Below are 425409 nucleotides of genomic sequence, written 5' to 3'. Positions count from 1 at the left end.
CTCTGAAATGAGCACTTCCTCTTCCCCATCATGTCTGAGGAAATGACACCTGATATGGGCCTTAGACTGTCCCTTCAAAGGGAACAGTGGGAGGCCCTGTAGTTTTTTAAGTGGAATTCTGTAAGTTGGAATAAAAAAAAAAAAAAAATTTTTTTTTTTTTTTTGAATAGGTGAGGAAAAATCCTTTGTTGATATCTACTGTTTGCTAGGTACCTTGCTAAGTGCTAGATAAACAAAAATGACAGAGTCCTTGCTTTTAAGTAGCTAAGATTCTGTAAAGTAAGACACAAAGACTCATAAACCACTAAAAGGTGATAAATGTTATATAATAATAATCAATGAAGGAGGTACGGTGGCAGTACAGATTATAGATAAGTTAACCCTTTCTGGGAGACTTTGGAAAAACTTCACAGTAGAATGTGTTTTAGACACATTGGAGAGAGGGGTTAGGAGATGATAGGGAGGAGTTAATAAAAAAGAAATACCCACTCTAACCATCCTCTCTGATAAACTGAAATGTTTTGGGTAAACAAGGCTAACAACACAAGAAAGAGATAAGAGTGTAAGCTAGTACTTTACAAAGAATCAAAATGAACAGAACCAAGTGGCCAAAATGTTTGGTACAGATTTAGTAACTATCATGAGAAAAAATCTACCTCTAAGTTTCTGGGCAAAAAATAATAGAGTGATTAATGGTTTAGGATGACTAATTTAAGACGGGAAACCCTGGTGGTGTAGTGGTTAAGAGTATGGCTGCTAACCAACAATCAGCAGTTTGAATCCACCAGGTGCTCCTTGGAAACCCTATGGGGCAGTTCTAACCTGTCCTATAAGGTTGCTATAAATTGGCATTGATGCAACAGGTTTGGTTTGGTTTGGTTTTGGTTATGTGGTCCTCTTAAGTTAAAACCCAAAACTCACTGCCATCAAGTCAATTCCAACTCATAGCAAACCTATAGGACAGAGTAGAACTGCCCCATAGGGTTTCCAAGTAGCAGCTGTTGGATTCGAACTGCCAACCTTTTGGTTAGTAGCTGAGCTCTTAACCATTATGCCACGATGGTTCTGAGAGGACCACGTAGCAGGAGAAAAATAGCCCTCCAAAAACCATGCTGTAGGAAATAAATGATTGTGATAAAAAAAGATCCCACAAACATTTTGTTTAAGAAACATTTATGGGCCAGAAAAACATAAAAAATCATATTTGTATAATTTCTGAAAGACATGAGAGTATGCTGGTGAGCTGTATGAAGAGGAATTGGACATAATGCATACCACAGAGGTACCTGGAATCTAGTGGAGGAAACAGATAGATATGCTAATTATACCCCTAGGAGTAAATGAAGGTGGGCAGTGCCCAGGTGTGCCCAGGGAAGCTCAATATGAAAGCCAACAGCAAGTTTTCTAGTAGGAACATTAGCTACATTGAGTACATGTTGCTTTTAGATCCCCGAACAATGCATCTTGGAGCAAGAGAGCAAATGAGATAAAGGAACTTCTTTTAAGACCTGATCCAAAGGTGCAGTCTTCACCTTTTTCTGTTTGCATACTTGAAGTAACAACTGATATTTAGCCTTTTTATAACTAGTATTTTCATCATGATTCTCTTGAAGCTCACTTTTTACATCTTTCCTTTATTTACTGTTTAAGAAGTTGTTCTTAAACAAGTCAAGTTATTATCAATGTAAATTTCCCTTTCATTTATCAATTTGAATTTAGAAAGTGCTATTTGTGGAGCATAAAACATTTTTCATAATAATATTACCCCACACAAAAAATAAAAACCTACTGCCGTCTAGTTGATTCTGACTCATAGCAACCCTATGCAGAATGGAACTGCCCCATAGGGTTTCCAAGGCTGTAATCTTTACAGAAGCAGACTGCCACAATTTCCTCTCACAGAGCGGCTAGTGAGTTTGAACTGCCGAGCTTTTGGTTAACAACCGAGTGCTTTACCCACTACCCCACCAGGTCTCCTTAATAATAATAATAATAGCCGCTATTTATCAAACATCTAATGCTCTAAAGCTCGCCAAGTAGTTATGAATGGTAAGACTCATTATATACTAGTACTCATGAACAGTAATACTCATTTAGTCTTGGGGAAAACTAAGACATATTGGGCTTAACCATAGATTTGTCAAAACAAGATCTGGGATTTAAAATGTCTAATCCCTTTCCTGTGCTCAGAAATACGGTCATGTTCTCTTCTTGTGGTTGTACTAATATTTCTATTGTTTTTAGCCTAATATTAAAATGCACACTGATACTCGACAAATATTCATCTTTCCTTCCCAATTTCATGTTGTGCTGAATTCCATAGTTAAACCTTATCTGGAGAGGGCTGGTCTTTATTTTTTCTCCCAAGTTATGATGAATACATTCCTAGAAAAGATGAAGAGCAGCGGCGTTACTGGTTTAGAAAAGTGCTAGCAATCTTTAGCAGCAACTTAAAAGATGGAAAACATTTCAGCAGTAAAAAAAAATTGGTATCTCAGGGAGAACGTTGGTTTAATTTCTGTTAAAAAAAAAAAAAAGCAGGATGGCAAAGGACGGATAAATAGATCTCTGTTTTAATTAAACTAAACCAATAGGCCATTTCAGCAAATATTGGAGAGTATGCCAGGGAGCTGGCTGAATAGAATGTGCTATTTAAATAAACCTTTAATAACCCAAACTTTTTACCTATCTACCCCAGAAAGATATGATTGCACTGTTAACCAGCTTGTTGTCAAATGAATAAAGTGCATAAAATACTTCAAAACCAACCCTCTTTTATTCATTAAAGTCTTCTAGTGCCTCATTAATTTTAATGGTATAATCTAGTGCTGATTGAAGTGCACCTGAATGCAGTTAGTGCCTCATCAGTGCTGATGAGTTCCAAGTTTTTCAGGCCATGTCTGCAGTGTGATCACAAATTACATGTCTCTATTTACATCTACTCTTTGCATGTTTGCCCATGTCTCCAGCAGCACAGCTTTTACATTTCAGGAACCCAATGTCTTCTTTTTTGGCTATTCCTTTAGTATTTTCTTAGTTGCTTTTATAGAAACAATCGAGTTTTTTGGGGGGAAAAAAAAGATTTTGTGGAGGTGCCAAAATATTAGTTTCTTCCCAAAATATTTGGATTGAACATAGATATAGCCTAAAGAAAACAAAACAAAAAAATTCATAGAGTCAATTCTGATTCATAGCAACCCTATAAGACAGAGTAGAACTGCCTCATAGGGTTTCCAGGGGGCGGCTGCTGACCTTTTGATTAATAGCTGACTGCTTAACCACTACACCACCAGGGCTCCAGATATAGCCTATATGAACCAAATACATTTTTTTGAAAGGAAATGTGATTTATATGTTCAAAGTAAATGACAATTATTAGTTCACTGCAATTTCCACTGTAACTAATTAAAAAAAAAAAAACACTTCTTAAATTTTTCTTTTAAAAAAACCCATTGCCATTGAGTTGATTCCAATTCATAGCAACCTTATAGGGCAGAGTAGAACTGCCCCATAGGGTTTTCAAGGAGCACCTGGTAGATTTGAACTGCTGTCCTTTTGGTTAGCAGTGGAACTCTTAACTACTATGCCACCAAGGTTTCCATTTTGCTTTTACAGTTTCATAATTACATCTCTCAAATTAGATTTATGCATTGTCAGATACGGGTTATACTTACAGAATGAACAAATACATGATTAATTATGGTGCACCTCTTTAGTTCTTTACCTCTGGTTCATATCACTCAGGTAAGTGACCCATTGAACATCTGGGCCTAAAAAGGCCAAAAATCGAACCCCACCCCCACCATAGGAACAAACCAGAGGAATTTGGATGTTGGTAGCAGCTGGGACTCTTGCATTTTCTCCAGTGATGCTGAAGGCTCATCCATCAGGTGTGATCTCTTAATCTCCCTTTTCTAGGTTTCACGATAACTATTTGCCTTCTGTTCACAGAGAGCAGGGATGGGAGAGCAGGTCTTACATGATAAATTTTCTCTAATGTTTCACTCTCTTTAAACTTTTGGATACTTTTGTCTAGTGTATAAGGAGCCTTGGTGGCAGAATGGTTAAGCACTCAGCTGCTAACTGAAAAGTTGGTGGTTCAAACCCACCCAGCAGCTCCATAGGGAAAAGGCTTGGCAATCTGCTCCTGTAAAGATTACAGTCAAGAAAACCCTATGGGGCAATTCTTCTCTGTCACATGGGGTCACTGTGAGTCAAAACTGACTGGATGGCACCTAAGGGCGGATTATCCAAAAGGCAGGATAAGGACGGTACTTACCTTGCTTACCAGATCATCTGTAGTGAACAATTTCACATTTTTTCACCACATCAAAGGTTCTGCTTGTAGGTATGGCTGGCATCTGTCTCTCTTCCAATTCTATAGCACCTTCCTATAGAATCAAAGCCTCTTTTCAAATTTATAACCCCGACAGGAATGGATGACCCAGTAAGCAAGATAAGCGTGAGAAAGTAAGCATGGTGCTTACTTACTAATCTGTAGTGGACAATTTCGTATGTTGTTCACCACTTCCGATGTATGGCTCCTGTGGCACCTAACACTACTGTATACCAAGGAAGTTCTGTCATTTCAACTTCATTTAGTATAGGCCACCTTTGGGTTCATATTTCAATCAACAAACTAAGCAAACAGCTAAAGCCCTTCCCAGCCCCTTGTACTCACATATTTACTCTGGAATTTCTGCCTAGTAAGTTACTAATGAGTTCATATCAATAACTTTGGCCTGATCGTATACATGGGTGACTGTACATGGAAAAGCATTAATATTTGATCATAAATTTTTGCAGGAATGTTCTTGAATCTCCCCTTTCCATGTAGTTAATTGTTATTGAGTAGATTCTGACTCATGGTGACCCCATGTGGTGCATACAGAGTGAAGTATGCTTCATAGGCGGGACTTCTAACCTATTCTGCCTGGTTCAGTCACAGCCGAGGAAGCAAAACCAGAACAGAACTTAACTCATAAAACTTTGGTAAACTGAAACAATAAATGGAATGGAAAAAATTACAGGTCAAAGTTCTGATAGAAACTTAACTTCCCTCTTAGAAAATAAGGGCAGTGTGCACGTTACATAGCAACCAAATCTCTTTCCTGTCAGATTTTGAGCAGATTCAGAAACGGCACTGCCCTGCTCAAAGATGGTTGCCAACGGCATCCCTTTGAACATATATCGCCCTTCACAGCCCTCCCAATAATCCAATCTTCTGCATCAGGTTCCTGAAAGGTCTCACAATGCCTCTTCTGAGTCTCCCATTCCAGGGTTTTGACCTGCAAAAACTTTCCCCGTTCTGGTTATTATTCTGGTTCACCCAAATTTTAAAACTTCTGGTCTGTTTCGGTTTTGCTTCATTGGCCGTGACTGACTGGCTCAAACCAATTCGAAGCCCTGTTCATAGCAGCTCTAGGCTGAGGCCTTTTGGAAGCAGATTGTCAGGCATGTCTTCCAAGGTGCCTCTGGGTGCATTCAAACGAACAATCTTTTGGCTAGTAGTTGAGTGTTTAGTGATTTGCACCATCCAGGGACTCCTTGACCATGAATTTTTCATGGTTTTCATGTTCTAGACCAAGTAGGATTGGCAAACTATAGTCCATGGATCAAATCAAGCCCAATGATTTTTTGTAAATAAAGTTTTATTGGAACACGGCAATGTTTATTTATTTTCACCTAGTCTAGATCTACTTTTGTGCTACAATGGCAGAATTGAGCAGTTGCAACAGAATACAAATGGCTCTGGAAAGCCTAAAATAGTTACAGTCTGCCCCTTAACAGAAAAAGTTGAGTGAACCCTGTTCTATACACAGAGTTTTAAATTTTTTAATTGAATTCCAGTATGTATTTGTTGCAAAATATCTGATAATAATTGGGCATAGTTAATAAAGTAACTAATGTCATCTTCCATCAGAATGTTCAGAAAAAAAGGAGATAAGGATTCTGTTCTGTCTGCTTGCTATATGAAAGAAAGATTAGAGTTATTTTGTGTGAAGCCAGTGAGCTAAATTTGGAACAGTAAGCATAAAATTACAGAGACATTTTTCAGAATACAGCTTAGTAGTTAGACATAAATGTAAACGAAATGTACTAACTGTCTGGTAAGGTGGTGCGTTCACTATCAACAGAAGTGTCCAAGCAAAGAATGAATAGTATTCCCTGAGGTGTCATAAGGGCTTATCAATGAAGTAGAAGATAAATTTTATTATTTTTATGATGCAATGCTTAAATACAGCAGCATATACAGATCTTGTGTACAAATCAATGAATTTTTATATACACCTGTGTCTATGAGATTTACTCATACTGTTGTGTCTATTGTTTGTTCTTTTTCATTGCTGTATTCTAGTATATGAATATAAAACAATTTATTAATTCTACTGTTGGTGACCATGTGGGGTTATTATGAATAAAGTTCCTATTTTTTTTTATTATGAATAAAGCTACTATGAACATTGTTGTACATGACATTTTGTGGACACTGGACTCAACTTTCTTGGGTAGATACCCAGGAGTTGAACTGCTGAATCATAGAGTACAAGTGGATTTAGTTTTAGTAGTTACTGTCAAGCAGTTTTCCAAAGTGGTTGTATCAGTTTACACTACCACAGTGATATAAGAGTTCCAGTTGCTCCACATCTTTGCTGACACTTAGTATTGTCAGCCTTATTAGCATTTGTCAGTTAACCATTTTGATAGTCATTTGACGATATCTCATTATCTCAGTATGATTTTAGTTTGCCTTTCTCTTATGACTAATAATGTTAAGCGCCTTAAATATTTATTTCATCAGTTGGATGTTCTGTTGGGAAATGTCTGCTCAAGTCTTTGAGGCATTTTTAAATCAATATCTGTTACTTTCTTATTGATATGCAGCAATTCTTTACATATTTTACATGTGAATCCTCTTTTGAAAGATACACACATGCACACACATGCACACACACAATTTTTCCGTATACCTTCTCCCAGTATGCTTCTTGTCTTTTTATTCTGTTAAAGTATCTGTTAATGAATACCAAACCCATTCCCATCAAGTCGATTCTGACTCATAGCAACCCCATAGGCTCTCCAAGGCTGTAAATCTTTATGGATGCAGACTGCCACATCTTTCTCCTGTGGAGCCAATGGTGGTTTTGAACCACCGACTTTTCAGTTACCGGTCAATCACTTTAACCACTGCGCCACCAGGGTTCCTTAGTGATGAATAAAAGTTCTTAATTTTAATGAAGTCTGATCTATCAATTGTATTATCTTTTCTTTTAGATTAGTGCTTTCTGGATATGATTTAAGAAATCTGTGCCTATCCCTTGATTGTGAAGATACTTTTTTTTTTTTTTCCTTCTGAAAGCTTAAATGATTTATCTATCACATTAGGTTTAACAATCCATTTCAAATTAATTCTTATGTATGGTATGAGGTAGGGATCAAGGTGCATTTTTTTCCATATGGATATCAAAATGACACGGTACCATTTATTGAAAACATCATCTTTTCCCTCACTGGATTGCAAGGGAGCTTTTGTCATAACCAGCTTATATGTGTCTGATTATGTATTCTATTCTAGTCCATTAGTTTTTGTCAATATCACACTGTCTTACCTGCTGTAACTTTATAAAAAGTATTAATATCTGGTAATATAAATCCACCAACTTTGTTCTTCACATTTTCCTTCTCCTTCCTGTCCCTATCCTCCTCCTTCCTCCTCCTCTTCCTCTTCTCTTTCAATATTTTCTTACTTATTCTATTTTCTTTCCATTTCCATGAAGCGAAGCACAATTAATCTCCATGCCCTAGAGCTTTTATGTAATTTAAGATCTAAGCCAATTAATGACTTCTAAGGCAATACAAAGAGGAGTTTCTTTACTTGTATTAATCTGTTATTCCTTAGAATCTATTATGAATCATAAGTTGGAAAATTAATTTTTTTTCTTTTTTTAGGAGGCTAAGATTTTAAGATTCTTATTACAGATACATTGGTTAGTTTCTGTTTTCTCTACATATTTCAAAGTCTTCTCCAGTGTGTTAGTAACTAGACAGTTTCTAAAGTTAGTAAATTTATTAGATTTCTGTTATGGATTGAATTGTGTCCCTCAAAAATGTGTGTCAGCTTGGCTAGGCCATGATTCCCAGTGTTGTGTGATTGTCTACCATTTTGTGGTCTAATGTGATTATCCTATGTGTTGTAAATCCTAATCTCTATGATGTTAATGGCAAAGGATTAGAGGCAGTTATGTTAATTAGGCAGGACTCAATCTACAGGATTAGGTTATATCTTGAGTAAATCTCTTCTGAGATACAAAAGAGAGAATCAAGCAGAGAGGAAAGGGACCTCATGCTACCAAGAAAGAAGTGCCGGGAACAGAGTGCATCCTTTTCAACCTGGGGTCACTGCACTGAAAAGCTTCTAGATCAGTGAAAGATCAATGACAAAGACCTCCCCCAGAACCAACACAGAGAGAAGGCTGCCTCTGAAGCTGGTACTGTGAGTTCACACTTCTAGCTTCCTAGGCTGTGAGGGAATAAGTTTCTGTTTGTTAAAACCATCTACTTGTAGTATTTCTGTTATAGCAGCATTAGATAACTAAGACAGTTTCCCTTATGATTTATATCTAAAGTTGAATATAAATTACTTAATTTCTAACTTAAAACACTCCAAAGAAAAATTTTTTAATAAAAAAATGGGGTTTTTCTTAATGTATTTGTACATTTTTCACAAAGTACTGTGATTTACTGTGCTTCATCCAATGGAAAAAAATTGCTATTCTTCTTCCTTCACTTAATGTATTAATGAATTTAAAGATTTTTATCAGAAGATTATTTTTTTCCTTTCCTGATCCATTAAAATAGGATCAGTCTTCTTTAAAGGTCAATGAAGTCAGTATTTCCATGGGTGGATACTCCTAACAGACTCACTCTTCTGCAAATAAAAAATACAAACTCTGGGCAAAATTAAAAAGGAAAAAAATACACAAGAGCTCTGAATATTGAACAAAAACAGACAATTTTGAAGAGGAGTCAAATTTTAGAGAATGTGGCCAAAAATCCAATAAAGAGGCCATCATCCTTCTGGCCTGATGAGCCAGGAGACAGAGTCTGGAAAAACCATGGAGACCAGACAGAGTATTCTAGAGGGGAGAGAGCCAGAGAATGGGAGGTCCAAATTTTGTGGATGAACTCTGCTTAAGTCTTTGCTTGATTGCTGAGCCACTCATAAATGAAGCAGTCTCAAAGCAATTACCAGCTGAGGCTTAAAGAACTGAACTAAGTGTTGAATTGGCAAAAATCACAGGTGAGACTGCAATTTGAGTCTCATCAAGTTAATTGCAAATTAAAACAAAAACATCAGCACTCTTTGGAGGAATACAACAGAACCCAGATTCTACAAAACATTATATTCATAATATTCAATATACAATCCAAAATTACTTGACATGCAAAGAACTAGGAAATATAACAAGAGAAAAGACAATCAACAGACTCTTAGCCTGAGATGACCCAGGGATTATAAGACAAATACTTTAATGCAACTATTCTAAATATGCTCAAATAGTAAAGGAAAATACGTTTACAATGAATTAAAAGCAGAGAAAAAACATAAGAGAACCATTGAAAATCCAAGAAATGAAAAATACAATTTTTGATATGAACAACTCATTGGGTGAGCTCAATAGCAGAAGAAAAAGGACTAAGAAAAGAATTAGTGAACTTAAAGACAGATCAGTAGAAATTACTCAAGGTGAAGAAGAGAGAAAAATGATTGGAATAAACTGACAATGGGGGGAAAAAAAGGCTTTAAAAAAAATTAACAGACACTCAAGGACCTCTGGACCAAAAGCAAAGATATCCAGGTAATGGGAGTGCCAGAAAGAAACATAGAGAAAATGTGGCAGAAAAGCATTTGAATAAATTATGGCCAAAACCTTCCTAAACTTGATAAAAGATAAACATACACATTCAATAAGCTCAAATCTGTTACCATCTAGTTGATTCTGACTCATAGCAACCCTATAGGATACAGTAGAATGACCCCATAGGGCTACCAAGGAGTGGCTGGTGGATTTGAACTGCCGACCTTTTGGTTACACCCAAGCTCTTAACCACTGAGCCACCAGGGCTCCAAGAAGCTCAGTGAACCTCAAATAGTATAAATACAAAGAACCCCACACCGAACCACATAATAGGCAAACTGCTGAAACATCTTGACAGCAGCTAGAAAAAAATAAATTATCTATAGAAGAACAACTATTTGCAATACCATGGATATCTCATCAAAAATTATGAAGGTCAGAAGGCAGTGGAACAAAATATTTAAAAGGCTGAAAGAAGGAAAAATGGAAGGAAAGAAGGACTTTATTGAGCCAGGTAATTAAGTCTGTGTTTTCCAAACTGTAAATTGCATCCCATTTACGTGTTGTGAGATCAGTGTAGTGGGTGACAAAGTTTTTAAAGCTGAAAGAGAATCAGATAGTATAGAATAATAAAAAAATAAATAATAAAATTGCATCTCAAATTGTAAGGGCAAGTATTATTACATGAAACTTCTATTTGGGTTCTACATACATTTGCACACTTGTACATGTGCAAATAACTCACTGCCTTAGATTATTTGATCTTCATAAAACTTTGTAAAGCAGAAATTACCTGCATTTTACCAATAAAACCAAACTCTATTGAGTTAAATAATTTGCCTTTGGTTGTGTATCTGGTTACTGTCTTATCTTGAATTTAATGCAAATCTTTTGACCCCAAAACAACTTCTTTTGGCTGCTTTCAAATCATCCAGACATGCTCTTTTATGACTTTTGGCTCAAGAGGAGAATAGTCAGTTCCCCATAAACAGACTACTGTTGCAACCCAGAAGTTAAGGAGGACTCAGATTTCTCATTCCCCATGGAAGAGAGCCAGAATGACTTCTCAGCCATTCACATCCTACCCTGTCTACATTCTGCCTCAGATACAAGAAACGTAGCAAATTAAACAGGCCCTGTGACACAGAACCAAGCTTGGTTCACATCATTGCTTAATAGTGATTGAACTAGACTTCAGTAAACAGAAACTATTTCCATGCTGTGACTACTTTGGCTGGGAGATAAGATATTCAATTAGAATTTTAATTAATAATTAAAAATCTCTTTATCTCTTCCAATTAACTCATCTTTCACATAAAAGGCCTTTCAGTTTTTCATTGTAACATTGCCAATGTGCTTATTTCTTGTGGCAAAATCGTAATTTATCACAATTTCTGCAAAACAGGATCATATCACTCAAATGTTTGACAGTGCTTGAGGGCAGAGGATATTCTTGTATCTGATTTAAATGCTGTACATAATCTGAAATTGCCTGAAGAGCCTTCAGGAAAGGATAATTGATGAATATGGAGGATTTCAAAGAAAAGTGAGTTGTGCATTGTTTAGGAATCCATTGTAGACTTGGCTTAAATGACTAAGTTTTTAGTTATGAGTGTTTTGTTCTTAGGGAGTAAAGTAACACTTGAGTACATTCCTAGTAATACAATAAAGGTCGGGAACCCCACAAATCAAGAGCTGCAAATGTAGATAATTTAAAGATTAAGTGCTAACAGTCTGTGGGCAAGCTATATTGACTACAAATGTCAGTGTGGTTATTGATGAGTGAGAACTAATGACTAAGAGTGAGAAATGAATCAGGAAATGAATTAGATAAAAACGCAGCAATGACAAATAGAGATGTTATCTGGAACTCTATACCTTAAATAATTCAGTTAATTCTTGTTGTTAATGATATTGGTGATGTTACTTGTGATGTTGTGGTATAAGTTACAAGACTTGCTTTCCTTTTCTATCAGTAGCCATATATTTTTAACTTAGTCCTTGTTTCTCAGCTTTTCTTCTAAAAAAAAAATGAAACATTTGTGTATATCTCTATCTAGTCTCTTTATTTATGATTTATGCTTATGTTTCTTTAGCTGTATGAATTTGCCTTCATATACCACATAGTTCATAAGATCTTTTAGAATAGGGACCATCAGTCCTGTTAGTTTGCCCTACAGGATGATGTTGAGGGATATTCAGAGATAGATTATTACAATATAATAATGATTATTTTTTATTATTTATTAAGCAAACACATAGTACTCAGTACGTATTGAGCACTTCTAAGAGAACTTTTCAAATAGTAATTAATTTTATCCTCCCAACAACTCTGTGAGATAGGTATTATCATCGTACTCATAGAGAGGAAACTGAAGAACCTAGAGACTAAGTTACCTAATGTCATATAGTGGGAAAGTTGAGGGTTGTACCGAGTCAAAGTGGAGTCGATGTGCTTAATCACAACACCACAGTCTTCTCTATTGGTATTCCTCTTTATCCAGAAAGTGTTGGTCACTGCCTGAGGTTGGGATCTCTAATTTGTCTTCAGGCATTGGTTGTTGGAACAACCCCCCACCTCTGCGGCATTCAGGGTGTTTAGCTTGGTAGCCTGAATTATATTGGGTGTGGTTTACTTTTTTGAATATCAACCACATACCAGTTTGTCACGTGAAATTTAGTGTGGTGTATGCTTCATGTTTTCTCAACATAGCAGGAGTGAAGCCAAATGCTTACATTATGGCAGTGCTTTAATTTAATTGCAGCACCAACAGTGCTCACTTACTTAAAGAATGCAGAACTTGATTTCATCCCTTCTTCAAGCTCACAAGATTTGTCTTTTGTGTAGGCAGTTTCATGACTTGTTGCAGAATTAACAGCTCTCAGCCCTTCTGTCATGTCCCTTCAGGTTACAGGTATCACAGGACAGTGGAAAAGAATAACAAGATTTGAGACAAAGATCTGAATGCTGAGGGAAGAATTCAGTTTTTGAAATTACCCTAAAAACATTTTCAGTATTTCAATGATCAAATTTGGGATTGTTTTTGAGAGACCGAATATACAAACAGAATAGTCAGGCCATCTGTGACAACAGAATCTGGTCCATAACCTCTTCAGCCACCAGTGCAGGAAGCCAAACCACAACTCTGCAGAAATCAGCCCAGAATAGGCAGGTCTTGGTCGATGACTGCCAGCTTCCCTGATTTTTGCCCTTGCTTCAAACTCAGGACCAACCAGAGAAAGCCAAGTACGCTCTGCAAACCAATCACATAGGATAGCCTGCTTCTAGTTAGCCCACCTCCAGCTTCCCAATGTTTTCCAATCAGAGCACGCCTGAAGCCTTCCTTTCTCTATAAAGCTTTCCCATGACCTGCCTTTGAGTCTCTGCCAAATGCAAGTGATGGTGACAGACCCCCTTGTTACAGTAAGCTCTGAAAAAACAAATAGCTTCTGTTTGTTCTCTTTTGGGTAGTCTTTGTTTATTTTGACACTTTCTCGCTCTGTTTGCCAGAAAATTGATTCATTATATCAGTTGCTCATTTTCCAGTAGGGTCCATAGGGAGTTGTTAAAGGCTTGAGTATATTTAGGATCTAGATATAGCTGGACAGTTGTCTAGATTTGAGTGCAAGTAGTCTTACAAGTGAAGTTTTATCATTGCCTTAAAATATTTTTGCCTCCTGCTACTTGTAATTGACTGTGTTTGCCTTTCTTAGTAGCATAAAAAAATCAGGGAAACAAACCAGAGATATTAAGGAGAGTTTTATTGTAACACTGGACAGGACTTATAATTTTACATTTTTCCAAATGTGTAAAAACTCTCAGTATAGAGATTTCTTTATGCCTGTCATACCAGCCGACAGATTATTTATAAATTGGGCAAGGGAAAGTTCACTTCTTGACAAACTGAGGCAGAGGCGGAGGCACCTTAATATCTTGGCCTTTCTCCAACTTCTTTTCACAATCCACCAGGTAATTGACTCCATCGATGACTATCTGAACAAGCTCAACCTTTGATGGTAAAAAAGATGAATGATTAAATTGCATAGAGGCACGTGCAGGGCATTGATCAACAGGTACAATATTGGAACAAATGGGAACTTGCCACATTAGATGAACTTTATAACAATTTCTTCCTTCTCACTATTTCCCTAAAGGCTTATGGGAGGAGAGACATCTGGGAGTCACTGTCAGAGATGGAAAGCAGAGGCATTACAAGGGTTCCTCTCAATCTTTCTTTTGTTGAGACCATGTTACCACCTTCTGTGTGAGAACTATTCTTACGTATGAAAATCATTAGTTTGCATCTCAGACACTTTTTTCCCACCAGTCTTTGCTATGAAATATTAGAGTTTGTCTAAAGTAAAACTACACAGCGACAACTTCGTGTTTTTTGGCCTGGCTCTGAGTTCTGATCTATCTGAGCTCTGACTATGCTACAGTTTAGATATTTTCATTTACACAGCGAATGTTTTTCTGAAGAATTGTTCAAAATCAAATGTTTGGCAATGAAATAACATTTTCACTGTATCAGACAAGCTTGGTATTTTAAGGAAACTTTGTGAATTATAAAATTTTAATTGCTGTGTTTTAAATATATGTATATGTTAGAACTTCATTTTCTAAATAATTGATTTCTCTTGAACTTGAACACATCTATCTACAAATTTCTTCCTGGGATAATTAACCTTCCAAATAAATTACTTGCACTGCTCATGAAGAGACCGAAACTAAGATAGTAAGCAATTAGTTAATTCCACACAGCACTATACACATGGTATAACCCATGAAGGAAAGGCAAGGATGGAAGGAATCATTGAGTGCTAGAGTAGGAACAGGTCTTATGAATGATGGAGTCCAGCCCCCTCTCTACCTCTTTATGCATATGGAAACAGGCCCAGGGAGAAGGTTAATACTTAATATTAATACTAGTAAAAGCTTAATACTAATCAAAGAAATGCATATTTTCTACTTATCAAATTGACCCGTTCCCGTGTTGGTGAGGGCATGGTAAGGTGGGTTTTCTCATTCATTGCCAGTGGGATTCTATCTTGGTATAACTCTCTGGTAGGAACCTTGGTCATAATTAAGAGCCCCTGATCTTTAACCCAGGAATCCCCTTCCTAAAAATACATCCTACGTAAATAATCAGAGTTATGATTTCAAGTATGGTTGAATAAAATACTAAATAATCAGGGAAAGATCAAATAGCTAATGAACTCTCTTTACTATACTATCATTTAAAAATTATGTTTCTGAAGATTATTTAATATTGTGGAGAAATGCTCATAATACTTTAGGAAAGAGCAAATTATAAAACCCAAAATATGTGATAAATACTGAATTCTGTAAAATAAAATAAAATTAAAAACTTTAAAAATAATTGTAAAAAAAGAGTGGAAGGCAATGTGGAATAATGTTCACAATGATTATCTTGGGGTTGTAGGGTTATTTTATTTTTTCATACTTTTTGGCATTTTTCTAGTTTTTATAATGATCGTTGTTATAATCATACTTAAAAAAATTAAAAACAATGACTACCTTGCTTTCCATTAATAAAAATCTAGTTAATATTAGAAGGAGACAAGGCCAGGCCCTAGATTTTCTTTATTCACTACACCACACATTACTTTGTAGATTTCAGAAGATGTAGTATTTATAGCTGCTTCTTCCCAAGTACTTCCCCACAACTAGCAGCAAATGAGCTGATTTAATTTTTTTTTTGTTTTTAGTTATTGTTAACAATATATATAACACAGTACTTACCAGTTCAACATTTTTTACATGTCCAATTTAGTGACACCAATTGCATTAATCATGCCGTGCAACCATCGCCAATATGCATTGCCAAGTTTTCCATCACCGTAAATAGATGCTGTGATCAGTATTTGCTTAGGATTCAGCTACGTGTTGCCTAAGTGTGCTCTTTATGCCTCCTCTCATTCATTGCTCCAGGTCTACACATAGTCTATGCATCCTATTCACAAACACAAACCTAGTGCACATCCTATTTTCCATCTTTAGCCCTAAAAATAATATTTTAGCAACTATTAAGTATCTAAGAATGCCAAAGTGAAGATGATGATATGAGACTTTCACTAAAGGAATTTCCAAATGAAGATAAAGTTCCACTCTTTTACTACCCTCAGAGAGAGAGCGCACATGTTCTCTGGCTTCCTGGTGACAAAATATTGCTGTCCTTTAGCATAATAGAGCTCCTGCTGCTGCAGATTGCTGGACTAGCCCTCAGGGCAGGTTGGTGACAACACTCCCACTGTGAATGCCTTTACTCACCTATAAGTTCTCAGATTGTGCTCACTTTTATGAAGTTATTTCATGTATATGGATACTACTGCAGAATGAAAAGCTAATATGACTCACTGCTCAACGGGGAAAGAGGAGGTCTCGAATTCTGTGAATAAGGTAAGGCTGTTTAGGCTACGTCTCTGCTCCCTCTTTCTCTTAGACTGATTTTGCTAGTTCATGTTAGGAAAGTGAGAGAGAACCGTTACCTCCGATCGTCCAATTCGATCTACGTTGGAAATATCATACACATCTGCCACTGCTGCTGTGTCCACGCCACCGGTACCACGCTTCTGGAGTCGTAGGTTCTCCAGGATCTTAGGAAAGCGGGGGTCCTTGCACAAGGGTTAATAGTTACTGTCATTAGAAGCAAATAAATTTTGGCACGTTCACTTAGAAAAAGTATACAATGAGATATTAACATTTATTAAGTATTTATTTACTATTTACCAGGCACTGTGCTGGTACTCTTAACCCTTACGACAACCCCATGAAGTAAGTATTGCTTTTATCACCATTTCACAGACCAGAAAGCTGAGGATTAAGAGGAATTAACCAAAGTCCTACAGCTAGCAGGTGGCAGAGGTGGAACTGAGCTGGGTAGTCTGATTCCAGATTTATGTTCCTCTAAACCACTTTTTGGGCATCTGAGTGTGTTTATGATTCATCTACATAACAGTTGTCATTGATATAATTAAAATCACTAAGCTAAATCAGTTCAAATCATTTTATCATAGAAATTTTGAATAACAAAATTTTCGTACTTTTTTTTTTTTCCAGGAAACACACTTTCTGAAAATGTTTTAAAGAACTTGATTTGCTTGGTGTGCTGAGGGAGTGGCCACTGGCTAAGTTTTTGCCAATGGTACAAGCAGAAACAGGCACATCTGTACACTTTCTCCTTCCCACCAGCTGGAACACTGGGCCTGATAGTGACTATGCAAATGGAAACAACCCCCAAGACAGTGGTCCTCTGGGTGTGGTTCCTGACTGGCAGTATCAGATCACCTAGAAACTTGTCACAAATGCAAATTCTTTAGGTGAGGCCCAGCAATCTTTGTTTTCACAAGCCCTCTAGGTGATTCTGATGCATGCTTAAATTCAGGAACCACTGCACAAATCAGGCCAGGGACTTACAGGGTTGCTATGAGTCCCGCAGAGCCCTGGTGGTGCAGTGGTTAAGAGCTCAGGCTGCTAACAAAAAGGTTGGCAGTTCACATCCACCAGCTGTTCCTTGCAAACAGTACGGGGCAGTACTACCCTGTTCTATAGGGTCACTATGATACGGAGGAGTCGACTCTATGGTAATGGACTTGGTTTTGGTTTTATGAGGAGGAATGGACTCAACGGCAACAAGTTTCATTTTTGTACTTGGAGAGAATGGAGAAACAAGATGGAAAGAACCACAGGGAGCATAGCAGCCTGCCAATCACCTGGCCTGATTTGTTAAAGGAGAGAGAATGTAAGCTTCTTGTTCTGAAGCCACCATCTTTTTCTTACAGCCCTTTAACCTTTCATCCTGACTAATACAAATATCTTTTGAGGAAACATTAACCCTCTCTTTTTATTTTTCTATTATAGGTGTAGAAAGTAATGGCTAAAGAGTGGGAAGCAACGTTTTCTCCCTCCACAAAGCAGCCACATCCGAGCTAATGTTGGCAGGCCTCAGCACGGCTGCTGGTCACACAGCATACCTTACTGAGCTTTGGGATCCTAACATGGACACCAGCTCGTAATCCTGTTCCGAGATTGGAAGGGCAGGTCAGGATGTACCCTAGGCGCTCATTCCACATGAACTCCCAGCCTCGTTCTTGGATTAGCCGTTCTACCTACAAGCAGAACAACAATTAACAAGTGACAGAGTTCTAAAGTAAGACATTCAGCACATACCAAACACTGAGGCCAGACACGTGTACTACATGTTTGCCATGAATGAAATTTAGGTAAATTTAGAGTGCTTCTTAAATGGAAAATGATACCTCTTCTATCAGAATATTAAAATGCTCCAACTAAGTTAGATGAACCATGTAAAACATGGAACACAGTCCTTGTACATTCTAAGTACTCAACAAGTGTCAGTTTCTGTTATTGCTTTTCATGCTAGGACAGTAGAATATAGGACTCCTCAGCAGGTAAGTTGGTGGTCAAGTTAGTTACGAATATAGTTATATCCTATAGTGTCTCTAAGCTTAGAATAGCCAAGAGCAATGTTAGTGAAATTAAAAAAATAACTAATGACTCACAGACTTCCCCAAACCATTTGGAATCAGGGAGGGAAGCATACGTGCTCACTAATAACAAGGAAAAGTCAGCTATTCTCTGAAGCACTGCTGGGGAAGCCCTGCCCCAAAAGAATACCTTGATCCCTGGAAAAAACTTAGCCCCATCTTGGAAGTTACCATAGTGACTTCTTTCAAGAATGAAAAATAAAAAGTTTTTATCTTAATGAATATTCAGAAATCTTTGATATAATCTTACTTCTTTTAGTCCACGGCAGAATCGCTCAAATACTCTTTTCATATTGCCTCCTTTTTCCATAGAGATTACCCTGGTGTGGTCTTCCTCATTTATCCAGATGAGAAAGGTCTTGTCATAATTATGCCTAATGAACAGAGAAATATGATGTTGAGTGTTAACTGCATTCGTTACAACACATGAAAATTCCCATTATCTCTGTGGCTTGATTGCTTCATTCCACCTTCCTTGTATCCTAGCAGGCCCTAAACTCTTTATGGTACCTAAACAAGAATCACAAAATAATGTTACCCTGACAGAGTAGAAGATAAGAGCAACTCCAACCATTAAAGATGTCATATTTTTGCCCAACAAGAATATAACCCTCCTAATTTTCTAAATTCCTCAGTCTAGGATGACAATAATTCAACTATGATAACATTTTTAGCTTTGACACTAACAAGAGTATTTGTCTCCTAACAGATCCAGCCAAAGCCTTGTAGTACATTTGAAAAAAAAAAGTTTTACCTGCAGCTTAAGATATAAGGGGTGCAGAACACCTCACATATGTTTGCTATCAGATCCTGCCTATCCACCCCCACTGAGTAGCTGCTCATGGACACTTTTATCTCAGTTCCTTCAGGTACAGTTATAATAATCTACCAAGGAAGGTGAATCAAATAGGGTGAGGATTATTGGCCAAGATCAAATATGTGTACACTAGATAACCATTCTTCCTTTTAGGATTTTGCTTAAACCCTTAATATTTATCTTTTATGTTTCCACTATTTAGTTTTAATGTCATGAAACAGTCTCTGCAAGGTCAGATACTATGAAGCTAATTTTATTTTCCATTAAAAGGCAGTCTTTTTTCTCATGCATAGTCGATACATATAGACCTTAGACACATTACACACACTCACACACATACACACAGAGCCTCTAAGTAGTCTGTCTTCTCCATTTAGCTCAACCCGGGCATGCTGTCAACTGCAGTTCACAGCAACTTCAGGTTAGGACAAGCCAGGCGATCTGAAGGAGATCCTCTGCACACACTGCAAATGTGAAAATGCTACATCCATACCAGATTCCCCTGGCATCTGGCCAGTCACGGGCCATCCCGGCACATGTTAGTAAAGGGGATACTGGCTTATCAAACAGAAAGTGGTCCTGCAGGCCAAAAGGGACAAAGCAGAGAGAAGAAGAGACTGAGATTAGACAGGACTGTAAATATCAGGTGGCTAATTTTCAACTCACTAATAATGGCTGAGGTCTCTTAGGCAGGGGTTCTCAAACACGGCTGCCCACTAGAATAACCTGGGTCCCAACAACAGCTTTATAAAAAAACAGAAAACCCTAATGCCCAGTTTCTGCCCCCAGCCCTGAGATTCTGGCTTAATTATATGGGGTGTAGCCTGGGCACCAGGATTTTTTAGAGCTCTTCAGGTTATTCTAGAGTGCAGCCAAGGTTGACAGCCACTGACTTGGTCCAGGTGGAAACACCTGCACACCACTAAACCACTCTGGAGTCTACCACCAGCACCAACTATATGCAATGTCAGAGTGGGCAGTGAATGAGGGGCCCTATCCTGAAAGGTTTGTTCTACACAGCTGCCATTCTCTCAAATGCTAGTGTGATCAGTAATTTATTATTATCATCCTTTTCATTAAAAAGTACTAGAAATATAAAATGTGATCTGTAAATAAAAATTGCTGGCATTCATTTTATGTGCCAGGCTCTCTGCTAAGTGCTTTTACATTATTTCCTTTAATTCTCACAACAACCCTATGAAGTAAGTATGAAAACTGAGACTCAGAGAGAGAAAGCAACCCATATCACACAGCTAGCAGGTGGTAGAGCCGGGATTCAAACCTAGACCTGTGTGATTCTCAAGGTTTTGTCTTAACTAGTTTTTTTTTTTTTTTTTTAGTACCACATGCTACTTTATGTATCAAAATCAATGTCAAGGCATTGATATTTTTCTTGCTATGTGTACACTACCCTTTCTTGCACAGATATATGCTTACCCTGTAGTAAGATACATGGATACCATATATTTGAATATGATTCTACTGAGGTATAAAATCAAGAAGGCATGGGGAGGCGAATCCTTACACAATCTCTCAGAGGTGGGAGAGGTTGGCAACTTGAGCCAGGACAGGCTTGTGGACTGCCACTGCCCAGGAAGCAATGTCCCTTAAGCTGGAGTCCAGAAGTGACTAACTGATAGGGAGTTAGGCTTGTTTTGTAACAGGGCAGGAGACAGGTTGACCTGATGGCTGCAGGGACCAGGAAACTGAGGCCCCTAGGCCATATAGCTGACCTAACTGATTTGAAAATGGGCATATCTTATGGCATCTACATATGCAGAAATGACAGGAGTTTGTTTCTGCTTTTCCTTAGAGTTTAGTTAAAAGTCTCTTTTAAACTTTCTGTTATAGCCATGCTAAGGTGAAAATCAGAAAGGGACTTGGGTGTTGTCTACCCTAGTGCCAGAGACATTTGCTCTGGAGGCAGGACATTGTGGGGGCAGCAGGGATCAGCAACAGGAAACACAGAGGCTGTCTCCTACAAGTCAGGACAGCCCTTCCACCTGGCACTCTCTTTCCAGATTTTCCTAGATTTCAGGGCTGCTTTGGGCAGAGTAATGGAGACCTCCGTGGTACAGACAGGATATCCACATCCACTTGTTCAAATGTACCAACAAACAAGAGGATCCTTCATTCGCCCCCACCCTTCTATCTCTAGCTGATCAACTTCATAATGCGGTTTCCTCTGCGGATTTTATCTACACAACTCTTCCGTGGCTTGACAAGCACAGTTTAAGACTTCATCTTTCTTTCTTATATTGAGAAGCATTGAACTGGGGCTTCCCGAAGCCTGGTTGAACTGCAAGCCTGCTCAGCCCTCGAGTGGACGCAGGGAGAAAGGCCAAAATGCATGGGTCATGGCCCTCGGTCCGGCCCTGCTCCTGACAGCCCTTGGGCTGCCATGCACTACTCACGTCGATGAGCCGTTGCTGGTCCTGCTCCGTCATCTCGGACAGCTTGTAGTAGCGGCCAGCCAGGTCCCCTTTGAGGCCCTCTAGGGCCGTGATGGCCACGTTCTCCACCTCCCTCCGCTCAGCCCGGGTGCAGGCAGGCGGCAGGCTCAGCCCGCGGATGCTGCGGCCAGTGCGCACCCGAGACGACAGCACATAGTGCTCATCAAACTGCCCTTGGGTGACCTGTGGAGCACAGCGTGGGGGTCACTGCAGGTCAGCCTCGGATCCATGGCCCTGCCACAGCCCCCAGTATCCCTGGGGACCCTCGGGCACTGTGCACTTTTATAGGACCGATTTGCTCTATAAATTCTGGAATTCTGTGGAGAGGAGGACTTTTTTTTTTTTAACTGTACCTTAGATGAAGGTTTACAGAGAAAATTAGCTTCTCATTAGACAATTAATACACATATTGTTTTGTGACATTGGTTGCTAACCCCACCGCATGTCAACATTCTCCCCTTCTCAACCTAGGGTTACCCATTACCAGCTTTCCTGTGCACTCCTGCCTTCTAGTCCTTGCCCCTGGGCTAGTTTGCCCATTTAGTCTCATTTTGTTTCGTGGGCTTGTCTAATCTTTGGCTGAAGGGTGAACCTCAAGAGCGACTGAGCTAAAATGTTGTCCAGGGGCCATACTCTCTGGGTTTCTCCAGTCTCTGTCAGACCAGTAAGTCTGGTGTGGGGGGGGGGGGGCGGTGTGTGGGGGTGTGTGGGGTGTGTGGGGGTGTGTGTGGGGGGTGTGTGGGGGTGTGTGGGGGTGCGTGTGTGTGTGGGTGTGTGTGTGTGTGAGTGAGTTAAAATTTTGTCCTACATTTTTTCTTCAGCTCTGTCTGGGACCTCTATTGTGATCCCTGTCAGAGCACTTGGTGATGGTAGCTGGGTACCATCTAGTTGCGCTGAACTCAGTCTGTTACAGGCTGTAGTAGTTGTGGTCCATTAGTCCTTTAGGCTAATATTTCCCTTGTGTCTTTGATTTTCTTCATTCTCCCTTGCTCCTCATGGGGTGAGACCAGTGGAGTATCTTAAATAGCTGCTCACAAGCTTTTACGACCCCAGATGCTACTCACCAAAGTAGATTGTGGAACATTTTCTTTATAAACTATGTTATGCCAATTGAGCTAGATGTTCCCTGAGACCATGGTCCCCATAGGAGAGGGGGCCTTCGAGACAAGTAAAGACCAGGGCTTCTTTACACAGTGCAGTCTGGAACCCATTACCCCCACTAGGCGTTTTGGAACAAAAAAAAGAAAGGAATTTCTTTAGGAAAGGTTTCATGTTCTCAATGACTAGCCCTACCCTAGTGGTACTTGTTAAGGAAAACAAACACTTTGAAGCCTTCCTAACCTTCACTGTGGCCCTCTAGGGAGTATGGTGTGCTGGGGTAGCCAGAGAGCTTTCAGGAGCATCTGAGCCAAGGTGTGTAGCCCTTTTCTCTGGTTCTCTTCACTCTGGGCTCTGGTGCACCAGCTTCATGGGAAGGTATCAAGGGAGGCTGGGGTCACTGAGAAGCCTACCTTGGAGGCATCCAGATCAGTGGGGTGCTTCATCACCCTGGGGTCATAGCCGTTGTGCCTCAGTTTGATGACAGGGTCAAAAAGGTCCGCAAACACCTGCAGGAGGGAAGATGCTTCTGTTTCCTCTTTAGTTGGTTCACCTATTATTAAAAGTCCTCTCCTTTCACTTGCCTCTTTTTTATCTTAATGGCCAAAGTTGTTGCCCTCCTTCTCTGAAATTCTCAGTGCTACCATGCAGGAAATGGGTGTGAGAGTGGTTTCATAGTTAAGAAGCAGCAGCAGCAGAAGCAGCAGCTTATACAGAGAAAACCTTTTGGAAGCATTTTGCCCTTTGGTAGCAGGCAGAGCATCTGAATCCTGTTGTCTTAACTTCTGCCCTAGTGATTCTGCCAAGCTGGCTGCCTTTAGAGCAAGCAAGGAGATCTTGTGTTTAAGAATTCAAAGGTTTCCCCCAGATTTTCTTGCCTTTGTGGAATAAAAGAAGCTGCCAGATCAGAGGCTAAGAGGCTTTATGGTTGAAAGGGAAGATCTGGTTCTAGAGTTTAAGCAACATAATAAATTTGTGGAAAACCCAGCTGTGCCTGAAGAAAAGTACGCAGCAACAGTAGGGGCAAAGCAGAGACCTCTCAACCTGTGAGGACTTTCCCCAGCCCAAATTCTCCGGCAAAATCTAATTAAAAGGAACATCAAAGATAGCTTTCAGATAAAAGAAAGTTAAGAGAAATCATAACAGAGAGAGCCATGGGAATGTGGGGAGGGTCTGGGGGCCAGGAAGCCAGCTCCAGTTGAGGCTTTGCTGTCTGTGAATGAGCCTCCAGCCCTGTTTGTTCCAGGTGGCTACCTCCCTCCTCTCAGTGGCTGCCTTCCTGGGAGCTGCCTCCAGCCCCCTGCAGCAGAAGGGCACAGAGAGGGTGGGGCTTCAGTGAGGGCCAGAGGTATTTGCCATGACCTAGACGCTGCTCTTTGTGAAGATGGGTCAGTGGTGTCCGAGCTCAGCTAGCAGCAGACCATCCTATCCTTCTGGGCCAAGCATATGAATACTATCATCATGGGATGTGTCCAAAGGACTTAGAGAAGTCCCAAATCTGGGCTACAATGGCTGTCTTATCAGTAATAAAAGAATTCCTAAACTAAAGATACACTGAACCATTCCCAAACTAAAGTCTCCCCAACAAAGCCTAGCCTCAACACATCAGTAGTTTTACTTGTTTTTTGCTTTTTCCTGTACCAGCTCTTCCCCTTGAAAAGCTCACAGAGCCCCATCATGCTCCTCCAAGGGGAGGGATACCAGAGCAGCAGCAAAGGAAGCCTTGTCCCTGGGAAGCTGCTGACCTTATTGTTCCAGAAAGCGTTCCAGATGGTATGCTGAAGCTGGCTCGCCTTTATGGGATCCCTTTCTGAGAAGGCAGAAAGCTGGCCCCATAGAAAAGGGAAGGACTCTGGGACCTTGCACTTTAATCATACCCAGAGTATCCCCCCGACTGTGGAACCAACAGCCAGCAGGACCTGGCAGGAAATTTTACCTCATAGGATTCCTCATCACCAGCCACCATGCCCACCGTCTTAATGAAGGGGTGACCGGGGTTGTCCACTCCGGTCTGGATACACTGGTCCAGGGTGTAGCCATTGGGTGTCACCTTGTTGCGGAGCTTGGCATAGATGGCCGGGGTGAGGCACTCCGCCATGCAGTTGTTGTGTTTGCGCAGATCAGGGTAGTCTGCACTGCAGGGGGAGGAGAGAGGCTTTCTGTGAGCAGCACCTGAGGGAAGTATGTTCCTTTTGCCCACTCTTATCCAGGCTCTTTTCAGTCAGTGGGCACAGGGACTCTTGGCTAGAGCTCTTCAGGATTCCCCATGAACTATCAGAGAAAGGGACCTGGCTTTACCTAAGAATCTCCATGATGCTGGCTACAAAAGCTCACCATTGTGGATCATGTTAAGAGAAGACAGAGTGAAAATAAGAAGGAAATAAATTGAAATCATATGCAGACTTCTCCTCCTCCCTCTTCTTCTTTCCAGAAGTTTTGGTAAAATACAATAGCTGTGTTGTTCCCCTTAGGCCTGTGGTTGAGAGGGCAGAAACCTGCAGGTGGAACTACATAGAAATTCATTTATTTATCTATTTTCACTCTAGAATGTATGTTTCACAAGAGCAGGACTTTGTTTTACTGAGAACAGTGCCTGGCTCTCTACATATCTGGTAAATGAATGTATATCTCACCCTGGGACATGTGTTGGCTGGATAATAAGAAATTCAGGAATTATCCTCAGGAATTTCTGAGGTAGATGGTGATTGCCAGTGATTCCTCAGAGATCTCAGTTCCCACAAGAACCAATACATGTCTCTGAGAAATACCTCAGTGGTTTTCCTCATCTCTCTCATACATACCTGCTTATGTGGAATCCCTTAAAATCAGCACTTCACTCAAACTCTATTCTGTGTGCCACACATATCACAGCAAGGTTCTGAGGGCTGAGAAAATATGTCCATCTTTGCCTCAGTCACATCAGTACTTGTCATGGATTGAATTATGTCTCCCCAAAAATGTGTGTTTCAACTTGGTTAGGCCATGATTCCCAGTATTATATGGTTGTCCTCCATTTTATGATTGTAATTTTATGTTGAGAGGATTAGGGTGGGATTGTAACACCACCCTTACTCAGGTCACCTCCCTGATCCAAGGTAAAGAGAGTTTTCCTGGGGTATGGCCTGCACCACCTTTTATCTCTCAAGAGATAAAAGGAAAGGGAAGCAGAGAGTTGGGGACCTCATACTACCAAGAAACAGCACTAGGAGCACAGTTTGCCCTTTGGGTCCAGGGTCAAGGCACCTGAGAAGCTCCTTGACCGTAGGAAGATTGAGGACCAAGACCTTCTTCCAGAGCCGACAGAGAGAGAAAGCCTTCCCCTGGAGCTGACACCTTAAATTTGGACTTTCAGCCTACTGTACTGTGAGGAAATAAATTTCTCTTTGTTAAAGCCATCGACTTGTGGTATTTCTGTTACGGCAGCACTAAATGACTAAGACGCTCCTCTGTTTCTTATCGTAATGTACTTTAATGCTGACCCTTAAAATTGGTACTATGACATCACATTTCCCAGCATGCGGTAGAGCCATGAGGGAGACATGGGTCTGGAATCAAGGTTCCTGGGTTTGCATTTGGCCACACTAGCTGTGTAAACTTGAGTACATCGCTTAATTTCTCTAAGCCTCCATTTCATCACAAAAGGATGTTAAAATAAATCAAACAGATATTCCACGTAAAGTGCTTAACACACATAAGTGCTCAACTCATGCTACTTATCAGCTACAATTTTAATTTATCTAAAACTGCAAACTCCCAAGCAGGAATGACAACAATAGACATCATTGTCCTCTCCACAGGTCACTGTGCATAATGAGCCTTCAAAAATGATTGTCAATTTGACTCAGTCTTCTTCAAAGACAAAATGAGGCACCCTTACTGACAGTTTCCAGAAGAGGAAACCATATTTCTAGCAGGCATCTGGAGCTTTCAAAGCCAAAAGGACTCACCTTGGAGGGAACAGCCTGTGCTGCTCCCGGGCCTCAGCGCACACATTCTGCCGGTTCAGCAGGTACCCTGTGGTCAGGGCACTGGTGCCCAAGGTAGCGAATAGCAGAGAAGCATTGCGGCCAGTTAGCAACTTAGAGAAGGTGCTGGCCATCCTTCTTCTTGGAAGAGTGCCTGGAAAGCAAAGAAGGTGGATTATACATGTGGGATGACCCTGAGCCACAAGGTAGAGATCAACAGGCAAGAGAAAGAACTGCAGGAGCCCACAGCCCTCTTTTGTTTTGTTTCTATCTTTCTTTTTTTTCCCCCTCACAATGAATGGGAAAATCCGGGTTGTATTAGACATTATGAATGTAAACTGCCTGATGTCCATGCTATTTTCTCCATTGATGCGGTATGGGGAAAATAAACAAAAAGAGAGGATTTCTACTTCTGGCTGTTTGAGAGATGAGGTGCTCTTTTGGACACTGCCACTTCATGACAACTGTATCTTGAATAGGATAGTTTTATGGGCTCTAAGAGGTAGAGTTTCTGAAGACCATCCTCCTACGCTACTCTCCCCAAAATGAGCTGACATTGGAGCTCAGAGTAATAAGCCAGAAGGTTGGGGTTGTCTAAGGGTGGATGACCACATGAGCTCTGAGGTCAGGATGCTGACAGCAAAATGAGGGAATGAGCTTGGGACTGGAGCATTGATGGAGGCTGGTTCAAGGTCATTGGGTCCCTATCCCCTAGTCCCAGTGAAGCTGACTCAAATCCCCTCTGAGGAAGGTATACAGGTTAGGTCATGATTTCCTATAAACTAAAATCAAGCAACAAGCTCCCAACAAAGATTACTACACACACAGGAGGTACTATGAGTGAGAGTAAACAGAAGAAATGACCACAGATTTAGACTTTCAAAGACGGAAGATATGGAATTGGCAGACAAGAATATATAGCTTTATGTGGAATATTCAAAGAAGTAAAGAATGGAATCATAATGATCAGCAAGGAACAAGAGACTATTAAGAATGACCAATACCAGATATTGGGCTATTTCAATCCCCTTCCAAGAGTGAGAAAGGGCTCCTCAAAGATCTTCATTGACTCTCCGTGGCCATCATATGTAGCAAGTGACACTAACTCACATCCTTTGGGCCTGTCTTATCTGCATCCATACCTTCTGATTCCTGACCAGAGAGGCAATGCTGTCACCTCTTAGGTTTACCATAGAACTCACCAAAGTTAAATCAGCTTTGCCCAAATTCTTTCTAGGCAGTATTGGCAAAAAAAAAAAAATTCATGGGCATATACCCGAAAGAATTGAAAATGGGAACTCAAACAGATACCTGTATAGCAATGTTCATTGCAGCACTATTCACAATAGCCAAAAGCTGGAAACAACCCAAATGTCCATCAACAGATGAACGGATAAAGTGTGATATATCCATACAATGAATGACTATTTAGTCATTAAAAAGAATGAAGCTCTGATACATGCTATAACCCCGTGCCCCAGTGTCGTAAACATGCTATAGCACAGATGAATCTTGAAAACATTATATCACATGAAATAAGCCAGATACAAAAGGATGAATATTTTATTATTCCATTTATGTGAAATGTCTAGAATAGGTAAATTCATAGAGACAGAAAGTAGTTTAGAGTTTATCAGGGGCTCATGGGAGAGAGGAATGGGGAGTTTTTGCTTAATAGATACAGATTTTCTCTTTGTGACGATGATAATGTTCTGGAAATAGATATTGACAATGGTTACACGACATTATGAATGTGCTTAGCGGCACTGAATTATACGCTTAAATGTGGTTAAGATGATAAATTTTATGTTATGCATATTTTACCACATACACACGGGCACGCGTGTGCACGCACACCTGCATCATAACATGGTCTTCCTAAGCTAACGGGTAGTGAATTCATTTCTGAGGTTGACCCAGATGTCTTGCTGTTTATTTTTCTTTTCTTACATTGCCCGACCACTGCTATCTGCTCACACCAGAGTCTTAGAACATAAATTTTAAGAAGTAGAGTCAAGAGGAAAGGGAGGGGATGGTCTCCATCTACAGCCAGGTGGCATATCGCTGGTGGTCTTCAAGGCCTTCCTCCCTGCAAGGGTGAGCTGTGGGTGGGTGTCAGGCTCAAAATATTAATGCTTGAAATGCTACCACGTCCATATTTTAGTTTCTGGAATAATAATAGTAATTTACTTCCAAGAGTTTCGACACTGCAGTCCTGTATGATTCATGTCAATAAACCTGGGTAGGCTTTCATTCTAGCAGGCAACACAATCCTGGAACTGAAATTCTTCAAGTGCCTCTGTTTCTGTTCCTTGTAGAGAATTGACATAGATTCAGAGTTGTTTGCTTGTTTGTTTTTGCAATTAAAGTTTTGGTGAAGAATTCTTGCTTCCTTGACTCTGAATCTCTCTCACCAATACACCCAGAGACATTGAATGTTGCTATTAGTGTCCCAGTCAGTAAACTTGGGAGTGAGGTTGAAACAAGGGTCTTATTGAACAGGCTAGTGATCCTGGGAATGCGTGCTCCATGTTCCGCAAAGGCCCAGAGCCAAGCTTACAATGAAACCACTTTTCCTCATGACTAAATGAAATCTCGATTGCATGTTAAAATCAGTCTTGGAAAAGCTGCACAGGCAGAACATTGCTTCGTCTACAGATTTCCCTATTACCTGGCAGGCTCCAAATATTATATAACTACTATCTGCAGCTGCAGCCTTTGCACAGAAGAGGCTTGATTTATTTTTTTGCACAGATGGTAACATGTGGCATAAATTAGTAAAGCTGGGAAGACATTTGTTTGTAAGAGGTAATCTGTGGTCCACCGAAGCAGTCAGTGTTTGGCTTTGCCTAGTTTTCAAACACAGTGGTTTTATAAGGCAGAATATCTTGTGAAGCCACTGGGACAAAAGTTTGGAGCAAAAAGAAATCTGAGGCTCACTTGCAACGCTATTTTATTTTTTTCAGTGCCCTCCACTCCCCTGGGCATTAGTGTAACTTACTGAACAGTTCTGTTAAGAGATCACTGAGGAGGGGAAATGAAGGGGCAGAGCAGCCATGGCATTTCTCCCTGGTATAAAAACCTTAGCAACCAGACAGCCTCATGGTGGGCTCTACTTCTGTAGCCAGGAGGGTTTGCAAACAGTGAGAGCAGTGTACAAACATCTTGCAGAAAGCAGACATCTCTGTTTTTAAAATGTTTCTGTTTAGAGTTGTTCTTTACTGGGTGACCCAGCTTCCCCATTTGCACATGGTGAGCAATTCGGGAAAAGGACAGAACTTCTGACCCCCCCAGGGTTCTTCTCCCAGGTAACAGTGGTTGCTGGGTATCACAAGGCTAAGAGAAGCTGGCTTCTAACCTTCTCTGTTGCCCATGTCCTTACCATTACTCTGCTCAGTTCTATGCTCAGCACCACCATAAAGATTGCTACAAATGCTCATGAGCCTGTGCCCTAAGAACTTCCCTAGATGCTTTTCAAGCTCCAGAGAACCTCAGATGTATCTGCTCTCTGGGATCTTCAGTTTATGTCTCTATCCAAACAAGTAATAGTTGACCTGCTTCCTGGGCTCACACACAAACCCCCCCCACCCCATATCCTCTGAGTTGACACCTACTTGCTCACATGACTCCCTGCAAGCCTTAGGTCAGTTACAATCCAAGATTGTCTTCCAATCCCAATAGGAAGCATAGAATTCATTCATAAACTGTTTACAGAAAACCTACCATGTGTCAGGCACTGTGCTAGGCAATGGTGATAAAACAGTGAGCAAAAGAAACACAGTTCCTTCTTTTTGGGCTCGTAATCTATTTTGGGTCGATGGTCAATAAACAAGAAAACAAAATAATTATAGGTGGGGTGAGTGCAAAGAAGGAAGCGAACAGGGTATTTATTATTCAGAGAAACTTGGAGTTATGCCTACCTTTAAATAGATTCGACAAGCGAAAAGATCAGCAAAAGCCTTAAAGCTGAACAGACTTTGACTTGTTCTAGAACAGAAAGGAGGTCAATGGGGCTGAAGCACAGTGAGCAAAGGGAAAGTGGACTGAGGGAAGGTTGGAGAGGTGGGCAGGAGCCAGGACCTACAGGACCTTGAGGTCACGGTAAGCAGTCTGGATTTTATCCTCCCTCCATGCAGAAGGGAATCATGGGTCTGCCTGCAAGTAGTAGAGTCAGCTGATCTGATGTATTATTTACCAATACCACTGTGGTTGCTGTGTGGAGAATGGCTTACAGCAGTGTGGTAAGGGTGGAAGCAGAGAGATCAACTAGAAAGCCACAGAGGTGGTCCAGGTGAGTAATGAGGTGGTCCAGGCCCAGGTGGTATCCATGAGGATGAAGAAGGGGAATGAATTTGCGATCTATTCTGGAGTAGAACTGATGGGTCTTGCTAATGGTTTGGAAATGAAAGATAAGAAAAAAACCAAGGATGAATGCAGTGTCTGGATAAATGGTGAGACCGTTAATATGGCCGGGAGGTCTGGGAGAAGAGCAGATTTGTGAGGAAATCCAGAGGATCATTCTGGACAAGCTTACAGTACAGGTAGATGTTATGTCAGTTCTCCAGGCCTGGCTCCTCGTATCTGCTGTTGGTTTGTCTCCTCCCTGGGCTCCAACCTTGTGGGGGCTCCCTGCCTGCGCACTTCCTGCCCAGTCTTAGGACTCCTCCTCCCTCTTAGCTGGCTGTCCTGCCTCTACTTTATTATGCCTGAGGGACCCTAGGACTCTTTCAGAGTCTTCATAAGACCTAGAGCTAAGGCCTGGCTACTGGGCAGCTTGTTTCTGCCCAGCACCACCATACAGATTGCTATAAATGCTTGTGATCTTGTACCCAGGTGCTTTTCAAGCTCTAGAGAACTTCAGCTTATCTGCTGTCTTGGACTTTCAGTTTATGTCTCCACCCAAACAAGTAATACTTTCTTTAGGAAAGGGAAAGGAAAAAGGAATGGGAAATCACTGTGTACCTGCTATGTGCCAGGCACATTACATGTTGTTGTCCCTGTTTAATAGATGAGAACACACTCCTCTATAAAGTTAAATGACTTGTCCAGGGTCATACCGCTAAGACATGGCAAAGACAGAATATGAATGCATGTCTGTTTGATTCCACATCACATGTTCCTTTCCCATCATCAGCAACCTCTGTGGTCTCAGCTTTTGCCAGGTCCCCTCTCTATCCCCTCCTCTGTTCTCCATGAGTGGTCCTGATCAAACCAGCCTGGTCTAGATGGCAAAGCTGGGGTGGGGTGGCAGTGATAGGAGAGCCTTGGCACAGGTCTTTGGACCTCCATCATTCACTGATGTGAGTGATGCCGGACCTGACATTGACTCCTTGATCCCAAGCTCAGGAAGAAGGATGAGTTTTCCTGATAGCCATAAGGTGGATGAAGACACAATGTGCGGCAAGGATGTAAGTAATAGATTTTCTAAAAGTGTTGTTTGAGGGGTAGGAGGCAGGGTGAGGAAGGCAGTAGGTGGGTTTTCGTGAAAAAGGATGCATCTCCTCACGAAAGATTACAAGAAGAATCACATGATCTCGATCATCTCGTCTCTAGCGCTGTGATAACAGAACACCTTTCAGGTGTGCACATGGAGGCTGAGTTTATTCGAGTGTTAGGAGAACCCAGTGGGTGGGAGGGGAGGTGACAGCGTTTGAGGACAGGCTGCTGATACACTGGTACCGCACTAGAGTGGCATCCTTTGGAGCGTGCTACTGTTCATGCTGGATAAGAGAGACTATTGTATTGAAAATTCTGCTTTTTAAAATTTAACTTCCCTTGAGCACAGCCTAAGGTGAAGCTGATTCATGAGACTGCAGTGTATAAGGTTTATATAGTACTGTGAAACCTGTGAGAACTGAAACTTGACAGACCGCCCTGTTTTTCTAGGTCTTGTGAGTTTTTCGCCTTTCACAGCATGCTGTCCTACCACTTTTCTATCCCTTGTTTTAATGGGAAATATTTGAGTTTTCCTTCTCTGACAGGTTTTCACCTTTTACAGGTTCCGGCTCACAGGTTTTACTGTACACGTAGTATAAAGTTTCCAGTGTGTTTTCAAGACATTCTGAGAGATCTTTCTGGAAATTCTGGGCAGATGACATCTGTGCCGATTCTACATTGTCTTGCTGAAGACTTCAGCATCACATTATCTGCACCTGAGCAGGTCAGGGCAGGCAGGTAGATAGGAAAGATCAAGCTCTGGGGAAGAAGAGCAGGGACTCGATGATGTGTCCATTCTCCCCGAGCATCTCTGAGGCCTGCACCAGGGAACCCCAAAAGTCGCCAGAGCAGCAGGTAACATAAATGATGTGAAGCAGACAATTAATTAGGTCTGGCAGTCTCTTGTGATTTCCATAAGCTATGATACATTGGAAACCCTGATGGCGTAGTGGTTAAGCACTACACCTGCTAACCAAGAGGTCGGCAGTTTGAATCCACCAGGTGCTCCTTGGAAACTCTACTAGGCAGTTCTACTCTGTCTCATAGGGTCTCTATGAGTCAGAATTGACTTGACGGCAGTGGGTTTTTTTTATGATACATTACACTAAGTAACTTTATCTCATTTTACTTGTGACTTTTGCTAATGAAAAGTGGCAGGCCTGGTCTATCCTGTGGAGGACTTGCAGAAAACTTCATCAGATCTGGCTGAAGGTCCACACCTCCTCCCTAGTCCCTCCCCAGTTCATTTAGAGTGTAAGCTAAGGCAAAGGGAAGCATTTTTCTTTAATCTTTTTTGGTGGGGAAAGAGCAAATATCAACTAGATAAGCTCATGTGAGAAATTTCGTGAAAGCATATGCAAACACATACCCACATATTTTCAGGGACTATCATGAGGGCCTAGAACATTCGAAACACAGTGGTCAGACTGACACTCAGATGATCTCAAAAACATAAAATAAAAAATATATATATATTTGAATATATTCTGAAAATATGCTTAAAAATATGCTTGTATGTATTTATAGTCTATATTCCAATATCATGTATATATTTTATATATAGTTTGCTGTCTATACTTTTTGTGCTAATGAATAAATAAATCATACTAATTAGTTCTAGTAAAAGTGCTGTTTCTTTATTTTTACTCTCTCAAATTTGGACTTTACTGTCCATTTTTCTCTGTCTGACTGGTCCTACAGCCTAGTGCCTCAATCTTCACAAAATCTCTCTGCTCTTTTCTAGCCCAAGGTGATCGCTTTCTCACTGAGTTTCCAAAGCACTCACTAGCTGCTCATCATTTGCGTTTGTGCTGTGCAGTTTTTTGACATCTGTTGGTGAACTGAGCTGCCATGTATCTCCTGTAATGCTAATGAACTTCCTGCTCTTTGTATTGTCTTCCAGGTGATCGGTAATTCTTCAAGGACAGGAATTTCTATCTGCCAGTTCCTTGTACACGGTAGCTACTCAATAAGTATTTTCACCTGACTTCATATAAATATTTGTGGGCAGTGCCTTGACTGATTTCCAGAAAGAGGACATCTTCCCAGCCTCCTGTGTATTCCCTTTTCAGACAATGCACTGTCCTTCTCCTTGGGTCATTCCCCAAGGCACCTTCTGCCTACAGCCTCCCCTGAGCATTTCTCACCTTTTCACATGCTCCTGGAGCCCTGGTGGCATAGTGGTTAAGAGCTATGGCTACTAAACAAAAAAGGTTGGCAGTTCAAATCCACCAGCGCTCCTTGGACACCCTATGGGGCAGTTCTACTCTGTCCTATAGGGTCTCTATGAGTCAGAATCGACTCAACGGCAACAGGTTTGATTTTCAGTTTAATGTGCTTCCAAGTCCCTGTCCTGGTATCCAAGTCAGTTTAGACTCAATTTTGTGAGCTAGCTTGTTGGATCAAAGTTAAGGGAAAAAAAAATCTACTTACATTACATGAAACACATCCCTTTTAACCACTGATTTTGAAATCCTAATAAAGCAAACAGGCATGGCTGGCATGTTTGGTTTTCAGACTCTCCCTGCTCAGGTTCCTGGTCTCTGAGATCTGCTGATGAGCCAGTAATGGCCCAGACAAGCTCCGGACTTCTGATCCATGACAGGCTGTGCAACCCCAGGAGCCCACTGAGACCATTCTCAGGGGGTTCAGGGATAAATCCTCCAGACTAGTCCATAGGAACAGATGAAAGTGTCCCAGCAGAACACCCAACACAGTGCATCTGTGTGTACACACTTCCTTCCTTCCGGGATCCTTCTCAGACTGAGCAGACAGATGGGGAAGGAGAAATCAGATCAGGAACAAGGGCTCAGGATACCCCAGTGAGACCCCTTCCCCCACCTTGGGAGGGCTCTACTCAAGGGCAAACGATCACTCTTAACCAATTTCATGCTCAAAGAGCAAGAGGCAAGATTCAGTCACAGTTTTTTTTGGCTCTCCAGCCCATTGGCCAGCATGTGACATGTTCTCAGTAAATGCCTGTTACGTGAATGAACAGTCATAAAAACTCGAGAGTTGGAAAGGACTTTAGAGGTCATTTAACTCTCAGCTTAAGTGCAGGAATTTCTTCTCTCTAAACCAAAAACAAAATCCATGGTGATGGCGTCGTTTCTGACTACTAGTGACTCTATTGGACAGAGCAGAACCACCCAGAGGGTTTCCACGGTTGTGACCTTTATGGAAGCAGACTGCCACATCTTTCTCCCACAGAGCAGCTTTCAGTTAACAGCCAAGCACTTAACCACTGTACCACCAGAGCTCCTTTTTCCCCTAAAAACAAAACTCATTGCCATCAAATCTATTCTGACCCACAGCAACCCTATAGGACAGAGTAGAACTGCCCCATAGGGTTTCCAAGGAGTGGCTGGTGGATTCGAACTGCCAACCTTTTGTTTAGCAGCCGAGTTCTTAACGACTGTACCACGAGAGCTCCTTTTTCTAGAAAGAAAGAGAGAGAGAGAGAGAGAAAGAAAGAAAAACCAGACTCATGGCCATCGAGTGGACTCTGACTCACAGCAACTGTACTGGGCAGAGTAAAACTGCCCCATAGGGTTTCTAAGGAATGGCTGGTGGATTAAAGCTGCCGACATTTTGGCTAGCAAGTGTGAGGTGGAATTGACTCAATGACACACAACAACAACAACAGCAACCATGTCATGGATGAGGGGACTCAAAAACAGAAAGTTTAAGTAACAACCCAAGGTCACACAGCTAAAAGGAAATCACATGTATTGAGCATCTGGTCTGCACCAGTTGTTGTTGTTATGTTGTTAGGTGCCGTCGAGTTTGTTCCAATTCATGGTGACCCTACGTACAACAGAATGAAACGCTGCCCGGTCCTGCGCCGTCCTCACAGTTGTTATTATGCTTGAGCCCACTGTTGCAGCCACTGTGTCAATCTATCTCGTTGAAAGCCTTCCTCTTTTTCACTGACCCTCTGCTTTACCAAGCATGATATCCTTCTCTGGGGATTGGTCCCTCCTGATAACATGCTGAAGTACCTGAGACAAAGTCTCACCATTCTTGCTTCTAAAGGACATTTTGACTTGTGTAGTACTTAACTATATGCCAAGCACATAGTCCTAAGAGTTTACAGACCCATGAGGTAGATGTTCTTGTAATTCCCATTTTGCTGTTGTGGTTGGGTGCCGTTGAGTCAATTCTGACTCATAGCAACCCCATGTGAGAGTAGAGCTGCCCCATAATGTTTAACTAGCTGTAATCTTTATGGGAGCCAATTGCCAGATCTTTTGCTTGAGTTGCTGGGTGGGTTTGAACCGCCAACCTTTTGGTTAGCAGCTGAACACTTAATTGTTTGTGCCACCAGGACTACTTTTATCCCTGTTTTACCGATGAGCAAATGGAAGAAGAGAAAGATTAATTTGTCCAAAATCACACAGTGGGTGGCAAGGCTGGGATTCAAGACCAGCAGCCTGTGCTCAGACCAATGCACTAACCTGGGCAGCTGGAAGTCATGTGGTAAAGTGCTGTACTAAAGAAAGTAGAGCCCCCTGGAAGCTTCCGGGTAGGGCTTCAAACCAGTTTGTTCCAGTTCAAACCACTGCTGAGAATTTGCTATTCCACCCCAGGTATACTGAATCAGACCTACAGTTTAACATGATCCCCAGGTGATTCTTATGTATACATAAACACCTGGGGATTTTGGTAAACTGTAGGTTCTGTGTCAGTATATCTAGGGTGGAAGTACAAATTCTCAGCAGGGTTTGAACTGGAAAAAACCGGTTCAAAGACCTGTTCCCAGGAGGGCATAGCCTGATGACGAACCAGGCCATTCAACTGTACCATATGATGGACCTTGTCTGGCCTTAATTAAACCAAGTTATTGCTTCTTTCCACCGGCCCTGGGACTAGTACCAGATCACAAACTGCAAAGGATTCAAAGTGAAACAACGAATGGATACACTCACACCCACATGCACAAACGGATGACCATAGATGCCTGCCTACATGCATTGCCTCTCTCTAGACATCTTTTTGTGCATGTTCCAGTTAGGGGAATGGCCATCACCTCAGCCTATACCAGACTCAACCTACATTTGAATGCTGCAGAAAAGAAGAATGAAGGACTAAATATGTCCCTCCCTTGTTAGGTCCAGAGCCTCAAGGATGAGGACACAGCATCCTGGGCCACTTTCACTACTCCAGATTTGGTTCTTCACGCACTCTACAGAAGATAAATCTCCTAACATTTGGAGAATTGCATTAAATTAGACTGAATCTGCCTAGGATTTATGGTGGCTGCCTATGACAAAAGGCCCCAGGGAAAACTCATGATTTGGGACAATCTGGACCTATTTTAGGGTCCAGAACATCTGCAGCTACCACGGATGGATAGATCAGCCACGCTGTGTGCAGTGCGACTGTAGCCTCCATGGCAGAGATCACCTGACAACCCAAGAGTGAAGCCTCAAATCTCACTCATCCATTCACCCATCCATCCATGCATGCCTGCATTCATCTATGCATCCATCCACCCACTGACCCACCCATCCACTCATCTACCCATCAATCCATCCACCTGTCCATCCGCCCGCCCGCCCATCCGTCTGTCCGTCTGTCTGTTCACCCACCCATCCACCCATCCAATGATTCATCCAACAAACATTAGAGAATCAATCCCTGTGCCAGATAATGGGGCTGCCCTTAAGGGGCTCAGAGTTTGGTGGGGGAGACAGATCATTCTAAAAACAGGTTATAATCCAAAGTGACAAGAGCAAAGAGAACTAAGATGAGAGAAGACCCAAATCTGCCTGGTGGAGGTCATTCTGGAAAAAATCTTTGAGGATCTCAGTTTGCCAGATGGACAAGGGGAAGACAATCCAGGCAGAGGGGACAGAATGAGCAGAGGTAAGGAGCCATGAGAGGCAGCTGAGCATCTAGGGAAGTGAAAGGCAAGAGAAGAGACAGTTGATGTAAGCAAGACTTGGGTCATAACAGGATTTGTAGCCATAAAAAAAAAAAAAAAATTTTTTTCAAGAAGAAAATCACTGTAAGTCCTAAGACTTGATTCCAGAGGCAGTGAAAAGGGACGATAAAATTTTTACCACAGTATTAATTTTACTAGATTATGGAATATTGACCACACCAGACCAATGCTACCAAAGTGTGGTCTGTTGACTGTTAGCACACTATGGTGAGATAAGTTTAGAAATTGAGAGTAAGTCTTTACAACTTTTAAAGCAATTTGATAGAGTAATTTTATGTCTGTTAATCTATTTTTAAAAATTTGACCTTGTATTTTATATGTCTTTTTGGGGGGCACAAATAGCTTCATTATTTTGTGCAGTTTACTTTTAATTTTTTATTTAAAAAATTTCAAACTTAAAGTTGAAAAAAATAGTATAGTGACGTTCTTATATCCTCCACCTAGATTCAGCAATTGTTAACATTTGAGTCCCTTCCTCGTAATGACCCTTAAAGCTATGGGATGGTTCTCACTAGGTCCTTTCCTTCCCAACGCCACCCCTGATCATCTTGGCACTGGTCTGCCCCTTCTTGGATTGTTTGTTGATTTTAGGTTACATTTTTTGCATTTAAAGTATTTTATTTAATTGTTTTATTTTGTCATCTTTCTAAGGATGAGATATTAGTCCAGGAGGACCCCAGCACGTATTTGCAGATCCACTGATGATCCTTTGGAAACCGATGCCTTTGTTCACAAAATAGATTTAACCAGATGGCTTCTGGGCTCTCATTTCAGACTCCTCATAACAGTGAATCCAGTGACAGCCCCTCATCTATGGGCTTCACCAGACAAGCCCTGCACTTCCCCACCTCTGCCTCTTTGCTCTGGCTTCTCTTTTGACTTGGAATGTCTGCCCTTTCTACTGCCCACCCCTCCCCTAGTCAAACCTTATTATCTTTTTTTTTTTTCCTTTAACTAATATTGTGCTCCTACCATGAGCCACGCACGCATAAAGGGTCTTAAAACATTAACAACAGTTTTTGCACCAATCCTGCGAAGTAGGCATTATTTTGTCAATGGGGAAAGAATACTTAAGAGAGATTAAGTAGCCTGCACATTGGTAGAGCTGGGATTTGAGCCCAGGTTTGCCTTTGGCCCCAGATTCAGGGTCCTTGTGAACCACAGCACTTCACAAGCAGCCCTGCAGTGACCAGCAGTTGGAGAGGAACAACCATATAGGCCTAGGAGTGCCTCAGACCACTCCACTAGGTTAAACCCCAAGCCCATGAAAGCCATGAAAAAGCCACAGCAGTTTCTAGCCAGGCACATGGTTGTCACCTTAGAGCATGTGACTCCACTGGAGTCCCAGAATATTATGTCTGTTCCCTTTCCCTGTCCTTGGGCTTTTGCTGAAGTGGTCAAGATGCCAGGGATGCCTTTGCCCAGTCCACTCTGATGCTAGGTGCCCAAGGTGGCTGTTAAGCCATGCTGGGAGTGCTGAGGCAGCCTGGCTTTCTCAAAGGTAATAGGCAGGGGCTTGCTTTCTCTTTCCTTCTTCCCTCTCTACCCTCCTTTATGTAGAAGTAAGGACTGCAGGGGGTAAGGAGGGAAATAGTCTCCAACCCTCACCCTATTGTTGTCTGCCTTGGTTTCCCTGACCTGGAACACCTTTACGGTTCTTGATTTGAAAAGCATTGTTTACAGCATCAGGGCTAAAATCAGGCAGAGTTCCTGGGACCCCAAGCCAAGGGTCTTTCTTGATGGGATTCAGGAGCACAGCCTGACAGAGCCAAAGGTGACGAGATTATGTTTATTCCTATACTTGCCCTCTCCATTAAAAACCAATAACAACATTAAGCATTTTTGTCAAAGTGCCCAAGGGCCAAATATCTCTGTCCCAGGCAGATGTGCTAGGAATCTGGGTCCTGGCTGAAAGCTTTCGTGTGGTTCAGGGACACCTTGGAAGCGGGGAGCCTTAGATTATGTTGCTGCCTCAATTCTGAGCCTCCTGGTCGTTCTAAATATTCTCGATGGTGACACAAAGTGTGCCTTTCTGCTGGCCCAGAATTATTTCTGGTCCAGCTGTGCATGGCGTCTGTGTGTCTGAGCTCCTCTGGGCTAGAGAGCAGGCAGAGGGCCAAGGGGAGGAACATGTGTCAGCTTTCCATCCAGAGAGAGCCACCCAAAACAGAGGACAACCCCAGGGCTGGCCCAGCTCTACAGAATGCTCTGAACCAATCTCATGAAGCCAATCTCCTAGGCCAGCAGAAAACGTCTATTCCCTCTGAATTCAGAGAACAAAGTATTCATGCTACCTCATGACCATCAGACACACAGTCAACCTTAACAGGAACCTTTGGGAATCTCTATTGTATTCAGCAAGTAAAGTCACAAGCAGATGTTTTAAGCCCCTCCCTGTGTAAGAGAGGGCTTTCCTAATCTCCTTGTGATAAAGACATGGGACCATTACCAGACGAGTCTCCCAAAGATAAACTGTTTTCAAGAAAATAGGAAGCTAGGAGTCCTCCAGTCCTTTGAAACGGCATAAAGGAGTGGGCTGCCTTCTTCCTTGCCCAAGGAAAAGCTCTGCAGATTCTCGGTGCCTCTCCAGGCAGGGGTGGGTGTCACCTTCAAGGGTCACCTTTGGCATTTGGCTCCCTGCACGATCCTGGCTCAGTGGGCAGGAACTCCCAGCATGCTCTATGTAAGGTCCCATGTGATTTCCTCTGGGAAGACAAATGGATCGCTCTCTAGGCTGTGGCAGAGATGGAGACCCAGGGGCTTTGAGCAGTGGGCAAAATCTATCTATTAGTCCCCCTCCTGTCCCTGAAAGCCCAGGACTCCCCCTTCCTCATTTACCCCCCACCCCCAATCCATTGTTTCCTGGATCATTTTCAGCCACTCCTTTAGGAAAATTGACCTGACCTACGACCCATGCTCCAAGGACATGATTTGACCATGTAGCTGGCAGAGTCCATGGAGTGAGTGTGCTTTTTATGGATAGCTTTGTTAAACTGTGCCTTAACACGCAGAAGTGATTAACTCCAAAGGCAGGGTATTTGGGAAAGGCACTTATAAATGCTAAGGAGCAAGTCCAGTGCTTAACCAGCCAAATAATGTCCAAATCCTCCTATAAGAGTCTGCTCAGCCCAGAAGCCCTCTTGCCAAGTTCTGGAGGTCGCTGCTTGCTTCTCCATGACAGACTAGACCAAGGACGCTGGTTTGGAAGGAGAGAAAATGTGAGAGCTGTAGACTGGAGAACCAGCACCTGTGGAAACCGCACGCCAGTTTAGCTAGAGTAAGCCTGGCATGAGGGCACCAACTGCCATCTCACGTGATGCCAGCTGACGCTGGAGGGTTGCAGAGCCACGGCAAAGCGTGCATGAAGGTTTAAAGGAGAGTACTGAGAAGAGCAGAAGGTTGGTCAAAGGCAGAGATGCTACCGAGCCAAGTATGTAAAACTCAAGGGGCAGAAACAAGGCTGACAGTAATCCCTTAGGAGACAATCAACCAATCAAGCAGAGATGAAACACATTTAGGCAGATTCTGCAGCTTTTCACCTCTGATGAGAGGGAAAAAATGATTATTCTGTTTATCAGTGAATAATGAATCTCTAGCATCTCAAGCAATAATATTTTTTAAAAAAAACCCTGTTGCTATTGATTTCATTCCAACTCATGACAATCCCATGTATTACAGAGTAGAACTGCTCCATAGGGTTTTCTTGGCTGTAATCTTTATACAGAAGCAGATTTCCAGGCCTTTCTTCTGCAGTGCCAATGGGTGGGTTCTAACCACCAACCTTTGGTTAGTAGCAGAGAGCAAACCATTTGCACCACCGAGGAACCTATGGTGATAATATTAATCAGTTGAAATTGGGCCAAGCTTAGTCATTAGCTCCTTTTACCAAAAAAAAAAAAATTGCCATTGAGTAGATTCCTACTCGTTGTGACCCTATAGGACAGAGTAGAACTGCCTCCTAGGGTTTCCAAGGAGCAGCTGGTGGATTCAAACAACTGACCTTTTGGTTAGCAGCCGAGCTCTTAACCATTGCTCCACCAGGGCTCCAGCTCCTTTTAAGGGCCTCAGAACATATTATTTTTCATTATTTCATCCCAAGTCACTGATTTGCACCCCCTTGATACTGCTGAGTGGTAACATTCCCAGAAACGAATGGATTAGTCTTGTAAATTACAAGGGAGAGGAATTTGAGCAATAAAGTTGCCCCAAATTCAGTGGCATTTAGATTTTTTCCCATCAACAAAAATTCCTTATTCACTATCAAAAACAGGGGCTGCAAGCAGGGTGCTGATAGGGTTCCGGCACCTCGTGCTGGGCTGGGCTCCACATATGTGGTGAAAAGAGGGAAGCTTTAGCCGAGGGCAGATAACTGCAGGCTTTTTTAGAGAACTCCCACTGCCTCCTCAAGCCCTGTGGTTCCCCATACCGAAGGTCCTCTATCCAGTCCCAGCCCATCCCTGGGGTTCACTACTCACAAAGCCCCTCACGTTCCCTCTCAAAAATGCCCCAGCTTTGGAGAGATAAAGCCGAGTTTCACAGTTTCACTGACCTTGAAGCAGGAGTCTCCCACGTCCTGCTACACGCAGAGAGCCAAGGAGTGTCATGGGAGCTGGCAGGGGCCTGGCTGGGAAAAGGCTCCGGAGCTGGGCGGGGCTGGAGGGTCCCTCTCGGCCAATCCTGTCTGGGACTTCCTGGAACATTTGCTCCCTCAGCTGTGCCCTTGTAGGACAGCCAGTGACTCTTCTGCCACTGGGCCCTGGGCTTTTCCCAGCACCTGCCTTTCCCCCAAATGCCTCCCATCCACTCAGGACAGATTATGCAATAAGCAAGATAAGCAAGGGCTTACTGGTGCTTACTTCCTCATCTGTAGTGAACAATTTCACATGTTTTTCACCACATCAAAGATGTCCCTGTCAGGGGTTGTAAACTTAAAAAGAGACTTTGATTCTGTGGGAAAGTGCTGAGGCGATTCAGAGAAAGAATGATGCCAGTCGTACCTAGGAGAAGAATCTTTGATGCAGTGAAAAAATGTGAAATTGTTCACTGGTGATTACCTTGCTGTTGTATAATTCACTCCTCCATCCCACTTGAAGGGAAAAGGTATAGCCCACCTTGCTCCCCAAGCCTGCTCCTGAGCACAGCCCATTTCAGGGCTCTGAGAAGGGTTCTGGGGCCCACAGCCTGGCCGAAGGGCTGCCCAGCTCTGCAGGAGCAGACCTCTGGGTGGAAGGGCCAGCAGGGAAACTGCCAAGTATGTTAGGGAATTTGTTCCTCACTCCCTCAGGAGCATCATCCCTGGTACTCCCGGACTCTGCAGGATTAACCCCCCAGCCCCCAGCCAAGGTCTTAGGGGAGGAAGGTGTCTAAAGCGCCCTCTCTCCTGCTGTTAATCTGGCCCTGAGCCAAGGTTTGGAGGACTCCACCCAACTTGTTGTCTGGGGCCTGGAGTCCAGAACAATAACAATCATGTCTCTCTTCAGGATGGGGCTATCTGAAGTCGATCGCTAGAGAATCTCACCTTTCTATTCCACACCGTTTTACTATATTGCCCAAAACCCCAGCAGGCCATATCCCTGCTTAAAAATAGCCCTTCTTGAGACATCCACTCCAAACCAGAAAGGTTAGCTGTAAATAGTAATGACCCACCAGGATTTTGGACAGCAGCTTTGCCATTTCAGAGGGAGCCTGCCTCAGCTTCGGATGACGCTCACGTATCAGCTTCCACAGCCACGCAAACACCACCAGCAAGAGGATGCCTTTGCCTTCCTCCTCAAAGGCCCAGCCTGGGCTGGAGGAGATGATGGAGCAGGGGCAGTGCCCCAGGAACAACCTTCCACCTACCGTGGTCCTCTAGCAGTGTTTCCCTAGTTTAAAAAACATGGCCCATAAAAATCATATTTTGTCTGTGGGTGGGGTTCTGACTGGGAAAGCAAACAAGGGGTCTTCTGGGTGCTGGAAATGTTCTCGATTTTTTTATTGTGATACATATATATGTAACAAAGCATTTGCCATTTCAACAATCTTCATGTATATAGTTCAGTGAGATTTTATATGGGGGCATACATGTGTAAAAATTCCCCAAGTTATATATTTAATATTCACTCACTTTACTGGATGTTGGTTATGTTGTTGTCATTAGGTGCCGTCGAGTGTATTTTGAATCATATTAGCCCCATATGACAGAGTAGAACTGCCCCATAGGATTTTCTTGGCTGTAATCTTTATGGAAGTAGATTGCCAGGTCTTTCTTCCATGGGGCCGCTGAGTGGGTTCAAACCACTGACCTTTCTGACAGAAAGCCGAGTGCTTAACTGTTTAATATATACGCTACCACAATGATCCAGCTTACACTGAATCATAATTTAAAAAAAAATAATACCCTTTCTACATATGATTTATTCAGATATTTTCTGTGCTTTTCTGTTTTATTTCATTAATTGCAGATTGGGACCAACCAACCATATTTCATAATCCTCTAAAGCATCAGAGCCTCCCCTCCACCCCCCACGTTTGCAACTTCTGGCCCCTGAGGGCCTAGCAGGTAGAACACGCAGCAGGCCCGGGATCTAGGGCACTGAAGAACCGCTCAGGAGGCAAACTGGTATCTGCAGGGTTTGGGGTTTTTTGGGGGCAGTGGGGAGGGGAAGGCATTTAGGTGTACTTCTTCCCAAAATAGCTATTTCACACACAGAGTTTCAAGTCCAGTTCAGGTGCTTAAATAACCTGAAATACATCCAACCAAAAAAACTTAAACCTGTTGCCATCAAGTCGATTCTGACTCATAGAAACCCTATAGGACAGAACAGAGCTGTCCCATAGGATTTCCAAGGAGCAGCTGGAACCTGGCTGTAGAAGTGACTCAGACTTGACCTTGCAGATGAGGCCTTATGGAATAGACAGCCCAGATTGCTCATTTCAGGGGAGAAAGAAATGTCTACTTCATTGAAGCCACCATATCAAGTGTGTTTGGGTGTGCTGGAGCCAGCTGGTTAATTGGCTCATTGAGCCAATTGTTGAATTTTCAGAGATTTTTCAGGCCAGCAGTTAAACACAGCCACTATTAAAAGTTAAATTATGTAAAGTTACAATAAATTATGTTCAAAATGAAGATAATAAATCCCAAAGCCCTTCAATTTCTAATTATTTTACTATAGTATATTCTCTTAGAGTTATTTACATCTACTTTGTCTATGGTGGAAATACCATATAATGGTGTGCTACTGAGCATCTCCTCCCAACGTAGTGACGTCATGTGGTAGCTTGAAATCAGCCACAGTGGGAATATTTAAACACAAAAATCTGAAAATGCTACAAATCAGATCATTGTTTTCACGGAGAGTCAGTTTTTGAACATTCACCAACAAAGCACAGGGTGTGACTGTAAGGATACAGTGCAAATAACAAAGACGGGAAACTCAACCTCATGGCCAGGCTTCATGGGAAGTGAGGAGCAGCTTCAGAAGCTTCACAGAGAGTGGAATATATTTCAGTGGAAGGAATGTTGTTCAGAATCCAAAGCTGCTTTAGCATCTGGCAATCATCTCAAACCTCAGAAAGTGTTGATCAACTCTACAGGACTGCAATAATTCTCAAAGCTGGCTACAAATTCTAATAATCCAGGAGCTTTAAAAAAGTACCTAAGTTAAGCCTGAGTCCTGCTCTCCAGAAATTCTGATTTAATTGGCCTGGGGTGTCGCCTGGGATCTGGCTTCCCAGGTGACTTAATGTGCAGCCAGGGTTGAGAACCAGGCTTTACTGTTACCAGCCGCTCTTTAGTCTCAACGACTCTGTGTCTTATGGCTTCTTCCTCAACCACCAGGCGCTCGATTCTCTTTCCATGGCTCATGGTTCATTCAGCCACTACCAGCCTGTTGGGCAGAGCACTTTGTACTACTCACCGGCTGCTGGTCAGCCTGTAAACTACTGCCTTTGAGTCAGGTGACTACCCCGACCAATCAGCTGTGACCGCACAAGCAGATTCCCATGCTGTGTATGTAGTGGACACTCTGTAGCTTTGCCACCATGAAGACTAGGCCAATAGTGAGGGCAACCAGCACTAAGTAACGTTGACAAGAAAACCCTACAACCAAATATTCCCCATATGTCAGCTCTTCCATTATCCATGCAAGCTAAATGTTTCCACCACACACCAGTGTGTATGTAGAGCTTGACTCCTCTGCTAATTTCCACAGGAAACTCAGTTATCCTGAGCATTTTGTGCGTATGTGCTTGCTGTTGTATTTATGTACAGTTTAGGAAGTGTGGTAGGTCACACATGACACCCCAGAAAATTCCACCATGGGGCTCACCCTCTTCTTTCCTCACCCCTCTCTCTCTGCTCCTTGCAACTCTCTCATGAACTCCTAGTTCTTCCTCTAGTATGACTTTCTTCATCTCAGGTCCGAAGAGATCATATTCTACTCTCTAAGAAGACAAATCAAAGCATTGCCTCAACAGGTAGATCTCTCCCTATAGCCTCTGAAAGGATAAAATCTTCATTTCAATTCACCAGGTGACTCCTCATTAGACAGGAACCTTCAGATACTGTTCACAGGTTAGTGGGCTGCTTTCCTACCTATAGCATTTTCCTCCAGAGTCTCCCCTTTCCAGGAAGAAAGCAGTTGTCATCGAGTTCACTCCGACTCGGGGTGACCCCATGTGTGTCAGAGGAGAGCTGTTCTCCATTGGGTTTTCAATGGCTGATTTTTTGGAAGTAGATCACTAGGTCTACTTTCTGTGGTCCCCCAAATTATCTAATATTTTAGTGCCTGCAACATGGACTACTTCTAAACTGTTCTTTTGTTGTTTTTTTTCTCCAAAGTTTTAGAGGTTAAAGAATACCTGAACACCAAGGTAGCTCACTGCAATGAAGACAACAAGGTAGAAAAATGCAAGAGTTAAATGAAAAACTAATGAGATTTTTGAGAATTCAAGAAAGACTAAGTTTAATTTGCATAAAGGCATAACCCATACCTCACCCAAAGTGTTAGGCCACAGCACAAATCCCTCTCTGTCAGAATCACAAATGTTGGTGGGTTGGCAAAGTAACTGGACACAAACAATATGTTTCTCAAAGTAATGCATGGGTTTGTCCATCACAAAAACAAAAAAAAAGAAACCAAACTTGCTGTGGAATTGATTTCAACTCAAAGTGACCCTATAGGAGAGAATAGAGACCATCACATACACACACACAAGTAAGAAAAAAATACATTTAAATCCTTTGCAAAAGAGAGCCGAGGATGGTAATCATGTTACCTCACATTTGAACAGTACTTTACAGTTTACAGTCTAACCCATTTAGTGCTAACGACAGCCCTGTGAGGTAGACAGCACAGGAATTACTATTATATTTTGCAGATGAGGAAACTGAGGCTCAGAGAGGCTTAAGCACTGGCCTAAGGTTTCCCAGCTAGTAGATGTAGATCCAGGCCTTGGATTCAGGGCTGGGGATCCCAGTTCAGTGCCCTTTCACAACTGCCTTTCTAATAAAAAATGAAATGGGTTGTTAAAGGATAGTGGCTCAACATCACGAAGCAGAAGTGTTATTTTCCATGAACAAATCAGAACAAATACAATCAAACCTGATGTTAATGACATGCTGGTGGTAGCTGGGATGAATAATTTGCTGAATCATTCAAGTATTTATACCTGGGACAAAACGATTGTTTTCTACTTTACCTCTGCTCTGCCTCAGTCACCAGCAGCCACTGAGAATGACACTCTGATTATATTTCACCGACTTGAGTCTTATTACCAGGAACCACATGGTGGCACCTCAATCAACTCATTCTTCAAACTTTCACCTCGTCTCTAACCGAAACGAAAATGAAAATCAATCTCATCTGTTTATGCCTTCTTGCTCTGGACATTAGTCTGGCTCTGCTCTTCGGCCATAAATAACGTTATCTTTTATCCCATTTCATTTCTAGTAAAAATGCTTAATTTTGCAGGTTGGATCAACATTTTCCAACTTGGAAAAGAAAAGCTAAATAAAATTTTTGTTTTCAAATAAACAAAAGTTAATTTTATGGGGAGTAACTCCTCTACTGCATTATTATTTTTAGTTAAGAATTTAAAAGCCACTCAGTCTTTGCTGGTCCAACGTTTTGTCTCACGTAATACTGTGAGACAGAGGTGCTGGTCTATCACACATGTCAAGCAGCATTGTAAGGTATATTAAAATTTAACAACCACTATCAGCGACTTTGTGTAATAAACCCAAACCATAAAGCCGCTTGGAAATATTACAGCAGCAGTTTAAAAATCCCTCTTTCAATTCCTTTGGGGAAACACTAAGGAAAAGTGACAAAGTTCTACTTCATGTCTGATTCTGTCCAATAACTTTCTGGCTCAGGTAAGAGATGTGTCCCTGCAGCGAAACTGGACTTCTTAGTTAATATCCAAAGGCAACCCCTAAAAGCCCCAAGATAAGTTCATTGACGATGAAAAAATGTGCGTATTCATCTGAAAGCATAAAATTGGATTTTACTTCTGATTTTCTAGGTTAATTTTGCAGCATAAGTGTTCGCTACTTGGTTGTTGAGGGCTGACCTTCCATCTACTTTTAGAAATGGAATCTCACATAATGGAATCCAGGCAGAGACAGCCAGGAGTGCACACTCCAACAATAGAGACAAACTCAAAAGCTGGACTGTGGAAAGGACACACTCAACCATCTCCTTCCCTCTGAGGGATTTTGGGGACTCCAAGTTGAAGTAGAAGGCATTGACTTTCCCGTGTGTTGTTTTGCATGACGCTAGAATGTGTGTGGTCCTTTCATTGATTTATCCTGGTTTTAGTTCACTTGCAAGACTATGTTTTTGAACTAATCTTTACTTTCCTTTTCTTCTTTAAAACCTTGATGTGTTTGGAGCAACCTATGTATATTATTTGAAACCCTGCATTCTGAACACATAAATTGCAAGTTACGCATTGTTAGGATCCAAACAACCCATGCTTCCTATCATGCATAAATATGTGTCAACCTCTTATTTGATATTAAAAGGAACAAACAAGCAACTTTTTTAAAAAAAAGAAAAAGCATCCATAAATAACCCTTCTCGAGTTTAGCGCTACACAGTTGGCTAATATGAGCTACTGAAAATATTTTTGGAATGGTCTCCAAATACTATAAGTATTTTCTTAGTTGATATTTCACTATATAGTTAGGTACAGAGATGGCTGTTATGGTGCAGAAAATGAACATTCTCCATCTCTATGGTACATTATCAATGCCAGCACTTCCATGGGTCTTAAGAGCCCACAAGTGGAATTTATTGGTCAGCTGTTAGCTCTAACAACATAATTAAAGTGCAAAGAAAGAAGGAAAACAGCCAGACAGGTCAATTTTTCATTGTCAGCATCGATAAGCTTCATGCCTCTAAGAAAATGTCAGTGCCATAGGCTCAGGTAATGGTATCTCTATATTTTGTTCTTGTCCTTCCTTTAAAGCAGCATTCTCCCTGAGAAAAGAAGAGGGAGGTAAACAACAAGATAGCACTGTTTCTTCAACAGGTTACAATCTTGGGAAAAGCGAGGTCACTTCCCCAGCCTAGAGTAGCAGGACTAACCCTGCATTTGGTTTTCTGATACAAGAGCTATTGGGTGGTTGGGTCCATTTCCTATGCACTTACAATATTTTCACTTGGAAATATCTCAAAAAATTTGTTTTTGTTTTTGTTTTAAAGATGGCTGGGGGAGAACTGTCTACCAACAGCTCATGACAGTATGGTTTTAAAAAGGAAAATCCTATTAAATAACTTTCCTTAAAAAAAAACAACCAATTTTCATAGTGAGTCTAAAAAAGTTTTGTGTAAATCAGAAACGATTCCCACATAACAATGAGAGGGGTTTAAAAAAAAAAAAGAAAAAGCAAAGCCAGGTGCAGAGATAATTTTTAAGTATATATTTTCACATAACATTGAGGCCCACTATAGCACTTGTGGCCTTTTATCTTGTTCTCGGGTTTTGGTGGTAAGGGAGCGTGCACCTTAATGAGCCATCTTCTGTACACTCAGCACCTGTCTCTCCAGGGAGCTGGCTTCTTGGGCACCAGGAGAAAGCCTCCCTCCTCTCCAGACACCCACTGGCTGGAATTCTCTGCAGCACAGCCTACTGATTCTTAATTAAGGAAATGTTATGTACAAATCCATATGCCTTTCATCATTTTTTTCCTGTCCACTTGCCTAGATATTGAAAAGGCCATTTCAGAACATAGCATTCCTCAAATGTAAATATTTATAATGCATTGAAAACCATGCACATGCTGGAAATTGAAATTGCTTATGTGTTGGCCCATCCCTACAGGGGAAGCCTAGGCTTTTCTGTGAAGCTTATAACAAAAGGCAATGTAATAGATGCCATTAAATCCTAGGAGGGTTGGTAGGTGTGTCCAGGCCTGTAAAGTGCCAGAGAACCATCACAGGTCTCTTCTACAAATCCTTGTCCCAGGTTCTAACAGAACGTGGGACAGAGTTTACAATTTGTTTTCTTACTTGCTTCATTAAAATGGCTACTAGCACCTCCCACCCTACATTCCCTTAACGCACAATGTGCCATCAGCTTTACCAAATATCAATCTGTTCACCTGCCCACCCAAGTCTGAAGCATTTGTCTTTCATCCCAAACAGTTGTGCCTCCCTTGTGGGAGACAATTCACAACTGGTTTTGCCTTCTTTGGTGGAGAAAGGAGACTGGATCGTCTCCTCCGTCCTCTCCCTGCACCATGGGAGGCATGGCACGCAATTTCTGTCCGTCCTGCTTCCCGTGAAAATCCTGTGGACGCAGGGCAAGGCCAGTCTTCAAGCCGGGAGTCGAGGTTCAATTTTTAGTGACAGCTCATATAAAGTGTCTTCATCTATGATGAGAGTTTTGTCAAGCAAGTACTGAGTAACCTGAAAAGAAAAGGAAAATTCAGCTCATTTCTTTGAGAACACTTCTATCTGAATGAAATCTGACCATCTCTTTTAATTCAACATTGTCTCATAAATATTTTAAAATTTTATATAACTAAAAAAATTATGAATAATTTATGTCCACATTGTAAAAGAACCCAACCTGGGCTCTGAACTCCTGCTGCGAATTTGCATTTCTGACAACTTCTCTGCTGAGATTTTGCATTTCCACCCCAGATATACTAAATCAGAATCTACATTTTAACAAGATCCCCAAGGGATTATTATATATATTTTCCTGGGAATTTGTTAGAAATGCAAATTTTCAGCAGGGGTTCAAACTGGAACGAACCAGTTCAAAGCCCTGAATCAAACATCCCTACTCTGTCCTATAGGGTCGCTATGAGTTTGGAATGACTCAACGGCAATGGGTTTGTTTTAGTCTCCTCTGAACCCCCAAAACCCAGGCACCTCCATCAAGAGGAACCATTGTTATCATTTGGTTTGTATCCTCCCAGATGTTTTACTATGTCGTTATAGACATGAGATGTACTTATAGAAATCATCCTTTTCTTTTAAACATAAATGGTATCATTCTGTTCATTGTATTCTGCTTTCACGTCTTAACTCTAAGTCGTTAGAGAGCTCCCCATGTCAGTTCATAGAAATCTACCTGCTGTGCAGTATTCAATAGTATAATGCACTACAGCGTCCTTAACAATTCCCTGTATTGATGGATATTTAGTTGCTGATAATATTTCACTATTATAGAAAGTTACAGTGAGATCCTTGTTATCATACTCCCTAGTGTGCACATGTGTATGCTCCTCTAGGGTAGAAAGGAAATGACGCTGGAAATGAAAATTTGGGGGCATGGCACATTTCTATGAAAATATTTTTAATGAGACATAACTTACATAAGTGAAATGAACAGCTCAATCAGTTTTGACAAATGTATACATCCACGTAACTCATACCATATCATGACACAGAACAATTTATCACCCAGAATGCTCCCCCATGCATCTTTCCAGTCATCAGCTGCCCAGAAGCAACCACTGCTCTGATTCCTTTCACCAAATATTAGTTTTGTCTATTCTAGAACATCACATAAATGGAGTCATGCAGAATGTACTCCTGTCTGGCTTCTTTCACTCAGCATAATGTTCTGAGATTTATCCATGTTGTGGCATGTATCAGTAGTTTGCTCCTTTTTATTGCTGAGTAGTATTCCATTGTATGGAGTCCCTGGGTGGTACAAATGATTAACACGCTTGCCTGATAACTGAAAGGCTGGATGTGTGAGTTCACCCAGAGGTGCCTTGGAAGAAAGGCCTGTTATCTAGTTACGAACGTCTGGCTTACGTACAACCTGTAGTTATGAACCAGCTCCGTAAAGCCTATTATATTAAAAATTCCAGGTACATACAATGGTTCATAATAAAAATGGGTGCTACTTTTCAACTTGCATCAAACATTATTATTACCGCTGTATTATGTTTTTTTTATTATGTTCAAGATATTTTGGTGTATCTGAAAGTGTTTCTTTAATGTTTTTGTGCGTAGAAAAGTACACTATGTACTATAAAAAAAATGCTCAGATAAACATTTGACTTACTGATGTTAGGTATGAACTGTACCTAACCATTTTAACTTACATACAAATTCGATTTAAAGACAGATTTAGGGACGGAACTCATTTGTAATCCAGGGACTGCCTGTACTTTAAAAAAATCAGTCATTGAAAACCCTGTGGAGCACAGTTCTACTCTGACACACATGGGGTTGCCATGAGTCTAATTGACTCACAACTGGTTTTTTGGTGTTCAGTTGTATCCATTTTTGTTTCTCTATTCATCTATTGATGGACATGTGGGCTGTTCCCAATTTTTGGCTATTATTTTAAAAATGCTATAAACATGTTTGTACAAGGCTTTAGTGAGCTTAATTTCACTTTTCTTGGGTAAATACCTAGGATAGAAATTGCTAGGTTATCAGGTAGATGTGTGTTTAATATTTTAAGAAATCACCAGTTTTCCAAAATGGCTGTACTATCTTACACTCTCACCAGCAATGAATAAGCATTTCAGTTGCTTAGTATAGCCATTTCTAATTTTAAAAGATGATGTCAGTTTATCTCCTAAACTGCTATACCTGTAGCACACAAGAGTACCTGTTTCCCTATACCCTAGCCAATGTTTGAAATTATCAATCTATTTCTTTGTTGCCAATCTGACTGGTGAAAATGAACTCTCATTATAATTTGAATTTTTCTTTTTACTAGTGAAGTTGGGCATTTTTCAAATATTTATTGACCATTTTCATTTTTTTCTGTCAATTACCTGTTGGGAGCTTTATTTATTTTTCTATTGGATTATATTTATACTTTTTAAAAATAGCTTTATAGGAGTGCGTTACAAATTCTGTATCTTTGCTTTATATGTTGAAAATATTGTCTCCTAGTCTACCGCTTGTATTTTAACTTCTTAAAATAATTGCTCTTTGTCACGTAATGGAAGATTTGGGTGTGGGTGAGACCACCTATGGAGAGGGGTGCAGAGTCAGGAGAGGCGATGCTCTAGGGCAGAGCTTAGAAACCACCGGGAGAAGAGGCCAAGTCCCCACAAGCCCCAAAGGAGAAAGAGCCAGAGAAGCAGTAGGAAAACCAGGAGAAAGTTATATGATGGAGTCAAAGCAAGAGAAGTTTCAAGGAGAAGATAAACAGTAATGCTCCCAATATTTCGCCCAAACACATTCTGTTTGTTTCTGGTCGATACCCTTACCATGTTAAAGAGGTTTCCATCTATTCCTAGTCTACTAGAAGATTTTAATCAGGAAAAAAATTATAGTTTTATCCAATTTTTTTTCAGCATCTATCATGATCACGGGACCCTAGAGGTGCAGTGGTTAAGAACTTGGCTGCTAATCAAAAGGTCAGCAGTTGGACTCCAGCCGCTCCTTGGAAACCCTATGGAGCAGTTCTACTCTGTCTTATAGGGTCGCTATGAGTCAGAATTGACTCAACAACAGCAGGTTTGATTCTGTATCATGATCATAGTTATTTTTCCCATTCATTATTCAATGTAATGAATTACAGTGAGAGATTTTATAGTGTTAAGCCAAACTTGCATTCCTAAAAGGAATCTGATTTAGTCTTCAATGAATGAATTCTTTTACTGCGAGGCTGCATTTGATCTGCTAACATGAAATTTTAGGATATTTACATTTATCTTCATAACTGATGTTGTGTTGTTAGGTGCCATCAAGTTGGTTCCGCCTCATGGTGACCCTGTGTACAACTGAACAAAACACTGCCAGTCCTGCACCATCGTCACAATCATTATTATGCTTGAGCCCATTGTTGCAGCCACTGTGTCAAGGCATCTCATTGAGGGTCTTCCTCTTTTTTGCTGGCCCTCTACTTTACCTAGCACGATGTCCTACTCCAGGGACTGATCCCTCCTGATAACACGTCCAAAGTATGTGAGACACAGTCTTACCATTCTTGCTTCTAACGACCATTCTGGTTGTACTTGTTCCAAGGCAGATTTGTTCCTTCTTTTGCCAGTCCACGGTATATTCAGTGTTCTTCTCCAATACCACAATTGAAAGGTGTCAGTTCTTCAGTCTTCCTTATTCATTGTTCAGCTTTCACATGCATATGAGGCAACTGAAAACATCATGGCTTGGGTCAGGCGTACCTTAGTCTTCAAGGTGATATCTTTGCTTTTCAACACTTCGGAGAGGTCTTTTGCAGTGGACTTGCCCAATGCGGTGAGTCTTTTGATTTCTTGACTGCTACTCCCATGGGTGTTGATTGTGGATCCAAGTAAAATGAAATCCTTGACAACTTCAATCTTTTTTTTTTTTCCAACTGACATCAGCCTATAATTTTCTTTTAGTCTGTTCTTCCTTGTCTAGTGGTATGAAGGGATTATACTAGTTTAAAACAATGAGCAGCGTAGCTTCCTATATTTTTCATGCTCTGGTACAGTTTATAAAACATAAAAATAATCTGTTTATTGAGGATTTGGTATAATTTGTCCTTAAAATTATCATGGCCTGGTGCCTTTTTTAAAGGTATGGATCTTTATCCAGCTTTCTTATGGTTATCTAATAGTGATTTCTGTGGTTATTTGCCTATATTCTTTTGTTAATTTTTATAATTTCTACTTTCTAGAAAGCACCTGATTTGTCTATGAACCCAGATTTGTTGTTATAAAGTTACATTGCATTTCTTACATTATTAAGGTATCATCTTTATCTATAACTCTATAACTTTGTCTCCTTTGTCATTCTTGAAATTCTTTGGGCCTTTTTTTCCCCCTTGATCAGACTTTCCAAAGATTTTACTATTTAATTGATCTTTTCCATGAGCCAGCTTTTGGTATCATTGAGCAACTCTTGCTTTCTAGTTCATTAATTTCTGATTTTTTACTTATTAATTCCTTTAGTTGTTGTTAGTTATTAGGTGCTGTCTAGTCAGTTCAGACTCACAGCAACCCTATGTACAACAGAGTGAAACACTACCTAGTCCGGCGCCATCCTCAAAATTGTTGCTATGTTTGAGCCCAGTGTTGCAGCCACTGTATCGGTCCATCTTGTTGAGAGTCTTCCCCTTTTTCACTGACACTCTAACTTCACCAAGCATGATATCCTTCTCCAGGGACTGGTCCCTCCTAATAACATGTCCAAAGTACGTGAGACAAAGTCTCACCATCCTCGCTTCTAAGGAGTATTCTGGCTGACTTTTCCAAGACAGATTTAATTAATCTAATTAATTCCTTTAGATCCTCATAATATTACCTTTGGCTGATGGTCTATTCGGTAGGAAGTCTGCTGGAACTGGCGAATCTCTCTGATGATGTGTGATATCTACAAAGAATAACAACAAAAGCAAAGCAAAGTTATTTCCTTGTATTACAGGCCCCATATCTACAGCACAATCATCCTCAATGCCCAGTGCTTTCTTGCCCTTTAACACACCACGTGGCACGCCAACAGCAAGAAGATACTGGATTCACAGTCAGGGGAACATCTGGCATTGGGTAGACACAGGCTTGGTAGTGGCAAGCTCTGGGTGTCATTGTCCATAGGCTTCTTGTTTCTAACTTGGTGCTCAGACCCTGGTTGTCTATTAGGAAGCCTTTAGTATCGGTCTATCACTGGTTAGTCTTAAAAAGTCAACCCTGGAGCTTTATTCCCCAACCCCTTTGTCCATATTACAAGCTGTAATTGTCCTGCCAATTTTTCCTCCATCAGCAGAATCAGGTGCTAGACCTAGTACCTGTTCACCATTGTCTCCACCATGGGACTAAAAAGCAAACAGTGACTTCACAACTCATTCACCCCTTCTCTACAAACCACTGAAGTCAACTGTAAAAGGCTGAGTATGAAATTATCACCTACCATTCTCATTTTGGAAAAGTTGACAAGGCCTTCCTCGGTAAAGTTTGGTGTTCCTTCTTCAATAAATGCCAGGTCTGTCAAGTACATTCCAAGGTAAGGAACTGCTGGGGGGTTACAACTGCAAGACAAAGAGGCATTGTTCTCATACTTGGTAGGACAGATGTCTATTTTTCCCTCCCCAATGTAAACAGGAAGTAACTATGCTGCTTCAGTCCTGAAGAATATTTTGTTTTTATTGTATTCCAGAAGCACACTTATGATATGCAATCCTAACCACACTTCACAACAGAATACAATACAAAATTACAGCGCGTGTTTTTCTCCGTGTTTGAAACAATGGTATCTGTAAACAACAGGATGCTTTATGGACAAGTGCACAATATTTGCTAGTCCACTGTTTGCAATACTTGTAATTGGGCCACGCTTCTTGGAGGGGTAAAAGCTTGTTGAAAACCCCTTTTTCCCTGACTTCATTAAAATACAAACACGCAATCTTAAAGAACTGAATAGAATAATCAATGTGATTAGAGCTTTGCACCATAGTAAAACCTAAAACTTAATTTCTGTTTCATTGATACTTAAATATTTTAGATGGTTAAGACTTAACATCACAACTGCATGCTAAAGAGTTTTTTTGCGGGGGGAGGTTATGGTTGGTCTCCACAAATAGGCTAGAGGTTGAGATCATGGGCTTCTGATCCAGAGAGAACTGAGTTTGAATCCCAGCTTGACCACTTACTAAGTTACACTGTGTAAACTTTCTGAACCACCATTTCTTCATCTGTAAAATGGAGATAATAAAGCTTATCTCTTAGTTGGTTGTGAGGCTTAAATAAGACATATCAAGCACTTAGCATGGAGCTTGGCATTTAGTAATTATTCAGCAAGTGGTTCTATTAATAATATTATTATTATTACAAGTCTCTCTTTCACTCAAGTTATCACAGGAGTAATGCTTTTTCAGAGTAAGTCAAGTGCCTATGGTAGATCATGAGAAACCAGTTACAAGAGAATAAATTCCACGGGATAGAAAGAGTGAATGATCCAGAAATAATAATAGGCTATAAATAAAACATAATAAACAGATGCTGGAATATTTAAACAAAATAATCATGGGAAGTCATTGTTCTTAGATTAGGAAATACCTAATCAAGAAACCTTTTATGCTACAGGTGGTTTGATTTATTATGGTGATATTTTCTTATTTGGAATACTCTGCGTATAGTGAGTATATCCATAGGACACTTAGTGTACGCACAGTATTCCAAATGAAAAGGAAAATTAGAAAAACACCTAGATGGTGAAAGTAGTTTCCCGTTTCTTCTTCTTTTCAAAGAAAAGTAAAGAGAGGTCACTATTTGTATACAATATGAATTATTTAAATATATTTCTGAATTAGGAATATTCTTAATAATTAAGATAGACATACTTTTTAAGGGTTTCTCTGAGACTTTTAAATCTTCCTTCAGATGAAATAGTCTTCTGAAGTTTGTCCATTAGAGCTTTTGTCTAGGAAAACAAAACAAATCAAAACGACTTAGTAGGTCATGAAAATACTTCTGTGGTTTGATAAGAGTGAGTTACCAAAAAATGCTCAGTTCGTATCTATGGTGGCAGGTGCTGTTACCTTTCCATAATAAAGGTCATTATGTAATATGATTCTCACAGCATAGAGATAAGGCATTATGTTTAAATTTAGCTTAAAAAAAAAAAAAGGAAGAATGCATGGAGAAGAGAAAGTGCCCACATCTACACATTTAGCCAGAAAAGGAGGGAAAATCTGTAGAAAAGTTGTAATGCACAAGAAATTTAGGGACCCAAAGAACTGAAAACCACATGTTGAATACAGGATCTTAAAGAAGTCTCGTGCCGGGGAGTTTTCATGATAAATCTTTTTGAGATAATCTCCAAACTATCTAATCACATGTTTGGTTGCTTTGCTACTGACCTAGCAACATTCTCTACACCAGGTCCTTTCCATTTGTGATCTTCAACAATTTGTTAGAAAAATATAACTGAAATATTTATCAAGAAATAAAATTATTGTTGACAGTGATCTGGAGTTTTTCCCATGGAAATGGGAGAATGGTAGGATGGTCCCTTGGGGATGATGACTCACTCCCGGTAATACCCATACCAGGCAGCCTGGCTGGGCCCTGATTCTCCAAGTCTCACAGGAAAAACACCTGGGATCCCCAGCAGTAAGGCTCCTTAGGTTACGCCCAGCAGTGAGGCACCTTAGGTTACTGTGTCTTGGCCTCGAAAGGAGCTGCACAGCTTCTTGAAAGCTTTCAGAAGGTCTCAGAAGGGCTGCTCTGCCTCACCCTGGTTTCTGAGGTCTCTGGGAAGAAGGCAGCCAGCAAGAACTGGATAGGGGGTGACGAGGGGTTCGGGTAGGTCTCCTGCCTCCCCAGGGATGGCCTTCACTCAAAGAAGCTACAGAATACAATCTATCCCACAGCCACTGACTGAATCTGGTGGGTTCCATAGTGTAAATTCTACCAGGCCTTCTGATCCTCTCCCAGATTGGAACCAGATCCTGGGAAGGGACAGCTGCAGAGCAGATGATGTTACACAAAGGTACCTGAAGCAGGGCATATTTACAACCAGGCTTTACCTACCATGCCTGGAGTGAGGCACTGGACGCTGGAGACAGTCTCCCAGGAGGACAGTCTATCAGTCCATGCTAAAGCCACTCTGAGTGACCCGTACATGTGGCCAAAATGGTATGTATATTCTATTTAATGCCTCTACAGGTGATATATTCAAAATTTAAAATAATAATTTCAACACTAGCCTTAGCATCTCTATTTCAAAGTCAGTTATTCCTACACCTGCATCCCATTAAAGCCATGAATATCCCTTAAGTCAAGTACAGGAGAGATGTAGATGCTTTCTTAAAGAAGATTTCTGTTTCAGAGAAAAAAACAAAAAAACAGGGAAGGCAAAGAAAAGTGAAGGCAGAGGAGCAACTACTGGCCCTGATGAACTGCAGTATGTGATAGGATAGTATGTTCTTTGTACCCGGTGCCCAATGGCTGAAGCCACCACCTTAATACCTATTGCTGTCAAGTTAATTTCAACTCATGGCTACTCCATAGGCTACCCTATACCCCAAGAAGCAGCTGGCACAGTCAAACTGCTGACCCTTTGGTTACCAGTTGATCCTTTATCAACTGTGCCACCAGGGCTCGACTGCCTTAGGGGAAGGCAAAACTTAGCCAAAACAAAGGGTCAGTGCCCAGCTTTTGGATTCTGATATAGCTGTTGAAGCCCATTTTGAAAACATATGCTAAGACTCATTCATGATAGAAAACCCCCAGAAAACTAGTAGTAGAGGGGAATCAACTCACCTTTATAAAAAGCATTTATTTAAAAAAACCTACAGCTAACACCATACTTAATGGTAAAAGACTGAACACATCGCTACCTCTGCCCCCAGAATTGAGAATGCAGATATATACCCATTCACCTATGGTCAGCTTAGCTTTGAGAAAGGACCAAAGTCCATTAAATGGTGAAAAGACAGTCTTTTAACAAATCGTGCCAGCAAAACAGGATGTCCATTAGTAAAAAAAGAAAATAGGACCCATACCTCACATCATACACAAAAACTAACTCAAAATGGATCAAAGACCTAAATATAAAACCTAAAACAATAAAGATCATGGAAGAAAAATAGAGACAATCCTAGGGGCCCTAATACATGACATACATTCAATACAAACCATAACAAACAATGCACAAACATCAGAAGAGAAACTAGATAACTTGGAGTTCCTAAAAATTAAACACATACACATAAAAAGACTTTACCAAAACAGTAAAAAGAGAACCTACAGACTGGAAAAAAAATTTGACTATGACATATATGACAAGGGTCTAATCTCTAAAATCTATAAAATACTTTAACACCTCAATAACAAAAAGACAAATAATCCAATTAAAAAATGGGCAAAGGACACGAACAGACACTTCACCAAAGAAGACATTCAGGGGGCCAACAGACACATGAGGAAATGCTCACAATCATTAGCCATTAGAGAAATGCAAATCAAAACTACAATGAGATACCATCTCACCCTGACATTACTGGCACGAATCAAAAAAAACAGAAAATAACAAATGCTGGAGAGGCTGTGGGGAGATTGGAACTCCTATGCACTGTTGGTGGGACTGCAACATGGTGCAAGCACTATTGAAAATGATATGGCACCTCCTTAAAAAGTTAGAAATAGAAATACCATATGATCCAGCAATCCCACTTCTAGGAACATACCCTAGAGAAATGACAGCTGTCACATGAACAGACACATGCACATCTATGTTCATTGCAGCATTATTCACAACAGCAAAAAGATGAAAACAGCCTTAGAACCCATCGACAGATGAATGGGTAAACAAATCATGGCACATACACACAATGGAATACTATACAATGAGAGCGAGCAACGATGAATCTGCAAAAACATTTGCAGCATGGATGAATCTGGAAGGCATTATGCTGAATGAAATAAGTCAGTCACAAAGGGCAAATATCGTATGAGACCATTACTATAAAAACTCAAGAAAAGGTTTACACACAGAAAAATATAATCTTTGATGATTACGAGGGAGGGGCAGATGGGAAGAGGAAATCGCTAACTAGATAGTAGACAAAGGTTAACTTTGGTGAAAGGAAAGACAACACATAATATAGGGAAAGTCAGCACAACTTGATCAGGACAAAGTCATGGAAGCTTCCTGGACACATCCAAACACCTTAAGGGACCAAGTTGAGGGCTAGGGACCATGGTCTCGGAGGACATCTAGGTCAACTGGCATAACATAGTTCATAAAGAAAATGTTCTACGTCTTGAAAAGCTTGTGAGTGGCAATCTAAAATGCATCTATTGGTCCCATCACGTTCAGAGCAAAGGAGAATGAAGAAAACCAAAGGTGCAAGGAAAAATATCAGCCCAAAGGACTAATGGACCACATGAGCCACAGCCTCCACCAGCCTGAGCCCAGAAGAACTAGATGGTGCCTGGGTACCACCACCAACCACTCTGATAGGGATTGCAATAGGGGGTTCTGGACAGAGTGGGAAAAAAGTGTAGAACAAAATTTAAATTCACAAAAAAAGACCAAACTTACTGGTTTGACAAAAACTAGAGGAAGCCCTGAGACTATGGCCACTGGACACCCTGCTAACTCAGAACTGAAGCCACTCCTGAAGTCCACCTGTCAACCAAAGATTAGACAGGCCTATAAAACAAACAACAACACACATGAAAAATGTGCTTCTTAGTTCAGTCAAGTATAGGAGGCCAAATGGACAACACCTGCCCAAAAACAAAGACGAAAAGGCAGGAAGGGACAGGAAACCTGATGAATGGATACAGGAACCCATAGTGTAAAGGGAAAGGGGGAGAGTGCTGACACATTGGGGAACTGCAACCAAAGTCACAAAACAATTTGTGTATAAATTTTTGAATGAGAAACTAATTTGCACTGTAAACTTTCACCTAAAACATTAAAAAAAAATTTTTTTTTAAACGCACCAAAGATATGAACAGACATTTCATTGAAGCAGATACACAGACGGTAAATAAGCACAGGGAAAGATGTTTAGCATCATTAACCATTAAGAAAATGCAAATTAAAGCCACAATGTGATACCAGAATAGCTAAACTAAAAAATAATGATAACACAAAATGCTGGTGAAGATGTAGAGAAAGCAGGTCACTCATAAGTTGCTGGTGGGAATATAAAATGGTACAGCAGTTCTGGAAAAGATTATTGCAGTTTTTTATAAAACTGAACACGTGATTACCTTATGACCCAGCAATTCACTTAGTCATTTATCCTGAGAAATGAAATTTTATGTTCACACAAAATCTGTACATGAATGTTCAGAGAAGATTTATTTGCAATGGCTCAAAACTGGAAACAACCCAAATGTCTTCCAAGTGGTAATGTTTAAACGAAAGGTGGTGCATCCATACTCATGGAAGACTACTCAACATCGAAAAGGAACTAGCTTTTGAGACGTTTAACAACCTGAGTGGTTCTCAAGGTAGTCACGCTGAATGAAAAAAAAAAAGGCAATTTCGAAGTCACATACTGTATGTTGTTGCTAGCTGCCATGGAATTGGCCCCTGACTCATGGTGACCCCCTGTGTTACAGAGTAGAACTGCTCCATAGGATTTTCTTGGTGTAATCTTTTAAGGAAACAGATTGCCAGGCCTTTCTTCCATGGAGCTGCTAGGTGGATTCCAAGTGCCAACCTTTAGGTTAGCAGCCTATTGCTCCACCTAGACACCTCACATACCATATAGTTCCATTTACATAACATTCTGGAAATGACAAAATTAAAGTGATAGAGAACAGATTAGTGGTTGTCAGGAGCTAGGGAGCGGGGACGAGGGGTGGCTGTGGCTATTAAAGGGTAGCACGAGGGATCCCTATGATGGAATTGCTCTGTATCTTGACTGTGGTGTTGATCACACCAATATATCCACGTAATAAAAGTGCACAGAATGGAATACAGATAGACACAAGGAGTGCATGTAACACTGGTGAAATCTAAGTAAGGTTGGTGGATTGTACCAATGTCAAGTTCCTGGTTGTGATATTGTCTGTCATTTATGTAAGATATTATTATTGGGGAAAACTGGGCATGGGGTGTAGTAAATCTCTGTATCATTTGTGACATCTGAATGTGAATCTATGACCATCTCGAAATAAAAAGTTTTGAAAGTTGTGGCTTTTATTTGCAAAAGCCATGCTTTGTTGACACAAAAAAAGATTTGCATGTTCTCAGGGGCCAAATTTGAGGTTCTTTTTACTAAGGAATAGAGACGGTGGGATGAAGGACATGATTTAAGCTTGGTTTGGGGCCATATAGGGAGGAGTTAAAGCCTTAAAGAGAGACTTGGAGAGAGAAAAGTAGAAAAGAACAGGAAATGGTGAGAGTCCGTGAGGGGAGCTTAAATTCTCAGAACAGGCAATAGAAACCAGATAGTTTTGAGAACATGAGAGCAGAATGTATTTATGCTCTTTTTCCCACCTGAAACCATGAAGGTGGGGACCCATGCAGATGACCTTCACCAACTTTGGGTGGTCACAGCAAGGTAGGCATAGTGGTGTATGTGGGAGGGTTAGACAAAGAGGGCCTGAAGAAGACCCTTCACTCTCTGGCACCAATGAGACATGGAGGAGTCTGGAAAGTTCCCCAAGGCCCTTTGAGAGAGCCAAGGTACTTATCTAATAATGAAGAGTCAGTATGCCCACCAGGGATCACCACGGGGCAGGATAGCCCATAGTAGTGGCTGTTAGGTTGGTGTGGGCTGGAGGTAAGACATACTCCAGTCTCAAAGGATCAGCAGAGCTGTTGATTGCTGAGGAGGTGAGGCCGGCCAAGCTCCCTAGTTCAATCACCATGCACCACTCCTGGGTAGGGTAGACAGACCATGTGTATACCAAACCAAAAACATCCCACGATTCTACTGCCATCAAGTCAATTCCAAACCCATGTGTTAGAGAGTAGAATTGCTCCATAAAGTGTTCTTGGCTATAATCTTTACAGAAGAAGATCACCAGGCCTTTCTTCTGTAGTGCCACTGGGTAGGTTTGAATCACCAACCTCTAGGCTAGTAGTTGAGGTCAAACCATTTGCAGCACCCGGGGACCTATGTGTACCTCAGGCACAGATAATTCACAGTGGCCTGCACCCAATGACCACTCACCAATAGACTACAACAGGGGACCAGTGGGATGCAGACATCCCACCAAGAAGCCCAGTGAAGCCCTCCCCAACACCCACTGACAACCAGGTCCCCCTGGGTAATTTAGTTTGAATCTTGAAATTATCTGAACCAAAAAGATAAGCATGGGCAAGCTGAATCAACTGAAAAAAATTAAAACAGTTATGTCCTCGCACACCCATTTTATTATGCCAGAACTTGAAATCTTCATGCATGACCAAAAAGTGAATGTTGGGGTCCTTTGTCCCTGGTTTTTGGCCCTAAGATATTTGTACCCTTACTTTGGGGGAGAAAGAATGCCAAATATGGCATTAATCTGCCCTGCCCAAGTAAGTCAGAAAACATTTCCTGACTGACAACCACACTGTTTAAGGTTACCCCCCAAAATATTTTAATGATTGTTTTGGTTTGTATCTTATTTTCTAAATTAAACATTTAAAAATGCACATGAGTGGGATCAATTAAGTGGTAAGAACATAGTAATTACCCCACGTTGGCACCTTTCTTTAGCAACTGAGTGGCTCATTTCAGTTAATGATTTCCTAATTAGTAATATTTATCTTGGCTCTCGCCTCCCAACCTCTCCTCTCGGCAGCGGGATGTGTCGCATGCTGACGCTCACCTGCTTGGACACCTTGGCCCAGGTTTTCTTCAGCCTGTAGATGGCACTTCTGTTTAAGGCCGAGGTGATCTCCAGCACGCCATTGTAGTTGTGCAGGCACCGGCAAATGTCGGCCACTGCCACCCACTTCTCAATCGCGTTGGCACGGGAGCTGACATCAGCATAATTCATTATCTGGGAAGCCACCAGGTTACTCATCTGAGGCAATCAGAAAGCCAAAGAGGCAGGCTAAGAGCCAAACAATGCGTTAAGATAAAACACCTGAATTACCTTCAGAACCATCAGGAAAACAGGGTGTTGGCTGACATGGAGGTCAGATTCCATATTTTATGTATCAATTTTCTGAAGAGACTAAGGTCCGTGATAATAATAATAACAACAAATGGGTGGATGAGCACCTGTTCATCCTTAGCGTGAAGACAGGAACTGCTTGGAAAACATGATTTTGTTAACCAATAATTTTGATGAATTATTGTCAATAATTATTGAGAAAATGGAATAGAATTAACCAAACCCTGAGGAGAAGCAATCTTTGCAGACCATGGGCTTCACTTCCTGGCAGCTCCCCACATGGTCCTTGGCCCCCAGCAGCATGGACAGAATCACTGTGGGAAGCCTGGTTCTTACACAGAGAGAAAACACATGTGCCCCAGTCCCACCATATTCTAACCTGACCAGCATTCAAACCACAAACACTTAACTGCAGGGCAAGGGAGAACATTTTCTCCTTGCTGATTTTATTTTTTTCTACCAGCAGTTAAAACGACCTGCTGTTTCAAGGCTAAATACTGTTATTCTATTAGTTAAGCCTCCTCACATATGTCAGTTTGTCATACTGTGGGAGTTTGTGTGTTGCTTTGATGCTAGAAGCTATACCACTGGTATTCAAATTCCAGCAAAGTCACCCATGGTGACAGGTTTCAGCTGAGCTTCCAGACTAAGACAGACTAGGAAGAAAGACCCAGTGGTCTGCTTCTGAAAAGCATTAGCCAGTGAAAACCTTATGAATAGCTGCAGAACACTGTCTGATATAATGGCAGAAGATAAGACCCTCAGGTTGGAAGGCACTCAAAAGAAGACTGGGGAAGAGCTGCCTCCTCGAAGTAGAGTCAACCTAAATGAGCTGGATAGGACCTTCATTTTCTGATGTGGCACAACTCAAAACAAGAAGAAATAGCTGCAAACATCCATTAATAATCGAACATGGAATGTATGAAGTATGAATCTAGGAAATTGGAAATCATCAAAAATGAAATAGAACACATAAACACCAATATGCTAGGCATTAGTGAGCTGAAATGCACTGGCACTGGCCATTTTGAATCGGACAATCATATGGTTTACTATTGCGGGAACAACTTGAAGAGGAATGGCATGGTGTTCATCATCAAAAAGAACATTTCAAGATCTATCTTGAAGTATAATGCTGTCAGTGATAGGATAATATCCATACGCCTACATGGAAGACCAATTAATACAACTATTACTCAAATTTACACATCAACCACTAAGCCCAAAGGTGAAGAAATTGAAGATGTTTACCAACTTCCGCAGCCTGAAATTGATTGAACATGCAGTCAGGATGCATTGATAATTTCTGGTGACTGGAAGAAAACAGTTGGAAACAAAGAAGAAGAACTGGTAGCTGGAAAATATGGCCTTGGTGATAGAAACGACACCTGAGGTCGCATGATATAATTTTGCAAGACCAACGACTTCGTCCTTGCAAATACCTTTTTTCAACAACATAAACGACAACTATACATGTGAACCTCGCCAGATGGAATACACAGAAATCAAGTTGACTACATCTGTGGAAAGAGACAATGGAGAAGCTCAATTTCATCGGTCAGAACAGGGCCAGGGGCCAACTTCAGAACAGACCATCGATTGCTCATATGCAAGTTCAAGTTGAAACTGAAGAAAATTAGAACAAGTCCACGAGAGCCAAAGTGCGAACTTGAGTATATCTCACCTGAATTTAGAGACCATCTCAAGAATAGATTTGATGCATTGAACACTAATGACTGAAGACATCAAGGACATCATACATAAAGAAAGCAAGAGGTCATCAAAAAGACAGGAAAGAAAGAAAAGACCAAAATGGATGTCAGAAGAGACTCTGAAACTTGCTCTTGAAGGTCAAGTGGCTAAAGCGAAAGGAAGAACTGAAGAAGTAAAAGAGCTGAATAGAAGATTTCGAAGGGCAGCTCGAGAAGACAAAGTATTATAGTGGTATGTGTAAAGACCTGAAGATAGGAAATCAAAAGGGAAGAACACGCTCGGCATTTCTCAAGCTAAAGAAAAAAATTCAAGCCTTGAGTTGATTCTACAGGGAAAATATTAAGCAACACAGGAAGCAGCAAAAAAAGATGGAAAGAATATACGGAGTCACTATACCAAAAGGAATTGGTCGACATTCAACCCTTTCAATAGGTAGTATGCGATCAGGAACTGATGGTACTAAAGGAAGAAGTCCAAGCTGCACTGAAGGGACTGGTGAAAAAGGAGGTTCCAGGAATTAATGGAATACCAATTGAGATGTTTCAACAAATGGACACAGCGCTTGAAGTGCTCACTTGTCTATGTCAAGAAATTCGTAAGATAGCTACCTGTCCTTGTCTATGTCAAGAAATTCGTAAGATAGCTACCTGGCCAATAGACAGGAAGAGATCCATATTTTTGCCCATTCCCAAGAATGGTGATCCAACTGAATGTGCAAATTATTGAACAATATCATTAATACCACACACAAGCAAAATTTTGCTGAAGATCATTCAAAAGCGGCTGCGGCAGTATATCAACAGGGAACTGCCAGAAATTCAAGCCAGATTCAGAAGAGAATGTGGAACCAGGGATATCATTGCTGATGTCAGATGGATCATGGCTGAAAGCAGAGAATACTGAAAAGATATTTACTTGTGTTTTATTGACTGTGCAAAGGCATTCAACTGTGTGGATCATAACAAATTGTGTATAACATTGTAAAAAAGGAGAATGGGAATTCCAGAACACTCATTTGTGCTTATGAGGAACCTGAACATAGATCAAGAGGCAGTCATTCAAACAGAACAAGGGGATACTTCGTGGTTTAAAGTCAGGAAGGCTGTGCATCGGAATTGTATCCTTTCACCATACCTATTCAGTCTGTATGCTGAGCAAATAATCCAAGAAACTGGACTATATGAAGAAGAATGGGGCATCAGGATTGGAGGAAGACTCATTAACAACGTGTGATACATAGATAACACAACCTTGCTTACTGAAAGTGAAAAGGACTTGAAGCACTTACTGATGAAGATCAAAGACTACACCCTTCAGTACGGATTACACCTCCATATAAAGAAAATGAAAATCCTCACAACTGGACCAATAAGCAACATCATGATAAATGGAGAAAAGACTGAAGTTGTCAAGGATTTCATTTTACTTGGATCCGCAATCAACACCCATGATGAAGCATCAGTTGAGAAATCAAAAGATGCGTTGCATTGGGCAAATCTGCTGCAAAAGACATCTTTAAATTGTTGAAAAGCAAAGATGTCACCTTGAAGACTAAGGTGCACCTGACCCAAGCTATGGTGTTTTCAATCGCCTCATATGCACGCAAAAGCTGGATGATGAATAAGCAAGACCGAAGAAGAACTGATGCCTTTGAATTGTGGTGTTGGCGAAGAATATTGAATACACCATGGACTGCCAAAAGAATGAACAAATCTGACTTGGAAGAAGTACAACCAGAATGCTGCTTAGAAGCAAGGATGGCAAGACTACGTCTCACATACTTTGGACATATCGGCAGGAGGGATCAGTCCCTGAAGAAAGACATCATGTTTGGTACAGAGTGAGAGAAGAAGAGGAAGACCGTCAACGAGATGGATTGACACAGTGGCTATAACAATGGGTTCAAGTATAACAACAATTGTGAGGATGGCACAGGACCTGGCAGTGTTTCATTCTGTTGTGCACAGGGTCACTATGAGTAGTAACAGACTGGACGGCACCTAACAACATTAGTTGAAGCCAAGAGCAAAAGAGTTGTCTTAAGAAACTCAACACTTGCAATAATGGAAACGAAAACGAAAGGTAGAATTATTAACAAAGAAAGGGAATATGGGCTTGTCATCTTTGTATCCACACACTAAATCTGATGGGTGCACCTGTTCTTTGACGATTCTGAAGGTACTTAAGATTTCACAGTGCCTCAGAATTATCACTGTGGATATTCATTATGGACATATTTTCATTAAATGAATAAAAACCTTATTCATTAAATGCATATTTTGTGTTGATTACCTACTATAGGCCAGGCATTCTTTTAGGTTTGGGAGCAGAAACACAAATAAATAAATGTCCCTGACCTTCAGGCACTGTGAGTCTAGTTAGAGAAATAAACGTCACACAGTGAAATGCAAAGCTAAGTCTATGCACAGATGGCTTGGAGGACATGGAGGCAGGGTGTGGCATCTGGCCAAGAACAGAAGAGGCTTCTGGAAAAAAGTAATGCCTATGTTAAGTCTTAAAGGATGAGTAGGTGCAAAGGTTAACACGCTCAGCTGCTAACCAAAAGGTTGGCAGTTAAAGTCCACCCAGAGGTGCCTCAGAAGAAAGCCCTGGCAATCTGCCAAAAAATCAGCCATGGGAAACTCTTCGGAGCTCTGTTTCATGCTGACACACGTGGGGTCGCTATGAATCAGAATCAACTCAACTGCAACTGGCTTTTTGGTTTTTCCATCAATGTGGAAGAGCATTTGCAAGGGAGAGAGGTGGAAAGCAAGGCAGAATGAAGGACTTGACAGTTGTCCGAGGAGCATGGGAGTGAGAGGGAGGCTGACAGGTGGGAAGGACTCTTGTATGTCAGGTTGAGCAGTTTGGACAGTATCCTAAAGGTGAGGGGAAGTCACTGACAGATTTTTGTAAAAAGGAGTGACACAATTAGATTGGCCTTTCAGAAAAGCTATCCTTATGGTACTGAGCAAAGAATAGACTGGAGGGCTGTGAGATGATGGGGAAAGACCAGTTAGGTGCTCCAGGAGACAAAGGGCAAAAGGTCAAATCAAGGTGTGGCAGTGGGGAAGAAGGGGAGAGGAACCATATGCAGATTTAAGGTTCACTGGTGCGTTGGGGGTGAGGGTGGGATGGGTAAGGAAGATGAAGGAATCAAAAATGACCTCAAGATTTTGTGCTTTGGAGAGTGAGTGTGTGGTGAGGCCATTAATCAGGACTGAGAACAGAGAATAAGGCCAAGAAACAGGCTTGGCAGGTCAGGGATGCAGATGGTAAGTTCCATTTGCAACACATTGAGGGCAAAGTGCCAAGCAGTCATCCCAGTGGAGGTCTGAGGGTCTGGAGGTTGGAATCAAGCCTCTGATTTGAGTGTCCATTTTATGTCCCAAGTGTATATATGGCACAGGCAATAGAGGTTTATTTTTCACAGCAGAGGCTCTGCTGCTCAGGGACTAGCCTAGACAGCTCGTGGGCATGGACACCCATTAAGTGACAGGGTTCACTCAGCGTTTACGTGCTGCGCATGGGCCCTGTGCAAAGCACTGTCTTAGGAATCTGCACTGTTGTTTTTGTATTTTGATTCTGGATGACTTCTTACTTTACCTACTGGGTTCCTGGTAATCTTTTTTTTTTTTTAATAAATATACCTTTGTTCCTTTTACTGTCATTTAGTGGACCTGGAAAGGGAGCCTTCCCTTTGAATGGCTAAGCCTGAAGACAATCCCATATCTGTTACTAGTTCCACCAAAGGACTAAGATCATCAGGACAGAACCAATTAAGAGTTTGTGGATATAAAAGCAACTCCTAGTCTTACTGCTGGACAAAAGCAAAGTTGGGAGACAGACCAACAGCCAGTCACCATTGCAGAGACCGACAACAACAATGCAATTATGCACAAAGAAGCCCCTTCCAACTTGGAGATATCATTTGGGCTGAATGTTCAGTAATGATGAGACGTTGCACCAACCCAACCTTACTGTCACCAGCTATCACCAGGGGCCACATGTGCTTCTGTTAGAACTGGTCAATTTATGACCATGAAGTAATTATGGATATGATAAGGACAATAACAGCAACCTATACATTATCGAGCACCTAACAGACTTGGGTACCATCAAAGGTGAACCTCTTACATCTAGAAGTTAACTAAAAATTATGAAATCACTGTGGGCACTTAGAACAGATTTAACCTTGTCTTTAATATTCCATCAGTTCGTTAAAAAAGCATGTGGCAGGGTTGCTTTATTTTAGAGAAGGAGTCTTAAGACCCTGATGTTCACCTTCCTGTAATGAGCCCAAGGTTTTATGTTTCTGAAGGCTACTCACATCATTAAAGTGTTGGCTGGTTTTCATGATGTAAGGTGTTCTTTCATTTTTATCCAGCTTCATCCACCCCTGCCCAAGAAACTCTCTGAAAGTTCGAAACAAAACACAAAACCAATTAACTTTTCCTTAAATGTGGTTATGATCCTGCATAATTAGCATGAATATCAGATGTGATGTGACCCTGTCCAAAATGTCACCTGGCACCTGCTGCTACTGATCATCTCCAAGAAGCTTTAGCTCAACACTAGCATTCCACTACTCATGCCAAAAAGTTTTTTTTTTTTTCCTTTCTGTTTCCAGCTTTCTCTTATAATTGTTTGGAACTTTCTCCCTATTAGGATAATTATAAAAGTTTCTTTTCAAGTAGACACATGAGACTATGCGGGCAGATCCTGATGGAGGTGAGACATGAAGGCAGAGGGAGACAGGAGCTGGTTGAATGGACACAGGGAATATAGGGCAGAGAGAAGGAGTGTGCTGTCACATTGTAGGGAGAGCAACTAGGGTCACATAACAATGTGTATGTAAGTTTTTGTATGAGAAACTGACTTGAACTGTAAACTTTCACTTAAAGCACAATGAAAATAAATAACAGTTTCTTTGAACTTGGAAAATAATGACCAGCACAAGAGAAAGACGTTAAGTACTAACTCAGAAATCGACTACTTTCCATGAATTAACTTTAAAAAACACTAAGGCTTCGCAGAGGATCCAAAAAACCTATCACTGCTAAACACGTTAATCAAAAACAGCAGTTTTTCCTCCACTTTGTGCTGGCATTCCCTGGGAACATGCAGGTTCTAAATGTAGGGTCTTTCTCCCCAGAGCCCAGAACAGTGTCGGTATATGGGAAAGGCAGAATACATGCTTGTTCCACAAGCAACGGACAATTAAGATGAAGCATGTAGGAATTATTTTGTAAGAACATAAAAAAAGCAATTCGAAATGAAATCATTCTGACAGGTTGTTAATACAGAAATGTGGACTGAATCCCTGGGCATACTCTGTTCCTTGCTGTTGTTGATAGTGCTCCCATCCTGCAGAGCTGTGGGCATAAAAGTATTCAGTTCCACAGATGAAAATACCTGATAGGTGTTCGCACAAGTACAGAGGAAGGGACAGGGAGGAGAGGTAGGAAGGGTCCCAGGAAGAGACCGTGCCAAGCCACACAGGACAGTTCTGGCTTTGCTTCTTCCCCTCCTCTTCCCCTTCCCCTCCTGACTGGTAGGTTGTAGGGAGTTTGGGTGAGGTGGAGGTAGTAGCAGAAGAGGATTGGATGAAGCACCCTGGTTCCTAACTGGGTATTCAAATAATCACACACACACACACACCAAAAAAAACGTTGCTATCGAGTCAATTCCGGTTCATAGCAACCCTATGGGATGAGTTTCCAAGGAGCCACTGGTGGATTAGAACTGCTGACCTTTTGGTTAGCAGGCAAGCTCTTACAGGGTTCATTTTTGTGCCCAATGGGACCACATTCCTGTTTTGATTTTTTTCCCCCATGTTTACATATAGGTCTATGAGTGCCGCAAGAAGGGAAGGGAAGGGAAAGATGACAAAATGCGTAAAAGAAGAGTGTTCTGGGCCTCACTCCAATCTACTCCAATCAGAATCTCTGAGGGGGCAAGTGCATGTGTGCATCTAGAAATCTGCATTTTTAACGAACTTCCCAAATAGTTCCTTGGGAGGTCCAAACAGTTAATATGCTCAGCTGCTAACCAAAAAGTTGGAGGTTCAAGTCCACCCAGAGGAGCCTTGGAAGAAAGGCCTGGCAATCTACTTCTAAAAAATCAGCTGTTGAAAACCCAGTGGAGCACAGTTCTACTCTAACACACATGGGGTCGCTGTGAGCCGGAATAGACTCAATGGCAACTGCTTTCTGTATTAAGGCTCCTATAATTCAAAGGCATGAGACTACAGAGAGATCGGTTTGACGGTAACTGCAGTACATATAGAAGCACAGAGTGACAGACTTGAGAGTCCCCAAATAAAGATTTCCAACACCAACCAGATCCAAAAGACATTCAAGTGGGACCAGAACGGATTAAGACTCACTCCCCTGCATGTATGATCTGCCTGAGGAATAATGTCAACTTCCCAGCCAGCTAGTCCTGCTGGAGCTCTGCCTCAGGGAAGGGCAGCACTCACTCATAGGGGATGCTTCTGAACACGATGTGGTCCAGGAGGGTGATCTGCTCAGCCAGCTCCATGGCTGACAAGGTCTCAAAGCATTCAGCCTTCAGATAGTCGGTCTGCAAGAGAGGAGGGAGGGAGGTGAAACATAGGCCGGGAGCAATGCATCTGCCATCTCACTGGCCGAGAGGCGAGGCAGACAGCTGCATCTGCTGAAGGACAGAATCTGTCAGTGGATTCTAGCTATGAAAGGACATGGCTAACAGCTAAAAAACATGAAAGCCAACATTCAGATCATGGACTAACTGCTAAACACCAAAACAAATGTGGATTATCTCAGTGATCGAGCATATTGTCAATAGTCTGTTACCAATTATAAGTGTATCACTTGCCTTCGAGAGATAACTTGCACATCATTGTGCTGGATAAAACTGTAGCTGAACTCACCATTTGAATGATATCCTCTAATTTTAGGTGGATGTCATCTTGATCATCTTGTGAAAGGGCCCTAAAAAAAAAAAAAAAACAGTCCTCATGAAGAAAAAGGCAAGCTGCTTAAGCTGGGAATGAACTACAAAATGCAGTTTGAAATGCAAGAAATCTTAATAACAGGAGAAACAGTGTGCAGGGGAGGGGAAGGGTATATGGAAACTCTGTACTTCCTGTACAATTTTTCCGTAAACCTGAAATTACTCTAAAAAATAAAGCCTATTTAAAAAGAAAAGTGAGAAAGGATACAGCTCCCCCAACTCCCCCCAAAAAAAAAAAATGCAGTTTAGCCGCTCTGAGGGTCTGAGTCAGTGAGGCTGTGAGCTTTGCACACAAAGGGATGCTAAGCTGGAGGCTGTGGAGACAGGTATGATTCTCCCAGGTCATTGACGAAACCGAAGACACATGTAAAAGACACAAGAGAATAATCAAGAGAGCTGATTTGTAACGAGGAGACAACTTGTGACATAAAAACCAGTATCCGTGGAGTTGATTCTGACTGATGGCAACCTCAAGTGTGTCACAGTAGAACTGTGCTGCATAGGTTTTTCAATGGTGATTTTTGGGGGAATACATTGCCAGGCCTCTCTTCACACTCCTTTGGGGAGACTTGTAAAGCCACCCTTTCAGTTAGCAGCTGATCATGTTAACTGTTTGTACCATTCAGGGACTTCGCTTGTTAAATAAAACAATCACTGTCAAAGTGAACCTGAAGGTAAGTGGGTGTGCTCTGCATTACTGAGAGGATCTGTGATGTCAGTGTGGGCTTCTTGTAATAATACCAGTGACTAATAATACAACAGGCTTTCCTCAGAAGCAAAGTCAGTCTGAGCTTCTGCTGACTTCCTTCATAGGCCTGTGTGCCTCCTTCCACTCTCTTCTAGCTCCTACCCTGGGCCTTTGCCACTGATATAGAGGCAGAGGAACCTGCTAGGAGCCACCTTCCCATCCATGCAGACCAGGAGCTCAGAGGAGTTCTGATGTGGCAAAGTTTGAACAATACGAGAGAGAAGCCAGCAGATAAAATTTTTCTGTTTTTCTTCCCAGATGGACTTTCCCCCAGACACATTTGGTCCCATAACCCCACGCACAGTATTTTTCAGCACTCAACAAATATTTTTTTGATAAATGACAAATGAATAAACACATACGTAAGTGAATACGTAAGTGGATACTGTTTTTAGGGTGGGAGTGACATTTTCTATCCAACAGGAAGTTCAACTCCAGAAGAATTAGACTGAGTAGGCATCCAACTCTACAACTTGCCATCTGGGCCAAGCATTTACAATTTTCCAAAATGAAGGCACAGTCACATATTAAAAGTATTAAAATATTTAAATGGTCCAAAACCATGTCCGCTGTCTGCCAGATGAAGTTAGTTTTAAAGGAATTGTGTTCTGAAGTGATTAAAATCACTACAGCCACCCTCAAAAACACCAAATCAACAGAGATTTGTTATTGTTATGCCCGCTATGTGCTGGGCATGTGTTGAGCACTTCATGTTTCTTATTTCCCATACCATAGAAAAACCCTTGTGAGTGGGCATTATTATCCCCATTTTACAGATGAGGAAACTAAAGCTCAGGGTTTCAGTTCTACTGTGTTCTCCCTGTTACTCGATGCTCCTCATAAGAAGGCATCTGGACCGTCCATCTAAGGATCCCACATAGAGTAGACAGTCGATAAATATCAATTCCCTTTCCCTTCCCATTCAAAGCAGTCCCTGGGTGGTGCAAATGGCTAACACACTCAGCTACTAACCGAAAAGCTGGTGGTTTGAGTCCACCCAGAGATAACTTGGAAGAAAGGCCTGGTGATCTACTTCAAAAAAATCAGCCACTGAAAACCCAGTGGAGCGCAGTTCTATTCTGACACACATGAGGTTGCCATAACTCACAGTTGACTTGACATCAACTGTTTTGTTTTTCAAAAGCTCAACGCTGGTTACCAGGGAGCAGGCTCTTTCTAGATTCTTGTCAGCAATTTGCCATTGCATTTGTGAGCACAACAAAAGTACTGCTCATATGGTAAAGGGCAGATTGAGAGGGAAAATAAGTAAACACAAATCTTTCTCCAAAGACTATTAAATCATGTTTAAGAACTATACATTGAAGATAACAATGACTCTTTCCCGAAGTGTACGTCATTCTATCCACTCTAGGCTGCTGGGAAGAGTCCTATGACCCTAAACTATGTGCACCAATGGATAAGGTCTTCCTTTTTTTTTTTTAATTTTATTAGGCTAGAAAATAGCCTTCTCTTGGAAAGAAATGGTCAAGAAGTTAGCATCTATCAAATGTTCTTCCTCCCCTCAGTGATCTCAGCCTAATGTTCCAAGATAAACTCCGGTTCTGCTAAGTTAGCTGACATTTTCCATCTTCCAAAGGGCCTTGTTGGTGCGACTTTGGGTTCTGTGAGGTTCAGCATTGACCTTTTCATTACCTCAGTTCAATAAAGGGACCATCCAAGAGGCCAATCACTGTTTCTTTTAATCTCTTGTCATGTCTGGTATCTACAAAAAATCTTTACAATGTATCGATTCTGAATCTCTACAGATTCAGAAGATAGCTGGTGAGACAACTTTGGAGGATGGTATTTTGGAAATATGAAAGTGTTGAGCAGAGGTTTTTATTCACAAGGAGGGCAACAAACTACAGCAATTAAGCATGTTCACCATAAGGTAAGCCCCTGTGAGACGGAGTCAGGGATGGTTCATCACAGAAGGATTTAGCCCAGGACCCACACAGGTGCACAGGGATGTATTACTGTCATATATGTTTAAATATGGAGTCCCAGGGTGATGCTAACAGTTAACACGCTCAGCTGCTAACTGAAAGGTTAGCAGTTTGAGGCCACCCAGGGGCACCTCAGAAGAAAAGCCTAGCGATCTACTTCTGAAAAATCTGCCACTGCAAACCCTACAGAGCACAGTTCTACTCTGACACAGGTGGGGTCATCATAAGTCGGAATCAACTTGACAGCACCTGATGAGTGTTTAAACACACGTTTATATGCTTACATCTCCCAGTTCTCTGACAGACTGTATCTAAGTCTCTAATGTCAAAGCTACATTTAACTGAGACAGGACTGGGTTTTCTCTCACAATTCTAACCTGCATTTGCTGGTAGTATGTTCAGAAATGTCTTGCCCTTCAGATGGGGAAGCCTCTGCACCCCGGTCCAGTTGCCACAGAGGAAAGATTTGCCTCTAATCTTCTGCCTACGTTCAGGCTCTGATGAACACTCCAGGGCCCTGGGTTCTCCCCACAACTATCAGACAGTATAATCAGTTTAATAATTGTGCCTTTATAGGGGAACATCAGGGAATCCTAAAAGAAAACACGATTATACAAGTTCTCTAAATGGAAAGATTCCTTTCAAAAAATTCAATTGTAGAGATCAAGCAGTTAAAAACAGAGCTAAGAGTAAATGGCCCTTGCTTGGGGATGGGCCACACGTTCTGGGTGGCTCACTGGTCACTGGTACTTGCTGACCTGCTGCCGATGGCACAACTGGCCATTGACCCTGTGCCACCATCTTCCACTGACTTTGTGAATGTTTGAACCCCCTACTCGCCTCATCCTCTGGGACCAGCCAGACCCTCTCCCCCTTCCTATGCTGTCTCAAGCAAGTCTTTCCTTCTCTCCAGGCTTACCCGGACCCGTGGCTACTTATGCCCTGGCATGTTACAAAGGAACATGACCCCAACAGTTTAGCCAAGTTAATACAGAATGTTTGCCTTGAGCATTGTGCTCTTATAATTATCTATATGAGTATAAACTGACAACAGTTAATCTAAAGCACAGATGAGAACTTCAAGGGGCAGAAACCTATATTAATGGTGATAAAACAATATGGGTAGAGATAGTGAGAATGGTGATACCATGTGAAATATGTAACCAATGTTCTTGAACTGTTCATGTAGAAATTGTGAATAGATGTATGTTTGGTTGTATATATTGCCACCAAAAATAAACAAAACATCAAAAAAAAAAAAAAAAAAGGAACATGTTCTTAAGTACATGAAAATCTTTAATAATAAAGGCTCCTGGCTTTGGCTAGAAGTGATTTACTGTTTGTTTCCCAATTAAGAAATGTACTGTTTGTTTCCAATTTAAGAAATGAACTAACAAGAAAATCTTTATGTTTCAGGGTTGTTTAGTAACCCTTTTTTTTTTTTCCCTCATATACTACATGATGTTTTCTCACAAAGAAGTGTCATGAATGATGACAGTTCTTCAGTTGATGGTTACACCCAGGTCTTACTCAGTAATTCTACTTTCTAATCATTCTGACATGATTTTTAAAAATATAAATATATAAATTTCATATGTATAAACATACATGTCTGATATGAAAGGTTATCAGAGGCCCTAAGAGAAATCAAGGCATGTGACAAAAATGTTTCACTTGTTGCTGTCAGGTGCCATTGAGTCAGTTCCAACTCATAATGAGCCCATGTACAACAGAATGAAACATTGCCCGATCTTGCACCATCCTCACAACTGTCGCTATGCTGAGCCCATCGTTGCAGCCACTATGTCAATCCATCTTGTTGAGGGTCTTCTGTTTTTTCACTGACCCTCTACTTTACCAAGCATGATGTCCTTCTTGGGGGACTGGTCCATCCTGATAACATGTCCAAAGTATGTGAGACAGAGTCTCACTATCCTTGCTTCTAAGGAGCATTCTGTCTGTACTTCTTCTAAGACAGATTTGTTCATTCTTCTGGCAGCCCATGACATACTCAATATTTATTCTTTGCCAACACCAAAGGTGTCCATTCTTCTTCCGTCTCTTCATTCATTGCCCAGCTTTAACATGTATATGAGGCAATTGAAAATACCATGACTTGGGTCAGGAGCGCCTTAATCCTCAAAGTGACATCTTTGGTTTTGAACACTTTAAAGACATCTTCTGCGGAAGATTGGCCTGATGCAATATGTCGTTTGATTTCTTGACTGCTGCTTCCATGGGCATTGGTTGCAGATCCAAGTAAAATGAAATTCATGACAACTTCAATCTTTTCTCCATTTAGCACAATGTTGCTTATTGGTCCAGTTGTGAGAATTTTTGTTTTCTCTATGTTGAGGTATAATCCATACTGAAGGCTGTGGTCTTTGATCTTCATTAGTAAGTGCTTCAAGTCCTCTTAACTTTCAGCAAGCATTTGCATAACACAGGTTGTTAATGAGTCTTCCTCCAATCCTGATGCTCTGTTCTTCTTTATATAGTCCAGCTTCTCAGATTATTCCCTCAGCATACAGACTGAATAAGTATGGTGAAAGGATACAAGCCTGATGCACACCTTTCCTGACTTTAAAACATGTAGTATCCCATGAAGTTTCACTTATTCCTCCTATAATCACAATCTCATGTGTCCAGGTAGGAATCCCTTAAACATGGCTCAGTGGGAGTGAGTTACTTGGCAAGGAAAATTCAATCATGGATCAATTTCTTGCACCGTAACTTTTGCCCAAATTTATTCACTGGCAGACTGGAAAGACAAATCAGTGACCCTGGGACCCAGATGACCCAAACTGGGACTCAGGGTCTGGCTCAGCTAACAGTCTGGTGGCCCCCATGGGAGTCTGATTGCTTTAGGTGCTATCCCATGGAAGTTTATTTTGGACTAAATGAGGGCTTGTTTTGGGCTCATGGGAAGAGAGATGATCAGGAATGGGAAATGGACAGGGTAGTATAACATGTTTTCCCTGCTTGGCCCCTTGTGTGGATTTTGAATCCTTACGGTGAAAGATAAAGGATCCCTGATGGCCCCTAAGAACAACAACATAGTGCAAGACATGGAACCAGGAGCTGAAGTAGCTGTGTTCATGAAAGACTGAGACTCTGGGCTGAACAGGACTGCTCTGGGCCCAGGTGGTACAGGGATGGGGCAGCTGTATCTTTCTCAGCTTTTTGACAGAACAATGGTGACTTCAGAAGATTGGCAGACAGTATCCTTGCAAAAACAATGGTGTTCACAATGAGGTCACAGGCCTCAGTGGTCCTGACAGGGTCTCTCCCTGAAGTGGCTGGGAGCAGTGGGCTTGAATAAAGACACTGAGGCAGAAATACGACTGTATTCCTGAGTATATGCATCTTGGTACTTTGAGAATACATTGGGAAGACTTCGCAAGAGACTAGAATCCTCTGTGGGCAGCTGGGAGCAACAAGTCAATATATCATTTTCTTTTTCTTTTAAAAAATAGCATTAAGTGGGTTATGCCTGTGCGTTCTTTTTTGTAACAGTTTTATTAAGACACAATTCATATACCATATAATTCACCCATTTAAAGTGTACAATTCAATGATTGTTAGTATATTCACAGAGTTGTGCAACCTTGAATTAGGTTTTACTTTTATTATCATCTCTTTTGTATATAGAAGGTAATGAGGCCTAAGAAAAACTGAGTTTGACTAAAACCTAGGCCTGTTTTCTCTTGGGCCATTTTGCTTTGGTGGCAGAAACCATTTCTCTCAAGAGCTACTGTCAGTGCTTTCTAAGCTACTACTGCTGCTACTACTATTACTACTAATAATAGCAATGACAATATGAGTGCTAATTATGTTTCAGGCTATATGATAACTTCTTTACACATATTAGATCATATAATCATCACAACAACCCAATAAGGCAGGTATTGTCAGCCTCATTTTATAGATGAAGAAACTGGGGTTCAGATTGGTTAAGAAACTTGACAGCTATAAGTGGCTCAGCCACAGATTTAAACCTGCGGCATCCTGTAAAAGTTAGAATCAGATTCTGCTCATGTTATACCCCCAGACTGTACCATTTACTAAAAGTTCGATTCCTTAACAGTCTTAACACCTCTAGTTCTTGGGTCATTTATTCAGCAAAGAGAATTGGCACAACTTAAGCCAGATGAATAATAAAGATCTGGGATGGTAAATAGGATTCATCTTGTGTCAGTTCCAGTTAGCTGGTAGTGCCAGATAACTCAGTTCTGAGGCCAGCTTTCGGCTCAGGCTGAAAGCCTCTCGGGATTGATTAGTAACGTCTAACATGTTGCGAGTGGACTGGCAACAAGAGGGCTTCATATGGGCCAATCCTGACAGGCTTTCCCAGTGTGATCACCCTCATTCCCCTAACAGCTAATCAGTACAATGACCCTCTTGGCAAAAACTTCCAGAATGTAGTTTTTAAATATCAGTGTTTTAAATACAAAGAACATAAAAAATACACTGTTTACATGAAGAGAAAAGGAACAGCCATCATTCACAGACATAATCATTCAACCACTGAAACCAGGTTTTCCCGGAATATGTATTTAAATTTTTAAAATCTGAAAACAGACACAGTAATTTAGGTGTCACAACAGTTAAGCGCTCAACTACAAGCTCAAAGGTTGGCAGTTTGAATCCACTCAGAGACTCCTGGGAAGACAGGCCTGGTGACCTGCCTCTGAAAGGTCACAGCCTTGAAAACACTATGGAACAGTTTTCCTCTGCACACATGGGGTCACCACGAGCTGGACTCAACTCGACAGCAACTAACAAAAACAACTAACCTAAAGGTTGACAGTTTGAACCCACCCACTAGTGCCACAGAAGACAGGCCTGGTGATCTGCTTCCATAAAGATTACAGCCAAGAAAATCCCATGGGAAGTTCTACTCTGTAACACATGGGGTCACCATGAGTCAGAATCAACTCTACAGCACCAGAGTTTTTTGTTTATTTTGTTTTTCATGTTTATCTAGATTTTTTCATGGAACGGAAAAAGCAAAGAAGGCTCCTATACCAAAGAAGGGTCTGGCTATGGAATCTTGAGCTAACAGGAGCTGAGAAGGGCTTATGGGCTGGTTGCTAAAAAGTTACAGTCCAAAATATGGCACTGTTGCATCAGGGAGGGGCTTTAAGATCCATAGTGGACTGAGCTAAAATTGACTCCCCTCCATACACAGGCATTCTAGATAACACGGAACAAAAAACAATATAGCAAACTTGGAAGAAAGAAGGGATAACCCAGGGGTTGTAAATGAAGAGGGAACTAGAAGTCAAGCTGGTAAAGGAGCACCAGGTCCTAGCAGAGAGATGCTAGGCTTTCTACCCCCAAGTAGGGACAGAGATTTTAGCCACGAATGAGATGGGAAACTGTAACATTTCAGACATTTCAGTCTTCACACAGCACATTGATGGCTGCCCTCCTCGTATATAATGGACTAGAAGAAAATCCACCCACCAGTTCAGGAAACTATAAGAAATCTTGTTACCTGCCTGGATTCCGGGAATAACAACTATGGACACAAACAAACGTGAGAAGGCAAAAGTTCAAGCCTTTATCACATAGAAGCGTGGGACCCACATTTATACAACCTTTGTGATGTGGAAATCCTAAACCAAAAAACTGACATAAAAATTGGTCTAGGACCAGAGAAACAGGTAAGGCAAACGACCAGGTAACTAACTACTTTATGGCAGCACAGAAAAACTACCACCTTGCTTATAAATACCAGCTTACAATAAACAATTAGAACCCAAATAAGGGAGGGAAAAAAAGAAGTTGTCTTCAATGCCTGCTGGACTCCCAGGAGAAGGCTCCCTAAGCTTCCTGCCTTAACTCTGGGTGCTATAGTAAGCTACTGTTTCCCACACAAGTAGGCGCAATTGCACTCCATGCAATTTAGGTAACTCAGTCCTAAAGTCCAGGGAACCTTCTGAAGCAGAAGCCTTCTCCAAGGCAGCAGACCCAACCTGCCCTCAGGAACAAGAAGATGATCTTACCTTACCAGTGATCCTAGAATCCCTGATACCCCCAGGAGTCTAGGATTTATCATTCTGGTTTGATAGGATCTTATTTAATACAAAAAAAGAACAAATAAATGTTATTCAACAGGCATCTGCAATTGCTTTTACCTCAGGATATTTGCAGTGGCTTTCCTTTCCTGGGGAAGAAGGTCTGGGTCCCGCAAAACTTCTTCTAGTAAATTTAGGACGTTCATCTTTAATTCATTGTCAAGTTCAAAATCCTATAAAATAAAACAAAACTTTTTTATTTGGGTTTTGAAGGGTTTAGCTCTATGACACTTAAGATCATTGTTATGATAAATTCTCTAGAGGCTACATGTGGGAATTAAAATGTATGGACCCTAGGGGTCACCCCACAGAGCCTTATTTAATTGGTTTGGGATACAGCCCTCTTGATATTTCTCATAAACTGCTCAGATGACACTAATGTGTAGCCTGGGTTAGAACTGCTCCTTCTTCTAGGGGCAGGAATTTGGCAGGGTCCTTAATGAAGCTTACAAGACTCTTCTCTCCCACTGCTGCACCCCTGTAATCCCCAACACACCCCACACATCACACACTCATCCTATTCTAGAATTAACACATTTGGTGTCTCAAAGAAATACGTGGTTCCTTTAGCCTGGAACATTGTGCCTCCTCCTCACATGTTTATTCATCTTTCAGGTCTAGGAAGTGACAGACATTCTCTCAGGAGCCCTCAATTTACCCAATGTGGCTAGGAGATTTCTTTCATGTTTCGTGGTGCCCACTATCATAACTCACTGTATTGTAAGGGCCAATTGAATTGACTGGTTTCCATTGGTCTATGAGTAACATCAGTGGCTGGGTCAAAGCAACGGCCCGAAAAATATTTGTTGCAAGAATAAAATCTGTCATTGGGGCAGTGACTTGAATGAAAACCCACAAAATAGATATGCTAAGGGCTAAAGAACAAATGATATTCACAAACTGATGGGGATATGTCAAAAACTTAGGAGGAAGATTGAAGGAGTAGCCACTAGGCAAATTTGGGACCATATGAGCATTAAAATGAATAATGACGGTAATGAGTAATAACCCATTGAATAAAAAGAGTCCACACGTCTCTACTGATGCTCACAAACAAATGCATAGATAAGTACACAGAGGTAGTAGAAGATAAGACCATTGTTTACAGTGGAATTCCAACTAATAAATGCAAACGAATAAAAGAATTAGAAGCCATCTTCAACCACAGCAGTAATAACTGATTCAGGCAAGAATGACCAGTGGGTGCTGAAATGGCTGAGTGAAATTTATTGGGAAACAGAACATTAATAGTCTCAGAGTACCTCCCGCCCCCACCACCCCGAGATTACTTTTACTAACAAAGAGAGAATCCAGCATATATCACCTCAACCAAGTGACCAAAGATACATCATCAATAGTGGGACAAACCAACATCATATACCCACTGCCGTAATGCTCTGAGAAAAAAATATCACTTACTTAGTATTTCTGCCAAAAATGCATAATCTTAATCTAAATGTGGGGAAGCAGGCAAACCCAGTGGAGGGATATTCTACAAAACAACTGCTCTGTACTCTTCAAAAAATTTCAATGTCATGAAAGACAAAGTGCATCAAAGGGACAAGAACTAAATGCAACACATGATCCTGGATGGGGTCTGGAATCAAGGGAAAACTGCTATAAGGGACACGACTAGGACAAGCAGCAAAAACTGAATCAGGTCTATGTATCAGTTGACAGTATTCTACTAGTGCTACGTTTTCCTGAATTTGATAATTTCGGTGTGACTATGTAAAAGCACTTCCTTGTTCTTAAGAGGGAGGGAGGGAAAGATAGAAGGGGGGGCAGAGATAGAATAAATGTGGCAAAAAAGTTAACAATTAGTGATTCTAGGTGTGTCCCCATATACAATGTTTTGATTCTCTAGATTTGAAATTTCAAGATAAAAAGTTAAAAAGAATAAAAAGGCAGAATTATGGCTATTACACGCTTTGATTAGATGCATTCTTATAAAACACAGGCAACATACCAGGATTGTTAGGTATTAGAAGTGAACTGAACAGCTTGCAAGGGTCCTACTCTGATAGACTTTATCTGTGTGTGTGCAGGCGGGAGTGTTTATTTTCCCTCCTACATAAACTTTTTATAACTGCCTTTTCACTTTAAGGACAGCACATTTTTTTTTTTTTTTTGTGCTTTAGGTGAAGGTTTACAGAGCTAATCAGTTCCTCATTAAATAATTAATATACATATTGTTTTGTGACATTGGTTGCCAACCCCGTGGTGTGTCAACATTCTCCCTTCTCGACCTTTTTCCATTCGTCCAGCTTTTCTGTTTCCTCTCCTGCCTTCTTGTCCTTGCCCCTTGGCTGGTGTGCTCATTTAGTCTTATATATATGGTTGAGCTACATGTATTATTGTTTATGGGCCTGTCTAATCTTTGGCTGGAGCCCTGGTGGCGCAGTGGTTAAGAGCTCGGCTGCTAATCAAAAGGTCAGCAGTTTGAATCTGCCAGCTGCTCCTTAGAAACCCTAGGGGGCAATTCTACTCAGTCCTGTGGGGTAATTATGACTTGGAATTGACTTGACAGTAATGGGTTTGTAATCTCTGGCTAAAGTGTGTATCTCAGGAGTAGCTTCAGTACTAAGTAAGGACAATAATTTTGAAGCACTGACACTCTGAGATTTTTAAACGATTGGAAAGAACATTGCTAATTTCAATGAATCAGATAAAAAGAAAACAGGTAGCATACTTCCACTGTATTTAATAAATTAGGGACAAAAAGTCCCTAATTTCACAAACTGTGGACAATGCAAAGGTTGAATGCAATGTTTTAGTGCCTCAGATTGGTGGGGAAATACATCATTCTTCTCAATGTTTCAGTTCACTATTTGACAATCAGTATCCATTACTACAATGGGAGCAGGGGCAGTTCAGTGGTAGACTTCTTGCCTTCCATGTGGGACACCAGGGTTCGATTCCCGGCCAATGCACCGCAAGCACAGCCACCACCCATCTGTCAGTGGAAGCGTGCATGTTGCTATGATGCTGAACAGGTTTCAGTGGAGCTTCCGGACTAAGACAGACTAGGAAGAAAGGCCTAGTGATCTACTTCTGAAAATCAGCCAATGAAAACACTATGGATCAACCAATCATGGGGATGGTGCAGGACCAGGCAGCATTTTGTTCTGTTGTGCACGGGGCTGCCATGAGTCAGGGCCAACTGGATGGTAGCTAACAGCAACAACAATACCTACTTCTTTAGGGACAGGAGCCACTGGGGCAGGAGGGCAACACGTGTTAATATCTCTTCTCAATTTTAGGAGTTCAGAGAATATATTTTTCTTAAAAATTCAGCTACTTATTAATAACTTTATTGCTGTTGATTTTTTCTTTTAAAATGCATGCAAGGAGAAGAGAGTAATATTTTGCCGTCAGTTTTTTTTTTTTTTTTTTTGATTGTTGTTGTTCCCTCATCCTCCTTTCACGGTAAAGGAAAGATGCTTGAAAACAGTTAATGAACTCACATACTTCAATCTGTGTGTACTACCAAGGAATCTGTCGGCCAGTGGGAGCTTATTTCTTAGTGAATATTTGATATATAATAGTGAGACACAGTCCTCGGGTAGTTCTGCCAAGTTTCTAACGCTGTAAATAATCTGACGATCATAAATGGCAGGATTAGCGTGAAGGACATCAGAATAGTGTTTGGACCTTGCTGACTGCTAATTAGCGGTTTAATCAACAAGCATCATTGAGCACCTACTGTGCCCCATAAGGCACCTACTAGGCTCAACAGGTGAAACACTTTTGAGGTTCCAGGAAGGCACGTTGTTTTGAAAGGTCTTTTTAAAGAAAACAGGATATAATTTTATTATTCTGAGATTTGGACTAGCCTGAGAGAGACCTCTGAAATACTTCGTGAAATCTCCCGAGACACTATCTGAAGCACGATAAATGGTTACAGTTGAATATCTGCTCAGCTGATGATTTAGTTAATATAAAGCAGATTGTCTAATAACAGCTAGTACAAAATGCAAGCGTTATTGATCTTAATGTCCCCCTATATTTGTTGTAGAGAAAAACTTGAATGCTGGGAGGCTTATTAAGGGTTTAAAACAATTGCACTTGGGGAACTACACAGCGCACTGAAAAGGGAACCATGTAGTCCAGAGCAGTTTCATCATATAAGTATTTTTATGAGGTAAATAAGGTACTAAACTACAGAGAGGGCAGTTATAGGAAAATCAATGAATGTTGTAACAATCTGATTGATTTCTGATGATTAATAGTATAGTTAGTGATTACAGATAGTTTCACAGGACGCTTAGGTCATGGTCACAAGATGCTTACATGTATTTTCTTCATCTATCTTGCAAAAACACTTTACTGGCAACAGTACTCAGGCAACACTCTTACTGAGTACGTCAAGTACGTACTCTGACGAGCACCTTCTTGGAGGTAGTAGTCAAGGCGTCCACAAGATGGCACTCCTAGGTCAGATGGATTCTTGGGAGTCAGCACCCACCTTTATGCCCAACCTGGGAAACTGAGTGCAGAGTGGGAAGGGCCCTGAGTAGGGAACTGACTGCTGAAGGTTATTACACAAAGCTTCGTGCTCGCAAATGAGTAAACCCTGTGGCACACAAGGCAATCTGAGGCATATCATTGCAACTTAATTTTTGTTTTCAGTTCATGAAGCAGAGATGAGGAGAGAGAAAACTGGGAAAAACAAACAAAAAACCAGCCACCTGCTGTCAAAGAGGGAGAGCCCAGCGAATGTGAAATTTTTACATTCCGATCTCTAAAAAAAGAGACCACATCTCTCTTTCTACAACAATTACTGAGCACCTTATTATATAAGGCTCTGGAGGAGAGGCAGAGCAGCAAACAGAAGTCTGGGCAGGTAGGCAGATGGACACATTAGCCAAAGGCAGGTGAGAGCTTGACAACATGTGAATGAATCTTAGGAGAGGGGCTGGACCTGGCATGTAGGTCTGGGAACCACTTGCAAAGAGGTGACAGTTCAAGCAGAGAGCAACTGTCATGGGATGGATGGAGTGTGACATCTAGCAAATGCTTAAACAAACAAATAAACCAAAAAGGAGCCCTGGTGGCACAGTAGTTAAGTGCTTAGCCGCTAACTGAAAGGTTGGCCTTTTGAACCCACCAGCCACTCCATAGGAGAAAGGCGTGGCAGTCTGCTTCTGTAAAGATTACAGCCTTGGAAACTCTATGGGGCAGTTATACTTACTCTGTTCTATAGGGCACCATCTAGTCAATTTTGACTCGTAGTAACTCATGTGACAGAGCAGACCTTCCCTATATGGTTTGCCTCACAGGGTTTTCCTGGCTGCAGGCAAAGCAGTCGTTAGCTAAGTGCCAGGTCTTCCTCCCATGGAGCCGCTGGATGGGCTTGAACCACCAATCTTCCAATTAGCAGCCAAGCCCTTAACTGCTCTTGCCACCAGTGCTCCTTGGGAAATGCTTCCAAACCAACCCACCACCACTGAGTTGATTCCAACTCATAGAGACTCTCTAGGACAGAGTAGAGCTGCCCCACTGGGTTTCCAAGGCTGTAAATCTTTATGGAAGCAGACTGCTACGTCTTTCTCCCACAGAGCGACTGGTAGGTTCAATTGCCAACCTTCTGGTTAGCAGCTGAGCGCTTTAACCACTGTGCCAACAGGGTTCCTTAGCAAATGCTTAGGAACTCGAAATTACTGTATTGGTTTCCTAGGCTTCTGTAACAAAATACCACAAAGTAGGTGCCTTAAAACAACAGAAATTTATTGTCTCGCAGTTCTGGAGGCCAGAAGTTCGAAATTAATTTGTCAGCAGGGCCATGCTCTCTATGAATGCTCTAGGGGAGGATACTCCCTAGCCTCTTCCTAGCTTCTACTGGTTGCCAGCTATCCTTGGCTTATAGGTGCCTTACTTCAGTCTCTGCCTCCACCATCAAATGGCCTTCTTACTGTGTCTCTGGGCCCCAATTTTCTCTTGTTAGAAGGACACCAGCCATCAGGCTAGGACCTACCCTAATCCAGCATGGCCTCATTTTAACTTAATGACATCTGCAAAGACCGTATTTCCAAATAAGGCCACATTCATAAGTACTGGAGTTAGGATTTCAAGGTATCTTTTTGTAGGACACAATTCAACCCATAACAATGACCAACCGAAGATGTTAGAACCCTCTTAGATAAGCTATTGTGAGATGAGAATATTTCAATCATTATTTTATTAAGATGCTTTTCTCAGACACATTCATACATGATGAGGAATGTCAATATTTTCTCACAGGTTGGTGAACAATTTGAGGTAATGAGAGTCATAACTAAATTAACACTTAGGGAGAGCTTGCCACATGCCAGGTAATTAATACTATAACCACTTCATTATCTAATTTACCTCAGTAGCAATCCTGTAACTTATTTACCATCATTATTATTTCCATTTTTATTGTTATTATTCCCTTTTTACATACGAGGCAGTTAAGGTACAGAAATTTTAAGTATCTTGTCTGAAGTCACACAGCTAGAAAGTGGCAGGTCCAGGATTTGAACCCAGGCAGTCTTGGCTAAAGTCAAAGCTTTTAAGTGCTACGCCACACGGCCTCTTGAGAAAAAGAAACTATCAGTGAATTAGTACCAGCTGGCTTGGGGAGGGCTGGACTGAAAAACACCTTAAAGAGTAGCTGGTTACCGTACTGAGTCAGAAATTGTTTCCCACCTATACAAACAACCAGTTGAGGCAGGGATCTTGGGACTTAGGTTTCCAGTGAGAACAAACTAATCATATTAATAAGACTAGACCATAGGACGCAGAAATTATCTGTGAAGCAGTAAATCGGATTCTCCAGCACTATAAAACTAATCCCTGTTGACAGTTTAGGCATTTGGAAATTGCTTTCATTCTTTCAGGAGAGCAGGATAATAATTAGTAATATACTACATATGGCCCAGGGAACTCTAGGACATTGGGAAAATCTGATTCAATAAACACAGTTTGAGGGTAAAGAGAATTATGAGAGTAATTTTCTCACTTTAATCAGTACAGTGTATTCCTAACTATGGCCAGAGTTTTTAAAAGGAAAGTGGAAATACTGCAGAGCAAAGTAAAACCAAGTAAATAATTTTAAAACCCAGAACAAAGGGCTCATAAGGAAGCAGCTTAGAATGTTTCAAGCTCAAAAACAAGAGACTGGGTTTAACCTAGTGGTTTTCAAAAAATAAAAGCATTTGACTCTGTCTTCTATGGTAATAAAAGACGAAGAATTTAATTTCTATCGTGGTGTGGACTTAGATTTGATTTGGGCCATTTTGCAAACTGGCAAACCAAGTATCTTAGTTACCTAGTGCTGCTGCAACAGAAATACCCCAAGTGGATGGCTTTAACAAACAGAAATTTATTCTCTCACAGTCTAGGAGGCTAGAAGTATAAATTCAGGGCACTAGCTCCTGGGGGAGGTCTTCTCTCTCTGTCAGTTCTGGGGCAATGTTCTCGTTATCAATCCCCCCTGGCCTAAGAGCTCCTCAGCACAGGGACCCCAGTCCAAAGGACACACTTTGCTCCAAGTGCTTCTCTCTTGGTGGTATGAGATCCCTATCCTCTCTGCTCAATTTTCTCTTCTATATCTCAAAAGAGACTGACTCAAGATACAACCTGATCCTGTAGATTGAGGCCTGCCTCATTTACATAACTCTCTTAATCCTGCCTCATAGATGTTAGGATTTACAAAACAGGATAATCACATCAAATCACAATATGGTGGACAATCACTCAATACTGGGAATCGTGGCCTAGCCAAGTTGACACACATTTTGGGGGGACAAAATTCAATCCATAACACCAAGGCAAAGGTGCGGAGTGATTATCTCCCCTACCACACACACATAAATCATTGCTGTCGAGTTGATTTTCACTTATAGTGACCCTATAGGACAGAGTAGAACTGCCCCATAGGGTTTCCAGGGAGTGGCTGGTGGATTTGAACTGCCGATCTTTTGGTTAGCAGCCTAGCTCTTAATCACTGTGTCACCAGGGCTCCCAAGATGTATGCAAATCAACCTTGACAGGAATAGGACACATACCTCTCTGGTTACTCATTTTCCTGAACTAGAGATAACAAGCCTCTAAATCTGTGGTTTTCAATCCTTTTGGAGGGGAAGCTTTACTCAGAACTTTCATATTTAAACCTGATCCCAAGGGAGTCTGTGCTTGCTAAAAGCTGGGACAAGGGACCCACACACCACCTGCTTGGCCTTGTCAATCTGCCACCACTCTGCTCTGCCTGTCTCCACGCCATCTCTGGGCAACAATGACTCTGAATCAGGATTTCTCACTAAGAAGTGAAATGATAGGATTCTCCAGTACTCCCACTGCCTTCCTACACACATATTTTTAAATATATGTTTATATTTTTCACTTTCATACTACAGAAAGAACAGCTTAATTGGAAAAACATAAGGAAGGGCAATAAGTTTAGAATTACACCCTACAAAGCAATACTATAGTAATTTCAAACTTTATGCTGCCTGTTCAACACTCACACCACCTGTCACCGCCAAGGCGATTCCAACTCATGGCAGCCTCATGTGTGTCAGACTAGAGCTGTGTTCTGTAGGGTTTCCAAGGGCTGATTTTTGGGAAGTAGGCCACCAGGCTTTTCTCCTAAGGCACCTCTGGATGGACCTGAACCTCCAACCTTTGGTTTAGCAGCCAAGCACATTAACCGTTTCCACCACCCAGGAACTCCATTCAATACTTAAAAAAATAAAAATTCATTTCTGTCGAGTCAGTTCTGACATGGTGATTCCATATGAGCAGAGCAGAAATTTACTCCATGGGGTTTTCAAGGCTGGGACCTTTCAGAAACACATCACCAGGCCTTTCTTCTGAGGCACCTATGAGGGGTTTGAACTGCCTACCTTTACGTTAGTAGTTGAGCACTTGACCGTTTGCAACTCCCTGCGGCTGACTGTTGCTGCATGCCTTCAAGTTGCTTCCGACTCATAGCGACCCTATAGAACAGAGCAGAACTGCCCCATAGGGTTTCCTAGGCTGTAGTCTTCATGAGAGCAGATCGCCAGGTCTGGCAGGTTCACACCACTGACATTTCAGTTAACGGTCAAGCATTTAACCATTGTACCACCAGTGTTCCTTTTCCCCAGGGGCTCACTAATTATTAATTACTCATAAGTTTCTAGAATCTTCAAAGAAGAACAGAATATATAGGAAATGTATATCTGACTATAATCTAGGAGCTAAGTTTCCCCAGAAAAGGTAGTAAAGCCCAGATATATTAAACCCCAAATTTGGTAAGCACAGTACTTTACTACTCCTGGTAGGGCCTCAAATATTTGTTGAATGAATGGACAAAAGTCCATGGGGGAGATTACTTGACTTCGAGACAAGCGGTAATAAGCCACCTAATTTTCTTCTTCAACTGGGTAGATTAGGAAATTGGCAGATGTGAAGTGGGAGGCTACTAGGAAAAGGCACAGTACAAACGTGGAAGATATGTTAGAACAAAAATAACTGGGAAGAGCAAATGGCAATGAATGACACCAACTCAGTGAGAAAAAAAATCTAGAAAACCATTTATTCGATCATTTTCTGACAAATGACTCTACATTTGAATGACTTGCTAAAACAGCCTCTAGTTCTGAGCAGCTTATACTCACAAGAATATTTGAACACTGCCCCACAGCCCTGAAATCGAATTGCTCCCAAGCTTACATCTTTAAGCCTCAAAACGGAATGAGTCAGTTCAAAAACAATTTTATCAGAAAAGAGAGACTTTTTCCAGATGCCATATTTTCTACTGGTTTCTAGATCGGTGGTTAATTGATATGATTGTAGCTTCCAAGACAGTGACAAAGACTGCAGAGAAAACGAAAAGTTTGGAAGTGCCTGCTTTTCATCATGATTTTTTAATTTCCTTGGTTACCCCAAACCCATGAAGTTGATTCCGACTCATAGCGATCCTATGGGACAGAGTGGAACTGCCTTATAGGGTTACCAAGGCTGTAAATCTTTACAGAAACAGACTGCCACATCCTTCTCCTAAAGAATGGCTGGTAGGTTTGAACCACCAACCTTTTGGTTTGCAGCAGAGCACTTAACTGCTGCACCACCAGGGCTCCTTATTTCCTTGGCTGTGTAATGCTAATTGCCAACAAATTATCTGGGAGTTTAACTCTAATGTAAGCCTTAGGAAAATACTAGAAAGTGGCCTATAAAAGTTACACTTTATTTTCCCTGCCCTGATCCATAAGAGGGGAAAAGATTGATAAAGAAAGCTGATAGGTAAACTGTATACCATTCCTTCCCCCACAGAAAAGATATGCTCAAGTTATAGACGCAGGATATTAGTAGAATCTTTGACGCCATCTGAGGAGAAACTATATGCAAAGAAATTGGGAGACACAGACTGGTGATATCTGAGAGTGAACTGGGAGGAGAGAAACACAAAGAAAAGGGCAACAGTGGGGCAAAACCTTAGGGCCGGAAATAAGCGGTCAATGAACACATATCAAGTTGGCTCCTTAAAGCCCTGTTGTTAGTTGCCTTTGAGTCTATTATGGCTCACGGCAACTCCACGTGTGCAGAGGAGAACTGCTCCATAGGGTATTCAAGGCTACGACCTTTAGAAAGCAGATCACCAGGTCTGTCTTGCGAGGTGCCTCTGGGTGAGTATGAAGCCCCAGCCTTTCAGCTAGTAGTTGAGCGTTTAACCATTTGTACCACCTCGGGACTCCTCTTGGAGCCCCTAAGGCAGCATTAAAGTGATGGAGGGGCACTGGTTCCAGGTCTTCCTGAACAAGAACTGGGTGATAATTATTCCAGAAAAGGGCCTGTCCTTCCATTCCCCTCTCTGAGGACTCGGCAGTGTGCCATGGTCTCCTGAAATGCCTCTGAGGTCCAGAGACAGAATATGAGAGTGGGGAATGCAAATCATAAAACGTAAGGGCTCCCCACGGCGCTTATATCAGGAAACTCAGATAGACAAGAAGCTGTGGATGTATATAAAATCCCATGTGGTGCTTCTCTATGTTCTCTCTGACAATGAAATCCATCCATAAAAGGTTAAAGAATCCACTAGTTCTACAGGGAAACCTAAATTCTGTCTTGGCAACTAATGGAAATTGAAAATTAGTTCCATTTAAGACACTAGCTTCCTAAATGCTTCCTTCTAGTTTACACTGCCTTAAATGAGTCCTGTTGTAAATGTCTCACCAAGTGTTTTTCTTTTTTTTTAAGAAAAGCACAGAAAGCTTAACGAGAGTTTAAAGAATAACAATAAAAAAAAAAATAGGGATCTATAAAATATAAGAAAAAACTTTAGTAAGTATTTAAAGAAGTAGGTTTTTGTTTTGTTTTGTTTTGTTTTTTAATTTGGCTGTTTGTTTGCCTGGACGAGATTTAAAAAAAATAAGTTAGAGAATGAAAATCTATCTTCAAGATTAAAAAAAATCCGTATTCATCAGATAATACTTTCTTCCATTTTATATTTTCCAGAGCATTTTGACAAATAATTCATGTGCGTCTAAAAATCCCATACAGATAATTTTGCCTATTTTACAAATGAGGCAGACAGCAAGTTAACACTGGAATGCAGGCAAGAATTTAGGTTTCCCAATTTCTTTCCTCACTTTAGTTCTTTTTTGACCCAGGAATCTCTGAAGAGCTAAAGTGAAACGTGATGCCTACGGCAATCTGTTCTGGGGGAAGGAGACGGGGAAAATGTCAGTAAAATACTACAGCAGGATAAAGTGCTATAGTGATGAAAATACGTATCAGTCCATGTGTCCATGAAGTCAGGAGGAGCCAAAAGGACCTCAGGTTGCGGGACTAATTACATTAAATGGATCATTCTCTGTTTCATTTTGGCCATCTTCAAGGGAAGGGTGAGTTTGTGAACCAATACTGGTTTACCCTAGCGGATGTTTGTGATCTCTTATCTTAGATATACAGAGGTTAACAGGAAGTAGTATGGACGATAAGAAATAAACAGGCAGTGATTAATAAGGATGAAATGAACATAAAAAATATATAACCCATTGGTTATTTTTGGATTTGGTGATTTTATAAAACCACTCACAAGTTTGAAAAAGTAGGTGACTGATTTGCCATTAAGAAATGCTTCATAGCTGTTGGCATCTCACATTGAGGTTAAATTTTATCTTCTTGTTCATGGTATTCCCCATCAGCTCTGACTGGGAGGGGACAGGACCAGTAAAAATCAAATCAATTGCTGTTGAGTCGATTCCGACTCATGGTAATCCCATGTGTGTCAGGGTAGAACTGTGCTCCACAGGGTTTTCAATGGCTGATTTTTTTGGAAGTAGATTGCTTGGCCTTTCTTCCAAGGTGCCTCTGGGTGGACTTGAACCACCAACTTTTTGGCTAGCAGCCGAGTGCATTCACCATTTGCACCACTACAGGCCTAGTAGCCATTAGCTATTTGAGGTCCCCAAGCAAGGGGCAGCATCATAATCCATCCATCAGGGTAGGATGTCTGGGGTCTTGAGGCCTCAAGAACAGCCAGGGTTTCCTAACCTGTCACCATCTCCAACTGCCAGCAGCCCGGTGGAGGCTGCCTGGGAGTCTTCTGATCACCGTCAGAATGTGAGAGGCAGCAGGGTGGTTATCAAAAGGAACGGCACGCTGTGCCCCACATCAGCCTTCAGCAAATACAAATCTTTTGTTTAAGCATCACAAATTAGACTCTGGGACAAAAGTAGCTTTTCTAAGTAAAGATTTAGAAACAGCACCTAAGGGAGGAAAAACACAGGCAGTGTTAAAATATGACTTTCTCACTATTTTTAACCAGAAGTGGATTTTTACATTTTATATTTTGAGCAGTCTGTGTCCCAAGAGTTGGCCGGTGAGACAGAAAGGCTGAGATTGGGGGGTAAGACTATATAAAAGCCGTGCAACCGAAGTGCATGGGTGGGAGTCCTGATTCTGCCACTTGCTATCTGTGCAACCTTGGACAAACAATTTAATCTCTCTGGGCTTCTATTTCCCTATCTGTAAAGCAAGGATAAAACAGTATCTACCTTCTCTCCTTCAAAAGGCTTGGGTGAGGGATAAGTGAATTAATATCTGAAAACTGCTTAAAATAGTGCCTGATCCATGGTACATATTTTTAAAGTGCATTAAAAAAAAAACTGGGAATGTATCATTCAGAGTACAGAAACCAGCTTCTAAGTGGGGTGTTAGGTTCTCAAGTTGCCCGTAAAAACCAGGTGACCCCTATCATAAGTAAAACAAGATAATACCTCAGGCTGGCTGGCAGATGATTTCTATGGAATACAGTGGTTCCTCCTCCTAGCTCAGGGTGCTGGTGACACATCTTCCCTGGAAGTGGACATCTGGAATCCCCTCATGCAGCTCTGGTTAAGACTTGGGGCAGGGGTAATGTAAAGTCCTGAGCATCTTCGGAAAAGTGGGGATAAGAAATGCTCACACACCTCACACACAGCAGAGGGTGCTGCAGCCCAGAGAGGCATTCTTGCTCCTGCAAAGAGCTCAAAGATCAGACATCCATGAGGTGGAGGCTGCCTACCAAGTAGAAAGTTCAGGATGGTACAGGACCTTGTGGCCACTGGTAGGAGCCGGTATGGAAAAGGAGATGGCTGAGCCTGAGAATAAGAGGGAGCTGGGAAGCAGTCCAAGAGCTGTCAGGAGAGGTGACAGGAGCTGTTAGTTCACTAACTGGTTGTTTCTTACACATTTCATTCTCCCGCCCACAGCACAAGTCTGTACTGTGCTCATCCTGGCCCAACCTCCGTTTCAGATGTGGAACAAAGAATAAATCTAAACATGGTGCTTGAATTCAACACTGAATTTTGTATTTTACTAAGCAGAGCCAAAAAAAAAAAAAAGAGTGCCCCATGTCTTTTGTCAAAACATGGAATAGATGAATTGCATAATCTCTCATTTTAGGACAACCAGATCCCTGAGAGCCATTGCACCAGCACCAATCATCCACCTCAATTAGGACATGTTCCCTCATCACTGCTGACCTGGGACTGCAGACCCAAAGCCCAAACTCTGTGGGGAAAAGGGATACTCATGGGCGGCTGCTAGGAAGACAGCTATCATCTGCTCTGAGATTTGTAACCCTAGTACCAAGTTATATAAAGGCGTTACTTTTCTCTACACAAACCTGAAATAGGTGCGTCCCTCTTCAGCACACTTATTGCTGGAGCTGGAGCTGGGACCACCCCATCAGGCTCCAGTTCCAAAGGAATGAGGGACTGCAGTAGAAAGGAAGGAATACTGAGCTAGGTGTCAATGCACTGGGTTGGGTTCTCTGTGTACTTTGGAGTTACCTAGAACTGTGCTGTTCAACACTGTAGCCATTAGTTACATGTGCCTATTTAATTAAAATTAAATAATATTAAGAATCTACTTTCTCAGCCACTTTTCAGTGCTTAATTAGCCACATGTGACTAGAGGCTGCTGTATTGGACCCTGCAGATATACAACATTTCTACCATCACAAAAAGTTCAATGGCCAGCGCTGACAGAGCTTCTCGGGGACTTTACTGCCTCACTGGCCAAATGGAGTAATAATCTTTTGTCTGCCTGAAGGCCAGCAATTAGACCAGATACCATCTCCACAAGGCTAGCTCTACAAGGGCAGCCATCTGCGATGTTTTGAGCATCTAACTACGACAGTTATTCTATGTGTGTTACCTCATGTAATCCTCACAATCACTAGATGGAATAGTGGTATTGTCCCCATTTTTACAGATGGAGAAATGGAGGTATGGAGGGGCTAAATAGCTTGCTTAGCCACACAACTAAAAAATAGCAGAGGAGGGATTTCAGTCCACAACACTCTGACTCTGAAACCTGTTAGAATAGCCTCATCACTTTTCCAACTGACATCCAAAGTCCCCTCCAGCTCTGAGATACACTGGGCTTGAATTCAGCTCCTACAATAATTCTTGGAGTCATTGCAAAAACTTTGACCTTCATCTGCTATGAGTTACAACAGATCTATGTGGTTGTTAGAGCTGCTAGTTCTTGTCTTATACCCAAAAGACAGTTAACTGTTGGTTGTGTTTAAGAAGTGTCATGGAATATATGTTTTAACAAAAGGACTAATGGGGACTCGTGTGTGTGTGTTTATAGGAGAAAGGATATATTAAACCCTCTTATAATAGGAATAAAAAGTATATGTATGTAAAAAGTATTATAAACGATGTTAAAGTAAAAGAAACAGAAGGTTAAAATATTACTTTTAATATTGTATTCTTTAGATGAAGTATGCAATATTAAAAATATACAAAAAAGCATGTAAACTGAAATATAAACTCAAGAGTTCTTCAGTATCAGCTAAATATGTATCTCTTTGCTCACCATAGAAACCCTGGTAGTGTAGAGGTTAAGTGCTACGGCTGCTAACCAAAGGGTTGGCAGTTCGAATCTGCCAGGCGCTCCTTGGAAACTCTATGGGGCAGTTCTACTCTGTCCTATAGGGTCACTATGAGTTGGAATCGACTCAATGGCACTGGGTTTGGTTTTTTTTTTTTTTGGTTTGCTCACCATAAAATGAATGTAAGAGGACTGAAATGAGTTAAAATACAGTAGCTGAGTTATTTTGATATATTCTGTGAAACTGCTCTCTCAAAGCAACCTAGACTTCCTGTATCATGAACAGTGATGAAACCATCAAGCAGCTTCACTATTCCTCACCAGTCCCATTAAGTCACTCTATAGGCGCCCCTTCCTCATTCTGCACGTAGTTTTGGGCAAGCACCAACATCTTCCAGTATCTTTTAGTTACCAAGTCCAATTTCATTGAGCAAATGTCCAGTCCAATATACTAGTCAAAACAATAGGTCTATCCAAAATCACAGGTCTCCCTTGTGCCCTGGCTCAGCCTGCTTCAAGCCTGGATGCCTGCACAGGAAGCCCCTTCTCCCTCCACCATCCCCACTCGCTATTGCTTCTGATCCTACAGGAGCAGATCCGGGAAATGAGCTCGGTCTGATGTGGTGCTGCAAGTGAACCTGTCCCTGGTTCCCTCTGGATGTGGCAGGTGGACAGTGGTTAGCTCATCATCCTGTGGGGGACGTTGAGAGAATTTCTGGAGACCTCTTTGCTGGAGGCTTAAGCCAGCTCCTTGACTCAGTCAATGTCTTGTCCCCTCAGCCCCCTGCCCCCAGGCCCTGGGTTACCAATGGCCCACTTCACCCAGACTCTATCTGGGTTGCATTGCCCCCCAGGCAGTCCTCTTGGGCAGCATCCAAGGCAACCACGACTGGATTCCACATGGTGCATCTGGTTCACGGGAACATTTATGAACACAGCTCATTCCCAATGCATCCACCTCTCTCTTTTGGCCCCAGGCAAGCACCTTTCACCTTTACACAGCACAGGCTAACTGGGTAGTTTCATTGCAGCTTCTCTCATCTGGCTGGAGGTAAGAGGAAAGCATCTCCTTCCGTTCCCAATGGTGGTAGGGAACTTACACTGACAACTCTTCCCAGAAATCACCCTCTAGCTGAGCTCTTCTGCCTCAGCCTCTCATAGGTGCGTGGTGATGACTGCTGCCAGGGCTGGTTTCACAAGCTCTTAGCTCATTTACTTTGGTGGCCTAGCAACTCCCTAAGACCTACTGTCCCTTCCCCCCTGCCTTTGCTTCTCTGCCTGAAGGTTTCAAACAATCAGAATAATTGGATTTAACAGTCTGACACACAAGTAATTACATTTGTTTTTTTTTTTTTACAATGACTACTGTTGTTGGTTGCCAATAAGTTGCCTCCAACTCATGGCAGCCCTATGTATAACAAAACAAAACATTGTCTGACCCTGTACCACCTTCATGATCATTGGCATGTTTGAGTCCATTGTTATGGCTATTGTGTCAATGCATCTCATTGAGGGTGTCCTTTGTTTTCACTGACCCTCTACTTTACCAACCATGATGTCCTTTTCCTGCTACTGATCTTTTTTGATGATGGGTCAAGTGAGTCAAAGTCTTCCCATCCTTGCTTCTAATGAGTATTCTGGTTGTGTTTCTTCTAAGATTGATTTGTTAGTTCTTTTGGCAGCCCATGGTATATTCAATTCTTTGCCAACACTACAGTGTGAAAGCATCAATTCTTCCATCTCCCATTTTCATTATCCAACTTCTGCATGCATACGAGGCAATTGAAAAGACCAGGCTTGGGTCATATGCACTTTAGTCACTAAAGTGACATCTTTACTTTTTAAAACTTTAAAGAAGTTTTTTTTTCAGTAGATTTGCTAGAATGACTGTGGGTGGGTATCTTTTCCCAATGACTGGAAGCTCTGTGAGGTCAGAGACCACCTGCAACTGCACACTCACACACACTGTCGGCACACTCCTATGCTCAGTTCTTGTAGTGAATGAATGAAGGAGGTGAGAGGATGGAAAAAAAAGTAGCAACAATCCCTCCATAAGTCCTTGAGGAAGCAGACTTTTATGTAACTAGGCCATTTTTGTCTGATTTCATGCTTTTTAAAACATGCCTCTAGACTGCAATTAAGGAAAATGTATAATCATTTCATACTCAGCCACCTGTCATTCAAAGAGTGTCCTGAGTGTGATGAAGCTGTGGACTCAGCTGCAGGCTTCTGAATCCCTGCCATTCTACAGTCTATAAAATTCCTCAAATAAGTGGACAGAGCGTCTGTTCAGAACTGTTTGGTCAAAAAGGCAATTCAAGAAAACCAAAATTGCCATAGATTATATACATAAGGCCTACGATAAAGACTCAAGCACAGATCTGGATTGTCCAAAGCCAGCCTCGGGGCCCCTGGCCTGCTTGTCTGCCCACAGAAGACAAGTGATCACAGAAGCATCTGGTTAAAAACTCTGCAACCCTGGCCCCTGCAGAGAGCCCTGGAATTGCGCAAATGGCAGTAAGAACTGACAGCAGGAGACAGTGGAGAAGTGCGTGGACACCTAATGCAAAACACTTCCTGTACTCAGATTCTCCACAGACATAGCTCTGATTTCTGGCCCCCCCCCCTTTTTTTTTTAGTGGTTAGTGCCTGTCATGGCTGACTCTGGAAACTTTACAGGCTAGGAGATGACTCCGGAGAGAAGGGACAGCAGCATCATGAATATGTAAACGCAATTCACAGCTACTTACTGAGCATCCATCCCGTGCCAGCTCTACAGGACTATGTGAAAAGAAAGTCAAAGAGGAAAGAGACAAGCTCTGTCTGCAAGGAGCTTACAGGCTAGTTGTGGGGAGATAAACGTTCATCTCTCCTGTATTTTAGCTGGAACTGATTTAGTCACGCAATTCTTTGCTGTAGTATATGCCTTTCACGGCTTCATACACTTTATACCACTTTTCGTTTTCACCACATCCTTGAGGGGGGTAGAGCAGAGATGGTTGTTCTCATTTTAGGTGAGGAAACTAACACCCAGAGAGGCTAAGTGACTGGCTCAGGGACCCACAGGAGATACAGTGGCAGAGCTGAATAAGAACACAGATCCCTTGACTCTGGGCTGCTGCTCCTTCTACTAATCCATAGTCAAGGCATATGAGAGAAATCTAACTTGACCTTGTGGCTTCACTTTCAATATAAAAGGCAACAAATGAGTGAGAAAGCTTAACAAATGCAGACAAACTAGATCAGAATGCATATAGATGCAGATTTTTAGAATAATAATAATCTGGCTTCACTTAATACTAAAGAAAAGGCTAGAAAGTTCCAAGAGAAGAAATAATATTCTAGCACCACATGGGGGATGCAACAAATGAGAAATAAATACATATCTAATACTTTGTGGTAGACTTGGTTCCCTAGATTGTCTGGGAACAAATCTATATCTTAGTACTTCAGTGTAGCTTTTCTGTTCTCTATAAATTGAAGTAGTGTCCCTGGGGAGTTTAGCATATGAAGAAAAATGCAACTGATACCATGACTGGCCATATTTCTGAAATGAGTACAACTACAACTTCCTACTCATTTTTTTTAAAAGCTAGTGATTCAAAACAATCCGGTTGCCACGATAACGTTACACTCCTTCTTAAATGGACTCAACTGGTATAGACTCAATCAGATCACTAAAAATCATCTTGTCCAAACCCTTTATTTTATGATGGGAAAGCCAAGGGCAAGAAAGGTGAGAGTTAGTTGACAGCCTGATTTATAGCTCAGTTTTTTGGACGAATGGTCCTATTATATAGCTAAAGGTTGCCTTTAGAAGAGTATAGACCTTTAGACAAACTTGGATAAAGGTACCAAGATGGGTTGTTATCCTTTCTTTAAGAGCCATAGCCTTCAGCTTGCTTAGAGTCCACGAAGCCAGGGGCCACACTCACATCTCAGCTGAATTGAAACAGCTTGTGAGAGGTGTGGCTGGCCTCATAGGTCTCTCCGTATTGTCCAAAATGACCTCCAGATCCATGAGCCAAAACCAGCTCTGACGATTTGAGCTGTTTGCCAACTCATTACCAAAACCTGCTTGAACTGCCTACTATGGAGGCAAATGACTACCAAGAACAATACAGTAAAGAGAAAGAAGTGAAATCTCGACACTCAAGCCAGCAAACAATGTCCTAAAACAGTTGTCAATCAGCAGAACTGTAACAGAAATGTCCTGCACGTCATGTACAGAAAGGATAACTGAGAACTCGCTGGGATCACAGAGGTGACCAGATGTGCACAAGATGAGGTTACACCAGGGCGATCAGAAACCAACTGCAGATCCCCAAATCCACTCACACATGTAGGGAGGGTAAGAAAAGACAAATGAGTTAGTGATAAGAAACCCCCTTTGGCACATCAGTAAACTAAACAGCCAGGCCTGTATTTTAGGTGGAGTTCTGGTGGCGCAGTGGTTAAGAGCCTGGCTGATAACCAAAAGGTCAGGGATCTACCAGCGGCTCCTTGGAAACCCTACGGGGTAGTTCAACTCTGTCCTACAGGGTCGCTATGAGTTGGAACTGACTTGATGGCAATTTTTTAAAAAATATTTTATATAATAATCTTGCCAAAAGACTGAATGCCTGAGTAATTTATACCACTCACACATATGCCTGACATAGAGAGTCTGAGAAGCTGGGATTCCCAGTGTGGCCCCTCCAGCTAGAATTAAAGACAGAAATTCCCTCTGAAGTAACTTAGGCTGCGAAGTATCTGAAATTTTCAAACAAAAGCTAACACTTGTACGCTTTCTGGACTAGAACTAATGACCACCAAGACACAGTCTGATTAAAGAGTCTTTTGGTTTTGCATGTAACCCTTTTCTATCCCAATGGCTTGTTATTCAATGTAATGTTGTCCATATAAAACCAAAAAAACTGCATGGTATAATTCAGCTATTAAATCAGATGATAAATCTTACTGGAAATCTCTTTATTATAAGAGATTCAGTACACCAATCCCTCCGCATCTATGAATTTTTATTACCAGAAATAAAATAATCCCAGCATGTTGTAATTTGCTGCGTGGTACTTTTGTAGCTACTATGAGAGTTATTTGTGAATTGTGAGGGATTCCTGCTTGAGATAATTAGAAAAAGAGGGTACTGGGGATTTAGAAAGTATAAATAAGGCTTGTAGGAAAAGAAAGGTTAGAGGGTTTTTTGAGAGAAGACTTGGAAGGGGCAGGGGAGAGCTGAGGCCAAGTCAATCTAAACCTTGACTCTGAACTGGTGACTATATGAGTCTTGGCATGAACTTGTGGTGGGCCAAGCAGAGAGCGGGAAAGAGAACTGAGCTGCACCTGCTCAGCCTTGTCGGTTCAAGCTACTCTACATCTCTGAGGCCACCTTGGGCCCCAGGAATTAGGAGCCAAGACTCTGAGTCATAAAAACAGAAAGCAATGTGATTGATGATCAGACAGGAGAGAAAAGCTCATTATCATGTTGTATCTGCAATGAGGCAAAATGAATTTACAAGCATCTCACTCAAGTTATGGAGATGAGAGACTAGACATTTCCAATGAGATAAGAATGATCTGAGTCATACAGGATCCATTTCTATCTCTTTAAAATGTGTAAAATAGAATTTTTATGTCCTTTATTTAGTGCGCTATTTTTTAATTGTTTTTATTTGAATGAATATTTAAGAACTTTGATGGGCTTACTTGTGGTAATGCCCAAATCCTACTTTTCCTAATCAGTAAATTCTTCTCTCACAGGGATTTGGGGAGCCTAACCCCAATGGTGATCCTATTGGATGGACTGTTGTGACCACAGAACCATGAGACAGGCCAATGACAGTCTCATGAATGAAGTGAGACCTGTGGACTCTTTGCCTTTTTCTCCTATAATGTTTGATGTTTGTTAGCTAACTCACATCTTACTCATTTCACATGCTCTGATCTGAACCATGCAGGGCCCCCTTCTCTCTCCAATTCTCTCCTTGCAGAGGTGCTAGGCAGCCACGGGTCCAGGAGGGCCTGCCCATTGTTTGGCAGTGGGTAAGAAAAGCACTAAGGTCTTGCTTTATTTTGCAAAATGGGAATCTATTTTATAAACTTACACTGAAAATACGCAAATAGATAACAAATGGCTGTTTTATCAGCATGACACAACTTAAGAGTAGTAGGAACCAAAAACTCAAAAGGCACGAGGCAAAATTCCTCCTGAGAAAACACTCTCTGACCAAATACCTAATTCCTGGCCCCATAATGCTTACTGCCACGCACACTGCAGTTGTTGGCCCCTGGAGCACAGCTCCACTCACAGAGAAGACCATGTGAACAACCCCAGTGTAGGGGCCCCGCTGTGGAGCTAGTGCCCTCAGGCGGGTACTATCACCACAGTGGGCCTTGGAAGATGTTGTTTAGTTGCTATCCAGTCAACCCCGATTCACGATGATCCCATGTACAAGAGACCCTACGTACAATGTGGCCTGGTCCTGCACCACCTTCATGATAACTGGTATGCTCGAGTCCTTTGTTGCAGCCACTGTGTATTTTGAGTGCCTTTTTTCATCCTAGGGGGCTCAACTTCCGGCACTATACTGCATAATCTGTTGCGATTCATAGGGTTTTCAGTGGCTAATTTTTGGAAGTAGATTGCTAGGCCTTTCTTCCTACTCTGTCTTAGTTTGGAAGCTCCACTGAGACCTGTGCACAATAGGTGAGCCTGCTGGTGTTTGAAATACAGTGGCATAGCTTCCAGCATCATAGAAACATGGAACCCACCACAGTATGATAAACTGACCGGAAGGTGGTGGCTTGGAAGATAAGGAAAGACCTATTTTACCATAATTTGCAGATCTAAAACATACCTCTTTGCTCCCCAAAGCAGTTGATGCTGGTAATACTTGTTTGCTGTGATCAGTATGTCTACTCTCCTATTTCTTCCAGTTCCAGTTTCAAGGTTTCAAACTCTAACTCCAAAGAATCTAGAGGTGTTTTCTATGTGCAACAACTTTAAAAGTTGAATTAAAAAAAAAAAAAATTCTTGTAAGTAATTAACGAGACCACTGAATTACCTGTGCATGCTTTGAGACCCAGTGACGGAGAACATTCAGGACTCGATTGGTGGCTGTCCTACGTATAATGAACTCTTTGTCACACGTTCTTTCAGTGTTGTTAAATCCTTAGGAGGAAAAGAAACATATGCACATTGTAGTTAAAGCCAATCCTAGGAACCTGGAAAAGGTCACTTATTTTAGGACATTAGTTAATAAAACTCACAGATGACACATCTTGGCATAGAAATGCAGGTGGTTTCAGGTTGTGAATTCAGCTTACCTATTATACTCTCTTAGCAGCAAGTTACGGGTGCAATTAAGTGAATAATGTTCACATATTTTTTAAAGGCCACTGCTTAAAGCTAAGCTGGTCTAATGAGACTTCCATTCATGCTCATCTTGTTCTATAATACTAACCCAAGAAGGAGTTTTAACAATGTATTTGAATCTGCATTAGTTTATTCTCTTGCCCCAAAGTGATTATAAAACCAACGGCATTTTCAATATTTGTGGATAGACCGTGAGTCCATACCTTGGCCCACAGATGATATACTTTACTGTACATTCATATAGTGAGACATAGCATTGCATACGATCGAGAGTGGGTTTCACAGCCAGACTGCCTGGGGTCAAATCCCCATTCTCCCACCTGGCATGTCATTTCACCTCACTGGTGACCAGCTTCCTCACATGTATAGTGGGATAATAAGTATACCTACCTAACAGAGTTGTGGGGATTAAAGGAGTTAAGCATTTAAAATGACACCTGGAACAACAGTGAGATCTCAGTATGATTATTATTACTGCAACTCCACATTGGTTCAATGTTTGACTTCTTTGTGTGCCAACCTATGTGTCTATCTTGGCGACCTTTTTACTATCAAGAAACTGTCCTAATACTTTTCCACTTCCCTATTTCAAAATATTTTGTCTTGAGGGGGGGCCAAGATGGCTGACTAGGTAGAAGCTACCTTGGATCCCTGTTGCAACAAAGACTCGGAAAAACAAGTGAATCGATCACATACATGACAATCCATGAACACTGACCATCAAACACAGATCTAAAGAGTTGGCCTGAGTGACAGGTGAGCGAAAAGCTACATCCTGAAGCAGCAACAGCCTCTGGAACCACCATCCAGCACCTCAGCCTTGAGCCCTCGCAGTTCCCTGGTGCTGAGTGGCAGGGCTGATTGCAGCTTGCTGAGGCGGGGCAGGCATGAGACACAGCCCTAATCCCTAGCCCCCTGGGGTACCCTCGGTAGAGACTCAGCTAGCACAAGCAGACTGCACACTGACATGACTAACGAGAGAATGAGCAACCACGGGGAAGCAGGGACTGTTTTTGAAGCCTAGAGCCAGCGTCCCAGTCAGAAAACCTTGGTGCCGGGCTTTGGACTGGGCGCAGGGGACCTGGGCATGGCTTCCTGAGATGGTGCAAACACGGGACGCAGCCCTAGCCCCCTGAAGTGACCTTGGGGGAAGCCCAGCCAGTGCATGCAGGCAGCGCAGTGACGCGGCTGACAGGAGGAGAAGTCACCGGGAGGCAGCAACTGGTTTTGGAGCCGGGAGTGTAGCATCCCAGCCAGGTAACCTTGGCACTGGGCTTTGGACTGGGAGCAGAGGAACTGACCACGGCTTCTGAGACAGCACAAGCACAAGATGGAGGCCTGACCCTCGGGGGCCAGCCAGGTTACATGCCCCTCGGGAGTCTCAAATAAAACAGTCCTCACCAAGCAAAATAAGTAATTTTGTCTATATTCCTGGGTGCTACTCTCTCCTATCTATCTGATCCCTCCCCTCCCTTCCCAGGTGGCTTCATTAACATTTGGAATTGCCTGGGGCAGGGAGTGAAGTGCTCTGTGGCGGGGGGGGGGGGGGGGGAGTTGGTTTTCTTTTTTTTTTTTTGGTCTTTTCCTAACCCATTCTCCTGGACTGAGAGAAGCAGCTACTAAAAACCCAGAACAAAAATCCTTCCCTGACTTCCAGAAATTGGAATAAAAATACAGAACCAGCTCCAGCCAAGCATATGAGATCCACAGTCTTGCACTTTCATCCCTACAGGGAACAAGGTGGCTATTATAATGCAAAGGCAATTCTGATAGTGATCTGACTGTAATTGTTTTAGTGGATTACTGGAAAGACAAGTTTTCCAGGTCTGATATCTCTACCTATTAAACAGAGCCCTCACTGACCCACAACGGGGTACCGAGGGCTGAAGCTCCATCCAAACCACCTAGCCTCCTGCCATAGGGGTCTGAGGATAGTGACACCTACCAGTCTGTAGAGGTACATGCACTGGGTGCCTAAGGTACACCTGCAGAGCCCACCCACCAAAGGGCTTTAGGAATAGAGACACACCTACCTCACTGGCACTTGGGGGAAGCCTGTCAGCATCCTGCTCCCCCGGAGCGTGACCCCCTACTGCTACTACAATCTGGTGCACACAACTATCACCACTACCCCTCTAAGTTAATAGGTGACAGTCTATGCCACACACTTGGTGACCCAAAATCAGATTCTATCAAGAATAGTGAATGGACTCCTAGGCTTATATATCTGGTAACAGCCCAAACCAGCTGGTAATAGGACATAAGTGATTCAAACGCTACAACAATCAAGACAGAGCAATCTAGTAGCCCATCTACGTATATTGAAAGAGAACAAAACAAGATAAGACTCAGTGAGCAAATATAAAATAAATCATTACAATATCTTATAGATGGCTCGGAGACAGCAGTTGATATCAAACCACATAAAGAAGCAGAGCATGATTGCTTCTACAACTCCCCAAACTAAAGAACCAAAATCTTTCCCAAATGAAGATACAATCCTGGAATTGCCAGATGCAGAATATAAAAAAAACTAATTTACAGAATGCATCAAGACATCAGGGATGACCTCAGAAATGAAATAAGGCAATCTACAGAAAAAAGCCAAGGAACACACTGATAAAGCAGTTGAAGAAATCAAAAAGATTATTCAAGAACATAGTGGAAAAATTAATAAGCTGCAAGAATCTATAGAGAGACAGCATTCAGAAATCCAAAAGATTAACAGGAAAATTACAGAATTAGACAACTCAGTAGGAAGTCAGAGGAGCAGAATCGAGCAATTGGAATGCAGAGTGGGGGAGCTGAAGGATAAGGGAATTGACAACAATATAGCTGGAAAAAAAATCAGATAAAAGAATTTTAAAAAATGAAGAAACCCTAAGAATCATGTGGGACTCTATCAAGAAGAATAACTTACATGTGTTTGGAGTTCCAGAACAGGGAGGGATAACAGAAAATACAGAGAGAATAGTTGAAGATCTGTTGGCAGAAAACTTCCCTGACATCATGAAAGATGAAAGGATATCTATCCAAGATACTCATCAAGCCCCATATAAGATTGATCCAAAAAGAAAATCACCAAGACATATTCTCATCAAACTTGCCAAAACCAAAGATAAAGAGAAAATTTTAAAAGCAGCCAGGGAGAAAAGAAAGGTCTCCTACAAAGGGGAATCAATAAGAATAAGTTGAAACTACTCAGCAGAAACCATGCAGGCAAGAAGGCAATGGGATGACATATACAGAGCACTGAAGGAGAAAAACTGCCAGCCAAGGATCATATATCCAGCAAAACTCTCTCTCAAATATGAAGGTGAAATTAAAACATTTACAGATAAACACAAGCTTAGAGAATTTGCAAAAATGAAACCAAAGCTACAAGAATTAAACACTAAAGGAAATTGTTTGGTCAGAAAATCAATAATATCAGATACCAACCCAACACAAGCTCACAGAACAGAACATCCTGATATCAACTCAAATAGGGAAATCACAAAAACAAATTAAGATTAATTTTAAAAAGAAAAAATGCTCAAAACAGGGAATCATTGAAGTCATTACGTAAAAGATCACAATAATCAAAAAGAGGGACTAAAACACAGAAGGCATAGAACTTCCATATGGAGAGGAAAACAAGGCAATATAGGACGATACAAGTTATGTTTTTACTTAGAAAAATAGGGGTAAATATTAAGGTAACCACAAAGAGGTATAACAATTCCATAACTCAAAATAAAAACCAAGAAAAACATAACAACTCAGCAAACATAAATTCAACTACTATGAAAATGAGGAACACACAATTTACAAAGAAAAAGTCTCAGCACAAAAAACTAAGTGGAAAAATGAAATTGTCAACAACACACACAAAAAGGCATCAAAATGACAGCACTAAACACATACTTATCTATAATTATGCTCAATGTAAATGGACTAAATGCACAATAAGGAGACAGAGAGTCTCAGCCTGGATAAAGAAACACGATCCGTCTATATGCTGCCTACAAGAGACACACCTTAGACTTAGAGACACAAACAAACTAAAACTCAAAGGATGGAAAAAAAATATATCAAGCAAACAACAATCAAAAAAGAGCAGGAGTAGCAATATTAATTTCTGACAAAATAGACTTTAAAGTTAAATCCACCACAAAAGATAAAGAAGGACACTGCATAATGATTACAGGGACAATTGGCCAGGAAGATATAACCATACTAAATACTTATGCACCCAATGACAGGGCCACAAGATACATAAAACAAACTTTACCAGAACTAGAAAGTGAGAGAGACAGCTCCACAATAATAGTAGGAGACTTCAACACACCACTTTCAGAGAAGGATAGGACTTCCACTAAGAAGCTCAATAGAGACACGGAAGACCTAACTGCTACAATCAACCGACTTGACCTCATAGACTTATACAGAACACTCCACCCAACTGCTGTAAAGTATACTTTTTTTTTTCTAGTGCACATGCAACATTCTCTAGATCAAATATTAGGTCATAAAACAAACCTTTCCAGAATCCAAAACATCAAAATATTACAAAGCATCTTCTCAGACCACAAGGCCATAAAAGTGGAAATCAATAACAGAAAAATCAGGGAAAAGAAATCAAATACTTGGAAAATGAACAATACCCTGCTCAAAAAAGACTGGGTTATAGAAGACATCAAGGAGGGAATAAAGAAATTCATAGAATGCAACGAGAATGAAAATACTTCCTATCAAAACCTCTGGGACACAGCAAAAGCAGTGCTCAGAGGTCAATTTATATCAATAAATGCACACATACAAAAAGAAGAAAGAGCCAAAATCAGAGAACTGTTCCTACAACTTGAACAAATAGAAAGCGAGCAACAAAAGAATCCATCAGGCACCAGAAGAAAACAAATAATAAAAATTAGAGCTGAACTAAATGAATTAGAGAACAGAAAAACAATTGAAAGAATTAACAAAGCCAAAAGTAGGTTCTCTGAAAAAATTAACAAAGTTGATAAACCATTGGCCAGACTGATTAAAGAAATACAGGAAAGGAAACAAATAACCCGAATAAGAAACAAGATGGGCCATATCACAACAGATCCAACTGAAATTAAAAGAATCATATCAGATTATTACAAAAAATTGTACTCTAACAAATTTGCAAACCTAGAAGAAATGGATGAATTCCTAGAAAAACACTACCTACCTAAACTAACACAATCAGAAGTAGAACAACTAAATAGACCCATAACAAAAAAAGAGATTGAGTAATCAAAAAAACTCCCAACAAAAAAAAGCCCTGGCCCGGATGGCTTCACTGCAGAGTTCTACCAAACTTTCAGAGAAGAGTTAACACCACTACGACTAAAGGTATTTCAAAGCACAGAAAATGATGGAATACTACCTAACTCATTCTATGAAGCCACCATATCCCTGGTACCAAAACCAGGTAAAGACACCACAAAAAAAGAAAATTACAGACCTATATCCCTCATGAACATAGATGCAAAAATCCTCAACAAAATTCTAGCCAATAGAATTCAACAACATATCAAAAAAATAATCCACCACGACCAAGTGGGATTTATACCAGGTATGCAAGGTTGGTTTAATATTAGAAGAACCATTAATGTAATCCACCATACTAATAAAACAAAAGGCAAAAACCACATGATCTTATCAATTGATGCAAAAAAGGCATTTGACAAAGTCCAACACCCATTCATGATAAAAATTCTCAGCAAAATACGAATTGAAGGAAAATTCCTCAACATAATAAAGGGCATCTATACAAAGCCAACAGCCAACATCACTCTAAATGGAGAGAACATGAAAGCATTTCCATTGAGAACGGGAACCAGACAAGGATGCCCTTTATCACCACTCTTATTCAACATTGTGCTAGAAGTCCTAGCCAGAGCAATTAGGCTAGATAAAGAAATAAAGGGCATCCGGATTGGCAAGGAAGAAGTAAAATTATCTCCATTTGCAGATGGCATGATCTTATACACAGAAAACCCTAAGGAATCCTCAAGAAAACTACTGAAACTAATAGAAGAGTTTGGCAGAGTCTCAAGTTACAAGATAAACATACAAAAATCACTTGGATTCCTCTACATCAACAAAAAGAACATCGAAGAGGAAATCACCAAATCAATACCATTCACAGTAGCCCCCAAGAAGATAAAATACTTAGGAATAAATCTTACCAAAGATGTAAAAGACCTATACAAAGAAAACTGTAAAGTACTAGTGCAAGAAACTAAAAAGGACCTACATAAGTGGAAAAACATACCTTGCTCATGGATAGGAAGACTTAACATAATAAAAACGTCTGTTCTACCAGAAGCCATCTATTCATACAATGCACTTCCGATCCAAATTCCAATGACATTTTTTAATGTGATGGAGAAACAAATCACCAACTTCATATGGAAAGGAAAGAAGCCCTGGATAAGTAAAGCATTACTGAAAAAGAAGAAGAAAGTGGGAGGCCTCAATCTACCTGATTTTAGAACCTATTATACAGCCACAGTAGTCAAAACAGCCTGGTACTGGTACAACAACAGGCACATAGACCAATGGAACAGAATTGAGACCCAGATATAAATCCATCCATATATGAGCAGCTGATATTTGACAAAGGCCCAGTGTCAGTTAATTGGGGAAAAGATAGTCTTTTTAACAAATGGTGCTGGCATACCTGGATATCCATTTGCAAAAAAATGGAAGAGGACCCATACCTCACACCATGCACAAAAATTAACTCCAAGTGGATCAAAGACCTAAACATAAAGACTAAAACGATAAAGATCATGGAAGAAAAATAGGGACAACCTTAGGAGCCCTAATACAAGGCATAAACAGAATACAAAACATTACCAAAAATGATGAAGAGAAACCAGATAACTGGGAGCTCCTAAAAATCAAAACACCTATGCTCATCTAAAGACTTCACCAAAAGAGTAAAAAGACCACCTACAGATTGGGAAAAAATTTTCAGCTGTGACATCTCCGACCAGCGCCTGGTCTCTAAAATCTATATGATTCTGTCAAAACTCAACCACAAAAAGACAAACAACCCAATCAAAAATTGGGCAAAGGATATGAACACGCACTTCACTAAAGAAGATATTCAGGCAGCTAACAGATACATGAGAAAATGCTCTCAATCATTAGCCATTAGAGAAATGCAAATTAAAACTACGATGAGATTCCATCTCACTCCAACAAGGCTGGCATTAATCCAAAAAACATAAAATAATAAATGTTGGAGAGGCTGCGGAGAGATTGGAACTCTCATACACTGCTGGTGGGGATGTAAAATGGTACAACCACTTTGGAAATCTATCTGGCGTTTTCTGAAAAAGTTAGAAATAGAACTACCATACAACCCAGAAATCCCACTCCTTGGAATATACCCTAGAGAAATAAGAGCCTTCACACAAACAGATATATGCACACCCATGTTTATTGCAGCTCTGTTTACAATAGCAAAAAGCTGGAAGCAACCAAGGTGTCCATCAATGGATGAATGGTTAAATAAATTGTGGTATATTCACACAATGGAATACTATGCATCGATAAAAAACAGTGACCAATCTGTGAAACATTTCATAACATGGAGGAACCTGGAAGGCATTATGCTGAGTGAAATTAGTCAGTTGCAAAAGGACAAATATTGTATGAGACCACTATTATAAGAACTTCAGAAATAGTTTAAACTGAGAAGAAAACATTCTTTCGTGGTTAGGAGAGGGAGTCGGGGGAAGGGGAGAGGGTTATTTACATATTTGTTAGTACATAAGAACTACTTTAGGTGAAGGGAAGGACAATACTCAATACAGGGAAGGTCAGCTCAACTGGACTGGACCAAAAACAAAGAAGTTTCCTGGATAAACTGAATGCTTCAAAGGTCAGCGGAGCAAGGGTGGGGGTTTGGGGACTATGGCTTAAGGGGACTTCTAAGTCAATTGGCAAAATAAATTCTATTAAGAAAATATTCCGCATCCCACTTTGAAGTGTGGTGTCTGGGGTCTTAAATGCTAACACGCGGCCAACTAAGATGCATCAATTGGTCTCAACCCACCTGGATCAAAGGAGAATGAAGAACACCAAGGTCACACGATAACTATGTGCCCAAGAGACAGAAAGGACCACATGAACTAGAGACTTACATCATCCTGAGACCAGAAGAACTAGATGGTGCCCAGCCACAACCGATGACTGCCCTGACAGGGAGCACAACAGAGAACCCCTGAGGGAGCAGAACAGTGGGATGCAGACCCCAAATTCTCATAAAAAGACCAGACTTAATGGTCTGACTGAGACTAGAGGAATCCCGGCAGTCATGGTCCCCAGACCTTCTGTTGGCCCAGGACAGGAACCATTCCCGAAGACAACTCATCAGACATGGAAGGGACTGGATAATGGGTTGGAGAGATATGCTGATGAAGAGTGAGCTACTTGTATCAGGTGGACACTTGAGACTGTGTTGGCATCTCCTGTCTGCACGGGAGATGGGAGGATAGAGAGGGTTAGAAACTGGAAGAACGGTCACGAAAGGAGAGACTGGAGGGAAGGAGAGGGCTGGCTCATTGGGGGGAGATTAAATGGGAGTATGTAGTAAGGTGTATATAAGTTTATATGTGACAGACTGACTTGATTTGTAAACTTTCACTTAAAGAACAATAAAAATTATAAAAAAAAATTTTGTCTTCCAATCATAATTGATACATCTCCTTTGAAAATTAGTTAAAGCTTCATATAACTTCACCAGCAAATTCTCGTAAGAGTTGTACATACTCACTGAGTCAATTTCCTCATTTCCTACTCTCTCTACATTCTACTCGAAGCTTCTGGCCCATCTCTCTACCAGCACAGCTTCCATTAAGGTCACGAACACAGTCAAGGGACAGACTATAATCTATCCATAAAAAAAAAATAAAAAACAAACCCATTACCATAGAGTCAATTCCAACTCATAGCAAACCTATAGGACAGAGTAAAACTGCCCCCAACGGTTTCCAAGGAGCAGCTGGTATATTCAAACTTATGAACTTTTGGTTAGCAGCCATAGCTCTTAACCACTGTACTAACAGGAAATCTCATTTAAGCCTACCACTTAAATGATCAACCATAAGCAAGTGACTTACACATGTATATTCCCAGATCTCTTCTCTGAGCTCCAGACACATATATCCAGCTGACACTTTCCTCTTTGCTGTTTTTAAAATATCTCAAACTCAATATGGTCAAAGAAAAACTCATGACTTTTCCACCGAAACTTTTCTTCTCCTAGTGTGCCCTATCTCAGTAAAGAACCACCCGCATCCATCTTATTAATATAAGCTGAAGCTTTGTAATTATTCTTGACTCATCTCTCTTCTCCTTCCTGATAATTTTACCTGCAAAATAAATCTCTCTCAAGCGTGTCTACGTCTTTCTATCTACAAAGCCCACACCAGAGATGAGTTACCAGCAACTCTCATCTGGACTACCATAATAACCTCCCAACTGAGTCCACTTTCACTCTTGCCCTCCTCAAATCTGCTCTCCTCATTGCATTCAGAAAGATCTTTTCACAAGGAAAATTAGAATTAGAATGTGTCATTCCTGTGTTTAAAGCCCATCAATGGCTCTTATGATAAATATAAAACTCTTTAACACGGCCTATAAGTTCCTCCATGGTTTGGCCACAAGTGCCCTCCCCAGCGTCTTTTCATTATTTCCTCTACCATCTCACCATCCTTCTTTTAGTCTTTTACCCTCAACCCAGGGCCTTTGCACATGCTGTTCCATGGAACAATTATCACTTCTGTTTTCAACTAGTGAACATCCATTCCTGTTTCATGTTTCAGTTCTCCGAGTGACACCTTCCTGGTCTGAGTTGGACAAATCAGCGTTATATATCTCACAGTACTATGTACATTTCCTTTACAGCACTTACTACACTTGTAATCTTACATTTATTTATGTATCTGATCAATGCTGTGATCTCCATAAAAACACTGATCAGGTATGTTTTTACTGACCCTGGGTACATGCTGGACACAAAATATATTTGCTAAATAAGCAAAAAGAAGCTTGAATGGTAAGAGCTACTTGTTGTTGTGTGCCGTCGAGTGATTCCACCTCACAGGGACCATATATAACAGTAGAATGGTGGGTGTCCTAGGCTTTATGGGAGCAGATAGCCAGGTCTTTGCTCCTGTAGAACTGCTGGTTGGTTTGAACTGTCAACCCTTTGGTTAGCAGCCTAGCACTTAACCACTGTACCACCAGGGCTTCTTCTAGTAAGAGCTTACTAAATATTTATTGAATAAGATAAAAACGTAAGGATGATTGAGTGAATGATTAAATACACAGTCCTCAGAGCTTATGAGTGAGTTAGACCCTTCTCCATACTCTTCCTTAAACGTAGACAGACGTCTTCCACTCACCAGTAGACACTTAAATTTTGTCAGAGGATGGTGATGATGTGCTCTTGGCAGACTAGATATCTTGAAAAGCTTTCTGCTGTTAAAAGCTTTTAAGCTCTGGGTAAAATATAACAAATACCCTTTTAAATGTTTAGCTGAATTCTTAAGAAAGGCCTTTTCCAGGGCCAAACACAGAGGGATCTTAAAACCAGAACCAAGCCTTTGAACTAATACTGTGGCTGCCCTGGGGGAGGCAGGTTGCCATTCTTGGTAACGTAGGATTTGGATTGTAACAGTCATGTGGGTTCAGGAGAAGAGACCTCAGGATCTTCATGGAGTGGGAGCAGGGTTGCTGGAACTGAGACACCCACATAAAGCTGGAACTCTCAAAGAACTACCCCCTCTGTGAAAGAGTACCCTACCCACCCGAGGAGACAATTAAGGAATGTGTCTGCCTCAGCCTGGATCTCAATTGGGGGTAGGGGCAGCAGAGGAAAGCTTCCCTGAGAGTTGATAACCACTGGCCCACCTCATGTAGGTCTGAAGTTCAGATTGAACCACTACCAAGTAGTTGGCCCCTCTAGATGAGACATTAAAATAAAAAGTGCCCAGGGCACTGGGTTTCTGTTAATGGTGGAATAACTAGAATAAGGATCATGGTGATGGTTGTACAACATGACAAATGTAATCAATGTCACCAAATTGTACATGTAAAACTTGTCGAATTGCCAAAAGCTTTGTTATATATGGAAACCCTGGTGGCGTAGTGGTTAAGTGCTACAGCTGCTAACCAAAGGGTCGGCAGTTCAAATCCACCAGGTGCTCCTTGGAAACTCTATAGGGCAGTTCTACTCTATCCTATCAGGTCACTAGGAGTCAGAACCGACTCGATGGCATTGGGTTTGGTTTTGTTATATATATTTTTACCACAATAAAAAAATTTTTTAAATAAGAAGTGGCCCAGGCCAATGATAACCCTAAAACCCCTGACAAAAGCACACTCAATACCTCCCTGGAGGGACACCCACCCAACCTCAAACTGCACAGGATTACCACCCATAAAGCTCCTGAAGAAAAACTCACAATCTAAAATTACAAAACACGCAAGCCATCCACCATGAGCAAGAATCTTGCTCTAACTACAAGTCACTATAAACACAGGGATCAGGAACTCACTGCCATCCTCCACCACTGCCACCACAACCACCAAGAATTCAAGATATTAGAATTACTAGATAGTCCTAGTTTAAACACCTTAAAATTAAGATGTTTAAAAAGACCAATGATATAAAAGTGGGAGTTGACACCATGAGAAAAAAAAACTTATTTTAAAAGTCAGATTTTAAAAAAAACACATAAAACTTCTTGAGATTAATAGAACTATTCTTCCAGTTATTCTTGAAAAAACTGAAATTTAAAACCCAACAAAAGGGTAAACGCAGATTAGACCTATCAGAATAAAGGAAGAGCAGACCGGAAACATAAGAAAAACTGATCTGAGACAACTACTCAAAATGCAGTACAAAGAGCTAATGGGATGAAAAACAGAAAAGTTGGGTTAAAAGAAATAGAGGAAAGGATAAGAATTTTTAACGTAAGTGTCAAAAGAAGAGAAAAAAATCAGAGAGTGGCAATGTATGAAAAGGACTTTCCGGACTTGAAAGACATAAATCTTCAGATTCAGGAAATCACATGAACCCCAAGCAGGATAAATAAGACAAAAGCTACACCTAAACTGTGAAAAGGTAGAACTCCAAGGCAAAGATATCTACAAGAGAGAAAAAATATATTATCTATAACGGAAAAGAGATGAAGAGGATGGGAAAAGCATGGTAAATGGAAGAAGCCGATTAAAAAGCTCAGAAGTCACATTAATCAAATTGGACTTGAGGCCTCAACTGAAGTGGGAGCTAGTGAATAAGAAGTTAGCACTTCACTAAAGTTAGCATTCACTAGCTGGAGGGCCAAAATCAAAAGCTCTTGAGACACTCTCAAAGTGGTATGAGGCAAAAGTTCCCTGCCCCACTGATACAAATAAGCATGCTGTTGCTATGGTTAGGTGCCTTTAAGTTGGTTCCAATTCATAGTGACCCTATGTACAAAAGAATGAAACAATGCCTGGTCCCGTGCCATCCTCACAATCACTGCCATGTTTGAGCCCATTGTTACAGCCACCATGTCAATTCATCTCCGTGAGGGTCTCCCTCTTTTTCGCTAACCTGCTACTTTACCAAGCATGACATCTTTATCCAGGGACTGGTCCCTCCTGATAACATGTTCAAAGTAACATGAGATGAAGTCTCAGCATCTTTGCCTCCAAGGAGCTGCACTTCCTCCGAGACAGATTTGTTCGATCTTCTGGCAGTCCTTATGTCAATATTCTTCACCAACACCACAATTCAAAGGCGTCAATTCTTCTTTGGTCTTCCTTACTCACTGTCCAGATTGTATACACATATGAGGTGACTAAAAATACTATGGTCTGGGTCAGGTGCCCCATAGTTCTAAAAGTGACATTTTTGCTTTCAACATCTTTAAGAGGTCCTCTGCAGCAGGTTTGCCCAGTGCAATGCGTCCTTTGATTTCTTGACTGCTGCTTCCATGGGCATTGATTGTGGATCCAAGTAAGACGAAACCCTTAGCAACTTCAATATTTTCTCTGTTTATCATGATATTACTTATTGGTCCAGCTGTGAGAATTTTTGTTTTCTTTTATGTTGAGGTATAATCCATACTGAGGGCTGTGGTCTTTTATCTTCATCAGTAAGTGCTTCAAGTCCTCTTCACTTTCAGCAAGGAAGGTTGAGTCATCTGTATATCGAAGGTGGTTAATGAGTCTTCCTCCCATCCCAATGCCCTGTTCTTCTTCATACAGTTCAGCTTCTCAGATTATTTGCTCTGCATACAGACTAAGTACGGTAAAAGGGTACAACCCTGATGCACACCTTTCTTCACTTTAAACCACACAGTAGCCCCTTGTTCTGTACAAACAACTGTCTCTTGGTCTAAGTACAGGTTCCTCATGAGTAAAATTAAGTGTCCTGGAATTCCCATTCTTTGCGATGTTATCCGTAATTTGTTATAATCCACACAGTCCAACGCCTTTGCATAGTAAATCAAAAACAGGTAAACATTTTTCTGATGTTCTCTGCTTTCAGCCAAGATCCACCTGACGTCAGCAATGATATCCCTTGTTCCACATCCTCTTCTGAATCTGGCTAGAACTTCTGCAGTTCCGTCAATGTATTGCTGCAACCACTTTTGAATGATCTTCAGCAAGATTTTACTTGTGTGTGATATTAATGATATTGTTTGATAATTTCCACATTCAGGTGGTTCACCTTTCTTTGGAATGGTTACAAATATGGATCTCTTCCAGTCAGTTGGCCAGGTAGCCGTCTTCCAAATTTCTTGGCATAGACCAGTGAGCACTTCCAGCGCATCCGTTTGTTGAAACATCTCAACTGATATTCTGCCAATTCCTGGAGACTTGTTTTTCACCAATGCCTTCAGTGCAGCTTCAACTTCTTCCTTCAGTATCATTGGTTCTTGATCATATGCTACCTCCTGAAATGGCTGAACACTGTCAATTCTTTTTGGTACAGTGACTCTATTCCTTCCATCCTCTTTTGATGCTTCTTGCTCAATATTTCCCCCACAGAATCCTTCAATATTGCAACTCAAGGCTTGAATTTTTCTTCAGTTCTTTCAGCTTGAGAAATGCTGAGCGTGTTCTTCCCTTTTGGTTTTCTACCTCCAGGTTTTTGCACATTTCATTATAATATTTTACTTTTTGTTCTTGAGACACCCTTTGCAATCTTCTGTTCAGCTCTTTTACTTCATCATTTCTTCCTTTTGCTTTAACTACTCCACGTTCAAGAGCAACTTTCATGGTCTTTTCTTTCTTTCCTGTCCTTTTAATGACCTCTTGCTTTCTTCATGTCTGATGCCCTTGATGTCATTCCACAACTCATCTGGTCTTTGGTCATCAGTGTTCAATGCATCAAATCTCTTCTTGAGATGGTCTCTAAATTCAGATAGGATATACCCAAGGTCTTACTTACTTTGGCTGTCATAGACTTGCTCTAATTTTTTTCATCTTCAACTTGAACTTGCATCTGAGCAACTATTGGTCTATTCCACAGTTGGCCCCCAGCCTTGTTCTGAATGATGATATTGAGCTTTTCCACTGTCTCTTTCTAGAGATGTAGTCAATTTAATTCCTGTGTATTCCATCTGGCAAGGTCCATGTGCATAGTCGCCATTTATATTGTTGAAAAAAAGATTATTTGCAGCGAAGAAGTCATTGGTCTTATAAAATTCTATCATGTGATCTCTGACATGGTTTCTATTACCAAGGCCATATTTTCCAACTACCAATCCTTCTTTGTTTCCAATTGCCAGTAATTATCAATGCATCTTGATTGCATCTTTGATCAATTTCAGACTACAGAAGTTGGTAAAAACCTTCAATCTCTTTATCTTCGGCCTTAGTGTTTGATGAGTAAATTTGAATAATTGTCATATTAACTGGTCTTCTTTGTAGGTGTATGGATATTATTCTGTCACCGACAGTGTTGTACTTCAGGATAGATCATGAAATGTTCTTTTTGATGATGAATGTGATACCGTTTCTCTTTAATTTGTCATTCCCAGCATAGTAGGCCATATGATTGTCCCACTCAGTATGGCCAATACCAGCCCATTTCAGCTCACTGGAGCCTAGGATAAACCAAAAACAAAACCAAACCCAGTGCCGTTGAGTCAATTCTGACTCATAGCGACCCTACAGGACAAAGTAGAACTGCCCCACAGAGTTTCCAAGGAGCGCCTGGCGGATTCAAACTGCTGACCTTTGGTCAGCACTTAACCTCTACGCCACTAGGATATTGATGTTTGTTTCATTTTTGACAACTTCCAATTTTTCTAGATTCATACTTTGTACATTCCATGTTCTGATTATTAACGGATGTTTGTAGCTGTTTCTTCCCATTTTGAGTCATGCCACATTAGCAACGAAGGTCCCGAAAGCTTGATTCCACTTCTGTCACTAACGCCGACTCTCCTTTGAGGAGGCAGCTCTTCCCCAGCCGTATTTTGAGTGCCTTCCAACCTGAGGGGCTCATCTTCTACCACTATATCAGACACTGTTCTGCTGCTACTCATAAGGTTTTCACTGGCTAATCCTTTTCAGAAGTAGGCTGCTGGGTCCTTCTTCCTAGTCTGTCTTAGTTTGGAAGCTCAGCTGAAACCTGTCCACCCAGGGTGACCCTGCCAGTATTTGAAATATGGTGGCAAAACTTCCATTATCACAGCAACATGCAAGCCACCACGGTACAACAAACTGATAAACACGTGTTAGTCTGTATAATAGGGCAGGATATTTGGTCTATTTTGACATACTGGTGTTCCATTGCTTTCATTTTAATGGAATATGAGTGAGCAGTCTTTTGTTTGCAAGGGACAGAAACAGCTTAGTCTAAAAAGGGATTACTGTTTCATGTATCTAGAGGTAGTTCTGGGTTCAGATCCAGTTTGATTCAGAGGTACATGATGTCAGCCTGGCCCCTCTCTGTCACTCTTTAGTGCTCTCATTCTGCCCTTCTCTGGGTGCTAGCTTCATTTCCAGATAGCAGAACTAGTGAGATCACATTACTCTCATATCTTCAAAACACCATCCAGAGGATGGGGGGCATCCTTTCTGGTAGATTCCACTGAAGGGAGAGGAAGTTTCTACCCTAGAAGTCTCCAAACAAACCCTGGCATTTCACTGACCCAAGTTCTATCATGTGCCCTTCTGTGAACCCATCATTGTGCCTGGGGGGTGGGGTGGGGGGTGGGGTAAACTGCCACTCAAAGCACATGGCCCAGAATGTGAAGAGGCAGTTTCTCAAAGGTGCTATTGGCGAGATACTATGAGACAATGAACAGATGTGCATAGCTTTTTTTTTTTAACTTTTTTTATAAGTGCATCCTATCCTTCAGTTTTAAATTCTTCTCCTTAGTCAAGTCAACCTGAATTTTTCCTAAGTTCAATTAACTGTAATAATGAAAAAATACATCCTTGAAGATAGAGGAAAAGAAACTCAGCAGGCCAATCATTATTTGTGATGGAAAATATACCAAGAATGGTAAAATCAATACCTTGCCTCTGCTTTCATCTTTCCAGGAAATTGGTAACTAAGAATGGTAGCTGAATTGTTCTCATGGATGTTTTAAAAATTTGTGCTGTTTAGACTCTTAAAGGAATAATTTTATACTGAGTGAAAAATAAAACTTCTTGAGAACTTTCACATATTATTTCTTTTAGTTCTCGCAAACCCATAACACATTTCCTCATTTTCGTAGATGAGGAAACAGAGGCTCAGAGAAGTCCAACGGCCACCTAACTTCACACACGGTCAAAGCAGACTCAGAATTTATGGACAGATTATTAACTGATTCTAAAATCCAGCCTCTTCCCATTAAAACAGACCGTAAGTGCCTATTCACCAGGAGCAGCAAATTGCTCCTGTTTATTGTTGTGTAATTTTTCAGCTTTCCTCTGACTGCTCTCACCAGCTTTTGTGCTAGTATAGAACTGCAACAAGAACGTACTGCTAATATGGAGTGGTGGTTACTCTTGCCAAAGCCATTTCAATGGCATGAGGCATTTCAGAAGTGGGTGGCAAGTGAAGTTGCAGAGTGAGCAAGATAAAATAACTGTTCAAGAGAACTGTCTTAGGCAAGAAGGAAATGGATAGGCCAGAACTAAAGGTGACAGAGGCTTGTGGGGAGCAATCACTTAAACCAGTGTGAGGTGACAAAGTGGAGACATAAGTATAGACGCAACACTTTCAAGAAATTCTGCTCTGAAAACACACAGAGAAATGAGCTGCAGCTGGATTGATATTAGACATGTCTGCACACTGACTGGAATGACTGAATAGAAGGAACACTTGATGCTGCAAGACAAAGGAATTAACTACAGGACAAAAGTCCTTGAAGGGGTAGAAGAGGATGGGGGGGCGGTGCAGAGTGGAGGAGAGGACCCAAGAGCAGTGCAGGGATGGTTTTCCAGAGCCACAGCAGGAAGACAGAGGATGAATTCCAGGGACAGGGGGCCAGAGAAATCAGTGGAGGAAAGAAGAGGTCATTTTTGATTGTTTGTATCTATTTTTGCTGGAAGTCTGAGACGGTTATCATCAGTCTAGAGTGGAGAGGGGTGTGGGGATCTGGGCAGAGGAGATGGGAAATGGCCAGCTTGGAGAGTAGGTAAATGACTTTACGAGGATGGTCTGGTGGTGTAGATCAGAGGCCAGGTATCTGAAGTGAGTCCAGGCAGCACGATGGTGGGCGTGTCTCCAGAGAAGGGCTCCCCTCGGTCTGAACACCAAGTCCCTCTGATTCCATCAGGATTCAGTTATGGTCTTGGTTGCTCACACTCTGTGCCGTTGATCACACCATCTGAACTTGCCAAGCGGGGCTTCTGCTTTTCTTCATCTGCCCTGGAGGCAGCCGCAGAGTGGCTGAGGGTCAGAATGAAGGCATTCATGCCTGCAGCTACTCTTGTGGCCTTTCATTTTAAATTCTGTGCCTTGCTTTGAAACGTACAGAACACACTATGAGGAGAATATCACTTCCATCGGTTGTGTACTGAAACGTGCAGTTTACAGGCCCTTTCAGGATTCTCAGAGACTCTGAACAGTTTGCTGCATAATTCTACTCAAGTGAATTAGCTTAACAAAAGTTGGCTGGTTGATGGTTCTAAATGTAAAGAATCTCTTGGTTTTGCATTTCCTGTTGTTTGTGTCCTTACTGGCAATGCCATCCCACCCCTCACCTGAAGTTGCTTTGAGGCAGGAACCACACCTACATCTTGGTTAGTTTCTAGTCCCCAGGACCCATGCCACAGAATGGACCCTGGATAAAACAGCTGCTGCATGGGAGCATTACGACCAGTTCTCTAACAACTTAATTAAGAATTTCTGCTAGGAAGGGAAGGCTTGGACAAGCCAGGTCGCTCATGCCAACAGCTTTGGCTCCACCATTCTATCCATTGAGGGCAACGTAAAACAACTCGCCATGCTGATAACAGCTCCATATGGTTATACTCCGAACTCCCTACTGCTGGGAGCATCCTGTTCCTTCACTCTCGGAGGATCTGGTCACTGATGACTTGAAGCCTAAAGTTTTCTCATGAAAGACATCAAGAGACCCCTCAACCCTCTATTCCTTAAAAATCTCTCTGCAACTCCATTCGCACTCTCGTCCTTCCCACCTGGGGAGAGGAGCAAGATGCAATGGAAAGAACAATGTACTGGAATTTTTAAATGGGGTTATCTCACTGAGTAGCCTTGGAGAAGGCTTTTCCCCTCTCAGGGTCTCAATTTCCTTTTTAGTAATATGAGGAGCTTGTCTCAGATGCCTCTGAGGGCCCTTCCTTAGCATCTCCTTCAACAAAACTCAGGTATCCCACCATGCTTCTGACACCCTCCTTCTTAGGCATCATCAGTTACCTGCCTCACACCCACCACCCATCCTTCCTCTAGCCTCTCAGTCTTAGTGGATCCCTTCTTTCTTCTTATAAATGCCCTCAACAGGTGACAAAACAGATTACATCTTTCTTACTTATCTGTAGGCATCTTTAGGGTATTTGTAACTAGAAAAGGCTTTGGGCAGGAGGAATAAATTGTCACCCTTGCCCCAGTAATCCACTGGTACTTTAGGCCTGGGTGCTGCTTGGTAAAGTTGGGCAATACATAGCCCATATGACTGATTGCATCCAGGAGTTTACATAAGACCCCCTGAGTGGAAATAGACCACAACCACATCTCTTCTCTTTGAGGTTCAAAGACAGTGAGATGCAACAGATGGACCCATGTGATGCTGGATGATGGGGGCTCCTGAGAGTCAAGCCACCACAAGGGAAGGGGAATCTGGAGTGGTGCCGTGAAGTACACCGGGACTCAGGAGGGTGCCACCTGGGCAAGTTAGCAGAGAGCCAGCCCCAGGGATGGGCTTCAAAGGAGCATCTCTGCAGATTGGCTGAGGCTTCAGCATCAGCAGCAGAGGCATCTAGGATGAGTGGGTGGGGCTGTCGATGTAGTTAGGACATGTGGCCTAGGGGAGCACCAACAGGCAAGCAAGGGTAGGTGAAAACATCATTGGGGATTCTTGGAAATATTCTCCAAGAATTCTTTGAAAGATGGAATTTACTATGATGAGTCATATTAGATGTGGGAATTTTTTTTTTTTTAATCCTAAATTATTGTAATTCAAGTATCAGAAAAAATCAGGCCTCAGTGTGAAGTCCTAGGCTGCAGGCCTGGGGCATGTGGGTTACATTTGTTTGTTGTTAGCTGTTGTCCAGTCACCTCCATCTCTTGGTGACTTCATGTACAATGGAATGAAATGTTGCCTGATCCTGTGCCATCTTTACGATCACTGGTATGCCCAAGTCCATTGTTGTGGCTGCTGTGTATTTTGAGTGCCTTCTAATCTAGAAGGCTCATCTTCTAGCACTATGTTAGACAATATCTTGTTGTGATCCTTGGGGTTTTTATTGGCTAATTTTCAAAAGTAGATTGTCTGACCTTTCTTCTTAGTCCTAGTCTAGAAGCTCCACTGAAAGCTGTCTACCATGGGTGACCCTGCTGGTGTTTGAAATACCAGTGGCATAGCTTCTAGCATCATAGCAACATGCAAGCCCCCACAGTATAACAAAAGGATAGACAAGTGGTGCAGGTTACATTTACATCCCTTTCAATGCCTGACAAAGGGCCTTACACACAGGAGGTACTCAGTCATCTATTCCATTGACTTTATTTTTTAAAATTCATAACTTTTTATTCACTCTGTCTTTTGTGGATAACTTTACCAACATAAACTGGTTCCATTTATTGGAATACCCTGGAATTTCCTGAGCTTCCCCACTTTGGAATTTACCACACTTCTCCTCCCGTTCCCTCCTCCCCAGGGTCTATAGCCACAAGACTTGAGGTTTTGTTAAGGACTTTGAATTTAGCTATTGAGGACTCAGAAGAGAAGTTTGTACATAGTTGTAAAGCCTTCAGTCACAGGAAAACACCTTCCATGCAAGAGCAGGGTTATACTGGCCCCATCCTTGGGCCATCCTCCATCCTGGTTTCAGACTGGCCCCACACATGTCTACGCAGTATGTTTCAAGGCAAAGTATACTTGTGTCATTTAAATGGAAGATGGCTCAATGTTGAAAATTTCAATGTAGATTACAAACAATTCTTAAAATGTGTTTGAGAGTCTCAAAGCTCCTCCTTGCTGTACCCAGGTATTTTCACTTCATTTACATAGGACTTGAATTCCTATACAGGAATTTCATCAGTCTTCCCCTCCAGAATCCATACTTTGCTGATCAGGCTAGCCCTTCCTAATTGTTATACAACCGCACCAGAAACTCCTCAAGGGCTCCCTTCCCTAAGTCTGTGTAATTATCATCATTTGTTAGACTAGAGAAATTCGTCTTAAAAAAAAAAAAACAAATTCTGGAAGTATTTTCTATTTAACTTCCCAAGACATGATTCAACAGTCTAGAAATGATTGAATAGTCTACCAGATACTTGTATAAAAACATTTTTTACCAAATCAAGTCAAAGTATTTGGTTAATATCAGTATGAATTAATGAACTGTATTGATTCCTAAACTTCATGAGAATTTGCCCCAATTTTAAGTGCAGGGGCCTTAACAGCCATAGTGAATAAGTGTGGTGTGAATTCACCTAGTTAGAAAAATAGCTTTCCAAAAGTAAGCCAATCTTAGGGATTCTAGGTCCTATTGAAAGAGTGAAAAGTACACTGAAGCCGTGGAGTGAAGGCGTACTTCGCTGAGAAAGTGCTCTGCCCTCAAGAAATGAAGACGGCACTTGTGCTCCTCTCTTAAATTTAAACCAGCAACTCCACCTTACTCGCCAGAGGTAGGAGACTTCCAGGTTAAAAAGGTTAGAGAAAAACACTGCACTGAACATCATTTTATTTTAAAACATTATGATGATTATTTACAGCTAATACTTATGCAGTGGTTACTTGTGCCAGGGACTAAGCTCATTTAAGCTTCACAACAACCCTATAAGTTAATCACCATCGTATAGAAAACAGTAATAACATAATAATAATAGTGATTATTTACTGTAGCATTTATTCTATGCCAGGCACTGTTCTAAGCACTTTACACATATTAAGTTGCTTATCCTTCACAATAACCTCGTGGAGTAGCAGAGTTTTTGCACTGCACAATGTCGTCAAGTACCATTCACATCAACTACAGAAATGAATAAAACAGTCATGTGAGCTGGGTTCTAATATCCCCATCTTATAAGGGTTCTTGGACGGGCAAATACCACCTGGTGCACTCAGTAGTCAGCTGACTCCGATGGCATAGCACCTCATGCTGAGTCACACATCACATCTGTACTTCCCTTGCCCATCAAAATAAAGGGCTGCTTATTCTAAGCACAGGACTTGATTTATACTCATACGCACATAAACTTAGGTCTCAAAAGAACCTGCTAATTGTATGTTTTTGTTTTGTAGCTAGACCACATTGCACAAAAATTGCTTTCCCTGAGTATATTCTAAATTCGTGCATTTGGGGAGTCAACAGAGGTGTTTATCTAAATATGGGAGAGTACTTTATGTGCCTATTTGACTATATCATTTTTGTATATTCTTCCAATACATTTCTATCTATATTTGACTCAAAAAGGTTGAAAGTGCACATTTTCTTGCATAAGCATAACTGTCCTTAGTTTGGAAGCTCTGCTAAAACCTGTTCAGCATCATAGCAACACACAAGCCTCCACCGATAGATGAAGAAGGAGGTGCATTGCCCAGGAATCAAACCAGGGTCTCCCACATGGAATTCTACCAGTGAACCACTACTGCTCCCAAACCACTAATTAGAGCAAGTGCTCAAGATTTGGAAGGTAGAAGTGCGATGGAGGTCATTTTCCTGCTGCAGCAGCCACCTTTGCTGGAAAGCATGGTCATGGAGGCCTAGGACTCTTCTGTAGAGGCATTCCAGTGTTCCAGTGTGTGGGTCACAGAGGTAGCCGCAGTGGAGACAGCTGCTGTTTCCTGATCCCTGACTGCAGCTTAGAGGTCAACAGTCCAGCAGTCATCTGCTTCCCCACTGCCCCAAGTCCAGAAAAGGCAGTGGCTCCCAGGTCGGCCAGTCTTACAAGGTGTTCTAGACGTGATTCCTGGAAGGCCAGCCTCAGGCTTACTCCTCCAGCCCCTTCTATGTACTTAATTCCCTGTAATAAACCTCTTCTGAAGAAAAATAGCTAGAGTGGCTTGTTCCCTAGCAACAAAATTTTAACAGAGGACAGATAGCAAGTGCCCAATTCCAAATGTCCAGAAACCAGCCCATGACTCTTAGTATTTCAATTAGAAGCCAGAAACCTGCCTTTCCTGTCAGATGTCTGGCAGAAGAAGGAGGCAGTCCCTGAGCCAAGTCTTTCCATTCAATTAAAATAGCACATTCCACACTCAGGGACACTACCCTCAGATTTTTTGATTTTGCTATGCCAAAGCCTACCTTCTCACCAAAAAAAAAAAAAAAAACTCATTGCCATTGAGTTGATTCCAACTCATGGTGACCCCATGTGTGCTCCATTGCCTTCTAACAGACTTGTGTAATTTCTACTCAAATACTCATTTCTCACAATTGATTTTCTCCCACTGTCCTTCCCCCTTGCAGAATAAAAGAAAAATGAAAGGAAAAGAAATCCTAGCCAAGGTAATGAGGATTTGCAAAGAAGCTTCTCTTTCAACCCTGAGGACAGTCCTTGGTGAAGTGGGCACTCTTGAGCCCATTTTTAGAAGAAAACAGCCTATGAGAGTTTTGAATGCCTGATTAAAAGTCCACATATGGCTGGAAGAAACTGACCTCACAATCAATCAAGAACTAAACCATTGCAAAGGATAATTCTACAGATTTAGGGAAAAGGACTGATGGACAGGAGAAATGCATTTCAGTAGAAGATGACAATGCATATCAGAATGCACAACACAGAATTAAGACATTGGCAACAAGTTCACTGGTGTCAGAAATGTTTATAGTAATATTTCATTAAACCAAAACCAAATTATGTTGCCGTTGAGTCAATTTTGACTCATAGCAACCCTATAGGACAGAGTAGAACTGCCCCATAGAGTTTCCAAGGAGCGCCTGGTGGATTCGAACTGCCAACCATTTGGTTAGCAGCCATAGCTCTTGACCACTATGCTGCCTGCATTTCCAATTCTTAGGATTTAAATAAGGCATCAAGTAATCACACACACACTAAAATTCATAAATGGGAATCTTTGTATACAAGGTGGGGGAAAGGCTACAAAAGGGACAAAACAATATTTGTATTTTGTCTAAGAAGTCCTCTCCAACTATATAATGTTCAGGAAGCTTAGCAAATTATAAAAAAACTCTAAAACTGGTATAACATCACACCTGCCTGAGAGGATACATTATCGCTCTGGCTCCTAAAGATTCCAAGAGCTGGGCTCTTACACTCAGCCTAATGGCAAGACCGTAAGAGCACCTTTATCCTGAGGTCATTTGTTAGAACTTAGTCTGCAACATCTGCCCAGAAAAAAGGCTGTTTTCCTTCAAGATCACATCTTGGAAACCCTTTCTGATGAAGAAAATGAAACTGAATCAGCAGACCACCACATCAGCTACCACATGGCCCTCTTTCTCCCATTATGGCCAATTCTGTTAAGAGTAAAACAGGATTTTTCAGTTCCATGACAGCTTGCCTGTGTACCAGAAATGCCAATGGCACCATACTTTACTAACTTACTCTCTTGGTGAGATGTAGTGTGCAATTATGCAATTACCCCAAGAGGAATTTGAATTGAGTCCTTGTCCTGTCTGAGACTCAGATCATATGCTGTGAAAGCAATGATCACAGCAGATAATCGGCACACATAAATGCTCTCTTCATAGCATAAAATAATCTTCAAAAGACACAGACAATTCCTTAAGCATCAGATAAATTAACCTACTCTAATCTATGGAACTGCCAGAAGTTCAAGCCGGATTCAGAAGAGAACGTGGAATGATGGGTATCACTGCTGATGTCAAATGGATCCTGGCTGAAAGCAGAGAATACCAGAAAGATATTTTTTGTTGACTATGCAAAGATATTCAACTGTGTGGATCATAACAAATTATGTATAACATTGCAAAGAATAGGAATTCCAGAGCACTTAATTGTGCTCATGAGGAACTTGTGCATAGATCAAGAGAGGCAATCGTTTGAACAGAACAAGGGCATACTGCATGGTTTAAAATCAGGAAAGGTGTGTGTCAGGGTACTATTCTTTCACCATACCTATTCAATCTGTATGCTGACCAAATAATCCGAGAAAATGGACTATACGAAGAAGAATGGAGGAAGACTCACTAACAGCCCACGATATGCAGATGACAACAACCTTGCTTGCTGAAAGTAAAGAGGACTTGAAGCACTTACTGATAAAGATCAAAGACAACAGCCTTCTGTATGGATTGCACCTCAACTTAAAGAAAACAAAAATCCTCATAACTAGATCAATAAGCAACATCATAATAAACAGAAAAAATACTGAAGATGTCAAGGATTTCATTTTACTTGAATCCACAATCAACACCCATGGACGCACCAGTCAAGAAGTCAAACGACGTATTGCATTGGTAAAATCTGCTGCAAAAGACCTCTTTAAAGCATTAAAAAGCAAAGATGTCACTTTGAGGACTAAGGTGTCCCTAATGCAAACCATGGTATTTTCAACTTTTTTTCATATGTGTGCAAAAGCCGGACAATGAATAAGGAAGAACAAAGAAAAATTGATGACTTTGAATTGTGGTGTTTGCAAAGAGTATTGAATATTCCATGGACTGCCAGAAGAACCAACAAATCTGTCTTGGAAGAAGGACAGGCATAATGCTTCTTAGAAGGGAGTATGGCAAGACTTTGTCTCTTGTACTTTGAACATGTTATCAGGAGGGATCAATCCCTGAACAAGAACATTATGCTTGGTAAAGTAGAGAGTCAGCATAAAAGAGGAAGACCCTCAACGAGATGGATTGACATAGTGGCTGTAACAATGGGCTCAAGCATAACAACAATTGTGAGGATGGGGCAGGACCGGGTAGTGTTTCATTCTGTTGTACATAGAGTCTCTATGAGTTGATTTGATGGCACCAAACAACAACAATAATCTAGGTTAGACACTTTAAGAGCTTTTACGAAGGCAGAAAGAAAATACATACAATTAAAAGCTCCTTTCTTATCCACCTCTTAGTTATCTAGTGCTGCTATAACAAAAACACTGTAAGTGGACAGCTTTAACAAACAGAAATTTATTCTCTCACAGTCTAGGAGGCTAGAAGTCCAAATTCAAGGTGGCAACTCCAGGGGAAAGCTTTCTCTCTCTATCTGCTGTGGGAGAAGGTCCTTGTCATCAATCTTCCCCTGGTCTATGAGCTTCTCAGCACAGGGACCTCGGGTCCAAAGGATGCACTACTCTCCTGACTCTTGTTTCTCGGTGGTATGAGGTCCCCATGTCTCTCTGTTTGCTTCTCTTTTTTGTATCTCAAAAGAGATTGACTTAAAATGCAACCTAATCTTGTAGATTGGGTCCTGCCTCATTAACATAACTGCCTCTAATCCTACCTGATTAACATCATAGAGGAAGGATTTATAGCACACAGGAAAAACACATCAGATGAAAAAATGGACAATCACACAATACCGAGAATCATGGACTAGCCAAGTGGACACATATTTTGGGGGGACAAAATTCAATTCATAACAACCTCCAAAGCTACAATACCTGACATTTGATCCCGGATACTGCTGCACTGATGATGTGATAAAGCTTTCTTCAGAATTCTAACTAGGTTTTTCCTTATAATAAGACCCCCAGGAGAAGGCTCAAGAAGAAACTCACCTAACTCATTTCTAGAGGGAAGAGTTTAAAGTTCCAGTGCACTTATAAAATTCTATCTCTAAGCATTACTCTTAGCTTGAATAATAGGGTTACTAACAAAATAAGTTTTTCACTGAAGAAAAAAGTAGTAAGATGAAAATAAAATGGCTAAGCCAATAAAACAGAAACAAGAGTAAATGAGAACATTATTATTTTTAAAAGCTATACCAAAATATAATTTACATGCCTGAATTTCACCCATTTTAAGTGTACAATTGACTGATGTTAAGTAAATCTATAGAGTTGTGCAGTTATAAAACATTTCAATTACCCCCAAAATCTCTAGTAATCTATTTGAAGCCAACCCCTATGTCCCTTCCCAGTACCAGTCCAGTTCAGTTGCTGTCAATTTAATTCTGACTCATGGTGATCCCATGATTGTCAGAGGAGAACTATATGCTCCATAGGGTTTTCAATGGCTGATTTTTTGGAAATAGATAGCCAGGCCTTTCTTCCAAGGTGGTATAGGTGGACTCAAACCACCAACTTTTGGGTTAGCAGCCGAGCAGGTTAACCATTTGCAATACTCAGGGACTCCTAGCTATATAGCATTTTTGTAGATATCAGATTAAAGCATTTCCCTTCTGTTCCTATTTTCTTGGATGGGTGTTGGATTTTATGGAATGTTTCATCTGTATCTACTGAGTCTGGTAAAATACCTCCAAAGCAAGGTCTTCTGACTAGCAGTGCTGCCAACCTCAAGCCCTTTGCTAAGCGACTTTAGGTGTCAGTAAGCAAGCGCATCTTGGAAGTGCATATAGTCCCTGATCTATAGATCTGCAAACTTAGATTTCCTGTTAACACCTAACACTTAGCTAATTGTGAACTAAGATCATTATCATATTACTTACTTAGTCTTTCAGACCTTGGACTCACAAATTTCAGAACCACCTTGGTTGCTTCTCTCTGCTTCACCACGTTCTATATATAGTCCAGCAAAAATGTTTACACTAACATTTCTTAGACTCCTTCCCCTTCTCAAACAGTTTCTATGCAGGTCCTAATTATTGCCTCCCATTAAAAGAAAAAAAAAAGTTTAGTTGCCATTGAGTTGATTTCGACTCACCATAGGATTTTCAAGGCTGTGACCTTTTGGAAGCAGACTGCCAGGCTTTTCTTCCAAGGTGGCTTCCTACCATTACTACTGTAAAAAATACAGGAAAACCTCTCTCTCCAGTTGCCTTTCATTACATACAAGAGTTTGCTATGGTGACTATTGTTATAGTTCATAGATTAATTTAACAGAGTTATTTCTAGGTCTCCTGATTGTGCCCAGAAATTACTTTCCTTTTATCAGACTACCCTGGGATGAGAAACAATTAAAAATTTTTCCAGTTATTTTACTAATTCATTCCCATGTAATGGTCAGTAGATATCATGAAATAACATCATGGTAATGTAGGGGAATAGTATGTGTATGTGTGTATATGTGTGTGTGTACACACGTACACAGATGCATGTGCATAAATGAGGTATGAAGAGGTAGAAAGGAAATAAATGAGTGACAGGGGAATGCATGCAATTCATCTGAATTCAACACTCTGGTCCGGTCTGGGCATGACTGACTGGGGAGGGGCTGGAGATCCAACGGTGAACACAATGGTCCCTGTTCCCAGGAAGCTTATATTATAAACCAAGTAAAGGAAACAGCTAACAATAGTAGGAAATATTCACGAAACATTTGGTAGACTCTAAGTACTAAAGAAAAAAAAAATTTTTTTTTTTTTAAGTACTAAGCTAAGAGTTGTACATGTATCATCTCATTTCATGCTCAGGACAACTCTGTAATGTAGGTACAATCATTATCCTCACTTTAAGGACTGGGAAACAGGCATGGAGAGGCTGCCCTATGTCACGCAGACAAGTAAGTGGCAGACTCAGGCTTATTTGACACCGAAGTTCACTCTCTTGACCATTCTTCAATCCTGTCTCCTTGGAGCCTCATTCTTCGCTGCGTCACCAGGACCCGTCCTTCCTAAGGCCTCTGGCCCCTGATCGCTGAAGAGTCTCCTTCTCCACTGCCAGATGACTGGACAGCAACAAGCATCAGACACATCCCTGCAGGCCCTGTACTCGGGAAGAGGAACATGGCCTCTTTCCCACCTTCAGCATAATAAGAACAAAAGCTCAAATCCTCAGGTGGAGATTATAAACCTCTGTGGGCAAAGGAGTTCTTTTTGAAACCAGGATGCTCTGCCTACCCCACAGTGGCTAGATCAAGGCCAGACACTCCGAGTCTATCACAAATCCCGACTGAATTGTTTTCCACAGTAGACAGTGTAGGCATTTCCAAAAAATCAAGACTGGAAGTCCACTAAAGGTGACAGGGCAGTGCTAAAACCATTGAACTGTACACTTGAAATGCGTGAAGTGAGAATTAGGTGCGTTATACCTCAACAAAGCTGTATTTTAAAAGAAGAGTCTTCTCTAGGTCTTACCATCAAAGGCTGTTGAATGTACAGTATGTCTTCCAATGAAACTAATGCCAAGTGGATTTTTAAAGTGACCAATAAATATATAAACTCTGGTCAGTGAGTTCAGAGGTCTCTTCTGCTTGTCAGGAGGCTCTGTTATATGTTCATCTGAAGAAATGTTTACAAGAAGAAAGAAATACATTAAAATCCCTAAAGATGTCTCTTACATGTGTCGATCAGTATCTGAGTGTTATGGATTGAATTGTGTCCTCCAAGATATGTGTTGTAAATTTTAACCTTTATGCCTGTGGTTAGGAAACCCTGGTGGCTAGTGGTTAAGAGCTACAGCTGCCTACCAAAAGGTCAGCAGTTCGAACCCACCAGGCACTCCTTGGAAACTCTATGGGGCAATTCTGCTCTGCCCTATAGGGTTGCTATGCATCAAAATCGACTAGATGGCAGTGAGTTAGGGTTTTTGGTTTTATGCCTGTGGTTATAATCCCATTTGAGCATGGGTTGTGTTTGCTATGCTAGTGAGGCAGGATTAGTGTAGGGTGTATCCTGAGTAAACCTCTTTTGAGGTATAAGGCGATTAAACAAGTAAGCTAGAAGCAGAGATGGAGGAAGAGCAATGACAAGCCACGTGAAGATTGCCCAGGAACAGAAGCTCTGAAGAAACAGGGACCTTCCTCCAAAGCCAACAAAGGGAGAAAACTCCCGCTAGAGCTGGCACCCTGAATTCAGACTTCTAGCTTCCTAAACTAGAGAAAATAAATTTCTATTTGTTAAAGCCCCCTACTTAAGGTATTTCTGTCAAAGCAGCACTAGATAACTAAGATACTGCATATATCCTCCTCGGGAATGTTTCAGTGCTAAACGCTGAGCCCTAGTGGGAAATTAAACTCAAACTCTGAAACATACAGAGGAAACCTAGAACAAAAGGCAGTCCTTGAAAAGTTCTTACGTGCTGAATCTGAGAGGAAAGAAAGTTGGGATATGTACTTGAAATGGCCATGAGTTAAAACCATTGGTTATGAAATGCATACCAATTAAGTGTTCAGCTGGCTCTCCAAATATCAGTAGTTAAGGCTTTCAGATACCACTTAACTAAGGTAACCTCATTTAATAGAAAGAGCACTGTTGTAGGAGTCCCAAGACCTGGACTCAAGTCCTATTTTTGCTATTTATAGTTAAGTAGCTTTGCCTTGCTGAGCCTGTTTGCTTGTCAGAAAAGGAAAACAATATCTGCCCTGCCCAGTTCCCAGGCTTGTATGGCGGATACATATGTCATTATTTATTAAAGGGCTTTGAAAATTGCAAGGCAGGATGCAAACATAAAGGATCCCTCATGGCACAGTAGTTAAGCACTTGACTGCTAACCAAAAAGGTTGTCAGTTCAAACGCACCAGCCACTCTGAGGGAAGAAGATATGGCAATATGCTCCATAAAGATTTACAGCCTTTGAAACCCTATGGGGCAGTTCTACTCTGTCCTATAGGGTCACTACAACTTGGAACTGATTCAACAGCAACAGGTCTGGTTTTGGTTTTTGGTTATACACATAGAAGGCATAGAATTAAAACTAAAAAAATAGGTCTTCATAAATCCGTAACACTGGTATAGAAAAAAGAGTCCTAGTGGCGCAAATGGTTAAGTGCTTGGTTGCTAACCCAAAGGTCGTTGGTTTGATCCCATCCAGTGGTTCTGCAGGAGAAAGACCTGGCGATCTGCTTCCATAAAGATCACTACCTTATGGGGTAGTTCCACTCTGCTACATGGGGTCGCTATGAGTCAGAATCGACTCAATGGCACCCAACAACAACAGTATAGAAAAAATATCACTTACAGATCTTTAACACGCAGCGAGGAAGGCGAGTAGGATGGAGGCAGGCAGCTCTAGCCTTTGCTAAGATTGACTGCATTTGGGTGGCTGCTTAAAGGGACCCGCAGTTCGTTTTATACACAATCCTCAGGATCCAAAAGAATTGACTCTGGCAGGGGAATTTCTGGCAATGTAATGTGCTTCGGCAGATGAACGTTCATCCTGACTAAGATGCTCTACTGTTTTTAATTAATTCTGAATTGCGTACAGGATCCTGAAAATTAGATGCAAGCACAAAAAAAAGTCTGGAAAGAGGAGGAGGATTACAGGCAGGTGCCATCTGCGCTGTTGCCATTTTAACGCTACATAAAATGAAACATCCACCTCAGTGTCTTTACAGCTGATGAATCAATAATATTTGTGAGAGGAGATGTTTGGTCCTGAGGGCTATTTTTCACGTTTATAAAAACACATCACAATACAATTATTTTGCGCTATTTCAACTTGTCTATTTTGGGCTTCCTGTAAGCGTATGGCTCCTGATTTTGAAACCAATGAAATATAATTTGCTTCCATGTAAATCTTTCATCACTTCTCATTATGATGAATGTGTAGAAATCTTGGCAATATTAATTTAGTACCATATGACAGAGGCTGTCTGTACTTAATCTAATACCAGCTGAATTCCTCTGGCTATTAAATAAACCAGCAAGAGGGGACCCACAAAGGAAAACCTGTAGATCCAGAGAGAAAAGTCTTCAAAAAACAAAGCTGCTGCCCAAAGAAATCTGACTATTGGAAAAAGTGTATGAAATACTTACAAACTATATTAACCTTTTCTTCCAGGGTCATCTACTGAAGCCTTATTATTTTGCTAATGTGACTTTTTCTCTTGGTCTTCAAGTCCAGAATTTAACAACATTGCTGGTAATTATACTGACAACTAACAGCATACTGGAGTTTACATCTAGGTCATTTGATATTTACTTTACACCTGTTCATCTTATCTCTTCAATTCCTTTGTCAGCTCTTAGACACCTCCTGGAGATAATGCCTCATATTTTATTTTTCTTTTTCCACAGTACCTGGTATGGTACTGGGTCATCACAGAAGGACTTATATAACTCATTGAAGATTAAACACAATCAAATAGACTTGTGTTATCATTTAGCTCACAGTGGGAAAGAATAATATTTTTAATTGGGACAGAGATAACTGAATCTAAATACCAACCTCGCTCATGAACAATCGAATTTAGGGCTTGTGTTTAACAAATTTAAGTAGCTGACATTTCTGGGAGCCTTCCCAATGGAAGGAATCCATGGGCAGTGCCAACAGTTAACCGACTCAGCTGCTAACCATAAGCTTAGTGGTTTGAGTTCACCCAGAGGTGCCTTGGGAGAAAAGCCTGGTGATCTACTTCCAAAAAATCAGCCTATGGAGCACAGTTCTACTCTGACACACATGGGCCACCCTGAGTTGACTTGATGGCAACTGGCTCCAACGGAGCAGGGCAACAAGGTCAATGGGAGCCAAATTTCCCACTCACCCACTCCCCACCCTTTCTTTGGAATCTCTACTACTCTGTAGCCCCTTATCACTGGCCCATTTTCTAGTTACTACATGGGAAGGCCAAATTTTCAGTCTCAGAATCACAAAGTCAGTATATAGTGAATACAAACTACCTGTTTTCCTACCAAGGAGGAATTTACTAGTTTCTTTCTAGCTCTGCCTTAGACTTCTAAATGCTCCGTAATTCCAAGGGACCTGCTTTTCTGCAAGGGAGCCTCGAACTGAGCCAGTCCAGCCCCCTGGGTAACCCAGATGCTAGGGGAAGTGTAATGTGTCACACAGGCCAGCTTCAATTTTATCTTAAAATGGCAATTACAATTTTAAATTCAGTATTACAGGCAGACAATAGCTACACAGGGAGGCTCCTCTCGGTTTGCAGAAGAGAGTAGAGCCATTAAGTTCCTTCCTATTGCTAAGCAACAGTTTTGTTAAAATCAAACCGCTCTCAGCTCTCAAACAGCAGGAAAACCAGTCTATTCAATTCAGAGCACTACGGGTGAAGAGAGAAGAGAAAGACTGGTCAGAGACCTTGAAATATATGGTAGATTTAACGTAGGTGGTAATCTCAGATATACTCCCTCTACTTCACAATACTGGGTAGGGAATAAGCCCAGGGTTCTCTGTTCCATGGGGGCTGCCCAGACATACTTCTCTTCCAAAAGTGAGAACATACTCCTTAAACTCAATTTGATTATGGCTAATTTGACCAAGGTTCACTGGTCACCATAATACCACCTACATTAGTTGTCTGTGGCTGCATAACATGTTACCCTAAAACCTAGAGGTTTAAAACAACAGACATTTATCCTCTCATAGTTCCTGTGAGGCAATAATTTGGAAGCAGCTTAACTGGATGGTTATGACTCAAAGTTTCTTATGAGGTTGCAGTCAGATGTTGGCCAGGGCTGCGATCATCTGAAGGCTTGACTGGGGCTGAGGATCCACTTCAATCTCACTCACATGGCTGTTGTGGATGGCCTCGTTCCCAGTTCTTTACTTGTCTCAGTTCATCACCAAGTGACATGGCAGCTGGATTCCCCCAGAGCAAGTGATTCAAAGGAGAGATTGACCAAGATGGAAGCCACTGTGTCTTTTGACAACCACATCTCCAAAGTCACATACTATCACTTCTGCTTCATTTTATTCGTTTGAAGTAGGCAAGTAACTAAGTCCAGCCCATACTCACAGGAAAGGAAATTAAGCTCCACTTCTTCAAAGGAGAAATATGAAAAGATTTGCAGGTACATTTTTACAACTACCACACAACCCAACAAAAATGTTCCTGCTTCTCTAAACAAAATGGCAACAGTGAAGAAATTCAAAAAGAACTATGCACTATATACATAAGGCAGAAGTTGGGATTGGTGATAAATTCTATGAGCTCTCTCTTTATTTTTTTAAACATCAAGTGTCCTTGGGCCAAGGCAATAAAATCCAAGCAGGGCAGGATGATGATTAGGAGAGGACTCTAGAGCTATATGACTCAATCTGAATCTACCACTTACTACTATGTGACCTTTTGTGATTTACTACCTCCCTATGCCTCACTTTCCTCTTCTATAAAGTGGGTATATAACAATAGTAACTACTTTACATATAAGTTAACATATGTAAAGCTTAGAACAATACTTGGCATATAATAAGCCCTAAAAAAAAAAAAAAAAATTTTTTTTTTTATGGAAGTATGTAGCTTTACAGCTATTTTTGTTGTGGTTATGTTAATACAATGTGGGAGCCGGAACTTGATGGGACTGCCTTGTTTTTCTGGGTTTCACAAGTTTCCTGCCTTTGACAGGGTGCAGTCTTACCACTTTTCTATCGCTCCTTTTAGTGGAAAATATTTGCATTTTCCTTTTCTGACAGGTATCTGCCTTACACAGGTTCAGGCTTTCACAGGTTTTACTGTAACAAACGCAACAGCTCAGCTTGTATATGAAAACGTTCAACTGAGCAGCACAGCACAGGGGTTTGCAAGATGTGAGTGCAACTTTGGGAAGCCCTCCCCAAAATTATCCCAAATTACTATATAGTCAGAAGACTAATTACCTGTTGTCAAGTTGCCTCTGTAGGTCCTCCCAGCACTAGCAAAGTCACCAAATGCAGGTGAGTGCCCAACCTGTACTATCGCATCTATTGTATAAAGTAAGGAACACACAGAAGACCTATAGTCTCAGGGGATATTTATTCCGGCACCTACAAAAGCCCACTCCTCCCTTACCACAGAATTTACAGGGCTTAAGACCCAGATTATCTATGCTGAGCTTCCAACCATTAACCATGTAAAAGTAGTGTATTTCTATAGGTTACTTTGACTACCATATTTTACCCTCTGACATACTCCTTTTGAAAGAATCTATAACTAAAAGCTTATCGCATCCTTATTTTAGGAGCTTTATTGAGTTATAATTGGCATAACAATTCACCCATTTAAGACGCACAATTCAGTGCATTTTTAGTATACTCACAGATATGTACAACCATCACCATGGTCAATTTTAGAACTTTTTGTCATCTCACAAAGAAACCCTGTACTCTTTAGCTATCACCCGTGTCATGGATTGAGTTGTGGCCTCCAAAAATATGTGTCAACTTGGCTAGGCCGTGATTCCCAATACTGTGTGACTACTATTTTGTCCTTTGCTGTAATTTTCCTGTGTGTTATAAATCCTATTTCTATGATGTTGATGAGACAGGATTAGAGGCAGCTATGTCAGTGAGGCAGGACTCAGTCTACAAGATTAGGTTGTGTCTTAAATCAATCTCTTTTGAGATATAAAACAGAGAAACATTAGGACCTCATACCAGTGAGAAAGTAGTGCCAAGAGCAGAGCATGTCCTTTGGACCCTGGGGTCCCTTCGCTGAGAAGCTCCTAGTCCAGGGGAAGACTGACAACAAGGACTTGCCTCCACAGCCCACAGAGAAAGAAAGACTTCCCCTGGAGGCGACGCACTGTTTTTGGACTTCTAGCCTACTAGACTGTGAGAGAATAAACTTCTGTTTGCTGAAGTCATCCACTTGTGGTATTTCTGTTACAGCAGCACTAAATGACGAAGACACCCTCCTTCCACTCCCATCACCCCCATCATCAACCCTGCTGTTGTTGTTGTGTGCTATAGAGTCAATCCGGACTCATAGTGACCCTATAGGACAGAGTAGAAACATCCCATAGGGTTTCTAAGGCTGTGATCTTTACCGGAACAGATTGCCAGATCTCTTATTCCATGGAGTGGCTGGTGGGCTCGAACCACTGACCTTTCAGTTAGCAACCAAGGGCTTAACCACTGTGCCACAAGGGCTCCTCCCTCACAGCCCTGGGCAACCATCAATCTACTTTCTGCCTCTATACAACAACAACTCCTGGCCGTCCAGTCGATTCCGACTCAAAGCAACCCTATAGGACAGAGTAGAACTGCCCCACAGGGTTTCCAAGGAGTGGCTGGTTAGCAGCCAAACACTTAACCACTATGCCACTATTTCCCTATTTTGGACATTTCATTTGAATGGAATCATATAATATGAATCATATTCTTTTGTGCATATATATATATATTTAAAAAAACCTGTTGCCATTGAGTCAATTCTGACTCATAGCCACCCTATAGGACAGAATAGCATTGACTATTTCTCCCATGAGAAAATTTACTGAGAAATTTCATTTTTTCTTTATACATTGTTGAGGCTATTATTCCTAAATTTTCAGAGTGGTGGTTTTCAGCTTTTTGTAGGGCTGAGATTTCCAGTGTTGTTTACTTTCTTTATTGCATTAATTACAAAAGCTTCAACAACCAAAAACTCCAGGAAACCAGAATGTTTTTAGGCTTACACAATGATGATTTTGTTTTACGAATACTCTGAGTCATCATTAGATAGTAAGAGCCTTTCCAACTCATCAGAGATTATGTTCGCCATTGTTTCAGTGTTACAAATACCTTATTTATGTTAATTTTTAAAAATTTCTATTCTCATCAGAGAAGCAGGAGTGCTGAGTTTAAGTATTTTTTCTCTTTTTAAACAATCTCTCCCAGCCTAAGATTTTTCATCTTTAGAATGGGATACCAACAGTATACGAAACATTACTAACAATGCACCAACACCAAAAGAGAAACTAGATAACCGGGAGCTTCTAAAAATCAAACACTTATGCTCATCCAAAGACTCCACCAAAAAACTAAAAAGACAACCTACAGACTGGGAAAAAAATTTTGGCTACAACAAATCCGATTAGCGTCTAATCTCTAAAATCTATAAGATACTGCAAAACCTCAACAACAAAAAGACAAATAACCCAATTAAAAAGTGGGCAAAGGCACTTTACCTGAACAGGCACTTTACCAAGGGCATTCAGGCAGCTAAAAGATACATGAGGAAATATTCTCGATCGTTAGCCATTAGAGAAATGCAAATCAAAACTACAATGAAATACCATCTCACTCCAACAAGGCTATAATTAGTCCAAAAATAATAAATGTTGAAGAGGTTGTGAGAGACTGAAACACTTACACACTGCTGATGGGAATGTAAAATGGTACAACCACTTTGGAAATCAATTCGGCACTTCCTTAAAAGGCTAGAAGTAGAAGTACATATGATCCAGCAACCCCACTCCTTCGAATATATCCTAGAGAAATAAGAGCCCTCGCACGAATAGATATATGTACACCTATGTTTATTGCAGCACTGTTCACAACAGCAAAAAGATGGAAACAACTGAGGTATCCATCAACACATTAATGGATAAACAAATTATGTATATTCACACAATGGAATACTTCGCAACAATAACAACAGTGATAAATCCATGAAACATCTCATATCATGGAGGAATCTGGAAGGCATTATGCTGAGTGAAATCAGTCGGTCGCAAAAGGACAAATATTTTATGAGAGCACTATTATAAGAACGCAAGAAATGGCTTAAACACAGAAAAAAACATTCTTTGATGGTTATGAAGGTGGGGAGGGTGGGAGAGGGCCATTAGCTAATTAGATAGTAGACAAGAATTATTTTAGGTGAAGGAAAGGTAAACAAACTATACAGGGGAAGTTGGCACAACTGGACTCAACCAAAAGCTAAGAAGATGCCTGAATACAACCAAATAGTTTGAAGGACAGAGTAGCAGGGGCAGGAACATCTATGGCATAACAATGTGTATGAAGAAAATGTTCTGCATCCCACTTTGGTGAGTGGTATCTGGGGTCTTAAAAGCTTGTGAGCGGCCACCTAAGATGCATCAATTGGTCTCAACCCATCTGGAGCAAAGAAGAATGAAGAACACCAAAGACACATGGAAAAAAAGCACCCAAGAGATAGAAAGGGCCACATAAGTCAGAGACTCCATTAGCCTGAGGCAGGAAGAACTAGATGGTGTCGGGCTACCGCCAATGACTGCCCTGACAGGGAACACAACAGAGAATCCCTAATGGAGCAGGAAAAAAAGTGGGATGCAGAACTCAAATTCTAGTAAAAAGACCAGACTTAGTATGGTCTGACTGAGACTGGAGGGACCCCAGAGGTCATGGCCCCCAGATTCTCTGTTAGCCCAAAACTAAAACCATTCTTGAAGCCAACTCTTCAGACAAAGATTAGACTGGACTGTAAGACATGAAATGATACTGGTGAGGAGTGTGCTTCTTAGCTCAAGTAGTCACATGAGACTAAGTGGACAGCTCCTGTCCAGAGGCCACATGAGAAGGCAGAGGGGGACAGGAGCTGGCTGAATGGACATGGGAAATACAGCGTAGAGAGAAAGAGTGTGCTGTCACATTACAGGGAGAGCAACTAGGGTCACATAAAAATGCGTGTAAGTTTTTATGAGAAACTGGCTTGAACTGTAAACTTTCACTTAATTCACAATAAAAAAAAAAAAAAAGAATAAGAGGCTTGTGTTCTATTAGGGTATTTTTCACCATAAAAAAATTCTACAGAACTAGGAGACAATCTTGGAGATATGCCAAAGGGCACATCCTGAGATCAAATTACTGCAGGGCTCCAGGTTTGGTTTAATGCTCTGCTGTAGCTATCTCGAAATTCTAAATTATTCTTGAACAAGGGCCCCACAGTTATTTTTCACCTGAAACCTGTGACCGCCAAGTTGATTCCGACTCACAGCAACCCTACAGGACAGAGTAGAACTGCCCCATAGGGTTTCCAAGGAGCAGCTAATAGATTCAAACTGTCGACCTTTTGGTTAGCACCCAACCTCTTAACCACTGTACCACCCGGGGCTTCAGGACCCACAAATTACATAGCCAGTCCTGACAAGATATACCACTATGAAATAGGTGCAGATAGAATTCCGAAAGGTAAGAACATGCCAAGGCAAAAAAGACAGCAGGATACAGTGAAAGGGCAGATGAATAAGATACAAATGGGTTACAAAGAAAATGAAAAGTTATTGAGGGTCCCATACGAGAGACAGTACCTGCAGCCAACATTTTGACCTTAGGCCTCTGAATGCCATTGCTAAAACTGGTTGGATAGGGAGCCTATTCCTATTATGCCCTGACTAAAGTATAGTGGTTAAGTGCTATAGCTGCTAACCAAAAGGTTGGCAGTTTGAATCCATCAGGCGCTCCTTGGAAACTCTATGGGGCATTTCTACTCTGTCCTACAGGATTGCTATGAGTTGGAATTGAGTTGATGGCAATGGGTTTGATCTGGTTTAGTTTTAACCAAGGGCAGCGGTGGTTTAGTGGTAGAATTCTCACCTTACATGAGGGAGACCTGGGTTGGATTCTGAGCCAATGCACCTCAGGTATAGCCACTACCCATCTGTCAGTGGAAATCTGTGTGTTGCCGTGAGGCTGACCAGGTTTCAGTAGAGCTTACAGACTAAGAGGGACTAGGAAGAAAGGCCTGGTGATCTACTACCAAAAACCAGCCAATGAAAACTCTATGGTCCAATTCCCCAGCTAATCATGGGGGCAGTGCAGGACTTGGCAACATTTCATTTCGTTGCGCATGAGGTTACCACGAGTTGGGGGCCAACTTGATGGCAGTTAACAAAAACAACCAGGAAACAGAGAACTGGATTGAGAAAGTGAGCACAGTCTTTCAGGGCTGGAGATAGCACAGCAGTGAGCCTTAACCTTACTTTTGTTTTCATACCATTCACATGTGCAGGGCATTTCTGTCAATAATTAACCTCTCTCTCTCTCTCCCACCCTTCCTCCACTCTTGAATCTCAAATCAGGAGGGCTGCCTTCTGGAAGGTTGCTCAGCATCCCCAGAGAGGTAGATGAATTCTGAAGAAATCTGCCTGGCTGTTCTTATTCCACCTCGCCTACATTTCACAGAGAATCACTGTAGTAAAACATCTATGTGATATTAAGCTTCTGGTTTTGAAACAGAAAATCAATGTGTGATTCCTGCCTGGAGTTACAATTTTAGCTTATAATAGACATTTGAAAAGCCAGTCCATATCCTGTGCCCTTCTTTTAAGTTTATCTATGTAGATAAGTTATTTAAACAGTGTTGAGTGTTCTCACAAATCCTGAAACAGATAACAAACAGCAGGGTACATATGTGACATCAATTTAATATCTTATTGCAGATTTAATCCAATTCTCAACACTAAGATAAATGCTTTCTCTAACCAGATTATATCATTGTACTAAGGCCCTGATTTCTACACTTCTGTGAAAGAAATCACAAATCTCTCAATGCCAACTGCTGGCCAAGTAAGAAACCACCCGCAGATCACTAATTTCACCCAGACTCATCTCTGGAATTTCCAAACTGCAGTATCTGTCACTTGGGTGAATGCCAGGTGGCTACAAAGTTGGAAAGAAGGTGGAAAGAAATGGGTGCCGTGCAGTGGAAGACAAGAATAAGAGTCAGTAACAAAATTAGTTCATTTAAATTTCCCCGAAACTTACTCATTTTGAAATAAATATGGGATTAGAGGCGAATCAGGGCAAAGACAGGCAGTAATTATGTAGTAGACTGATCTGAGTTTAGTTCTCAACAACTATAAGAATCTGGGCAAGGTCCTTCACATTCCTGGGTCTCAGGCTTGCTGAGGACATGAAGAAAATGGTCCCTGCTGAACCTACCATGGTGAAGAGGTAACAACCAGGCATCCCCCAGGTCTCTGAAATAAGATTACCCTCTGAAAGCAAAAGTGGTCCAGCTACAGTGTGTGAGGCGAGACAAAATTTCTGTAAAACAGGCCAGCCAAAGGCATAGAAAATGGCGGGAACATAAAACGGTCATGGTGGTTAGGGGTGGGGGAATTCTGAGGAGATTCAGGAGTCCATTGCTAATATTTTGGGGTGTCTTAGGAAATTGTATCTGTATAAACCTAACTCCAGCTGCAAGTAATTATACTAAAACCTGAGGTTACACAGTGGTGGGTCATGGACAAATGTGGCCCACAGAAGTATTTTGTTTGGCCTGGACAGCATTTTTAAAGAGTATGAATTTGCTTCCAACATTTAAAAATAAGAGATTTTACATAAATACCCAGATTTCTGGCTTTTCTTTAAAAAGAAAAGACAGGAGGAGAGAACGCAGGAGATCTGACAGCACTGGCTCTGCGTTCCCTCACAGCAACAATCTGCAGGAGCTGAGCAGCTGCTGCCCCCACTGAAACATGGAATCAGCTCCCCATTCCCTGCCTGGCCCGGAAACGGATGAGGCTGTAATGGAACCAAGCAGCAATTAAGCACTGTGAGTGAATCAATGAAGTTAAACAGGCACAATCAACGGCTTTGTCCCTTTGCCAAGGAGAGACAGTAACAGAGGAAAATGGTCTGCATGGAGCCCAGGCAAGGGCAGCAGAAAGAAAGAGAACTTGGCAATACACGTGTGGTGAGGAACGGGAGTGCCCGGGCCAGCTGGAACAAGGATTTGGGTCTGTGTGTAAGACATACTGGAGACATATGATCAGGAGAGTACTCACTGCCTGTGATCTCGCCTACGATGGGTCATTCCAGGGACACAATACAATGATCATGTGACATGCGCATTCCTAGCTGCTTTGCAGGCTCAGGACTACACTAACATCAGCTAAAGATGTGACCTTTAGGTGCTAAAACTTTAATCCCTGGCATTATGCAAGTGTGCGTGTGTGTTTAAAAATGAGACTCAGAATCGTTCGTTTAAATTTGGTTTGCCAAAGCTCTTTATTTTTCATTGACAACAATGATAACGATATTTTATATAAAAATTAGATATATCCTATGCTCCATTAGCTGTCTTTGATGGAATAATGAAAAAATTGTTTTTATATATTCTGGGGAAAAAAAAAAAACAACAGAATTTATTTGTCCCCAAACAGGATACCTACAGTAGAAAAAGTCTGTGTTTCTTCAAGAGTGGCTGAGAGAAGAGGAGAATGCAAAAAAGAGTATGTTTTGATGCTTTCTTTTAGATATTACCCAATGATTGAATGACAGAGACCGCAAAGGTGTAGCTGACCCAGTTTCAAGGTCTTAGTGCCAAGTCTTGCAGTACAGTCATGTGTCCCTTAACGTCCACGATATATTCGGTGAAGTAGGATGTTATATGATTTACATGTTGTGGGAACATGCCTAAACTGCAAGTAATAGCATTCACTGATCTTCCACCTTCGTGTTTTTTAATAATTTTTTGTTTCACCTCTAAATTGATAATTCTCCTTTGTCTCTTGCTGCTATCACTACCACTGGTTTTGCTGCGTTTGGGAGCCAGGATGTAATTCACGGTAATATTTTCGAAAGAAAATTAAACAGAGAGATAATGCTACAACACTCAAGAGATGTGCAATACACAAGATTGGATGCTGCTAGCTATGAGTTGAGCCACACACAGTTATAAGGTAAAATTTTTACTTGTCAGTAGGGAAAGTTCACATTGAAATAATGATAGAAGGTATAGTACAGTACATGCATAAGTCAGTAACATAGGCATTTATTATGACTATAAGACATACGTATTATAGGTTATATATGTGTTGTTGTTAGGTGCCATCAAGTTGGTCCTGACTCACAGTGACCCAATGTGCCACAGAACGAAACACTGCCCGGTCCTGCGCCATCCTCACCATTTTTGTTATGCTTGAGCCCATAGTGGCAGCCCCTGTGTCAATCCATCTTTTTGAGGGTCTTCCTCTTTTCCGATGACCCTGTACTTTGCCAAGCATGATGTCCTTCTCCAGGGACTGATCTCTCCTGATAACATGTCCAAAATATGCAAGATGCAGTCTGGCCATCCTTGCTTCTAAAGAGCATTCTGGTTCTACTTCTTCCAAAACAGATTTGTTCGTTCTTTTGGCAGTCCGTGGTATATTCAGTATTCTTCCCCAGCACCACAATTCAAAGGCATCAATTCTTCTTCAGTCTTCCTTATTCATTGTCCAGCTTCTGCATGCATATGATGAGATTGAATATACCATGGCTTGAGTCAGGCACACCTTAGTCTTCAAGGTGACATCTTCACTTTTCAACACTTTAAAGAGGTCCTTTGCAGCAGATTTGCCCAATGCAATTCATCTTTTGATTTCTTGAGTGCTGCTTTCACGACTGTTGATTGTGGAGCCAAGTAAAATGAAATCCCTGACAACTTCAATCTTTTCTCCATTTATCATGATGTTGCTCATTGGTCCAGGTGTGAGGATTTTTGTTTTATGTTAAGGTATAATCCATACTGAAGGCTGTAGTCTTTGATCTTCATCAGTAAGTGCTTCAAGTCTTCTTCAGGTTCAGCAAGCAAGGTTATGTCGTCTGCATAACGTAGGTTGTTAATCCGCCTTTCCCCAGTCCTGGTGCCCCGTTTTTCTTCATGTAGTCCAGCTTCTCGGATTATTTGCTCAGCATACAGATAGAATAGATACGGTGAAAGGATACAACCCTGACACACATGCTTCCTGACTTTAAACCATACAGTATCCTCCTGTTCTGTCCAAATAGCTGCCTCTTGATGTATGTATAGGTTCCTCATGAGCACAATTAAGTGTTCTGGAATTCCCATTCTTCGAAACGTTATCCATAATTTGTTATGATCCACACAGTCAAATGCCTTTGCACAGTCAATAAAACACAAGTAAACATCTTTCTGGTATTCTCTTTTCTCAGCCAGGATCCATTTGACATCAGCAATGGTATCCCTGGCTCCACATCCTCTTCTGAATCCAGCCTAAATTTCTAGCAGTTCCCTGTCGATGTGCTGCTGCACCCATTTTTGAATGATCCTCAGCAAAATTTTGCTTGCGTGTGATATTAATGATATTGTTCAACAATTTCCACATTCAGTTGGTTCACCTTTCTTGGGAATAGGCATAAATATGGCTCTCTTCCAGTCAGTTGGCCAGGTAGCGGTCTTTCAAATTTCTCAGCATAGATAAGTGAGCACTTTCAGTGCTGCATCCGTTTGTTGAAACATCTCAATTGATATTTACTCAATTCCTGGAGCCTTGTTTTTCACCAATGCCCTCAGTGCACCTTGGACTTCTTCCTTTAGAACCATTGGTTTCTGATCATATGCAACTTCTTGAAATGGTTGAACATCGACCAATTCTTTTTTATATAATGACTCCGTGTATTCCTTCCATCTTCTTTTGCTGTTTCCTGCGCCATTTAATATTTTCCCCATGGAATCCTTCACTATTGCAACTTGAGGGAGGCTTGAATTTTTTCTTCAGTTTTATCAGCTTGAGAAATACCAAGCAAGTTCTTCCCCTTCGGTTTTCTATCTCCAGCTCTTTGCACATGTCATTATAATACTTTACTTTGTCTTCTCAAGCCACCCTTTGAAATCTTCTGTTCAGTCCTTTTACTTCAACATTTCTTCCTTTCGCTTTAGCTGCTTGACGTTCAAGAGCAAGTTTCAGAGTCTCTTCTGATATCCATTTAGATCTTTTCTTTCTTTCCTGTCTTATTAATGACCTCTTGCTTTCTTCATGTATGATATCCTTGATGTCATTCCACAACTCTTCTGGTCTTTGGTCATTAGTGTTCAACGCGTCAAATCTATTCTTGAGATGGTCTCCAAAGTTAGTTGGGATATACTCAAGGTCGTACTTTGGCTCTTGTAAACTTGTTCTAATTAGGTTATATTTCTGATAAGTGCATTTTTATTCTCAGTTTCAGTAGTAGGTTACATATGTAATGTACCATTATACACCTGGCAGTGCAATTGCTTTGAATACATGAGACATGAGATACACGTGTTGGGTGCAGGAAGCTGTTGTGTTCTCTACATCCGGTTACATCTGCTACATCCTGCTCTTCGATCTGGACTTCTGACCTCTATTATAACCTTTTGGGACCACGGGCTTACGTGTAATCATTTGTTGCCTGAACAGACATTATGTGGCACATGACTGCAACTGAAAATAAAAATACTCTTATCGAAATTAGTTGGGTACATTAAGGCAGTAACTTACAGCATTAAATGCATATATTAGGAAATCTCAGCAAGCTTTTTCGTAGAAAATAACAAGCTTATCCTAACATTTACATGGAAATACAGAGAATTCAGAATAGCCGAAACAATTTTTTTCAAAAGGAAAACTAAGTAGGACAACTTACACTGCCTGATTTCAAAACTTATTGTACAGTTTCATCAATCAAAACAGTGTGACATTTTATAAGGACTGACATGTAGACCAATTGAACAGAATGGAAAGTTCAGGACTAAACCATTATATTCACGGTCAATTGATATTCAATAAAGGTATCAAGAAAAGAAGAAGGGAAAGGATTCTCTTTTCAACCAACAGTACTAGGACAATTGGACCATGTAAAAGGGTGAATTTAGAACTTTATACCACATCATATCCAAAAACCAACTCAAAATGGGTAATAGATCTAAAGGTAAGAGCTAAAACTATAATGCTTCTAGAATAAAGTAGAGGAGCAAACCTTTGCAACGCTGGGTTAGGCAAGAGTTTTTAGATACATCAAAAGCAAGATCCTTAAAATTTAAAAATTAATAAATTAGACTCTATCAATATTAAAAAACCTTGTGCTCTTCAAAAGACACCATTAGGAAGACAAAAATACAAACTGTTAAGTGTGAGAAAATATGTGCAAACCAAGTATCTGATAAGGGGCTTGTATCTAGAATATAAAAAGAAAGCTGAAAACTCAACAATAAAAAAGGCTCAACTTCCTGCACTATATCAGACCATGTTTCACTGCTATTCATAATGTTTCCACTTGGCAATTTTTTCAGAAGTAGACTGCCAGGTGTTCCTTCCTATTCTGTTTTAATCTGGAAGCTCCACTAAAACCTGTCTACCATGGGTGACCCTGCTGGAATTTGAAATACCAGTGGCATAGCTTCAAGCATCACAAAAACAGGCAAGCCACCACAGTACAAGAATCTGATGGGTGTGTGATGGTAATTGATATTAAAAAAAAAAAAAATTTTTTTTTTTTTAGTTTAAATATATATATGTACGTGTGTGTGTTTCTCCCCTTTGGCTCCATATTTGTATTGGCTGGGAAACTTATAAAGATCCTAATGCCCAATATGTGCTCTAGACCAATCAAATCACAACCTCTAAGTGTGGGCCCAGGTATTACTGTTTTTGAAAACTGATCTGCCCAATTCATATCAAAATCAGGTCTACTATTGACAACACAAGCCTGACTGGCTTGAGAGAAAAGAAAATAGATTATGAACAGTCTACAAGTACTGGGTAATCGCTCACTATTTCTTTAAGCAATTGTAACTGTGCCATTAATTTTCCCATAAGTGCATTCAACCATTCCTCTATTTTGTTAATTTACTTTGACCAGCAAAGAACTGCAAAACATACAATCTACTCACAGATAATCAGGAGTTGCTTATGTAGCTTCATTCCCATTATTTCCACTTTCAAAAATAACCCATCTCATACTTGCATGCTGCATTTTAGATCATTTCATAAGCTCTATAATTACTTCTAGAGCTTCAGGTTACAGTTGGCACCATGATACGCCCTAATATATTTATTCACTGCATTTGCACTTCTATTCATACCCTAACTATATCCAGACCTCACCTGCAGCTTCCCTGTATCAGCAGCCATCTGAAATACACACATTTTCATTTATACTTTAGTGCAGTGCTACAAAACTTGAGCAGCTGCCTGCAAATTAACCATATATATATATATATCTATAAACTCACCATTCATCTGTCAGTTTATTGTACTGTGGTGGCTTGTGTGTTGCTGGGATACCAGAAGCTATGCCACTGGTATTTCAAATGCCAGCAGGGTCACTCATGGCGGACAGGTTTCAGTGGAACATCCAGACCAAGATGAACTAGGAAGAAATGTCTAGTGATCTACCTCTGAAAGTCAGTTAAAACTTTAAGGATCACAAAAAAATACTGTCTGATATAGTGCTATAAGTTGCGTCCCTCAGGTTGAAAGGCACTGTGCAATAGCTGCAGCAATGGACTTCAACATACCAACAATTACGAAGATGGCACAGGACTGGGCAACATTTCGTTCTGTTATACGTAAGGTTGTCATGAGTCGGAGCCGACTCAACTACTAATAACACTTTTCAACCAATGTCGTTAGATGGTGAACAAGAATCCCATCAATTGTCTTTTGTCTCAATGTCTCAATCTTGTATATTAATTTTGTTAATCTTGTAAATTAAACTTGTTAGACTTAAAGCCCCACCACAGAAAAGTGGACACTAGAGAAGGAAATCAGGATTACAAAATATACATGATTCTGCTCCACTCACCAGTACCAGCCCGTCTTGCATAAGACTCCCATGCAAAATCCAGCTATTTTGCGTGGACGTCTGTATATTAATCCCTGATCAACAGTTCATTTTTAATTGATGGAATTTTCTGTTTTTCACTTAGGTTTGGACTTAGGAGAAAGATGGCTAATGACTGATTGATGACTATTGCCCTCCCTACCCCAACAAACAAAATTTCTTATAACTAATGTTAGTTCTACAAAGGTAGCCCAACAGTTAAACACTTGGCTGTCAACTGAAAGGTTGATGGTTCAGACTCACCCAGTGGCTCTGCGGGAAGAATATCTGCTGATCTGCTCCCATAAAGGTTACAACCACGAAAACTCTATGGGGCAGTTCTACTCCATCACACGTGGTCGCTATGAGTCACTATGAGTCAGAAGGAACTCAATGGCACCCAGCAACAACACTATTATTCCAAGGATTATCTAAGCTAGACTCTGGCTGAGTTGGATTTACCAGGAAACCAGTGAAGCTTAATTTCAGAGCTCTCAATTTGTACAGGCCTCTTCCAAAGCTCGGGGAAGTGGCTTAAAGGTTTATATTTATAATATTTTTCTCCTTGAAATGGGCCTCTCCAAATTGTCTAAGTGTCAGGCCCCACAAATTTTGGATTAATCTATAACTGGGCCTACCGTAACTTACGATTTGGAGGAGAAGAAAAGCCTAGTTTTGTGGGTACAATAAAGGAAGAAAGTCCAGGCAATCTACTTCTGAAAAATTAGCCACTGAAAATCCCATGAAGCACAGTTCTGCTCTGACACACATGGGGTCATCAGGAGTCAGAATCGACTTAACAGTAACTGGTGCGTACAATTGCAAAGCCAAAGCATTTCTTGTTAAATTTCACATTAGGAACATCTAACGGTTTTAGTGCTTGCCTTCTGATGGACAGCTAACATTTAGAGTGGCCCTGGGCCGCAGGTCTAGGCATGCCTCAGGGTTGCCCAACCACAAGTGTGAGAGAATGTCTTACATCAGATCAAGAGCAAGTCAACAAGGCTTGTCTAGGAGCCCACCAGGTACCCAGCGCAGAGCTGTGGGTGTCCAAAAAAGTAATACCAAGCACAAGAGACACCTAAAAGTTGCTCGCTGATTTGAAGTGATGGATTGTTCCCCCAGGGCAAATAAACAAATGAGACAAAACTCTTTTGCCTCCAGAAAAAGAAGAAAAACAGTTGTTAAAACTTCTGCAGGGCTGTAAATACATGGGCAAGTACACGTTTTTCTTTTATGCGCTGAATCGACTTCTTTGCAAGTCTGAAGATTCATTCATTGATTCATTAATTCATTCAATAAACATTTATTCATCAATTACTATGTGTACAATACTCTCTTCTGGATATTAGGGATACTGCAGTATATAAAATAGACAAAAAACCCTGCCCTCGTGAGTCTTACATTCTATCTGAGAAACAGAATAAGCAAGATAAATAAGTAAAATATACAGTGTGTCAAATAGTGATGTGTTGAGGGAAAAAAACTGAAGCAAGGATAAAAAGTGTATGTAATTTGAAGTTAATCAGGAACTTCTATTAAAAGATCCATTCATGACGCACATCTTTATCACAGAAATGCTATAAACAGAGGGAGAAGTAATAATTGGAAGTGCAAGACTGCAATCCAGGATTTTGGCAATGAGTCTGCCTAAAAAATCCATAAAAATCTCCCTGAAAGCTTCCATACTCACAAAAAGCATAAAATTTCACTCTTGAGTTTTTGGGGATAGGCTCTGGGTTCTCTGGAGAGAAGAAATGGGCTCAGAAAGGAAATAATGGGGGCATTATTGAAGGAAGCGACCTATCCAGGTTTAGAAAGGGCAGGCTCTATGTCCTAGTTGGAACCAGGGAGGAAAAACCGAGGCTTTTCCAGTGTCTGTGGAAAGCAGGCAGGCCAAGACTCCTGGGATAGGGCAAGAGATCCCAAGCAGATCCCAGGCCACCTTCCACAAATAAAATCACGTTTTGCTAACAATCTGCCAAAGTCAGGTCCAGACAAGGGCATCTCCTCTGGCCTCTTTTCAAAAAAAAAAAAAAATTCTGTCCACCCTCTTGCTAAATTTGGACTTCCTTTTTTTTTTTTTTTTTAATGCAGTAAGAAATGGTCTAGCACTCAAACGCCTGGAGTGAACGTTCTAAAGCATAATCATTAATTGACAGTTATAATCCAGAGTTGCCAGATTCCTGTGGATTTTGACAGGAAAAGAGGGATAGGATTAAAGCAGGCAGGAAGCTACAGAAGAACCTGAAACGGGGAAGACCCACTCTGCAGACCTCATGGCTTGGCCAGGTGGTACTTTGTTTCATGCTAGTAGGCCAGGACAGAGCAAAGCTGGGCCTCCAGATGTGTCCATATTGCATTCCCACAAGCAGACAGGAAGCCTGGAGAGTCTGATAAAAGCACAAGGTTCTATGATGCACTGTTGTTGTTGTTGTTAGCTGCAATTGGCTCCAACTCATGGCGACTTTCATATAACAGAATGAAGCACTGCCCTGTCCTAAGCCATCCTCACACTCACTGTATGAGTGACTCCACTGTTTTGGCTATTATGTTGCTATCCATAAGGTTTTCATTGGCTAATTTTCAGAAGTGGATAGCCAGCCCTTTCTTCCTAGTCTGTCTTAGTCTGGAAGCTCTGCTGAAACCTGTCCACCATGGGGGGACCCTGGTGGTATTTGAGATACTGGTGGCATAGCTTCCAGTATCACAGAAACATACAAGCCACCATGGTATGACAAACTGATAGACAGGCTATGGTGCACTCAGGTCAGAAATTCCAGATTCAAAGAGTAGATACAAAGTCTAATTTGGGAGCTAAACTTTATCTAGTACTTCTTTATTTTGAACACCTGTCCAGCCACCTGGGTCTAACCCTTCCCTGGACAACACTGTGTTCTCTCTGCTAGCCAGTAAGTCCAGATCCTCTCCTTAAAGTCCAACCCTCCTCAGCTCCCAATGAAGCAGAGCTCTTCTGCTGAGTTCTCGCAGGCAGGTGGATCCCCTGCAGGGCCAGCTCCACTGAGTGGCTGAGCCCCAGGGTCACACTGGTCCCCACTCCAAAAGACTTGCCCTTTCTTACTGCCAGTAGCCACTGAAACTGACCATGTATAACTTGTTACCTTAACAGCAGAGTCACAGGCATTGTCAAATCTATTCTCTTGTTTCCTTTACTTCTAAAATTGAATCATATGGCTCCAGACTACATTATAAGCAACAGCCACAGCACTGTAATAAAAGAGCGGTCTCGTTGCCCGGAATCCATGCATTTGTTCACCTAGCAACACTGGCTGTGGTCAGTTAACATGCCCACAGAGTCCTCGGAAAGCACAGCCAGGGCTGGCTGACTGAGAGGTCTTTCTTCCTGAGATATTTCAGCTGAAGGAAGAAGTATGGAGAAAGGCAGCAGAAGCTACATGTGTTCAGACAGAGAGGGAGCTGTGCTGGTTCAGTGACTTTACCCTTCTGGCCCGATATGCATGGACAACCTGCCAAAGTCAGAAAACTATTCTCTAAAGCTCATTAGGAACACCTATGTTCATTGCAGCATAATTCACAATAGCAAAAAGATGGAAACAATCTAAGCGCCCATCAATGAATGAATGGATAAACAAACTGTGGTACATACAATGGAGACTGTACTATGTAACTATAAAGAATAATGAGCCCACAAAATATAACATGGGTGACTCTGGAGGACGTTATTCTAAGTAAGTCAATCACAAAAGGGCAAAATATTGTATGATCCCACTACTATAAAAAGTCAAGAATAGATATACGTTCTTTGTATAGTTCTTTGATGGATACCAGGGAGGGAGACAGAATCGCTTTCTAGATAGTAGACATTTTTTTTTTCATGTAAAATATCATAATCTGTAGGTACACTTAATTTTTTTTTACAGTGCTTTAGGTGAAAGCTTATAGCTCAAGTTAATGTCTCATACAAAAATTTATACACATATTGTTTTGTGACATTAGTTGCAATCCCTATAATGTGACAGCACATGCCCCCGTTCCACCCGGGTTCCCTGTCTCCATTAAACCAGTTCCTGTCCCTTCCTGCCTTCTTATTCTGCCTCTGGACAGGAGTCTCCCATTTGGTCTCATGTATCTGATTTTTTTTTTTTTTATCTGATTGAACTAAGAAAAACTCTCCTCACATCTATTATTTTTTATTTTATAGTCCTGTCTAATCTTTGTCTGAAGAGTGGGTTTTGAGAATGGTTTCTGTTCTGGGTTACCAGTGTCTGGCGGGGAGGGTGGGCACCACAGTTTCAGGGGTTGACACTTGTTATTTTTGGTGATGGGAAAGGCAGTACCAAATATGGGTGAACTTAACCAAGGTGAATGAAGACACTAAGAAGTACACAAGAAAAAGGGACAATTTTGGCAAATGTAACATATACAATTTTGCAACACCAGTACTAACAACCAAAAAATACATGTGTGGTTAGGTAGGTAGATACGCATGCATCTATGCGTATAAAAAAAAAAAATAGGAAGGCATATATGAGTACATGCACATGCGTGTATAGGCATATGTAATTACATGTTTCTGTGTGCTGCATATATATCCATATATATAACAAAGTATATGGGGGCACTGTTATGGAGACTTTCTAGACATATCCAAATAACTTGCATGATTGGTTTACCCGGTTAAAAGGCTTAGGACCAGAGATTCATGAGACAACTCAGTCAATTATAACTTAGTCTTTATAACAGTAAATAATGTTCTACATCCTACTTTGGTGAGTATCCTCTGGGGTCTTAAAACCTTGTAAGTGGCCATCTAAGATATAACTATTGGTCTCTGTTCATCTGGAGCAAAAGAGAATGAAGGAAACCAAAGGCTCAAAGAAGAAACTAGCCCATAGGACTAGTAGCCCACGCAAACTACAGCCTCTTCTAACCTCAGACAAGAAGAACTAGATGGTTCCCAGCTCCCACTACTGACTGCTCTGACCAGGGACCCAATAGAAGGTTTCGGAGAGAATGGGAGAAAAATGTAGAACAAAATTCAAATTCCTAAAAATGGCCAGACCTACTGGACCAGTAGAGACTAGAGGAACTCCCGAGACTATCGCCTTAAGATACCATTTGAACTTGGAACTGAAGCTACTGCTGGAGGTAACCTTTCAGCCAAATAATAGATTGGCTTATAAAATAAACAATATCACCTGTGACTAATGTGCTCCCTTAAACGATCAACTATATGAGACCACATGATCAACATTCATCCAAAAGCAAAAATGAGAAGGCAAGGACAGGAAGGGAAGCTAGACCAATGGAAACAAAACAAACAGAATGGACACAATGGGAATGCTGACATACTGTGAAAATTGTAACCAATGTCACAGAACAATTCATACAAAAACAGGGAACCTAATGTGCTATGTAAACTTTCACGTAAAATACAATAAAATATTTTAAAAAATAAATAAAGCTCATTAGCAATCCCAGGGTGGTCTAAATGGTTAAGTACCCGGCTGCTAACTGAAAGACTGGAAGTTTGAGTTTACCCAGAAGCACCTTGGAAGAAAGCCCTGGAGATCTACTTCCAAAAAATCAGTCAGTAAAAATCCCATGGAGCGGATAGGAAGACTTAACATAGTAAAAATGTCTGTTCTACCAAAAGCCATCTATGCATACACTGCACTTCCGATCCGAATTCCAATGACTTTTCCTTTTTTTAATAATTTTTATTGAGCTTTAAGTCAACATTTACAAATCAAGTCAGTCTGTCACATATAAGTTTATATACACCTTACTCCATACTCCCACTTACTCTCCCCCTAATGAGTCAGCCCTTCCGGTCTCTCCTTTCGTAACAATTTTGCCAGTTTCTAACCCTCTCTACCTTCCCATCTCCCCTCCAGACAGGAGATGCCAACACAGTCTCAAGTGTCCACCTGATACAAGTAGCTCACTCTTCATCAGCATCTCTCTCCAACCCATTGTTCAGTCCCTTCCATGTCTAATGAGTTGTCTTCGGGAATGGTTCCTGTCCCGGGTCAACAGAAGGTTTGGGGACCATGACTGCCGGGATTCCTCTAGTCTCAGTCAGACCATTAAGTCTGGTCTTTTTATGAGAATTTGGGGTCTTCATCCCACTGATCTCCTGCTCCCTCAGGGGTTCTCTGTTGTGCTCCCTGTCAGGGAAGTCACTGGTTGTAGCCGGGCACCATCTAGTTCTTCTGGTCTCAGGATGATGTAACTCTCTGGTTCATGTGGCCCTTTCTGTCTCTTGGGCTCATAGATATCATGTGAACTTGGTGTTCTTCATTCTCCTTTGATCCAGGTGGGTTGAGACCAATTGATGCATCTTAGATGGCCGCTTGTTAGCATTTAAGACCCCAGATGCCACATTTCAAAGTAGGACGCAGAATGTTTTCATAATAGTATTATTTTGCCAATTGACTTAGAAGTCCCCTGAAGCCATAGTCCCAAAACCCCCACCCTCCTTCTCTGACCTTTGAAGCATTCAGTTTATCCAGGAAACTTCTTTTCTTTTGGTCCAGTCCAGTTGAGCTGACCTTCTGTGTATTGAGTATTGTCCTTCCCTTCACCTAAAGTAGTTCTTATCTACTAACTAATCAGTAAAAAACCCTCTCCCACCCTCCCTCCCTCCCCACCTCGTAACCACAAAAGTATGTGTTCTTCTCAGTTTATACTATTTCTCAAGATCTTATAATAGTGGTCTTATACAATATTTGTCCTTTTGCCTCTGACTAATTTCGCTCAGCATAATGCCTTCCAGGTTCCTCCATGTTATGAAATGTTTCACAGATTCGTCACTGTTCTTTATTGATGCTTAGTATTCCATTGTGTGAATATACCACAATTTATTTAACCATTCATCTGTTGATGGACACCTTGCTTGCTTCCAGCTTTTTGCTATTGTAAACAGTGCTGCAATAAACATGGGTGTGCACATATCCGTTTGTGTGAAGGCTCTTATTTCTCCAGGGTATATTCCGAGGAGTGGGATTTCTGGGTTGTATGGTAGTTCTATTTCTAACTGTTTAAGATAATGCCAGATAGATTTCCAAAGTGGTTGTACCATTTTATATCCCCACCAGCAGTGTATAAGAGTTCCAATCTCTCCGCAGCCTCTCCAACATTTATTATTTTGTGTTTTTTGGATTAATGCCAGCCTTGTTGGAGTGAGATGGAATCTCATCGTAGTTTTAATTTGCATTTCTCTAATGGCTAATGATCGAGAGCATTTTCTCATGTATCTGTTAACTGCCTGAATATCTTCTTTAGTGAAGTGCGTGTTCATATCCTTTGCCCACTTTTTGATTGGGTTGTTTGTCTTTTTGTGGTTGAGTTTTGACAGAATCATATAGATTTTAGAGATCAGGCGCTGGTCGGAGATGTCATAGCTGAAAATTCTTTCCCAGTCTGTAGGTGGTCTTTTTACTCTTTTGGTGAAGTCTTTAGATGAGCATAGGTGTTTGATTTTTAGGAGCTCCCAGTTATCTGGTTTCTCTTTGTCATTTTTGGTAATGTTTTGTATTCTGTTTATGCCTTGTATTAGGGCTCCTAAAGTTGTCCCTATTTTTTCTTCCATGATCTTTATCATTTTAGTCTTTACGTTTAGGTCTTTGATCCACTTGGAGTTAGTTTTTGTGCATGGTGTGAGGTATGGGTCCTGTTTCATTTTTTTGCAGATGGATATCCAGTTATGCCAGCACCATTTGTTAAAAAGACTATCTTTTCCCCAATTAACTGACACTGGGCCTTTGTCAAATATCAGCTGCTCATATGTGGATGGATTTATATCTGGGTTCTCAGTTCTGTTCCATTGGTCTATGTGCCTGCTGTTGTACCAGTACCAGGCTATTTTGACTACTGTGGCTGTATAATAGCTTCTGAAATCAGGTACAGTGAGGCCTCCCACTTTCTTCTTCTTTTTCAGTAATGCTTTGCTTATCCGGGGCTTCTTTCCCTTCCATATGAAATTGGTGATTTGTTTCTCTATCACCTTAAAAAATGACATTGGAGTTTGGATAGGAAATGCGTTATATGTATAGATGGCTTTTGGTAGAACAGACATTTTTACTATGTTAAGTCTTCCTATCCATGAGCAAGGTATGTTTTTCCACTTAAGTATGTCCGTTTTAATTTCTTGTAGTAGAGCTTTGTAGTTTTCTTTGTATAGGTCTTTTACATCTTTGGTAAGATTTATTCCTAAGTATTTTATCTTCTTGGGGGCTACTGTGAATGGTATTGATTTGGTTATTTCCTCTTCGATGTTCTTTTTGTTGATGTAGAGGAATCCAAGTGATTTTTGTATGTTTATCTTGTAACCTGAGACTCTGCCAAACTCTTCTATTACTTTCAGTAGTTTTCTGGAGGATTCCTTAGGGTTTTCTGTGTATAAGATCCTGTCATCTACAAATGGAGATAATTTTACTTCCTCCTTGCCAATCCGGATGCCTTTCATTTCTTTGTCTTGCCTAATTGCTCTGGCTAGAACTTCTAGCACAATGTTGAAGAAGAGCGGTGATAAAGGGCATCCTTGTCTGGTTCCCGTTCTCAAGGGAAATGCTTTCATGTTCTCTCCATTTAGAGTGATGTTGGCTGTTGGCTTTGCATAGATGCCCTTTATTATGTTGAGGAATTTTCCTTCAATTCCTATTTTGGTGACAGTTTTTATCATAAATGGGTGTTGGACTTTGTCAAATGCCTTTTCTGCATCAATTGATAAGATCATGTGGTTTTTGTCTTTTGTTTTATTAATAGGGTGGATTACATTAATGGTTTTTCTAATATTAAACCAGCCTTGCATACCTGGTATAAATCCCACTTGGTCGTGGTGAATTATTTTTTTGCTATGTTGTTGAATTCTATTGGCTAGAATTTTGTTGAGGATTTTTGCATCTAAGTTCACGAGGGTGTCTTTACCTGGTTTTGGTATCAGGGAGATGGTGGCTTCATAGAATGAGTTGGGTAGTATTCCGTCATTCTCTATGCTTTGAAGTACCTTTAGTAGCAGCGGTGTTAACTCTTCTCTGAAAGTTTGGTAGAACTCTGCAGTGAAGCCGTCCGGGCCAGGGCTTTTTTTTTGTTGGGAGTTTTTTGATTACCGTTTCAATCTCTTTTTTTGTTATGGGTCTATTTAGTTGTTTTACTTCTGAATGTGTTAGTTTAGGTAGGTAGTGTTTTTCCAGGAATTCATCCATTTCTTCTAGGTTTGCAAATTTGTTAGAGTACAATTTTTCGTAATAATCTGATATGATTCTTTTAATTTCAGTTGGGTCTGTTGTGATGTGGCCCTTCTCGTTTCTTATTCGGGTTATTTGTTTACTTTCCTGTATTACTTTAGTCAGTCTAGCCAATGGTTTATCAATTTTGTTAATTTTTTCAAAGAACCAGCTTTTGGCTTTGTTAATTCTTTCAATTGTTTTTCTGTTCTCTAATTCATTTAGTTCAGCTCTAATTTTTATTATTTGTTTTCTTCTGGTGCCTGATGGGTTCTTTTGTTGCTCACTTTCTATTTGTTCAAGTTGTAGGGACAGTTCTCTGATTTTGGCTCTTTCTTCTTTTTGTATGTGTGCATTTATCGATATAAATTGGCCTCTGAGCACTGCTTTTGCTGTGTCCCAGAGGTTTTGATAGGAAGTATTTTCATTCTCATTGCATTCTATGAATTTCCTTATTCCCTCCTTGATGTCTTCTATAGCCCAGTCTTTTTTCAGGAGGGTATTGTTCAGTTTCCAAGTATTTGATTTCTTTTCCCTAGTTTTTCTGTTATTGATTTCTAGTTTTATTGCCTTGTGGTCTGAGAAGATGCTTTGTAATATTTCGATGTTTTGGATTCTGCAAAGGTTTGTTTTATGACCTAATATGTGGTCTATTCTAGAGAATGTTCCATGTGCGCTAGAAAAAAAAGTATACTTTGCAGCAGTTGGATGGAGAGTTCTGTATAAGTCAAAGAGGTCAAGTTGGTTGATTGTTGTAATTAGGTCTTCTGTGCCTCTATTGAGCCTCTTACTGGATGTCCTGTCCTTCTCCGAAAGTGGTGTGTTGAAGTCTCCTACTATATATGTGGAGGTGTCTATCTCACTTTTCAATTCTGTTAAAATTTGATTTATGTATCTTGCAGTCCTGTCATTGGGTGCATAAATATTTAATATGGTTATATCTTCCTGATCAATTGTCCCTTTTATCATTATGTAGTGTCCTTCTTTATCCTTTGTGGTGGATTTAAGTCTAAAGTCTATTTTGTCAGAAATTAATATTGCTACTCCTTTTTTGCTTATTGTTTGCTTGATATATTTTTTTCCATCCTTTGAGTTTTAGTTTGTTTGTGTCTCTAAGTCTAAGGTGTGTCTCTTGTAGGCAGCATATAGACGGATCGTGTTTCTTTATCCAGTCCGAGACTCTCTGTCTCTTTATTGGTGCATTTAGTCCATTTACATTCAGCGTAATTATAGATAAATAAGTGTTTAGTGTTGTCATTTTGATGCCTTTTTATGTGTGTTGTTGACAATTTCATTTTTCCACTTACTTTTTTGTGCTGAGACATTTTTCTTTGTAAATTGTGAGATCCTCATTTTCATAGTATTTGACTTTATGTTTGTTGAGTCGTTACGTTTTTCTTGGCTTTTATTTTGAGTTATGGAGTTGTTATACCTCTTTGTGGTTACCTTAATATTTACCCCTATTTTTCTAAGTAAAAACCTAATTTGTATTGTCCTATATCGCCTTGTATCACTCTACATATGGCAGTTCTATGCCACCTGTATTTAGTCCCTCTTTTTGATTATTGTGATCTTTTACATTTTGACTTCAGTGATTCCCTGTTATGAGCATTTTTTTTTAATTAATCTTAATTTGTTTTTGTGATTTCCCTATTTGAGTTGATATCAGGATGTTCTGTTTTGTGACCTCGTGTTGTGCTAGTATCTGATATTATTGGTTTTCTGACCAAACAATATCCTTTAGTATTTCTTGTAGCTTTGGTTTGGTTTTTGCAAATTCTCTAAACTTGTGTTTATCTGTAAACATCTTAATTTCGCCTTCATATTTCAGAGAGAGTTTTGCTGGATATATGATCCTTGGCTGGCAGTTTTTCTCCTTCAGCGCTCTGTATATGTCATCCCATTGCCTTCTCGCCTGCATGGTTTCTGCTGAGTAGTCTGAACTTATTCTTATTGATTCTCCCTTGAAGGAGACCTTTCTTTTCTCCCTGGCTGCTTTTAAAATTTTCTCTTTATCTTTGGTTTTGGCAAGTTTGATGAGAATATGTCTTGGTGTTTTTCTTTTTGGATCAATCTTAAATGGGGTTCGATGAGCATCTTGGATGGATATCCTTTCGTCTTTCATGATGTCAGGGAAGTTTTCTGTCAGCAGATCTTCAACTATTTTCTCTGTGTTTTCTGTCCTCCCTCCCTGTTCTGGGACTCCAGTCACACGCAAGTTATCCTTCTTGATAGAGTCTCACATGATTCTTAGGGTTTCTTCATTTTTTTTAATTCTTTTATCTGATTTTTTTTCAGCTATGTTGGTGTTAATTCTCTGGTCCTCCAGATTTCCCAGTCTGCATTCTAATTGCTCGAGTCTGCACCTCTGACCTCCTATTGCATTGTCTAATTCCGTAATTTTATTGTTAATCTTTTGGATTTCTGCATGCTGTCTCTCTATGGATTCTTGCAACTTATTAATTTTTCCATTATGTTCTTGAATAATCTTTTTGAGTTCTTCAACTGTTTTATCAGTGTGTTCCTTGGCTTTTTCTGCGGTTTGCCTTATTTCATTTCTGAGGTCATCCCTGATGTCTTGAAGCGTTCTGTAAATTAGTTTTTTATATTCTGTATCTGATAATTCCAGGATTGTATCTTCATTTGGGAAAGATTTTGATTCCTTTGTTTGGGGGGGGGGTGTAGAAGCTGTCATGGTCTGCTTCTTTATGTGGTTTGATATCGACTGCTGTCTCCGAGCCATCACTAAGATATAGTAGTGGTTTATTCTATAATTGCTCACTGAGTCTTATCTTGTTTTGTTCTCTTTCAGTATACGTGGATGGGCTACTAGATTGTGCTGTCTTGTTTGTTGTAGCCCTTGACTTACTTATGACCTATTACTAGCTGGTTTGGGTTGTTGCCCAATATATATGCCTGAGTCTATTCACTATTCTTGAGTAGAATCTGATTTTGGGTCAACAAGTGTGTGCTGCACCCTAAGACCTATCCACCTCGAGAAGTAGTGGTGATAGTTGTGTGCACCAGATTCTATTAGCAGCTGGGGTTCACACTCCGGGGGGGGCAGGATGCTGACAGGCTTCCCCCAAGTGTCAGTGAGGTAGGTGTGTCTCTATTCCTATAGCACCTTGGTGGGAGGGCACTGCAGCTGTACCTTAGGCCTCCAATGTAAGTACCTCTACTGATTGGTAGGTGTCACCCTCCTTAGACCCCTAAGGCAAGAGGCTAGGTGGTCTGCGAGGAACTTCAGCCCTCAGTTCCCTGTTGTGGGTCAGTTAGGACTCTGTTGAATAAGCAGAGATATCAGACCTGGGAAACTTGTTTTTCCAGTAAATCCGCTAAAAAAAAAATGCAGTCAGATCCCTATCAGAACTGCCTTTGGATTATAACCGCCACCTTGTTCCCTGTAAGGACAAAAGCCCGAGATTTGGATCATATATGCTTGGCTAGAGCTGATTCTGTGTTTTTAGTCCAATTAGGGAAGGATTTTTGGTCTCTGGGTTTTTTGTGGTTGCTTCTCTTAGGAAAAGACCAAAAAAAAAAAAAAAAAAAGGAAAAGCAAAGCCGCCGTGGAGCCGGAGCCGTTCTCCCTCTGGCTCAGGAAATACCAATGTTAATGAAGCCGCCTGGGAAGGGGAGAGGTGGGATTCAGAAAAACAGGGAGTAGCACCCCAGAACATAGCCAAAGTTGCTTATCTTGCTTGGGATGACTATTTTATCTGTTGCCTATGTGTGCTCGCTGTCTGGAGATTGCCCCCGAGGGTCTGGCCAGCTAAAGCCGTGGTCAGATCCTCTGCTGCCAGTCCAAAGCCCAGCGTCAACATTCCCCTGCTGGGATGCTGCACTCCCGGCTCCAAAACCAGTCACTGTCTCCCGGGGACTTCTCGTCCCACCAGCTGCTTCACCGCGCTGCCCCCGCGGACTGGCTGGGCCCCCTCCCGGGGTTAGTTTAGGGGAGTAGGGCTGCGCCCCGTGTTTGTGCCGTGAGTAGATGCCGTGCTCAGCTCCGCTGCGCCCAGTCCAAAGCCCGGCGCCAAGGTTCCCCGGCTGGGACACTGCATTCCCGGCTCCAAAACCAGTCACTGCCTCCCAGGGACTTCTCCCAACAGCCGCGTTGCCACGCTGCCCGCGCGGACCGGCTGGGCCCCCTTCCGGGGTCAGTTCAGGGGGGTAGGGCTGCGCCCCTTGTTTGCGCCATCACAAGATTTTGTGTTCAGCTCTCCTGGGCCCAGTCCTAAGCACGGCGCCAAGGTTACCTGACTGGGACTCTGGCTCCAGGCTCTGAAAACAGTCGCTGCTTCCCTGTATTTGTTCGTTCTCCGTCTCTGTCTTTCAGGTCAACTCTTTAAATCTGTGTTTGTTGTTCAGGGTTCGTAGATTGTTATGTATGTGATCGATTCACTTGTTTTTCTGAGTCTTTGTTGCAAGAGGGATCCGAGGTAGCGTCTACCTAGTCAGCCATCTTGGCCCCGCCCCAATGACATTTTTTAATGTGATGGAGAAACAAATCACCAACTTCATATGGAAAGGAAAGAAGCCCCGGATAAGTAAAGCATTACTGAAAAAGAAGAAGAAAGTGGGAAGCCTCACTGTACCTGATTTTAGAAGCTATTATACAGCCACAGTAGTCAAAATAGCCTGGTACTGGTACAACAGCAGGCACATAGACCAATGGAACAGAACTGAGAACCCAGATATAAATCCATCCACATATGAGCAGCTGATATTTGACAAAGGCCCAGTGTCAGTTAATTGGGGAAAAGATAGTCTTTTTAACAAATGGTGCTGGCATAACTGGATATCCATTTGCAAAAAAATGAAACAGGACCCATACCTCACACCATGCACAAAAACTAACTCCAAGTGGATCAAAGACCTAAACGTAAAGACTAAAATGATAAAGATCATGGAAGAAAAAATAGGGACAACTTTAGGAGCCCTAACACAAGGCATAAACAGAATACAAAACATTACCAAAAATGACAAAGAGAAACCAGATAACTGGGAGCTCCTAAAAATCAAACACCTATGCTCATCTAAAAAAAAAAGACTTCACCAAAAGAGTAAAAAGACCACCTACAGACTGGGAAAGAATTTTCAGCTATGACATCTCCGACCAGCGCCTGATCTCTAAAATCTATATGATTCTGTCAAAACTCAACCACAAAAAGACAAACAACCCAATCAAAAATTGGGCAAAGGATATGAACACGCACTTCACTAAAGAAGATATTCAGGCAGTTAACAGATACATGAGAAAATGCTCTCGATCGTTAGCCATTAGAGAAATGCAAATTAAAACTACGATGAGATTCCATCTCACTCCAACAAGGCTGGCATTAATCCAAAAAACACAAAATAATAAATGTTGGAGAGGGTGCGAAGAGATTGGAACTCTTATACACTGCTGGTGGGAATGTAAAATGGTACAACCACTTTGGAAATCTATCTGGCGTTTTCTGAAAAAGTTAGAAATAGAACTACCATACAACCCAGAAATCCCACTCCTCAGAATATACCCTAGAGAAATAAGAGCCTTCACACCAACAGATATGTGCACACCCATGTTTATTGGCAGCTCTGTTTACAATAGCAAAAAGCTGGAAGCAACCAAGGTGTCCATCAACAGATGAATGGTTAAATAAATTGTGGTATATTCACACAATGGAATACTACGCAGCGATAAAGAACAGTGACGAATCTGTGAAACATTTCATAACATGGAACCTGGAAGGCATTATGCTGAGTGAAATTAGTCAGAGGCAAAAGGACAAATATTGTGTAAGACCACTATTATAAGATCTTGAGAAATAGTATAAACTGAGAAGAACACATACTTTTGTGGTTACGAGGGGGGAAGAGAGGGAGGGTGGGAGAGGGTTATTTACTGATTTGTTAGTAGATAAGAACTACTTTAGGTGAAGGGAAGAACAATACTCAATACACAGAAGGTCAGCTCAACTGGACTGGACCAAAAGAAAAGAAGTTTCCGGGATAAACTGAATGCTTCAAAGGTCAGCGGAGCAACGGCGGGGGTTTTGGGACTATGGCTTAAGGGGACTTCTAAGTCAATTGGCAAAATAATTCTATTATGAAAACATTCTGCATCCCACTTTGAAATGTGGCGGCTGGGGTCGTAAACGTTAACAAGCGGCCATCTAAGATGTATCAATTGGTCTCAACCCACCTGGATCAAAGGAGAATGAAGAACACCAAGTTCACATGATAACCATGAGTCCAAAAGACAGAAAGGGCCACATGAACCAGAGAGTTACATCATTCTGAGACCAGAAGAACTAGATGGTGCCCGGCCACAACCGATAACTCCCCTGACAGGGAGCACAACAGAGAACCCCTGAGGGAGCAGGAGATCAGTGGGATGCAGACCCCAAATTCTCATAAAAAGACCAGACTTAATGGTCTGACTGAGACTAGAGGAATCCCGGCAGTCATGGTCCCCAAACCTTCTGTTGGCCCAGGACAGGAACCATTTCCGAAGACAACTCATCAGACATGGAAGGGATTGGACAATGGGTTGGAGAGAGATGCTGACGAAGAGTGAGTTACTTGTATCAGGTGGACACTTGAGACTGTGTTGGCATCTCCTCTCTGGAGGGGAGATAGGAGGGTAGAGAGGGTTAGAAACTGGCAAAATTGTCACGAAAGGAGAGACTGGAAGGAGGGAGCAGGCTGGCTCATTAGGGGGAGAGTAAGTGGGAGTATGGAGTAAGGTGTATATAAGCTTATATGTGACAGACTGACTTGATTTGTAAACTTTCACTTAAAGCACAATAAAAATTATTTTAAAAAAATCCCATGGAGCACAGTTCTACTCTGACACTATGGGGTCGCCTTGAGTTGGAATATTCAATGGCAACTGGAAAAGCTCATTAGAATGTTTAATTGTCATTGCAAGTGAAAAGGAAGATTTTCCTACCCAGCCTCCAGCAAAAGGAGACATGGGATCATCCCGAGTTAAACTAAAAACAATTTTCCCACACAGATCATACTTGAATTATGACACCTGTGAGGAAGCACTTGTATTTCACTTTTTCCAAAGACCATTTGTGAGTGAGAATGGAACACAGGAGAAGGTCTTAGGGAATCACAATCTACAACCAACCCTTCTGAAACACAGCAAAGATTCTTCATTATCTCACTATACACACACACAAAATATCCACTAATAGAGAAGGCAGTCAATAACACAAGTCAACTGGGTTGACAAGGCATCAATATTATTACCATTACAGGCCATTTGATGTTAGGCTGATGGGAATTTTTGGGAAGGTTTTAGGAATATTTTGGGAGGGGGAGAACACCCAATTTGCCTGATCACATCGAATGCACTATTTATGGCAAAATGTTGAAGAAGTGGAAGGTGGTCAATCTGCAATGATTTCCATTCAAGTGGAATATGTGTAATTACTATAGTAGTTCCTGCTCACTATAAAATGTCTCCCTTTTTTTTTGTTCTTACTTCAACTTAGAAAGAATTCACACAGGTAGTACCTACTGGCTACTATTGTCAATACAGGTTCATAGGCTTTGGAAATTGATGCCTTTGTGGGGTGAACAATGACTAAGCAACAAAATACACATCACACGCGACTCTACAAGTCATGATGATCGGAACCCATAGGGTTAGTACAGGTGAACACCCTCACAGCAACAAGGCTATGTAAGCTACTTACTGATTTATATTAACCTAATGTCCTCCTTGCATGTGAGAGAAGAGGACAAATGTTCATTAATGTAATTTCCATTTACCAGAACACCGTGCTTTTATTTTAAATACTTCCCTTTTCACTGAAAACTAACTGGCAGCAACTCAGAAAGCATTGTGGAGCCACTGGAAATTACGAGTCAGCTAAAGCAATAGTTCTCCCTTCTCTCCTCCCCCTACAAGCCCTTCCTCCCACCTAGCATATGCTCTTAGCAAGGTACTCAGTCAAAATGGAAACACGCATCCCCAGTAATTTGGCTAAAAAGATTAAAGAACTCCATAAAGCAAAAAAAAACCAAAATAACACATCCTTCTCTGATACAGAATTTTCAAAAATGCAACCCACAGATCATTGTGTGAGAGTCATCTTATTTAAAAAAGTCTCACCCCATCCAGACACACTGACTTGGAATGGGAATTGGGAATCTGCGTTCTTAATAAGCTGCCCAGTGCACCAGCAAAACCCTGGCAGTCAAGGAGCCCCGCTTTAACACAAATCATCCTGCGTCTGCACGTAGCTGCTTCTCCCACTCACCTGGTGGACTCCCGTGTCCTGCTGCAGCTGTGGCGATCGCAAAAGCAGAGGCAGGTGAGACAGAACAGTGAGCATTGTCAGCAGTCTGTCCTGGTTTTTTAAAAAAGAAAATAGAATGGTGAGGTCAGTGGATAATATTCTGTGATTAAAATTCTCATTTTCTTTTCTGCATTGGAAGAAGGCTTGAGCTATATGTCCTGTATGGTCCCTGTTAACAGGCAAATAACAAGATTCTTCATCGGCAACTCTACTCTGTCCCCAAGAACAGGGAAAACACGAATGTTCATAGCAGCATTATTCACAATAGCCAAAAAGTGAAAAGAGCTGATAAATGGGTAAACCAGAGTGGTATACCCATACAATGGAATATTACTCAGTCATAAAAGAGAATGAAGTACTGATACATGCTACAACATAAATGGACCTTTAAAACATTATGCTAAGTGAAAGAAGCCAGACACAAAAGGCCACATATGGCATGATTCCATTTATATGAAATGTCTAGAACAGACAAATCCACAGAGACAGAAAGTGGATTAGTGGTTGCCAGGGCTGGGGTGGGGGGTGGGGAGGGAAGGAGTAGAAGTAGGGGAGATGAAAATGGGGAGCTTCTGTTAATGGGTACAGGGTTTCTTTTGAGGGTAATGAAAATATTCTAGAATTAGACCGTGGTGATGGTCACACTACTTTGTGGATATATTAAAAAAAAAACTTAAAAGGGTAAGTTTTATGGTACGTGAATTATAGCTCAATAAAGAAATTTTTTTTGTTTTACTTCTGTATAAGTTGCTGATAGAATTTTCCTCTCAGAGCACTTTCAAAGATGGGAAAGGGTTAAGAGTGGCCCTTCTAAAATCCAAAGGCTACACTGAGCAACCTTTCACCATCCCTTTTACTCCTCAGGCTGTGTTTTACACACAGTATTTGAGACGCTGATGCCAACCTCACTGTTTATTCTCACTTAGGCCTTTAACGCAAACAGTCCACCGTGATTCTGGCCTGAACGGTTTGTATTAGCTTGCCCCTAAGTCATGCGTCATGCTTAAGATAAATAAAGGAGACAGCAAAGAGCTGCTTAAGGTGCCCATGTGTGAAAGCATGCCACAGCTCTACACTGTCCTTATGCAGTAGTCCTAAAATACTCCTGGAACAAAATGGCAAGTAGACAGATGAACAGGCAAAATTTCAGTTAGACAGTCAGATAATGTATGATGCTGTCCCAGTTTGGACTCTGCATATAACCACTGATTTCAACCTCCTTCCTGTGTTCCTTTGTCTCTGTGATTTAGTCATACCAAGGAAGAAACAAAGGATTTAGCTAATCCACCACAGGATTTCCAAATAATCCTTATATAAATTAAAAAACTTACATAGGAATATAAACACATGAAAAGTGTTCAGAGACTATAAAGCAGAGCCTGAGTTATAGTAACCGAGTGAACAGAAGTTCACTCTTGCTTAAGCAGCATTTTGCTTCCATGGATCCTGGCCCCCAAATTTTCCAGGCTACGATGAACTCAAAGAGGTATGCCCCACATGACAGTAGTCAAGGAAGGTGCCAGGGCCTGGAGAGAGATTTGGCTAATTCAATCGTCATGCTATGACAAGCTAGACACCTCCATTTATCAGAACAAACCAAATGGCAGGTTGGCCCCTAACACAGGAATCTGAAATCAATCTAATTCCTAAACAGTTAATATCCATCAAGGCAAATTCTCTGTCCACAGCCTGACCCAAGCTAGCTGCTCTCAAGCTGATGGAAATGGCTGCAGCTACCATCAAGTGGCTAAGGCCACACATGAATGACCATTGGGAGCCATGCACTCTACTTCATATATTTTGCTGACCTGACTTACTTGAACGTGTGAGTATAACAGTCAAAAAATACCTTTGCATTTTACTTGGGGTGAATTTGATTTCATAATTGTATGATTTTCCCTTCTGACTTGAAATCATTGGCTTATGGAGACAAAAAGAAACACTTCAAAGACAATTGTTATTTTATTTTGCTCTGACGGTTTTCCATCCAATTGGAGAAAGTGTGATATGTTCTAAAACAAATTATGGGTAGTCCTTTACAATTTTCATAACAAAGGAGAGGAAAAAGTATACCAGTTTCTGCCATCAGCAATTATGATGACTGGGGTCCCATACTCCCAAAAAAACCAAACTCACAAGTCACGATACAGGACAGAGTAGAACCGCCCCATAGGGTTTCCAAGGAGTAGCTGGTGGATTCGAACTGCTGACCTTTTGGTTAGCAGCTATAGCTCTTAACCACTGTGCCAGTAGGGCTCCATTATTAATAAGATCCCCTGAAATTGGGGTATCCCAGACAAGCATACTTAATACAGAATACACTGGGATATATAGTAAGGTATCAGAGTCTGGGAACATTTTGGTAAAAACAGCACTGAGATTCTTCATCTAGCAATCATCTAAGGACAAGCCTCTTGAGTCATGTTACTCCACCTGAACTGCAATGCAGCAAAGGGCCCAAATAAATATCGGTGATTCTGACGATACAGTCTCTAATCACTTAGTTTTTCCATCACTCTGTCCGACAGTAATATTATTTGCTTATGATTAATTTTCACAACTGAGACTAAATATAGGGAGGCAAAGGAAATACCAAGGAATTAGAAATCATTTCTCACTTTGATTTTTCTAAGTCCCTTTCTGAGTTCTCACCTCCAGGCTGGCGATAGCGGAGGTGCCTAGGAGTTGAGGGGGATCTGCAGGGTGACAGTTCTGCAGCATCTGCAGCTGGGGAGCTTTCCATTCCTGCTCGGTCCACTGGTGCCGACTCCAGGACTGCTGCTTTAAAACATCATGAGTTTTAATTCAAGAGCTTCTTGTCGGTATCATGCATAGAAACAGAAAAGTTTATTGTGGATAACAAGCATTTCATATTAATCTACATTTTTAAAGGGCATTAATATGAAATCAATTCATTCCTCTTGGCAGAATGCTAATAACACTAAATCTAAATATGGATTTTCTAACCCTGCTTGCCAACCCTGCTGATCCGGTTGACCCTGGCTCTCCCTGCCCAGTTCTCTGTCCAATACAGCAGGAGATGTTGAAGAGAATGTGGAGTATGCAGTGGGCTTCTGCCCTCCAGAATGGGGTAGGGAAAGGGGAACTTCCCCAGATTGTAAATCAGGCTGGGATCAAAATTGAGACTTCACTAGTTCTTTGCTTGGGTTGCTCCCTTAAGCCAATCAAAGTCTGGATCTCTACTAATGTGGTCCCCAAAGAAGCTCTAAGACCCCTAGATCTAGAGATCTAGAGCCACACTGTTCAAAATGGTAGCGCTAGCCAAATGTGGCTATGAAAAATTTAAACTTAAAGTGTTGCTGTTAGGTGCCACTGAGTTGGTTCCAATTCATAGCAACCCTGTCTACAATAGAATACACTGCCCTATACTGTGCCTCCTCAAAATTGTTGCTATGTTGGAGCCCATTGTTGCAGTCACTGTGTCAATCCATCTCATTGAGGGTCTTCCTCTTTTCTGCTGACCTTCTACTTTACCAAGCATGATATCTTTCTTCAGGGACTAAAGTTAAATTAATATTTCAGTTCCTCACTTGAACTAGCCACATTTCAAGCGCTTGGTAGCCACATGTGCTTAGTGACTACAGTATTGGACAGCACAGATTGTAAAGCATTTCCATCCTCCCAGAAAGTTCAGTTGGATAACCCTGCTCTAGAGCTAAATATCAGCAGGAAGTAAGTGGAAATTTTGACAATGAACTGTTGAGAAGGTTTAAGATAATTTTGGCCTCTTCACTGCAACTAACTTCCCAAGAATAAAAGACACCTCATTCCAAGGTCATATTTAGGCTATTACTGATGACATTTCCATATTCCTCCCACAGTCTTGGGTGGCATAAATGGTTAGCAAGGGACTACTAACCGAAAGGTTGGCAGTTTGAACCCACCCATACATAGGTACCTCGAAAAAAAAGGCCTGGCAATCTGCTTCCAAAAGGTCATAGCCTTGAATACCCTGTGGAGCAGTTCCATTCTGCAAACATGGGACTGCCATGAGGTAGAATCAACTCAACAACTAACAACAGCCCACTGGCTTAATCATCAGGTAAAACTGCAACTTTGTCTTCGTCATTTCAAGGAGAGGCACTAAAAGAATTTCAGAAATTTCCAAAAATTCTTCCATTAACTCCCACTGGTAAAAGTTTGGTGTCGCTTTGGCTAATTTTACATTACCCTTTCAGCAGAACTACTCACAACTGACTCCCTTTGCCAACCTATTTGAAATTTCAATCAACAAACTTAACAAAATCCCTAATGACTTCATATAAAGCCATTTTTACATTCACATGTGATTTACTCTTAGAAATGTGGCCACAGTTCCGCTATTTTGAAACACAAAGGGGCCACGGAAGGAAAATGGTTAGAATCTTTCCTTGAATGACATAATTACAGTAAAATTGGCAGTGAGGCAAGATGCAGACAAAATACCAGTGCTTAGCTGTTAGTTTTATTATTTTCTAAATAACTTCCTCAAAATTCAGTAATGGAAGGCATCTGCTCTGCAAAGAGCAAGCAGAATATCAAATACATTTCTTTGGTTTGATTCAGCCATTCATTCATCTGAGGCAAATGAATTCATTAGTCAGCAATTACATTGAACCGAAAACCTTTCCAGTGAGAGAGCTGGACAAGACCAGAATATCCACCGAAAGAACAGGCAAGTAAGACTAACACTGTCAGCTAATAGGTACCTACATAAAGGAGAAAAACCACGCCTGGCTGGTGAGGAGACACAGCATTTCCTCCTGGCATGTTCACTTTTGATCAAGTTCCATGCAAACAGCTTTGCTTGCAGGAGTGGGCAGATGTGGGCTCCAAACAAATGCTAAAATCAGGAGCACTTTCAGCCCACAGGCAGACAATTTTCAAACTAAGAACACAGACACAGATACCAGTAATATCGGCAAAGCTGAGCTAAGTTGTACAACCATGGCCTAAGTGAACATTGATTGCTGTTGGTTTTATTTTCATTGAAAACCCTGTTAGATGGAATCTGGATGCATCTGAGTCAGGCTAATACTTGCACTTTTTAAAAGCACCCAGGGTAGCAGCAGGTGGGGACTTCCTGGTAGGAAGAGAGAAGGGCACTGTAGTGAATGCTGGTGAGCCTGGTACAAATTTGGGGACCAGGTTGGAGGGAAATGAAATTCCATTGTTTTTCTTCCATGCAGGCGACACAAATCCTCTTCCTGGCCAATGCTCCCCATGTACAGCCGCCACCCATCTGTCGGTGGAGGCTTGTGTATTGCTGTGATGAACAGGTTTCAGCAGAGCATCCAGACTAAGACAGCCTGGGAGAAAGGCCTGGCCATCTACTTCTGGAAATCAGCCAGTGAATACAGTCTGATCTGCACCTGATGATGGGGATGCCTCAGGACCGGCAGCATTTTGTTCTGTTGCACATGTGGTCCCCATGAGTTAGGGGCTGACTCGACAGTAGCTAACAACAATAAAATCTTTCCCTAAGAAGTTCATAATCTCACTCCTTTTGAGAAATATTTCCTATTTCTCTACATTCCCTTCACTTCATTTTAAGTTCTCTGGCCAGAAAAATATTGCAAGACTGGCATTATAATTGCAATGACAATAAAGACGGACAAAGGTCACTGGCATTTTTCAAATAACATGCTCTGACACTGCCTAGCTAGACAGTGTGAGAGAGATCTTTGGCTGGTGCTATGCAGTAAGATTGTGTGCAGTTTTATCCTGAAGTGAAAAGCAGAAAATGTATAAACTCTTGGCACTGGAATCTAACTCTAAGTCATATGTTTTAGAGGAAACTCAGTGAGAAACAGATAGATTAAACCCTCAAGTTTAGCTAATTCTCTAGTGTAAGAGAGAACCTAAGATTTCTGCCATACTTTTATTCAAAGTTCTCTCCATCTGCTGTTCCCAGGCCATAAACGATCAATGCTATTATACGACAAGGTTCTCCAGCTGCCTCTGTGTCCACCATGATTCCACCTTTGTCCAACATCTCCAATGACAGGTCTTTGTCAGTGTCCTTCCCTGGACACTTGATCCAGACCTCATTCCCTTGGTCTCCCTCAGTCTTTCCTTATTCCAGCTAATTTCTTCAGGAAAAACTTACTGGTTCCCACCACAGCGACCACACCTCCATCTCAGATGGTAGCCGATGCAGGTTTTATGACACGACATGGTACTGGACATCACCTATCACTATACACTCTGGGCTTTGGCTTTGAAGACCCAGAGCTAGAGAACCTGGCGAACGATGTGGAACACTCCCCATGCCAGAAATGAAAAAATTAATTATGGTGAGCAGTGGGGTAGCTTGAGTGGGGACCTCTAGAACCATGAGTTGAATTGACTCAGCAGCAACTAACAACGACACCAACAGAACAATGACACGTTTAGACTGCTGTAATGTCGGAAGGAACAGATTTTACTCTTGCCTTCTTATTAAAGAAAAAAATATTCCACACTACTAGGCTTTGGTGGCAATGGTGGTTAAGTGGTATAATTTTTGCCTTCCATGTGGGAGACCCTGATTTGATTCCTGGCCAACAAACCTCATGTGCAGCTACCGCTCGCCTGTCAGTAGAGGCTTGCATGTTGCTGTGATGGTGAACAGGTTTCAACAGAGCTTCCAGCCTAAGACTGACTAGGAAGAAAGGTCTGGCAATCTGCTCCTGAAATTAGCCAAAGAAACCCCTGTGGATCACAGGGGCCTTACCCACAACTGATCATGAGGATGGCACAGGGCTGAGAAGTGTTTTTTTCCATTGTGCTTGGGGTCACTATGAGCCAGGGGCAGCCTCAATGACAGGTAAAAACAACACTTAATTAGGTAACAACACTTTAATTAGGCTTTAGCCAAGTTAAAATGCAGTCTCAGGAAAAACTCCAAAAAAAAAAGAAAGATTCCTTAGGAGAGTTTTTTTGACTTTTTTTTTAAGCTTACCTGGTGCTAGAAAGCCCTAAGAAGACTAGTAACAAGGTGTGCTCTATAGAGCTGCCCGTGGCTTCAAAACTGGACAAAGACTGTCTCCTGCTCTTGGAAACTGCTTTCACCACTGGGGTCACTAACCCACTGATCCATTCCTCTTGGCCTGTGCCAAATGACACTTTGATTTGGCTCAATGAGATATGACTTCCACTACTTTTCACCTTCCAGAACACTCTGTCTGTACCTCTTATACCAGAGTCCTCCTGCCCTTATAATTGCTTTTTGTCTATCTTAACCACATAAGTAGGCTATAACAGGAAAGGACACCATCTTATTTGCCTTTATGTCCCCTGAAGCACTGAGCACAGTGCCCTGCACAGAGAAGATGCTCATTCAACAACTCTTGAACAGGCCTGACTGTGTTCCCATCCCAGGCTCAGAAGCAAGCAAATCAAAGCCTTGGAGACACTAAAATCCTTGTTCCTAAAGCTCTCCTAACTCAAAATAATCTAAGAATCCAGATTGATCCCCAGATTTGTCCTCTCCTATTAACCATGGGAGACAAGAACTTCTTGTTTTCTAGCTAATGCTTGTACTTCACAGGCCACCCCGTCCCAGAGGGCGGATTCCAGATAAGCTTCTCTAAGTCACTTCCTCCAGGGAGGACCGAACCCCAGATGCACTTATCAGCTGGGGCACTGCCTCATTATTCCAGAGAAAAATCCATCATGATTCTGCTGAAGCTTATTCTAATGACTTTTTAATCATCTTCCCCATTTCCTCCTCTTTAGTTGCTAACTTATCAATTTAAAGAATTTCTTGTTAAACAGGGTGCTGCTTTTGACGATGACAATCACTCCAGTTAAATTCCATTAAGTACTTCACTCAGGAAACTTATTTAAGTGATCTATTTTTTAACCTAGAAAGTACATGGAAACTTCAAGGAGGTAGAAACGTGAGGGTCTATGCTTCCACCTGGGTGACCCTCCTTGAAATGTGGGCACTTTATCTTATTTATTGCCCAATTCTGATTATATTATCCATTATAGAGAAAAAAAAATTTTTTTTAAGGTACTTGATAATTTGGCTGTGAAGCCATTTTGCTTTCATCACAGATCATTGGACTTGAAAAGCAACAAGGTTCACCTCTTCCAACCTGCCCACTCAATGAAACTGAGGAAGGTAAAGTGATGTGCCAGAGGACCTTCAATTAGTTCACTGAGTGTTGTGCTTGATTCATTCACTTAACAAACATTAACTACCTGCCAGGCACCACCCTAGGCACTGAGGTTTCAGAGATGAACAAGACAGAAAAGGTTGCTGATCTCATGGAGCTTACATGGGGAAAGGTTGTCTAGGCAGAGGGAAGAACAAATGCAAAGGCCCTGAGGCAGGAACGACCCTGGTGTTTCTGAGAAACAAAAAGGAAACCAACTTGATGAGCTTAGTAGATGACGGAATGTGGTTAAGAGAGGGACTGGAGAGGCAGATGGGATCTAAGTACCAGAGCGCTTTGAAGACCTTGGGATGGAGGATATACTTTAAGTGTGATGGGAAGTCATTAGAGAAAATAAGCAGGAAATGATGTGATCTGATTGACATTTTAAAAAAACAATCCTGGCTGCAGCATGGAGAACAAACACTGACCCCAAATTCATTTTTCTCTTTATATCTCTGTTGTAACATGGAGTGTTGCCTTGGTAACTAAACTAAAGAACCTATCTTAATGCTTTCAAGCAAGGTCATCCTCAGCAGAGGGAAGGCTGCAAGCAGGACAGATGCTTAGAGTGGACACTGGAGGAAGAAAACGCTCTGAGGCATGAGCTTATGGATGAGGGTACCCTATGCAAAGCATCTTTAGCCAACCAGCCTTGACCAAGTTCCAAGAAGAACCTTGTAGTAATACTGTTTAAATATACTATTCTTCAAAACAGAACTGACTGCAATTAGCTTTACTGTAGAAGGCATAAGAACAGCTAACCTTGCCCTTGATTCTACAGGGGCTAGAGGGAACTCACGAATTTTCTCTTCTGACTAGCCAACGTATCCATTCTACTTTCTAAACAGGTGTAGGAAAGTTACAAAGAAAGGGAGCTGGGGTTCCAGAAGGAATGGTAGGGAAGTAGGTGGCCAGTAAATGCGGGGTGTGGCAGCTGGATAATACCTCTTTGAATACTTCGTTTTAGCTTGTTACACAGGTCCACGCGGGGGTTATCTACATTCTCTTTTACAGATCCCGGGCTTTGTTCTGGAGAAGAAAGGCTTCTGCTAAGATCCAACGGTACTTTACCAGTGTGTGGCGGTGGGGACGCAGCAGGGCTATGCGTGGTGGTAGGACTGCTGGATGCCGAGGAAGTGGTCAGGTCCAATGCTCCTATCTTTGAGTTCAAGGGAGAAGTCAAGGACAGCTTTCTGGCTCTCACAGGAGAGGAGGTTCTAGACACAGCTAGTGGTGGTGGAGAAGAGAATTTGCGACACAGACGTGGGGATTTTCCATCCACCAAGTGTTCACCTCTGTTGTTCTGGCTGGTAGCAAAAAACAATTCCAATGACCTAAAAGTAAGAGCAAAACCTATTAACAGATTGTAGCCAAGTGAAAATGACTTCCACAATGTCCTTCAAGGACATGCTCCCTGTATTGAAAGGCCACAATATAATGGCACTTAACGTTGCTGGATTTTCCTGTCTAAATGCTACATGTGTTAATGGGGGCAGTGATGGTTCAATGGTAGAATCCTTGCCATGCTGGAGACTGGGGTTCGATTTCTGGCCACTTGTCTGTCAGTGGCAGCTTGCATGTTGCTGTTATGCTGAACAGGTTTCAGTGGTGCTTCCAGACTAAGATGAACAAGGAAGAAAGGCCTGGTGATCTACTTCTGAAAATCAGCAGATGAAAACCCTATGGATCACAATGGTCCGATTCCCAACTGATCATGGGAACGGTGCAGGGCTGAGCAGTGTTTTGTTCCATTGTGCATGGGGAACCCATGAGTCAAGAGATGGACATGACAGCAGCTAACAACAACAAGTGCTACATATATACCATGTCCCTGCCAAAGGAACACCAGACACTTTTCAAATATTGTCTAATTCCTTGCTACTAAACTAAACTGTGGTCTAAAAAGCAACCAGGAACTTGTTAGAAATGCAGAACTCGGGCCCAAGACTGCTGAATTTAACAAGACCTATTTTTTATAATTTAATAAGAGGCCCAGGTAATTCTTACTGAATGTATATTTAAATTTAAAAAGTACTAGTCTACTCAGTTGTTAAAAAATAAATAAATAAATAAGCCCGAAACAATAGAGTTAACCTACAAATAATCACAGAGCAAGCAAACGCCTTTTGGAGACTTCAGGCTTCTCAACTTGTCACCTCAAGAACTACCTGTGGCCTCAACTTCCAATCTTCCATGGGTGGGGCATGGTAAGTCCACAGGTAAGACGAGACCCATCTGCATGGTGACACAGGCAAATCCCAGACATACCTCACGGGGATGGAGGTGAAAGGCCTCTTGTATATGTCAGAAAGCTTCGCCAGCACCACAGCTGCTGTAGTGAAAATCCGGTAGGTGTGCAGAAAAGTGTTGAGGAAATCTATACTGAGAAACCTCAAGTCTGTCAGCCGCTCCAAGAGGCGCTCCACGCTGGCATAACGGATCTGGGGAACCTTGCAGGAGTTCAGTGTTTTACTGAAGCAAATGTCAGTGTCATCTTTATGTAGTCGGGCATCAGACCTACATGCAAAGCAGGCAGGAACATGATAACCAAACCAGAATGAGGCTTCCTCTTTAGTCACTGAGTATTTCAGTATTAGTAAACAAACACTTGTGTATGGACTGTGCATTGCATTTTATAAGAGATGGACAAATAAAAAATAAAATTTTTTTTTTTTTTTTACATTTATATTGTATACAGATATATACAACAAGGTGGGTCTATTTGAAAATTATGCCATGATAGTATATCAAAACCAAACCTGTTGCCATCGAAGTTCAACTGTCCCATAGGGTTTCCAAAGAGCGGCTGGTGGATTCGAACTGCCAACCTGCTGGTTAGCAGCCAAGCTCTTAACCACTGCACCACCAGGTTTCTCATTATAGTATCCACCATAAAAAAGGCCAAAATTAATTGTACGGGAAGTAATAATGATTGGTTTCACTTTGCGGATTCCTTCTCTTTAGTTCAATCACATTTTTATGAGGGAAGTGAAGTCATAAGCCCTATGGTTTATTTAGGAAGAGGAAAGAGCATTGCTATGCCCTTAAATCAAACCCAAATCGGAATATCAGAAGTGAGCTTAAAAAAGAGTAGGTGAAATATAGGCGTGAACCCTTCCTGAGATTCTGCTTGAACAGGCACCCACCACCACCACCCTGCAATACTCTGCTTTATGATTCTTTAAAACCACCTGTTTGACTTCCCAACCCATCATCCTGAGGCAGCTCCACTAGGAGCCTGGGGCACCCTCTCCAGGTGGATAACCAAACTGGGAGGAAGATGCAGACGGGCTGGCAGATGCGCACAGGCTGGGGGAGTACTTGGCTGCACGCTCAGAATCCTCAGCCAGTGGAGCACATCTGTTACTGAGGGTAAAAGAGGATGGCAAAGGAGAAAAACTTGTAAGAGGAAAGGCTTGTGAGCAGAGGCTGAGGCCACATGAAGCTCAAAGAATTGCTCAACCTTCGCCAGGACTGCCTGTGGCCTTCGCTTTCCCTTCCAAGATCCCTTGTTCCCCTTCACTGTAGCATCTCAGTCAGACGGGCAATCAATGAGGTGAAGTCCTGAGTTTCACCGTGTGGTTAAAGGAAGAGCTACAGGGCCAATGATTTCCAGCAAGGAGGCTGCTTGCTAAGCACTAGTGGCCTGTTGTTGAGTGTCCGTAATTAGCCCTTTCAGCGCTTGGAGGGATTTTAAATTATATATTTCTTTTCTTTTGGATAAAAAGGAATCAATAGCTTTCTTAGCATGCTCTTGGAAATTTCCCAGCCCAAAGTATGTTCAGTGCCAGCGAAAGTACTTCATTTGCAGGCCTGAAAGAGCATTTTAAATGAGCAGCTTACCCCTGCCGGGGAACCGCTAAGCGTGGCCTGTTATTTTCAGTCCCATTACTGATCTCCGAAATATACAAGTGCATTTTTTGAGATTCTTGAAAATGGCATGGCTCTTTCTATCACTCACTATGTGACCTTCAGCCAAGTTGACTCTTCTGGTTCTTAATTTTCTCATTTGTAAAATGAATAGATTAAAAATACCTTAGAAAATTCCATGAATATATCAGACAGTATGGAAGTCTGAATGAGGGAATCATGTTTTCCCCATTTCCCCACAGGAAATCTCTATTTTCTAAGAAAGTTGATGTCAAAACAAGCTTTAGACTATACACATAAAATGTAAAACAAGTTTAGACACCATTTAAAGGGATGTTTCAATATAATAAATGTCATGACTGAACATCCTAATTGTGGATTTGAGCTTTGCATGTTTTGACTATAATCAGTTCAATCAAAACACAGGAAAAAATAACAATAATAACATATTGTGGCCAAGATAAAATTAAAATAAAACTAATTACTCCACTGTCCCTCAAAATCGTGATTACATTTTCATTTTAAATAAAGAAAAGAAATTAAATATTACAAAATTATTTAATTTTCTTTTATTCCACGGAACAGGATCTCATTTTATTTCCTAAGGGATTCTCTGGAAAGATATAATGCCATTCTTAAGTCTCCTATGACAATGGCAATTCCTTTTTGGTAAACACTCAAAAAGCAATCCTGAGACGTCAAACCCTAATCACCTATAATAATTAGTAAGTTTTAAAAGGAAGAGAGCACTTGCAAAGCGATTCCATGTCAGTAATAAGACATAATTAAGACTGGATAATTTTTTTTTCTTTTAATTCTGCAAAATGTAGTGATATTTTCATGATCTGTAGTCAGGGAGATGCACAAGGAGCTAGGAATACAACATTTATGTTAAGACGGCACCATGAAGAGGGCCATGGGAAAGGACCCGTTGCCGTCGAGTTGATTCCAACTTATAGCAACCCTACAGGACAGAGAAGAACTGCTCCATAGGGTTTCCAAGGAGAGCTTGCTGGATTCGAACCGCCAACTTTTTGGTTAGCAGCCATGCTCTTAACCACTGCACCACCAGGGCTCCGTGGGAAGGGACAGAGATTGCAAAATCATACTCTCCCCTCTGAATTAGGAGAACCAGGCTCACCGAAGCTGGGAAAAATAGAAGAAATAGGCAATACTTTACTCTGCCTTGGGAGTACATCTAGCATAAGATGAACATCAAAACATGCTTGACTGTAGCTGGAAATCCTTACAGCCCGAGCATGGGGTTCTGTCCTCACGGGAAAGTGGCTCCTGCTCCCTGGCGTGTCCCCTGTGCGCATCCAAAGGCAGGGAAGTTCTGGTTTATATGTGAGTTGGTTGCACAAACATGACTAAACATGGATAAAACTGCCATCACAGCAGAAGGAAGATTTTGGGCATTGGCCATAACTGGCCAGGCATAAAACAAAAGTTTTTATTACCATTAATTTTTCTTAAAAGACTATAAAATGTATGTACAGCTGGTGTACAACTGTCCTGCACTATAGGGACTTATAACTTGGGTACACTGTCTAACTTAATACATCCTAATTCTAAAGCAGCTTGGATTTTGATGGCTGTCTAACTTTTAAGAAAGTACTTTTTAAAAAATTACATACATATATGTAATTTTGTGAAGTATTAAAATAAGAATCCTGGGGTAGAAAATTAATAAGAAAACTCTAACTCAATGATGCAAGCTCAAAAATTAAGTTGTACTTTGAAACTTTTGATTTAATATTCTATACTTTGACTTAAAATTTCATATTTTTAATTTTAGCATCATAAATTTTTAACTAATCTGGTTACATAAAAAACAACTATACTAAGCTAAAAACCTAGAAAACCGAATGTTATTCTTTGCCCTGGAGTTTTAAAGTAATCCCTCCCAATTATTACATTTGACTAATAATTTAAAATACCATTAGCAAATCATTCTTTCATAATTTTTATTTTTCTGTAGTAATTATGGCACTAGTATTACGTACTCTGCCTTCAGCTGATATAATAATAATTGTTTTAAAACTTAGACCATTGGGATGATGCTAATTGCAGTTAATGCCTACCAGAAGAGGAAGGATATTGTTCTAAAGTTGTTTTTTATTGCCTTAGCATAAACAATCAGACACCAAAAAAGCCACCTACAAAGGCGTAGGAGACAAACTTATTCTTAGTTCCACATAAATTTTTTTGAAAACTAGAACTGCTAAAAACAAACAAAAAATTTTTTTGCTCTTAGACTCTGGATCACAAACAACCAAGGAAATGAATTATGAACAATTTGGTCAGTTTCAAAATAATCTAAAAACAAGTTCTGAATATAAAAACAAAAAATACATGGAGAAACTCTTCAGACATGGATTGGACTGGACAATGGGTTGGAGAGGGATGCTGGTAAGGAGTGAGCTACGTGGATCAGGTGGACACTTGAGATTCTGTTGGCATCTCCTGCCTGGAGGGGAGATGGGAGGGTAGAGGAGCTTAGACGTTGGCAAAATGGACACAAAAAGAGAGAGTGCAAGGAGGGAGCGGGCTGTCTCATGGAGGGGAGAGTAATTGGGAATACATAGCAAGGTGTGTATAAGTTTTTATGTGAAACACTGACTCGTAAACTTTCACTTAAAGCACAACTAAAATTATTTTTAAAAAAATACATGGAGAGACAAAAGCACTAGTACAGAGAGCCCTAGCACATAATTATGTATATAATTTCTTTCTAAGATGTAGTTTCCCTAATGATTGCTTTAAATTACAGGATTTGCTTATTAACAAAACACATAGGGAACAGGATGGTGGCCACAGGCAAACAACCTCTGAGGCAAATCCATGTGCAGGTATCCATGGACGGTATCACGGAAAAGAAAGTTGATTCACGTTGGGTATCTTCAAAATGGAGACTATGTCTGTAGCCAAATCTGTGGTAATACGGTTCAAGATGCCAAGTGAGGCAGCCACCACTTTGTCAACCCTCTGACCCTGCACAGCCTGAGTATTGCATCTGGCAGTCACCACTTTAATTTTTTACATTGAATTTGAAAATCTTGATAGGCTGTTGTCCTGAGTGGAGGCACATTTAGCGTTATGGAAAACACAATTTTCCTCTGCTATGAGTCAACAAAGTAAACTGTGAATCTGAAAAACCACGTTGATTGCCTTATCATTTGTAACGGCATAACATGAATTATCACATCGCTGTCAAGAAAAATATTCTAAATAACAAGAAACAGAATCCTACTGAAGCAATATTTTATTCAGAAGCAATACTTTATTTTATACATGTTACAATTTGATCTTGATTAAATGTAAGGGAAAGGATTATCATACTTACTTAATCATATGTGGCACAGTTACTTTGGAATTCTCTTCAAACACTATAGTCATTAAACCATTACACCGTATATTGTCCACACACTGTGAAAATGAAAGTAGACAACAATTACAACCTATGGGAAAACCTAGGTAGTCATATATTCCAGGAATGCTTTATATCCACACAAATAATCAAATTTTTCACCCGTATGTAACCATGAACAAAAAACAACAACAACAACAAACAGACAAACGAAAAACCTGCTGGTAAACGTTATACATGATCAAGAGATTCAACATTCAGGTACCAAAGCTATGCACCACCCCAATACCTTGCAAATACCTGAAGATACATATAAGGGCTATATTTCCCTGGAATTTGTTTTCTGATGATTCAAACCAGAAATGTCACATCATCACAATTCTCTGGCAGTCCCAGAACTACTCGAGAGGTTTATACTTTCTGTTGGTGATTGCTGTTGCTATATTCATTCTCTGCCACAAGGGTTTGGTTTTCGGCAGTCAGATTAGAAATGGCGGCTTTACTGGTTGGAATTAATCTTCTTTCTCACTAATAAAGCTCTATGCCTCTTTATAATATGTTCTTTTGTCAATAAGTTCCCATTTTTTACTAGTTTCTATAACAGTTTCTCTCAGCACCATGTTGATCTGATGGAGTTGCACAGTGTAATTTCTCCTGTTTCTGGCATGCATAAAGCCTGTATCATCTTTTTCTCTTTTCTTTTCAAGAGGATAATTCAAGAAACTCTGCTAATTTTCTGCCTTCTTTACATATTGTTGTTGTTAAGTGTCATCAAGTTGGTTCCAACTCACAGTGACCTTATATTCAACAAAACGTTAACACTGCCTGGTCCTGCGCCATCCTAACAATCATTCCTTTGTTTAAGCCTATTGTTGCAGCCACTGTGTCAATCCATCTCATTGAGCATCTTCCTCTTTTGTGCTGACCCTCTACTTACCAAGCATTATGTCCTTCTCAAGGGATGGGTCCTTCCTGATAACATATCCAAAGTATGCAACAAAATCCCTTCTAAGGAGCATTCTGGGTGTACTTCTTCCAAAACAGATTTGTTCATTCTTCTGGCAGTCCATGGTATATTCAATATTCTTCACCAGTACTATAATTCAAAGGTATTGATTCTTCTTGGGTCTTCCTTATTCATTGTTCAGCTTTCCCATGACTTGGGTCAGGTGCAACTTAGTCCTCAAACTGACATCTTTGCTTCTTAATACTTTAAAGAGGTCTTTTACAGAAGGTTTGCCCAATGCAATGCATCTTTTGATTTCTTGACTGCTGCTTCCATGGGTGTTGCTGTGGATCCAAGTAAAATGAAATCTTTGACAACTTCAGTCTTTTCTCCATTTATCAGGATGTTGCTTATTGGTCCAGTTGTGAGGATTTTTGTTTTCTTTATGTTGAAGTGCAATCCATACTGAAGGCTATGGCCTTTGATCTTCACCAATAAATGCTCCAAGTCCTCTTCACTTTCAGCAAGCAAGGTTGTGTCATCTGCATAACCCAGGTTGTTAATGAGTCTTCCTCCAATCCTGATGCCACGTTCTAAATCATACAGTCCAGCTTCTCAGATTATTTGCTCAGCATACAGATTGAATTAGTATGTGAAAGGATACAACCTTGACACACACGTTTCCTGATTTTAAACCACTCAGTAGTTCCGTTTGAAAGACTGCCTCTTGATCCATGTATAGGTCCCTCATGAGTACAATTAATTGTTCCAGAATTCCCATTCCTTGCAACATTATCCATAATTTATTATGATCTGCACAGTCGAATGCCTTTGCATAGTCAATAAAACACAGGTAAATATCTTTCTGGTATTCTTTGCATTCAGCCAAGATCCATCTGACATATCAGCAATGATATCCCTTGTTCCTTGTTCTCTTCTGAATCTGGCTTAAATTTCTGGCAGTTACCTGTCAATGTATTGCTGATACCACTTTTGATTACCTCCAATTTACTTGTGTGTAATATTAATTTTTTTTAATATTAATTTACCTGCATGTGATATTCATGATACTGTTCGATAATTCCCACATTCTGTTAGATCATCTCTTTTTGGAATGGGCACAAATATGGATCTTTTGCAGTCAGTTGGCCAGGTAACTGTCTTCCAAATTTCTTGGCTTAGATGAGTTAACACCTCCAGTGCTGCATTCATTTGTTGAAACATCTCAATTGGTATTTCGTCAACTTCTGGAGCCTTGTTTTTCACCTATGCCTTCAGTGCAACTTGGACTTCTTCCTTCAGTACCATCAGTTCTTGATCATTTGCTACCTCCTGAAATGGTTGAACATTGACCAATTCTTTTTGGTACGGTGACTCTGTGTATTCCCTCTATCTTCTTTTGATGCTTCCCACGTCGTATAAGATTTTCCTTGTAGAATCTTTCTGTATTGCAACCTGAGGCTTGAAGCTTTTCTTCAGTTCTTTCAGCTTGAGAAATGCTGAGCGTTTTCTTCCCTTTTAGTTTTCTATCTCCAGGTCTTTGCACATGTCATCATAATACTTTGTCTTCTCCAGCCACCCTTTGAAATATTCTGTTGAACTCTTTCATGTCATCGTTTTTTCCTTTTGTTTTAGCTACCTCACATTCAAGAGCAAGTTTCAGAGTTTCTTCTGACATTCATTTAGGTCTTTTCTTTCTCTCCTCTCTTTTTAATGATCTCTTGCTTTCTTCATATATAATGTCCTTGATCTCATTCCACAACTCACTGGTCTTCGGTCATTAGTGTTCAATGTGTCAAATCTGTTTTTGAGATGGTCTCTACATTCAGGTGGAATATAGTGAAGGTTGTACTTTGGCTCTCGTGGACTTGTCCTAATTTTCTTCAGCTTCAACTTGAACTTGCATATAAGCAATTGATGGTCTGATTCATAGTCAGCCCCTGGCCTTATTCTGATAGTATTGAGCTTTTCCATCGTCTCTTTCCACAGATGTAGTTGATTTGATTCCTGTGTATTCCATCTGGCGAGTTCCACATGTACAGTCATTGTTTATGCTGGTGAAAAAAGGTATTTGAATGAAGAAGTCATTGTCCATAAAGATTACAGCCCGGAAAACCCTATAGGGCAGTTCTACTCTGTCCCGAAGGGTTGCTATGAGTTGGAATCAACTTAGCTGCAACGAATTTTTGTTTGTTTGGGTGGCACAATGGTTAAGTGCTCAGCTGCTAACTGAAAGGCTGGTGGTTCGAAACCACCAGCTGCTCCATGGGAGGAAGATGTGGCAGGTTTGCTATAAGTTGGAATTGACTCAACGGCAATGGATTTTTAGTTTTTTTGGGGGGTGGCGCACTGTTTAAGCACTCAACTGCTAATTGAAAGATTGACGGTTCTAACTTACCAGTTGCTATGTGGGAAAAAGATGTCACAGTCTGTTTCCATCAAGATTACAGCCTTGGAAACTCTATGGGGCAGTTCTACCTTGTCCTACAGTGTCGCTATGAGTCAGAATTGACTCTATGGCAATGGGTATTGATATATTTGAATTTTGCTTCCAATATCTTAGCTAATTTCTATTATTCTTTTCTTCTTTTTGTCTCCTTTGTTGACTAGTACTGAATTGACTGTATATCCTAAACCAAAACCAAACCAGTTACTCTTGATTCTGACTCGTGGTGACCCCATGTGTTGCAGAGTAGAACTGCACAACTTAATATATCCTATGTTCTCCCTTTCCGTTCTACTAATTTTGTCGTCTATTGTTGGGTGTTAATCTGATTTTTTTTTTCTTTATAGGTAATCTTTCTGTCTTTTAAGTTTTTATAATTTGTCTTTTCTCTTAGTTTTATTTCTCTTTGTGCTTGGTCTTTTGTAGTTTCACATCAGTGTGTCTAATCCATTGCCATCGAGTCAATTCCAATTCATAGCAACCCTATAGGACAGAATGGAACTGCCCTGCAGGGTTTCCAAGGAGCACCTGGTGGATTCAAACTGCCCACTTTTTGGTTAGCAGCTGTAGCTATTAACCACTGGGCCACCAGGGCTCCTTAATGTGTCTCGAAGGCGTTTTGAGTATATGCAGGTTGGAATTCAGTATGTTTCTTTGTTATGAGGGCTCATATCATTCATTACTCTTGAAAATTCTTACCCATTTTCTCTTTGAAGATGGCATTTCCTAATTCTCTCAAATCTCTCTTTCTGCAGTCATATTAAATGTATGACAGACCTTCTTACTCTATTCTCTATGTCTGGGAATTGATCTCTTATAACTGCCTTCTCTTTATCTCTGTTGCATTCTAGGTAATTTCCTCAGATATAACTATTATCTGGTTATTAGTCTTCAGTTCTGCCTTACCCAGTCTTTAACGAATTTCCATGAATTTGTATTTCTGATGGCTATCGTTTCCTTTTTTTTTTAATTTTCTATTTTTTAGTTCTTTGACATGATTGGTCCTTTTACATGTCATCTGTTATTTCTTTATAGTTTTTATTTCTCTCTTAAAAAAAAAAGCTTTATTACTATCTTAAACATTCTTTTTTTTTTTTTTTTTGTCTTTTCCAGACTGTCATTCTACTATCTGAACTTCTTGCAGTGATAATTCTACTTTTCACTGTGTCTGCTGGCTCTCCCTCATGGTAGATCATTTACTTATAAGGCTGGTAATTTTTCTCTGTGAGCACATTTTCAGTGAGCCTGGATTGGAGAAGTGTTGCTAATGGAGCAGCTTTATGTTTTAATCTACCAAGTATTCTTAGGATTTCAATAGTCTAAGAACTGTTTTTTAGAATAATTTCTCAGTTTTGAATTTCACACTCTGTGAATATTATAAATCTGAATTTCAAATCTATAGGCCAGAGAGCCATTCATTTTTAAAAAGGGGATATATAAAAATCCAGAACTGAAGACAAAGACAAACTTCCCTATTTCTTTCCTGGGACAATGAGTAGAGTTTTTCAAGCTCTTATTTCACAGAGGGACATCCTTCCAACGTGCAGGCTTTAACCAGGAATCTCCATTCCTTTAACGGGCCCAAGACTACCTCTCCTCTCTCTTTTTTTTTTGTTAATATACCTATGGCTTGGGACTTACACCAATCTAAAATCATTCCCAAGTTTCATGTCTTCAGCTTGCAGATTTACTGCTCTGGCTTTAGGCTCCCTGATTATTTCTGGCAATTGGAAATTTCCCTTTCTATACAAAGATCACCTATGCATTAAAATATTTTTTATGATACTGATTCTGTGTGTTAAGCATTTCTAGTTTGTAGACAGAGGGAGTCTTAATTAGCTCAGTCCTCCACACTGCCAGATTTAGAATTTGAGATAAATGTTTCAGATCCAAAAAAGAGATTTATGTGACCATTTTTCACATCTTATTTTCCAGTGTCAGATCTCACTCATAAATCATTCTGATTCATTATGTGAGGCATTAAAGTTATGTTCAATAGAAAGAAACAAGAAAATTTCACTTATATTCAAGTTTCAGGAGAACAAACTATACATACCATCTGAGTCATAGCTCAAAATGCTACATAATGAAAAGTCATATTTTAACTGTGCAAAAGGCTTTTGATAATGGGCACATAATCTTTAATAAATCCAGGGTCTGGACAGATGGATGCAAGGACACACTATCCAATAGGCAAGGTAAGCAGAGTGTTTACCTAGCTTACCAGGTCGTTTTCAGTGAACAACTTCACAATTTTCACCACACCAAAAACTCTGGCTTCTAGGTATGACGGGCATTGGTCTCTCTCCCAACCCCACACAGCACCTTCCCATCGAATCAAAGCCTCTTTTCAAATTTACAATCCCTGACTGTGGCAGATGACCCAGTAAGCAAGGTAAGCATGGGCTTACTTGTGCTTATTAATATAGTGAACAATTTCACATGGGTTTCACCACATTAAAGATGTGCTTACCTTACCTATTGGATAATCTTCCGATGGATGGATATACATATATATATATATACACATATACACAGGGCTAATATATATATATGGAAACCCTGGTGGTGTAGTGGTTAAGAGCTATGGCTGCCAACCATAAGGATGGCAGTTCAAATCCACCAGGCGCTCCTTGGAAACCCTATGGGGCAGCTCTACTCTGTCCTATAGGGTCGCTGGGAGTCAGAATTGACTCGACGACAAGGCATTTAGTTTTTTGGTAATATATGTGTGTGTGTGTGTATATATTGAATATACCATGGACTGCCAAAAGAATGAACAAATCTGCCTTGGAAGAAGTACAACCAGAATGCTCCTTAGAAGCGAGGATGGCGCAACCACGTCTCACATACTTTGGGCATGTTATCAGTAGGAATCAGTCCCTGGAGAAGGACATCATACTCGGTAATGTAGAAGGTCAGCAAAAAAGAGGAAGACCCTCAATGAGATGGACTGACACAGTGGCTGCAACAATGGGCTCAAGCATAACAACGATTGTGAGAATGGTGCAGGATGTTTCATTCTGTTGTAAAAAGGGTCACTTTGAGTTGGAACTGACTCGACAGCACCTAACAACAACAACAGCACACACACACACATATATACAGAGCCCTGGTGGTGCAGTGGTTAAGAGCTATAGCTGCTAACCAAAAGGTCAGCAGTTCGAACCCACCAGCCACTCCTTGGAAGCCCTATGGGGCAATTCTACTCTGTCCTATTGAATTGCTATGTGTTGAAATTTACTTGACGGCAACAGGTTTGGTTTTGGCTTATATATATGAAACATATTATGGTATGTTTGTAATATATATATATATGTTTTTAATGATTTCCTGATTTCTTAGGGGCCCCATAGACAGTCTCTAGGAATAACAGGGATCCTGGGGTTCCGGGGTCCATCAACTCTAATTCAAGCAGAGTATTCTGCTTTCATCTGACTTGCATTTAGAACTTCAGTAATTTTGCACAGAAGAAAGTGTCCTGCTCTGGAAAAAAGGTTAGCAAACTAAACTAGAATTTGTATGTCTGAGTGTGTATATGAACATATCTATAGTGGAAGGTATGATATCTATTCACAATTAATTGTATAAGTACATATTTTGGTTGTGGTGGAGAGAAGTGACTAGGCCCTTGTAAATGAATACAGTTCACTCAGTTAAGAAAATAGGAAGGAAATCACCCATTTTTAAAGACACATAGAATTTATGTGAATTACAACACACCTTGAAATTAACAGGCTAACAAAAGTAGATTCCTTGGCCATGGATAATCTAGCTCAGTTTGTGATGAGTCGAGGGTGGCACCTGGGAGTATGCATGTTAACAAAATCCCCAAGTGACTTTGATGCAGCCTGTCCTCTGAAAAGTGTTGGGAATGACTTCTCCAGAAGGATCTTTTGTGGGTCTTGCTTAAGTTGGTACCTGTTAAGACACTGTGTCACCGTATTTTTTTATATTCACAGTACTTCTCAAGTACTGAGAAGAAAGGCTAGATTCAATTTTTCTCTTTTAATTTCTTATGTTAAAGTAGAAAATTCCCTATTAATTTCAGAGAAGCTATTTTAAGGAAGAAAGCACATCCAGAGTGCTACAAATTTGTCTATACACGGTCTATATTTTGACACTACTGCCCAAATCAAAAAGCTCAGAGGTGAATTTTAATTCTGCATTTTAGTTAATACCTATAATTACAGAGAAATCTGTTCAATAAACCATTATTTATGGCAGTGAGACATGCATAAATGAATGCACTATTCTGAAATACATGGTCAAATTTTCAACCCTCAGAATTTTCCTTATAAAAGATGAAAGAGGGGAAGAATTATTGGTCCAAGACCATTAACGATTTATACGTTTTGTTAGAGGCGCCAATGGCTAATTATGGCCTTACTGGTGTAACTAAACGTGCAATTAATCATTCATGCAATTGTTGCTTCTATAAATTGCAGCTTCAGAGAGAGAGACCCAGCAAATCTAAAAGTCTTAAATCTTCATAGAATTCCTTATATGAAACTGGATTGTATCAATACTTAGGAATCACTTTATGATCTTAAATAAGTGTCATGTGTGATTAATATCACAAAGTATAGTAGCTTAATAAAGTGGCTTCAAACTAAGCCACAAATAATTAAAACTTAGCAAAATAGTGACAAAAAAATGTAAAAGATAAAACAAGGTAGTATATGTTCAAAATTTGAATTGAAAGAAAATGTTTATTTCCCTATTCTATAAGGATTTTTTTTTTTAATAAGGATACTTCCATTTCTCATGAATAAATGTCCATCTGGTATGAACAGACAAGAACTAGAAATAGTGGAAAATGTTAATCTGATAATTACAGAAATGTATATTGGAACCACTAGAAGGCAATACTTCTTTCCATTAAACAGAAAAATGTGATAAATATGATAAAACTCAACACTGACAGGGTTTAGAAGAAAAGTTACATAGTTACATGGCTTGATGATGTACTGAAATGACTGCAGGTTTCTTGAGGGAATTTTGGCAGTCTGTATAAGAATCATGAAAGTGATCAGGCCCTCTGAACCAACCTTATACCCATCAGGGAGTATATACCAATGAGGCACCTTGAAAGGGAGGAAAAAAACTCCAAGATGTTCAACCTTACATTATATATTAATGCTAAAACTTGGGAACAGTCCATATACTCAATTTTTCAAGAAGAGCTAGAAAACTGGTAAGTTCATGTGATAGAATACATATTGCTATTAGAAGAAATCAGTACAGAGAGTTTCTAGAAACACAGAAAATGAAGTCAAAAGCAAAAATGATGCATATATACACTGAGAGCAAAACTGTAAAACTATGAATAAACAGCAGAATCTTGGCAATAAAAAAAGTTGATTCTTTAAGGCCAAAAATCCATTGCCACTGAGTCAATTCTGACTCATAGTGACTCTATAGGACAGAGCAGAACTGCCACATACGGTTTCCAAGGCTGTAAATCTTTACGGAAGCAGATTGCCATATCTTTCTCCCACAGAGCAGCTGGTGGGTTCAAACCGATGACCTTTTAGTTGGCAGTCAAGAGCTTAACCATTCCACCACCAGGGCTCCTTTTTCTTTAGGGCAGGGGATCTCTAATTTAATTGTGCAAAAGTGACCTGTGGAGCTTGTTAAACCTGGGGTTTTAGAATGGCATCTAAGATGCAGGTGTACAGATCTGCATTTTTTTAAATACCCTCAGGTAATTCTAACATAGGTTATCAATAGAAAATACTTTGGTAAACATTTATTTAGTGTGCCAGGCATTGGAAGTATTTTTAGTTGCTTTTTGTGTCCATATTTTTAAATATACATAGTAAAATATTAAATAGTACATTTCCAAGCATCCAGCAGGTCATTATTAATAATGAATATGCCCAGAGACGTATTTGGGAGATTGACAAAGATCTTTTTCAGTGTCCCAAATTCCATGAATGTACGTATATAAAAAAAAAAAAAATGTATATAGCACACAATAAACCAAAAACCCACTGCTGTTGAGTCAATTCCAACTCACAGCGACCCTACAGGACAGACAAGAACTGCCCCATAGGGTTTCCAAAGCTGTAATCTTTATGGAAGCAGACTGTCACATCTTTCTCCCACAGAGCAGCTTGGTGGGTTCAAACCACTGACCTTTCATTTAGTAGCCAAGTGCTTTAACCACTGTGCCACCAGAGCTCCCTAAACAAGCAAACAAACCCATTGGCATCAAGCCAATTCTGACTCTACAGGACCCTATAGAACAGAGTAGAACAGCCCCATAGGGTTTCCAAGGAATGGCTGGTTGATTTGAACTGCCAACCTTTTGGTTAGCACCCGAGTTCTTAACCACTGTACCACCAGGGCCCCCATAAAATGAAAACGCTTTAAGCAGAGAACAAAATCAGTTGAGATGCTGGGAAACAGGCTAAGCTCAATCGATAGTGGAGCACTTTGCCCCTACTACCCGAAGTTCAAACTCCACATCAGCAAAATGAGAAAGTCTTCAAGAAAGCTCACTATCTTACTCAGCCTTTAGTGCAGTCCACACGTAATCACTGCCTCCCCAACTCTTTGGCTCTTCACTTGGCTTCCAGAACACTACATCCTCTTGCCTGTCCTCTAACTCTCTGGCAGTTCCTTCTTAATCCTCTTTGCTGTTCTTGTTCTTCTCCCTGGCCCCTCACTCAGTCCATGGCCCTCTTCCTGTCTCCATCTACGCTTACTCCACTGGTGATCTCAACAGTCTCACAGCCTAAAATCCCACCTAAATGACCCAGACCCTCTCCTAAGTCCTGGACTTCTATGTCCTACTGCCTGCTTAACACCTCCACTCGAGTATCTAACAAGATCTTTTTAGTGTCTCAAATTCCATGAATGTATGTATATAGCACACAATAAACAAAAACCCACTGCCATCAAGTCAGTTCTGACTATCTAACTCAGCATACCTAAACTTCTGATTTTCACCCCAAAATCTCTTTCCCAGCAGACTTCCCTACCTCAGTTAATGACAACCCCAGTCTTCCAGTTGCTCAAGCCCAAAATTTTGGAGTCCTCCTTAACGCTTCTTTATCTCTCACATCCTATATCTAATCCACTATGAAATTCTGTTGGTTCTATTTTCAAAATGAACACAAAATTTAAATCCTTATCTCCAACTCAACTCCTGTCAAGCTGGTCTGAACCTTTATCATCTCTCACCTCAATTCCTGAAACAGCCTTCCATCTTCCCTAGCTGCTTTCACTCTTGCTCTCCACTCATAGCCTATTCTCAATGCAGTCGTCAAAGTAATTCTTTTAAAAGTGAAGTCAGGTCATGAAATTCCTTTGCTCAAAACCCTTCAATGGCTTTTCATCAGACTCAGAGTAATAGTCCTTTCAATGTCTTAAGAGGCCCTCCAAGATCTGGCACCTGTTACCTCTACAACTTTCTCTCTTGTGTTCTCTCTCTTGCACACCCCACTTCAGCCACACCAGCTCTCACGCTGTTCCTCAAACATGCAGCATCCTCCTGCTTTAGACCCTTTGCAGTGCAATGGCTGTTTCCACTCTTCAGAATGACATTTTTCCCATCATATAACCACATTGTACCTCCCTTACCTACTCTAAGTCTTTTTTTTTTTTTTTTTTTTAATGTCTCCTTCAGAATGGAGTGACCACCATTTTTAAAACTGTGCCTACCTACACCTGGAGCCCTGATGGCATAGTGGTTAAGCACTCAGCCGCTAACCAAGAAGTTGGCAGTTTGGGTCCACCAGCTGCTCCTTGGAAACCCTGTGGGGCAGTTCTACTCTGCCTATAGGGTTGCTATGAGTTGGAATCGACTCAATGGCAATGGGTTTGATTTTTGGTTTTACCCACACCTACCTCCAACAGCCTGATCCTTCTTACCTACCCTATCACCTTCTAACATAAAATAAAATGTGCTTATTTATTACATTTATTGTTTATTTTCTGTCTTCCCCACACTAGAATATAAACTATACAAGGTCAAGGAATTTTTTGTTGTTGCCTTTTTTTGTTGACACTATGTTACAAGCACCTAGGACAGTACCTGGCACATGGTATGATTACAAAATATCTTTGTCGAATGAATAAAACCACAAGTTTCAAAATCACACATGTCAAGTCTCTACTGAACATAATGATTTCATGTAATGATGTCATCATCACGCCATAAGATACAATTTTCTGTTAGCTTTTTTCTCCAATTCAATTGCAGATAGAATCTAGCATACTTTTTTGCTAAGCAAAGTGTTAACCATACCAACTTAGAGAAATAAGGAGGAAGGTGACACTTTTGCCTCAAGGTATAGTCTAAGCAGAGGGAAAGACTCATTTGTATGCTTGAGGCAGGCAAAGCATTGGGTACCTTTCTTCAAAGCAGAAGGCACAGAATTATTCATGAATCCTTGAGATATGTCTGTTTTTAGCAATATCTTACCAGGCACACTAAAGACGGTCACCTAAAGCTCTTATCAACTCTGTGTCTTAGATGCCCCAGTTACATCATAAGGTAGAAGAGAAGCTAGAAGCAGCTGGAGAAACACCTTTGCCTACTCCTATTCTCCCTGCTTATCTTGGCTTCACAGCACCTATAAAGCCTCGTTGCATTAAGTTGTCTCACTTCTTTTCTTCCATACTAGCCTGTCTGTCTCCTCAATAGCCAAGACCATCGCTGTATCTCCGGTGCCTACAGGACAGCTGGCAGCACATGGTGATGGCTCAATAAATGCTTGTTGAATCAGTGAACAGTCCAGAGTTTCATGAGGTAGGAGATGTATTACAAATAGGGAGATACTTAACTAAAGTATTAATTCTGACAGCATTGAGCTAATGAAAGTATTAATGAATTACTTCAAAGATGTACCTATTTAAAGGTCAGGAGAGTCCATATTTTCATTCTTCAGCTAAAAAAGAAGTAACTCACTTGTAGCTATTTATTTATCACCAAAGAATCATTCTCACTTACTCGCCTTCTTGGCCATATTTATTTATTGACGGTGAATTCACTACTCACCATAAAACCATATTTTATGGTTGCAAGTATATAAGTAAAATTTCAGCTGTAGCCTTTCCGGCAAAGGCTGTTGAGACTGCTAGAGCAGACCGGATTGGGTTTGAGTCCTAATAATTATCCAGCTGTGTAGCCTTGGACAAACAGCCTTCCAAATCTCTGTTTACCTTCAGAATATTATTGTAAGGGCAAATGAGATTAGGTTTGCAAAACTTCTCTGACATATAAAAATAATTATTACTGCCATTCATTCTTTCTCTATTTGCTCTGAGTTTTCAATTACTGAGAAAAAAAATCCAAGTATCTGAAGAACTTCCATACAGTTCATATTTTTACCTAAGTCTTGTATATAAATCACTTTCAGAAGAAAGCAAGCAATGAAACCCAGAGTACATTCCTTTTTGCTTGCTCCAATCTTCCCTGATTTTACAGTTTTGAAGATAACTATCAAGCCTTCTTCTAACGTATTCTTTACACAGTGTCACTTTTCTCCTACATTAGGTACTGGAGCCAAAATTTTATGTAGAGCTTAAATGTAAGAATGTCCACGTGCAATCGTGACCAGTTTTGACACATATTCAGATCATATCATTGATATGACAGATAGATACAGGTAGCAATTCCCTAGATGGGTATTGCTGTTCAAGGCAATGTAAGCAAATCTGTTCCCTAATTTTTTTCTATACGTACTACAGGAGCTTGTTTTAAAAATTCACACTACAATTAGTATCTCTTCTTTGATTTAATTCCTTATTTGTGATTTCTCAGCATAGCCCATATTAGCTGTTTTTGTATCTTAAAACTCTTACCATTTTCTTTTTTCCGAAGCATATAAGCAAAAATCTAGTAGGGTCATAGGTAAATTTATTACTCACAGAACAATTTTAACATATACAAGTGATTACATTTGCAGCTAGTACAAAAATGTCCAGGAACTAAGAGCAGTTAACTACATTTCAAGTAAAAATTAACCTTAAGAATAAAAGCAAAGAACAACAACAAAAACCATCACGGCATATCAAGATATATATACTGGTGATGGTATTGATGGCAGTAGCCAGATGTGATATTTTTATAAAAATAAAATAACTCTAAAAGTCCTTCCCAAAATTCATGCTGTCAAATTAGAAAAAAAAAAAATAATAATACATGGAAAAAGCAACTTGCTTACCTGACTTATGTCACTTGTCCAGGCAGCCTTCTCCTGACGCGAAGGTGCCAGCAAGACCACAGTGAAAGGGGCAGAATCAGGGGGCTCCACCACTATTTTAAAATCCAGGTGGCCAAACACTTGCCCAGAACCTTTGGCTTTAACACACGTAAACCAAACAATGAGACATGAAAACAAAAATATGAGTGATAGCTGCTTTCATGTAGCTCTATTAATACAATCAGTGTGTACCCAAGTACAGAATCTCATTTCAGCAATGTCCTACTTCTCGGGCATGGGGAAGTCCTTAGGAAGCTCAAAAGCAGATGAAGAAGCCGAGGTCAATCAGTTATTCATGACTAGAATCCAGATTTCCTTCTTCTCATTTCATTTTTTTTTTGGGGGGGGGGTTTAAAATGTCCATGATTTGCAGAATTCTAACACTCTACTTAAATTTCTCTTTCCTCTCTACCTGACACCGAAAAGTCACTATCATGAGAGAAACACCATAAAATGTGAATTCCCAAAGATGGTTTAAAATTTTGGCTCTCAGTTTAAATGGCTAGACAGACGTCTCATATATAAGTGAATCCAGAGGTTTATCCTGAGGATCTATCCTGCCTCCCCAGATAGCTCTTCTTAGCTATAAAGGAATACAAACAAGGGCCTATATTTATTTTTATTCTAATATAATTCTAAGTGATAGAATGTGACTTACGGTCATCGTCGCTTGCGTCTGGCTCCTCAATCAATGTACATTCTATGAGAGACAGAACCCCACCTGCCTGGACACAAACACAAACTGAGGGTCTTGCACAGACTGGGAAGCTCTGACTTGTAAATTTTATATTCAAGTTGCCACAGAAGAGAACACAGCAATTCTGCATCATAAAACATTTTCAGACTCTGAAACTTAGATGTGTAAAAGAATTGAACTCATTTAGCTTATGATTCTTCTCCCTGAGCCTACTCTCACTGCCCATGCTTGTAAAATGTCGCAAGTCCGTTCGTGAGAGACTAAAGAGCACCTTATTGCCTTAGAGAGTAAATGCAGCTCAGCAAAGAGACCCAACTTGCCAACCGGGACATGGTTTAAGCGGTAGAAAAGCCATCATCAGGATGATGGAGAATATTTTTCAGTAATAATAACAAAGAGGATAGATAATATAATAGATATTTTTAAGCGATAATTATAGACCGTATAGATAAGTGATTCTTTTTTCTGTAAAGGGCCAGATAGTAAATATTTTAGGCTTTACAAGCCATATGACCTTTATCCCAACTACTCAATTCTGCTGTTGTAGCACAAAAGCAGCCACAGACAATGCGTAAAGGAATGAACATGGCTTTGTCCCAATAAAACTTTATTAACAAAAACAGGTGGCAGGCTGTGGCCTGTAATTTGCCGACTCCTGATGCAGAGAAAAAGGAGCCTTGGTGGTGCAGTTGTTAAGCACTCAGCTGCTAACCAAAAGGTCGGTGGTTTGAACCCACTAGCCACTCCATGGGAGAAAGATGTGGCAGTCTGCTTCCCTAAACATCACAGCCTAGAAACCCTATGGGGCAGTTCTACTCTATCCTATAGCGTTGCTATGAGTCAGAACTGACACAACGGCAATGGGGTTTTTTTTACAGGATACAGAGTAAGGTAGAACAGTATTTAGCAAATATTACATCAGTACACTAGTGATTTGAAAGATTTTTGTAGCTCAACAGTCATCAACTAATACTACTTTTTAGTTGTTCAGGTTGTGGTTTTAATTGTATTTCTTTACAGTAATACACAAGAAATAAATTTTTATTACTTTGAATTAAGTGACAACAAAGTAAATATTAATTTTCATGCAATAGTGACAACCCATCTGACGGTAATACCAGGCATGATAGTAACCTTAATACATCTTAAGTGCATGGAATATAAATGGAATAATCATGTAAAAACAGTACCTTGAGCAGATGCAGCTTTCCTCCTGAGCTTCTTGTACAAATTAAAAAGTGTTTTGTAAATAAGAAGCATTGTCTTTCTCCTTCCTTTTTCAAAGACAATGAACCCAGGCGCACTTTACTAAGTTTCCCCCTCTCAACGGAAGGTACTTGAATAAGAGAACCTGGTGGTCACAAAAGTGAAGAATACACAACGATTAAAATTCTGTCAGGCAAGGGCCATTCCTGTGGCAATAAATACTAAAGCTGTTTCTCAAGATCCAAATCAAATGAAACCTGTTGCCATAGAGTCGATTCTGACTCATAGCGACCCGATAGAACAGATTAGAACAGCCCCATAGCATTTCCAAGGGGCACCTGGTGGATTTGAACTGCCGACCTTTTGGCTAGCATCTGTAGTACTTGACCACTACACCACCAGGGTTTCCTTTCTCAAGATACCAGGGATTTATTTGATACACAATAGAAACAAGTAAATCCCCTACACTTTGAGCAGAAGAAACAATACATTGTATTTCAACAGCCAAACTAGTTTCTACTATTTTTGTAACCTACTTTAAACTCAATTCTTCATCTATAATCTAGAATATAAGTTTGAAAGACAGTGAAATTGAATTCAAAGAACATGGCACTTCTGCCATCTGTCTTTGGTGATCTGATACTAATCAACTTACTTTTCTAAAATAAGGAACATATTATATAATTATGTAGAGTAATATGATAATGTAATAAAAAGCAAACAGAATTTACTCTTCCTGAAGCATTGAAGGTAGATAAATGGTGTATTGATATAGTTTACTTTTTACTTAAAAAATAGAATATACACGAATATTATAAAAATACATAAATTATACAATTCAATGCAATTTAGTTAGGGACTACTTTTAAAGGGTACTAAATAAAAAAAAACTTTTATTTTTAGTTTTTTATTTCAAGTTATACTGAAATGATATGTGATAAAAATTCTTTATGGATCTAAACAGAAAACAAACTACATAAAATCTGTATCCTGACCATTCCTGTGAATAAAACTATCTTCCGTTCAAAGGGAGAAACTATGCACAGACTTTATTTAATACAGGGATCACTTCTTGATTGTTTCTAGATTTTGCCCTAGTAACAGCCTCCCTCTCCCCTCAAAAAAGAGAAAAGCCCAAAATGTAAACAAAATTCTAACTCATAAAAAAAGACCAGACTTACTGGTCTGATAGAGACTAAAGAAACCCCAAGAGTAAGGCCCCCAGACACCTTTTTAACTCAGTACTGAAGTCACTCCTGAGGTTCACTCTTCAGCCAAAGATTAGACAAGTACATAAAACAAAATGAGACTAAATGGACACAATGGCCCAGGGGCAAGGACGAAAAGTCAGGAGGAGACTGGAAAGCTGGTAATGGGAAACCCAACGTTGAGAAGGGGAGAGTGTTGGCGTGTCATGGGGTTGGCAACCAACGTTAGAAAACAGTATGTGTATTAATTGTTTAATGAGAAACTAATTTGCTCTGTAAACCTTCATCTAAAGTACAATTTTTAAAAAAAAAGAAGAATCTTTACAAGGCAAGACACTAACCATCAGAGGGAATTCCATTTTCATAAAAACCAAATCAAAAATACAGTTTGAATATATAAACTAAAAAAAAAAAAAAAAACAGAGAGACAGAAAAGTTCAATATTAATTAATGTCAACCAAAAGTACTAAAAAGATTCCAGCAAACCCTTAGCTCTGACTTTTGAAATGCCCTGAGCCAGTGATATTTCTAATATCTCCTTACTCCACCACCTACCCCAAATGCAGCATGACAGAGGCTCACTTCAGCTTCATAAGAACTATGTTAACTTCAGTGTTAACAGTGGTCATCACTAAGACACAAGATTGTAGGCAATCTTATTTTCCTCTTCATACTTTTTCTGTGATACTTGACTTTTTTTTTTTAATGAGCACAGATTACTTCTATAAGTGGAAAAAACCCACTAAAGTTCTTTATATAAAGAACACACATACATAAAACAGTAAAACTATGATTGTGAGTCACAAAACCTTCACATTAACATATGAATATTCCAAATAGTATCTATTTTTTAAGATATGCAAGGAGGTAAAAGGACTCAAGTTTCCATCCCAAATTTCACTCCATCTACTTAGGTGAGTGTTTAAAGTGGAGCTGCTTGACAGACACTAAGTAGACAGCTATTCTGGACCTAAAGAAGCAGTCCTGGGGGAGGAGTAGGAGAGGGGAACAAAAGGGCCAGGAAGCGGCTGGATTCCCGGGAAGGGCGTGGGCAAGAGAAGAGTGAGTGAAGGAGTGATATCAGTGGGAACAAACTGGCAGAGCCCACATAGAAGGTGATTAAATGTGAAGAGTAAAGAAGTATGGGCAAAGCAGACAGCAGAAAGGTTCAAGAAGTAGAAGAGCATGTAATAGCAGCAAAAGGGTTATACTTATGGCCTCTCTGGGATGGAATCAAAGTTGGAGGAGAATTTTCAGATGACCTGGCTTATCCCTTTCATTTCACAGGTGTGGAAACCGAGGCCTGGAAGGCTAAGTAGCTTTCCCAAAGTCACACTTAATCACGTGCCATAGCCAGGAGAGGGCCTAAAAACTGAGCCTTCGAAAACAGGCAGATGGGAAAAGGCAGTTATGGTCTAACTTTGTCATGAGTGCTTGCAAGTCTTCCAGGCAGATTAGTTAGGGTCCAGTGACAGACTGGGGCTTGGACAAATGACTTGGTGGACAAATGGGTTTAGAAGTCATTTTTTAAAAATCTATAATGCTATCTCATCTGATTTTGGAGGCCTGGTGGTGTAGTGGTTAAGGGCCCAGGCTGCTAAACTAGAGGTCACCAGTTTGAATTCACCAGCTGCTCCTTGGAAACCCTATATGGCAGTTCTACTCTGTCTTGTAGGGTCACTATGAGTCAGAATCAACTCATTGGCAATTGATTTACAACCAAGGCTGTGAAAATTTGATAATAATGTGTTTATTGGTAAATGCTTCTAGCAATTTAATGATTTTCTAAGTCAAGAAATTACGGAATATACTGCCAGCTCATATATTATTAATTACTGTGAATTTCAGCTTTGAGGTAAAATATGTTTCCTTGGCAACTATACACTAATTTGCTTAATCTGTAATTGTTCACCTTATATCTAACTAAAAAAAAATATCTAACTAGGAAGTTATATATATTAGGTATGTACAAAAATCTAAATATACTAATTAAAAGTGAGAAACTGAAACACTGGTTTATAAAACTGTAATATTTGGAAAAATCATATTAAGTGTATTTTTTTTCACATTTTATTTTATGTTTGACATGATATTTTAACACTGCCATGAGATAGGAGAAAACGGTCCTTCTCCAGCAAATACAAACTAGAGAAATAATAATTTCTCAATATCAGACCATTGCTATGATAGGCTCCTCAGTATCCTGGTCATCAGACTACCTAACAATTGGGATCAACTTAAAACAAAACTTCAATCACTAAATTCCCATGGAATGGCATTCTAGACTGGCTGATACTGTTCTAAGGAGATCTTTCAGATGATCTGAATGACTTGTTTTTTTCTAGATCTCAGAATAAAAACTAATTTAAGACTGACACCATGAACCCATGTGCACACACATACACACATGTGCACACACTCATACACACTGAAATAGACCCTATATAATCCCAAAAGTAAATGACACAAATTCTAGCACAACATCAGAGATAAAACATAGTCCATTTCATAGAGAATGGAATCCCTCCAGATTTAAAAGAATACCCCCACTCCTCACTTATCAACATGATTATGTTCCAAAGTCCAGGTCGTTATGTGAAAATCGGTGTTAAGTGAAAATGGAGGATGACCACATCAGAACACAAAAAATGGAGGATGACTACATCATTACATAACTACAAATTACATCATTATGTAACTTCCAAATTACATCATTGCATAACTGCCAAGCCACTGAGAATCATGGCTCATCCAAGTTGATACATAACCTTAGCCATCACAGCCAGTGTTACTCTCTCCTTGCAGCTTGGCATTCGTTAGTGCCAGATGTACGTCATTAATGCACAAAATAATCAGATAGTAGATTTTCTACTATTGTCATAAAAGCAAAATGCCAGATAACCAGATAGTCAATAAATGAGAAGTAGGTGCAACAAAAGCACTTCCAATGGGTCTTAACACACTGTTAAAGGTATTTAGTGGAAGTGATAAGAGGAGCAACCAAAGCAAAACAATGCAAACTCTTCCAGATTTTGTCTAATTGGATTACTTTCTACTTTCAGATTAAGGTCTGCTTTTTTTAAAACCACCTTTATTGAATAATTCCTAAACAGACTAACCAACCAAAACAGCAATACAGAAGGATATCACTGAAAGGCAAACCATTATACTGATATCAAGACAATAATAACATCAGGAATATTATGGGCTGACAAAAATGCCTTAAGTGTATGGCATACAACAAGGAATAAATAACATATGAACATGACTCAAGGGGAGAGGTAGCCCATGATTGATTTTTTCCAGGTGCAGTGAAAAAGAAATATGTCTTATTCAATATATTTGACCTTCCAGCATTTTTCATTACAGGTGCTTAGACCAAAATAATCTAAACTTGCAGAAATATATTAAATGTTTATGGATAATAATATTTTGCAATCAAGAATCCTTTCAGAAATTTTACACTAGTTATAAAAATACTTTCATTTCCATTTCCATTCTCACATACTATAAAACTTAAGTCAATCAGGAGATGTTTCTAGTGAACTACAAACACAAGAAAAATAGAAAATAGGACATCTTACAATCATAACTGCAATTCAACAAACAAGTCAGTGTAATCCAATGCCCATTTTCAAGTATCTATAACATGGAAAGCATCACACTAGGCACAGTGGGGCAGAGAGAATTCATACCTGCTGCCCTTCAGAGTTTACCATTATTGGGAGAGATTGGCATGAAAACAAACACCAGTAATACCCAAGAGGATGAAATACATGCACCCAGGAGCTAAGTGTCTTGGAAAAGAGGCAGGCAAATTCATTCCAACTGGAGGGGCTGGGGAGGAGAGGTGAGGAGGAAATTTAAAAAGGCTCCTTAGAGTTGTCTGACCTGACCTGGTAGGATAAGCAGACCTTCAATAGGCATGAACCAAGTAGATAAGAGCATTCCAGGCCACCCAGGCTAGGGGACAGCACAGGTAAAGGCACAAAGGTAGGTAAGTACCTGGAGGGCAGGCAGCCAACATGGGGGCACGGTGTGCACAGAAGAACAGAGAGGAAATTACACAAGTGGGGACTCAGAGTTTACGAAGGCCTGATATGGTTAGCATTATATTCCACTATTATTTAAAGAAAAAAATAGTATCTAAAGCCCAAAATGGGAAAAGGTATCATTTCCTAAAATATAATTCCAAACTTTAACATGTGTGTTTTCTCTCTTTGTAAATAAACAACGGAAAATAGAACGGCATGTGTTAAACTTTTTAAGTATTCAGTGCAAAACTGAATGTTCACTGCACAAATAATGTCTTGTTTAATGAGATGACAAATATTTTAAGCAGCACATTATGGTAGACAACAGCAATGCAAATACCTTCAAATGATACTGGCACATGATAAACAGAAGCGACAATAAAGGTTAATTCTAGCTGCAAACTCATGCACCACTCCTCAACAAATTCAAATACACAAATGTGTACCACGCTTTATCTAAAATCAATTCCATGGGGCGTGATACCTTACCCCAGAACACCTAAGCATTTAAAAACAACTTGGGATACGGTTTACTGCTTGCACTTTGGAATGAGAGTCAAGTAGGAATATGCAGTGTTAGGCTGTTGATTCTCCGTAGTTTCTGGCACAAATATCTCCAACTCTTCTGAAGCTCGTAAACTTAATTGACTGGGCAATTTCCCCAAAACACACCTCGCAAACATGACACCTTCGCCACTGCCAAAGCATGGCAGGGGTCAACTGTAAAACATGTCGTCTGGCAACTGGAGTTACCAGTTAAATCATATCAGGCGGGGCCGATCCGGAAGTGCTGATGAAAAATGGGAACAAGAGGCAGCTGTTCTCACTGCGGACATTGTCCCCACCGCTATGTGAAAGAGTTTTGAGTAATGCAAGCTTCTCTTGGGCCTTTGCCTGGATGTCGTCGCCACCTGGCACTGCCACTCCGATCGGCCAGACCGACCTGTCCTCCTTGGAGCTGTAGAGAATGTCCGGTCCACTGAGGAGGAGAGTCCAGTCAGAATGTAATCTACTGTCCCACTCGTGCTTTACTATTATTGTGTTGCTGTTTTTCAGGGCCCCTGAAAAGAAACAGCACAAATGTGGGCCTCAACCACAGCCTCAGTGAAGGCTATGGGGGTGTCCTGCATGAACAGCACCGATTACACAGCTAAACCAGGCCTGCTCCAAAAGCCTTTCCTGGATCTGTCAGTGATAACGTGACAGCCACAAGGATCACTTAGATCACAGGTCCACTGAGCAAAGACTTACCTTGACGGATGAAAGTCTGGCTAGTGTCCAACAAAATATCACAACCCTCAACGATCATTCTTTCTATGGCGAGATTTTTCCTTATGTTCTCAGTGTCGCTCACTTCATCATGCATCACCCTGTCAGATACAACGCAGACAGAATCACAGAAAGAGACATTTTCTACTTCTCTAGCAGGTAAGCAAAGAAGAGCTAAGTTGTGAGTTGAATTTTGTTTCCTCGGTACCTGTAACCATGACCATATTTGGAAACAGGTCCTTGAGGATGTTATCAGTTAACATGAGGTCATACTGGAGTAGGGTAAGTCTTAATACATTCTGACTGGTGTCCTTATAAAAGAGAAGAGGTACAGAGAAACAGACAGAGGAAGGACAACCACGTGAAGATGCCTATAAAAGCCAAGGAACACCTAGGGCTACCAGAAGCTGGAAGACACAAGAAAGGGTCTTCTTATAGAAATTTCAGAGGGAGTGTGGCACAGCTATAAAGCATTGTAAGGAAATGTGCAAAGACCTGGAGTTAGAAAACAAGAAAGGAAGAACATACTTGGCATTTCGCAAGCTGAAAGAACTGAAGAAAAAAAAGTGCAAGCCTCAAGTCACAATACTGAAGGGTTCTATGGGTAAAATGGAAACCCTGGTGTCGTAGTGGTTAAGTGCTATGGCTGCTAACCAAATGGTCAGCAGTTCAAATCCGCCAGGTGCTCCTTGGGAACTCTACGAGGCAGTTCTACTCTGTCCTATAGGGTCACTATGAGTCAGAATCGACTCGACGGCAATGGGCTTGGTTTTTTGTTGTTGTTGTTCATTTGTTTTTTTTGTGGGTAAGATATTGAATGCTGCTGGAAGCATCAAAAGAAGATGGAAAGAATGCACAGTCACTGTACCAAAAGGAACTGGTCAACATTCAACCATTTCAGGAGGTAGCATATGATCAAAAATCAGTAGTACTGAAGAAAGAAGTCAAGGTGCACTTGAAGGCACTGGCAAAAAACAAGGCTCCGGGAACCGACAGAAGACCAATCGAGATATTTCAACAAACAGATGCAACTCTGGAAGTGCTCACTCATCTATGCCAGGAAATTTGGAAGACAGCTACCTGGCCAACCTACTGGAAGAGGTCCATATTTTTGTCTATTCCAAAGAAATGTGATCCAACAGAATGCAGAAATTATCAAACAATGTCATTAATATCACACACAAGTAAAATTTTGCTAAAGATAATTCAAAAATGGTTGCAGCAGTACATCAACAGAGAACTGCCAGAAATTCAAACCAGATTCAGAAGAGGATATGGAATGAGGAATATCATTGCTGATGTCAGATAGATTTTGGCTGAAAGAATACCAGAAAGATGTTTACCTGTGTTTTATTGACTATGCAAAGGCATTTGACTGTGTAGATCAAAACAAATTATGGATAACATTGTGAAGAATGGGAATTCCAGAACACTCAATTGTGCTCATGAGCACTTGTACATAGTCCAAAAGGCAGTCCTTCGAACAGCATGGTTTAAAATCAGGGAAGGTGTGCATCAGGGTTGTATCCTTTCACCATACTTATTCAATCTGTATGCTGAGCAAATAAATCTGAGAAGCTGGACTATATTAAGAAGAATGTGCATCAGGATTAGTGGAAGACTCTTTAACAACTTGCCATATGAGATGACACAGCCTTGCCTGCTGAAAATGAAGAGGGCTTGCAGCACCTACCAATGAAGATCAAATACACCTCAACATAAAGAAAACAAAAATCCTCACAACTGGACCAACAACTAACATCATGATAAGTGCAGAGAAGATTGAAGTCAAGGATTTCATTTCACTTGGATCCACAATCAATACTCATGGAAGCAGCAGTCAAGAAATCAAACTATGTATCACATTGGGCTAATCTACTGCAAAAATATCTTTAAAGTGTTAAAAAGCAAAGATGTCACTCTAAGGACTAAGGTACACCTGAACCAAACCATGGTATTTTCAGTCACCTCATCCGCATGGGAAAGCTAAACAATGAATAAAGAAGACTGAAGAAGAATTGATGCCTTTGAATCATGGCATTGGTGAAAAATATTGAATATACCATGGACTGCCAGAAGAATGAACAAACCTGTCCTGGAAGAAGTACAGCCAGAATGCTCCTTAGAAGTGAGGTTGGCAGGACTTCTTCTCATGTCCTTTGGACACGTTATCAGGAGGGTGCAGTCCCTGGAGAAGGACATCATGCTTGGTAAAGTATAGGGATCAATGAAAAAGAGGAAAATCTTCAACAAGATGGATTGATACAGTGTCTGCAACAATTTGCTCAAAAAGAAATGATTGTGAGGATGGTGCAGAACCGGTCAGTGTTTCATTCTCTTGTACACAGGGTTGCTATGAGTCAGAACTGACTCAACAGCACCTAGCAACAACAACAACACGGCCCAGTTGACACGTTGATTTCAACTTCTAACATTCAGAATTGTGAGAAAATAAATTTGTTTTTAAAAGCCACACAGGTTTGGGTATTTGTTAGAGCAGACCTTGTTGTTACCTGCTATCCAGTCGATTCTGACTCATGGTGATCCCTTGTGTTGCAGAGTAGAACTGCTCCATAGGGTTTGCAAGGCTGTGACCTTATGGAAACAGATTGCTAGGCCTGTCTTCCAAGGTGCCTCTGGGTGAGTTCTAACAACCAACCTTTTAGCCAACGTAGTAGTGGAGTGCTTAACTGTTTGTGTCACTCTTGGACTCCACACAGCAGCCCTAGGAAACTAATAAAAGCTTTATCTGCGAAGCACAGTTTTATACTTGTATCAGTCTAAGTGTGGGAGGAGGTTGTAGGGGAAGCAGACTAGCTTTCCAGGCTTCAACAAGTTATAACCAAAGCCAGGCCAATGTATACAACCCTTTGAAATGGCAAGTGTGTCAAAGACCAATGAGTACCCTGGAAATAACTGTTTATAAATGCAACAAGGAAGCAACAGATTATATGGTTAGCCCCTTAGTTGAAATTAGGTTGCTATTTCTTGAAGGTAGAGTAAATTGAGAGCTTTATACCATTCAAAGCTAAAGAAACAGATATAAATAAGTACTTGAAACATTGAAAATAATCACTGATAAATCCAAAATACACATTCTGTAGGTTTTTGCCAAGTATGAAGGCAAAAATGCAACTGAAAATTCTTTCTACCATGCTGAAAAAAATGTGAGCCTTTTCAAATTTAAATTCAAATACATTCGATCCCAATTACATGCTCTAAAGATATTTTAAAGATTTATTTTATATTTAAAAATATTAAGATATTTAACTTCTAAGAATATATTTAATATTTTAAATATAATATATTTCACTTCAAGGTAAATCTGAGAAGCTGGATGTGGCCTTGCTTCTTGCTTCTTGCTTTTAGGTTTCCATAAGAGAATAATTTGCTGCTTTCCCAGCTCAAGTCTTATAAATTCTCTACATACCTGGACAGTTCCTCTAGTTTTGATTTAGCAAACTCCAGACTCTTCCTCTCTACATGCTCATGGGGTGTATGAGCTAGAAGTTCATGAAGTGTGATGATATACCTGGGGATCTAAACGCAAACAAAGGCAGACTGAGCAGGAGGCCAGAATGGATCACACCAGGACATTCTACGGCACCATCATCACTTCTGAGAAGTTCGCCTCTACTCTTACAGTATTGATTATTTTACAAGTATATCATTCTAAGAAATACATGTAATACAAACAATGCTTCAGACGTCACGTACACACAGACTTCACCAAGCACACATGAAAAGTTGTAATAAATGCTTATGTTACAAAAGGAACAACTCATTGTTTTTTATTTATTTATTTTACATAATCATAGATTTTCACAACTTGGCTGATAGGGAAGCACATATAGGTATCATCAAGTCATTTCAGTCTGTGTTTTAGATATATTTGTTTGTAAAATTTAAAAAACGACAATCCTATGATGATGTTCTCTTTAAGAATTGAAGTTTGGGAGATGGTTATACATCCATCCTTATTACATTTTGCTCTTGCTATACCTCCACTCACCCCCTAGCAGTAAAAAGCGTTGTTTAGCTGGATCATTTATTTGTAATTTTATGAACAGACTACCTATCTGAATTCTGTCAAAGACAGAAACTCCACCAACCCCATGGAGGTTTTAATGGGACACAAAATAGAATTAACTCAAGTTATAGTGATTCAACATATTTATTTTTTATTGGCTTATAAACTAAAGATTTTTAGAAAGCAAAGAGTGTGGGTTTAATTTTAATAATGCCATGCCTGAGCCACGGCTACCATAACACTGACTGCCCACTGTGGGTCAGATCAAGGCTTTGTACATGAGCCCAATCCTACAGCAACAAAAGGACTATCTCTCCATTCTATAGATAAGGAAACAAGGTGTAAAGAGGTTTGGTAACTTGCCCAAGGTGGCCTCATAGTACAGCCTGGCTCTGACTAGTGTACTAGCTGCATCCCATCAGAGCCCACCCTTGTGGTTCTTTACTGTGGAATCAGGATCTCACTCAAAAGTTGAAAAGACCTCTGAGAATGAAGCATGTGAAAAGAGCTTCCCAGAGCCCTGTGGGTAGTTCCTTCCATTCTATGCTGAGGTGCTAGTAGCATCACCTATAGTCCTACTTTTGCTCTCTTGCAGGTGGTGGTCTTCATTTGGTCGTTTACTAATACTTACTGAGTGCCCACAATCCATGCACAAAGCACAGAGGGCAGTGCCATCAGCATAGCAGACATCCATCTGCAGCTCATACTGTGGGATCCCGTCTCAGGGAATGTCAGTGTTAAAGTTTCGAGAAGTGCAGAAAGACTTGATTACAGGAGAGTGGAATGCTGGAGGACATATGGAGGAGGCTTGCTGCCTCTCCATCTCATAGACTTGTCACTAAGACACAGCCTTTAGAGCTGTCCTGCTTGGTGCACCCCCTGGCATAGGTGTGGTTTCAAATATCCCTGTTGTTGGCGCAATCCCATGATCGATAAAAGTTTACCTCTAAGTTAGTAGTTCTACAAGAAATCAAGGCAATCAACCCCCAATGTACTCAATTTTTCATGACAAAGAGGGCAGGAGTGGGAGAGCCTGACTACTTATAATGCACTGAAAACCCACAAAACTAAATTTAGTCAATAGTTTCATGATCCTCCCCCATTAATTAAATCTATTTTAGAGAGCTGTCTGGCTAAGATTCAAATGGATGGATTTTTAATTCAGTAACTGGTCCTTTCCTTTTCTGGTGGAAGAACTAATAAGCCTGAAACTGCCAAAAAGGAGGCAAAGGAAGGTCTGCACAGAAGTCAGATGGCCCTCCAATGGGCTCATCTGTATATTCAAGAGCTGATTATAAGTCTGTTTTTAAAGACACACAAGGATCATAGTAAGTACTGTCCGAATGAATCATAATTCTGCTTCAATTATGGAATGAATACTTGCCACTTCATAGACATTATTTCGGTAGCTTGCTCTGCAATTTCAGTAAATAGGGGGTAGAGAAGCAAGTGGCTACTTTCTGGAGAACATCTAACAATGCTGTTCTTGTCAGGGGCAGATTTCATGATCAGCTTACCTATGGACTTTCAACATGAAAATACCCAAATGAGCAGATGAGCAGCTGAAGCCAATTTAAACAGTAGCAGCCAAGCCACTGTCTTTGCTAAATAAAATCATGTTAATTAACGACTACCTTATTTTCCATAACAAATTTCTTGACAACACTTGGACTTAACTGGTATGATAGTTCAGTCGGGGATAGTTTCACAGCATCATTCAAATTCTACGATTCTTCCACATCTCCATAGTTCAATAACAGCAGCAATCAAAGTACTTGACTAAGGGCCCAGAAGGAAGTACAATACAACACCTTCTCTCTTCTACTCAGATACAGGCTAGAAGCTTTCAATCACCTCTCCTTCTCCCTCTGCTCTCACACCAACCTCTGCCCCATATCTAGACTCAAGGAAAAATCTGGGCCAGAGTACCCTTGATGGTTTGAATGAAGGCCATCCATTCCAATGTTGCCTTGCAGCAAAAAGTGTACAGCTTCATTCTTAGGCATCCAGCCCTACATGGGGGTCAAGTGCAGGTGCAGAAGTACTGCTGCTAAGACAACGTATGCAAAGGGAACAGATATTCCCTGGACCCTCTGAGATACCAAATGGCTTCACGACTATTTCACCTCAGTAGTGGAAGGAGCAAAAGGCGACCAGAAGGATAGAATGAATTCAATAAGATAAAACCTTCAAACTTCTGGAAAGGGTGATTTCTGCCTAGGTGCTTCATATGGTCATTCCTAGAGAGAAGACAGAGAGGAGCGAACAAGACAAAGGAGACTGAGGCCCTTGGGCAGCAAACTTTCAATTTGCTCCTATCTTGAAACTCCACCAATTTTGGCCTAAATTCTTTAAGTTTAAGGCTTCACCCAGAGCAACGGATCTCAGAAGCTGAGACTTTTGGTTACCCTATTCTGGAAGAACCTAAGATTCAATATCTGACCCTTCATGTAAATTCTAGGCTTTGGGACCAGCATAATTTTGGGGAGTCCTAGATTAACACCAGGCTCCTTGCAATATCAAATAGTTACACAACCCAAACATCTAGAACCAATCTAATCCTCCTAAGGTCATAGAGTCAGAGAACCAGTCTCTGGGAGATAACTAGAGCTCATCTGCCTCAATTTAGAGATTAAGAAATAGAGATTTAGATTGGTTTAACTGTTTTCCTCAATACTATGGTTGAAAGGTGAGCAAGACATCCTAAAGATTCCCAGTCCAAAGCTCTTTTTCTGGCACTATGGGAATTCTTAAGGTCAATCAAAATGCTAAGTCACTTTTATGGGGCTTAAAATTCAGATGGGAGGTAAGGAAAATTGTCAGAGAGTATACAACATTTTTAAGAAATTAAAAAATCTTTCCAAGGCCCTATAGTCAACCGTGCTTGGACACCTCACCCTAGAATGTAAGTATTGTCTGCCATTTTAGAATATTGAGAGAATCACACCAGGCAGGAATTAGGTAGCACCTGAAAAGACATTAACAGGCTGTCCAAAAGGTATCTAGGTCCCTCTCTAAATGCTCCATGTGTTTTTTAAAACTCTACCTTTGTATAGCCACCTGACTTGGGGCTGCTGAACAGATACAATTTTGGGTATTTAATCACTGTTGTTGTTGTTGGGTGCCGTCGAGTTGATCCCAACCCATAGTGACCTCACATGACAGAGTAGAACTGCCCTAGAGAGTTTTCTAGGCTGTAATCTTTACAGGAGCAGGTTACCAGGTCTTTCTTCCACAGAGCCTCTAGGTGGCTTCGAACCACAAATCTTTCAGATAGCAGCTGAGCGCTTAACCAATGCATCACTGGGGCTCCTTATTTAATCATTTCCTAGGAGTAATTGCCAAAGATACAAATATAATCTCAGAAGAATATTACATAAATTTATTTAACTGTAAATTAATATTAAATTCTAATTTTACCCAAAATTAATATGTTTTTGAATTTTTCCTTATGAAATAATTCCTGAGAAAGGCAAGGAGCTCAAACAATTCAGTTCCATGGGAAAAAAAATAATAACAACATTACAAAGTTTCACTATACTTAAGTGGTTTCAAATGCATCCTTTTGGTTTTTAAAAACCAGACTAAACTTCCACGGCGACTTCCATGATTTCAAGCAGGATTGACAAACTTTAAGACAAACAATTATGAACCAGAGCAACATTTCTTTCTGAGGTTACAAAATGATTAGTTGGGGTCAGAGATGCCTGTTTAGGAGGACAAAGTGCCCCTTGGTAACCATAACACACATGATTAGTAGAATTAGTTTACCACATGACAGTTTTTAAGCCTGGCCAGAAGCCCCATAAATTCCACAATGGGAACACTCAATCCTTTCCCAAAAAACAAAATCGACACTTTTCAAAAGAACAGGAGATTCAGTACATATTTTGGGCTCTTAATTCTCACTCAAGAGCTCCCTCACACCAAAGCCCTAGACACAGGACAGGAAAGAAGGTAAGTTCCCGATCACTTAGGTTGCTCTAGTCCCAAAAAGTGAACGTCAGGGCAAGGCCAGTCCTGGTTACAGCTATCTGACCAGGTGCCAAGAGTCTCAGGTCCATCCAGTGCCTTCTGGTACCTAAATTTCCACAGCCGCCATGACTGGGAGGTCCTCCTTGAGGTCCCTGGAACTCCAGCCAGAGGAGTCTCAACAGCAATCACAATGGGGCAGGAGGATGGGCAGGAAAGCAAAGGCCCTGCCAGCAGCCACCACAGTCCCCAAGAACCTTTTCTGCAACCAGCATAAACTGGAACATTTGCAGAGCATCCTATTTTTGTAAACCTAATAATATTTTTAAACATGCTGGAGGAGGAGACTCCATGGAAGAGGACTGTGTAGGATCATTTCATAAAGAGAAAATTGTGCTGCTTTTCAAAAAAAATCATTCTCGATTTACTTGCTTCAAAAATACCTGGTTTTCTTCTATCCACTAGGCAGAGAGAGAGTGTGTGGCACAGTATTTGTTCACCTCAGGGTCAAGTTCAAGACGACAGATGATGCAGACACACAGTAACGCCTCACACATAATACACATCTCACTAGGGCCACACTGTGTATCAGTAACATTGAGCTGGAACAAATGACTTATAAAATGCATCACAAATGATTTACCTGGAACATTGGATAGGTCAGAAACGTTTCCAGCATCCTCCCCTCACAGGCGGGGTTGGCTTCATACTGTTTTAAGAGTTTGTCAAAATCTCTGTTTTGCTTACAATTGGCAAGTACTTGGAGGCTGTACTGGTGATTACGCACAAATTCTTGATAAATGTTCAACATGGGGAGCAAAATGTCAAACAGATCAGCTAGAAAGAAGAAGTAAACATGGCAGTTTCTCTTGGTGCAGTGGTAAGTAATTAGGGTAAGGGGAGAGATTGTGGACATCCTATGGGAAGAACAGAGGGTGGCTCCCAGCACCAAGTATCATGCATACACAGGGCCCCTGGGTAGATGCCTGAATGACGGATCTGGTGGAGTGGAGTTCGGCTCCGCTCCATGGAAAATGGGCCACAGAAAAGGGCCAAAACATAACCATTGAGGCAGAGCCCAGGGAGCAAGGGGACATCCCCAGTAACTAAGGGGGCTCCTAACGATTTTATGGGTTAGGCTAAAAGGAGCCCTGGTGGTGTACTGGGCAAGGGCTACAGCGGCTAACCAAAAGGTCAGCAGTTCAAATTTACCAGCTGCTCCTTGGAAACCCTGTGGGGCAGTTCTACTCTGTCTAATAGGGTCACTATGAATCAGAATTGACCCAAAGGCAATGCGTTACTTTAGGCTGAATAGCATAGAGAGTCCTGAGGTGGTACAAACAGTTAACTTACCTGGCTGCTAAACAAGAGGTTGGAGGTCCAAGTCCACCAAGAGACACCTTGGAAGAAAGGCCTGTCAACCCACTCCCACTGAAAAATCATCCATTGAAAATCCTATGGAGCACCATCCTACTCTGGTACACATGGGTTGCCATGAGTTGCTCAATGGCAACTGTAGCTTTTTTTTTTTTTTTTTTCTCTGATTGTGGCCATACTAAAAGGACAATCTTGTATCTCAATAGCATGCACTTACCTAAAATTAAAGTAGGCCAGTTAGCTATCCTTGCCTTTAGTCCTTGATGAAATATTTCATGAAGAAACATAATTGTTTCACTATAAAAGATGGAAAAACAATATAATTTAGTCACTATAGAATGCTTGCTTTGTTGAAGAAGTCTTCTGGGTCTTTAAAGCCTTGGAGAGCCTCCAAACTCTATACCCATAATAGCATAGATCATTCTAGCCCCTGCTAAGCATTTATCTTTTATACAACTTCAAAAGCCCAAAGAAAATTCTGCACTAAGCTTCAAAAATTAGAGGACAGGAAGCATCAAATCATTGTTACATAGCACTATTCACCAGTTTATAAATGAGCTTTCTACTGTTGGAGTGTTGCACTTCAACTGATACTCAGAAAATTAAATTTACTATCCTTTTTCTCTTCAGACTTGATTCTAGCTGACCACCTTCTCACCAAAATAAATTTTGACAAAAAGGGTGAAAAGCCATAGCAAAGAAGTGGCAGAATTCTGCTGCAACCACTCCTAAGGCATCCAAGAGGGAAATGTAAAAATCTTTTCAAAAAGGCAGAGCCAACATGGAGGCACTAAAATGAGAACCATGCACAAATTAGGGATCTAAGTTCCCAAAAGGGTCAAGAAGAATAGTTAACAAAGTCAATTTTTTTTTTTTTTTGCTTTTTCCTTATTAAAATTACCCTGCAAGAATAAACCTTTAAAGCTTTTTCTGAAATAATACACTGACACAATCCAATACAGAATTACTCATCTAAGTGAGACTGCGTTTGCCACAAGTCAAGTTCCATTACCAGAAACATCAAGAAAGGGTTCTTACTATTTCGAAAGGTCCTTTAAATAACATAGACATTTCTTAGCAATTATATATATTTTTTCTTATATAGAAACTTTAACTAAGTAGTGTTTGTTGTTTAGAGATTTCAACCAAATCTAGTTTGGGAGATAGTATAGATAAGTCTTTCGATGTTCGTTCCATCCTTCTGCTAGGTGGAGAGAGTGGAAACCTAAACCTACATTTTTAGAACTCTCCTGCATCTAGGGTTCTGGGCGTGAACTTAGTTTTCACCAGTACATGCACCTGGTAAAACATGGAAGGCAGAAATGGAGGCTAATTTCACTATTCCTGTCATAATTCTTGGTGACTCCAATATATAAACAATCTTCCAGTATCCTGGCCTCTCAAGTCTTTGAATTCCTGTCCTCAAAGATTTTGTCCTCCACTGTCCTTAGTCAACATTCTCTTGATTGCACCCCAGACCCTGTCATTGTCAACAACTGTATCCCCTCCAGATCTCAGTTTCAACAACAGCATTTTCTGACCACCTCTTATCTTTCAACTCACTGCCTTTAGAATTCTGACTCCAAAATCCCTTTTACCCCATCAGGAACTAAATCCACTGATCCTACCACTTTTTCAATGGTCAAAACTCCCTCACATTGTCACTTCTCTCTCTACAGAGTTTAGATTCCATGGCTCATCATTATAAACGTTTCCTTGCATATATACCTTCAATTCCCTTATTCTTCTCTCACTTCATCATATTAACCTCATACAACACCAGTCCCAGTTAAAATCAACCTTCCACCCACCCTGAACCTTCACCCAGGCAGCCGAAAATGGCTAAAAAAAAACACAGAACCATCCTGACTGGTCTTACTGTAAAGTCATGACCATAGCCTAATATGGGCTCTCAATACTGCCTAGCAATCATATTTTTGTTGTTGTTGTGTGCCACACCGAGTAGATTCCAACTCATAGTAACCCCATGTGTCAGAGTAGAACTGCCCCACAGGGTTTCCTAGGCTGTAATCTTTACAGAAGCAGATCTCCAGGTCTTATCTGCTGCTGAGCCACTGGTAGGCTCAAACCAACAACTTTTCCATTAGCAGCCAAACAATTAACCACTGTACCACCAGGGCTCCTTAGCAATCATACTACCTTTCTCTAATCTATTTATTCCCCTACTCTCCTTGATCACTATTTCATACCTTCTCCTCTCTTCTCTAACTCCAACTCTGCCTCTCCCATCCTCGCTATCAGCTGATGTCCTTGCTCTCTAATCACATATGTGTCCATGTGTCATGGATTGAATTGTGTCCTCCAGAAAAATATGCTGAAGTTGTAACCCCCAGTCACTGTGAGTTTGACCTTGTTTGGAAATAGGATCTTTGAACATGTTCTCAGTTAACATGAGGTCATACTGGAGAAGAGTGGGTCCTAATATTAGTGGTGTCTTTATAAAAGAAAAGACAGACTTACACAGAAGAATGTCAAGTGATGATGGAGGCAGAGAATTGGAATTACGCTGAAGCTGCAAGACAGGAAATGTCTGGGACTACCAGAAGGTAGAAGAGACAAGAAAGGATCTTCCCCTAGAGTCTTTGGAGAGAATATGGCCCTACTGTCACCCTGAATCAGACTTCTGGCCTCCATAATGTGAGACAACAAATCTCTGTTCTTGAAAGCCACCTACTTTGCAGAACTTTGTTAGGCAGCCCTAAGAAACTAATATACTGTGTACTATACCTTCCCGGTCCATGTTGCCATCTAATGCCCATCTCTTGACTTATGTACCACATTCTATCCACTTTGCCTATGTAAGCTTACTGTTTCAGCAATTGTCCCCTCCCTCTCCTACATCATTTATTTTCCCTCTTTATTGAATAGTTCCTATCCAAATATTAATATGGTATAATTTTCCATTAAAGACACAAAACCTCTTTTGGATCTGCCCTCAGCTACCACTCTGTTTCTCTGTTCCTCTTTATCGCAACGCTCCTTGCAAGAGTTGTTACAGCCACTCTCTCCAAATCCTTTGCTACCATTCTCTCCTAAACACTCTCCAATTAGGCTTTGAGTTATCAATAAACTCTGAATTGCTAAATCCAATGGTCAATTCTCAGTTACCCTCTTATTTGACCTATAGCTCCTTTCGACATAATTGCTTATTCATTCTTCCCCCAGTTTCCAAAGGCATCCACTTTCCATCCTATAACATTGTCTGACCCTCTTCAGTTTTCTTTGCTGGTTCCTTCGCATTTCCCTAACCTCCAAGTGTTAGAATGATCCAGGACTCAGTTCCTGCTCCTCTTCTCTTATCCATCTGTACCCCTTCCCTTGGTAACCTCATTTGAACTGTCTGCTTTAAATACCATCCATATGCTGCTGGACTCTCAAATTTATATTTCCTATGAACTCCAGACTAGGATCCACTCCCTACTCACCTGATGTTTCCATTTGGATGGCTAATAGCATCTCACACTTGACGGATCCAAGCTAAAACTCTTCTCCCTAAACCTCTTCTTGCCTCAGTCTTCCTCACTCAGTAAATACAAACTCCATCCTTCTAGTTGTGTTCAGGCCAAAAGCTTGGAATCTTACCTGTCTTTTCACTTTCTCTCAAAATCCACAGCAAACCCATTGACAGATCTACTGATTCCATCTTAAAAATATACCCAGAATCCAACCACCTATCACTGCCTTCCTTACAATTTTCTGTTGCCTGGAATGTTGCAATAGCCACCAAACAAGCCTACTTTCTACTATCATCTCTCACCTGGCTTACTGATACAGCCACCAAACTAATGTTCCTGCTTCCACCTTTGACCTCCTACAGTCTATTCTCAACAGAAAAGCAGAATGAGCCTTTTAAAACATAAGTCATATCCATTCCTTTCTTTGCGCAAAACATTCCAATCTCCGCATCTCATTCAGAGTGAAAGCCAAAGTCTTTACAAAGTTCTGTTACCTCTCTGATCTCCCCCTCTCCCCCACTACTCTAGCCACACTGATTTTAAGGGCTCCTGCCTCAGACCCTTTGCACTCTGCTTGCATCACTCTTCCCCAAATGGTACATGCTCACTTCCTCACCAACCTTAAGTCTTTTCTCAAACATTACCTTATGGTTCAGGCCTTCTTGAAGATTGGTTGTAAAAAACTAAGGTACATCCACATAATGGAATAACACACTTGATTTTTTTAGAAAATGAGAACACTCTTAAGATACCAATATGGAAAAATCTCCAGGATATATTGTTAAGTGAAAAGGGCAAGTATTTATTAAAATAGCCTTTTGAGTAAGAAAGGAGTAAATAAGGCTCTATATTTATACTTGCTTAGATCTACATCAGGAAAGATGTATAAGAAACAAAAAAACCTAATAAAAACTGATCTCTGGGATACACAGAGGCAGAGACAGGGTGAGAGTGAGACTTGTAAACATTGTTTGATGTTTTTATGTTGTTTTGATTTTTTGAGCCATGTGAATGTATTGTCTGTTCAAAACCAAATAACTAAAATTAAGAACACCCAAGTACTCCTTCATACCCTTCTCCTCTTTCCCTCTTCCCCTGTTTATTATTCTCTACAGCATTTATCACCATACAAGATACTACATATTTTACTTATTTACTATTTATTCTTTGTCTTTTTCACATCAAAATTTAAGCTCAATGAGGGCAAGCACTTCCTGCCATGTTCACTGATGAATCCTAGCAGTAAAGACATGAAATATTTATTGAGTGAATGAATTTACTAGGAAGCCCAGACCTTGTATTAGTTTTTTTTTTTTTTAAGTAATTCTGTATAATTACATGTAAAGCTCAATTAATTACTCCATTTCCCCCAATTTGTGAGGGAGGTTATCTTCCCCAACACACAGAATGACAAGAAAACATATGTCAAATAATGAAGAAAAAATTAGAAGCCAAAATTCAAGATAAAAATATGCAAAATTTGGACTAATAATGAAACACAACTGAGAGCTTTCTTATTTTCAACATCATGAACTCATTAAGATGCATTTATGAGACCTAAAGTAAAAATTCTTTTAAGAAATACAAATGAGTTTTTTCATGAATGTTTGGTTTATGCAAAGACAAACCTGTTGAGAAAAATACTGCTAACGTCGTCATGGCTGATGGGGGGCTTTTTGGAGCTGGCCGCCATTCGTAGGGGCCGGAGGAAGCCATTGACCAGGATGTAGAGCTGGTGAACATACTCCGACTCAGCCTCTACCATGGTAAACACAATCTGGTTTCTCTTCCTCATGCTTTCAGCATGAGGAGAACAAATGTAATCCTGCACGATAGTCTTCCATTTCCTTCTGCACAACCATCCTCGCATGAAGCTCTGAACCTACAGAGCAAAAACAACGAGAAGAAATCACAGAGGAATAATTTAGCATAAATAAATAGGAATAAGAAAAGATTATGAAAAAATAAAGATTTAAAGATGTGTATCCAGGCAAAGTTCTTCAAATGTGAAACACTTCTACATAACTGTGAACAAAGCTGAGTAAGTGCTTTATAAAGGACAATTAAGATTATGGAACACAAAACCTAGATGACATAAATCAAAACGCGGGGTACTAGAGTAAGTGGCAGTGTCTGGTTCATCGCAACGGTTCTAAAATAATAAATGACAGTAAGGTGGGGAGATCTACTGCTTATGTGGATATTAAACAAGAAAGAAAGAATAATAGTAAAACAGAACTCTAAGCAGATGTACTGATTTACTCAATCTTCTCACATATTTAAAAAAAAAAAAAAAACTTTCCTAAGTAGCACTGAAGACAATTATTTTTAAATAGTTTTAAAAATACTCCACCAAAATATGAAAGCAGCACAAAATCAGGAGGTTCCAAGCACTTAATCCAATCAGAGAATACGTTGTTTTACCGTCAGTTTTGGCATCCTTTCCAAAGAATCCAAAGGAGGATTCCCAGGACTGGAAAGAAATCCCAAGCTGAAACTTCTTCAGAGAAGAAGCCATATCTAGAAGTTCTGAAAGCAAGTCTGGGAGCCATTAGAACAGAAACACCAAAACTGCTTCCAGCTCAGGGACAGAGTCACAAAGACACCACTACAGCACAGTCTGCTGGTCACCAAAGCCCCTTCAAAGCTTAAAAGCCTCAGTGTCCTACCTTTTTAATTTTTTTGATGTCTGGATCCTCATCTTCTTGGTTGCTTTGGTAAGGTCGCATTCGTTCCTTGGTTTTATTAAGAGCAATAATCTATAACACAAAATTGGTCCATTTCATGATTGCAGAAATAGTGGATTATAACCATAACTCACTGGGAGTTCTGCCTACAAAGGGAGCTGATGAGGTCTTCAAGAAACACTCACTTTGTATGTACCTTCTCTTCCTTTGGTGCACAGAAGGCATGAACTTCATCCCAAGCCTCGTGTTACCAACAAAATTGCTTGTAAGAAGTGGCTGTGGAAAGTATAAACTGGGGCCTGAGGTTAGGAGACAAGTTAGCCCAAAACCCAGTCTTGATTGCCTGTGATCATAAGGCCATGTCCTGTGGCGTAGTAGTTAAGTGCTACGGGCTGCTAATCAAAAGGTTGGCAGTTCGCATCCGCCTGGCGCTCCTTGGAAACTGTATGGGGTAGTTCTACTCTGTCCTACAGGGTCGCTATGAGTTGGAATCGACTCAATGGCACTGGGTTTGTTTTTTTTTTTTTTCTCCTCAGGATCTCAGTAACATGTAAACCATCTCTCCTGAGGGTGGCTGCCCATAATGTCTGTGGTCTCAAGTGCAGTGATGTTCAGCTTAAAGCTCTTGCTTCCCAGGGACAGCCTGTGGCCTTTCAGTTACACACAGTAGAGCAGACTCACAGTTTTCCTTGGGAAAATGGTAACTGCAGAGGGACGTGTGCAAAGCCCTGGGTGGGTCCAAGCCGGTCAAGAGGACTTCTCAGAAAAGGTAAGGAGAATTGAAACTTGAGATCCCTTTATATCTCCAGTTCAGTTATATGTCTATGAGGGGTAACTCAAGACCCGGTGGACTCTCAACTACATTTAGTAATAAAATTTACTAAATTACCACTCAGTTGCAGGCTCTTACAAACATTAAGAGCTTACACAGGTTTACTAACATGTAAGGACAAATACTTGACAAGAGATCAGAAGTGTCCCCTCAAACTGTCGTTACAATTTTGTTTCCAACACCAAATACACTCCTCTGCCGTTTTCTGGTAGGGAAGCGGGAAAACAAAAGGAGTAGGAAATAAATTATGGCTCCTGTCAAGAACACATACCTGCTACCGACAGTTTTTAGCTGGAATCTATGTTCAGACTAAAATAGAACATAGTGAAGACAGATAAACACAATATAAGTAAACGTTGGGGAACATTGCTTGGTGCTGAGTTTCTCTCATAGAGTAAATACCAACCTCTCTCACTTAGCAGACAAGCATCTGCTGTAGCTTACTGTGGCAAAGAAAGAACACAATAATTTTGTTTTAAATTACAGTGCCTGATATAGTCTTTTAAAATGCAGGTTTGTTAAGTTTTCTGTTGTTGTTTCTACTATATCAGATTTCAGGATCTAATCATGAAGTTAACAACTCTAATGATAGGGTGAACACAGTCTGCAACTTCTCATCACAGGAAAAGCTTTCTCGTCCCAGTGGGAATCAGCTAACACCCATACTGTACCCTGGAGGTGATATACACAGGGAACAAGCAGGAGGTAAAAACCCCTCAACAGAATTCAGAGAGCGTCTTCACAGAAGATGTGAGGAAATGAAGAGCAATACGCTGTCCCATGTCAGTAAGAACAACAAGAAGGGTGCCAAGGGTGTCAACAAGGATACAATTAATAGCAGGCTTCATTCTGTCTTATTTTTGTTTTTGAATCTAAGAGGATACTAGAAGGCACCTCTGCCCAGAGAGAGGGAAAAATACCTCATTCTCTACATTACTCTTCAATTCTTCAGTTACTGATCACTTCCCATGAGGAATGACAGGACCACAAGGAAAGCTACACACAAGCTTCTGTATATAGCCTGAGGCACCTGGGAGAGAGGAAAGACCCAGCACACCACCATTGTGGTGGACTCTCTGACCACCTTCTTCTCTCACATGGTGTCAATCTCTATGTGGGGGTGGAGGGGAAGAACAAGGGAAAGAGGGCTAGAATTCCAACTTGGGGAAAAATTCACCCTTCTGTCTTATACTTTAACCCAAATGTGCCACTCAAAATTCTAGAGGGGAGAAAGCTGGACTCTTTAAATCCAGTCAGCTAGAAAAAGTAGTCTTGCCGAATTCATTTTTAGTCCTTCCTTAGTTGATAGTTTAGATTTGAATTGAAATTATGACAGACTCACAATTATCATTACCACAAGAGTCTATCTGAAAACAGTTAAATATTACGATGAACTCTTGGATAGCTGATCTATGAAGGATATCATCAGGTATGTGCATAGGTAGCATAGTATCCTGATATTTTTCTGTAACACATTTACGTAATCCTAATGTAGACTTGGATTCAGTTCTAGATCAATGGCCCAGCCACATATATGTTGACGGTGTAGGAGCTCAGTCTGGGATTAAAATTTTGCCACGCATCAGCCTTAGGTAATTATGAGGGGATGACAGTACGTGTGAAACAATGAGAAGGAATGTACTGACTGAGAAATACCTCTGATTTAAGCCTCTCGATTTCTGTATCTTGATCTTCAAGTTGATGTCGAAGCTGGTTAGCAGCAATTTTTTCTGTCTCTACGATCTGAACTAGATGAATGTACTTCTGCGTTAACACTTCCCTCTCAATCAAAATGTCTGCGTAACTTGAAAGAAAAGTGCACAGTTAGTCATTAAGATATTGTTCTACTGCAGTTCCATATTGGAACTGAACACAGTTTGTTTTGCTAGCTCTTCTTTATATAAACATTAACTTTCAACGTACACTTAGTGTCTTTCAGCTCTGTAGATTCTGAATCATTATCCTTTCACCTGTCCTTTATTACGAGGCCATTCAATGATGCCTACCACTCACGATTTTATCATATAAGTGACAAAAGTGCAAATCTTCATAGCTTTAACAAAGAAAATGGTTCCTCTCCTTTAACAAAGAAACTAACATCTTTTACATTGGCGGTACATACTTTGTTCCCAAGGATGCTACTCAAATAGTTCCCTGGGTAAGGTACAGACACTAGCCAATCAAAATGGGCCTTCCACCAAGCAGAATAAATGCAGTAACCAATCAGAACAGGTGATGGCTATAAAGCACAATTCTGGCCACATTAATGGCCACCAGTGCACAGCAGCTGACCACCAGCTCGGCTTGGCTCTCTTCAGGATTATGAAACCACTGACAACTTTCTTTCCCAAACCAACCCCAACCCCCACTGCCGTCGAATCGATTCCAACTATAGTGACCCTATAGGACAGAGTAGTACTGCCCCCATAGGGTTTCCAAGGCTGTAATTTTCACAGAATCTTTCTCCCATGGACCGGCTCGTGGGTTCGAACCACTGACCTCTCAGTTAGCAGCCAAGCACTTTAACCACTGCACCACCAGGGCTCCAAACCAACAGAAGTACTAATTCCATTCTAGAGATAAGTTTAGATTCTTTGGGGCCTAGTTCCAGCAGGCTAACCTGTGTCCATTTCTTTGGCAAGTATGGCAAAAACAAACTCTTAGATTTTTATTAACTATGAAATTTTCTGCCTTCTGGAATTTTGCCTCTAGATCTTCTTGCGATACCCAGGGTGGTAAAATGTATATTCCTCTATCCATATCATCTTTCCCAAATGGTATGACAATGGTAATAATTAACAAAAATAAGCCAAAAACCAAATCTGTTGCCATCAAGTCAATTCTGACTCAGAGTGACCGTAGAGGACAGATTAGAACTGCCCCATAGGGTTTCTTAGGCTGTAATCTTTACGGAAGCAAACTACCATCTTTCTCCCATGTAGCAGATCGTGGGTTCGAACTGCTGACCTTCCAGTTAGTAACTGAGAATTTAACTATTGTACCACCAGGGTTCCTTAATTAATAAAAAAATAAAAAATAGTTACTATTTATTAACTGCATAGGATGTACCGTATGTTATCTCATTTCATCCTCCCAGCAATGCCAAGAGACAGACTTTATTATCCCAACTGACCCACACAGAGGCCAACTATATATATAGCTAGTAGGTAGCACGGCTGGGATTCAAATGAAGGTCTGTCTAACTCCAAGTCCATGTTCTTAATCACAAGCTAAATTGCCTCTCTAATTAGAAATAACACATTTAATACAAACAAGAATGTTGCAGCAGACATGTTTTGAGATATCTACCTAATCTTTTCACTTACCTCGTTTTTAGAAACTTGGGCCACAGCATCCTTGTTTATACCACAAAATCTGCCCTCATGATCACATTAAACCATCCTGAAAAGATATAAGTAACCCTACCTATTGGCATTGGTGGCTCAGTGGTAGAATTCTCGCCTTCCATGTGGGAGACCTGAGTTTAATTCCCAATCAATGGACCTCATACATAGTCATCACCCATCCATGAGTGGGGTCTTGCATGCTGCTATGATGCTGAACAGATTGCAGCAGAACTTCCAGACTAAGACAGACTGGGATAAAAGGCCTTGTGATCTGCTTCTGAAAATCAGCCAGTGAAAACCCTATGGATTACAATGATCCAATCCACAATCAATCATGGAGATGGTGCAGGACCCGGCAGCATTTTATTCCATTGTGCATGGGGTCACCATGAGTCAGGGGCCAACTCGACCACAGCTAACAATAACAACAACCCAAACTAAGGCAATTAGATTCCTTCTCTTGGGAATTTGGGATTAGGCCTCTGACCTATTTGTTTGGTCTTGGGAACTCAGGTTGCCATTGTGAGGCAGCCATATTTGGCCACATCCAGGCCAAAGCAGTCACTCGGCTGAGAGAGAAAAGAATAGGTAAATGCTCAGAAAAGCAGAGGCAAGACAGAAAATCTGAGACATAAAGGTAATGACTACTTAAGTTCTTGTCCGCTTTCTAATGTCTGGTCCCAGTCCCTCATGATGCCTGAGTAGCTTTAACCCTCAGGTTTAGTGAGATATTGCAGCTTCCTTCTAATAAATTCCCTAAACTAGTTTGAGTAGATCTGTGTTACTTGGAACCAGAAGAGTCTTAAGACAATTCTAAACTCACACATTTAATTTAATTACCTCAACATCCTCTGCACTTACATCATGTGTGCTGTTAGTGCTAGAGAAAAAAATCATGCCGTCGGCAAGATTTTTAAGTCACTTGTTCTAAGAAATCACCCTAAGAGAAGAAAGGCAGTGCAAGCATAAGCAGGAGGAGGGGAAGAAGAGAAGAGAGTCCTCGTAGAACACTGCTATTATTGGGAAGTTTAAAAGGTAGAAATAATGATAAAGCGTAAGAAAAGTAATTATTATAATAAAAATCCTACCCTTCAGTTTTATCCAAATCCCTGTTGCCATCGAGTCAATTCTGACTCATAGCTACCCTATAGGACAGAGTAGAACTGCTCCATAGAGTTTCCAAGGAGCGCCTGGTGGATTTGAACTGCTGACCTTTTGGTTAGCAGCCGTAGCACTTAACCACTATGCCACCAGTGTTTCCTTCAGTTTTATAGTCAATTTTATTACAAATATGCCAAATTAGGAACATACTAGATCAGAGTTACATGCAAAAGAATTTTATTTTTCTGTTAAAGAAGAAAAAGGCAAGTCCAGAGCAGGATGTTGGGTTGAGTTCTAGCAAACCGATCATTGATGTCTGCCTTGCTCCACTTCCCAGGTCCCACTGAAACTACAACAGCATCGTGAAACAGGAAAATACACATTGAGAACAGACCAGAAAATTTTGAGAAATTCCATGAAGAGAAATACCAAATGGAATCAGATTGGGGAGAAATGAGTGTAGAGGTAACCAGAGACACAGACCCTTACATAGGCATGGTTCTTATCATGGGTGGCCTGAAGAAATTCCAAGCTGTAAATCAACAAAGAGCAAAGGGGCCCTCATTAGAGTATTTCCTTAAACAAGTGCCTTCAGAACAACAAGAAGTTATGTGCTGCCTCTTCCATCCCCCCAAAATAAATAAATAAGTAAAAGGCATGGCTGGCAGCAATGACAAGGCCCTCAAGTCACAGCCCAAGATTGGTTCTCTGTAAAAGGGAGGTCACCTTCCCAAACAAGGGTGCTATGGAGGGAGCTGGACTCTGAGAGAAAATAATAGAGCATGGCTTTACCCAGACATCCACAGCAGGCACAAGGGGAAACCAAAACAGGAAAGGCCCCTTCTTAGGAGTGAAATAAAGTATATTAACCCCCTGCTGCCGAGTTGATTCCAACTCATAGAGACCCTATAGTACGGAGGAGAACCACCCCATAGAGTTTCCAAGGAGCGCCTGGTGGATTCAAACTGCTGAACTTTTGGTTAGCAGCTGTAGGGCTTAACCACTAGGCCACTAGAGTTTAGTTTCCTATTAATGGAGCCCTGGTGGCATAGTGCTTAAGTGCTCTGCTTGTAACAAAAAAGTTGGTGGTTCAGACCTACCAGTGGCTTCACAGGAGAAAGATCTGGTGATCTGCTCAAATAAAGATCACAGCCTATGTGGCAGTTCTACTCTGTAATGCGGAGTCACAATAAGTCTGAATTGACTCAATGGCACCCAACAACAGTTTTCTTTTACCACAAACTCAGCAGCTTAAAAATTTTGAAATGGCAAAACAAAAACAAAAAAATCCACACATTTATTACCTCACAGTTTCTGTGGGTCAGGAGTCTAGGCTCAGCTTAGCTGGGCCCTCTGCTCTGGGTCTCACAAGGCTATAGTCAAGGTGCATTCTCATCTGGAGGTTTGAATTGGGGAAGAAATTTTTCCAAGCTCATTTAGGTTGTTGGGAAAATTCATGTCTTGAAGCTCTAGAACACATGGTGGCTTGCTTCTTCAAGGCCAGCAGGAGAGCATCTCTGACTTCAGGAAAGGCCCCTTTTCCTTCTTTAGGGCTTTCCATTCATTAAGTCAGGCCCCATCAAGATAATATCCCTTTTAATGAATTCTAAATCAACTTTGATTTGGGAAAATCTCTTTGCAAATATCATAACCTAATCAAGGGAGTGACTATCCCAACACCTTTGCCATATTCTAGTGGTTAAAAGCAAGTCACAGGTTCTACCCACACTAAAAAACCAAACCAAACAAAACCCAGTGCCGTCGAGTCAATTCCGACTCATAGTGACCCTATAGGACAAAGTAGAACTGCCCCAAAGAGTTTCCAAGGAGCCCCTGGTGGATCTGAACTGCCAACCCTTTGGTTAGCAGCCGTGGCACTTAACCACTACGCCACCAGGGTTTCCTCCTGCACTAAAGGGTAGGGAATTATACAAGGGCCTGACTCACTGAGGGTCACCTTAGGGCATATTTGCAACATACACTAAACCTTTCTACTTCTGAATGAGGTCCCACACACCTGCAAGAAAAGCCTACACATTACACAAATTCTGCATTCACAGTCACAGAGTAAGCTCAAGCCAGTTACGATTATAACCCACAAGGCTCTTTACTTAGAAATAAGGCTGACTAGACACTTGGGAAAAAACAACTCTAAAAAAAGGCAGAACTCTGGGCAGCATGTAAAATGGCCCTTGATGATTCCCACCTTCTGGTATTCATGCCATCATGTAATCCCTTCCTCTGAGTGTGCATTGGACCTAGTTGACTCTCTTCTAATGAATTAAAAAAAAAAAAAAAAGATTATGGCAAAAGTGCTGGGATATCACTATGAAGATTCATTTACAAAAAGACTCTGCCTTCCATCTTGTTTGCTTTCTCTTATTGTCTTGCTGGTTTCATCTAAGGAAAGCCAGCTGCCATGTTGTTGGTTGCCTTATGGAGAAGGCCCACATGGCTGGGACCTGAGGGAGGCCCCTGACCAACAGCCAGTGAGGAACTAAGGCACTCATTCCAACAACTAACAAGGAAGTGAATCCTGCCTCCAACCATGTCGGTGGGCTTGGAAGCCGATCCTCCCCGAGCTGAGCCTTCAGATGATGCCAAAGACCTGTTCAACACCTTGATTGTTGGCTTGTGAGAGAGCTTGGGGCAGAAGCATCCAGTTAAGCCATGCCTGGATTCCTAGCCCACAGAAACTGCAGGATAATAAACAGTTATCATTTTAAGCTATTAAGTTTGGGGGTGATTTGTTATGTAGCAATAACCCACAGACAGTCCCAAATGAACAAACTGAACTGACACTAGAGAAAACAAAGCTATTTCAAGCAACACAGATTTATTGTCTTCTGAGAAAGATGAGAGGATATTGCGGCCATAAAGCAAAAAAGCAGCTGCTTAGGAAAAGAAGTAATCTGGTAAGAAGAAGAGCTCCCAGGAACAAAAAAATGATTGCTATTATTTTACAGAACAATGGATGCACTAACGGGTAAGCTAGACACAGCTGAAAACTAAACTGGGTGGTCCAAGAGATAAAATAAAGAACATCAAACAAGAACACAAAGAGACTGGAGATACAAAAGAAAAAAAATTAAGCAACATAGAGCATAGATTCAAGAGTACCTATGTTCTATGGGACATATGTCTTATGGGAATTCCAGAGGAGAAAAAAAGGGAGTAAATAAAAAGAAACAGAAGAAACCTTGCCTGAACTAAACATGGCATAGTTCAAAGACAAAGAATGATCCCAATGCCAGACAGGATAAATGAAAATATTCTGTACCTGGACACATGCTGGTGAAACATCAGGGCTCTAAGGATAAAGGAAATCTATAAACACTTCCAATGAAAAACAATAGGTTATCTAAAGGAAATAAGAATCAAGCTGACATCACATTTCTCATTAGTAACCTGGGATGCTAAAATGATAATAAAGAATTGAGGGAAAAATATTTCAGACCTAAATTCCTATGCCCAGGCCACCATCAACTAACCAAGTACCAGGAGAAGACAGAAAAAGTTTACTAAACACCCACACTTTAAAGAGGAAAAAATTCTGTGAAGGTTTTTCAACCAAGCAGAACAGAAACAAAAACATAAGATGACATGGAAGGCAAGAATAAAAGCCAAATGACATCAAGGAATCTAGAAAGAAATTAGAATTTGACACATGCAAGAGCGGCCTTCAAGGAACAAATATTCAATTGTGTATTATTACATTTTATTTCCTATTGGGCCAAAAACTGACCTTGGTACTGTAGAAATTAGTATTCGTATAACCATGATTTCAGTGCCCCCTTGTTTTTACTTTTTAGAATCAACCATAGCAAAGCACAGAGGCCTAATTAAATTTGGAGAACAGAATGTAAATGCTTCAAATTTATAAAGCAAGAATAAATAACAATCAAAGTAAGAAAACCTAAGGGTTAGAGGAGAAAAAAGAACAAAGAAAACACATTAAATATCGTAATTATTCTTCATAGCAGAGAGTTAATACATACTTTACAAAGTTGATAAGTCAATATAGAGGTTTAATTGTACTATTTTAAGAATAAACTTAATCAATTTAATAGTCAAAAATATGTAAGCAACAAAAAACGAGGAGACAAGGGAAAGGGGAGTGACGGGTATAGTAAGGATGTTAAATTCTTCATCTTTACATCTTTATAAAAAAAAAATCTTTATAGCAGGGAGTTAATAATACTGGCTAAAATTCGTTAGTCAAGAAATAGACAAAAGGTGGTCATAGAATATAACATACAAAAAAAAAAAGACCAATAAATGCATGAAAAAAAATCCTACTTAAGGAAGTACAAATTATCAAAATAGATCAAGATATTTAGAAAACAATAATAGTGCTGGCAAAGGTATGGTGAAATTGATACTTCCACGTAATGCTACCAAAATGAGCCATTCTAGAAGACAATGTCACAGTATGTATCGAGACAGATGAAAATGTTCACATCCTTTGTCTTAGTAATTTTACTTCTAATAATCTAACCTAAGAAAAGTTATGAGACTTGTACAAAAATGTACAACAAAACAAGATGTTCATTCATTAATGCAATTAAAAGAAAGTTGAGACAATCTAAATATGTATAAAATATGGAAGTGGTTAAATAAGTACCCAGATGGAATGGTACACGTCACTTAACATCATGCTTTTAAGGAATAGTTAACATAATGGAACATACCTACCGATAAACGAAGAAAAAAAAGCAGGAAATCAAAGTATACGTGACGTGTGTGTGCATACGGATAGGTGTTCACAGGCAGAGGGAGAAACTTCTGCACATACACAGAAGGGGGAGGAAGAAGGCGAGTGAAAGATAAGCACTTCAAGCCAAAGACATAGATCATAACAAAAAAAGGTATTTTTATAAAAGCAATTATGAGTATTTTTAATTATTCCTTAGTTGCTTCTTTTATGTTTCTCTGTATTTTCTAACATCCCTATAATATTAAGTGGGGATAAAAGAAAATATACGAAATCCTAATTGCAGAGTAACACATACTGCTATACGAGGTTACAAGTGGTGCTGATTTCCTTCTTTATATGTTTCTGTGAATTCAAATTCACTTTTATTGAATAAACGTTGAGTGTTATTACATACTTAGGAAGTGTTCAAAGCACAGGGTACAGTAGTAAACAAAATAGAAAAAAAAAAGTCTGTGCCCTCATGGAGCTTACATAGTAGTAGGCAGAGAAAGAAAATAAAATAAATAAGACAAATACACAGTATGCTGCCTTGCGATTAGTGCTGTAGAGAAAAAAACAGTGGTGGGGGGGAGTAGGATAGGAAGTGGGAGGTGGTGGTTATAATTTAACCAGGGTGTGAGAGAAGGCCTCACTGAGAAGGTGGCATTTGAATAATGACCTGAAGGACTGAGCCATGTGACTAGCTGATGTTAGAGTATTCTGGTTAGCAAAAATAGCAAGTGCAAAGGCCCTGTGGTGAGAGTAGGCCTGGTCTATTTGAGGAGTAACAACGTAGCCAGTTTGCCGGAGTGGAGTGAGAGGTAGAAGAGAGAACAGGATTGTAAAGCATATAGGGCTTTGTAGACAGATATAAAGTCTCAGGACTTTTCCCAGGTTGAAATACGGAGCTTTGATCAAAAGCATTACAAGACGTGACTTTTCATCGGGATTACTCTGGATGCCGTGAGGGGGAAAGACATGGGGGCTGGAAGGGAGTACAGCAAGGAAAGAGGAGAGCAGTTGGATGCTCCCACAGTAATCCAGGCAAGAGATATTAAGGATTAGTCCAGCACCTGGCATGGGACCGGGCACAAAACTGTCACTCAAAACTGCTTGCTAAATGAAAACAAAAATGGGGGATCATATAATACGATTCATTTTGCACAGTTTATTCTTCACGTAATAAATTTCATTTCCTGTCATTGGGGCTCCCCAGTTTACTACTCTTACTGGGGGATCCCTTCAACTTTATACCTTGAAGCTTCCTTTACTGATCCTACTATTTAAGGAATGTCTACTCCAGGATTATGTCAAAACAACTGAAAACACATGTATGGCTTCCCTTCAATATAAGAATTTAGAGAGCATCATCATGTATTTCTAGTCTATATACAAACCCTGGTGGTGAAGTAGTTAAGAGCTAAGGCTGCTAACCAAAAGGTCAGCAGTTCAAATTCACCAGGAGCTTCTTGGAAACCCTATGGGGCAGTTCTGCTCTGTCCTACAGGGTCGCTATGAGTTGGAATCGGCTCAATGGCAATGTTTTTTTTTTTTTTTTAAGTTTCTATATGGAAACCCTGGTAGGGTCACTATGAGTCGGAATCTGCTCAACAGCAACAGGTTTGGGTTTTTTTTTTTTTTTCAATATTTCTAATACATGCTTTATCTGATTAAATTTTCCACTTATAGCACTATTTAAGAATTTTTGCCTCCTCTGCTCGTCTCAGTTTTGTTTTTGTTTCTGGTTTTTTTTTTTTTTTTTTTTTTGATTCAACTCATGCCAAAAAAAAAGTTTCTCACTGCCAAGGGAAATAATAAAACTCCGCTGAATAAATCAACATGATGAGAGCTAAACTAAAAATTTATTTGTCAAGGACCAGCAGATGGTAAGTTTGCGGTATAAATGGGAATAAAATATTGAGGTGTAATATTTATAATCAAACCAAACCACTACCACTCCATACAGGGCAAGGGGGAACATTAAAATAAAATCTGAAAGAATTCAGAGAAGAGACATAGTACACAATTATAGGCCTTAGTTATGCTTATGTTGTTGTTGTTGTTAAGCATTATTGAGTCAACCCAGCAACCCATAGTGACCCTATAAGACAGAGAGGAGTTTCCTCATAGGGCCTAGGCTGGAATCTTTACAGAAGCAGATCACCAGGTATTTTCTCCCATGGACGGGCTGGTGGGTTTGAACTGCCAACCTTCTGGTTTACAGCTGAGTGCTTAACCATTGTGCACCAGGGCTCCTTAATTATGTTTAAAAAGTATGTTTAGAAGGACAAAAATTACATTAGCTTAGCAAGAAATTAAATGGGACGGAATCTCATCCTAGTTATTTTGATTGTAGACACATTCAACAATGAGATGAACTCTAGTAAAGCTCAAAGTGAGGTCATGTAACAGGTGTTGCAAGAAAAACTCTCACTACTCCAACATTATGCTCAATTTTCTTGAGAACCCTGTTCAGAATCAGCGTCTGTCACATCAGGAGAGTTGTGTTGTCTTTAGGATTTGGGAAAATTCATCCTGAGTGACAGCGGTACAACTTGAATCTATGCAACGTTTGAGCACTGGCAGCAGCTCAGCTTTATCTAGGCAAAACGAGGACACCCTAGCTTGCTCTTGGCCATTTTCACATTAATAGCTGCCTCTAATTTTCATCCTCAAACTCTCTTACATCAATATACCCACTCCACTTTCTAATCAATATTTTTTAGGTATCGCATTAGTGTAAGGTTCTAACACCCTATCACCCCCCACCAATCACCTCTCTCTACCAACAGCCTCCCCTCCCCGAAGCTGTCCCATTTACAATGAATTTTAAACTCAAGCATCTCAGGAGAGATCAAAAAGAGGAATAAAATTTAAAGCCTAAATCTCCCTGTCCTAAACAGTGCCCCTTCATTCCAGCTCATAGTCGCAGTTCATTACTTACACATCTTAAGACTCTAACTTTGGGACATGTGGAAAGTTTTCAATAATCCTTTCCTCCCTTAAAGCAAAATTAAATATTAAAAAAAGAAAGTAAAATATTGATATAAGGGAATATAACAGCAATTAAATAATGGCAAAGTTATTCCTTTGGGACAACGGCATTTTAAAGAACACTCCTAAAAAAGAATATAAGAGTACTAGGTTACAAAACTGAGGAAAATATTTTATATAACAATAAATATTTATGGTTCTTTCCTAACACAGAGATTTTATTTCCTTTCAAATGTGCAAAAATAGGTAGTGGTGGAATTCTCTTTATGATCAACCAAAAATTCTTTAGTAAGTACAGATCTAACTATATTAATTACACGAGAATGGGTTAAAGGATTTATAAATTTTCATTTCTAATTTGACTAGAAAATAAATCACTATTGTGCTAAAAATGTGTTGCTTAACTTGATACAAGATTATGGGAGTTGCAAATAAATGTCCCAAATAAACCTCTCCAGATATTAACTACTGTATTCAATGTGCACATTTAATGCATTATATGTATTTTATTTCCCCAACAGGTCTGTCAGTTTGTCATACAGTGGGGGCTTGTGTGTTGCTATGACGCTGGAAGCTATACCACTGGTATTCAAATACCAGCAAGTCACCCAAGGAAGACAGGTTTCAGCTGAGCTTCCAGACTAAGACAGACTAGGAAGAAGGACCCAGCGGTCTACTTCTGAAAAGAATTAGCCGGTGAAAACCTTATGAATAGCAGTGGAACATTGTCTGATATAGTGCCTGAAGATGAGCCCCTCAGGTTGGCAGGCACTCAAAATGCGACTGGGGAAGAGCTGTCTCCTCAAAGTAGAGTTGGCCTTAATGACATGAATGGAGTCAAGCTTTTGGGACCTTCATTTGCTGATGTGGCATGCCTCAAAATGAGAAGAAACAGCTGCAAACATTCATTAATAATCAGAATCTGGAACATACAAAGTATGAATCTAGGAAAATGGGAAACCGTCAAAAGTTAAATGGAACACATAAACGTTGATATCCTATGCATTAGTGAGTTGAAATGGACAGGTATTGGCCATTTTGAATCGGACAATCATATGTTTTACTATGCCGGGAATGACAACTTGAAGAGGAATGGCATTGTATTCATCATCAAAAAGAACATTTCAAGATCTATCCTGAAGTACAGTGCTGTCAGTGATAGGATAATATCCACACACCTACGAGGAAGACCAGTTAATACAACTATTATTCAAATTTATGCACCAAGCACTAAGGCTTAAAATGAAGAAACTGAAGATTTTTACCAAATTCTGCAGTCTGAAATAGACTAGACATGCAGTCATGATGCACTGATAATTACTGATGATTGGAATAGGAAACTTGGAAAGAAAGAAGAAGGATCAATAGTTGGAAAACGTGGTCTTCGTGATAAAAATGATCCCAGAGACCGCATGATAGAATTTTGCAAGACCAATGATTTCTTCATTGCAAATACCTTTTTTCACCAACATAAACAGCGACTATACGCATGGACCTCACCAGATGGAATACACAGGAATCAAATCGACTACATCTGTGGAAAGAGACAATGGAAAAGCTCAAGCTCAATATCATCAGTCAGAACATGGCCAGGGACCCATTGCAAATCAGACCATCAACTGGTCATATGTAAGTTCAGGTTGAAACTGAAGAAAATTAGAATAAGTCCACAAGAGCCAAAGTACAACCTTGAGTATAACCCACCTGAATTTAGAGACCATCTCAAGAACAGATTTGACGCTTTGAACACTGATGACCAAAGACCAGACAAGTTGTGGAATGACATCATGGACATCATACATGAAGAAAGCAAGAGGTCATTAAAAAGACAGGAGAGAAAGAAAAGACCTAAATGGGTGTCAGAAGAGACTCTGAAGCTTGCTCTTGAACGTCCAGTAGCTAAAGGAAAAAGGAAAAAATGATCAAGTAAAAGAGCTGAATGGAAGATTTCAAAGTGGTACCCAAGAAGACAAAGTAAAGTATTATGATGACATGTGCAAAGACCTGGAGATATAAAACCAAAAGGGAAGCACACGCTCAGTCAGTATTTCTCAGGCTGAAAGAACTGAAGAAAAAATTAAAGCCTCGAGTTGCAATACTGAAGAATTCTACCGGGAAAATGTTAAACAATGCAGGAAGCATCAAAAGAAGATGGAAGGAATACACAAAGACACTATACAAAAAAAATTTGGTTGACATCCAATCATTTCAGGAGGTAACATATGATCAGGGACCAACAGCACTGAAGGAAGAAGTCCAAGCTGCACTGAAGACATTGGCAAAAAAACAAGACTCTGGGAATTGACGGAATACCAATTGAGATGCTTCAACAATCGGATGCAGAGCTGGGAGTGCTCACTCATCTATGCCAAGAAATTTGGAAAACAGTCACCTGGCCAACCGACTGGAAGAGATCCATATTTAAGCCTATTCACAAGAAAGGTGATCCAACCAAATGTGGAAATTATCAAACAATACCATTAATATCACATGCAAGCAAAATTTTGCTGAAGATCATTCAAAAACAGCTGCAGCAGTATATCAACAGGGAACTGCGAGAAATTCAAGCCGGATTTAGAAGAGGATGTGGAACCAGGGATATCATTGTTGATGTCAGATGAATTCTGGCTAAAAGCAGAGAAGACCAGAAGGATGTTTACCTGTGTTTTATTGACTATGCTAAGGCATTTGACTGTGGACCATAACAAATTATGGACTACAATGCAGAGAATGGAAATTCCAGAACACTTAATTGTGCTCGTGAGAAACCTGTATATGGATTAAAAAGCAGCCGTTTGAAAAGAACAAGGGGATACTGCCTGGTTTAAAGTCAGGAAAAGTGTGTGGGATTGTATCCTTTCACCATACCTGTTCAATCTGTATCCAGAGCAAATAATTCAAGAAGCTGGACTATATGAAGAGGAATGGGGCATCAGGATTGAAGGAAAACTCATTAACAACCTGCAATATGCAAATAACACAACTTTGCTTGCTGTCAGTGAAAAAGACTTGAAGCACTTACTGATAAAGATCAAATACCACAGCCTTCGGTATGGATTGCACCTCAACATAAAGAAAACAAAGATCCTCACAACTGGACCAATGAGCAACATCGTGATGAATTGAGAAAAGACTGAGGCTGTCAAGGATTTCATTTTACTTGGAGTCACAAACAACACCCATGGAAGTAGCAGTCAAGAAATCAGCTGCAAAAGACCTCTTTAAAGTGTTGAAAAGCAAAGATGTCACCTTGAGGACTAAGGTGCACCTAACCCAAGCCATGGTATTTTCATTCGCATGATATGCTTGTGTAAGCTGGATGATAAATAAGGAAGACTGGAGGAGAACTGACGCCTTTGTATTGTGGTGTTGGCCCAGAATATTGATTACACCATGGACTGCCAAAAGGACAAACAAATCTGTCTTGGAAGAAGAACAACCAGAATGCTGATTAGAAGCAAGGACGGCAAGACTACGTCTCACATACTTTGGACATGTTATCAGAAGGGATCAGTCCCTGGAGAAGGACATCATGCTTGGTAAGGTAGAGGGTCAGGGAAAAAGAAGAAGACCCTCAAAGAGATGGATTGACCCAGTGGCTGCAACAATGGGCACAAGTATAGCAACAACTGTGAGGATGGTGCAGGACCAGGCAGTGTTTCGTTCTGTTGCGCATAGGGTCGCTATGAGTTGGAATCCACTCAATGGCACCTAACAACATACATTTTATTTATTTATTTATCGTGCTTTAGGTGAAAGATTACAGCTAATTTAATTTCTCATTCAAAATTGTTTCGTGACACTAGTTGCGATGCCCACAATATGACAGCACACTCCCCCTTTCCACGCCGGGTTTCCTGTGTGCATTTAACCAGTTCCTTTCCCTCCCTGCCTTCTCATCCTGCTTTTGGACAGGGGCTGTCCATTGGGTCTCACATATCTGACTGAACTAAGAAGCGCATTCCTCACGTGTATTATTTTTTGTTTGTTTTATAGTCCTGTCTAATCTTTGCCTGAAGAGTGGGCTTCAGGAATGGTTTCAGTTCTGGGTTAACTGTACGTCCAGAGGCCATAGTTTCAAGCATTCCTTCAGTCTCTGTCAGACCATCAATCCAGTCTTTTTACATGAATTTGAGTTCTGTTCTACATTTTTCTCCTGCTCTGTCTGGTAATGGATTATATTTTTTTAAATAACTTTGAAAATGGGTACAGAAAATGAAATTATTACTAGAATAATATATTAAAGCTGCTCATCCTATAAGGAGCCTGGTAGTGCAGTGGTTAAAACACTCAGCTGCTAACCAAACGGTCAGCTGTTTGACCCTATCAGCCACTGCGAGGGTGAAAGATGTGGCAGTCTGCTGCCGTAAATGTTTACAGCCTCAGAAACCCTATAGGGCAGTTCTATACTGTGTTATAGGGCCGCTATGAGTCGGAATTTACTTGATAGCAGGTGGTTTGGTTTTTTCGGATCATCATATCTCTAGAAAACATATGGGTAACTAAGTATCTGATCTGAGGAAGGACAAATATTGCACGATTCCACTTATATATGAAATACCTAGACTAGACAAAGGCATAGAGACAAAAATTTATTAGTGGTGACCAAGGGCTGGGAGCAAAGGGAAAAATGGGGCTTATTGCTTAAAGGGTTTCTGTTTGGGGTGATGAAAACCATTTGGAAATAGATAGCAGTGATGGTTGTACAACATGGTGAATGTAATTAATGCCACTGAATTGTACACTTAAAAATTATTAAAATGGCAATTTTGTTATACATATCTTACTACAATAGGATGTTTAAATTTTCATAGACACAAGATAATAAAACAGAAGTGGCAAAAGCAAGGATATTTCTCAAAAATACGAAAGACAAGTAGATAATATCTTTGTCATTCAGAGAGCTTACAAACAAACTGGTAAGAAAAACACCAAAAGAAAAAAAATGGGGAAAAGAGTTGAGATAACAATCCATATAAGAAATATAGATAAATACTAATGATAGCAAAGAAATGGTCAATCTCACCAATAATCAAGGCAAAGTTCATTACATCAAAATACCATTTTTCACCCATCAATCTAATAAAGATTTTTCAAAAATGATTCCAGCTCTCTTATGCATCAGCAGAGGATGTATATATCAGTACACGCATTTCTGAAAAGTACGTGGCGCTGTGCCCACAGCAAGAGACAAGAGATGAGTAGGACACAATTTGTCTTCATTAAATTCAGGCTGGCAAAGAGAAACAAGAATAGAAACAAATCAATGCAATGACCTCATAGGTTCTTTGAGAGAAATATGAGGATACCAAACCAAAACCAAACCCACTGCTGTCAAGTTGATTCCGACTCATAGTGAACCTATATAGCACAGAGTAGAACTGCCCTATAGAGTTTCCAAGCAGCACCTGGTGGATTTGAACTGCTGACTTCTTAGTTAGAAGCCATAGCATTTAACCACTACGTCACCAGGGTTTCCACACGAGGATACAGTGGAGGCTTTAAAAAAGGCATGGTACTTCCTTCCTACAGGGGGAGCAAGAGGATAAAGAAAGATGGTGCAGATGCCAGAGCTGAGTCCTGAGAGATGAGTTGGTGTTAGTCATACTTGGAAGGGGCACCCCGGCCCATTAGAATCCCTGTATGTAGTTGCTATAGCTGGAGCCCAGGACATCCAGCGAGAGAGTGAGACTTTCACAAAGATAAGCTTGAGGGGCCTCACTTGGACTGACTCACTGTATTCCAGAACTTAGGACAGAGCCTGGTGCTTGGTAAACCAAAAAATATAAAACCAAAACTGGTTGCCATCCAGTTGATTCTGACTCATAGCAACAGAAGCCTGGTGCTTGGTGCTTGGTGCTTGGTAGGGAAGTAAAAATAACCATAAAATGAATGAATATTTTTTTCTTCACAGCAACATGGAGGACCATTACACTACTCATTCCACCCTTATTATTGTTGCTGTTGTTAGGTGCACTAGAGTCAGTTCCAACTCACAGCAGCCCTAGGTACGGCAGAATGAAACACTGCCCGGACCTGCACCACCTCATAATTGTTGCTATGTTTGAGCCCATTGTTGCAGCCGCTATGTCAATCCATCCCACTGAGAGTCTTCCTCTTTTTCACTGACCTTCTACCAAGCATGATCTCCTTCTCCAGGGATTTGTTTCTCCTGATGTCTCATGTCCGAAGTACATGAGACAAAGTCTCATCATCTTCACTTCTAAGAAGCATTTTGGCTGTACTTCCTCCAAGACAGATTTGTTTATTCTTCTGGCAGTCCATAGTATATTCACTATTCTTTGCCAACATCATAATCCACCCTTATATATGTTCAAAATTTTCTATAATAAGAAGCAAATTGGATGTGATAAAATCAGTAGGGAGCCCTGGAGTTCTTTCAACAGATCAGCTGCTCTTTTTAGAAAGGGCATTCTGACCACCATGTGGAGGGAGGATTAGAAGGAGGAAAACTCACAAAAGAGATTGGTGAGGTGGCTGAGCAATAGCCCTGGCAATAGGTACCTAGACCAGGGCAACTGCCATAGACATGAGAGGGATAGAGACCAGCAGGCTTGGAAGAATAGGGGATGAGGCGGGGTATGAATGGGAACTATAACTTTTAGTCTATATACTTTGGCATTGTTTGAATCTTCTTTTCTTCTTCTTCTTTTTTTTTTTTTTTTTTGATGAGAACTTGTATTTGTATATTACTTGTGTACAGGTAGTCACTGACTTATGACAGTGTTCCATTTCGACAACTCCATCTTAAGTAGGTTCTGACATAAGTCGAATACCTCATTGTTCTTTAGTTTTCATTATTAATGCCTTTTATTATCAGTAACTTTATAAATCCAATCTTTATTTGCCTTTGGGGGTTGGAAATATTACATATAAATTTTACAGATAAACCCTGGTGGCATAGTGGTTAAGTGCTACGGCTGCTAACCAAAGGGTTGGCAGTTTGAATCCGCCAGGCCCTCCTTGGAAACTGTATGCGGCACTTCTACTCTGTCCTATAGGGTCGCTGTGAGTCGGAATCAGCTCAATGGCACTGGCAGGGGGGTTAATATATATGTACGTAAACCAAAGCCAAACCAAACCCATTGCCATCAAGTCGATGCTGACTCATAGCGACCTTACAGGACAGGACAGAGCAGAACTGCCCCACTGAGTTTTCAAGGAGTGGCTGGTGGATGTGAACTGCTAACTTTTTGGTTCGCAGCCATAGCTCTTAACCACTGCACCACCAGGGCTCCATACATAAATACACACGTCCATAAAAAAATGGATGATGTTGGCCTTTTTTCAGTTTCAGTAATAATTCCACTTGTGGAAGGATCTGAATCATCTGAGTTATGCCTAGGAATGGGGGTGATGTATCCAGTCAGAAAATTAGGGAGAGTTGGCTGTATGGTCCTTTTACACGCTACAACGTGTATGTAGTACATATTACAAATGATAAGATGTACAAAAAAAAAAAAAAAGACCGTCATAAGTGTGGTTAATCATGACTGAAATACGTTCTACGTTGAGGACTACCTGTATTTCAAAACATACCTATTACCGTCAAGATGATTCCGACTCATAGCAACCCTATTTTCAAAACCCTTATTGCAAAACATAAGTATTAAATAGAAGTCAAAAGCTTGAGTTATATAAGGAAAGAATAACTCCTACTAGCTTTGGACAGTCGTCGTTGACCTAGGTGACAACAGTCTCGGTAAAGTAGGAACAGAAACCCATCACAAAGGGCTGAAAAAGAGCAGGAGCTGTGTAAACAGGGAGAACAAGCCAAAACATTTCTTCAAGAAGCCTCGATGCCCATGCAAGAGAGGACAGTAACTAGAGAAGGATCCAGGGCCAAGGAGAGTTTTTTTATTTTTTGTTTTAAGGTGGGAGAGAGTTAAGGAGATTTGAAGAATATAGGGGGAAAAATACAAGGAAGGTAGAAAATAAATAGATTGGAAACATAGGTGAGAGACAGTATAACAAATGAAGCAAAAAAAAACCAGAGCTAAGAGGCTCAAGGTGGAGATCTGCCTTGAATCAGAGATGGTTCCCCGGGAGCCAGCAATGAGAACCCATGGAGACAGATCGCTCCTGCAGGTTTAAGACAGTGTGCAGGTGAGGATGGGAGAGCCTTCAGCCTATTTTGGGAATTATAAGCTAGATGCTTAAGGAAGGAGATGCATGTGAAGCAAAAACACTGTGAGGAATAGGAAAGATATCTGAATAGTAAAAATATTACACTGAGGGCTGAAAATAAGAAAATTCAAGCCCAGCTTTTCCCTATAGGAAAAAAAAAGGTCTAAACATCAAATCCGGTGAAGTCTTTCACACTTCACAAACATACTACCACTTTTTCTTCCTATTGCACTTTTCGGAACCTTGATGGCACAGTGGTTAAGAGCTTGGCTCCTAACCAAAAGGTCGGCAGTTCGAATTCACCAGCCACTCCTTGAAAACTCTATGGGGCAGTTCTACTCTGTCCTGTAGGATCGCTCTGAGTCAGAATCAACTTGACAGCAATGGGTTATGGGTTAAGGAAAGAAAATGTTGAATTCTCTTTCATCATGGCATATCTGGAGCCAGGCCTGACAGAGGTTCTTAGTAAAAAATACAATATTTCAAATGAACAAGACCGCTTCTTCAGCTTTAAATTAGCAGTAGTCTTACTGTTACAAGAATATAAAATAAAGCTTTCGGATTGCTCCAGGCTATAACGTCACTGGCCGTTTCTGGTTTTTCAGTCCCGTGGTTTCGCTGTGGAACAAATAATCTTCAGCTTTTCTGTGTAATCATCATTTTCTGATTTGTGAGAGATTTTTCCACACATATCCTATAGCCCGCTGATCTTATGGGATGATACAGTACATACAGCGGCCTTTAGTTTTGTACAGATTTTACATATACATTTTGCTCTAAATTATGCCTCAATCCAAGGAAAAAGAATAAGATTACAAGCATTAGGTGTTTGGTGCAGTTGCTGTGGTTTATGTGCATGCGTGTGTGTCTGTGTGTGTGTGTGTGTGTGCACGCATGTGTGAAAAAGTGAGAGAACCCATAACAGACCGCCTCAGGACTATAGATTAAAAACACATCCAAGAAGCTGGATTAGTCCTTCTTTAGTGGAAAAGAGAACAAAGCTTAATTGAAAGATTTAACTGGAGGATTAAGTCCGTTCATCAAGTTAGGGAATGACAGGGTGAAGGAAAAGGTTAGGTCAAGCCCTTGCCACACTAAACCCGACACAAGCTTTATGGAATGGAAGCATATGTCGAATCACTTATTCCCTTGCTAATGCCCTCCCCATAGAGGGAAGCCTAAGGTCCACTTGCCACAAGCCACACAGTAAGGGAAGGGAAGAGAATCGAGGTAGTGGTCTGTGCAGAGCTTCACAGAGAATAGTGGCAGGTCAGTGGTAGAATTCACGGCTTCCATGCAGGAGACCCGGGTTAAGATTCACAGCCAGTGAGCTTCGTGTGCAGCCATCACCTCTCTCTCAGTGGAGGTTTGTGTGATGTTGTGATGATGAACAGACCTCAGCAGCATTTACAGACTAAGATGAACTAGGAAGAAAGGCCTGGTGATCTACTTCCAAAAACCAGCCAATGAAAACCCTATAGATCACAACAGGTCCTGCTATGCATGAGGTCACCATGAGTCAGGTGCCGACTCAACGGCAGCTAACAACAACATCAGTCTGAGAAACTGGGAAGCAGGCAAAAGATAGTGACACAGCATTAAGAATTGAAAAACTAAGTCAAATGTTTACAGGGTGAGCAAAGCTATGCACATTTGATGGTGCATTGTATGAGGCACAATATTCTCAGTATCTTCAACCTTTCGCAAAGTTGTCACCAACCCAAATTTTGGTGGAAACCCAGATCTCCCCTCTGGACAGAGTTTACTTCTCTAGTCAAACCAAAAAACCCAGTGCCATTGAGTCGATTCCGACTCATAGTGACCCTATAGGACAGAGTAGAACTGCCCCCACAGAGTTACCAAGGAGCGCCTGGCAGATTCAAACTGCCGACCCTTTGGTTAGTAGGTGTAGCACTTAACCACTACGCCACCAGGGTTCTCTAGTAGCCCCTAGATATTCATCTACTCATTCTCTCATACCTCACAGCAAGGGCAGGGAGATCACATCAATATCTCAGGGCTGCCCACTGCCCCTTGTAGGCAATCATACTCTTCCAAATCCCTGCAGAAGCCCTTCCTGGCCAGTGCTCATCATCTTTGCCCCACTACACTGCTTTCATCCATCTTTTTTCTCCTAGTGAATGACATCATCCATGAAATGGCTCAGAGACATGTCAGATGGCACTCTGTTCTAATACACAGGTAGTCACAATGTCCTTTGAAGTCTAGATCTTACATATCTGGAATACTTCTCCTTCCCTTTCCTACTGTCATAATCCATGTTCTGAGGGTCTTACACTTAGGCCAGGATGGGAAGAACATAGGAAGGTGTACACCTGGCTCCTCTCCTAGGCCGTGACTATTTTCTCACTGCTGAGGCTTCACTTGGCCAGTGTCCAGCAGTGAAACATTGACAGAAAGTGCTGTGACCATTGTCCTTTGCTTTAGCATTTCAGTCAATGAGCTCTAAGGACCCACAATCAACCAGGTCAGTGTTTTTGATTGTCCCAATGTCTACAATCAAACCAACTACTGCAGACAGATACAGCCAAGAGAGCAAAGAAGAAATACTAGATTATTGGGAATGTCCAGAGTTTTACGCTCAACTGGCAAAATATCTAGGGACTAAGCATTGACTCAGCTGCTACTGAAATGTTCCAGCCTTACATCAACCAGAAAAAAGCAAGACCAAGTATGACTGTAATATCGAAAACCTTGTGCAGCTTCCCATGACTGGTGCCAGTAACACATGATGGAATGGTACTTTAAATGTAACATCAGCCAACTATAGGCAAAACTATAAAACCAGGTCAAAGCTTCAAAATGAAAAATGCTAATTTCTAAAACGATTCTGTCTGGGCCAGATCTGAAGGGGAACACATGCAACTGGACAGCTCAAAAAATGACCCACGGATTCTCTGAAGCCCAACTGGGCCAAGTAGATTCTGCTCAGGGTACAGAAGCCAGCAACAAAATTGTGGCTGTCACAGCACAGATTCTTCATTCAATGTTTCAGCTCAAGAGGTTAGGAAAGGATCTAATAGTTTATTTGGTTAGGTCACTGAAGCATCGATTACACGGTGGCCTACACTAAATCAAGTGGAAGAACCAGACCTGCCTTGGTATACTACAGAAGAAGGTATCCAAAGGCTTAGGAAAATTGGCATGTTAGAGTACATTTATCAGGTTAGACCCACAGACCCACACATGGAGTGCCCAGAGGACACACCTTTCACAACGGTGAGGAACAAATTTGTGAAGGAAGCCCCAGTACCCACGAAGATTACTGTGAGTGCTATTTTATATAAGTCAGATTTGACAGTGGGGCCTGCCCTAACTGAATTGAGACAACCAACTACAATGGGGCTGACTGGACCCGGTGGTAGTAGGGGCCAAGTGGCTGCACTCAATTGACAAAGACAAGGTGGGCAAGGTTATAGTAATATACAGCAGAGTCAAAGCGGTAACCAGAACAGTCTGACCGATATGGACTTATGGTGTCGGCTACTTAGTCATGGTGTCACTAGGAGTGAAATAATTAGGAAATCTACTAAATGTTTACTTGACCTGTACAAGCAAAAAAAAAAAAACTCTAGGTCAAGGGAATAGCAGTCTAACTCAAATCACCACAGCAGCTAGTACTGAAAAAAGCCGTGATCAAGAGTGGGATTCTGAGCATTCTCTGTATAATACCTGCGAGAGGATTTGAGCTATCCTCATGCTAAAACGTAGTTGTTAGCTGCTGTTTTGTTGGCCCCCAACTCTTAGGGATCCCATGCACAATAAAATGAAATGCTTCCTGATTCTGTTGTGATCCACTGGCTTTCCACTCGCTAATTTCTGCAAGTAGATCACTAAGCCTTTCTTTCTACTCCTAGTCTGGAAGCTCAGGTGAAACCTATTCAGCATCATAGCAACACCCAAGCCACCAATGGAAGCTCAAGAAGTGCATTGGCCAAGAATTGAGCCCAGGTCTCCTGCATGGAAGGAGAAAATTCTACCACTGAACCACCAATGCCTTCCATGCGAAAATACCCAAAACCAAACCCATTGCCCTTGAATCAATTTTAAATCATAGCAACCCTACAAGACACAGTAGAACTGTCCAATATGGTTTCCATGGAGCAGCTGGTGAATTCAAACTGCCGACCTTTTGTTTGCAGCCTAACACTTAACCACTATGCCACCAGGGCTCCCCATGCCAAAAAGTCATCAGTTAAATAAAAAACTCAGACTTTTAAAAGAAGAGTCAATAAAATCGTAATTTTGTAGCATTTAAAACTTTTTCATAGAAAATGGCAGTAGTGCCAAAATACTGGCAATCCCCCAGTTATAAACATCTGACTTACCTACAACCTGTAGTTACCAACCAACCCCCACTCCATAAAGCCTATCAAGAAAACACTGACTCGGTGTTGGAGCCCCAGGGCTCCCACGATGGGCAGCGCTTCTCTAGCGTGCTCAGGTGCCACAACTCATCCTTGGAGGCCACTGGTTGGGGGCGGGGGGGGGGCTGTGACATAGTGAGCAGAGAGCTCACATGCACCCGCCTCCCTCTGAGCTTGGAAAGGGCCCGCCCCACCGTCCCCTGGGCCCACCGTCCCCTGGGCCCACCGTCCCCTGGACCCACCGTCCTCCTGGGCCCACGGTCCACGTGCATGGACGGCCTGCAGGTGGTGGCGGACGGCAGCCAGGACGCACGCGCCACGCTCTACATGTTCTCGGAGTACCAAGGGTCAGTGCACTGCGCTGGGCACGTGGCCAGGCCTAAGCAGTGCCCCCTTACCCAGCTCCAGCCCACGCCATCCCTCAGGGCCCTCGGTGCTGTGGAGCCCAGGGCCATCCTCTGCTGAGCAGGGTTCTAAACCCAGAAGAAATGTGGTCCACTGGTAGCCCCTAGATTTTTTTTTTAGTTCAGAGTCTACAATAAAATATGTAACTGGTCTCCAAGATTTTACAGAACAAAATCTTCTGAGTATTTTGGGTAAGGTTTGCCCTGTAAGTATCTCTTCAACTGTGGAGAAGATACAATGATTCGTAATAACAAACGTTGCTACTTTTCAATCCACATCAAAACATTATAATTGTTACTGTATTATTATGTTAAAGATGTTTTAGTGTATCTGGAAGTACTTCTTTAATATTTTTTATGCATAAAAAGGCGTACTATATACTGAGACAAACATCTGGCTAACTGATGTTAGATATGAACCATACCTAACTGTTTGGACTTCTGTACAAATTCCATTTAAAATGACTTAAGAATGGAACTCGCTCGTAATTCGAGGACTTCCTGTAATGTCATCATATTGTCCTCAAGGGTGAAATGTTTAGTTAGCGAGCTGGTTGACTGACAATACCAAGCAAAAATTTCTGGCACACTCGTTCCTCTGAATCAACTCCGTTCGCTTTCTAGCTTTGCTCAGGTGTGAACAAAGTCAGGATGAAAAATTTCATAGATTCAAGGTTATACCAAAAACTTACTTGCTTTTATGAAACTTAAGTGAAAAAATTATCATCTTGCCTAATTTAGAAAACAAAAATTTAAAAAGCATGCCAATGCAAAAAAGTTAAAGATAAGAATTCAGGTCATCAAAAATGAACTCAGTCTCAGGCATCTAGTCAAAGGTAAAAAAAAAAAAAAAAACTAATGAACCAAAAAGTCAGGACTTCAAAACAAAAAGATCAATTATTAACCAAATCTTTAAATCCAAAAAGAGAAGAGAATTTTCATCATTTCATCATCTAAGCCACTTAAGTGGTTTCTAAGGTCTACAATTCCTGGCAAGATCATAAATGCCTGGTTTTGATCATATGTCAATGGACACCAAATAGTTACTGAACAATTTCCACATATGTGACACAGTGTTTTCATGGTATGGGAAGAAAGTCTCTTACCCGAAATCTACAGATCCCTGGATGGCACAAAGGGTTAAGCACTTGACTACTAGCCGAAAGGTTAGTGGTCCAAACCCACCTAGAGGTGCCTCAGAAGTCAGGCCTGGCAATCTGCTTCCAAAAGGTCACCACCTTGAAAACCCCATAGAGCATTTCTACTCTGCACACATGGGGTCTCCATGAGTCTCAACTGACTTGATGGCAATCAACAACAACAACTTGAAATCTAACCATCTTTAAAATAATTTGCACACATGCTGTTTTTTTGTTTGTTTGTTTTCTTGGTTCACCAAGATATTTGCTTGGCAACTGCAAAGGCATTTAGGCTACTGATGGTATCCCTGGTCTTCTAGAATACAAAAGATGGGCAAATACACATGTTTTAAGTTATTTAACTCATTTTAATGTCCAGGTAGGAAGGAATAGAAGTGGCCACAAAGATTATGAGAAGTCCTTCAAAATGACCCAAGGGATCTACCTTGCCAACTTGATGCTTCTTTAGTTTTTGAAGGCCTGTGACCTTCTTTCACAGCAAGTCATTCTGCATTAATCCTAAAACAGGAGCAAAACCCCCAGAGCACTGGGAGCAAAGAACAGTGTCTCAGGATCATTTTTTGGGCAAGCTGCCCCAGGCCCCACTTGGACAGAAGCATTTGGTTGCCAAACCCATCCATCTCACAGAAATTTTTTCGAGAGGAAGAAAGAAAAGAAATTAAATAATTCACAAATAACATCTTCACTCTCAACCCTGACCTCACATTTGTCCATTTTCACCTTTGAACAAAGGAAGAGGGAGAGTAAAGAGAAGAGAACAAAGAGAAGTGAAATAAAGAACACTGTTAAAGTCTCTGGAGTCAGATGGTCCTGGGCTTGAAACCCAGCTCTGCAGCTTAACAACTTTGAGTTGGAGCTTGGCCAGTTTAACTCCGATGTTCTACTCATCATGAACCTTGGTTTTCTCATCTGTAAAATGGGGCTAATACCTCTCTGGGTTGTTGTGATAAATAAAAATATAGAAGTATGAAAAGCAAGCTGCCTGCCACTGAGAAGGTGGTTAACACAGAGTAGATAAAGAGAAGGATAGGAAGAGAAGGGAGTGGAGAAGGGAGGAAAACAGGAGAAAAAGTCTCATGGGTTTAAAAAACAGCCTGAGTTCACTCAAAACAAAAGCCTTCTTCTCTTTATAATTAATCTGAAAATATGAGCTGATCACCTGCTATGTAATTAACTCTGCAGTTCATTCAGAAACTCATGCACCCTAACCCTCCTCCTCGTTGCCAAGATGCATGCAATCCAGCTCAGGAAACAGAAATAACACACAGGAAATACATAGAAAATAATCTAAATTGTACTAAATGGCTAAGTGTTCTCTCTCCATGCTGTACAGAATGCACGTGCTGCTTCAGTTTGGAGGGGGATCTAGGGAAGGCTATGGGTGGAGGAAAGTTTCAGAGAGGGCGTGGTGGAGATGAGAGTGGACAGAGGAGAAGGTGAGGGAGGGCAGGCATGTCAGGGGAAGAAGTAAAAAACATGCCACATCTCAAGTTTTGTCATTGAGACATGGGGAGATGGGTGTCATGGATTGAATTATGGCCCCCAAAAATGTGTGTATCAGTTTGGCTGGGCCATGATTCCCGGTATTGTGGATTTTCTTATATGTTGTAAATCCTGCCTCTATGATGTTAATGATGGAGGACAGGCAGCAGCTGTGTTAGTGAGGCAGGATTCAACCTACAAGACTGGATTGTGTCTTGAGGCAATCTCTTGAGATATAAAAGAAGCCAGCAGAAGGACAGGGGCACTTCATACCACCAAGAAAGCAGTGCGGGAGCAGAGCTCGTCTTTTGGACCCAGGTTCCCTGTGCAGAGAAGCTCCTAGTCCAGGCAAAGACTGATGAGAAGGCAGACAGAGAGAGAAAGTCTTCCCCTGGAGCTGACACCCTGAATTTGCACGTTTAGCCTACTTTACTGCGAGAAAATAAACTTCTCTTTGTTAAAGCCATCCACTTGTAGTATTTCTGTTATAGCAGCACAAGATTAACTACGACAGTGGGCAAGATGAGAGCAGGGATTTGTGGAGTGGGGAGAAACTGGCTCAGGAGGGGACAGGCAAAAGGCAGTGAGCATAAAGCTATCTGAAGCAAAAATGGAACCAATTTAGGAACTGAATATGAAAAACAAGAGAGAGAGATCTTCCTGCACCTCTTTCAGGTTTCTTGTTTCCTTTTGCGGTTGTGTGCTTTTCTTTCCACCTTCCTGGTATTTCTCAGGGGAAAGTGAAGTCACCCTCTTCTATTTCCCTGGAGTACAGGCTGGCTGTCATTTTTCTTGATAACTAGACAGCACAGTGCCAGTTTTATGAATGTAGGCCCCTCTGAGTCCATAACCTTATCGCGATTGTCCTGGCACATGCCTACTAGCTGTGCAACCTCAGGCAAGCAAACTACCCTTGCCAGCCCTCAGCCTCCTCATCTGTAAAAGGAGTAATTATAATACGCCTCTCATAGACTGTTGAGAGGATAAGTGAATTAATACCTTGAATAAACTCCTTAACTGAGAAGCACTTCAAATAATGCCTGGCACGTAGAAAGAGTTCCACAAAAGTGGTATTATCTACCTTATTATTTACTATTCTATTACTTTCAACTCTTTAGCTAGACTACAACCACCAAAAGCTCAAAGTATCATCTCATACATAACTAAGGAGGAGCTATCAAGGAGAAACCCATATTATCACTGTAAATGCTCCAAAAACTACCCCAGCAGTGATAACCCCAATGCAAGACCCAGACAATCAAGTGTCACACAGGAGAATGTGAGCTGATACCTGGCCTGATGAATAGCCTCCATCCACTCTTTACCATCCTGCTCCTCCTCACAGCGCAGCTCCAGTGGTTTCTGACCTTCATGGCCAAAAAGGACAGTAAAGTAATACTGGAAAGAAAAACACACAAAAGGTTTATTTTTATTTTTCAAAATTACCAGAATACCCATATGGTATTTACCTACAAAAGGTATTTGTTTACAAAATGCATCAGCATTATGTAAATCATATTTCAAAATGTAATACCATTGCAAGTGCATTGGCAATAACTTTGTACCTAGAGGTTATAATGGGCTACATATTAGCACCCCTTAGGTAAGATTTAACCTACAAGCCCACTATAATCCATATTTTTTATACAAGTACAAAAAAGAACATTGCAGAAGTCTGACTATATATAAATTAAAGTTAGCATGATATTTTCCAAAAGTTTTCCCTTTCTGGGTATTATAAAGCTATAGGAATACGTGAGTCTACACCACTGAACTGGCTAATATTTTATTGTCCATTCTAGGAAGCAACATGCCTATAATCACAGCCCAAGTGCTGCTATTTGCCTCCCCTGCAACCTTAGCTCACTCATCTATGCCAAGAAATGTGGAAGACAGCTACCTGTCCAACCAACTGCAAGACAATTATACATGCCCATTCCAAAGAATGGTGATCCAACTAAATGCAGAAATTATCGAAAAATATCAGTAATATCACATACAAGTAAAATTTTGCTGAAAATAATTCAAAAACAGTTGCAGCAGTACATTGACAGGGAACTGCAAGAAATTCAAGCCACATTCAGAAGAGGACGTGGAATGAGGGATATCATCATTGATATCAGGTGGATCTTGGCTGAAAGCAGAGAATAACAGGAAGATATTTACTTGTATTTTGACTATGCAAAGGCATTCAAACTGTGTGGATCATAACAAATTACACATAACATTGCAAAGAATGGGAATTCCACAGAACACTTAATTGTGCTCATGTGGAACCTGTACATAGACCAAGAAGCAGTCATTCAAACAGAACAAGAGGACACTACATAGTTTAAAATCTAGAAAGATGTGTGCCAGAGTCGCATCCTTTCACCATATTTATTCAATCTGTTTGCTGAGCAAATAATCCAAAAAGCTGGACTATATGAAGAAGAATGTGGTATCAGGACTGATGAAAGACTCATTAACAACCTGCAATATGCAGATGATACAACCTTGCTTGCTGAAAGTGAAGAGGACTTGAAGCGCTTACTGATGAAGATCAAAGACTGCAGCCTTCAGTATGGATTACATCACAACATAAAGAAAACAAAAATCCTCAGAACTGGACCAATAAGTAATATCACGATACATGCAAAAAAGATTGAAGTTGTCAAGGATTCCATTTTACTTGGATCCACAATCAACACCCATGAAAGCAGCAATCAGGAAATCAAACAATGCATTGCATTGGGCAAATCTGCTGCAAAAGACCTCTTTAAAGTGCTAAAAAGCAAAGGTGTCACCTTGGGGACTAAGGAGCACCTAATGCAAACCATGGTGTTTTCAATTGCCTCATATGCATGTGAAAGCTGGACCATGAATAAGGAAGACTGAAGAAGAATCGATGTATTTGAATTATGGTGTTGGCAAAGAATATTGAATATACCAGGGACTGCCAGAAGAATGAACAAATCTGTCTTGGAATAAGTACAACCAGAATGCTCCTTAGAAGCAAAGATGGTGAGACTTCATCTCATATACTTTGGACACGTCATCAGGAGGAACCAGTCCCTGGAGAAGGACATCGTGCTTAGTAAAGTAGAGGGTCAGCAAAAAAGAGGGAACCCTTCAATTAGGTGAACTGATATAGTGGTTGCAACAATGGGCTCAAACATAGCAAGGATTGTGAGGATGGTGCAGGACACGGCTGTGTTTTGTTCTGTTGTAGGTAGGGTTGCTATGAGTCAGAACCAACTCTAAAACTCTAGGGCACCTAAAAACAACAATTCTCCATTTGAACGATGGAGTGCTTCGTATTTTTACTTAGCATTGCCCAGCTCGAGCTGTATTATTCCTCGCTAAAACTCCTTTTCTTTCCCTCCTAACAGAGTATGAGATTTTCTTCATGGACATAAGCCTTTCCTCTTTGCTGATTTTGCTTTGTATCCTTACATTGTAATAGATCATAGCTGTGAGTACAACTAGATGCTAAGTCCTGTGAGTCCTCCAAGTGAGTCACTGAACCTGGGGCTGGTCTTGGGGACCCCTGATAAAGAAAGTCACTATGAAAGATGTAATTATGAGAACAAGAACAGAAGTTAACAAAATAGAAAACAAAGATAAAATGGAAAGGATCTGTAATACCAAAAATTAGTTTATTTAAAACAAAACATTGAAAAGAAATGGGCACTTTCCAAGAAAATTATAACTTGTGAAAATTTACTCAAAGAGAAAAAGAAATCCAAAACAGACCAAAAATCATTTTTAAAAATTGAAAAAATATTTTTTAAACCTACCAACTATAGAAAGCCTCTCAGTCCAGACAGTTTTACTGATGGATTATACCAAATATTGAAAGAACAGATTTTCTAACCCTATATAATCTCTTCCAGAGAGTAATTAAAGAGAGAACACTCCCCAACTCTTTTTGTAGAGCTTGTGACCAGAGAACTTTTTATTATATGACCCAGCCCAGTGCCGTTGAGTCGATTCTGACTCATAGTGACCCTGTAGGACAGAGTAGAACTACCCCATAGAGTTTCCAAGGAGCACCTGGTGGATTCGAACTGTCGACCCTTTGGTTAGTAGCCATAGCACTTAACCACTATGTCACCAGGGTTTCCTATTATATGACAGTGATCAGAAAATACACCGGGCCTGCCCAAGACTTCAACCTGGGGCATGAAAAGAACTAGTCCCCCAGAGTTGGTCTGAAAGAAAGAACAGAAGCCAAAGATAGAGTTCTTTCTGTTGTTCCTCCCCACCCCCCAGTCCTGTTGTGTGGCAGTTATGTACTCATTTTTTCAAATGAATTTAAAATTTTGGGTCAAAAATCTTATTAATCTCTAGCCCTGGAAGCATGATTTTTCAGCATAATTTTACCAAGAGAAAAACATTTGGCCAAGAGATTTCCCATGTTTCCTGCACAAAAAGTCATCAGCAGGTTGAGGACTGCAGGCCATGGTTGTAGAATAATCTACACTACTTCACAGACAGTCCTGAGCCCCATCAATGACAGCAGTCTTTAGTTCTTAACCTGGTGTCCAGCCAGAGGACAAAACGCTTTAAACTAGAGGGTAAGAGCTTAAAGAAAAGGCCACTGAGGATGGGAAGAATTGAGTTTAGCACTGTATTCAATAAAGCTCAATTTAAACTTGAGAGGAAAAGAGTTGAAACCCAATAAAACAACAAAGCAATGGCTTAAAGGGCAATCCTATAACTGATGGTATTTCAGTAACTGCTGGCTACCATCCAAGCCCAAATGCCCAAGCTGGGGAGAGGAAACAATTAATGAACCAGCCAAATCTCTCTAACAGCTTCCACAGGCACCTCAACAGCAGTTGCTTCTTGGAAACCCAATTAAAAGCCACTTTTAAAAGACAGGTAATTACATTAGCAGAGTATAGTTGTCCCTCAGTATCCATGGGGGATTGGTTCCAGGATCACCCTCCCTACTATTCCCCTCCCCCCACCGTGGATACCAAAATCCATGGAGAACTATTTGCATATACTTATAATACCTAATACAATGTAAATGCTATGTAAATAGTTGCTATACAGCACTGTATAGATTAGGCAAACAATGCTCAGTGAGTGCTGGAGAGAGACTGAGGATCTGCGAAATGGTGGGAGGCTACTCAGGGTATGCCTACACACATCACTTCATTCACATGGATTCAGCATAGTGCTCGATATGGCAAGTTCAAATTTTACTTTTTGGAAATTTTTTTTTTTCTAATATTTTCAGTTGGTTGAATCCACAGATAAGGAACCTACGAATACAGAGGGCCAAAGTACATTCAAAGGGTAAACCATGTCTCAGGCATAGCAATGATGGAACGTGTTATGAGGAGTACATTTTATGTTTCCTGAAGTTTGTTTAACAAATTCATCTCAACTACAAAAAAAAAAAAAAAAACACTGCTTCTCTGTGTTCCTGCATATTACTTCTTCTCATACACATATCAAAAAGTTTTCTTTGTCTATTCTTGCCTTGCTCTGATAGGAACTTAGTAAAAACTAGATCTGTGCCTCAGACCTGGGGGTTTAGAGTTCACCTTGGGTATCAAGAGTAGCAGTAGACACCACTGATGATATTCTGTGACCTCTGATCTGTCAACTGAAGGAACTTGGAGGGGAAGCTCCAATGTACGGGGTCATGATGAAGTGTCAGGAAGAGTAATAAGCTTGACCTCAATTATGTCTTTAAATTCTACAATTAAAATGACAATGAATTTCTCTTCTTTTCTCCACCTGGGTAGTCTCACCGAGTCCCAAATCTGTTTCTCCAGCCAGAAACTCTCCTAGGTACCAGCCCATTAGACAGCATTTCGAATGTGTCCAAAACTGAACTCCCCGTCTTTCTTTCCTTTCCCCCCGTCACCACCACCCCTTATCCCACCCACTGGCCCCACAACTATTTCTTCTCCTCTTGTCTCTTCTTTGTCAAGTGCATCTTTATCCAACAGTTGCCCCAGTTAAGGACCCCAAAGTCACCCTCAACTTCTCCCTTCTTATCAGCCCCATCCATTTGGTTTTGCCAATGTTCCCTCTTGGGAATCTCTTGAATCTGACCCCTCCTCCCAAACCTTGGGGCCGCAGCCTTAGATCTGGCTTTTGTTATCCTTTACCCAGGCTACTTGAACAGCTTAATCACTGGGATAACAGATAGTTTTGCAATTTTTTCCAACTTATGTCCCTTTACCTTATAGCGGGTTTTTCTCTCCCCTTGTATCCTACCTGCCATTACAATCCAAAGTGGGGGTTAATGGCCCCTCAGTAAGGACAGGATGACCTAGGTGAAGTCCCAGTGAGTCAGGCAAACAAGAGGGACGCTGTCCCTTTCAGGATAGGTGGGAGGAAATAAGTGACTGTGGTAGATAAAGGCAGGCAGAGGTAGAGAGAGATATGTGTTTCAGTTCTCCCCCCACTCTGGGGTAAAATCCCAGAGAAGGGTAAGAGGTTAGAAATCAAAGGGGCTTCTGTACTACTTTTCCTTTGGGACCCTAGAGGATGTCATCTCAGAGTTCCTCCCTCATGTCAACATGGGGTGGTGACCACATCAGAGTAAAATTGGTGTCACAGCTGACTTAGGTGGAAAGGTTCCGAGTCTAGCTATCCAGAGCCTCCTTTAGCCTCTCCATGGTGTGAAAGTTCCCAAGTGTACTGTGAAGGGATGTGGATTGGGGTAAGGGACACTCGCAGACCTCAAGTGACTATGCAGCCCCAGCAAGAGCCAACATGAGACCAAGTAAGCAAAAAGGACAACCAGGCCAAGAGATTATGGAGTAAAAGTTATAACATCACAGACTTCAGCAGTAGATGCCAACAGAATGCCAGGGCAGAGCCAGAGAAGCACCAGACACAAGTCAGCACCAGCAAGGAGCCCCTCCTCTCACACACACACACTCACACACTCGTGCACACACACACGTGCGTACATGCGCACTCACACACACACGCCCTCAAGGACACATAAACCCCTTTTTACAAAGCACCATCTTACTTAGTGAGGCGCAGAGACCTTTTCCATTATTAGAGCAGACTGAATTTACTAGTTTGCCAGACTCAGCTAAATGAGGTTCTGTTCCTTCCACTTAAGGAGCTCTGGTAGCGCAAAGATTAAGCATTGGGCTGCTAACCGAAAAGTTGGCAGTTCAAACCCACCCAGCAGTTCCACCAGAGAAACACCTAGTGATCTGCTTCTGTAATGATTATAGCCTAGAAAACCTTATGGAGAAGTTTTACATTGTCACATGGGGTCACTACGAGTTGAAATCGTCTAGACAGCACCTAACAATAACAACATACAGTGGGGAAGAAACCTTAAGGAGAAAGTTAGGTCAAAATTAGAAAAACATTTTCTTTGCACATACCAAGCTGCCTCCAATCTCTCCCAACTCCTTCCATCCCAAACAATGCAGCCACAGCTCTTTCTAAAAGACAAATCTGAGCTTTCATGTCTCTGCTTACAAACTTCTGCTGGTATGCTTTACCTCTAGGACCAAATTTTACCAAGGCAGAAAATGCCCTTCACAAGGAGGTCCCATCTCCATTTTTAACCTCATTTCCGCCTGTTTCCTCCAATGCACTTCATACGCCAGTCAGATCAACATATTTCTCCTCCAAGATACCAAGATATTCTTCTTCATGCTGCTGACAGAGTATAGTCTGTAGAGTAAGGCAGACCTGAGTACAAATTCTGACTCCTTCACGTACTAGCTACAAGTTATGAGACCTTAGTAAGTCATTTCACCTTTCTGAGACTACGATTGGTCATTGGCAAAATGAGGACAATGATACATGCCTCGTAGGATTGAAGTAGCCAACATACAGTTCCTAGTACCCAATAGATACTCAACAGGCTGTTAATTCCATCTTTATTAGTGTGTCTCTGTCTTGAGACACTTTGTTTCTTCTTCATTCCCAGCCCCTTCTTCACTGGTCAAATTCTTATGGAACCTGGAAGTCTTACATCACTGAAATGTCACTCATCTGAGAAGCCTTTCCTGGCACTCTTTGGCAAAAAGCAGTCACTTCCTCCTCTGGTTTTCAATAGCCCTGTGTACCCTTTTCTTCATACTCCCTTAGAGTTGCCCATACATGTCTCTCTGCTCTGCCAGCCTTACCCTCTTGTACCCTCATTCTTAGTACTATGCCAGGCACAGAGAAAGCCCTCCATGTCTGGTGAATGGATGATAAGCAGTAAAGAAACACAAGGTATAGTTAGTCTAGTAAACTTGCTTCAACCACTCACACATGACAATTTCATGACTATACAGTTATATCTCAGCTATCAAGAGAAGATAAGAGAATTGTACGGAGATTTTAGAAAAGATGAATTGCTCTAGAGAATAAAAAGATGGTTGAAGTCATGGAAAACCAGTATGTTACAATGATCTCACAAACCCTACTCAGCAACAGTAAGAGATACCATAGATCAGCAGATTCACCACGGATTTTTACCTCTTACCCACAATGACTATAAAATGTCAGAAAGACAACATAATGAATTAATTTAGGATATGTAAGTGTCCAGTTCTTCATGGTAGCCTTATATGAATTTTCATTTTTAGTTTTCTGATTTGTATTATAATGAGGTTTGCTGCTGTTTATACTATGTGTTTTTGTAGAGGGAACAAATGAAACCCAATATGAGAACAAAGGGTCAATTAAAAGGCTGGTTCTTAAACTTCTAAAAGTTAGAAACAAATTTATAGCTAACCGGCAATTTCTAAGGGATAGTATTAGGGGGCCACTCCCACTCTTTACATTTCTGTACCGTATGAATCATTTACAATAAACACATACAGCTATATAACCAACAGTAAAAATATTTATTCCATTTTGGAAACCATGTGCCAGGTCTTTATAACATTACTTATATGCCCATAGAAAGTAAATGATGGTCAAATCAGTGATGTTCAAATTAAGATTAAAAACCATTTTGGGTTTTCTTAAAAGCATATAGCAGAAGAAATCATTTCATTTAAAAAAAAAAAATGCTGGTCCACAAGTATTATTATTTGGATGGTACTGCAAGGTTTTAAATCACTACATATGTTCTTCAAATTTTTCAGTTTTGGAATAAGAGAACTAAAGCTTAGCCCCTTGCAGATATGCCCACCCTCCCTCTGCAGCCATTGAGGAGAGAAAACCCTCTTTCCACAGCTCCTGCCAGGGAGGGATGCAGGCACCTCGCAGGAACTCGCTGCAGTCTTCTCCTCTGGGTTGCCAGATTTCTGACCCACAAGTCTTACGCTGATTGGAAAAAGAAACGGATGTGTTCCAAATCACCCTTGGCTCCAAGCCTCATCTCAACTCACACAGTGGACTAGTGATCACCGGAACACAGTTGCCTGGGGTGGCAGCGCCTCTGGGACCACATCACAGCTCTAGACCAGGTGTAACTTTCCATCCCAACCAGGTCTGGAGTCAGGCCTTCAAGCTGGATTTCACGCTATTCCCCAGGTATTTGAACAATACTACTGAGCACCACTCTGTTGCCTAAAGCATGTTTCTTCCCCAAGACCCCCAAGGGTTGCTATGACGAGCCTTCCCATTCAGAGGGAAGACTCCAACCATTTCAGGATGCAGAGATGGACATAATCCACGGACAGCAATTCTCCAGTCAAGGTGAACTTAAAAAGCAATAGTAAAGTATGTGACCATGTTATTCTTCCTTTCTATTATTTCTTACCTCCGCCTCCTTCTCCTTCCTCCCCTTTCTTCTTCTTTCTGTAACAGCTTGTAAAATGGGAATTAAATCTATCTTAAACATTTGATGTACTGATGAAACTGAGTTTTATGTTCCCTATTACTAATTTTGATTCTGAGAAATTTAACCTTTTACATATCTCAAAACTCACCTAAACTGACACTGAGCTATCTTTAACACACATGGGAGTTTCATTGTTTTCCTGGTACGGGGATGGACCTCTATAAGAGAAAAGTATCCTATCCCTGAGCCCTAGAGGCACAGAGAGATCACTCTAAATCTGATTTGCAGCCACTACCCTGGCATGTGAGAGAGAGATAAGAGAAAACAAACTGAAAATAATAGTAAGGTGAGCATACCACCCAGCCAGCTCCCATGGAGTTGACTCCAACTCCTGGCGACCCCATGTGTGTCAGAATAGAACTGTGCTCCACAGGGCTCTCAATGGCTGACTTTACCGAAGCAGGCTGCCAGCCTTTTCTTTCAAGGCACCTCTGGGTGGACTTGAACCTGCAACCGTTTGCAACACCCAGGGATTCCAATGTGAGCATAAAGAAGGGGAATACAATGTTTCTTGATACCATTCCCTCTCCTTCTCCACTTGGTATTCTTACTCCCTCATACTTTCTGTCATTGAAATGTTACTTGTAAGGGGTGTCTCTGGCCATGGCATCTGGTCACTATCGCATCAGCTGGTGGGGCACTAACTGAACAGGAAAAGTTTAAAGCTTTACCCTTGACCCAGCTCCTTTGGTTTCTAAGAGAGAAAGCACTTCACTCTCCTGCCTCTGTGACTGTTTTTAATAAATTGGGATCATTTCTTTTCCATTGCTCTATCTCAGAGTCACCAGAGAAGATTTTGTGTAATTTAGGGGAGACTGAATTTCCAACTGGTTCATAGACTCCGTCTTTCATATCATGGATATATGTTAAGATTCATTTTTATTGGTAAAACATACATAAAATCATACTACTACCCCTCCAGGCTTTCTTAGGAATAGAGATCTAAGAGGCTGAAGGCTTTTTCCCCCTCCACTTCCTTTTCAACACCTGATTCAAAGACCTTGCCTTGGGCACCTTCACAAGCCAACTTCAGAGAGTCACAACAGACTCTGATCTCAGCATCAGAGCAGGCAGTGTGGTTCAAGAGAAGGAGTCCCAGGCTAGAAGGCAGGACATCAGGATTCTCACCCTGCCTCAGGGATTCATGTGAACTCCAGCAAGCTCCTCTTTGTGCTGTTTGTTCTCAGTTCAAGTGGCAACAAGGCCACCTTTCCTACTAATCCCCAAGGTGAGGCTCAAATGCAATAACACACATCAAAGTGCTTGGAAAAGCATGAAGTGTGTCTCGTCACTGCTGTCAGTGGTAGAACTGCCAGATCTCACCTGGGAACCAGTCACCACGAGTCTACCTATGACCCCAGACACTACACTTGTTCCAGATCTGCAAAACTGGGTAATTGCAGTTTCCCTGCTTTCCTCTAGTAAAAGTGCTAGCACATGAAGAAAACAAGAAGAAAATTATGTATTAAAATTATGAACGAGCACACCAGGTGCTTGGTAATTATGAAGAGGTCATACTGTTTTTGTTGCTGTAGTTGTTTATTGGTTGTTTTGATTCTGTGCATTTTGTGTGTGTTTGTGTGGATGGTTCTTTGATAGTCACGATGAAAAGATTTCTTCTTCTGCCAAAGGCTTGAAGAGGAGATTGTATTTTGATGTTTCAGTGACATGCAAGAGCTCACTGAACGATTCATCTCAACACAAGCCAACAAAATAGAGCATTAATTTGAAAACATGAATAAAGCCAAGCATTTGCATACATAAAATCCATACGATGCTATAATATCAGCTTTTAAGAACTGCCTCAGAATATATTCTTCTATTGTACATATTTTAATGGAAATGAATTTAACTTAGATTCCAGCTCAAGGAGTAAGGGTTTAACTGCCTCCCCCTGTGCTTCTGCCACAACTGGAAAAATATGTTCAGATTGACGTCCAAATTTCATGAAGAACAGAGTCGAATTAAACTGCACTCACTGGAGAGTGACAGGGATAACAAAGCATCAGAAAACCTGTCATTTTAAGAATGCTAAAAGAAACTGATACAGTTAGTTAGTCTTCAGATCTTTGAAAGGCAAACATGTAAAACTGGAACAGAGAAACTTGGTCAACCAAGGGATTGGAGTCCCCATAAATCACCAGGCATACCAAAAACTCATGAAAACAGAGGCATGAGATATGCTGACTTAAGACATTGTCCCCAACTTGCAGGGAAAGACAATGGTTGCTTCTCATGTTTTGTTAAATTCTCATACACGTTCTCGGCCTTCTCTTGTATTACCACTCCACACAGGAAAGGACTGATGGAAGATAATGTATGATTTACATTATTGGCTTCACCCCACGCCCAACCCCTCCCATTTACTCATTATCTTTAGAAAAGAGATGTCTAACTCTGCTCTGCCTCAGAGCCGCTGATTGAACTCAGTGAATTCAGCTCCACTGTCACAGTGTTTTCTTAAGGTGACGTAACTAAACTTCATCACCATTCCAATGCCATCCTATCTCGGCCTCCCGGGAACTGATCCGGAAACTCTTTAATTTCACTGGTTCTAAAGGAAGAAACCTCCAAAACCTTCCCTCATGCTGTCTTCATCACATTATTATTTCAACAAATTGGTGTTAATTGTTTTTCATTTGCCAACCAAATTCTCATTTATGCAAAATACAAGGAACACGTGTGCTGCTAACACCAGGGTAGTTAGTACCACTTAGCAGAGGGGAGAATACTCCCACAGAGACGTGAATGAGTGTTAGAGTTCCTCTGCTGATGAAAACCAAAAAATCTTGGGGTGCTCTCTCAAAGGAGGACCAAAGTAAAGCCCAAAAATGGCCAAGGGAAAATATGACTGAGATAGATTTATTCCATGTGGCTTCAGGAGACACAAGTAGGAATAAAGGGTTAAAGTTAGAGATTTGGAAGACCCTTCTAAAAGTGGTATGGGATGCCTACGCCAGTTGGCCATCTCTCAGGGGTGCCTGGAAAGGGATTCTCACCCTTGGAAAACAGAACCAGATTGCCTCTAAGATACTAAACTACCAAAATTCCTTAGTAGCTGTAACATAATCTAAATTTTTAGCATTTAGATGTGCAATAGAGGATGCATAGAAATGTCTGTTAGCCTGCTGTCCTAAATTTTCTGTTCGATATCTCAATTTTTATAACATGACAACTTACCAACATGGAAGTAAAAGAAAATTCATGTCTGAGTAAACAAGTAATTAGTGCCTTTTAAGAGGGAAAGACTTTCATGGCATTGTGCTGCCCACTACAGGGAAGACAGAGTTTCAGGTTTGAGTCAGCCAAGTAAACTGCCTGTTTATAAAACAAATGAACACTCCGCAGAGGAAAATAACAGAATCTAGAGTCTCTAAAATATGTCATCCAATATTTCCAGTACACAACAGAAAAGCACTAGTCATGAAAAGAAAATGTGACCCAGAGGCTAGAGAAAAAGGTGACCCATATATTGGAATTAGTAGGCAGGACTTTAAAGCAGCTATTATAAATATGTACAAAGACAAAGGAAAAGAAAGTTGTAATGAATTGTTGTTGTTAGGTGCCGTCGAGTGAGTTCCAACTCATAGTAACCCTACGCATAACAGAACAAAACACTGCCTATCCTGTGCCATCCTCACAATCATTGTTTTTCTTGAGCCTATCGTTGCAGCCACTGTGTCAGTCCATCTCTTTGAGGGCCTTCCTCTTTTTCTCTGACCTCTACTTTACCAAGCATGATGTCCTTCTCCAGGGACTGGTCCCTCCTGATAACATGTCCAAAGTACCTGAGACAGAGTCTTGTCGTCCTCGCTTCAAAGGAGCACTCTGGTTGCGCTTCTTCTAAGACAAATTTGTTCGTTCTTTTGGCAGTCCATGGTATATGTTCAATATTCTTTGCCAACACCACAATTCAAGGCGTCAATTCTTCTTCAGTCTTCCTTATTCGTTGTCCAGCTTTTGCATACATATGAGGTGAATGAAAATACAATGGCTTGGGTCAGTTGCACTTTAGTCCTCAAAGTGATATCTTTATTTTTTAACAGGTGGAGGACCTCAGCAAAGAAATGAAAACTATAAAAAAGGACCAAATGCAGCTCCTCAAAAAGTTAAATGTAGAATTACCATATGATCCAACAATCCCACTCCTAGGTACATAACCAAAAGAACTGAAAGCAGGAACACATAAATATATACCATTGTTCATCTTAGCACTATTCACAATAGTCAAAAGGTGGAAATAACCTAAACGTCCTCCACCAAATGAAAAGATAAAATGTGGTATGCACATATGATGGAATATTAGTTGGCTGTAAAGAGAAACGAAGTCCTGATACATGCTACAACATGGATGAATCTTGAGAAGATTATGCTAAGAGAAATAAATCAGAAACAAAAGAACAAATATTGTATAATCCCACTTATACAAAATATATAGAAGAGGCAAATAGAGGCCAAAGTTCACTAGTGGTTATCACTACAGGATGGCAAAAGGGAGAGCTACTGTTTAAGGAGCACTGACTTTCTATTAAGGATGATGGAAAAATTTGGAAATAGAGACTAATGATCGTTATACCATATGATAAATGTAATCAATGTTACTGAATTGTACTATAAAAAAAAATGTTGAAATGTTGTTTTGTTATATATATTTTACCACAATAAAAAAGGACCAAATGGAAATTCCAGAACTGAACAATATAACATTTGAAATGAAAAAAAAATTAACTCAGATTAAAGACAGCTCTTGCAAATAAAGGAGTAAATGAAGTGAATTTGCCACAAGGAAGCCAGTTGATCTCTTTGGGGAATAGTATCACCTGAAGGTTCAGTGTTGAACTTTTTGTTGGCGGGTTGGATATTCAGCAGCAACACTACCTAGATCAGCCCTGGTAAGTAGAAGTCCATCTTTGCCACCATGGTCATTTTGTTCATGTGCTCATTGTGTCAGCACTGGGTGGCCAATGACAGGTATTGATTGACATTAAGTGGCCAGGTCACTGTGTCTACTTGATTGTTTAGCGCCAAATAAATTGCCTACTAGAACAAAAACTTGAATACCCCTTAGAGGAAAATACTAGAATCCAGAGTCACTAAAACTCTCTGGTGGGTACTGCAGAGATCTTCATGTTTTGCATCCACTCCTACATGTCCATCTACATGCCTCTACCAGGTCTTGTTGTCCTCAAATTTCCAATCCTTTTCCTTCCAGGCCCTGATACCAGCCATGCCATTCACCACTACCCATGAGTTTATACGGGCCACTTCTCTTCCCACATAAAGTGGATGACCAGGTGCACCACCTGGTGCTCTGCCATTGGGAGGATTTTCCCTTGCCACACCCTTTAGGACTATTGGGCTGACCCATCCACAACCTGAGCTTGGGCTTCTTCCTCCACCTTCATCTAGGTACACAGGATCCCCCATACAGTCATAGGCATGAGCTGAGAAAGAGGTTTTCAATGTCACAGGGGTAGATGCCATGGAGGAAAAGAGTAAAAATTGCCTGTCAGAGTTGCTCCCCTCAGACCAAAATGGTTGGGTTTTTATACCACCAACTCACCCAGTCACTGAATTTGGGTCGTCTCAGAAAAGGCATGACCTCTGCAACTGAGGCAGACAGCTCTCCGTAGCTGAGGCAGACTCTGAAGGAGCTGACAACGAGAGGCTGTCTGCTGACCATACTTTCTGCAGCCTGGAAGGAAATCTTTCTTTGAAGGGGACCTAAGAGATACACTTTCATGTCTAACAAATCCCAAATGTCCATTAACTGGTGAATAAATAATTTGTGGTAGATTAAGGCAATGGAAAACTACTCAGTAAGAAAGAAGAAAAAAAAACTACTTACACATACAACAACATGGATGAATACCTCCATAAATTATTATTAATTACACAGGAAAAATTAGCTTATAGTGAGTGGGTAACTCTGGCAGACACCACCATGACCAAGTGACCAAGATCAAGCAAAAAACGGTGAGTTCATAAAAAGAACAAGAGGGAAGGGGAGAAAAAGAGAACATGTACAAAAGGGGCAAAATGTTTCTAACTAGTGAATCCGGACAAAGGAAATACAGGAGTTCTTTATACTACTCTTGCAATTTTCCTTAAGTCTAAAAAAATTATAGCAAAACAAAAAGGTTTTTATAAGTTGGGTTGTTAGGAGACAAATTCAGGGTCATACCTCCAGGCATCTGTGGGAATGGTATTAAAGAGTTCAGATCACCTGTAACACTGTATCCATTTTGCAAATGTGACATGGAAAGACGTCAATATTATGTCAATAAGTGAAAAATGCAAGATTTTAAGCAACAGGGGTAATGAACTGATCTTTTACTCTAAAAGAAAAATAAATATATGTCATATTTATTTTTATATAATATGTATGTTTGTAAATGGATAGAGAAATATACTGAGATACACAGTAAATAAAGAAATGTAAAGAGCAACCCCCATCACTAAGTAATTCCACTCCAGAAAGAAACACTCACCCAAGTGCTCAAAGAGCACACACAAGGATGTTCACTGCGATATTGTTTTAATAGCAAAAAAATTGGCAACAACCTAAATGTCCATCAATGAAAGAATAGCTAAATAAACCATAGCACGCTCACATTCTGGAATAAGTACCTTAAAAGAACAAGTTAGATCTGCATGTACTGGGATTGTTAAGGCTGTACGTCAAGTCAGCTAGGCCGTGATTCTCGGTGGTTTGGCAGTTGTATGATGTTGTGATCACCCCCCGATGGGATCTGCTGTGAGTAGCCAGTCAGTTGGAAAGGGAGTTTCCTTGAGCGTGTGGCCTGCATTGAATGTAAGTGGCTAGGCTCGTGGGCTTTTTGGTTGCGCTGGATCCTGCAGCTCGCTCTTATTCTTCTGACCTCCAGTTCTTGGGACTTGAGCTAGCAGCTTACCTGTGGTCTTGCCTGCCAATGTTGGGATTCATCAATCTGTGCAGTCTGTGAGCAAAAGTCCTGCTCTCTGACCGCCAATCTTGGGTTTGCAAGTCCCAGCAGCTGTGTAAATCAGGAGAAGCCTCTATTCTGGCCCATGGACTTGGGATGTTCCAGACTCTACAACCACGTGAGTCACAACTTTGATATAAGTCTCTAACTAAATATATATATATATTATATATATATATATAATATATATATATATATACGCTTTACAGGTTTTGCTTCTCTAGAGAACCCAGCCTAAGACACGTACCAACATAAATGGGACAGGCAATATAATATAAGCAAGCCAGAGGATAAAACTAGCATTGGCAACATTTTCGAAAAAATAATAAAAATACGTGGAAGGAAACATACCACAATGTTAAAATTACCCTGCATAATTTTTATCTTCATATTCACACATTATATACATTTTTTTCAAATTAGCCGTATAAGCATATACATTTTAAAGATATAAACACAAATAGTCCTGTACGTGGTAAAGATATGAAAAACATTCAGGGCCTATTAGACATGTTCATGCTTCAAAACAAACAAATATGATGCTAGAGGCTAGCAATGTGAAAAAGAGGCTTATTTAGTATGCATTTATTTATAAGTAGAAAAATATACAGTGAATTGCTGGAAACACGTAAATAAAACGACTTGGCACACATCTGGCGGACATGCCTGGCTATTAAATACCATAGGAACAGGATTAGGAAGGGAGCTTAACTGGTTTTGCCAGAATGTGAACTATTAATGATGTTTTTGCTGGGCCTCTTTCCTTAAAAAGACTTTTAATATTAAAAATACATTTTTACCTCATTTGCTGATAGCTGAGAGCTTATAGTTGTCAGACACTAAGAAGAAATTGATAGTCTCAAATCTCCAAGCATCAGGGAAGACAAGAATACCAAACTTCAGCCCTAGGGAAGGAAATCGGCACATGCAAAGTGCACTGGCTATGTTTTTGAGATTTCTCCCAAAATGCTCAAAAAACTAACTCTCTCTCAAATTCTCCAGAGTAGTGTGTCTTTAATTTAGGTTACTCCCCACTCTTATTTTCCTTTGAGAAGTATATAACACACGCTTTTATTTTGTTCTTTATGCATTTGATTTTTTTAGTTGGGAAAATTAAAGCCAAATACCATGTTTTTTGTCTGCCCACTATGTACACTCCAATTTTTCTGAAAAAGCTTACTTTTTCTACCTATGAAAATAACACGAACACATCATATAAACATAGAAAGCACCAAAAAGCAAAATTAGAGAGGGAAGGTCATTCATATCTCACCACTATCCAAAGATTGTTAAAATTTGAAGTATTTCAATCCCATCCATTTTCTAAAACCATCTGAATACAGCTGAGCTCATGCTGGATATGCGAACGTTATCCCAGTGTTTTTGAGGCTGCGTGATAACCTGCACATTTTTTCTATGTTACTTAAAAATGCAGAAAGCATCATAAAGCCTGTGGACATTGAAAAAGAGGGTATACTACAGTTCTCTTAAAAGTTATTTGTCTACTTTTGAAGCATTTAGAAGGTTTTCACTTATTCTTTATAACATCTTGGTACATAAAACTTTATGAATTTTGGGTTGCTCTGTTCATAGAGATTTTCAAGAATAGATGAAAGGCTATGAAGACGTTTATTTTTTTACTTATTTTTATATTTTCTGACACAGAAGTCTACCTTCCACATATAAAGGAGAAAGAGATGGGTTGAAACCTGTATAGGCGATAGATACGTCCAGAAAATAAATTTCCAAAAATCACCAACTCTACACAGTTCTTTTCTGCCCTTGAATTTTGTAATGGTCCTAGGTGCTGTCCTGACATTTCTATTCTATTTCTAATCTTTACATCAGCAGGGGCTGCTGATAGACAGGAGGGGCTACAAAAAAGAAAGCAAAAAGGAATGGAGGAAGTGAGAGAAAGGAAAGAAGGGAAGGATCAACCATTAAATATTTATCAAGCACTTTATTTTAAAAAGTGTCATGCTGGTTGAATAGGCATATACGTATTATATATATATATATATATATATATATATATATATATATATATATATAGCACTACCTGGTCTTAAGTAGATTATGGTTTAGCTAATTAAAAAAATTTTAGGCACCCATAAAGCAATTAAATAACAATGCAAGATAAAATAACAGCCCAAGATGCATCAAAGTGCTAAAATAAATTACATGAAAATGGCAACCATCATCCTTCATTTTTTGAGAATATCACAGATATGAGACAGCTGGTCTTATGCATCAGGTCATGAATTCTAATTTTGACCTATGAGGAAATGTTTACTATAGATGGAGACAATAAATGCTATAGGAGTTCAATACACAAACAGATCAAAATGCACTGGAGTTGTTCCCAAAGGATATATCCTAGAGAACTGATAGACTTTGAAGTGGAGCATCCCAAATAAGAAGTGTGGTCCAGAAGATGGAAAGAATAAGTGTGAGAAGACTGGCAAATATGAGAAGTGGTCTTCTGCTGATGGTACTGGGGAAGGTTGAGACTTCTAGAGCCTCTCCATTACTGCCAGGGCCAAAGAATGCAGGCAAATACAGCTTTTCCCATTCACATCTCCAACTTATTCATCCTTTTCCACATAGTAAAGAAATATCTGTTCTCCTTGCTTAGCATTTCACATTCACTGGACTAGTCTCCTCTGTGAGTGGGGTCACTGCTTTGAAAAACAATATACAACCACCTTTCTCTCTCAGGTGCACCTCCAATTAGGTGAGCAAGCAAGCAGCCATCATAAAGAGGCAGCTGATCCCAATGGTTAACTCTTGGTTCTAATGCCAGTCTCCCTGGGTTCAAATCCCAGTAATGCCCTTTATTAGCTTACATATCTTGGGCAAGTTACTTAATTTTTCTGTGCTTTGGTTTTCTCATCTAAAAATGTAGGTAATTGCCATACCTGCCTCAGAGATTGTGGTGAGGGATAAATGAGTTATTACACTCAAAGGACTTATGTGTATGGAGCTATTTTCACTAACAGACTTGTTTGCCTCAGCCTCGCTGTTTTTGCAGGGACTGAGTGGGTGGCTTTGAAGCTCCAGATTCAAGGGAGATAAGATACTCCTCTTCAAAGTCAAGTCCAGCCTACATTTTCACATATAGTTGGGAGGTAGGGTGTGCCCAGATTAATAAAGTGGTCCTTGATTCTCATTTGACTGGTGATTCTTCTACACATGATCCTTTGGTGAAAGTCCTAGAGTGGAAAAAGAACCCAAAACCCCTAAGGAAATGGACACTGTTTTCATTGTTGTTGTTAGGTGCTATGGAGTCGCCTTCGACTCATAGCAACCCTATACAATGGGGTAGAACTGGCCCATAGGATTTTCTAGGGTGTAATCTTTACAGATGCATATGGCCAGGTCTTTCTCCCATATAGCTGCTGGGTGGACTCAAACCACCAACTTTTTGGTTATAAGTTTGTCTAAATTCATTTATCGGGTTTTAAAGAATCTCGAAAGTTATTAGAATATAAAATAAACTTTATTCTATAGGCAATAGTAATTTATTATATTTTCTGGGGCTAGAACTATAAGAGAATGAAAGCTATGTTTTATAAGGATTAACCTTATGTAGGAAATCTTTTCATTCTTTCAAACCAGAGTTTTGTAAATATAAAAAATCCAGCATTTATAATTTTTTTTTACATGTCATCAGCCAGATTTTTAAGGACTCTGCATACAGTACTGGGGTTCACGAAAGACGTGACATGGGGACCAAGATGGCAGAGTAGTCAGATGCTTCCGGTGGTCCCTCTTACAACAAAGACCTGAAAAAACAAGTCAATCAATTCTGTATGACAATCTAGGAGCCCTAAACATCAAAGGCAAAGTTGAAGAATCAGACTGAGTGGCAAGGGGAGGGAGAGGTGGTTCAGAAGCAGCAAGAAGTTGCCAGACCTGACCCAGTGGGAACCGGCACCCTGCAGGCTGGATCAGCTGCCATGCACCATGGGATGAGGCAAGCAGTAGCATTTGAAGCCCATTTTCCACACTGGGAGAGACCAAGCAGTGGAGAATCTACTCAAGCCTCCATAACCAGTGAAAATCAGCACTCAATCATCAAAAGATAATTATGGGTGTCTAAAAAAACTAAAAAAAAAAAAAAAAAATTTTTTTTTTTAGTTTTTTTAACCTGCTGCATGGATCAAAAAACATCCCATCTGGGAAGAACCTCTCTCCCACTTACCCACTCCCTCACCTCCCTGTACCTGGTCTGGGCTGGCTTCAGCAATTGCTACTTCCTCTGGGCTGAAAGTAGGACCTGTCACACAACCTGAGCCATTCTCCAAGCCTGGGAGTGGGAACAAATTAACAAACAGGAAAAAAATAATATGCCAGCTCCCCTAAGCCAGGAACTCAGGGCAGGCACAACTCCTTTGCCTAGGCACAGGCATAAGGGTCCCTGGACTTTGAATGCCTTTCACCCCTGCATAGACCTGTGTGGGCCCATTTCAACAGTGTAGGCTCTCCTTAGTAGAGTATAACTGTGTATATACCTGAAGCCTAACTTCACTGTATCAGCTATATGGTGGAGTGGCAGGTTCGTGACATTTGACACCACTCTGCCCATTAAGCAGGGTCCTCACCTACCCATATCAGGGGCCTCAGGACTGGTGGCTCCATCCACACCACCTAGCCACCTGCAACAGAGATCCAAGAATAAGTGCTGCCTCCCAGTCCTTACAGCCAACAGCATTGGGTGCCCATAGTCTGGCTACAAAACCCACCCACATACACACTCTAGGGGACACACTTTCCTCCCAGACACTGAGGGGCAGCTGTCAGCCTCCTGCCTTTCTCAGCACATAACCCCCTACTGCAACCAGATACCTGGGCCGACTCCAATCACCCCTTCCCATCTAGGACAGTAGGTGAGAGCCTGTACCACACACTTGGTGACCTACTACCTGGACACCAGAGCTGAACCCATATAAGACAAGTAAACAGACTACTGGGCTCACATACCTAGTAGCAGATCTAACCATCTGGTGAAAGGACGTTAGAGCTTCAAAGGCACCAATAATCAAACCAGCTCACACGAGCAGACTGTTTGGGCATATCAAAACAAAATAAGAAGCTAGGACACAGCAAGCAAACACAAAATAAATAAATATAACTTCTTGATGGCTTGGAGACAACAGTCAGTATCAAATCACATAAAGAGGCAGGACATGATGACTTCAGCAAGTTCCCAAATGAAGAATCAAGAAATCTTCTAAATGAAGATAACTTCCTGGAATTACCAGAAGTAGAATACAAAAGATTAATATGCAGAACTCTTCAAGAGATCAGGAAGGAGATCAGGCAAAATGCAGAACAAGCCAAGAAACACACAGACAAAGCAGTAGAGAAACTTAAGAAGATTACAGAAGAGCACAATGACAAATTTAACATCTGCAAGAATCCATAGGGAAACAGCAAACAGAAACCCAGAAGATTAACAACAAAATATCAGAATTAGGCAGCTCAACAGAAAGTCACAGGAGCAGAATTGGGGCAACGGAAGTCAGAAATAGTGAAATTGAAGATAAAGGACTTGACACCAACTTATTTGAGGAAAAACCAGATAAAAGAATTTAAAAAAAAAAATGAAGAAACCCTAAGAAATACGTGGGACTCTGTCAAGAAGAATAACCTACAAGTGATTGGAATACCAGAATGAGGGGGGGAGGTGGTTAAAGGAAATACAGAAAGAATTGTTGAAAATTTATTGGCAGAAAACTTCCCTGATATCATCAAAGATGAGAAGATACCTATCCAAGAAGCTCATCTAACCTAGTAGATCCCAAAATAAAGTCACCAAGGCACATCATAATCAAACGTGCCAAAACCAAAGACAAAGAGAGAATTTTAAGAGTGGCTAGAGATAAACAAAAAGTCATCTACAAAGGAGAGTCAATAAGACTATGCTTTAACTACTCAGCAGAAACCATGCAGGCAAGAAGGCAGTGGGATGACATATATAAAGCCTTAAAGGAAAAAAAATTGCCAACCAAGAATTATATATACAGCAAAACTGTCTCTCAAATATCATGGCAAAATTAGGACATTTCCAGATAAAGAGACATTTAGGGAGTTGGTAAAAATCAAACCAAAATTACAAGAAATACTAAAGGGAGTCCTCTGGTTAGAAAATCAATAACATCAGATAACCGCCGAAGACTAGAACACAGGACAGAAAAACCAGATATGAACCCAGACAGAGAAGTCACAAATAAATCAATGTTAAAACATTGAAAATAGAAAAACAGAGATGTCAATATGTAAAAGATGATAATGTTAAAACAAAAAAGAGGGACAAAATAATGTAGTCATAGATCTTTCATATGGAGAGAAAGTCAAGGTAATATAAAGAAATAAAAGATTGCTTTAAACTTAGGAAAACAGAGGTAACCACAATTGTACGCACCAAAATAAAAAACAAGAAAATCGTAAATACTCAGCAAATACAAAATCAACAACAATGAAAAAGACAAAAAAAAACATAAAGAAAAATGACTGCACAGAAAATTAACTGGAACTAAGAAACTGTCCACAACACACACATAAAAATACATCAAAATGACAGCACTAAACTCATACACTGAATGTAAATGGACTAAATGCATCAATGAAGAGACAGAGTGGCAGAATGGATAAAAAAAACATGATCTGTCTATATGCTGCCTACAAGAAACATGGCTTAGACTTAAAGATACAAATTCAAACTCAAAGGATGGAAAAAATATATACCAAGCAAACAACAATCAAAAAACAGCAGTAGTGGCAATATTAATTTCTGACAGACTCTGAAGTAAAATCCACCACAAGGGATAAGGAAGGACACTATATAATGATTAAAGGGTCAACACACCAGGAGGACATAACCATGATAAATATTTACGCATCCAATGACAAGGCTCCAAAACATGCAAAACAAACTCTAACAGCATTGAAAAGAGAAATAGATAGCTCCACAATTACAGTATGAGACTTCAACATACCACCTTTGGTGAAGGACAGAATATCCAGAAAGAAGCTCAATAAAGACACGGAAGATCTAAATGCCACAACCAACCAACTTGACCTCATAGACATACACACAACACTCCACCCCACAGCAGACAAGTATACTTTCTTTTCCAACACGCATGGAACATTCTCCAGAATAGACCACATATTAGGCCACAAAGCAAGCCTTAACATAATTCAAAGCATCACAATATTACAAAGCATCTTTTCTGAACATAAAGCCATAGAAGTAGAAATCAATATCAGAAAAAGCAAGGAAAGAAAATCAAACACATGGAAACTGAGCAACGCCTTGCGCAAAAACTACTAGGTTATATAAGAAATTAAGGATAGAATATAGAAATTCACAGAATCAAATGAGAATGAAAACACATCCTACCACAACCTTTGGGACACAACAAAACCACTGCTCAGAGAGCAATTTATAGCAATAAATGCACACATCCCAAAAGAAGAAAAGGCCAAAATCAAAATATTAACCTGACAACTTGAACAAATAGAAAGACAGCAGCAAAAGAAGACCTCGGGCACCAGAAGAAACAAACAATAAAAATTAGAGCAGAATTGAATGAAACAGAAAATTTAAAAAAAAAAAAAAAAAGTGTTAACAAGCCCGAAAGCTGGTTCCTTAAAAAGATCAACCAAAATCGATAAACCACTGGCCAAACTGACAAAAAGAAAAACAAGAGGGGAAACAAACAACCCGAATAAGTAATGAGATAGGTAAAATCACAACAGACCCAACTGAAATTAAAAGAATCATAACAGAATACTATGAAAAACAGTACTCTAACAAATTTGAAAACCTAGAGAAAATGGACAAATTTCTAGAAACACACTACCTACCTAAACTAACACAAACACAGAGGTAGAACAACTAAATAAACCTATAACAAAAGAAGAGATTGAAAAGGTAATTTTAAAACTCCCAACAACAACAACAACAAAAAAAGCCCTTGGCCCTGACGGTTTCACTGGAAAATTCTACCAAACATTCAGAGAAGAGTTAACACCACTACTACTAAAGGTATCTCAGAGCATAGAAAAGGATGGAACACTCCCAAACTCATTCTATAAAGCCGGTATAACCCTGATACCCAAACCAGGTAAAGACACCACAAAACAAAAAGGAAAGAAAATTACAGACCAATATCCCTCGTGAACATAGATGCAAAACTCCTCAACAAAATTCTAGCCAATAGAATTCAACAACATATCAAAAAAATAATTCACCATGACCAAGTGGGATTCATACTCAATATGCAAGGATGATTCAACATCAGAAAAATGATCACTGTAATCCATCATATAAATAAAATAAAAGAACCAAATGATCTTATCAATTGATGCAAAAGAGGCATTTGACAAAGTCCAACACCCATTCACAATAAAAACTCTCAGCAAGATAGGAGTAGAAGGGAAATTCCTCAGCATAATAAAGGGCATTTATGCAAAGCCAACAGCCAACATTACCCTAAATGGAGAGAGTCTAAAAACATTCCCCTTGAGATCAGCAACCAGACAAGGATGCCCTTTATCACCACTCTTATTTGACATTGTGCTGGAGGTCCTAGCCAGAGCAATTAGGCTACATAAAGAAATAAAGGGCATCCAGATTGGTAAAGAAGAAGTGAAAGTATCTCTGTTTGCAGGTGACATGATCTTATACACAGAAAACCCTAAAGAATCCACAAGAAAACTACTGGAACTAACAGAAGAATTCAGCAAATTATTAGGATACAAGATAAACATACAAAACCCAGTTGGATTCCTCTACACCCACAAACACAACTTTGAAGAGGAAATCGCCAAATCAATACCATTTTCAACAGTTCCCAAGAAGATAAAAAAAAAAAAAAAATTTTTTTTTTTAATTCAATACTTAGGTATAAATCTTACCGGAGATGTAAAAGACCTATACAAAGAAAGCTACAAGACACTGCTGCAAGAAATCAAGAGACCTACATAAGTAGAAAAACATACCTCATTCATGAATAGGAAGACTCAACACTGGGAAAATGTCTACTCTATCCAAAGCAATCTACAGATACGATGCAATCCCAATCCAAATTCCAATGGCATTTTTTAATGAGATGGAGAAAAAAATCACCAACTTCACATGGAAAGGGAAAAGGCCCCAGATAAGTAAAGCATTACTTAAGAAGAAGAACAAAGTGGGAGGCCTCACACTACCTGATTTTAGAAACTATTATACTGCCACGGTAGTCAAAACAGCCTGGTAGTGGTACAACTACAGATACATAGACCAATGGAACAGAATTGAGAATCCAGACGTAAATTCATCCACTTATGAGGAGGGGGTATTTGACAAAGGCCCAAAGTCTGTTAACTGGGGAAAAGACAGTCTCTTTAACAAATGGTGCTGGCATAACTGGATATCCATCTGCAAAAAATGAAACAAGACCCATATCTCACATATGCACAAAAACTAACTGAAAACGAATCAAAGACCTAAATATAAAACCTAAAATGATAAAGATCATGGAAGAAAAAATAGGGACAATGCTAGGAGCCCTAATGCATGGCATAAATGGAATACAAAACATTACTAACAATGCACAAACATCAGAAGAGAAACTAGTTAACTGGAAGCTCCTAAAAATCAAACATTTATGCTCATCCAAGACTTCATCAAAAGAGTGAAAAGACAACGTACAAACTGGGAAAAAATTTTTGCCTAAGACAAATCTGATCAGCATCTAATCTCTAAAATCTACAAGATAATGCAAAACCTCAACAACAAGACAAATAACCCAATTAAAAAATGGACAAAGGATATGAACAGAAACTTCACCAAAGAAGACATTCAGGCAGTTAACAGATACATGAGGAAATGCTCTTGATCATTAGCCATTAGAGAAATGCAAATCAAAACTACAATGAGATTGCATCTCACCCCAACAAGGCTAGCATTAATCAAAAAAACACAAAATAATAAATGTTAGAGAGGTTGTAGAGAGACTAGAACACTGATACACTGCTGGTAGAAATATAAAATGGTACAGCCACTTTGGAAATCGATTTGGTACTTCCTTAGAAAGCTAGAAATAGAACCACCATATGATCCAGCAATGCCACTCCTTGGAATATATCCCAGAGAAATAAGAGCCTTTACATGAACAGAGATATGCACACCCATGTTCACTGTAGCGCTGATCACAATAGCAAAAAGATGGAAACAACTAAGGTGCCCATCAACAGATGAATGGATAAACAAAACAAAAAAAAATGGTATATTCACACAATGGACACAAAGCAACAATAAAGAACAATGATGAGTCCAAGACACATCTCATAATGTGGAGGAATCTGGAAGGCTTTATGCTGAGTGAAATTAGTCAGTTGCAAAAGGACAAATATTGTATGAGACCACTATTAGAAGAATTCAAGAAAAGGTTTACACAGGTAAGAAAACATTCTTTGATGGTCATGAGGATGGGAAGGGAGGGAGAGGGGTATTCACTAACTAGATAGTAGATAAGAATTATCTTCAGTGAAGGAAAGGACAACACACAATACGGGGGAAGTCAGCACAACTGAACTAAACCAAAAGCTAAGATGTTTCCTGAATACAACCAAACACTTTGAGGGACAGAGTAGCAGTGGCAGGGGTCTGGAGACCATGGTTTCAGGGCACATCTAGGTCAACTGTCATAACAAAGTTTATTAAGAAAACGTTCTGCATCTCATTTTGGTGAGTGGTGTCTGGGTTCTTAAAAGCTAGCAAGCAGCCATCTAAGATACATTAATTGGTCCCAACACAACTGGAGCAAAGGAGAATGAAGAACACCAAAAACACAAGGAAAATATTAAACCAAGAGACAGACAGGGCCACATAAACCTGAGACTCCATCAGCCTGAGACCAGAAGAACTAAATGGTGCCCAGCTACCACCAATGACCGTCCTGACAGGGAACACAACAGAGAGTCCCCGATGGAGCAGGAGAAAAGTGGGGCGCAGAACTGAAATTCTAGCAAAATGACTGAGACTGGAGGGACCCTGGAAGACATGGCTCTCAGGCTCTCTGTTAGCCCTGAACTGAAACCATTCCTGCAGCCAACTCTTCAGACAAAGATTAGACTAGACATAAAATGATACTCGTGAAGAGAGTACTTCTTAGCTCAAGCAGATACATGAGGCTAAATGTGCAGCTCCTGTCTGGAGGCAAGATGAGAAGGCAAAAAGGGACAGGAGCTGGTTGAATGGACACAGGGATTCCAGAGTGGAAAGGAGGAGTGTGCTGTCATATTATAGGGATAGAAACTAGGGTCACATAACAATGAGTGAATAAATTTCTGTATGAGAAACTAACTTGAACTGTAAACTTTCACTTAAAGCACAATAAAAAAAAAAAAAAAAGAGTCGAGACTTTGACCTCTTTAAACCCACCGAATGATACCACCTGACATATAGTAACCCGTTCCTGTCAAGTTGATTCCAACTCCTAGCACCGTATAGGGCAGAGCAGAACTGCCCTATAGGGTTTTCAGGGAGTGGCTGGTGGATTCAAACTGCAGACCTTTTCTTAGCAGCCGAGCTCTTAACCACTGTACCACCAGGGCTCTGACACATAGTAGGTGCTCTGTAATGTTGACTGAATAAACCTCAAACAATATTTAGTATAACCACAAGGACCACAGTGAGAAACTTTAGTTTGATGCTATGAGTAAAAAAAAGAAAAAAAGCGAGGGAATGTATAACCAGCTAACTCCCACCACAACAGGAAGTGATGACTTCTGGTGTTAGCTGACAAAATTGGTGCCAGTGAAAAGGCGGCATTTCAATCTCAGGGCCCAGCTTGGGACAGGATCCACGGAAAGGAGTGGACACTCGGCCCCCAGAGGAGAAAGACCTGCTTCACTGTACCAAGCAGTCCTACAGGGACATGAAAGGGTCAGTGTAAATTGTCAAGTTGCTAAGCTTGAAAATCAGCAAGTAGACAAAAGGAAACTCAAATTCCACCTTCCTTTCAGCACAGGAAAAAATCTTGGGAGTGTGTTTTCTGGGAAGATTTAGTCAATTTGAAACCACAATCAGAAACTTTTTGGATAAATCATATTTTGACAGGAATAAGCATTTTGATGGCGTGTAAATCAGTCAAGACACATATTAGGGATGCTAATATAGGCAGAAGCAGTGGATTAGCTGCTACAGGGCATAGAGCCTGATCTCTGTCTACCATGTACGAGTATGTCCACTAACTATTCTAGATTGAGGCATTCTTTTAGAGACACCTTTACACTTTCAAAACTGAGGTGGCTTTCCCAAAGCCATTTGAACCAAAGGACTTTTCACTTTTAAAGGTCCTCCAACGGGAGTAAGAAGTATATATAAGTGAAATCAAGACCAGCTTTACACGACAGAAAACTGTACTAAGTATGATTACAGCTCAGTAAACAATAAAACCTAAAGTGGAAAAGAACTGACAGGAAATATACCAAAATACTAAAGTAAAAATCTTTGGATAATACAAGTTTGAGTAAAAACTTGTACATGAATGTTCAAAGCAGCGTTAAGCATAATAGCCAAAAAGTAGAAATAACTCTGAATGTCCATCGACAGATGAATGGAGAAACAAAATACAATCTATCCATACAAGGGAATATTAGGTAGATAGAGAGACAGATATCCATTGCTGTCAAGTAGATTCCAACTCCTATAGGGCAAAGTAGAATTGCCCCATAAGGTTTCCAAGGAGCAGCTGGTGGATTCGAACTGACAACCTTTTGGTTAGCAGTTGAGCACTTAACCACTACACTATCAGGGATATAAATAGGTAGGTAGGTAGGTAGGGAGATAGGGAGATAGATAGATAGACAGACAGACAGACAGACAGATAGATAGATAATCTGCCATCAAGTCTACTCCAACTCATGGGAACCTTATTATGTACCACAGAGCAAAACATTGCATGGTCCTGTGTCATCCTCACAATTGTCAGCATGTTCAAGTCCATCGTTGGACTATTGGCTATTATGCCAATCTATCTCACTTCAGTGGCCCTCTACTTCACCACACATTATGTCCCCCTTCAGCAATTAATCCCTCCTAACATAAAAAAAAAAAAATTTTTTTTTTTTTTTAATTTTAATGATGTGTTCATGGCAAGTGAGTAGGACAGTGCTCTGTTGTGATCCATAAGGTTTCCATTGGCTAATTTTTGGAAATAGATTTGCTAGGCCCTTCTACCTAGTCTATCTTAATCTCTAAGCTCCGCTGAAAACTGTTTACCATGGGTAACCCCCTAGTCTTTGCAATACCAGTGGAGTAGCTTCCAGCATCATGGAAGCACACAAGCCACCACGGTACAACAAACTGACAGGTAATGGAATGGAGTATTATTCAGCTAAAAGGGATGAAGTACTGATACATGCTACAATATGGATGAACCTTGAAAACATTACGCTAAGGGAAAGAAAATTGAAAAAAAATGCTGAAACCCATTGCCATTGAGTCCATTCTTACTCATAGCAACCCTATAGGACAGAATAGAACTGCCCCAAAGGGTTTCCAAGGCTGTAATCTTTAGGGAATCAGACTGTCACATCTTTTTTCCATGGAGTGGCTAGTGGATCCAAACCACCAATCACAAAAGCCCACACATTATCTGACTCCTTTTATATGAAACATCCAGAAAAGGCAAATCCATAGAGACAGAAAGTAGCTTAGTGGTTGCCTAGGGCTGAGGGGATAAAGGAAGCTTAGGATCACTATGAGTCAGAACTGACACGACAGCGACAGGTTTTTTTTCAGGTTTAGGGAGCCATGGTTAAGGGATGCAGTGTTTCTTTTTAAAGACAATGGGTGCACAACACTGAATATACTAACGTTGTTGAATTACACACTTTAAATGGGTGAATTGTATGATATGTGAATTATAACTCATAAAGCTGTACATGTATGTCTGTGTAAACGCAGTTTGCCTTTATTCTTCCCAAGCAGCTAAAAACACCAAAAATGTACGAGCATGCACTACACTTGTATTCCATGTAAAGAATAATAATGCTAACGCCAGATCAAAGGGAAAACCATCAGCTAAGTAAATATCATTCCAGCCAGGGCAATCATACCTTTGCCATATTTGTCACACTGCAGTTTGGCTATGTTACCCAGGCTCCAGGGCTCCTGCTTCTATCTGTCAAAATGGTAAATTCTCCGGAGTCACTTCAACTGACAAAATGACTAGTTTAAAAGGTTGTGCATACCATTTCGTGGAACGACCTGCTTTTAAAGAGCGGTACCCTATTAAGATGTAAGAAAGCATCTGCTTCAAATTGTTTGACCAAGTAATTAGGTGTCTGGTGATTCTCACACACAAGCCAAGCCAATGAAATGTTGCTATTGGAAGGCAACCTCAAGGCTTAGCACTACACCCAAAGTAGCCTCACTTCTCACCCACAGAAAGCCCACAAGCTCACTGATAAACAGCATTCTGTAATCAGTAGGGGGATCCCCGCCCTGAAACAAGAAGGGCGTGCAACAAGCAATTATGCCAAGAAGCCCTATTACATTTCAAATCAAGGAGGGAACCTGTAATCCAAGTACATCAAAAAAAATCAGCCCCCCCCCCACCCACCTTTTAAATGACAGGAAACTGCTCATTGTGTTTAGAGTTCAGCAGCATGCAAGAATTTTATTCTGGCTACAGGCCTCAGATCGTTCCAGAGAACCTTAAATGCTCTTAGGCTGTGATCAGGCTGGCCTGCCAACATTAATACAAACACAGGCACAGAAGTCAACTCCCAGCTCTCAATTCACCAATGGCTCTGGGGCAGCACCTCTGGCTTTCAGGCAGAAATTTTTAAACAGGACGATAGGAATATGTGCCGCTGACTTGCACCACCGTTGGCATCCCATTGATGCAAAGGTAAAGGATCAGCTCTCCAGTAAAGCCCCTAACTGTTATCTCCAGCATTCTTGTCAAAGACCCAGCACAACAAATGCAGAACAAAATTCTAACTCAAAAAACAAAGACAAGGTTTTTTGGCCTGACAGAGACTGGAGAAATACTAAGAGTATGGACCCCGGACACCCTTTCGGCTCAGTAATGAAGTCACTCCTGAGGTTCACCCTTCAGCCTAAGATTGGACAGGCCCATAAAAAAGATCGAAGGGGCACACCAGCCCAGGGGCAGGGACTAGGAGGTAGGAGGGAACAGGAAAGCTGGTAATAAGGAACACAAGGTTGAAAAGGTAGAGTGTTGACGTGTCGTGGGGTTATTAACCAAGGACACAGAGCAATGTGTGCACTGACTGTTTAATGAGAAACCAGTTTGTTCTGTAAACCTTCATCTAAAGTACAATAAAAAAAATTTTAAAAAAAAAGACCCAGCTCACCTCCCCACTGTTTGGGAAGGAAAATATCCTTTTCCTAAAATAATTCAGAAGAAGGAAACGGTCTGTTCTTTGGGTCTGTAATTCAGCCTCAGCTGTGACCCTGTGTTAGATTTCTATCTTGATGCCTGCAATTAAAATCAAAATTTTGTTTTTATGAATAAACCACAAAAGCCAAGCCAACTTACTTTTCCTTCATTAAAAAACAAACATTAAATCTGACTCCTGATGATATAAAAATTGAGACTCCACAGCTACCCTCCTCTGGCAAGTAATCAGTTGCTTTGACCAAATTCATGTCAAATTCACAAAGCAGGAAACTCAGGGGATCGTCACTGACAGTTTCCATCTGGTTAGGGCATCCAAAAAGCATTTTTTCCATAAGAAGCCCAATGAGCAAAGCCAGTGTGGCCATTCTGCCTGTCAAACCTATCATAATAAATGTAATATAATGCAGATAATGGACTGCTGAGGAAAATGATAATCCTATTATCAAATATCCCATTTCACTCTGTATAGTGAGATAGCATCATGCAATATCCTGAAAAATGATGGCCTAATTACAAAATGTCCACATTGGTACAATGAATACTCTTATTTACATGGTCTTGTTATCCCATAAGAACAGATACATTTTAAAGTCTAAATCATTATGAAATAACAGTACACTGAAAATTTTTGTTTGTTTTATGGTTTGTTTTTTGTTTTTGTTTTTTTTGGTACTTCTTCCAAAGATGCAAATTTACCCGGTGGTAATCAACTTACCCAGTGGTATTAGACGATCAAAATTGCAGATTCAGAGCCGTAGAAAATATTAAGAATGGATAAGTTGCACCAAGTTATTGTCCAGATGCCCTTAGAAATCCCTGAGTTATAGTTTATTTTCTTCATAATTGATCATTTAGAACTTAGCTACCAAAAAAATGGCATTTTAATTGCCAACTTGCTATTGCAGTAAATACTGTGATCGAAGCATAGCACTAAATCCAATATCCAGAATACAAATACAAGAAAGGGAAGCAAATAAATACTTACATGTATTGAAGAGATGTAAAAAGCCCTGAAAATGAAGCTGACAGATTAGATAACTACTCCCTCTATAAATGTGAATGGATGCTAAATGCTAGCTATGCCACCTTTACCTTTTCCAACAAAGCAAAACAAGAAGAAAAAGTTGGTTGATACTCATTTTAGAATTAAGTTGATTGATATTCATTTCAAAAGTTTCCACTGAATATATATAGTATTTGACCAACTAGACTACCTAAGCCATGAAGACATTTGGGAAAAAAATTTAAAGTGATAACCAAATTATCTTCTTCTACATAAAGATGTCTCTTCATAAATAAACTGATTAGATAAACACGTTTCCAACTGAAGTGTATGAACAATTCCCCCCCACTCACTAGAGTCCACCAATTCTGTCACCATTGAAAAGAACACAGAAGACAAAGACCTTGTTCAAACCACTGAGCAAAGAGAAATCAGAATATCCTTCTACTTAACACAGATTTCTGAAGATCTATCAGATAGTAGGGAAACCCTGGTGGCGTAGTAGTTAAGTGCTACAGCTGCTAACCTAAAGGTTGGCAGTTCAAATCCGCCAGGCGCTCCTTGGAAACTCTATGGGGAAGTTCTACTCTGTTCTATAGGGTCACTATGAGTCAGAATCGACCCAACAGCAACGGGTTTTAACGGGGATCAGATAGTAGAAACTGTGCTGGGCACTGTTCGTCTATTAAATGAATAACTTATTTTACAAGGACCAGAACAAAGCTGGTTCCTATGAGACAGAGGTTAAAGATGTTCCAAACGTCCAACCTTTCCAAATCGCTGTAGCAGCCCACCATCTCTAACATCAGCTACTCCCCCTTTCCTCAGTACTCTCCCTCTGGTCTTTGGGTTTGGTAATTCGCTGCACTATCTCACAGAACTCACGAACTGAGTTAAGCGGTTTATTGGGGAAGTGTTTTTGTTGTTAGGTGCAGTCCAGTCAGTTCTGACTCATAGCGACTCTATGCATAACAGAGTGAAACACTGCCCGGTCCTGCGCCATCCTTACAATCATTGATATGCTTGAGCCCGTGTTGCCACCACTGTGTCGATCCATCTCATTGAGGGTCTTCCTCTTTTTCACTGACCTTCTACTTTACCAAGCTTGATGACCCTCTTCAGGGACTGATCCCTCTTGGTAACATGTCCAAAGTATGTGAGGCAAAGTCTCACCATCCTTGCTCTAAGGAACATTCTGGCAATACTTCTTCCAAGACAGATGTGTTCATTCTTTCGGCAGTCCATGGTATATTCAGTATTCTTTGCCAACACCATAACTCAAAGCCATCAATTCTTCTTCAGTCTTTCTTATTCATTGCCCAGCTTTCGCATGCATTCGAGGTGACTGAAAACACCATGGCTTGGGGCAGGCACACCTTAGTCTTCAAGGTGACCTATTTAAAGGGGTCTCTCTTTTTTTTTTTTTTTCTTGCACCAGATTTGCTCAATGCAATGTGTTGTTTGATTTCTTGACTGCTGTTTTCATGGATGTTGACTGTGTATCTAAGTACAAGGAAGTCCTTGACAATTTCAATCCTTTCTCCATTTATCATGATGTTGTTTATTGGTCCAGTTGTGAAGATTATTGTTTTCTTTATGTTGAGGTATAATCCATACTAAGGCTATAGACTTTGATCTTCATCAGTGTTTCAACTCCTCTTCACTTTCAGCAAGCAAGATTGTGTCATCTGCATATCACAGTTTGTTGACAAGTCTTCCTCCAATCCTGACGCCACATTCTTCTTCATGTAGTCCAATTTCTCAGATTATTTGCTCAGCATACAGATTGAATAAGTATGGTGAAAGAATACAACCCTGATGCACCTTTTCTGACTTTAAACCACGCAGTATCCCCTTGTCCTGTCTGAACATGTGCCTCCTGTTCTGTGCACAGGTTCCTCATGAGCATGATGAAGTGTTCTAGAATTTCCATTCTTTGCAATGGTACCCATAATTTGTCATGATCCACACAGTCGAATGTCTTTGCATAGTCAATAAAACACAGGTAAATATCTTTCTGGTATTCTCTGCTTTCAGCCAAGGCCCATCTGTATCAGCAATGATATCCCTCATTCCATGTCCTCTTCTGAATCTGGCTTGAATTTCTGGCCATTACAGTTATCTGTATTTTGTGTACCATGTTAAAGAAACCCAAATGACACAAACCTATCTTTACTAGAGAGTCATTGGCATGCAGAGGCGTACACAACACAACAAAGGCAATGGATCCCATGAAACTGGCTATAATCAAACACTACCCCCACGCCGTCAGAGCCATCTGCACACTTGGACTAACAGTTGTTGTTGTTGTTGTTGTTAGATGCCGTCGAGTCGGTTCCGACTCATAGCGACTCTGTGCACAACAGAACTAAACACTGCCCGATCCTGAGCCATCCTTACAATCATTGTAATGCTTGAGCTCATCTTTGCAGCCACTGTGTCAATCCACCTCATTGAGGGTCTTCCTCTTTTCCGCTGACCCTGTACTCTGCCAAGCATGATGTACTTCTCCAGGGACTGATCCCTCCTGACAACATACCCAAAGTTTGTATGATATAGTCTCGCCATCCTTCCCTCTAAGGAGCATTCTAGCTGTACTTCTTCTAAGACAGATTTATTCGTTCTTTTGGCAGTCCATGGTATATTCAATATTCTTCACCAAAACCACAATTCAAAGGCATTAATTCTTCTTCGGTCTTACTTATTCATTGTCCAGCTTTCACATGCATATGATGCGATTGAAAATACCATGGCTTGAGTCAGGCACACCTTAAGTCTTCAAAGTGACATCTTTGCTCTTCAACACTTTAGGAACCTTTACATAGATCAAGAGGCAGTGGTTCGGACAGAACAAGGGGATACTGATTGGTTTAAAGTCAGGAAAGGTGTGCATCAGGGTTGTATTCTTTCACCATACCTATTCAGTCTGTATGCTGAGCAAATAATACGAGAAGCTGGACTATATGAAGAAGAACGGGGCATCAGGATTGGAGGAAGACTCATTAACAACCTGTGTTATGCAGATGACACAACCTTGCTCGCTGAAAGTGAAGAGGACTTGAAGCACTTACTAATGAAGATCAAAGACCACAGCCTTCAGTATGGATTGCACCTCAACATAAAGAAAACAAAAATCCTTACAACTGGACCAATGAGCAACATCATGATAAACGGAGAAAAGATTGAAGTTGTCAAGGATTTCATTTTACTTGGATCCACAATCAACAGCCATGGAAGCAGCAGTCAAGAAATCAAAAGACGCATTGCATTGGGTAAATTTGCTGCAAAGGATCTCTTTGAAGTGCTGGGCTAACAGTAGGGTAGGGTAAAGTCAGATATGCCCTTGACACTTTAACTTTTACTGGGAAAAATCATAAACAATTGCTAAATGATTTAAAAGAGAGCCTAAGTTACTAACATCACTGTATTTAAATGTTGTTCAAAAGTAAGAGCTAGGTTCTGCATTTTCCATAAGAAAAAAACCGAGTAAACTGAGGTCATGTCTCAGTTGGGACTTTTAACCAAAGCACCAAGATGTACCTCTCCAACATGACATTCGCAGGGGAGTTAAATTTTTTACATGGCAGCTCAGGGCTCCAAAAGTGAGTCCATCCTTCAGCCATCCCAGCCCAAGAATCAGACATATGAGTCAAAAACACCATCTTGGAAGTGGATCCTCCAGGCCCAGCTGTTGCAGTCCCCAACCACCCCTGCACAGGTCCCAGGCATCATGGGGCAGAGAAAAGCCATTCCCACCAAGACCTTTCTGAATACCTGACCCAAGAAATCTATGAACATAATATAATGATTGGTTTTTATGCTACTCCATTTTGGAGTAGTTTGCTCAGGCAATTTTCCAGGAGTCCTAAACAAAACACAAACCAAAGTAAAACAAAATAAAAATACAGAGGCCTTTTTTGAAGAAACTGGGGAAAACTGAAGCAATTGATATGGATACAGGCATCCCCAGAATAAAAACTTAAAATTTTGACTTTCGGAGGCAGAAGCAGGATGGCTACAGTGATAGCATACAGTGAGTGGCAGTGAGTTCCCTGCCTGATCACTCTAAAGTGAAGATTGCCCCAACCACGTATACAGAGATCCCAGTTAGCCTTCTTGGGCCTTCATTCTTCAGTAGGAATGGGTAAGGAACCCTCAACTTCTGGGTAAATCTTGATCCTTCCTGAAACCCCACTGTATCAGCCAAGACCCCAACAGGAAACACATGGTAGACTCAGATTAGGATAATTTGGGGTCTATTTACAAACGTGTAAGGAAGAGATAATGCAATAACTGGGGGCTAGCAACAGTAGAACTGTCACTTCGATCCCAAAGGGACAAGGAGAATGAGTATTTACTGCAGTCAAAAAAGCAGGGAGTCTACAAGAATGTTACCTTGAGAAGAAACAAGACCTTCAGTAGAAGTACATAGCCAGCCTAAGGCAAACTCGGAGGAAGGGATCCATCAAAATGAATATCCCAACTTCATTCTCCTCTCTCCTGCTCATCTCCTGTTGGGCTCCCCACTGGTGGAACCCAACCAGAAGCCAGGGGGCATGGTAGCCCGCTGATCCAATCCACAGAAACAGCAGGGCAAAGAATAATGGAGAGTGGGTGGGGATGGGCATAGTAGAAAGCATTCTATTTGTCTCTCAATGAAAAACAAAAGGCAATAAGAAATTTCAGGGAGTAGAAAATGCAAAAGAAAGGCGTAGTGCAAATATGAAAAAAAAAAGTCAAGTGAAATGTGGCAAAAATGTAGCAAGTACATTGAAAAGAGAATTCATTTGAACATAGTTCTCGAAGGCAAACAAGTTGTGGCATTGGAACCATGAAGAAAAGAAATGTAATCAGAGTATACCTCTTTACGCTTCAAAAAAACCTATTTTCAGTTTCTGTTTTTTAAAAATCAACCTATATATAAATGATAGATGACAATAACAATTTCAGAATCTATGCTATCAATCCCAATAATGTTATAATAAATGCACATTTGATAGAATTTTGGAGATGGGGGGAGGAGGAGAAGAGGAATGGCAAAAAATAGGGAAACAAGGTACTGTTGAAAGTTGGTGAAACAAGAAATAGAAGTTGCTGAATACTATTAAAAGTTATAAACTCAAAAGATAGTACCACTGTGGGAACTCAGGGTTATTCCAGACCTTCTTTGCCCAGCAGGTGAGCACATTCCCCTGGACATTTCAATTTCTGAAAGAAATTGTTCAGCAAGTATAACATCCTCTGGTTCTAGTCATTCAAAACACTTCTTCAGCATCTTCTTCACGGTATGTTGCTACTGTCACCATCAACTTCCTATTTTAAACGTCAGTGGAGAGATCAAAGTCTTGAAAAGCCTTAACAACTGCGAGGGGAAATATTTGTTGATTTTCTTCTATGCTTTAGATTTCATTTTTGTATGAGCTTCAGAAATTGTTGTATTTTGGAACAACAATGAAATTACATGATACAAACTGGAAAGCTAGTGCTATTTCAATGAAGTCCCACTTTATACATCTTAAAACCAAGAAAGAAAAATGGTTGTATGAGCCTCTTCAAGATTACACTTTTTTGTTGTTGTTGTTTTTAGATTTAACTAAACAAATTTCTTGAGATTACAGTTGCTTTAGAAGTTAGAAGGGTCTGTTCTTATATTAAGAAGTCTCTTCATGATTGCCTGACACGAAGCCTTCAAGCATTTGAGAGTCAACAGTATCCTTTAACATAGAAGAGACCCTCTGCTCGGTGAATACATTCTACTTTGCAGAGTCCAGTTTGCGGGGGGAGATGTCTGGCCTTCAATCTGGATGCCAGACTACCGTATGATGAAGTCAAATCTGACTACTTCCGGAGAAGACTTCGAAAAGGTAAATTACTAAATCATCCTGTTTGTACCTGTAGCTCCTCATGCCAGAGAAAAACCATAGTCGGAATTCATTTTTAACATCTCAAAAATGATTTTTTATACCAGTACAAAGAAAGTACACTTGTGTTCATCAATATTACTCTGAAAGATCAGTTTTTGTAATATTGGCTAAGAATTTTTTAACTCAATTAATTGCCAATATAAGGAGTCCTTTAAATGTAAAGTTTTTATTGCTAGCTGTTAATAGATCTAATTGTGTTCCCCCAAAATATGAGTTGGAATACTAACCCCTATACTTTGGATCTAATGAAATGTAATGTAATGACATTACGTTTGTTTTGATGTTGGGTGCCGTCAAGTCAATTTCAACTCATAACAACCCCATGTGACAGAGGAGAACTGCTCCATAGGGTTTTCTAGGCTATAATCTTTATGAGAATAGATCACCAGGTTTTTTTTTTTTAATGCTTATTGTGCTTTAAGTGAAAGTTTACAAATCAAGTCAGTCTCTCATACAAAAATTTATACACACCTTGATATATATTCCTAACTGCTCTCCCCCTAATAAGACAGCACACTCCTTCCCTCCACTCTCTCTTTTTGTTTCCATTCGGTCAGCTTCCGACCCCCTCCACCCTCCCATCTACCCTCCAGACAGGACATGCCAACATAGTCTCATGTGTCTACTTGATCCAGGAAGCTCAGTCTTCACCAATATCATTTTCTATCCCATCGTCCAGTCCAATCCCTGTCTGAAAAGTTGGCTTTGGGAATTGTTCTTGTCTTGGGTAACAGAAGGTCTGGGGACCATGACCACTGGGGTCCTTCTAGTCTCAGTTAGACCATTAAGTCTGGTCTTTTTATGAGAATTTCAGGTCTGCATCCCACTGCTCTTCTGCTCCCTTAGGCATTCTCTGTTGTGTTCCCTGTCAGAGCAGTCATCGGTTGTAGCCAGGCACCAGCTAGTTCTTCTGGTCTCAGACTGATGTAGTCTCTGGTTTATGTGGCCCTTTCTGTCTCTTGGGCTCATAATTACTTTGTGTCTTCGGTGCAATCAGCAGATTTTTGTCCCATGGAGCCACTGGGTGGGTTTGTACCATCAACCTTTATGTTTACAACTGAGTGCGCAACCAGTGCTCCACCAGGGCCCTTAGACCTTACATTTAATGTAACGTAATCAACTTCCATAATGTAATTAATATAATGTAGTCAAACAATCAGTTGAGGTCATACCAGTTTAGGGTGGGCCCTAAACCTAATCACATCTGATTTATAAAAGAACAGAAGAGACACAGACACAGGGGCAAGACAGAAGCTATCTGACAATGGCGGCTTTGAATCTACAAGCCCAGGAACTCCAAGAATTGTTGATTGAAATGCACACAGAAGGACCTTTCCTCAGAGCCATACCCTTAATTCAGACTTATATACTCCTGAACTGTGAGAAAGTAAATTACTGTTTTTTAAAGCCACCCATTTGTGATATTTTTGTTATGGCGCACTAGGAAACTAAGACACCAGCTAATTTTTATCTTGTGTTTCAAGTTTTTAAATCTCACGTTCTCACTGGAAAGAGGAAACTTCCTTCTTAGCTTTAATGAACCCAAAGAAGCAGGACAAACACAATACTTCTACAAGGGTCCTGTAATTTCCTTCTGAATGCTCTTTGTTATGTTTAAAAAGATGACATTTTTAACATCAGAGGTCTAATTCAACTGTTTTGCAATATGTGTATATGACTGAAACAAAAGGAAATCATATTAACACCCACACAGAATGGCAAGATAACTTACTTGACCATGCCTGAATCCCATCCCTGAAATTTAGTTTATGTAGTTATTTTACATAAAGGATATTCTATTGAGTCTAAGAACTGAAATTATTTCTTCCTTAAAGTGCTAGTTTAAGATATAAAATCAAGAATAAATATTTCCTGTTCAAAGGTAAGCAATAGAGGCAAAAAAAATAGTGATTTAACTAATAACTATTAGAAGGGGGAATGGAGGTGGAAAAGTGGAGGAGGTAATGTAATGAGTAAAATCATCACCTCTCACTGCAGAATGTCAATAATGTCAAGAAGCAGTGATTTAGACATTAATTAGCACCTCCAAAAGAACTAAAGGTAAAAAAAAAAAAAAAAAATTTTTTTTTTTTAAAGGTAGAGAGACTTAAATGCTGTCGGCTCAGAGAACTAGGATTACAAATGAGAAAGGGGGATGGTAGACTAGGCTTTTCATTGTAAACATTTCACACTAGTTGATCATCTTTACCATGTGTATAAAAAAAAAATTTTTTTATACTTGAATAGTTTTTATTTATATAAACATATACATACAAACAGAAAATAAAATTCCAAGCAGGCTTTCTGTACAAATTGACAAACTAATTCAAAAATCTATATACTACACTTGATGTTGTCGTTAGGTGCCTTAGAGTCAGTGCCAACTCATAGCGACTAGTACAACAGAACAAAATAGTGCCCAGTCCTGTACCATCTTCACAATCCTTGCTACGTTTTAGCCCCTTGTTGCAGCCACTGTGTCAGTCCATCTTGTCCATCTCTTTTTCGCTGACTACCTTACCAACCATGATGTCCTTCTTCAAGGAGAGGTCCTTCCTGATAACATGTCCAAAGCACATGAGATGAAGTCTCATCATCCTCCCTTCTAAGGTGTACTCTGGCTGTACTTTTTCCAAGACAGACTTGTTGATTCTTCTGGCAGTCTATGGTGTATTCAATATCCTTCACCAACATCATAATTCAAAGGCAACATCTCTTCCTTCTTTGGTCTTCTTTATTCATTGTCCAGCTTTCATATGCATATGAGACGACTGAAAATACCATGGCTTGGGTCAGGCACGCCTTAGTCCTCAAAGTTTCAACTTTGCTTTTTAACACTTTGAAGAGGTCTTTTGCAGCAGATTTGCCCAATGCAATATGTCTTTTGATTTCTTGATTGTAGGTTCAAGGAAAATGAAATCCTTGACAACTTCAATACTTTCTCTGTTTATCATGACGTTGCTTATCAGTCAAATTGTGAGGATTTTGTTTTCTTTATGTTGAGGTGTAATCCATACTGAAGGCTGTAGTCTTTGATGTTCATCAGTAAGTGCTTCAATGCCTCTTCATTTTCAGCAAGCAAGGTTATGTCATCTGCATATCAAAAGTTATTAGCAAGTCTATCTCCAATCCTGATGCCTCATTCTTCTTCATATACTCCAACTTCTTGGACTATCTGCTCAGCACACAGATTGAATAAGTATTGTCAAAGGTTACAACCATGACACACATCTTTCTTGATTTTAAACTGTGCAGTAACCCCTGTTCTGTCTGAACAATGGCCTCTGGGTCTATGTATACATTCTGCATGAGCACAATTAAGTGTTCTAGAATTCCCATTCTTTGCAATATTATCCATAAATTTGTTATGATCCATACAGTCGAATGCCTTTGCATAGTCAATAAAACACAGGTAAAAGTCTTATTGGTATTCTCTGCTTTCAGCCAAGATCCAGCTGACATCAGCAATGATATCCTTCATTCTATATCCTCTTCTGAATCTGGCTTGAATTTTTGGGAGTTCTCTGTTTTTGAATTATCTTCAGCAAAATTTTACTTGCATGTAATATTAGTGATATTGTTTGATAAATTCTTCATTCTTTTGGATCAACTTTATTTGGAATGGATACGGATCTCATCCAGTCAGCTGGCCAGGTAGCTGTCTTCCAAATCTCTTGGCATAGATGAATAAGCACTTACAGTATTGCATCCATTTGTTGAAACATCTCAACTGGTATTCCATCAATTCCTGAAGACTTGTTTTTCACCAATGCCTTCAGTGCAGCTTGGATTTCTTCCTTCAGTACCATACGTTCTTAATCTTATGCTACATCTTGAAATGGCTGAACATCAACCAGTTCTTTTTGGTATAGTGACACTGTTGTCTTCCTTCCATCATTTTTTGATGCCTTCTGCATGTTTTAATATTTTACCCATAGCATCTTTCAATACTGCAACTTGAGGCTTGAATTTTTTCTTCCATTCTTTCAGCTTGAGAAATGTCAAGCATGTTCTTCCCTTTTGGTTTTCTAACTCCAGGTCTTTGCACATGTCATTATAATACTTGAGCTTGTCTTCTTGAATAGCCCTTTGAAATCTTCTGTTCAGCTCTTTCACTTCACCATTTCTTCCTTTGGCTTTAGCTACTTGACATTCAAAAGCAAGTTTCAGGGTCTCTTTTGACATCCATTTTGGTCTTCTCTTTCTTTTCTGTCTTTTTAATGACCTTTTGCTTTCTTCGTGTAAAATGGCCTTGATGTCATCCCACAATGCGTCTGGTCATTAGTGTTCAATGCATCTAATCTATTCTTGAGATGGTTTCCAAATTCAGGTGGGATATACTCAAAGTCATACATGGCTCTTGTGGACTTGTTTAAATTTTCTTCAGCCTCAACTTTAATTCGCATACGAGCAATTGATGGTCTGTACTGACATCACCCCCTGGCCTTGTTTTGACTGATAATGTTGAGCTTCTCCATCGACTCTTTTCACAGATGTAGTTAATTTGATTCCTGCTTATTCCATCTGGGGAGGTCCACATATAGTCATCACTTACGTCGTTCAAAAAAGGTATTTCCAAACAGTAGGTCATTGGTCTTGCAAAATTCTAACATGTCATCTCTGGTGTCATTTCTACCACCAAAGCCATATTGTCCAACTACTGATCCTTCTTTGTTTCTAACTTTGACATTCCAATCACCAGTAATTATCAGTGCTCTTGATTGCACGTTTAATCAATTTCAAGCTCCAGAAGTTGGTAAAAATCTTCAATTTTTCATCTTTGGCATTAGGGATTGGTGCATAAATTTGAGTAACAGTTGTATTAACTGGTCTTTCTTGCAGGCGTATGGATAGTATCCTATTACTGACAGAGTTGTACTTCAGGATAGATCTTGAAATGTTCTTTTTGACAGCAATCGTGATGCCATTCCTCTTCAATTTGTTATTCCCAGCATAGTAGATCATTAAAAAAACAAAAAAGCCCTCTGCCATGGAGTCAATTCTGACTCATAACGACTCTATAGGACAGAGCAGAACTGCCCCCACATGGTTTCCAAGGAGCACCTGGTGGATTTGAACTGCCAACCTTTTGGTTAGCAGCCAAACTCTTAACCACTATGCACCATGGTTTCCATAGTAGACCATATGACTGTCCAATTCAAAATGGCCAATACCAGTCCATTTCAGCTCACTAATGCCTAGAACATCTATCTTCAGGTGTTTCGTTTCATTTTTTACAACTTTCATTTTTCCTAGATTCATACTTCTTACATTCCACATTTCGAGTAGTAATAGATACTTGCAGCTGTTTCTTCCATTTTGAGTCATGCTATATAAGCAAATGAAGGTTCCGAAAGCTTTATTCCATCTATGTCGTTAAGGTCAACTCTACTTTGAGGAGGCTACTGTTCCCCAGTGGTATTTTGAGTGCCTTTCAACCTGACCGGAGGGCTCATCTTCTGGCACTATATCAGACAATGTTCTACTACTGTTCATAAGGTATCCACTGGCCTTTTTTTTTTTATAAGTAGACCACCAAACCTTCTTCCTAGTCTGTCTCGTCTGGAAACTCAGCTAAAACCTGTCCACCATGGGTGAACCTGCTGAAATTTGAAATACTACTGGCATAACTTCCAGCATCACAGCAACATGAAAGCCACCACATATGACAAACTTACAGATAAGTGGTAGTTATGCTTGATATAATTCCATTTGTATGAAATTCTAGAACAGGCAAGAAAGGCTACAGTGCAAAACTCAGATCAGAGGTTACCTCTGGCTGGGGGTAAGAAAGAGATTTACTGCAAAAGAGGCCCAAGTAAACTTCTTTTGAGGTGGTGGAAATATTCTATATTTTGATTGTGGTAGTGATTGCACAATTGTATGCATGTGCTCAAATTCATGACAATATACACTTAAAGTGGGTGAGTTTTATTGTATGTAAATCATACATTAATTGGGCTATTTGAAAAATTCACTAATTTGAGAAGCTGGGGAAAAATCCATTATACACTATAATTCCATTAAGAGAATATATACACATATTTGATTTCAAATCACAACATTTTTGTGGCCCAGATGATTTTGTTTCAAGCTGTCCCATCAGTGAAAGTGAATCCAAGCATTGGATTGTTGTTGTTGTCGTTAGGTGCCCTCAAGTCGGTTCTGACTCATACCAACCCTATGTAGAACAGAACGAAATACTACCTGGTCCTGCACCCTGCCCACAATTGTTGTTATTCTTCAGCCCATTGTTGCCACCACTGTGTCAATCCATCTGGTTGAGAATCTGCCTCTTTTTCGTTGACCCCGTACTTTACCACACATGATGTCTTTCTTCAGGGACTGATCTCTCCTGACAACATGTCCAAAGTATGTGAGAAGTAGTCTCTCCATCGTTGCTTCTAATAAGCATTCTGTCAATACTTCTTCCAAGACAGATTTGTTTCTTCTTTTGGTAGTCCATAGTATATTCAATATTCTTCGCCAACACCACAATTTAAAGGCGTCAGTTCTTCTTCAGTCTTCCTTATTCATTGTCCAGCTTTCACATGCATATAAGGCCATTGAAAACACCATGGCTTGGGTCAAGCACACCTTTGTCCCCAAGGTAACATCTTTGCTTTTCAACACTTTAAAGATGTCTTTTGCAGCAGACTTACCCAGTGCAATGCATCTTTTGATTTCTTGACTGCTGCTTTCATGAATCCAAGCATAGAAGGCAGTTTTTCACAATAGAGGCTGTCACAGATGAAAGTCTGTACCACCTTATCATTCATCTGTGAGATTTATCGATCTGAAAGTGGGGAGTTAACTCCAACACTATGAAGACGAAAGCAGCAAATTAAATGTTATGAAAATTTATTTTTATTCTCCAGTCCAAAAACTATCATTTTATAGGTAGGTGTCATTAGCATCAGGACAACAAAAACGTGAAGAAACTTCAGAAAGCCATCAGTTTACCATTTCTATTTTATTTCTTCAGCACTGTAGGTTTTGATTGTTTACTTAAAAAAAACTTACCACCCCTTTTTAAAGTGTGCTTCACTGCTCAGGGGTCTTTTATTCCCTGAACTCTACCAGAGACCAGGCCCTGAAGCTATAGCAGTAAACCAGAGAAATAAGGTCCCTCATGAAGCTCTTAAGGACAGAATTTCCTTACTCTGAGAAAGACTAAAAGCATCTGGTTGTCATTTTTAGTTAGTTGCTGGAGTCAGCCAGCTCATTGTGACCTTATGCATAACAGAACCAAATGTTGCCTCGTCCTACACCATGTTCATGACCATTTCTATGTCCAAGTCTATTGTTGCAACTACTGTGTAGTGCCTTCCAACACACATGGCTCATCTTTCAGCACTATATCACACAGCATTTCATGAGAAACATGAAATCAGGGTAAGTGCTGGATGTCTTCCATTTGCTCCTACAGATTCCCTCTCCACCTTTCTTTACTCTGCTTTGTGCCTGTGAAGCCTGATATGTATGAAAACCTCTGGCTTTCTACTGGGTTTGGCCCATAAGGGCCACCGTCAGGAGACAGGAGAGTGAAAGAGTGAAGTCGAGGTAATCATCCCCTCAGTTCCCTCCCTACTAGTGTCAGTTTTATCCCTCTTTCAAAAACCAAAAACCAAACCCATTGTAGTAGAGTTGATTCCAACTCATAGCAACCATATGGGACAGAGTAGAACTGCCCCAGAGAGTTTCCAAGGAGCGCCTGGGGGATCTGAACTGCTGGCCTTTTGGTTAGCAGCTGTAGTTCTTAACCACTGTGCCACTAGGGTTTCCCATCTCTCTAAAGATTTTACCAAATAGTTCCCTAAAGCTAAACTAATTTCTGTAACCACTCCCTCTCCTCAAGCCTTAGGCTGAGAGGTAGTAATGGCTCTTCACTCTAGCTAATTCTGGGCACTACAGTTTGCCCTGTTGGTCCCTAAACCCTGCCTCACCTTTGTAATTAGTCTCTTTATTGAACTTGCCTCCCAATTAGAGAACTTCAGTTCTTACTTGCCAAGGTTAATACGGAGAACTTTAGAGATAAAAGGAATCTTGCTGATATATTTAAATCCTCTCACTATACAAACCAGAAAACTGAGCCATCAGTAGCAGCCACTGCATTTAATCTATTTTGCATGTATTTTCCCTGAAACTAACTTGATGACTTTCTGCTAAAGAAAACTGTAATAGCAAACTTTCCTTTTGGTAATTTTAAATATTTCTTTACTTAAACAATTTAACCTAACTAAACCAAACATGTCACTCTAAGGACTAAGGTACACCTGATGCAAGCCATGGTAATCTCAATCACCTCATATGCACAGGAAAGCTGGACAAGGAATAAGGAAGATCAGAGAAGAATTGATGCCTTTGAATTATGGTGTTAGTGAAGAATGCTGAATATACCATGGAGTGCCAGAAGAATGAACAAATCTGTCTTGGGAGAACTACAGCCAGAACACTTTTTAGAGCAAGGATGGTGAGGTTTCATCTTGCATTCTTTGGACATGTTATCAGGAGGGACCAGGCCCTGGAGAAGGACATCATGCTTGGTAGTTTAGCGAAAAAGAGGCAGATCCTCAACGAGATGGATTGACATAGTGGCTATAACAATCGGCTCAAGCATAACGATTGTGGGGATGACACAGGGCTGGGCAGTATTTTATTCTGTTGTACACAGGTCACTATGAGTTGGACCGGACTCAACAGCACCTAACAACAACAACAACAAACATGTTTCATTGGCAAAATACTGAATGACACAGGAAGCAACAAAAGAAGAAGATGAAAGGAATACACAGAGTCATTGTACCAAAAACAACTGGTCAACATTCAACCATTTCAGGAGGTAGTATATGATCAAGAACCAGTGGTACCAAAGGAAGAAATCCAAGCTTCACTGAAGGCATTGGTGAAAAACAAGGCTCCAGGAAATGACAGAATACCAACTGAGATATTTAAACAAGCTGATGCAACACTGGATGTGCTCGCTCATCTATGCCAAGAAATTTGGAAGACAGCTGCCTGGCCAACTGACTGGAAGAGATCCATATTTGTTCCCATTCCAAAGAAAGGTGATCCAACAGAATGTGGACATTATTGAACAATAACATTAATACCACACACAAGTAAAATTTTGCCAAAGATCATTCAAAAGCAGCTGCAGCAGTATATAGACAAGAAACTGCCAGAAATTCAAGACAGATCTAGAAGAGGACATGGAACAAGGGATATCACTGCTGATGTCAATGGATCTTGGCTGAAAGTAGGGACTACCAGAAAGATGTTTACCTGTGTTTTATTGACTGTGCAAAGGCATTCGACTGTGTGGATCATAACAAATTATGCATAACATTGTAAAGAATGAGAATTCCAGAACACTTAATTGTGCTTATGTGGAACCTGTGCATAGACGAACAAGCAGTCGTTCAAACAGAACAAGAGGATACTGCATGGTTTAAAATCAAGAAGGGTGTGCATTAGGGTTGTATCCTTTCACCATAGTTATCAATCTGTATGCTCAGCAAATAATCCAAGAAGCTGGACTATATGAAGAAGAATGTGGCATCAGGATTGGTGGAAGACTCATTAACAACCTGCGATATGCAGATGACAAAATCTTGCTTGCCGAAAGTGAAGAGGAATTGAAGCACTTACTAATGAAGATCAAAGACCACAGCCTTCAGTACGGATTGCAACTCAACATAAAGAAAGCAAAAATCCTCACAACTGGACCGATGAGCAACATCATGATAAATGGAGAAAAGATTGAGGTTGTCAAGGATTTCATTTTAGTTGGATCCACAATCAATGCCCAGGGAAGCAGCATTCAGGAAATTAAACTACGTATTGCCTTGGGCAAATCTGCCACAAAAGATCTCTTTAAAGTATTCAAAAGCAAAGATGTCACCTTGAAGACTGAGGTGCACCTGGCACAAGCTGTGATATTTTCAGTCACCTCATATACATGCGAAAGCTGGACAATGAATAAGGAAGACCAAAGAAGAATTGACACCTTGGAATTGCGGTGTTGGTGAAGAATACTGAACACACCGTGGAGTGCCAGAAGAACGAACAAGTCTTTGTTGGAAGAAATACAGCCAGAGTACTCCTCGGAAGTGAGGGTGGTGAGACTCTGTCTCACATACTTAGGACATGTTGTCAGAAGGGACCAGTCCCTGGAGAAGGACACCATGCTTGGTAAAGGGTCAGCAAAAAAGAGGAAGACCCTCAACGAGATTGACTGATACAGTGGCTTCAACAATGGGCTCAAACATAACAACTGTTGTGAGGATGGAGCAGAACCTGGCAGTGTTTTGTTCTGTTTTACATAGGGTTACTACAAGTCGGGACCAACTTGACGGCATCTAACAACAACAAACATGTTTTTTAAAGTATAACTTGTTTAAGCACAATGATATTTTTGAAAGACTGCATATTGAATATGGGATCCATCCATTCCTCCAGACGTTGTAATTTTATCCCTAGAGGCAGCCAGAAAGCTAGCTGCATACTTAGGCTTCATCATTTGGGGCCTTTGTAGAAAGGTCTTCACTAAATTATGCATAGACATTATGTCATCAGCCTACATCGAAAAATCTTATGAGAAATATCCCCACAAAACACTCTCCAGGATGTTTTTCAGGAACACTGCTGAAACCGTAGTTCACTACACACACAGTATGCTCTTTATGAGGTATTTCTCTGAGTCAAGCCTCAGAGCATGAAAAACTATTTCACCTTAGTCTTTGGGACATCACAGATCCTGTAACTGATCAGGGAGCCTAGAAGCTGTCAGTTAAATGTATATCTAATCTCCAACTAGCAAAGAGACTCTTCTGGGAAATGTCCTGTGTGCTGACCCTACCTCTAGCTTCTTTTCTCTCCACCCCATCTCCTCAAGTATTTTATTTATTTTGAAATCTTTGTGGTATATCTGTGTGGGCTGTATCAGATCCTTTTTGAAATAAGGCAGGATGAAGATAATTCAGAACAAACTTTACAAAAAAGCACAATATAGTGACCTGTATCTTTCCTCATGATAGTTAATGTATTTTGTAAACTCCATTAAAATAATAAACAAGCCCTAATTGGAATGATAACCTTTATAACTTACCCTGAATCTCACCCTGGAACCAATTCCTTCCTGTTTGTGGAAGAATTTCTTCTTGCTTTCACAAGTAAGAATTACTGCATCTCTCTTCTACAAATCAGGAAGCTAATTTTTAATTCTATTAACCAGAAATAAAACATGGGACAGTCACTAGACTACACTGGGCAAACTTGCGGAAACCTCCAGAAAACCAATTTGGTATATGTCTGTAACAAGCATGTGATGTGAAGTCAGCTGATGTGGCTGAGTGGGACACATGAGGCAATTTCCTCCAGCAGTCTCAACACCAAATGGTGAGGTAGGGTCCTACCAAGGACAGTACTGGCTTTACTGAGAGTCTTGGTTTCCCTCTTTCTTTTCTCATCTCTCTTTTGGTTAATGTGCAGTGATAGTTTTTATGTTAAAGGGAACTTCAGCTGAGGCACTGGGGATTCTCTGATCCAGGATGGGGTTGGGAGGCTAGTGATGGGTTCAGGAGAGGTTGGGAAGTGATGTGGCAGGTACTGATATGGAAAGTCATCTGCATTATGACCATCCTAATGGGAATTTCTCCCAGGGCCCATCCAGAGAGTCCATTCCCTCGTCTACAGGGTCCACCAGCCTATTAAATTTACTGCCATCACAGCAGTTACTTATCTAAGGGCTTTTGCAATCTAGGATGCCCTGGAGTCAATTCCAAGTCATGGCAATTCCATGTGTGTCAGAGTAGAACTGTGCTCTATAGAGTTTGCAATGGTGGCACAATGGTAAAGCACTCAGCTGCTAATTGAAATGTTGGCCGTTTGAACCCACATAGTGGCTCCGCAGGAGAAAGACCTGGCGATCTTTAAAGATTTTAGCCTAGAAACCCCTGCAGGGCAGTTGTACTCTGTCATGCAGGGTTGCAGTGAGTCAAAATCAACTTGATCGGACCTAACAACGACATTTTTCGGAAGTATATCACCAGGCATTTCTTCAATCAATGATGTTAGTAGGGTTAAAAGATGCTTTCCCTGGTAAAATACCTCTGTAAGCTGAAGGTGCTCGAAACATTTCTATAAAATTTGAAAATATTTACATAATTTAAAGAGGAAAACATTTTAAAAATAAAAGCAACTATTTTCTTCTGCATGTATTACCTTGAGAGCACTTTCAACAATTCAGAAGTTTTAAAAAATGTGTACATCAGTATCCATCTCAGTAATATCAAAGCAGATAGGTACCCAGAAATGGCTCTATTCATTAAATAAATCAAAACAAAATAAAAATGGGGAAGTTAAGTAGGACTTTGAGGTAACTGAAAAACAGTAAACATCCTATTGAGTGAGGGAAAAGTAAGTTACCTTCCTACCTTAGACAGCAAGGGTATCACGTGGAAGCTTGTTAGAAATGCAGACTCTCAGGCCTCACCCCAGACATGGAAGTCATGGTCTAAATTTTAACAAGCACCACTCATCCCCGCCCTGTGATTCACACACAAAATAAGGTTTGAGTGGCCTTGCTCTAAAGTCCCTGAAGTTCAAACACTCTGTCAGTGAACATATAAAATGAGGAGGTGCTGACAAACATAAGGGTGAAGTACAAAAAGGTCTTGAAATTTCTCTCCTGTTCTAGTCTGATTTACAAATGCCTATGACCCACAGACGCACAATCACTACCCTGAGCTTACTCATGCTCACCCCGTGTGAACTGCTTGTACGAAGAAGTCAGCACTTCTCTACTACCTCTGCACCGTCCCAGATCATACCAAGGAATTCCCACAGAATAGAGTACAGAAACCACCAGCATCGGGGGATACCAGCCAGCCACCCAGCCAGTGATTCAACCCATGGGAAGGAAAAACCTAGCTGGGAAGTGCAAAGTGCCAACCCTAAGCAGGAGCCCAAAGCACCTGTGAGCTCAGAGCTCTGGCTGGGAGCATTCACATTGGTGGGCGGGGGCGGGTGTTGGTCCTGTGAATGGCTGCATGACGCTGGTACACAGGACAGAAACACAAGCTCCTACCCCAGCTTCCTCTCCCCCAGGCTTTCACCTGCACCAACAGCCCTGTTCACAAAGAACTCCTAACACAAGCCAGATAGAGAAGGAAAATGCCCCCAGCAGACAGGAAGCCCCAACATCAGGACTCCTTTAGACCACTCTGCAATGGGAGACCTGACTGCTTATGGCTGGAGATTCCTCACCACTCATTTCACAGTTAAGAAGACTGCAAGTATAGTAAGGAGGATCCTCAGGGCTCCAAGAATTGGCTGAGTTAGCCATGAAACAGTAAGCATGAGGGAGCCTACCTACTTCCTACAGAACCCAGAAATCAAGCAACCACTAGACTCTACGTTGTGCTTTGTATGATTTAGAAAATGGTGCTCTATCTGTGGCACTTAAATTAGAAAAAGGTGTTTTCTGTGGGCCTATGGAGCACTGGGCTCAGCAAATGGAAGGCACCTGTGTGCTAGGACCATGGCCCTCCCTTCTCCAGGGGACACAGCTCCCATGCAGGGGCAAATTAACCAGTAAGCAAGGTACATGTGGGCTTACATTAAGCAAGGTACACAAGGGATTACTTGTGCTTACTTATTAACCTGTAGTGCACAATTTCACCTTGCGGTGAAAAAAAGTTACTCACCTTGTTTATTGGGTAATCCGTTCCTGTTCCTACATCCCCAGCACAAGCATATATGTAATGTTGATGTACAAGGCCATCTCCTCCCCTTCCCACCCTGGCAGCCTCTAAGGTAGAGTGGGAGAGGAGAAGAGAGAGTTGTTATTTTGTACCATCGAGTCAATTCCAACTCATAGCAACCCTATAGGATAGAATAGAGCTTCCCCATAGGGTTTCCTAGGCTGCAATCTTGACAGGAGCAGATTGCTTGGTCTTTTCTCCCACAGAGTGGCTGGTGGGTCTGAACTTCCAAACTTTCAGTTAGTTGTAATCTGTTTTCTTCAGAATTCTTAGAAGTATAAACTCATACATTTCTCTTTAAAATGCTACATCATCTATAAATACTCTAATAATCCATTATCATCATCAGTATTGGCAATAAAATTATATGAACACTTCATAATTTAAGTAATCAATCTTTATAGTTGGCGATTTTTCATAAAGATGTTGCTATAAAAAGCATTGCACCAACAATGGCACAATGCTTATTACATAAGCATTAAAAAAAAAAAATTGCCATCACGTCAATTCAAACTCATAGTGATCCTATAGCGCAGACAGAACTGCCCAATGGGGTTTCCAAGGAACAGCTGGTGGATTTGAACTGCTGACCTTTTCATTAGCAGCCATAGCACTTAACCTCTATACCACCAGGGCTCCAATATAAGCATCCAAAAAAAAAGCCAGACCCAGTGCCATCAAGTCGATTCTGACTCATAGCGATCCTATAGGACAGAGTAGAACTGCCCCATAGAGTTTCGAAGGAGCACCTGGAGGATTTGAACTGCCAGACCTTTGGTTAGCAGCCATAACATTTAACCACCACGACACCAGGGTTTCCAATATAAGCATAGGGATCCCAAATCCAAAAAACCAAACCCGTTGCCATCGAGTTGATTCCAACTAATGGTGACCCATGTATGTCAAAACAGAACTGTGCTGCATAGGATTCTCAGTGACTGATCTTCCAGAAGTAGATAGCCAGGCTATTCTTCTGAGGTGCCTCTGGATAGACTCAAACTACCAACCTTTCGGTTAGCAGCTGAGTATGTTAACCATATGCACCACCCAGAGACTCTATAGGGATCCCAATCTAATAAACAATCTGGACAAAGAATGGTATTCTGGAAGTGAGGAAATATCTCCCAGAGGGCTCCCCTGCCTGTCTCATCTTATAACTCATATTGTAATTGTATTTAAACACAAAATGATTACATTTAGTTTTATAAACTGACTGATGCCATGATTAACACCATTCTATCCACACTGCATTATTTTGGCAGTCATAGTATACATTTCAAAATCCATAAATATAATAAAGCCCATGCTTCAATAACGAAACTGTTTACTTTCAGCCTGTTAGGGGAGTGGGGATAACTGCTATGTTCATAGGCTATTTCCATGTTCCAGTTCTCATTTGCTAACATAGTTTGGTGCTTTATGAAAACATTTTTTTTTTATCACTCTACAGTAATAGCTCCAAACTCTGCAACCACATTATTCATTGTTCCAATGATGAAGGTTGTTCCAATGCAGAATTTCACATGGGGGAGTCATTAAGGAACCCCTGTTATAGTAGAATGTCTAAATTACAAATGGAAGCATGGAAATGGGTGAAATCATGAAAAACATTTCCGTAAGTATGTTTTTGCTCAATTCTTTTAACATCCCAATATCTTTAAATTAGACCTTATACAGCAGCTTAATCTGATTTTGAATATCAACATTCAACAAGGGAGTTCTTTCTAAAGACATTAACAACAACAATGTTCAGCTTTCTGATTCACAATTAACATGCCACCTGAATTTTCAAAAAAATTTCCACAAGTTACAAGTAATTGATACCATCATTAAGATAAATTATGTATGTGCAAACTATACGTATTTTGTAGTTAGATTTTATTTTTCTGGGTTCTTGTGTGCAAACCATACATAATTGTTGTTGTTGTTAGGTGCCGTTGAGTCGGTTCGGACTCATAGCAACCCGATGTACCACAGAATGAAACACTGCCCAGTTCTGCACCTTGCTCACAAGTGTTGTTATGCTTGAGCTTATTATTACACCCACTGTGTCAATCCATCTCATTGAGGGTCTTCTTCTTTTCCACTGACCCTGTACTCTGCCAAGCATGATGTCCTTCCCCAGGGACTGATCCCTCCTGACAACATGTCCAAAGTATGTAAGACGCAGTCTGTCCATCCTTGCTTCTAAGGAGCATTCTGGTTGTACTTCTTCTAAGACAGATTTATTCGTTCTTTTGGCAGTCCGTGGTATATTCAATATTCTTCACCAACACCACAATTCAAAGGTGTCAATTCTTCTTCTGTCTTCCTTATTCATTGTCCAGCTTTCACATTCATATCATGCGATTAAAAATACCATGGCTTGGATCAGGCGCACCTTAGTCTTTAAGGTGACATCTTTGCTTTTTGACAATTTAAAGAGGTCTTTTGCAGCAGATTTGCCCAATGCAATGTGTCTTTTGATTTCTTGACTGCTGCTTCCATGGCTGTTGATTGTGGATCCAAATAAAATGAAATCCTTGGCAACTTCAGTCTTTTCTTCATTTATCATGATGTTGCTTACTGGTCCAGTTGTGAGGATTTTTGTTTTCTTTATGTTGAGGTGTAATCCATACTGAAGGCTGTGGTCTTTGATCTTCATCAGTAAGTGCTTCAAGTCCTCTTTACTTTCAGCAAGCAAGGTTGTGTCATCTGCGTAATGCAGGTTGTTAATGAGTCTCCTTCCAATCTTGATGTTCTGTTCTTCTTCTCCCCCATATGTCTGTCAGTTTATCATACCATGGGGGCTTGCGTGTTGTGATGCTAGAAGCTATGCCACTGGTATTCAGGCACCAGCAGGGTCACCCATGGTGGCAGGTTTCAGCTGAGCTTCCAGACTAAGACAAACAAGGAAGAAGGACCTGGCAGTCTACTTCTGAAAAGAATTAGCCAGTGAAAACCTTATGAATAGCAGCGAAACACTGTCTGATATAGTCCCTGAAGATGAACCCCCCAGGTTGGAAGGCACTCAAAAGACCATTGGGGAAGAGCTGCCTCCTCAAATTAGAGTCAACCTTAATGATGTGGATGGAGTCAAGCTTTCGGGACCTTCGTTTGCTGATGTGACACCAATCAAAATGAGAAGAAACAGCTGCAAACATCCATTACTAGGAATGTGGAATGTACGAAGTATGAATCTAGGAAAATTGGAAATCGTCAAAAATGAAATGGAATGTATAAATACCAATATCCTAGGCATTAGTGAGCTGAAATGGACTGGTATTGGCCATTTTGAATCGCACAATCATATGGTCTACAATGCTGGGAATGACAACTTCAAGAGTTCTTGTTGTCAAAAAGAACTATACATAATGGCTAGTATTTATCAGGCACTTATTATGCACCAGAAACCCTGGTGGCATAATGGTTAAGTGCTACTGCTGCTAACCAAAAGGTTGTCAGTTCAAATTCTCCAAGCACTCCTTGGAAACTCTATGGGGGCAGTTCTCCTCTGTCCCGTAGGGTCGCTAGGAGTTGGAACCAACTCGACAGCAATGGGTATTATGTTCCAGACATTGTTAAGCATTTTACATACCCTTTCAACAACAACTATCCCTGCATCAACCCTGTGAGGTAGATGTTACTGTTAGCCTCATGAGGAAATGAGAAAACTGAAGTACAGAAAGGTTAGACTGTTAGCATGCAGCACGGTCAGTATCTGAAACCAGACAGTATGTTTATCTGTCAATTGATAGTAAATAAATGCAAAAGGTGTCCATCAAGGCCTGAATATACACATCTACTAAGATTTGAAATGCTTAACTATGATTTAATGCAGCAAAACTCTAACATTTATTAACTACATTCATAGAATAGTACTAGGTAACTCAAAAGAAAAATAAGATATGGCCCTTGGCTACAAAGACCTTGAAGCCTAATTAAAGAGACAAAAAAACATACACATGAAGCATAATTATTGCACAGCTACCTATAAATAGAGATGATAATGTGGTAACTGAAATGAAGGGCATCTTAAAGATGACAGAGATATATCATGAAGTGTGGTGGAGCTGAACCTGAAGGCAGCTCTCTAAGGAAATACTGGTTGGATTGGCAGAGAGATAGGAGAAGGAAATTTCACTCTATAATCAAAAACAGAGACAAGAAGGAACAGGGGAGATAGAAGTGGCATTTGGAGAAGAAAATATATGTCATGAAGTATTTCAAGTCATATGAAACTGTGATGAGCTACTTCACAGTGGTTTCCCTTTAACCAGGAATCTACATAACATACTCACCACTGTTCTGACTTTCGCCTCAGTATTCCAGGGCAACCTTTTGAATATTAAGAGGAAACCAGCTCCCTCTTACTCCCTCTCTGGTCTGGCCTCTTGCTAGAATTTGCTCAAAAACAAAGCATCAGAGTAAATGAGTAATGTCATTACACAATCGCTCACCACTTATTTCCAAAAACTGTTAGCATGAAGCTGAAATAAAATGATTGTTGAATTCAAAATGACTTAGGCTGCTGTTGTTTGTTGTCAAGTCAATTCTGACTCATAGCAACCCTATATAGGACAGAGTAGAACTGTCCCATAGGGTTTCCTAGGCTGTAATCTTTACCAGAGTAGATCACCAGGTCCTCTCTCCTCTAGAGTGACTGGTGGGTTCGAACCACCAGCATTTTCAGTTAGCAGCCGAGCACTTAACCATTGAGCCACCAGGAATTCTTGACTCAGGCTACTCGTCTATATTAAAATGATGATGGAGACATCTACACTCAAACAGTATGTTTTACTTAGAAAGCCCCGACCAAATGCTCAGCCCAGGATAAGCTGTGGTTCCTGTCCCAAAGGACCTTTTAATCCAGTGAGAACTAAATCTACCACAGTGCTTGGCACGCGGTCCACACTCAGTAAATGGGAGCTGCCATTTCTTTAGCACTATAGCTAAACAGTGGGAATTCAAAGACACAGAAGTCATGCAGCAAAAGGTAGACATATAAGAAACTATAACCAGTTGCTACCAAGTTGATTCTGACTCATGGCAACCCAAGTGTGTCAAAGTAGAACTGTGCTGCACAGGGTTTTCAATGCCTGATTTTTTGGAAAAAGATCACCAGGTCTTTCTTCCCAGGCACCTCTGAGTAGGCTTAAACTGCCAACCTTTCAGTTAGCAGCTAAGCACATTAACTGTTTAACCATTCTGGGACTCTAGACATAAAGGAAGGTCAATATAACTCAAAGAACTGGTAAGCACTGGATAGGGACCTATGTCAAATGCTCTGGGGCACTGTGAGGGGTTGCAAACTTGCTGGTGAGGCCAGGGAGCTGGTTTTCTATTGAAGACAAGCTCACTTGGCAGGAATGGGAAGCTGGAGATCATTTCAAACAAACAGCAAGCACATGACCTTTTCAAAGAATGATGACTAGCTCTGTCGGAATAGGTCCCATATATGGGACAAGGGTTGGAGTGAATGCACCAGGTCACCAAGGAGTCCAGTGCCTTGCCAAGAGGGCTAGAATTATCTAGTAATTACAAGGAGCCAGTTGTTGCTAGTTGTTGTCAAGTCAGCTCCAGCTCATGGCAAAGTCACATATGATAGAACAAAACGTTGCCTGGTCCTGCACCATTTTATGATCCTTTGTATGTTTGAGCCAATTGTTGCAGCCACTGTGTTAATCTTTCCCACTGAAGGCCTCGATCACCTTCTCTGACCCTCCACTTTACCAACCATGATGTCCTTTTCTAGCAACTGGTCTTTGTGTCCAAAGTAGGCTAGCTGAAGTTTCACCATCCTCACTTCTAAGGAGCATTCTAGAGTATGTGAAGCAGGAGAATAACATGATCAGGCTATTTTAGCAAGACAAGTCTGGCTGCAATGTGGAAGACAGACTGGAAAGGAGGCATGGAGGTCACCCAGAAGTGCAATTGTGGTAAGACAAAGTAAGATGAGGTTCTGAACTCAAGGAATGTTGAATGAGATCAGAGGAAGGACTTTAACAGATACTAATAATGGATTCCCACTATGCCAGGAATGACAAATTCCAAAAGGAATAGCATCATATGCATTGTCGAAAGAATATTTCAAGACCTTTCCTGAAGTACAACGCCGTCAGTGATAGGATAACATCCATAAGCCTACGAGGAGGACCAGTTAATATGACTACTATTCAAATTTATCCACTAACCACTAATGAGAAAGACAAAGAAATTGTACACTTTTACCAACTTCTGCTGTCTGAAGTTGTTCAAGATGTATTGATAATTACTGGTGATTGGAATGCGAAAGCTGGAAACAATGAAGAAGGACTGCTAGTTGGGAACTATGGCCTTAGTGTTGGAAAGAATGTTGGAGATTGCATGATAGAATTTTGCAAGACTGATGACTTAATCATTGGAAATACCTTTTTTCAACAAAATAAACAGAAACTATACATGTGGACCTTGCCAGATGGAGTACACAGGAATCAAAGTGACTATATCTGTGGAAAGATAAAATGGAGAACCTCAATATCATCAGTCTGAACAAGATCAGAGGCCAAACGTGGAACAGACAACCAATCACTTATATGCAAGTTCAAGGTGAAACTGAAGAAATTTAAATGAGTCCATGAGAGCCAACTTATGACCCTGAGTATAAAAAAAAAATGAGTATATCCCACCTAAATTTAGAGAGCATATCAAGAACAGATTTGACCCACTGAACACTAACGACCAAAGACCAGACAAGTTTTGGTGTGACATCAAGGATACCATAAACAAAGAAAGCAAAAGATCACTGAAAAGGCAGGAAAGAAATAAAGACCAATATGGATGTCAGAAGAGACTCTGAAACTTGCTCTTGAATGCAGAATAGCTAAAGCAAATGGAAGAAATGATGAAGTAAAAGAGTTGAATAGAAGATTTGAAAAGGCAGCTCAAGTAGACAAAGTAAGGTATTATAATGAAATATGCAAAGCCCTGGAGTTAGAAAATTAAAAGGGAAGAACATGCTTCTCATTTCTCAAGCTGAAAGAACTGAAGGAAAAACCAAGCCTCAAGTTGCAGTACTGAAGGTCTAAATGGACAAAATACTGACTGACGCAGGAAGCATCAAAAGAAAATGGAAGGAATACACAGAGAAACTGTTCTAAAAAAAACTAGTCGACTTCGACCATTTTAGGAGGTAGCATATGAACAAGAACCAACGGTATTGAAGGAAGAAGTCCAGGCTGCACTGAAGGCATTAGAGAAAAACAAGGCTACAGGAATGGATGGAATACCAGCTGAAATGTTTCAACCAGCTGATGCAACACTGGAAGTGCTTACTTGTCTATGCCAAGAAGTTTGGAAAGAAGCTACCTGGCCAAGTGACTAGAAGAGATCCATATTTGTGCCCATTCCGAAAAAAAGGTGATCCAGCAGAATGCGGAAATTATCAAATCATTAATATCACACACAAGTAAAATTTTGCTGATGATCATTCAAAAGCAGTTTCAGCACTACATGGATAGGGAACTGCCAAAAATACCAGCTGGATTCAGAAGAAGATGTGGAACAAGGGATATCATTGCTGATGCCAGATGGATCTTGGCTGAAAGCAGAGAATTCTATAAAGATGTTTACCTGTGTTTTATTGACTACGCAAAGGCATTTAACTGTGCAGATCATAACAAATTATGGGTAACATTGCAAGGAATGGGAATTCCAGAACACTTAATTGTGCTCATGCAGAATCTGTACATAAACCAAGAGGCAGTCTTTGAAACAGAACAAGGGAATATTGCATGATTTAAAGTCAAGAAATGTGTGTGTCAGGGTTGTATCCTTTCACCATACCTATTCAAACTGTATGCTGAGAAAATAATACGAGAAGTTGGACTATATGAAGAAAAACTGGGCTTCAGGATTTGTGGGAGACTCATTAACAACCTGCATAATGCAGATGGCACAACCTTGCTTTCTGATAGTGAAGAGGACTTGAAGCACTTACTGATGAAGATCAAAGTATGGATTACAGCTCAACATAAAGAAAATGAAAATTCTCACAACTGGACCAATAAGCAACATCATGATAAATGGAGAAAAGATTGAGGTTGTCAAGGATTTCATTTTACTTGGATCCACAACACCACCCATGGAAGCAATAGTCAAGAAATCAAATGACATATTGCATCGGGAAAATCTGCTGCAAAAGACCTCTTTAAAGTGTTCAGAAGCTAAGATGTAACTTTAAGGACTAAGGTCCACCTGACTGAAGCCATGGTATTTTCAATTTTTTTCATATGCACTCAAAAGCTGGACAATGAATAAGGAAGACCAAAGAAGAACTGATGCCCTTGAATTATGGTGTTGGTGAAGACTATTGAATATACCATGGACTGCCAGAAAAATGAGCAAGTCTGTCTTAGAAGAAGTGCAACCAGAGTGCTCCTTTGAAGCGAGAATGGCAAGACTTCATCTCAGGTACTTTGGACATATCGGGAGGGACCAGTCCCTGGAGAAGGACATCGTGCTTGGTAAAGTAGAGGGTCAGCAAAAGAGAGCAAGACCCTCAGTGAGATAGAATGACATGGTGGCCGCAACAATGGGCTCAAGCATAGCAACTATTGTGAGCATGGAGTAAGACCTGGCAGTGTTTCCTTCTGTCGTACACAAGGACACTATGAGTCGGAACTGACTCAAAGGCACCTAATAACAACAATGACAATAGTGGATTTCCCCCTGCAAGAATATAGTTTAAGCTCCTCAGTGTGCAGACTGATTTTCGGTTATTTCTTGTGCCCTAAAAGCATCCAGAACGAGCAATTAACAGATTAAAAAAACAAAAAAAGTTGCCATCAAGTCAATTCTGACTCATAGCGACCTTATAGACAGAGAAGAACTGCTCCATTGGGTTTCCAAGGAGCAGCTGGTGGATTAGAGCTCCTGACCTCTCAGTTTGCAGCCATAGCTCTTTATCACTGTGCAACCAGGGCTCCAATTCACAGATTACTGCCTTTCAAATAAAGGGACTAATCAATAATTCTATCATTCAGAAAACTCCTCTCCTACTTTCCTTCTTCATCAAACATCTACTAGGCACTAACTGTCCTATGGTAGTTGTTAAAGAAAACAAAACAAGTAAGACAGAGTTGGTGGTCAAGGAGCTCAGAACTGAGTAGAAGACAGATGGATACACAGATAATGACCACACAATCATTCTAGCACTGTAAGAGGGGAGGATGAAGTGGCAGGGGTATAGAGGAGTTATCAATTGCCTGGTTGGAAACACTGGTGGCGTAGTGGTTAAGATCTAAGGCTGCTAACCAAGAATCTGGCAGTTCGAATCCACCAGGCACTCCTTGGAAACCCTATGGGGCAGATCTACTCTGTCCTATAGGGTTGCTATCAGTCGGAATTGGCTCGATGGCAATGGGTTTTTCAACAAGTTGGAAAAGAGAAGGTAACACTGGGCTCCAAAAAGACCCATCATCAATACTTAAATGGTACACATATTGCCAGTGACATTTTCCATTAACTTAGTGGAAGCTGCACATAAATTGTCCAAAACATGTAACTTCAGATACAGAATATGTGATGGATTCTGTAGAATTTTGTTTAATATTCTCAAAGTTAAATGTAAATCCCATTTGTAGAGCTCTGCTTGCTAGCCTGGTTCACTCACTTGTTAACTACCATAATGAAAGTAATTTTCTTTTTCAACTGTTCAACTGATTTATAGCTCTGAGTTTTACCATGGGAACAAACAAAATGTCAAAAAGCTCTCCAAAGACCTACTAGAGTCAAGCACACACTCTGTATATACCTGTCACAATATAAACCTTTGCTTCTTACCTAGCAGTCTTCAGACTACTTTTGGTGCTTTTAGTTCATTTTCAAACAATTTTTCCATTAACTGGCAGGAGTTCCTGTAGTGCTCCACCCCCTCCACATCCTTCCGGTGCTGGGTCACTTAAAAATAACTACCCATGAAGCTTTTAGAAATCTCAGGAAATTGTTTTAACGGAAAAAATCACGGACAATCACAATTATAGTGAGGTGGGGAATACAGGGTAGATAGCAGAAGGTTTTCAGATAAGAACTTTACCTTTTAGAAAGCGTGAACTTTTTACTCCCTGTAAATGATTCCTTACCTTACTATCAGAACAATTTGTTTGCAATATATGACTAATCTGGGCGGAAATACTCTTTATCTAATTTCCCTCAAAATGTGACAATAAAATCTATTTTTATGAATATCTATGCCACACAAATATCTTTACTTAGATTTTTTTTAAATAATATTTTATTGTGTTTAAGGTGAAAGTTTACTCAGCAGATTAGGTTCCCATTTAATAATTTCTGAAGATCCCTGGCGGTGCAGTGGTTAAATTGCTCCACTGCTAACCAAAAGGTTGCCGTTGGAACCCACCAGCAGGAGAAAGATATGGCAGTCTGCTTCCTGAAAGATTTATAGCCTTGGAAACCCTAAGAGGCAGTCCTACTCTGTCCTATGGGGTTGTTAGGATTTGAAATCAACTAGATGGCAGTGGGTTTGATTTGGTTTTTGTTCTAACAATTTCTACACAAATGATTCAGTGATATTGGTTACACTTTTCACAATGTGTCATCATTCTCATTCTGGTTATGTCATTCTTGTTCTCATTCTGGTTATGTCATTCTCGTTCTCATTCTGGTTATGTCATTTCCAATACTCTAGTTTCCCTGCCCTCCTACTTTCTTGTCTTTGCTTTAGAGTAATTTTTGACCGTTTGGTCTCATATAATTTTTTTAAAGGAGCTCATTACTCATAACTGATATTCTTAATTTTATAAGCCAATCTGTTATTTAGCTAAAAAGGTGACCTCAAGGAATAATTTTGGTTTAAGGTTTAATTTTACTTAGAATTTTTAATTTTTTCCAAGTAGCTGTTTTATACATCAGTCACTAAGTACATGAATTATTTTAGTTAATTACATAAGATACACAAGTCTACCACAGAAAATTAGATTATGTAAATAATCATGAAGGAAAATTAAAATAACCTCAAAATTCTTCAAAGATAATCAGTATGAACAATTGTAATCTGTTTTCTTTCAGAATTCTTAAGAGTATAAACTTGCATATTTCTCTTTAAAATGCTACATCATCTATAAATACTCTTTAATAACCCATTATCATCATTGATATTGGCAATAAAATTATGTGCACACTTCATAATTTAAGCAATCAATCTTTATAGTTGGCAATTTTTCATAATTAAAGACACTGCTATAATAAGCATGCTTACATACACATTTGCACACTCATCCAATTGTTTTCTTAGGACAGAATCCTAGAAGTGAATTGCTAGATCCAAAACAAGATAAAGCAATGATTTTTATGTAACAGAAAATATATACCTCATATATTGCTTAAAACATATATAACAAAAGTATAATAAAGGAATGCCTGGTTTAAAATAAGTGTATCTCTATTTCAAAAATACAAAGGTAAGTACACTCTTTCTAATTTAAAGTAAGATTTTACACCTAGCTATAGTTTAGCTGCCAAGAAAACACAAAAACCCAAACTAGAAGATGCTTAGGATTCTGTCATGTTTGTTAAACTCGTGTCCCAAGAAAAACCAGCTAGGTTTGTTCAAGGGGCTCCTTGAAGAAAGGCTTCTGTAGGCAATAAACTTGGATGCTATACCGTAGATTAGAGTTATACAATAAAAATATAACCTGCACAACCAATGCGAATTATGCAAGTAATTTTAAGTTTTCTCATGGCCACATGGAAACCCTGGTGGCATAGTGGTTAAGTGCTACAGCTGCTAACCAAAAGGTCGGCAGTTCAAATCCACCACGTGCTCCTTGGAAACTCTGAGGGGAAGTTCTACTCTGTCCTATAGGGTAGCTATGAGTCGGAATCGACTGGACAGCAATGAGTTTTGTTTTTTTTTTTAGAGGCCACATTAAAAAAGGAATTTATATTAATGAAATATTTTTCCCTTTTTTTGTACCAAGTCTTCAAATTTCAGCATGTGTTTTATTCTTACATCATAGCTCAATTCAAAGTAGCACATTTTCGTTTTTGTTTTTCTATTATTGTAAAAATATATGTGACATATTTGCCAATTCAACATTTTTCAGGTGTACAATTTAGTGGTAACAATTACATTAATACCATCACTCATAATCGTTGTCAAATTTCTCATCATCGTAAACAGAAACTCACTGCTTTCTGAACAATGGCTCTCATTTTCCCCCTCCTTCCCATCCCTGGTTACCGATTGTAAACTTTGGTTTCTGTACATTTTCCTGTTCTTATTATTTCATATAAGTAAAATCATACAATTATTTTCCCTTCGTGATTGACTTATCTCACTCAGCATAACATTTTCAAGGTTCATCCATGTTATAGCATATATCAAGACTTTGTTTCTCCTTATGGTTGAATAGTATTTCACTGTATGTATATACCACATTTTGTTTATCCATTCATCTGTTGATGACATTTGGGTCGTTTCCATTGGGTTGTTTCCACATTTTCGCTACTGTGAATACTGTTGTGATGAACACCAGTGTACATATGTTTATTTGCTTCCTGTTTTCAAGTCTCTTGGGTGTATACCTAGAATTAGAACTGCTGGGTCATATGTGAGCTCTATGTTTAACTTTTCGAGGAACTGACCAACTTTTCCACAACAGCTGTACCATTTTGCATTTGTGCCAGCAATAGATAAGTGTTCCAGTTTCTCCACAACCTCATCAACACCTATTGTTCTCTGTTTGTTTTTTTTTAACCACTGTCATTTTAATAAAAGTGAAGTAGTATCTCATTGTGGTTTTGATTTGCATTTCTCTAACAGCTAATGAAGGAGCCCTGGTGGTACAATGCTTAAGCATTTAGCTGCTAACCAAAAGTTCAGCAGTTTTAATTCAACTCTGTCATATAGGGTCACTGAGTCAGGATTGACTCAGGGCACCTAACAACAACAATAGCTAATGAGGTTGAGTATCTTTTCATGTGCTTGTTGGCCATTTGAATATACTCCTTGGTGAAAGGCCTGTTCAAGTCCTTGGCCCACTTCTGACTGGGTTGATTGTCTTTTCATTGTTAAGTTGGATAAGTTTATATATATATATATTTTTTTTAAAATATTAGATCCTTGTCAGACATACAGTTCCTGAAAATTTTCTCCCAATCTATAGACTCTCTTTTACTGATAAAGTTATTGATGAAAAGAAGTAATTTTTATGAGGTCCCATTTATCTATTTTGTCTTCTGCCGCTGGTGCTTTTGTTGTCATATCTGATAATCCATCGTTAAAAACTGGGTCCCACAGCCGCGCCCTATATTTTCTTCTAATTTTACGGTTTTAGTTTTCACTTTTAGATCCTTGATCCATTTTGAATTGGTTTTTGTGTATGGTGTAAGGCCAGACAAGGCAGGTATTAAGTGTTTAACAGTCACGTGCACATTACCCCATGGCTACAATATTGGACAACAGGCAGATCTAGAGCAGAGGTTTTTGTGTAGAGGGCCATATAGTAAATATTTTAGGCTTTGCAGGCCAAGGGGCAAAATGGAGGATATTATGTATGTACTTACATTAACAGAGTTTGTCCCGGGGTGGGTCGTCCAGGGTGGTGGACAACTTTGCGCCCACATGGCCTCAGCTGCAGACATTCTCAGGAAGAAGAGCAATTGGCCCATGGGTGGTCGGGGCAGGTGCCATCAGTTTCACTCCCTGCCTCAGAGACGCTCAGATCCTGGCAAGCTTTTTGCTCCTGGAAAGCCCAGTCATCTCAACTCAGTCAGGTGGCCAGAGGTGAGGCAACTTAATGACTGAGATTCCCAGACCAACATTCAACCATTTGGCACCCTACATTTACCACAGAGGAGACCTCAAGATGTAGCTGGCGACCTGAACAGCCATGGGCAGCAGTAAGCCATGGCCGCTGGAGAGAGAGACAGGTGCTGAGAGCTGACTGGAAACAGGGTGAAGGGGGACACTCCAGGTTGGTCTCTGCAGCTCACCGTGCTAGCCCACCACCCTTCAACTAAGGGCCATAGTTTGCAGATCTTAGTTGTAAAACAGACTGGAAGGATTAACAAAGACATTCACATAGGAAAGGTTCTGAGACATCCTGTCATAAAGAAACCTTTTCCTGCACTTTTTACACCAATGCACAAAAATAGATATTCCTCATAACACATAGCTCACTTTGAGAAATGCTGCTCAAAGCTAATGTAAATTTCATGGAGACCTGTTTGATATCAGGAAAAATCCTCACAGTAAATTTTAGAATCAAATTTCTGGGTTCCTTCTCAGTCTCCAGTCTTTCCTTGTTCCAATTTATCCCACAGGTTATCTTTTCAAATCCTCCCTCCCTTACTGGTTGTGTTCCTTCAAGACTCTCCAACTCTCACAAGTCAATGACCCAAGTATCTGATCCCATCTGCCTTTCCAGTCTTGCCCAAACATTACTTTCCAACAAGAATCTAAATGTACCCAACTTAAGCCAAAATGAGCTTAGCTCTTCCTTCTTCCTACAAATTAAATTCAGGACCCTGGGTGAAGACTGACCTCAAATGTTCTTGAAACCCTCCCTGACAACTGAGAAAAATTTTCCACCCGCATCCTACCCCCACCCCACCCCCATAACATACACAGATTTTACTAAGTGTCACATTTCAACAAAGAACTCCTTCAAACACATCACCTCATCTCCTCACTAAACTGAAACTTTCAGGGTAGCAGAGACCAGACCAGACCTTAAACTTCTTTCATAGCCCTCAATGCAGTGCTTTGTACTCAGCAAATGCTCAAAATCTGCTTAGCGAATAAACACCGGGGCTCTGATGAAGGAGGTACGGCTTATGAGCACACTTAAACCCAAAACCAAGCCCATTGTCGTCGAGTTGATTCCAACTCATTTACAGTTTTAAAAAGCACAGCAATGAAAGCCACACTGAGACCCATCCTGATTTAGAGCACTGTAATTCTTTGCTAATTCATGGTCCAAATTCTATTTCCTTTTATAACACTTTTTATCCTTTACATCATTTTACTCATTAGGCAAATTTAACATACTGTAATTCTCCCATTGAAACTAGATGATTTCTTTTAAAAAGCACCTTTTAGCATGAAAAAGGAACTGCCTGAGACACCTCCTAAAAGGATTTAGTTTCCACAGCACCACTACACACACACTCACAAACCTCAGCAACGACAAACTAGCAACAACCGTTGTCCTAAGGAAGCCTGTTTCCATCTCAGCTTCACCACATGGACTGCCGAAAGCACCATTTAAGATTCTAAGCCCGGTTTTGTAAAACTTTTTAAAGCCATCAGGAACTACAGCGACCACAATTTCCAAAGCAAATCATGACCTCAAGGCCTAAAAACTGAAATGTACTTACAGAACAGTGGAGATAGAATATTTTAAATCAATACTGTCCTGCAAAACAAGGAACCAATACTGTGGTATCAATTAAGCAGTAAAAAGACAAATAGTATTAACAACAACAGCAACGGAAATCTTGATAAAATCTAAAACAGAAGGTTTTCACTTCTTAACTAACTAGTATTGTTTTATAGGGTTCACAACAACGTGACCAATATACAAACAGTTCCAGAGCTTTTAAGTGGCTCTTAGACAGCTGTGTCAAATAGATTGCTAAGTATCTAGAAAAATCTCACCTAAATTTTACTGTAATGTTATTAGCAACCATGCTAAGGAGTTTGGGAGCTGGGTCCACAGGGAGTATAATGAGAGGGCCCTCTAGAAATACTCCACTTCACACTTCACAATGAGGTTGTTGTTAAAAAAAAAAAAAGAATGGACTTGCCTCCCTTACACAAAATGATCACAACTCTCTGAACAAGCCTGCCTTCCACACCCCAAAATGATTTTCAAATAAGATGTTTTGTCTAAACATCAAGTTTGGAATGCCCACTTATTGACATTTACAGTGAGGTGTAAGTTTTAAATTAGAGAGAGGACATTAAAAGTTAAGTGGAGCTTCAAAGGTCAGCGGAACAAGGGTGGGGGTTTGAGGACTATGGCTTCAGGGGGCACCTAAGTCAATTGGCAAAATAAATTCTACTAAGAAAACATTCTGCATCCCACTTTGAACTGTGGCGCCTGAGGTCTTAAACGTTAACAAGCAGCCATCTAAGATGCATCCACTGATCTCAACCCACCTGGATCAAAGGAGAATTAAGAACACCAAGAACACAAGGTAATTATGAGCCCAAGAGACAGAAAAGGCCACGCAAACTAAAGACTACATCATCCTGAGACCAGAAGAACTAGATGGTGCCCGGCCACAACCAATGACTGCCCTGACAAGAAGCACAACAGAGAACCCCTGAGGGAGCAGGAGATCAGTGGGATGCAGACCCCAAAATCTTATAAAAAGACCAGACTTAATGGTCTGACTAAGACTAGAAGAATCCCAGCAGTCATGGTCCCCAAACCTTCTGTTGGCCCAGGACAGGAACCATTCCAGAAGCCAACTCATCAGACATGGATTGGACTGGACAATGGGTTGGAGAGAGATGCTGATGAGGAGTGAGCTACTTGCATCAAGTGGACACTTGAGACTATGTTGGCATCTCCTGTCTGGAGGGGAGATGGGAGGGTAGAGAGGGTTAGAAACTGGCAAAACCGTCACGAAAGGAGAGACTGGAAGGAGGGAGCAGGCTTACTCATTAGGGGGAGAGTAAGTGGGAGTATGTAGTAAGGTGTATATAAGTTTATATGTGAGAGACTGACTTGATTTGTAAACTTTCGCTTAAAGCACAATAAAAATTATTTAAAAAAAAAAAAAGTTAAGTGGAACTCTGTCAAGAGTTCTGCTTCTGGCCATTATCAAAAGCTACACAGAAGCCAGGATAAAGGCGGGCTGGTGGGGCACCAGGGATACGATATTCCCCATGGAAAGGATAACAATAAGTCCAAGGAGGCCAGGCAGCTGTTACCAACATTAAAGGTAGGAAAGAATGCATATTCCTAACCCAGGGGGGTGTAATTTTTTTGTTTGTTTTGGTCTTTTTTAATCACAAAGGTAACATAATCAAATTCAAAATGACCAAACTGTCAAATTTGCCATTCTATGACCACAATGGAAAAATATGAAAAACAAAATCCCACTGCCAAGCGAACAGACAATGCCCTAATTGCAGAAAGAAGTATCAACAGCTTCTTGGATTTAAGTAAGTCTTGAGGTCCACAGGAGCTGCAAGGAGAGACAGAAATTAATAAAGGTAAAGATTGGCTGGTACTAACGTCTGCCATTTTTCCAGTAGGTTCTTAGAGCAAGCCAAGCATTGAATTTTCTTCTTTCACAAATAGTCTGACATTTCCTATCTTCAGATTTAATTGTTATCAAAAGACCAAAGGCACATAGTATATGATACAATATAAATATCAGTATATGTCTGACCTTCCAAATACACATGCTGCAAAAACCTTTGAAAACACAAATAAATGCCAAGAATCTTAGTCTGAAAGCTACCACACATTTTTATTTCTAAGATAGCGTGGTAAAATGTAACATAGGTTAGTAAAAGTTGTCAGGACAGAATGACCACATCAATCAAATGTACACAATAATTAAAAACACACCCTCATTTTAGAAACCATAAAACATTAAAAAGTAGTATTCTGAGAATCAGTGGATTTGGTAACTTCCATTTTGTTCACTGAAATAGAGCTCCTTGACAACGGTCCCAGGCACTTCAATCAATCATAGTAAGTACCAGGCCTAAGGGGAGTAAATTTCGCCAAAAAGTATTCATGGTCTATTTTTATTTCCAAAAATCAGACTACCATATTTAGTTATATTTATTTCTGTATCTCAATCACAGATGAGATGCCACTTTCATTTCAGAAATTTATTTTTTATGCTGGATTTTCAACAAAAAATACATTGAAATGCTGAATTTCCTCAAGTGGGGTATTAATTGGAGAAAATACTTAATCCTGATGGAGAAATTGTGAAAACTACCCTTCTCATTGTGCAGAAAATGATTACTCTCACTTCTGGCTTTTTTGTTTGTTTGCACATTTGTTTGCATGGCCTTCCACCTGCACTGAAGGAGCCCTGGTGGCACAGTGGTTAAGCACTCAGCTGCTAATGGAGAGGTCAGCGGTTCAAACCCACCAGCTGCTCCATGGCAGAAAGATGTAGCATTCTGCATTTTGTAAATATTACACACTTGCAAACCCCATGGGGAGTTCTACTCTGTCCTATAGGGTTGCGATGAGTCAATTCAATGGCAATGGGTTTGGTTGGCCACCTACTCTGCCAATTTATTCATAAATATCAATGTGATATTCACCACAGTATTACAATAGCAAAGCGGAACTTTACAATATTAAAACCCACTGCCATCGAGTCGATTCCGACTCATAGCGACCCTAGAGGACAGAGTAGAACTGCCCTATAGAGTTTCCAAGGAGCGCCCGGCGGATTTGAACTGCCGACCTCTGGGTTAGCAGCCATAGCATTTAACCACTATGCCACCAGGGTTTCCAATATTACAATATTAAAACAACCTAAATATTCAACAAGAGGAGAATATTTATTGTATACTCATGTGATAAAAATAATTTTATACAGTCATTAAAAATTATGCTTTCAAATAATTTTTATTGGCATGCAAGATGCTCACAATATAACATTCAGTAAAAAAAAAATTAAGATACAAAACTCTACATGCAATATGATCCCAATATATGTTCACTTTTTAAAATGTCTTCTTGTTACATATATGCAGAAAAAAAAGCCTGAAAGGAAATCACCCAACGATTCAATACATAGTTTCCTCTGAGGAATGGGACTTCAGGAGATTTTAATTTACTTCTTTACACTTCTCTGTGATTTTTAAATTACACAATAAACATACTACTTTTATAATTGAAAAACCACTTTTAAAATGTTCTCTTAATATGGCAATTTATAACACAAGGGTTATATGAGTAAGCTGTGGACTGTCATTAATTTCTTTTTCAGAATACACTTGAGACAATCTCTGCAAAATACTGAACTTTTAAAACACAAGTATCAAGGTAGCTACATTCTTCTGAAAAATTATCTACTAATTTCACTTTAACATATCTATTATAGTCAAAAGGATTGAAGCCCAAATGAGTTACGGGATGACATCAAGGACATCACACATAAAGAAAGCAAAAGGTCATTAGAACACAGGAAAGAGAGAAAAGACCTCAATGGAATGTCAGAAGAGATGCTGAAATTTGCTCTTGAGCATAAAGTAGCTCACGTGAATGGAAGAAATGATGAAGTAAGAGAACTGAACAAAAGATTTCAAAGGGTGGCTCAAGAAGACAAAGTAGACTGTTACAATGACATGTGCAAAGACCTGGAGTTGGAAAACCAAAAGAGAAAAACACATTCACCATTTCTCAAGCTGAAAGAGCTGAAGAAAAAATTCAAGCCTCTAGTTGCAATACTGAGGGATTCTATGAGCAAAGCATTGAATGACACAGGGAGCATCAAAAGAAGATGGAAGAAATATACAGAGTCACTGTATCAAAATGAACTGGATGATATTCAGCCATTTCAGGAGGTAGCATATGACCAAGAACTGAGGGACTCAAAGAAGAAGTCCAAGCTACCACATAGTAGAAGTTAGCCCTGCGTAGTTAAGTGGTTTACTTAAACCATGCTAAGCCTCAGTATCCTTATATGCAAAACAAAGGGGATACTGTCATCTCACAGTGGATGTGAAGATTAAATGAGAAAATATATATATAACATGCTTGGTTCAGTACTAACCCAAAATAAGCATCCAATAAATGGTAGCTCTTTTTTTTTTCTTAAAATTATATAATGCAAAACAATGTTCATAAAAAGCTAACAATTTAGCATCCTACATGAAATAGTCTAATTTTATTTTGTTTTATATTCTAAGAAGAAAGAGTTGACTTATGCCTGCAGAAAGATAAGAGTGCCTTAAAGTAAAAGTTCATCAAATAAGACAGGTAGATAGATACATAGACAGATAGATGGATATCAGATATGAGAAAACTATCAAAATGGAAAGTTTAAACTAAACCCGGTATATGAGGAAAAAATGGGACTCACCCTTCTGTACCCTCAAACTCTACACCTCACCACTCAGAAGTAGTATAAAGATAAACATGTGTAAAACTTTTTCTGACTCCGTAATAATATCTTTATTCTATTTTGTTCAAAGATGTTCAGAATTGAATTTATAAAGTAAGGCCGCATGTTGAGGCAGTACCACAAGGGGCATGGCAACCTGCCATTAGGAGGAGCAGAAGCTATGAGGAGGCAGAAACAGTGAAGAACCAAAGAGGCACGTTGGAAACAGGTGAGCCAGTAGCAACATCCAAGGAACATCTAAGTCATGACAAAGGCACACTACTACTCATCCTTATTGCTTTAAAATATTCACCTTCCCACATCCACTGTCCCCCTTATACACAACACTACCATTACTTAAGACAACTTGAGTTAATATCCCTCCCTTGCAATCAAAAGAACCTAAAGCAATCAATCACATGACAGAAAAGTTTAGCAATACTAGAGAAAGCAAACTACATACTTGATTAATGAAGCCTTAGTAATTGCCTTAAAATAACATTGGCTAGCCATTAGGTCTCAGAACTGATTTTGAAAGATGAATAAAAAACTGGTTTACAGATTCAGTCCTGATTGTGCCAAACACTAAGTAAGAAGAAGCATTAACGACATCAGCGGAGGAAGCTCTCACTCTTGGCTGTAAACGAGATCACCCCACAGCTAGAAAACTCTGGTAAATGTACTTCAATAAAGAAAAAAAAAACAAACCCTCAGTAAGAATCACCAATAATTTAATTTCCCCCTAGCGTGGGGTCAATTCATGAAAGCACCTTTACATCATTGACCATGGTTAAACGATTGATTTTAATTTTTTTCTTTTCTTTAAGGATTTAACATGCTAGAATTTATTTAAAAGCTAATTCTACCACCTTTATGTCTTCACAGCTACTGTCATAAGTTTCATCCTCTATTATGACATCAAAGAAACAAAAAGATAAAACTTCAAAAAAGAAACGAAAAATGACTACTATTAAAATAACACATACTATAACAGAAACACATTACACGCTCTTTCCGAGACACTTTTTTTAGAGTCGCATCTAGTACAGCCTTCTTCAGTGCCAAACAAGCACTACGCCAAGAAAAAAAAAAAAAACTTCCTTACTTCAAGCGAAGTGATACGATGTCTGGGACTTGCTTTAAAATATGCTAGCAAAAAAAAAAAAATGTACATGGAGGGAAACAGATACAACTAGAAATGCAGAAAGCTGAAGATTGATGAAGCGGGTGATAGATACATTGCAGGGCTCTGAACTACTATTTTGTCTGTGTTAAATTATAAGTATTTCTTTTAAAAAGGATGGAAGGCAAATCTCCTAACTGACCCAGGTGATGAAAACTAAAAGAAGAAAACAAAAAAAGAATTGTATTAGAGAATAATAAAAATATCCCACCACCCGTCTGTCAGTTTGTTGTATTGTGGTGGTGGGTGTGTTGCTATGATGCTAGAAGCTGTGCCAGTAGGGTCACCTGTGGCAGACAGGTTTCAGTGGAGCTTCCAGACTAAGGCAGACTAGAAAAAAGGCCTGACAATCTGCTTCTGAAAATTAGCCAATGAAAGCCCTATGGATCTCAGCAGAATATTGTCCAATATAGTGCTGGAAGATGAGCCCCATAAGTTGGAAGGTACACAGAATACACAGTGGCTGCAACAATGGACTTGGGCATACCAACGATCATGAAGATGGCACAAGACCAGGCAATGTTTCATTCCATCGTACATAGGATCACTATGAGTTGGAACCGACTTGACAGCTACTAATGACAATGACAAATAAAAATATTAGCTGACAAACATGCTGACCTTTCACCATGGGTTAGTCCGTATGCCATGAGCAAACAAGTGAGTACTATCACTACCCCCATGTCATAGGCAGTGAACCAGGCTTAGAAAGAGAAATTGCTAGAGATAATAATGCTACCTGGTAAGTAGCGAAGCCAAGACTGAAACCCATGTAGTCTAACACACCTGAATTGAACTCCACCACCACCAAAACCTGAATTGAACTACACACTATAAAAGTTAACATTCTTAAATTTAAATGAAAGTAAATTCATATTGGATAACAGTAGCTTCCTATTGCTATGAATCATTGACATTGTCTCATCATGACTTCTTATATAATGAGTCATGATGTTAGTGAGCCTTAGACCAGGGTACCGTCTCCCCACTCCCACATTTCTAACTCCAGGAAACCCCCTAGCTTGCAAATTGACCTCCATTCCAAAGGGCTAACCCCACTGTTTGCATTAGTCACTCTAATAGCATGGGTTCATAAATCCAGTTCAGGAAATGAATCAGGCACGGTCTCAGTTAAATCAAACAGTGACCAAATAAAACATTTCAGAGAACCTGAAAATAATGCAAAGTACCAGTAATCAGAGTTCCTTCGGTCCCTGCTGTTTCAGTCATCCTAAGTCTCAGCAATATCACATTGGTAAATGTGGGAAGCACTAATGAAACTGTGGCCTACAATTTTAAAAATAAAGCACTGAAAGATCAATACACTTCACTTGTTAGCCTACCTCATATTTACCTTGCTTTTAAAAATATCTTTACAAACAGCTTTAGTTATCTAGTGCTGCTTTAACAGAAATAATACAAATGGATGGCTCTAACAAAGAGAAATTTATTTTCTCACAGTTTAGGAGGCCTCACAGCTGAATTCGGGGTGCCCACTCTAGGGGAAGGCCTTTTCTCTCTCTTTCTCTATGTTGGTTCTGGAGGAAGGTTCTTGTCTCTTTTGAGCTTCTCCTCTTGGGAGATCTTCATTAGCTTGGCATCTGTCTTCCCCCAGCTCTGTCTAATCTGCGCTTTTGTATTTCAAGAGAGATTGACTTAAAACACACCCTTCACTAGTACTGTCTAACTAGCACAAAAAAGAAAACCCATTCCCAAATGGGATTATAACCTCAGGTACAGGGGTTAGAATTCACAATACATATTTGTGGGATACAATTCAATCCATAAAACATTGTCATTTCATTTGTATATTTTCAGAACTCATGAGAATTCTAATTTGCATTAACTTACTCTATTCTGATGCTGGAAACCCTGGTGGTGTAGCAGTCAACTGCTAAGACTGCTAACCAAAAGGTCAACAGTTTGAAACCAGGCGCTCCTTGGAAACCCTATGGGGCAGTTCTCCTCTGTCCTATAGGGTCACTATGAGTCAGAATTGGCTCGAGGGCAATGGGCAATAGGTTACTCTGATGCTGTAAATTATTCTTATATTGGCCTCCCCAACTTTGTCTCATTTCTTCCTTTATAGTTCAAAATAAAAGGAAATAGTGTATTATTTCAATAAGTACAGCTCAACTCAGATTTGTTTTTTCCTTTCTCCCTAGAAGTATAATTGGGGCATTTTGCATTCAATGTTAGGAGTTTTTAAAAAGCTGGTTTTGAATTCTGAATTTTCCATTGAATCATAAGTTTTTCAAGTACCAGTAAAAAGGAAAACTGTGAGGACATGTGCTTTCTGCATCTCAGCTCTATCTACTAAAGCCAATGTTTTCTGTGCAAAAACGGCCAGTTTTTGTATAGATATACATGGAATTATATTTGAATTCCACAAGCAAAAATGCTAAAATATAAACCCTGGTGGCGTAGTGGTTAAGTGCTACAGCTGCTAACCAAAAAGGTCAGCAGTTCAAATCCACCAGGCACTCCTTGGAAACTCTATGGGGCAGTTCTACTCTGATCTATAGGGTCACTGAGTCGGAATTGAGTAGAGTCAAATTAGTGGATTTAAAACTTTTCAACTTGTTAAACGTAAATGCTACATCAGTGGAAATGCAGTGAATAATTTTGGACTAATGGTTAATTTTAGATTTATTGCCAAGTGTTATAAAATAGCCAAACATTTAAACAGTGCTGTTTTGATACTAGAAACCCTAGTGGTGCAGTGGTTAAGAGCCACGTCTGCTAAACAAAAGGTCAGCAGTTTGAATCCACCAAGCACTCCTTGGCAACTCTACAGGGCAGTTCTACTCTGTCTTGTAGGGTCACGATGAGTTGAAATCAACTCAACAGCAATGGGGTATGGGTATTTGATACTTGACAAATATTACTTCTTATTTCATTTTATTATTAAATAAAAAATTATTAAGTTTTGATTAATGTAAACTAATTCCAGAGATGAATTTATGGTATGCTTAGTTTAACAGAATCATTACACATCCTTAGTCCTGAAGAACAAAGCTCCACAAATTATAGACATAATGGATTTAACCTCACATTTTAGAAAGTAAATGACACAAATAAAAAACTACAAACCCCAGCATACATAACTGCAAAACAAATGCTTACTATTAAATGGTAGGAAGTAACAAACATAACTTATTAAAGACACACACATACACACATGTATCCCTTTTTTTCTAAAACAAAGGAACAGGCACAAAAACACAGAGCCACTTTAAAATTGTGAAAATTCAGATTTAAGACCTGAATAAGTCATACTGTTTGTCATTCTGACTTAGCTCACTGTAAAACAAAGGCTAAATTTTTCTATTCTATAATATTAAAATCATATTGACTGTAGCATGCATACTTCAGAAGTATTGTTAAATGTGGACAAAATCAACGTATGGTAACACAACCTGCATAAAACAGACAGCAATAGCCAACAACTATTTGGATGAACTATTAACACTTTCTTGGTAAAACCAAACATATTTGGTAGGCTTTAGGATTTACTTTCAGGCAGTGAAAGGAAAATACCTTTTTTTTTTTTTTAATTCCCAAAAGAAGTTAACAAAAAATATTTTATCACACTGCAAATATTTTCCACCATTTAGTAGTGCATTTAGCTGTCACTTATTAAAACCTACAGAAAGATACTTGTCACAATAAAAATACATTTTTATGTACATCTGTCACATCAAAGATGGATTTTTCTCTGTTGAATTCTTAATAAGTATAATACTCTAAATAGTAAGATTTACTGTAGCCAAAATTAAAATAACTAGATTTTGTCATGAGATATTTTTTCTTCATTAAATTTTAGATGGAAGAATGATTCCAAAGTTCAAGTAACAAATCATTTGTTCCCAAAATTATACTTTAAAACTTTTTATAAGATTTAGCAAATATTTTCATTCCATTTTCCTTCTATTTGTGTTCAATAACCAAAGGTTGAAAATACTGAGGTGGTTGTTATATAACAATTAAACAACATGAACTGGTATGAGACTCTACCATCTGTACTCTCTACCCTCTCCCAAATATTTCAGGGCTTACATGAAGCTCTGCCTAATTCAATAAAACCATGAAAATCCTCTGCTTGTGATCAAGTAAAAAAGGTTAACATGACTGGCTAGGAATGAGGTGACAAGGTGACTAATAATCTTAAATCTCTTTAAAATTAACTAGATATGTTTAATTCTGCACAAATACGACAAGTATTTACTACTTTAAGCCTCCAGAACTAAGGAGATATTTTCCCCAAACAACTGTAATCAAAGGGGATAAGATTCTTAATCTCAGAAGGAAAATAAGAACCAAGGTAGCTTTGTTCCTATATGTCTCTACTGCTGGAAGGTGAGAGAAACTATTTAGATAGACCAGACTAAGCGGGGTATTTGCACTTTCAACAAAAGTGCAAATATTTTTAAAGGTCTCCCCCTGAAGTAAAGGAATGTTACTGAAATTGTTTGTATAAAAATAAATTCCATTTTTCTTTAAAAATATAATTGTCTGTAATTGTATTTCTCAAGAATCGCAACTGCCTTTTAAGGTTTCTTATTTGTTTATTGTGGTAAAAAAAACCCATTGCAGTCCATCATAAAATTTTCCGTTTTAACTATTTCTAAGTATACAATTCAGTGGCATTAATTACATTCACAGTGTTTTACAGCCAGCATCGCCATCTATTTCCAAACATTTTTCATCCCAAACTGAAACTGCACCCATGAAGCAGTAACTCCCCAGTTCTACCTCCCCCCAAGCCACCTACCCCCACCATAACCTCTAATTTACTTTCTGTTTCCATGAATTTGCCTATTCTAGATATTTCATATAAGTAAAATCTGACAATATTTGTCCTTTTGTGTCTGGCTTCTGTTACTTAACAATGTTTTCAAGATTCATCCATGTTGTAGCATGTATTAAAATTTCATTCCTTTTTATGGCTGAATAATATTTTATATATATATATCTCCATAGCTGTCAAGCCTATTCCCATATATATGAGAAACCCTGGTGGCACAAGTGGTTAAGAGGCCGGCTGCTAACCAAAAGGCCGGCAGTTCAAATCCACCAGGCGCTCCTTGGAAACACTACGGGACAGTTCCACTCTGTCCTATAGGGTCGCTGTGAGTCAGAATCAACTTGATGGCAGTGGGTTTGGTTTTTTGGTTTTTATATATATATATATATATATATATATATATATATATATATATATACACACATACGTATATACATACACACACACACACATATTTGGAGTTTCAGTGGCACAGTTATTAAGGGCTATGGCTGCTAACCAAAAGTTTGGCAGTTGGAATCCACCAGCTGCTCCCTGGACACCCTATGGGGCAGCTCTACTCTGTCCTGTACGGTTGCTAAGAGTCAGAATTGAAAATGAAAAATACCTTTCTTTTTTTCTGTTTAACTGAAAACAATGTGAGACAGTTAAACTGCTAAAAACAAAATAATGTATTTCTCTGTCAACCAATGTACTTTGAATTATTTAGATCAAGCAAATCTATGGGCTTTTACTCCTTTAATTTATTTAGAAACACAATTAATTTGAATTTTTAAATTCTGTGAAGTAGAGGTAGAATGATAGACTTGCAAGAACAAACTCACAAGAATGATCACAGGCGTTTTATAGCAGGCGTTACATCAACTGCTACAACTGTCAAGGTTGTAGTCCTCCAGGGTGAACGGTAAGAATCTAAGGCAGTGAGGGTTACTACAGGTTTGTGAGCTATTGACCTGATTTACCAGAACGTCTACTTCAACTTCCCGCTTGTCTTTAGTTTCTCAAATACAGTATTTATTACAGAGACTGGTAATCTTTCAATCTCATGAAATGTTTTCATATCCTCTACACAGCAAAAAGTTCACACAGTCTACTTACCTTGGAAGCAGAAGATGACATAATTGGAAGGAAACCTAGAAATTACCTTATCTAAACCCTTAATTTTTACAATTAGGGAACAGAAGTTGAAAACGTTAAGAGATTTGTCTGAAGTCACACCAACTGGCTGGAGAACCACTCTGCCTCTGTAAATCATGTTTTATCCTATGTCATGCCCTAGTCTTCAATTTTATTTATGTGGTTGACGGAGGTGTCTACGCGGAAAGCTCTGGAAGCACACAGAGAGAAACAGGCCTTGAGATGGTCCCTGCCCTCAGCCCTGGACAGTTTTGCTATTCTACAGCATCTCTGTGCTTGAGATGATTGGAGTGTATCTGCAACACAAACTGACTGAAAGGGAACCATCCACATAAACTATAGACATAAGGAAGATTGTTTCTCCCTTGTTTCATACCTTCACAGTTCCTTCTTAACTCTTCAGACCCACCCAGACAGATAATGTCAGAGAAAAGGATCAGTCCTCTGAGCCAGCCCAAGTCACAGAAGCGTGTCTAATGAGACAGAAATTGAGAGATTTCTCAACACAGCTCCTTGTCCAATTTGTGATGCTTACTTCTCTACAAACACCAAAGTTTCTAATTTCCAATCTCTTAGAGATGTATAAAAATGATTGAGAAATAGTCACAACTTACATGATTAACACAGGAAAATAAGGAAACTTACAGAATTAAGAAAGAAGGCAGAGGAAAAAAATTTCCATAAGATGACCTGCTTAGGTTTCCATTAGAAAGGGGCATGAAAGTAAAACTACTTCCAAGTTGCATTTTGTTATCAAAGTATGGCTTAAAGAAAACTGTCCTGAAGGTGCGAATCAAGATATTTTCCAAGCAGAAAAATGTTGGTTTTATATAATGTTAACAGATAAGACAACCATATAAACTGTAACTGGTAAGCTAAGTAACAACTCCCAAGCCCAGAAGGAAGGAAGGAAAAGGAAGACAAAGAAATAGTTATACCATTATACAAATAAAAGTAGAACAAATAAAAATAGTTTGGAATTAAGTCAATGATACATATTAGGTGGTTTTTTATTTTATTTTATTTTAGACATATAATACCACCTAAAGAACTGCTTTGGCTCCTGTGGAGCCTTGAAACACATACCTCAAAAAATAAAAAATAATTCCACCAATTAAAAAAAAAAAAAAGCTGAGACCCTGGAAATATCTCTACCTGTTTCCTCAAAACCCTTTCTCCCCCTTTCTCCTTTTCCCAATTTAAATTCTAACATACAGGACTTGAAATGGACGCTAATATTTCCAGTACCCGTATTTACAAAGTTGTAAATTGGGTTTTCAATATCTTCCACGTGCTCTCAAAACCCAAAGGACTTTTTTTTTTCTTCAGATTTATAAGCATTGTTTAATCAGTTAAGTCTGTTAACAGTTAATAGTGAAACCAAAGTGGGAAAAAAAATCAAACTTTTATTGGCTCTAGTTTTAACTCCTCTCAATTTTACCTGTCGTTTTATGAGCCCCCAAGGGGTGTAAACCCATCTTGTTCGTCGTTCACTTACTAGCGCCTCCCACCGCCATCCCCAGCGGTTTGCAGTAGATGCTGTTTGGTCTGACATGCACGGAAAATTCAGCTGCGAAATATTTTTATGCACCAGCAAAGACAATCAGCCTCTTTTTTTCAAGGTGGAGATGTAGAAGCTAAGTGAGAACATGTGGGAGCGTAAAATTAGTCTGCTTTAAATTTAATAACCAAATGGGGATTGAAAAAATACAAATTTCGCATTTCACCGGAATTGGAGGTGGGGAGAATTACTAAACCTAGAGTCCCGCAGGGAGCACTAATAAAAGTGTGCCCCTCAATAAAAGGGTCGCATTCATTTCAAAGCATTCATTTAGAAGTACACAGGTCTTAAAAATGCCCACATTTTTAAACACAGCAAGAATGTGGCTACCAAATCTTAACCCTGAGAGATATAGGTACACATTTATCTTCATAAGTAGACCCAGCAAGCCAAATGTTACCAAGGTAAACTGACATAAACCACGAGGACTGATTGGAAATGACCGACAGAAAGTGCCTGTCGGTCTTCGTACAGAGGAGCCCAGTCGGCTCCCTGCACATTCAGCGGTCAAACATCGGCAGGAAAGAAACCCACACACGCCAGCCGGGTAAAGGAGAAACCAAACTTTTCCAAATAAGTTAGCTCCTCTCGCCAAGCTAAACCCAACAGGTGTCAACACACGTCACCACACAAAAATCCTTCCGAGCAAGGTCTAGAGAAGCAAGTAGTGAGACTGAAACGACCCGATCGCTCTCAGGGTCGAGAAAGCAACAAAGCCGAGCCCCTATTCCAGCCCCACACACGAAAGTGGAAGGCGGTGAGGAGATGGAGATGGGAGAGCCTCTGGATGGAGCTAGGGAGAGCGTGGAAATGTCTCGACACTGACTCCGCAGGGGAACCTAGGATCTCGGAGTGTGGTCCCGGTGCTTTGTGGAGCCCCCCTCCCCAGGTCCCCAGGGTTATAACAGCAAGGGAGTGTCGCGGCCAGAGGCAGGGAGACCGGGAAAGGGGAGGGCGCGGTACCTGCTTGTCCAGCGCGTCCCGGGCGCCGGCCGGCCCAGCGCCCATCCTGGGCGGCGCGGGCGCCCGCTCGCAGCTGCAGCCCTCCAGGAGGTACATGCCCGCCGGGCGGCCGCTCTGCTCGCCCTCGAAGTAGAAGAGCACATTCTGGTAGAGGGCGAACCATTTCTCGTGCCAGCGGCTCGCCTCAGCCGCCTTCTTGCTCAGGAAGCCGCGCTTGGTGCCCTCCTTACGCGCCAGGAAGGCCAGGTACAGGGCGTGCCCCTCGTTGTACCGCACACTCTTCTGCATGGTGAGCGCGCGGGGGGCGCTCGGGCAGCCTCCCGCCTCACCCCTGCCTGGCCGGCATAGGCGGCCCGCTCCCCCGAAGGTGCGTCCGCTGGGTTCGCGGCTAGCGAAAGGGCGCCCCCTTTCACCACGCAGCGCTCAGGGCACTCGGCGGGCCTCCGGGGCTCGGCGCCCCTTGGGCCCAAGGGGCGCCTGGCTGGGGCCCCCGCACGTTCTAGGCCGGGGCCACCGCTCTCAGGGCTAAGGGAAGCCCCCGGAGCCCCCGCCGCCGGGGTGGAGAGTAGCCCCGCGAGGTCCCCCGGGCCGGCCACCGCTTCGCCCAAAGTTGCGGGAGCCGAGCCCCTGCGGCAGCCAGAGGAGGACTGTCCTCGGGCAAATCGCTCGGGGAGACAGAAGGTAAAACGTCACGTGGGAGATCAGCTGTAATCGGCTTGGAGACCGATTTAAAGGGCAAAGTCGGCGCGGCAGCAGCAGGCGCGGTGCAGCCCGCTCGCCCCGGTAGCGCGTCCCTCGTTCCGCCCGCTGAGGCCCCTGCCGCCGCTTCTGCTCCCGCGCGGGGATGCGGCCGATCGCAGCGAGGCGGGGGAGCGCGGCGACAGCACACAGGCGGCCACACGCGCTCTCCCACACAACGCGCACACACACACACAGACAAATGCACACTCACACGCACGCAAATACACACTTGCACACAACGCGCACACTCACACAAATAGTCACGAATACAATGCACGCTCATACACAGAAAAATACCCATTCACACACACAAATACATAACAAACACACTCGTACACACAAATACATTCACACAACTACACACTTACACGCACAAACTACACACTGAATGCACACACTGACACAAAAATACATACTGACATGCCCACTGGCAAATACAAACTTAGACACAGACAACTACAAATACGACGCAGACATACATATGCTCATCCGAAAACACTCATACACACACAACATATGCCTCATACACACAGCCATACAAACTCATACTCACGTGCACACATACGACACACACAGATGTTCACACACAAATACATGCTCATTCACAAATATATTCATACGCTTACAGTCATACACACACACTGGCAAAAAATTATACACAAACACACATGCACACATATATACATACACACAGACGAATGCACTCATTCACTCAAGAAGACACAAACACAAGCACTCGCACACATGCAAATACGCATTCACAGGCAAACTCACACTTTCCCAGACCCACGCACACAGACTCACACTCGCACTCAGGCCCCACATCCGCACACTCGCACTCATCCGCAAGTGAGTTTCCATGGCAGTGGGTGGAGTCACAAGGTGGCTTTGCATAACCAGCAAGGTGGGCTTTTCCGCGTGTACTTGGTGTGTACCACGGTTTACCACCCTGTACGACGGTGAAGGTTAATGACAGCAACTCCTCTGTTCCCCCGAAGGCATCAGGTGATGTCAGTCCCACCTCAACGCTTGCGATTTCACAAGATGAAGATAAAAGAAACTAAATTCCAAGCACAGAGTTTTAAACTTGGGGAAAATATTCCAACGAAGGAGACTGCCGCCGGGGGCAGAATCCGTCCCGAGGCCACGCTGTCAGAGAGTGCTCACCTGATTCCCTTCCTGGGACTGGAACTCATTTGATTAACAAATCGCAGAGGTACGGCTAGAAAGCCAAGATCCCTGCTATGAAACCTAAGCGGAAAAGAAATCATGTACCAAGATGCTGCGAAAGAAAGTTAGTGAGATTCCCAGGGAGTGCCGGGACTTCATTCGCTATACACATTTTTTTATTATTCCCCTTAATCACTTATCATAAAAACGGTTTGCCGTGAGTGCTTATTGCTAAAAGTAAAAAATAATAAATGGCCTTTCTGGGCTGTAAATCTGTAACAATACACCTGTCTCGTACCACTGGTTCTGTGTTCATAAATCGATAGCCCTGAGGTTCTGTCTGTTTTCTAAGTGCTGTTTTTAGAGAATATTTTAATTCTGCTTCACTGAGCTACTGAGTGTTTTTTTTTTTCCATTTTACCTTTAAAACAAAATCTTTCACTATTAAAAATGATGTAACTGAGAAATTGTCCTTTTGAAATTACAGTGGGAGAACAGTGGTCATTTCCCTTTACATATTTTTAAATATCTAAAGGACAGTGCTGGGCTAATTTAAGTCTAACCCAGCTGGGAGCTTGCATTGTTCCTTAGAGAAGATACAAGGATAGAGACAATGAGTAAATATGAACAGCGTTTTGATCCAGATTCTAGATGCAGACAAGATGGTGATTGCCTCAGGAGGCCTTTTATTTCCTTCCCTGTGGTTCAGTCTCAGCTCTGAGAACGGAAGGCAACTTAACATCTGTTTAGTTAGTTAGTGAGCTCCACTTCTGGGCAGAAACCATTAAGCATGTGAATTCAGTACCTATTCAATTTTGCAATGAGTATTTGAACCTTCACACCGCTTGAGTTTTTTTAGATGTGAAAGATTCTTTCCCACAATATGCAATGTGTCTGTGGTGTTGAGGCTAATTTCAGTGCAGACTTATCCTTTCTGTCCACTCAAATGAATTTTGATTTCAACTGCACAAACTATTCATCTCAACTTCTATCTAACATCATTTCCTACCCTGTAAGTGGAGTGGCCATACATAATCCTGTCCTCACTCTTATCCCCACCTCAGCGAGACAAAGGAGCTCTTGGTTTTCTCTGAAATTTGGCTGGTGATCTTTGTGGGTACTAATTATGGAAATGCACTTCAAGGACTATTTATTGATCACCTCTTTAAGTGTTCAACACTATATTTAGGTGATTGAGAAGATATAAAGACATTGCCTGTGCACCCAGTGTTCTGGGTCTATGAGGATTAGAATTTAATGCTTAGGCGCTTCTTCTCACCAGACTATCTGCTTCTCAAACACAGGAGCTTTGTCCCTTGTCCCTGCAGCCCCCAGTACTAGAGTTTATATGTAGTTGACACACAAATTATTCATGAAAATCTAAATCAGTTTAATATTTGTTCATTGGGTTGTTAAAGAGGGCACCAGTATTTGCAAATATTAGATTATTCTGCAAAGCTGTGAGAGATGGGCATTTTGGGGCCTTTAGCCTCCTTCATTCACAGGCAAACTGCGCTGCTGGAATGGTGCCACCTTGAAACACAAAGGGCCAGGAGGCTATGTAAATGAGGGTGCTTTTTCTCCAGCTGATCAAACAGGTTGGCAGAAGAGACCAGGTTCCGAGCGGGTGAGAACTAGCTCTTCTGTGAATTCATTGTTTTTGCCTCTTGCATTTTCATAGATTCTTTCCCAGGAGGGTCATTTTAAGCTGCTTTTTGAGGGTATCAAAGCATTTCTTACCTTTTCAGGCAAGTTAAGAGAAAAAATAGCAATGAACTGCCCTATCTGGAAACCCTAGTTACTATTATAAAGGGAGACGCTATTCAAATAATTCTAAAATGAAAGAAAAAGGAAATAAGGAAGGGAGGGGAGCAGGGAAGGAGGAATGGAGAAGAAATTTCATCTGAGTTGTGCAAAGCCGTTAACATTGGGATGGGATGGGGGGCTGGAGGGAGAGCTGACGCTACAAGTGTAGAACCTAATCTACAGCTTTGTGTCAAAATCTCTAACTCATGGCTTATCTTTCAGACACAGAAGGTTTTCTTTTCTTTTCTTTTTTTTTCTTTCAGCAAACTTTGTGTGGTTAGTAGAATTTGAACGTGTTGCATGAGCTTCCGCAATGCTTTTCACTATGGTTTCTAACACTTCAGGAATGTCTTGACACCAGGCCCTTAGAGAAGGACTGTCAGACAAATCCAAGATATTACCAAGATCCTTTTCTTGGCCTGACATTGTTTGGGAAATTGTCGTTTTGATGGCTTATAGATGTAGAAACTAGTACATTTAATAATACAGGCGTAGTAAGAACCCCAGGCTGTTTCTAAAGGATACAACGTTACCATCTCCTGCATATATCTACTTCCATCTTCTCTTGATACTTAATTAGTAAAGTCAGGTTCTCCTCCCCACCTCCCCGGCACCCCCTACTACCTAAAATCTAAAAAGATTATCCTTTTCTCATTTCCAGTGTTTTCTTTTCTCAAAGGGAGCACCTCATTTACAAAATATGAAATACAAAATACTAGGCTGGATTACTTAGAGCTAATAAAACCCTCCCGTGTATCTGATGTCTTTAGGAAGTATGATGTTTCACCTCAGTGTTCTGGAGGGGACAGTAGTGGCTCAGTGACAGAACTCTCACCTTCCATGCGGGGGACCCAGGCTCAATTGCTGACCAGTGCACCTCACGCACAGCCACCACCTCAAGTGTAACCACCACTCATCTGTCATTGGAGGCTTGCATGTTGCTAAGGATGCTAAACAGGTTTCAGCAGAGCTTCCAGACTTGAGATGGACTAGGAAGAAAGGCCTGGCAGTGTTTTCTTCTGTTCGATGGCAGCTAACAACAACAACATTCTGGGTAGCCGACGCTTGTCCTTCAAGCACCAAACACGTGAGTTATGCGCCCCTAACATCCTCCTGCTTCTGAAAAGCGAAGCATTTTCTTGATGATTTAAGATCGCTATTCTAAAGACAGTGTGTCTATCTAGGGCTACATCAAGGAGGTTGTTAGCCTGTACTCTTTTGTGCAAATTAGGAAAAAAAATTGGGAGGACAAATTGGAGAAATGCTCTTCTTTGGGTGCACAGCCCTGAGAAACCTGAACCTGGTAAGTGGGTGGCACATGTGTGTGAATAAAGGGTACCGCTCCTTCTGGATGGATGCAGCTCTGAGCAGGGACCCTGCATCTGAGCCTCCCTCAATGGAAGACTGTGAACCACAGCCCTACCTGCCCGCTGTGGCTTTCTCTTCACCCTCACCATGGATGCTTTTCCTCTCTTGTGTGTGCCGAGGCCTTTGTACTCACTATTCCCTCAGCCTGCAATGCTCCTCCATCCCCTGCCCATGTAATCACATGGCTGGCTTTTTACTTCGTTCAGGTCCTACTCAAATGTTACTTCCTCAGAGAGGTTTGCCCTGACCAGCACCCTCTATCCCTTTACTAAGGAGCTCTGGTGGTACAACAGTTAAGTGCTCAGCTGCTAACAGAAAGGTTGGCAGTTCAAACCCACCCAGAGTCTCAGTAGGAGAAAGATTACAACCTAGAAAACCCTATGGGGCAGTTCTTCTCTGTCTCATGGGGTCTATGAGTTGAAAATCAGCTTGACAGCACCTGAACAAAAACTACAACAACATTCCTTTACTGCCTGTCCTTGCTTCATCTTCCTCCATAGCACTTCTCACTGCCTAATACTCTAAAAAATGTATCAAAAAAAAAAAAACCTGTTGCCATCAAGTCGATTCCAACTCACAGCGACCCTAGTATGTATACTTCTTTGCTTAATATTTTCTGTCTCCCTCACTAGAATATAAGCTTCATTGGTGTATCCTTAGCACCTAGAACATTCCTGACTCCTAGTAAGACTCAATGAATATTTGTTGTGTGAATACCAGGAAAGAATAACATCCATGGGGATATTTAACTTCATATTAAGAAACCTCTTTCTACATTAACCATTTAATCCTTAATCATGTTCTTTCTGTGAACGACTCTTTTATTATCCTCCTGCTCCTTGACTTTCTTTTATCCCTTTTTCTCCTAGAATTTCTTGATTTTTTTCCTCCAAGTTCAGCACCTAGAGGTATCCAGTGCTTTACTCAGAGCCCCTAGTAATTCCAGAGAAAATAATACAAATTTATCCACACAGTTTTAGTGAGGGTTAAACAGTTTATATGTGCAAAGTGCTTAGAACAGGACCCATCACACAGTAATGACATCATCAGAGGGGACAGGATGAGACTTCAGACAGGAAGTGAGTAAGGAGCTGTGAGTAATACTCCATTGAGAAGAGAGTATTAAAGGAGACTCAGCTACTGGAATCATTTCTTAAGCTTTTGGGGTTGACAAGCTGATCTCCCATTAAACATCCTTGGAGTCGTGGTTAGAGACAGGATTCTAAAGTTGGACTTAAATTTGGCATTTCTTATGTTTCCTATTCATTTGGCTACCTGAAGAAATAGACAGTTTGTTCATTAGGTATTGTGAAGCTTACAATAAATAACATCATTAAGTTTAGAAAATGGTTTATTCATTTCCTCAGAGAATGGATTATCCAATTATATATTTGTCCTTAAATAGAACAGTTGGTCCAGTCCACATAAGAGTGAGGACCTCGAGCCCAATTCTCAACCGTGGGGATTCTGCCTGAGGAGACTGACACTAAATATCTAGGATGCAAATCAAAATATTAGGAAAAACTGCATCAATCAACTTACATATTCTGGACTTGGAAGTTTAGTACTCGGATCATCTCTCTCTGAGCAAAGCCAGCTGTTGGCCTCACAGGTGCCTGACAGATCAGGTCACCAAGTGTCCTAACACCACATACACCTGGGGGAGACCCCCTGCCCCAGGAGAATTTACCCCTAGTTAACCATTTTTTTTTTTTTAACCATACCATACGTGTCACGTCAGCATGGAAGACACACAACATTGTAGAAAGCCTTATTGAGATTTTTAATGGAGGGCAGGTTGAATAAATACTGCAATAAAAAAAAATACTACAATGAAACACCTGCTCCTTTTATATGTAAAAATGTGGTCTTTATGGTATTAAAACCTACCAGTTCACTCTTTTGCTTTTCTGTAGACAATGAGCTCCTGGGTAAGTGCTTTTGCGTTGCTTTCCAACATGCTTGAAATCATCTATGTCACGGGCTGTGTACCTGGGGCTGAAAAGTGGCAGCTCTTCCGATCTATTCCATTACAGAAGGATTATCTTGTATCACACAGGCAGCGTCCATGGTGATAAACATCAGACATAACAGTATTAATAAACACAAACACATATGTGTAACATACAAGTATACAAATGCTTCCGCTTTTGTGTCACCATTTCATTTAATTCCGTTTCTATACAGATGCAGTATATGCTTCAGTAATCTGCATTTTAAACATTCAGAAAGAGGGCAGGGATGTGGTAGCAAACAGATGACATCAGGACCTATTTAATAGCATTGATTAGCATTTCAGTCAGTTTTTGATCATAGGCTACCTCCAGAAATGGTAGAATGTCGACCAATTCTTTTTTGCTATAGTGATTCTGTGTATTCCTTCCATCTTCCTTTGATGCTTTTTGTGCCATTCAATGTATTACCCATAGAATCCTTCAGCATTGCAACTTGAGGCTTGGATTTTTTCTTCAGTTGACTCAGCTTGAGAAATGCCTGGCGTGTTCTTCTCTTTTGGTTTTCTAACACCAGATTTTGCACATTTCATTATAATACTTCACTTTGTCTTCTCCAAGAAGAAGTCCAAGCTTCACTGAAGGTATTGGTGAAAAACAAGGCTAGAGGAATTGATGGAATACCAATTGAGATGTTTCAACAAATGAATGCAACACTGGAAGTGCTCGCTTGTGTATGTCAAGAAATTTGGAAGACAGCTACTTGGCCAATCCACTGGAAAATCCATATACGTGTCCATTCCAAAGAGAGGTAATCCAACGGAATGTGGAAATTATTGAACAGTATCATTAATATCACACACAAGTAAAATTTTGCTGAAGATCATTCAAAAACAATTGCAGCATTACACTGATAGGGAACTTCTAGAAATTCAAGCCGGATTCAGAAGAGGACATGGAAGGAGGTGTACCATTGCTAATGTCAGATGGATCTTCACTGAAAGCAGAGAATACAAGAAAGATGTTTACCTGTGTTTTATTGACAAAAGGCATTTGACCGTGTAAATCATTAAAATTATGGATAGCATTGCAAAGAATGGGAATTCCAGAACACTTAGTTATACCCAGGTAGAACCTGTACATAGACCAAGAGAGTCGTTTGAACAGAGCAAGGGAATACTTTGTGGCTTAAAATCACAAAAGGTATGTGTCAGTCTTGTATCCTTTCACCATACTTCAATCTGTATACTGAAAAAATAATGGAAGAAGCTGGACCAGATGAAGAAGAGTGGAGCATCAGGATTGGAGGAAGACTCATTAACAACCTGCATGTGCAGATGACACAACCTTGCTTGCTGAAAGTGAAGAGGACTTGAAGCACCTACTGATGAAGATTAAAGACTACAGCCTTCTGTATGGATTAGACCTCAACATAAAAAAAAAGAACAAAAATCCTCACAATAAGCAACATCATGATAAACAGAGAAAGACTGAAATTGTCAGAATTTCATTTTGCTTGGGTCCACAATCAAAGCCCATGGAAGCAGCATTGAAGAAACCAAGCAATGCATTGCATTAGGCAAATGTGCAGCAAAAGACCTCTTTAAAGTGTTCAAAAGCAAAGATGTCACTTTGAGGACTAAAGTGCTCCTGGCCCAGGCCATGGTATTTTCAATTGCTGCATATGCATGTGAAAGCTGGACAATGAATAAAGAAGACCTAAAGAAGAATTGATTCCTCTGAATTATGGTATTGGCAAGAAATATTGAATATACCATGGAAGGCCAGAAGAATGAACAAGTCTGTCTTGGAAGAAGTGCAGCCAGAGTGCTCCTTGGAAACAGGATGGTGAGACTTCCTCTCACGTACTTTGGGCATGTTATCAAGAGGAAGCAGTTCCCGGAGAAGGCCATCATGCTTAGTAAAGTAGAGGGTCAGTGAAAAAGGGGAAGACCCTCGATGAGATGGATTGACACAGTGGCTGCAACGATGGGCTCAAACAGCAGTGATAGTGAGGTCAGCACAGAACCAGGCAGTGTTTCATTCTGTAATACACAGGGTCGCTGTAAGTTGGAACTGACTTCACAGCACCTAACAACGACAACAACAGTGTTTCTATGGCACTTTACAGCTTATGTGGAGTTTAAATTGATTCATTGTACCTCATTTGATCTTCGCATTATGTTCCAAGGTAAGATGAGTACTATCCATATTATACTTTAATGTGTGACATTAACTATCTTTGCTTCTCTTCCTCCAACTGTAGACTCTAAATTCCATGAAGGTAGTAACTTTTCTGTATCTTTATTAATGCATCACAGTTCTCAGTAACTATTTATTTGGCTTTAATAGGTATAACTGTCCCCGTGTTTTTGGTTAATGAAGATGTAAGAATGACGTGGGGGCAGTGTCTGGCCTCCTCTAACTTTACAAGGGGGAAGGAGAATCAAGATCAATAGTCCAAGACTGATCCCTATGAGGTAGAGGCCAGACATGCCTCCTCTCTCTGCCGTCTTTACCAATTCTGACACCAACCATCCCTTCCACAGCACTCTCTACTCATCTGCTGAGTTTGATAACTATTGCATGGTCACACAGAACTCACAGACAATAGTCATGATTATGGGGTTTATTAGGGAAGTTAACAGGTTATAGTTCAGGTTCAGGAGCATTCAGTTTACAGTTCTTCCATCAGGACAGCCTCTTCTTAGCCGTCCCCAGAGGCAGGTCTCCCCTAGCTTTTGCCTCCTTGGCCTGGCCTGTACCCTGCTCAGGCAAGTGTTACAAAGCTATTTTAGCTCTGCTGGGAAGTGCCCAGAGGCACCCTAGCCCACCAGCAAGCCTCAGCCCAAAGGCGATCAGCTTTAGCTCTCTGGGTCAGCAAACCTAACTCCACCAAGTGCCTGGAGGCACCCTACTCTCCAGCAAGCCTCCTACTCAAAGGCACTCAGCTTTCTCGCTCCATGGGCAGGGAAGCCCACTGTGCTGTCACCTGCCAGTCCCTCCTGTTGCTGTTTCTCTACTGCCACTTCTCGTCGTCTTCAGTGTTACAGCTCTCTGTCTCTCTCTCTCTCAGTCTTCTGGTTCCAGGAGCTTCTCAGTGCAGGGATCCCGAGTCCAAAGGACACACTCTGCTACTGGCTCTTCTTCCTTGGCAGTGATAAGATCCTCTACTCCTGCCACTGGGATGGTTCATTTTAAGCCTAGCAGGATAGTAAAACTGACCAATCCCTTTGTGGGCCATAACTACAGTATTTGCAAAGTCCCCACCCAATCATTTCGGTGGGAGTTATAAGATCATGGTGAGAAAGGCCACAAGAAAGCGATCCATTGCACTGCAGAAGATACTAAGGCTTACAGAAGAACATGTCTTTCCCAAGATCACACAATTGGAAAGTGGTAATGTAAGCTCTTGAATTCACATCTTTTCAGTCATACAATCACTAACTTCCAAATGGCCACACATCAAAACTGTCTGACTGCATCCCTTTATGCTGTCATATAGCAACAAAAGCACTGAGTAATTTTCTTGGTGGCTCTGTGTCACCATGCTGAACTCAGTTTCCTCTCATGCTGTTGGTGCAGATGCACAAAACTGCATGACTTCCCTCAGACTGGACTCTGAAAGTTTTGAAACATTGGGGGTAGAAAAGGAGAAGGAGTAGGGGAGAGCAGAATGATTTGAAAACTATAAGCAATTTTCCAACTCCTAGAAGTTGGAGTTTTAGAAGAAATACAATCAGAATTGAGAATAGTGAGACTTCAACACATGATATTAAGGAAAAACTAATTGCTAAAAAAGAACATCATGGTTGGTAAAGTAAGAGGGTTAGTAAAAACCAGGAAAACCCTCACTGAGATGGATTGACACAACAGCCAAAACAGTGGACTCCAACATATCAGTGATCATGAAGATGGCACAGGACCAGGCAACATTTCACTCTGTTATCCATAAGGTTGTTGTGAGTTGGAAACAACTCAACAGCAACTAGCAACAGAAGTTGGAGACTTGGATTCCTCTTTGGGGTAGAAACTGTTCCATGATAAGAGGAAGCTCTGAATGAGTTCTTTAGTTTAGAAACACAGAGCAAGTGTCCTCTCTTAGTTCTGGAAGAAAACTGTGATGGAATCTGGTGCAGGTATTCTGGCAGAGAAACTCAGTGTTCTCTAGAAATACATGTTTCTGTATGCATAGCTACTCTGGGGAGAGAAATTGCTTTTTCTTCTGGCAGAGACTGGTTCGATACATAAATGAAAGCATTACTCTTCTTTCTACCCACCCACTGCGGTCGAGTTAATTCCGACTCATAGCTACCCTACAGGACAGAGTAGAACTGTCCCATAGGGTTTCTAAGGCCGTAAATCTTTACAGAAGCAGACTGCCACATCTTTCTCCCACAGAGTGGCTGGTGGGTTCGAACCACTGACCATTTGGTTAGCAGCCACTGTGCCACCAGGGCTTCTCCTCTTTCTTCTTTCTTTCTCCTCCTCTTCTTCCTAGGGAGAACTATATTTCCCAATCTCCCTGCTGTGTAATTGAGTTCTGACCTACAGGATGTGGGCAGAAGTGATAAGCACCTCCTTCTAGGTCTGGTCATGATCGTCTATGATCTCTCTTCTTTTCCTTGGTATGAGTGGAGGCCATATGTTGAAGGCAGCAGGGTCACAAGATGGAAGGGACCAGGATTCCTGAGTCAGTGATTGGCTGTAGGCCTCCAGGAGCAGCCCAACATACAGGAAGTTGTGACATAAGCAAAAAACAAACTTTTGTTGTGTTAAGCCACTGAGGTTTCTTGTTACAACAACTAACGTTAATTACCCCTAATGATACATTTTTCTATGGAATTAAAATGCACCATACTACAAACTGTTCTTTGTACTTTTTTAAAACAGTTGTATTGTGGTATAATTGACTGAAAATAAAACTTGCATATTTAAAGAGTACTATCTGACGAGTTTTGACATATGTGTACAACCGTGAAACCATCACCACAATCAAAATAACAAACTTTTCCATCACCTCCAAGTCTCCTCATTCCCCTTTGAAATCCCTGCCTGCTATCACTCCCTGCCCTACATTCCCAGGCAAGCCCTGATTTACTTTCTGTCCCTATAAGTGAGTTTACATTTTATAAAACTTTGTATAAATGGAATCGTACCATATATATCTTTTTTGTCTGGTTTCTCTTACACAGCATAATGATTTGGAGAGTCATCCATTTTGAAGAGTGTATCAAGAGTTTGTTCCTTTTCATTGCTGAGTGGTATTCCATTGTGTACAACAATTTGTTTATCCATTCACCTGTTGATGGACATTTTGTGTTGTTTCCAGTTTTCAGTGATTACAAGTAAATCTACTATGAACATTTGTCTACAAATCTTAATATGGACATATGTTTTATTTCTCTAGGATAAAATACCCAGGAGTAGAATGGCTGGATTGGGTGACAAATGCATGTTTAACTTTTTAAGAAGCTGGGTATACTATTGTTACACTCCCAACAGTGAGGTATAAGAGCTCTATTGTTCCACATCCTTTCCAACACTTGCATGGTCAGTCAATTTAAATTTCAGTAATTCTGGTGGGTATGTATCCACTAGTAGTACCTCATTGTGGTTTCAATGCATTTCCCTAATGGCTAATGATGTTGAGCATCTTTTTATGTGTTTATTTGCCATCTGTATATCTTCTTTGGAGAAGTATCTGTTCAAATTTTTTGCCCATTTTTAATTGAGTTGTTTATCTTCTTATTAGTAAGAGTTGTTTATATATTCTGTATAGAAGCCCTTTGTAAGATATATGTTTTGCAAGTACTTCTTCCCTGTATGTGACTGCTTTTTCACTTCCTTAACAGTTTCTTTTGAAGATCAAATGCTTTAAGGTTTCAATGAAGTACAAGTCCTTGTTTGTTTCCTTCTTTTATAGTTTGTGCTTTTTTATCCTATTTAAGAAAGCTTAACCCAAGGACACTAAGGTTTTCTCCTGTGTTTTCTTTTAGAAGTTTTCTGCTGTTAAATCTTACATTTAGGGCTGTGATCCAATGGTATGGGGTTTCAGTTGAGGTTCATTTTTTACAAGCGGCTATCCAACTGCTTGGAGCCCTGGTGGCACAGTGGTTAAGAGCTATTGCTGCTAACCAAAAGGTCAGCAGTTCAAATCCACCAGTCGTTCCTTGGAAGCCCTATGGGGCAGCTCTATTCTGTCCTATAGGGCCACTATGAATAGGAATCGACTTGATAACAACAGGTTTGTTTTGGTTTATCTAACTGTTCCAGCACCACTTGGTGAAAAGATTATTTTTTCTCCATGGAATTGCCTTGGCACCCTTGTCAAAACTCAATTGGCCATACATGTCTGGGTCTATTTTTGGACTTTATTCTATTCCATTTATGTATATATTTATCCATATACAAATATACATTTATGTATATCTTTACATTGATATTACAGTTTTGATTATTGTGGCTTTCTAAAAAGTCTTAAAATCAGGTAGCTTGAGACTTTCAGCTTGGTTCTTCTTTTTCAAAATTGTCTGAGTCTTACAATCCATGAGCATAGTATATCTCTTCATTTGTTTTGTTCCCTTTCCTATTAAGTCAGTTCTGACTCATGGTGACCCCATGTGTTTCAGAGTAGAACTGCTATATAAATATCTTGGTTATCTAGTGCTGCTATAACAGAAAATACCACAAGTGGATGGCTTTAAGAATTGTGTCCCCTCAAAATATCCATCAACTTGGCTGGATCATGATTCCCAGTATGGCATGATTGTCCACCACTTTGTCATCTGATGAGATTTCCTCATGTAAGTCCTATCACTATGTTAGTGAGATAGTTTACTGGCAGTTATGTTGAAGGGATGTACAAGATTAGATTGTGTCTTATGCCAATCTCTTTTGAGATATAAAAGAGAGAAACGAGCAGAGAGACAGGGGAACCTCATAGGACCAAGAAAGCAGTGCCAGGAGCAGAGTGTACCCTTTGGACCTGGGGTTCCTGCATGGAGAAGCTCCTAGTCCAGGGGAAGATTGATGACTAGGACCTTCCTCCAGAGCCAACAGAGAAAGCCTTCTCCTGGAGCTGATGCCCTGAATTTGGACTTTTAGCCTACTACACTGTGAAAAAATAAAATTCTCTTTGTTAATGCCATCTACTTGTGGTATTTTCTGTTATAGCAGCACTAGATGACCAAGACAATAGAGTTTTCAAAGGTCATAATCTTATGCACGTAAATCATCAGGACTTTCTTCCACAGCACTGCTGGGTGGATTCGAGCTACCAACCTTTTTGTTAGTAGTCAAGTTGTACCAAACCATTTGCACCACCCAGAGACCTTTTCCATTTGTTTAGGTCTTCTTTAATTTCTCTTAATAATGTTTTGTGGGTTTCACTGTACAGGTCTTGCACAATATTTGTCAAGTTTGTCTCTACATGTTTTATATTTTTTGATGCAATTGTAAATGGTATGTTTTAATTTTTATTTTCTGGTTATTCATTCATAGTATATAGAAATACAGTTTATTTTGGTATATTGATCTTGTACCCTGCAACATTGCTAAATTTACTTCTAAATTCTAGTAACAATTTTGTAGATTTTCAAAAAGATTTTCTACTTAGGTAATTATGCCATCCGTGATTAAAGATAGTACTATTTCTTCCTTTCATATCTGTATGCCTTTTATTTCTATTTCTTGCCTGATTGCTATGGCTAAGACCTCCAGAAAAACATTAAATAGAAGTGGTAAAAGTGTACATCCTTGCTTGTTCAGCATTCACTGCCTATTAAGATCATCTTCCATAACGCTTCAAGTTGATTCCGATTCATAGCAACCATCTAGGACAGAATAGAGCTGCCCCACAAGTTTTCCAAGGCTGTAATACTTACAGGAGCAGACTGCCACATCTGTCTTCCATGGAGCAGCTGGCTGCCAACCTTTTGGTTAGCAGCTGAGGCACTTACCCACTGTGCCATCAGGGCTCCCTCATAGGAGCTTTTTAAAAAAGGCTAATGACTGGGCCCACCCCCAGAGATTCTGATTAAAATTGGTCTGAGGCATGTGCATTTTCAAAAGCTTCCATGTAATTCTAATAATCTGCAAGATTGAGAACCACTGCTCTAGGACTTTGAGGCTTGTACTACTGAGCTTTACAAAACCATTCATCCTATCTGGGCCCACACAGCAGGACTGCTTGTTTTCTTACTCTTTGTTTCCTCTCCCCCTCTGACAGGATCTGCTGTTCTATCTCACTACCTTCTTCTTTCTTTCTTGTCCTCACTCTGTCTCTTCTATTGCGTCATTTCACCTGTACATACAGTTCTGTGGGCTAAAAGGCTAATCCCAAGAAGCCATGACCAGCCAACTGGAAAGCTGCTTTCTTTCTGCACTTCAACCTCCATATCCAATCAGAGCTACTTTCCTTCTAGAAGTCAACCCTAACAGCCAGTCAGAGAACTGCTTTGATTTTGGCTGACAGCCTAGACAACTGTGGCACATTGGCTGTCAACTTCAGAGCCTTGCCTCTTGCAGCCATCTGGTCTTCATAGGGTAACTTGTCCCAGATTGCCCCGGAGTTTCCTGGTTTTGGCACTGAAAGGCTGTCATCCTAGAAAACCACTCAGTCCCAGGTAAATGGCATGGCTGGTCATTGTACTGCTGGTTGCCAATGGATGATGTCTTTGTTCTAAGAGCTATTTCAAGCTCATTCAAAGCTCAATTCCATCTGAGTCCTTGAAAGTGAAAGTGGCAGATTTCCAGATAACCTAAGGGTTACCATGCTAGTGGAGTCCCTGGGTGGTGCAAACAATTAACATGCTCAGCTGCTAGCCAAAAGGTTAGGTATTTGACTTCCAGAGGCTCCTCGAGACAAAGGCCTAGTGGTCTACTTCTAAAACATCAGCTATTGAAAACTCTATGGAGCACTTCTACTCTGACGCACATTGGGGTCACCGTGAATTAGAATCAGCTTGACGGCAACTGGTTTTACCATGGTGGTGCTTATTATCAAATCTTAATGCAGTTACATTTTCATAGTTTATTTTAAATGATAAAATTTTCATGTTCTGAGGCAGTCAGTGTGTCAGAGTCAAATACACAGAGTAGCATGTTTGCCTGAGGCAAACAAAATGAGATTGTATAACTGCTAATCTCAGTGCTTAAACAGTATGATACTTTTTAAATATGGACTATGAATATTTGTTCAGGCTTTGGCAAAAATTGTAAAAAAAAAAAAATACATGTATATTCAAAGGATAACAATGTGTATGTACTTTATTTTTGAAAAACACATTACTCACCTACCATTAGAAAAACATACACTCTGAGTGTATGTTTCCAGAGCCAGGGATGGACCTGGTGCTACAGCTACATTCCTCTGTCAAGCTCCACTTGGGGCCAAGGATATTTACCTGGAATAGAGTATGCTATGGTGGGGCAGAGTGGTGCTCATTGGTTTATACTAAACCAGGAGAGGCAGTAATCATGGGCTGGGTAAGTCTTTGAAGGGCACTAACCAAAAAAAAAGAAAAAGCCAAACCCGTTTCTGTTGGGTCAATTCCGAGTCATGGCAACCCTATAGGACAGAGTAGAATTGCCTCGTAGGCTTTTCAAGGAGCAGCTGGTGGATTAAAGTTACCGACCTTTTGGTTAGCAGCCGAATTCTTTAACCATTGTGAGTCATCCTCACTTTGTTATCATTACTTTCTCCCTGTAAAAATTTTTAAATGCGTATTTCCTCAATGGGAATATGCATCTTTGTGTGAATGAGTTCATCAACTCATATTTCTTCCTAGCAAGAGAAATAGAAAAAAAAAAAAGAGAGAGAGAGAGAAATAGAGCAGCATGGAATCCCTAGATCAAAATAAAGAGAACTGGGGGAAAGGAGTGAAAAGGGAGGCGGAATATGGTATTACGGGCAAAAGGTATGTAATTAAAAGAATTGGGGGAGGGTATGTTGATGGGTAGGCAATGTCATTCAGGCTCCAGTCAGGAAACTTTAGATATTTTAGACATAGAGGACTTAGGTCAGGGATGAAACAAGCGAAGGAGTTAAAGAGGGTTCAGAGTGGGAACCTGGAGATTAAGAACTGCAGGAAGCCATTACAGTCTCGAGGCTGGAAGAGCAAAGGGGGAAGGCAAACATCTGAGTGCTTAGAACCACCTGGAATCATCTGGCAGAAGCTGGAATCATGGTGGGCCTGTGTGGAAGGGGCTTAAGCCCTGGAGGAGACTTCGTCAAGGCCAAGGCAGAGAGAGAATTGGCTTCATTCCCTCTCCTGACTTCCAAACTCACCAGTGCCTCTTGTTGACTGAACCTAGTCAGAGCCCAGAGACAGATGCAGAGCTAGGGATGGCAAGAGTGGGTCTGAGGGCAAAATGCCCAAGGCTGGCAGCCACCAAACAAACTTCCATTTCACTGCTTTCATGACCTAGACAGAAGCTGACTTTGCCTCACTAGTGGCATGCTCCAGCCCTACACTTCAAAACATACGACCTTTTACTCAACTCTCGAAACTCCCAACTCAATTTTTCCAAGCTAGTAAGAAGTTTATTTTGTGACCAGCCTTATGGTCTCTGTTTCCCATGTAATTAAAAGGTCAATTCAACAAATGTTTCTTGAATTCCTACTAGTTATTGTGGTGATGATGGAAACAAATATGAGTAAGACTCAAGAGCCTCTGACTGTTCCCCATCTTATAGGAGAGAAGAGGCATTTATACAACTGTTTATAGAACAAGGCAAGACAAAATGCCAAAATGAGTTTTACCTAGGGCCACAGGAACAATAAGGTGACTGTCTTAGTTACCTACTGCTGCCATAACACAAATACCACAAGTGGGTGGCATTAAAGAACAAAAATTTATTTTCTCACAGTTCAGGAGACTAGAAGTCTGAATTTAGGGTGTGGCTGTAAGGGGAGTAGGTGCATCTGTTTCTATCATCTGTCTTCCTCTTCTCCCTGTGTGTGCCTCTGTGTCTATTCTGCTCTTTTTATTACTCAGTTGTGATTAGATTTACAACCTACCCTTCTCAAGTATGACCTAATTTGATATAAAAAAAGAAAACCCTATTTCCACACAGGATCATATTTATAAGTAGGGGCCAGAACTTAAATACATATTTTGGGGGGATCAGAATTCAATCCATAACAGTGACTAAGTTGGATGATTAGCGAAAAGAAATAAACGAAAAATCATAGTTCATAATTTGTATTTCCCAAGTTGGTGAGACACAGTAAGGCTGAGAAAAGGAGAGGCTTATTGAAACTGATTAAATGAAATTCTTCAGTACCAGTCCTATCAGATCATTTGGTTCATATCCCTTCTCTCACTGGATAAATGCCAAATTCCCTTGCCTGGTGCGCAAGGCCTCCTGTAATCTGATTTCACTGCCAAATCTGTGTCATCTCTTACCCCGGATACTTCAACTGTCGATCACCAGTAACTTCAGACAAGAGGGCAGTGGTGGTGCAGTGGTAGAATTCTCACTTTTCGTGTGGGAGACTGGCTTTGATTCCCAGCGAACGCACCTCAAGCACAGCACCATGCCTCTGTCAGTGGAGGCTTGTGTGTTGCTATGATGCTGAACAGAGTACAGTAGAGCTTCCACACTAAGATGGGCTAGGAAGAAAATTGGCCAAGAAAAACCCTGTGAATCACAACAGAATATTTTCTAATATAGTGCTGGAAGATGGGCTCCCTAGGTTGGAAGACACAAAAAATACACAGTGGCCACAACAATGGAGTTGAACATACCAGCAATCCAGAAGATGGCACAGAACCCGGCAACCTTTTGTTCTGTTGCACATGAGGTCGCCGTGAGTTGGAAGTGACTCAACAGCTACTAACAGCAATAAGTGATATGCTAGGAAAAGATTTTGCAGAGCTAAGGAAATAATCAGCAGCAGTGAAGGGCAGTGTTGGAGACACTACATGATTCTTATGTATAAATGAGCAGAAGCTCCAACCACTAGCCTGGTACTTTACAGTACTTCACATACTGTTTTCTACTTTATATTGTAGTCATCTGTGTTCTTGTCCAATCCTTTCCTTAGAGTGTGAATTCTCCTAGGACATGGTCTCAGCCATGCTCATTTTTTATATTCCTTGTATTCATTTCCTAGAGCTGCTGTAACAAGATAACACAAACCAGGTGACTTATAAAAACAGAAATTAATTTTCTTACAGTTCTGGAGGCTAGAAGTCTGAATTCAGTGCATCAGCAAGGCATGCTCTCTTCTGTCTGCTCTAGGGGAAGATCCTTCCTGTTGTCTTCCAGTTTCTGGTAGCCCCAAGCATTTCTTGGCATTCTTTGACTTATAGATTCATCTTCATATGGCCATCTTCTCCCTGTGTGTCTCTCTTTGTCTGTTCTCCACTTTTATAAGGACAGCACTCACATTGTAATAGGACCCACTTCCTGTTAACTGATAAGACCTTCAAAAAACCTGTTTCCAAACAAGATCACGTTCAATGGGGGTGTGACTTCAACATATGTTTTAAGGGGACACCATTCAGTCCATAACACCCCTAGACCCAATACAGTGGTCTCAGGGATGAGTGACTCAGTAGACTTGAAGGGAGCATCTGGGCTTATAGGAATAAACCTGTGCATGTGACTAGCAGTATGGGGCCATCTCTGGCTTTCCTTTCAGCTTGTGTCCTACCCCTTCTATTCCATAGGATGAAGAGCAGCTCAAATTTCAGGACAACCCTCTTACCTCTTTTCTGTCCTCTCTTATTGATAATCCACACCTATGGGTTAGGAGCCCTGGTGGCACAGTGGTTACATGCTCAGCTGCTAACCAAAAGTTAGATGGTTTGAACCCACCAGCTGCTATACGGGAGAAAGATGTGGCAGTCTACTTCTGCAAAGATTTAAAAAAAAAAAAGATTTACAGCCTTGGAAACCCTATGGGGCAGTTCTACTCTGTCCTATAAGGACGCTATGAGTCAGAATTGACAGCAGTAGGTGCGCTGCTAATTTGGAGTTTGCCGTTGTTGCTGTTGTTAGGTGCCGTCGAGTCGGTTCTGACTCATAGCAACTCTATGCACAACAGAACAAAACACTGCCCGGTACTGCGCCATCCTTACAATCGTTGTTATGCTTGAGCTCATTGCTGCAGCCACTGTGTCAATCCACCCTGTTGAGGGTCTTCCTCTTTTCCACTGACCCTGTGCTCTGCCAAGCATGATGTCCTTCTTGAGGGACTGATCCCTCCTGACAACATGTCCAAAGTATGTAAGACGCAGTCTCACCATCCTTGCCTCAAAGGAGCATTCTGGCTGCCCTTTCTCCGAGACAGATTTGTTCGTTCTTTTGGCAGTCCATGGTATATTCGATATTCTTCGCCAACACCGCAATTCAAAGACGTCAACTCTTCTTCAGTCTTCCTTATTCATTGTTCAGCTTTCACATGCATATGATGTGATTGAAAATACCATGGCTTGGGTCAGGCGCACCTTAATCTTCAGGGTGACATCTTTGCTGTTCAACAATTTGAAGAGATTCTTTGCAGCAGATCTGCCCAAAGCAATGTGTCTTTTGATTTCTTGACTGCTGCTTCCATGGCTGTTGATTGTGGATCCAAGTAAAATGAAATCCTTGACAACTTCAATCTTTTCTCTGTTTATCATGATGTTGCTCATTGGTCCAGTTGTGAGGATTTTTGTTTTCTTTATGTTGAGGTGTAATCCATACTGAAGGCTGTGGTCTTTGATCTTCATTAGTAAGTGCTTCAAATCCTCTTCACTTTGAGCAAGCAAGATTGTGTCATCTGCATAATGCAGGTTGTTAATGAGTCTTCCTCCAATCCTGATGCCCCATTCTTCTTCATATAGTCCAGCTTCTCAGATTATTTGCTCAGCATACAGACTAAATAGGTATGATGAAAGAATACAACCCTGACACACACCTTTCCTGACTTTAAACCAATCAGTATCCCCTTGTTCTGTCCAAATAACCACATCTTGATCTATGTAAAGGTTCCTCATGAGCACAATTAAGTGTTCTGGAATTCCCATTCTTCGCAGTGCTATCCATAGTTTGTTATGATCCACACAGTCGAATGCCTTTGCATAGTCAATAAAACACAGGTAAACATCCTTCTGGTATTCTCTGCTTTCAGCCAGGATCCATCTATATCAGCAATGATATCCCTGGTTCCACATCCTCTTCTGAAACCAGCCTGAATTTCTGGCAGTTCCCTGTCGATATACTGCTGCACCCATTTTTGAATGATTTTCAGCAAAATTTTGCTTGCGTGTGATATTGCTCTATAATTTCCACATTCGGTTGGATTGCTTTTCTTGGGAATAGGCATAAATATGGATCTCTTCCAGTCAGTTGGCCAGGAAGCTGTCTTCCGTATTTCTTGGCATAGGCGCGTGAGCACCTCCAGTGATGCATCTGTTTGTTGAAACATCTCAATTGATATTCCATCAATTCCTGGAGCCTTGTTTTTCACCAATGCCTTCAGAGCAGCTTGGACTTCTTCCTTCAGTACCATCGGTTCCTGATCATATGCCACCTCTTGAAATGGTTGAATATCGACTAGTTTCTTTTTGGTATAATGACTCTGTGTGTTCCTTCCATCTTCTTTCGATGCTTCCAGCATTGTTTAATATTTTCCCCATGGAATCCTTCACTATTGCAACTTGAGGCTTCAATTTTTTCTTTAATTCTTTCAGCTTGAGAAATGCTGAGCATGTTCTTCCCTTTTGGTTTTCCATCTCCAGCTCTTTGCACATGTCATTATAATACTTTACTTTGCCTTCTCGAGAGGCCCTTTGAAATCTTCTGTTCAGTTCTTTTACTTCATCAAGTCTTCCTTTTGCTTTAGCTGCTCGATGCTCAAGAGCAAGTTTCAGAGTCTCCTCTGACATCCATCTTGGTCTTTTCTTTCTTTCCTGTCTTTTCAGTGACCTCTTGCTTTCTTCATGGATGATGTCCTTGATGTCATTACACAACTCATCTTGTCTGCGGTCACTAGTGTTCAATGCGTCAATCTATTCTTGGAATGGTCTTTAAATTCAGGTGGGATATACTCAAGGTTATATTTTGGCTCTCGTGGACTTGCTCTGATTTCTTCAGTTTCAGCTTGAACTTCCATATGAGCAATTGATGGTCTGTTCCACAGCCGGCCCCTGGCCTTGTTCTGACTGATGAGATTGATCTTTTCCATTGTCTCTTTCCACAGATGTAGTCAATTTGATTTCTGTGTGTTCCATCTGGTGAGGTCCATGTGTATAGTTGCCGTTTATGTTGGTGAAAGAAGCTTTTTGCGATGAAGAAGTCGTTGGTCTTGCAAAATTCTATCATTCATTTTCCGGCATTGTTTCTATCACCAAGGCCATATTTTCCAGTTACTGATCCTTCTTCTTTGTTTCCAACTTTCACATTCCAATCCCCAGTAATTATCAAAGCATCTTGATTGCATGTTAGATCAATTTCAGACTGCAGAAGCTGATAAAAATCTTCTATTTCTTCATCTTTGGCCCTAGTGGTTGGTGCGTAAATTTGAATAATAGTCGTATTAACTGGTCTTCCTTGTAGGCGTATGAATATTATCCTACCACTGACAGCGTTGTACTTCAGGATGGATCTTGAAACGTTCTTTTTGATGATGAATGCAATACCATTCCTCTTCAAGTTGCCATTCCCTGCATAGTAGACTATATGATTGTCCAATTCAAAATGGCCAATACCAGTCCATTTCAGCTCACTAATGCCTAGGATTTCAATGTTTATGCATTCCATTTCATTTTTGGCGATATCCAATTTTCCTGGATTCATACTTCGTACATTCCAGGTTCTGATTATTAATGGATGTTTGCAGCTGTTTCTTCTCATTTTGAGTTGTGCCACATCAGCAAATGAAGGTCCCGAAAGCTTTACTCCATCCACGTCATTAAGTCGACTCTACTTTGAGGAGGGAGCTCTTCCCCAGTCATCTTTTGAGTGCCTTCCAACCTGGGGGGCTCATCTTCCAGCACTATATCAATGTTCCACTGCTATTCATAAGGTTTTCACTGGCTAATGCTTTTCAGAAGTAGACTGCCGGGTCCTTCTTCCTAGTCTGTCTCAGTCTGGAAGCTCAGCTGAAACCTGTCCTCCATGGTTGACCCTACTGGTATCTGAATACTGGTGGCATAGCTTCCAGCATCACAGCAACATCCAAGCCCCCACAGCATGACAAACTGACAGACACGTGGGGGAATTTGGAGTTTACTAACAAGGAAAATATGACATAATCATTGAAATTGGGACAGTCCTGGACATACACTACCTCAAGTCTGAGTCAGAAGAGCTGGACTCCTCAGAAGGAGGAACTCAGAAAAGGGTGCACACACACCCCTGCCCCAAATACTGGGGTTTTTCACCCTTGCTCAGATTTGTCATGTGGTAGGATTTACCTTGATGTTTCCAATTCCTGCAGTGCAGCACCGACTTCTCAGGAAGGGGTCTCTGTTTTTTTTCTCTGATTTTGCAGATTGCAAGCCCCACCTGCTCCACAAGACAAGGAGCATCCTTGCCTCTGAGATGAAAATCTGGGGAGCAAACCCCAGTGTCCCACAAAGGAGGCCTTCTCTCTATTTAGAAACTACCAAAAACTAAAGAGCCTTTAAAGAGCTCTGGTGGCAGTGCAAATGTAGGAACTCCAAGTTATAAGACCCTGAACTTACCAGACACACGCACAGCCTTGATTTCATGGGAAGAAAACAGGAGCATTTGAGGAGGACAGGAGAAAAGAGAAGGGGGTGGTGAAGAGCAGAGCAAGCTCTCACATCTTGGTCAAGGTCATCTCCAGTGATCTGTGTTGACCACTGCAATTTTCTCCCTCCATTCTTTTGAACTAAACACATGGAAGATTCCCTCATGTGCAAATGACACTGCTCAAATGAGTCATGCCAGCCTAGCTAGCATTTTCTTGCTGACCAAGCTTTCATCTGAAGAACCTAATAATGTCATAGGTAAAAATAATAGCAATAGCTTAAATACATATAGAGGTTACTATGTGCTAGTTAGGAAACCCTGGTGGAGTAGTGGTTAAATGCTATGGCTGCTAACCAAAGGGTCAGCAGCTTGAATCCTCCAGGTGCTCCTTGGAAACTCTATGGGGCAGTTCTACTCTGTTGTATAGGGTCACTATGAGTCAGAATCGACTCGAAGGCACTGGGTTTGGTTTTTTTGGTTTGTGTGCTAGTTGTTAAGCTATGTTGTTTTCATAAATTAACTCATTTAGTCCTCATAATAACCTTTTTCATGCATTTTATTATTATCAACATTTTACAATGAAGAAACTAAGACATAAAGAGGTTGAGGAACTTGTTCAAGGGCACCCAGCTTGGAAGTTGTAAAGCCTTTGAACTCAAGCAGTCTAGCTCTAGAATCCATGCTTTTAATCCCTATATAGGACTTGTCTACTTTTCCATAAAGGACATTACATCTCCTGTTCCCATGCTGGTCAAATGAGATATATCTAGTCTTGTAATAGCTCCTACTGTTCAGGAACAATAGAACCCACCTTAGATTCTATAAATAGAATAGGAATTTAATAAAGGGACTCAAAGAATCTTCTTGAAGGTGAAAGAATCAGCCTTTGAGATTTGGGGCATGGAGTTAGGAGCAATACCCTGGGATTTCCCAGGACCTCCTGGGGTATGATACACCACCTCCATTCCCGGCATTGAGAGCTTCATCCACAGGATACCACCACGGCCACTCTGGCCTGAAAGCCCAAAGTCTCTTAATCAATCACTGCCTCTATTACCAGGTGCTTCCTCATGATTTTCTCCTCCAAATTGAAGTCATGAATGGGCACATCTAATTGGCGGGGTCTAGGATTGAAGACCTCGAGATAGAAAATGAAAAAGGAAAAATGTGTTCAGCATTTCTCAAGCTGAAAGAACTGAAGAAAAAATTCCACCCTTGAGTTGCAATATTTAAGGATTCCACAGGGGAAAATATTAAATGATGCAGGAAGCATCAAAAACAGATGCAAGGAGTACACAGAATTACTGTACCCAAAATAATAGGTGGGTGTTCAACTGTTTCAGGAGGTAACACATGATCAGGAACCGATGGTACTGAAGGACAAAGTCCGAGCTGCACTGACAGCATTGGCGAAAAACAAAGCTCCAGGAATTGATGGAATAACAATTGAGATGTTTCAAAAACAAACACAGCACTAGAATTGTTCACTTGTCTATGCCAGGAAATTTGGAAGACAACCGCCTGGCCAACCAACTGGAAGAGATCCACATTTATGCCTATTCCAAAGAAAGGTGATACAACTGAATAAAAAATTATCATACAATATCACACACAAGTAAAATTTTGCTGAAGACCATTCAAAAGTGGCTGCAGCATTATATCAACGGGGCACTGCCAAAAATTCAAGCTGCATTCAGAAGAGGACGTGAAACCAGGGATATCGCTGCTGATGTCAGATGGATCGTGGCTGAAAGCAGAGAATACCAGAAAGATGTTTACCTGTGTTTTATTGACTATGGTAAGGCATTCGACTGTGTGGATCATAAAAGATTACGAATAACATTGCTAAGGATGGGAATATCGGAACACTTAATCGTGCTCATGAGGAACCTGTACATGGATCAAGAGGCAGTCATTTGAACAGAACAAGGGGATATTGCATCGTTTAAAGTCAGAAAATGTGTTCGTCGGGTGTGCATTCTTTCACCATATTATTCAATCTGTATGCTGAGAGAAGCTGGACTATATGAAGAAGAACAGGGCATCAGGATCAGGGGGGAAAAAACTCATTAACAACCCTCGTTACTTAGATAACACAACCTTGCTTGCTGAAAGTGAAGAGGACTTGAAGCACTTACTGATGAAGATCAAATACCACATGCTTCAGTATGGATTAGACCTCAACACAAAGAAAATGAAAATCCTCACAACTGGACCAATAAGCAACATCATGAAAAATGGAGAAAAGATTGAAGTTGTCAATGATTCCATTTTACTTGGATTCACAATCCACATCCATGCAAGCAGCAGTCAAGAAGGACATCATGCTTCGTAAAGTAGAAGGTCAGCAAAGAAGAGGAAGACCCTCAACGAGATGGACTGAAATAGTGGCTGCAACAATAGGCTCAAGCATAATGATTGTGAGGATGGTGCAGGACCAGGCAGTATTTCGTTCTGTTGTACATAGGATCACTATGAGTCAGAATTGACTGGATGGCATCTAACAACAACAACAAGGATGGAAGAATAACTGATGCATTTAAATTATGGATGGAGTTAGCAAAGAATATTGGATATACCGTGGACTGCCAGAAGAACAAAAAATTCTGTCTTGGAAGAAGTACAGTCAGAATGCTCGTTAGAAGCAAGGATGGCGAGACCACGTCTCACATACTTTGGACACGTTATCAGGAGGGACCAGTCTCTGGAGTAGTACATCATGTTTGGTAAAGTAGCGGATCAGCGAAAAAGAGAAAGGCCCTCAATGAGATGGATTAACACAATGGCTGCAACAATGGGCTCAAACATAAATAACAATGATTGTGAGAATGGCGCAGGACCAGGCAGTGTTTTGTTCTGCTGTACATAAGGTCTCTATGAATCAGAACTGACTTGACAGCACTTACAACAACATGGTCACATGCCAACAAAATTGCTTCCAGGGGAGTAGCCAATTGAGCTCTGATTTCTACTGTGGGGAGGCAGAACTCATAACCTGAACTCTCTTCAGTGTAAAAGGGTTTGCAAAGAATGCTGGGTACAATAGTATTAATAGTAGCATTATTCATGATAGCCCAAACTGGAGACACCTCAAATGACTATCAACATTAAAACAGACAATTCAGTTCTGAAATATTCATACACTGGAAGAATACACAGCAATGAAATGAATGAAATACAATGACAGGTAATAGCATGTATGACTCTCACAAACATATTGAGAATAAAAACCAAACACTAAAGAGTATTGGTATATGACTCCATTTATACAAAATTCAAGAGCAGGCAAGGCTAATATATGGTGATAGAAATCAGAATAGCAGTTCTCTTTGGAGAATTGCTAACTGGGAGGGCGTATAAGGGAGCCTTCTAGGATGTTGGTGAGTTTATAAATTGTGAGCCGGGTGCTGGTCACACAGCTGTTTTCACTTTATAGAAATTCAGTGATGTTGATAAAACACACAATGGAGTTCTGTACAGCTGTAAGAGGAAACAAGAATATTTCTATCTACTACTTAAAGGCGATCTCCAGGGTATATTGTGAATAAAAACAAGATGGAGAAAATATTCACTGAGTAATAGGCTCATCATGTATGTATTTTTCTATATGTGTGTTATGTTTCAATGTTACATATTTAAAAGAGTTTACCTAAAAATATTTACTTGGCAGCCACATAAACCACGTTGCTGTTGTTAGATGCTGTTAAGCTGATTTCTACTCATAATGATCCCATGTGACAGAGTGAGTAGAATACCCTGTAGGGTTTCCTAGGCAGTAATCTTTATGGAAGCAGATCACCAGGTCTTTCTCCTGCAGAGCCATTGGGTGGGTTCGAACCACCAACCTTTCTGTTAGCAGCCAATGCTTAACCATGAGCACCACCAGGGCCCTTTACATAAATTACACGTATCATCAATTGTCCTGTTACCACCCTTTCTGGTAAATGATTGAGCAAATAAATCATTTCATTTCATTCACATCAATCTCCTGCTTAAAAGCTCCAGTTTAAGCTCCTTAAACTGCCCTGCAGAACTCTTCACAGTACAGCCCCAACCCTACGTTCCAGTCTGTGCTTCTGCACTCTCCTGCCATCATCTCTGCCCCAGCTACACAGGTGTTGGCTCTGTGCTCACCTGGAAAGCCCAACCACCTGGGCAGTCTGAGAAACTCAATCTTTTCTGTAAGGCCTTGTAAACTCTAGCTCCTCCCTGTGGCCTCCCCACCCTGAATCTGAGGCCTCTCAGCCTCCTCAGAACTCCTATTACAGTTAGGATTAGTAAAATTTGTTCGACAACTCCTTTGGTATTTCAAGTGACATCTCTTAAAATATGACAACTTTGTTTCTGGCTAGTCACTTGCATGTATTTTTATCTTATCTCACCACCCAGATTGTTGACTCTGAAGACCCATCATAGCCAATTCATCTATTTTCCATGCAGGATCTCACATAAGGCCTGGCCCAGGGAGACAGTCTATGGTAACTGTTAGACACATGGATTTGGGCCCAAAGCTGCCTGAGTTCAAATCCCACCTCTGCCACCCACATATTGTGTGTTCTTAATAAGATTTTTTTATTCTTGCTTTTCAAAAATAATTTATTTTTGTTCTTTCTAGTAATATACACAGGCAAAACATACACCGATTAAAGTTTCTACATCTACAATTCAGTGATATTGATTGCGCTCTTCAAGTTGTGCAACCATTCTCACCCTTCCTTATCGAGTTATTCCCACCCCCTTTAACATAAACTCACTGCTCCCTAAGTTTCCTATCTATTCTTTTGAGTTGCTGTTGTCAATTTGATCCCATATGAATAGATCTTAAAAGAGTACAATGCTCAAGGCAGACATTCTTTACTAGTTAAGCTAAACTATTGTTTGGGTTTTAAGAAGAGTTTCAGGGGATAATTTTGGTTTAAGGTTTAAAGATTATCTTAGGGCAACAGTTTCAGGGGTTCAACCAGCCTCCATAGCTCCAGAAAGCCTAATATCCGTGAGATTTTGAAATTCCATTCTGGATTTTCTTCCTTTTGATCAGGATTTTTCTATAGAATCTTTGATCAAAATGTTCAGTAATGGCAGCCGGTCACCATCCAATTCTTCTGGTCTCGTGGCATAGAAGGCAGTTGTTCAAAGAGGCAATTAAATACACATTTCATTTTCTTCTCTTATTCTTGACTTTTCTTCTTCCTCTATTGTTTCAGGCAAACAGAGACCAATTGTTATGCCTTGGATGGCAACTTATAAGCTTTTAAGACCTCAGTCATTATGCAATGAGTAGGAGGTAGAACAGATGCACTAAAACATGTTATTATGTGCAGTTGGCAACCAATGTCATGAAACTATGTGTATTAATCATTTAATGAGAAACTAGTTTGCTCTGTAAACCTTCCTTTAAAGTACAATAAAAAATTTTCTTTAAAAAAAAACACATATTATTAGGCCATTTAACTGGGATGTCCCATGAAACCATGACCCTAAACCTCCAAACCAAAGAAATCCCTTGAAGTTTTGATTGTACATAAGTAGCCTCAGCAGCTACTTTTTTTTTTTTTTGTAAATGTATCTATCACACAACTTTTGCCAATTCAACTTTTTACAGGTGTACAACTCATTGACAGCAATTCCATAGGTCTCAGACCATAAAGAAGATAAAGAGTCTGACTCTGGACATAGGAGAAGAGAAGTTTTGCTAGGGGAAAGTTCAAGGGAGAAGAAGTGAGGTTTGAATAAATAAATGCTCTTACATTTCCTATGGGCTCCAGGTATAGCGCTGAGCAATATTACAAATCTGACCCTGCCTATCACTGCTCGGAATTCAACTGCCCAAATAATATTAGAATTCTTAGGGTTTGGCTTACTTTAAGTTTTGATTTTTACCAAGTTTAGCTGTGACCCATCTATAGCAGCATGGAAATTCAAAGGCTTTTTCAGCAGAGGAGAAACTCCACCACTGAACCCATTAAAAAAAAAAAAAAAATCAGTGGATGTAACCCTGTTGTGAGCAGAGACCAGAGCATATGTAATTTGAGCTGAAGATCCAAAGCTCTGGAATGAGGTCTGGAATGTCTGGCAGGCAGGTAGTTGGTGGGCAAGGTGCTAGAAAAGTAAAATGCTTGAGATATTTCTTTTTGTTCAGGTAGTAATCAAAAGATTTATATAATAACATTGAATTGCATGTCATTTTCAATTCTTTGGGATGAGGTGATATTTGTAATGAAAATATTGCAAAGATTTTAGGAATCCCATGGTCTGGCCATGTGGTCCATGATGGTGTCTGATCATTATGGTAACAATCAAAAGAATGTTAGCCAAAGTTGGACCACACTTCGCTTTTCCCCAAGCCTGAATGCAGTGTGCCAGCTTCTACACCTGAGCTTAAAAGTAACAGTCGGTGTGGTGGGAATGAAGCGCACTTTCAGAATCCAAGGGAATGTGCCAATGGCTAGGCAAAGAAATCTTCTGAGGATGGAGAATCGGATAAGATCTATAGGGTATGAGATAGGAACATGGAGTGGTGCGAACGGTTAAAGCAATTGACTGCTAACCAAAAGGCTGGAGATTTGAACCCACCCAGAGGCACCTGGAAAGAAAACCCTGGATCTACTTCTAAGAAATCAGCCATTGAAAAATCCTATGGAGAACAGTTCTACTCTGGCACACATTGGGGTTGCCATGAGGCAGAGTCGACTTGACAGCAACTAGTACTGGTACTGGTACTGGTACTGGTACTGGTAGTCAGACCACAGTGAGGTTCTCCTGACTCACCATTCTGTGGATGCTTGATCTCTTCTCTAGGGTTCTGGACTTATTAAGAAAATCTCAAACAAGAGAACAAAGATAATTACTGTTACAGAACTAGTCCTTTTTGTAAATTATAGCCCAAATTAGCTCCCTCACAGCCAACCCGATAATTAAAACCCCCAGCCTCATTTTTATTCATTAAATGGAAGCCCTAAAGATAATGTTAATATGTCTTATGTTATTCAGGAATGGTGATACATGGAACTTTGATCCAGATGTGCAACAAAAATTTTCTAGAATGTTTGAATGCATTGTCTTTGGGAGACAAGCCCAGATGAGATGCCTTAGTAAAGACCCTGGGAACCAACACCAAGATGGAGACTTTCTACCAACAAATGTTATCTGAGTAAGGCCAAAGCATGATGGAGCCTCTTAATGCTCAAAAGACAGCACACCTGAGGCAGCGTTGTTTTATATAAACACTAGGAGGGATCACGGTAATATTATGCATAATATCAGTCTCAGGCTCTAGAACCAGTTGCTATCGAGTCGATTCTGACTCATAGGGACCCTGTAGGACAGAGTAGAACTGCCCACAGGGTTTCCTAGGCTGTAATCTTTACGGAAGCAGACTGCCATATCATTCCACAGAGCTGCTTGTGGGCTCAAGCCACTGATCTTTCAGTTAGCAGCTAAGCACTTAATCACTGTGATACCAGGGCTCCTTAGAATCACAGAGATCAGGATTCAAATCCTAACTTCACGTTCATCAAAAGTTAAGACTTTGGGTAACTCTCTATTAGTTGGTGCCTCAGAATCCAATGCAAGTGTCCGTGGATGTCTTTGTCTGTAAATAGGGATGATAATAACAACGACAACAGTAATCACAATCGCAGCAGCTCCTACCACACAGGATTGTTGTGAGGATTAAGGTGTGTGAATTCACAATAGACGGTGCCTGGCACACAGTATGCATCCTCTAATTACCTATTATTATTCTCCTCCATCCCTGGGCTGAGCTAGATCAGCAGATACCTCAATTATTTCTTAACAGCTCCTTCCTTTGATCATTTTTCTGTTATTGCCACCCTCACTCTTTTGTTTCTCATAAAGTTTATGATAATGGACAATAAAGTACTTCCTGTGGAATAGAGTCATTGAAATTTCCTAGGCTGGGGACAAGCTCAATTTCCCCGGGAAGGACCATCTGGCATTGCCCCAGGCTGTACTTTGGAGCCAGGAACATTGCCTGGCAATTGGCACCAAAGTGTGTTTCATTTTCTCTTCTAGAATTCAGTTGTCATATTTGATTCGAATTACAGTTTGAACTTTCTTTTAGTGTAGGAATCAGATGTGAAAATTAAGCTGGAAATGCACATTCATCTTATAAAATCGTGGTTTCTATGAAGCAAAAATCTCTAAGTTTTGGCCAAGTCTGTGAATTCTGTGATGTTTCTATTAAGAAGACAATGTGTACCAGGAGATTAGAAAGGAAGCGTCAGAAATCCATGTGCCCTGGATGAGTTGGAATTGGCTGACAGCAATGGGTTTGGTTTGGTTTGGTAAGAGAAATAAACTCACAAGACTCCAGTCTGAGAAGGTTTATTCTGGGTTGCATATATGTATTCATTTACTTTTATTTGCCTTTGTTTATATGAGTCATGTGGAGGTAACTGTCAGTGAGTTTATTTATATGACTCTATAGTGCTGTTATCTGCCTCTGAGATCATTACTGATGAGGAAATTAGCTACTGTTGGTAAGCGTAGCAGTTTTCACTCACAGAGTACATCCATGTTTGTGTTATTCTAATTTCAAATACAAATTGGGAAGCACAGTAATTGTGGAAGAAAACAAGGAAACTAGATTATTGGTTACCTTTATGGAAGACAAAAACGTCCTTGGAATATTTTAAACCTTATATTTTTTAATAGCAACTGAGGAAAATTGAGGAATTCCCTCCCAGCTCTGATGATTACTTTCCATTACCGACTTTGATGTTACCATTTCTGGAGTTAAAGAGCTGGATTTTAGTTCATGATCTGTGCCTTTTATGTCCTGTGCCGTTACTGTAACCTGTCAGTTACCGAGGGGATGAACTCAAAAGACCACAGGGACTTTTTAAAAATATATTCAGTTACCTTAGTAATAGCGGTAAGGAATATTACTATTGAAATTGCTTTAAAATCAAGATACACAGAGTCTGCCTAGGGTGGACTTCTGCATACTCAGAAAGGGATTTTTCTGATTAGGATTGGCACAGTTGAACAGATATTGCGATGTTGGGAAATTTTGAATTTTCAGTCACTGAGACCTCCTTTGAACTTTATTACTAATTTTGCTGTATAACATAGTAATAGCCCCCCCCCCAAGCATTTTCTTATCTAAATTGTTGTAATGATCAAGAAAAAAAAGGAACTATTTTTAAGGTCCTCTATCAAGGTCATTTCTCTGATCAACCTTGGACGGACCCCACAGGAAGCAGCGGGCCTCTCCTGGGCCACACCTATCCTGTGGCATGATTCAAAGCCAACCCTGGAGAGCTATTGCCCACTGAGGCCTGGCCTGCTGGAATATTCCCATTACAGCCACTCATGGCATCCTGCTTGGACAATGGAATATTACAATAGCATTTCCCTGCATATTTACAAAAAAAGAAAATTTGCCATCAAATTGACTTTGACTTATGGTGACACCATGTGTGACAGAGCAGAACTGAGTTCCATTAGATTTTCAATGATTGATTGCCAGGCCGTTCTTTCCAGGTGCCTCTGGGTGGACCTGAACCTCCAAAACTTCCTGATAGCTGCCGAGTACATTGTATCACCCAGGGACTCCTTGGGTTTATCTAGCAGGCTTTTATTTCAAAAACATCAAAATATGCTCATATGTGATAAAAACTCTCAGAAAAATAGGAATAGAAGGAAAATTTCTCAACGTAATAAAGGGCATTTATACAAAGCCAACAGCCAACATCACCCTAAATGGAGAGAACCTGAAAACATTCCCATTGAGATCAGGAACCAGACAAGGATGCCCTTTATCACCATTCTTATTCAACATTGTGCTGGAAGTCCTAGCCAGAGCAATTAGGCTAGATAAAGAAATAAAGGGCATCCAGATTGGCAAGGAAGAAGTAAAAGTATCTCTATTTGCAGATGACATGATCTTATACACAGAAAACCCTAAGGAATCCTCCAGAAAACTACTGAAACTAATAGAAGAGTTCAGCAGAGTATCGGGATACAAGATAAACGTACAAAAATCAGTTGGATTCCTCTACACCAACAAGAAGAACACTGAAGAGGAAATCACCAAATCAATGCCATTTACAGTAGCCCCCAAGAAGATAAAATTAAAAAAAAAAAGAAGATAAAATACTTAGGAAGAAATCTTACCAGAGGTGTAAAAGACTTATACAAAGAAAACTACAAGACACTTCTGCAAGAAACCAAAAGAAACTTACATAAGTGGAAGAACATACCTTGCTCATGGATGGGAAAACTTAACATTATAAAAATGTCTATTTTACCAAAAGCGATCTACACATTTAATGCAATTCCAATCCAAATCCCAATGACATTCTTTAATGAGATGGAGAAACAAATCACCAATTTCATATGGAAGGGAAAGAGGCCCCAGATAAATAAGGCATTACTGAAAAAGAAGAACAAAGTTGGAGGCCTTACTTTACCTGATTTTAGAACCTATTATACCACCACAGAAGTCAAAACAGCCTGGTACTGGTACAACAAGAGATACATGGACCAATGGAACAGAATTGAGAATCCAGACATAAATCCATCCACATACGAGCAGCTGATATTTGACAAAGGCCCCAAATCAGTTAAATGGGGGAAAAGACAGTCTTTTTAACAAATGGTGCTGGCATAACTGGAGACCCATTTGCAAAAAAATGAAACAAGGCCCATACCTCACTCCATGCACAAAAACTAATTCAAAATGAATCAAAGACCTAAATATAAACTCTAAAATGATAAAGATCATGGAATAAAAAATAGGGACAACATTAGGAGCCCTAATACATGGCATAAATAGTATAGAAAACATCATAAAAAATGTAGAAGAAAAACTAGATAACTGGGAGCTCCTAAAAATCAAACACCTATGCTCATCCAAAGACTTCACCAAAAGAGTAAAAAGATTACCTACAGACCGGGAAAAGTTTTTAGCTATGACATTTCTGATCAGCGCCTGATCTCTAAAATCTACATAATATTGCAAAAACTCAACTGCAAAAAGACAAATAACCCAATTAAAAAATGGGCAAAAGGTATGAATAGACACTTCACTGAAGAAGACATTCAGGTAGCTAACAGATATATGAGGAAATGTTCACGATCATTAGCCATTAGAGAAATGCAGATCAAAACTATAATGAGATTTCATCTCACTCCAACAAGGCTGGCATTAATCCAAAAAACACAAAGTAATAAATGTTGGAGAGGCTGTGGAGAGATTGGAACACTTCTACACTGCCAGTGGGAATGTCAACTAGTACAACCACTTTGGAAATTGATTTGGCACTTCCTTAAAAAGCTAGAAATAGAACTACCATATGATCCAGCAATCCCACTCCTTGGAATAGATCCTAGAGAAATAAGAGCCTTTACGCGAACAGATATATGCACACCCATGTTTATTGCAGCACTGTTTACAATAGCAAAAAGGTGGAAGCAACCAAGGTGCCCATCAGCAGATGAATGGATAAATAAGTTATGGCATATTCATGCAACGGAATACTACGCATCAATAAAGAACAGTGAGGAATCTGTGAAACATTTCATAACATGGAGGAACCTGGAAGGCATTATGCTGAGCAAAATGAGTCAGAGGCAAAAGGACAAATATTGTATAAGACCACTACTATAAGAAGTTGAGAAATAGTTTAAACTGAGAAGAAAACATTCTGTTGTGGTTACGAGAGGGGGAGGGGGGGAGGGTGGGAAAGGGGTATCCCCCAATTAGATAGTAGATAAGAACTACTTTAGGTGAAGGGAAAGAAGCACACAGTACAGGGGAGGTCAGCACAATTGGACTAAACCAAAAGCAAAGAAGTTTCCTGAATAAACTGAATGCTTCAAAGGCCAGCGTAGCAGGGGCAGGGGTCTGGAGACCATGGTTTCAGGGGACATCTAAGTCAATTGGCATAATAAAATCCATTAAGAAAACATTCTGCATCCCACTTTGAAGAGTGGTACCTGGGGTCTTAAACGCTAGCAAGGAGCCATCTAAGATGCATCAATTGGTCTGAACATACCTGGATCAAAGGAGAATGAAGAACACCAAGGACACAAGATGATTATGAGCCCAAGAGACAGAAAGGGCCACATGAACCAGCAACTACATCATTCTGAGACCAGAAGAACTAGATGGTGCCTGGCTACAACCAATGGCAGCCCTGACAGGGAACCCAACAGAGAACCCCTGAGGGAGCAGGAGAGCAGTGGGATACAGACCCCAAATTCTCATAAGACCAGACTTAGTGATCTGAGACGGGAAGGACCCTGGTGGTCATGGCCCCCAGACCTTCTGTTGCCCCAGGACAGGAACCATTCCCAAAGCCAACTCTTCAGACATGGATTGGACTGGACAATGGGTTGGAGAGGGATGCTGGTGAGGAGTGAGCTTCTTGGATCAAGTGGACACTTGAGACTATGTTGGCATCTCCTGCCTGGAGGGGAGATGAGAGGGTAGAGGGGGTTAGAAGCTGGCGAAAAGAACATGAAAAGAGAGAGTGGAGGGAGAGAGCAGACTGTCTCATTAGGGGGAGAATAATTGGGAGTGTGTAGCAAGGTGTATATGAGCTTTTGTGTGAGAGACTGACTTGATTTGTAAACTTTCACTTAAAGCACAATAAAAATTATTAAAAAAAAAAGAAGTGCTCATATATCAGCTTGCAAGAATGGCCTTTAGGAAGTCATGGAGATCATGGATCTCAAAACACTGATTTACAAAAAGTTTCACTGGCCCACTGTGAAGTGAGAAAAATAGGGACAATGTAGCGAGTTTGTAATATAACTGCATTTACTAAATTTTAAAAGCCTGTACTTTATTTTGAGATTTTTGTCCTTTCTATTTTAAAAATTAAAATATGTTTTTATTATTATTAAATGAGAGTGATTGTAGATAGCATATTTTTAAAACATGCTTGGCAAAATAACTGACAACTCAAGTTGTCCTCAAGGCCCTACCATCATCCCCACTAAAAAAAAAATCTTTGAATCTACTCATCTGGTCTTTCTGCAACTACACGGTATCTAAGCAGATTTGAGGTATGCTGTCTTCTCCACTGCATTAAGAACCTTGCAGGAAAAAGAATCATGCTTCACTCACCTTTGTGTTTTGTATTCACTGTCAGCGTTTGGCACTTTGCATATAGTAGGTGCTCAGTTAAAGCTTGTTGCATTGAGGAGGAGGTGGAGCCAAGATGGCCGAGTAGACAGACATTTCCATTGAGCCCTCTTTACAACAAAGACCAAAAAAAACAAGTGAAACGAGTATATTTGTGACAAGCTGGAAGCCCTGAGCATCAAAGGCAAGCTTAGACAAAGAACTGAGGGGAAGGGGGAGGAAGAGGCCGTTCAGAAGTGGAGAGGAGTTACCGAACCTGAATCACGGGGAGACCTTAGGTACCATTCCCGGAGCAACGGTGGCGGCGGGCTGGTCCTAGCACTCGGCCTCAGTTTCCTCAGGGAGAATCAGGCAGCCAGCCACACAGCCTCCTTACACCTCCGGAACCTGAGGAGAACGCACTCTGGGCAAAAGCTAAGTACTCGCATATATTTTACCATGCTCCCTCCCCCACCCCCAAGCCAGCTTCAGCGGCTGAATCCCTGGACCTGAGATAGACTCTGGTGAGCACCTAGAGCCATCCTCCCGGCCTTGGGGAAGGAAAAAATTTGCAACTGGGGGGAAAAGATAATTTGCTAGCTCCATTAACGGGGGGGAGCTCAGGACAGAAGCAGCTCCTGTCCAGGCATAAACCATCCGTGGACCTTGAGTACCTTTCCCTTCTGCGTGTATCTGTGTGGGCCTATTTCGGGAGAATAGGCCCTTGTTGGCAAACTCCAGCCATTTCAGCTGTGGGTGTTTGATGTTTGACATTGCTTTGCCTATTAAACAAGGTCCTCACCTACCCACATCAGGGACCTAAGGACTGGTAGCTCCACTCAGGTCACCCAGCCACCCACGACAGGGGTCCAAAACTTTGGGTGCCCATGGTCCCTGTGCAGAACCCACCCAAGAGCACGCTCTAGGGAACAGAGACACGTTTTCTTCAGAGACACTTGGGGGTCAGTTCTCAGCCCCCCACCTTGTTCAGAGTGTGACCCCCTGCTGCAATTAGATACAAGTATATACACCAATCACCCCTGCCCCTCTAAGACTGTAGGACAGAGCCTGTGCTACACACTTGATATCAGCTACCTGGAAACCTGAGCTGAATTCATACAAGAAAACTGAATGGACTCCTAGACTGATTTACCTGATAACAGCTCTAGCCAGCTGGGGACAGGATGCCAGAGCTCCAAGGGTGAAAATAATCAAGCTAGCTCACTCAAGCAACCCATAGGGGTATACCAAAACAAAACAAGGCAAGCAGCTATGACACAGTAAGCAAGCATAAACTAATACAACAACTTATAGATGGCTCGGAGACAACAGTCAATATCAAGCCACATAAAGAAACAGACCATGATCACCTCAACAGGCTCTCAAAACAAAGAATCCAGGGATCTCCTAAATGAAAGTGCATTCCTGGAATTACCAGATGCAGAATACAAAAGTTTGCTATGCAGAACCCTTCAAGACATCAGGAAGGAAATGAGGCAGTATGCAGAACAAGCCAAGGAACACACAGATAAAGCAACTGAAGAAATTAGAAAGATTATTCAGAAACATAATGAAAACTTTAATAAGCTGGAAAAATCCGTAGACAGCAATCAGAAATTTAGAAGATAAACAATAAAATTACAGAATTAGATAACTCAATAGAAAGAGGAGCAGAACTGAGCAAGTAGAAGCTAGAATTTCTGAACTTGAAGGTAAATCTCTTCGCATCAATATATCTGAAGAAAAATCAGATAAAAGAATTTAAAAAAATGAAGAAACCTTAAGAATCATGTGGGACTCTATCAAGAGAAATAACCTACGAGTGATTGGAGTACCAGAACAGGGAGGGATAACAGAAAATACAGAGAAAATTGTTGAAGATTTGTTGGCAGAAAACTTCCCTGATATTGTGAAAGATGAGAAGATATCTATCCAAGATGCTCATTGAACTCCACATAATGTAGATCTTAAAAGAAAGTCACTAAGACATATCATAATCAAGCTTGCCAAAACCAAAGACAAAGAGACAATTATAAGAGCAGCGAGGGATAAATGAAAAGTCACCTACAAAGGAGAGCCAATAAGAATAAACTTGGACTAGTCGGCAGAAACCATGCAGGCAAGAAGGTAATGGGATGACATATTTAAAAAATTGAAGGAAAAAAATTGCCTGCCAACAATCATATATCCATCAAAACTGTCTCTTAAATATGAAGGTAAAATTAAGACATTTCCAGATAAACACAAGTTGAGGGAATTCGTAAAAACCAAACCAAAACTACAAGAAATACTAAAGGGAGTTCTTTGGTTAGAAAATCAATAATATCAGGTATCAACATAAAGCTTGTTGCATTGACTGTGAAGCAACCTTCATTCATAAAGAAAACATCCCAAAGGGAGGTAGAAGACAGCCTTTATTTCACAGTTGTTTATAACAGTGAGATACAGTGCAAAGAGATATGCAGCAAGAGACTTGGGTGGACTCCTGGTTCTGCCATGTTCCCACGATCCTCTTAAGTTTTAGGTACCTTGGTTTCCTGGCCCATAAAATGTAGAAGATAATATCTGCTTTGCTACTCCATAGATTTGGCGGTCAGGATCGGATGTGTATGTAGCGGACTATTCTTTGTCTTCCTAGCACCCTATTTTGCCCCAATTCAGGATCCTCCCTGCCTCCCATTATACCATTCTGGGGCAGCCAGTAACAGTGCCCCATCTCCTGACTTTAAGGCTGGGTTACAAAGCTGATTGTGGGGTCAGCAGCCACATTCATCTCTGTGTAGTGGAAGCCTGTATGTAGTTGGAGCCTGAGGGAGTTAGCCATACAGAGATAAAACTAGTGGCTAGCCTTCATTAAGTACTCACTATGCACCAGACACTGTCCTAAGCACTTCCACACAAGAACTCTGTGCGATAGGTGCTGTTATTGTCATCCTCACTGTCAGAGAATAAAACTGAGGCACAGCTAGTAAGTGGGAGAAGCCTCCATCATGCTGCCTTTCAAGGCTAAAGGACAAGAGGTAGAGTAAGTCCTAACAAAGCCTCCCTAGATCTTCTTTTGTCTTTCACAGTTACACGAGAAAACAACTAGTTGCTGTCGAGCCGATTACAACTCATGGAGACCCCATGTGTGTCAGAGTAGAACTGTGCTCCATACATTTTCAGTGATGGACTTTTCAGAAACACATTACCAGGCCTTTCTTCTGAGGTACCTCTGGATGAACTTAAACCTCCAACCTTTTGTTTAGCAACTGAGCATGTTAACATTTTGCACCACCCAAGGACTCCCACATAAGCCAGTAGACCTTCTTATTGCTCATGCTAGTTGTTATTCTTAGGCCAGTTCTCAGAATTATAGAAGATCAGAACTGTAAGGAGTGTGAAGAACATATGCTTCATCCCTTTATGAGGATAAGGAAACTGAAGTCCTGTGACTTGTACACACAAAGCCACATGTTCCTAACATCTTTCGTATATAGCCTTATACCCTACTACTTCCTCTCACAAACCTTCTACACAATCTCTCTCAAACACACCCAGACATTCCTACTGTCATGCTATTGCCCTCCTCTGGCCATTTGAATACTACCATCCATCCAATTCCATCCCTTCTGTAAGTCATTGTGATCCCTCCAGCACACAGTTCTCTCTCTTTCCTCTGGATCACCATAGCAGCGTCTGTACCAATCAACTGTATTCACAGGCTGCTTACTGGAATCCTTAGTGTTGATATTTAACTCTGGCCTCTATTTAACTCAGAATCCCTGGGTGGTGCAAACAGCTAATGTGCTCAGCATCTAACCAAAAGGTTGTGGTTCAAGTCCACCCCAGAAGTGCTTTGGAAGATAGACCTGGTGATCTACTTCTGAAAAATCAGCCCCTGGAAACTTTATGGAGAATAGCTCTACTCTGACATACATGGGGTTGCCATGAGTCAGGGCCCACTCAACGACAACTGGTTTATTGGCTTCTATATAATTCATATTATCTTCATCAATTCTTCCTTTTGCTTTAGCTGCTCGATGCTCAAGAGCAAGTTTCAGAGTCTCCTCTGACATCCATCTTGGTCTTTTCTTTCTTTCCTGTCTTTTCAATGACTTCTTGCTTTCTTCATGGATGATGTCCTTGATGTCATTCCACAACTAGTTTGGTCTTCAGTCACTAGTGTTCAATGTATCAAATCTATTCTTCAGATGGTCCCTAAATTCAGGTGGGATATACTCAAGGTCATATTTTGGCTCTCATGGACTTGCTCTGATTTCTTCCGTTTCAGCTTGAACTTGCATATGAGCAATTGATGGTCTGTTGCACAGTTGGCCCCTGGCCTTGCCTGACTGATGATATTGAGCTTTTCTATCGTCTCTTTCCACAGATGTAGTCAATCTGATTTCTGTGTGTTCCATCTGGCGAGGTCCATGTGTATAGTCACCACTTATGTTGGTGAAAGAAGGTATTTGCAATGGAGAAGTCATTGGCTTTGCAAAATTCTATCATTCAATCTCCGGCATTGTTTCTATCACCAAGGCCATATTTTCCAATTACTGATTCTTCTTCTTTGTTTCCAACTTTTGCATTCCAGTCCCCAGTAATTATCAAAGCATCTTGATTGCATGTTCAATCAATTTCAGACTGCAGCAGCTGATAAAAATCTTCTATTTCTTCATCTTTGGCCCTAGAGGTTGGTGCGTAAATTTGAATAATAGCCGTATTAACTGGTCTTCCTTGTAGGCATATGGATATTATCCTACCACTGACAGCGTTGTACTTCAGGATAGATCTTGAAACATTCTTTTTGATGATGAATGCAACACCATTCCTCTTCAAACTGTCATTCCCAGCATAGTAGACTATATGTCCGAGTCAAAATGGACAATACCAGTCCATTTTAGCTCACTAATGCCTAGGATATCGACATTTGTGCATTCCATTTCATTTTTGATGATTTCCAATTTTCCTAGATTCATACTTCATACATTCCAGTTCCAATTATTAATGGATGTTTGCAGCTGTTTCTTCTCATTTTGAGTTGCCCCAAAAGGAGTAAAAGAACTGAACAGATTTCAAAGGGCCTCTCGAGAAGACAAAGTAAAGTATTATAATGACATGTGCAAAAAGCTGGAGATCGAAAACCATAAGGGAAGAACACGCTTGGCATTTCTCAAGCTGAAAGAACTGAAGAAAAAAATCAAGCCTTAACTTGCAATAGTGAAGGATTCCATGGGGAAAATATTAAATGATGCCAGAAGCATCAAAAGAAGATGGAAGGAATACACAGAGTCATTATACCAAAAGGAACTAGTTGATATTCAACCATTTCAAGAGGTGGCATATGATCAGGAACTGATGGTACCGAAGGAAGAAGTCCAAGCTGCTCTGAAGGCATTGGTGAAAAACAAGGCTCCAGGAATTGATGGAATATCAACTGAGATATTTCAACAAACAGATGCATCACTGGAGGTGCTCACGCGCCTATGCCAAGAAATACGGAAGACAGCTTCCTGGCCAACTGACTGGAAGAGATCCATATTTATGCCTATTCCCAAGAAAAGCAATCCAACCGAATGTGGAAATTATAGAGCAATATCATTAATATCACACGCAAGCAAAATTTTGCTGAAGATCATTCAAAAATGGGTGCAGCAGTATATCGACAGGGAACTGCCAGAAATTCAGGCTGGTTTCAGAAGAGGATGTGGAACCAGGGATTTCATTGCTGTTGTCAGATGGATCCTGGCTGAAAGCAGAGAATACCAGAAGGATGTTTACCTGTGTTTTATTGACTATGCAAAGGCATTCGACTGTGTGGATCATAACAAACTATGGATAACCCTGTGAAGAATGGGAATTCCAGAACACTTAATTGTGCTCATGAGGAACCTTTACATAGATCAAGATGTGGTTGTTCAGAGAGAACAAGGGGATACTGATTGGTTTAAAGTCAGGAAAGGTGTGCGTCAGGGTTGTATTCTTTCACCATACCTATTTAATCTGTATGCTGAGCAAATAATCCAAGAAGCTGGACTATATGAAGAAGAATGGGGCATCAGGATTGGAGGAAGACTCATTAACAACCTGCATTATGCAGATGACACAACCTTGCTTGCTGAAAGTGAAGAGGATTTGAAGCACTTACTAATGAAGATCAAAGACCACAGCCTTCAGTATGGATTACACCTCAACATAAAGAAAACAAAAATCCTCACAACTGGACCAATGAGCAACATCATGATAAACAGAGAAAAGATTGAAGTTGTCAAGGATTTCATTTTACTTGGATCCACAATCAACAGCCATGGAAGCAGCAGTCAAGAAATCAAAAGACGCATTGCATTGGGCAAATCTGCTGCAAAGAACCTCTTTAAAGTGTTGAAGAGCAATGATGTCACCCTGAAGACTAAGGTGTGCCTGACCCAAGCCATGGTATTTTCAGTCACATCATATGCATGTGAAAGCTGGAAGACTGAAAAATTTATGCCTTTGAATTGTGATGTTGGCGAAGAATACTGAATATACCACGGACTGCCAAAAGAACAAACAAATCTGTTTCAGAAGAAGTAGAACCAGAATGCTTCTTAGAAGCAAGGATGACGAGACTGCGTCTTACATACTTTGGATATGTTGTCAGGAGGGATCAGTCCCTGGAGAAGGACATCATGCTTGGCAGAGTACTGGGTCAGCAGAAAAGAGGAAGACCCTCAACAAGGTGGATTGACACAGTGGCTGCAACGATGAGCTCAAGCATAACAACGATTGAAATGATGGCTCAGGACCGGGCAGTGTCTCGTTCTGTTGTGCATAGGGTCGTTATGAATCGGAACCGACTGGACGGTACCTAACAACAACGACATAACTCACGTACCTAATCCTTGATTCCCATCTTGACTGAGACAGGACATTTTCTTTTTCTTCTGTAGTTTCCAAAGCAGCTAGCACCAATGCGTTCTGAGGGTTGACCCTTACTCTGTTGTTACTCATCTTTCTCTCATCCATGCTCCCTATCCCCCCTCTCTAAGAAGGTCAGTAGTCCCTCACCTTATTACTGTTCTACCAGAGTGGCCCAAACACCATGCCCAGGTCTGATCCAGTTCTGGGTTTGGTGACACTGAAGTCTGCCAGCCACAGCTGAGAGTGGGAAAAACCCAGGCACTGGGCACCCCATGACAAAGAGGCTGCCATTTGGGACTGTGATAACCCTTCTATGCAAACTAGACCACTGTATAACCTAGATACGTCACTGTAAATCTTTATTGAGTGAACAGCTCCAGTGTCATCAAAGTTACATCTAAGCTTCTTTTCTTACAAGGCAGTTGTCAGGAACCTCAAGAGGAATAGCATGTTATTTAGCTGTGAACATTTGGAAAAGATTAAATATAGGAAAAGTAGTGTCCAAAATTCAAAATATTGAATGAAAATCTATATTAGGCCTTCTAATTAAATGAATAAAACATTTGGTCTTTTTCAGTCAGGGTGAGAGACTTTGGTTTTTTTTAGTATCTAATATATATTTTAATATATGTCAGGCACCCCACTGGGTTCTTTAAAAACTTCTTGACAGCACTTTAAAGCAAAAACTGTTCCATGTTATAGTTTAGGAAACTAACGCTCACAGAGCGAAGGGAAGTGGGAAGGGACAGAGAGCACATAACCATTTAGACTCAAAATGCCTTATTTCATATCCTTTTTTTACAAGAACAGGAAATAAATGAGATCATCAATAGTATGTGTATGTTTATTCCATTATGCTTTAGATGATGTTGTCTTAATGCAAATTACAGCAAAGATTCTTCATTGATAAAGATTTAAATTATTCCAATATTGAAACAGCATAATTTTTCTTATTATAGAAGTAGATGTTCCTTATTAAAAAAAAAAAAAAAAGACAGTAGCACAAATATAATGAACAGAATAAAAATCACTAATACCTTTCCTCCACCCAGGAATAAGAATGGTAAAGGATTCTTTAAAAATTTTAAATTCCTCTCCATTGCAAAGGATCTGGAGCCACCCCTAAGAAATGTTAACCGTATAAGGCAAGCTTTTCTTTCGGCCAGTGTGTTGCTGTCTCTTGGCAGAGGGTTTGAGATCACCAACAAAAGACCATGCACAGACACACACACACACGCACACACACACACATATGCTCTAACAATGCATGGAAAACACTTTACTCACATAGAGAAGAGACAGAGTGAGAACAGTTTCACTAGTGGGCACTGGGCTCCCGTGGCCAGTAGGCTCATCCCTCACACGGCCAGTGTAGGGCAGATGTTCTAAGTTCACCCCTTTTGTGATGTAGTACGACAGACCCTGTTCCCTCCCTGCTGGAAACAGATACAGAAGTGGGGTTGGCCAGGTGGCATATGGTACCCACACATGTATAAGAGACAGAGAAAGTTACTGTGTACCCAGAACAGGGGGAAGGTTTCTCTGTTAAGAGAAGGAACTAAGAGAAAGAAGGTGACCCAATTTCCAGTCTCCTTATCATAGAATGTTCTGGGCCCAAGGCTTTTACTTGGGTATCCTGGATGGGAAGCATAGAGGAGGAAGCAGGTCATCCCCCAACACTATCTTTTTATATTAGTTTCATTGATTTTTGAGAGGAAAGAGGGATCAAAGTCATCATATTGGCTAAATTTCATACCAGTTCACTGCAATTTTCAGTCTAAACTGCTATATGCACCTAAATTGAGAGTTTCCCCCTTTGTACCCAGAAGACTCAAAGTGGGAACAGTATCACTGAGTTGATCAGGTAATCAAAACAAATGGGACACTGCAGGGCAGGGAGGACTACTGTAAGTGTCAGAGAAAGAAAGTGCTGTTGTTCTAAACCTAGTGAAGTCATCCTGTCCTCCATGTAAACAGAGGCTTCATTTCTTATGTAAATAGCAGGGTTCCTGCTCAATGTCGAGGGTCTAAGAAGCAAATAAAAGAAGGCCAAATATGTGTATTTTCTAGTTATGCTGTTGGCTGACAGCACCTATAATCCAAACCAACATATTATTTATATGGAAAAAAGAGGCATATTTTACCTCCCATAACAAGCTATACTAGGGAATTGCTGTATTACATACATGTAGAGCCAATATTTATAATTTAAAAGGATGGGACTATCTAAGTACTGAAAAAAAAACATAAAACAGCAAAAAAATTGAAAGAGGGAGGCCTTTCGAATTTGAGTTCTTTTGCCTCAATAGGGAAGTTTTGCCCTGAGGTTGGTAAGAACAGTTTTTGGGCAGCCAGGTTTGTCCTTGGTCATGATGAAATAAAGGAAGGGTGAAAAAGCCTCAGCGGAAACACCATCAGACGATGTGGAGGTTTCAAAAAGGACATATACGTCTGAGAGAGAAGAGGGCTAGCAAGTGAGCACGTGGGTGACAACTCCTAATTCTTTTGTTGGTATGTGTTGGTGGGGGGAAAAATATACACAACATAATTTTGCCATTTTAACCATTTTAATGTGTACTTTTTAAAAGTCCCATTTTAACCAGGGACCTGATAGTTATCAACCAGGCAACTATCTCATTGTAGTTTTGATTTGGTCCCTAGGTGGAGAATGGTTTACACTCCATTGCTAACCTACAGGTTGACAGTTTGAACCCACCCCGTGGAATCAGGGAAGAAAAGGCCTGGAGATCTGCTTCCGTTAAGATTACAGCCAAGAATACCTTGTGGAGCAGTCCTACTCTGTAACACATAGGGTCACCATGAGTGGGAATCTACTCAATGGCAACTAACAACATGTTTTTATTTGCATTTTTCTAATGAGTAAGGAAGACCAAAGAAGGATTGATGCATTTGAATTACAGAGTTGTCAAAGAATATTGAATATTGAATATACCATGGACTCCCAGAAGAACAAACAAATCTGTATTGGAAGAAGTACAGCCAGAATGCTCCTTAGAAGCAAGGATGGCAAGACTATGTCTCACGTACTTCGGACATGTTATCAGAAAGGACCAGTTACTGGAGAAGGACATCATGCTTGGTGAAGTAGGTCAGTGAAAAAGAGGAAAACCTCGTGTAAACCCTGGTGGTGTAGTGGGTAAGAGTTCAGCTGTTAACCAAAAGGTCAGCAGTTTGAACCCATCGGGTGCTCCTTGGAAACCCTATGGGGCAGTCCTACTCTGTCCTGTAGGATTGCTATGAGTAGGAATCGACAGCAACAAGCTTGGGCTCCAGGAGATGAATTAACACAGTGGCTGCAACAATGGGCTCAAACATAGCAACGATTGTGAGGATGGCACAGGACTGCACGGTGTTCTGTTGTACATAGGGTCGCTGTGAGCCAGAGCTGACTGGATGGCATCTAACAACAGTTCAGTTCTATCTCTCAAGGGTCGACTCCTCTCTCATTTCTGCCTGCGTTTTCATCTGGCCCCCTGGTGTATTTCCTGCGCATTTGCAGTTTAGCAGACAGGGAGGGAAATGAACACGGTTTACACTATGTTTTTGGTTCTCTTTCCTTCTATGTCTTGATTTCAGAATTTCCTCCTAAATTTACAACTACTTTTCCAGACTTGAACTCTGAACTCTGGCACCTCATGTTTGTAAGTGGGTGGGGAGTGCTCTTAGGCAAGAAAGTCACAAACTCAAAATTCTTACCTATTGTAATTGCAGTCTTTCAAAGAGAAACACTCTTTGCTGTCCTTTTAATTCACTTTCTGGTGCCCTTTGTACAAATTTTATACACATGAAGGTACACTGAAACAATTCACTTCACCATTGCTAGAAACTATACCTCCATAACTAAAAAGAGTATATTTTTTATTTTTATTTTTTAATTTACATGCAGTAAAATTCACTCTTTATCATGGGTAGTTCTATGAGTTTTGACAAATAAAGTCATGTAGCCACCACCACCATAATCAAGATATGGAACAGTGTCATTACCCCCCACAGGTCTGTTATGCCACCCCTTTGTATTCAAGCCCTCCTCCCTCCCCAACCCCTGCCAACTACTGATCTGTTTTCTGTAATTATACTCTTACCTTTTCCAGAATGTCATTTAAATGAAATAATATAGTATGCAGCTTTTTGAGTCTGGCTTCTTTCACTTAGCATAATACAATGAAATTCATCCATGTTCTTGCATGAATCAGCAGTTTGTTTCTTTTTACTGCTGATTACTATTCTTTTGTATGGTTATACTACAATGTGTTCATTCATTCACCAGCTGTAGGACATTTGGGTTCTTTCCAGGTTTTTGTGATTATGAATGAAACAGCTATAAACATTTGCATATACTTTTTTGTGAATATTAAGTATTCATTTCTCTTGGGTCAACAACACCTAGGAGTGGAACTGCCCAGTCATATAAGTATATGATTAACTTCATAAGAAACTGCCAAGCTGTTTCCCAAGTGTTTATACCATTTTTCTTTCTCACCAGTAATGAGAGTTCCATTTGCTTTACATCCTTGCCAGCATTTGGTATTGTCATGTTTTTGTTTTTGTTGTTGGTTTTTGTTTGTTGTTGGTTCATCTGGGGGATGGAGGAAACAGTTGATTGGCACCTCAGACTTCCGACAGGCTGGCATTGTCATATCAAGCATGCTGTACTTTCTACTATGCATCTTCCCTAATTTCTCCTTGTTCTTTAAGATTCAGGTCAGGTGCCACCTCTGCTAGATGACATCCCTGAATTCCCCCACCCCCATCCTCAATCCCAGTGTTAATTTCAGTTCATCTCTCCTATGTTACTCTTGTCTCTCCTGCATTACTATTGTACTTTATGCATATCTCTGCTACAGATGGCATTTATCACATAGCACTGTATTGACATGTAGACAATAGCGTGTGATGATTAAAAGTGTGAACACTGGGGTCAGAGTGTCTGGATTTAAATTCTGGCCTTATTACTTATTAGCCATGTGACTTAAGGCAAGTTTCTTAAATTCTCTGTGTCTCAGCTTCCTCATCTATAATATAACTAAAATAATACCTCTCTCATAAGGTTGTAGGGAGAATTAAATAATTTATGTAAAGCAATCAGAGTTACGTGTTTGCACATAATAATTGATCAATATATATTGGCTATCAGTTTTTCTGTTTTACTTTTGAGTCTATGGTGGTGGTGGTGGTGGTGTTGTTAGGTGCCGTCGAGTCAGTTCCGACTCATAGAGACCCCACCCTTACAATTTCCGGCAATTCCCTGCTGATATACTGCTGCAGCTGTTTTTGAATGATCCTCAGCAAAATTTTGCTTGTGTGTGATATTAATAATATTGTTCTATAATTTCCACATGCAGTTGGATCACCTTTCTTGGGAATAGGTATAGATATGGATCTCTTCCAGTCAGCTGGCCAGGAAGCTGTCTTCCACATTTCTTGGCATAGACAAGTGAGCACCTCCAGCGCTGCATCTGTTTGTTGAAATAGCTCAATTGATATTCCATCGATTCCTGGAGCCTTGTTTTTCGCCAATGCTTTTAGAGCAGTTTGGACTTCTTCCTTCAGTGCCATCGGTTCCTGATCATATGCTACCTCTTGAAATGGTTGAACATCGACTAATTCTAGTTTATGTAGGGGGTAGTAAGCTTCTTGAGAGTAGAGCTGTTGTTGTTAGGTACATTCCAGTTGGATCTGACTCACAGCAACCCTGTTTACAACAGAAGGAAACACTACCTGGCCCTAAGCCATTCTCATGATTGTTGTTATGCTTGAGCCCATTGTTGCAGCCATTATGCCAGTCCATCTCGCTGATGGTCTTGCTCTTTTTCCCTGACCCTTTACTTCACCAAACATGATGTCCTTTTCCAGGACTGATCCCTCCTCATAACATATGCAAAGTATGTGAGACTTAGTCTTGCCATCCTTGCTTCTAAGGAACATTCTGGCTGTACTTCTTCCAAGAGAGATTTGTTCGTTCTTTTGGCAGTCCATGGTATATTCCACATTCTTTGCCAACACCATAACTTAAAGGCATCAGTTCTTCTTCAGTCTTCCTTATTCATTGTCCAGTTTTTGCGTACATATGAGGCGATTGAAAACACCATGGCTTGGGTCAGGTGCACTTTAGTCCTTAAAGTGATATCTTTGCTTTTGAACACTTTAAAGAGGTCTTTTGCAGCAGATTTGGCTGATGCAATGCATCTTTTGATTTCTTGGCTGCTTCCATGGGTGTTGATAGTGGATCCAAGTAAAATGAAATCCTTAACTTCAATCTTTTCTCCATTTCTCATGATGTTGCTTGTAAGTCCAGTTGTGAGGATTTTTGTTTTCATTATGTTGAGGTGTAATCCATACTGAAGGCTGTAGTCTTTGATCTTCATCAGTAATTGCTTCAAGTCCTCTTTACTTTCAGCAAGATTGTGTCATCTGCATAGCGCAGGTTGTTAATAAGTCTTCCTCCAATCCTGAAGACCTTGTTATTCTTCATATAGTCGTCCAGCTTTTCAGATTATTTGCTCAGCATACAGGTAGAATAAGTATGGTGAAAGGATACAACCCTGAAACACACCTTTCCTGACTCTAAGCCATGAAGTATCCGTTCGTTCTGTTCAAAAGACTGCCTCTTAATCTATGTACATGTTCCTCATGAGCACGATTAAGTGTTCTGGTATTCCCGTTCTTCACAACGTTATCCATAATTCGTTATGATCCACATAGTCAAATACCTTTGCATTGTCAATAAAATACAGGTAAGCATCTTTCTGGTATTCTATTCTCTGCTTTCAGCCATGATCTATCTGATATTAGCAATAATAGCCCTCGTGCCTCATCCTCTTCTGAATCTAGATTGAATTTTTGGCAGTTTCCTGTCAATGTACAGCTTCAGCCGCTTTTGAATGATCTTCAACAAAATTTTACTTGTCTGTGATATTAATGATATTGTATGATATTTTTTGCATTCGGTTGGATCACTTTTCTTTGAAATGGGCTTAAATATGGATCTCTTCCAGTCATTTGGCCAAGTGGCTGTCTTCCAAATTTCTTGGCATAGATCAGTGAACATTTCCAGCACTGCATCCATTTGTTGAAACATCTCAGTTGGTTTTCTCTCTGTGCCTTTAGCACAGCTTGGACCTCTTCCTTCAGTACCATTGGTACTTGATCTTATGCTACCTCCTGAAATGGTTGAATGTCAACCAATTCCTTTTGGTATAGAGACTCTGGGTATTTCTTCCATCTTCTTTTGATGCTTCCTGCCCCATTTAATATTTTCCCTGTAGAATCCTTCAATACTGCATTTTGAGGCTTGAATTTTTTCTTCAGTTCTTCCAGCTTGACAGCAGAGAGCTTTATCTTATTCCTTTGTAATTCTCCTGCATTAATAAATGTGCCTGGTGTACAAGAGGAGCTCAGTAATTTTTTTTTTTTAATTCAGACAGAATAAAGAATTATTTGTCTCAGGGGCAGAGCTAAAATAAAAACAAACCTCAGCCTATCGCTAGAATACATACAGTGGCACAGTGGTTAAACACTTCTGCTAATTGAAAGGTCAGCAGTTTGAACCCACCAGCGACTCCACAAGAGAAAGATATGGCAGTCTGCTTTGTAAAGATTACAACCTTGGAAACTCTATGGGGCAGTTCTACTTTGTCCTTTATGGTCCCAGTGAGACAATTGACTCAATGGCAATGGGTTTAGCGTCAATGCAGTAACCATTCATTGGGACTATCCATGGTGCTGACCTTTGACTAGTTGCTTAAGTAGCCAGAGCCTGTCTGACCAGCTGACTTATGTCTCTGCTACCGTGGAGCCTGACCAAGCATGCTATCACCTCTGTGTCTGATGACTAAAGCTTTTTAGTAACCCTCCCTACCTGACCTCCTAAATCAGCCAGTGACCTTCTTTTCCCAAATCCTACCCAGTTCAACTCATTTCTCATGACACCAACCACAAAACTATCAAACTCTCTTCTCTACTCCCACTCACTCCCTTTCTTTCTCTAATGTACTTTCTGCTTTGGTTCCTCATTATTTTTGTTGCTCTTGTTTTTCCTGCTATTTCCCTCTTCACCATCTTCGTTGGGAAAAATCACATTCTGTGTCCACTTCATTATCATGACAAAAAAAATCCCTTTGGAATTAGATGTGTAGCATGCTTTGTCTAAAGGCAGAGAGGAAGTAGCAGAGGCTTTGTATACAAAAAGAGCAAGAGACAGACAGACTCGTCAGAGGTAGAGGGCTGTACCATGGGCCTCTAATGCTTACTTTTTAAAAATAAATCCAAATATAAATTTTCCTTTAGACAGAGGGAGAATGAGAGTGGGTATGGGGTGTGTGTGGCAACAGGGCTCTGGCTGTGGATTAAAGCGCAGGTGAGAAATGCACCAAAGATGAACTTTGCTTACATCACTGGTAGTGTGGGGCCAGGCCTGGCTGGAGAGTCAGCTTTTTGTTCCAGATAAACTCTGCTAAAAGAAAGGCATCCAAAGAAAGAAGGGAAAGTTTTGGATTTTTTTCCCCCCATGGATTCACTTAAAAGAAATTCAGCTACATTTGAAGCACTTATGTACATAGTTTCTAACATAAAAAAAGCTATAAAAACCAAAAACCCTTTGCCATCAAGGTGATTCCAAACTCGTAGCGACCCTATAGGACAGAGCAGAATTGCTCCATAGGGTTTCCAAGGAGTGACTGGTGGATTGGAATTGCTGACCTTTTGGTTAGCAGCCAAGCTCTTAACCACTGGGTCACCAAGGCCCCAACATTGCTATAGAAAGTTACATCCAACAAATTTTGACCTAGCCCAAAACTGTAAGTGAACCAGGTTAGGTTACAACAGTCTTAGAGTTCTTCCGATAGTCGGTGTTGGGGATGGCCTCAGCCAGAAGGGCTGAGCCAGCTTCTAACAATTTACTTGATGGCAAGCATTAGCATTTACTATAATGTTTCTGGAGGCAAATGAATACTCATGCAGCAACATTTGCTGTTCTTTTAATTAATATGAATAACTGGTGCAGAATTTTTTGTTGTTGTATCTTTTTTTTTAATCTAACACTGTATGGGGCCAGGCATTTTTACGAGAGTTTTGTATACTTTAACTCATTCAATCCCCAAAGAAACCCAATGAGCTAGGTACTATTATTACACTTATTTTACATACCAAGAAGTAGGGGCCCGGGGAAGTTAAGTAACTTCCCCAAAGTCAAACAACCCGGCTAGAACATGGCTATATCATTTGAGTTATGATTCAGGTCCAAGCATTCCAGCTCCAGACTCTATCCTCTTGATCTCTGTGCTCTTCTGATCCTGTAAGGACATTACATGTGTTGGGACCATCTTTCTACAGATGCAGGAACTGGGTACAAGTGTAACTGAGTGGATCTGCACTCCTTTAAATAAATTTAAAACAAATGTCTAGGACTCCTTGGAGTGGAAATAAGAATATATCACAAAAAATACATGCAATTCAAGAAACCTGACACTGGAGTGAGCAAGCTGTTAGGTTGTAAGGTCAACTTCTACCCACCCTGCAGGGGGTGCCACTTCCTTATTCACTCTTTGTCTCCTGGAATCCCAGTTACTTAGCTCTTTTCAACTCTGTCCCCCCAAATACACTAGACAATATGTAATTGCACACTATCGCACAATAACAAAAAACAGAATAGCGTTTTATATTGAAGAAATAGATCTGAATTGACTCTTCTGGACATTTCTCAAGTAATCCCTTATGACTTAATCTTTGAAACCGTGGGATTTATCTGAGCAAAATCTCTGCCAAACCAGTCTGACACTTTCCTGTGCCTCACTTCGTGAAGTTTCTAATACCCATCTTGCAAAACTCTGCTGAAATTGGCTCTTTACCCCTTCTCAGTCTTCTCACCTTTGGTCACTACCAGGCTGTTTTAAGAGTGATCAGGGTCAGCCCTTTGCCTCAGCAGACCACTTTGTAATGCGTGTTTTCTTCCTGGCTATGTCCTTTCCTTCTCTGCAGTGAGTCCAGCATTCTGAGGTCACCTTCTCCCTCTTTTCCTCTCCTGCACCCAGAGCAGCTCAGGAAATCTATTTCTTCTATACTTATCTTCAGTAATTCCCTCTCTCTTTTTATTCTTTGCTCCATTTCCACAGGAAAATCTCTCCCATGGATATTCTTCCTTCTTTCTGCGAACCAACCAACCAACCAGATTTTTGTCTCTCTTGCTTCCTGCTGGATCCCCAGAGCCTAGAGCAGTGCCTATCACTTAGCAGACACTCGATACTCATCTGTTCAATTAATGAAAAGACTGAGGGAGACTAAAGTCATGACTTCTAGATTAAATAAAAAGTGGCTTTGATACAACTATCTCAAGCAAGAAGAAAACCATGATTTTTAAAATTTCTTGTAACTAAAGTGAGATAATACGTATAGAGACCTCAATGTTAGCCACTATTATTTTCTGACTCTTATGGTTCGCAATGATCAACTTCCTTGTCTTAATCCCCATATTGGTTGTTGCCTATGTGACTTGGTATACAGATATTTACTTGTGCCATGACTAGATTGTAAATTTATTAATAGCAACAACTGTGCTTTATATTTCATGAGTGTCATGGATTGAATTATGTCCCCCCCAAAATGTGTGTATCAACTTGGGTAGGCCATGATTCCCAGTATTCTATGGTTGTCCTCCATTTTGTGATTGTAATTTCATGTTGAGAGGATTAGGGTAGGATTGTAACAACACCCTTACTCAGGTCACCTCCCTGATCCAATGTAAAGGGAGTTTCCTGGGGTGTGGGCTGCACTACCTTTTACCTCTCAAAAGATAAAAGAAAAGGGAAGCAAGCAGAGTTAGGGCCCTCATACCACCAAGAAAGCAGTACCAGGAGCAGAGCACGTCCTTTGGACCTGGGGTTCCTGCACCTGAGAAGCTCCTCAACCAGTGGAAGATTGAGGGCAAGAACCTTCCTCCGGAGCCAACAGAGAGAGATAGACTTCCCCAGAGCCGATGCCCTGAATTTGGATTTTAGCCTACTTTACTGTGAGGAAATAAATTTCTCTTTGTTAAAACCAAAAAAAATTCTTGTAACTCTTTTCAAATTAATATTTAGTTATCTTTTTCCTGCATATAAGATAACAACGCTTATTGAAGAAAATTTCAAAAATACAGCAAGCTGTTTATTTTAAAGAGAAACAGATTAAAAGAAACAAAACAAAGAATGAGTGCCACTTGTTCTTCTCTTTCCCTGTTGGAATCTTCATGGGAGTATTCTTCTACCGCCTCGTCTTCTTTTAGTTAAACTTGTATTCCCTGGACAATCAGTATTCAATATATGTTTTTAAAAGCGTCTTTCTTATTCAATTGTGTTGCTTTATTACAAGAGTACTCAGCTCTTATTCATTGTAATGTACAGAATTTTAGGTCTATTCCAGGCAAACTAGGCTCTTATGAACTAACCTAGAAACCTAAGTGCCCCTTTTAACCTTGTTTCCATGGGGAAATGCATTTCAAATAACCAGCTGACACACAGCTGTACAAGCTGTTTGTGCACCAGTGACTGCCTGGAACATCGAGTGAGAGCCCATGACTTTTATTTGCCACATGATATGCTGCAACAAAGCAGTTAAATGAGCTTTTCGCTCCCATGTAACCACCCATCTTCCAAACACAGATGTTTCAAGGTTTCTGTGAGCTGATGGAAGAATGGAAATGCTCCAACAAAAAAACCACAATAAATCAACAAGGTGAAATAACCATTAAACTCCTTAAGAGTTTGGTGCATTAGTCCATCCAAAGAAAATTTTATGGGGCAATGTGCAGAAACAAATTTTTGTATAAAGCTCTCTGGTTCAAGGCATAAATCTAAGAAAGAATGCTAAGAACTCAGAGATGCCAAGTAGCAACAAAAATTGACCTAAGGGCAGCCTAACTATAACATAGAGGAAATAGTCAGTGGAGACAAACTGCAAATATCTCACAATAAATTACTATCTAATTACATTAAGCACAACGAATTAAAAATAAGAAGTTATTTTGATGAAGATCAGTGAGGATGAGTCAGAAAAAATCTGTATTAGCTTAACAGAAGCTTAATTGTTTTAACTGAAAATTAGCAAAACAGCTACCGGAAGTGACTTAAATGACCGTACAAGATAAATTTATTTCTCTACTTGCGAGGTATCCAAAACAGACAGTAAAAAGGACATCAGGTATCAAAATAATACCTTTGGTAAAATGAAATATAGGTAAATAGACATAAAAAGAAAGTAGCACTAGAGCAATTGATATATTTGTTAGGTGTTTCCAGACACCTGACATTAAGGTGATGCACTTATACCCTGTCGAGGAGCCACACTCTGGTATGAAAACAAAGAAAAAAGATATCTAGAGAAAAATAGTTACAGCAAAACCTGTGAAGGCTGGAGACTGTGTAAAGTGGAAACCTATCAGAGAAGGAAAACTCAAATATTTTCCACTAAAATGAGTGATAGAAAAGTGGTAAGACTGTACCCAGTCAAAGGCAGAAAGCTTGCGAGACTCAGGAAAACAAGGCAGTTCTGTAGAGTTCTGGTTCTCACAGGTTTCACTGTAAATATAGATTACTTTTCTGAGATTTTGTCTAGGATCCATAAATTTTTAAAAACAAAACATAGTTTGTGAAATAGAAACCTAGAAAAAAACAAGGAACATCTGGAAATAATGGATAACAGAATGCCAAAATGGAGGCTGTTCCAAACATGCTGAGAATTTAGATGCAGGCCTACTTGCCTAGATCCATTATTTACTCTTTGATAGTCACTGCTGTTCATGACAGTGACCAGGAGTAGGGAAATACCTTTACTTTGGAGGAGTGACACACAAATTACTCCTTGGACCTTAAACCATGATGTCTCTCTGCATTCACTTAAATTGCAGTTTTAGGATATGATAGAGAGCAAGCTCAAGACAATGGCAGTGGCAGTTTTTCTGGCATCATTGTCTTTTGTTGGAGAAATCACATACTGGAATTGGGTGGTAGAGAGCTGGAGAAAATACCTAGTCCTAGGTGGCTTGTAAGATTACATAGAGATATAGGACCCTACACCAAATTTGGCAAGATCAATGACTTATTTATTGAAAACACCCTTTTCAACAACATAAATGGCCACTATACACATGAACCCCACTGGATGGAATACACAGAAATCTCTGTGGAAGAGACAATAGAAAAGCTCAATATTATCTGCCAGAACAAGGCCAGTGGGCAACTGAGGAACAGACCATCAATTGCTCATATGCAAGTTGAAGTTGAAGAAAATTAAAACAAGTCCACGAAAACCAAAATACAACCTTGAGTATATATCCCATCTGAATTTGGAGACCATCTCAAGAACAGATTTGATGCACTTAAACACTAATGACCGAAGACCAGACAAGTTGTGGGAAGACATAAAGGACATCATATGTGAAGAAAGCAAAAGGTCATTAAAAAAACAAGAAAAAAAAGAACAAAATGGATGTCAGAAGAGACTCTGAAACTTGTTCTTGAATGAAGAGTAGTTAAAGCAAATGAGAGAAATGATAAAATAAAAGAGCCTGAAAAAACGATTTCAAAGGTTGGCTTGAGAAGACAAAGTATAATGAAATGTGCAAAGACCTGGAGTTAGAAAAGCAAAAGGGAAGAGCACGCTTGGCATTTGTCAAGCTGAAAGAACTGAAGAAAAAATTCAATCCTCAAATTGCAATTTTGAGGGAGTATGTGGGCATATATTGAACGACGCAGGAAGCAACAAAAGAAGATGGCAGGGATACACAGTCACTGTGCCAAAAAGAATTGCTTGATGTTCAGTCATTTATGGAGGTAGCATATGATCAAGAACCAATGGTGTTTGTCTTAGTTATCTAGTGCTGCTATAACAGAAATACCACAAGTGGATGGCTTTAACAAAGAGAAGTTTATTCTTTCACAGTCCAGTAGGCTAGGAGTCCAAATTCAGGGCACCGGCTCCAGGGGAAGGTTTTCTCTATCTGTCGGCTCTGGAGGAAGGTCCTTGTCATCAATATTCCCTTGGTCTGGGTGCATCTCAGCACAGGAACCTTAGGTCTGAAGGATACACTCTGCTCCTGGCGCAGCTTTTTTGGTGGTATGAGGTCCCCCTGTCTCTCTGCTCGCTTCTCTCTTTTATATCTCAAAGAAATTGGCTTAAGACACTATCTAATCCTGTATATCTCATCAATATAACTGCCACTAATCCATCTCATTTCATCATAGTGACGGGATTTACAACACATAGGGAAATCACATAAAATGGTAGACAATCACACAATACTGGGACTCGTGACCCAGCTAAGTTGACAGCTATTTTGGGGGGACACAATTCAATCCATGACAGTATTGAAAGAAGAAGTCCAACTGCACTGAAGGCATCAGCAAAAAACAAGGTTCCAGAAATGGATGGAATAGCAATTGAGATGTCAACAAATGGATGCAGTGCTGGAGATGCTCACTCGTCTATGCCAGGAAATTTGGAAGACAGCCAACTGACTGGAAGAGATTCATATTTGTACCCGTTTCAAAGAAAGGAAATCCAACAGAATGTGTAAATTACCAAACAATATCATTAATATCACAGGCAAGTAAAATTTTCTGAAGATCATTCAAAAGTGGTTACAGCAGTACATCGATGGAACTGCCAGAAATTCAAGCCGGATTCAGAAGAGGTCGTGGAACCAGGGATATCATCGCTGATGTTAGATGGATCTTGGCTGAAAGCAGAGACTATCAGAAAGATGTTTACCTGTGTTTTATTAACTATGCGAAGGCATTTAACTGTGTGGATCATAACAAATGATAGATAACATTGGGAAGAATGGGAAGTCTAGAACACTTAATTGTGCTCATGCGGAGCCTGTACATAGACCAAGAGGCAGTCATTCAAACAGAGCAAAGGGATTCTTCGTGGTTTAAAGGCAGGAAAGGTGTGCATCAGAGTTGTATCTTTTCACCACACTTATTCAATCCATATACTGAGTAAATAGTCTGAGAAGCTGGACTATATGAAGAAGAAAAGGACATCAGGATTAGAGGAAGACTCATTAACAACCTGCATATGCAGATGCCACAACCTTGCTTGCTGAAAGCAAAGAGGACTTGAAGTACTCACTGAAGATCAAAGACTACAGCCTTCAGTATGGATTACACCTCAACATAAGGAAAACAAAAATCTCACAAGTGGACCAATAAGCAACATCATAATAAACAGAGGAAAGTTTGAAGTTGTCAAGGATTTCAATCTACTTGGATCTACAATCAACACCCATGGAAGTAGCGGTATAGGAATCAAACAATGCATTGAGTTAGGCAAATCTGCTGCAAAAGACCTCTTTAAAGTGTTCAAAAGAAAATGTGGCAGTTTGAGGACTAAGGTGTGTCTGACCCAAGCCATGGTACTTTCAATTGCCTCATACACATGGGAAAGCTCGACAATGAATAAGGAGGACAGAAGAACTGATGCTTTCAAATTATGATGTTGGCAAGAAATGTTGAGTATACCATGAACTGCCAGAAGAACAAACAAATCTGTCTTGGAAGAAGTACAGCCAGAATGCTTCTGAGACATGAAGATGGCAAGACTTGATTCACATACTTTGGACATGTTATATTATCAGGAGGGACCAGTCGTTGGAAAAGGACGTCATGCTTGGTAAGGTGAAAAAGGTGAAGGGTCAGCAAAACAGAGGAACACCCTTGATGAGATGGATTGACACAGTGACTGCAACAGTGGGCTCAAACACAGCAAAGATTTTTGAGGATGGTGCAGGACCAGGCAGTGTTTTGTTCTGTTGTACATGAAGTCACTATGAGTCGGAACCAACTTGATGGCACCTAAGAACAACAACAACATGCCAAATGGCCACAGGGAGCTACAAGCCTCCTTCAGTGCATACGCCAAACAGGATTTCTTTCATTGGGTTAGAGCTGCAGTTTATTGCTGTTAGGTGCTGCCGAGTCGACGCCAGCTCATGGAAGAGACCTTAGGTAAAACAGAATGAAACATTGCTTGGTTCTGTGCCGTCTTCTTGATCATTGGTATGTTTGAGTCTACTGTTGCTGCTATTGTGTCAGTCATCTCATAGAAGGTTTCCTTAATTTTCATTGAGCCTTTATCAAGCATGATGTTCTTTTCTAGCAATTGGTCTCTCTTGATCACTTGCCCAAATCATGGGAGCTGAAATCTCATCATCCTTGCTTTTAAGGTGTATTCTGGTTGTATTTCTTTTAAGAATGCCTTGTTTGTTTGTTTGCCAGTCCATGGTATATTCAATATTTTTCTCCAAGACCATAATTCAAATGCAACAATTCTTCTTCTGTCTTCCTTTTTCACTAGGGTTGTCAAATGAAGTAAAATTCCAAGTTCCTTTGACTTCCACTGTAATTTTTTAAAGAACTTGTAAATCCAAGGCTACCTGGGGTAGCCATAATGACAAGCCCCTTGTGAAATAAGTGAAGTCAACATGTTTTGGACAGGTTTATCCACATGTGTTCTATTAGTTAGAATGTTTTTGGCCACACCAAACCCACTGCCATCAAGTTGATTGTGACTCATAGCGACCCTGTAGGGCAGAGTAGAACTGCTCAATAGGGTTTCCAAGGCTGTAATCTTTACAGAAGCAGATTGCCATATCTTTCTCCTGCAGAACAGCTGGTGGGTTTGAACTGCTGACCTTTCAGTTAGCCTCCAAGCATTTAACCACTGCACCACCAGAGCTCCTTTTGGCCACAAACAAAAGTAAAATCAGACATGTGGCTTAAGCAGTAGGGACACCAATCCTTCACTAATAAGTCCAAGTAGGTTGCCCCCCAAGGTTAGTTTGGTGGATCAATTATGTCATCATGGACATTAGATCTTCCTATTCTTGGCTCCGTTGCTCTCAGCACCTTGGTATTTATCCTCGGGATTGTTACTTCATGGTCACAGTTACGTGCATCACATTTTTACATTATAGGTTTCAAAGCTGAAAGTTGAGAGAAGGGGACAAAAAAAAAAGACTTTCTCCTTGTATGCCTTTCTGAGAACAAAAATTTCCCTGAATTCTCCAGAAGACTTCCCCTTACATATCAATGCTCAGGACTAAGGCACATTCCCACCCCTAGACCAATTACTTTTTAAAAGGGAACTGAGTTGCTGATGACACAATCTTGCTTGCTGATGCAAAGAAGACTTCAAGCACTTACTGATGAAGATCAGGGACTACAGCCTTCAATATGGGTTACACCTTAATATAAAGAAAACAAAAATCCTCACAACTGGACCAATAAGCAACATCATGATAAAAGACGAAAATATTGAAGTTGTCAAGGGTTTCATTCTATTTGGATCTGCAATCAACACCCATAGAAGCAGCATTCAAGAGGTCAAATGATGTATCACATTAGGTAAATCTGCTGCAAAAGACCTCTTTTAAGTATTAGAAAGCAAAGATGTCACTTTGAGGACTAAGGTGCGCCTGACCAAGCCATGGTATTTTCAATTGCCTTATATGCATGGGGAAGGGGGACAATGAATGAAGATGACAGAAGAATTGATGCCTTTTAATTATGGTATAGTTGGCAAAGAATATTGAATATACCATGGACTGCAAGAAGAATGAACATGTCTGTCTTGAAAAAAGTACAGTCAGAGTGCTCCTTAGAAGTGAGGATGGCAAGATTTTGTCTACTGTACTTTGGACATGTTATCAGGAAAGACTAGTCCCTGGAGAAAGACATCATGCTTGGTAAGGTAGGGAGTCAGCAAAATAGAAGAAGGCCCTCAACAAGATGAATTGACACAGTGGCTACAACTATGGCTCAAACATAACAAATATTATGAGGATGGCACAGGACTGAGCAGTGATTCATTCTGTTGTACATAGGGTCAGTGAGTCAGAACCAATTCGACGGCAACTAACAACAACAGACCAATTACTTTCAAAAGGGAACTGAGCTGCTTTTATTGGCTTAGGCTAATCAAAATATTAGAATAAATTTGGGATTCAGTTATTAAAGAAGGAAGAAAAAATTGTATATTTGCCTTTGGGAAGAGCAAATAGGGAAATAAGATGCCTAAAAAAAATGACATTTAGATTACATAAATGTTTATGATGCTATAGTTATTTGAATGGAAAAATGCAACAGTCAGGATAGGCTAAGTAATGCTGCAGGAACAAACAACTCCAAGTAAACAGAGGTTTATCTGCTGCTCATGCAACATGTCCGCTGTGTGTCAGCTGCCGCTCCGCTCCATTCATAGACCCAGGCTTGCAGAGCAGCTCTTATCCAGGATATTGCTAGTCTTTCAGCAGAGGAATAAAAAACATGACAAAACACATGGTAGCTCTTAATGTTTCTGCTCAAAAGGACACATCACTTCTGAACACAATTTATTGTCCAAAAAGCCGTGATGGCACAATGGTTAAGCACTTGGCTGCTAACTGAAAGGTTGGTGATTTGAACCCACCAGCCATTCAGTGGGAGAAAGATGTGGCAGTCTCCTTCTATAAAGATCACAGCCTTGGAAACTCTATGGGGAAATTCTACTCTGTCTTATAGGGTCTCTATGAGTCGGACTTAATTCCGTGGCAATGGGTAAATACAACAGTCAGGGAGATATAATCCTCCTGTAGGGAGGGGGACTCATGAAAGGCAGTGTCTTAGTCATCTAGTGCTGCTATAACAGAAACACCACAAGTGAATGGCTTTAACAAAGAGAAATTTATTTCTTCACAGTAAAGTAGGCTAGAAGTCTAAATTCAGGACATCAGCTCTGGGGAAAGGCTTCTTGTCATGAATCTTCCCTTGGTCTAGGAGCTTCTCAGCACAGGAACGCCAGGTCCAAAGGACGTGCTCTGCTCCTGGCACTGCTTTTTTGGTGGTATGAGGTCCCCAACTCTCTGCTTGCTTCCCTTTCCTTTTATCTCTTGTAAGATAAAAGGTGGTGCAGGCCATACTCAGGGAAACTTCCTTTGCATTGGATTAGGGATGTGACCTTAGTAAGGGTGTTACAATCCCACCCTAATCCTCTTTAACATGAAATTACAATCACAAAATGGAGGACAATCACACAATACTGGGAATCATGGCCCAGCTAAACTGATACACACGTTTTTGGGGGGACACAATTCAATCCATGACAGGCAACAAATATTTTGAATGATAATACAATCTACCAAAAAGAAGGACGCGCCATTTAGCCATTCTTCACTTCAGTATGGTCATGCACATTTGTGAATCCACACTAAGCTTTGGTGGCACTTCAGTCTTACTTGAGTTTTCTGTTGCCATTAAACAGCAACAAGGCCTTACCATTTACCCTGTGAAGATAAGCCTCCTGAAGAACAAGGTAAAGGGAGAGTAGAATTTGTTTTTTCCCCATGAAATTAAAAACATTTTTTTGATAGACTAATCCATGTAACAATACCAAAAACAATTTAAAACCACCATAAAATTCCCGTTTCCTGACCACCGCCCCCTTCCCCCCCACCCACCTTAGCTTTAAACTCCTCTAAGTGCGGAGAGGACTTTTAATTGTACTCTCAGCCCCTCATATTCTCTTTCCCATCTAGAATTAAGTTGACACAACCATAATAGCCTCGTCTTTCACAGTTCATATATGGCCTAGTTGAAAAAAACACAATGTTTTATTGCTGAGAGCATGCTAAAACTGGGGGCAAACCCCACACCATCTAAAGCTCTAGTCTAGTCCTCCCAGGGTGTATCCCAGGGCATTCTTTCTTCACAGATGACTCCTCTATCCTCAAGATGGGAACAGGGGCAATTTTGTAACTATCTGAGATTTCCCTGCAATTAATTATGGGGGGAAACATTGCATTTCTTGTTGTCTAGGGCTTTGCAGAAGGCTTTGAAGCAAGCTTTTTTGTAATTACAGCTTAATTTAACTCATTTTGTGATTAACAAAATTTTATGCCAATGTATTACAGAGAAATCATATATGACTTATTTGAAATAGTTATTAGATTAACTTCTTTATCCTTTAAAGAACTCAAAATGAACTTGAATGGGGGAGTACACAAAGAAATCTTTTTCTAGCATTTCTAAACCAAGACCTGTGTATAAGCATTATCACCTATGTCACTTTAAACTGACGCAGGTGATAATGTGTCAAGAAATGATTTCACTCCAGCAGCCTGAGACCAGAAGAACTAGATGGTACCCGGCTACCACAAATGACCGTCATGACAGAGGACACACCAGAGAGTCCCTGATGGAGCAGGAGAAAAGTGGGGCACAAAATTCAAATTCTAGTAAAAAGACCAGACTTAATGGTCTGACTGAGACTGGAGGAACCCCAGAAGACATGGCCCACGGACTCTCTGTTAACCCAGAACTAAAACCATTCCTGAAGCCAACTCTTCAGACAAAAGAATAGACTGGACTATAAGACATGAAATGATTCTTGTGAAAAGTGTGCTTCTTAGTTCAAGTAGATACATGAGGCTAAGTGGGCAGCTCCTGTCCTGTTCAGAGACAAGATGAGAAGGCCAAAAGGGATAGGAGCTGGTTGAATGGACGTGGAAAATCTAGGGCAGAAAGGAGGACTGTGCTGTCACATTACAGGGATAGCAGCTAGGGTAATGTAACATGTGTATAAATATTTCTATGGGAAACTAACTTGAGCTGTAAAGTTTCACCTAAAGCACAATAAAAGAAAAAAAAAAATCTGTTTTTTTGTTTATTTTCTTTTTAATTTGCATACACTCAGATTCCCTTTTTTTGGTGTTTTTAGGTTTTAGGTTTTGGTGTTTTTAGGTGCTTCAATACATGTGTAAGTTTGTGTAGCCACAAACACAATCAAGATACAAAAATCTCAAAATTCCCTTATTATAGCATCCATCTGACCCTAACCCCAGGCAACTACTGATCTGTTCTCCCTCCTTATAGTTCGCCTTTTCCAGAATGTCATATAAATGGAATCATAGAGTACGTAAGCTCTTGAGACTGGCTTCTTTCACTCGCAGCATAATACCTTTGCGATTCATTTCGTTATGTGTATCAATAATTGATTCCTTCTAATTGCTGAAAATATTCCATTGTACAGAGGTACCAAAGTTTGTTAACCCAGTTACCAGTTAAAAGATATTTGAGTTGTTTCCAGTTACACGTCGTTACGGTCATTATTCCTTCCATCTTCTTTTGATGCTTCCTGCATCGTTTAATATTTTCCCCACAGAATCCTTCACTATTGCATCTCGAAGCTTAAATTTTTTCTTCAGTTCTTTCAGCTTGAGAAATGCAGAGCGTGTTCTTCCCTTTCGTTTTTCTATTTCCAGTCTTTGCACATTTCATTATAATACTTTACTTTGTCTTCTTGAGCTGCCATTTGAAATCTTCTGTTCAGCTCTATTCACGCTTTCTTCCTTTCATTTTACCTACTGTACATTCAAGAGCAACTTTCAGTCTCTTCTGACATCCATTTTGATCTTTTCTTTCTTTCCTGTCTTTTTCATGACCTTTTGCTTTCTTCACGTATGATATCCTTGATGTCATTCCACAACTCATCTGGTCTTCAGTCATTAGTGTTCAACGCGTCAAATCTATTCTTGAGATGGTATCTAAATTCAGGTGGGATATACTCAAGGTCATACTTCGGCTGTTGTGGACTTGTTCTAATTTTCTTCAGCTTCAGCTCGAACTTGCATATGAGCAACTGATGGTCTGTTCCACAGTTGGGCCCTGGCCTTGCTCTGACTGATGATATTGAGCTTTTCCACATATGGAGTAGATTTGATTCCTGTGTATTCCATCTGTTGAGGTCCACATGTATAGCCACCATTTATGTTGTTGAAAAAAGGTATTTGCAATGTAGTTGTTGGTCTTGCAAAATTCTATCATGGGATCTCCGGTGTCATTCCTATCACCAAGGCCGTATTTTCCAACAACCAATTCTTCTTTGTTTACAACTTGATGGAAAGGGATTCCTTCCAACAAGATGGAACGAATACACAGAGACACTGCACCAAAAAGAGCTGGTCTATGTGCAACCATTTCAAGAGGTAGCATATGATCAAAAACTGATGGTATTGAAGGAAGAGGTCCAAGATGCACTGAAGGCACTGGCGAAAAACAAGGCTACAGGAATTGAGGGAATACCAAATTGAGGTGTTTCAACAAACAGATGCGCTACTGGAAGTATACTCACTCATCTATGCCAAGAAATTTGGAAGACAGCTACCTGGCCAATTGACTGGAAGAGATCCTTATCTGCACCCATTTCAAAGAAAAGACATCCAACAGAATGTGGAAATTATGAAACTATATCATTAATATCACACGTAAGTAAATTTTGCTGAAGATCATTCAAAAGTGGTTACAGCAGTACATCAACAGAGAACTGCCAGAAATTCAAGCCGGATTCAGAAGAGGTCGTGGAACAAGGAATATCATTGCTTGAGTCAGATGGATCCTGGCTGAAAGCAGAGAATATCAGAAAAATGTTTACCTGTGTTTTATTGACTATGCAAAAAAGCATTTAACAAACTATGGATAAAATTTGAAGACTGGAATTTCAGAATATTTTAATTGGGCTCATGAGGAACCTGTGCTTACACCAAAAGGCAGTCATTCAAACAGAACAAGGGGGTATTGCATGGTTTAAAATCAGGAAAGTTGTTCTTGAGGGTTCTATCCTTTCACCATACTTATGCAATCTGTATGCTGAGCAAATAATTCGAGAAGCTGACTATATGAAGAAGAATGAGGCATCAGGATTGGAGGAAGGTTAATTAATAACCTATGATATGCAGATGACACAACCTTGCTTGCCTAAAGTAGAGAGGACTTGAAGCACTTACTGATGAAGATCAAAGACCACAGCCTTCAGAATGGACTACACCTCAAAATAAGGCAAACAAAAATCCTCAATAAGCAACATTGTGATAAATGGAGAAAAGATTAAAGAATTTCATTTTACTTGGATCCCCAATCAACGCCCATGAAAACAGTAGTCAAGAAATCAAAGGACTCTTTGGGGGCAAGGGAGAATGAAGAAACTAAAGACACAAGAGAAAGATTAGTCCAAAGAACGAATGGACCACAAGTACCACAGCCTCTACCAGACTGAGTCCAGTACAATAGATAGTGCCTGACTACCACCACCGAATGCTCTGATAGAATCACAGTAGAGGGTTCTGGACAGAGCTGGAGAAAAATGTAGAACAAAATTCTAACTCATAAAAAAAGACCTGACTTACTGGTCTGACAGAGACTGGAGAAACCCGAGGAGTATGGACCCTGAACACCCTTTTAGCTCAGTAACGAAGTCATTCCCGAGGTTTACCCTTTAGGCAAAGGTTAGACAGGTCCATAAAACAAAACCAGACTAAAAGGTCACTCCAGCCCAGGGGCAAGGACTAGAAGGCAGGAGGGGATATGAAAGCTGGTAATAGGGAACCCAAGGTCAAGAAGGGAGTGTTGACATGTCGTGGGTTGTTAACCAATGTCATGAAACAATATGTGTACTAACTATTTAATGGGAAGCTAGTTTGTTCTTCATCTAAAGTACGATAAAAAAAAAAAAAAAAAAAAACCAGATGACACATTGCATAGGGCAAATCTGCTGCAAAAAAACCTCTTGAATGTGTTAAAAAGCAATGATGTCACTTTGAAGACTAAGGTGTGCCTGACCTAATCCACGGTGTTTTCAGTTGCCTCCTATGCATGTGAAAACGAACAATGAATAAGGGAGATTGAATAAGAATTGATGTCTTTAAATTATGGTATATTTGGCAAAGAATATTGAATATACCATGGACTGCCAGAAGAATGAACAAATTTGTCTTGGAAGAAGTACAGCTAGAATGCTTATTAGAAGTAAGGACGTTGAGACTTTGTCTCACATACTTTGGACATGTTATCAGGAGGGACCAGTCCCTGAAGAAGAACATCATGTATGGCAGAGTAGAGGGTGAGTGAAAAAGAGAAAGACCCTCAACGAGATGGTTTGACACAGTGGATGCAACAATGGGCTCAAAATAGCAATGATTGTGAGGATGGAGTGGGATCAGGCAGTGTTTTGCTTTGTTGTACACAGGGTCACTATGATTCGGAATTGACTCATAGGCACCTAACAACAACAACAACCTGGTTATTATTACATTCTGCTATAAACATTCATGTACAGGGTTTTGTGTGAATATAAGCTTTGTTTCTCTAGGATAAATAGCTATGAGTGGGAACACTAAGTCATATGGCAACTGTATATTTTGCTTTAATAGAAATTGCCAGACCGTTTTCCAAAGTTGTGGTAACTTTTTGCACTCTCACCAGCAATGGGAGTGTCATTTGCTTCATGTCCTTTTCAGCACTTGTTATCGTCAGTTATTTCTGTGTTTTTCTTTCCTTTTCAACTTCACAGCAGTGGATTTTTTTTGGGGGAGGGTCGCTAATAGGTTTGCAGTGGTATCTCAGGATTTTAACTCAAATTTCTCTAATAAGTAATGATGGTGTGCATCTTTTCATGTTCAAATCTGCAGACCATTCTTTTATTGGGTTGTTTACTTCCTTGTTGAGTTCTGAGAATTCTTTATATATGATGGTTACAATCCCTTTGTTGGATATTTGATTTGCAAACATTTTTTCCGAATCTGTAGCTTATCTTTTTATTCTCTTAACACTGTATATTCAGAGCAAATGTTTTTTATTTTGTTGAAGAGCAATTTAACCACTTTTTTGTTTTACAAATATATGATGACATCGGCCACTTTAAATTTTTTCATACATACAATTTAGTGACATAAATTACATTAATCATGTTGTGTAACTATAACCAATAACCACTTTTTTTTTTTTTTTTCAATGGATTGCTCTTTTGCTATCATATCTAAGCACTCTTGGCCTAACCCAAGGTCATGAAGATCTTCTTCCAGTAATTTCATAGTTTTATGTTTTAAACTTAAGTCCATTGTCCATTTTGAGCTCATCTTGTATTAGAAGTAAGGGATAGGCCAAGGTTCCTCTTTTTTTTTCCCCTTGTGAATTTGAAGAATCCTAGTGGTGCAGTGGTTAAGTACGCGGCAGCTAACTGAAAGATCAGTTGTTTGAACCCACCAGCTGCTTCATAGGAGGAAGATGTGGTAGTTTGCTTCCATAAAGATTACAGACTAAGAAACCCTATGGGGCAGTTCTACTCTGTCCTATAGGGTTGCTTTGAGTCTAACTGGCTTGACGGCAATGGGGATGAATGCCTAGATGTTCCAACATAATTTCTTGAAAAGACTCTGCTTTCTCCAACTAATTGCCTTTTTTCCTTTGTCAGAAATCAGTTGGCCATATTTGTGTGGGTTTATTTCTGGACTTTATTCTATTCCATTGATCTATGTGGTTGTCCTTTTGTCAGTAACTATACCTTTACAGTAAGTCTTAAAATAGGGTAGGGTGAGTCTTTGAACTTTTTTTGTTTTTCCAAAACTGTCCTGGCAATTCTGGTACCTTTGCATTTCCATATAAATTTTAGAATATCTTGTCTATACCTTCAAAAAATCCTGCTTATATATGGGTTATAAATTGTTAAAAGTACAGATCAATTTGGGAGAACTGACATCTTAACTATATTCAATCTTTTGATCCATGAACACAGTATCTCTTCATGTATGTATGTCTTTGATTTCTTCAATTAGTATCCCTAGATTTCACCATAAAGATTCTGCAGATATTTTGTTAGATTTAAACAGAAGTACTTCATTTTGAAATGAAATTTTCAAATTGTATTTCTTTTTAAATTTTGGTTTTCAATTGCTCATTGCTAGTATACAACAATATGATTGATTTTTATATGTTGGCCTTGTATCCTGCCTGCAAACTACTTGCTAACTATATTAAACTACTTAATTCTAGGACCTTTATTGTAGATTCCTTTGGATTGCATACATAGACAATCATATTGTTTGTGAATAAAGTTTTATTTTCTCCTTTTCAACCTATATGTCTCTTATTTCTGTTTCTTGCCTTATTTCAATGGCTAAGACTGCCAGGATGATGTTAAACAGAAATGGTGACAACAAACATCCTTACCTTCTTCCCAATCTCAGGCAAAAAATTCAGTCTTTCATCATGTTATGGGCACAGTTAAGGAGGCTTCCTAGACATATCCAAACAACTCATGGAATTAGTTTTCTGAGTTAAAAGACTTTGGACCACAGTCTTAGGGGACAGCTTAGTCAATTGATATAACATAGTTCACAAAGATAATGTTCTACATCCTAGTTTGGCGAGTAGCATCTGGGGTATTAAAAGGTTGAGAGTGACCACCTAAGATATAACTATTGGTCTCTACTAGTATGGAGCAAAAAAGAATGAAGGAAATCAAAGAAGAAACTAGTCCACGGGACTAACAGCCCACATGAACCACAGCCTCTTCTAACCTGATACCAGAAGAACTAGATGGTGCCCAGCTACCATTACCAATCATTCTGACCAGAGACACAATAGAAGGTCCCAGGTAGAATAAGAGAAAAATGTAGGCCAAAATTCAAATTCTTAAAAAAAAAAAAAAAAAAAAAGCCAGACCTTTGGACTGATAGAGACTAGAGGAACCCCCGAGACAATCGGCCTAAGATACCCTTTGAACTTGGAATTCAAGCTATTTCTGCAGATCACCTTTCAATGGGTTTATAAAATAAACTATCATCTGTGAGCAATGTGCTCCTTTAAACAATTAACTATGTGAGAGCAAATGCTCAACATTTACCCAAAAGCAAAGAAGAGAAGGCAAGGAGAGGAAGGGAAATTAGATCAGTGGAAGCAGAACAAATAGAATGGAGATAATGAGAATGCTGACACATTGTAAAAATTGTAACCAATGGCACAGAACAATTTGTATCAAACTTGCTAAATAGGAACCTAATTTGTTATGTAAACTTTCACCTAAAACACAATAAAATATTTTTCAAAAAAAGAATAATGTTAGTTGTCAGTTTTTTGTAGCTGCCCTTTATCAAGTTTAGAAAGTTTTCTATGTCTAGTTCACTGGGGTTTTTTTGTTTTTTTTTTTAAGAATGGATGTTACAGGGGAGGGGTCGGGAAGGAAAACATTAAACAGACAGACAATGGGTAAGTGGTGACTTTGCTGAAGTGCAGGACAGTACACAGTTGTTGGGGAAGCCAGCACAACTTGTACAATGCTGGGTCATAGAAGCTCCATAGACACATCCGAACTTCCGGAGGGACTGAACTGCTGGGCCGAGGGCTGTGGGGACCATGGTCTCAGGCAACATCTAGCTCAACTGGCATAACATAGTTTATAAAGAAAATGTTCCACATTCTACTTCCGCATCTAGAGTCTCAGAATCTTGTAAGTGGCCCTCTAAGATTCTCCACTGGTCTCACTCCGTCAGGAGCAAGGCAGAATGAAGAAAACCAAGGGCAAAGATCAGTCCAAAGGACTAATGTACCACAACTACCACAGCCTTCACCAGACCAAGTCCAGCACAACTGGATGGTACTCAGCTACCACCACCAACTGCTCTAACAGGGACCATAGTGGAGAGTCCCAGACAGGGCTGGAGAAAAATGTTGTCTTAGTCATCTAGTGCTGCCATAACAGAAATACTACAAGTGGATGGCTTTAACAAAGAGAAATTTATTTTCTCACAGTCTAGTGGGTAACGAGTCCCAGTTGAGGGCGACTGCTCCAGGGGAAATGCTTTTTCTCTCTGTCTGTTCTGGAAGCAGGTCCTTGTCCTCAATCTTCCCATGGTTGAGGAGCTTCCCAGGCGCAGGGACCCCATGTCCAAAGGATGTGCTCTGCTCCTGGTGCTGCTCTCTTGGTGGTATGTGGTCCCCAACTCCTCTTGCTTCCCTTTCATCTCTTGAAAGATAAAAGGCGGTAGAAGCCACACCCCAGGGAAACTCCCTTTACCTTGGATCGGGGAGGTGACTTGAGTAACGGTGGTGTTACAATCCCACCCTAATCCTCTCAACAGAAACTTACAATCACAAAATGGAGGACAACCACACAATACTGGGAATCATGGCCTAACCAAGTTGATACACACATTTCTGGGGGGACATAATTCAATCCATGACAAATATAGAACAAAATTCTAACTTACAAAAAGAGATGAGACTTACTGGCCTGACAGAGACTGGACAGAAACCCAAGAGTATGGCCCCTGGACACCCTTTTAGTCAGTAATGAAGTTACTCCTGAAGTTTGCCCTTCAGCCATTGACAGGCCCGTAAAACAAAACAAGACTAAAGGGGCACATCGGCTCAGGGACAAGGACCAGAAGGCAGGAGGGGACAGGAAAGCTGGTAATAGGGAACCCAAGGTAGAGAAGGGAGAGTGTTGACATGTCGTGGGTTTGGTAACCAATGTCACAAACAATATGCATACTAATTGTTCAATGATAAGCTAGCTTGTTCTGTAAACAATCAACTAAAATACAATAATAAAAGAGTAAATAAATATAAAAATAAATAGGCTTTCTACTAAAATGAAACTTTCTTTGGAATGGAACACATGAAGATTGATATTCTAGGCATTAGCAAGGTGAAACTGGTATTGGCCATTTTGAGTAGGATAATTATACGATCTGCTATGCTGGGAATGCCAAAAAAAAAAAAAAGAATGGATGTTGAATTTTGTCAAATGCATTTACTGCATCTATTGATCATGTGGTCTTTATACTTCAGTCTGTTGATATGGAGGATTGCAGTGATTTATTTTCAAATATGGAAGCAGTCTTTCATTCCTGGGATAAGCCCCATTTGGTCTTGATGCATTTTTCTATTTGTATGTTGATGAATTCAATTTGCTAATATTTTGTTGAGAATTTTTGTGTCTATGTTCAAAGTCTTGTCTTTGAAATGCCCTTCTCTGGTTTTGCTGTGGGGGTAATTATGTCTAATAAAATGAGCTGAGAAACATTACTTCCTCTTCTATTTTCTGGAAGAGATTATGTAAAATTTTTGTTATTTCTTCCATCAATGTCTGGGAGAATTTGCCAGTGAAATAATCTAGGCCTGTTTTCCTTGTTGGAAGGTTTTTAACAACAAATTCAAATCCTTTAAAGGATGTAGGGCTACCTAGGTTACCTATTTTTTCTTTTGAGAGATTTGGTAGTTTATGCCTTTCAAGGAAATGGTCCATTTTATCTAAGCTGTTGAAGGTATGTACATAAACTTGGTCACAATATTCCCTTATACCTTTAATGTTTGTGTGGTGTGTGATGTTATCAAATTTTTCATCCCTGAAATTGATATTTTATGCCTTTTTTTTTTTTTTGGTCAGTCTGGCTAGAGGTTTATCAATTTTACTGATATTTTAAAAGAACCAGCTTTTGGTTTCATCAATTTTCTCTATTGTTTCCTTCCCTTTGCTTACTTTGGTTTATTTTGCCCTTCTTTTTTTCTAATTTCTCAAGGTGACAGCTTAGATTATTGATTTAAGACATTTCTTCTTTTATGAGTATTTAATGGTATAAATTCCTCATAGGTACTACGTTAGCTGCTTCCCACAAATTTTGGTAAGTTGTATTTTCATTTACTTCAAAATATTTCCAAATTTCTCTTAAGTCACTTTGGCCCATGATTTATTCAGAAGTATGTTGTTTAATATCCATGTATCTTGGAAATTTTCTAGAACTCTTTCTGTCACTGATTTTTAGTTTAATTCCATTATGGTGAGGGAATATATTTTGTATCATTTAAATTTTAAAAAAATTTGTTAAGATTTGTTTTGTGGCTGAGGATATGGTCTATTTTGGCCAATATTGTATTGTATGCCATTATGAGTAGATTCCAACTCATAGTAACCCTATAGGACACAGTAGAACTGCCCTATAGAGTTTCCTAGACTGAAACCTTTATGGGAGCCGATCATCAGGTCTTTTCTCCTTTGGGGTGGCTGGTGGGTTCAAACTGCCTATCTTTCAGTTAGCAGCCAAGCACATAACCATTGCACCACCAGAGCTCCTTGGTCAATATTATATACACACTTAAAAGAAATGCACATTCTGTTGTTTTGTGGTGGAATGTTCTATAAATGTCAATTCCATCAAGTTGGTTGATGGTGGTGTTCAGGCTTTCTATATACTTTTTAATTTTCTGTCTACTTGTTCTATTGGTTACTAAGAGGAATGTTGAGGTTTCCACTTGTGATTGTGGATTTATCTATTTATCCTTTAAGTTCTATCAGTTTTTGTTTTATATATTTTCAATCTGTTAGTTGCATACATATTCAGAATTGGTATGTATTTTAATTAATTGACCATTTTATTATTATGTAATTTCCTTCTTTCTCCTTGATATTTTTCCTTATTCTGAAACCTGGCTTATATGGCCACGCCAGCTTTCTTTTGATTAGTGTTTGCATGGCATATTTTTTGCATCCTTTTACCTTTAATCTACTTATATCATTATATTCTTAGAGATAACATATAGTTGGGTCTTGTTTTTTTCCCAACCAAAATGACTATTTCTGTCCTTTAATTGGTGTTTCCAGAAAATTTACATTTAGTGTAATTACTGATATGGCCGGGTCTATAATCTTCTGTTTGTGCCCTCTGTTTTTTCCTTTTCTGCCTTATATTGAATTGTTTGAATGTCTTTTGGCTTTTTATTTTAAAATTTACCTCTCGGATTTTTTACTATATAATTTGTATAGTATTTTTTATGATTGCTCTAGGAATTACAATGTACATACTTTTTTTTTTTTTTCCCAGTGTACATGGAATCAATATTTTATCCCTCTAAATGAAATACAGAAAGCTTGCAACCATATAGGTCTCTTTACACTCTACCCTCTATGTGGTAGTTGTCCTATGATTTGCATCTACACATACCAAAAATCCTACCATTCAATGTTATAATGTTTACCTGCAACACGTACCAATATTTTAAAGAACTTAAGAGAAGGAAAAAGGTATTATATTTACCCATATAGTAGCATTTCTGTTGTTTTTCCTTTATTCCTGAAAATTCATTTCCCTTCCACATAAAGAACTGCCTTCAGCATTTGTTTTAGAGCAGGTCTGTTGACAACAAATTGTCTTAGTTTCCTTTCACTGGACTGTATGTATTTTGCCTTCATTCTAGCAGAATATTTTCAATGGATACAGAATTCTGGGTTGATGTTTCTTTTCTTTCAGCACTTTAAAAATGTTGCTCCACTGCTTTCTGGCCTCCATGATTTCTGATGAGAAATCCAGTCATTTGAATCATTTTGCCTTCATATGCAATGCGCCATTTTTTTCTGACTGTTTGTCATGGATGGAACTGTGTCCTCCCAAAGTGTGTGTCAACTTGGTTAGTCCATGATTCCCAGTATGGTGTAGCTGTCCTCCATTTTGTGATTTTCCTATGTGTTATAAATCATAATCTTTACTTGTGGTTAAAGAGAATTAAGGTGGGATTGTAACACCCTTGCTCAGGACACATCCCTGATCCAATGTAAAGGGAGTTTCCCTGGGGTGTAGCCTGCATGACCTTTTATCTTACAAGAGATGAAAAGAAAGAGAAGCAAGCAGAGAGTTGGGGATTTCATACCACTAAGAAAGCAGTGCCGGGAGCAGAGTGCATCCTTTGGACCCAGGGTTCCTGCACAGAGAAGCTCCTAGTCTAGGGAAAGATTGATGATAAGGACCTTCCTTCAGAGCTGACAGAGACAGAAAGCCTTCCCCTGGAGTTGATGCCCTGAATTTGGACTACTAGAATGTGAGAAAATAAAATTCTCTTCATTAAAGCTATCCACTTGTGTTATTTCTGTCGAGAATTCTTCTTTATCTTTGATCTTCAGCAGTTCAATTATGATGTACCTGGACAGTTTTTTGAATATTCGTTTTAGCCTATCTTGTTTGGGTTTGCTGAGTTTCTTGAATCTTTATATTCATTTTTTTTTCCTTACCAAAATTCAGTAGGTTTTCAGCCTTTATTTATTTCAATATTTATTCTGCAGCAGTATCTTTCTTCTATTCTTCTGAGACTCCAAAGACATGAATGCTAAACATTTTGATATAGCCCCACAGTTATCCAAGGCTCTGTTCATTTTTTTTAATCATTTTTCTCTCCATTGTTCATTTTGGATAATACATATTGATCTTTAAGATAACGGACTCATTTCTCTGTCATCTCCACTGTACAACTGAGGCCATCCAGTGAAGTTTTTAGGACATAATGCTTGGTAAAGTGGAGAGTCAGTGAAAAAGAGGAAGGCCCTCAACGAGACGGATTGACACAGTGGCTGCAACAATTGGCTCAAACAACAGTGATTGTGAGGATGATGCAGCACTGAGCAGTGTTTCATTGTATTGTACATAGGGTCGCCATGAGTCAGAGCTGACTCAACAGCACTTAACAACAGTGAATTTTTTATTTTAATTATTGTAGTTTTCAATTCTTACATATCCATTTGGTTCTTTTTTATAGCTTCTATTTTTCTGCAGAGAATTTCTATCTTTCCATTCATTTCAAGAGTGTTCCCTCTTCTTGGACCTTGGTTATACTAGTTGCTTTAAAGTCATTATCTGATGACTTCAACATCTGGTTCATCTCAGGGTTGAGTTTTTTCTTGCTAGTTCTTGAGATTTTGTATATTGAGTAATTTTTTATTGTTCTTGAACATTTTTCATATTGTATTACAAATACATATGTCCTGTTAAAGTCATTTGTTCAACATTTGTTTTGTTGTAGCCAAAAATCAACCTGGTCAGCTTTAGGTCAGAAGTTCTGACTTGCTTTTAATGAGCTGTGGCTTTAATGTGACTTCAGTTTTCAAAGACTTTGCAGGGCTATTCAGATCTGCCTCATATGACTATCAATGAGGTCATGGATCTGATGGTGGTCCACACTGTAGTCAGGTCTCAACTACAGTGGAGTCTTTGGTATGCTGTTTGGGGTCCGTTTCATGCATGTGCAGCTTAAAGTTGAGCCCAGGACTTTATACACAGTTCTACAGGATCTTTTTTCTTAATCTCCCTCTTTTCAATGAGTTCTCTCATATTCTGCTGCTGCCAAGAGTTTGTTTTCCTGGTTGTTTGGCTAAAAAATTAGAAAGCCAAAGTTTTACACCATTCCCTCCCCCCTCCCCATACTGTAGTGCATTTCTTATGATTGAGACCACCTCTGGCATAAACTGTAGAGAAAAAAAATGTAAAAAGTATTCACCCCACATTCCTTGAACCACAAAACCAAAAAAATCCATTGCTGTCGAGTCGATTCAGACTCAGCCACAGGAGCCCCTGATATCAGTTCCTATAGTCAGCAAGAAGGAATTTTTTTCCTCGGAGTTTTACGTGCCCATGCACTTACTGTCGCTGTTGCTGCCACCACCTCTGTCACTGCAGGAGTAAAGTTTCAGGACTGGAGTTTGACTTGGGGCAGGTTTGGGAGAGAAAAAAAAAATCCAAAAAATTTCCTCAACTATATCCATCCTGGGAGCCCTGGTGGTGCAGTGGTTAAGAACTCAGCTGCCAAAGAAAAGGTTGGCAGTTTGAATCCACCAGCTGCTCCTTGGAAGCCCTATGGGGCAGTTCTACTCTGTTTTAAAGGGTGGCTGTGAGTCAGAATGGACTGTACAGAAATGGGCTTTTGGTTTGTATATTCACCTGTAGGGTGTTTGCTTCCAGATTCTGTGACAAGTGAAGGTTTCTCTTGGGACTTATTCTGTTTCCACCCTTTGTGCAGTTCTGCCCTTTAGTCTAGGCCAACAGTTATGAGAGGAAGAAAATAACCTAGGAAATTCACCACTGTTTCAATCATACTTTGAGTTCTATTTCCCTTCCTAATCTGACTGTTGTTATTCACTTTTCAGACTTCTAGTTGCTTTACATATTCTTTCCAGGGTCTTTAGTTATAGTCATCGGGAAAGAGGGGGTAGAGTGTGCTTACAGCATCTTAACTGGAAATGAGAGCCTGTATATTATTTTTTTAGAGACTTGATACAATTTCTCAAAATCAGGATTAGTTGGGAAAATAAGCACAGGAGTCATTAGATGCTTAATCATCTATCTTATTACTGTTGGTACTAATAGTAACATTAAATACTGTGCATATAAGTAGTACTAGAGACTACTGATATAATTATTAATATAAAATCATTGCTGTCAAGTCAACTCTGATTCACAGCGACCCTAAACTGAGCACAAAAAAATCAGTTATGGTCAATAGAGACTGTGAGCTCCTAGGACAGAGTTAAGATTTCCTGATCACTGAATTTTCTTCTTTGCTTCTGGTCCTCAGAAACTGCTATACTCCTTATTTCCTTTTTAACTCATAAGATCACAACCTTCAGAACAAGCACCTGAGAGCTTGAGTACGAAGCTAAACATTCATTAAAATGCATAAGACTACAGAAATTAGCTGCATGTTTTAAACAAACAAACAGCTGTTCGTGGTACTACATCAAGGGAAGTTAGCGACTACAAAGAAGTTGCAGAGAACCAAAAAGGAATTCTCAAACAAGGGCCTTTTCAGAACACACATTACAGTCTTCAGAAATGATGTGAATTAGGTACATACTTAAAGAATTTGTGAGAAGGAATACTGATTAGCTTTTCATTTTTTTAAATGAGCTTATCCCAAGAAGAATAGCTAAGATTAGGTTTGGGGTCAAACTTATGCCTAATATTCATAATTTTAAAAAGAGGAGAGATTAGTCTTCCATATGGAAGGAAACAGACACCATAACTCCCCTTCCAGAAGCCCAAAAATAACAAACAGGGCCAAGCATTGAGAAGGAAATATCTATAATGAAATCAGGGCAACTACTATTCCACTGAATAGACTCTGAAGAATATTTGTCAAATACAATGAATATGGGACCAAAAAAACTGAAGGATGCTGAGATTTGACCTACATTAGTCTTATCTGAATAAGCTGTATGGAGAAAGGGGAAAGGTTATGGTGAGCCTTCTCAACAATGCTTACATTAGATACAAGACGACTTAAACCAAACCCAAAAACCAAACCTGTTGCCATGGAGTCTATTCCAACTCATAGCGACCCTATAGGGCAGAGCAGAACTGCCCCATAGGGTTTCCAAGGAACAGCTGGTGGATTTGAACTGCTGACCTTTTCTTTAGCAGCCATGCTCTTAACCACTGCACCATCAGGGCCCCATAAGACAGCTTACAGCATGAATAAACACAGCTGTAAATAATCATGTTCACATATAGCCTGTAGAGAAAGCAGGTTTGAAAGATAACCTTTTACACTGTCATTTAAAAAACATTTTCTTGAAGTATAATATACATACAAAGTTATTATACTTCAAGAAATTATTATGCTTCAAGAAAAGATTGCTTTTTTACATGACAGTGTATAAAAAGGTTATCTTTCAAAACTGCTTTTCTTGAAGTATATGATTTTATTATACGTTTTATAAGTATAATTTTCTTGAAGTATAATATACTTTTTTTGAGCTATGGTATACATATAAACCCCCATGTGTCTGTAGGTTTGTCATACTGTGGGGGTTTGCATGTTGCTGTGATGGTGGAAGCTATGCCACCGGTATCCAAACTCCTGCAGGGTCACCCATGGTGGACAGGTTTCAGTCGAGCTTCCAGACTAAGGCAGACTAGGAAGAAGGACCCGGCGATCTACTTCTGAAAAGAATTAACCAGTGAAAACTTTATGAATAGCAGCAAAACATCGTCTGATATAGTGCCAGAAGATGAGTCCATCAGGTTGGAAAGCATTCAAAATATGACTGGGAAAGAGCTGCCTTCTCAGAGTAGAAAACCAAAAAAACCAAACCCAGTGCCATCGAGTTGATTCCGACTCATAGCGACCCTATAGGACAGAGTAGAACTGCCCCATAGAGTTTCCAAGGAGTGCCTGGCAGATTTGAACTGCCGACCCTTTGGTTAGCAGCCAAAGCACTTAACCACTACGCCACCAGGGTTTCCCCTCAGAGTAGAGTCAACCTTAAAAATGTGGATGGAATCAAGCTTTCAGGACCTTCATTTGCTGATGTGGCACAACTCACAATGGGAAGAAACAGCTGCAAACATTCATTAATGATTGGAACATGGAATGTATGAAGCATAAATCTAGGAAAATTGTAAATCATCAAAAATGAAATGGAATGCATAAACATCAATAGCCTAGGCATTAGTGAGCTGAAACGGGCTGGTATTGGCCATTTTGAATCGGACAATCATATGGTCTACTATGCTCGCAATGACAACTTGAAGAGGAATGGCGTTACATTCATCAGCAAAAAGAACATTTCAAGACCTATCCTTAAGTATAACATTGCCAGTAATAGGATAATATCCATACGTCTACAAGGAAGACGATTATTTAAATTTATGCACCAAACACTAAGGCCAAAGATGAAGAAATTGAAGATTTTTACCAACTTCTGCAGTCTGAAATTGATCGAACATGCAATCAGGATGCACTGATAGTTACTGGTGATTGGAATATGAAAGTCGGAAACAAAGAAGAGTGATTGGTAGTTGGAAAATATGGTCTTGGTGATGGAAATGATGTTGGAGATCACATGACAGAATTTTGCAAGACCAACGACTTCTTCATTGCAAATACCTTTTTTCACCAACATAAACAGTGGCATGGACCTCACCAGATGGAATACAAAGGAATCAAATTGACTACATCTGTGGAAGGAGATGATGGAAAAGCTCAATATCATCAGCAAGAACAAGGCCAGGGGCCTACTGCAGATCAGACCATCAATTACTCATATACAAGTTCAAGCTGAAACTGAAGAAAATTAGAACAAGTCCACAAGAGCCAAAGTATGACCTTGAGTATATCCCACCTGAATTTAGAGACCATCTCAATAATAGATTTGATGCATTGAACACTAATGACTGAAGACCAGATGAGTTATGAAATGACCTCAAGGACATCATACATGAAGAAAGCAAGAAGTCATTAAAAAGACGGAAAAGAAAGACCTAACTGGATGTCAGAAGAGGCTCTGAAACTTGCTTTTGAATGTCAAGTAGCTAAAGCAAAAGGAAAAACTGATGAAGTAAAACAGCTGAACAGAATATTTCAAGGAGCAGCTGGAGAAGACAAAGTATTATGATGACATGTGCAAAGACCTGGAGATAGAAAACCAAAAGGGAAGAACACGCTCTTAATTTCTCAAGCTGAAATAACTGAAGAAAAACTTCAAGCCTCAAGCTGCAATACTGAAGGATTCTACAGGGAAAATATTAAATGACCCAAGAAGCATCAAAAGAAGATGGAAGGAATACACAGAGTCACTATACCAAAATGAATTGATCAACATTCAACCATTTCAGGAGGTAACATATTGTCATGGATTGAATTGTGTGCTCCCAAAATAACCATCAACTTTGCTAGGTCATGATTCCCTTGTATGATTGTATGCTTGTCTACCATTTATCTTCTGATGTGATTTCCCTATATGTTGTAAATCCTATCACTATGATGTAGAAAGATGGATTAGTGGCAGTTATATTGATGAGGTCTTCAAGATTAGATAGTGTCTTAAGCTAATCTCTTTTGAGATATAAAAGAGAGAAGTGAGCAGAGAGATGTGGGGATCTCATACCACCAAGTAAGCAGTGCTGGAAGCAGAGTGTGTCTTTTGGACCTGAGGTTCCTGTGCTAAGATACTCCCAGACCAAGGGAAGACGGATGACAAGGACCTTCCTCCAGAGCTGAGAAAGCCTTCCCCTGGAGCCGGTGCCCTGAATTTGGACTTGTAGCCTACTAGACTGTGAGAGAATAAATTTCTCTTTGTTAAAGCCATCCACTTGTGGCATTTCCGTTACAGCAGCACTAGATGACTAAGACAGATATGATCAGGAACCAATGGTACTAAAGGAGGAAGTCCAAGCTGCACTGAAGGCACTGGCAAAAAACAAGGCTCCAGGAATTGGTGGAATACCAACTGAGATGTTTCAACAAATGGATGGAGCACTGGAAGTCCTCACTGATCTATGCCAAGAAATTTGGAAGACAGCTACTTGGCCAACCAACTGGAAGAGATCCCTATATACACCTATTCCCAGGAAAGGTGATCCAGCCGAATGCGAAAATTATCGAACAATATCATTAATACCACATGCAAGCAAAATTTTGCTCAAGATCATTCAAAGCTGGCTGCAGAAGTATATTGCCAGAAATTCCAGCCGGATTTAGAAGAGGACATGGAACCAGAGATATCATTGCTCATATCAGGTGGATCCTGGCTGAAAGCAGAGAATACCAGAAAGATGTCTACCTGTGCTTTATTGACTATGCTAGGGCATTTGACTGTGTGGATCATAACAAATTATGGATAAGAGAAGAATGGCAATTTCAGAACACTTAATTGTGCTCATGAGGAATCTGTACATGGATCAAGAGGCAGTCATTTGAACAGAACAAGGGGATACTGCATGGTTTAAAGGCAGGAAAGGGGTGTGTCAGAGTTGTATTCTTTCACCATACCTATTCAATCTGTATGCTGAGCAAATAATTCGAGAAGCTGAATGAAGAAGAATGGGGCATCAGGATTGGAGGAAGACTCGTTAACAACCTGAGTTATGCAGGTGACACAACCTTGCTTGCTGAAAGTGAAGAGGACTTGAAGCACTGATTAAGATCAAAGACCACAGCCTTGAGTATGAATTACATCTCAACATAAGGAAAACAAAAATCCTCACAACTGGATAAATATGCAACATCATGATAAATGGAGAAAAGTTTGAGGTTGTCAAGGATTTCATTTTACTTGGATCTGCAATCAACACCCACAGAAGCAGCAGTCAAGCAATCAAAAGATACATTGCATTGTGCAAATCAGTTGCAAGAAATCTCTTTAATGTGTTAAAAAGCAAAGATGTCACCTTGAAGATGAAGGTGCACTGGACCCAAGCCACAGTGTTTTCAATCTCCTCATATGCATGCAAAAGCTGGACAATGAATAAGGAAGACCAAAGAAAAATGATGACTTTGAGTTGTGTTGCTGGTGAAGAATATTGAATACACCATGGACTGCCAAAAGAATGAACAAATCTGTTTTGGAAGAAGTACAACCAGAATTCTCCTTGGAAGCAAGGATTGCAAGACTGGGTCTCACACACTTTGGACATGTTGTCAGGAGGGATCAGTCCCTGGAGGACATTATGCTTGGTAGAGGGTCATCGAAAAAGAGGAAGACCCTCAATGAGATGGACTGACACAGTGTCTGCAACAATGGGCCCAAGCACAGCAACAATTGTAAGGATGGTGCAGAACCAGGCAGTGTTTCATTCTGTTGTGCATAGGGTGGCTATGAATGGGAACTGGCTTGATGGCACCTAACAACAATAATTTGGATATCTGTAAGAAACTTTATGAAGCCCCTTCCATTCGTTTTTTAATTTCACCCTTACAACAATCTTGAAATAGGCAAGGCATTTATTATTATTATTATTATTTTTACAGAAGAGAATATCAAGTCCCAGAGATATTATGGGACTTCCTTAAAGATACTGGTTTAGGTTCTCTAGAGAAGTAAAACCAGCAAAGCTTGTATATAGAGAGATTTACATCAAGGAAATGGCTCACATGGTTGTAGAGGCTAGAGAGTCCCAAGTCTGTGGGTCAGGCTGAAGGCTTCTCCTGACTCACATAGCTACAGGGGCTGGCAAACACAAGATCGGCAGGTAAGCCATCAGGCCACTGGCTCACAGCCTGTAGATGCTGATGAACCCAAAGATGGGTAGGTGAGCTGCTAGCTCTAGTCCCAAGAAATGGAAGTCAGATGAGGAGCCAGCTGGAATATCCAGAGCAAGCAAAAGCCATTGAGCTTTGCCAGAAAGTACACATATATTGGATGTAGGCAACACCCCCAAGGAAACTCCCTTTCAGCTGATTGGCTGCTCATAGCAGATCTCATCATGCAGGTGATTATATTAGATCTCATTATCCAGGTGATTACGTCATTACATGGCTGCCAAACTACACCATAACTGCCAAACCACTGAGAATCATGGCTCAGCCAAGTTGACACACAACCTTAATCATCAGGGACACTAAGTGGCAGAGCCAGCACTAGAACTGGTTTTCTGACTCTCTGTCCAGCGCTTTGAGCACTGAACAATATATCTTCAATTATATGCACATTATATGCAGAGAAGTTGCACTTAATGATCAGATGAGACATAATGAGATGAATATTCATAGAGCTTAACAAAAAGCTGCTTAGTGTTATCTCTGCCTATAATCATTTTGAGGAGAAATCATGAGCTAGGTGAGCCCTTTCCCTTTCCTCCTACTAAACTGAATACTAGAAGTCAGGGAAAATGATGGTCCTTCTGGTTCTCCTTTGGAGCCTCTTGGAAAAATGAAACCCAGTGACTTAAAAAAAAAAAACAACAAGGCAACCAAGATTTGGGGGTTGAGCTCCAAGATTCCCTTACTACACTAAAGTTATAAATTGCCCAGAAAGTCCAGAATCACTGGTAGAAAGGTATTTTAGGGAAGTAAATATCAGATTTGGGACAATAAGAAAAGGCAGAGGAGTGGTAGGTGGTACATGAGAGAGTGATGAGTACAGGCGAGTGCAAAGGGAATTTGACCGGAAGTTAAGAATTATTCAGAGAGAAGAAGGGGGGAAAAAGATGAGGAAGTAGAGGAAAAAAAAGGAGGGATGGACAGACACATTAGATTGCTAGATACATTTTAATTCACAACACTATGAGCAATCTTGAGTCAATAAATATGGTTGTTCAGAGTTGATTAGGCCTTCTTACTTCTCTGTCATTTTACACCAGTTTCCAACTCATGGCGATCCCATGTGTTTCAGATAGAACTGTGCTCTACAGAGTTTTGAATGGCTGTGATGTTCGAAAGTAGATCACCTGGACTTTCTTCTAAGACACCACTGGATGGGTTCAAACTGCCAACCTTTTGGTTAGTAGCTGAGCACTTAACCGTTTTGCCACCGGGGACTCACACTTTAGGGGAATATAAACACCAGCACATGCTTCCCTTCCTGTGAGAGGGATACATACTTTCACCTAGGTATCTAGGCAAAAGTTCAGAGTCAACCTGCCCAATCACTGTAACACAGTCAATAAATAAACTGCAAATGCCAAGACTTCTAGAACAGCTCACCCATCTACATTTTAAAAAGGGAATTAGAACTCAGCTAAGAATAAAATAGACACTCGACCCATTGTAATGTTTTCCTTCTATCTACTTTTGGCCTGCCTACTAAAGTTGTGGGATTTAAGAAAACTTTTATTTACTAGGGAAAGAAATTTCTTTTTTTTCTCTATTTGTGTTCCATCACAACTTCTTTCAGTGACCACTCAACATGGATTTAATCTTAAATTCTGTAAGTGTGTAAGGCTCCCATTATCATTAGCACATTTATTCCCAGTAGTATCTACTCTTATTCCATTTTCAAGGAATTGTAGAAAGTTTTTCCATATCATTCTACATTCATTTCGACCTTAAATCTGGACTCATCATTTAAAAACCTTAATTATTCATGGAAACACCTAACATTTCATTCAGTTTATATTATGGTAATGGAAAATATTTCTCATACTTCTCCATGCTGACCAAAAATTTTTATCTTTATTTTGATTATAACCTCCGTGTCAATTTTAAGATGCTAGTAAACCTATAAATAGATTGTTGCACCAAACCAAAAAAACCAAACCCATTGCCGTCGAGTTGATTCTGACTCACAGTGACCCTGTAGGATAGAGTAGAACTGCCCCATAGAGTTTCCAAGGAGTGCCTGGTGGATTCCAACTGCCGACCTTTTGGTTAGCAGCCGTAGCACTTAACCACTATGCCACCAGGGTTTCACAAGGTTCTATAATTCAAGTATTTGGACATACCCACCCTTCCAACTATGCTGGACCAGTGAGGTTCTTTGCTTCTAGGAGGCTGGTTTTCCAGTGTATTCATGTATGGTACCAACCTCTGGCACTTTCAGGAAACCAGATTAATCACTTGTATTGGTGTTCAATGTGGCTGTCAAGCTCACAGCTCCTTCTGAGTAAAGTGAAGCTGCCATTCTGGACAGAGCAGACTGGACAGAGTGATTGCCTGTCCAAAGGCTTGCTAGTCTCCAGGCTCCCAGCTGCTCATGAGGTGGCCCAAGATAAACACTGCCTGACAGGAACAACACTGATTGCCCGAGCCAGTCAAGTCTGCCTTCTTAGAAAAGTTGAAGGTGAGAGGGAGTAAGAAATTGGTAGTAGGGGCAGAAACTGAGACACTTGAAGAGAAGGCAACGAGTATAAGCCATGGGAAAGCAGAGGCCAGGGAACAGAAAACAGGGTAGGAAGTCAGTAGTAGCAGAAACAGCAGAAACAAAGGCAGAAAGAAGCTGATTCACCATAATGGTGGAGTGGCTGCCAAGTCGGGAGAAAAGGAAATCTACAGCTGATGAAGTGACAAAATAATAGAAATTGGTTGCAATTCCTTTTCTTTCATAAGCCCAGGTTGGGCCACTGTTTCTGTTTTCCCTACTTTCAAAGTATCCTCTAGTGTCTTTCTGTTCTTTGCAACTTAAAAGAATTTATCACTATTAACTAAGTTTGCAATTATTCATTTAAACACAGATCAATGTATTATGACAAATTGCAGTTCTGAAGGAATCATTTTAAGTTCTTAGCTGTGATGGGGCATTTATGTAACATTTAATCTTTCAGTTGTGAGGCCTGTAGCTAAATTGCCTGAATCTAATTGGGTGTCTTATAATTGACTACCTACACTCACCTACCACTTGCAAATGTATTTTTTACATTTAAATTAGATGCCTTGAAATCTCTGGTACTCACATCTGTCTTTCTTATAAATAAGGAATTGCATTTTCTTTCTTCCAGAGAACACTACCTTACTGGGTTTTTTTTTTTTTTTTTTTTTTCCAAACCTCACTCCATGGTTTCTAATATAGCAGGGATTGTTCTGGAAGGTGCTAATACTACAGGCCAGCACTCACTTGCAAGGGGACCTGTTTGTTGCTTATAGAGTATGAGTCAATTCTTGGGTCCATCAACAACTCTTTTCTGATTAAGTTCATCATGTTTTTGTATCTACAGCAAAAGAATATTTTAGAAACCAAGCTTATATACTGCAAGAAAAGCTATTGATCGCTAGAAAACTGTAGTTGCTCAAGGTCCTGAAGCAGAATTAGTGCTTGGGGATATTTTTATTACCTCCTTTCCTGACAATGCTATGCATTGATTTAAATATTTAGAATATACAGCAGAGAGTTTGTGAACAATTTGAGACAAAATGCATGCTTTTTACAGACACATCTTTAAATCTCAACACAAAAACGCAACTTTTAATGTTTGTTTCTGCCTGATATTCTGTTAAATCTAAAGAGCTTGGAGAAATTAACAGCCCATGGTTAGATGCAGAAGTGGTTTCTGATAGATGAGAGGTTGAAGGCATTACTGCCATGTTTCTCAAACATGATCCTTTAGCTACTTGCACTGCGATCACTTTTGATACTCAGTTAAAAAATGAAAGTTTCCTGGGCTCCTCGCCAGATCTAAATCAGAATCTTAGAAGAAAGGGTATATAATCCAAGGAATATGATTTTTAGCAAGTTCCTTTGGATGCAAGATCACCATGTAGGGAGATACAAGAACGAGAAGTGGGAGAGACAGCAGAGAAGAGACGGAGAGAGGAATTAACATTGATGTTCCTGGGTCCCAACCTCAGAGATTCAGGTTCAGTAGAACTAGGGTGGAGCCTAGAAATCTGATTTTAGAACTCTCCTTTGATGATTCTGAGAGGGCCATCTACGTCCAATAAGGGGGCATCATGGAAGCGAGATTTAAAAAAAAGGCGGCATGAGGCTGAAAAGGAGATTAAAAAGACACACATTCCTAAAGTCAAAATAAAACTGTTCTGAATGTTTAAAAAAAAGGGGGGGGGAGGCTACAGTTAAAGGCAATGAAGGGAGGATTTGAGCACAGGACTAAACTAGAGAAAAGGATTCTTCTTCCCAGCTCAGTAATTTTTCCTGCAAGAAGAGAGCCCTGCTGTGCTTCTCAGGAAGTCTTGTAGGTGCACATCCTTCACCATGATTTCCTGGAAACAAGGCGGGTGACAAGTTATCTTCGGGGGATTTAGTTTCAAAACCAGACTAGGTAATAAAGCTCTAATATGCCAATTAGCAGAGACATGCAGTTCCTAACCACCACAATACAAAGCATTTATTAAGCACAGACAGAAACAATTGGCAGGTCTCTGGGATAAAAATCAGTTTATGGAATGAGTAAGAAAAAAATGGATTTTAAGATGACATTTAAAATCTATCAAGTCAGTCACTGTGCCCATAAACATTCCCATAACTGGGATAATCATATCACTTATTAACCAAAATGGGATGCTTGAGTAAAAGAGGCTGTTAATAAATATGTCAGGAAAACAGGTGTAGAACTGTTAGATATCTTCCCAGTGGTAATACTTCTCTGGACATTAATAAACATAACAATAATTATATATACTAACTTAGTATAGGAACCGAGCTTAATTACAGTTAGAAATCACAGTGTTAAGTTCCTTTCTCTCTCCACCCATATACTTGGTGTAGAACATCAAATAGAACTTTTATAATTACATGGCACAGCAGTAATTAATATTGATCTCAGAACTTAGTAAAGGTCAACATTAATTTGTAGACCACACTGGATCCAATTTAGTCTATACTCCAGGATTCACACAGTGGGCACTGTTTCACCAACCTCATTACCACTACAATCACCACCGCTCATGCTTGGACAAATTGTCAGAAGAAATGTTTATTTTTTTCATGTTTTAAGATACTGTAGACTTCTGTAAGCATCTTGAACCCTCATAAAATGGTGCCTTGATTATGAAAAGAAGCATCTTTTCATTGCGGTTCTGACCCAAAATGGTTTGGTTTTTCTTTTTCAACAAATATTTATTGAAGGTCTGTAATATGCCATAAGAGCCCTGGTGGCTCGGTTAAGAGCTATGGCTGCTAACCAAAAAGTCGGCAGAGTGAATTCACGAGCTGCTCCCTGGAAACCCTATGGGGCTGTTCTACTCTGTCCTATAGGGTCACTACGAGTCAAAATGGACTTGATGACAAATGGATTTTTTCTTTTTTTTGGTATAGTATGTCATACTCTGCTCAGTAACAGTAAAGCAGAGGACAGATGGACCACACGGCTGTCAGCTCAATGAAAAATATTGTTTAGTCCTTTGTAATCACTGAGACCAGTGGTTCACAAACTGACTGCCTAGTAGAATTACTTGGGAAGCTTAACAAAAAATATGATGCCTTGCCACACAAAAACTTGTACATGAATGTTCAAAGCAGTATTATTCATAGTAGCCAAAAAGTGGGAACAACCCAAATGTCCATCAACTGATGAATGGATTAAAAAAAAGTATATATACACAATAAAAAATAGTATACAGTATATACCAATGGTATATATACCAACAGTATATACCATATTGTATATTGTATGTGGTAGACACATACAATCTGTTTGTAGCAATAAAAAATAAAATACTGATACCTGGGTTCAACATGGGTGAATCTTGAAAATATTACGCTAAGTGAAAAAAGCCAGACACAAAAGACCACATTTCGCATGTTTCCATTCATATGAAATGACCAAGCAAAAAACAAAACAAAACAAAACAAAACCCCAAACCCATTGCCATGGAGTTAATCCCGACTCATAGTACCTTTACAGGACAGAGTAGAACTGCTCCACAGGGTTTCCAAGGAGCTGGGCTGGTGGATTCTAACTAACGACTTGGTTAGCCGCTGAGCTCTTAACCACTGTGCCAGCAGGGCTCCACGAAATGACCAGAATAGTCAAATCTATAGACATGGAAACTAGATAAGTGATTGCCTAGGGCTGGAGGCTTTAGGGAGGAATTAGAAGTGACTGCTAAGAGGTAGCTGTTGTGGGCTAATAGGTAGCTGTTGTGGGTTAATAGGTAGCTGTTGTTAAGTGCCTTCGAGTGGATTCTAACTCATGGCAACCCCATGTGTGTCAGAGTAGAACTGTGTTCCAGAGGGTCTTCAAGGCTGTGACCTTTCAGGAGCAGATCACCAAGCCCATCTTCTGAGGAGACTCTGGGTGGGTTTGAACCACCAGTCTTTCAGCTGTGACAATATTTAACTTTCCAAATTTCATATGACCTTATTCCTCCCGTGCTCTAGTTTCTCAAAGCTTCATAATTCTATTTCTTATCAAATATTCTTATGTTCCTGGTGATAAGCTGGTGGCTTTATACAATTATTTTAGTTAAAAACAGAAAAGGCAGATTCCTGCCACACATTTTACCCAGGGTCAAATTATCTGAACTGAAACAAATAAAAATATGGATTAAATTTTTGTATCACACTTTAAAAGCTCACTTTAGGCTTCAAAAGGTTTATACTTTTGAAAGTTAGGAAGATAAAAAAACAGGAACCTGAAAATAGTTTTCTACACAAAAGACCTCTGTCTCCGATGGCGCTACTTCAAAGGGATAAAAATGTTCTAAAATTGATTGTTGTACATACAGCTCTGTGAACATACTAAAAACAACTGAATGTATACTTTAAATGTGTGAATTGTATGGTAAATGAGCTAAATCTCAATAGAACTGTTAGAAAATTTTATGCTTAGGTCTCATTCCCAAAGACTGCAATTCAATTGGTTTAGGTGGTGCTTGGGAATCATAATTCTAATACTGAGTGTGGGATAGATGAACCCAAATACTTAGATTCTTATATTGTTCCCTTTAAAATTTTTTCTTAAATTATAAAATTCAATTTTTTCCTTTTGAAATTATAAACTATGGTCCCATGATTTTTAAATATTCTTATAATACTATATTATTATGGTAGAAGACATTTAAAAGCCAATGTAGAATAATCCACATCAATGAGAGATGAAGGATCAGGGAAGCTGAAGTTGAAACTGGTTTAAAGGTGTTTTGGTATTTATTCAAGGTTGGCTTTATTAAACTGAATGGTTAAAGAAGGTATTTGAGGAAACTGGTGGTTGTTAATACAGAATCATTAGTTCTTAATTTGGAATTTTGTGGCTAAAAAGACAAGTCACTTAAAGAAATATATCATACTTCAAAGTTGATATCCTTGACATTGGCCATAGTCAGCCCTGTCTTCCCTAGCTTCTGGGTGTGGTATCCAAAACATTTAACCACCAGGCTCAGGCCCATTCACATTGAATCGGAGAGCCCTGGCGAAACACCAGCAGCCCCACACTCACATATGAAGGTTATGTCTAGCACTAGAATTCACCCCTAAGTTTGGTATCTGGAGTATGTGCCTCATCAAGCTGCAGCTTTCCTGCCCATCTACACTGCATTTGCCCAGTCTTTGTGACGGGGATTCTGCCTGTTTTCTTTCAACACCCCAGGACCCTGACTGGGAATGACCTTTGCTTAGAACTGCAGCCTGATCTCCCCAACTTGGAGTGGCCTGCCCTTGCCCAAGCTGGCTGGCCTCCTGCTTCATGTTGGAGAATCTACCCTGTAAAGCTTCACACCGTAATTGGCTAAATGCTGACTATGTCATAGCCTGGACACACTGCTCCTGGAACCTACACCTTCCTGGATGCCGATGCTGCTCTGGACCAAGCCAGAGATGGCCCTGAATGTTCACGTGGACACTACCATTGATTGCTGGTACCTGCAGCTCCCCAGGCATGGGTGTGCCATTCCTGGAATCACTTCCTTTCCTCACTGGCCTGCCACAGTAGGCTATACCACTACATTTTTTTGTTTGTTTGTTTAAGGTGAAAGTTTACCCAACAAATTGGATTCTCATTCAAGAATTTCTACACAAATTATTCAGTGATACTGGTTACACTTTTCACAACGTGTCATCATTCTTATTATGTTCTGATTGTATCATTTCCAGTAGTTTCCCTGCTCCCTTACCTTCTCATCTTTGCTTTAGAGTGATTTTTGACCATTTGGTCTCATATAGATGATTTTTTATAAAGAAGCTCATTA

At 40.4% G+C, this 425409-nt stretch overlaps 2 protein-coding genes across 6 annotated transcripts; both read right to left on the bottom strand.

Annotated features, from left to right (window-relative positions):
- Positions 1 to 13619: 13619 nt before the first annotated feature.
- Positions 13620 to 42994, bottom strand: CKMT2 (creatine kinase, mitochondrial 2). Its single transcript, XM_049866901.1, has 10 exons — positions 42655 to 42994; positions 26705 to 26876; positions 24694 to 24892; positions 23171 to 23266; positions 21621 to 21842; positions 19700 to 19785; positions 18640 to 18763; positions 17856 to 17990; positions 16371 to 16496; positions 13620 to 13869 (listed from the first exon to the last, which is right to left on the bottom strand). The coding sequence occupies exons 1-10, from the start codon at positions 42803 to 42805 to the stop codon at positions 13750 to 13752; spliced, it is 1431 nt and encodes a 476-aa protein (XP_049722858.1). The 5' UTR covers positions 42806 to 42994; the 3' UTR covers positions 13620 to 13749.
- Positions 42995 to 47048: 4054 nt separating this feature from the next.
- Positions 47049 to 334597, bottom strand: RASGRF2 (Ras protein specific guanine nucleotide releasing factor 2). Of its 5 annotated transcripts, none has more exons than XM_049866653.1 (27): positions 333761 to 334597; positions 252470 to 252576; positions 225115 to 225262; positions 222609 to 222698; positions 221568 to 221821; positions 216681 to 216760; positions 215730 to 215923; positions 210515 to 210624; positions 207067 to 207185; positions 200558 to 200718; positions 199329 to 199395; positions 198632 to 198768; positions 185038 to 185120; positions 180090 to 180338; positions 178767 to 179155; positions 172327 to 172455; positions 169636 to 169725; positions 104957 to 105063; positions 82620 to 82732; positions 73700 to 73760; positions 73268 to 73371; positions 71117 to 71201; positions 64783 to 64980; positions 57840 to 57919; positions 56411 to 56528; positions 55808 to 55876; positions 47049 to 51001 (listed from the first exon to the last, which is right to left on the bottom strand). In XM_049866653.1, the coding sequence occupies exons 1-27, from the start codon at positions 334046 to 334048 to the stop codon at positions 50909 to 50911; spliced, it is 3723 nt and encodes a 1240-aa protein (XP_049722610.1). In that variant the 5' UTR covers positions 334049 to 334597; the 3' UTR covers positions 47049 to 50908. The 5 variants fall into 5 exon arrangements, with proteins under 5 accessions (XP_049722610.1, XP_049722620.1, XP_049722630.1 ...); XM_049866663.1 differs by having other exon boundaries at positions 172327 to 172452; XM_049866673.1 differs by having other exon boundaries at positions 178893 to 179155.
- Positions 334598 to 425409: the final 90812 nt, after the last annotated feature.

This window comes from Elephas maximus, chromosome 2 (genome assembly GCF_024166365.1).
Source record: "Elephas maximus indicus isolate mEleMax1 chromosome 2, mEleMax1 primary haplotype, whole genome shotgun sequence".
Classification (NCBI taxonomy): Eukaryota; Metazoa; Chordata; class Mammalia; order Proboscidea; family Elephantidae; genus Elephas; species Elephas maximus.
Note: the sequence above shows the minus strand (reverse complement) of the source record. Positions and strands in the feature narration are given on the sequence as shown.

Bases quoted from the DNA above. Each gene is read 5' to 3' on its own strand.
- CKMT2 (XM_049866901.1), bottom strand. From the start codon at position 42,805: ATGTTCCAGGAAGTCCCAGACAGGATTGGCCGAGAGGGACCCTCCAGC. The intron at 23,267-24,693 runs GTAAAATTTCCT...TCCCTCCTGCAG, and splicing joins GTGATGAGGAATCCTATGAG to GTGTTTGCGGACCTTTTTGA. The intron at 19,786-21,620 runs GTGAGTAGTGCA...TTTGGCCTGCAG, and splicing joins ACCAGCAACGGCTCATCGAC to GACCACTTTCTGTTTGATAA.
- RASGRF2 (XM_049866653.1), bottom strand. From the start codon at position 334,048: ATGCAGAAGAGTGTGCGGTACAACGAGGGGCACGCCCTGTACCTGGCC. The intron at 73,761-82,619 runs GTAAAAGCAATT...TTTTTTTTTTAG, and splicing joins GCCACTGCAAATATCCTGAG to GGCCCTTTCACAAGATGATC. The intron at 51,002-55,807 runs GTAATATTATGA...TTTTCTTTTCAG, and splicing joins GAATAGACCATCAGCCAAAG to GTTACTCAGTACTTGCTTGA.